Source organism: Martes martes (genome assembly GCF_963455335.1).
Source record: "Martes martes genome assembly, chromosome: 14".
Lineage (NCBI taxonomy): Eukaryota > Metazoa > Chordata > Mammalia > Carnivora > Mustelidae > Martes > Martes martes.
The window spans coordinates 30,929,226-31,505,941 of record NC_137902.1 but is presented as its reverse complement, the minus strand read 5'-3'; the positions used below and the strand labels follow the sequence as shown (position 1 = coordinate 31,505,941).

Below are 576,716 nucleotides of genomic sequence, written 5' to 3'. Positions count from 1 at the left end.
TCAGTACAAAAGTACAGGGCTAGGTGGCACGCGCCCACAGATTCCAGCCATGTCCTCATGTCAGTCTGCTGATCCTTCCTGTACCTGCCTCCATTCTTAGAAATTAACTTACTGGGCCAGTGACGTGTCTGAGAGGGGTGATAACCATGGCTAAGATCTGATCTCTTATGTGGTTAAGTGGCCTATGTGATGTGAGCTGGTGTCGATATGTCCTCAAGCGCTCCTTGACCTTGATTATTCTTAACACAACTACAAATACTTTTACTAATTACTACTGTACCATGAGGCTTCCGGCTTTGTGCTTGACATTAGAGGGAAAACAAAGATGACTGCCCCAGAAGTCTTCCTAGCCAGTCACCACCACTACCTCATCCCAATACACAGAAAGCAAGAAAGTGGCTCAGCAAATATTTTCTTTGCTCTTCACAGAGGTGCCTCATGGTTCTCAGATACCAGGGAAATGGCTTATAATCTGAGATGATGGGATTATATCCTCTAACTCCACCTTTTTCTTCCTCCTTTCACACAGCCAAAGGAAACATCGTTCATGCCCTTAAGGAAATACAACTTCTACTGATCCTATTATCAAGGCATCACAAAATAATGTGCCATCCTAGAAGCCGCGTTCTCCAAAAGGTCTTAAGAAATACATAAAGGACTGTTTGGGTCTACGCTGCAGTATTAGCCATGAGTCCACTGTTTTATAGGTATTCCTCCCACGTGCTAAGCGAAAGCAGTCTTTGGATTACAGAGAGGCTCAAAACCCTCCCTTATTCACAAATCACTTTAGGGTAGGCCACTGGGTATGTCTAACCGGTTCGAAGACAACTAACTTGATCATCTCAAAGGATGTTTGTCAAAGGGTTTAACTAGTTAGTGTTGGGTTTGCCTTTATATACTGGGGATGATTTTTTTTTCTTTGGTAACTTTGTATTCTTTTTCTACAGTAAATATGGACTACTTTCACAATTGGGAAAAATACAATTTTGTTGGGGCGCCTGGGTGGCTCAGTGGGTTGAGCCTCTGCCTTCGGCTCAGGTCATGATCTCAGGGTCCTGGGATCGAGCCCCACATCAGGCTCTCTGCTCAACAGGGAGCCTGCTTCCTCCTCTCTGTCTCTGTCTGCCTCTCTGCCTACTTGTGATCTCTATCTGTCAAATAAATAAATAAAATAAAATTTAAAAAAAAACAATTTTGTTTATTTTTTTTGCTGATAATAAAAATCTTCTCAGATCAAGTAGACTGACTTCTTCACCATGCTTCAAAGGAGTTCTAGATGAAAGCCACAGTAAGTATTCATGCTTTAAGAGGAGGGAATTCCAACAGACAAACATGTGCTCTCACTGTTTCCACAAAAGCAAAGCAGTTTTGCCAACTGTTGGAAACATGATAAAATAATAGTAAATAAATTGTAAACAAAACATGTTCTATTTGTTCCGTAACAGTATACAAGGATGTTATTTTAATCCAAATAGAAAAGCTTCACCATCTAAACCCAAATAATCTAAGGCTCCCATTTCTACCCTAATATTTTTAATATGGTATGTCTAAACGTTTGGGACGCCCTCTTCTATGGGCATTTGAAGAGGAGTGTGCTCTGTGGAAGCCATTCCGGCATGACTGTTTCTGACTTTGGAAGAGTTTCCCATGTATCTAACTAAATATTATTTAAATAATAGACAGGCAGTCAAAGATCTTGAATAAGATGAGGTCTGTCGTGAAATCCTCTGGAGATGGTCAACTAAGGCTCCCTCCACTCAAATGTTACCACTATCAATTTTTTTAAAAGGTCAGGTGCTATAGAAAGAAGCATTTAGGGGAGGAAAAAAACCCCAAAGCAAAAATATTTAAAATAATCATACCTACTTATTTTTAATGTTTACTGAACAGCAGGGTAGAAAAAGGCCATGCTGACATTTTGTTCACCAAAGCATTGTCATCACCAGAAATAGAAGAAACCTCAGAATCTGATCCAGAACTTGGAAAAGTATGGAAAGTAGAACATCACAAAAGAGATCTGAAATGATAACATTCTAAAGATTTGGGGGTTGGTATTTCTATCCACACTAACTGTTTTCTCTGATAGTACTGAGCATCGCTGACTTTAAAATCTGTTGGTTTTTTTCTCTTTTTCATCGTAACTTAACAGACATCATTGCTCCACAAGGCAACTCCCACGCAGGTAGCTGTGACAGAGGGGTGTTTGGTTTAATTCAGGAGCCTATTCTAGGGCTCAGAGAATATCTGGATAGGGCTGTGTACAAGGGGTGTATAGCATACACCACGTTACTCACCCCCAAACCCATTTAGCCACTGTAACAGAACCCAAAATTTTAGCTGGGCACATGGTCATGGAGCTAAGATGACTTTTCCAGCCTCCAGCACGGCCATGTGACTAAGTCTCAGCCAATGAAATATAAGTGGAAGCATTGTTTGGGACTTCTCCTTTAGAAGTGAGGGGGACAGAGATACCCAAGGACACAGACCAGGAAGTGGGGGAGCTGGACTCCAACTCCTCAAATTGTGTGATTCTACTGCATGCTAAGGACAGGGTGAGATCGTGTGGACCATCCAGAGCAGAGTCTGGCAAGCTTAGGTCTGCAAGCTAAGAATAATTTTTACCTTTTTAAATGGTTGAAAAACAATCTAAAGACTGTTTGGGGGCAATTTTAGGTTCTATAAGTAACGGTTCATTGGCACCCAGCCACATTCATTCACTTACATGTTACCTCTGGCTCCTTTTACAAGCAGACAGAACTGAAGAGCTGTGACAAAGTTGCCATGACCTACAAAGACTAAAATACCGATTATTGGGTCCTTACATAATAATCCCCGACCTAGAGAAAGGGAGGAGGTACAGCGCCAAGAGGGTGTATGGCTGGGTAGGGACAGTGCAACTCTGGCACCCATTCTAGAAGTTCAAGTGGGCCAGGAGATGTGGTGTCTCACCGCCGAGTAAAATCAGCTGCTCATCAATATTTGTGCCCTTGGCAAAAGAAGATGTAAGTATGGCCAATAAGCACATTAAAAAGATCCTCAGCACCAGCAATCATCAAGAAAATGCAAATTAAAACCAAGATGCAATATTACTACACATTCACTACCATGGCTATCATTAAAATGACTACATATGGGTGAGAATGTGGAGGAACTGGAACTCTCAGATATTGCCGCTGGAAAGAGAAAGTGACACACTCTGGGTAAACAGTTGGGCAGTTTACGCTAAATTTAAGGATCCACTTACCACGTGACCCAGGTGTTCCACTCCTAGGTATTTGCCCATGACAGATGAAAACACATGTCCAAACAAAAGCTAGCCCCAAATGGGAAACAGTCCAAATGCCCATTGACAGTGAACGGATAGACAAATTACGGCGCATCCACACAGTGGAATAATACCCAGAAACAAAAAGACACCAAGTACAGATGCATAAACAACACGGATGAACCTCTAAGACAATGCTGAATGAAAGAAGCCAGACCCCAAAAAGAATACATTCTAGACATGTCCCCCACTTTTTGAAAGTTTGTGTTACACTTCTTTGCTTTTAGGGAAGACCCACAGAAGTACCTGTTTCCACGAACCCAAAGAAATCCAGAGAGAATATTCACTTTGATGGAAGAGGTGAAAAGCAAAAATAGCATTCAGTGCTTGTTGTATAGCAAGCCGTTAACAGGGGCAGCCCGTACCCCCAGTAGCAAGAGTGGCCCCGCCAAGCTCCCTTCCCAGGAACTACACTCAGCATCTCAGCATCAAGCTACCATAGCTCTGAACTGTGTCTGTGAGCATGTTCTTTGTCCTGATTTATTTTGTGCCTCCGTTAGCAAGATGCATCCTTTTTTGGGTCTGGGAACTCAAACAATCTTCCTTATAAATCAAAGGTAAATGCTACTTTGCTTTACACCATTTTGACTTATGAAAGAGTTCAGAAGAATGCTTTCAGATAGTGGGGGAAATCCATAACTATAATTGTTTGAAATTCTAAGACAGACAGATTTATTCCACACTGATAGGTCGTCTCAGGGGTGTTACTCCCAACAGCTGCTTGGGCCAGAGACTTGGGTGGGGGAGGACTTAGTGGGAAAGAGCACACGGAGACCTTTTAGGGTAATGCTAACGTTCTATTTCTTGATTGTGGTGGAAGTTATACAGGTGTGTATTTGTGCGCATTTCAATGTGTGAATATTAGTAAGTTTGTTTTTAGAAAAGGGTGCCCATGTCCTCAGGACCCATTAACAGGGAGGAGCACTGATGCTGAGTAGCACTGTGAATCCATGATGCTGTAAGAAATCCACATGGCAGAGAAGAACAGAGATGAAAAGCTAACTTGCCAGACAGAGATTTTTCTGCTTCTACAAGGAAGAGGTCTCAAACAAAGTCGTCTTTGCAGGCTCCTTGCCATGGGGCATCTTTGAGCCATGAAAGGTCCAACTTTTGTCCTACATCAAGGGTTGCTAAGCTCCTGGACGTGAGGCCTTTAATACTTGGACCTCTGGATTTCTTAACTGAATAAAAATCATGCATACCCTCTTATTCAGTTCCCCCAAAGGTACCAATCAGCAAGCTGCCCACTTGGGTTCTTCAACTGGCAAAAGAAACACATTGGCCAGCACCAGAAATGAAGTCAGCTGGTTTGATCTAAGTCCCTGCAGGAAACCTGACCCACCAAGGTAACTGGACCTAATCAGCTGGAAGTTCAGGATGGAGTTGCTGGCAATTAAGTTGGCTTTAGTCTCCCCTAAATCAATGTGGTCATCCTTCCTCATAAGAAACATAGTTGCTCAGAGTTGAAAGAGTAACATTCTAACCAATCTGAGGCATAGGGACAAAGTTCAATAAAATCAGCATCTGCATTCTCCTTTGAGGTAAAATATGGATGATGGAGAGGTTGTGCTCTGGCCACCAAATTTGTGGAGACAGGCAGAATGGTTTTATCTGGGGATGGCAGATGGAGTGGACAACTCTTAAGGAATAACAGAAAAGCTTCCCTGAGGCTCCTTCCACAAGAAGCCTGAAGCAATAGAGACAGGATTGTTGAGGGAGCCAAGGAGGGAGGCAGGTAACAAAGCCATCTGTTTTTGCAAGCTCTACCAGAGCAGAGAGAGGGAAGGCCACTTCATTTTGCCTCTCAGTGGAGTTAGAATTAAAATTTTTGTTTAATATCCATTTCAAGTAACAACCAAGATAAATCCCTGAGGGAAATCACAACAGAATATAAGGACTCTAGGGGGGTATCTGGGTGGCTCTGTCGGGTTAAGCATCTGCTTTCTGCTCAGGTCATGATTCCAGGGTCCTGGGATCGAGCCCCACATCAGGCTCCCTGCTCAGTGGGGAGTCTGCTTTTCCCTCTCCCTCTGCCCCTGCTCTCCCTCATGCATGCTCTCTCCCTCTCACACAAACACTCTCTAATAAACAAAAACATCTTTAAAAAAATAGAACATAAAGATTCTAGTCCTAAGACAATGAGACAGGTAAGGAATACACCTTTGAAGAAAGGTACTTAGGAAAATGGGAACAAGAGGGAAATTTATTTTTGATCTAGATTCTTTGAGCCAATTATGCAAGTCCAGGATAAAGAGTGGGAGCCTTATCAGTGAACTGTGGTGGGTGGTAGGAAAGAAGAAAGGGGCCTTAATGTCAAGCCTCTCAGGAGGCATACAACTGCAGAAGAGAATGGAATTTATAAACCTACAGATTCAATCTATTCAGTGTAGAATTCTACTGGCAAGGGTGTCAGGTCCTGGGACAAGTCCTCAGAAGTAGCCAGCAATGAATGAGGAATTTGTTCATTATCAAAAGAGGCTATAGACACCCCTGGCAGTATGCAATGCGCAGTGTCAGAGCAGGAACCTCAGAAGCGGTGTCAGAGTCCATTTCAAAGAAGGAAGTGGAAGCTTGTAAGTAGCCAGGCGATCCGCAGAATGTTGCGAATTATGGAAAAAGTGGAGGCCTGGGTCTGGGTGTGATGCCTGTAACTGCCATAGCCATCTTGCTACAGCTTGAGGCTGACATCAGACTTATACACTTCCCCACACAATACGAAAGATGGCAGAAAGAGCTGGAAAGAGCCTGTGTCCTTGATGACATCATGGGGCCCGTGAGCAGAGACAACCAACCCTGAAGACTGCCCTGTGGTTGGACCCAAAATAAAAATTCCGCTAATTATACCAACCCACCCGGTGCTGTAATCTAGGACTGTCCTGTACCAATTAGTATGAAGCAACTGTACATCCTACAAACTCAGTCAGACAGGCAGATGCAGTAAGGGTCCCTGTTATGCAAAGCTTGCTGGTTGCCCGCAAGTGAAAAATGCAACAAACCTTCACTATCATAGAAAATGTGCTCAGGAAGATAAACACCCTCTCCTTGCAATTTTACCACAGGTATATAATCTTTTAGGAATCATATCTAAATTTGCCTTTAAATTCAATGCATTAAATTACAGGTAAGTACAGTTAGAGAAGGAGTGGGGGGGAAAGAACCATTTAAAATATTAACGAAAGAATGTTCCATTAAGTCATCCAAACAAGCTAAATAATATCAAATTTGGTTATAAAAATTAGTTTTACTCATGGGGTGCCTGGGTGACTCAGCTGGTTGAGTGTCCAACTCTTGATTTGGGCTCAGGTCTGGATCTCAGGGTCTTGAGATGGAGCCCAAGGCAGTACCGTGCTCAGTGGGGAATCTGTTTCCTCCTTCTCCCTCTCCCTCATCCCTTCCCCCCTCACACTATCTCTCATTCTCTCAAATAAATAAATATTAGTCTTATTATTAAAATTATAGAGATTCTTTTCAACCTGGAGGCTGAATCTTGAAGGTCCATGACTCAGTTTTCTCCAATTCTAGGCTTTAGTTGCTCATATTCAGTGTATATAATAAGCTTCAAGGAGGGCCTAACCTGTGTCCCAGTGTGGTCTTCCATAACTTTTTGAAAGCATATATATACACACATATATATTGAAAGCATATATATACATATATATGTATATATATATGTGTGTGTGTGTGTGTGTATACACACATATATATTGAAAGCATATATATACATATATATGTGTATATATATATATGTATATATATATACATATATATATGTATATATACATATATATGTATATGTATGTATATGTATGTATATATATGTATATGTATATATATGTATATACATATATACATACATATATATATACACATATATATATGTGTGTATATATATACACATATATATGTATATATATGCTTTCAATATATATGTGTGTATACACACACACACACATATATATATTTTAACCAATAATTCTTATTTCACTGCTAAAAGGAATAATCAAAATCTAGTTTCTTAAACTATTAGCAAAATATATATCCAATCTAATCCAGTATTCATACTCAGAATGAATTACCAAATACAGTCAGCTTCTTCCCTTATGTTTCCATCCCCACCAGCCATCATCTCACACCTGGGTGACTGGTCTTCTCAACTGCCCTCTGCCTGGGTCTCATCCTTTCTTCAGCCTCAGCCAAGGAGATCCTCTCAAAACTCAAGTCCAACCTCAAGCCTCATCTCCCCTTCCTCTCTCCCCTGTAGCCATCCAACCTTTCTTCTACCTCTTTCCTGAATATTCTCTCCTATCAGAGATCCTCGCACATTCTTTTATCTAGGGAATACTTTTCTTCCCTCTTCACCTAGATAACATTTAGTCGGTCTTCAGCCTGAGTATCATTTTAAGACTTTCCTAACATGGTCAAATTCTCTTGTTATGCAGACGCTCATATAACCTTGTTTCATCCTACTACCTGTTAAATTTGCATTTTTATATTTCCGTGTGGTTATCTGGTTACTGGTGATCTGTTATCCCAAACTATAAGCTTTGTGAATAGGGGTTTTATCTATTTTTACTCAGGATTACATGCCCAGACTTGAGCACAGCAGTGGATGCTCAATACATGTGTTAGATGGGAAAAAAAAAAAGGCAAATATTTTATCTCATACACAATAGTCCCTAAAGAAACACGAATCTTACCATTTGTTTGTTTTTCCTGGTTGTTTCCAGTGATCAAAGGAACTCCAACAGGGAATCTGTGACTAAAAGATTCTTCCTTTAAAAACATGTAATGAGAAGACACAGGTGGATTTCTGAGCACACACACATTTCCAAGGCTGGTGGGAGACTATGGATGGCATAAAAAGATAGTGCCCAGAATGTAAATGTTCTATTACTTGTGACCACAGGATATCAACACCAGCACCATTTCCTTCTCTTGTCACCAGAAATAGCGTCATCAAGTGAGGAATTACTCAGCCTCCTGCTTGCCCCATTCTCTGAAGCTGACATCCTATACATCATTTGAACCCTAGTAGAGACTAGAATCCTATTCAATCTAATTTCAAAGTAATAATACCAACTCTATCACTTCATTTTCTCCTTTTCATTTTTTTAAGATTTTATTTATTTATTTGACAGACAGAGATCACAAGTAGACAGAGAGGCAGGCAGAGAGAGGGGTGGGAAGCAGGCTCCCTACCAAGTTGAGAGCCCAACTCGGGGCTTGATCCAAGGACCTTGGGATCATGACCTGAGCTGAAGGCAGAGGCTTTAACCCACTAAGCCACCCAGGCACCCCCATTTTCTCCTTTTTAAGGATGAGTTAAGACTTTCCTGAATTCTATTCTTGTGACACCAAGCAAGGCTTGGTGTAGGAGTAGGGGGCTGGAGGGTAGGGAAACAGTTGCTTGTCCACAAATGTTATATTAGAGGAACTGGTTTAATCTTAACATCTTAGAGGAAGTATCCAATGGTTACAAAATCTCTCCTCTGGAAAAAACTGCCTTCATTTTCATTTTCTGAGCCTTTTAAATTTAATCAGGTTGTTTTGTTTTTTAATGTTTTTGTAAAAGCTTCTACTTAAGGCAATTGGAAGTTCTAAGGCAAGGTCTCTTAATCTACAGTGATGAACAGGTATTAAGGGATCATGAAATGCTTGAAAACATACGCTAAGTTTTGAGTGTATGTTTGGGAGTGCATTTTTCTGTGGAAAGACTCCAGATTTTATGTCAGATTCTATCACCAGCACCTAGTAGAGTACCTGGAATGTAAGAGATGCTTAGTAAAGACCTGAGTAAGAGAATGAGAAAGAGAATGAACAGATGCCCTTAAAGATACTGAGAAGGAATGGCTGGAGAAGTAAGTTATCTGATACCAGAAAAACAATGGTGTTACAGAAGCCAAGAAAGAGAAGATCGGTGAGAAGAGAGTGGTTCAACTGTCATTTGTTGAAGAAAGGTCAAGTCAGATAAGGTCTGGAAGTGCACAGTGGATTTAGAAACAGAGTGGTAGTTGAAGACCTTTACAACTGATAGTTTCAGTTGGGGTAAAATATTGCAGTTGGCTGGAGAATAAATAGGAATACAAAGTAGGGAACAATGGATAGAGACGAGTCTTTCACAAACCATGTCTGTCACGTGAAAAAGTGCTCAGCATCACTTGGCATCATGGAAATACAAATGAAAACCACAGTGAGATACCACCTCACACCAGTCAGAATGGCTAAAATTAACCAGTCAGAAAACGACAACTATTGGTGAGGATGTGGAGAAAGAAGAACCCTCCTATATTGTTGGTGGGAATGCAAGCTGGTACAGCCACTATGGAAAACAGCATGGAGGTTCCTCAAAAAGTTGAAAACAGAGCTACCCTACGGCCCAGCAATCACACTACTGGGTATTTACCCTAAAGATACAAATATAGTGATCTGAAGGGACACATGTACCCGAATGTTTATAGCAGCAATGTCCAGAATAGCCAAACTATGGAAAGAGCCCAGATGTCCATCAACAGATGAATGGATAAAGAAGTGGTATATACATACAATGGAATACTATGCAGCCACCAAAAAATGAAATCTTGCCATTTGCAATGACGTGGGCAGAACTAGAGGGTATTATGCTAAGCAAAATAAGTCAATCAGAGAAAGACAATTATCATATGATCTCTCTGATATGAGGAATTTGAGAAGCAGGGTTGGGGGAGGTCATGGGGGAAGGGAGGGAAAAATTGAACAAGATGGGACTTGGGAGGGAGACAAACCATAAGACTCTTAATCTCAGGAAACAAACTAAGGTTCCTGGAGGAGGGGGTTGGCAGGGAGGGGGAGGGGGTTGGGAAGGAGGGGGTTGGCTGGGTTATAGACATTGGGGAGGGTATGTACTATGGTGAGTGCTGTGAATTGTGTAAGACTGATGAATCACAGACCTGTACCCCTGAAACAAATAATACATTATATGTTAATTAAAAAAATAAATAAACCATGTCTGTGAAGAAGATACAGAATAGAGAATGAGGAGTTCCTATAGGAAGGTTTTATTTTTTTAAGATAGAAGAGACTTGAAAATACCTAAATGCCAATGGGAAGGAGCCACAGATCGGTAAAGAAACACCCGGACTAGGAAGCAGTGCTGGGAAGGGAGCCAGAGCCTTGCATCAGAAGAGGGTTACTTTTCCCATTGTGAAAAGAGGGAAGAACAAAGAATGGGTACCAATTAAGTATGTTTGATGGTTTGGTGGTGCTAATTTGAGAAAGATTCCATCTTATTGTTTCTATTTTCTCCGAGAAAATGAGAAGTAAAATAATCTGCTGAGTGAAGGAGTACAGGGGTTGGTGGATAGAATGGGGAAGGTCTTAGGTGGGCAGAAGTTTAAAACAGCTCCTGTGGAAAATGGGAAACAGGAAAGAATTGCCAGGCAAAGTCATGAATATAAATTTGTTGGACTACTAATGTTCTCCAATGCGTGGTTTTTCTCTAGAAAGTTTTTTAAGCAGAAAAGGGTTTCTAAGAAAAATCCCTACTTCACTAGAGGCTATCTTCTCTCTTGAAATTGAGTAACTTAAATTCAGGTTCAGAATCGTGGCGAAGATAAAATTTCTGTACGTTGTACATATGGAAATTATGGTGTATTTAATATTAAAGGTAAGAAGTCATTGGTATTATCTTAAATACATAGAAAATAAAAGTTTGCCTTTTAAGTACCTAAGAATGGCAACAGGCAAAGTTTTTTTTGTACAGGGAACCAAAAATCACTGTCAAAACCAAAGCCCTAAAATAACTACTTAGAGGGCTACACAGGTAGGCCCAATAACTGGAGCAATCTGCTTTCAAAAGCTTGATCCTGTCACTTAGATAACACCAGGGTCAACAAATCCATGACAAAAAGAGGACACCTAGAGTAAGAAATCCAGAAGAAAAACGGGTGAGAGTGACTGTTCTCAAAACAGACGGAGGACTCTCCCTCCTGTCTACTCTGTTGCAGAAAAAGCCAAGTTCAGTCTCTCAAGTTCAGTAGTTACCTGGTCATCAAAGAGAGGTTATATGTCATGTCCAGCTCCCACACTGATAAATATTCTCTTTAGTTCTCCAGTCCCTCTGGCTATAGATACCCAGAAGTAGCTGAGGGCATTAAATACCTAATCACTTTACTTCCCTCCATGCTTCCCAGCTTGGCTTGAAACTTAACCATGAGGGTAGTTACTGAACCAAGGGCTAAGGTGAGAACTTTCAACACTGTCCAACTAGCCAAGCCCACTCTGTCCCTAAAACAGCTCAGCTGTCCAAGCACGGAAGCACAAAAGACAGTTGGTTTGGAAGGTAGTCTAAAGTGGTCATAGAGTGCATGGTTTCTGGGGGCAAACTGCTTGGGTTCATATTGTAGAGACACCACTTAGTAAATAGAAATTGTATTTTAGTTTTCTCATCTGCAAAATGAAAATAATGGTAATGCCTATCTCATAGGGCTGTTACAAAGATTTAGAGAAGTGTTGGGAATACGATAAGTATACAGTATATGTTAGCTACTATTATTATTTTTAAAGATTTTATTTATTTGGCAGACAGAGATTACAAGTAGGCAGAGAGACAGGCAGAGAGAGAGAGGGCGGGAAGCAAGATCTCTGCTGAGCAGAGAGCCCGATGTGGGGCTCGATCCCAGGACCCTGAGATCATGACCTGAGCTGAACGCAGAGGCTTAGCTCACTGAGCCACCTTGCACCCCATGTTAGCTACTATTATTATTTCTGACCTACAGTTGGGTTTTCTTGAAAAGGTTTAACAGAAGGACAAGAGTGCAAGAGCGCAGTGGTTCAAGTGATGGGAAGTGAAAAGGAGAAGAAACTGGTAGGGAGAGTAGCAAAGTCAAGGGCCTGGAGTTCTTGAAGTTGAAATACTGATGCATTGGAAGTCATTCAATTAGGAAGCTGGGGAAATGGGCAGAAAGTAGAAGAGTTTATTTTAAGGTTTTAAGGGTGAAATTGACATAAGTGATGACAAGGTCCAGGGAATGGGTGGCTTTATAGAAAAGGCAAAGGTCATTGAATTTGAGAAGGTCAAGCAATCAAGAGACCAGGGTATCACCTGGTTACCCACATGGCTTAACGTTGGGACTTGGGGAAGGGAAACTGTAAGTCAGATACCAAAGTCTTTGGAGAATGCAAGGAATGAATGAGAATGACACACATGGACAGAAAGCATCTGAAAGCAATGCAGTCTGACTGTCTGAGCATGCATAAATATCAGAACTGAGAAGCAAGAAAGCCAAGTGCTCCACATGATCCCAACTGAGGCTAGTTGGTATGAAAAGACCACAGAGCCAAGGATGCTAAATATTTACATCGCTTAGGAGTCCAGTACAGTGATAAACTGTCCTGCCCTATGTTAATACTGTCCCTATTAAAAAACACAGCCACCAAATTATTTAGAATGCTTCCTCAAAGGAGCCTGCCTATCCAAGTCATCACAGCTCTATGAAGCCCCTCTCCCCCTTTTAACATGCTCTCCAGACCTCTGAAAGGATCACCTGTGTCTCTCTCTACCCTGTACCTACTTTCACCACTGTACAGGTCATCCTTCCTCGCACTTATGTGTTTAAATGTCATTCTCATATAGGTACTTCCAGGGTTGTGGCCAGGTGTAGTGAGTGATCTTCTCATGTCTGTCTCTCAACCCTGTATACGCATGCAGTCCTAAATGTCATTAAACAAGAGACTTCTCACAATCACCAAATTAGAAGACAAAGCATAAAAAGAATTTTCTGCTTATGAAAATGAGTCATCAAGCCTTTAAGTTCTGACTATAAAGAAAGATTTCCTGGGGTGCCTGGCTGGCTCAGTCGGTGGAGCATCTGACTCTTGATCTTGTGGCCGTCAAGCCACATGATGAGTATAGAGATTACTTTAAAAATGATTTTCTTAAAACATGTAATGTATTATTTATTTCAGGGGTACAGGTCTGTGATTCATCAGCCTCATATAATACCCAGTGCTAATTACAACACATACCCTCCTTAATGTCCATCACCCAGTTACCCCATCCCTCCACCCCCCCAAAATTGATTTTGTAGTAAGTATTAGAAAGGAGATGCAGTATTTCTTCACCAACTTGCAGCATAATATTTCTAAACAACCTCTATTAAAATAAGTCATGGTTGAGGGGCGCCTGGGTGGCTCAGTGGGTTAAAGCCTCTGCCTTCAGCTCAGGTCATGATCTCAGGGTTCTGGGATCGAGGCCTGCATCTGTCTCTCTGCTCAGCAGGGAGCCTGCTTTCCCCTCTCTCTCTCCGTGCCTGCCTCTCTGCCTACTTGGGATCTCTGTCTGTCAAATAAATAAATAAAATCTTAAAAAAAAAAAAAAGTCATGGTTGAAACCTCAAAGGGAAAAATCAGGATTTGAAGAATAAGGTTGCTAAATGAACTTGTAAAATCCTTAAACTTCAATATACCAAACTAAAAATAATGAATTAGCAACATTCCATTCGTATTCCTTTTCTAAAAACTGCTGAGAGATTTACTTGCCCTAGTGTTTAAATGTGATACTTACACATATACATTCACTTTTGCTATAGGTAAACAACAAGAGAACGTTTTAAAATTTTGTTTCTAGTTTCAAGTGTCCCAAGCCTGATTTTATTATTTTGATTTATATTTGTTTTATCCATGTCAGATTTTCCGAATCATACATACTTGATATAAATTCTTAAACATGTGGAGAAAATATACAAAACAAGATGAATGTATCCTAAGATTTTATCCTAGATGAAGTCATATGAAATCACAGCTGGCAGGGGGTGGGGGAGGTTGGCAGCTCAGAAAGGGGGGAGGGAATCTACTGTGATTTATTTATAGGAAAACAAAGAAATGGAGGGGAAAAGAGGTGAAAATAGTAGAAGTTTTAAATAAAAAGTTTTTTGAGGTGGTACAAAGCACTACCATTAGGTACTTTAAAAAAATTCTTTAGTTATTGAACTCAGTGAACATATTTGTCCCAAATTTAATGATAAATATCACTCCTCCTTCAATTCTCTAAAACTGTAGAGGAATAAGCCTTTAATCAATACACAGAAACTTTTATAAAAACCTCATAAAATGTATTATTCCATTTGAACTCATAATGTCTTATGGGCCCTTGGCCTTACTCTCCTTTGAGTTTGGGGCTTTGAGAAAGGATACACTGACACATCCTGTGCAAGGGAATAAGTACTAAGAGAAGTGAAAACTACTCCCTCCTCATTATTGCACAGGTAGTGACTTACAAAGAATTAAAACTGTTTTCTATGAAAAGGTGCCCTGAGAAAAGCAAACGATAGTGGAAATTGAGAGAAGTTAGTGGTTAATGTTCATCCAGTAACAATATGCTGTAATATGATGGAGAGCTTTATTTTAGTGGCAGAAATGTTAGTAGCTATGTAAATTTTACTAGCTACTTATTTTAGTCTTTAAAAGTATGTAGGCATATAGCTTTTCCAGAATTATGTGAGGAAAATGGTATCTATAGTAATATTTAAGGATTAAAGTTATTTTGAACATTCTAGATCTATCCTTCATGAATATAAAATAACTTCCTGTACCTTCATGTTTAGATAGACCATTGTGTTGTTTCAAGGTAAGATATTTTTTGTTGATTTTCCAAAATCCTTTTTTGATGATACTTCACATGTTCTTGCCTTTTCTGGCCATAGCAGAACATTTAACTGATTATTACCAGAGAATAGTCTAGAACTCTGCAATAATTACTGTGTACCCTTTCTGGTTCTAACTGAAAATACACACCTCATCAGACATACTATAAATATACTTGGGATAATCTCTTTAGTTACGTTATCTTACACTTAGCCACCCTAAAACTTTTCTGCCCATTCACAGAGTTTCAAAATATCTTTCAATTACTTTCATCATTCATAATGCAGACATATTTAATATTACTTGTATATTTGGAAGGATGGTATGTTTAATCACTTCCAGAATACTCATAAAAATTGAGTAAGGATATCAAATAACATTTTTCCAACTTTTGTTAAAATGAAAATCTCTATATAATTAATTAGTGTTCCTATACTTTTGCTAGTTTAAAATAAGTTTAAAGCCTTGTTAAAAAATTGATGCCAGCATGTCCATTTTTACTATACCTCTTCAAGGAACAAAATGTACCACACACTTGATGACAATCAATAATGCACAGAAAAGATGTTTGGAAACAAAGACCACTGTTGCATTGTTGATACCGTTCTGTTTTATGTCAAATTCAAGTCAAGCATAACTTTTTAGGAAGTTGTATTTGTAATGTAAAATTAAGATTTGCTTAATTCATTCATCAAATATTTACTGAGCATTTACTACATGCCAGGCATTGTTCTGGGTACTGAAGATTTAGAAATGAAAAAGACAAGAATGGTTCCTGCTTTTCCACTGCCAAGAACCTTGTTTTATCTTGAATCATTCATATTAAAAAATATATAAATCAGCAATAAGTTAGACAGTCACAAATGTCATAGAATTGGGATTGAAAGGAGCTCAGAGATCATCTACTGTATGTTATCAATTCCAAGATGCACTTTATTTTACATTTTGACACGGTGAAATCAGCCACATCTTACAATGTGGTCAGACCAGGCTACACTCAGGGAGAGTTGTCACTGCCTGTGTATGTGCATCAAAATTCACAGAACAGTGTTGGAGGCTTGGAAGAAAATATGGGAGACAATGGTGAAGGCACTCTTAAGGATTCTTGATGATTCAGTAAAATATAATAGTTAAAAGTGTTCATTTCTTATAGGAGAGGAAAATGAAATTCAGAGAGGTTAAATAACCTGCCCTAAATTAGAAAGCAGGGTAGGTAGTATGAGTCCAGGTTCTAACTTCTATTCTTATTCTTCTACCAAAGTCTTCTCATATATGGAAAGAAAGGCTCTAGAATATGGCTCTAGTTTTGGGACCATGGACAAGGAACTTAATCCCTCTATGCCTCAGCTTCTCCATCTGTAAAAAAAAGGAGCTTAACAGACCAACTCATGATACTGTATTGAGTAAGAGAATGTATATATAGGACTTAACACAGAGTCTGGCATATATTTGGCGCTCTGTAAAACTTAACTATCTGAGATCAAAATTTACATTTGGTAAGAAATTTAAAGTGACCAATTATCCTACAAATATTGCTCACTATATGAAGCCCACATCTAGTTATTTGACTAAAATACTGAAAATTAAATAGGATGGTCAAATGTTTGAACTGATTAATACAATAAAAATTTCCACCTTAACAATGCTTTGTCCAGGTCCATATGGTACTGTGCCAAGAACCCAGTAGATCTACCTGCAAAAAACCATACAAAAAATAAGAATTGACACCAACTATGATTGTCAAGTTACTTAGGACTCCACTGCGTTCAAATGCATTTATAAATACTCTGAAACAACATATAAACAAGAACAAATATTCAAATGTTAAACAGTTCATTTATTTTTGCTTTCTATAAAACACAATTACAACCAGGTATATAATACTTGTACAACAACCACAAGTTTTGGAGGTTAAACTTGATTTAGTCCAAAGAGTGAGAGCACTAACTGTTCATAATTCATTATTAATTTATATTTTGTAAAGCATTTTCTCATTCATTATCAATTCAGTGCCTCGCATATAGTATAACTATAAAAGTAAATCCCAGGTACTTTCCAATGTCATTTTGTTTTCTGTTCAAACAATGGCATGTTTAGAGAAGGAGTAAATGTCTACATTTCTTTTTTAAGCCTTTCTGGTCAGCTCTTCTAATTTGGGGAATTTAAATGAAAATCCAAATTATGGCACACTATGTTTTATAGAATCAACTGTTTTACATATTCGTTTCTATATTTTTGTTATAAAATAACATTCTATATGTATAGTTTACATTGAGTTCATTACATATTTTAGACAAATAAAATTGGTTTCAACTGAGATTCTGAATGCAACAGATACACAGTTAAACACATTAAAAGTAGTTTTAACTACTGGGAAATGTTCACCAATCAATTCACATTTGTTCCTGTTTCACCTGAAGACAAAATCTACAGGCCACTCCGCAAAGAGAACTAACTGAAATGAATGTATCTGTATTTAGAATTACTGTATTTGCAGAAGCCTCTTGCAATTAAAAGTCTTATCATGAGGTCCAATTCTGGCGTCTTGCTCTTTCATTCATGACAACTGCGCAGTACCAAAGTGCGACAATTTTCTGACTATTTTAAATATCAGCATATTTTCTCATACCAGTTATTTTAAGAATGCTTTTGTTAAAAAATCTCACAAGCACTAACATGTTATCCAAATTTAAACTTTAAAAGAAAACCAACCCAATGTTCAACATGAGAAGTATCCCTATGAATTCTGAAACTTAAAACCAACATTTTGGTTTTCTTACGTTTGGGATTTTTTTTTTTTTCTTAAACCATTCGCATACTTCACTACACACATCCTGGATAGTATTCGAAGATCAAAGTCTAATGCTGAGTATGGCTGGGTCAGCAGGGAAGACCCCTATGGCCAAATATGAGAGACCCATGGTAAGGTGCATCCGGCCAAAAAGACAGGAACCAGATTCCAATGGGGGCAGAGGCCTGAGGCTATCTGCACTTAGTGGGACGCCCCACACCTCTGCTGCTCCAAATTTCCCACCGCGCCCCACCTGTCTCTGTCCTAGCCTCTGCCCCGCCCCTTCCTCCCCGGCCAGCTACCGTATTGCCCGCGCAACTCCGAGACTAAGCGGAGTGACGGAAACTAAAACCCGACACAGAAGAAAGGCCCAAGGAACCAGTCAGTCCCCACCCTGCCAAAAGGAGCGACTCCTCTAGAAAAACTTGGCGGCAAGTTAACAGGAAGCGCGGAGGCGCAGTTCCTAGGCCGTTTGGGGCACCTTGCCGCCCCAGTAATCTCATCTTTTATTCTTTGACAGGCCTCTTTGAAGCCCCAACTCTGAGCGCTTTCCGGGCAGCTTTTGACTCGAACTCCATTGCGATCCCTCACTGATGGCAGCCATGATAGTTACATCCGGGTATTTCGTGGAGTCGCGACCAGGGTCTCCCGGAAGTGACGCGAACGCGGAGGGATTTGCATTCGGCTGAGGTGAAGGGGCTCCGGAAGCGGGTCCGGTAGAGACGCTGGCGGTGGAGTGGTAGGGTTGGGGATTTTGTTTACCACCACCTACTTTTAATGGGTGTTACGTGTCATGTGTTGTGCCCAACACCCGCTTTCCCGTGCCTTTTAAATACTTTCTTTACAACAGGTCCAGGAGGAAGAAATGGTATCGTTTCCATTATGGGAAAATTAAGGCCGGGAGAGGGCGAGTGATTTGTCTTAATGCAGCTCGTCTTGGAGCTGGTCTGATCCCCCCAGTTTGTCTGTGGAGCCAGTGCTTTAAATTTCCTCCGTAATCCTTCCATTTAGAAAAACCCCAAACCCCTGGTGCTTGCAGCTGGCAGGCCACTTCTGCAAGGGCATTCACCTTCAGCTCAGCTTTGTTGCCCATGGAGTAGGACCAAGCCACAGCCACCGTGGTCTCTGCGGTGGACAGAGGGCCGAACCGTGTGCCATGGTCACCTTCGTTAACCCAGTGTCTTGCAATTTCTCTTGGTCTCCTGCCCCTTGACTCTGCACATGGAGGGTTGTTGCTGCCCTCGACCCCCGGTTAACTGAGGGAACTGGCCGTGACTGTGGGCGCTGGGAAACATTTTAACTCCTGTCAGGCACTTGTAAAGTCAAAACTGCTCAGACGGCTCGAGGCCTGTCATCATTGGCAAATAGCCTCTGGCCATAATGAAGGCCTGACAACGATTATCTTGGACTTTACACCAAATCAGTTGTTTCTCCTGGCTTCTATTCCTTTAGAATATAAGAACAAATACTTCATCCTTAATGTTACCGTTAACTATAACCAGCCCTCAAATAGTGAAGTGTGAATATCCACTCAGGTCATTTTTTCTTTTTCTTTTTCTTTTTTTCACAGAGGCCATCGGGTGGGGAAATAGCCACACCAGCACCTCCCCAGAACAGAACCTCTCAGATCCCTGGGTGTCAGAGGTCCCAGGGGCACAGCGTCCTCAGGGGAGGTCAGAGCCCATGGCTAGATATCATGGGGGCGAGGTAGTATTTTTGTAAAAACAAATTATGAGTGGAAAAAAATACATCAGAATTAATGATAATATTTGAAGAGTGGCCATTTAATTATTTTATTTCTTCTCTCTACTATTTATTTTCCATATCTGCTACAGTTCTTTTTAATATAGGGAAATAAATTGACAACAGTAAACCTTTATTAATTGCCTGCTATTATAATGAAGACAAAGGCATGTTGTTACATTTTGATAAATGACCATCTTTGATACAAACTACAGAAAGGAGTTCTTTTCCTTGGCAAAGCATTGTTTCTTGTTGTTGTTGTTTTTTGTCAGGATATTATCAAAATACAAATTTGGTATAGGTGTTTTTCACACACCTTTGTATAAAAATATTCCAATCAGAAGTTTTACTTCTCAAAAAAAAAAAAAAAGAGGAGAGAAAGATTTGAGACACTTGACATTCTGGAGAACAAGTATAAAAAGCTCCTTTTATTCTGCCTTCTTTGGGGTAGCTTTAAACAACTTACCAGGTTCAGATAAAAGCAAAATAACCGTTTCTCTTTTCTAGTTCTGTAGTCTGCTTCCACTATTGCCTTTTAGCAACTATCAAGCAGTGGCACTACAAGAAATACAGTGAAAAGACAGAAGAGAAAAATGAGAAGGGATTGGGGAGGAAGAACATGTAAAGTAATAATGGAAAATGCTGATATTGGGGTTGAGGTTGCTTTGAAATTCCAAGATAGCATGTAACAACCCTTTCACCCAAGTCCTGGTACAAGACCAGTTGCCCACTCAAACAGATTTGCGTATATAATGTTCCCACTCACACACTGAGCACCCACTATGATAATCCTTACCAAAATTGCAGCTTTATACTTATACAAATTAGACATATATTTTGACAAAACCTAGAGTGGCTTGAACAACAAGAACTGTAAAGTAAAATCTCATAGTTTTCCCTAGTATTCCCTCTTACCATATCGTTCATTCATCCTATGATTAGTAGCATAAGTGGATATCAAACGGGAAGTGTTGCCTGCTACATTATAATACAACAACTATGAAACTCCAAGTGAGTTTCTGACAAGATACATGTTTTCAGAGGAACAATCTTCATGTTAGTCTGGGCCTTCTAAGAAGCAGTTGTTAGGGTGACATTAAATGTGCAAGAATTTTATTAGAGGAAACACTTGTGAGAGAGGATGAGGAGGGAGCCAGGGAGAGCCATCAGATAGATGGAAGTTAAAAACAGTGAAAGAGGTGGGGAGAGGTTGGTGGAAGTGTCCTAGACTGCTGTACAGTCTAAGGAGGATTTGGCAAGGCGACTGGGAATGCTCAAGCCAAAATTGCCATGACCAGGAGTCCTCCTAGGAAGGAGCTTGCTTTATGATCTGTGCTGCACTCAGTCACTGGCCAGATCAGCCCATGGAAAGCTTGGTCTTTGGTGCAGATGTGGTGGAAGATTCCAGAGTATGGCAGCACCTGGGGCCCTTGGGCAATTTTGCTCCCTATAGTTGGTAACCGCAGTCCCCAAACGGGCTTTTTCAATTATTGGCGCTTTTCACCAGTTTCAAGGCTTAGAAGAAGATTATAAAAGAGGCGATTTCATGAGGAGGATTTTACATTGTTGTTAGGCTTCCTCATGCCCCTTCAAGTCTACTGAGTGGGGCTTCAATGGCACTACTCAGGGGTCTTGATATGTGTCCCTTGAGTTTTCAGAAGTACCGTAGTGCCTGACTCCATCTGAGAAATCCCAGGGTAGGAAGAATGGGCCAGTAAGAAGTTTGGGCAGAGGAGTAAAGGAGAGTTGCTATGTTGGAATCAGCTGTGATTCCCATAGTTTGTCCAGGCAGATGATGTTTGGAGTGTTTCTTGTGCACCAAATATGTACCACTTGAGAGAAAGAGCTGGCCTGGAGCTCTTTTGACTCTCGCCCAAGAGGACTTCCTGGAAAGGAAAAGGGGCTCTCAACAGAGAGAGTGCATGTGGTGTGGATTATCAGAAAATCTGGAGCTACAGGAGGAGCGGTAACTGGGGAAACAGAATGTGTTGCCCATCTAGGATGACCAGCTTATTCAAGTTTGCTTGGAACTCTCCCTGTTTTAGTACCAAAAGTCCCGATTCTCAGGAATCCCTCAGTCCCAGACCACTCAGGATGGTTGGTCATTCTGCCTGTCACAGGAGTTACAGTCAGAAGGCACTCTGGCAGGGAACCTCCAAAATCCACCAAGTCACCCATGAGAATAAGAGTCAAGTCGAAATATCAAGTAGGCTCAGAATATGTGAAGCCAGTTTATGATAATGTCAGTATTAAAGTGGATTTTGTCAGGGCATAATTGGAAAATGTGCTGGAGCAGGACCTTCTTTTCCACACCATCCTTTAGGAGTGTGTATCATGTGCTCAGACTGCCATAACATTGTATCACAGACTGGGTAGCTTTAACTACAAAACTTTATTTTCTTAAAAAGGTGGACCATGAGAGACTATGGACTCTGAAAAACAACCTGAGGGTTTTGAAGGGGCGGGGGGTGGGAGGTTGGGGGAACCAGGTGGTGGGTATTAGGGAGGGCACAGAGTGCATGGAGCACTGGGTGTGGTGAAAAAACAATGAATACTGTTACGCTGAAAATAAATAAAAAATTTAATTAAAAAAAAAGTCCAAGATCAAGGGTTTGGCCAATTTAATTTCTGGTGAGAACTCTTTTCCTAGCTTGCAGATGGCCATCTTCTTGCTGTGTCCTCACCTGCCTGGGTGAGGAGAGAGGCGGGGATCGGAGGTATCTCTGATGTTTTTTCTTATAAAGACACTAATTTTATAGGATCAGGGACCCACCCTTGTGACCTTATTTAACCGTAACTCTCCCAATATAGCAACATTCAGGGATTCAACATATGAATTTTAAGGGGACACAATCATTCAATACGTACCAGGGTAACTCTGAAACACAGAGATACTTTATTAAGGGGGTTGGGGGGAATCATGAAAATACTAGCTGTTTCATGCCTCGCATCCTTAAGGAGAAGATACACATTCGTGACACTGAAGCCCTGTATCTTTTTATGAACAAAAGTAAAAGTAAAAGTAAACATGAATAAAAGTAAACATAAGCTCTTCAGATATTATCTTAATCATGTCAAGGTAAAGGTGAACCCCGTGAGAGGCCTGTGCTGGTGGTTTGGTTTTGTTTTGGTTTAGTTTGGTTTCTGTCCTGTAGAGCAGAGGAATTGACAAGCTAATGTTCACATTACTGGACCCATAGAGAACCCCACAATAGACTGTGTACACAGTGATCATGACTTGGATGAAACAGGGATTTAATAAACAGTGGAACTGTTGGATATGGTGCTGCCTGTATTTACGGTGTTTGACATTTTTTTTAAAAGTTACAAGGGATTGGCTAATCAGAGAATGTATCTTCCTGATCTTTCTTACAGATATAGTTGCAAGACACTAGATCAAAAGGTCAGTAAAATCAGAATGAAGTGCTACAATCAATTCTTTGCCTCTAGGCTAAGAGCAAGTGTAGGAATGAAATGCTGTTAAGAAAGTCCCTAATATCTACTTGAGTCCCTTTAGGAAGCAGAGTTAGTTTTTAATTCCTTGAGACTTTAGTAGTAGGAGCTAATTTTAGGGGTGAGCACAGAGTAACAGAAAGCACCAAAATAAAAGTTATTTATTATGCTTTTTATATGATATAATTTTTTTCAGTTGAAATTAGCTTGGGGTTAGAACAGTGATTTATGGGGTGAGGATGCCAGGCTCCTGCTACCTTATTGCCCCACTGTGTGTGATTTCCATTTTCCAAAGTCATTTCCTGGTCCAGGATGGCAGCTAGAGCTCTAGTCTTCTAGTGAACAGAAAGATGGAGAGTAGAGAGTAGCATACATTTTCCATTTAAAGGCAATTCCTGGAAGCTGTACACAAACTTCTGCAAGAGAGGCTGGAAAAGGCAATAATTTTTTTCCTAGTAAGTCAGAACCCAGCTAAAAGATTTTACTACTCTAGAACAGAAGTCAGCAAACTATGGCCCACGGGCCAGCCACCTATTTTTCTAAATAAAATTTTACTGAGGGGCGCCTGGGTGGCTCAGTGGGTTAAAGCCTCTGCCTTCAGCTCAGGTCATGATCCCAGGGTCCTGGGATCAAGCCCCGCATCAGGCTCTCTCCTCAGCGGGAAGCCTGCTTCCTCCTCTCTCTCTCTCTGCCTGCCTCTCTGCCTACCTGTGATCTCTGTCTGTCAATAAATAAATAAAATCTTTAAAAAAATTTTTTACTGAAATACAGTGCTGCCAATTTTACCTATTGTCTATGGATACATGTGTTTTTTTGTTTTTTTGTTTGTTTGTTTGTTTAAACACACTAAGTACTTTTTAATTTTAATTCCAGGATAGTTAAAATACAGTGTTATATTAGTTTCAGATTTACAATATAGTGATCCCAAAATTCAGTATATTACCCAGTGCTCATCAAAATAAGTGTACTCTTTAGTCCCTTTCACCTTTTACTCATCCCCTCACCAACTTCCCTTCTGGTAACCATCAGTTCATTCTCTATAGTTAAGCATCTGTTCCTTGGTTTTCCCCTCTCTTTTTGTTTGTTTCTTAAATTCCACATATGAGTGAAATCATATGGTATTTGTCTTTCTCCGATTGACTTATTTCACTTAGCATAATACTCTCTAGCTCCGTCCATGTCATCGCAAATGGCAAGATTTCATTCTTTTTTACGGTTGAATAATATTCCATTGCTTATATAGATAGCACATCCTCTTTATCCAACAATTAATCAATGGACACTTGGGCTGCTTCCATATCTTGACTATTGTAAATAATGCTGCTATAAAAATGGAGGTGCGTATATCCTTTTAAATTAGTTTTCTTGTATTTCTTGGGTAAATACTCAGTAGTGCCATGGCTGGATCATAGGGTAGTTCTATTTTTAACTTTTTGAGGAACCTCCATACTGTTTTCCACAGTAGCTGTACCAGTTTACATTCCCACTAACAGTGCATGAGGGTTCCTTTTTCTCCACACCCTCACCAACACCTTGTTTCTTGTATTGTTGATTTTAGCCCTTCTGATAGTTGTGAGGTGATACCTCATTGTAGTTTTGATTTGCTTTTCTCCCTGATGATGAGTGATGTTGAGCATTTTTCATGTGTCTTTTGGCCATCTGTATGTCTTCTTTGGAAAAATTTCTGTTCATGTCCTCTGCCCATTCTTTAATTGGATTATTTGTTTTGGGGGCATTGAGTTGTATAAGTTCTTTCTCTATTTTATAGGAATACATTTTTTAAAAGCAGCTTTATTGCTAGATGATGTGCATGCTATAAAATTCAGTCATTTAAAGTGTACAATTCATTGTCTTTCAGTGTCTTCACAGAATCATGCATCTAGCACCCACATCAATTTAGAACATTTTCATTGCCATGAAGAAAACCCCACACTGCTTAGATGTTGTCCTTGAATTCCCCATTTCTTCTCCCCATCCAAGACTGAAGCAACTAGTAATTACTTTCTGTTTCTATAGATTTCCCTATTCTAGGCTTTTCATATCAATGAAATCATACAATATGTGATCCTTTGTGCCTGGCTTTTTTCACTTTACATAATGTTTTTAAGGTAGCCTGTATTAGTACTTTATTCCTTTTTATGGCCAAATAATATTCCATTGTATGGATATGCCCATATTGTTGATCCATTCATCAGTTGATTGACATTTGAGTTGTTTTGAGAAAGCAATAATCCTTTATTCTTTTAAGACACTGAAATAAAACAGACTAGCAGGTAATCTGTTCTAATACATCAACATTTTAAAACATTACCTTGTGGATTTTGATGGGACTAACTGATTTGGGCAAAAATATTTTGTAAAAATATCAATTATATAAATAAATGTGATTGAGATTTAACCAAGGCTTATAAAAAATGATACAGTACTTCAGCTATTGGCAGTCCCTCTTCAGAGTTACATACGACTCCCAAATTTTTTGTGGAAGGCTTCTCAACAATGCTCAAAAATGAGCTGTTGCCTACAGATTATGGGAAGATAAGGACATGGGTGATCTAGAAGACAGAGTCAATTACCCTAATGACAAGGAAAAAGTTCTCACCATGTGTATCCAACACTGGAATCTTGCATCATTTACATTATTCTAAATGTATTCTGTGGAGGCAAGAGAATTCAGAGCAGCAGTTTGAATGTCAGGTAAGTGGTTTTTCACAAACCATTCCCCTTTCACCTAGGACAGACTTGGAGGTAAGTGCACAGGCTGTATGATGGTTCTAAGAAGCCTTTGATAAAGCTGAAGAGGGTGGCATTCGCCAGTGTTTAGCCACCATCCCCAGCATGAGACTTGGGTAACAGAAGTATAGCACTGAGATAGAGTGACGCTGAGATGCATAGAGAAACTGAGGCAAGAGACCGGTGGAAAAAGATCTGAAAAATTTTACATCTCTGTTCCTGGGAGTTTTTGAGACCCCCGAATCATTTCTGCCCTTTCATTAGTTGTGTGTTCAACTTTTCATTTCTTTCTTTTTTTTTTTTAAAGATTTTATTTATTTATTTGACAGACAGATCACAAGTAGGCAGAGAGGCAGGCAGAGAGAGAGAAAGGAAAGCAGGCTCCCTGCTTAGCAAAGAGCCCGATGCGGGGCTCAGGGCTTGATCCCAGGACCCTCAGATCATAACCTGAGTCAAAGGCAGAGGCTAAACCCACTGAGCCACCCAGGCGCCCCTCAACTTTTCCTTTCATTACAAAGGATATCAAACCTTAATATTTTTCTAATAAATCTATTTTTGGACAGTTTGAAACCAAAAGAAAGACTCAATGCATGCATGATTGTTTCAATAATTAGGCAAGAGGTGGGGGGGTCTCTTTCTACCCTAGAATTCCCATTATACTGAGTTAACTATTCTTTTTTTTTTTTTTAAAGATTTATTTATTTATTTGACAGACAGAGATCACAAGTAGGCAGAGAGGGGAAGCAGGCTCCCCGCCGAGCAGAGAGCCCGACGTGGGGCTCGATCCCAGGACCCTGATCACGACCTGAGCTGAAGGCGGAGACTTTAACCCACTGAGCCACCCAGGCGCCCCCTGAGTTAACTATTCTTAACAATTTGTTTGGTATCTTCCCATATTATTTCTAGGCATTTTATACATATGAAATATCACCTTATGTTTACTTTCATTTACATTTGACAGTTTTACTTAGCAGTGTTGTGGAATTCTTTCCACATTAAGACATAGAAAATGTACCCCATCTTTTTTTTTTCCCACATTTTAAGTGTCATCCTATTTTTTTGGCCAGGGTTGTAGATACCAACTTTATTTGGGACCAAAGAAATTTTCACAATTTTTGGAAAGAACTAGAAAAACTGTAGCAAATTATAATTTACCCTGAGATCTGAAGGTCCTATCTGCACACAGGCACTGGCCATTGTTATGTTTTTGTAGGAGATACAAACCTTAGAAAGCCCAAGTACAGCCTCTGGCTTTTCCAAATTCTATGCTAATTTCAGACTAGAATCTTTAGCATTTCATGATGTAGTTCTTTGAACATTAATACACAGGGATACATACATCCTGACAAATACCTTTTAGATTCCAAACCACTTTCATGTGTAAAAGCCCTGGTGTGTTTAAGATTCAGACTCCTGGGCCCCATCTCAAGATTCTGGAATGGTATGATAAAAAAAAGACAGAGTCAAGGAGGAAAAACCTTGGGCTCAGGAATTATATCCTTCACAATTGCTTCAATCCTATCACTTTGTCCACTCTTTAGAATGCCCCATCAAAACTGAGTTTTCCCTTTTGGAGTGCCTGACTGGCTCAGTTGGTAGAGCAAGTAACTCTTAATCTGAGGGCCTTGAGTTCAAGCCCCATGCTGGGTAAGAGCTTACTTAAACAAAACATAACCAACCGAGTCTTCCCTTTTGAGCCATGTATTACAGTTAAAGGGTGTATTCTCCCACTCATTGTAAATTCAGAATATACAATGCAAATTGGCCTTTCAACTCTAAGATACATACATGTGCTATCATTCTCACTTTATAAATGAAAATGTTCTAGTTAGGTATTGGGCCAAGTCCTCTAAGTGCTGGTGCTCTCTCTTCCACACTTTCTGAGGGGAGTTGACAGAGAGTCTCAGGCCCTCATACCCTCACTCCTGGAAATCTGTTAGGTGGGTTTCTGATATACAGGTCGGGAGGTAGGGGTGCTAAAGAATTTACACCCAGACCAGAAAAGAAAAGCACTTGTTAGCATTTAATGAACCTCTCCCCGGGGGGGAGAGGTTCAAGCTACTAGAACACAGGCGCCCCCGACACCCTTAATCTTCTCCTCTGCTCTTCTACTGAAGAATTTGGCCTTCACGATGACAGGCTGTTTTGGGAGTTTTCCCTTTCCCAAAACTTTGTAGTAGCCAGATTGCACCACATCAATGATAGGAGCAGCTCCAGTCTTGTTTTTGGTGGCATTTACCCGTGTCTGCTCACTGACTAAGGTCCATAGTTTATCAAGGTTGACAGTTAGGCAGAAGCTCTGGTTCCTCTTTAAGTGGTAATGTCTCATACCAACTTTTCCAAAGTAACCTGGGTGATATTTGTCGAAGTTGATCCTGTGGTGATGCATGCCACCAGCATTACCTCGGCCTCCTGGGTGCTTCCAGTGCTTGCCGATGTGGCCGTAGCCGTGGCTCATGTGGCCCCGAAGTTTCCGGGTCTTCCTCAGTCTTGGAAGGCATGTCGGCAGCCCAGACGGAAAAGCTGTACCCCATCTTTTTAATAGGTACATAATATTCTATTGCATGGTGTGCCCCAGTTTATTTAACCAATTTCCTATTGATGAATATTCAAAGGATGTTCCCAATTTCAAGACAAAAGTATAAACTTCTTTCATTCATTTTGCCAATATTGTGCCCATGCCATGTGCCAGGCACTTCCCCAGGCAAGGTAATTTTTTTTTTTTTACAGATTTATTTATTTATTTATTTATTTATTTGACAGGCAGAGATCACAAGTAGGCAGAGAGGCAGGCAGAGAGAGAGGGGAAAGCAGGCTCCCTGCTGAGCAGAGAACCCAATGTGGGGCTCAATCCCAGGATCCTGGGACCATGACCTGAGCCGAAGGCGGAGGCTTTAACCCGCTCAGCCTCCCAGGCGCCCCTAGCCAAGGTAATTTCTTCAGTTTCTTTTTGTGGGACAGAGAAGAAATAAACAAGAAAACAAATATATGTGAACTAAATAATTTCACGTAGTAGTAAGTTCTGTGAAGAAAATAAAAATGTGGGAGCCTGGGTGGTTCTGTTGGTTTGGCAACTACCTTTGGCTCAGATTGTGATCCTGGAGTCCCAGGATCTAGTCCCATATCAGGCTCCCTGCTCAGTGGGGAATCTGCTTCTCCCTCTGACCCTTTTCTCCCCTCTCATGCTCTTTCTCCCTCTGAAATAAATAAATCTTTTTTAAAAAAGAAAAGAAAAATGGATATTTGATAAAGAATTAAAAGTGTGGGTGTAGAACTTCTTTAGGTGGGGGATCTCAGCTGTTTTTACAAGGTGATATTTGCCTAAATGCTGATACAAAGGAACCAGTCCTGTGAGGTCAGGGCAGAAGGAAAACCAGGAGCAAAGGTCCTAAGGCAATAACAAGTAGGCAATTTACAGGAAAAGAAATGAGGCCAGTGTATCAGTTACAGTTCTTAGTTACACTCAGTGGAAACAAGTGTAACAATTTAAGGAGAAAAGAAATTCACTGAAAAATACTGGGCAACTCACAGAATCTCTGGGATGGCCAGAGGAGCTAGCTTGGAGAGTATCTGATAAGATGAATTCCGAAAATCCCACCATAGCACTGGTCTAGTGGGGACTTAGCTGCTGCGACTGCTGGTTGGAGATTCACTGGCTTGCATGAAAGACAATATTAACCTCTGCTGGCTCTGAAATTTAAACCTACCTGCCACCATCACCCTGTCCTTATTTGCAGTACCAGCGTCTAATTTAAATCCTGTAGAAGTGCCCCACTAATGCAGACCTTAGATGCATATCTTTGCACTTTTGTACTGATATTTCTATAACCAAATTCCTGGAAGTGCTGGGTTTGAAGAGAAGTGCATGTAATGTTTTTTACTAAATCACATTCCCTGAAATGTGATACTGATTTACACTCCCACAACACAGTAGATGAGTATGCCAGTGTCCTCAAAGCCCTGTCAATTCCGTATTTGTGTTTTAGAGTAGTCTTCTAAAACTGGATACACCTAGGCTTGACTCTGGCTCCGTGACTTAATAATTGTGTGTCATTGGGCAAATTAGTCCATTCCCTGGGTTTCATTTACCTTGTATATATATTACATGCTATATATGATGCCCATGCTGCTGACACTGCTAGTTGTCCCCTAATATCCATTCTCCCCTTTTTCTATATCTGTAAGATCCCAATTTTTAGTTAGATCCATGACTATCCAGAATGAGTACTAAGTTACTAGCTTCTCTTAGTCATAGTCACCATCAAACTCTACAGAATGAGTGTTGCCGGTTTTTAAGACAATACTAGAGATAATAGTGAGGCATTTTTATTTATTTATTTTTTCAAATAGGGTCCACACCCAGCATAGACCCCAGTGCAGGGCTTGAATTCACAACCTTGAGATAGAGACATGATCTGAAATCAAGAGTCAGACACCCAACTGAGACACCCAAGGCACCCCAAATAGTGAGGCACTTTTTAAAGGAATGCTACATCACAAGCATTCTTTATGGTACAGAGGATAACGCTGTGTAGAAAAATTCAGATATATATGCTTCTAAATTAAGGTGATTGAAAATAGACTCTGAATGTGAAGAAAAAATTTAAGTATCTTAAATGATTTATTTTGCTTGCATATCCTTTTTCATATATGGACAGAAGTGGTATATAATTCAGCTCATGTCTAAATTAATCAAAAAGTTATGTTTCAATAAATACACAACAGAAATTCTAAGTGATAAGAAAGTATTGTCACAATTTAATTTGAAGTGGGTTTTTGTATTCTCAGATTCATTTAAAAATATAAACAGTACTGGTCCCGAATCTTCATTCTTACCATCTTCTATAGTACCAGGACTCTCAAATGTAGTAGGACATAGGACTGCTAAAAATAAAGATTCAGACCCTTTGCAGTTAGATCATATGACTTAGTTCTGGCCAATGACACATGAGCGTAAGAGATGGGTGTGGATCTCAAGGCATGCCTTTAAAAGGAAAAGTGGTGCCCTTTCCTTCTACTACACCCATCCCTACTGATCAGAATCAAGATATAGTGATGAGTCATGTTAGGCCATAAACCAAGGGTAGCAAACTCAAAATGACCGAGCAATGAGACAGAAGGAGTTTGGTTTCCTGACACTGTAAGTCACCATACCAATCATGGATTACTTAAATCTACGTTGTTACATAAGGGAGAAATAAATTCCTATCAAGAATATATATGCTGTATCCTGGGTCTCAGGATATAACAGGAGCTGAACCTATACCCTAATGAATACAATTCCCTTCATAGAACTGTGAATATTATTAAACTAGATAATGTATATAAAATATTTAGCAGAGACATGTAATAAATGTGTGCTAAAGTAACTTGCCTTAAAGTCTCAAAACAAGCCATGGCAGGTTATTGTTTTTATTTTTAATTTATTTGACAGAGATCACAAGTAGGCAGAGAAGCAGGCAGAGAGAGAGGAGGAAGCAGGCTCCCCGCTGAGCTGAGAGCCCGATTCGGGGCTCGATCCCAGGATACTGGGATCATGACCTGAGCTGAAGGCAGAGGCTTTAACCCACTGAGCCACCCAGGCACCCCGGCAGGTTTTAAAATTTAGTTAAATTTCCATTTTTCCTTTCTCTGTGCATTTAATAAACACTAACTGAGCTTTTACTATGTGCCCTGGATCCAGAATAGGGAACAAATACAATAATATGGAGTAATTAAATACAGTGAAAAGCAAGGTGCTACAGTAGGGGTGTTTACCCTCCAGGAGCAGGTCTTGAGATGAAGGAAATGTCTGATGTTACTGGGTAAGAGTGAGGAGCAACCAGACATAGGGAGCTCAGATACCAAAACCAGCAGCACGTCTTCACCCCACAGCTCTTTGTATAACACAGAAAACAACCCTGAGCAACTTGCTTTCATCTCTCCTACCAAGAAGGCTGCATTGAGAACTAGCAGGAAATCATAACTGCAAGGATGAGTTCATAGTAAATTACCACAAGCCACTTAAGGAATATAAACTCTGAGAGAAAAACCAAAAAGGAAAACTCACACTCAGTCAAACAACTAATAACTAATACGTAAAATTAATATTCTCAGATAGGAAGGTATTTGATACACAAAGCAAGAACAAATGACTTTTCAAAAAATACTTAAAGATTTTTATAAATGAGAAATATAATTGCTGGGAATAAAAGCTCAATACATGGGCTGAACAGAGAGTAGACATAGCTGAAGATTGGTGTAGTGAGTTGGTCCATGGGACAGCAGGAGGGAATGATAATAAGATAAGAAGAATAGATTGCTGTATATAGGGCTTACTATCTTCAAAGCATTGTTCCAAACTATTTACAGATCTAAAACTCACATAATTCTCATAACAAGACTGTCAGGACCGCACTAGGATTATTCCATCATACTGATGAGAAATATATGGGACAGAAAGTATTATAACTCACCCAAGTTCACACATCTAATAATTAGGATAGCCAGGCTTTGAAACCAGGGGCTGGTTCCAGAGTCTTTTAAACACTAGGCTATTCTGGGATAATGGAATGTTTAAATGAAATATTGAGACATATAAAGGATGAATCCAAAAGCATTAACATTCATGAATTCCAGGAGGAGAGAATACAGGGAATAGAGGGGAAGAAATAACAGATAAAAGATACAAATCCTTGGGGCGCCTGGGTGGCTCAGTAGGTTAAAGCCTCTGCCTTCGGCTCAGGTCATGATCCCAGGGTCCTGGCATCGAGCCCCGCATCGGGCTCTCTGCTCAGCAGGGAGCCTGCTTCCTCCTCTCTCTCTCTCTCTGCCTGCCTCTCTGCCTACTTGTAATCTCTGCCTGTCAAATAAATAAATAAAATCTTTTTTTAAAAAAAGATACAAATCCTTAAATTGAAAGCATCCTTCCTAGTAGAATAAATGAGAAACATGGAAAATAGTATGATGAAGGTTGAACAAATTGTAGTGAAATTTTAGAGAATCAAGAAGGAAAGAGTAGATCTTAATTGTGCTTGCAGGGGGAAAAAAAGGCAACTATTATTTGAGGTGATGAAGTTGTTAACAGCTTCCTTGTAGTAAACAATTCACAATGTATACATATGTCAAAACGTCATGTTGTACACTATATACAATTGGATTTGTCAATTATAACTCAATAAAGCTTGGAAAAGAAGTCCAAAAAGTTGTCCAAAAAGGTATCAGAGATAACCTACAAAAGGGATGAGAGTCATTGAAGTCAGATTTTCGTCAACAATACTGAAATCAAGAAAAAAAAATGAGTATGTTCAACATGTTAAGAAAAAGAATTTTGAACCCAGCATTCTAGAGTTACTCAAAGCATCTTCCAAATTCAGTGGTGAAACAAGAACATTTTAAGACATTTCGATGACTCAAAAATTGATCACCCACAGATCCCCTGAGCAAACTGCCAAAGGAGCTCTTCTACAAAGAGAAGGCAGTGAAATCCAAGAAAAAAAGGTGGACATATATTTAGTAAAATTTATTATTAAGTAAATATTTGTAAAATGCTTTTCAGTAGCACTCTGGCATTGATGTCAGATTGTGTTTTCCAAAAATGGACATAGGAATGCGTTCAGTTCCACACGCTTTTCCAGAAACTTCTCATTCTTCATCAAGAGGGAAAACTCAACACACACAAAACAGACAATCATATTAAAAAATGGGCAGAAGATATGAACAGACACTTCTCCAATGAAGACATACAAATGGCTATCAGACAAATGAAAAAATGTTCATCATCACTAGCCATCAGGGAGATTCAAATCAAAACCACATTGAGATACCACCTTACACCAGTTAGAATGGCCAAAATTAGCAAGACAGGAAACAACGTGTGTTGGAGAGGATGTGGAGAAAGGGGAACCCTCTTACACTGTTGGTGGGAATGCAAGCTGGTGCAGCCACTTTGGAGAATAGTGTGGAGATTCCTCAAGAAGTTAAAAATAGAGCTTCCCTATGACCCTGCAATTGCACTACTGGGTATTTACCCCAAAGATACAGATGTAGTGAAAAGAAGGGCCATCTGTATCCCAATGTTTATAGCAGCAATGGCCACGGTCGCCAAACTGTGGAAAGAACCAAGATGCCTTTCAATGGATGAATGGATAAGGAAGATGTGGTCCATATACACTATGGAGTATTATGCCTCCATCAGAAAGGACGAATACCCAACTTTTGTAGCAACATGGACAGGACTGGAAGAGATTATGCTGAGTGAAATAAGTCAAGCAGAGAGAGTCAAGTATCATATGGTTTCACTTATTGGTGGAGCATAACAAATAATATAGAGGACAAGGGTAGATGGAGAGGAGAAGGGAGTTGAGGGACATTGGAAGGGGAGGTGAACCATGAGAGACTATGGACTCTGAAAAACAACCTGAGGGTTTTGAAGGGGCGGGGGGTGGGAGGTTGGGGGAACCAGGTGGTGGTTATTAGGGAGGGCACAGATTGCATGGAGCACTGGGTGTGGTGAAAAAACAGTGAATACTGTTACGCTGAAAATAAATAAAAAATTAAAAAAAAAGAGGTGTAATTTATTTTCCCTCCCTTTGAAGGTGAGCAGGCTTGTGACTGCTCTGACCAAGAGAGTGCATGGAAATAACGCTATGTGACTTCTGAGAGTCGGTCATAAGGACAGAGCTTTATCCTAGCTCTCTATCTGGGAACTTCGCTTTGGCAAAACCAGGCACCTTGCAGTGAGGGAGCCCAAACTAGTTTACAAAGAGAGGCTGTATGAAGAAGCCAATGTAGAAAGGCAATGCAACTCCCAGCCAGCATCCACCCCCAGACTTCTGAATAAATTAACCATCAGATGATGCTAGTGCCCAGGCTTTGAGTCTTGCAACTGAGATATGAGACATTATAGGGCAGAAGCAAGCCAACCCCTCTGTACCACAATATTCATAAACATAAAAATTGGTTATTTTATAACATTATGTTTTGAGGTATGTTTTTCAGTCATAGCAACCGAAACAGATACCAATGTGGTAGATACTATATATAGGAAAGGAGGCAAGGGAAGTAAAATCATATGTTTTTTGTCATTTGGGGGAATGAAATAAATAGAAAAGTGTTTGTTGAAGATTCTGTGTGTCTCAATATGTAATTTTTGTAAATATTTTGAGCATGCTTGGAAAATACATATTTTCTATGTTGGATTCAAAGGATTACATATATTTACTTAAATTTACATATAAATTTAGATCAGCATTTTTATAACCTTTTTTTTTCCTGGCTGAGCAATCAGTTTCTGAAACAGAGTATGTTAAATCTTTATCCGTGGTTTGCCTATTCTTCCCCTCAATAACAACAGTTTTTCTATATGCATGTGGAGTTATAAAGCTGGACAAAGCAAATGTCATGATTTTGATGATGGATTATTGCCTTTTTCATTAAGAAATTATTTATTTTGTTGTTAATAATTTCACATTAAACTCTATTTTGTCTGATATTATCTTTTGCTAGACTAGGTCTCTGGCATATTTATTACTATTCACATTTAACTTTTCATTGTGGTATTGTTTACAGATTACTCTTATAAACAGAATAAAGCTGATTTTAAAAAATGAAATTCACATCGTTTTATCTAATAACTTAATTATCTTAATTATCAGACATTTTATTAAGCATACTCTGTTCTCTGATAAAGATAATTATCTTTAAAAACTGATAATATAGAAACAATGTTCTCTGACCAACATGAAGTGAAATTAGAAATGAATGCAAAAAGATAGTTTAAAAATTAATTTGGGAAACAAAATCCTCACTTCTAAACCACCCAAGGTCCAAATAAGAAATCAAAATGAAAATTGTGAAATTTTTGAAAATGGAAGGCAATGAAATCATTACCTATAAATAAATAGTGAGATGCAGCTAGTTAAGAGGAGCTTAGAGGGAAATTTATGGTCTTTACATATTAGAACACAAGGAGTATGAAAACAAATACAGTGAACATTTAATTCACAAAGCCAATAATAATATAGCCTAATCCCAGAGAATATAAAAGAAAATAATAAATATGAAAGTGGGATTTAATTATTTAACAAACAAAATAATAAGAAAGAAAATAATACCACCAGAAGGTTTTTAAAAATAATAAATAGATCAATATAAATAGGTAAAGAAACAGAGGGGAGGCCAACATAAAGGATCAAATGAAGAAAATAGCTCTGATGGAGTTAAAGTCCTAGAAGAGTAAATTGAATGGCTATATTCAACAAATTTGTAAAAGCTGCATGAACTATATTATTTTCTAGAAAAATATAAATCCAACAAGCTTAAAAAATCTAGTCAAATAATCATTCAAAAGTCATAATCAGTATTCAAATTTCTTCTCTCTACTGTAAAGATGACATTTCTAGGTAGGTTTAAAGTAGTTCTAGCAAAGTTCCAGGAAAAACTCGTCACTGTCTTATACAAACTGTTGAAAACATTACTTTAAAAAAAGAGGAAGCTATTTAATATTCACGAGGCCATACAAAGTCAATGGAAGAAATTGTAGCCAAATTTCACTTGTGAGCATGGATGTAAATACACTATATCAACAAATTGAATCAAACAGCATAGTAAAAAATATATCCAGGCCAAATTTACATCAGACATTCAACAATGGTTTAACAACTAAAAAGTCTATCAATGTAACTCATCATACTAACACATCAAATTAAAAATACAACCATTTAAATAGTCAATGAATGAGAGAAACTGATGATATTCAGAATCTATTCATGATTTTAAAAAACAACCCTTTAGCAAAGTGTAAACCCTTTATTACTCCTTAATGTTGTAAATGACGTCAATGCAACCCCCCCAAAACATATTAATGATTAAATTTAGAAGTATTTGCATCAAAGTTAGGACATGTATGGATGCCTTTTGTTGTTGTTACTGTTGTTGCTGCTGTTGTTTTACCACCCCCCTCATAAAGAACTCTAAAAGCAACCTGAGAAAAATAAGATGTTATTTTCAAAGGAGTAGCAAATGATTTTTCAGTGCAATCAATGGAAGTCAGAAGGCAATAGATTGAAACCTTTAAGCTGCTGAAAGAAACTATCTATAAAGCTAGAATTCTGTAACCAGCAGAAGTATCCTTCAAGGGGCACCTGGGTGGCTCAGTCATCTGCCTTTGTCTCAGGTCAGGATCCCAGGGTCCTGGGATCGATTCCCACATTGGGCTCTCCCTGCTCTATAGGTATCCTGCTTCTCCCTCTCCCTCTGCTGCTCCCCCTGCTTGTGTCGCCTCTCTCACTGCTTGCCAAATAAATAAATAAAATCTTTTTTAAAAAGTATCTGGGTTCCTGGGTGCCTCAGTGGCTTAAAGCCTCTGCCTTCTGCTCAGGTCATGATCCCAGGGTCCTGGGATCGAACCCCACATCAGGTTCCCTGCTCAGTGGGGAGCCTGCTTCCCCCTCTCTCTCTGCCTGGCTCTCTGCCTACTTGTGATCTCTGCCTGTCAAATAAATAAATAAAATCTTTTTAAAAAAGTATCCTTCAAAAGTAAAGTAACAAAATTAAACCAAAATAAAGACTTTTTCAGCCTTTCTTCCCCAAAACTGAGAGAATGTATTGCAGGCATACTTTCACCAAAAGAAATACTGAAGGGAGTTGTTTAGAGAAAAAGAAAAATGGCTCAAATAGAACAATAAAAATGTGGAAATAGTTCTGAGGAGGATAAATATGTGGCTCTGTAAAAATGAATGTTGACTTTATAAAATGATGATAATAATTCTTGGGGTTTAAAATATATACAGAGGCACCTGGGTGGCTCAGTGGATTGAGCATTGGACTCTTGATCTCAGTTCAGGTCTTGATCTCATGGTTGTGATTTTGAGCCCTGCATCAGGCTCCTTGCTGTGCATGGAGCCTACTTAAAAATAAATAAATAAATAAAATTTTAAGTATATAGAGAATGAAAACCAGCACAACAAAAGGACATACTGGGAGAGTAAATGGATTTAAAATGTGAAAAGTGCTTTCGTTGTTTGTGAAGAGGTGAAATTACTAATTTCAGAGAGACTCTAATCAGTCTAGAGGGCATAATGTAATTTCTCTGGTGAACACTAAATGATTGATTGAAAGCTATATAATCATGAAAGTAATAAGAAAAAATAAATAATAAAAACATTTGAGTCATTTAAAAGGAGAAAAGAATTCATAAATGAATTAGTAAACTGTGAGGAAAGAATGAGGTACGGAGGGGTGCCTGGCCAGCTTAGTTGGTACAGCATGTGACTCTTGAACTTGGGGTTGTAAGTTCAAGACCCACATTGGGTGTAGAGATTACTGAAAAATAAAATCTTTTTAAAAATAGGTACAGAGAGGAAAAAGGGTATAAATGTATATAGGAGTATAAGAGACATAGTAAATAAAGTGGAAAGGTATTATATATTGTCTAATATATGTATAATTGTAGTTGTAATTCCAGAAAGAGGGGCAAGAGAATGGGACAGAAACAGTTCTTGGAGAGATCATGGCTGAGATTTTTCACAAGGTGAAAAGTGTTTCCTAGCCTCACAGTAATCTCCACTGATTTCTACCTTCTGGTATTCTCCTCCCACGTGTGATTTCCTCCCACATTGTAGAGGGCTGATCTGAATAACCAATAAGATTGTGGAAATGATGGAGTGAGACTTCCAAAGCAAGGCCATAAAAGACATGTGCTTTCTCTCTTGCTCTCTCAGATCCCTTTCTCAGAGAAACTACCATGTCATGAAGACATTCCAGCAGTCCTTTGGTGGCAAATGTGTCAAGGGACTGAGATCCACTGCCAGAGACCAGTATACACTTGGTAGACATAAGTAAGCTACATTGGAAGCAGATCTTCCAGGCCTCATTAAACTTTCAGATAAATACATTCCTAGCTGACATCTTATATTTAACCTCAGGAGAGACCTTGAGTTAAAACCATCAAGCTAGGCCACTTCCAGATTTACCACCCACATGGACTATATGAGATCATAAATGTTAATTGAATAATGCCACTAAGTTTGGGGTAATTTGCTATGCAGAAACAAACAACACATACAGATTTCTGAGGCCTGGAAGTGGAGTTTGGCTATAATGACAACATAAAATATGGAATGGGTTTGAACGAGGCAGTCAGTGGTACCTGGGTTAGGGAAAGTGGGAAGAGCCTTTATATGTCTGTTAGTAGAAGCCTGATGGCCTTCATGGAATGAGCAGGTGAGGACTTAACTGAAAGTGAGCTGAAGTCCACTGAATGTTGAAAAAAGTGGATCCAAGTTGTGTGGAAACAAAGTTTAGCAAACAAGTGCATGTAGTAACATGGAATTTAGGAAACTTATCAGATAAGCTGGGTGATCTAGCTAAGGAGAAATTCCAGGCCAAATACTAAGAGTGCCTTATTTCTTCTTTTGTCTTATACTAAAATATAAAAGTGGAGACATAAGCCAAAGGTAAACTGTTTTGAAAAGTGGGTTGAGAAGAGTCAGAAATCAGTGAATTAAAAATTCCCAACCTCTCCAAATGACACATAATGCTAAAATTAAGAAATGCTTCCAAGCAAAATTCAAACCCAGGGCACTTTCAGAAAACATGATCTAATAATGAAGTTAAAAGTATTACTGTAAGAGGTGTCTGGATGGCTCAGTCAGTTAGGTGTCTGAATTTGGCTCAGGTCATGGTCTCGGGGTCCTGGGATCAAGTCTTGATTGGTGGGGAGCCTGTTTGTCCCTTTTCCTCTGCTCCTCCCCCATTCATGCTCTCTCTCTCTCAAATAAATAAATAAAATCTTTTTTAAAAAAAGTATTACTGCAAAGTCCTTTTGAAGGTCTCAAAATGATCCAAGGTGATGTCTTAGTGACATTCAGAGAATAGGGATTATATGAAGCTTAAGTGTGTTTCTCCTCAGCAGTATCAGCAGAAGCCCAAGGTAAGGAAGGGCTTACCTCAAAGAGATTTGTGGTGCGTCTTTTGTCTAGTGGAGTAAACTCCAATAGCATCCACAAAGTTATAAAGATATTTGTATTAGCAGAAACACCACTGATTTGGACGTAAAGAATCAGAGACAGTAACAAGGAAAAGAGGCTTTAGATTCTGAAACTTCTATAAGCAGGAAGCAAGCTGAGAAAATCATGCAACCAAAAACAGTGGTATGTTTTATAAAAAAGAAAGGATAACTCAAGTAGAAGAGGCAAGAGCCCAGAGGGAGGAGCCATGACATATGGAGAATCATTTCTTTGTAGGAGTAGAAATGAGTTCTAATCAGAGAACTTTTAAACTTTGCTCCGTCAGTTTTCTGAATTGCTGTGGACCATGTGTTGTGACCTTTTCTCCTTTCTGGACAAGAACATTCATAGCACTTAGCCTCTGCTGTACCAACCATTCTATGTTTGGCATGGAAGGGGCAAATAACTTGTCTCTTTAGTTCACATAGCTTCAGATGAAAAGGAACAGCACTCAATGGGATTTTAATAAGGACATATGTTCAAGGAGACTCATGCTCACCTGGACCTGATCTAGGTATAGAATTTTGGACTTTGAACTCACGCTGTAATTGGATGAATCTTTTGAGGATGAGTGTGTGTTGCATATGAGAGTGAGAGAGGGTAGAACGTGGTATCCAGCCACCAAGATGGCCTCCAGTGATTCTTGTCTCTCGTATTAACACACTTGTGTAGTCCCCTCCCACATCGAATATAGTTGAATATACAGCCAATAGGATATCGTAGAAATGAGGAAGTGTGACTTCTAGACTGTCTTGAAACACAATGTGTCTTCCATCTTGTATTCTCTTGGATCACTTGCTTTAGTGGAAGTCAGCTGCCATGCCAGGAAGGACACTTAACTAACACTATGGACGGGTCCATGTGACATTGCATTCAGATCACCTGCTAATAATTAGCATTATTTACTCACCAAACATCGGAGTAAGACACCCTGGGAATAGACCCTTATCCCTAGTCAAACTTTCAAATGTCTGCAGTACTGGCAGGCATCCTGACTACTATCACATGTGAGACTCTATGCCAGAAACGTTTGGTAGAACTGCTTCCAGATTCCTCACCTACACACACTGTATGAGATTATAAATGTGTCTTGTTTTTTTCTGCTAAGCTTTAGGTAATTTCTTGCATTTATAAGTAGCTAAAACATGAAAAATTTCCAAAACTGAGGGTTTTTTTTCACATTTAAAAAACTCCACAAGCAGGATAAATAATGTAAGAAAATCATACTAAACACATAAGAACAAAACTGCTGAAGTCCAAGACAAAAGGAAATTTTTTTCAAGCAAAATTTTCTTCTTACAAAGATTTTAAGACATGTTATCTTCAATGGAACAAAAATTGGAGAGATACTATGACTTTGCAATAGGAACAATGGTGACTAGAGACCAAATAAAGATAATTTCAACACAGTGCAAGAGAATAATGGCCAACCTAGAATTCCATATCAAGCAAAAAGAAGGTGAAATAAATATATCTTCAGAAAAAAGACCCCTGAAAATATATTGTCACCAGCAAATCCACTTAGCAGACATAATAAAGGGTATTTCTTTTAGACAGAAGGAAAAGGATCCCAGATAGAATCTTGGAGTCGCAGGATATGAGAAAGCAAGAAATTTGAATCAATTATAAAACAGTAATGACAATGTATTTCAGGGTTTAAAACATAAGGAGAATTAAAATACATGAACAAAAATAGCGCATAAGTCAGGAGAGACAGGATTAAACTGAGATAAAATGTTCTCTATTCATTGTCCAGGAAAAGGACAAAGTACTAATATACAATAGACAGTAATAAGTCAAGGGTGAATAAAATAAACTATAGGTAAAACACTTAAATAAGGACAAAAATAAATAAATGCCAAGTTGATCAAAGACAGAAAAAAAATTAATCTATTCAAAAGAAGAGAAGAAAAGGAAAACAGAGAACACAGAAAAGGAAGGACAAAAAAACCCCAATACATGGTAGATCTAAATTCACAAAGGACCATGAAAATCCCCAAGAATTTGTAAGAATAAGAAGGGAAAGGTGGAAAGAATTTCTCCTCATATATCAAGACTTATATAAAGTTACAGTAATTAAAACAGGGTTTGGGACACCTGGGTGGCTCAGTCAGTTAAGCGTCTAATTCTTGATCTCAGCTCAGGTCTTGATCTCAGGGTTGTGAGTTCAAGCTCTGCACTGGGCTCCACACTGGGCATAGAGCCAACTTAAGAAAAAAAAAAAAGGACAGTGTTCTCTTGATGTAAGTATAGAGAAATAGACCAATTGGCCAGAAGATAGTCTGAAATAGACTACATTCATGTAGACACTTGATTTATTGAAAAAAAAAAAAAGTTCTATAGAACAGTAGTGGAAGGTATGTCTTTTCAATAAGTAACATTGGGCAAATTGGATATCTCCATGTCAAACAAATGAAGCAACTTCTACTTCTAAATGTGAAAAGTAAGCAATAACACTTCTAGAAGGTAATATATGAAAAACATTTTCTTGCTTTGGTGGGGACACAATTCTTTCATTAAAAAAATTGAGATATAACTGACATAACATTATGTTAATTTCATGTGTACAATATAATGATTTGATATATGTATATATTGTGAAATGATCATCACAATACACATAATTAACATTTATTACTACACATAGTTATAAATTTTTTTCTTTTGATGAAAATTTTTAGGATCTACTCTCTTAGAAACTTTTGAATATACAATACAGTATTATTAGCTATAGTCACTGTGCTGTATATTACATCCCCAGAGCTTATTTATCTTTTAACTGGAAGTTTGTACCCTTTCATCACTTTGACCTATTTTACCCAACCCCCATCTCTGAAAACCACAATACATTGTTCATATCTATGATTTTGATGGATTCTTTTTAATTCTACATGTAAATGAGATCATACAGTATTTGTTTTTCTGTCTGACTTACTTCATTTAGCATAATGCCCTCAAAGTTCATCCACGTTGTCACAAATGGCAAGATTTCCTTCTTTTTAATGGCTGAATAATATTCCATTACATATATGTATGTGTATGTATATATATGTGTGTGTGTGTGTGTGTGTATATATATATATATATCACATTTTCTTTATCCATTCATCCATTAATGGACACTTAGATTGTTTCCATGTCTTGGCTATTGTAAATAATGGTGCAATGACCGTGAAGGTGAAGATATCTTTTTGAGTTAATGTTTTCATTTCTTTCAGATAAATGCTCAGAAGAGGAATTGTTGGATCATATGGTAGTTCTGTATTTCATTTTTGGGGGAGCCTCCATACCACTTTCCACAGTGGCTACACAAATTTACACTTCCAACAACAGTGCACTACTGTTCCCCTTTCTCTACATCCTCACATAGTTCTTAAACAATATGAAAAAACACTAAGTCTAAAAGAAAATATCAGTAAGTTGGACTACATTAAAATTTAAAAGTTCTATTCATCAGAAAATATCACTAAAGGAAATCCTACCATTTTAAATAACATGAATGAAACTGTAAGACATTATGCTAAGTCAAATAAATCAGTCACAGAAGGACAAACACTGCCTCATTCCTCTTATAAGAGACATCTAAAACAGTCAAACATATAGAATTAAACAGAATGGTGGTTACCATGGGATGAGGGAAGGGAGTTTTTGAATGAGTACAAAGCTATACAGTTACACAAGATGGGTAAGTTCCAGGGATCTGCCATACAACATGGTGGCTATAGTTAACAACATGGTATTAAAAATGTGTTGGGAGTAGATCTCATGTTAACTGTTCTTAAAATAAAATAAAAGAAACCACAAAAAGACATAGGGAAACATTTGAAGGTGATGGATATGTTTATTACTTTGATTTTGGTGATAGTAACATGAGTGTACACATAATGTCCAAATGCACTGAATTGTATACATACATTGTGTGCAGTTTTTTGTATATCAGTTGTACTTCAATAAAGCTGTGGGGAAAGAGAGATTGAAAACAATCCATGAAGAAAGAGAATATATTTACAACACATTTAACCTACAAAGAACTCATATCCAAAATACTGTATATAAAGAACACCTATAAATCAGTAAGTCATTCAAAAAAATTAAAAAGTGGGCAAAGACTTAGACATCTCATGGAAGAGAACCCAGCTAGCCAATGAATATATGTAAAGATGCTCAATCTCATTATTTTAAAGAGCAGAATACAAATCCAACCACAATGACAAATAGTAGTGTACATTTGAAACCTAGTACTCTCATACATTCCTAGTCGGAAAACAAATTAGTAGAATCATTGAGTGATGATTTGACAAAGTATGCTAAAAATAAATATACACAATCATGTGATGTAGCCAGTCCATTCCTGGGTATTTAGCCAACATTAATGTGTGCACAATTATACATGTATAAGAATGTTTATACAACCTTATTTGTGATTATTCCATATTGGAAGCTGTCCAACTGTCCATCAGCAAGAAGAAGGATAAATATAACATGATATATTCATACACTGTAATGTTTCACAGTTATTTAAAGATTATTATCGCTACACAAGAAGATGGGTGACATGTTGAATGAATAAATACAAGCATATCATACTGTATAATATCATTTATATAAGGTTACAAAACAAGCTAAACTAATTTACGGTGACTATAAGTCAGGAAAGTGATTACCTCTTGGGAGGGGAGAGAGTGTGGAGTTTGAGGGAGGTCCTGAAGGAGTCTCTTGGATGCTGACAATTTTTTTTTCTAATTTCTGTGTTGATTGCCTGGGTGTTTTTGCTGGGAGAAAAATCATTGCACTATACATCTGTGATTTTTCCATTTCTCTATATTAGAAAAAACATTTCATTAAAATGTTTAAAATGAACTCACTCTTCCTAGGACACCAACTACATAAAAACACCAATTCTTGGCAGGCATGTAATGGCAGATGTCCTGACAATAGTTGCTGGCCCTGCTACTTGCTTGTCCCCAGGGAATAATGTTTTCCCTGGTCTCCAGTTGAGTTTCTTACTTTTCCACCAGATTAGCAATATTTTAAAGACATTTTTGAAATCCAAGTAGCATTTTTCAGGACTTAGTACTGGGAGATGTTTCTCTACACATATAACCTACAAAAAAAGTTTCAGAAGATGTTAAATTATATGAATTCAACAATCTATTTTCTCTGAAGTCAGACAGTATTACTTTATGAAAACATTGGTATTTATTACAGAAAAGCTGGCCATTGAAACATGATTCTATCAAAACACAACTCTTCTGAGGTGGAAGGAAAAAGATGGTAGAGGAGTCTGAGACCTAAATTTCATCTGGTCCCAGGAATTCAGCTAGATAGTTACCAAACTATTCTAAACACCTACAAATTCAACAGGAGATTGAAGAAAAGAATAGCAGCAATTCTATGAATGGAAAAGCGACCACTTTCTGGAAGATAGGACATGTGGAGAAGTGAATCTGAGGCAATATATTGAAGATAGACGGTGGGGGGAGGAAGCCTCCATCAGCCAGCTCCTAGCAAAGGATAGAGCAGCAGAGCACACAATCGTAACTTTTAGAAGTCTGCTCCGCTGAGGGGTAGGGGTGGGAAGTGGTGGTGGGGGGGTGTTAGAAGCCCCAGTGGGACAGTGTGGTCTCAGGACCCTCAGGGTCACAAAAATACCAGGAGTTCCTGAGTGTGGCAGATCTCCCAGGTATTAGAGTGGGGAAGCTGGCTGCAAAGACAGAGCCGAGCAATGGGCTCTCAGCTCAGGGCTGCCATAAGCCATGATCTGCAGCACAGTCAGGCCACTACTCTTTCATCAGGGACCCACAAGTGGCAGATCTGGGGAGACTCCCCTGCCTCCCCCAAGGGGAGCAGCACAGGAGTGTGCTGCTAGAATCTGCTGGATTTGAAAACTCCAAATGGGGTTGTGTACCAGAGACATTGAGCGTCACAGGCCAGGCGAGCACAGAGTGCAGCCAGAGACGAGGGAGATGGGAGGGATTGACGCTTTTCTCTGAGGGTGCACTTAGGAGGGAGGCCCCGAGTTCTCAGCTCCTCTGGGCCAGAGATTGGTAAGCTGTCATCTTCATTCCCATCCTCCAAAGCTCTACAGAAAGTGTTCAGGGAATAAACGTTCCTGAGATCAAAACCAAGCAGATTGCTTAGCCTGGCCCCTGGCAAGGGTGGTGCAGTTCTGTCTTGGGCAAAGACACTCTAGACTCAACGCAATAGGACCCTCCCCCAGAAGATCAAGAACATCCAGCCAAGACCAAGTCCACCGATCAATGAGAACTGCAAAACTCCACTGCTAGGGCAATACAAAATATAGAATTCATGGTTTTTCCCCCATGATTCTTTAGTCTTCAAAGTTAATTTTTAAAATTTTCTTTATTTTTTCTTTTTTCTATTTTTTAAGTTCTCTTCTTTCCTATTTTAACCAACATCTTATCTTATCAATTCTTTTTTTTAATCTTTTTAAATTTTCATTTTTACACTCATATTCTATCTCTTCATTGTATTTAACCTTATTTTTGGTATATATATAAGTTTTTCTTTCTGTAAAATTTTGGGATACAGTTTCTTCTAACAGACCAAAAAATACCCTAAATCTAGTGTATGTCTTTGTTCTAGTCTCCTGCCTGATCACATTCTCTCCTTTTTTTTTAAATTTTTTTTTCTTTTTTCAACCAACTTCTTATCTTATCAATTCCTTTTTAAAAATCTTTTAGGGGCACTTGGGTGGCTCAGTCATTAGGCGTCTGCCTTCAGCCCGGGTTGTGGTCCCAGGGTCCTTGGATGGAGCCCCACGATGGGCTTTCTTCTCCACGGGAAGCCTGCTTCTCTACAGTCACAGTCCATCCCTTCATCATATTTACCCTTATTTGTGTAAATATATACATATATATATATTTTTCTTTCTTTAAAGTTTGGAAGCCAGTTTCCTCTAGCATACCAAAGTACATCCAAAATCAAGTGTGTGGCTCTGTTCTAGTCACCAACCTGATCATATTCTTTTTTTTTTTTTCTTCCACTTTCTTTTCCCCCAGTTTCAGGTCTCTTCTGATTTTTTTAGTGTATATTTTTCTGGGGTCATTGTTACCCTTTTAGCATTTTGTTCTCCCACTCATCTGCTCTTCCCTGGATAAAATGACAAAATGGAAACGCTTACTTAAAAAAAAAAAAAAAAAAAAGAACAAGAAGCAGTACCGACTGCCAGAGACCTAATCAATATGGACATTAGTAAGATGTTGGAACTAGAGTTCAGAATGATGATTATAAAGATACTAGCTGGGCTTGAAAAAAGCGTAGAAGATACTAAAGAATCCCTTTCTGGTGAAATACAAGAACTAAAATCTAACCAAGTTGAAATTTAAAAAGCTACTAATGAGATGCAAACAAGAATGGAGGCTCTGACTGCTACGATAAATGAAGCAGAAGAGAGAATTAGTGATATAGAAGATCAAATGATGGAGAATAAAGAAGCTGAGAAAAAGAGAGATAAACAACTATTGGATCATGAGGGGAGAATTCAAGAGATAAGTGATACCATAAGATGAATCAATATTAGAATAATTGGGATCCCAGAAGAAGAAGAAAGAGAGAGGAGGCAGAATGAATACTGGAGCAAATTATAGTGGAGAACTTCCCTAATTTGGGGAAGGAAACAGGCATCAAAATCCAGGAGGCACAGAAAACCCCCCTCAAAATCAATAAAAATAGGTCAACACCCCATCATCTAATAGTAAAATGTACAAGTCTCAGAGACAAAGAAAAAATCCTGAAAGCAGCTCGGGCAAGAGGTCTGTAACCTACAATGGTAGAAATATTACATTAGCAAAAGACCTATTCACAAAGACCTGACAGGCCAGAAAGGACTGGCATGATATATTCAGAACACTAAAAGAGAAAAATATGCAGCCAAGAATACTATATCCAGCTAGGCTGTCTTTGAAAATAAAAGGAAAGATAGAAAGATTCTAGGACAGGAGCACCTGGGTGGCTCAGATGGTTAAGCGTCTGCCTTCGGCCCAGGTCATGATCTCAGGATCCTGGGATTGAGCCCACATCGGGCTCCCTGCTCAGTGGGAAGCCTGCTTCTGCCTCTCTCTCTCTGCCTGCCTCTACCTACTTGTTATCTCTCTCTCTCTCTCTGTCAAATAAATAAATAAAATCTTTAAGGAAAAAAAAAGCTTCCAGGACAAACAAAAACTGAAAGAATTTACAAACACCAAACCAGCCCTACAGGAAATGTTGAAAGGGCTTCACTAAGCAAAGAAAGAGAGCCTAGAAATAACATAGACCAGAAAGGAACAAAGACAATATACAGTAACTGTCACCTTACAGGCAATACAATGTCACTAAATTCATACCTTTCAATAGTTACCCTGAATGTCAATGGGCTAAATGCCCCGATCAAAAGACACAGGGTATCAGAATGGATAAAAAAACAAGACTCATTGATATGCTGTCTGCAAGAGACTCAACTTAGACCCAAAGACACCTCCAGATTTAAAGTGAGGAGGTGGAAAACTATTGACCATGCTAATGGACATCAAAAGAAACCTAGGCAGGCAATCCTTATATCAGACAAATTAGATTTTAAACCAAAGACTATAATAAGAGATGAGGAAGGACACTATTTTTCATACTTAAAGGGTCTGTCCAACAAGAAGATATACCAATTTTGAATATTCCCCTAATATGGGAACAGCCAATTATATAAGCCAATTAATAACAAAATCAAAGAAACACATAGACAATAATACAATAATACTAGGGGACTTTAACACCCCGCTCACTGAAATGGACAGATCATCCAAGCAAAAGATCAACAAGGAAATAAATGCTTTAAGTGACACACTGGACAAGGTGGACAGAATGCAAAGCAACAGAATACACATTCTTCTCTAGTGCATAAGGAACATTCTCCAGAAGAGATTACATCCTGGGTCACAAATCAGGTCTCAAATGATACCAAAAGATTGGGATCATTCCCTGCATATTTTCAGACTACAATGCTTTGAAACTAGAAACTTTGAAATTAGAACTCAACCACAAGAGGAAAGTTGGAAAGAACTCAAATACATGGAGGCTAAAGAGCATCCTACTAAAGAATGAATGGGTCAACCAGAAAATTAAAGAAGAATTATAAAAATTCATGTAAAAAAATGAAAATGAAAACACCACTGTCCAAAATCTTTGGGATACAGCAAGGCAGTCCTGAGAGGAAAGTATACAGCAATTAAAGACTTTCTCAAGAAACAAGAAAGATCTTAAATACACAACCTAACCCTATACCTATAGGAGCTGGAGAAAGAACAACAAAGAAAGCCTAAACCCAGCAGGAGAAGAGAAATCATAAAGATCAGAGCAGAAATCAATGAAATAGAAACTAAAGGAACAGTAGGACAGATCAAAGAAACCAGGATCTGGTTCTTTGAAAGAATTAATAAGATTGATAACCCCCTGGCCAGACTTATCAAAAAGAAAAGAGAAAGGACCCAAGTTAATAAAATCATGAATGAAAGAGGAGTTATCATAACCAACACCAAAGAAATACAAATAATTATAAGAATATATTATGAGCAACTATATGCCAGCAAATTAGACAATCTGGAAGAAATGAATGCATTCCCAGAGCGTATAAACTACCAAAACTGAACCAGGAAGAAATAGAAAACCTGAACAGATCCATAACCAGTAAGGAAATTGAAGCAGTAATCAAAAATCTCCCAACAAAGAAGAGCCCAGGACCAGATGGCTTCCCAGGGGAATTCTACCAAACATTCAAAGAAGAATTAATACCTATTCTCCTGAAACTGTTCCAAAAAATAGAAATGGAAGGAAAACTTCCAAATTCATTTTATGAGGCCAACATTGCCTTGATCCCAACACCAGACAAAGGCCTTATCAAAAAGGAGAATTACAGACCAATATCCCTGATGAATAAGGATGCAAAAATTTTCACCAAAATACTAGCTAAGAGGATCCAACAGTATAGTAAAATGATTATTCACCACAACCAAGTGGGATTTATTCCAGGGCTGCAAGATTGGTTCAACATCCACAAGTCAATCAATGTGATACAATACATTAATAAAAGAAAGAACAAGAACCATATGCTACTCTCAAAAGATGCAGAAATAGCCCTTGACAAAGTATAGCATTCTTTCTTGATCAAAACTCTTTGCAGTGTAGGGATACAGGGAACATACCTCAATATCATGAAAGCCATCTACAAAAACATTGTTTTTAAGATTTCACTTTCTAAAGATCATTCAACATTCCTTCACTTTCTGTTTTTCATTTTAAATCAAATTTTATCCATTTGGGGATAGTGTTCAGGTATTTTTTCCGTAGCTTATTATCAGTTATTACTCAAAGATTTATATCCTAATGATAGGCAGGTTTAATATGTTTTTTAAAAATATATATTTACATATTTTAAAAATTGTGTTTTACATGGTGTTTTGTAACATATTATATATGTTTAATGTTCCTGTTTTCAAAATTCCACTGAGCTTGAAACTTTTAAAGAAAGTACTCATCTTGATATCCATATTTCAATACTATGTGAAGTGAAATGCAATCCTGTTTATAGGGTCATTTTGTCCTGGTTTTGGAATCATTAGATTGTATGGTGTTGATTCTAAGAAATGTGTTAAGAGTTTCTTTGTGTCTTAAATTGGTTTAAGTTTTGTAAACACTCTATTTGTCTATTCTTAGCTTTTAAGGAAGGAATATATAAATTAGATCAAGCCTGCTGATATCTTTATTAAATTTTTTTCTGTGGGTCCTATCAGTTTCTTATAGATTTTTATTTATTTGTCAGACAGAGAGAGAGAGAGAGAGAGAGAGAAAGGGAGAGAGAGAGAGAGAGAGAGAGAGCGCGTGAGCAGGGGGAGAAGCAGGCAGAGGGAGAAGCAGACTCCTCGCTGAGCAAGGAACCCAGTGCGGGACTTAATCCCAGGACCCTAGGGTCCTGACCTGAGCTGAAAGCAGATGCTTAACCCACTGAGCCACCCAGGCCCTGCTTGACATACCAGTTTCTGATAGAGATGTATTAAAACCTCCCTCTATGATTGTGGATTTCTCAATGTTTTTCTTTTCTTTTTTTATTTGTTTTGTACCTTGGTGTTTTTTTTTCCCTGTTTTTTTATTAGTTTCATAGGTAGAATTTAGTGATTCATTAGTTACACATAACACTCAGTGCTCATTACATCAAGTGCCCTCCTTAATGCCCATCACCTGATCATCCCTTTCCCCCATCCACCACCTCTTCAGCAACCCTCAGTTTGTTTCCTAGAGCTCAGCATCTCTTATGGTTTGCCTCCTTCTCAGTTTTCATCTTATTTCATTTTTCCTTCCCTTCCCCCATGTTCATCTGTTTTGTTTCTTAAATTCTGCATGTGAGTGAAATTGTATCATATTTGTCCTTCTCTGACTCAATGTTCTTTTAATAGTTAGTTTTTGCTTCATAAATTCTAATCTTGTGTTGTTAGTTATAAATGAGTTCAGGATTGTGATACCTTCTTGGTTGGTTGTTCCTTTTACTGTTAATATGTAGTGACTCTTAAATTTCTATTATAGCTTCTATCTTTAAATTCTATTTTGGTTGCAATATTTTTAACCTATCTTTCTTTAGTGTTTTCTTGGTGTATCTTCCTATTCTTTACTTTCAGATTTTATGGTTTTAAGTTTTCTCTTGTAAGCAGCATAGAGATGGAATTTATATTTATGATTTTTTCTGATAATCTGTCTTCCAATATTTAAGCTTACTCTACTGAAATGATTATTGATATATTTGGACTTATTTTTGTTTACCCTGGTACTTTCATTTTCTATTCATTAACTTTTACCATTGTATCTCTTTCTCTTTTTTTTAAATTTTGGATTGAAAAAAATTTACTGTCTTTTTATTCCTTTCTTGGTTGGGAAACTATAGCATATTTGTCTATTCTTTTAACAGTCATCTTCATTTTTATTTTATTTTATTTTTAAAGATTTTACTTATTTATTTGACAGAGAGAGATCACAAGTAGGCAGAGAGGCAGGCAGAGAGAGAGGGAAGCAGGCTCCCCGCAGAGCAGAGAGCCCGATGCGGGACTCTACCCCAGGACCCCGAGATCATGACCTGAGCCGAAGGCAGACGCTTAACCCACTGAGCCACCCAGGCGCCCCTCATCTTCATTTTTAAAGTACATACATGTTTTCTTACGATGTCTATAATTACTCAATATTTCCATCTTCTGAGTGCAACATGACCTATTCATTGAACACCAATCCAACCCCAAATCCAGTAATTGTTATATAAATTTAATAACAAATAAATAATAATAAATAAATAATAAATAATAAAATTTTTCAAAAATAAGAAAATGTGCTTTTTTGAAGCGTTCGTTAATTTACAGACATATTTTATAAGCTTCAGAACTCACCATTTTTGTTAAATGTTAACATTTAACATTTAACATTAACATTTAACATTAATGTTAAACCTTCTCTCCAGGCTTACTTACCTTCTGGCTAAAGTTCATTCTTTGAATACTACTTTAAGGAAGTAAATTAGCTTAATCTTCATATGATAGCAATTATCTTTATTTTGCCCTCATTATAATAGTTTCCCTAGTTATGAAGCTGTAGGTTGATAGTCAATGTCTCTTAACATTTCAAAGGATTAAGTTATTGTCTTATGACATCTACTATAGAATCGGAAAAGTTTGTTTTTAGTCTGTCATTTATATTTAATCAGTATTTTCTAGCTGAAATTTTTAAACAAATTTCTCTGTATTTTTGACATTCTTAAATTTCACTGTGGTGTGCCTAGGTAAGTTTTTATTTATCTTACTGACTGCTTGTAGTATATTTTAAAATGAAGGACTCTTGGGACACCTGGGTGGCTCAGTTGGTTAAGCGGCTGTCTTCGGCTCAGGTCATGATCCCAGCGTCCTGGGATCCCACATCGGGCTCCTTGCTCAGTGGGGAGTCTGCTTCTCCCTCTGCCTCCGCCTGCCACTCTGTCTGCCTGTGCTCGCTCTCTGGCTCTCTCTCTCTGACAAATAAATAAATAAAATCTTTAAAAAAAAATAATAAAATGAAGGACTCTTAGATATCTTTAATTTTTTAAAAAAGGTTACCTTTTGTCTGTTCAAATGCTATTTTTCCACAATTAATACATTTGCATACTTCTGGTACTTTTCCAATAGATGTGTGTTGGAGATTTTATTTATTTATTTGACACAGAGAGAATTAGCTGGGGGAGCTACAGGCAGAGGGAAGCTCTCTGCTGAGCAGGGAGCCCCATGTGGGACTTGATCCCAGGACTCTGGGATCATGACCTAAGCTGAAGGGAGGTGCTTACCCCACTGAGCCACCCAGGCATCCCTGTTGGAGACAATCTATCTCCATGTGTGTTAACTTCTTTTTCATGTGTTTTAATGTATTTATCTCCCTTTGCTGCATTTTGGGAAAATTCTTCAGGCCTATCTTCACATTTATTCTCTTTTTTGTTGTAGCCACTGTAGACTTTATCCAGGCTGTAACAGATTATTTCAGTGGCTGTTCCAGGATTTTCTCATCGAATTTTTTTTTTTTTTAAGATTTGTTTATTTATTTGAGAGAGAGAGAAAGAGAGCATGAGCAGGAGGGGCAGAAGGAGAGGGTGAGAGAACCTCAAGCAGACTCCCCATTGAGTGCAGAGCCCCACTCTGATGCCTGATGTGAGGCTGGATCCCAGCACCCTGAGATCACAGCCTGACCTGAAGTTGGACGTTTAACTGACTGAGCCATCCATATGCCCCTGCCTGTTCTTTTTAATAACATCATTTCTACATTTACCTTTGTAAGGCATTTCATTTTCTTCCAGAGTGAATTTACATTCTAAAATTTGATTTTGTAGGTTAATGTCATAGTATTACATTACTTTATGGAATTTAGAGTTTAATTTAAATCAGTGGGAAGTTTATCTTTTGTTATTCCCCTCCCTTCTTCTCTCTCTTCTCTGTTTAGTTATTTTGAAGCTCTCTTTCTGAGCCTATCCCAGCAGATGGGGTGAACAAGATTTTATATTACAGATCATAGGTCCTCTGTTCCAGAGTAAGTTGAGACTATCACAGCTCACCATAGAACCAATGGATGATATATTTTTTTTATTATGTTATGTTAGTTACCATAAAGTACATCATTAGTTTTTGATGTAGTATTCCATGATTCATTGTTTGCATGTGATACCCAGTGCTCCAAGCAATCCATGTCCTCCTTAATACCCATCACCAGGGTCACCCATCTCCTCACCCCCTCTCCCTTCTAAAACCCTCAGTTTGTTTCTTGGAGTACATAGTTGCTCATGGTTTGTTCCCCCTCCCCCCATCTTCATTTTCCCCTTCCTTCTAATGCCTGCCAAGCTATTCCTTATGTTCCACAAATAAGTGAAACCATATGATAATTGACTTTCTCTGCTTCACTTATTTCACTTAGCATAATCTCCTCCAGTCCCAACCATGTTGATACAAAAGTTGGGTATTCATCATTTTTGATGGCTGAGTAATATTCCATTGTGTATATGGACCACATCTCCTTTATCCATTTGGCTGTTGAAGGGCATCTTGGCTCTTTCCACAGTTTGGCTATTGTGAACATTGCTGTATCTTTGGGGTAAATACCCAGTAGTGTAATTGCTGGGCCATAGGGTGGTTCTATTTATAATTTTTTGAAGAACATCCACATTGTCTTCCAAAGTAGCTGTACCAGCTTGCATTCCCACCAACAGTGTTAGAGGGTTCCTCCTTCTTCACAACCTCTACAACACTTGTTTCTTGCCTTGTCAATTTTTGCCATTCTAACTGGGGTAAGGTGGTGTCTCACTATGGTTTTGATTTGAATCTCCCTGATGGCTAAAGATGATGACCATTTTTTCATGTGGCTGTTAGCCATTTGTATGTCTTCTTTTGAGAAGTGTCTGCTCATGTCTTCTGCCCATTTTTTGACTTGAGTATTTGTTTTTTGGGTGTTGAGTTTAAGAAGTTCTTTATAGATCTTGGATATCAGCCCTTTGTCTGTAGCATCATTTGCAAATATCTTCTCCCATTCCGTGGATTGCCTCTTTGTTTTGTTCTTGGGACTTCCTGGATTTTCTTGTTCTTTCTCCTGACTTACATTTCCTGTTTCCTAGTTTCTATGTCTTACTCTTTACTGTGAAGAAGAATTATTTTAGTGAAGCATTACTTTCTTGGTAAAGAGTAAGAGAGAGGTAAATTTTGGAGAATTTGCCTTTGTGAAAATGTCTTGATCCCATTCTTATGTTTAATTGATAGTTTGACTGATTATAGAACCCTGTGTTGGAAAAAAATGTTAAAGGTATTTAGAATTAGAATTTGAATTAGAATTCAAAGTCCACTCCACTGTGGACTAGCTATTTGTGTTATTGTTGAGAACGCTGATTCTATTTTTATTCACAATCCTTTGCATGTGACCTGCTTTTTCTCTCAGAAAGATTTTAGGTGTTTTATATCCTGAATTTTACAGTGATAAATCTTGGTGTGTCATTGTTGTGGGCATTCAGTGAGTAAATTCAGGATGGAAATTCATGTCCTTCAGTTCTAGGACATTTTCTTATATTATTTATTTAATAATTCTTTCTTATTTCTCTCTCTTTTTTTATTTTCTAGAGCTCCTATTAATTGGATGTTAGATTTTAATTTTTTTATGTTTTCTATTTTTTAATTCTGATTTTTTTTTCCATTTTGGGGAGACATTTTTTACAACATTATTTTCAAAACTGCTTATTGCCTATTTTACAGCATACTTTAAATTTTCAAGAGCTCCTTCTTAGTCTTAGGATATCTCCTTCTCACAGTATTTCTGTTCTTCTTTCATAGATGCAATATCTTTTCTTATCTATCTGGGGATATTATAATTGCTTTTGTTTTGTTTTGCTTTCTTCTGGTTGCTGCACCAACTTTCTTTCTTCAGAGTTACTTTCTTGTTGTTGTTGTTTTACCAAAAAAAAGTCTATATTTTTTAGAGTCTTTTCTTGAATTCCTGGTTATTCTTGCCTCTCCACAGTTTATGTTTAAAAGTGAGGCAATTAATTAAACATTGATTGGATTCATTATTAACTAACAGGCTTTACTGTGGAGTCCTAGAGTTTTATTGGCAGATCCCTAAATATTGATCCCTGTGAGTATTTTCTTGAATTCTTTAATTTCACCTGAGAGGAAAAAAGGCAGTGGTATAACTTCATATAGGCATCTTTTTCATTTAAACCTATGGATCTTTGCCTCTTGTCCTGAAAGTCAATTTGCATATCTTTGGTTTCTTGGGTTTGAGGAACATTGGCCCTGTTGGTGATAAGAGTAGTTAAGTGAAGACCTGTGCTCCATGGATGCATCTCTTACTCTCAGCTGACTTCTTTGGTAAATGCAAAACTATCTGTGAGGACAGTGTCTTCCTTTTCTGTTGTGGTCCAGTTGTCCCTCCAGGTTTCCTCACCTGTTAGGAACTCTGTTAAAATGGATGATTATGGGCTTTCCTTCAATTTCCCTCTCTTTACTTCATGCCAACTTTAAAAAATATTTTACTCTGGAAAATGTAGAAATATAATGCTAAGGGATTTTTATTGTATGTATTTAACTACAGAATTCTACTGTTTTTCTCAGGTAGCAATTTATCCAATCCTAGAGTATATATCATGATTGGTTTAAATCAATCAGAACAATTCCATTTTCCTTTGTCATTCCCTTTGTTCTGAAGGGGAATATGTCAGTCAGTCTTGGCCAATGAAATATAAGAAGTTTATTGGAAGAGAGTCTTCTCCCTGATAAGAGAGACATCTTTTGCTTCTTTCTACATTTTTCAATGATTTCTTGTTCTTGCTTTGTATACTAGCTTCCCTTATATCTTTAAATATAGTTAGCATGTTTATTCTAAATTCTAGTCTTTTTTAATTATTCTTTTTCAGATGGTACATGTTATTTGGTTTATACCTTTCTTCCTGTTCATTTTTCTTCTCAGGAGTCTTGGGAACTTAATGTTCCTCTTTCAGGTGGTATGTATTCCGGTCAGGTTGAAAACCAGGCCCTAGTTAATAGTTCCCACTAGTGAGTTTCCCTTGTTGTGTGAATTAAGGTAAGAGGAATGGAAGAACCCCAGAGCTGAGAGACCAGGTGCCCAAAGCCACTGCTGAGCACTGTTGCCTACTCACTCAGTGCATTACATCATGAATAACTATTTCCTTTTTGCTGCTTAGCCTTAAGTTCACCACAATAATTCCTGCTACTGCCTTTCTTTCTTTCTATTAAAGAATTCTTTGGTTTTTCTGAGCAAGAACAAGGCAGGTCAAACGTTGATGAGATTATTTACTCTTAACAGATAAGATTTCCACCAGTTTTCCTTTATCATTACAGCGATCATGCAATTATCCAAATTAAGATACTTTTGACTGAAAAAATAAGAGCTAGGGAAAACAGGTATAAACCAGGGCTTTTTTTTTTTTTTTTTTTGGGCAAACTGAGTTGCGTGGTCCCTTTATTCAACATTAGTAAACCTCATGTCTGCCAACAGAGGCAAGTATTTGTATGCTATAGCACTTAGAAGACATTAAAAAGTGTTTATTGAACTCTGAGCCACTCTTATTAATTTATATTGTGAAGTATCCCCTGTTTCCTCCGCCTCTCTGAGACATTCTGAATCTAATCTCACACCAATCCTAGCTGTGTTTTTGTGTACCTTTATATTCATTCACATGTTGTCCTCTATGTTTTCAGCTTGAAACCTTTCTATATATATATCTATAAAGTTTTAGAATAGAGCTTTCCCTTCTTCCTTGCATTTAATACTTTCCTTTTGAACAAGCCATCCTCTTCCCATTGCTATAGTATACTCTTAAATTCTGGTCTATCTTGGTGCTCTAGGATTGCCTCACTGCCTTGAAATATCCTAATGTCAACAGCAACAAGGCATGTGAAACTAAATGAAATGAGTTGTTGGTTCTTTCCTATTTCATAATTGTTTCTCATTTACTCCAGCAGGCATTCTAGGATATACTGCAGGGACTTGTATATCCCCTTACGTCCCACTCCCCAACAAACAACATTAACAAACTATGAACATCAGCATTAACGTAACTTTAGGACCTCTGAGATATTATATATAGCAGCATTAAGGAATATGATTATTTAAAACAAGAAAATCTAGGTTTTTGTTTCTGTTTGAAGGGTGAAGTTAGAAAAATTTGCAGGTGGTTGCAACTTGGAAACTTTACAGTAATGAGCCAAAATGATCTACTCTTACAAGTTCTTAAGTGTTATTTATTGATAATAACACCACTGGTCTCATAGAAATTAGTTACCTTTCTGGGGCGCCTGGGTGGCTCAGTGGGTTAAAGCCTCTGCCTTCGGCTCAGGTCATGGTCTCAGGGTCCTGGGATCAAGCCCCGCATCGGGCTCTCTGCTCAGCAGGGAGCCTGCTTCCCCCTCTCTCTTTGCCTGCCTCTCTGCCTACTTGTGATTTCTGTCTGTCAAATAAATAAATAAAATCTTAAAAAAAAAAAAAAAGAAATTAGTTACCTTTCAAAAAAAATTTCCAAAAGAATCAAATTAATTTAGGTAGTATTTAATCTGTATCAAATAGCACACACACACACACACACACAGAGCGTGCACACACACAAGCCTTATACTTTTTATTCTTTTAAAACGTGAATAATGAAATGTACTCTACTTACGAAAGAATGTACAAAAACGATTATATAACATATATGTGTACCAGATATGTTCTTAAAAGAAATATACTTAATAAAGATTACATTTCCTCTTTTTCTTCCTTTTTAAAAAAGATTTTATGGATTTATTTGAGAAAGAGAGCAAACATGAGAGGGGGAGGGGCTTTGGGGGAGGGGCAGAAGGAGAAGGAGCCTAAGACTCCCTGCTGAGCAGGGGGCCTTACACAGAGCTCTATCCCAGGACCCCAGGATCATGACCTGAACTGAAGGCAGATGCTTAACTAATTGAGCCACCCTGGCGTCCCCCTCTTTTTTTTCTTCTAAGGACTTCAATTATCTGTGCCATCTGTTCTCTTGCCCTCAGGATATAGGAATTCTTATAAAGAATTTGTGACTGGCGAAAGGGAGAGATACCCTAAATTATTTAGGGAAGGCCAATATAGTTTATATAGTTTAATGTTCTTCATAGTTGAATATAGTATCCACTGAAAGAACTAAGAGAAAGTGACTACATCTTTAATAACAACTTAATAAAAAGAGCAACATATCTAAAGTCTTAATCATCTAGGAAGTCTGAGTTGCGAGGAAACTGGCAGGGGTGCCCATCCTAAAAAGATTTTTCTCATCACCGGTTACAGTGTCTGAAAACCCATTTTTGGAATTGCTCTGTTGAATCATGAAATCTTTTAGATATTAAGAATCTCCTATCAAACTGGTTACTCCTTGAGGGATCACATCTTATTTATTACTAGCACAGTTTCTGGCAGATAATAGGTGTTCAAGAACATGTCTGCTGAATGAATATGAAGTAACATCCATACAGAGGACGTTGGTAAGAACTGTTCTTTTTTTATTACTAATTATTTTTATTAACATATAATGTATTATTTGCCCCATGGGTACAGATCTGTGAATTGTCAGGCTTACACGCTTCACAGCACTCACTATTTCACATACACTCCCCAATGGTAAGGCCAGTTCTTGAAGCTCATGTTCAACTAACACTTGTTCGATAGCTTGAAGAGAGTAATCAACCTATAATATTCTTGACCAAGAAGGGGGACCATTTTAAGCTAGATTACCAGGCTCTTGGTATCTTTATTTTTCCAGTTCCAATATACTTGGTTATATTATTGGAAGTAGAAAGTCAGGACTTGAGTTGAGAGATCAGCAAAAAGGAGAGAGACATTTTTCAGGGAAACTTACTCTTCAAATTAAATCATTTAATTCTTTAATTACAATTGTAACTGTTATCATCTATAGAATATCATATAATGCTTACGATATACCAAGCTATGACTAAAAGTATGCTGTTTTTGTAAATATATATTTATGTAAATATATAATAAATATTACAAATATTATATATGTATATATAGGCTTGCAACTTTATTATGATATGGTGTTACCTATGATTCAGAGGTGTAAATCCTTAGAGTGAAATGTAATTCCCACTTACATATTCTTTTTAGGAGAAAATTTTCCTGTCTTGAAGTGATCTGCTTCATGATACAAAGACCATGAATTATATTTTGAAAAGGAGAAAGAGGTTTGTAATCAAGATGGAAATTTTGACTATCACCACCATTATCACTTCTACCATTTATTTACACTATGGGTACAAAGGGGTTGATTACTTTCTATAATCTATCAACTGTTAGTTATGCATTGCATAATTCTGTGAAGCTCAGAGATTAAATGTCCTCGGCTAGTAAATAGTAGATTCACATGTTCACAGAAATCAACTATTTAAAGCATTAAATTAGGTGCCCTATCTCCACTATCCTTCTCAAGTATAAAATATCTTCTTAATCTATGATTCCACTTTCTCACCTTTGTATTTTTCTTTTTCTTTCTTTTAACATCTTTCTTTCCTTTCCATTTCATTCCCTTTTTCTGTGCTAATCTAATGTTCAAAATCCAAAAAGAGGGCAAGAAAGTGGATACAGGTTGTGTGATATAGGTGAAGGAAGAAAAAGAGGGAAGAGAGAAGTTTGTGGTTGAATAATACCTTATTCACTTAAGAAAAAAAATCCATGCACTCCAATTCTTCCACATCATATATGCAGATTTGTAATGTTTTTAGATAAACATACATGTATAAATAAAAGTGAAGTTATAATGCAAATACTGTGGAGAAGAGGGGTGCAGTTTCTTAATCCAAAAAACAAAAAATAAACATTACATCAAAACACAAACCAAATAATTCTGCTCACGTTCCCAACTATCATCTTCTTTTTTGCTATTAAAAAAAATACAAAAAAAAAAGCTCTCATCCTCTCTTTACTCTGAAATGCACGTGTGTGTGTGTGTGTGTGTGTGTGACCTGCATGCAAAGGAAGACCAGAGAGAGGGGGATGATGTTTAATGCAAAATAAAATCCATTTTGTAAACATGTTATTTTATTTTATTTTCTAATAGCCCCCCTTTTGGTATTTACAGAAGATTTCTCCTTGTGTATTTTATACAGGCATATGAGTACAAGATATAGGAGTGCATCTAATGTGGATTACTGCTCATTTGCCTTTTCTAGGAAGCATCATGTAGACCAGTAGACATAGTGTTAAGAAAGCTCCCCAAGGACAGTGAGGATTTCTCAGTGTGCTTTTTATTAAAGGATGCAGAAAATGTTGTGTTTGGCTACAGGTTGACATTTTCAAAAGCATATTCTTAGGACAATAAAAAACGTTTAGGATAAACATTAAATTTTTATTTCATTTCAAAACACCATTACGTACTTCCTAAGAAAACAAGAAACGCACAAAAAAACTGAAGACAATTCCATTGTAGTTCCATTTTTAATAATTTGATGTATCCCTCCACCCCAGTTGATTTTTTTAACACAGTTTTGCCGTATTTATACATATGAAAGTATGTAATATGTTAAATATATAAAAAGTGAGATTAATAGGTTGGCTTCCAGAAACACTCTACAAGAGAGAAGGGGAGCCATACTGGTCTTTGGGAGAAACCCCATCTTAGTACTAATTGACCTCTTGGTCCAGCCCAGTTCTGTGATGTTGCGGATTCCTTTGATAGGGATAAAAGCTTCCCTTGTTTTAACGACAGTTTGCAGATCACTTATTAAATATGTACACGTTTGGAGTTCAGTAGGTCTTCCTGAGGAACTTGGGACACCTTCCTTCATTGATGTGGGTTGCAATTGCTGCTAAAACCTGGGAGTCAAAAGCAACGGGGGTGGGGGGGTGGGGAGCCGCCATTTGCAAAACCGGAAATGATTAAAATCTCAGGGTTGAGACCATTCCCATTAAGTTAAGGCTTGCCAAGACCACAGTTCCTGCTTCTGTTGTCTACCCTGAAGAGCACAAAGTAGAGGTTTGTCTACCATAACGTTGGCAGTAGAATCTCTCCAGCTATTGGAGAGCACAGGGGGAGAGTGAGTCACTGGCGTGGCCGGCACTGGGAAAGCGCGCTAATCTGGGAGGTCAGCTGCGAGTCCAGCTCAATGGCCTAGTCTCGCAGGCTGAGGCTCGGACCCTGCCGGCCTCCGTCCTCTTCCGCTCGCCTCAGGTACAGCCCGGCGGATCCCTCCGCCGCAGCGTGCGCTCCCGGTAGCGCCGCGATCGGCTTTTCGGCAATACCCGGATGGAAGCGTAATGGCCGCCATCAGGGACTCGCAGGCAATGGGGACCACGACAGGTATTCCCGATGAGCGGGGCCGCCCCGACTTGTTAGGATGCCGGGACTTCTAGATGGCCAGCCAGGGGGCAAAATGCGAGTTTGTGGGGGTATGAGGGTCCCCTGAACCGGCTCAGGGTTCCGCCTCTTGTGATAGGAAGCGCCTGCTAAATAGTCCCGGCTATTCAGCGCTTCCGCCTAACTTGCCGCAAAGTTTTTCTAGAGAAGTCGCCTCTTTTACTCAGCGCTCCTGCAGGCTGCTAGAGCTAACCTTCTTCTTCTTAGCTGGGTTTGCACTACGTTCGGGCTTTTTGAACTTTGCTTCTCCCACAGCCTAGGAGCTGGCGCGGGAGCGCGGCGACCGTGTGCCTCCGCGCGTCCGAGGGGAGCCGAACCCCGGAGGAAGGGGCGGATCGGGCGCGGTGTTTGGGACGGAGCGGGGCGCGCGGCGCTCGAAGCACCCACTCGGCGCATTCCGGGGCTGGTGGAGACAGCATGGGTACTGCTGCGACCGCACCCCTCGAGCTGTAGATTCGCAGGCCCACGGCAGTCCGACTCGACGGCGTCCCCATTGTGGGTCCAGTCTCTGGTCATTGGAGGTCTTTTCTTGCAGCTACGCTCAGCTCTCTGGCGCGCGCTCCCTCCTCCACAGAGTTGGCCAAAGGCGCCCTTCTTGCAGACCCCAACCACACCCAATGGCCGATGGATTTCTTTGTAACTGGCTTTCTCACTTGTAGGGTCCATTTTGAGTCTGTTCTTAACATGGTGTCCTCATTGTCAAGTAGACAGTCTCTTCCTAGATGGATATGGTAATGGAAAATATATAGGGTGAATGTATATAAGGTGAAATGTTGTAACTCTTTTAAGTAGACCAACAAAACAGGGTAGCTTTAAGGTTCAGGATACAAAAGTTTAGGTTCAGTTTTGCTTAATTCGGGGGACGTTTAGTATTTGTGAGCTATTTTAGCCGAAACATTCGTTGGGTATGTTTTGGATATCAAAAGTCTAAAAAACACCAGAAAAATAAAATAAGCCAATATTTAAGGAATTCGTAAGAATGCTGAACTTTGGTTATAGCAGTGGTGAAAAAGACACTAAACTGTACATCAGGATAGGAATTTCATTAACTTGAGTGACTGTGTGTTAGGCTTAGTTTACTGTTTTTTTGTTTTTTTATGCAGCCAGGGATCTGATTTGAGTGTACCTTTAAGTTAGTATTCTCAGGTTGAACAGATAGAAACCATTTAAGTTGAGGGAGTGAAATAACCTGACATTTTTCAAAGTTTTAGCTGCAAATCCATAGAAATGAATTTATTATCTTTTAGCAAAACAGTATGTTTCTGATATTTATAAAGGAAGACATTGCATTGGGTTAACATTTTTCAGGCCATTAGCATTTCATGAGGATGGTAAGCATAGTAGACCACGTTCATTTTTGTTAAAATTCTTACAAATAAGATGAGCCCCGAGTGTAGAAAATTGTTAACAAAAGGGGAGGGAGGGAAAAAATGCAGGTATCTGACCTGTTTTGCACATCCAGATTATTCCTTATTGTTGCAGTGAAAGTAAGAATGAATGTCAGTTCAAAATGTTATATCTGTTTTTATGGAAGGGTAAAAGAATATACAACCACAATGAATACCTATCTGTGTATCGATAATGTATGAGTTTTTAAATGGTTGAGGTTTTTTTTTAGAAATTATTATCACACTTTAAATCCTATTCTATTCTTTCTTAATAGTACATGTGGTCCCAAGTTTTTGTATCTTGAAGCATTCCAGAAGATATATTTTAGCATAAATACACATTTTGACTTCAGAATATACTTTAAACATGTCCTTTAATGTACTTTTATTGTTTACTTTTCTGTTTGGAATTGTTCTTATGGAAGCATTGTCTGCTTTAGATCACTTAATACAACTTTTTTGGGAGGGGGATGATAAAAGTTTTGAGTCTTGCTCAGTTTCCTTCAGGGGACTCTACCAAAAGTTTTGTGATAAAGCACTATAAGGAGAAGGAAAGAATTGTGGTGAAGTTGAAATTTTTATTATCTGATTCCAGGTGTGTAGGCTATGAATGTTTTAGTTCTGTATGGGGGTGTTGGCTTTGCGTGGTAAGCAATTTTCATGGGATGTTAGAAAGCACAAGTGAGTATAAAGAGGTAGTATGGTGGAGTTGGTAGTAGGATATCTGGCTTGGAATCAAATCTAGATTGTTCTGGTTTGTGATTTTGGCAAGATTCATTTTCCTGATCTTGAAATAAGCAAAGAAAGTGAACTAGATTGAGCCTAACATCCCTTCTAAACTTTGAGTTTTGTGATTTTTATAAATTTATAACATGTTATCATGGAGTAGCAATGGTGGGTTATGGGCCAGAAGTGGAGAAGGTTTTCTTTTTCCTCTTAAATTTAAACACATAATATGAAGCATAATTGAATCAAGAGTATAAAAACATTTTACTAACAGGTTTTGCAGTCAGTTTTAAAATCTTGGTCTTCATTTCCAGATACCGTCTCTTTTGATCACTGTTCCTGATTGTGGCTTTGTCCAAGCATTAAATTGCGTGCCTTTTGTTCCTTGAAGAAGGAGGTATGGTAAAGATTAAAGTATTACAGCATGTAGTCTATTAAGCAGTAAGTTAATATGTTTTGATATTGGACAAAATAAGGTAAAATACTTATGTATACATAAGTTTCTTACAGTTTTATTTTTGGCCTACATAAAATACTTACAGGTTTTCTTTTAATGTAAGCAAAAAAGGTCTTTTTTGGTTTTGTAGTATATTATTTAATACTCCATTATTGATGTAATGATAATTTTAACTATATTCTTCTAAATATTAAGACAGCGTTAAAGTCTTTTGGGTGATGAATGATGGAGTTACATATAGTAGGAAGATGTTTTGAAGTTGTATAAATGACCAGAAGAGTGTTTGTGTTTTGCTCTAATAAGTGCAAAGTAATGCACCTAAAGAAAAGCTGAAATATATTTATATTATGATTAATGGCATCTACATTATGAGTCAGAAAAGGTACTTGAGAATCACTGTGGAGTTATGACTGGTTTCCTGAAGACAATCTTTTGAATATTCTGGTGTGAACAAAAAGAAGGAAAAAAAATCTGCCATCAAATCCATGGTATTATAAGGAAAGCTTTGCATACTCAGTGGAAAATATTGTACCCTTGTACAAAAACATGGTTTATCTACCCTTGAAACACGAGTGTCTCTTACTGTTTGTTTTGGATAGGTACTGGGATACCACAGTATCATATAATACCTCTCACCAAATACAGTAAGTGTACCCATAAATATAACCCTAAATTAGAAATAAGATTATTTACATAACTACTGAAATAGCTGAAGTAGACTAAACCAACTTAAATTATTACTTCAGTAATCATCACCATGTTTTGCCATGAGTTTTTCTAGTAGATGGCTTTGTTTTCAAGGTCATTTTTCACAAAGGCAGGAGTGTTTTATTTTATTAGAAGTTAATGTCTAACAACTAAGTACAGTGAGTAGAGAGTGGCAAAGTTTAGATACTGGGTACTTACCTGTGTTCATTTTTATATGTAATTGCTTCCTACATAACATTTGTTTGCCCTCTTACTAAGTTAGGTTCACATGGGTACTGTGTTGTTCTTGAATAAAGTAAATGCTGAGTGCTAAGAATTTTCTTTACTGTGTTTGATCCAAAATTCTCAGAAAAAGTAATATGATGAAGAATGAAAACTTCAAGTAATGAAGTAAACAAGAGGCTCCTCTATGATGACTGACCAAAATGATTTGAATTATTCCATCTTAAAAATTGTGAGCAAAGTCTGACTAAATTTTAAAATCACTATTGGTTTGACTGCATGAAACATATCAGAATATCAGAATGAAGTTGCATGACTTGACGCTTAGGATAATTAAGTAGGTTTCACATGGGTCTCATTTCAAGAAATGGTAATAGCTAAAAAATATTGGTTTCATGGAAAGTCAAATAATTTCACAGTGTGGTAAAACCATCACTGATTCCTAATTAAAATTGGGTTGTTAAAAGGTTATAGCTGGTAGAAAAAGAAATATGTATTTGTTGACCTTGAACAACACAGGGATTAGGGAAACTGACCCCCTACACAGTTGAAAATCTGCATGTATTCTTTTGACTCCTTTAAAACTTAATTACTGTAAGCCCTCTGTTGACTGGAAGATTTACTGATAGCATGAATATTTGATTAACATATGTTGTTTGTTATATATATTAGATACTGTGTTCTTAATAACAAATGATAGTAAAGTAGTCTAGAGAAGAGCAAATGTTATTAAAATCATAAGGAAGAGAAAAATATATTTATAGTACTATACTGTATCAAAAAATCTGTGTACAAGTGGACCTGCGTGGTTCAAAGCTGTCTTGTTCAAGGGTCAGCTGTATATTAATTTTATCAACTCAGTATCTCTTCGTTTGGGGAGCTATCTCTCCCCTATTATGAGTGGTTAGTAGGCCAGTCATATAGTCTTATAACCCAAGCCTAGTCATCCCTATTGAAACAGTGATGGCCTGTTAATCAAGCAGAATCTTGATAATCAAGAATCCTTCTTTGAAATTGATGTATGAATCCTAGGAGAAAGATCCTCCCTTTTCTCTAAAGTTACTAATGGGGTAGGGGGTTAGTGACATTCTTTCCCACATGTATGAGGACCCCATCTGTAGTAGGAAAACGTGAAGCCATATGGAAATGGGAGACGGGTGGCGATAGCATGCCAGTTTCAGTTCTAGGGACCATGGTTAAGAGTATCTATGGTTTTCTTTTGATCCTGTCAGTTACCATGGTGTCCTTCCCAGTCCTATGTGCCAAAATTTTGTATATAAAATAGTTTGAATTGGATTGCAGCAGAAAATGTTCTGAGGGATATTTGGCCCTTATCAGTTTAGGATTATAGCTTCACATTGATCACATCCATCCACAATTTGCCCTTTTCTTCCACCTTATGAAAGATGCCCATCGCTCATCATTCATGTATATATTCAGTCCTTCATTCAACCTACAAACATTTGTTGAGTGTCTACGATGTACAAGTATGTGCAACTGTCTGGATAGTCAAGCATTCTACCTGCTAGCTGAGTAGATGGTGGACTTCTTTAATGAGGCACGTTTTTATAGATTTAGGTTACACTGATCAATAAGTATGTGTTGAGAATAATCAGTGCTGTGCCAGCATTTTAGTAATATGAAAGAATAAAAGGAATTCTTTGCCTTCAGAGTGCTTATAGTTTAGTTAAGGAACCCGGATTAACATATGTGAAATAATACAAACAGCAGATAAGTGAATGCATGATTGTATGGTATGGATTTTAAGTCTGAGTTCTGATAGAAAAGAAATTAGTGAAGGACTGGCAGGTTTCTTGAAGGAGGTATCACAGCAAATGGGTTTTAACTTATGAGTCAAGTTTTGTTAGGCACAGAATAATTGAGGAAAGGATGGAGTTGAAAATGACTGAGGGCTGATCAAGATGGGGCGGAGGTTGATTTTGACTGTAACAATTTGTATTTTGGGGGAGTGAGAGGTAGTGAGATACAAGGTTGAGTATTATAGGTAAATTCATGTGTGAGGCATTTGGAAAACCAAACACATTTTATTTTCTGATAAGGTGGGGATTTCTTTGAATAAAATGTTTATATTTCTTTTAAGTGTGATGCCACTTTTGTGATGCTAAGATACAAAATAAGTGTAATCGAGTGATGGAAATTTACTTGTGGAAAAGATCTTGTTATATTCCTCTGCCTTGAAATTTTTAAAAAAACAGTCATTAACCTGCAATGCTGTTCTGTTTTATATATGTTATATACATATAACATATATAAAATTAGTTTTTTTCTTCTTCTTTGCCCCCTTTTTTTGAGAGATCTCATAGTAACTGTCAAAACCATATCCTTCCTGTAGAGATACAGCCAGTTCAAAACTAATATTGCAGTAGATATAAAAACATTCTGAGAGAGATAAAGAATGAAATTAATGTTTGATTACTCGTAATAATACTTGTTTTGAGCTCCAGATACTAGGAATGATATGTAGGTTAATTCTTCCATTAAATGCTGTTGTCTACTTAACCTTCTTTATTCAATAACCAGTTAACTGATCCTCAACTCAAAAGAATTAACATTTGGTACATTCCTATTTACCAGGTTTGGCAAACTTTTGCTATAAATGGCCAGATAGTATATATTTTAGGTTTTGTGAGCAGGGTGGTTTCTTTGGGCCTATCAGCTGCTGTTGTAACATGATAGCAGCCATAGGCAATATGTAAATGAATGAATGTAGCAATGTTTTAATGAAACTTAATTTACAAAAAAAAAGGCAGCAGGGTACATTTGGCCCGCAGGCTTTTGGCTGTGGACCACCTATCATAGACTTAATGAGGCATTTCATTTGACAGCTTCTCATGCTCACATTTTCCCATTATCCTCCTCTATAGTAACTATAGATCAATTATCTTTATTATTTTCTAAGTTCACCTCTTCCACTTGTTCATTAGATCCCACGCCTTCTCATCCTGTGAAAGACATTGCTACTGCTTCTGTTTTTTCTCCTTCATCATCAGTTTTTCAGTGTAATTTCTCCCAGTTTTAAAAAATGAACAAAACAAGAAAATAACACTACTTCAGTTCTTCTCTTGGTTTTTTATACTAAAACTCCTTAAAAGAGTTGTCTGTATTCATCTCCACTTCCCTTCTTCCCATTTCCTCTTAAATCTGTGCTAGTCAGCCCTTCTACGGGGCTGATCAATGTCACCAGTGGTCTTGACATTAAATCCAGTGGTCAGTTCTCACTCCTGATCTTGCTTGACAGAGTTGATCAATCCCTGATCCGGGAAACTCTTTACTTTGCTTTTAGGATACCACTCTCCTAACTTACCTCACTGATTATTCCTTTTATTCTTCCTAGTTAGTTTTTTCTTCTCTTTTTACTCTAAATGTTGTAGTATCTTGAGGCTTAGCCCTTGGACTTCTCTCTGTGTATACTTATTCCTTGGTGATTTTATTCAGTTCTGAATACATAAATACATACACACACCAGTGACTCCAAAAATTTTATTTTACCCCAAGGTCTGTGTATTCTCTGTTCAGCTACACATCCACATTTCCACTTGAATATCTACTAGATCTCTCAAATTCTATATGGCTAAAACTGAACTCTTGATATATTTTTTATACTTAGTGTTTCCACATAGTCTTTCTATATTAATAAATAGCAATCCATTTCTTCTGGTTGCTGATGTTAGGACTTTAAGAGTTAATCCTTAACATACTCTCTCTCTTCACAGACAGATTTAGTCTGTCAGCATATCTTTTGGCTAGGTCGTCACAGCATATCCACCATCTAACCATGCCTCATTGTCTCTACCAAATTCTCCACCATTGTCTCATGTCGCCATCATCTCTCTCCTGACAGTTGTAGTATAATTATCTCCAAACTGGTCTTCTGGCTTTCACTCTTACCTCCTTCCCAGATACTCTGTTCTTAACATTGCAGCCAAAGTGATCTCTAAAAAATCATTCAGCTTACGTTATTTCTCTACCCAAAGTGCTCCAGTAGCTTCCCATCTCATTTATAGTAAAACCAGAGTCCTTTTGGTGTCCCTCAGGCCTTGTTCCAGTTCCATTACTTCTTTGACTTCATCTCCTACTGCTTTCCCTCTAGTGTTTTCTGTTTCAGTCATACTGACATTCTTTCTAGTCTCTGAACATGTTAGGCACACTCTACACTCAGTGTTAGCACTTACTATTTCTTTTCTCAGAACGTTTTCTGCCTCCACTTCTTAGCATCTTGGCTCAAATAAGACTTTTTCAAATGAGGGCTACCTGATTTCACATTTATTGCAACTCTCGAGTTCTGCCTGTTTTTCTCTGCTTTATTTTTCTCTGTAGCTCTTGGGATGTTTGAATATATTAAATAATTTACTTACTTTGTTTATCACCTAAATAACTAGCAGAGTGTTATGTCCACGAGGTGATGGATTTTTGTCTGTTTTATTCACTGCTGTATTTTCAATGTTTCGAACAAAAACTGGCACAGATTTGGTGCTAGCTACATGGCCAACACTATGCCAGATGCTGGTGATACAGCAAAAAACATGACAGATATGTTCCTTGTGCTTATACAGCTTTTATTCCAGTGGTGGAGACAGCTGGAAAATAAATTGGCAAATACATAAAATATTCCCAAAGTGTTACAAAAAAGAAATACAAGGGGTTTAGATAGGGAATAATTTTTTTCTGTTTGAGAAGTGATGCTTTATAGGTTGGGGAAGGCCTTTCTTGAGGTGATGATATTTGAGCTGAGACCTAAAAGATGAGAAAGATCTAGCCATTGGAAGAATAGAAGGAACAGTTCAAGCAGGGAATAGCAGGTGCAAAGGCCCGAGATAGGAAAAGAGTATTTGAGGAACTGAGAGACTATCTATGGTAGTTTGCTGGAGTATAGTTACAGATGATGAGAGTGGTGTGAGGTGAAGTTTAAGAAGGAGGTACAGTACCAGATGTCACTGCTCCTTGTAAGCCTTGGCAGAGATTAAATTTTATTTTAAGTGCTTTGGGAAGCCACTGCAGATTTTAAAGCAGGGAGCATAGTGATCTATTTTATATTAAGATCACGTTTGCTCCTGTGTGGAGAATGGATTCAGAGGAAGGTGGTGGGCAAGAGGGAAGCATGAATGCCAGTTAGAAGGTTATTTTAATTCAAGTTACAGATGACAGTGGACTGAGATGATGACAGTAGAGATGGAGAGAAGAATTCAAGATGTTTTTTGGGGATGGAATTGACAAGTCTTGCTTATGGATTAGCGTGGGAGTAGGGGGAAAGAGGATGCAGGATGATTCCTTGATTTCTGAGATGAGTAACTGGATGGATTGTGGTGCTATATTACTAAGGTGGGGAAGCCTGGGAAGTAGAATTTGCTTCTGTCATAGAGACAGGTGATTTTGGGGGCCAGAGAAAATTTGAATAGTTTGTATTATTGTGGGAATCTGAGGGTAAATGGGATGCATGTTGATGCGTGTCGTCCCAGTCAGATAGCCATAAATTTTTTGATTCCCCCCACCGTGCATTCCAAAATCTTAAGTAAAATCTGCCTGATCTACATCATTGCCACAGCAAAATGACAAAAGAAGAAAAGCACAAGAGATGAAATAATCTTTCTCCTTCCCATACTAAATTGAGTGGTTTCTATTTTACTTTGGGTGGATTACTTCTGATTTTTCTCCCAGTTCCCACATACTGAAAATGTGATTTCTGAAGGTGTGATAGAGTGTGTGCATGTGTGTGTGTGAAGTCAAATTCCATTACAGCAAAAAATTTTACATGATCTGTAGCATTTGCTATAAAGTAATTTAATTAAAATCACAGGAAGTCAGATATTTTGGTCACAAGTAAAAGAACAAATGCGTCAAGAGTGTGTTAGGACCCTGTGTATCAATCGTCTTGGTTTTTGTGAGGGATAAATGAAAAATATAAAATAGAACTTGTCTTTAAGAAGATTATGAATTACCTTGGGAGGTAAAACTTAAAAATGAAATGATGTGACTATAAAGCAGCGTAATGAAATGGTGAGCAGTGGTTGTACTTTAAATGGATATTCAGAGAAGGAAGAGATTTGTGTGTATTACAGGTTTCATGTCCCTATAGGAGATAGATTTAGAAAGGAAGTTCAACCAGTATTGAGAAGATAGAAGGGGATGACAAGCCCGGTGAAAGGAAATAGGATAAAAAAGTGAATAAAGGTGTATGTGTAGGGGAGTAGAAAGCATCTTTAGATATTGGGCACTGTACTTTATATATGTAGTCATTGTGTCAGTAATAAGAAAGAAGATTAACCTGAACCAGGAACTGCTTCTATATTTTAACTTTTGATTTGGGACTTTTGATTTGGGACTCCTTCATTAATTGTGTACCAACCAGTGTTACCAACCTACCTGAGTGGTACATGGCTCACATGTATCCTAGCATTTTGAATCTCTCTGTATCTGTCCTTAATTACATTAGCATATTTAGCTCTTCATTTCTCTTTTCTGTGTTTAAGTTGCTTATTAGGCCGTGATTTGGAGAGAGCTGCCTTTTATTATATCTATTAATTCTACAAAATGTATTCTTTCACTTATTTAAAATATGGTAAGTATTACCCCTACAGGTAAACTTTTTAAAAACTTAAAGCATCTACCAAAAAAAGTAAGCCCAGAATGTGTTTCACGTCATGAAAAGATTATTATTTTGAAGGCACTATAAGGTTCTGCTTTTAAACAAAGTTTTAGGTTTTTTTGTAATTTTCTTCTAGATCCCTTTTAGGCAGAACCTTAGGTTTTTTTTCAGTAAGCTCTTCTTGCTGCATGCTTCTTTTGTTTTATTTCTAGTTATATATTCATATGAGTGTTTTGAATTCAGTTATCTCTGTAGAAAAGAATTTGATGACTCAAGGAATGAAATTGTTATACAAAATAATGGCTAATTATATTAGTCCTTCTGTGTGATGTGACGTTAGGTTACAGAGCTACATGCTGAGTTACAAATGAGGGGAAGCTAAAATCAGAGTTTTTTTTAGTTCTTTAATGCTTAAGCAACAAGAATTTAATAAAGAGCATATAGATTCTTTTTATATCATTTCAGTAAAGCTAAAGACTGTAGAATGTCTTTGCTTTGTAATTTGTTGTAGAAAGCAAATGAAACTCTAGGAATGGTGCTTTTTGATTTACTGTACTCTATTCAGTTGTTTCTTATCCTTGGCATTTCACTTCGGGAATCATCTTTTTAAAATTTCTCTGCAATTCCTAACCTATGTTAACATTGCCAGTTGTCTGGTTCCTCACTTTTTATTTGGATTTGTCAGTTAGTCCTCTAAATTTTCTGACTTCTATTTTTATTGTTTCCAATATATCTTGCTTTCTAGTACCATTCTAATAATATTTCTAAAATACTGCTTTTATAACTTCTCTCTGCTCATGAACTCACCATGGCTCCTGGTTACCTTTCATTTCAAGTTCAAATCTGTCCTCTGTAGTCTGTTCTCACTTAACCTCACCATTATACATTTTCTCTGTGATCTAGATCCCACAGTGCCATGGGAGAAAAATGCTTTTCTTCCAATATTACTCTTTTTTTCTGCTCTAGGTAGCCTTTGCTCCTTTTGTGCAAGTTTAAGTTTACTGCTCTTTAAACAATCATCACGAAACCTACCTTTTTGTGAATTAAAGGCAGTCAACATTGATCTATCAACTTAATGTCTTAAGAGTCTGGTTACAAGTGATAGAACTAGTTTAAAGTAGTTTAAGTCACTGTTAGCTGTAAAAGGAGGAATTGTTTTAAGGATATTAAATTTCTTAGAATTCAAGGGCAAGAGTAGACACAAGCTTCAGTGAAGACTTGGCGGTAGTAACATTGTCCTCTTGGTTTCACTCAGAGTACTTAGGAGAGTTGATGATTCTCCCCTTGCTGTTTGGGTAGGTTTGTCTTTTGCTTTGCCTTGCTGTCCATTCCCTAAGAAATTTAACTTGTTGCCAGTAGATTGAGAGGTAACTTTCTATAGATTTGTCTATGCCTATACAAACATAGCCCTATAGTATCTTTGCTCCTGACATGAAAATGAGGATCTTTCCTCCTAATAGAAAAATGTATTACATGTTTTCATCTGTAACTTCCTTATTTCAAAACAAAACAAAACAAAAATTCACAACGAAATCTAAGTCAATTTAATACATAAACCTTTTTGTTTATAATGTTTTCAGGTGGGTAAATGTTCCATAATTTACTTAATCATTCTCCTATGCGTGGATGTTTAAGTGATACTGTTACATATGTTGTGCTTTTATTTCTGTACAATAGGTTGTTAAAAGTGAGGTTTAAGGGGGTATACTTAGACAATGTGAAGGAAATCGGTTATTTTCAGGGAAAATATGAATTGAGAAAAATAATTCAAGCAGTAGAAACCCCCAAGAGCCCAGAAATCATGGAAGACCTTTCAAAGTTTTGTAAGGGCTAAAATCCAAAGAGGTATCAGGCCGTTATGGTATTTTGGTACAGTTGTATAATTTTAAGGAGTAGGCAGTTCTCATGTTTAGTGAACTATTCCAGAGATGAAATGGTGGAGAGTAATTACTCCAATTCATTTTACATATTCTATATAATGTCAGTATTAAAACTATTAAAGATAGCATCAAAAAAGAAAATTCTGAATAAAGTTTTGTCAGATGAAAACCAGTGCTTTATTGAAGAATAATATACTTAGCTGATGTAAAAATAGTTCAGTATTATCCATGCTGTTCATTTCTTTGTATACTGTAAAGATTTCCTCCACTATCTGAAAATAGAGCATTCTTAGGAAACCTTTTATAAGTTGAAATGGTATAAAGCAAAGAAGCAGTTAGCACTAATTCATGTGGAAATTTTTTGAGTATTCTCAGACCCCCAAAATAACCTTAGTCTTAGGCTTTTCTGATACGTTAGGAGGCACATCTTGCTGGGAGGCCAGAATAATTGAGATAAAGCACAGATGCCCACAGACAGAGTTCGAAGCTCTGGCCTCCTGATGCTGACATACTGACCTGTAGTTCCTGGGGAAGGAGCTTGGCGGTGCCGTTCTCACTGCTTGGGCTGCATGCTGCCTCTGTAACAGATTGCTGCAAAATAGAGGCTGAACGCTGATTTTGGTTTTTTTGTTTGTTTTAGATTGTTTTTTTGGTTTTTTTTTTCTTTTTTTGTAAAAACAAACCCTCTTTGGATTTTTTTTTTTTTTAAAGATTTTATTTATTTATTTGACAGAGAGAGGTCACAAGTAGGCAGAGAGGCAGGCAGAGAGAGAGGAGGAAGCAGGCTCCCCGCCGAGCAGAGAGCCCGATGCGGGGCTCGATCCCAGGACCCTGAGATCAAGACCTGAGTCGAAGGCAGAGGCCCAACCCACTGAGCCACCCAGGCACCCCAACCCTCTTTGGATTTCTTTTGGTTAGCAAAAAACATACTACTGTAGGTTTGTAAGTGAAGTGGTATAATGCAAACTTTTGAAAAGCAAACTTTCATAGAAAAATAGAAAATAATCGTCAAATTTAGATCAGTGTTACAGTTTTTCCTATTTATCTTTTTAAAGAAGTTTTAATTTCTTTTTATTTAAATTTTTTTCTTTTAATGATGTACTAAGATCAGGAAACATATTAGTTGAATACCATTTGTTTTCTATATAAAATACAGCTTTATATTTGTATAAGAACACTGCATTCGTAACTTACTCTGGTGGTGCCAGCTTCCTTTACTTACTTTTTAAGGTATCCTCAGGGCTCACAGATTAACTGTTAAATTAAAAAAAAAGTGACCTCTCAATAGCATGAATTTATATACCATGAGTAACATAGCATAATTTTTTATTCTCTGAGTATAATGTTTGCCAGTAACTTTATGGCTGTTGTACAGTCCTCTCTGCATGGGTGTGATTGGGTATCTGTGTACTGATGCAGTACTGATGTACTGTGTACCGTGTACAATGTTGAATGATACCGATTTTGTTTTGATTTCCACCTTTAGTGTCAACATTCCTCAACTTTTTGCTAGCATCAGTTTTACTATTTTAAGTTTGTTCAGAAAAAACTCAGTTGGTTTACCACAGGATTCACTTGCTCTGCTTGAGAACTTCAGAATTTTCATGGCTTCATGCCATTTTTTGATAAAGTTTCATAACAGTATAGTCTAGAGGCAGGAGGTCATTTCATCACATCCAAATGTAAGCTGTTTGCTTGTGCTGTGATAAGTTTGCCAGTGTGGAGGCTGTAGTGATCCAAGGACAGCATTTTAAGAAACACCTAAGGATGACCAGTAATCATGATAAACACTTTTAAATGTGTACTCTTGACTCCTTTTTTAAAAGATTTTATTTACTTGAAAGAGAAATTGAGAGAGAGAGCATGAGAAGGGGGAGCGTCAGAGGGAGAAGCAGACTCCCCACTGAGCAGGGAGCCCGATGTGGGACTCAATCCCAGGGCTCCAGGATCATGACTTGAGCTGAAGGCAGTTGCTTAATCAACTGAGCCACCCAGGCATCCCTACTCTTGACTTTTTACTATGAGTTTGTATGGGCCTGTGTGTTTGTTCCTTATTCATCTATTCTCTATACACTTACCAATATTTGAACAAATTAACTCCTAATATGTGCTGTTTATTTTTTTTATTAAATGCATCTTGAATATCTTCCAATTAATAAATGTAGGTTTACAATATTGTTTTTTAAATTGAATAATATTCCACTGAATGAAAATACCATTATTTATTGGTGGACATTTTGTTATTTTTGGTTTTGTGATTTCTGTAAGCAGTGCTTCATTGAACCTGCTTATTACCTTTAGGATACATTTCTAGAAGTAAATTGGAAGTTATATACTTTCTTCCTGCTCGTGTACAGATTTTTATTTTGTGTATTACCAGAAAATGAAATTTTAAAAATGAAGGCATATAAAATACAAGTCCACATTTTTATTGTTTGATTCAACAGATAGAAACTTAACTCTGTAAAGTTGCTATAGTAGTTTCTAAATGCTTACCTGTCAGTTTCTGTACATATGTTGTTGTGAACTGGTGAGGAATGTTTCATGGACCATCCGCAGACCGTATTTTTAGTAGCACTATGTTAGTCTAGGAGCCAGTGTAGAAGGGGGAATAGTGGGCTTGGGGTGGGGTTTGTGTCTCATCCATATATGGTCATTTAATCCTCTGGCTTTTGGTATAGTACCCACTCTCAGCTGTGTCTGGTATCCCCTGCTTAAGAGAGTCCGTGTATTCTCTGTAGAGAATAAACCTGCAGGCATCTGCTTTGGTGGGGAAATAGCAGTAACCTTTCTTACGGAGTGGGGAAGGAATCTTAGCATCAAACCAGAACTCAAGCAGCTTTCTCCAAATTCCTCTTTATTTTAGCTTTCTCCTCTCTTTTTTGTAGTTACTTGGTACTTGCCAGTTCCTAAGCCTTTCGAAGATTCAGAACTAAAATAGGTTAGTTCTTAGCATTACCCAGTCTGTCTGGGATTAAGTTTTGTTGTGTTGGCAGGGTCATTTACTAATTTATCTGCTTTCCAGCACTAGAAATTTGTTGCTATTTTCATGTCTCCTGTTTCCTATCGTTAAATTTTTTTTTAAGGACCTCTTACATATTTGTTTTGTCATAAGTGTTCTCTTATTCATGTCTTTTCTGCATTTCTTAACTGTATTAACAAAATATCTACTTTTATTTCTATTTCATAGATTTTATTGTTGACAGATATTTCTTCTATAACACATTTTTCCTTTTTTAAGTTTTTCTTTTCTGATTAAAATTTGATTTTGCTAAAGTATTTACTTGAAACTTTATTCCAGAAGAGTACATATGTAGTATAGTTTTTAAATCTTTATATATCTAAAATTGTGTTTTTCCTTTACATTTGAATTTTCCTGTGTAGAGAATTGAACCTTGGGTTATTCTGTTTTCCTCAGAACTCTATGTCACTCTGAGTAAAATGTCTGATTTTTTTTTTTTTAAGATTTTATTTATTTAATTGTCAGAGAGAGAGCACAAGCAGGGGGGAATGGCAGGCAGAGGGAGAGGGAGAAGCAGACTCTCCGCTGAGCAAGGAGCCTGATGTGGGACTCCATCCCAGGATCCTGGGATCACGGCCTGAGCCGAAGGCAGGTGCTTAACCGAGTGAGCCACACAGGCGTCCCGAAAATGTCTGATTAATATTGATTTCTGATTAAAGTTGGCATTGCTGTTGAAAAATACCCTTTTAGGTAACTCTACTTCTCTACATTTTTTTTTTTTTGGTAGTATTTCATTTTTATTTAAACTCAAAAATTTGTTGAGGATAAATTATAAACATTGAGTCTTATGTTCTCTTCTAACTAATAATCTTGCCTGGCATTTGAGGAGCCTTTGATTTTGAAAATTCAGGTCTTTAAAAAAAAACCCAAAACTCAAATGTTACTTTTTTCTTATTTTCAAAATCATTATTTCTCTCCCATCTACTTTGTTCTCTCTTTCATGGCAATATGTTCTTAGTTTTCTTTTTTTTTAGTATATTATCTCAGGTCTTACTGAAATTGCCAATTACTATTTTATTTTTACCCCCTAAGATTCCTCCTTTTTCCGGTAGTAGAAACTTTTGTGTAGTTACTGTTTTTCATTGCTGGATGGGGGAATGGGAAGGGTTTCTCTGTTCAGGTTATTTTCTCTTTGTTGAGCTGCTGCAGCTAGTGATGTTTCTGCCAGCTTAACTTTTGATGGCTTTGGTAGTTGAGATGAATTCTTAAAGAATGAACCAAGATTTTTTCAGTTTTTTAGTTAAAGGGATGGGGGAGTTAATGTACTTTTTCCCTGACAACTTAGAGATAATTTACTTAATGTGGACAAAGGACAGAACTGTTAAACAGAAGATAGGCATGAATATAGGAAGATTTATCTTTGTTCAGAAATAATTTCCTTTTTATATTTTTCCCAACAGCTGGTGCTAACGAGTCCCAACTCAGCCCCTGGACCCAGCTCAGAACTCTGGATTCATTCTCTTCCTTCCCATACCTCAGCCCAAGCTTTCTATCTCTTCAAAGGGTACCACATGATCTTCCACTCAAGTCCTCACTTTCTAAAATCTCAAGGTATGTTCAGGGAGGGAGTGGGCAGATTTATGTCCTTCACTTTCTTACTAAGGAAGGGCATAAGAGATGCTTATTTTAAATGCTTATTAAATAAATGTCCCTTAGTCAAATTCCTCTTTAAAAGTGGTGTTTGGCAGTAGGTTTGCATTTGTTTTCACTCCTCTCTCTGGACTGTTTCTTACCAAACACCTTGCAGTGTGTGTATGGAATATTTTTCTAATTTGTAGTCATTTTGTAGGACTTCATTTTTTGGTTTGTGTTTCATTGGGCAGTTGGAAGAAGTTGGAAACCAGATGGCTTAAGTTGCCATCTTGATGCAGGCAGTTCTCCAGGTTTGCTTGAAAGGGCTAGGCATACTTGTAGTGTTACTATTAATACTGCATACTTGTAGTATTACTATTACTACAAGTAGTATTTTTTCAAGGCTTGAGGAGATGTTGGTTAAGACTTAGGAGGTAATAATATATAGAGAGGGCAGTAGTTTAAATGGAGATTTAAAATCAGTAATCCTTGGTGAGGGTAAAGATTGAACTATAGTGAAAAGAGCATTAGCTAGTAGCTTGAAAGATTAAAATTAAAGTAAAATTCCTCTTTCCTTTTTTTTTTTTTTTTAAAGATTTTGTTTATTTGACAAGCAGAGATCACAAGTAGGCAGAGAGGCAGGTGGAGAGAGAGGAAGGGAAGCAGGCTCCCCGCTGAACAGAGAGCCCGATGCGGGGCTCGATCCCAGGACCCTGGGATCATGACCTGAGCTGAAAGCAGAGGCCTTAACCCACTGAGCCACCCAGGCGCCCCACCTCTTTCCTTTTTTTATGTTATCTGAGAAATTCATGACACACAAATATTTTTTGCCCATAGGTGGCAACCCTAGTATAATTTGCTCCCAGATGTCATCATTGATTGCTTCCACATAGTGCAGGTTGAACATAGTTGAAGACAAAAATAGATTCTCCAAATTTAAAATTTGAGGGTGAATAACAAACTCCAAACTACCTATAATACACAAGCTCCCCTAATACTGTATTATTGTACATGCCATTCATTAAGTGTAAAAAATACTGATGTTCAATATTAATTATTTAGCATTACCAAGCTTAAGTAAAAGCTAAGTGGATTACTTGATAAGGTCCCTTTTATTAACATTGTTTTGCCTGTGTGTAAAGGACATGCACTTTATTTTTTTATTTTATTTTTTTGAAGGTTTTTTTTTTTTTTTAAAGATTTTATTTGTTTATTTGACAGACAGAGATCACAAGTAGGCAGAGAGGCAGGCAGAGAGAGAGAGAGGAGGAAGCAGGCTCCCTGCTAAGCAGAGAGCCCAATGCAGGGCTCGATCCCAGAACCCTGGGATCATGACCTGAGCCGAAGGCAGAGGCTTTAACCCACTGAGCCACCCAGGCGTCCCAAGGACATGCACTTTAATGGGTGAACTTTGTGACCTCTGTTTTGGCTGCCATGCGTTCTACTTAATTGTTTTCTGTTCTTCATGTCCTGGAAGGGTGAGGTTGCTGAATGGTCATCTCTGAATAAGCAGTATATTAATGTGTCCTGCCTCTCTTCCTTCACATTGTAAGCTGCAGTAGGGTGGGGACCATGTTTTTTAATCTTTCCACAGCACCCATCACAATGCCTCACATTCGTAGTAGGCATTCATTTATTAGTAAGTGTTAGTTGATTGAGTTATTTAAAATCCTATTTTTGGGGCGCCTGGGTGGCTCAGTGGGTTAAAGCCGCTGCCTTCAGCTCAGGTCATGATCCCAGCGTCCTGGGATCGAGCCCCGCATTGGGCTCTCTGCTCAGCAGGGAGCCTGCTTCCTCCTTTCTCTCTGCCTACTTGTGATCTGTCTGTCAAATAAATAAATAAAATCTTAAAAAAAAAAAAATAAAATCCTATTTTTACACTGGTTTTTAGACTCTGGGGTATGTGTTTTCTTACAAGAAAAATTTTAAATTGTGTAGATATTTTGAAATGGAGTTGATATTTAGAAATATTATCAGTCTGTTTCTAGCATTAGAAATTTATTTTTGAACACATGTGATACTACTACAAGAAGCAATTTCCCTTTTGTAAGAAAACCCATGATATAGTTTCTTGATCATGTGTATAGTAGAAAAGCTTGAGTATGGATAATCCAGAACGACCACAATATGGTATTCAGGTGAGTGGAGAACCGTTATAGGTGTGCTTAAAAGTTTCACCTCTTTGAACCTCACCCTCAGATTCTGGTATGGTGAAGTCTCCTTTGGTGATTATGATGCTTGTTGCTGTTGAGAATGTGACACTCTGTAGGGGTCTTAGTTGGTATGGAGTATCCAGCAGCAGCTGTCATTGAACTTTATTCTAGCCATTTATTTAGTTTTTCTTACTTCTGAAGAAGAAGTATTTACATTTTACTTTAAGTAATTAGAGTAAAACATTTTAAGTAAAAATTTTAATATTTTACTGAATTAGATGTAGTGTGTAAAACCAGTGCATGCTTTGGCAGCACATATACTAAAATTGGAATAATGCAGAGAAGATTAGCATGGCCCTGTGCAAAGAGTGACATGCAAATTTGTGAAGCGTTCCATATTTTGTGCAGTTCCTGAGCATTGTACCACCCTTTGCAGTGGAACTCTGAGAAAATGGTATGAGTCAGAGCACAGTGTGTGGCACTGAATAATGAAATTGTGATTTTTCACTACTAAAAATATATTCAGTAAACTGGTACCCTGTTAATGAATTCATTATCAGTTTAGCGTATGTGTGTATATGTGTGTGTGTGTGTATTTAAAGACTATCAAAGAATGTGTTTTTTAGACCCAACCAGAATTACTGAGTGTTAGAGATATTAAAAGAATCTCTTAATATGTAATTTAACTTTTAATTGTATTCCCTTAATAAAGGATTTCTGAAACAGTATCTAGTTACTTAGATTCATTGGAATTTATTTTTTTTTCATGTTTTTATTTATTTACGTAGTCTTTGCCCAACGTGGGGCTAGGACTCAAAACCCAAGATCAAGAGTCGCATGCTTTACCAGCTGAGCCAGCCAGGTGCCCCTAGATTAATTGAAATTTAAAGCTGAGACCTTTGACTAGACATTACAGATGAAGCTCAGCATGATTTATACTTTATTTTCTTTAGTTTATCTGATTTTGTCTATTATTCATACATACATATTTAAGATCACAAAAGTAAGAAAAGGTAATTCTTCTAATACACATTTTGATATTTCTGAACCTTTAGTACTCAGATTCCAGTCTCAGCAATATATTATCACATCTTATTACTTATCCTGTTTTTTATTCTTTTGTAGTTTAACCGATAATGTGTCATTTCATGGTAATCACATATAGTAATGATAACTACAATTTATATAGCGCTTTACAGAATATTGTTCATATGTTTTCTCATTTAATCTTTACAATAACCCTGTGAAATATGGAGAAGGTACTAATTTTTTTTTCACCTTATAGATGAAGAAACGAAGACAGAGATTGAGACTTGTCTAGAGTAACACAAACCAGTAAGTGTTGGAATTAATGGAGGCAGGTAGTAATGGGTGCATTCTCATATGCCAGGAGCTTTCCTTGCTGCCTTTTGCCTGAGTTCTAGGGACAAAAAGCCAAAGAGCCAAAATGGTTGGGAACCAAAAAGATAGTAGGTAGACTTTAATAGTACCCCAGCAAAATGTGCTATTCCTTTTTTTTTCTTTTTCTTTCTTTCTTTCTTTTTTTTTTTTTTTTACCAGTTAGTAATGATAACTTGAAAGAGCAGATGTCTTCTGTCACTGTTGTTAGATAAATGAAACATCTTAGATCTAGATTATCTCTGAAGCACTAAGGAAATAGAGAATCTGGAGAAGAAGCCTGTTGACTTTCTCACAAGGTAGTAGCCAGAGGGTCAGCTAAGGAGGTGAGAGAGTTAATAGTTCATGTGTGTAACTGGAGACACATGTGTAATTGGAACTTAAATTTTTATGGTTCTCATTAAGATATTTTAAAATCTTGCTTAAATATTGTCATGCCAACTTAATATAAAAATCTTAGAGCTTGAGGGTGCTTATCTAGTTGTGGTTTTCTTTAGATGACAAAACTGAGATGCAGAGAACTTGAAGCTTGCCCAGTGTCACAGAGCAGAGACAGAAGTAAAACTTGTATTTCCCGACTTGCAGATTAGTGTTATTTCTACTTCAAGCTATTACTTCTTGGTAAGCTGTTCTTAAAATACTTAACAGGTCTTTTATATCTTTTATGTATGTGTTTGATCAGCATTCCTATTTTGTATCAAAATGAACTTTAAAATATGAAAGTTACTGATACTTACGAAAATTCAATTCTTTGTTTGATTTTAGGTGAGTTAATGTGGGAAAAATTCTGGTATTTTGAAGATGTCTTGGCACAGTATTGTTTCCTGTTTAAATTACAAGTAACTTCAGTTTTTAGAGAAAAAAGAAGTTGGGATTTTTTTGTAAAATCATGCCATCTGAACAGAAACCATTATTTTTTGATGAAAAACAAACTACTTTAAAAAATTATGATGTGAAAAATGAGATAGTGGATACTATCAGATCAGTACCTAGGCCAAAAATTGCAGAAAGTAGTTTTCATTATGAACTAAAAAATGTGAAAATTGATTTGCCGAAGATACATATTCCAAATGAAGTCTTTTTGAAACATGAAGTTGAGAAATACAGAAAATTATTTCAGCGTCAACCACAGACTGCAAGAAAATCTATCAGTGTAAAGACTGTAAGCTGTGTAGAGGAGTGTATGTTGCTCCATAAGTCTGAGAGAGTTGAAGAAGAGAGTTTAAAAATGTCTGCAAAAATACTCAATTTCAACTGTTTAAAATGCCGAGATAGCACTCGATATAGTCCAAATGATTTGCAGAAACACTTTCAAATGTGGCACCATGGTGAATTACCTTCCTATCCTTGTGAAATGTGCAGTTTTTCAGCAAATGACTTCCAGATATTTAAACAACACAGACGGACACATAGAAGCACTTTAGTAAAATGTGACATTTGTAACAATGAGAGTGTATATACTTTATTAGAGTTGACAAAGCATTTTGCATCCACACATTGTGTAAATGGTAGTTTTCAATGTGAAAAGTGCAGATTCTCCACCCAGGATGTTGGCACATTTGTTCAGCACATTCATAGACATAATGAAATCCATTATAAATGTGGTAAGTGCCATCATGTATGTTTTACCAAAGGAGAGCTTCAGAAGCACCTTCATGTTCATTCTGGTACATTTCCCTTCACTTGTCAATATTGTAGCTATGGTGCTACTAGGAGAGAGCACCTGGTAAGACATGTTATAACTTTGCACAAAGAACACTTATATGCGAAAGAAAAACTGGAAAAAGACAAATATGAAAAGAGGATGGCAAAGACTTCAGCAGGACTTAAGCTGATACTGAAAAGATACAGAATAGATGCATCAAGGAAGACGTTCTGGAAACGCAAAAAGATCAACAACGGAAGTGACAGAAGTATAGAAAAAAACACTCAAGTGCTCAAAAAAGTGAACAAAACACAGGCTAAATCTGAAGACCAGAGCCATCTTGTTCAAGAGCATTTAAATGAAGAAAAGGATGAAAGACCACATTGTGAGAATAATGATAAACCTGCTGAGTCAGAGTCAGAAAAGCCAACTCTTCTGTCTACCGGGCAATGTAATAGAGTTGAAGAGGGATCAAATTCTACTCTAGGTTTCTTGAAGACTGCTGTACAAGGACCTACAGTGTTAATGGTGAAAAATAATAGAATAACAATTCCTGCTAACTACAGTGCTGATTTTATGGGCTTTAAGATGGTGGATGGAAAACAACATATTGTAATAAAGTTGTTACCTACCAATAAACAGAATTTATATTCACCAGGCTCACAGTCAGATGCTGCAAAGGACAGTACTGCCAATTTGCAGCCCCGGACTTTGGACACTACTGGATTTTTAGCAGGAGTAACAACTGAATTAAGTGACACAGTTTACATGAAAGCAACTACCCCATTTTCATGTTCATCTCCTATACTTTCAGGGAAAGTAACGTCAGAAAAAGAAATGGCTTTGCTATCTCAAACAAGTAATATGTTTCAAACAATGGATGATGAAAAAAATGTGTCTTCTTTGTCAGCATCAGAATTGATGTCAGCATCCGTGAATTTGACCACAAAAGCTGAAACAAAAGATAATATTGACCTGTGGAGAAGTTATATTACTCAGAGTCACCCTGAGATATCAGGTGCTGCCATTAGAAGTCCAGATAAAGTCAACTCTACTACCAAACAAAATGCATACAACAGTGGGGATATGCATAACTATTGCATTAATTATGTCAACTCTGAGTTACCTGTTGAATCTTCCAACCAAGGATCGTTGCCCTTTCATAATTACTCAAAAGTAAATAATTCTAATAAACGACGTAGGTTTTCAGGAACAGGAATGTGTGAAAACCCTCAAAAAGAACCTTCACCAAGCAAGACAGTTGTTCAACAACCAATAAGTGAATCAGTTTTGTCACTAGTGAGGAAAGAGAGCTCAAATCCAGATAGCATGTTAGCATCTATTAGCCTTTTGAATACTAAAGATGGAACTTTAAAAATGCAAGCTGAAATTGAAGAACAGTGTGTTTTAGAAAAAGGACAAAACAGTGACGGACAGAACTTATACACTAATGAAAATCAAAATTTAGAGAGCTTGACTGAAAAATCTAAGTGGGATAACATTTCTAATGTTGAGTCACCTATGATGCCTAGAATCACCTCTGTTTTCTCTCTCCAGAGTCAACAGGCATCAGAATTTTTGCCGCCTGAAGTAAACCAGTTACTTCAGGATGGATTAAAAACAAAATCTGAGGTAAAACAAGACTCTAGTAATAGTAACACCCCAGGTAAAGGCCTGCCACTTCATTGTGACCAGTCATTTCAGAAACTTGAGGGAGAAGGCAAAACAGTTGAATCTTCAAAAGACTTCAAAGTACAAGGCATTTTCTCTATTCCATCTGGCAGTATAGGGATTAATGTGCCTACGAATGATCTGAATTTAAGATGTAGTGGAAAAGAAAAACAAAATCTGTCAATATCACAAGATGTGAGAGATTCAGAAAAGACACCTAGAATTTCAGGTATTGGCACATTACTTAAGACTCAGTCAGATGCAATAATAACACAGCAGCTCGTAAAAGATAAACTGCGAGCCACTACACAAAATTTAGGTTCTTTATATAGGCAGAGTCCACTTCTGAATTCAGAACCAAAAAAAGCTATATTTGTTCAGACTCCAAAAGGCTTTTTTGTACCATTGCACATTGCTAACAAGCCTGGATTACATGTTGTTTCAGGAAGGCCACTTCCATTGGTTAATACACAAGGTGTACCTGCTTCTCTTCTTTTAAACAAGAAACCTGGGATGATTTTAACATTTAATAATGGGAAACTTGAAGGTGTTTCCACTGTCAAAACTGAGAGTGCTCAGGCTTGTGGAACTACAGCTAAGGAGCCTTGCAGAGTACCTTTTTTAAAGGTAGAACGAAACAGTAATTGTCTGACACCTGCACTTTGTTCCAGCATTGGCAGTTGTTTGAGCATGAAAAGTAGCTCAGAAAATACTTTGCCAGTAAAAGGCCCTTACATCATCAAAACATCAGCAAATTCTTCAGCAAGAGCTGTTCCTATGCCTAATACAGTATCTGAGCATCAGGGCACCAAGTTGAATATCTTGGACTCAGTAAAACAGCAGAATGAGATTTTTCCAAAACCACCTCTTTATACCCTCTTGCCTGATGGCAAACAAGCTGTTTTTTTAAAGTGTGTGATGCCAAATAAGACTGAGCTGCTTAAGCCTAAATTAGTCCAAAATAGTACATATTATCAAAACATACAGCCAAAGAGACCTGAAGGAACACCACAGAAAATATTGCTGAAGATTTTTAACCCTGTTTTGAATGTGACTGCTGCTAACAATCTGTCTGTAAGCACCTCTGCATCCTCATTGCAAAAAGACAAGGTACCATCTAATCAGACTACAGGAGGAGAGCAGAGAGAGCCAGAATCTTCTAGAGATGCCTTACCCTTCTTACTAGATGATATGATGCCAGCAAATGAAATTGTGATAACTTCTACTGCAACATGCCCAGAATCTTCTGAGGAACCATTATGTTTCACTGACCGTTCAGACACCAGGGTATTAAGGTGTAAAACAAATTGTACAATCGAGAGAAGCTTCAATAGAAAAAAGACTTCAAAAAAAATTTTTTCAAGAGTAAAAACTTATGCAAGAAGTAAAGATTCTGAAACTGCCTTTGTATCTAGAAACAGAAACTGTAAACGAAAGTGTAGGAATAGTTACGAAGAACCTCCAAGAAAAAAAGCAACATTACATAGAAAGTGTAAAGAAAAGTCTAAACCTGAAGATGCCCGTGAATCATTTGATTTTAGCAGACCAAGGCTTTCAAGAGATTCAGTCAGAACTTTGCGGCTTTTCCCCTTTAGTTCCAAACAGCTTGTGAAATGTCCTAGGAGAAACCAACCAGTTGTAGTTTTGAATCATCCTGATGCAGATGCACCAGAAGTAGTAAGTGTGATGAAAACTATTGCTAAATTTAATGGACGTGTACTTAAGGTTTCATTGTCGAAAAGAACTATCAGTGCTTTACTGAAGCCAGTTTGTGATAATGCCTCGAAAACGATTTATGGTGATTTTTCCAAAAGACATAAAACATTGAAACCTGTTAGTTCTGTGAAAGAAAGATTTGTGCTAAAATTAACACTCAAAAAGACAAGCAAAAACAATTATCAGATTGTGAAAACTACCTCTGAAAATGTTCTGAAAGCTAAATTTAACTGTTGGTTTTGTGGTAGAGTATTTGACAATCAGGATGCTTGGGCTGGTCATGGGCAGAGACATCTAATGGAAGCCACTCGTGACTGGAATATGTTAGAATAATTTACTGTAGTTACCAAGGAAAAGAAAAGTAAAATTATCTTAGAAGAAAACATGGGTTGAATTACCTTAAGGCAGACGTTTTCTACTTCAGTATAGTACCTAAAATTGAGCATCTGAAAGTTGGCTGAATTTCCATGGGAGACTAAAAAAGTTTCATGTGTGATATTTGAAAATGCTATCACTGCACACATAAGTTTAGCAAGAAACTAATTGCAGCACAGATGTACCTTGATTTAATTTTTTTAAATGTGTTCTTGGGAAGTTAGGGCTAAAGAAAATTTTGATAAAACAGTTTTCCCAATTTAGTTATATAGTGACTCTTAGTAGAGGGTCATGGCTGGCAGCTGCATCCCCTCTCTCCTTCCACCAGCCTTATGAATCTGGTAAGTGTAGCTTCTCTGAAGATGGAGGAGGCTCTTTCACCACGGAGCTGAAGGACTTTCTCCTCATTTGTGAAGACACACCAAGAATTTGAGTAAAGAGCTTAACTTTACATCTGCTAAATATAGTTATTTTTGAAGGGTATTAGGCTCCTCTGAGAGCACATTTAACTAACTACAGATACATCACATGATGCTTGAACAGAGTTTTTCACAAGTAAATCTTTTTTCTCTATGCTGTGTCCCAAATCAGGAATTGGAATACCTTCCCAAGGTGATTTTCTTTTTCTAAATGGCTATGTCAGGCTTTATAGTAGATGGGCAGCCTCCAAAGAATTAAACTCTCTTGGTCCAGTTTAAAGTCTGATTAAAGAACTTGAACATTTTTCTGAATTTGATGATAATCTCCAGTGATTCTCTTGCACAGAACTATGCTTATTTGATTTAAATTTTTTGTCCCCCATAAACCAAATGGCCAATTTTTATCTTGGTTTTCATCCATTTAAAAAGTGGAACACAGAAGCACTTCCAAGGGAATGGCTTTTCTTGAAAATTAAGAATCACTCTACAGAAACAATATTTTGAAGCAAGATTAGCAAAGCAAATCAGATTTTTGCTCTTTAATTACTTTAGGTATCTGAACATGTACGTACACATTGGGACAAACCATTTTTGTTAGCACCTTTACAGTCTCCCTGACAACCCAAAGCAGATTATTTTACTGATTGTTGGCAGTTGAAATGAAGAAGCATTAATAGTGGACTCAGTGGCAGGACACAAAACTTCAGGACAGATTCTTAGGGGATATACCCAGCAGGTAGAGTTTTAAAATGGATATTTTCAGGACAAGAGAATCATCGACTGAAACTTCACCATGTAAGTTTGGATCAAATTTTGTTGGATTATTGGATAATGGAGTTCTTATATTACAAGTTACTGTATAATTTTTGTTATATTGTTACTATAAGTGTTAAAACATTTTCATTGATTGAAAACTTCAGGGCTTCTTTTCTGTATATAAGAAAGAATTTAAACCTGTACATATTTTTGTACCTTTCAGTTTGTTATGTAAATTTTGCACAGAAGATTTTTGACATAAAAAGTTTATTTTCTTTCAATTTAGTTCTGTGCATGCACTAATAAAACTGGTTGTTTAATTTAAAAGGAATATGTAAGACTTTACCCATGTTATTTTCTTGGTTTTTATTTTAGATGTAGAATTTTTTTTTTTTTGGGTAAATTCATTTTTCAGGGATTGAACACTATTGTTAGCAAGTGCCTAAAAGATGTGAAACAGTTTACATATGTCAACTGTAACAGTAGGTCCCAAATGGGCCCATTTCCCCAAAAGTTTTATTTTAAAGAAAGCCATACATAGATGCTTCAAGCTATCTTGCTATGCACATTATACACATGTACTTTTTTTGTGCAGTTTGTCTACTTTCCTAGTGAAGTATTTTTTGTATAAAACCTGTTACAATTGTGTTTCTTAAATTGAGCCTAAGAATGGAGTTGATTGGAAATATACAGTATATATTAATAATGTATATGGTGTTTAAAGAATGGTAAGCAATGTTAATTTCTGTAATGAATATTTTCATCAATTAAATTTATCTTAAGTTTGTGTTTACACAATTTTTTTACTGTACTAAAATCAAAAGGGGATTTTATTCTAATGGGAAATATTTATATGTCAAAGACTTTTTCTTTAAATGCTAGGGAACTGTGTAAAATAAAGTGTGGGTTTTTCTCCCCAAAATCATAGGTGAAATTTTGAAATTTTGTTTGAGAAGGGTAACATTTATCATGAGGTTATTGTAGTTATGCTGCTAAGGAAAGTTACAGAGAGGCTAATGCTCTTTAGTACCCTCACAGCAATAAAATTGAAATGCTCTGCTGTTAGGGGTAGATTTATTATAATTCCTTGCCTTCCATGAAAAGAGAGAGAAGCAACAGTCTTGCCAAAGTTTGCAGCTTTATAAAAATGCATTTCAGAAGAGCCATACCAGTAAAAATAGATTTAATGTTTTAATACATACTTTTTGCCTTAAGGTTTTAAAAGCGATTTTAAAAAGCTTCATGTCCCAGGTACTCTGGTTAGTACCTTTTCTGATTCATTAGGTTATTCTAAAGAAGGCAAACCTGCTTGGGGCCTCTTTATTGCCAGAGTGAAAAATCCAGAACCCAAACCCTCCATCCTTTTTTTTTTCCCTCCTGGCTGAAACTGAACTAAAGATGGTTCTCTATGCATATCCAATAGTTTGAGGTTGTTACTACAACTGGAAGAGGTTTTTTTTGCAATCCAGCTTCTTGGTCAGGAATGTGTTTTCATTTTTTCCTATTTGTCCATCTCTGTTGGAAATGGGCCTCTCTATTTGGCTTTCAGTTAAAAAAATAGTTTAATTTTTAAAAAGTTTACCTTTCTATCTTACTAAGCACTCAGTAGATTGAAATGTTTATACATACATAGATATGTATATACATATATATATATATTTGTGTGTGTGTATATATATATATTATTTTTTAATGAAAAACTGATTTTGTTGTGGGGTCAGCAAAGTTTATCAGTAAAGGATAAGTTAAGTTAGTAAATAACTTGGGCTCTCTAGGCCATTTAGTCTCTGTCATAATGTCTTAATTCTATCATAATGCAGAAGTAGCCCTAAACAGTACATAAATCAATGAGTATGCCTATGGTTTAATAAAACTTCATTTTAAGAAATGAGCCATGGGCTGAATTTGGCCCACCACCTTGTTTACTAACACTTGGTTTAGTTCTCTCAAAGTCTGCTCTTAGAACGGGATTTTTTTAAGTTAAAAAACAAGTTTGATGTAGTTTTTTTTTCTTTTGAGATACATACCAGCTATATAAAACTTATGAAGTAGAAAAACTAAAATATGCTGATAAGTTACCAGTGTAGATGTGTTTAAAAGCGAAGAGCGTGTAAATGTAACAAAAAAGATTAGTGGGTAAATTAGATGGGTCATTTGTGTGCAAATGCATCTTATGGAGGGATTAAAAGTGAAACAGGTGCTGTGGGAATTTCCATTCAGGTTAGATGAGAAATAGATACTAGTTATTAAGTGATTTGAAAGAAATCACTTTCTTGTTAAGAAAAGTAGTAAAAGTTCTTGGGATTGGGGAAAATGGAGGTGAGGTGAAAACAATATTAATTCCGTGCAGCTAATTTACTGATGTTTTTCATTAATTTTTTGATTTAACTTGGGATATGTCCCTTATCATTACATAGCAATTTGTTAGGATTCTTATTTTCAGCACAGTGCCTTGACTCCATTTAGAATCTTATCTTAGTGAAACTTGCTGGAGGAATGATCAGGACATTTTACTTGTTGCTCTTTAAGAATGTAGCAGAAAAATCTTCCTGTAATGCAGAGTTGAAATAGGATCAGTTCGGTTGATTTTTGTTGTTCATTGATTTAAGTATGCTTTTAATTGGATAATTGAAAAGTAGTCAGTATCTTGGAAGAGGTGTTTAACAAAGTCTTCTTTGAATTATTTTTTTTCTATCTTTTGAGCTTCTGTTAAGTGCCCCAAATTTAAAAATCTTTCTTTAAAAAGTACATACCATTATTGTGATAATGGAAATGTTTGAGTAAATAGTGAGGAAAAATACTAATATTAGGTACATCAATTTCAAAAATTGTAATTTTAGTCAGTGTTAAGAAAGTACTTACCAAAAAAATACTGATTCCTAGTAAAGTCATTTTTAATATGTTAGAAGAGTTCTTCTCTAATACTTCAGAGTCCTTTAATGAAAAGTGAAGGTAATGTTTGGGGTTGTGACTGAAATTGCTTCTTTCAGTTAAGTTGCCTGCTATCATCAGTTACTTCATAAGTTATTGCTAACGTAAAAAGATAGGAAAACAAAATGAAAAACTTGGATAGAAATCAAAACACTATTTGCAAATGACTTGATTTCAGTATTTTGAAAATCCAAAGAAGTACACTGAAAATTAGCTTTCCTGAACACTTAATAGTAATCAATTGGCAAACAATAAAAGAAGACCCATTTATATTAAGAGCCACAAAATATATTTAAAAGTTATGTAAAGCTGCCAAAGGAAATACCACAAAACCTAACTGGGTGATACACAGTTTGTCTGGGTTTAAGATTAAATATATCCCTATTTGGTAGATCCCATGTACCACACAGATGTCCCACAGAAGGCTTATATCAAGTGGGAGGTGGCTGCTGGTTAGCCATTGTATGACTCCCAAATCCTGCAGTATAAGGAGAATCTGGGCAGGACAGCTACTCTTACCGTGCAAGTCCGCTTTCCCACACAACAATGTTGCAAGAGACCTGCTCTGGTGGGTTTGGCATCCAAATGGCAGCTTAAATCTGTCCCAGCTTTCTGGGGACAGAAGAGCTATTCTGCATACATTCTGCAGCTGGTTGAATGTTAGCAGATTCCATCCTCCCTGTTTCTGGGCTATAGAAGATCCATACTGGGAGGTGATAAAGGATTCTCCCCTATGCCCTTCTCTAACCCCTGACACAGCTGCTCTGCAGGGAGGATCTGGGAGACATTCAATAAGAGGTGGGTTCCCAAACTATACCCTACCCCCAACCCCCCACTCCAATGCTCCATAGCACAAAGGCAAAGAGATTCTGTTTAAAGGAAGGTTTGAGTGAGCTTCAAAGACTTGACAGCACACTTCCCATTACTAGGGACCTAACTTCACCTGGAACAGACTGGAGCAGTTTGTACCCCTGAATATTGTTGAAAACTATAGGACAATCAGCTACCAATAGATAGAAGCTAACAGTTGCTGGTGATACCAATAAATATAGCCAGAAAGCTTAAAGACAAGATCAGGGAGACCAAGAGAGTGGGTAAAACTAAAGACATCCGTTGTGATCAGAAATAATGTGTGTGGGTTCAAGGCTGTAGCCACATAGGAGCAACCAGAGGGGGAATGTCTTAGTTACAAATACCTGACAGAATATAGGACAAAACTTGGAAACTCCCTAAATAGTGAAAAAATGCCAAGCCCCACACAGTGATGAAGGATGTAAATCTTTCTAATTCAGGGGGCTTAAACACAACCTCTTATTAATTAGAGGCTAATCACTAAATGATGTTGACTCAGAAGCAACCCCTAGGAAGTCAGACTTGAAGATAAAAATGAGGGAGAAACAAGTTGAGCAGTGACATCAGAGGCACAGACTTCATGAATTAGTCCAGCCAAGTCACTAAATAAAAATAAGCCCAGAGTGGACAGGAGAACCACCATGGAGAGATCTTACAATATATTACCTAAAATGTCCTGTTTTCAACACAAAATTATGAGATGTTCAAAGAAACAGGAAAGTGTGACACGGGCAAAAACGGGCAATAGAAACTTCCTTCAGGGGGTATCAGATACAGGATAAGTGTTATGCAGCAAATGTAAATATGTTCAAAGACCTAAAGGAAACCAAGTTTAAAGAATTAAAAGAAAGTATGCTGACAGTGACTCATCAAATGAAAAAGATGGGAAATAAGAATGGAATGAAAATTCTGGAGTTGGAAATTTCAGTAACCAAAGTGGAACTTTTGCTAGGGAGGCTCAACAGTACATTTGAGCCGGCAGAAGAATCAGCAAACCTGAAGACAGATGGAGAGAGATTACAAAATCTGAAGCACGGATGGGAAGAAAAGTGAAAAAAAAAAAAAAAAAAAAGTCTTCCTCACACTACATGTGCAAAAGTTAACTAAAAATGAATCATGACCCAAAATGTAGGCAAAACTATAAAACTCGTGGAAGTAAATATTGTGACCTTTGTCTTCTTAGATATGACATCAAAATTACAAATGAAAAAACATAAGAAATAGACAATTTAAAACGTAGAGAATTTTTATTAGAAGAGATTGAGCTGATATATTTCATCTAGTTCAATAATTCAATACTAAAAACTTTGCTCTACACTTCATTCCTCCCCTCCTGCTGTTATCAAAAATTATATCATTATAAGTGGGGCACCTGGGTGGCTCAGTGGGTTAAAGCCTCTGCCTTCGGCTCAGGTCATGATCCCAGGGTCCTGGGATCAAGCCCCGCATCGGGCTCTCTGCTCAGCAGGGAGCCTGCTTCCTCCTCTCTCCTGCCTGCCTCTCTGCCTACTTGTGATCTCTTGTCTGTCAAGTGGATAAATAAAATCTTAAAAAAAAAAAATTATATCATTATAAGTTAGGTGCCCATCAATTATTGCTTCATGCACTTTTAAATTGAGGGGAAAAGTTATAAATAAATACATTTACATCTTTTATAATTACCATTATCAGTTCTGTCTGGCTTTGTGTGGGTTTGAATTACTATCTAGTGTCCTTTCAGCCTAAAGGACTCCCTTTGGCATTTCTTTGTAGGACAGTTCTGCTAGTAATGTTTATCTGGGAATGTCTGAATTTTTTTCCTACCTTTTTGAAGGGTAGTTTTGCTGACTATAAAATTGGTTGGCAGTTTTTTCCCATTCAGCACCTTGACTATGTCCTCACTGCTTCTGGCCTCTATAGTTTCTGTAGAGAAGTCAGCTCTTAATGTTATTGAGGACCCCTCGTATGTGATGAGTCACTTCTCTCTTGCTGCTTTCAAGATTCTCCCCCTTTTTTTTTTAATAGTTTGATTATAATATGTCTGAGTATACATATCTTTGAGAACTTGGAGTTTCTGAAGTTTCATGGATTTGTAGGTTAATATTTTTCATCAGATTTGGGAAGTTTTCTTCAAATAATTCTTTTTAATGCTTGCTTTTTCTTCTCTCCCCCTGAGACTCCCATTATATATATGCTGTTATGCTTGTTGGCTCTATTATCTTAGGCTCTATTCATTTTTCTTAAATTTTTTTTTTCTGTTCCTCAAACTGGACAATGTTAATTGATCTATCTTTAAGTTTATAGATTCTCTCTTCTGCTTGCTCAGATCTGTTGCTGAGCCCCTCAAGTGAAATTTTCATTTCTGTTATTATACTTTTCAACTCTATAATTAAAAGTTCTAGAATTAAAAGTTCTTTTCACAACTTCTATTTATATTCTTTATTTGGTTGAGACATACTTTCATTATTTAAACACGGTTTCATTAAAGTCTTTGGTTAGAAAATCCAGTGCCTAGGCTTTCCTAGGATTTCCATTGATTGCTTTTCGCCCTGTGTATGAGCCATACATTTTCTTTGCATGCCTTCTAATTTTTTGTTGAAAACAGAACATTTAAAGTGTTATAATGTGGCAACTCTGAAAATCAGATTCTTCCCCCACCCCATTCTATCCCAGGGTTTGTTGTTGTTGCTTCTTGTAGTTGTTTGTCTAGTAACTTTTCTGAACTAATTTTGTGAAGTCTGTATTCTTTGTCATGTGTGGCCACTACAGTATCTGTTATGTTAGCTTAATGGCCAGCAAATGATCGGGTAGGGAGTTCCTTATACACCCAGAATGGGAAAATCTCCCAGTGTTTGCCAGGGACTCTGTGTATTTTTGTGCTGCACCTCCAACACTCAGCCAGGCAGTTTACAACTATGCCTTAGCCTCCACTTTCTACTTTGGCAGAACCTCCAGGTCCGTCAGAGATGACAGCGTGAGGCCTTCTCAGGGCTCTCCTTAGGACACACACAGCCCTGACTGTGCATGTGGTCTTCTAGATTCCCAGAAATATGTTGTAACTTTACAAAGCCCTATGGACATCATTCATTCCACAGCCTGTCCTCCCTAGCTTTTGGTCAGTCTGTTTCTTGCCTCAAATGTCATCTCTTACTCAGGCAGCAGTAACCAAAACATTTGTCTTTTAATGTTTCAACATTGCCCCTAGGTAGCAGCTTTAGTTCCAGGCAAGCTTCAAGTCAGACAAGAGCCAGTCTTCCAGAAAGCCACCAGACTAGTCAAAACAAATGATTACAATTCTTTGTGGTTGAGGTCAGTTCTGTTCTATTACCAGGAATGGGGATTTTATCTTCAGGGCTACTGCTAATGTCAGATTTTAAGGTTAAAGACTAAAAACCTTCCCCTTAAGATCAGGAACAAGAAAAGATGTCCACTCTCACCACTTTGACTAAACATTATACTAGCCATTCTAGTCAGGGCAATTAGGGAAATAAAAGAAAAAAAAAAACCTATCCAGGTAGGAAAGGAAGAATTAAAAATATAATATGAAATGACGTGATTTGTATGTGGAAAATCCTAAGGAATCCACTAAATTATTTTTCATAATCAATACATGAGATCAGTAAGGGTGCAGAATACAAGATCAGTAGAAAAACCAGTTCTACTTGATTTTAGATTTTAGCAATGAACAATCGTAAACTGAGGGGGAAAGATTCCATTTAGAGTGTCAGCTAAAGGACAAAAATAAGTCTGACCCCCCCAAAAGTGCAAGACTTTTATACTGAAACTACCAATCATTGTTGAAAAAAGTTAAAGAAGACCTAAATAAATGTAGAGACAACCCATGTTTGTGGATCCAAAGACTTAATATTGTTAAGATTGAAAGACTTCCCAAATTGACCACAGGTTCAACACAATCCCTTTCAGAATTCCAGCTGCCTTTGTTTGCAAAAAATTGACAAACTGATTCTAAAAATTCATATGGAAATGCAGAGGATTCACAATAACCAATAGCAAAAACAATTTTGAAGAGAAGAAGAAAGTTGTACAAAGCTACTCTAATCAAGACCATTGAGTCCTGACATAATTGACATGTAGATCAATGGAATAGAATTGAGAGTCCGGAAATAAATCCATACATTAATAGTCAATTGACTTTTGACAAGAATGCCAAGACATTTAAATATGGAAAGAACAGTCTTTTAACAACTGTTGCTGTGACAACTGGACATCCACATGCAGAAGAATGCATTTGTACACTACCTCACATCATATATAAAAGTTAATTCAAAATGGATCAAAGACCTATAGGGGCGCCTGAGTGGCTCAGTGGGTTAAAGCCTCTGCCTTCAGCTCAGGTCATGATCCCAGGGTCCTGGGATCGAGACCCACATTGGGCTCTTTGCGGGGAGCCTGCTTCCCCCTCTCCCTCTGCCTGCCTCTCTGCCTGCCTCTCTGCCTACTTGTGATCTCTGTCAAATAAATAAATAAAATCTTAAAAAAAAAAGACCTATATATTAGAGATAAAACTATAAAAGAAACATAGGTGTAAATCTCTATGATCTTGGGTTAGAAAACAGTTTCTTAAATAAGACACCAAGAGCACAGAAATCAAAGAAAAATAAGGCTTTCTAAAGAAAATTAGAATTCATTAAAATGAAAAAATTGGGTTTCGAAGAACTCAAGAAAGTGAAAAGACAACCCACAGAATGGAAGAAATATTTTCAAGTCACTTATCTAATATGGGAATTGTACCCAAAATCTATTAAAATGATAACTCAATAGTAAAAAGACAATTACATCAGAAAATGGTCAAAGGATTTGTATAGATAATTCTCAAAGAAAATATAAAAATAACAGAATCATATGAGAATATGCTTAACATCTTTAGTAACTAGGGAAATGCAAATCAAAACCACAATGAGATAGTAATTCACACCTTTTAAAATGGATATAATCAAAAAGACAATAAGTGCTGGTGAGTATGTGCAAAACTGAAACTCTCAGACGTCTGTCAGAATGTGAAGTCATGCTTTGGCAAATGGTTGGGCATTTCTGAAACTGTTAAACCTGGTTACCATATGACACAGCAATTCCATTTCTAGATATAGATAAAAGAATGAAGACATATGTTCACCTAAAAACTTGTACACAAATGTTTAGAGCAGTATTATCCATAACAGCCAAAAAGTGGAAACAACTCAAATGTCCATCAACCAATGAATGAAAAAGTGGTATGTCTGTAGTATATATTATTAGAGATAAAGAGAAGTGGAGAATTGGTATATGCTGTAATGTGGATGAACCTCAAAAATGTACTACATGAAAAAAGCCAGTCACAAAGGACCACATATTTATTGTATGATTCCATTCATATGAAATGTCAAGAGTATGCAAGTGTGTAGAGACACAATAGATTAGAAGTTAACTGTGATGGGGACTGATGGAGAATAGACTACTTAAGGGAATGGAATGTCTTTTTGAGGTGAGAATGTTCTAGCAGATTGTGGTAATGATTGCACAACTTTCAGTATAATAAAACCCACTGAATCATATAGTTTTAAGTGGGTGAATTTTATAGTATGTAAATTACATATTGATAATGCCATTAAAATTAGCACCTAGTAAAAGTTGTTTAACCATTAGAAGGGGAAAGTCGGTTGCTAAGGAACACAGAAATGGCAAATGTAGGAATCACTATTATTTTTAGGAGTGAAAAAGAATAAACAAGGAAGAAACTCAGCACTTAGAATAGGGCTCCCTAATCCCTAGTCTGAGATTCAGACCTTACTGAAGAGGTCGTAGCCACCACTGGCACATTCAGCTGGATGGTGCAGACTTTAGCTGGTCTGTAGCGGTAGTCAATTCAGAAGCTCTGAAACTCATTGGAGGATGCTGGTCAGCTAGAGCTCCTCTGTTGTAAACAACCTGCTGAGTGTTACAGAAACTCACTGGAAGGCAAGGGCAGCCTTAGGCTGGTCCACAGGTAGTTGCCCCACTGAGTGGCAGAGAAACTCACTAAAGGGTGTGGTCAAGCTGGAGCCTACTAGGTGGCTGAGAGAAATTTGCTATGAGCACTGGTTGACTAGAGCCAGTTAGCAGAAATTGGCCTGTAGGGCAGAGGAAAACTTCAGTGGGATGATGCCACAGTCTAAAACTGGACCTGCTGGGTGGCTGAGAAACTCACTGAAGAGTGATTGTCACTGGGCATCCCTAATCCACTTTTGGGAAAAATCACCATTCATCACCAGATATGCTCATCCCGCCTGTCAGGGTCTCAGGTTTTCTGAACTAGGACTCTCACACTGGCATAACATACCTGTCTTGGTTCAGAATTAATTTTCTTTGCAACTCAGCAACTCTATTAAATCCTGAGTTTGGTCTTCAGTGTTTTCTTCTCTCTCAGCAGAAGATTAACAACTGGGTTGCCACTTTATACCAGGGATGGTCCATGCCTCAAATACCCCCAGGATGAGGTTCTCACTACTAGCTGGGTGGTTAGTAATCTGGTCCAAAGACCTATCTTACTGCCTACTTTTTTGGACTACTCCTGGTACTAACCTTGTCAGTTGGGTTTTCTGAGGAGCAGATGCTGAGTTTGGAATGCAAGAGGTTTATTGAACAGTAATGCCTGAGAAAAATTAAAAGGGGAGGGAACAAAATTGAGTAAGAAAAACCTTGAAACCATAGTACAGACACTGGTGGGAAAACAGGATTTGTGAATGGAAGTAGGATTGGGTATAGAAAGCTTCAGTCTGCCATGCATTGCTGATAAAATCAGCCAACTCAATGAATGTATTAGGTCAAAGACTTCCCATTAGAGTTCCCTGTTGGGCAGAAATGACCAGAGTGAAGACTGTCTAGGAAGAGCATGGACTTGGCTCAAAACCCAAGGTAGAGTCTAAAAGCACTAAGAGCTGAAGGCTGTCACCTAATTGCATTCCTCACAGTTGAATGCCCAGTTTTTTCTTGATGGGGAAATTCAAGCAGCACACCTCCATGGCTGCTGCTGTTGGGTAATGTCAAGTAATACAACATTTGTGTTCCTGGAGTCCCAGAAGGGGAGGAGAAGAAGGACAGGCAAAATATCTGAAAGAATAATGATTGATTTTTTTTTCTAAATTTGATGAAAACTATAAATCCAAGAAGCAACATGAAGCTCAAGCAGGAAAAGAATAAAGAAAAACCACACTAAGACATACCATAATCACATTTTCATAATCACAAATGATAAAGAGAAAATGTTTAGAGGGCCAGAGAAGAAAAAGCACACATTATGTGCTAAGAATCAAAGAGAAGAATTATCGCATACTTGTCATCAGAAGCTACACAAGCCAGAAGACAGTGGAATGATAGCTACAAGGTACTGAGGGAAAAAGTCATTCTTGAATTCTTTAGCAAAATTATTCTTCAAAAATGAAGATAAAACAAAGACAATTTCACATAAGAGAAATCTAAGATAAGTCCTCACCAGCAAAACTGGACTATCTTAAATATTAAGAAAAATGCTTCAGGTGACAGGAAAATAATGCCTGATGGATATTTGATCTATACAAATTAAGAGCACTGGAAATATTAGTAAATGAATAAGTATTAAAAGACTTTCCCTGCTTTGTTTAGGTTCTTTTAAGGAGAATTCATCATTTAAGGCAAAAAATAACATCATGGTATTTATAACATGTATAAGTAAAATGTATAACAATAGTACAAAGGCACGGAAGGAGAAATGGAGATACACTATTGTACTTGAAGATAAATTGTAAGTAAAAGATGTATTTTGTAAACCCCAGAACAACCATTAAAAAGAATAAAGAGATATATAGCTAGTAATTCAACAGTGAATATAGACTTGATTTTAAAAACTTCAACCCACCAGAAGCCAGAGAAAAAGGGGAGGAAAAACAGATGGGATTATGATAATAAAGAAGGATAGTAGATTTAAACCCAATCATCAATAACTGCATTAAATGTAAATGGCAAAAACACTTCCATTTAAAGTCAAATTATGAGAGAGGATAAAAATATGTAGATTTGAGAGCAAAAAATAATGCTAGGATAAAAAGAAACACTTAGGATAAAGAGATCTGTTCATTAAGAAGATATAACAATTCTTAAGTTCTATGTGCACAATACCAAAGCTTCAAAATATATGAAGCAAAACTGACAGAATTACAAAGAGAAATCCACAAATCCACAAGTATTATTAGATATTTCAACACTCTCAGTAATTGATAGAACAGGTGGCAAAAAAAAAAAAAAAAAATCAGACCAGTAAGGACATAAAAGACATAAGCAACATTACCAATAAACTTGAGCTAAATGAAAAAATACGTATTTTTTAATTTATTTATTTGACGGACAGAGATCACAAGTAGGCAGAGAGGCAGACACAGAGAGAGGGGGAAGCAGGCTCCCCCCTGAGCAGAGAGCCCGGTGCAGGGCTCGATCCCAGGACCCTGGGATCATGACCCCAGCCGAAGGCAGAGGCTTTAACCCACTGAGCCACTCAGGTGCCCCGAAAAAATATTTTTAAAGATTTTATTTATTGGATGCCTGGGTGGCTCAGTGGGTTGAAGCCTCTGCCTTCGGCTCGGGTCATGATCCCAGGGTCCTGGGATCAAGCCCCACATCGGGCTCTCTGCTCGGTGGGGAGCCTACTTCCTCCTCTCTCTCTGCCTGCTTCTCTGCCTACTTGTGATCTCCATCTGTCAAATAAATAAATAAATAAGTAAGATTTTATTTATTTATTTGACAGAGATCACAAGTAGGCAGAGAGGCAGGCAGAAGCAGGCTCCCTGCTGAGCAGAGAGCTTGATGTGGGGCTCGATCCCATGACCCTGAGATCATGATCTGAGCCGAAGGCAGAGGCTTAACCCACTGAGCCACCCAGGTGCCCTGAGCTAAATGAAATGTTATAACACTCCACCCTCTACCTTTACAAGTATATATGGGACATCTACTGGATCATTCCAATTTTTAATAAATTTAAAATAATTGAGTTCATATAGACTGTATTTTCTGTCTGCAGCAGAATTCAATCAGAATCAATCTCAGAAAAAGATTCGGAAAATTGCCAGATATTCAGAAATTAAATAGCACTTTTCTGGTCAACCAATGGTTTAAAGAAAAGAAATCACAAAATCTGAAAATGTTCGAAGTGAATAAAACTGAGAAAACTATATTAAAATTTGTGAAATATTCTAAATCTGTGCTTGGAGGGAAACTTTCAGCTTTAAATAGTTTTATCAGAAAACAATAATGTTTTAAACTCATTTATGTAAGTTCCTATCTTTAGAAAACATATAAAGAAGAGCAAATTAAACCCAAAATAAGTAGAAAGAAGGAAATAATAAAGGCATCTGTGGAAATGAATGAATAGAAAACAGACAAACAATAGAATTAATGAAACTAAAATTTGGATTTTTGGAAAGATCATAAAAATGATCTTTAGCTGGACTAAAGCAAATAAGAAGATTACCAACATCAGAACTGAAAAAGGGGATATTATTCTAGACCCCACAGACTTTAAAAGGATTATATGAGAATATTAGTATCAACCTTATGTAAATTAAACATTCTATTTGAATTAGATAAATTATTTGGAAGACATTAATTAACAAAACACATAGAAAAAATAGAAAGTCTCAATAGCCTGTATCCATTTAAAAAATTGAATTCATAATTAAAAACCTTCACACAAAGAGAACACCAGCCTAGATCTAGGCTTTGTTGGTGAATTCCATCAAACATATTAGGAAGCAGTAATATCAGTGCTATACAAATTCTTTCAGAAAGCAGAAAAGGGAACATTTTTTCATGTCATTTTATGAGTCCATCATTCCCCTGATACTAAAACCTGACAGACATTATAAGAAAAGAACACTACAGACCAACATCCCTAATGAATGCATGTAAAAATCCTTAACACTGTATTAGCAAATCAAATCAGCAATATATAAAAAGGGTCATATATCACAATCAAGTAGGGTTCACTCCAGGGAAGCAAAATAATATAGTACATATATTTATCAAGGAACTTATATACAGAATATATAATACATTCTTATAATTTAATAAAAAGAAGACAACCCAATTTTTTTTATGGGCCAAAGATTTGAACAGACGTTTCAAAGAAGGAAGATATATACACATGACAGGATGTTCAATATCATTAGTCCTCAAGAAAACACAAAGCCACAGTGAAATACTACTACATACCTACTAGGATGATTAAAATACTGATAATATTGTGCTGATTAGAGTGTGGACCAACAGAACTCTCATATACTACTGATGTCAGTGTAAAATGGGACATTTACTTTGGAAACATTTTGGCAGTTTTTACAAAGTTAAATATGCATATTCCGTGTGACCCAGGATTACCGCTCGTAGGTATTTACGTAAGAGGAATGAAAACAGATGTTCACATAAAGACTTCCACACAACCGTTCATAGCAACTGCCATCATTCAAAAGCCAGAAACAAACTCCATCAATGAGTGTACAGAAAAACAAACTGATATATATATCCGTATTCCAGCATACTACTCAACTATAAAAAGAAACAACTATGATACACATAACGATATGGATGAATCTCAAACACATTGTGCTGACCTCCAAGTCTTGGAGTGTCCTTTTCTGGGTTCTCCCTTTCCCTTCTTGCTCCCACCATACTAGTCTGGAGCCTCACTACTTCAGGCCTCGGTTAATCCAATGGCCACCTGTCTGTCTCCAGCCTTTCAGTTTTGTGCACCTTTTCAGAACAATCTTCATAAAACACTATATCCTTATGTCATCCTGAAAACCAAACAAAAATGTAAAACCACCAGTATCGTGTTAATATTTAATGCAGTTCCTCTAATGCCCCAGCTTCCTGAATATTTTCTAAGATTTCTTACCAGGCCAATACAATAAATTTTCCTATTAATGAGTCTATATGTGAATTAAGTCTTCCGACTTGTTCTGATATCCTATTAATGAACTGCCTTTGAGACTCTTAGAACCATGTGGTCAAGGATGTAATACAGGTCAGCTCTCCCTTCAGACTTTTTTCTCTCAGTCAGAGGCAGTTTCAGGCTTCCAATTATCCAGCCTTGAATCAATGGAATCAGTGTGGACTCATATTTCACCCTATATCCCATATGTGGCCAGTCATCCTTCCCTCTTAGTCGTTTAGTCTTAGTGCCTCTTAGACATTTCCCTTATATCTGTTTCTTTATGGGGCCCTGGTCACCTACCAGAGTTTAGCCCCGTATCTTCTCACAACAGCTTTCCTGCAATAATCTTCAAATTGTGTCTTTTGCCTCTAGACTTACAAGTGAGGTATTTGTAGGGACCTACTATGTCTAGGTATCTGTATGTATTAGTCTTATAAAAACTCTACAAGGTAAATAAGAAAAACAAGTTCACCAAGTACTTTGTTCAAGATGATACAGCTAGTGAAGGACAGAGCCAGCAGGATTAAAACCTAGGCCTAAGTAGCCCATTTATAGGTAAGAAAAAGATAACAGACAAAATTTAGAAGTTCTACATTTGTCTAGGGAAAAAAGGGGGGGGCACACTGCACTTAAGATAACAGGCAAGTTCTTTTAAGTAGGGACTTTTATTCCACTTACATTATTTATTTGAAGGATTGTTTCAATTGTGTACCATTATTTAAGTACAATCACCATCCTGGATAAAGGTTCTGTTTGATATTTTTATAAAGTGATGACTCTGATTTTAGGAGATATTTGGATGGCTGTTTAGTTACCTTCAAGGACTTGAGATTACTTGTGTGTTTCATGTGCCTGATATACATATGGACAGACATAGAGAAGGCTCAGTAAATGCTGGTGGGTTGAATGAAAGAATAATAATTAACATTTTCAAGTTTTACTATATTTAATACACTCATTTAACAACGCCATAAGGTTGGTTGCATTACCATCTCCATTTTACAAATGAGGAAACCAAGACACATAACTTGGTGAAGTTCACACAATCTATTATTGGTGGAGCATGGATTACAAACAGAGATTGAGGCAACACACTCTTAAGCCCTCGCACTAAACCAAAGTAGCCTCGTGCTTCTTGGCTCATGGAAGAGTTACCTTGAGGGTCATTCAGGTCCTTAGTAGAATAATATATGCATTTTGATGCTTCACATTTTAAGACATAGGGCAACTGTCCTTAGCCTTGTATCCTCGGACCCGTGGTCCATGGACAGGCCCTAGGGGACCATGTATCTCATGAAATTTGAGTAGAGTTTGTGTATATGTGTTACCACATTTTGATAAACACTATGGGCAAACACCCATAGTGCTTATCAAATTCTCAAAGAATTTTATAATAATCAAAAGGTTAATAACCATGGGCATAGAGAAATGTATGGGATTTTCCTGAGACAAAATTAAAATTATTAAACATTCAAAAATACTTATATATTGGTTTATTTGAAGGATTGCCCACGGACTACATTTTATCTGTAAAGGAGATTTTGGTTAGTGGACTAGAAATATAATATTTATTAGGCACAACTAAATGCTAGGTATTTAACATTTACTATCTTAATTCTTGTATCACCAGACAGATATCATTTTACAAACGTATAAACTGAGGCTTAGAACGGTAAGAACATGCCCTATAACAGCCTGATAAATGGTAGGACTAGGGTACCCCGACCTAACTCTGAAGCCACTGGGTTAGACATAGCTGCCGAGTGCCAAGGGCACTCAGTGCAACCAGCCTTGCTGGGAGGCAGGTGTTTCAGTGGTTTCCTTGCAACACTGCCTGGAAACAGCGGCTGAGTTATATGGCATCTTAGGGCCATTTTGAAGGACAGGAACTCAGCCTGGCTGAAGATCATTTCTTGTTCGCATCTCTACATTCTCTTCTCTGGGCCTCCCTTTTAGGCAAACCCGTCACAGCTGCAGTGGGATGGGTTTAGCTCCCAGACTGGAGGGCGTGTGAACTATTGCTCTGGCTGACTCGTCATAGCACACTTCAGGCTTCTGGTGGCCACTGGCCTCCTCTTCCCATTTCTGTTGTCCATTTGAACAAAGGAACAGTCCTCCGCCTACTGCAGCTGCAATGGAGTTTGCAACACCCTTTAAAAACATAAAACAGGAACTGTAGTGGTTAGATTCCTTGAGCTGCTACGTGATGTACTTCTCCTTGACTAGTGACTTTTATTCTACCACCTAGCTCGCCGGAAAATCTTCCTATGCAAAACCACCTGTTGGTCAAACACTGTGGATCACAGACAGGGCCTTTGAGAGCTTTTGAAAGCTTTTCTAGTTTCACAGAATAGCTTAGGAAGGTTTTAGAGAAGTACGTAGGGACATCCTCTTGTAACAGGTAAGGGGGAAAAGTGCTGTCTTGGATAGGGTTTTTCTCCAGCTTAGAGGAGAAGTGGATCCCTCAACAGAGACTGGCTTGTCTCCCAGAAATTCTCCCAGCCTCTGCTCCAAGAAACTGACCCTAGCAGTGCTGAATGTCAGTCATCTGGATTAGTATTATCTCATGGCTATTCTCCTCCACTTAGTTGGAATAGGCTACCTGGGGGCGGTGAGCGGGGATGGATGCTAAGAAATTGTTACGGAGCCAGGATCACTGTGGTAGCAGAAGGAATTAGTGGGAATTTCTTCAAGTAGAAAATAATTCCTTATAACACTGAGAAAAATTGAAACAGAAACCTCATACTTTAACTACAAATGGATGCTTTGCTTTACAAAAGATAAACCCAGTTTTCGTTCAGTTGTGAATTATCTAACATTTTAAATGATTCCATTGTTTTCCTAAAAGGAAAAAAAAAACCTTTCCATACACAATTTCCAAATTTGTATTTGATTTCACTGTCAAAAATGTATATGGATTGTACTATGTTCCTAGGGCTACCATAACAAAGTATTATACGTTGAATGACTTAAAAAAAAAAAACAGGAATTCATTGTCTCTCAGTTCTAAATGCTAGAAATACAATTATCTTTATAAGTGGGTCTGTGTGTTCATTACTCTGAAATACTGCCTTCTAGCCTTTCAAAATCTTTTCAGATTTTGCTATCTTATTCTGTAATCAAGTATATCCTTAATTATCTGATTTATCTTAATTAGTTGCTTTATCATTTAAGTGCCTGTTTAAAGTACACAGTAGAATGAAAAGCTTTGATATGACAAACTATATTACATTTCTAGGATGATCTAAGACCTTGGATATGACTGCTCATAATGGTATGTCTTTCATTCCTTAGTGTTCATCAATGCCTGCTTTTCTGCTCTAGTTCTGTGGGATTTTTCCCTAGTTTTGCTCTCATCCCCCTTTGAACCTCATATCAAGGACCCGCTTAATAGACATGCAGATCATAGAGAGTAGAACTATTTTTAATAAGCAAAACTAACAACATAATTGTGGACAAGATCTTCTAGAAAGTTCATATCTATATACATCTCCCATGTCTGGGTATGTACATCTCCCACAGATTAGTTGCAGTTTCCCACTCACAAAACAGACATCCCCTTTAATCAGTACTTATAAATATTGTACATTACCTATATTTTATTTTCTACATATTACAATTTCAACCAAGACATAACTGTCAAGCATGGGCAGTAGACATTACATTAGTGTACCAGTGACAATTGTGCTGGCCCAAATTTCCAGCAGCTTTGTTTTAATCTAAGAATATTATTTTCTTATATTTTAAAATAGTGTTATTTTCTTACATGACTAAAAAGACTTTACACCTATTTATTTTAAATAAAGATGTTTATTTGGAGAATATTAGTAGCATGATAACTCAATCTCACCAAATATTCACAGTTCATCAGGTCAGGCAATAGAACAAGTCCGTGTGAGCTTCTTATAAAGAAATGGATGACCACCTCAGTAGCTGCCTCCATCTTCTATACTATTACTGGATGATTCAGAATCCAAAATAAGAAGTTTAGGGACTTTTTCTCAAAAATAGAAATAAGGAAAATGTCTGAAGCAATGATGTTTGACCCTTTTCAAAAAGATCTATGAAACTTTAACTGCATATTTCAGTCTTGTCGAATCTTTTGTATTATTCTGATTGTCGATAAGAACCAGGGGGCTATGTTGATGATTCTTGATAATTTCAGCAACACTTCCAAAGTACTAGAGCAAGAAAACATAGATGAATTAAACATTGGAACTTATGTTAACTTCGAGCTCTGCTCCTCCGATCTTCTTCCACTTTCTCAAGTTAGTCAATGTTACTAGGTCTCAGCTGACATTCTACCCAAAAAAGTCTAATTTAACAAAGACTGTAATCCTTGAGGTGACCAACTCGGGCCCTGCTTATGTTCAGTTACATTAACAACATTGGCAGCCTCAATTACTGTAACCACTTAGAGGAATTACTCCATTGAGTTATGATGTAATATTTTAATGACTTTTTATTCAGTAACAAGTGTAAAACTGTCACACACTAAATTTCTCTACGTTTTTTACAAAACATGGATTATCTGTTATGTTGTACAAGTCTTAGACGCATGAACTGATGTAATAAATTAATCCTAGAATTTATTGTCAGAAAAAAGTTATTTCCCAGATTAATTGATGCTGGGCCGCCTGGGTGGCTCAGTGGGTTAAAACCAGATTAATTGATGCTTGTATTGTTTTTGTTTTCCTTTTTGAATAAATAAAGCCTTAAAAATTCTCATATTTTCATTTTTGCTCTAGTTCCCAGAGCTAATTATTAATTAGTTTAGAGTTAATTAATAATGGAATCCATGCTGGATTTATTTTCCTGTGTGCTAATTCCTATTGTTTATGGATTTTAATTTAAGGTTATCACAAATATTCTCCTGAAGAATTATCAAAATTTTAAATGAAAGAGAAAATAAGTATAACACAATATAACACAGGAAAGGAAATGAAATGCATTGATTATACGAAAGTGCTATAAGCTCATAATCATAAATACACTTAGAGTCATTTTTTAAAAAAGCAGTAATTATTTTGCAACATGCCATAAATTTAGCAATTATCAACAATTGATTTATTCTTTTAATTTTTCTTATAAAGACAAATATTTAGAATAAAAGTTTTTTAAGCCTTTTAATTAATTATTTGGATAGCTTCCAAATATCTATATACTAAATAAAGTATTCAGAATACTGGTTAACTTTTTCAAATGAAATACCAGTTGTCTTTTAGATAATTGACTATCTGAATATTATTAGGTTAGGGAGGAGAGATGAGAGACAAGGACCTTCAAGTATCTTTACTCTTTATTTCTGAACTTGCTCTTCAATCATTCAGCCCTTTAGCAATTGCCAATGAAATTCTTTCATGATACTCATAAAGACATTCATCCTGTTTGCTTGGAATAGCATGTTGTTAAACTGAATGCAGTTGGAAGTTAAACTGATGGATTGAAGAACCAGGAAATGAAATACCATGGCCTCTTTGAAGTGGATTCCAAGCAAAAAAGTGTCTTCTGAAACACAGTAGAGAGTTGCTATACTTACACAAACAAACATCTTATTCTGTCATTCCAGTCCCGGGATATTTTTGAGTATTTCTTTGTTGGAGTGTTTGCGGATTGAAATGTTTGAATAGGGAGTTGAGTTGAGTTGAAATATGTGAAGCAGGAAGCAGAGTTGAGGCATATTGAATGTGGAATTGAGCACAGTTGTAGTTTCCTTAGTGCTTTTTTAAAAAAAATGTTTACAGTAATTCACTGTATTTGAGATATTCATATGGACAGAAAAACAACCTGTTCGTGATAACTCAAAATCTTATGGTCCATAAAATAAACAGATATCAAAGCTATAAAATTCCTTAATATCATATCTGCATAATGCCAAAACAACTGCATAAAATAGTTCAACAGTTTATCAATTGGTTTCTTTTTCTACCCATATACACCCAAACACAAATACAGGCAAACAGACTTTTCATAATATCAACATTGTTGATATCATGTAACCCGAGCTTTCATTTTCCATTCAGATATTCACTGTATGGGAAAAATAACCTTTTCATTATAGATAAGTAAAAGTTTTAAGGGACTCTGTCTGCACTTCCAGATACCATTATAATATTTGTTTTGGTATCTATAGGCTGGATACGTAGGAAGTAGGGTGAAGTTCTGTTCTATTCATCCGATGGTAGGGATGAAGACTCTTTAGGCCAAGAGGAATCCCTTTTTACCAGAGTTTCCTTAGCAGGACAAAAGAGTCCAGAATCCCTATGGCAGCTCAAAATTCATGAGAATTTCAGAACTTCTAAATAGGACAGCTCCTTCTCCCACCCTTAAGCTTCTTCTAGAAGTACTGGACCCCTTCCTGGGGAAGCTTAGAATGAAACCATCCATCCAAAGTCACTCTGTCCTACAAGGATCACCACTATCTATTACACTGACTACTTACTACTAAAGAGCATTTATTTTAAATTTGTCAGATGAAGGTTTCAGTGAGAATGAAGGTTTTTGTGAGCATGGAAAAGCAGACAGTCCTGTTTAAGTTTAACTGGTGTTAAATGATAATGCAATCTATATTTTAAAACCCAAGTTTGGTCTTGATCCATGTTTTGTGTTTTCAGATTCAAGAGTTTTGCATTTTCTAATTATCTTAGACTATTAAAAGCAAAATAAAACCCCAAACTATAAAACTCCTAGAAGAAAACAGGGGAAAATCTTTATGAGATTGTATTTGGCAATGATTTCTTGGGTATGACACCAAAAGCACAGGCAACAAAAACAAAGATAGACAAATTGGACTACATTAAATTTAAAAACCTCTGTTCATCAAAGGTCACAATTAATAGAATGAAAAGGCAGTCCATGGAATGGGGGAAAACATTTGCAAATCATCTATCTGATAATGGATTAGTATCTAGGATATATAAAGAACTCCTACAACACAAAACCAAAAGATCAAATAACCCAATATAAAAATGGGCCAAGGAGTCAAATAGACATTTCTCCAGAGATGATATACAAATGCCAACAAACATTTGAAAAGATGGTCAAAATCACTAATCATCAGAGAAATGCAAATAAAAACTACAATGAAATATCTCCTTTTACCGATTAGGTTGGCTACTATTTAAAAATCCCAGAAAATAACAAGTGTTGGTGGGCACGTGGAAAAGTTGGAACCCTTGTGCACTGTTGGTAGGATTGTAAAATGAGGCAATCATTACAGAAAACAATATGGCAGTTCCTCAAAATTTTAAGATAAAACTATCATATGATCTAGCAATCCCACTTCTGGATATATACCCAGAAGAACTGAAAGCAAGGGTCTCAAAGGAACATTTGCACACCAGTGAGCTGAGCAGCACTATTTACAACAGTCATCAACAATAGCCAAATGTCTATGGACAGATGAATGTACAAACAGAATGTGGTGTACAGTACAATGCAATGCTATGAAGCCTCAAAAAGGAACGAAATCCTGTCACATACTACACAATATGGATGAGCCTTGAGGATATAATGCTGCAGGGAATAAGCCAGTCACAAAAGGACAAGCATGGTATGATGCCATTTATATGAGATATCTAAAGTAGTCAAATTCATAGAAATAGAAAGTAAAATGGTGATTGCCAGGGACTGGGAGAGAGTGGAAAAAGGGAGCTGTTTTCAATGAGCATAGAATTTCAGATATGCAAGATGAAAAGTTCTGGAGATCTGTTTTACAGTGTTGTAAAAAAAAATAAGTGTATAGTTTAAATACTAAACTATACACTTAAAATGATTAATATGGTAAGTTTTAAGATATGAGTTTTTTTTTAACCACAATTTAAAAAAGCAAAATGGAAAATACACTCATTGACAGAGACCTTACCAGTTTGTTTTACAAATGCAATTCTCCTGCCTGTAATCACTCAAACAAATAAATTCCTTCACTTAATAAGAACTAACCAAGAATCCACTGAAGGCAGCTCTTCTGCTATGCTTCTGGAAATACAGAGATGAGCAAAACCTAGTCTAGTCCCTGGTCTCATCTAGCAGACAGGACAAACACTTCAGCAATTACAATACTTTGTAATAATTCAAATGCTTTCTAACAAGTGCTGGGTTTGGAATGAGTATAGTTCTTTCTGAAAGAGTATTGAAAATAAATATTAACTTGAATTTTTTAAATGCTATTTTCTCTGCTTAGATTTTTCTTTCCACTTTTCTCATTCTCATCTTTAATTTTCATTCTATCTATTCAAACTCAATCTACCTTTCAAGGCCAGAACAAGTTTCACTCCCTTTCTGGCCACTTATGGATTTTTCCAGCCCATATTTCAGGGCTTTCTTATATATACATATATTTAAAAAAAAGCTGGCTAAACAGAGATATGGTAAATACTGAGTTTGGTCCAGATTAAAGAGGAGTTGGACTTCATATCTGGTTAGTATTCAAGACCTTCTATGATGCTTTTCTCTTGCTATTGGCCCAAAAGCTCATTCTGGTCCGAGGGCTATAGTCTAATATTTCAACAAAAGTTTCTGCACCTCCTCTGATCCTTCTCTGGTCATCTATTGGTACTTGAGTTGAGATCCTAGTTCTTGACTTAGGAGCTCTAGACACTGACCGTGATTCTACTTGACACTTCAACTTTGATTTCTATGTGTTGCTGAACCAAAATGCCAAATTAGAGTGCACTGAGTCAGGATAAAGGCACTAAGACACAGCCTTTATGTCATACAAGTCTTTCTTCCTTTCTGTTTTTTCATAGAATATGCTGCCTGAACACAGTATTTTATCTTGTACTCTTTTCTTTTCATGACATGTATGCATGCCTTGCACCAAATACTCTTGTATCATTTCTCTTCATCTCTAGCACCTAAATATGCTATGATACTATTGCACTCAATACATAGTTACAGAGTTGGATTGAAAGAGAAGTTACTGACCTCTTCACCATTTTTCTTTCTGCCCAAAGCATACTGCTTTGTTGCTTCAATAAACCGCACAGGGATATTATATACTCGCTTATTAAAGAATACAACTAGTGTATATGGCTGTTTGGAATCATGGCCAGAGCTCTTCCGAATAAGAAATGATCCATCCTGTTTATTAAAAGAAAAACACAATTATGGTGAGTATTACTTAGGTTTTCACAGGTTATAAATTAGTTTATACCTATATTATATTCAAAAGGTAATTACTGAGCTATGTGATTTTTATATAGATTACAGCTTATTATTTTCAAAGAAAATACTTCAGTAAAATATATACTTTTAGAAAATCCTGAGTGAAGTCAATTCTCACTTTTTGATGCATGAAATAAGATGCTATGTTTATGTATTTAGAAATGTGTGAAGGGGCACAGTAAGATTAAATATAGAGAGCATTCTTGAACTAGGAACCATGTCTACAAGTAATCTATGAATAAAAAAATACATGTATAGAAATGAAACAAATTCGATTCAAAAGTACTATGAGAAGAAAGCTGAAACTGGAAATCAAAACATTTCAGCTGGTGAAAATTCTCTTCCCTAAAACTTACATTGAAGCAGAAAAAAACCTGTAATACAATATACCAATCTAAATAAATAGTTTATAAAATATTCTAGAGGTGCCTAGCTGGCTCAGAAGAGCATGTGACTCTTGATCTTGGGGTCATGAGTTTGAGCCTCATGTTGGGTGTAGAGATTACTTAAAATGAATAAATGAATTTAAAAACTTAAAAAATAAATTAAATGTTCTAGAACCATTAATCCAAAAATGAACAAAAAATGGACAAAAAGCAGAAAGAAGAAATGCAACAAGAGTTGATCAAACTCAGGAAGGAAATTGAAGAGAAAGGCAAACCTATCAGAAATGAAGAAATTACAAGATGCCCAAGGGACAATATCTTTAAATGAAGATATGATAAATGACTGAAGCAAGGCATGGAAGCAACCCAGACAGGAGGAAAAGAGGAAATTAAAAAAAAAAAAAATACAATAAAGTCAGAGTGGTTGGAATGAAAGAAAGAAAAAAAAGGTCCAAAATGCATATAATTTAAGTCCTTAAGGAAGAAAAATAAAATAATAGAACAGAATTACTTTTTTTTTTTTTTAAGATTTTATTCATTTGACACACAGAGAGAGATCACAAGTAGGCAGAGAGCCAGGCAGAGAGAGAGGGAGAAACAGGTTCCCTGCTGAGCCCAGAGCCTGACACAGGTCTCGATCCCAGGACCCTGAGACCATGACCTGAGCTGAAGGCAGAGGCTTAACCCTCTGAGCCACCAAGATGCCCCAGAATTACTTTTTAAGACTGGAATTTAATAAAATGTTCTGGAAATAAGAGAAAACTTAAGTCTACATATTGAAAGGGGTTTCAACTATCTGAAAAAATTGACTTGAAAGTCAAGTCAGAGACACATTCTGGAAAACGATCAGACTTTAAAAGCAAAAGACCTGCAGAGCCTTCTGATTAAAATATGAAATTATACATACGGTCAAGAAAATAACATTTGCATCAGACTTTTCAAAAGTATCCTGTAAAACAAGGCAATCTAGTGGAGCAACACTTTTAAAAACTCAAGACAAGGATTTTATAGCCAGCCAAGATATCCTCTAGGTTATCAGATTATGAACAGCTTTGAATGTGCAAGAACTCAGGGAATGATGTAAATATAGTCCTTCCTGAGAATCTATTATAAGGCGAGCTTTGTCAAACAAAATAAGGTAACTGGGGAAGCCAGCAAATGGATTGATGGGAAAGCATTTAACATATTTAATTGCAGAGCTAGGACTAAAGCAAAGGTAGCAAAACCCAGTATGTAAATGTTATATATTCTGACAAAGGAGGGTGCAAGTAAAGCAAAATGGAAGGAGGAAAGAGAAAGAAAGGGAGATGGCATTTAAACTTTGTCTTTTCCAAACTGCTCCTAGTGTTCCTACATGATTGGGCTTGGCCTCTCCAAAAATTTACTTCCAGGTACTTTTTGCCATCTTGACCTTGATCTTTTAACCCATGCATTGATCCAAAATAGCCTGTTACTTCTCACTCCTGAATGGATCTCATGTAGCATCAAGCTTTACAGAGAGCTCCCCGGGGAGCCTTCTTCTCCCACTGATTGGAGAACAGTGGAGCCTATGGATCCTGGCAAAGAAAGGACAAGTAGAAATGAGACTGAAGAACAAAGAGGGAGATGCTTGAGAGAGAGGAGAGGATAGCAATTGCTATTGAATAAGTAAATTTTAAAAATCCCTGCATCCACAATGGTTGCAATTCTTTAGTCAGCAAATTATTGGGTCATCCCAATCCTGTGCCTATTACAGGCTGAGAGCAGAATATGGGACTTAAAAATGGTCAAACCTTGTTTGATCTGTATAAAGCCTCTTCTGCAGATTTCCGATCGCAGGCTCCAGCGTACCATGGCTTGCAGTGAATGTCCGCTTCCTGCGAAATGGAGGGCATTACTAAGCATGAGATGTGCCTTCAATAACATGGTACCTTCTGTGCACTGGAAACAAAGTCCCATTATGCATTACCAAGACAGACCTAACTATATTTGGACCAGCAATTTGAAAATGAGTTTTCTGCTTCCTTTGATCAACTACAGGATTATATAATTGACTTTTTTCTCATCTGGCCTTAGCTGCTAACCTTAGTACTTGAGCATTGTTATCGATCAATCAATCCATCCATTCTGCTAGATTCCTGAGCCATTTACACCTTTCTCCTAAATAGGCAATAAGCTCCCTGTCTATCACGATCTTACTGCTGTTGCTTTGTGGAGGGCTTTCTAATTTCTGAAGTGTTTTCATCAAATATACCTTATTGGATTCTTTCAACTACTCTGAAGGCAAGAAGGATACATATACTTACCCTTTCTACAGTCGAGAAAGCTTAGAGAGACTTGCCCAAGGGCACCCAGAGTTCTTTCTCTGTCTTTTTAAAAACTGTGCTGCTTTATGTGTTTTAATATCATATGCCTCCACAGATCTATTCTGAGAAAATTACACAGTTTAAATAGAATCTATGTGAGCGGAAGAACAATAAAAACAACACACTTCTTTGCTAGTTTTGAAGAAGCACAAACTGTTCTTAGGGCATCCAGAATACAAATTGGAATATATGGCGCAGGGGCTTAATCCCTGAAAGCAAAATGTGTTCCATACCCATCAGCGAATGACAACTCGCAAGCTGACTTAAAACATAGTCTGTCCTCAAGCTTCACCCCAAACTGCTCGTCAGAAGGTATCAGAGGACACTCCCTTTCCTGCAGTTTAATGATAACCATAAGAGTTCATTCATACCTGTTCTGACAAATGGGGGTTAGAGGAAAGTAGGCCATCCACAGCTGAGCTTCCCCCTTCTGGAAATCCTGTAAGGGATTTGAAAAATCAGTGGGTCTTCACTGTATCTTGAGCAGTTGGTATGCCTATACTTTAACACTGTGCTTGGTGCTGCAAGGGACACGTGCACTGAAAAATCACACACACGCCAAAAAAATCCCTAATAGCAGTGGTTCTCAAAGCATGGTCTGGGGCCCTCAGATCCCTGGGATTCTCCCAGGGAGGTTGTGAGGTCTTTTCCAAATCCGTATCTCTGTGAAGCCCCATTTTCTTCCTATACTTCAGCCATGAAGACATTGCAACAGCTTGAATATAGAAACAGATATGAGAATCCATCCATCTCTGTTACTCTAGATATTAAAGAGATTTAAAAAAATGTAAGACAAGGCCACTCTTCCCAATAAAGTGTTTTTGTTTGGAAAATACAGTCATTTTCATAAAAAATACGTTAGTTATGTTAACATGTAATGAGTTCAATATTTTTAAATGAAAAAATAAAGGTTTTAATTAAAAATTGATTAATAAATATGTTTTAATTGCCTGCTTTTAATTAATACATTAAATATTAATAGAAACAAGTGAACCAAAGTTCTTTGGGTCTGCAATGATTTTAAGAGTGTTAACATGGTCCTGAGAACAAAACATTTGAGAACTGCTGCCTTATGGCATAAACTTCCTCAAGGAGTTTAGAGTCTATAAGTGGAGACACATGAAATAGAGAGAAAACTTAACGGCATTCATTCATTCATTCATCATTGCATGCCTGCCATGGATCAAAACACTAGGGACAGATATACAGCAGTCACAGTCAAACAAAACAGCAAAATGCCCTGCACTCCTGGAGTTTAAATTTTAATGGAGTGAAATAGACAATAAAGACATAAGTAAATATATATACAATATTACAGAGTCGTAAGTACTGGAGAAAAATAAGCAGGGAAGGGACTGGGGACTAGCCTTGGACAAGCAGTATGTTTAAATAGGCTGGTCACTGAGGTGACACTTGGGTAAAATCTGCAGGAAGGGAGGGAGGAGGCATGTGGCTATCTCAGGAAAGAATGTTCCAGGTCAGAGGAATAGCAACACGCAAGGGCCTAGAATATCTGAGGGACAGACAGGAGGTCACTGTGTTTGGACTGTGGAGGGAAAAGTAGAGAACAAGGGATAGAGTCAGCCTGCAGGTAAGGAAGGCCCCCGATGTGCAGGACCGGTGGACCCCTTAGCATGACTTGAGCACTGACTTAAATAGCTATCATTTACTGAAGACCTTCTATATTCAAAGCACTGTACCAGGTACTTAATCTTCTTATTTTGAAAACAGTTGTACTGCTTTTATTAAAAAATTAAATGTTAAAGGTGACCAGAATGAACAGTGAAATATTCAATCAATACTAAAAAAGAAGAAAGTAAAAATTACCTCAAATTTATTTACTTTTGAAAATAACCATGAAATCAATATTCCTGGCTCCATTTGACAGAAGAGGAAACAAACCAGAGAGAAACGAGCATCCTCCAGCTGGACATGTTGCTCAGACACACGGATCCAGCCTTACCCACCACCCAATAGTGCTTTCCGTGGCTTCACTGTACTTACTTGGCAGGGGTACGGGTTTGTGATGGATATGTCTGAAAGGAAGATTTTTAGATTAGTTAAAGGGCAAAGCACAAGATGAGTAAGTGTGACGCTTTGCTTGCACTGAAGATGCTTGGAGCAGAGGCATCACAAAGGAGTCAACACAAATGACCAGTAAAACATCTAAAGATATGAAAAGGCATCAAAACCTTCAAAGTAAGTAAAACTGTCCCCTTTGGTTTTATAAAAGGAAGAGACTTGATTAAACTGTTCGATTTTAGTTAAGGCCAATAGTTAACTCAAATATTAGGTCTAAGCAGTTCTTTCAAAGCGTCTAAGTAGTTCCTTTAAAGTTTTTTTCCTATTTGACGCTTTTTAAAATTTAATGAGCACTGGGTGTATACACAACTGATGAGTCACTGACCTCTGATACTAACAATACTGATACTAATAAGATACTCTATGTTAATTAATTGAATGTAAATTAAGTTAAATTGCAATGCAGTGAAATGTCAGGTCTTTACCAAGCCCCACAAGCAAACGTCACTATGCAGTGTGACAATACAGGTGTTTAGGGAAGCTTATTTTTAAAGGAAAGGATTCTTACTTCTGGGGAGGAGGAAACACTGATGACTGCATATTTTCTTGTCTGTGACTAGATGTTCGATGGCGTTCAGCAGGTATAGGCCTTTCTGCATTAAGAAAATGCTCATATTAGGCTAGATTGAAATGTTCGTCTCCATGTCCAAACCCAGCAACATCAACTGAGAAGAACCGGATTTGGTCTGCTGTCTTCCCATGAACATGTCTTTCACCAGGACGCCTTCTGTTTATGCACCTGTCTGTCCGGTGATGGGTTTGCATGATTAGGATGAGGACCCTTACCCAACAGTGTTACAAACACACCTTCCCCTTCTCTGGCAATATCCATGGGGACTGAGCCTACGGGGCGGACCTTTAAGCGTGTGAGTATAGGCAGCAGCCAAAGACGAACCAGTTCAAACCATGCCAATGTTCCCCCCAACAGGTGTTACAACATCCCAGCAATTTTTACTGATAAGAGGCAAAATATCAGAGTTTGCAAATAATCTACTCATTTTGAAAAATTACAGTCTTCCATTACAGGAACCCAAAAGGAATACATGTAGTATGAACTCAAAGATTCAAAAAAATGGTAAGATAGACTTCGGGGTTTCTTGTAATGCAGCGATATTCAGAAGCCTTGCATCCCTGAAGGATATTTTAAGTCTACGGCAAGTTACTCTGAGCAGCCATGTGAGATTTTTTGTTCATGACTTTACAGCTTGGTAATTTCAGAAGGACAAACAGTAAACACACTTGGTTTCCACAGCCTGCTGAGATTTGATCACCCCGCTTTGCTTCTCCAGTCCTGGAGGCTTCTTCCTCCCCTCCTTCCTTGTCCCTTCCTTCCTTCTGTCCATCCGTCCTTTCATCCTTCTCTCCTTCCCTCCTTCCTAGGTGAGAAGAGCCTGCTTACCCACACTGGGTTTGGATAATGGTTGTCTCTGTTCTTGAAACAAGTCACAAAACAGATGGCATGCCAAGCGCTTGCCCTACGAGCCCTTTGGCAACAAGGACACCGGAGCTGCATGGGGCATGCCAGGAGCTCATTTCTCTGCTGGTTTTCAAAGGCCCCCGAAGCCAATAGAATCTGCACAGGGTCGAGCTTACTTCCTACAGACGCTCACTCTAAGACTCCACTATTACTCGAGCTCCACGCTCAGCAGGCATGGGAGACTCTAAGGACAGCAAGGCAGAAGCCTCAAAGGACAGGCAGAAGAAAGGAAGGAAGACAGCAGCAAGGGGGGGATACCTTAGAAATATCCTGGAGGAAAAAAGATGGGGGAAACAGATGTAAAAAACCCCCCAAGTGGAGCAGTTAAAGCAGACAGGCGAGTTGTAGGACACATTCAGGACATGTCCGCCATCCATCATCAGAGAAACCAGGACATTTTATGGAGATGTGCCCACGAGAACTCAGGAAATGGGGAGAACACTCACTCGGCTTTAACACTGGGTAGTTTCAGTTGTGAATTAGATGGGTTCAGGACTCACACTTCTATATAGTGTTTTAAGTGTTGAAAATATGGGTAATTCTTACTTCTTCCTGTTTTTTCTTCCCCTCGAGTATTTATCAAATACAAGTATTTTTTTTTAATATGGGAAAATTCTAATTAAAAGTACATGTAAGATTTTTAGGCTATGATAGGACAAAGGAAAACATTTGAAGGTGTACTAAAACATATATTTGAATTCAGAAATCATTATTTTTAAAAACTTAGCAAAAGAACTTCTTCAAATAAATTTTTAAAAATTGTATTACCTTAACTAAGCTATTAGTTCTAAGATCCGTGTATAGCTCTGAATAAGGCTTCATATCTATGACCATGGCACTGTTTCTGGAAAGTTGTACGGCTACAAACAGGCAGGTTTGGGGCATGTAGACTATAGCTTTGCCCCACAGACACTGGGCTGAAAGCTCATGTCCTTACTACTCATTGCAAAGTAAAGGCCATTTTGTTTCGAGTTTCTGAGTTTCATATATACAATTGCCTTATAGTGAAAACAATTTACAAATACACTTATGCACAAATCCTTAATTCAAATAACTTTAAGAGAACATACTCATCCTTCAGGATAATACAGATTTACCTTCACAAACACTTGAGGCATTCTGTGGAGAGGCAACTGGAACCTATTTAAAAAAAAAAAAAAGGCAAGGATATTCCATACAGTCGAAAGTAGAAATGAATGTCAAAGCAATATTAATAAGATAAATATTTAGGAGGACATTTCTTTGATGCATAGCTATTCTTTCAATCACAAGAACAACAACAACAAAACCCACACAGCTCTCCGCCCAACATTTGCATTATGTGAGAGTGGACTAGAAGTAGGTCATGGAAGGATCAGTGTTGTCCTGGTGTAGGGACTTCCCTGCTCTGTCAACAGGGTTGATGGAAACTGTGACCCGTGGTAGCTGCTGGCCCGTCGGTCTTTGGTCTTTGGTCTTCAGGCTGCCCCTCGGTGCTTGCTAAGTGACTGTAAATGTCAGGCTAGGGGGTAGGTACTAGGTCAAGGTGGGCTTCCTCAAACAGTGGGCTGGCCCAGGTTCCCCGCACTCCAGCCGGAATCTGAGTTTAGCAGGCCTATGTGCGCCTGATACACCATTAGCTCCCAGGCCGGCAGATGGAAAGCAGGCAGGCACCGTTAGCTCCCAGGCCAGCAGATGGAAAGCAGGGAAGGCAGATGTCAGGGGAGGTAGGGAGCCTGGCTTCCACCTTGGATCTGCGGCTCACACTCCGAGAAGCCACACTGGGTCAAGTGAGGATGAGCGCCCCCCCATGCAGCACCTTCCCCGGCTAACCAAGAATGCATAATTTCTCTCTGGACTGTCTGGGCGGCAAATTCACTTGCTAGAATCGCTGCGTTCACCTTAGCTGGAAGCATTGTCAACTTTAAATAAGGGAATAAGCATCAGCATTGCAGGAAATATAAAACACATTTAAATGCAAAATGAACTTACTGTCTTCAGCGGTGTAGCTGGTTTTTTCCTGGGGGGATAAAAAGATGGGCTTTGTTAAAACATAATAGAGATAAAGCAGAGCTGACTCCATATCATTTTACTCTTGAATTTAAACTAGTGTCATGAACGTGGTACAAGTGTGTTGGAAGACGGTCCTTGAAGGGCAGAGGGGGAGGGAAACAGGATCTAGCCATGACCCTCCTAGCTGCAGATAAGAGTCCACTGGCAGAAGGCAAGGAGTTAACTGGGGTAAACAAGAGTGAGAGTTGTCAGGGAGCCAGAAAACTGAATTCTTCTTCCAGTTCTGCTGCCGATTACTCTGTGACCTCAGGCCTCTTTGACAAGGGAAGCTTGTTGGAGCTTTAAGTTTCCTTGTCTATAAAATGAAGACTAGCATCAGTATTTTCCAAGGCGTAGGCAGAGCCCTCCGAGCCTCCAGCAGGCCCCTCAGGCTAATGCCTGGGGCCGCCGGTGGAGACAGGACGGCCCAGCAGGGGAGGCAGTCCCCAGCACCCTTCCTGCCGACTGTTGCCCTGCCTCAAGTGACTGTTCTCTACTAGACATCTGCCCAGGGTTTCATCCCGAACAGAGAAATCCAAGGCCAGCACAAGTGTGAAAACCACTGGGATCTGCAGTCCTGAAGGGGTTTTCTGAGCTAACTTCGGTTTGTCTTGGTTCTGGTTGAGACTGTAATCTTTTAATGGTATATGCTTCTTTTCTGTATTTTTTTAAAGACTCTCTCACCTTCTCTCTCTCTCTCACTTGCTTTGTTTTTGGCTGAGAGCTGAAAGACTGGGGGAAGAACACTAATAATTCCTAAGCGCCCGGCACAGGGTTAGGCTTTTCATCTGTTATTTAAACCTCACAGTGACCTCTAAAAATGGATATTATCGTTATGTTTCAGAGATTAGGGAACTGAGGCTCAGAGAGATTAAGTAACTTGCCTAAAGTAATAAAACTGAGCCAACGAGAACTTTTGGTTAATAAACCCTTTAACTTAAGAACGTCTTTGCTTTGGGCTATCTGGATGGCTTAGCCGGCTCAGCGTCCAACTTTTGCTTTTGGCTCAGGTCGTGATCTCAGAGTTGTGATCTTGGTCATGGTCTCAGGGTTGTGAGATCAAGCCCTGCCTCGGGCTCCAAGCCCACTGTGGAGTCTGCTTAAGTTTCTCTTTCTCTGTCCCGCCCCATGACACACACTCTCTCTCTAAAATAAATCAATAAATCTTTAAAAAATGTCTTTGCTTTATGCAGAAGCAGAATCAAGATAATAATCATGCAGGCTGGCTTTGCACATATTTAAGTGTGCTTTTAAAATATCCTATTGAATCCATATAAAATTATGGGTCACTGTTTGTGATATTAACTTATTGTATCGCCTAACAGTTTACAAAGCTCTTTTAAATTCAATGAGAAAGAACAGTTCTCTTATTTCACCTTGGAAAGGAAGCTCAGCTGTGTGGCTTGGATCAAACCATCAGGTGCATGTTGTGGGTGTATGTGTGTTTGTTTACAGATCATTAACTACTTGAAAGAGAAGTGGAGGAGGAGAAAGTAAAGATGAAACCTGCTCGTGGGTCTCAAAATTATTCAGGTGCTGGAGCTTCTGCGCGACGGAACTTAAGATTTAACTAACAATTTAGGGGAGGAAAGACTGCTAGTCTTAATTTCAGCAGGGGACTCCCTCGTCCACCTTAAGCCAGGGTGGTGGTGGAGGAGAACAGGATAGCAGGCTTCATTTCCACACTTTAGGAACACACCTGCTGTGGCATGAGGTGCAAGCGTATCTGAGCTTGGGCAGGTGTGCTCTTCTGGGTGGAAATAGCGGAAAAGCACCTGCTGCCCCCCCCCCCCAGGTTCTCAGGCAGGACCCCTTGGTGGATTCCACGCAGGCCTGCCCACGACAGGAGTGGGGACCACCCACTCACACCTCACAGGGCTGACCCTGCACAGCCAGTACTCACCCAGCCCTGGGCAGCGGGGATGGTGCAGCAGGAGAAGGTGACTTCACGTCCCAGGCCCCACTGTTACGACCTGCACAAACATACACACAGGTCAGTCCTCAGCTCCTGTACGCGGGGCCGATGGTCACAGTGAGGGTGGCCTTCCCGAGAAGCTCAGAAATACAGGCACATTTTTGGTTGCTTTCAGTTAAGCATGTCTAGGTGGTTATATTGATGCTATTGGGGAAAATCCGTAGGCCAAGGTGATGACATATTTAAATAATGTTAATTTATAAGCTTGGAACCAGGGTGTGAATTAGGGACCCCAGCTTAACACTTCTAAATGACTTTCTCTTTTCCCCCATGGGACAAGTGTGGAGCCCCCCTGATTCTGCAAGTTCAGTAAAAGGTCCACAGGGTTCCTACTGGAGAAGCCAAGAGCACACACTTGCATCTGTGTATGCTGCACCAATGTGCACACCAGTGGTGCCTGAGAGGGAGAGACACAGACCCACCACTCCCACCTTGCCTTCAGGCACTGCTTTTGCATAATCACACTGACTTACAGTCTATGCACCTAACCTCACGGCCAGAGGCTGTTCATTCACCTCTGAATTCTCAGCCTCGGCCCATTGCACAGATAGGCAGACTGAGACAAATGACAAGCTACTGCCCAAATCTCATCTTCCAAGTCAAAGAAGGGACCCAGAGGGCCTTGTTCACTAGCTCACTTCCCCCCTGGCTACCTAAGATAGAAAGCAGACAATCACGAGGGAGAAACCGAGAGGCTGGCAGAGCTTCACAGCTGGGACAGAGCAGGCCTTGAGGGGGAGAGCCAGACATGATGCCAGCTCCCCTCAGCGTCTCCTGCCTGCCTCCTCAGGCTGATGCTCACCTGCCTGGACATTATAGCTCCGTGAGCCAAAAGCTCATTATTGAATTATATCAAACTGAATATACATTGTATTAAGAACCTACTACATTTCTAAGTCCACGATTCCTGTTGGACCTACAGGGGATACTCTGTAAACAGAGGCTGGACCTGAGCTCAGTATGTCTTATTTTAGTTTGCAAGATAAAGCACATATAGGTGAGCATGGAGGAAATAATCAGTTACTAAGAATTTCTGAGAACCTGGTTTGTGAAGAGCACTGTGTTAGGGGTTGTGGGAGAGGTGGGGGAGCAGAAGCCTCTGCCCTTCAGGATTTATAACCCGAGGACATGCACACGACATGCCACCGCATCTGACGGGACCACCTGTCCCAAACAAAAGAGAAGGGCCTCAAGAACAGTAAAAATTGAGTCATAAAGCTCATTTTCCTGTACTCTACCAGAGAGAGGCCTTGAGGCCTTCACTCAGGGCCCATCCACTCGCCTTCTACATTCAGTTCTTATACGGGGCTGATTTCTGGCGATGCTTATAAGTCCGAAGAACAGCCAAGAGCGTGCCGTGTCGCCTCCACAGCGCCCCGTGAAGGAACGCCCCTCCACAGGACTCACACCTAGATGTTACCTGACCTTGATGTGACTTTGGAAAACATTTTAGAAACATTTTGAAAAAGAGACGATATTAGGAATTTTTAATATTTCACGTGCGGATAAATGGAAACGTCATCAGGAGTGTGCGTCCAGCTGTGTTTCATCAGCCAGTGGACCAAACGGGTGCTGTCCTTCACATTCTTAACACCTGATTGACCCTATTAAAATACCCTTGGCTACTCACAGATTTTGATGTAAGATTTCAGGGAAGGGGGAAAAAACCCACCCTTGTCTGAAAAATAAGGAAGTAGAAAGAAGGCCTAAGTCAGAATTTCCTCCCAGGGGTTTTCCCTCTTTTTCAATGCTATGGGCTCATCTGGCCTGGGTACGTTGTTGTTCTCATATTTACTGCCTGGCTTCTCTCCTAAGCTTCCCTTCCCTTCATATCTTCAGTCTGCCACCATGTTCCTTCCCCCTTCCTTGCCCATAAATCACTTCTGCGATCGGGGGCAGGGTGGGGGGGGCAGCATGCCGCTCTACTCTGAGAAAGTAATCCAAGCACAGGTGGAAAACCCATGGTTTCTCAACAGGAAGACGAGGTTCTAGGTATTTCTTTGCCACCACACTGGCTGGGTGGCCTCTTACAAGCCACTGAACCCTCTCTGTGAAATGGGGACACAACCATCTACTTCGCCTAACTCAGAGTTACTGTTGTAAGACAACAGGAGAACTTTGAAAATGTAAAGAATTAGACAAAATAAGCTAATATCACTGGAAAGGGACTGAAAGTATTTGAGGTTAAAAACATTATGCTAAGTGAGGGCGCCTGGGTGGCTCAGTTGGTTAAGCAATTGCCTTCAGCTCAGGTCATGATCCTAGAGTGCCAGGATAGAGTCCTGCGTTGGGCTTCCTGCTCAGCAGGGAGTCTGCTTCTCCCTCTGACCCTCTCCCCTCTCATGCGCTCTCTCTCTCTCTCTCAAGTAAATAAATAAAATCTTAAAAAAACAAAACAAAAACACATTATGCTAAGTGAAAGGAGCCAGATGGAGAAGGCTTGATACTGTATGCCTCCATCTATATGAGGTGTCCAGAAAAGGCAAATCTATAGCAACAAGAAGCAGATCAGTGGTTGCCTGGGGCTGCGGGTGGAAGAACATTCACCAAAAACAGGCACAAAGGATCTTTTGGAGTTGGGGTGGGGATGGAAATTTTCTAAAACTGGATTGTAGTGATGGTGAAAAAACTCTGTAAATGTAATGATTTATAAAAAATACTGCATTATATGGGATGCCTGGATGGCTCAGTTGGTTAAGCAGCTGCCTTCGGCTCAGGTCATGATCCCAGCATCCTGGGATCGAGTCCCACATCAGGCTCCTTGCTCGGCAGGGAGCCTGCTTCTCCCTCTGCCTCCGTCTGCCAGTGCTCTCTCTCTCTCTCTGACAAATAAATAAATAAAATCTTTAAAAAAAATACTGCATTATACATGTAAAATGAGTTTGCTTTACGATATGTAAATTATAACCCATAAAGCATCTCGGTAAATGGGATTATCACTATTTCTGTTTTAGCATCTTGTTATCAACAACCACTGTGTCTCCAGGTGCCGGGCTCTGTGCTGGGTACTTTGAATGTGCCATCTCAAAGCATCACCTAACATCCCGTGGAAGGAATGGAGGCTCAGAGAGGTTAAGTGGCAGGGCTGGGGTTGAGGAGCAAGGCTGGCTGAGCTGAAAGCCAGGTGGACACTTCCTCTCCAGCCAGTGCCTCCTAATGTTACTGTGGGGTGTGATCTGGCAGGTCAGGTTCAATTGTTGTTTCCACTTTATGTGGGTAAAGATTAGTGAAACAGAGAGGTGCTTTTGTGGCTGCCCATGGAAAGATGGAGAATGACTCTCTTATCTCATAGGCTGGTGACCGTCTCTGCTGCTCTGGGCCAGAAGTTAGACCCAGTGGCATGACTGGGGTAGGACAACCTGGTCCCCTCTTTGTGACCAGGATCCTTGCTTTCTGGCAAAGCCAAATTCTTGGCCAGAATACTCTGAGGGAGAAATTGAGCATGTGATAAAGGGAGATGTGTCCAAAAGCATAATAAAAGAGAAAAATCAGCTTTGTTTTAATTGTACTGAGCAAAAAATGATGCTAATGTTTGCACAGCTGGTGCTTACCCAAGTTTCTCAACTAGAAAGATGGCCTACTCTTTGTATTTCCTTCTACCACATATATTTTATGGATCACCCTCTCCTCAGTTTTACATACAATGTTGGTGAGTTTCCTTATCCTTAACAATCTCAATGCTGGCACAGGAAGCCCTTGGGATTTCACTCTCCTCTAGCTGTTCTAGAAACTCTATTATTATTAGTGGGGCTTGCACACCAGCTGGAGCGTCCCTTCCTCTCAGGGACCGTGTGAGCTCTTACCGAATAGAGATTTAATTTAACCGCTTCAGAACAATTCGGCTTATAGGTAAAATTCAACATGCATATTAGCAGGGAATTGTAAATTCCCAAACTCCTCCCCTGTTTTAGGAAATAAGGAGAGAAAACACTTTTTAAATGCTACCTCCTTAAAGGAAGTTCAGAAATGCCTGCCCTGTCTATACTCTTCTGACAAAAGCTACAAATAAATCAGCCAGGGGCTGCACAACTTTCTTCCAAATCACACTTAGAGATAAATGACCAAAACTCTTTAATCTTTTCAGTTTGTTTAGACCAGCGGTTCTTAACTGGGAGTATTTTGTACTGGCCCCTCCCCTCCCCCACCACCCCAGGGGACATCTGGCAAAGTCTGGAGACATCTCTGCTTATCACTGCTGCTGGGGAGGGGTCGGTATTGGCATCTGGGGGGCAGGGGAAGCCAAGGGTGCTGCTAAACATTGTAAGGGCACAGGAGCCGGGACGACAAAGAACCATCTAGCCCCAAAGGCCAGCTGTGCAGAGGTCGAGACACCCTGAGTTAGGGTAAAGCTCTAGGTGGAAAGGAAGACACAACTGTCCCCTGGGATGTGTCCCGGGCCCTCCGCCAGACTGGTCATGAATCAAGTCATGCCAAACAAAGGATTCAAAAAATGGTTCGAAGAGCTATCACCTTAGGAGTGAGATTCTTATGTTTACTCAGCTTAATTCCCTCCCCTCCAAGGCCCAGGTGCCACTTTCTTCTCCATGTGAGCGCACCTCAGGAGCCGTCAAGGAGCCAAAGCCACATCCATGAACCAGAGGCCAGTACCATGGTGTGCTGCTCCGACAGACACACCGATCAGAAGCCTTAGCACTTTTGTGTCTATCTAGGCACTGTCTGAGTCTTTAAAGGCTAATGGATGGTTATGCAAAGACACAGGCAAGTTGTCCAATTATTCCTTTTATCAAAATCATCTCTGAAAATGGCACACTCAGAAACTCATTCTAACTGTTCAGGTTTGTCCCTTCCAAATTATCTCACTTCTTCCCTCCTCCTGTACATCCTCCCATCTGTATCCAACAATCACATAACCAAGAAGTTATTTCCTAGTTCAGGTTTGGTTTCTTCTGATGACTCTAGCATTAAAATACAGCTATGCTAGGTTAACAGAAAATCAATGAATAGTAAATCCAATGAGCTAATGCCCTCATGATGGTGCCATGTGATTCCTTAAACACAGACTGTACTGGGGGACTCATTCACTTGCAACTGACTGACTAACCCACCATTTCAGCACCCACTCTGATCCAGGTCCTGTCTAGGCCCTGGAAACACAGCTCTGAGCAAGATGTGGAGCTGAGGGTCTTATAGGAACCACAGGCAGAGATCTCAGGGGAGATTAGAGTTAAAGGGGGGCAGTGCAAGGTATACAGGGTACTACACCATGGGGATCTCCCCCTATGTGAGGTCAGGAAAGGGCTCCTGAGCACGAGAGATTTAAGGCAATATCTTCAAGGAGCTTCTAATATATTTAAGGAGATTAGACTGGGACCTAGCATAATCAGAGAATAGGTATGGGCTGAGTGTAGATGAGAGGAGACTCAGAGCCAAGGAGAGCTCTCTGAGGGCTGTAGAAACCACAAGAGGTTTCTAAGAGGGAGCACCTCAAGCTGGGCCTTGAGGATGGGTAGGGTTTGGTGTCATAAAAGTGAGAACATAAACAAAGACCAAAAAACACAACCCATGATGTACGGCTGTTTGGAGTAGCGGGTGTGTTTAGGAAGAAGTCCTTGTAAAGTAAGAAGAGGCAGACACCAGAGATTACTGAGCTATCATTCTGAAGGAGGGCTTAGGCCTTCATGTATGTTTCAGGGAAAGGTTTTCTGTTCTGGTCACAACAACCCTTCTCCTGAGTTATCAGGAGTTAGGCGTCACCACTCCAGCTGGGACCAAAGCAACTTTGCCATGACCTTTTAAGTTGTTGTGCTGACATGTGTTTCCAGAAGTTAAGATGAGCTGAATAAGGTGGCTCTGACCTCTTCTCCCTATACATAAAGAGCTTGTGGGTTTCGGGGGAAGAGAATAAATAAGACAGGAACTTGTGAGGAAGGCGAACAATTGCTCCAGAAATGAGTCTGTGGCCTATAAAGAAAATAATTTTCTTTCATTTTCTCTCAAGGAGAATGTCCTTTGAAGCAGAACTCAGTCTCCCAATATCTGTATTCAGCCTTCAGCGCGGGGAGGGAAAGGACTGTGTGTGTGTGTGTGTGTGTGTGTGTGTGGGATAGATATGGGCCCAGTGGGGGAAGAACAAAGGAAGTCTGGAAAGGAGGCCCTGCTCCCCCCATGCTGGAACAGGGTGGGGTGTTGGTACTACTCAGTATCAAAGGCCTTGGCCTTGGGGCTGCCAATCTGTACAGCAGACAGCTAGGAACCACAAGTTGTGCATGGTTTGGGTGACATGGTAAAAACTAACTTTGAAATGGAATAAAACTGGCAACGTTTGGAGGTGTTCATCTTAGTGGTGGAGGAGAAAGCCTAGAGGCAAGGGTATGGTTAGTGGACTCTCGATAGGGGGTGTGAAGTGACAACGTAGGGGAAGCCTAGACTAGGGTGGTGGCAACTAAAATGGAAGAGCAGATTCAGGGAAAAGACATAGAAGAGGCTTTGGGAAGAACACAGGCCCTCAGATACATGGCCTACTGGCTGACAGGCACAGAGGACTAGGCCTGCTCCATGGGGAGGGGTGCCATGAATGCACTGAGCCTGAGGCCATGGGAATGTCAAGTTATTCAGAAGAGAAATCAGGTCAAAGTTGGACACCAGAGAGTTATTGGCTTAGACAAGTGAAACCGGAAGAACGGATGAAGCCCAAGGACATGGAAGATAATATTCTTTTCCCGGCACCTGCTGTGCCAGGCACTGCATGAAAGCTCTCCCATGCACAATTCCAGAATTCTCCTGTCACAGGGCAGGGACTCTTATCTCCATGTACAGAGGAGAAAATCTGAAGAGTGGAGAGGCAAAGGACAGGCCCAACGTGGCACACCTGGCAACTGGGAGCACTGGGATTCCAACCCAGGTCTGTCTGCTCCAGAACTCAAGCTCTTCACCACCACACTATTCTGAAAGAAGAGCGGAGGGCTGAGGACCAAGCGGTATAGACACCCTCAGTCAGCACAGGGGAAAAGGAAGGGAATCCAGCAAAATGCCCAGTGAGGTAGCAGGAAAACCAGGACTTAGCTCACAGAGAGCTAAGTGGGGGTGGGCAGGGGCCCTTCAACATAGGGACCACCAGACAATGGAGGAGGACAAGACTTTCTGTCACAATGTATTAAGAAGTTCAGAAAGACAAGTGATTATTTCTTAATATTTGATTTGAGTTGTTTATCTTATTTGGAAAAGATTGAAAAACCAAGTCCCCAAACGTAATCATTTCACCAAATCATGCGTGTACTTTACCTGAAGCTGTCCCTGGAGGAGAGGCTGGCTTTGAGGAGTTATTTGGCTTGATAGATCTATTCACCATGGGAGCTTAAACACACAAACATATACATACATATAACAATCGTAGATACAGTTCATTGTGGAAGATTCACACTTAGGGAAAAATGCATCGTGGCAATGACGGGACCAGGAAATTTATAAAGAGTGGGAAATACACTTAATAAATAGATAAGCCATGAAAAAAGACTTCTCAGAAGAAACATCTTTAGAACAAACATATTAATGATTGAAGGGATAATAAAATTATTTTGTGATAGGGATTTTGTTAAAGTGAACACTGGCTTGCAATTTTGGCAGCCAAACCGGTGGTCTAGGAGATGAAAGAGGTTTTGTTTTCTTCATCAAGAGAAGCGTATGGAACCAATAGCAGTGGGACCAAATTCCCACCTCCCCTGCCACATGCAACACACAGCACTTCTCTTGCATTTTCTGGGGTTTTGGAGCGAGGAACAATGTAATGTCTACTTATGGTTTCATGGTGATGGGTGACAAAGGAGTTCAGGTGGGTCTCGAAGCTGCTGGTGCTTTCTGGGGAGGCGGGAGAGGGCTGCCACTAATTGGCAGAGTGAAAACAGAGTATGACTGCTTCAGAGTCCGGTCTGTGAGATGAGTAATGCCACTCAAAGAGGTGTCCTTTCTCCACAGTAACTCCATCCGGAGTGAAATTGCCCTGCTCCACTCCCAGTCTGAGGGTACGTGGCACCAGCTTTCAGAAATCATTTGTCATTCCATTTGTTATTCCACGAAGGGCTTACCAACAAAATGTCTCCCTTCGCCTGAGATAGCATTACAATTCCATTGTCAGGACACAGAGCGTCTTTCGCTCTCTCACATCTTCTGCCCTCTGTGGACATTGTTCCTGTGCCATAGTTTTGAGGCCAACATGGTGGCCTCTGGCTCTGTGACGATTAAGTTTTAAAGGAAATCTCTCCTAAGTGAGAACAGTTAAATAAGAACCTAGATGCTTTCGGAACTTGAGATGGTAGTATTAGAGCACGGGAGGGGGTGGAGGAAGAACGGTGTGAATGAGATGGGTCTGTCAGGGATGGGTCAGATGCCTCCACCGTGAAGGTGGTGGGTTGGGGGGGCGGGGGGGGAATTTGTGCGTCCCCTCCCCTACCCAATAGTCTTCTGTGCCCCTCCCTCAACTGCTACAGTGTTCAGATGCTTAAAACTACAAACTCTTGCCTTTTTCAGCTGGGAGTGAACTGTCTTCTGTGGGGTGAATGTAGTTCTCATCTTCATCGTCCACAGGGACCACATAATCAACCTGGAAAAGTACAGATGTGAATGAGGAGGAAGCTGTCCAATCCCGGCTTACAGCTGGAAAGGAGTATTTTGTTTTGTTTTTTAAAGATTTTATTTATTTATTAGATACACACACACACATACACACAGCACACAAGCAGGGAGGGCAGAAGGCAGAGGGAGAAGCAGACTCTGCTGAGCAGGGAGCCTGATGTAGGGCTGATCCCAGGAGCCCGAGATCATGACCTGAGCTGAAAGCAGGTGCTAAACTGACTGAGCCACCCAGGTGGCCCAAGGAGTGGTTTTTTAAAATACCTTTTTTTTTTTTTTAAAGATTTTATTTATTTATTTGACAGACAGAGATCACAAGTAGGCAGAGAGGCAAGCAGAGAGAGAGAGGAGGAAGCAGGCTCCCCGCTGAGCAGAGAGCCCGATGCGGGGCTCGATCCCAGGACCCGGGGATCACGACCCGAGCCGAAGGCAGAGGCTTTAACCCACTGAGCCACCCAGGCGCCCCTAAAATACCTTTTTTGAGATTGAATTAAGACACAATTAAATTCCCATGTGAAGTGTATAATTTAGTGGGTCTGGTGTACTCTCAGAGTGTGCAAGCATCACCACAGTCTAAGTTTAGAACATTTTTATTGCCCCCAAAAGGAGCCCAGTACCTTGAGTCACTCCTCATCTACCCCTTCCCCAGCCTAGTCAACCACTAATCTTCTCTGTCTCTAAGATTTGCCCAATCTGGGTGTTGCATAGAAATGGAATCACATAATACACAGTGACTTCTTTCATCTAGCATAGTAATTTCAAGTTCAACCACAGAGCATGTCGGTATGTCATTCACTAGTGTGGACAAACAACATTCCCCGTCTATGAATGTACCGCGTTTTCTTGGTCTGTTCATCAGGTGGTAGACATTCGGGTTGTTCTCACTTTGGGGCTATTATGAATAATGGTGCCAGGGACATTCAGGTACATGTTTTTGTGTAGATGTAAATCTCTCTTGGGAATATACGTCGTGGTGGAATTGCTGGGTCACATGGTAGCTTCCCTTTAAGTCTGAGGAACAGCCAAACTGTCGTTCCAAAGTGTCTGCTCCCTCTTCCATTCCTACCAGGAGCGTATGAGGGCTCCAATTTCTCCACATCCTCACTGACACCTGTTATTGTCTGTCTTTTGAATATCACTATCCTCAGACAGGAAGTGGTGTCTAAGTATGGTTTTGATTTGCATTTCCCTGCTGGTTGATGATGTTAAGCATGTTTTTGTGCGCTTCTTGGGCCTCCTTATATTTTCTTTAGAAAAAAGTCTATTTGACTTCTCCGCCCACTTTTAATTGGGTTGTCTTTTTTATTATTAGGTTGGAAGAATTCTTTCATGCTCTAGATAGAAACCTCTTATCAGATATATAATTTGCGAAACTTTTCTCCCATTCTGCAGGTTGTCTTCTTACATCTTTGGGGGTGTCACTTGCAGCAAAAAATGTTTGATATTGTGAAGCCCATTTTAACTACATTTTTTTAAAAAAGATTTTATTTATTTATTTGATAGACAAAGATCACAAGTAGGCAGAGAGGCAGGCAGAGAGAGAGAGGGGGAAGCAGGCTCCCCGCTGAGCAGAGAGTCCGATATGGGGCTTGATCCCACAACCCTGAGATCACGACCAGAGCCGAAGGCAGAGAATTAACCTACTGAACCACCCAGATGCCCCCCATTTTAATTACTTTTTAACAACAACTACTGTTGTTCCTTGGTTCCGTATCTAAAACACCCCTGTCTAATACAAGGTCACAGAGATTTATACGTTTGTTCTCTTCTAAGAATGTTATAGTTTTAGCTCTTACATTTAGATCTAGGATCTATTTTTGGCTAGTTTTTGTCTTTGGTGGGAGAGGGGCACACCTTCACGTTTTTGCATGTGGATATACAGTTACCCTGGCACAATCTGTTTAAAAATGATTCTCTCCCCACTGAATAGTCATGGCAACTTTGTCAATAATCAGTTGACCATAAATTGGGGGAGGAAGTGATTTTATATTGCTAGGAAGCAAAGGAAATAATCAGATCCCAAATGCGGTTCTTGCAACTCATCTTGGTGGGTAGGCCAGGTGGATTCTAGAGAAACAGAACCCAAACATTTATTGAGCACTTATTGGCAAATGCTCACCTGAGTACTTCCCATGTATTATTTCACTCAGTCCTTACAACAACCCAATAAAGTACGTGCTACTGTCAGCTCCATATTAAGATGAAGAATCTTGAAGAACCCAAGGCACAGAGAAGTGGAGTAGCTTGCTCACATCTTCAGTAGAGCTGGGGTTCAAGAATCAGTTCAAGGATCCACACTCTCAGCCACTACATTCTAGGACCTTCCTGCCTTCCTCTTCTCTTTCTATCTTATTTCTAGCCTCTCCTCATTTAATTCTTATTTCTCATCTCTTTCTTTACCTCCAAACCTGGCCTCTGTGACAGTGGATAAGTTTTCAACCCCTTTGCACCTCATCTGTACCATTTCCTTATCTGTAAAATGGGAATGACAGTACCTATTTCATAGGGTTCTTGGGAGGGCTTAATGGGATAAACACAAATCCTCAGAATACCAGTTGATTCCTAGTACTCATCAAGTGCCCACCATACTTGTCCCTACAGCACAGATGCTCCTTCCTCTTAAGTGTTGCTCCCTCCCCAAGTCTCTGGTTAGTCTATACCCCCATACTTTTCCTGGAACCTGTACAGCAGAGCTAAATATTTTTAGTTATTTATGCTTGTCTTGACTTCTTCTTTTCCTATCTAATGGTTCTGCAAGATCTTGATGTTGGCCTATTTTTTTTTTTTCTTTTTTAACCTCTTTCTTATCTTGACTGTCCATCTGCCCATTCCAGAATGCAGCCTCCTCCATACTTCTCCTTTCCCCACTGGTACAGACTTGCCTGAGCCACCTCCACAAGGCTGCTATTAGCAAAACTCTGCCTCTCCCCATGGGGGTCCACTCTTAACTCTTCACAGAAATGGAGAGCCTTATATAACGCACTGTATTCATTTGTATTCTGTCTGAATTTATAACTTCATACAGATTTGCCAAATGCTGAAAGAATTCACAGAAAGCCCCTAACAGCCGGTCCCCATGTGCTTTTTCCTGCTCAGCTTCTTCCTGCCAGCCCCTTCTCACCCCAAAAGGTCAGCATCACCTCTCAGACAGACAGAGAGGACTGGCCAACGATCCTTTTTCTGTCAGCTGACTTTCTGACTTAAACTACCACTAGAGTAGAAGTCATACCGGAAACTGCTTACGGAGGCAGGCAGGGAACAGCCTTGGGGACAAATGCAGAGGAAGGCTTTGTGCATGTCTCATATGAGTGGTGGGGACTATGACCAGAGCAAATAAAGGTCAGGGATTCACAACTAAGCTGGAGGGTTGCCATGAGGCTCAGCTGCTTTGAGGCCATGATGGCCCTGTGTTGCCAGGCTTTCTGTTTTCAGGAGCAACTAGAAAATGGGATTTTGTAAAGAATCTAGAATATGCTAGGAAGGAACATATGACACACCAAATCTTCCGTGTATGAGGCACTGTATTTAGTGTTATATATATATGTTCTCTTACTAAATCCTTAAAATAACCTGAAGAGATTAAAAACTGAGGCTCAGAGAGGTTATCTGGCTTGCCCAAAGTCACACAGCTAGTAAGAGTCAAAGTGGGATTTTGGGCCTAAACGCTCCCTCTATCTCATTTAAAATTTCTTTTTTCCATCTCCTGCTGGCCTACAAATTATATGAAGGTGGAAATGTGGGTCATTTTACAACATGTTTATATACTATAGGTTTTATCACCTTTGGCATTTAGAAACAAGTTATTTCTGGGGCACCTGGGTGGTTCAGCAGGTTAAGAGGCAGAAGATGTGAACAGGCACTTCTCCAAAGATGACACACAAAAGGCTAACAGACACATGAAAAAATATTCATCATCATTAGCCATCAGGGAGATTCAAATGAAAACCACATTGATACCTCCTTACACCAGTTAGAATGGCCAAAATTAACAAGACAGGAAACAACATGTGTTGGAGAGGGTGTGGAGAAAGGGGAACCCTCTTACACTGTTGGTGGGAATGCAAGCTGGCGCAGCCACTTTGGAAAACAGTATGGAGATTCCTTAAGAAATTAAAAATAGAGCTTCCCTATGACCCTGCAATTGCACTACTGGGTATTTACCCCAAAGATACTGATGTAGTGAAAAGAAGGGCCATCTGTACCCCAATGTGCATAGCAGCAATGGCCACAGTCGCCAAAACTGTGGAAAGAACCAAGATGCCCTTCAACGGGCAAACAGATAAAGAAGATATGGCCCATATACACTATGGAGTATTATGTCTCCATCAGAAAGGATGAATACCTAACTTTTGTATCAACATGGACGGGACTGGAAGAGATTATGCTGAGTGAAATAAGTCAAGCGGAGAGGGTCAATTATCATATGGTTTCACTTACTTGTGGAGCATAAGGAATAAGATGGAGGACATGGGGAGATGGAGAGGAGAAGGAAGTTGGGGGAAATTGGAGGGGGAGACAAACCTGAGAGACTGCAGGCACTGAGAAACAAACAGGGTTTTGAGGGGGGGTTGGGGGTTGGGTGAGTCTGGTGGTGGGTATTATGGAGGGCACGTATTGCATGGGGCACTGGATGTGGTGCATAAACAATGAATTCTGGAACACTGAAAAGAAATAAAATCAAATAAAAAAAAAAAAAAAAAGAAGAGTCTGCCCTCAGCTCAGGTCATGATCCTGGGGTCCTGGGATAGAGCCCCATGTCTGGCTCCATGCTCAGCAGAGAGCCTGCTTTTCCCTCTCCCTCTGCCCTTCCGTCCCCCTCTTGTGCTCTCTCTCTCTCACACAAACAAATAAAATCTTAGAAAAAAACCAAAACAAAAAATCAACCCCACAAGTTATTTCTTCAAAAGCTGCTGTAAGATTATGTCCAGGGATGGTTTAAGAGTTGCCTTTATTGGGCACTTGGGTGGCTCAGTTGATTGGGTGGCTGCCTCAGGCTTGGGTCATGATCCTGGAGTCCCAGGATCAGGTCTTGTATTTGGGCTCCCTGCTCAGCGGGGAGTCTGCTTCTCACTCTGAGCCTCCCCCTTCTCATATGATCCTCTCATTCTCCTTTCCTCAAGTAAATAAAATCTTAAAAAGAAAAAAAAAAAGGGAGTTGCCTTTATTGTTATTTTAATTCTGAGACCATTATACTTGTAGGCTTGTTCTAATGGCTAAGTTTGAGGGCTTGCCTTTGTCCTTATTTAAAATGCAAGTAAGGTACTAGGTATTAGGCCTTCTCCGGCTTTCCTACAACAGTCTGAGTTTATCGGTGCCTTTTCAAACAGGAGCTATTCCACAGGGAATGAGACCCATAAAACACGGGTGCTGACAGAGGGGAGATGACGAGATAAACCCAGAGTGGAGTCCAGGACAGTCGGCTCGGGTGGGTCCCTGGAGAGCAGGGGCTGAGGGAAAAGGGAGTGAGAAGTAAGAGATGCCAAAGGGAAGTGATGGGCCAGGCTCCTCCACAGGCTGCGCAGGGCCTCCCTACCACTAGGGGTCTCCATATTTGTCCCACCACCCATCTCTGCATCTCGCAGGAGAAATGTGAAGTGGAGAGAAAAGAAGGTGGAGGAAAGAAAGCAAGGCAGAAAAGGAGTATAAGGATGGGGAAATCCCTTACGGAGGAACGAGAAGGTTCACAGGAAACCAAGGAGAGAGAGGGAGGCTAATAAGAGGCGCACAGATCCAGCACTGGTATTACCCATGCCCTCTGGAAATGAAAATGCTTAAAATAAGGCCATATATGCCTTCTTAGAGAGAAAAACCTCCTTTCTGTTTACCAGTGCAGAGTTAGAGGGGTAGGTGGTTAGTCTTGGGCAGAGAGAGGGACATGGAGGAGGCGGCCAGACCACCTGGGCCCCTGCCATCTCTCCTCCCCCTTTCTCCGGCCCCTTCCCTCTCCCCCCTGCATCCTGCTTTCCCCTTGGACTGGGAAGCCTTTGGGATAGATTGACCTTACCTCATCCTCAAGTTCTTTGGGTTTGGGTGGGACTTGAGGTTTCTGAAGAGAAGTCAGCGCCGGCAGAGTGGAGGTCACTCTGGCTCTTGCTTTTGCTGAAGGCCAGTCGGGTTTACTGGGAAGTGTCTTGCTGAAGGGTGGAGACTGCCGCTGGCTTGACCGATTGTCTTAAAAGGAACAACCACAAAATGTAAGATGAAAGAGACTCTGGATCATTCCCTGGGCCAAAGTATAAAACCACCCGTGGCATCTCTGTAGTCACCAATGATTAATTTGGGCATTCCTTAAAAGTATAAAATGACATTCGGGCAAAAAAATCAGCTGCCCGTTGACTTACATTATAAAAACCGAAAGAATGTCCTCATCAAAAACATCCTCCCAGGGGAGTGATGGAGACCCACTGGCTCAGGAGCGCCGACCGCCCAGCATGCTGCCCAGCAGAGTGGATGGATGCCCATGGCAGCAGAGTGGCCTCAGAGGGTGTGCTCCTCGAAGCTTCACTCTGCTCTATGAACACTTACGGGCAGGGATGGACTCTCAATCCTCCTTACATGTTAGAACCACCCAGGGAACTTTATAAGAAAATGCCAAGGCCCAGGCCCCACCCCGGACATACTAGCTTGAACTTGTGGGGTGGGTCCTGGCACTATAGGTCTCAAAGTTTCCCAGGTTATTCTAAGGTGTCTTCAGAGTTGCAACTACTCATCTGAGTGAACCTCCATGTTCTTCCCCTCAATGATTTCCCTCAGATCATGGAGAGCCCATGAGTTACCCCTTGTTGGGAACTGTGTCCTGAGCAGGTTTCAGGGAACGAGTGCAGGCTTCCAAGCCAAATGGCCCTGAGTTGGGTCCCCTGCTCTGCCTCTCACTGGTTGCACTTGTTTGGGCTGGTTATTTGTGGCTCAGCCTCTCCAGGACTCATATTCCTCGTTTTTAAAGTGGGGAGGATAATATCCACCTTAGAGGAGTTTGGTAGGGAGTAGGAAGAAAGCAGTGAGGGCGGGGTGGGGTGAGCGGTGCATCTGGGAAAGTGGATGCCTAAGAAACAGGACCAATATACGGATGTGACATGGGGTGGGGGGTGGGGCGAGACGACAGGGAGTCCGTGCAGTGGAATCTGAGCACAGACTCAGACTGACACATTGCAGGAGGCATAGGAGTAACCTGGCATGTCCCCATCCTGGGAACAGCCTAGGTGCTCACACTGGCTTCCACACGACTCCCCCCGCCATCCTTAGCTTCTTGCACCTGCTGCCGCCTGCCACATCCCCACCTGTTCTCCCCGTGGGGCCGCTCCTGCCTCCTGAAAGTGTGTGGTTCACTTCCCGTTGGATGCCTCCTCGGAAGCCTCTTTCTGGGTGCTGGAGCTATGCTTAGGTCTATGGCATCTGCTTTGCTGTGCCCATAACTCTGTCAGGTTTTCTAGTTTTACTGGCAGCTCCTGGAGTTTAATGGGATTTTTTAATGTAAGATAGAAGCCCATCAGAAGCCGCAAAACACAGAAGACAGGCTTTGAAGAGCATGGCCTTGAATGAGCTGCCACGCCACCCTGATGGTGGTTTCCTAGCCTATAACATGGGCCCACTGCAGCCGCTTCCTTCCCAGGGCTGTAATTCTTGAACAAGGTCACAAATATGGTGGGCGGCGTGCGAGGTGGAGAGGTGAAAGCATGGATGTTGGGGGCTGAGAAGCCCAGCATGCGTCCTCACCCTGCCACTTGCAAGTGCTGGGCCCCATTATTTCACTCTTCCTAACCTCACTTTCTTCCTTTGTAAAGCGAGGATGAATACCTCTTCCATAAGATTCCTGAGAGTGTGCAGTAGGCCACTACTGTAACTATAAAACTCTGGGAGTATGTCTGTCTTGCTTGCTGCTGAATGCTCAGGGATCAGCATAGCTCTGGCACACAGTAGGTGCTCAGTAGGTTAATTGTGGCATGAAGCAAGGGGCCATGCTTGGTGCCCTGTAAGGAGGCAGTTAATGACAATGATAACGGACATGGAGCCCTTTGCACATAGGGACATGGTACACATGCTAGCATCACCCTCATCATCACGGACACGCTCCCCACTCCCACTGCCCACCCTTGTTGAGCTTCATTACCCAGAACACAGGCTTCTCCTTGGGGGACATTAAAAACCACACTCAGGGGGCGCCTGGGTGACTCAGTGGGTTAAAGCCTCTGCCTTCGGCTCAGGTCATGATCTCAGGGTCCTGGGATCGAGCCCCGCATCGGGCTCTCTGCTCAGCAGGCAGCCTGCTTCCCTTCCTCTCTCTCTGCCTGCCTCTCTGCCTACTTGTGATCTCTGTCTGTCAAATAAATTTAAAAAAATAAAAATCTTAAAAAACAAAAAACAAAAAACAAACCACACTCAGGCCTGGAGGCTCCATCGGAGCTGTGCCCATTAACCTACAGCTAATTCCAGACTTAGAGCTCCTTACCCTCACCCTAAGCCCCCCGTTAAAAAGCCACAGTCTACGCTCAGTGTGTGACCTGCCTGTGAGGGGATGGGCAGGAGGAAGGAGGGGCAACAGCAGATACTGGGATCCTTGAAGATCACCCTTGTTCTGTACAGAAACCTCAAGAGAAATTCCAGAGCCTTATGTGTAACAAGACCAAAAAGAAGCAGGACTGATCTCAGGGTTGATTTCTCATGGGACTATCTGGAGTTGGCGGGGGTGGTGGAAATAGTCATCAGGGTGTGCTCCTTTTATCTTTTACCTGTTTTCAACATTGGCGATTTAGGAAGAGGACTTTTCCCCCCTGAATGGGCAAGTTTTCCATTTGGGGCACCGTGGTTTCTGAGTGACCAGATGACCGGTGTGGGGTGGTGAGAGTGGGAGGCGCCCACTGTCCTGCCAGCCCGCTTGCCTCCATTCCCCTGCCTGGCAGGCTGAGCGCCCAGGGTCTGGGGGTCTGCCTCACCTATGTACTCGCCCCTGGCGAAGGGCAGGGCTGGGTGGACGGTTCTTGTCTCCTGCTCGCCGGGCGGTGGCTCGTAACTGTCGTCCCCGGTCTCCTCAGCGGGCAGCACGTACATCTCTGAGTCTGAGTGCTCGTCTGGGTGTTCATAGTCGCTGTCCTGCAAGGGCAGACCCCAGGCTCAGTGCCCCATCCAGGCTCCGTCATCAGCCCAGCTCCGGCTTTAGGAGGTGGGAACTGCTCCCCCAGCATAGGAACCAGAGAGCGAGGCTTGGAAGGGTTGGCTAAGCAAGGCTGGGCAGCCATCAGAGGCAAAGCTGGGGTTGAGGCCAAGCCTTTTTGGCCCCAGAATTTATCACCTGAACCACTATCCTGGGGGAGCATGTGGGCCATTTAACAGGAAGGGTGGCTGAAACTCTGCGTGTCTGCAAAGAAGAGCAGTCGGAGATAAAATACATTTTTTAGAGGATAGAAAAAGGACCCAATACAATATACTAGAATACAATACACTAGAATAGAATGACCAATAAGTTTCATTGATCATGGATGCTGAGGGTTGAGGGAAAAGATCAATAAGGAGAGACACAGAACATACAGATACCTTTGAGATGAGGTCTGTTTGTTTTTTAACAGGGTTGGTAAGCTGCAGGGGAGAGGCTTTTCATCTGACCCAGACCCCATTCTCTTCCTTTTTGTTTTTTGTTTCTAATATAAATTGTATTTAAGTCTACATTGAAATGATCAAATACTGAATATTCAATGTATATTGAAAATACATTGGCACAGTAACAGTTCAAAAGGATGTAAATAAAGTCTCCTTCCTGGCCTCTCAGTTCCTCCCCAGGGGCACCGCTCCTAGCTTCTCATGCATTTTGTTCAGAGATCCCTTAGCTAGATGCCACACTTGCATGTATTCACGTGCAGGAAATAGTTGATCCAGGATGGAAGAAGTCCTCTGCACACGCTGCCTGACACCCTGCATCATCCGTGCAGGATTTGCCAGTGAATGCGCGGTGCACCTGCCTTCCGCTGGCCTCCTTCCCCTGCAGTCCTACACCGCCGCAGGTGTGGGGCCTCAGGAGCCCCGTGTTGGCTCCACTGCTGTCTCCTCCGGGCAGGAGTAGGGCCAGCAAGGGTGGGCCAGGAAGGCAGTGTGTTTGCAATGAAGGATGCGAGAGGGAGTGAGGGCTGCTCCCCTGCTCAGTCTGTGGGGCAAGGGGGAGAGGGGAGGAGTGGGATGAATAGCAGGAGGGGGACAGAGAAAGCTGAAAAGCTGAAAAGAGGTTTCCCCAAGGTAGTGGAGGAGCACTGGGAGGGAAGAGGAGGTCCTCGTCCTTGTCCTAAACCCAAAGAGTCAGGAAGGGACAGGGAGGGGCAAGGTGAGAAAAGCCTTGTAGGGGGGGACTTTCCCAAACCCCTATTTCGATAACAACAGATAGGGAGGCTCAGTAATCCTTCCTGACTGTGAATATGAAATTTGGTTGAATAGAATAATGGCAATGATCATCATTATTATAACCGACATTTCCATGCACTGCCTACCTCATGTATCCCTTACCACAATCCTATAAGAGTCTGTTTAAGCCCTCAGAGAAACTGAGGCATAAGGAGTGGAGTAAGAGACGAGACTCTGTGGTTTGTGCTCTGGAGAAGCCATAGCTGTTCTCAAACAGCCGGCCTGGGAGGTGCAGTGAGAGGGAAAGGGTGACCCATGGTGAGAGCCTGGCTTGACAAGGTTCCTCCCATAGAGCCTGAGGCCCCTGGGACTCTCCTTACCCTTGTCAATGAGAGGACCTGATCCCTCTTGTTGTGACATCCCAGGGAGACTCGGTGAATGGGCTGAGAAAAGATTGCTTTAATAACCATCTGGAAAGTGAAAGAAACAGTAGGAACCCAGACGCACGTGCCTGGGTGGGAGCTAGTTTGGGCCTCCCATTTTGGGTCTGTATCCGTGGAGCAGGCACAGGCCTTCCTAGACCTGATTACCTGGAGGCTGGGGAGCAGGGCGCATCCTAGGGAGGACATGGAGGTCCTCACAGTCCCTTGGGCAGAGCACCCTGACTGAAAGGACCAGCTGGCCAAGGAGGTAGAGAAGGTAGAGGAAGAGCGACTTCTTGTCAGATGCTCCTGACAGCCTGATGCTGACACGGGGCTGCCTACGGGACTGTAACCCCTGTGAGACCTGGGCTGAGAGAGTGTGTCCAGGTCCCAGCATGGAATTAATGAATGAGCTGAGCTGTTGCCCTGAGCGCTGAAGGAATCTAGGAGGAAACGGGTACTCAGAAGTGCTGAGCTGCTCCTTCATTCAGAAAATATTTTCTGTGGGACGCGTACTATGAGCCCCTCCTATTTCCAGAGTAGTGAAACGATTGAATGCCTTTTTATGAAGAGAATTAGAAAGGAGTCTATTCAAACTTCTGAAGGAACAGTTTTAAAAAACCTCCCCTCAAATTATTCTATATTCTGACAACCAAAATTCTTTCATTTGTTCATTTAATCCTTGAGCAAGCACAATAGGTTGGGACACTGGGATGGAAACTTTGAAGAAGGGAATGTGTAATCAGGCAAAAACTTTCTCATATTGTCCATTCATTCATTCAATCAACCAGTTAATATTTATTGAGCACCTACTGTGTGCCAGCCATCGCGCTTGACTCTGAGCACAGTCCCTGCCTTCATGGAATGTACATTTTAGCAGGGGAAACCAGCAGTAAATAAATAGTGAATAACAGATAATAAGTACATAATCAACCATAAAATAGCTGTCACTCGTGACAGATGCACTTGAGGAAATGTTCAGGGTCCTGAGACAGAGAGCAATGGGAGAAGGGACTCTACCTCAGGTGTGGGAAAGGCCTTCCTGAGAAGGAGACAGTGAAGCCAAGCCTGAAGGACAAGAAGGAGCAGAACAAGTGAGGAAAGATGGGGATGCTCTTTAGTTTCTCTTCTCTTCCCTTCTTCCTTCGCCGGCCCAAGGTCCATGAGTCTGAAATCACTGAGCAGGCATGACCCTGACCTCTTGTTGTAGGACTGAGGGCAGACCTGCGCACCTGGGCCATGGTAGACAAGGCCCTGCCGAGGGCATGCAAGGAAGGCTGGACAGGTCTGCAGGGGCCAGATCTTATCTGGCCTGGAGGCCACAGGCCTGGATTTTGTTCTGTGTACAATGGGAATCCAGTAAGGTCAAAATAATTGTGAACGAAGGTTTACCCAATCCTATGACAGCCGGGACCTTAACTTTGGTTGTTTGACTTTGGGACACAAGTCATCCCGTCCTCTCCAGGCTGGTTTTATTTGTGTTTTCTAAGTCCCCACATGTGCTCTTTTTATCTAGCCAGGAAGCTCAATTTTCGCTGCCTGTCTGTGGATGCCAACTGACTGGCTCTCAAGTTTGCTTCAGCTGGGGCTGGGTGCGGGCTGCCAGCAGGGGGCGCCGCTGCAGTGCTCCTGAGGGCTCCACGGCTGCCAGGCCCTGGGAGGAACTCCACACCCAAGGGACCTGCAGAAAGGCCTTCTCAGTTCCTCTTTCTACAGTTTTCTCTGCAGTTGAGAAGGGAGGCACTCCTGCCTCATAATACTCTGAATAAATTCCAGGTGGTGAACCCATGTGGAGTTGGGCTCCATCTCGGGGGACAGGAGTCCTGGGCGCTCATTCCACTGGGCCACTGAGTAACTGATGGCCACGGGCAAGTCCTTTTCATTTTCTTAGCCTTGATTTCCTTATCTGTAAACTGGGGTGTCTGGCTGTGTGGAGGCCCTCTCGGATCCTGTCCAGATAAAACACAGGTGGTGTGGAGCAGACTAACATTCTGGATGAATTTGATATAAATGAGGAATAATTGTTTTGTAAAAAGTTTTTAGGATGTCTTGTCCCTATAAGGCTTGACCCAAGAGAGAAGAGAGCCAGGGGCCCTGCGGGCTGCAGAGCCACTGTGAAGAGGGTGATGGCTGACTCTGACTCATCACCCTGTTGGGATCATTCTGTTGTCCCCAGCATCCGCCATGGTCCTCTTGGTCACAACAAGCTCCTTAGAGTTGAAAAGCCTGGCTTTGAGATTTGAGGGCCTGGGTTTGAACTTGGAAACTACAAGTCACTTAAACTCTCCATGCCTTAGTTTCATTACCAGTAAAATTAACAGGGCTGATATTAAAAATGTTTGACAATGAGCATGGCTCAGATCCTGACCTAAGAGTGGCCAGGGGTCCTCTAATGTGCCAGGCTTTCCCTCTTTAGGGCTCCTAGATAAGTCCCAGGCAATGATGGGGCACTGGGGAATTCAGGGCAGAGATCTTTGTCAACTGATACAGAAGTATTTAAAAACATTGCACATTTGTTTTGGCTGTGCTGGTGAGAACTCCAAACGGCAGCACTGAAGATGGGGCTAACAATGCCTACACGTAGGGCTCTGGGGAGGATTAGGGGAGGTAACGTGGATGAAGCACTTAGCCCGGTACACGTTGGTGCCAGGTCAAGTCAGCCACTATGGGGTTCTTGCCGCCTTGTCTATCTGTTGGTGGCCCTTCCAGGCCAGCCATCTCCCCGCTGTGATGCACAGGTGACCAGCAGCGTGTCGTTCAGAAACAAGCCCTTGCAAAGGTCTCCCACAGATCCCAGTGGAAACAACACCCTCCCTCCTGCTCCCAGGAGCAAATACTCACGAAGTCATCAGACCACTGCTCCTCTTCATCAGCAGGGTTCTCTGCAATGGCATGTGGGAAGCAGAAGGCACAAGTGTAAATCTCAGCTGGCCAGCCCCACCATGTCCGCCACTAGCCTGCAGCTGCCTTCCTTGCCTTTGGGCTCCCCAGTCTTGTTTACTTGGCTTTGAACAGTTATTACACTTATTTCATGTTTATCCACTTTCAACTCCTCTTTAAAAAAAAAAAATCAATTCTCCAATCATAAAGGTAAGTCCCACTGAGGCAGAGACATAGTACAACTGAACCACATCTGTCTTTGTTAAGGAACATTTTGGGGACTTTAGAATAACCCTGGAGACACCTGCAATTCATACCATGTTGCTTCTCAGGATTTCTATGAATCAGTATGCGGATGTTGTAGTAGACGAGCACTGGAGAGGGAGTCACAATAGACCAAAATTCCCATGCAGGCTCTGCTCCTAACTAGTCAGAGAGTGGGCAAGACAGCTAACTTCTCTGGGCCTCAGTCTCAAGATCTGTAAGGTGACAGATCACTTCTGGGATTCTCTGTGGCCCTAACTTTCACTTTCTTACTGAAAAGATTTACCTGGTGCTTTAAAACTACATGCCAGGCAATATTTTCAGAGTAGTCTCTTAGAGATCTTATGAGGAAGCTGAGGCCCAGCGAAAATAAGTCATTTGCCCAAGGTCAGATAGCAAATAATAAAGCCAGGAGTTGAACCCTGCAGGCTGACTTCCAAAGGCATGCTGTGGGCTCCAGCACCATGCTACCTCACTGCCTTTGAACTCCAGAGTGTAGGCACTGTCCTTGGCTCTCCAGGAAGGATGAAAATGGAAATAACAGGTGTCAAGGAGTTTAGGTTCTTGAAGAATAAAATAGATCTGAATTATGGACAGTCAAGGAGACTATCTGATTCCCCTTTCTCCAAAACACATTTAGAGTATGAGAAGCTTAGCATCCACCCCATCACATAAACTGACATTAGAGAGTAACTACAATTCGCTCAGATCAACCAGGCACTGGCCCAGATGGCAAAGTGGCTCCTGCGACCCATCCAGGGAAGCTCCCAGCTCTTCTCCTAGCCCATTGAGCAGCCACGGGAGGGGGCCCAGTGGATGGTCCCTGAACCCTCCAGAGCCTTGGTAGAACCTTTTCTTGCCATTTCTAGCCCCTGCAATGGCAGACCACGGACTCCAGCTCTAGGCGGACTCCGAAGAGGCACAGGGAAAGGAATTGTAGAGAAAAAAATGGGGGCCTGAAGGAAGGGTTTAGAGCAGAGTGGCCAGATTTTAGGTTAGAGCAGCAACAGCGCCCTCTCTTGGGAAAAACACGATAGGCACTAGGAAGGAGCTTTACTTTATGAGCCAAATAATGGGTCAAACTTTGACATTCACAGGAGATAATTCTAATTAAGTGATGATCTGGGCTAACTTATATCAAATTAGAGTATGCTGCAATTACCGGGGCTTTGCAAGAAACCTGAGAAGACTAGGTCAATAAGTCCTCTTCTCAAATACTAACACCTGGTACCGAGGTGGATATGTTTCTAATAATACCTTAAGTTTGGGGATAACTGAAGATCAGCACTTATGGTGGCAAGATGTTTTGTTTCAACCTTTAAAATAGAAACCTTTATAAAATACCTTTATAAAATACACCTCCCTGCCTCATTGAGCTGTGTTTGCTGAGTCTTTTCTCAGGGAACTGGGGCCCATTTTCTGGCCAGTCACTGCTGAAAGTACTTGCAGAAGCTAACTACTTTTCCTGTCCCAATTATCTTTCCTCTCCAACACACACTTCATACTATTTCTAGTGATTTTCTTAAAATAAAGTTTGGAGCATGCTGCTCCTTTCCTCAAGAATCATCAGCAGCTCCCTATGGAGTAAAGTCAAGATTCTGAGTCCACACATTTTGATGCCTCCCCTTCCTGTCCCTCCCACGACTTCTCTTGCCATCTTCACTCACAGTGATACTGGGCAGTGTGTTCCTCCCAGCCTGTACTTTTGATCGTTCTCTGCTCTGCCTGGGCTATTTCCCCAGCCTGTCTTGCTTCTTTGCATGGAAATCCCTGTTATACCCCTGCCATAGGGTCTTCCCCAGTCCCTCGGGTTCTAATTATGACTCCTTTCTCGGGGACCTCATAGGGGCTGCTGGCACCTTGATGACACGTGTGGTCCATTCTGCCCTGTCCTATGATCATTTTTTTGTGCCTCTCTGTACTGAAAAACAAGGCCTATTTATCTTTGTATCTGAATGGTATTCGGCATTTGTAATCCATGCAGTAATAGAAGTATGAAGCAAGAAATGAGTTGAAGGAACGAATATTAGGATACTAATAATAGATTCCATTTATTAAATACCTCCTATGTGCTCAGGGCTAGGATAAGTGTATTTTCCCAATTAACCTCAAAACAGTGCTTTGTGGTAGGTGCCATCATGATCTCAATTTTATAGTCAAGGAAACCGAAGCTAAGACATGTGGCAAAACGTGTCTGAGGTCACATGGCTGGTGAGTGAGGGGGCGGGCTGGAGTCCAGGCTGTCTGTGTTGGTCCCTACAGCTGAAATCCCATGTAAACTGCCTGGCCCTCTACTGAGCTTTCACATAAAATCTAGGAGAAACAAGAGTGGCCCAATCCAGGCATCATAGAGCACTGAGGCACTGAGGCAGAGAAGAGAAAAGGCATCACCATGTGGGAGAGGTTGCCTGATGGTGCCCCTCTATCCCCCAGCTACACCCATCTCCTGGTCCTACCAGCAACTCACAACATCCTGCTCTTGAAGTCCTGTCCTGCAGGCCATTTCCCAAACTAAAATGCTAGTTTGGATGCTCCAAAGTACTAGAGCCAAAGTATGTGGTGGTGGTCCAGCGGCTCAGGGAGCCTCCTAAAGTGCGTGGGTTGTGGTTTTAGAACCAGGCTCCCCCGGTTCAAATCCTGGCTCTGCTCTTTACTACCTGCTTGGCAGAGGACCAGGACTTTAGTTGTTTAAAGCTCAATTTCCCACCTGTGAAACAAGGGTAAGAATAGCGCCTGCCTCATGTGTTTATGAGAATCCAGTAATACAATACCTGCGAGTGCTTCCCAAAACCTGGCACGCAGTAAATGCTGTGTTAATGTTAGTGTTGTCTTGGGTATTGACAATGTCTTAATAAACCCTCACAGCAACACCATTCTATTTTGCTCTAATGGCAACCACACAGTATGGCTACCATAAGGAAACGGACCCAAGAGAGCCTCTAATATAGAGGGTGACGCTTTCAGGAGGGTAAGTCCAAGTTTAGTATGGGAAAGGCGGTTTCACTTGGGATGGAAGGTTGCACACCCCTGGCAGGAAGCTGAGATGCTGGTTGGGCCTCCTTATGAGGGAGAGCCTCTCCACTGGTCGTGTACCTGGTTTGGGGCTTATGTTCCATTTACAGTGTCACAATCCCACGCCACACAATAGAGGGGCTCCTCCCCTTGCCAGGTCCAGGCTTTGTGATTCATGTTCCTCCCCCAGCCTGTGGGCCCAGCAGCTGGCACTGTGAGGCACGTGGGAATGCCACAGTGGCCCCGCTTCAGTGTCCACTCGAGGGTTTGGAGCTTGGGCTCTGGGGTCAGGCTGCCAATCAAAATCCTGATTCTGCCACTTGCTAGCAGCATGAACAGGCAAATTGCTTAACCTCTGGGCATCCGTTTTCTCACCACTGAAACGGATAGGATAAGTAGAGCCCGTGCCATGGGGCTTCATCAGAATGAAATGAGTAAGAGCTCCATGGATGCTGCTGGTCAGTATTAATCTACTTTAATAACAGCCTGAAGGATAGATCAGCACTCTCATCTCCAATCTTCCAAGGGAAGTTATAAAACGTTTCTAGGTTCACAGGGTTTAGGGGCTAAAGCTGGGATTCTAACCAAGGCTAGAGGACCCCAAAGTCCAAGATCTCACCCAGCCATGGATGTAAGAGACCTGGAGTCTAGAAGAACAGCCGTATATCACACCGAGGACAATCCAGGGCAGTGTAGGCTTTCCTGACAAATGTCTCAACACCTGGAATCATGGACAGGTGCTGGGAAAGTTCTGTGAAGGGTGCACTCAGCAAAGGCTGAGGGGTTGCGTGAGGCTGTGTGGTGAAGGTGGGATTGAGCTGGGCCTTGAAGGATGGCCAGGACCTGAATGAGAGAATGAAGATGAAGGAGGGCGTCCTCCTTCCACCCCCTAAGGCTAGGGCCTGTGTGTCAGCCCCAGAAGCAGGGCTTAACTGATGACTGCAAGGGGTATCCATAAGGCATAGCCATTAGGCATAGCCATAGGCATAGATGAACTGGAATGAACATGCTGTTCTGGAGAGTCTGAGGAGAAAACAAAGCCAGGTTGTTGCCAGCCAAGGGGGTGCCCCAGCCACAGAGGCCACTGTGGGTCCCAGTGACAAGCTGGAGGCAGGAAGGTCGATGAGGATGGTGTTTGAGCAGTTCAGGCATGAAGAGACAAAGGACGAATCAGACCGGGGGGCTTGAGAATGGGAAGGGATGGCTGGGAAGGCAGTCAAAGCATCAATGGTGAGAGCCTGAGTGAGGCGGTGAAGGCAAGGGTGGGCACGGAGCCTTTCTGTTCTGGGTCACAAGCAGCACCAGAGACTCTGGACATTGTGGGGCACCCTCCACGCTGTGTGTCTGACACACACACAGTTGTGGCCCCAATTCAGCTCTGGAGGCCATGCTCTGAGCCACTAGGCCTGCCAGCTTCTCCTCTTACCGAGCTGATGGAAGGATGTGGGGAAGCAGTGGGATGGGTGCAGTGCAATGCAGGAAGGAAAGAAGGAAGGAGGCTGGGTTAGACGTGGTGGCGGAGGCAGATGTAGGGGAGGAAGAGAAAGCAGAACTACAGAGGCCACAGGGGAGGCAGCCCATGGACAGTCTTCCTGGATACCCCAAGAGGAGAAAGGGATGTGACTCCTTGGGGTGTGGATCTGAGCTGGCTAAGAGAGGAGATTTGCATCTAAATACTTCACATTTTAAAAAGTCCTTTTGTCTACATGTCCCCTCATCCCTTCTCAGAGCCCTGTTAACAGGGGGTGGGAGGGTGGAGTCCTGGCTTGGCTGTATGACCTTGGGCAGCCCCACGGCCTATCTGGATGACCGGCCATACAGACATACATGACCGGTCATACATACTGCCCATATAGACATACATGTCTATGTCACCTGGCCGTATGACCTTGGGCAGCCCCTTAGCCTGTCTGGTCTCCACTTAGCCCTCACACGGGAAGCCAGGGGTGAGTGGTCTTTAAGGACTTTCCAGGCTTTCCAATACCTTCAAGTCCAAGATTCATTCCTCTAGTCTTAGTTCCATGAGGCGGGGCTGGTGGTGAATGCCGCTCTCCCCGTGTCAGCCTTGCTGGTACCACCAATCAGAGTGGAGACAGGGAGACAAAAAAAAAACCCAAGTGAATGCTGGCTTCCGTAAGGACATGAGGGCAAGGGCAAAGCAGTGTTACAGCTCACTTCGTTAGTGGACGGAGGTCTGCTATGCATTCCCTGTGCTTTTTCCAACCACCCCTGGGTAGTAGGGCCTGAGGGTCCAAGGAGAGAGGCCTTGTTCAGTTCTGGCCACTGAAGGGTGTGGAACGGCTGGTGGGGCTTTCCCTCCACAACAGTGGGACCTCAAGCAAATAGTGACCTGTTGGCATCCTCATTTATTATTGGGTCCCCCACTAGTCATGAAGCACCTGAAGGTCAGGGGCTATATTTTGTTCCCCACTCCGTATCTAGTAGAGTGAGTGTCACACAGGATGTACTGTGTCATATTTGTCAAATGAGTCAAAGAACGTGTGAAACAGCAGAAGCACCTGGAGATATTGATTCCAGAGAAGAAACTATTCAAATGACCCAATTTCTTAATTTTATCCTTGGAGTTGCACAGAACAACTTGATCCTCTGCTTTCTTGAATGTTTAAAAACTTGTGCTGCGTGGCCACGAGGACAGACTTAGGAAGCCACCAGGAAATGGACTGCATCTCTGTCCTGCCAGGGCTGTCTGTCCTTGACAGGACCAGAGGGGCTTGGGAAGTCATCGCAGGAAATGTCCAAACAGAATGTGGATTTCATTTGTGGTGTGTGGTGGTGGGGGGGGGGGCAGGGGTGAGCGCTGGGTTGGAGGTCAGGCTGCCGAACCTCTGGGGCTCCTTTTAGGCCTGGGATTCCATGATCCCATAATTTTCCTATAAAAACTCAGGGTACTTAGCAGATGTTGTCTGCTTTCTTTTCTTTTTTAGAACTTGGGAGAGAAGGAGGAATTTCTTCTCTTTTGTTAACTAAGCAGCTCGCTTTTTTCCCCCCTTGGCTTTTGATCAGGTAGATTTTTAAAGATCAGGACAGGGTCTTTATTTTTTTATTATTTTAATTTTTAATTTTTTTTCATTGCAAAGGAGTCACCTGGTCAACTGTTGAGACTTGGTGATTGGCAAGGTGAGGTCAGTAAGTACTCTGTAACCTAGCAACTTCTGGAAAGCAGTCCAACAGGTCATTCACTAGACTTGATATGTTGGTCCGCATTTCTCAGTGTGATAAGATTTAATTAGTGCCTAGGAGGAACTCAACTGTCTGATTTATTGCTATCTTGATCAGTGACAGAAAAAAAAAAAAACCAGTAAGCATCCTTTAAGGTTGTGATTTGGTTTTAGCTGTCAGGGATAGAGGAAGAGACTTCAATGATGTCTGTAGACTTGTGGTTTTCATTAAGGGCTCTATAGGTCTGTCCATGTCCAGGAAATCTTTATATTTAAGCCAGTAGAAAGAGATTTTAGGCCTATCTTCCCCAGGCATCTCTTCTAGAGAAGGGCAGTATATTGGATAATTTATTTTGCTCACCACTGCCATAAACAACACCAATCTCAAGACTACCCTCCACTGACAAAATTGATCCTAGTTGGACTGGGTAGCAGGGACGTCAGAGAGGACTGAGTAACCATGTACCATCAATAGATTATCCTCCCCCCACCCCAATCCCCAGTGACCTTCAAGTATCCATTTTCATAATTCTCTATCCAGGAAGCCTTCCCTTCCCTACTTCCTACACACCCTTCACCTCAGATTAGATAAGACATTGCTGTATGGACTTTCATAGAACTTTGTGCTTCCCCATCACCCTGAACTCTAATTGCTTTTGTACCATTGTATCTTTTTTTCTTCACTATAAACACTGTGAGTGTGGAGACTATATCTGTCCTGTTTAGCGCTGTGTCTCTACCTAAAACAGTGTATTTGCCCGGCACATGGAAGATACTTAAGAAATGTTTGATAAATACATGAGTGGATGGGTGGATGGATGGATGGATGGAAGGAAGGAAGGAATACTACAGCTCCACTATAGTCAAATGCCTAATAGATTTGGGCATTCTTAAAATTAGGATGGGCACTCTTATTTTCAAATGAGTAGAACATAGTTCCCTTTTCAGGAAGTAAATATGAACATGAAATTAGTCAAGAGTCCAAGTATTTTAGAAATACTCTTACCTGAGGCATAATCTCTTTGAGGAACACTTGGAGGCGCTTTGACTTTCAGCCTATAGATAACAACCATTAGACAAATGGTCAGGACACTGTTGTCAGGACGACTGTTGTCAAGGCCCCAAACAGAAGCAGATATAGAGGTAACAGACAGATAACTAATAGAATATTGGCTTCTTTTGGACCCATCTCATCGAAAGACTAAATGTATTGTCAATGGAGTGAAGCCATTAACCAGAGGTCTCCCATCTCCCTCATCTCTTTAGTGTGTAATGGGGCTGTCACTCAGCAAAGGTGAAGTCCAGTGGTGGAAGGGTTCTGAGAGGTCAGAATACAAGCAAGCACAGAGTTCAGAAGTTCAGGGAAGAGAAATATTGATTGGTTGATAGGGCTATAAGAGAAGATGGACTCTATTTGAATAAATAACTTAATAAATGCTTTAAATATCAAAAAAATATTAGCTGTAACAGAGCACTTGGGTTGTAGGTTGGACTGAGATTATTTTGGCACTACTGAAAAGTGCCAAATAAATGAGTAGTGAGGGTCTCCAGGTTGGAGATTATGATATTCAGCTTATTTAGACATTGAACTGTTTCAAGCACTCTCAAAACTACTTTGGTATCTTTATGCATACATAAAATGTTTGAATATTCACAATCCTTCCCCCATCACCAAAAGAAGAAAATTAAAATTACATTTTAAAAATGTATCCCAATTTTTAGGCTTACTAAAGTTCTGACAACACCTCCGATTCTATTATTTGAAATGGCTAAGTTTTCTAGTAAATTATTATTCTTAATAATAGTTGCCCATTTTATTTAAGAATGATTTGCTTAATGAAATTTAAAGTATATATAAATAAAACCTATATCCAGTAGCCTTTATTTACTAAAACATCACATCCTTTTTTAGAAGCAGGGAATAGGTTAACCATTACATGCAAAATATATTTCATTTCTTGTTAAAAAAAAGCGGTATAGAAATTCATGTCTGATTATGAAAAATTAGCCTGACACATGAGAACTGTAATGTTGCAAAAATAACAATATTTATATTTGCATAGAAATTTTGCTTTTTGTTTCCCCAAAGGTTCTTAGGTCGATTATTTCATTCAATTCTCACAGCAAGCCAATGTGAGCTGGGGAGATATTATCATTAGACTTCTGATGAGGTCCAGATAGAAAGATTAGCCATGGTGTTATGGGGGGGGGAAGCACAAAAACAAACAAGGAATCACGGTGCCGGGTCTGTACTTGGACCAGTAAAATTTCAAAAAGCACGAACCATCCATTACCCATTATTGCCACTATTTCATAAGAGAAAAGAAAAGGTATTTTAATACCCAAAATGTTACCATCTCGGGATAAAGAACAGACTCAGGAAGGGGCTGGTGGTCACTGAACACCAACCAGGAATAAAAGCTGTGGTTTGGGTCTTACTTAGCAGCCGGCAGCTGCATGTCAACCCCCAACGCTTCAAGGTCCTTATTTTCTCATTTGGCCATGGACCAGTGACAACTCTGTCACGGTCTTCTGTTAGGAAACCAGTGTGTTCAACCGTGCTTCCTCCTTTCAAGGTAGCACCTGTTGCCTGGCAACGAGCAAGAGCGTTAACAGTAGGTCACTCAGAACCAAAGGCCCACTGACTTCACCCAGGGTAACGACTATGGCAGCCATATTTTCCAAGCTGAGAGGAAACATGGTTTTTCAAGTCAAAATGTATTTTGGGAACAATGAGCGTAATGAAATAGGAACTGTCTGAAAAACTTTGAGCTCCATGGCTACTGTGAGTGTGCCTGACAAGGGAAGAGAGAGACATGTTACACAGTGGCTTCATATTATTGGGAAAACTGGTGTATTGTAAGACTGACAACTGTGGGATAATTAATCTAGAATCCCTAGCGATTAAAACAATGACTAGCAGGGTTCCCTCACTTCAATGAGATTTTGCATGTGTCAGAAATATTAAATGAGAATAATCACACACCTCTCTCCACCATAGGACAGAACATGAGGACAAATTCTCCTCTAGTAGATGCCCCACAAGCAGAAGACCATTTTAACTATTTTATGATAATGACTTATACATATTGAGACTCATTTATATTTTATAGTCTAAAAACACCATAAAACATGATTTCTTACTTTCAAGTTTAACAAAGACCAAAAAGAATGAAGACACTTTGTTCCGAAGGCATAGGAAAATGAAATTTTATACACTATTAATGGTACAAAATTTTTGGCAAGCAATTTGATAATATCAATAAAAATTTCAAGGGCACAAATTCTTCCATTTCTAAATTTCATTTTAGGAATTTAGCTTTCTGGTACACTCAAAATCTGTAAAAATTATTTATTGAAATGTTACTTATGACAGTTAAGCTGAAAGAAATGGCCACAAAATTTTTAGTGATCTTATCAAACTGCTTCCCCAAGAATATGCCAGTTTAAACTCCCACATCTCCTTCCCTTTAAAAAGTGTTCACCGATGCATAGCTGGTTAAATGAATGATAATATATTTATAGCAGACTATTAATCAGCTGCTCAAAATGGAATATGCCTTATTTTCACATACTATCAAACAAAGATGTCCATGATCTGGCATTAAGTAAAACCACTAAGCAAAATCAAGTTGGTAGAATGGTTTATGAAGTATGACGCCATTCATGATGAAAATGTATGTGTGTACAGGCATGTACTATATCACATACATACAGATATATATATCAGACTCACTCATGACAATGTCTGTTTCCCTGGAGTTGGTTGAGGTGCAGATGTGGAGAAGTGGGAGATTTTTACTTCATGCAATTCTGAACTGTTTGATTTTTTTTCCTGGTGAATCTACTACTACTTTCATTTTCTAAATAAAAGAACTTAAAAGCAAAAAAAAAAAAAGAACTTAAAAGCTTAATGGGATACTATTTCCTCTTTCCTCTTAACTTGGATTTTGAGTGGCAAATACAGGTATGCACAATTTTTATCTTTTTTTTTTTTTTTAAAGCTTAAGAGTTTTTGATGTGCAGGAAGATTTGAAATTCTAGCTTTCCCTCTCTAAGTGCCAACTGAAAACACAATTTTAAGGCTATAATTGAAAAAGCAAAAAATTGAAATTTGGAAAACAGGTATGGCATCCTAAAAATGCTAGGATTGTGTTCTTAGAACTTCTCTTTTGGATTTCTCCAAGCGTGTCCTAGTGGACTTCAACTAAATAGTTACAGAAGCTGATTGTCCTGTTTCTAGAAACGTCTTTGTTGACATTTGCTGGCACTTTGAGGGGGACAGCTCACTTTTACTGCAGTGAGAGGGAAAAGCAAAGTTCCCTGAGGATCACCCCATTCATTTGCCATGTTTCCTTAAGATGGATCTTACTACCATGGACTCTTGCCATGAGTAAGGAAGGGTTACAAGCTAAAGAGGTTGCAACTCCTCACATGGGTAACAGAACTTTGTTCTCTTCCACCTAGCACGGGCTGGAATAATGTGTGATTTATATAAATGACTGCTTATATAGTGCTATGGAGTTTAACTTACTTTTTGATTTTGTTCATTATTCCACCTTCATTGTTCTTGATATCATGGACCATCTTTTGAAGCTGCCTGCAAGAAGCAAAATTAAACATAAAATACTAATAAATAGGTCAATTAAAAAAAAGTCTTCTATCCTTGAATATAAAAAGAGAGCTAAAGACCTATAATAACCCCCCCAAACAGTGGGAATTGTATTATATTTAATCAAATTGGCTGTTTGCTACTTGAGTAAAGGGAAAGTATTCTTTTTTTATTAATTATTTTTATTAACATGTAATGTATTATTTGCCCCAGGGGTACAGGTCTCTGAATCATCAGTCTTACACATTTCACGGCACTCACCATAGCACATACCCTCCCCAATGTCCATAACCCAGCCACCCTCTCCATACCTCTCCTCCCCCCAGCAATCCTCAGTTTGTTTTGTGAGATTAAGAGTGACTTATGGTTTGTCTGAGGGTAAGTATTCTATAAGGAACATGGTCATTGGGCATAAGCCTATCCCTATCCCTGTCCCTGTCTATTGGATCTCTGGGCCAGGCTCAGGCTCTGAAGAGACATTTTGATTTTCAGATCTGTCCATTCTGAGGACACACATGAGGCAAAACCCTCTGATAAACCTCACTCTTCACCACTGAGTGTCCTTAGACCATTCACATTGCAAGATGGAGTGACCTTGGACACGTGGGCTGAAATCAGGTCCAAGATTTTTTTTTTGTTAATTTTACTAGGTAGAATCTAGAAAAACTGTCACAAAAAAGTTGTACATACACAGAAGCCATAAAGAAAATGATTAATGAATCTGACTGCATGTACACTTGGAAACCCTGTAGAACAAAAAATAATATGCACAAGATCGAAAGATAAATGATGTGCTGGAAGAAATATTTGCGACACAATAATGACTCATGTTCTGATCGACAAATCTTATGACTCTGCAAAATATTATTAATAATTCAATAGGAAATGGGCAAAAGATGCAAACACATGGCTAACAGAAAAGTGTGAGTGGCTAACAGACTAATAAAAAGATATTTAACATTACTTATATCTAAAGAAATCTAAATTGAAACAACAATGCGATACGTTTGGCTCATCAGACTGGCAGAACGTAACTTGATAATACCCTGGGTGGGGGGGGGGTACAAAAATACAGATATTCTTGGGAATGCACATTGTTACAATCAATATCTATTAAATTTTAAAACCTCCATGCCTTTTGACCCAGAAATTCTGCTGCTAGGAACTTGCCATTATAAACATGGTCATAAAACCATACCATTATGTACACATAAGCACTTTGCGTAATAGCCCTAACCCTTCCTGCCTCCCCACTAAAAAACCTGGAAACAACCTAAATGCCCATCTATCATTAAAAGGGAACTAGTTACACAGACTTTGATAAAGCCATACAATGGAATGCCATAGACCCTTAAAAAAAAAAAAAAGAAAAAAAAGGAAACACACACCTGCATTGCTGACACATAAAAATCTCCAACACATATTAAGTTTAAAAAAAAACAAAACGGTGAAGGAGAAAAAAGAAAAAAAGGAAGAAAGGAAGTGAAGTTCAGAACAATGTGTGTACCACATATTTTTTCTGTGGGATGAGAAAGGACACGTATATTCCTATAAGCCAGTACATGTGTAGCTTTTTAGAGGGATATGCAAGCAGTTATTCAAAGACTGTTTTCAAAGGCAACAGAGCATTCTCATATGAATTAGGAAAATGTACCCCTTTCTTCTGGGTGGACACCTGCACAGTGGCAGGGCACACAGCCTGGCAAAGAGTCAAGGAATAGATTTCAGCCTCTACATGTCCTCAGAGCTGGGTGTGTATCAACTGTGGAGTGAAAGCAGGAGGCTCGACTGGGGATGGGGGCTTCCGTTTTGTAAACAAGAGACTTTCTTTTTATAATGAAGATTTTTCTATATTATTTGAATGTTCATAGCTTGTACAGATATCATTTCTATTATCTGTTTTATATACATATGTAGAGAAAAATGTTAACAGGGTCAGAGTATAGGGCCATGGTTTTTTTCCTTCATAATAACTTTCTGACTTTAAAAAATATATAAATATATTACTTATATTTAAATATATTTACATGTAAAAATATGTTCCACATTATGTGCAAAATATACATGTTTATATTTTATATTGTATATAAATAATGATGTATATAAATATATAATATATTTCTTATTTATATATATACATAAATTATGTATATATAATTTTGCACAGTTCTGTCCTCAAAGAGTAAGACAGTTGAAGTCACTTTTCAGGCAAGCCTTTCCTTTGTTTTGAAGAAACCATTTGACTGGGCCTTATAGTTAACGAAATGTAAATTTTGCACATAGCCATTGTTCTTGGAGAAAATTGTGATTTCCCATAAACCTGATGACAGATTTCTCTAACTCTGGGAGCTAGGCATTGTGTTACAGGTAATATGAAGATTGGGCACAATTAAGCTTGGTGGAGGTCTATGAAACCCTGTTGACTGGGGGGAATCTGGAGGAATAGTCTCTGGCTCTGCATGGATTTAGGACGCCTTTGTTGCGAAGCTCCGCAGTGTGGGTAGAGCAGTTTAGAGCATGAGTGGAAGCTTGCTGGAGAAGCTCTGCCTGGCGTCCGCTGCTAAGTGTTAATTTAAGACCCATCAAGGCTGATGATCCACTGCAGTTGTTTACTGAGAGGTGTTGGGCACCAAGGGGTGGGGTGAGATTTACTGTGTAGGGATCGTCCCTCCTACCCTCAACCATTTTGGGAAAAGGAAGATTCTCAAATAAAGAATGGGAACTTGCCCTGGGGATTCTGGGGAGCTCCCGCCCCTTCCAGGTCAAATGACAGGAGCTAATCTTGAAGAGCACAGACAAACCTGAGGGATATTCATTGATGGGCAGGTGGGGAGGGTTACAAGAGTGGCATGTTGGCTGGAACCTGAGGCTGGGTCTGGGTTCCAGCTCTAAGTAGAGCCCTAACTGCCACCATCGCTAGCCATTTGCCATGAAAGAATTCCTCTCCATTGCCCCCCGAATGTTCAGTGGTATCCGGTTGGTCATTGCACCATGCTTCAGCCGGGCTGTGGGGAAAGGTGTGTTCCATTGACTTGGAGGAGCAAAACGCAAAGGGAAGACAGGCTGGAGGGTTGGGTAGACGGATAAGAGAAACTTCTTTCAGGACAACTTTAGGCTGCATCTTGGGGAATTGCCTACAAAACTGGGGGACCCACTGAGGGGCCCAGGTTGGGATGTGGGAAGAGGCCGGTGCCAAATGGTCATTTGGATAACAAAGGAAATGAGACCACATTTTGTATCCCCAGTTAGATAGGCTGTGCTCACTAATTCCATTCCTGTGAGAACTCAGCAAAGCCCCAGGCACAGCAGCAGAGAGGAAAGAATGGATGAGGGAGAAGGGGGACCGCCTGCCCCTCTGAGACACACGGAGGCTCCCTAGAGCTGGACTTCTGAGTTGCCTCAGAATGCCACAGGATTCTAGAGTTTGTTCACATATATCCTACCCCCAACTCCTATCTCCTTTTCCTGTAGAACTCTAGGGAATCTCTGAGACAGAGGAATGAGAGAAAATGGAAGATAAGAGAGTTGGTCATGGAGAGAAGGAGAGATTGAGAGAGGAGTTGGAATGGTTTGACTAGGAGGCAATTTAATAACTTCCACGGCAGAGCAGGCGGCGACTCTGGCTGTAAGCTGACTGTAACTGAAAAGAACACTTTCAGGCTGAATTAATCCTTAACCAGGTTCAAGGACAAAACGAGCCAGCGTAAAGGATGCCCTCTGAAGTTTGTCAAGAACCAGACACAGAGTAAGGGGGAGCCCGGGGCTGACCTCTATAAGCAGTTTTGCTGCAAGTGGAAATAAACAGATGTGAACTGTTGCAAGACCCTGATGTAATTTTGCTCAACTTGGTATTTGATGCTTCTTGGCCTTTCCTAATTTCTTTCCATTATAGGTTATTAAAATAATTATAATTATAATATGTAATTATGGCACATTGTTGAATTGGTTCATAAACTATACACTTTGTATGCAAAATTTTTCTTTTCCCTCTGCCTCTCGTTCACACAAATTCTTATGCCCATGGACTACTCAGTTATAGCCACCCAGCTTCTGTCACCTGGAAAAACACAGTATCCCCCAAACCAAGATGTGATGATACTCTCATTTCATTTTATCAACTATTCAGACACTGTGTAATGCACAGCTTTCCTCCTCTCTGGCATCAACTGTCCCACTTTGGAGCACTTTTTTGCGCTACTACAACATTAAAGCATATGCGAAAGGAATATACAGCTGGACTGTTCCCAGATTTAAATACCAGCTGTCTCACTGTGGTACGTCAGGTGTAGGTGAAAATAAGCATAAAGCAGCTTCTTTTTGAATAGTCCTTTAAGAGATATCCTTCCATGAATGGCAGAAGGATAAAGGATCACAATTTAATTTTTAAAATTATGAAGACACAGCCATGTTCACGTAACAAAATAAAATGAAGAACAAGACTTATCTAATATATGTTTTAAGAAAATACTAATATGGCAATCCCTACTGAAATACCAACAGCATTTTTCACAGAGCTAGAACAAATAATTCTAAAGTTTGTATGGAACCAGAAAAGACCCTGAATAGCCAAAGGAAAATTGAAAAGAGAAGCAAAGCAGGAGGCATCACAATTCTAGACTCCAAGCTGTATGACAAAGCTGTAATCATCAAGATGGTATGGTACTAGCAAAAAAACAGACACATAGAACCCAGAAATGGACCCATAATTATAGGAATAACTAATCTTCAACAAAACAGGAAAGAATATCCAATGGAAAAAAGACAGTCTTTTCAACAAACAGTGTTGGGAATACTGGACAGCCAAATGTAGAAGAATGAAACTGGACCACTTTCTCACATCATACACAAAAATAAAGTCAAAATGGATGAAAGACCTAAATGTGAGACAGTAATCCAACAAAATCTTCAAGGAGAACAGAGGCAGCAACCGCTTTGACCTTGGCCACAGCAACTTCTTACTAGACACATCTCCAAAGGCAAGAGAAACAAAAGCAAAAATGAGCTATTGGGACTTCATCAAGATAAAAAGCTTCTGCATAGCAAAGGAAACAATCAACAAAACTAATAGGCAACCCATGGAATGGGAGAAGGTATTTGCAAATGACATATCAGATAAAGGACTAATATCCAAAATCTATAAAGAATTTATCAAACTCAAGACCCCCAAAATAAATATTCCAGTCAAGAAATGAGCAGAAGACATGAACACACATTTTTCCAAAGAAAACATACAAATGGCCAACAGACACATGAAAAAATTCTCAACATCACTTATTATCAGAGAAATACAAATCGAAATCACAATCACAATGAGGTATCACCTCACACCAGTCAGAATGGTTAAAATTAACATTTCAGGAAACATCAAATGTTGTTGAGGATGTGGAAAAAGGGAACCCTCTTACACTGTTGGTGGGAATGGAAGCTGGTACAGCCACTGTGGAAGACAATATGGAGGTTTCTCAAAAAATTAAAAATAGAGCTACTCTATGACCCAGCAACCACATTATTAGGTATTTATTTAGAGGATATAAACATAGTAATTCAAAGGGATACATATGCACCCCAATGATTACAGCAGCAATGTCCACAATAGCCAGCTATGGAAAGAGCCCAGATGTTCATAAACAGATGAATGAATAAAGAAGATGTGTATATATATACAATGAAATATTACTCAGCCATCTAAAAGAATGAAATCTTGCCATTTGCAATGATGTGAATGGAACTAGAGGGTATTATGCTAAGTGAAATAAGCTGGTCAGAGAAAGACACCATATAATTTCACTCAAACATGGAATTAAGAAACAAAGCAGACAAACATAAGGGAAGGGAAGGAAGAATAAAATAAGGGAGGCAAATCATAAGAGACTTTAAACTATAGGAAACAAACAGGGTTGCTGGAGGGGAGGTGGATGGGAGATGGGGTAACTGGGTGTTGGGGATTAAGGAGGACACTTGATGGGAGGAGCACTGGGTATTATATGCAACTGATGAATCAGTAAATTCTACCACTTAAACTAGAACTAACTTGAATTTAAATAAAACCTTGGGGGGGAAAAAGACCTTAATACATATTTTTAAGCAGCATGGCACTTTAGCATTTTAAAATGGTGAGCAGATCACACAATTAATTGTAATTATTATTACTCATAGAAACCAAATAAAATTATACATTCACTCCTTTGTGACGGATTTAAATTTTTTTTTTGAAGCTTTTGAATTAATGTCAACAAACTTAGCTTTTAACAACACCCTAAAGTACCATGCCCCAGGCTAAGCCTAGATCTTAAAAGATTTAGATCTCTCATGTTCTGAGCTGGACAAAAAATTGTTTGAAAGTAACCAGCAACTTTTTGCCTTCAAAGAAGGCCCTTCTCACCTTCAACTGCACCTGCCCAAGGGCTATTGAAAGGCAGAAGGTGGGCCCCGCCCCCAGACGTTCTGATTGGGTAGGTCCAGAGTGGGTCGGATAATTTGCATTTCCAACCATTTGCGTGGGGCAGACTTCACCGGTCAGGAGACCACCCCCCAACGCCTTTTTGTGCTGTGGGCCTTTCAGCTGCACCTGAGTTAAGCAAATTGATGCTTTGGGAAAACTCAAGTCCTCCAGAATCCCAGTGCAAAGTTCCAGACAGTGAAGCTGAGCGGTCAGTTCAACAACCTCACTGGGGCATTGGTTTTCCTGGGCTGTCCCTCCTTTGTGGGTCTCTTGAGTTTCCTCCATGTGGATTTAGACTACCCTCTGCCTGTAGATTTTTTTTTTTTTATTTTAATAAACATATAATGTATTTTTATCCCCAGGGGTACAGGTCTGTGAATCGTCAGGTTTACACATTTCACAGCACTCATCATAGCCCATACCCTCCCCAATGTCCATTTCCCCACCACCCTCTCCCGTCCCCCCTCCCCCCGCAACCCTCAGTCTGTTTCTTGAGATTGAATCTTTTATGGTTTGTCTCCCTCCCAATCCCATCTTTTCATTCTTTCTTTTCCTACCTCCCCCCAACCCCCCCCCCGCCTTGCATCTCCACTTCCTCATATCAAAGAGATCATATGATAGTTGTCTTTCTCCGATTGACTTATTTCGCTAAGCATGGTACCCTCTAGTTCCATCCACGTCGTCGCAAATGGCAAGATTTCATGTCTTTTGATGGCTGCATAGTATTCCATTGTGTATATATACCACCTCTTCTTTATCCATTCATCTGTTGATGGACATCTAGGCTCTTTCCACAGTTTGGCTATTGTGGACATTGCTGCTATAAACATTTGGGTGCACGTGCCCCTTCGGAGCACCACGTTTGTATCTTTAGGATATATACCCAGGAGTGCAATTGCTGGGTCGTAGGGTAGCTCTATTTTCAGTTTTTTGAGGAACCTCCACACTGTTTTCCAGAGTGGTTGCACCAGCTTGCATTCCCACCAGCAGTGTAGGAGGGTTCACCTCTCTCCACATCCTCGCCAGCATCTGTCATTTCTTGACTTGTTAATTTTAGCCATTCTGACTGGTGTGAGGTGGTATCTCATTGTGGTTTTGATTTGTATTTCCCTGATGCCGAGTGATGTGGAGCATTTTTTCATGTGTCTGTTGGCCATCTGGATGTCTTCTTTGCAGAAATGTCTGTTCATGTCCTCTGCCCATTTCTTGACTGGATTATTTGTTCTCTGGGTATTGAGTTTGATAAGCTCTTTATAGATTTTGGACACGAGCCCTTTATCTGATATGTCGTTTGCAAATATCTTCTCCCATTCTGTCAGTTGTCTTTTGGTTTTGTTAACTGTTTCCTTTGCTGTGCAAAAGCTTTTGATCTTGATGAAATCCCAATAGTTCATTTTTGCCCTTGCTTCTGTTGCCTTTGGCGATGTTCCTAGGAAGAAGTTGCTGTGGTTGAGGTCAAACAGGTTGCTGCCTGCATTGTCCTCAAGGATTTTGATAGATTCCTTTTGCACATTGAGGTCCTTCATCCATTTTGAGTCTATTTTCGTGTGTGGTGTAAGGAAATAGTCCAATTTCATTTTTCTGCATGTGGCTGTCCAATTTTCCCAGCACCATTTGTTGAAGAGGCTGTCTTTTTTCCATTGGATATTCTTTCCTGCTTTGTCCAAGATTAGTTGACCATAGAGTTGAGGGTCTATTTCTGGGCTCTCTATTCTGTTCCATTGGTCTATATGTCTGTTTTTGTGCCAGTACCATACTGTCTTGATGATGACAGCTCTGTAATAGAGCTTGAAGTCTGGAATTGTGATGCCACCAACTTTGGCTTTCTTTTTCAATATTCCTTTGGCTATTCGAGGTCTTTTCTGGTTCCATATAAATTTTAGGATTATTTGTTCTATTTCTTTAAAAAAAATGGATGGGATTTTGATAGGGATTGCATTAAGTGTGTAGATTGCTTTAGGTAGAATAGACATTTTCACAATATTTGTTCTTCCAATCCATGAGCATGGAATATTTTTCCATTTCTTTGTGTCTTCCTCAATTTCTTTCATGAGTACTTTATAGTTTTCTGAGTAGAGATTCTTTGCCTCTTTGGTTAGATTTATTCCTAGGTATCTTATGGTTTTGGGTACAATTGTAAATGGGACTGACTCCTCAATTTCTCTTTCTTCTGTCTTGTTGTTAGTGTAAAGAAATGCGACTGATTTCTGTGCATTGACTTTATATCCTGACACTTTACTGAATTCCTGTATAAGTTCTAGCAGTTTTGGAGTGGAGTCTTTTGGGTTTTCCACATATAGTATCATATCATCTGCAAAGAGTGATAGTTTGACTTCTTCTTTGCCGATTTGGATGCCTTTAATTTCTTTTTGTTGTCTGATTGCTGAGGCTAGGACTTCTAGTACTATATTGAACAGCAGTGGTGATAACGGACATCCCTGCCGTGTTCCTGACCTTAGCGGAAAAGCTTTCAGTTTTTCTCCATTGAGAATGATATTTGCGGTGGGTTTTTCATAGATGGCTTTGATAATATTGAGGTATGTGCCTTCTATCCCTACACTTTGAAGAGTTTTAATCAGGAAGGGATGCTGTACTTTGTCAAATGCTTTTTCAGCATCTATTGAGAGTATCATATGGTTCTTACTCTTTCTTTTATTAATGTATTGTATCACATTGATGGATTTGCGGATGTTGAACCAACCTTGCAGCCCTGGAATAAATCCCACTTGGTCGTGGTGAATAATCCTTTTAATGTACTGTTGGATCCTATTGGCCAGTATTTTGGTGAGAATTTTCACATCTGTGTTCATCAAGGATATTGGTCTGTAATTCTCTTTTTTGGTGGGATCCTTGTCTGGTTTTGGGATCAAGGTGATGTTGGCCTCATAGAATGAGTTTGGAAGTTTTCCTTCCATTTCGATTTTTTGGAACAGTTTCAGGAGAATAGGAATTAATTCTTCTTTAAATGTTTGGTAGAATTCCCCTGGGAAGCCGTCTGGTCCTGGACTTTTGTTTGTTTGGAGATTTTTGATGACTGTTTCAATCTCCTTACTGGTTATGGATCTGTTCAGGTTATCTATTTCTTCCTGGTTCAGTTGTGATAGTTTATACATCTCTAGAAATGTATCCATTTCTTCCAGATTGTCAAATTTGTTGCCATAGAGTTGCTCGTAGTATGTTCTTATAATTGTTTGTATTTCTTTGGTGTTGGTTGTGATCTCTCCTCTTTCATTCATGATTTTATTTATTTGCATCCTTTCTCTTTTCTTTTTGATAAGTCTGGCCAGGGGCTTATCAATCTTATTAATTCTTTCAAAGAACCAGCTCCTAGTTTTGTTGATTTGTTCTATTGTTTTTTTAGTTTCTATTTCATTGATTTCTGCTCTGATCTTTATGATTTCTCTTCTCCTGCTGGGTTTAGGCTTTCTTTGTTGTTCTCTCTCCAGCTCCTTGAGGTGTAGGGTTAGGCTGTGTATTTGAGACCTTTCTTGTTTCTTGAGAAAGGCTTGCACCGCTATATATTTTCCTCTCAGGACTGCCTTTGTTATGTCCCACAGATTTTGAACTGTTGTGTTTTCATTATCATTTGTTTCCATGAATTTTGTCAATTCTTCTTTAATTTCCTGGTTGACCCATTCATTCTTTAGAAGGATGCTGTTTAGTCTCCATGTATTTGCGTTCTTTCCAAATTTCCTCTTGTGATTGAGTTCGAGCTTCAGAGCATTGTGGTCTGAAAATATGCAGGGAATGATCTCGATCTTTTGGTACCGATTGAGACCTGATTTATGACCCAGGATGTGGTCTATTCTGGAGAATGTTCCATGTGCACTAGAGAAGAATGTATATTCTGTTGCTTTGGGATGGAATGTTCTGAATATATCTGTGATGTCCATCTGGTCCAGTGTGTCATTTAAGGCCTTTATTTCCTTGTTGATCTTTTGCTTAGATGATCTGTCCATTTCAGTGAGGGGAGTGTTAAAGTCCCCTGCTATTATTGTATTACTGTCGATGTATTTCTTTGATTTTGTTATTAATTGGTTTATATAGTTGGCTGCTCCCATGTTAGGGGCATAGGTATTTAAGATTGTTAGATCTTCTTGTTGGACAGACCCTTTGAGTATGATATAGTGTCCTTCCTCATCTCTTATTATAGTCTTTGGCTTAAAATCTAATTGATCTGATATAAGGATTGCCACCCCAGCTTTCTTCTGATGTCCATTAGCATGGTACATTGTTTTCCACCCCCTCACTTTAAATCTGGAGGTGTCTTCGGGTCTAAAATGAGTTTCTTGTAGGCAGCATATTGATGGGTTTTGTTTTTTTATCCATTCTGATACCCTGTGTCTTTTGATTGGGGCATTGAGCCCATTAACATTCAGGGTAACTATTGAGAGATATGAATTTAGTGCCATTGTATTGCCTGTAAGGTGACTGTTACAGTATATTGTCTCTGTTTCTTTCTGATCTACTACTTTTAGGGTCTCTCTTTGCTTAGAGGACCCCTTTCAATATTTCCTGTAGAGCTGGTTTGGTGTTTGCAACTTCTTTCAGCTTTTGTTTGTCCTGGAAGCTCTTTATCTCTCCTTCTATTTTCAATGATAGCCTAGCCGGGTATAGTATTCTTGGCTGCATGTTTTTCTCGTTTAGTGCTCTGAATATATCATGCCAGTTCTTTCTGGCCTGCCAGGTCTCTGTGGATAGGTCCGCTGCCAATCTAATGTTTTTACCCTTGTATGTTACAGACTTCTTTTCCCGGGCTGCTTTCAGGATTTTCTCTTTGTCGCTAAGACTTGTAAATTTTACTATCAGGTGACGAGGTGTGGACCTATTTTTATTGATTTTGAGGGGTGTTCTTAGCATCTCCTGGATTTTGATGTTTGTTCCCTTTGCCATATTAGGGAAATTCTCTCCAATAATTGTCTCCAATATACCTTCTGCTCCCCTCTCTCTTTCTTCTTCTTCTGGAATCCCAATTATTCTAATGTTGTGTCGTCTTATGGTGTCACTTATCTCTCGAATTCTCTCCTCGTGGTCCAGTATTTGTTTGTCTCTCTTTTGCTCAGCTTCTTTATTCTCTATCATTTGGTCTTCTATGTCACTAATTCTTTCTTCTGCCTCATTTATCCTGGCAGTGAGAGCTTCCATTTTTGATTGCACCTCATGAATAGCTTTTTTGATTTCAACTTGGTTAGATTTTAGTTCTTTTATTTCTCCAGAAAGGGCTTTTATCTCTCCGGAGAGGGTTTCTCTAATATCTTCTATGCCTTTTTCGAGCCCGGCTAGAACCTTGAGAATTGTCATTCTGAACTCTAGATCTGTCATGTTACCTATGTCCGTATTGATTAGGTCTCCAGCCTTCGGTACGGCCTCTTGTTCTTTTTTTTGAGGTGAGTTTTTCCGCCTTGTCATTTTGTCCAGATAAGATTTGCTTTCTCCTGCTGTGGAATTCCGCTGTTCTTGGTGAGCGAAGTTGGTTTTGGATGGGTTTCTTGTTGATCTTCTGGGGGAGGGGCCTGTTGTAGTGATTCTCAAGTGTCTTTGCCGCAGGCGGAATTGCACTGCCCTTGCCAGGGGCCGGGCTAAGTAATCCGCTCGGGTTTGCTTTCGGGAGCTTTTGTTCCCTGAGCGCTTTCCGTAGAGTTCCGGAGGACGGGAATGAAGATGGCGGCCTCCCAGTCTCCGGCCCGGAGGAGCCGAGAGCTTGGGGTTCCGCTCCTCAGTGCACTCTCAGAGCAAAGCGCCCACCGCCCCGCCTCCCTGGCCTGCGGTCGCGCCTTGAGGAAAGCAGTCAATTGCTGGAGCTGGAGAAAAGCGCCGGGTCGCTTTCGTCTCCGTGGCCTCCGGCCGCGCTCCGAGCCCACCCAGCCTGCGATTGGCACAAGGTAACCCCGGGCTTAGAGCTCGCTCCTCGGCTTTGTCGCTGTAGCCGGCTTCCCCGCTCTAATACCTGCGAGCTCTGCGGCACTCAGACACCCCCAGTCCTTCTGTGACCCCGCGGGATCTGGGGTTATGCTGACCCCGCCTGGGTTTCCCCCCAGTTTAGCCTCTGGAGCGATGTCTCCCAGTGGAGCCGACTTTTAAAAGTCCCGATTTTGTGCTCGGTCGCTCCGCCGCTTGCCGGGAGCCGGCCCCTCCCCCCGGGGTCTATCTTCCTGTCGCTTTGGATTCACTTCTCCGCAGGTCCTACCTTTCAGAAAGTGATCAATTTTCTGTTTCTGGAATTGTTGCTCTTCTTCTCTTCGATTTCCCGTTGGATTTGTAGGTGTTCACAATGGTTAGATAAGCTATCTAGCTGATCTCCTGCTACCCGATGTCGTCTCAGCCTGCTACTTCTCCGCCATCTTGACTCCTCCCCCCTGCCTGTAGATTTTTATTCATTTTAGACTCATGTGCTTTCTTGATCCACAGTCTGCTGAAGCAGCAGAGCGGCGATGAAGGGTGGGGGTGGTGGTGAAGGGTGAACATGACCCCCCCTCCCTCCTTTTGCAACAATGGAAAAAGAGACTGGACCTGCTTGGTGCAGAGCCACATGGTCAGGACCATTTGGTGACGTTGGGACTAAGACATGACCATATCCCTGTCTGTGTGAAATGGGCTGCCACTCAGCCTGAAAAGACTCTTCTCTAGGACAGGAAGCGAGGAAGATGAACAGGTGGTGGGCAAGACTTGGGCTTTGCTGCCTGAATGTTTCCCATCTTCCTGGGGCTTTCTGGTTGTTGGTCCCTCCACAGGTCGACCTCTAGAAGGATTTCTACAGTCTAGAGGTGGGCTGGCTCTTGGAATGGTCTATGGCTGGGAACAAAGCTTGGAAGACTTAAAGATAGATCCAGGATGGTGAGTGAATCCTTGTCTAATAACAAATATAAATCATTCTCTGTGTTGTGCTTCCCTTCTGTTATTCCCCAAATTTCAGCAGAGACTTACTACATGTTAGTAAGTCTGTTGGGTTGTGCAGAAATGAGGAAAGGGTCTGTGGCCAAAGGTGGAAAGAGCCTTAGAAATCTACATGGAGGCTGGAGGATGCCAGCTGCACCACAGTTGGGGGGGATGGGGAAGTGGTGGGAGGAGTTAAGGGAAATGGTTCCAGGAAGATGGGTTCATGGATCTAGCCAGGATGGGGCAGTGTGAGATGTGTAAGCAGCCCGGGGACTCCCTGAATGCCAGTGGCAGGAAATCCAGTAAAAGTGGGATAGGGGTACTGTATTTTGAATGGCGAAAAGGAATGTGACCTTTTTTTGTTTGGAGTCCCAGGTAAGTAAGTAGTAGCTGGTGACACAGGTTGTAGAATTTTTAATTTTGTAACTTTATGTCTGATAAAAAATGTAACATATGCTAAGTGAATCCATCCTGAAAGGCTGAAAGGGCTACATACTGTATGATTCCAAATGGAATCCAGAAAAGGCAAAACTATGGAAACAGTAAAAAGATCAGTTGCTGTCCTGAGTTTGGGAGGAGGGAGGGAAAGATGAATAGGTGGAACAGGGGATTTTCAGGGCAGTGAAACTATTTTTGTAAGATACTATCATGGGGGCCGCACGTCACAGGTGTTCACTGTATCAAAATTTGGAAATAATACTTAAAATGTCACTCTTAATTCCAACCTCTGCTATTAACATTTAATTAAACAGCCTTCCAATGTTTTGCTACACATGTATAGTAGGTATAGATTTTACATAATTAAGATCATACATGACATTTTGTAATCTGCATTTTCCACTTGTATCTCAAACATTTTCGTAAGTAAGCATGATCTTGAGGCTTTGTCTGCTTAGCCACCCAGTCTTTACCCGTACCTTTCCTCCCCCTGCAAACAGAGGGGCTTTTAATGAGCTGAAACTCCGATCTGGGTGGGTATGACAGGGAGCAGTGAAATGTCGGGACCCCTATACTTGAGGGAGGGGAGAGAGAAGACCAGACCTGACCTGAGCAGACAAGGATCAAGAGTGTGGATCAGGAAGATCTGCTGGAGGCCTTGTTTCTGGGGGCCTTGGATTAGGGGGTTGGGCCCAAGGGGCAGGAAAGAGTCCCTCTCCGCTTCCTGCCTGTTCCTCAAACCCAGGTTTGAAGGAACCTTCAGGATGGCCTGAAGACCACCCAACACTAGCACCTGTAAATGAAGATACTTACCTCTCAGGGTTGCTGTGGAGAGAATAGATAATGAATGTACAGTGCTTGCCCACGCAGGCCGTTACAGTTCATTGTAGCGGCTCTTCTTGCAGAAGACCCGGGGGACTGGTTTAGACCAGGAACAAAACTCCTTTCAGTGATGTGCACCAAAGGGGAAGGGGGAGCCTTCCCACTGGGGTTGATCTCAAGGCCCGAAGGTGCTCCAGGATTGGGTTTGGTTATGGGGTGTCTCTGTTATTGTTATTGTTTTGTGTTTTGGGGGGGTAGGGTGATATGTAGTGGCAGGGAGGGTTGGCTGAGAACACCCCCCAGCCTGGCATGGCTGATTGGTACCAACAGGTGGGACTCACCCACTAATCACAGTTCTGCATAAAACGGGGTATTTATGTGCCCTGACATGGGTGGCATTTTGATCTCTAACCTACAAAAATACCTTTGCAAAAAGATGAATTATTTTGGGTTCTTAGGCTACCTTTAGTACTAACAAATACTTCCATATACTCAGCTGTATTCAAGGGTAAGAAGAGAGCATTTTAATCAACACTAAGCTTAGTACAAGTAAAAGTACTGTGCTTGCCAAAAAATTAAATTAAAAACAAAAATTCAGATTACTGGGCCCTCAACCATCTCAATGAAATAAAAATCCCAGGTGGGGCCCAGCAATCTGCATTTTACAAACTTCTAGGGACTGGTGATTCTCATGTACACAGGAAGCTGAGAACCTTTATTAAAAGAAGTAAAGCAGGTTTATCTGCTTCTAGGCCAGGCTTAATTGCAAAGAGCACAAGAGAAGTACCCCCCACCCCGCCCCCAACCTCCAAGGTATTTTCCCATCTGACTCTTTGCCTGAAATATCTTTACTCCATAATGGGATGCTGAAGGCTTACACAGACACTTTCTCTCCCCAGGAAACTACCATACTGGCAAATAGGAGTTTTAGTCAGTGGTGTGATGTCTGCTCTTAATAGGGAGAAAGAGCAGAAAGAATGAGCCGTGGGTGCTGATGACCAGGTTTTTACCTTCATGGATGCTCAGATCAATACAAATCTGACACAGAGATACTTTCTATCTGTCTGCCTTCTGTTCCCTGGCAACCTGGCATCAGAGTGGGGACTCCAGCTCGAGGAGCTGAACACAAACAGCCCAGTCTTTTTCACTGAGTATTTTTTGAATTGAACATCAGAGATTACATCAATGGGCAGTGCCTATACATCTTCTTCTTGGAGGATGATGAGGAGGAGGAGGGCGTCTTGATTTTGGCTACACATTAGAGTCACTTAGGGTGCTATTAATAGTCCTCCTACCCAAGGCCCCCCACACACCGTTGGCTCTCAGGTGGTTCTGCTGTGTGGCCAAGGTCGAGAACCACGGGCAGTGTTACCATTTGTAGATTGTGCAGGGAAGACCCACCAGCTAAGACAGCGTGAGGAGAGGAATCCATAGATGCTGACCACCCTTCAGAAAGGTGTCCGCAGGCTGAGAGCAGCCCCAGGATGTGGAGGGACAGAACAGACGCAGGAAGGGTAGACTGGTGGACTGGACGCAAAGCTCCATCAGCACCAAGGGACCACTGGGAAGGCAGCTGCACATGGATAGTTTAGCCAAATCACCAAAAACTATACCTTGCCAGTAATTTTTATTAAACACAGGAGATGACTTAAAAGATGGTATTATCCCCAAGAAGTATGTTTTTTGAAATTTAGTAGAAAAAAAAATAAAAGGATCAGAAAACATCTTGCTTTCCTTTTGGCTCCTTAATGCACTCACAGAGGATCGTGAAAGGCAGGTTTTAGCGGGTTTTTGCACTTTGATTCTCCAGGAAAGGTGGAATGCAAAGCCGTGTTCATAAGAGGAAAATCCTTGCTTAATCTGGATTTAGGAATGGATTAAAGGAGGGTCTCAGAGGAAAGAGACTCTTTGCAAACAAAAACAGCAGATAAATCCTTCCTTCTTCTTCCTCTCCAAATCTTAACCAAGGATGGGGCTGGAGTTTTATGTTTTCAGTATCAGTGGGGCTGGTCCTCTGTGTGTGAGGGCTTGTCAGGGCCCTTCTCAGCTCCTGTTCCTAAACCCCAGCTTGCACCAGGCCACGCCCTCCTCAAGAGCCTGCAGAAGCTCTTGAATAATCCTGCCCTTTTCTCTTGGCTCAGAGTTACTCACTCATTGGGAGCTCCTGGGACTCCACTGACGGCTGGCTCTTTCCTGTGAATTAGCTACGTCTGCTTGGTCTGGTACCTTAGAAATCTGTGCTCTCCTCACAACTGGCCAGTACCTCCAAATATATGTTCCTAAGATCATTCTGGAGTAGCAATCTCTCTAACATTTTTCTTGATATACATATAGAAAAGAAAACATCTGCTCTCTTAATTACTGTACACAATGAATGAATTTTTAAAAACATAACCATCATCATCGGGTCTGCTGATCCTTTGTCTGACTTTCTCCTTTCTAAGCTGTTTAAATGATCTATCATTGATTCAGAATTTCTTTTTAGGATGCTACTCATCGTTTCTATAGTATATTTTATTTTTGCTGTTAAAATTTCAACACAAGCATATTATAAAAAGTTGAAGACTTCTGATAAGGAAGAGAATAAGAAGACAACAGAATTTATAACCCGGTACCCTTGGATCCTCAGGCTTGAAACCTCTGGGCTTTTTTGGGACCATTTGTTTCTGTCTGACTGTTCATCTCCCATCATCAGTTGTGTCAGTTCACCTCTAGATGACCTTATCTGTCTCTGTCTCTTCATGCCTGCCCCTGCGGTCACAGCCACTGTGATCCCGTGGCAATGATGATGCCCGTGGCTGCCCCACTGGTCTCCCTCCATCTCTCCCTTCCTCTAAATGCATTTTCTTACATTGCCCTTACTCATCATGGTGCCCCACGATGCCCCACTTCAAGATCTCCCCATTTCCTGCATGATGAAGTATGAACTCATTTGCTTGGCATTCAAAGGCCTTCACAATTTGGACCCAACCAGTCATTTTTAGACCTAATTAACCCAATGCTATGAACCCACAATTGTTCTCATTCCATCCCCTCAGCCCAAGGCCCAGCTTAAGTGGCTCCTTCCCCCTTCCAGATAATTTCTTGGGCACAGGAAGGAGGCCGCATAGGACTGGAGTCCAAAGAGGTGGATTCTACTCCAATTGCTGCTGCTTCCTGGCTGTGCCCATCAGAGCAAGTCTTGCTGTCTGTCACTCAGTGCCTCATTTTCTCTTGTAAACTGAGAAGACTGGATTACATGGACGCCCACGTCTTCCACAGCTCTGTATTCTACTTCTATCTATGCTGGATTTATAACACTTCTGGCATTATGGGTGCTATATTTAGATTTGCAAGTTCAGCAGCCCAGCGGGCTTCTTCCTTCTAGAAGGTGAGTCCGAGCTGGAGATGGCACAAAAGTTTTGGCAGCCCCTTCCATGGTAGAGGAAGCCTCCCAAGGCTGAGTTAGCACCCCTGCCCCCTTTCACAGATATAGATCCCTAGGCCCAGAGAGATCATGATGCTTGTTTCAGACTACATAGCTTGGGAACCCTGACTCCTAGGTTTGCCTGTCATTAAGGTAGTCACAGATATTGGGCAGTGGAAGAGACTTTAGGAATATCCTGGGTCAATCCCCTCTTGTTATAAGGGAGGAAACTAAGTTCTAGAGAAATGTTGCCATTGCCCCAAGATTGATTAGCTAAAGATTCCCCCAGTTCTTTTCATCACACCTTGTTCTTTCCCTTTCCACACACAGCTTGAGGCTACTGCCGGAGGCTCAGTTTTTCCATGGCAGGACTGTTCTACCTTCTTGGGCCATAGCGCACAACCCACGGTCCCAGCCCAGGAAGCCGTGCAGGTGGTCAGACTCCACAACGGCAGGAGAAGCCAGTGTTTAGTGAGCATGTGTTATGTGCCAGGTGCTTTGCATGCACTACCTCAGTTAACCCTCACAATGCTGTGACATAGGTCCTTTTATTATCCTCATTGTTTACTGTGATGAAAAAATAACCACATGACATAAAATGTATCATCTTAATTACCTCTAAATGTCTAGATCCCCAGTGTATTCACATACACATTGCATATTCACATTGCTGTGATGATCTCAGTTTTTGTAGGTGAGAAAATATTTGCTCAGAGAAGTTAAGTAATTTGCCCCAGGTCCTACACTTAATAAATGAGAGCTGGGATTCAAAACCAGGGCTTTTGACCCCAGGCCCCAGCCCTGGATAACCTGTGCTGGCTGGTTTCAGCCTGACCCCTCCCCTGGGCAGGTGATGGGTTTCAGCACGTGCCTCTTTGGGCACTTCTGTGTCTCTGTCCCTAGAGAAGACCTCCAATTCTGCTACCAATGAAGCAGTTTTTACTGGGGACACAAGTGCCCCACTACTGCCCTGTTGCTGGTCCCCAAGAGCTGACTTGTTGCCAGAGGGCAGCACAGGCACCTAGGGGCCTTTTCCATCTTTAGGGAGGGGCAGAGAAAAAAGAGGAAGGGAGAGAGTAGTGCAGACAGGTTAGGGGAGGGTGGGAATGTGGTCGGGGACCCTCGGGGGTCTGGGACATGTTGAGAAGCAGAGTGGCTGGACTCATGGAGAGAGACCTGAACACCATGTCCCCATGCATCCCTTCTTAGCACCCTAGTCAGAAAGACCACCTAGGAGCCCTGGAGTGGAGTACTGCGTGCCCCTACCTGTGAGCACCTCACTGTCAGACTTCTTAACTGCCCATTAACCACAGAAAGTAACTTCAAGTTTCCCCAAACACTCTACCATTTCTTTCCTTCTTTTTCCTACTGAGATCTGCAAGTATTTTGTGGTCGTCTTTGGCATGTCTGAACTGCTGGTCTGGGTTATAAGCAGACACAAACTGGGCTGACTTGGCATAAGAAGTAGGGATGATCCTACTGATAACCCTGAATCCTGATACCCTGAAAAAAAAAAAAAAAAATCCTGGCACTCTCTCTTCTATCAGAGACAGCTAGGCGTGGGATGCGGCATCCTGAGACTGCTGAGATGGCAAAGAAAATATGCTAGTTTTAAAAAGTTCTTAGAAGATTTTCCACTTAGTGTGACAGTAGAATCTGTCACAGCTCTTCCCTCTCCCTGGTTTTCGGGGCCTCCAGGGATGCAGCCCTTTCCTTCCTCTGGGTCCCGAGGCAACCTTGCTGGTCCCTGCGCTCAGCCAGTCGTGGAGCAGGGAGGGGTTAGGTAAAGGGAAATCTCTTCCCCAAAATGATACACAAGAAAATTACAAAATCCCCAAAAGTTCCAGGAGGCTCCTGTATCCACAGATGACAGACTGTCAGTTTGGAAGAGTCCCCAGAGGTCATGTTATTTAATCCTGTCATCGTGCTCAGCTTTGGTACGCTCTTGGTTCTAACACAGTGCACACGGCGGAAATTTTGCTATTTTCATAGTCTCTCCTTCACCAGCATGAAAATTACCATGTGGGACTAATGACTCCCAAACAATAAATTTGTAAGACGATATGACGCGTAATTTTAATCACGATTCAGAAAATGCTGAAAAGGTAAGCCTATGTGATACTAGAGAAGGAATGTGTTTTTCAGAATTTGAGCTTGTGGGGCACCTGGGAGGCTCAGTGGGTTAAAGCCTCTGCTTTCGCCTCAGGTCATGGTCTCAGGGTCCTGGGATCTAGCCTCATGTCGGACTCTGCTCAGAGGGAGCCTGCTTCCTACCCACAGCCCCCCACCCCACCTGCCTCTCTGCCTACTTGTGATCTCTGTCAAGTAAATAAATAAAATTTTTTAAAAAATAGAATTTGAGCTTGTTCCTTTAAAGATCAACCTTGAGGAAAAAAATGAGTCTCACCTATGTATACGTGGTAGAATGTAATAGTGCCACCCACTTTTCTGGGCATCCATTTCAATAGCTAAAAGCAAAGATATTTTCAGGGAGTAAAGAGTGATTTTGAGGAACAGTATTTCCAATACCTTGAAAATATTACTCAGTTAAGCTCATTTCACTGAGATCTGAGTAAAAAGAGATATTGGGGACTATCAGGTGTAGGGATTGAAGTGGAAAGAACCATTGCAATTCTTAAAAACCATCCAGAAGCGCTTATTAATAATACATTAAAAAACACTTTGAAACCATATCTAATTTGTCAAACAAAAATACAATCGTGGGTCCCCGAAATATAGTATTTTATGGTAGGTATGGAAAATAACTTCATTATCAATTTTTTTTATTGCAATAAGATACACCTAATGTAAAATTCACCATTTCAGCCACTTCAAAGTGTATAAGGCAGCAACCTTCAGGAAGTTCACAATGCTCATAACCACCATCACTGTCTAGTTGCCAAAGGTTTGCATCACCCCAAAAGGAAACCTCATGCATGTAAAATGGTCAGTAGCAGCTTCTTCCTTTTCTTTTCTTTTTTTTTTTTTAAGATTTTATTTATTTATCAGAAAGAGAGAGTGAGCATACAAGCAGGGGGAGTGGTGGGCAGAGAGGCAGAAGGAGAAGCAAGCTCCTTGCTCAGCAGGACTCAATCCCAGGACCCTGGGATCACGACCTGAGCGGAAGGCAGATGCTAAACAGACTGAGCCACCCAGGTGTCCCTCATTAGCAGTTTCAAAGCAGATTTTCCCCCATTTTATTTGGAGGTATTTGCCCAAATTGCTCTTGTTTTAATCATGTCGAGAGGTTGTTTTCAGCACTCATCAGGTATATTAGGCCCAGTTGTCTGTAAATAGTTTGCAAATGTGATAATTTTTGAATATGGAGATGATAGGAAATGAAAAGACCTTCTATTGTAAAGAAAAAAAAAAGAACTTTGACCTTGAAAAGGCTGTAAAGACAGTATAAAAGGCAAAATAATCACACAGACATCAAGGTGCCAGTTTTCCAAGGATTTTGTATTACATTTGGCATTTTCTTTTTGAAAGTATATTTCTCATCTATCACAGTGATTTGCACTGGAATAAAATAACTGTCTCCTTCCTGCCAGGGATTGACTGTGCACATTCCAAACGTCTCACGTGCTTAAGAAATGATTCGTCTACCTTCAGCTTTTTATACTTTGAACCTAGTGAAGTTAAAAAGTCAACAACAAAAACAACAAATTGGATGGGGAGGACACTTCTTTCCACCTTTGAGCTCAGGTCTGCACCCTCCAGGGAGCACGCTTAGCCACAGACCTCCAGCCCCAGCTCCCTCGGCTTGGCTTAGCGATGGTCTCCCTCCTCTGACCTTTCCCTCCTTATCGCCAGTTTCTTCCTGAACAGTGCTCCTTTCTCTCGGCCCAGCAACTGTTGGCCGAGCCACCTCTGTGTGGGAGAGAAGAGCCCAGCAATCTGCCCTCCAGCCGCAGGGGCGCTGGGGACAGACACTGCCTTGATGCCTTGGACTATTATCCTTAGCGAGGTTTAATTTTGAACCACGACTCTGAGACACACCGCCTTACCCCACGTGGATGCCTCTCTAATGACACAATTTGGGGGAAGGAAGCATCTGCTGAGCTCTTCCCCTCTGTCTAATACATTCCCTGCTTCAACACCCCTATTATGTTACATATTGTTTTAATAATATAGGATATTATTTTCCAGATGGAAACGCTGAGGCAAAAAGGGATTAAGTGACCTTCTCAAAGACCATGAGGTAGGAAGTACAGAGAAGTATTCTAACCCAGGCTTGCCTGATTTCAAAGATCATCTTTCCAGTACAGCAAAAACACCTTTCTGAGCCCTTCTTCAATTATACCACACTAGTCCTCTATGCTCAGTCTATGTGTAAGACCAACTCCTCTCTTTATAATTACAACTCGCTCTCAGATGACAAACTATTGTGGGAGCGTTCTTTGAAAAATACGTATCCATAGACACCAGACATGCCTGGGTCAGCATGGAATTCAAGTCTGGACTGGGAAACACATTAAAGCCTGAAATCCTGATGGGTATGGCTCTGCGGGGCTTCACTGGGGTTTCTCACCAGCGAATTAGTTGCCTTTTAGTTTAAAAAAAAAAAATGCCTAGGGAGGGAAAATATAGAATACACACTAAGCTAGACTGAGCTGATTGGCCAGTAAGTGACACAGGGTTAATAAATCGGGGCGGGGGGTGGGGTGGTGGATGCTCTCCCCTCTCCTCCCAGGCAAACAGGGAGATGTGGTTCTGGAGTGGGCTCTGTTGGTGTGGGCTTGGATAGGAACTTCCCCTCTCTGGACCTCAGCCTTCTTGCCTCCAAAATAAAGGAGCTAAAGAGAAGTCCTCTCAGGTCCTTGCCAGGAAACCTCTGTGATCTGGGCAGGAGCCTCCCCACTGATGTCTGCGTCCTTACTTAGAGCAGGGGGAGCAGACTCAGGGAACCTATGGCCAGCACTGGCTACATAATTTCTAGGGCCCAGTGTAAAATGAAAAGGCAGGGCCCCTTGTCCAAAATTATTAAGACTTATAGGACAGCAAGAGCAGAGCGTTCAACCAAGTAGGGGGCTCTGGGAGCATGGGGCCTGTGTGGCTGTATGACCACCCTTCTTGGGAGCTCAGGGATCTCGGCTGCACATCCCCTCTATGGCTCCATGGGGGTAAAACCGAAAGCTAGCTTGCTGGGAGACAAGGACACCCCTGGGGTGATGCGATCCTTTCTCAGGAAAGTGGCCACACCAGAGAGGTGTGGCTCATCAAGGAGAAGCAACCTACTCCTTAAGCTGCTCCCTTGTCTGGCTTTTGAATTCAGCGAGCACTGAAACCAAGGCCTGCTGGACTGGGGAAATGGCCTCCTTGGGGGTCTAGACCAGAATGCTGTTGAAGGGTTGGAAAAACATCCAGTCGAAAATAAGCCTGCAGGTGGAGATGCCCACACACACCCTTTCAAAAGGGAAGGTGAAGCAGGGCTGGCAGGAGGATGTGGGTCCAGCCCAGAGGGGCAGGGACTTGCAGGAGCTCCGTGGGAGCAGCCATCCCTCAGCTGGAGACAAGGTACAGGCTGGAAAGGTAGACTAGCCTGCTTGTGGATGTGCGTAGAACTGCGGAGAAGAACACTCGGGCCAATAGGGAGGCTCACGCACACCAGAAGCTATGGATCTGAGGTAGGGGTCCCTGAGAGAGGGTTTGCACTGCCAGCCGTGTGTGCTCTAGCATCAGAGTGCAGCACAAAAACCCTTCCCTGCAGCGTGCTGGGAGCCTTGAAGGCCTGGGACCCAGAAGCCTGCAAGTCAGGCTCCCACTTCAGGGTTCACCACTCCCTTGATCTGGAGGCGAGACTCACACGAGGGCTGGAATTCTATCCAATCAGCAGGTGGGGGCCACTTCTGGAGCAACAGGTGTGCCATCCTCTAAACCTCTGATCCTGTGCTGGGCCCTGGGGGCCCTGGGACTCCAGCAAGTATGTGAAGTGAGAATACTAAAGCTGTCCCTGAGGCTTAGACATCAACAACCCTGAGTGAATAGAGAGACACAGGATCACGTGAAAGAAGCAGAATGATCCCAGGTCAGTGAGATTTAAGAGGGGGGCTGGCAGATGGGAAGGACAAAGCAAGAGAAACAATGCATACACTAGCCTACAGAGACAGAGTTTAGTTAAGCTGACTCACATGGTTTCCTTGGCTACAGGGGACAAGGGCATTGCTGCCCCTTTGGTGCAGAAGCAGGATCGAGGGTCACCCAGGAACCTTGAACATCTGACATTATCACATATAGCAGCCCCATGCCAGTCTGGACCCCTCGCATACATAGCCTCTCACTGTTCTCAACAGCATAAGGGAATCAGGCAAACTGTTCACCTCTGGAAAAGATCAACATGAACTTAAAGAGTTATGGGAGGCAGGATATAGGATGAATTTACAATAGAGCTGGCATAAACTCTTTTTTGAAAAGTTGCCTCTTCAACACCCAAACAACACAAAATATACACCAGTGGCTCCAGGGAGAGACCAGGCAGGAAAGGATGAACACTGCAGCAGCAGCAGAACCTATCCTAGGTGATGGCAGAGTTATTCCGATCCATGCCACACAGACTCCATGGCAGGATCTTCACATGGGACTGAGAAGACGTTAAGGGGTGGACAGATACAGATCATCTCCCCCCACCCCCACCCCTCAATCTTTTATCCCATAATGCTCTGCCCATGGACCTCAGAACAATACATTCTGCTCTAGCACAAGCATAGCATATCCACCTCTGTCCGGAGTTTGGCCATAGGATCAGATCCATAAGCCCCTGGACAGCCTAACAGCTATGCTATCACTTAATTTGCTTTTTACCCCAACTCTAAGGATTTCCACTCATGGTGTACCCAGTCTGGTTACAGAGGTAGAAACAGAGATTATTCCAAATGACCTTATGTCTGGAGATCTTTTCTGCTCTCATTTCTGTACCAAGGAGAGAACAACATATATCCAGTCGTTCACATAGTTTATGGAATCTAGTTTCGCTTGACACTAATTTAAAACAAAACAAAACAAAAACCCAACTCATTGAAATATAGGCCCAACACCTCAAGCCCTTCTCCTTGGCAACACCTCACCCAAACCATCCCAGATAGAGGAAAATCAGCCCAGTGAGCAGAGGCCCATCAATTGCAAAGATACATATTACATATTTTAAATATTTTTTAAAACATTTTTTTAAAGATTTTATTTATTTATTTGACAGAGAGAGATCACAAGTAGGCAGAGAGGCAGGCAGAGAGAGAGGAGGAAGCAGGCTCCCCGCTGAGCAGAGAGCCCAATGTGGGGCTCGATCCCAGGACCCTGAAATCATGACCTGAGCCGAAGGCAGAGGCTTTAACCCACTGAGCCACCCAGGCGCCCCACATACTACATGTTTTAAACGTGGACTACATACTGTCTTTGTAAGAACGTATAAATGAAGAAGTGCTTCCAGTTCCAGACAGAATTCATTTAATTGGACTGAATCAGTTTCTCAACAGCAGCACTAGAGATTTGGGGACAGGTAGTTCTTTGCTGTGAGCACTGCTCTGTAAATGCAGGATGTTTACCAGCACCCTTGGTGTCTACCTCCTCAGTGCCAGTAGCACCCCCCTCCTCAATGGTGATATTCGACTGTCCTCCGGAGGGCAAAATGCCCCCAGTGGGAAGCATTGATCTAAATGATGCAGCCATGCCTTTGGGGAGGGCAGCAGAAGCATGATTCTAGGGGGTTATTAATAACCACAGAGAGCTCTGTTTCCCTGCAGCAAGCTATCATTCCATTTTTCTTTTTCTTTTAAAGATTATTTACTGATTATTGATTTGACACAGAGAGAGAGCACACAACTAGGGGGAGCAGCAGGCAGAGAGGGAGAAGCAGGCTCCCTGCTGAGCAAAGATTTTTGACGTAGGACTTGATCCCAGGACCCTGGGATCATGACCTGAGCCGAATGAAGACAGATGCTTAACCACCTGAGCCACCCAGACGTCCTCATTCAATTTTACTTATTCATATTCTTTGACAAGTCTAGATTCCTTGCTACCACTGCATGAGGGCAATGCTAATATCCTCTCTGAAAATGAACCCAACAGTAGATTCTCCACCAAACAGACAAGATTGGTCCTCTGTGGGGGAAAATCAAGAGACTATATGTAAATGTGTGCCCTGAAGCGTCTGGTACCAGCCCAGACTCCTCTAATCCACTGATGTAGGAGGCCTGGCTACAACATAATCATAGTTCGGTTCTTAAAAACCTAGTTAAGTGTATTGCAGCCCACTGGGAGACCAGTTGCATGAAAAGAAGGGAGTCATTGAGCTATAGCACGCAGGCAACCACTGGATCCAGGAGAGAGGGTGCCTTGGATGTGTGGACCCTGACTTAGGGTTTTCCTGGCACAACCATGCCCAGCGTGGGTAAGGTAAAGTGCCTTGAGTTTTCTTAGCCAATGATCCTGAAAGCTACAAACACTAAACAAATTCTAGTAATGTGACTCCAGTCAGCTTGCCCACAAGGAGAAAGAGGTCTTATTTGAGGATTCCATTCACTGGAGTGACACAGGGTGTCCCAGTTGAGCAGATTCTCAGCTGACATAAGGTAGGTGAGCAGTGTGATGAGAACGACTTCCTGGAAAGTCTGTCTTACTTCTACCATTAGATCCTGTGCCTTCTTTTCGCCCTCCCACATCAGCACTGGCCCCTGCCCTAAACTTACAAAGAATGAGAAGAGATATGCTCCCAGACACATAGAGATTCAAGAGTTGCTCCATGAGCCCCTGGGCAGCTTCCTGCTTTGCTCGCCATTCCAGTTAAAGGAGGTTGGATCCATTACCATGAGTAGGAAGAGAGACACCAAATGGTCACTCATGATGTGTGGGTTGATACTGGTTATTGTGTTTCCTATTTATATTTACGTGTTATGCTGACAATGAGGCAAATTTCATTCTGGGCTCTTCAACCCATGTTGTCTTACTTGGTCTTCATAATGAGCCTGTGAGGAAGGCATCTCTAGTTTCATTTGACAGTTGAGGAAACTGAAGCTTATAGAAGCTGAGTGACTTTCTCCGGACCCAAAGCTACTAACTGGCCATAGAAATTTGACCCTTTGGGACTCCAACTGCATTGTCCTTCTAAATACATCACAGCAACCTTCTAGGTTGGCTGCTGTCTAGTTGTGTTCTCTGGCCCCACTGTTTAGGAATGGACAGCGTCCAGAGACTGATGATTCAATCAGGAAATATTTCCTGGGGTCCTTGGGATAAAATCTTTGAAAGTGGCCCATCTCTAAACAGTGGGGTCAGAGAATGATCTTCATGTCTGAAGGATCACACAGGATTAGAATACATAGGGCTTTGGAAATTGGTCCAAACTCCTCATTTTGAAGATGGAGGACACAGCGGAGATAAGGACCTTCCAGGATGATGTGATAGAAAAGCTATATGTGGACTATATGGAAGCATCATAAAAGAAAAGACTACAGGGTGTGGTAGGTGAATGGAGGTGCAGACAGGGATGAACCAGAGTTAGGGCTGATGACGATACCACTAACAGAAACAGGGAATATCAGAGATGGAGTTAGGGCTGGAAGGTGAAAAGAAGGTGAATTTCTTTTTTTTTTTTTAAGTAATTTCTACACCCAAACATGGGGCTCAAACTCACACCCCTGAGATCAAGAGTCATATGCTCTACCACTGGAACCAGCCAGACACCTCAGTGAATTTGTTTCTGAAGAACTGAATTTTTAAAATCAAGTAACTGGAAATTCCAACTCAGGATTCCAAGACCTGAGAAGAGAAGTCGTGTCCCAGAGCCTGTGAAATTAGATTTCAAGCATCCTAGCAGTGGGACCCACACCCCCAAGACAGGGCCCTGCTGTACTCCACAGTTGTGTTAGCCACTTAGAATAAGGCAGAGGAGGGGTGTTCATCATGTCTACAGTCCTTGCAAAGCTAAATGCCACAGCTGTCACAATCAATAAGTAACATAACCAAAAGAACTAAAAAGAAGAACGAAAATGAACATAAACTTTATCAAGGATCAATGTTTAGGATATCAGTTGCACACCTCCAGAATTAATAAGAAAGAATAACAATGATATTAATGACTACAATTTTTAAGCTAATAATTGTTACTATACCAGGATCACGATGTATCCTTGATGGACACTCACTATCTTTCTATTTTTGTGGCTAAAAATTTAAGCAAATCCTCATATAAATTTTGATAGGTTCTAAGGATATAAACACAGCTCTTCACTTCTACTAGCACCTGGTGCCAAATAATGGCAGTTGGGCAACCTCCTTCTGAACTGGTGTTAACTGGTCAGGACAGAGGACGCAAACCAGAGGGATCAAGGACTTCATTTCCCTGTTCCACACCATCCCATCCAATTACAAAAAAGATTTAAGATGGTCCTTCAAGTCCATTGTGTTTACAATTTCATTTCTTTGAAAAGTTCCACGTCAACAGTGCACATTTTACCAAAACAGGCCAATTCTGTAAGGACAACTGAGTAACCAAGTGGAAAAAAAAAAAAAGTTCCTTCTGCCTAAGCAGATGAATGTGGTGTATGATTATCCACAATATAATTTTGGTTTCCTACCCTATCATCTATAGTTGCATCTTGCCTACTGACCACTCTGTGATTAAGCTGGACTTTGTCCAGAGGGGGTTGGTCAGGGGTGGGGGAGGGGATCATAAAGTGATTCAGGTTCTATTGCCTTTTTTTTTTTTTTAAAGATTTTATCTATTTATTTGACAGACAGAGATCACAAGTAGGCAGAGAGGCAGGCAGAGACAGAGAGAGGAGGAAGCAGGCTCCCCGCCGAGCAGAGAGCCTGAACCAGGGCTCAATCCCAGGACCCTGGGATCATGACCTGAGCTGAAGGCAGAGGCTTTAACCCACTGAGCCACCCAGGCGCCCCTCTATTGCCTTTCTTTATTTAAATTCCTATTTGGATTTCCTAAAAGGGGTTCTAAGGCTTCCTAATGCTCTAGGTTATGGAATGCTTGGAAAGGATTTTTTAAAACCCCCTTACTCATTTGAGAGAAGCCATAATATCCATGCCTTGTTATTTGCTTTGGCATGTCTTTCCTACTGCTCCTTTCCTTTCCCTTCTCACTGGTGTGTCCCAAATCCAGGCCTGTAACGCCAAATGCCCGCGTTACATTGTTTCCCTGCCCCTAGCTCCCTGCCCCTCTAGTCAGGCCATCCTCTCACCCTTTAGAAAGCTTGCTGGCATGACATCTCTAACCCTGTAAACCATTCTCTAACCCCCCCATGGGTAGAGCCCTCACCATCCTTTGTGAGCCAGCCCCACCCTACACATCCTACCTTATCAGGACCTTTTGGAGTTCTACTCCATAGTCTCTGTTGAACAGAACACTTTCATCATCCCACCAATGAACTGTACTCAAGGCCAGCCCCAAGTGTCAGTTTCTCTATTTCCTTCCTCCCAGCTCATTGCTTTTCCTCCAATTCTCACAGACTTTTGTCTTACCCACCACTCAGACCTAGCTCTTGAAGCATCTTCTCCATGAAACCTTTCCCAGCTACTCCAATTCCTTTCTCATACTCATTCAGTCACTTACTACTTTCATTGATTTACCTGCCCCCCTCCCATGAGGGTGTAACGACTCCAGACCAAGGGAAAGACTGGGGTGCCTGCTTGTCCCCTGTCGGTGGTCACACCACAACACTCACCAAGACGCCCTTGAAATGGCTGACCTCGCCGACGGAATCTTCCCATCCCAGATCAGCAGTTCATTTCAAACAACCATTTACCAAGCACCTACCAGGTGCAAGGGCGGTCCTGGTGCCAATTCCAGACTAATTTCTCTTACATTTTGCCGCAAAACATCTAATTCTCCAGCTCCTTATTATTTGTGAAAACGTACTTGCTACACGTGTCACATCACCCATGAAAGACTGAAGTTCAAATGGTAGTTGGAATATAAAACACTCACTGAACGTTTAAAAGTTCTAATCTCCATAAACTATGATGCTGTCACAGTGAGACAGAAAGATTTTCAAAATCAAAATTTGGGACATGGTCTTTTCCATAGCTCAGAGGAGTTTTTTGATTCTTGTTCCTTGGGCCACTTCCGGTTTTTTCTTTCTAAGTGGCTTTTTATAGCTAATTGTTATACTGACATAAGAACACTAGAAAAACAGACCTCATGTCCCCAAGCACTTGTGATATATACCCACAAAATAAATAAGAGATAGTACAACTATAATGAACACAAACGGTTACAAGTTCCTTAAATTAAACATTCAATAGTAACCCACAATAAAATAGTTAAGGATTCAGATCAGACAAACTCTTCCTTAGGCTAGTTTATTGTATTCGGACTCTGAAAGCTCAGCCCTTGGTTTTTTGTTTTGTTTTTTTTTACTGTCTTTCCAGAATTTTCTACCTTAATCTTTCAATGGTAAAAGCCAGCTAGAATAAGCACACTTGTTCTTACATATTTCTTTAAAAATTTAATCTACTTCCCTATAACAATTGCCACCCACTGCCTCAAAACTAGCAAAGTATTCCAGGATTTCAGTATTTCTCAGATGCAGTAAGAGCATTTAAAAAAAAAAAAAAGAAGAAGAAGAAGAAGAAGGAGAAGTATTGGATGGGGAAAATCTTACCTCAACTTCTGACTGGCAGGGACAGTTATTTTATTAAGCTTGTCCATTCTTCTTGTTAATTATAAGAGCCACGAATAACTGTCAGTGGTCACGTCAGCAGTCTCTGGCCCTCCTAGGGAGAAGCATGGTACGCCTTTGATCTTAAGGGTCCCAGTCACTTAAGTCTGATTTCCGAGAGTGCAGGCTGCTGGCAAACACCCTACACTAGGGAGAAGTAAAACTTGCTCGAGCACATAGTCAAGTTTCATGTTTCTACATAATCATGTGATCTGGGTAGCCAGCCAGCTTGGCTGATTACTCCACGTTGTGTAAACTTTAATAGTGAAACCTATTGGACATGCAAATTTCTTTGCAGCTGCTTTCTTTTATAACCAGATTTGTAACCAGACCAGGGCTGGCTTCTGGCTGGTCACTACTTCCTGTTGTCTCAAACACATATAGTCCCTGTTTTCAGCAGGTGTCATTCTGTCCCCAGTAGCTTCCTGGGCTTAAAGGAAAGCAGAATAATCAATTCCATCAAAAGGTCTCTTTGGGACTTTCTGCTCATTTGCATAAATCCATGGATAAACTTTTCCACTTAAAGAACTGTGATACGGAAACGGCATTTCTGTACTGTCATTTAGAGAGCAGAAGGCAGTTTAAGGTCAGGGAGGAGGAAAATGAGAGGGATGGTTCCTTTTATGTCTGGGCACATGTCCCTGTGGCCAGAAAGAAAGCCCCGCTCACCTTTGTGAGGAAGGACACAGTAGAGACTCCAAGTCACCTCCCCTGTTACCCCAGGCCTGGCTGAAGATAGAGGAGGAAATGGGAGGCAGAGACAAAAGGAGAGACCTGAAGGAGGTGGGGTAGGGGAAGGGATGAGGAGAAGGGGAAGGTGGGGGTGGGGAGGCAGCAGAGGCTCTGGCAGAGGTAGAAGTGGTAAATGAATTTCTTCCCCTCTTCTTGGTACAAACAGAGGTTCTGTATTTCTCTAGATCAGTCTGGATTATTCACATTCATGTACTGCCTCTGAATTTCTAGTTTGACCAGATGTTCAGGCACAGAATATTCAGAGCTATTTAAGGGTGGGGCCCTTCTCCTTGGCCAAGCCACTGAATTGGCCAGGCCAGCGAGGGAGCAGACAATCTTTCATGAGAAAAATACAAGCACTTGCCCCTTCCAGTTGTTTATTTTCCCCAAACAATGATCTCAGTTTTCAACCCTGGATATCTTGCAGTGTGTCTGGAAGGAGTTCTAGAGCCTCACCCACCTGTCGCCATAGTTCTTAACTGAAAGAAACTAGTAGATGGGAAGGGTGAAGAGTGAAGGGAAGGGTTGCAATGTCATCAAGGATCAAGAAAATCAAGCCTCACTGAATGGGATGATGATAACCAACCTGTTTCTTCCAAATTACTGTAAAATGCACGCTATCAGCCACTTGACTTTTCTCTCAACCAACAAATCTGCTTCACACCTGGACTGGCAACTTATTTCCCCAGAGAAAAAAAGCAAGGGCAAGAGTTACACTTCTGCTTTTTCTTTTTACAGCCACTTCTTTCTTCTTTTTTACTGTATTTAGTCTGACATAATAAAAATGAGAGTCTGCTTTTCCAGACTGGACATTTTGCCAGTAGCAAAATGTGTGGTGTGTAGTGTGACCCCCATAGTGTTCCAGGTTGTCGCGACTGCTTGGCAGCTACAACCAGCTTCCCAAGAAGATTGGTGCAAGCCTGGAGATCGAGGATGCCAAGTCTTAGCTAAGGACTCATAAAAAGAGTGAAGCCACGCGACACGGTTTCCACAGCACGTGGAGAACAACCTACCATAATAAACACTCTGTCTCAATTTACACAGCACAGTGGACATGAAAATTAATGTCTAGATGAACAGATGAAAAATGGATTATCCCAACCTTAGAGAAAATTTGGAATCCTATATACTGTTGATAAAATTCACATAGGTACAATCACTCTGGAAACAGGCTGGTAGCACTAAAGTAATTTGGGTCATAGACATAACAAAGCAGTACAAATATACCATGTACACCAAGGTCATGCGCAAATTGTTTTGGAAGCACCATTTCTAACAGAAAATTTTAAAACACTGGAAATAACCCAATTGCCCATCAACAGGAGAAAGAATACATTAATTGTGGCATATCGATGCTATGGAGTCCTATTCAACAATGACAATGAGTGAAGTGTAATTGCATCAGTACGGATAAATAACAAAAATAATTTTTGCAATAAAGGCAAGTTAAAGAAGATCACACATCATGATTCCAGTTATAGTAAGTAAAGTATAGTAAAGACATGTGAAAGTAACTAATATATTATTTAAGACACACACCCATATGGTCAGAGGGAGGGAACGATAAATGTAAAAATCAGGTGAGTGGTTACCAGGGAGGGGTGCTGGAGTAAAGGGGCACACAGGGCTTCAAAGGCAATGGTGGTGTCCTACTTCTTACGTTGAGTGGCAGGTATATAGGTACCTACTGTAGGTATTAAACATTTAACAAAAATAAATAAAAGAAGATATGGTCTAGAATTATGGGGCAAAGCCAGGACCACCTAAGTCTCAGTCTATGAGATGCTGAGACTTGAGAGTAAGAAGACACACTATACTGGAGCTTGGGGATGAGACCCCACCAACCTCAGTTTCTCTTGGGTCTTTCCTTGCATCTATGAATGACAACAAACAACAACATGCTACGGAATGCTTTCCATGTTTCCATATGATGACACCCACTTCACATGGGAAGAAACCGATTTGTAGGAAGGTAAGGGAACTGGCTCAGAGTTCCACAACTGGGACTCAAACCCAAGCCTGTTTCTGTAGTCAAAGCTGAGAATCACAGGGCTTTCCCATCACAAGAGAGGTCTGTGATTCAGCAGAGGGTCCAGCTCTGCAACAGAGGCACCAACTTATCCATGACCTTGGTTGAATCACTTAGTCTCCCTGACCTCAACTTCTCGTCTTTAGAGAACAGAAAAGGGATTCAAGGAGAACTCAGGCTCCTTCTGACTTGGCATCTTGGACACTGGCCCATATGCACAGAAACTGGATTCCACCAGGGGAAACACCTGAACAGTTTCCAGAAGAGAAGCCTGTGATGGTCTTTACTAGATTGCTTCCCAGTGAGGGACTAGGTGGTTATGGCAGGTTACAGAGCCTTGGAAGTAGTATCAGTCTTCACCAGAACTGAAAATTCAGCCATTCTGCTCTGCGATCCAACTGCTGATGGCTTTTCTCCTGCTAGGACTGGTTTAGACACACTGCCAAAGTAGGCAAGTGGTGATGTTGGCACTATGTAGTATGGTTGTTTTTTTTTTTTAAGATTTATTTATTTTAGAGAGAGCTTGCACATGCAAGCAAGGAGAAGGGCAGAAGGAGAGGGAGAGAGGCTCTCAAGCTGACTCCCCACTAAGTGTGGAGCCTGACATAGGGCTGGATCTCACCACCCCGAGATCATGACCTGAGCCGAAACCAAGAGTCAGATGCTTAACCAACTGAGCCTCCCAAGCACCTGGGTTCTGTGTTCCTAACCATAACCTACTCCCACGGTGGTCAGCCTCACAGCAATTCTGAGGGGGGCTACTATTATCATTCATAATGTGAAGTCTGAGCCTCAGAAAGGTGACATAACTTACCTAAGCCCACCTCGTCTTCCTGCTCCCTAAGCCCGGCCCCCTAATGCTCAAACCATTCACTCTTTTTCCTTCTCTTGTGCTGGCTCTCTTCCGTGGGGTGGGATGAGGTGGGTGTCCTGTAGGCGCCGTGGCCCTGGCAGTTTTCTGACACTGCTAGTCAGGCCTATGCCTGGTTAACTGGGCAGTGCTCATGGACAGCCCAGACAGAGGCAGGTCGGGAGGAAGCTGAGGGAGGAAGCCTGGCTCAGAGAGCAAAAAATAGCAGAAGAGGCCAGAAAAGGCAGAGAGAGAAAAGGAAGTGTGGCCGATGCAGACTGTCTGTTTTCCTCCTTTGTGGGGAGTAGAGTCAGGAAGGGAGAAAGAAGGGAGAAAGGAAGAAGGAAGGAAGATGAGAGCACATCGGTGACCTGAGCAAATGCGCACGGGCTCTTTGCAGCTCAAGGCTTCACATTTTGTGAGACAAATCCCCTCCCTATTTTACCCATTCAGTAAACTCAAAATTCCGTATGTTAAATTGGCCTGGAGGGCAAGATCTGTTTCACTAGGAGACCAGCTTGGACCTTAACAGCCTTTACTCTTATATCATCTAGGTCCCTAGTTGGCAGGGACATTAGAGTAGCCTGTTGTCAGGATGGACAACTCCTGGGCCAGTGTCATCACCCCCTCCCTTGCCTCCAGCCTCAAAGCCAATCTGCTGACCAGATTCTCCTTTGTAGTATGCACATGGTCACCCCAGCCTCATGCCAGCCTGAGCCCTCACCAGGATCACCGCTCAACCTCCTACGACTCCTTGGTAGCCAGATCCACCCTCATTCTTGTTCCCAGCCCACATTCCCAGCTGATGACTCTTCTTAAGGATTCAGAGGCTTTTCTCTTAGAACCGAGTACGAATGTCATTCATGCTCCTCTGTGACCCAGCCTCACCTTCAGATACATCTTATTTCTCATTATGTCCCAGCAGGGGAGCATCCCTTTGGGGGTCTTCAAACACTCTTTTCTCCTCATCAGTCACACAGCCCAGCCACCAGCCAGCAACAGGGCGGGAAGCAGATACCAAGAATCTGTGGCAGTTAGGAGGCCCGGTTATTCCCATCAGTCAGGGCTGTGATGAAGCCAGAGAACAGACAAGGGTGGGGATGCAGAGTGCTCTGTGCAAGGAACCGGAGCATCAGAGGTATAGAGAGCCAAGGTAAGGCTCACAGCCTCCAGGGCTTTGAGCTTCCAGAGGCCAGAAGTCCTTGGTAGCAGATGCTCTGATTATTATTTTCTGTTATCTTTTATAAAGTGAGCCTTAACTAATTCATAGTCTTCCAATCCAGGCAGTCCACCTGGGTTTAAAGGGTTGCAAAACAAAAGCAGACTTGAGCAGATGGGGAGACATTTCATATCCTTGGGTAAAATGACTCAATATCATGAAGGTGTCCATTATCTCCAATTAATATATAAATTCAATATGATGCCAAAAGATAAAACTAGATTCAAACCTCAAACCACCTACCAAAAACAATTCCCAATGGATCAGAGCCAAGTGTAAGAATGAAGAAAACACAGTTAAATTTGACAACCTTCTGACTTTAAATCCAGAGGCAATAAAAGATTGATAAATTTAACAGAGAAACATAAAGAAATTTTTCATGGTGTAAAAAACATCATAAGCGACTCTTAATCTCACAAAACAAACTGAGGGTTGCTGAGGGCATGGGGGTATGGAGAGGGTGGTTGGGTTATGGACGTTGGGGAAGGTATGTGCTATGGTGAGTGCTGTGAAGTGTGTAAACCTGGCGATTCACAGACCTGTACCCCTGGGCCCAATAGTACATTATATGTTAATAAAAAAATTAAAAATTTAAAAAAAATCATAAGCAGCATCAAAAGACAAAGAACAAATTTGGAGTAAAGAACTGCATTATGCATCACACATAACAAATACAGAGATGTCTAGAGATAATACTAATATTAGTACTATGTACAGAGATCAGAGAGATATACATTTCTAATAGATAAAGAGCTCCTGCAAACTGAGATGGAAAAAAAGAAAAACCAAGATACAAGGTGGTCAAAAACCATGACCATGAATGGCAAGAGGTCTCTGAACGAATGAGAAGATGCTCACTCACACTCCTCTGAAAAGAAAGACGATCACCAGGATGAAGAGACAGCTCACATATCAGACTGACAAAAATCTAAAAGTCTGATGGCAGGGTGCTCTGAGGACACGGGCACCCTTTGCAGACAGCACGTGACAGTCTTTACAGAGGGGCGCTGGCCACGCCTAACAAAACTGCATGAATTGACCTTCCGACTCAGCCACCTCACCTTTAGGGCCTTCCCCTGCAGATGCACGTGCATGCCCGCCAGCCCCCCAGGCCACATCTGCACAGTTATTACTGTTTTACTTGCAACAGCTAAAGGTCGGGAAACCTAAATGGCTATTAGTGGGTTCTGGCTGAATAAATTTTGACCCATCTTTATGGGAGAGTTCAGTGTAACCATACGAAAAGGTGTGAGCTCCAGGATTCTCAAGGTCTGGATAGTGTCAGTTGCTTCTGTTTTTGTTTCTATTAAGAAGATAGAGAAAGTTTATAGACACACACTTACTGCAAAAATAAACATAAACACGGGAAGGATAAACGAGCTGCTAATGAAAATGGTCACCAAGAGGAGGCAAAAGGGAGCTGGAAACAGCAGAAGTGATAAGGATTAGACTCTCTGAATCTTTTTATGGAATTTCAACTTTTAAACTAGGTTTGACATGTCCTAAAAACAAAAGTATGGCAAGCATTTTGAAAAAGGCAAACCTTACCTATGAAAATAAACAGAAACAAATGAATGTAAGTGATAACATATCCCAGAGAAGAGGATTATCTTGACTCTTGGACAGAGTCCTCTGTACCTCCTCAATAAAATATTTTCTAAGAATGAAAATAACTGCAAAGAAATCTCAAATTCCACTCACTCCTTTGACTCTGAGTAGTAACATATCGATGAGGATTTCTGAAATGATGTCAAGCTATGAAAATCCACAGAGGGACCTGAAATGCACCTGAAATCCCCAAGGAAAAGATGCCAGTCTGAGAAGGTTACAACTTGTATGGTTCCAACTAGATGATATTCTTGAAAAGGCAAAATGATGGAGCGAAGGAAAAAGATCAGTGGTGGTCAGTCCTATAGTCTCTTGCACATTATTGCTCTGCTTCCCACTGCATGTCTTACCTGTCTGCACCCAGAGCCCTGGCCTCCCCATGCCTCACCAACATCTCCTTTCCTGCTGGCCCTGGGATGGTTCTCTGGACAGTGGTATCCCACTGTAGTGCAGGACCCAGATTACCCAGACTGCAAAGTGCCTTTAAATTCGGTTACATTTCATGGCCTTACAGTCAATCATATTTTGTCAGATCTGGAATAGGCCTTAGAGAAGGAGTTACCAGGTTCAGCCAATAAAAACACAGAATGCCCAGATCATTGAAGATGGCCAACAGATACTTTTTTAGTAAAAGCATGTCCCGAATACTGCATCATGTCCTGTATTTTATCTAGCATTCCAAAGATGAAGAAATCAAGGCCCAGAAGGTGAACTGATTTGCAAAAGTCCACTTTAGAGAAAGACCACAAACCAGAAAAAAAGCAATAGCAGAAAGAATGAAGACCTCCTTATTCCCAACTGATGTACAGTGTTCTGTTTTGCAAAGACAACGTCTGTGGTCAAGACATTTTGAATTAGAGCAGGGAATCAGATTGCTTATGAAAAAATGTACATGCTTTTCTCTTTATTTATTCTATTTACAATTTTTTAACTTAATAATTTTGTTCCCAAAGTGAAATGGCTTAAATGTATCTTCATAGCTCCAACCTCAGGTTACCTGAATGGAAGAATTCAAATTCCCTTTTAAGAAATGGTGTATCAGGGATTGACAGACTGGGAACAACCAAGCACGCCTGTGCTAGCCTTAGAGTTGTAATGAGAAAACTCAATACATCACTATCATCCTCCCAGAGCATGACTTCCTGTCTCCTGTGATTTCAACATTTTTTTTTTAAAGATTTTATTTATTTGACAGAGATCACAAGTAGGCAGAGAGGCAGGCAGAGAGAGAGGAAGGGAAACAGGCTCCCCGCTGAGCAGAGAGCCCGCTGTGGGGCTCGATCCCAGGACCCTGGGATCATGACCCGAGCCAAAGGCAGAGGCTTTAATCCACTGAGCCACCCAGGAGCCCCTCAACATTTTTTTTTAAAGATTTAATTTATTTGTTTGACAGAGAGAGAGAGAGAGAGCACAAGCAGGGGGAGCGGCAGGCAGAGGGAGGGAGAGAAGCAAGCTCCCCACTGAGCAGGGAAGCCCAATGTGAGACTCGATCCCAAGACCAAGATCTCAAGTCATGGGATCATGACTTGAGCTGAAGGCAGATGCTTCACCCCCTAAGCCATCCAGGAACTCCTCAATATTTTTCTCTTCTGTAAGTCAGAGGACCCCTCATGTAAAATGTAACAAATATTTACAGAAAGCCATGTTATATAAAGAAATCGTCATAAATGTTCTATAACATTACTATTTAAAGAAATCTGTCAAATCAATCAATAAATGGTTAATCGCCCAGTAGAAGAGTGAGCAGAGAGCACAAAAGGTTAGCTCACAAAAGAAGAGGGGCAAATGGCTGATAAGGAAGCTCACAGTCTCACTAAAGCAAAGAAACAAATTAAAGTGAGTATAAGTACCATCTTTTGAATCTATCAAATTGGTTCAGCTTTTAAGAAGTGATCAGCTTCAAGTTTGTCAAAGGCACTATGAAATGGGTACCCTTGTGGCAGGCAGGACTACAGATCAAAAGAAACATCCCAGAAGGCAATTTGGATCTTAAAATGTTAATATGCTCAAAAGAATAAAGTAAAATTTTGGAAATTTTTCCTGAGTGTAGAGTTATTTACAATAGTGCAGAATTAGAAATGATGTAATCATCTAACAATAATGTAGTAACTAACATGCAAGGTGCCCAGGTGGCTCTGGCTTAGTGGGTTGCTGGATCTAGCTCATACTAGCTCTTGGAAGACCATTAAATTTTCAGAAATGTTGTCAGCCTATTGTTAATATAGCCATTATTTGAAAAATAAATTAAATAAGCTTTAAATAAGTTATATTTAAGACAAAGGCAGTAGATATTCAAAACTCATCTCTTTCTGATTATTTTAATATATTTTACTAATCTCTGTGCTCTTGAGATTATGCACCCCTATGGCATCTGTCTCTAAGGTGGGAAGATGATGTAGCAGTCGGCCACGGTACATCTCTTCCCAACTCCATGTTCAGTGACACTGTTGGAGCTTGAAAGCAGCCATGGTCAAAGTATTTACACCACAGGAGTTGGCAGAAACTACAAAACAGGACTGTTCAGGTTTTTGTTTGAAAGCTAATTATTAAACTTTTCCAACACACCATCATTCCAGCTGCTCCAACCTCAGTTTCAAGTACGATGGGATGGTGACAGCACCCTGAAAAATGTGAGGTCCACCCCCGCATTGTGGAATATTTTGGCCACATCTCCATCCCTAGAGCCAACACCAAGGCAAGGGGGAAGTGATACCCATCTTCCATCTTGGAGCTGGGTTAGAGGCCCACCCATGATCCCCACACAAAAGTCAGGGGCTGTCATTGGAAGAAGGGAGAATGGCCACCAGAGAACCCTCAAAATATAGCCCCCATGGCTTGTAAAGCAGGAGCTTACACTTAGTATCTATGTCCCCAACCCACCTCAAGGTCTCTTTCTTCTATACATCGTGGACAAGAGGCAAGTGGTTCTGGACTAGTGAAGATCTTGGTATGTGGGGAGAGAACCAAGAACCTATGGGTAGGTTCTGATCTGAGACTTCTTCCTCACAGTCTCCAATCTTCCCCTGTGGTGGGATGATGTTCCCACTGTCTTCCCCTAGTTCCCAGTTTTTACTGTTCATAGTTTGCTTCCAACATAGACAAAGGAGACACACATTCTTGAGTAGGTTCCTGAAATTTTAAAAAATGAACTTAAATTATTTTTTCTTTAAAGGGTTCCTAATCAAGTGGGGGAGACATACAGAGAAATGATTATGAACGACGTGAAGTATGCTTTCACAGAAAGAGACAGATATATGCTGCACTGAGAGCTAGTGGGGAGTTCAAAAAACAGGGACAGCTCCCCAGAGAAGAGGACCTGTGGGCTGGAGCTTTCCATACGAATAGGAAGCTTGTGGAGAGGAGCAAAGACAGACTTTCTCTTCTAAGGGAACAATATGAGCTCTGGCACCACAAGGTCACCCAGCTTCATTTGCTCTCTTTTTCCAAAACTCCAGATACCTCAAGAAAATTTCCCCTTCTCTCTTGCTCTCCTTTCCATTCTGGGCCACAAATAGACCCACACATGGGAATGCCACCAAAGCACTGTGTGGTACACCCCTGCACAGGGGAGGAAGAGCACCCGGGCTTTGAAGTGGATCAACCAAGGGTCTGGGTCACTGACGGGACCCCCAGGCTCCTTGGAAGCCTCCAGCTGCTTCCACCGCCTCCTTACATGAAACCCGTCCCTCTTCCAGGGAAGCACTCAAAGGAAACAGGCTTTACTTCTTTAGCGCTTTAGCTCTTCCCTTTGGCTCAATTACTGTATCTCCATAGCAGACATTTCTGCAACAGTCTTTTAAGCCTGGGGACCAAAGCCCCATTTATAGCTTTGCTTCTATGGGAAAAAGTGCTTTCAAGTTCCAAACAACCAACTTACAAATAAATGATTGAACTCGATGAGCTTCCTGTGATACTTTGCACACTTCAGTGCGAAAGGCTGGTAAGTATGTGTGTGTCTGAACATTTCTAAATATGGGCGCCAGGTGCTACATTTTCAGACCAACCAAGTGTGACATTTTTTTCTTTCTTAAAGCAACAGAATCATCTCTTGGGTGAACACATATCTGTTTAAGAGAAAATTGGTGAAAGAAATAGCCGGACCAAAAATATAATATAGTAACGTTGAGAATTCAGGGAGAGAGGTAGGTACTTGCAGAGTATAAGAAAAGAGGCTCATTTATTTTTTAGCTTTCTTATTACAGGCTCAGGCAAAACAGTAAGGCACCTGCAAGCATGGAGAGAGAGGCGTTAAAGCCACTGAGCAGCTGTTTTACTTTGAGTCTAGCAGTCACCAAGATGAGGACGCTCATCCGCTGCAAAGCAAATCTGGACACACCAAAGTTTTTAAACCACACAGTGGAGGGAGCACAGAGTCTGTCTCCCTGAGAAGTCAATAGCATCAGATAATGCACTCATCAGAGAGGGTGACCATGCAAATTGCTTTTTTGCATCAAAAGAAGACTCTTGGGCTCAATACTTGATTCATTTCACTCTCCCACCCTTGCTTCCGCTCTTTGCTACACCTTGACCTTCTCTGTTCTGTCTCTTTATTTTTCTCTCATTTCCTCTGGGTAGAGGGGATGACGTGGTTGAAATTAATGTTCCTGAACCAAAGACATTATTTCAACTATGTTTTTATTCCTTTCACAACTATTTATTTGCTGTTGTTTATTCAAGATTCATACTTTTGTCTATACATTGGCATGATGAAGCATTTTTCCCCCATAAACATTGACACGTAAACTTCTACATCCCTGAATGGTAGGTGTTTTTTTAAATTAACATATGCTGTACTATTAGTTTCAGAAGTAGAATTTAGTGATTTATCAGTTGCAAATAACACCCAGTACTCATTCCATCAAGGGCCCTCGTTAATGCTCATCACCCAGTGGCCCCATCCCTCAACCCACCTCCCTTCCAGCAACCTTCAGTTTGTTTCCTATAGTTAAGAGTCTCTTAATGGTTTGCCTCCCTCTCTGTTTTCGTCTTATTTTATTCTTCCTTCCCTTCCCCCATGTTTATCTGCTTTGTTTCTTAAATTCCACATATGAATGAAATCATATGGTAGTCATCTTTCCCTGACTGATCTATTTCACTTAGCATAAGTGAAAGTTCCATCCACATCATTGCAAATGGGAAGATTTTGTTCTTTTTGGTGGTTGAGTAATATTCCATTGTATGTATATGTGTGTGTGTGTATATATACATATACATACATATATACCACACCTCCTTTATCCATTCATCTGTCGATGGACATCTGGGCTTTTTCCATGTTTGGCTCTTATAGACATTGCTGCCATAAACACTGGGGTATAGGTGCCCCTTGGAATCACTACATTTGTATCCTTTGGATAAATACCTAGTAGTGTAATTGCTGGGTCTTACAGTAGTCCTATTTTTAACTTTTTGAGGAACCTCTGTTTTGTTTTCCAGAGTGGCTGCACCATTTTGCATTCCCACCAACAGTGTAAGAGAGTTCCTCTTTCTCTGAATGGCAGGCATTAAAAAAAAAAACAAACCTGATAAAGACCAAATTAAAAATTTAAAAAATAACTTACTTGCCCTTCTGAACAAAGTCCAATATTTCATAGTGAGCAGGACCGACTATATATTTTGTGGGATCTGGTGCAAAATGAAAATGTGAGGCTCCTTGCTCAAAAATTATTAAGAATTTCAAGACAGTGACAGCAGAACATTGAACCAAGTAGAGGGCTCTTTTGAGGGTGGGGCCCTAGGTGACCACACACCTGTGGAGCTGGCCCTGCTGAAGGGTTTTTATGAACGAGAATACATATGCATAGACCCAGGCACAATTCCCTAAGCTGGTATAGAATTAACCAAAAATTCATGGTGAAAATGTAATAATGTGATCTCACAAAAAAGTGCAAACATCGTGTGGTGGTTTCCAATACACTTCCTGAGAATTCACTTATTTATAATGACTGACACAGAGAAAATACTGTAATTCGTTACAGCACCTGGGCCAACTGATGAATGGGGTGTTCTGGGTGATCTGTTTTCAAATTTTTAGAACACAACAAAATACACTTAAAATGTGCTAAACATGGAAGGAATTTTGTCCTTGGAGCCTTGCAGCATTTTTGTTCTCAAAAATACGGAAGGCGTCACGAATTTGCGAGTCATCCTTGTGTGGGGGCAATGTTACTCTTCTCTGTATCATTCCCGTTTTAGTATATGTGCTGCTGAAGCGAAGGCCTGGAAGGAATTTTGAAGTCACCCTTCCCCCGGGGCTGGAAGCATCTGTAATAAGGTATGTGGAAGAGCTCTGCGTGCTGGGAACTGAGATCTGCCTTAGCCACTGTGTCATTGTAACTGATCAATGCAGGCGCGGGTACAGTCAGGTTCACAGCCGAGTGCATTCTGAAGAACAGGTTTCTCTGGTTCCAACAACTCAAATCACAGTGATATTTTTCTTCCTTAAGTGCCCCACACCTGCCACCCAAACGGTAGTTTCATTCTCTCCTGGCTCTTCTGCTGCTGGTCTCATGGACCAGCCCCTTCCCCTCCCACCGCCAACTCCTGCTGTTGGTCTCATGGACCTCCCCTGCACATCCTCATCAACTCCTACCAAGTCCCCATCCAATATCCCCATCCCCTGTCCTCCTAGGCAATCTCTCTTCCCCTTGTGATAATGGAGTCATTGTCCCACGTCCTTTCTTGCAAACTTGGCAGAATAGCAGTGGCATCTTCCTCTGCCCACACTTCTGCTGGCTTCAAAGTGGGGAGGGGCATTTGTCCCCAGGAATGGGGAAGGGTCACTGCCAAGACTCAAGGCACAGCTGTCTCCAGCAGGACTGGTTGCAGATGATGCAGACTGATGCAGACTGCATTCCCCGGGGGGCAAACACAAGCCACCATCATATATTTACACTTCTTCCTCAATTGCCCACTCCAGTCTTCAACCTAGTCTCACGTGAGCATGAGGCCTGCATTTATGAGTATCGCTGCTTCAGAGATGAGGAAGCTGGGCACCCTAAGACGACAAGGGACTCTGACCAAGCACTATACTACCCGACGCTCCGCCTTTATTCTGTACTGCCCACAAAACATTGTTGCAAAGTAAATTATAAAGCAGCAAGTTTTTAACATTTTCTAGGAAATAATTATATTTACAAGGTTGCAAATAAATGCATTCACTCTCCTTCTGGTTCTCCCTTCCTCCACCAAGATCCCCCTCACCTACTCCTGCTGATTCACCTCCTTCTCCCTCAAAACCCAGTGGATGATCTAACTTCCTAGTCTTCTCTTCCTTCCTCTACTCAAATGCTGTCAGAAAACAGACTAATAAGCAGAAAAGCAGCAAACCCACAACACTCACCAGTAAGGAGAAAGAAGCTAACCATCTCCAAAGAAGTTGGAAGGATTTCCAGAAGGTTAATAAATTGAAAAATCTAGAACTGTGTTGCCTAAATTAACTGGCAATGCTGTACCAACTTGTAAAACTTCAAATAACAAATGTGCCCACAGATCGGTATAGCTTATAAAGCTCTTTCATATATATATATATATATATATATTTAAAGATTTTGTTTATTTATTTATTTGACAGATCACAAGTAGGCAGAGAGGCAGGCAGAGAGAGAGAGAGAGAGAGAGAGAAGGAAGCAGGCTCCCTGCTAAGCAGAGAGCCCGATGCGGGACGCGATCCCAGGGCCCTGGGATCATGACCTGAGCCGAAGGCAGAGGCTTTAACCCACTGAGCCACCCAGGCGCCCTCTTTCACATATATTAAAGCATGTGAACTTCACAATATAGTATGACATAGATGCTATTATTAGACCCATTTTACAGAGGAAAAAACCGAGGCACAGAGCACTTAAATTACTGGCCCACCATTACTCAGCAGAAGTGAAGTCAGGTTTTCTGACCTGGGAGTCTGTGTTCTTTCCATTCTTCCACACAGTTGATTGTTGAACTACATTTTCAGGACAATGCACCTGTATTTCTTCTTTTTCCAAACGACAAGAGACACAATTCAGAAAGAGCTACAAGCCTCATCTAAAGTCTTGCAGCTTGGATATCCTCCTGCTGCCAAATTTAGAAGTCTCTGACCTTCTTTCAAAACTTAAGTAGGTTTCAAATCAGTGGAGAAAATATGGATTATTTAATAAAAGAATCTAGGACAACTAGGAAGCTACTTGGGGGAAAGAAACTTGGATCCAATACCCCACTTTTACACAAAAATAAATTCCAGGCAGATTAAAGATGTAACCATGAAAATAAAACTATAAAAAAAACTAAAGGAGAACATGAATTTTGTTTTCCTTTCAGAGTCTCAGTGTGGGAAAGGGCTTTCCAAATCTGACACAAAATGTAAAAGTCATAAAAGAGAAGATCAGTATATTGGTAATATAAAAAAATCTGTATGTTTAAAGAGCACCACCATTAGCCAAATCAAAAGTCAGAGAACAAATATGGGCAAGTATTTGCAACCTATATGCAGGAAAAGGCTAATTTTGTAATAGGTAACCGAATCCCAGAAATCAATAAAAAAAACCACACCCAGTGGAAAAATGGGCACAAGATATAAATGGATGGTTTGCAGAATTAGAGCCCTTAAAGAGATGGAAAAGATGCATGAACTAACTCATATTAAGGAAAATACAAATAAAAACTCCACTGAGATACCTTTCTCTGCATGTCCAATTGGCAAAGATCCCCAAAGTCTGTTAAGACACTGGGAGTTAACAGGATGAGAAAATGGGTCCATTCCCACTTCTCTGTTGTAAACCTAAGTGTAAATTAGTATATCCTAAATGGAGAGAAATTAGCAGATGTGCAAGATCTATAAAAATTTAAATGCACATTGGAGGATTTCCGCCAATTACCTGTCACCAAGGGTGGATGGTGAACCTCTACTTGGCTCCAAACCTTGCTGTCGCTCAGCACCAGAGCTGGAGGAGACCAAGGCCAGAGCAGCCCCTGCCTATATGCTCAACAGACATTCAGTGAGTACCTGTGAATACAAGTAACACTTAACTTTCCTGGTAAACTGGAAGAAACTGTATAATATGCATGCTTTATGTATGAGGGGACTGTGGCTCAGAGAAGTTAAGTTGCCTGTCCAAGGCCACACAGCTGCTAAGCGGCAATCCAGGCTCAAAGCCAGAACACACCTCTTTCCCTACAGAACTCCTGCCTCCAGCAGCTTCCTCTGCCCTTTTAGGTTGCCATCTGAAATCCCAAAAGCTCCGTAAAAGGAGGAACCCATGTGACACAATGGAGATCCCTAAAATTTGCTGAGCCAATGAATGGATGGGGCAATCCCATGCTGGCCTTTGTGGATAAAGAAGATGCTGCCCTTTCCCTGCATAGAGAAAAAAAGAAATTACAAAGCAGGAAGTGAAGGGGTGAGTTTCAGGAAAATACAAATATTGGGTCCAGAACAATGGACAAAAAACAAAAGAAAACCCAAAATCCTATTTGCTTGCTTCAACTGTACATTGTCACATAACTATCTGTTCTCTACTGAGAACTTTGGCCATATCCCTGGCTACAAAGAACAACTATCTGAGTTTTTAGAACATCAGGGACCAGGCTCCATCCCAAGCCAAGGGAGGCTGAGTCTCAGAGGCTGTTGGTAGGCTGAGCATCTATGGTTTTCCCAAGCACCACAGTTACCCTCTTGCGCTGCAAGAGTTGTGAAACCAGGGGAAGCATATGAAACATTTTTTTAAGTGAAGTAATTTATTCACAACCAAATGCTCTAGACTTTCTTCAATAGAACTTTGCTTAATTTTTACCCAGAAACCTACTAAGACAGAAAATACTGACACCAAGTGGAAAAAACTAGAACTTCCATGCATGGGGCAAGTCCTCGGAAATGAAGCTCAGTTGTATCTGACCAGCTCACTAAAGAGCTGGGGGAGCTCCTGGCAAATTGGCATGTTAACAGCACCACTAATGAGGTTCATTCTGCAGCATTTCACATACGTCTGTGTCAGGATTTGCCTTCAAGAAGCTGGCCTACCTTCCCTGATGCCAGGTGCTGCCCACTGCTGGCCTGTTCTAGGAACCTGTTCACAGGGCTTTGCTTTACCTTGCCTTACAGTGTGTGGATGTGTATATACCCAGGGGCATATGCAAATGGATTTATAAGTGCAATGTGTCAGGGTGCAACATCACTCACCTTGTGCGTACAGAGAGAATGTGAGCTTTGTTATTTTGTCAGGAGAAGAGCTGGTTTTCTTTCTTCTTGCTGGAATGTGGGAAAAGAACTAAAGTTTAGTCCCATCTGGACATCTCAGCCCAATCTAAATTGTCCCATTAAGTAACTCTCTTTCTGCTTGGATAACTCCAGAACAAGATGGTGGCTGGGTCTAGGGGAGAAGCATGTGGCCACTGGCTCACGTGGTACTGACAAAGTGGAACTATGACTCAAATGACGAGAATGCCTTCTCCCAAAGCCCTGCTTGATGCTGCCTGGTAAGTGCTGGGTGGAGCGAGTTTAAGTCGTAAGGAATGTTGAGAAAAACATTAAAAGTAATGATTTCACAACAGATGTTGGTGAGCATGTGGAGAAAGGGGACCTCTCCTACACTGTTGGTGGGAATGCAAGCTGGTGCAGCCACTCTGGGAAATAGTATGGAGGTTCCTCAAAAAGTTGACAATAGAGCTACCCTATGACCCAGCAATTGCACTACTGGGTATTTACCCTAAAGATGCAAATGTAGTGATCCGAAGTGGCACCTGCACCCCAATGTTTATAGCAGCAACGTCCACAAAAGCCAAACTATGGAAAGAGCCCAGATGTCCATCAACAGATGAATGGATAAAGAAGATGTGGTATATATATACACAATGAAATAGTATGCAGCCATCAAAAAATGAAATTTTGCCATTTGCAATGATGCGGTTGGAAATATAGGATATTATGCTAAGGGAATAAATTAATCAGGGAAAGACAATTATCATAGGATCTCACTGCTTTATGGAATTTAAGTAACGAGGCAGAGGATCATAGGGGAAAAGAGGAAAAAAATAAACAAAATGAAACCAGAGAGGGAGACAAACCAAAACAGACTCTTAATCTCAGGAAACAAACTGAGGGTTGCTGCAGTGGAGGTGGTGGAGGAATGGAGAGGCTGGGTAATGGACATCAGGGAGGGTATGTGCTATGGTGAGCGCTGTGTATTGTGTAAGACTGATGAATCACAGACCTGTACCCCTGAAACAAATAATACATGATATGTCAACTTAAAAAAAAAAAAGTAGTGATTTCATTTAACAAGTCCAAATATCAAAAGGGAGTAAGAAAGGAGCTATGTCTCCATATCTTTCAGCTTTCTACGAAGGCAGACAAAGTAGAGTTAGCAATGGCAGCCGTCCACAGTGAAATCCTAAACCAGCAGTTGCCTCAGCCTTGGCAGCACAGCAGAGTAACTGTGGTGCTTGGTGAAAACCATGGATGCTCGGCCTACCAACACCTTCTAAGATTCAGCCTCCATTTTCCTGGGATGGAACCTGGTTCCTGATGTTTTAAAAACTCAGATAGTTTGGGGCACCTTGGTAGCACAATCGGTTAAGAGTTGGACATTTGGGGGATCCTGGGATCGAGCCCTGCATCGGGCTCTCTGCTCAGTGGGGAGCCTGCTTCCTCCTCTCTCTCTCTGCCTGCCTCTCTGCCTACTTGTGATCTCTGTCTCTCAAATAAATAAATAAAATCTTTAAAAAAAAAAAAAAAGAGTTGGACATTTGGTTTTGGCTCAGGTCATGATCTCAGGGTCATGAGATCAAGCACCACGTTGGGCTCCACGTTCAGTGCCGACTCTGCTTTCTCTCCCATGCCCCTCCCCGCTCTCCAAAATAAATAAGTAAATCTTTAAAAAAACAAAAACAAAAAAACCTCAGGTAGTTTTACTGTAGTCAGGGATATGAACCAAAGTTCTCAGGAGAGAACAAATATTTATGTAGCAATGTTTGCATGTAACAAGTAAACAGTGTGTTTTTTTTGGTTTTACTTTTATTTTTTACCCATTGTTGTGGACTGAATGTGTCTCCCCAAAATTCACATGCTAAAGCCCTAATCCCTGATGTGGTGGTATTTGGAAGTGGGGCCTTTGGGTGGCCATTAGGTCATGTGGGTGGAGCCCTCCTGAAGGGGATTAGTATCCTTATAAGAAAAAAAATTAAAGATTTCTCTGCCATGTGAAGATACAGTGAGAAGGCAGCCATCCGCAAACCAGGAACTGGGTTTTCACCAGGAACTATATTGGTCAGCACCTTGATATCAGACTTTCTAGACTCCAGAACTGTGAGAAATTAATTTCTGTTTTTTTTTAAGCTGCCCAGTCTATGGTATTTTTATTATAAGCAGCCCAAACTGACTAAGACACCCACCATACCATGCCCTGGTATCCCAGGAGACTCTAACATCTATAATTTAGTGAATTTTCCTCTCAGAGCTGCCGGGCTTTTCTTGGATTTTTTCTGGAACTCTCCCTGTTCTCCCCACCCCACCCCCCGCCCGTGTCCTCCTCCCAGCGGAGGTGAACTCCAGCTGAAGTTCTCTAGGTCTGACTCTCCTGCCTTTTTTAGTAGAGCTCAGACAAAGGTTTATTTCCTCTGAGATTAAGTAACCTGCCACCCCAGAAAATTTTTGAAAGGAACCAGGCTCTTTTGCACCACAATAGCATAAAGTTTATACAAGTTAAAACACTTTGGTCAAATATAATCACATCACTTAGCATATAACTCAAAGCTGAACTATAGTCTCCATAATTTAAAAATATTGAATAAAAAATTTTCTGTTATTTTTAGAAAGTAAACAATTGCTCACAAACTTTCATGAAAAAAGGTTAACATGGCAAAAGTGAGTGCCTGCCCCCCTCTCCCTAAATTATTCTCTCTGAGAAATACACATTCAGTATAAATTTCTCAAAGTTGTTGCACACAGAACTGAGTTTTATCCCCTATTCACCAATGTGAGATTGTTTCTACTAAGCCTGAGCGGTTGAACCCCTTTTTCCTCCCAGGTGGTGATAAAAGACTTTCACTTCCTGGCAGGGAATAAAAGGGTTTTGGCTGCATCCCCAGCAAAACCAGCTTTAGAGAAATGGTTTGGCACAAACATTTGTGGGCCTGAGCTATTCTCTTCTGTGCACCAGTTCTCACTGGCTTCTCTGGATGGAAGAAGAAAGCTTCTTAAGCCTGTCATTAGGAACTGTCACCTTTCCACAAGGACAAGTTCTACACCCCCTGGGATATACAAAGAGGTCAAGGGTGGTCTCCTGATCATGGAGAAGGTTATAACCTCGGTAGGAAGATAAGCACTGCTTATCTTAAAGAAAGGTAGTTAGAGGACAATCAAAATAGGTTAAGTGTCAAATGCTGTTCTTAAGGACAAGTTTGTAAGATCCTGAAATGAGGGTTTGTGTGCAGGAAGCCTGTCAGGGATGCCCGTGGGATCAACAGCTGTTGGGGGTGAAAGAAGTGACCCAAGTAGAGGGGACAGTTGTTCCACAGTGTAGACAGAACCCAGGCCTCAGCTGATCCCATAGTATGCTCTGGAGCTGGGGGCAGTGGGGATGACTTCAGAGTTGTCATCCCTTGAAACAAGATGGTCTGGCCTTCATAACTGGCCCTGTATCCCACGACCAGTAACTGGATGTGGCTGTCCCCCGGGGAGGGTTCTGCCCTTAGGCCAGGTGGCTCCCTTTGGCAGTGAGCCACCAGCTCGAAGCACTCCCTGAAGGGGAGGAAACATGTGCCTCAGACCTGAAAGGGGGCTGTAGGCAGCATAGCAAGCAGCCATGGCAGGGACATCTGTGACCGCAGTAATGTTTACAGCAGGAGGGAGGAACAGTCCATTCCTAAGGGATGAGGAGCATCCGAGAATTTGAAGCATTCTGCTAACATCAGCCTCTGCTTCTCCACTCCTCTGACTTAACACCATCTCAAATCCCTAGATTTATAAATACTGCTACAGCATAGAATTGGCCCCATAAAATCTGATAAAGGATAACTGAACTCTTCAACTGACTCTTTTCAAACCATAAAGTCCAAACACACTTCAAATTTGGTTTAATTCTACCCATTTACAGTTTTGGCTGTGATCCTATTGTCCTCCAGTTCACTGTCTAAATGACTCCAGATTCTTTCTTTTCAAAGTTGTTCCTTCCTGATTTGCCTCCTTCTGTCCCATTTACCCTCAGTCCCCAGCCCCACTGCCATTAGCTTCTTTCAAGCCTTCGCTCAAATGTCACCTCCTCAGTGAGGCCTTCTGATATTCCTAGATAAAACTGCCATCCCTATTGCCCCCTCTAACCACTCGAGTCTTTCCATAGCACTTACCACCATCTGGCCTACTCTAGTTCATTATTAATTGTATGTATTGTCTGTTTCTCTTTAATAGAATGTAAATCCCATGAGATCAGGGATACTCCAGCTTATTGACTCTGTTCTTCATTATTGAGTAGAAGAGTTCCTGGAACAGAGTAGCCAAGCAATAAATATTGGTGAATGAATGAATGAATGAATGGCCCCAGTTTCGGCTTTCATCAGCTCTCTACTGACTGACTGCAGTGGTCTCACAGCCGGAGTCGGAGCTCTGGATCTCCACATGTCTGAGGAGTCCCCTCTGAGGCTCTACACCTCACTGCTGGGCTCACTTGCTCCTGCCACTGTCCTGCTCAGAAGCTCTCCCAGCTTCCTGGTGCCGACTTCAGTGTCAGCGTTCAGCGCTCTCAGAGATCTGAACCTCCCTCCTCCTCACTCTGGAATGGCAGGCTCCATCCTCTGTGAGCATCATTTTGGCCCCTCCCCTCTCTTCCTTGAATTCTGCCAGCAGGAGACTGTAAGAGGAGCAGCTTCAATGTCCTCCAGGTTCTCTGAAGAATGAGCGTGAGGATGGCCATTGAAGGCCTTCATAAAGCCTGACACCTTTCCAGAGGACCATGATGGCTACTCCATCATCATAATGTGATGATATCGTAAAAGTTCTCAATGACCTTTTAAGTGTCCCGAAGCTAAAGAACCAAGCTCCATTCTCCTGTTTACAGAAATGAAGCTCATCTAGTGACTCAGATGGTGGCATGGTGGCATGGTGGAGCCAGCCAGTGCCTGCTGACGAAAGCCAAAGGCTAAATGTTCTGGAACTTTGCCAGTCAGCTGTCTAACATTCATCCTGGGTGCCTATCTACCCCCTGTCCTTATTGCTGGTGTGTCATGCAGAGGGGACAGAGATGTTACTGGTTATCTCAGAAACACCATCAAGTGACAAGGAGATGATTAAAAGGATCTGGGGAAGAGATGAAGGAGCAGTTTGGGGAGTGTGGGCTCGTAGTTCTGTTTTAGGCACTTTGAGTAAGACCTGTAAGAGGAACCTAAATGGGCCTGGCACTCAAGAGAGAGGAATGGGCTGGAGATAAAGACTTGGAAATCATCTGGGGACTGGCAGTACCAGAGGACTTCTCACCAGGTGTCCAGGAGGCATTAGTGACCCCGGTCACCCCATCCAGTGGCCAACGGTGCAGTCATCAGCTCCTGTGGCTCTCCCTTCAGGCTCTGTTCAGACTTCCTTAGGCTTCCCCAGTTCAGTCTTTGATTACCTCATGCCTAGATTATCATGATGTCTCCTAATTTCTTCCCTTCCATCCATCCACTCATTATTGCCTGATTAATTTTCCTAAGGCACCATTTTGTTGCATTCTGCCTTTGCTGAAATGGCTCCCAATTCTTTGCAAATAAAATTCCAAATCTCTTTTAAACTCTCCATTGAGGCAAGTACCTGTGCTTTCTCTCTCCACTCTGGTTACCCATGCTTTCACCCACCATCTTGTGCACAGCTGGAGTTTAATAAACATTTTTGAATAAATACGAGGACAAATAAGCTGCTGTTTCCACCAATTTCCTTGTTCTTTCCATCCTTTCTCACCTTGTAGACAAAGGTGAAATCCCAAATCATAACTGAAATATGGAGTTTCCTTGTATTAACTAAGCTACAGATTGCTTCTCAGGGGCAAGAAGCACATTTTCTAAGACTTTTGTCATTCAAGGAGCTCTACAAATTTTTCCAAGGAGGCTCTTCGAAGCTCCAGAAGACATCTGCTGCCAAGAACCAAGCACAGCTGTTGAGGTGGCAGAGGAAACTGGTGCTCGGTAAAAAACCAAACCAAAACAAAACCCTGCCGCACATTTGGGGATGGCAGAGTTCCCAGTCCTACAGCTGAAATGAGTAGGTGATACAAGATATTTGATATGTAAAAGAAAATAAAACTACCGGAAGCAGAAGTTTTCTCTCATAAACTGAAGAGCAACGGGACCGCTAGGGATAAAAATAATGTTGAGGAGAAGAGGCCCACTTTTCCACCAAACCACCCTCTCCCTTCTTTCCTGCCCCATACGCTCACACTCATTTAGGTCTCTAAGAAGGATCATAAGGAGACCAAGTATTATCCAAAATGGAGGAACAAGTCAACATTAAGCTAAGAAGGGCAGCATTGCCTAGGAGTGTGACAATGGCAGTCAATGACCAGGTGTGTTCCTTCCTGCAGTCTGGCCCTGCCTCCCCAAGCCGAGCACCAGCCATGTCCGCCAGCCCCTGGGAGAGGCAGGGTGAAAGCAAGAGTAGAATAGGGACTAGCCCCAGTGGGCCAGGCGAGCATGTTTATGTTCTCTTATTCCTCACTTACAGTGCAATGAAGTTGGTACCATAATTGTCATTTTACAAATCAGAGGCTGAGAATCCCATGGGTTAAGCGACTTGCCCAAGATCACATACCTGGTGAGTGGCAGGCGGTTACCACGCCTAACTCCAGGCCCCCAGGCTTAGTGCATATGTAGTCAGCAACACTTGTTGTGTTCAACAAGATGCTGCAAGTGTTCTAGAGGACAAACAAACAAAAACACAAGTGAGTTGGGAATACATGGAGCTAAACAAAATTTAAAAGGTTTCTTGATCGCGAAGTTTTCTCAAAAACGTTCACATTCTAACACAAATTGTATAAAGTTTGTCTGGCTTTCTTAAACTTAATTCACTATAGAACTTTTTGTTTGGCCTAGAACACTTCATGAGACTAGTGTTCCTCGGAACCCATGTTGGGAATTATGGCAGGCACTCCTTTAGTCTCTTTGAGGTCTGATACCACTTTTGGTGGAGTCTAGAGGCATCAAAAGGCCAGTGGGAAGTACTCTGAGAAAATACCTCTCAAGTGGACAGGGATTCAGGGGAAGGACAGCAAGGGACAGAGGAGGGAAGGGGAACAAGAAGGTTGGGCTGTTACAGGAACAGTGACAACTTCTGAAGACTTTTTGCATGCCAATACTCTTTGAAGTGGTTACTTAGTCCTCCTAACCACCTATAAGATAGAAATCATTATAATCCCCATTGCACAGATGAGGGAATTGAGCCATAGAGAGGTTTAGTAACTTGCCCAAGGTCACACAGTTCATAAATCTCTGGGTGTTGTATTCAGGTAGTCTGGCTCTTAACAAATGTATTATACTTGCTCATACTGAAGAGACATTTAATCGGGAATGGGTAGGGTGGAAAAGGGTGGTCATGGCAGAAGATTCACATCACAGTTACCCGAACAGCATAGAAGCTTAATAATAGTAATAATAGTATCAACTTACATTTGGTCTCTAGCTTCTTCTCCTTTAATTCGTGTCTACTATACAAGGTGTTGTGTTAGGAGCTGGGAATTCTGATGTGAATACAACCTACATGAGTCCTGCCCCAACAGCAGGTATAGACAGGGGATTAGCGCACTGCAATACAGAGTGACCCATGCTCTCATGGGAAGAGGCATAGAAGACTTTGAGCAGGGAGGGCACCTGATCCAAATTTAGGATAGACTTTGACATGTGATAAAGGACTTTCTCCTCTATATACTGCTTGAAAGGTGGAACAGTTGGTATGGAGGTAATTTCAGAGAGATCAGATCTTCTTGTCCCCAGGACCACACCAATAGCTTAGAATTCTTAGGAGGTCCAAGAATGGTCTGACTACTGGACAGAGTGGTCCTTCTCTTGAGCTTCTCCTCTAGGACGTGCAAGACTCTGGTCCTCCTTAATCTCTGCCATGGCTTTAGTGTAGATGCAGTAACATCCCATTGACTGGGCATCTCCAAAACCATCAATGAGCACTTAGCTTGATCCTGGGCATAGCAGGAACAGGAATGCTCCCCCCGAATCCAAATTCCCAGTGCTCCCCTGCATTTCCAAGCCCTGATGCATTTAGGTGGGACCATGTTATTAGCTCTGACCAATGGGCTATGACCAGCAGTCATATGTACCATTTTTGAGACAAAGAACTTACTTGCTGATGCAAGACCCCCCAGCGCCCTCTTCTCTGCCACGGTGACTAAGAAAATTTCATCGTCCAGACAGTACAGGTACAAAACGATGAAAAGCTTCCATCAGCCTGAGTCTTGAGTGAACAAAAATCTTCTACCAAAAAGTAGCATGAGAGAAAATAAACTTTTGTTGTGCTAAGCCACAGAGATTTGGGGCTGATTGACCCATACACCGGACCAAGGGTGTGCTCAACATCTGGTGCAAACAGCTCCAGAAAATGATGGCTCAGTAAGAGGAAATTAATCAATTCCTGCCGTTAGCTGCAGTGCCAATGAGAATAACAAGAACAACTGACCTTTGTACAGTGGTTCATGATTTTCCAGGCACTTTTACGAGCACAATTCAGTTTAATTCCTGAAATAACAATGAGACGTCAGTATACTCAGACCCGTTTCAAGGTGAGGCCAAGGAGTTTCACACCTCCCTTCCCCAAGCCACGACAATGGCTTCAGCTCTCATAACTGTCATCCTAGCACAGGTCACGTGATACCACTGAAAAGGACCCCCAGAGGCAGGAAAAAGGACCTAGAAGCCACAGATCTCCTCCCCAGAGTCAGCTTCGGTAAGCTACATAAACCAGGCAGAATTACACAGCCCCTCCCATTCCTCAGTGGAGTCTGGCCTGGCAGTGAGACAGGACTTTCACATAAAATATAAAGGGGTTTGTCACTCAGCCCTGTGCTGTAATTATGAGAAAACATGTTTACCTGTGATTTAGCTTACTCAGAGCCACCTCACTACCTTTGAATCACAGCTTCCACTAAAGCCACATGGTATTAACACGAGGTAATTTTTGTAAGTCCTTTGTTCCTGTGGTGGAAAATATGATTTATGTTTATTACAGAAAATTTGTAAAATACAGAAAAGCACAAAGACGAAAATAGAAATCACATAAACTGACAACCAGTGATATCTACCATTATATCAGGCTGGCCATATATTTTCCTAGTCTTCTCTGTCAAAGTTGATGCCACATAGTAACTACAATTTTGTACACTGATTTTACAATTATCAGATTGCAAACATTTACCTATGTTTTATTTTCTTTTTAAGATTTTATTTATTTAGTTGACAGAGAGAGATCACAAGTAGGCAGAGAGGCAGGCAGAGAAAGAGAGTGGAGGAAGCAGGCTCCCTGCCGAGCAGAGAGCCGGACGCGGGACTCCATCCCAGGACCCCGAGATCATGACCTGAGCCAAAGGCAGAGGCTAAACCCACTGAGCCATCCAGGCACCCTACCCATGTTTTAAAGTATTTTCTCATAACACGATTTTAGTGGCTACACAGTATCCTCTTATACTTTATCACCCCCGACCCGCTGTGACTGGACATTTATGTTGTTTTAAGTTTTCTCTGCAAAAGGTTGCAATGAACATCTTAGTGCGTTCATATTTATTTGTCTTTCCTAACAAAATGAAACTGCTGGTTCAGGGGATCTGGATGTCTTAAAGATTTTTTTTTGTCAGAGTTCCTTCTAGAAAGAGTATGCTCCAGAAGTGTAGGTGGGTCCTCATCTCCTATGCCTCACTTTAATTGAACAGTGTATCAGTCGGGGTCCAGTTAGGAAAAAGGAAAACACACTAGGTATTTCAACAAAAAGAATTTAATATAATGGATTGGTTTGACAGGCAGGTTTGAAAACTGAAAAGCAAAAGGACATTGAGATAAGTCAGAGAGTGAATGCAGGGAGCATGGCCTGCCTCTAGGAATGTGGGGACAAAAAATCTCCAGTTGAGATTACTGGAATCTCACACGTGGAGCAGGGAGTCTCTGTGGAGCTGTGACAACATATCTCTGAGGAGGGGATGCTGCCCTATACTTCACAGGAAGACTCAGACCCCTGAAAAGGACATGTGTCCGGCTGGTGTTAGTATCTCTGAAGGACATGATGAAGATATGCCTGGTTGTACCAAAAAACAAAACTAAACTAACAAAAGATCTGAGTGGCTTAGTTATGCAATGCACTTGATTTTGGCTCAGGTAATGATCTCATGGGTCCTGGGATCAAGCCCCATATCAGGCTTCCTGTTCAGCAGGGAGTCTGTTTCTCCCTCTGCCCCTCCCCCTGCTCACGCTCTCATTCTCTCTTTCTCTCTCTCAAAATAAATAACTTAAATCGTTTTTTAAAGTGTTGCAGAGTGGAACCAGCAGCTGTAGCCAGAGTGAAAAACCATTACTGAGAAGATCAGGAGTTATCAGCAAGCCAACCAAAAGGATCAAGACCTGCCCCTTGCAGTGTCCCTCTAGTGCCCCCTACTGGTGGAGCCTAGCACAGAGCGAGCTGACCAGGAGAAACGACATTAGCGCAGTCCCAGCCCCAACCTCATAGACCCCATCATAAAAAGAGTAGATTCAGGGCTGAGAGACAATAGCCTGATAACCAGACAGCCATCATCACATTTTAAATTTTTGTGGTAATTTTCTCAATACCAGTGATTCAAAGCAGACTAAGTAAAATATTGGTTAACACCATCTTTTGATGATTTTGTAGTTTTATAAAACAAAGATCTGATTTCAGATCCAACTGGCTCTTTTCTAAAAACAAAACACCAAATTACTACCAACTGACAGTTACTTGAAGTGCTTCCTCTGTGCCAAGCACTCTGCTCAGAAGGCTGTGTGGGTTATCTCAGTTAGCCCTTGTGTTATGAGGAGCAAACCTGAGGCTTGGGGAAGGAAGCAAGGTGGTCAAGGTCACAGCTCAAAAAAATGGACACGGGATTTGGGCCAGCAACCTGCCATCAGACTTGAGCTCTCGGCCATGTCTCTGTGCCTGTTTCCCATCTCCTCTGCCATTTAGGTGACACCCATTCTTTCTCTGGCCATGCCATGGGGATGAACATAAAAATCCCAGGCTCTTACAAGAGTCTTGCTTCTCCATGCTATGGCGCCACTTGGTAGTTAAGGCTGTGTTCCCACACGGAGCGCTCAGCACATCAGTAACCAGACACCTAATGGTGAGGTCCAAAGTGGTCTCCAGGGCCCATATTTTTGTCTTTAGTAAACAATCACAGAATACTAGAATGGCGTTAAAGGTCCTTACCAGATGTCTAAGTCCCTCTGTAACATCTCAATGCACAACCGTTTGGATCCCATTTGAACGTTTCTCACAACCTGTTATATCCCACTGTATAATGCAATCTCCCTATATTTTAAGACAGCTCTAGTTAATAAAAAGCTCATGTTTTCAGAGATTTAAAATCTACTACTCTGTAAGTTCCACCTGAGATTTTTGATCTGGCTCTCTTGGACAACACAACTTTGCAAATGCTTGAAGGCAACTGTCACATCACTCTTCCCTAGTGGTTGTGGTGAGGAGCTTATGCACTTTTGGAGGTAGCAAAAGTCTCAAATAATATAGCAAATGGGTGACCAGAACTTTGGTTTTTATTGGAGAAGACACGCACAGAGAAATGTTTCTTCGTAGTTAAGAACACAGGCTTTAAAAGCAGACAAATCTGAGTTTAAGCTCTAGTTTGATCATTTCCTACCTATAACCATATACTCGCCCTGCAACCTTGACAAAGGTGTTTACCTCAGTGGGGATGCTAGTACCTACCAGACGGTGGTATTATGAGGATTCAATCAGCTAAGGCTTGTAGGTGTTTACCTTTACCACATAGTAGATGTGAGAAATGAGATCTATAAAGTATATTGATGAGAGACACTAGTTTTACTTTGCATATAAGTTGTGAAAATGTCTTTTTGTGGCAGTAATTTTTATCGAAGATCATCCCATTCCATCCCAAAAGATCAATATTAGAGTTACATAATAGACTATTCTCCAGGCAACCTTAGTTCACTGAGAAAACTGAGATATGTAACATTTGGAGCCTGAAGACCTGAGTTTAAGACCTGGTTCTGCCTCTTACTCTGTGATCTTGAGTAAGTTGACTGAGCCTTGGTTTCCTCACTTACAAAATGCACCAACATAGCTAAAATGTCCATAATGAACTACTGTGGAGCAATTAGAGGTAACAGATTAGAACACAGAATAATGTGGAGGGATCTGATCCACTTTTTTGAGTGAAAAGGTGATCTGCAGAATGAGAAATTTAACAGTGCCACTTACGTAAAATCAAAACAACTATACAAAACATATAACACCCACGGAAACTATAGAAATCCAATGCATTATAATGACTGCGTAAGAGAATGCAAGCAAGTTGGAAGAGAATGTAAGCAAAAATACAAAAAGGAACAAAAAGTAAAGACAAGAGGGGCCTAAATGAATGGCTGAATGAATGACTAAGAAATGGATAGATAGATGCTAACATGGGAGTAAAGATGCTTCCCTACCTTCCTCATGAGGTTATTCTGAGGATCTGGTAAGATAAAGAAAGCAAAGTTAATTTATTGTTTCCATTATGATTTCCACATTGAACAGATGAGCTAGACAGAGATGAACATTCTTCATTGCTCTTCAGCAGGAAGCTGTCAGCAGGGCAGAGCCCAGGAAACCTTACCCTGAATGAGAATCTTCTAGTACAATGACATCAGAACTCTTCATGAAGGAGGGCAGGCTCTCCCTCACTTCTAGAGACACTGCTTGATGGCAAAGACAGAAGCCTCAGATGCCTCTTCCCACGAATCCTTTGCAAATGGTCCACTTGGGCCCTCGGAAGAAGAGGCCCAGGCAAATGGGTGCCTCGATGGTCTGTCCTCCTCACGACATCAAGTTTCAGGATTTGGCCCTCTATATTTTGGAGAAGAAAATGGGAACCACCCGTAGAGCCTTCCTCATGGAGCTGGCACGAAGGAAAGGATTCAGGGTTGAAGATGAGCTCAGGTAGGACATCACTGATTTCACTTTGTGAATAAGCAGGGCTTTTGTGAACAGCTTCTTTGGAACCCAAGGAAATTATGTTTTCTTCCACATACAGAAAAGGTGATACTCCCACTGGGAAAATGGGTTTGAAATCAAAGAACACATTTGAGCCAACTAATTAAGGGAAATAAGATGAGTGGGGACTGATACAATTATACTAAAACTAGTTGGCACCAAAAGATAGGGTTTGGGGGGTTTTTGTTTGGTTGGTTGTTTTGTTTTGCCTTTCACCATTATGAGATGAATTTTCCAGGGATGATGACAGAAACTTAACTGGAAAATTTAATGCTGAAACCACTCAATTTTGTTCCTGACTAAACTGGACAAAACCCTACTGAGTTTAATAAAAAAATTTTAGCTACTCTGAGGCAGAAAGAATGGTTTGGGTTCTTGGCAATTAAACTAAATCCCTGGCTGTGCTGAGGTGACCAGTGTCTGTGATGGGCTAAGATGAGAGACTGTTGCTGGCTCTCCACAGGCACCCATATGTGGCCTTGATCATGCTTTTCCAATGAGCTGTCCCAGTGGGGTTCACAGAGTGAGGAGCGCTGGTTAAAGATTCAAGGACAGCTCTGTCCAGGGCTGGTAGTCATGGTGCTGAAGAGTGACAAGGTCAGAGCGCAGACAAAAGGGCAACTGAAGCCACCTCTTGGGCCCCCTAGACTCATTCACGCACAACCCCACTCATCCCAGCAATTAGTCTTGTTGTTTTTCTAACTGTTAAATCAGCTCTTCACAGAACAGCCAGGGGCTAGCAATGGATAAAGGATCATCAAAGCAACTGGCTGGCTTTGGTTGTCCAAGGAGTAGACTGACCACAACTTTCTCAGGAAAAACTGTGAGAATTCTATGTGAAAATAATTTTTTAAATTTTAAAAATAGTCTTTGATATTTAAAAATAAAATTGACAAGCGTTTCCTGCTGAAGAAATGCCAACTTCAAATTGCTAGAGAAACGTGTCAAAAGTCAGTAATAAGATATGAATGATTTGCAAAATATTCATAATTCATACGAAGATTCACGATCACAGTAACATTTTATTTATTTATTTATTTTATTAAAATGCCCTAATCAGAAATTCCCGGGTCTCCCATGGTCTCTCCCTCCATCTGATTTTTCTTGGTGTGTTCTCCTTTCCCCATCTCTGCCTCTTGTTTTCGTTTTAACCCCTTATCTCATTTGGGATGTTAAGCCCCAAATCATAACATCCCTCCCATGGAATTGTAGATTTCACCTAACTGTTAAGTCTACCTAATCTTACAGACTTACATAAAATGTTGGAATTAGGGGAAGAAAAGATGATGTAGGTAAAGAGGCTCAAACCAAGAATTTTAAAAAAGGAAATTTAAAAAGAAGAAATGAAAAGCCTCAGCAAATATGGAACTGCTTTTTGTGGTAAAGAAATCTGACAAGGGCCAGACAGGAAAGCGACAGCCAGATGGTCAAGGTACCACTTACTTAGAAAGCTCTCGGTTGAAACGTCCACACCTCCAGCAAGAGCTGACTAGTTACAGGCGCAGTTACGAGTACAGACACGGTGGCTGAGGCAGGTACTTGGAGAGACACAGGAGGCAAGTTTCTTCTTTTGGCCACAGAGCCAGAGAGGCAGCTTTGTGCATCCGATGCCCACTGCCAAGGACCAAGCCCAGGGCTCAGGCTACAGAGGAAAGTGGTTCATGGTGAGCAAACGGCTCCCATGTGTATGATGGTGGCAAAGCTCCCAGGCTGACAGCCCAAAAGACACATTAAATACAAATGTGTGTGATGGCTCAAAACAAAACCACAGGAAGTAGAAGTCCCAGCTCTCAAACAGAATTTCTGTGCACAAATAGTCTTTCATTGGAAAGGGCAACAGAAATTGTGGTAGGGAAAAGTCTTGAGATAAGAAGTCTAGAGATCTCCAATTCTGGCTCTGACCCTTCCCGGCCATGAAGTGTGGAGCCAGACCCTCTCCCCACTCTATGAACTTAGCTTCCTGAAAAATAGTTTGTTCTATGTGAGATAATCACCAAATGTGATGATGGACATCAGTGTGCTCTGGTAAGTTAAAAAACAGTTACACAGATGTAAAGTGTGATTGTCCTATTGTTAATAAGCTGGATCCATTGACCCTTACAGCAAAACCCTAATGAGAGGATTCTGTCTCCACAATATGGACTGGGTCAAATGATAAAAACAAACATAACAAAGACAGGAAGGAAACCTATCAAAATAATTTAAGTGGTTATTTTTGTGAGGAAGGGGTTACTAGGGAGGGATTATGGTTGCTTTTATTCTCTGTGTTTTCCAATTTTTTTACAATAAGTATATATTTTAAATAAAAATGAAGAAAGTTGATATCTAAAAGAAAGGATACTTCTCAGTAATGAAGACTATCCCTTCCTTTTCTAGTATATAAGATTCAAAAAAAGAGGAGCTAAAAACATATATATGCTCTGAAAAGAGGTAGGAATCTCCATAGTTTCTAGTACATTCTTAGCTGCCAGGAGGATTACATTTGGAGAAAAATCTGACGCCTACTTCAGCTGGATCTGAACCCATATCTTAGAAATGGTATATCTGAACCCACTGACCTATCTGGAGCTATTTCATTCTCCAGCATATGTGCCCTGTATCCTTATATTTGGAATTGGTTTCACTTATATTATATGTTATATTAATTTTATATTTCAGAAGACATGCTGGTCAATGGCCCATAGGAAGTTGGGTCTTAAAACAGAAATCAGGGGATAGGGTGCCTGGGTGGCTCAGTGGGTTAAAGCCTCTGCCTTCGGCTCGGGTCATGATCTCAGGGTCCTGGGATCGAGCCCCACGTTGGGCTCTCTGCTCAGCGGGGAGCCTGCTTCCCTTCCTCTCTCTCTCTGCCTGCCTCTCTGCCTACTTGTGATCTCCGTCAAATAAATAAAATCTTAAAAAAAAAAAAAAGAAATCAGGGGAGATGTCAATTGATTTGGGGCATTTTGCACATTCATGAAAATGGTAACAAATTTTATTCCATGACTAACATTCTAAATTTTAGAGCAACTTCATAATCCTCAAATTATCTAGGTCAAGCCAGAGGAGGATGAGAATCTAGTGCCTGTCATGTTCTTATTTCATTCCTGGTTTCAGTACTTTGAGCTATTTTAAAACTCTGTCATCGACCCTCCTCTATGAACACAATAGTGAAATCCACTATGTCTTGACCTAAACCTCTGATGTCGAAGAAGAAGAGCTGTGGCTAGAAAGGGTCGCACCCAGGGTGCCTCCCCTCAGCAGCCTAACACTCGCTCGGTTCCACTGTTGGAGCAGTAGAAACCCAGTGGATGATACTTTTGTCCTGCTCAGATCTCCTTAATTCACCCACAAGGATACTTTTGGAACATATTGTCTGATGAAAGCAAGATGTAACCCAACCTTGAATCCCTTCTCCCTACACTTCCCTGTGTCCAAGACCTAAGACCTCTGGAAACCCTCCCAGAGGACAGAACTTCCTTCCCAGTACCTGGATGTAATCCATGGTATAGGGCTGGCCACAGCTCTGCCACTTGGCTTTAATACTAACCTCATCCAATTTCTCCTCACTGGTTCCACAAGGGCAAGGGCATCATGGGGGCCATCCTGTAGAGCTCACCCTCAGACCTTTGACATTTTTCTTATACAGAGTAGTTTCAGGAAATATTTGCTCAAAGAATGATTTATCTGGTGAATACAAAACCAGCCAAGGGAACTTGTGATTACCAAGATTAATTTTTGTAATTAAAATTTTTTTCTATGATGCACCAGTATTATTTTTGTAATCAGCAAAATAATAAAGACTTTATAAATTCGAGAACATGCATTGTAAGTTCTAGTCCCTCTGGTCCAAATTACTTCACATTTCAAAATCTGTGGACTCTCAGTTAATGTTCATAATCTCATTCAAGGTGGAACCAAAAAAAATCAAGGCAAGACCCTTCGTTTTTAGGTATGTCAGACCTGGAAACAGAAACCTACCTACTGGTGGTAGTTTAAGTGTCAGATAAAACCAAATAAAACTCTATATTTCTATGTTAGGGACTCTGAAACAGATCAGTTGCTAAGGGAGGCAGGAGGGTTTTTAAATAGTAAACAGCTCAGTTTAACTGTAAATTATTATTTAAAATTATCATTTACAGGATAAGCCCTACATCAGATGGGAAGAATTGGGGATGACCTCTCTAGGAGGAAAGAAACCATTTTAAAGACAAAGATAAAAGCAGGTGACCATCCGGGAAGGCTGGGGAAGTCAGATAGAGGGTCAATCTGTCTCCAGACAAAGAAAGGTGGCTGTCTCTTTCTTCATGAAGAATTTTTCTAATTGTACTGTGAGGAAGGACCAACTAGGAAAAGAAAGACAGGAACAGTGAAGATACAGTCATCAGAAAAAAAAAAAAGCAGAACCAAAATGGGTGAATTAATTCTATTAACTCAGGGCTTTCTGGACATCTGAATGCCACAGTCACGATTCTTATACTATCTTTTACCGCATGTGTTATTATATACTTACTGTGTCTCCTTCAATTGTCTCTAAGATGAATTGTTAAAAATAATTTAACCTTGTCTAAGGAATCATATAAAAACCGAGAAACCCATAAAAACCATGGGTCTGAAATGCATAATTTTAACGTGTAGGTATAAATACATATGCCCTTTTAGTGTTCTGCTATGTACCTGCTAAAGCTATCTCACATACCTACAGAGGAATGAGTACCATGTTGGAAACATGGCTGCCATTGAGCCCTAGGTGCAGTGTGGGGGCAGTTCAAGACTTTTCTCTACAGCAGCACTTCTCAAAGTATACTTCTTGGGCTGCGGGGTAGTTTGGAAATATGGTTGCTCCCAAGAAGAGGCAAGGACTATGTTCCCTTGCATTTGGGAGGGCTTGTGACTACTTCAACCAATAGAGTGACACTATGTGACTTTTCACGCTGAGTCATAAGGGGCCCTGGGGCTTCTGCTGTTCCCTGGATCTCACAGGCTCGCATAAGATGTTTGAGTCCCTCTGAGAGAGGCCACATGAAGGTGTTTAGGTTGACAGATGCGGGAACCCAGTCTCCCCGCCACCAATGTGCAGGCACACTGAGCCACTTGGCGGGTCACACCCCCATGGGCACCATATCCAACAGCTGCCTGAATTCTTGACCCACAAAATTGTGAGGTATAATAAAATTGTTGCTCTTTTTAAGCCATTTTGGGAGAGCTGTTTATGCACCCATGAATAACTAGAACTGACTACATGAGAATTACCAACGGAGCATATTCCTAAGCTCTAGGTAAGACTTACTGAATTTGAATCTGTTAATAGGGCCCAGGCATCTGAATTTTAACCCAGCTTCTTGGATGTCTCTGGTAGACACTAGAGTTTATTTCCCTTAGAGCTACTGATTAATTAATTCATTCATTCATTCATTCCACCAATGGTCTATCTATTCACTGTTTCTCTGAATCTGGCCATGTGCTGGGCACCAGGTATAATTATCATCTAGACAGTAACTAAGCAGTGATAACATTGTCCCTGCCCTCAGGGACACCAAGGGCCAAGTCAAGCACATTTCAGTTGAGCACTAGTTGAAAGAGAAGACTCAGAATCTTTTTCACTATGAGAAACTGAGGGACAAATCCTAGTTCAGAATTGTTATAATTGATCCAAGCCCTCTTAAACCTAATCCAAGACATCAGTAATTGGCACTGGCTAAGAAACTAGGTGCACTTGGGGCACCTGGGTGGCTCAGTCGGATAAATGTCTACCTTTAGCTCTGGCCATGATCCCAGGGTCCTAGGATCAGAGTCCAGGGATCAAGTCCCAAGTTGGGCTCTCTGCTCAGTGGGGAGTCTGCTTCTCCCTCTGATCTTCTCCCCTCTCCTGCTCTCTCTTTCTCACTCTCTCTCTCAAAAAAATAAATAAAATTTAAAAAGAAAGAAAGAAAGAAAGAAACTAGGTGCACTTAAAGAAATCCACTGACATTTCAGGAACAGTCATCTCCACAGCACCCTGGGGTCTTTGGGAGAAGTTTGGGGCTGCTGCCTGGGGCTTCTGTCCTCTCTTAGTATAAGGAAAGAACTGAGGACTCCAGGGCCAAGGCAGGTACCACCTCAGCCCCAGACCCAGATTTCGCCCTTAAAAATGACATTCATGTGTATTTTTCCCCCTAAGTAGAAAGTGATGATAGATGGTTCATGACAGAAAGTGGGAAAATATAGGAAAAAAAAACTTAAAACAAACAACACCTCACTCAGGGGTCTAACCACAGTCTAGCAGAACGTTAAGAGTTTGCTTGAGTCATGCACAGCTGGGTTTGAATCCTGGCTTCACAGAGCCTCCACAAGCCTTGGTTTTCTCATCTGAAATGATATTGCCCACCTTGTGAAGACTGAGTAAGAATAAACGTGTGTGTGTGTGTGTGTCTGTGTGTGTATGTGTGTTTATTTTTTCCTAACAGTCTGGAGTATTGTGGAATAGTCTTCTCTGGTCTTTTCTTCTGGGTACACCTGTATGTTATATTGTTGGTGGATCCTGATATAGCATCCCCACACATCCCCAGGTATTCTGGCTACTCTGCTAGAGGCAGGGATGGGTCCAGAGACATCCCCAGCGAAGAGAAAGCAGTGGTGGGGCAGGGGAGGTAAGAGTGGATGGCAAGGGGCCTGAATTTGGAAGATGACCCCCAGGGCCCCCCTTCAACACTTTTGCCTCTCTGTGAGGTTTAGAGCTCAGAGAACCTGATAGCCTCTGTGTGGCTTCTCCATCTTGGGTAGGGTTAGAATCATCTCACATGTGGTCATGATTTCATTATCATCCCCCTCCCCCCTCCCCCTCTTCTTCTTCTTCTTTTTCTTCTTCTTCTTCAATTTTATTTGACAGAGAGAGCACAAGCAGGCAGAGTAGCAGACAGAGGGAGAAGGAGAAGCAGGATCCACGCTGAGCAAGAAGCCCAACACAGGGCTCGACCCCAGGACCCTGGGATCGTGACCTGAGCCAAAGGCAGTTGCTTAACCAAGCCACCCAGGTGCCCCTCATGATTTCATTCTAAGCAGCTCCCAACCCTTCCCACCCATCACTCTCCCCTCCAAATTACTGTGTGGACCAGATTAGCCTTTTTCTTTTTCTTTTTTTTTTTTTAAGATTTTTTAAAAAAATTATTTATTTGACAGGGAGAGAGACACAAGCAGGGGGAGTTGGAGAGGGAGAAGCAGGCTTCCTGCTGAGTGGAGAGCCCAACGTGGGGCTCGATCCCAGGACCCTGGGATCATGACTCGAGAGGAAGGCAGATGCTTAACGACTAAGCCACCCAGATGCCCCCAGATTAGCCTTTTAAAATGACATACTGAGGCTATGCATGTTCTGCTCACGAAATCCTTCACTGGTTCCACAACCCCAGAAAATGATATGCAACCTCCTCAACCAGGGTTCTAAGACCTTCTATAACATGGTTGTCCTAACTGACTCAGCCATGTCTACAACTACTTCCCAACATAAACTCTTCACTCTAGTCCAGCCCATTCTCTTACTTTCCTTCTGGTCTCTGAATCTTTTCTTCCAGGAGGGCCTGAAGTTCTGCCTTCCAGGTCCCTATTCCTCCCCATCCATCTAGACTGGACACAAACCCCTCCTTCCACAAAGCCATCCTGCCTCTCCCAGCTCACATCAGCTCTTCTCCTTCTCTGCATACCACTTGCAGATCCTGTCCAAGCCTCACGTCTTGTCATATCATTAACTGTCTGCTTCACATAAAATACTAATATACAGAAACTTCCCTTTTCTTCTTTGGTATCCAACTTCCTACCACACCATCACAAGGAACCTAGGGCTGTGAATATAACAATGAACCAAAAAACACCCAGTGGATCCAAGAGTCAATCCAAAAAAGGAGAAAGAGAAAGAGGAAGTCAAAGAAGAGAAGTGGCAAGAGAAAAGAATTCTGCTTTTCTCTTGGATGCCTAGATATGCATCTTACTATCTCCCAGATTCATAGATTATTTGAATGGAAAAAGCCTTAAAAAACATTGGATCCAATGATATGATGCTGACTCACGACTTATTGAAAACCAGAAATAATATACTTGCCCCAGAAAGAGACAATCAAAAAGGATCAATACCATTTACTAGCTGTGTGACCTTCAGAGTGTCACGTAAACGCTGTTGTTCAGTTTCCCCATTTTTGAAGTGTGAATAATGTTAATACTTCCTTGAGGAGCTTTGGGAGTATTAAGTGAGAAAGTGAAAGATACCGGGATCATGCTGAAACATACTATGGGCTCAGTGGTTACTGGGGGAAAGCTTCCCACCTATCCTCCACCACTAGACCGTGCTTTGAAAAACACGGAAAGCAGTATTTCCTCAAATCTGGTCACCATCTATTAATGGGTTGTGAGATCAATTTAACAGGATATTACAAGCATATCTACATGTATCTCTTTCTATTTTAGGTCATGATATAAAATGTATTTCTCACTGCGGGTCAGAGTCAGTCAGTTGGAAAGGCACCAGGCTGAAGCCCTCTACAAATAAAAATGAAATGACCCATCAAGGCCACACGAAGAGTGCTTTTTTAACCAACAATTTCTTATCTTCCATCTTCTCTGGACTTTGGTTTTCCAAAGACCACAGTCTTGTTAATGTTTTCTTAATGTAACATAGACCACCAAGGCTACACTAATTAATACAGAATTCCCTTCTGTGGAGGCCTAAATTCTCTGTGCCTACGGTCAGGTCTAGTATGCATTTTTCTTCATTAGACAGAATGTCCCAAACACCCTGAGGTAAGAGGAGCACTCCTTGCTTGAAATCCCCTTCAGCCCTGGGGCGCCTGGGTGGCTCAGTGGGTTAGGGCCTCTGCCTTCGGCTCGGGTCGTGATCCTGGGGTCGTGGGATCGAGCCCCGCATCGGGCTCTCTGCTCAGCGGGGAGCCTGCTTCCTCCTATCTCTCTGCCTGCCTCTCCGCCTACTTGTGATCTCTCTCTCTCTCTCTGTCAAATAAATAAATAAAATCTAAAAAAAAAAAAAAAAAAGAAAGAAATCCCCTTCAGCCCTTAATGCTGCTTTGCCTTCTGCAGTGATTCCATCACCCACATTGTGGCAGAAAACAACTCGGGCTCAGAGGTCCTGGAGTGGCTGCAGGGACAGAATCTAAAAGCCAGCTCACAGCTAGAACTACTTGATGTCTCCTGGCTGATAGAATCCATGGCAGCAGGAAGACCAGTGGAGACGACAGGGAAACACCAGCTTGTAAGTGTTATGGTTGTGACTTTCTTTGCCTTTCACTTGAGGATTAGGAACATGGGCTGTAGGAATCAACAGACCTGGGTTAGATCCAGGTTTTCTGCTTACTCCCAGTGTGACCTCGGGAAAGTGACTCAGCTATTCTGAGCTTCCTTTTCCTCCTCTACAATATAAGATAGCAATAGGCCCTGCCTGACAAGATGGTTATGAGAACTAGAGTGACATAAGGCAAAGCGCTTACCACAGAGCCTGATCTACAGCACCCAATAAATGGTAGCTAGTTTTATGAACAAGACTATACACAAATATTTCAAAATGTGGAAGCCTTGATGTTCTGGTAGCCAGAAGAGCAGAGGACACCTGTTTTTGTTTGTTTGTTTGTTTGTTTGTTTTTCTTATATGGTCATTCATAAGGAAAAAAATAAGGAAAGTTGGACCCTTAATTCCAAGTCCTTCACTATTCATGTTAGAACCATCTGGAAGGTTCAGACCATGACTATTTAAGTTCATGGAAAAGGAAAATGGTACTTAATTGATAGTTCTTTTTCATGTTTATTTTTCTTGATGTAAAATATTACATGGTAACAATAGCAAATCTGAATATTAGAGATGCGCATACCATAAACTTTGACTCTCCAATAATTTTATCATCTCTCCAGAGACAATTGCCATCAAACTGCTGCCAATTTTTTTCTTCATAATATCTATTATTATTACTATCAATTGTTATTAAAAATGGACGCTTATGCATTTGTTTAGGTGAAAAGAGACTATTCAGCTAGTCCCAACCCAGAGCTCCAGAAGACTCCACCACTTGTTATAAAAAAGATCTCTCAATACGCATGTCAGAGAAGAACCACTTTAAACAACTGTAACCAAATCTTCACGGTAAGGGGCTTTACAACATCCAGGGCAAATGAAGGGCATGCAGCTTCTTTCCACAGATTTACAAATCCAATAATGAAATCTTCTGAAAAATTTAGGAATGTTTTCCCCACACTCACTTAGCCCCTTTGCCTGATCTCTGACTCCTCTTTTTGTCAAAAATGGATCTACTTCTGTCCTAGAAATGGACAAATACATTTGGAAATATATGTATATTTTTTAGAGAGGGTTTTAAGTTACTATTTATTGAGAATTGACACTTTGGGGCACAACAGTTGTCAAAGACAAGTATTTGGAAAAACCGAATACTGTAATTAGTCCAAAACATAGTCAGAGCAAGTTCCAAAGAAACAACAATAAAGCATAAACAGCCCTTCCTGGGCAGCCAAACACTGAGAGACAGCAGATCTGGATTCTCACCTTTCTGATCTTGGGCAAGTCACTTCTCTCTGAGCCATATCCATTCAACTATAAATCAGCTAGATTCTCTCTAAAGCCCCACCCAGCCCTGAAGTTTGGCAATTGTGTTTCAAATGACCCTAACAAGCCCACAGCTGTTTGTCTCCCAGCCTAGAGAAAGTAGTCAGGTGGTTAAAACATGCAGTTAGTCTATCAAATACAAAATTCTCATGTCTAGACTTCTGGCCCCACCTGTACAAGGAAGACCAGGGAACAGCAGTACTGGGCGTGGGAGCAGGATGCCACACAGCTACAGCTACTGAAATGCAAATGCGCCTTACTATAGACAACCTGCCCTGGGTCTGTGGCACTCTGATCACACCCCTTCGTTCATTCAATATGCCCATGGTAGGTGAGGACTGTGTTTTACATACAAGCTAAGAGATGAAAGTGCCCAGTGATAAAGGCAGAATCCTGGCCACAGGCTGGTGGGGAAGTCTCCAGGGAAAGAGGGCAGCATCTTGCTGAGTAATGACTAGTAGGATGCAGTGAGCATGAGATCGGGCTTTGGTTAAATCATTCCTGAATACCTAATTACCTAATGGCAGTGAACTCAAAGCTTCCTTAGGAAGTGCTCTGTGAGCTTTTTTTTTTTTTTTTCAGCTGTCTTTTCAATTCAACTCCCTTCATTAAAAGGTAGGGGTGCAAAGATATGGGAGAGCCAATCTCACCCTTCAGGAGGTATTTCAACACTCAAGAAGAGCAAGAGGCCTTTGCAGGTGACTGCTAGCTAGTTCAGGGGCCGGGAACAGATGGTGGTTTGCTTACCTGGTTTCATTCTTCAGGATGCCTTTGAGGTACTGGCTGAAAACTACGAGTTCAGAGAAAATGAAGTCTTCTGCCTGGCATTTATGAGAGCAGCTTCCGTACTTAAATCCCTGCCATTCACAATCATCAGTATGAAGGACACGGAAGGAATTCCCTGCCTGGAGGACAAAGTGAAGTGTGTCATAGAGGTAAGGGTGAAATGTGATTTGTCCTATTTCCTAATATGTAGGGAAGAGGGGGAAGTAAATGCAGTTAATAGATTTTCCTGTCAACTATGTAGATGTGGGATGGACGGACGGATAGATGGATGGATAGATAGAAAGACAGAGAGAGAGATGGACAGATAGACTCCATACTCCAGTATTCTCACAGCTGGGGGTACATGGGACAAAGCTAGTGGAAACAGAACTCTCCCATACTATCATTGATCACGGTAGAACACTCAAGTGTCCTAAAAGCTTGACAGCAGGGGATGGTCCGTCTTCAAACACAGGCTGTGGGAAGGACCTCAGTTTCTCTTACGGGATGCTGCCCTCCAGAATGGTGGTGGGAGTGACCAGGCAGTTTACCTGATTCTGCATCTCTCCCTGTGTGTTCCAACAAGAGAGCCCGGAATGGGGGATTATTTATGTAATAATAATGTTTAAGGATTCCCTAGCAAAGTTGGCCATCCATGAGTTAAGTTTCAATAAAGTTAAGTGCAAGGTAAAGTATTCAAGGAAAATCATCTCAATTCTGTTTAGAGCTAGATGTCCTAAGAGCCTGAACTTGGATTGGTTTTTCAATGGTTCCAAAATTAACCTGCTCAGGTGAGAAGTCCTTTTGTCTCAGCTAGTTCATAGTCATTGAAGAGAAAATTATCACAGACATTTAGGCACACTATTGGTGAAAATTTTGGTTTGGTTTCTGTGGAGTTGGACTTAGACCCTTCTGTGCCTTCATCCCTGACAACTATAAAGGAGTACTCGGAATGAGCTGAGATTTCTAAACTTACAGGAAGTCTCTTATTTTGTCTAGATTGGCTAGGGAAACATTCTGAGGGAACAGGCATACATTTCATGAACAATCAAGCTACTAGATCTGGGAATTTGAGAGCCCTAGACTCTGATTTTTCACCATCACTACTGTAAAATATTTTTCAACTGTCCATGCAGGAAATTATTGAAGATGGAGAAAGTTCTGAAGTTAAAGCTGTGTTAAATGATGAACGATATCAGTCCTTCAAAGTAAGTAATTTTAGATGTATTTATTGAAAATGTTTTTTCAGGGCACCTGGGTGGCTCAGTGGGTTAAAGCCTCTGCCTTCGGCTCGGGTCATGATCTCAGGGTCCTGGGAATCCAGCCCTGCGCCAGGCTCTCTGCTCAGCTGGGAGCCTGCTTCCTCCTCTCTCTCTGCCTACTTGTGATCTCTGTCTGTCAAATAAATAAATAAAATCTTTAAAAAAAAAAAAAAGAAAATGTTTTTTCAGTTAATCCTATTACTTATTCTAAGTGGTCGTATCAGCTTGGGTTACCATGACAAAATGCCACAGACTGGGTGGATTAAACAACAAATATTACTTTTCTTAGAGTCTGGAGCCTGGAAGCCTGAGAGCGAGGGCCAGCATGGTCAGGTTCGGGTTAGGGCTCTCTTCCTGGCTTGCAGATGGCCACCTTCTCAACATGCCCTCACAAGACACACATGGAGGGGAAGTCCCATGGGGCCTCTTTTTTGGGGAAAAAAAAATTACTTATTCATTTATTTGAGAGAGAGACACACAGCAATAGAGGGAACACAAGCAGGAGGAATGGGAGAGAGAGAAGCAGGCTCTGGCTGAGCAGGCAGCCTGATGTGGACCTTGATCCCAGGACCATGGGATCATGACCTGAGCTGAAGGCAGATGCTTAGCCACTAAGCCACCCAAGCACCCTTGTGGTCTCTCTTCTTATTAAGGCACTAGTCCCCTCATGAGGGCCCTACTGTCATGACCTCATCTAAACCTAATCACCTCCCTAAGGCCTGATCTCCAAATACCACCACCAGAGCATTAGGGCTTCAACTAATGGATGGAGGGGGACACAATCAGTCCAAATTGTGGTCTAGGAAGCAGATGCCCAGATAAATACGGGTGTATGAGCTTACTGCTATGCTGAGGTACAAATTATCTTCCAGCATCTGTCACTCATGGGTACAAATATCATGGGGACACTGGGACCATGGGACAAAACAAACCTGCTGGTAAAGAGCAAACCTGTGTCAGAAGCTCCTCACTGCATCCTGCTCTCCCCTGAAGCAGGACCTATTACCCCCCAGTGTGCCCCATCCTGGAGGTGCAGGTGACAGAGATTTCTGCCCAGCCCTTCGGTTCTGGGGTGAGGCATAGGCCTAAAGGTGTTTATAGGCAGGAGCCAAGGCTTAGAGTATAGGCAGCTTGGATTCAAGTTTGGGCTATCAGCTGGGCGATGGTCAGGAATGCATACAACCTACATGAGAATCCCTCTTAAAATAAGCAGAGCATGAGTGTGTGTAAGGGACCCTGGGCCAAGAGAAGTGCCCGACAGAGGAAGCTGCTGTCACTCATGGACGGCACAGGCAAGCGACCATCAGAGTACACAGAAGCCTGGGCAGGTGCCAGGCCCCGCCTCCTCACTTCTGTTCCCTTTCATAACACGTGTCAGGAGAAGACCCTCCTGAAACCTAAAGCTCTGTCCAAAGTTACCATCACCCACCTGCTTGTCATATTCAGGAGAAACTGGGTCAGAAATTTCCTCATGTGCTTTCCTAATCCCTTGACCTTGAAAAGTGTTGCTTCATTGTCATAGTGATCATTTCAGAAACTAAAGGCATGCCTTTCCCTCTGTTTCAGCTCTTTACTTCTGTGTTTGGAGTGGGACTGAAGACTTCTGAGAAATGGTTCAGAATGGGTTACAGAACTCTGAATAAAATAAAGCTGGACAAAACCCTGAAATTCACGCCAATGCAGAAAGCAGGTAAACTTTCCTGCCTACAGATCTCCTGCTGTGGTCAGGGGCTCATCAGGTGGTGGTAGAGCTAAGTCAGCTGAACTTCAACTCCAACCTTGGTAACGTGGGTCACTTGTTTGCTCTCTTTTTTTGTACTTGGTTAAAAGCACAAGCTTTTGGAATCAGACAGACTGGATCCAAATCCTGGCTCCAACACTGGGCATGATCTTGAGCAAGCTTATTTAAGTTTCTAAGCCTAAGCTACCGTGTCTATAAAAGGGGGGTAACATTGCTAGTTAATGGGGAATAAATCAGATCATGCTGGCAAAGTCCTTAGCACCAGTCCTGGCACAGGGCATAGACTCTCTACAAGAGAGCTCCTGTCATTTCTGCATCCAGGCATCACACCGGATTGCCCTGTTGATCTGGTTCATACTGAACTGGCTCTAGATGTTTGGTCCTGGCTGTCTCCCTTGGGGGAAAGGTGTGGGAGCGGAGTCAAGGGCAGAAAATGGACGTAAAGATTGAGGAGTAAAAAATATTTGAGCAAACCAAGAGTCATTGCTGGCACAAATGTGGATCTGTTTTAGAAACCACAAGACACCAGTAAATAGAAGGGAAAGGGTGCAAATCTAGACAGATGGTTGATCTAACCGCTCAGGACCCACCAGCTTGAGAAGACAAGACTATGGTGAGATAGCTGAAGGCTGGCAGGACTTCCTACAGGTTGAAGGTGGTGGCTTGGGTGTTTCCATTTATGGAAGGCTGTGGTATACATTTTAATGAAGAAATGCAAATAAAGGGCCAAAAAGATGTATGTGTTTTAAACATTTACTTTCAACATGTAATAGAAATACAATAAAACTGCAATTGGAGAGAGCAAGCCACATCCAGCAGTGTTGAGAACAGCCATCCTGTGGTATATTACATCCCTGGTACTTATTTCTCTTGTAACTAGAAGTTCGTACTTTTTTGACCACCTTCTTGCAATTCCTCCACCACTCACCCTTGCCTCCGATAACCACAATTCTGATTTCTCTCCTACGAGTTTTTGGTTTTAGATTTCACACTTTAGTGAGATTATAGAATATCTGTCTTTCTCTTGACTTATTTCACTTAACATTATGTCCTCAAGGTACATCCATGTAGTTGCAAATGGCAGGATTTCCTCACTTCAGTGGTTGAATAATATCCATACAAACACACACACCCCACAACTCCTTTATCCATCCACTGTTGGATATTTAGTTTGTTTCCTAAGACAGCAGTCTTAGTTATTGTGAATAACACTGCTGTGAACACGGCGCTGCATGAATCCCTTTGACATAGCATTTTCATTTCCTTCAGTTGTAGTCCCAGAGGCAGGATTGCTGGATCACATACTCATTCTATTTTTAATTTTTGGAGGAAGCTCCCTCCACGGGTCTGTGGGAATAACCAAATCATTATCACAACTGTGTCTGAACTTCCATCCACCACTTTCCAAGTCCGAATCTTCCCCTCCTAAATCTATATGCATTATCTTTCAAGATTCATAGGAGACAGTTTATTGGTCAAGAAGGCTGGTTCTTCAATAAGAAGTCCTCTTTGAACAGCTTGCTTTCCAGATGGATATGAAATATAGGCTCTTTCTTCGTCAGGCAATTTTAAGTCTCTTTCTTACAAGTCAGAAAGCAGAGTCATTATTACCATGAAAAATTCACAACCACTAGCATAGAGAACACACTCATCTCTGGGGAAAGAGTTTGGTGATGCCTCTGGTCATGTTTGCTCTATCTGGGGGCAGAATCCCCTCCCACAGAGGGCTGGTCATGTCATGTGTCACTCTCTCCATTGACCTGTTCAATGGTCCCTCAGGATTCCTCTATTATGAAGACCTCGTCAGCTGCGTGACCAGGGCAGAAGCAGAGGCAGTTTGCATGCTGGTTAAAGAGGCCGTCTGGGCATTTCTGCCTGAAGCCTTCGTCACCATGACAGGAGGATTCCGGAGGTAGAGAATGAGAGCTCCTTTTGCCTCTCCTGCTCTAACACCTTCAGTGGCTCCCTATATTCAGAAGTTCAGGCTTCTGAGCATGACACAAAGGCCTTTGGTGATCTGGTACCGTCTCATCTGTGGTCTCATCTTTTGTACCTCACGTTTCCACCCCAGAAACCCCAAATGCCTTGTCTTTGCACACACAGAGCTGTTTCATGCCTCTATGACTTGCTCGTCAGTCCCTTCTGCTTGGACTAGTTTTCCTCAAATTGTCACCTGGCCGACTTCTCCTCATCTTTTAAGACTCAATTCAGATACTACCTCCTCCTCCAGGCTCGGCCAGACAGACTACCTCAAGGCTACCTGCCAAGTCATCCGTTTGTATACATCCTTTCCCTCACTTAGTTTGTAGATGTTAGTGCTCTGTGAGAATCAGGAGCCTGGCATAAAACAGGTACTCAAGAAATATTGGCCAAATCAATGAGTAGAATGAACAAACTCTTCACAGAAATGTGTTCCTCGTTGGATGTTGGAGATTCCTTGCCTCCCACCCCTCCACTCCTCCAGCTCTCCCTGTGGCCCTCTTACCTGCTTGCTTTTGGCCAAATCTGAAGTGAGGGAGCAAGTGGGAGAGGAAGATCAAATCTAAGAAAATGCCTTCAGTCAATGCCCTAATTCCGAGAGCCCTCTCTTGTATCATAGTTCTTGGTTTGCTTGTCGCCATTCTTGTCTCTGTATGGACATGTGGGGGTGAGTGCAGAAGAAATAATTTCCTTTGTTATTTTTTTACCCATGCATATGTAATCACATACGTACTATGTGTGATTTTTTTTCTGTCATAAAGTTATTCTACGAAGAGTAGAAGTTGTACAACAAGGATATTTTTAAAAAATTTATCATGAGCATTTTGTGATGCTCAAACCTTGAGCAGAGGACATAGAAACAAAGGTGACTTTTAAAAATTGGGAGCTAAAAAACTAATCCATTTCGATTTTATACTTTTTTTTGTTCAGAGGTAAGAAGATTGGGCATGATGTAGATTTTTTAATTACCAGCCCCGGGTCAACAGATGAAGACGAGGAACAACTTTTACCGAAAGTGATAAACTTATGGGAAAGGAAGGTAAGAAGAAGGATCAAAAGTAGATGTTTGGACACTCAAGCAGTCCATTAATACCACTGAATTTTGCATACTGTTTACCTCATAATTTTGTAATAACTATCTGATTGTCAATGATTTGCAACAGCTTACACAATGTCACATGACACCCAATGAAACTTACCCGCCTGGGGTCCTTAGAGTCCATGTTGTGAATATCAATCTTGCATATACACACTTGTCCTGTTTCCAACGGGGCCAAGGGCGTGTATGTCTGTGTTGGATGTTCAGGAGCATTACATCTCCGAAACAAATGGAGAGTATGTACAGACCTGGGAGATATGAGATGGGCAGCCCAGTTTAGGCGTCAGGCAGGACTGCTAGGACTGGGATAGAATCAGCCAGGAGGTGTCGCTGGTGCCTGGAACTCTCTTCTGTTCAACAACCACCTTGACTTTGTCCTGAGATGGGAAAAAGGAAACTCATGAAGACAAGATGAGCTCAGAAGCACCGACCCACTAAGGAGATGAGAGACTCACTAAGGAGACTTCTCCTAGGCTACCTACCAGCAGAGGAGGTGAAGGATGGGCAGCAGGGAGAGCCCCCTGCAGGGCCCTGACTGGTGCCCCACTCCAGTGAGAACTCTACTTCCCAAAGAGACCAGAGGGCTCCACCCCAGGGACCTACAGGACTGGTGGGCTGACAAGCCTGGGGCTGGTGTTTTTCTGGCCCAGCTGCATCCTTCCTGAGCAAGCTGGCCCCTGCTGGGTGTGGGCCATGCTCCCTGATAGGGCAGAAAGAGAGAAACCTCAGATCAAGTGAAAATAAGAGCCAGAAACACAACACCCTGGAACCAGGAGCACAAAAAGGGAGGACCCAACATGGGAACCAGATCCAAATTCATCTGTAAGGCCATCCCCAGCCCACTCTGTCCTTCTCAGAAGAGTGGATCCAGGGACCCTGAGAGTGATCCTTACCGGCCAAACCAGGAGAAGGCAGCATGAGGAAGAGTCAGCCCCACCTACATGGGCCCCTCTGCTCTACTTGAGCAGGAAAGGTGGGACTCTCTCATGGATAGTACACTAAGTACCCTGCATAGACAGTGCACTAAGGCCCTGGGTGGGGACTGCAAGGCCAGGGTTCCCTGTGAGGACCTATTCAGCCTTGGTTTTTATTTATTTATTTTTTTAAGATTTTATTTATTTATTTGACAGACAGAGATCACAAGCAGGCAGAGAGGCAGGCAGAGAGAGAGGAGGAAGCAGGCTCCCTGCCAAGCAGAGAACCCGATGCCAGGCTAGATCCCAGGACCCTGGGATCATGACCTGAGCTGAAGGCAGAGGCTTTAACCCACTGAGCCACCCAGGCGCCCCTCAGCCTCAGTTTTTAGACACCACGCTCCCCATGCCCTAAGGCTGTCCCGGACTAAGACAGGGATGGAGGAATGGGGACATGGGGACAAGGAGCCTTCCTTCCTCTCGTCTTTCCTCCGTTTGAGGCAGTCATATGTCTGCCCTCCAAGCAAAGAGATGGGCCAGCGGGTGGAGGCCAACATTAAGCCTGTGGGTTTTATTTAGTACGTTCAAAGGACAACCCTGCCGTTTACTGGCTCCATGACCTGGGGCGCTTTGCTTAACCATTCCTCATCTACGAAACAGGGATATCAAGGCTCTGTCATTTCATTAACCGGGAGGATTAACGGAGAATCAGATAAAGCGCTTGACACAGTGACTAGTAAGGGCGAACGCCTACTAAACACAGGCTGTCGGCGTAATCACGCCTGCGCAATTGTCCCTTGCGTTCTGCTGAGAGCCAGGCCCGGCGCCAGGTGAGGGGACCCGGAAGTGAGCGGGCGCGGCCGCTTTTCCCTCGCGGACAAACAGGCCTCTGGAAGCAGACCCTGAGGGCCAGCTGGGTGTCCCAGGTCTGCCCGCATCCCCGCAGCCTGGGACCTGTCCCTCCCACCCCGGCTGGGAACTCTGCGTGCATATCTTCCACCTCAACCTCGCTCCTCACTCCACGGACGTTCTTACCCCAACTCGCATTTTTCAGATTATCCGGGTAATCGCCCACGCAGGCAAACGCATGCGCATACTCACACAGCACGCACGCGTTATGTTAAGTTACGTCACGTTACATTACGTTACGTTACCTGACTGTGAAGAACAGCCTGGCAGGGCTGGTCGGAGCCGCCTGTCAGCTGACTCTGAATGCGAACCTTCTAGAAGACCCCTGGGTCAGTGCACGGAGAGGGAGGAAAAGGAGCTTGGAGCACTGTTCTGTGGTGGGGGTCCCCACGGCCAAGGCTCCTTCAGCTTGAATTCTCCCTGGCCAGCACAGCTCAGCCCAAGGAGGGGAGGACTGCTGGAGGGAGGGGCGGGGGTGGGCCCTGGTGGGTGGGACCTTGGTCAGGGCTGCTCACTCCTCTGTTGGTCTCTGTCCCTGGAAGGCTGAGAGATTCAAAGTATTTACACTCTTTAGGGAAAAGAATATATTCACTCCTGCTGAGAAACAGATTTCGAATAGGGGATGTAGAGTCTTCTGAGAAGGGGTTGCAGGGAATTAGAACACACGGGCGGATGGATCCTGGCCGTCAAATAAGGCGGTGGCCTCACCCTCTAGCCTCGCAATCCTCCCTGGCCTGCTGTCGAACCTGATACTAAACTTGGGGCCACGGGGACTCCCTCTTTGTGAGAAGCGGAGGGAGCCTCCGGAGCTGAGCGCTCCTCTCCTACAGTACCCCAGGGAGGGAGGGAGGAAGGAACAGGGGAAGGCCTCGCTCTCCTTCTTTGTCAGGAGTCACTTAGTTTCCAGTAGGAAGAAAAGAACATGCTGGTAGGAAATGTTCCCATCTACAGCCAGAGCCTGGAACTTCAAAGGAATTTTCAAAGAAGGAAAGAAGTTACCGAAGGGGAAATGGGGGGGCAACAAGGAAAGAAACAGTAGAACATAGAGCCCCCAAACAGCTCAGACTAGAGAGTAGGAAGCAACATCAGGGGATGTGTGGGGTGTGTGTGTGTGTGTGTGTGTGTGTGTGTTTGACAACGGTGCCCTGCAGCAGACGCAGAAGGAAGTGCCTAAATAAGCAGACAGCAACATTTTATTCCAGGCATGCCTTCCCAAATGCCTTGCAAGATTCAAAGCAAGCCCCTCCCAAGGATGGCCCATTGTCTAGGACCAGCCAGTGTGGCAGAAGGGCAAACACATTTTACAATTATTAGAAAGCCAGTTTTGTGGATTTTGGCGGGAGGTGGGTATTTTTGCAAATTTGACTTTAAAGAAAGACTTGTGAATATTTTAATAGCTCACTCTTCAAATGTACATAATTCAAATTTACAAGCAAGGCTGCTATAATGTACTAATTTATGTAAGTTTCATTAAAAAGCAGAATTGTGTTTTCCTGAGCTGGTGATTAGATCACCCTAGGGCCACATTTGCCACCTTCCCCAGAGGGTCTCCAGGACATGAGTGCTTCCCTCTCAGTCCCCTCCAAACGCTGTGTTCTTACTAATAGCGTTCCTGGGGGAGCCAATGAAGGGCTAGAGATCCCTCTTTTGAGGTCAGAAAAATGATCCCCTTCAACGTTTGGCTGAACCAAAACAATGTCTCTTGGAGGGCTGCAGAAGAAATGCAAAGCATTCCTTATAACAAAATGAACGGAACCAGTAGTGCTCAAACTGTGGTCCCTGGACTAGCAGCATCCTGGGAACCTGTTAGAGATGCAGAGTCTCGCCCTCCCTCCTTCCCTCCACTGAATGACTCTGGGCATAGGGCCCTACAAACCCTGCTGTGACAAACTTTCCAAATGCTTCTGATGATAAAATTCGAGAACATCTGACCTAAGGACAACAAATCACATACCCTAATAGCTATGATTGAATTCTTTCAAGGTTATTTGGTTTTTTAGTTGACACTCAGATTTAGCATTTATTACTGCCATCTCCCTGCCTATCCACCGAGCAGACAAATTGGGGCATCGCTGGGCACATCTTAGAATCACTTTTTATCTTTCTGACTCAGGAGCACTAGGTGAAATAACCATCACTAACATTATGCCACTCTCAAGGCGGACAGAGTGACAGTCTTTGTCCTCAAAGGGATAAGGCAAGTTTCTGAGCACTGACTTGTAATTCAGAAGTAAAGAGAGGGGTTCTCTGGAGCTTTGGCCTAATTGCTAAATTCCTCTGCAGCAGAGAGAGGATAATACATCCACTTCCTGGCTTCCTCTCCCAGTGTGGTCGAGTGGACTCACACAGCAAGGACAAAACATGGCCACGTTCTGCTCAAATCTGTGAAGCTTCTGTTGAGAGCATTCATTAAGAGCTCAGTATAAAACGGCAGACCCTGTCCACTGGGGAGTCTTCCTGATGTCTTTCTGTTTGTTTTCAGGGATTACTTTTATACTGTGACCTTGTGGAGTCGACATTTGAAAAATTAAAGTTGCCTAGCAGGAAGGTGGATGCTTTAGATCATTTTCAAAAATGCTTTCTGATTTTAAAATTGCACCATCAGAGAGTGGACAGTGGCAAGTGCAGCCAGCAGGAGGGGAAGACCTGGAAGGCCATCCGAGTGGACCTGGTCATGTGCCCCTACGAGCGCCGTGCCTTTGCCCTGCTGGGCTGGACTGGCTCACGGGTAAGTGCTATATGGGTCCAAAAGACACAGGCTGGGTCTGCTGGGGCTCAGGAGAGAGACAGCGGCAGTGGAAGCAGGGTAACCGGGAGGAGTGCCCAGAAACCTCCAGAACTGGGCATTCTACCTGCATGCAGTCAAGTGAGACTAATTAATTTAGAACAGTGTGGCCCTGGGCTGGCAGCTGCTCACCTGGGAGCAGGTGAGATGTGTAAATCCCCCCCATCTCCCACCCCTCACCCCCCACCCCACCATCCCACCATCCCTCCCCGATCTCCTGAATCAGAAACTTTGGGGATGGTGCCCAGGAATCTGTTTGAAAAAAGCCCTGCACATATTTCATATTTCTGATGTAGCTAGAGTGTGAGGACCAATGCAGAGAAAGCAGCAAGGTGGCTGAGCACACAGGTTTGGCTTCTCCCAGAGCTGGTCATGAGGCACTGCTCTCCCTCCTACCAGCTGGGGGATCTCTAATAAGTTCCCTGTGTCCTTGAAGACTTGGTTTTTCCATCAGGTCCTAGGGACCTCAGCTACCTCCTACTGAGGGGCTGCAGGGATGGGTGAGATGAAGCTGGCAAAGCCCTCAGTACCACGCAGGCCACGTGGTTGGTGCTGGCCAAGGGGCAGCTCTCACTCCCACCATGTTATATTCACAACAACGGTAACCCTGATTTGATTCTCATCAGCTTGAGCTCCCCCCTCTGATGTAAGCACCCCTCCCTTCTATCAGTGTCCCAGGGTAGCCACCTATGACTTTGAGTGACATGAGCCTTTAGAGGGTTTTATGTAGATGAATGACATAACACAGATTAATTGTCCTCAACCTTGAGTTAAGTGCCCAGTGCCTTTGCATGAGCTGCAATCTTGGCCCTAGAATTTCTTACTCTCACCAAAAATATTGGCTGACATTTTTCATTCATGAAAGCTGGAAAAACTGATGGAACAATATATCATAAATGCAGCTTGTTGACCTGAATCTTTGGGAACGCAGAGTCTGTTGAAAAAAGGAAGAGTTCCAAAAGGAAGTCCAAGGTTATACAAGGTCAGGCCACTCAGGAATCACTGGCAGAAGTGGTTTCCTCTTGTCCATTTTGCTTTAAGATGGGTGTATTTCCAGCACATTCTAGTCTCTTCTCTCAGAGTCCTTGAAATTACTGCTATTGGTTCTGCAGGTGTTGATAGAACACTAAGCTTTTCGCCAGGCCACTTTAAATGATTTAACCTCTTTAAGCCCCAATTGTGCCATCTCTGTGGTGAGTAACTGTGGTACCCACCTCCAATGTCACCATTTGGGTTAAATGAGAGGCTGCATGGGTTTAAATGTGGCATGTGCCCAGCATATGGTAGCTACTCATGTTATTATCTTTATGCCCTATTTATGCAGTCACTGAACATAGTGTGTTTTGTCTCCAGGTTGATACCTGTTGGTGGGCAACCAGAATTAGTTCTAGTCTAAAATTCTATAGGTGGGAAATTCAATTTCACCTTTTTACCCAAAGGTTTCAGGGCCTAGGAATTATTCTCCACACATTTCATCTATTCATCTCACCTCAATTTGGGGCCTACAAATGTGAATGGTGCCCTTGAGAGTTTTGCAGTGCACAACTTGCACAGCTGTATGCAGCAGCTCTAGATCCATCTCTGAAGTCTGTTGTGACCAATGACACAGCCAGCCTGAAACCATTACCCCTGCTCAATGTTCAGCCTTTCTTCATCTGAAACACAAGACATTGTCCTTGCCATGCCTGTTTCACAGGGTCATTGTGAGAAACTAAAGAGGCTTTAAAGCAAAAGGCAGAACTGTCTCAGGTAAAGTACCTGAGCTTTGGGATTCAGGAGTCTAGGTCCTAGCTCTGTCATTGGTTGTGTGGTCACAGGTAATGACTTAAGCTCTCTAGGAGTCCTTTCTTCATCTGAAAAACAGGCTAATAACAGCTCTAGCCTTACAGGATTGTAATGAACATTTAACGAGCAATGCCCTCATCTCAGCACAATTCTGAGTCCAACTGTGTACTTAAAACTGTTCCCTTTGAGGTACCTAAAGAGTCTTTCAGACTCTTGTAGAAGTTGTTAAATATTAACAGCAAAAGAGCACATCAGAAAATTAATATAAAGCAAGAAATCAGCCCAGTGCCTGGCATAAGGTAAACTCTCCATAAATATTGAGGAGGATATCATTGCCTGGTTTATAGCCATGGCCATCCTGACTGGTCCTCACCCAGTACAGCTGAGTGATCCTGTTATAAATCAGATCATGTTACTCCCCTGTCCAAAACCTTGCAGATGGGGCGCTTGGGTGGCTCAGTGGGTTAAAGCCTCTGCCTTCGGCTCAGGTCATGATCTCAGGGTCCTGGGATCGAGCCCCGCATCGGGCTCTCTGCTCAGCGGGGAGCCTGCCTCCTCCTCTCTCTCTGCCTGCCTCTCTGCCTACTTGTGATCTCTGTCTGTCAAATAAATAAATAAAATCTTTAAAAAAAAAAAAAAAAAACCTTGCAGAGACTCCCCATTTAATTCAGAGTAAACGTGGAAGGTCCTATAGTGGCTCGTAAGACCCTGCAGGATCCTCTCACGCCCTTAATGCCTCTGAACTCCTCTCCTACTGCTCTCAGGGGCCAGGCTCACTTTTCGCTAAGGCTGTGTTCTAGCTGTTTGTCTGCCTGGAGAGCTCTCCCCCCAGAGTCTACTTGGCTAACTCCTTCACGTTTTTCAATTCCTTGCTCAAAACCCCACCTTCTCAGTGAAGCCTGCCCTGTACACAGCACTTAGTTTTCAGCATATCCTATAATTTATTTATTCTGTTCTTGTGTCTTTTCTGTGTCCTCTGATCAAATCCAAGCTCCACCAGGGTAGACATGTTATGGTCTAAGCACAGAGAGCATACCTGGCACATAGCAGATGCTCACTAAATATGTGTTCAGTAAATATTATTCTCCAGATAAAAAACATTATTATCATTTCTTACAGCCTATGGGGAAATGTTCTGAGGTTTTAGCAGAGGAGTCCAGGAATACATCTGTCAGCACACATAACTGGGGAGCTGAGGACAGTCTCTCACTGTCTTCATTATCCGCATCCTCCCCAACACATTGTGAGCAGCCATTGCTCTAAATCCTGGGGGCGGCAGCAGGGGTGGGGCCATGAAGATAGTGTCCCAGGGCTGGGAGGAAGCTCAATGCCAAACAACACCGTCATATTTTCACAGACCAGCAGCTGCTGCATCCAGAATCTGCTTCATCCTGTTTGTCCACAGCCCTGGCTCCCCCTGTGGCACATTATCAAAGACTTCTGTTTGGAAAGTCTGTTTTCTTACACATGGGGTGGTGGTGGGGAAGGTCCCCACAGCAACGAGCTTTCCTAAAGTAGGAGATGGCTCCTCCCACTAGAGGGCGCCATTATCCCACGCTTTCCTTCTCTCACTGGGGAGGATCAGCATCTCTAGATCTGTGCTGCTCTCAGGTAAAACGACCTGAATGGCAACTGTCCTCTATCTTGGGCTTCAGCTTTCATTCCCTGCAGCCTTAGAGCCCACCCTTGACCATAGGACATGCTATTCTGGGACAAGTGGCTCAAACCATCAGTTTTACAGAATCTCATCTGAGAGACTGTTAGAGTGAGAGGGAACCTTACTCACTTCCTTCATCCTCCTGTTCAACAAATCAAGATCAGAGAAGCTGGGTGACTTGCCAAAAGATGCACAGCCAAATAGGGACAAAATCCAGGATGTAATTTGGGTCTTCTGACTCCTCATCCTCTCTTACAATAGTAATATTCCAAAACAAAACAAAAACAAAACTACTATTCATCCAGCATTTACTTGGGGCCAGCTGTTATCCTGGAGACAACCCTCCCAACGTTTATTTATTCATTCAACAAACATTTGCTGTACATCTTCTATGTGCCAGGCACTATTAGAGAAGAGAATATGGTCATGAACAAACCAGGCTCCTATTTTCAGGGAGCTTACATTCTGGTGTGGAGGTGCAAGCACAGAGCTCTGTCATCACAGAACCTTGCCCTCAGGGAGAAAATTGCTTTGAGAATGTTTAGTGGAGATAAATAGATATCTCAGTGTAGAGAGTTAGATATCTCTAAACACATAATATCGAAGGCATTCTAGACTCGATAGTCATTTATTTTAATTATATCTCATCCAGCAGTTTGAGAGAGACCTCCGACGCTATGCCACGCATGAGCGGAAGATGATCCTGGATAACCATGCGTTATATGACAAGACCAAGGTAGAGTTGTCTACCCAAGATGGGCTTCTTTGATCATCATCCCAATGGTTAGCTCTCTGAGCACTTTTTGTGAACTGATTTTAGTGCCCAGGTTCAATTTCCTTTGCCCTGAGTGTCCTGTTCTCCCAGATCACAGTTGAGGACAGCTAGAAGAATCCTGATGGGAGCATGCTCCCTACCTGGCCTGGAATGTACCTCAGGGGCTTTGGGCTCAAAAATGATGAGCTTGTTGGGCCCTCAGAACCAGTTCAGCAGTGAACATTAGTTGAGTTTGGTATATCTTTGTATCTTTAGTGAATAATTCCAAAGGAAACCAAGGATTCCCCCAAATCATAAATACCACTCAAGTACCCCTTAAGTGCAATGAGCAGTAGCATTTTAAGTGATCACGTAGGTCATTAATGAGAGTACTGCAAGAGAGAGAGAGCAACAGAGCTGCCCTGAGATGTAGACGAGCAGTCAGCTGGGCTCACTCACCAGCTATGGATCTCACTCGGTATGCTAGACGTACACTGGTCATGATCCAAATTCATGTCTCAGCAAAATGATAAATTACTCTATGAATTATGAAGAGTTAAATATTCATCTGTTAAATCTACATGCCAAAGTCTACTGTTTTTACAGTGGTCAAGGACACTAAACTAAGCTCTGAGGGGAATAAGACACAAAATAACTAGAAGTAATGATCTTGACACTCTAGGAGCTTACAGTCTAGCTGAGCTGTATTTAGTTAGAGCTATCTCAGTTAAAAGTCAGAAACCCACTCCAAGATGGCATAGCAAAAAAAGGGTGCTTGGCTTATATAATTGCAGCATCTGGGGGTAATACTGACTTCAGGTGTGGCTGCATCCAGCTGCTAATGCAGGTTTCCCTCAGTGTTGGTTTCATTCTCAGGCATGGTTTTCCCACGATTCCCATCCTTCCAGCTTGACAGAGAAGAACCTCTTTCCTAATAGTTCTGGCAAGAGTCCTAGTTGATATTCACTGGCCAGGCCTAGGCTGTGTGCCCAACCTTGAACCCTTTACTGTGGCTCTGATTGGTCAGGCTTGGATCATGTGGCCCTCCTTAGAGATGGAATTAGCTCCACACCTGATCCTCATGGACTGAGAGGAGGGAGTGGTGGTTTTCCAGAGAAAAGTCAGAGTGATGCTGTCAGATGAGAGGACTGTAGATTGGCAGGAAAGCCTCACATGTCAAGCATGTGAGTGGAGGCACATTCACATAACACAATTTAGGAATACTTACAAATGAACACATTCTAAAAGTCTAACATAACGGAATATATCTTACATGCCCTATGCTGTGCTATAGGCAAGAAGGAATGACGGAGAAGTGGTGCTTGGTCTAAAAGAGATCATGGGCTGGAAGCCTGGTGGGGTTTGGGGTGGGGCAGGTGAGGAAGGCCGGAGGGAGAACCCAACATATACAGGTATCCTATAATTGCTTCTCCTCATTACCTGGAGCAGCAGTGCCTCATTTTGGCTGCACATGAGAATTACCCAGAGCCTTTAAATAGACTGGTCATAGGACCTCTTCTGAGATTCTCATTTCACTGAACCGGGGTGTAGCTCAGGCTTCAGTGTTTTTTTAGAAGTCTCATCAGGTGGTTCTAGTGAACAACTGTGGTTAAGAACTACAGATCCATAGAAAAAGTACCAACTGCTTGTAACTAAATATGTAAAGTTGTCAAAATTTTACCTTAATCTATGAAATATCATATTTTGGGGTTAGAAAATATAAAAATTACAGAAGTAAGTTAAGATCTAAAGAAAAGAAGCCTGTTAAGATGACTTTTTATACTCAGAAGCGGGGAATCATGTTTTGGTAACAATTCATTCTGCCAAGACAATTTACAAGTAAAACTCACTATGTCAGCATCAAGATGTTTAAAAATATCTGAATGCACGTATTTCTTTTTATACTTTCAGAAAATATTTCTCAAAGCAGAAAGTGAAGAAGAAATTTTTGCACATCTGGGATTGGATTACATTGAACCATGGGAAAGAAATGCCTAGAAAAATTGTCAACTTTTTTTCAGCCTTTTTTTTAGGTTAAATAGATTATGCTTCATATTGTAGTAAAGATGCCTTAGAAAAATATGAGATTCTTTAAGCCTTATTGAAATACAGATTGCCTTTAGAAATAGTTTTGAAAACATGATAAGGCAGCACCTGGTAATGGGTTATGCTCTAGTAGGCCATTTGTATGACTGTGGCTTAGAATTCACAATGCATTTTTCCATAGAAATGATATTGAAATGGGTGGCTTATTTCCAGGGAAGCTCATCAAAGCCCACTTTGCCCACAGGGTAGCTGAGATACTGTATATTTGGAATAAAAACAGAAGGAAACAAGAGATGGTGGAGTCTTCTTTTCACTCAAATACCATAAAATATTCTAAACAAAAATGTAACAAAATGAAAGAATGAAGAGTTGAAGATTTACCTTGAGGAGAGAAACAGGTTTAATGAGAAGATCAGAGATTCTGGAAGGGGTTCTAGGTCCCTTCTGGAGCTTTTGGAGGATGGGGTCCTAAATCTAGACTCACTGCACTCAGGTCAAAGTCTGCTCCTCTGGTCACAGTGGAGCTGTGCTCTAGGTGTCCTAGCACAAGGCCACACACAGGATGTATTCCCACTGCCTTCACTCAGAAGTGCAATTTCCTAAATGCCAAAGGAATATTTTCCCTGTTTTCTGTTTCTGAGTCTCTCTCTGGATCTTAGTGGCCCTTTCTGTCTCAGGGAGATGCTCTTTCTTGATCTTTTCATCTTAGGACACCCAGGGTAAGGGAGGCAGCTTTGAAAGCACATGTTGATAGGTGGCAGTAATTCGGCGGGTTTGTAGAATGTGTACTTAGTTATTTGAAGAAGAGGGGACATGTTCATGAGCAATCAGAGGTCCTGAGTGAGAAGGAAATGCCTCCACAGCATATCAAAGCGGAGTTGGTGGATGGATCCTGAGACACTATGGACCCAAGTTCTTCCACTAGGAGACCCTGCTTGTGCACCAGCAATGGTCCTCCCTGCATGAGGGAACCAGGACTCCGGGAAGCCATGGTGAAGGCCTGACCTGAGCCAGCTACGGCTGTCCACAGACTTTCCTCAGATGGCAAGCAAATTGCTACTTAGCCCACCCCTCTGATCCTGTGTGCATCCACTCAGGAGTCTTCTTGCTCTTTTCCTGGAGAGTGCAGTGGAGGCTTTTCTCTCCACTCCCACAAGTGGATATAGCCTTCATTTCTAATAATCTCTTGGAACAACACTTGCCTTCACTCCACTGTGTTTACCCTCAAAAGACACACACACACACACACACACACACACACACACAGTCTATTGTAGAATCACCTTCCTTAAGTACCGTCTGATCACAGACACAAATGGGAGCAATGAATCGTCCAGCTATGTGCTACCCCTGTGGTCAGGGAACAGATGTCTCCACATGATTTCTACCTTGAGACATTCAGAAATAAGAAATTGCTTCCTCTCATACATCCCCTTTATGTTTTATTTATAACCCAACTTGCACCATACTAGCCCTGGCCATCCTTCCCATGGAAGCCAGGTGTGATGGGTTTCAGGGTTTTTTTTGTTTTTGTTTTTTGTTGTTGTTGTTGTTGTTCTTTTTTTTTGAGAAAAGAGATGTGGAAAAAAGATGATAAGGCAAGACACACAGAAATCAAACCCTTTTCCCAAAATCATAAAGGAAAGCATAGGTCAAGACTAAAATCCACAGGGTCCTTCTGGACCTCACTTGGTGATTCACTGCTTATTAAACAACAAGATCTGAGTGTTGGAATGAACCCTTAGCTCTGTCACCTACAGAGACAAACCAACCCAAAAGTTTTCCAGATCTTCAAAGGAAATTTGGGTTGGTTAAGAAGCAGTTTGGCATCTCTTATCACTCTGAGCACAAACCCCTGAGTTTTCAGCTCTGTTCCAGCTCTAGATTCTGCTCCTTGGTCAAACTGTATCATTCCAGGCTCAACCTGGGCATGAGCCACCACAATCCCCTCCTTCTCTCCATTTCGACAGTGGGACGGTAAGTGTCAGGCATGGGCTCCTCGCTTCCTGCTACAGTCTTCACATATACATGGGCTCCTTCTGCTCCCATCAGATTCTTCTCATGTGTGGGTGACCTCCTGGGATTCTTGAGAAAACAAACAGGTTTTTCAAAAATAGAGCAAAGACTTCTGCTTCTGACCCAAATGGGGCAACGGCAACCAGATTTACCCTCCCACCTGAAACAACCAAAATCAGGAAAAAAAAAAATAGTTTTCAAGATGCTGGACATCAGGCAAGGAAGGATATAATTCTTGAGAGACAGAGAACGAATGAGAGGAGGCCTACAATTGCCAAGTTTAATGCCTTGGCAGATTTTTTCTGGCCACTCAACTCTCTTCTGTTTAACCTTAGCTTGGTGTTCCTTTTTCATTCCTTTTACCTTTAATCTATTCGTATCTTTATATATTAAAGTGAGTTTTTGCAGGCAGTATACATTTGGATCTTGTTTTTATATCCAAACTGATAAAAAAAAATTTTTTTATTTTTATATCTCTACCTCTTAGTTGGGGTAGTTAGACCATTTATATTTAAAGAAGTCATGGTTGGGTTTAAATGTACCATCTTCCTATTTGTTTTCTGTTTGTTCTGTCTATTCATTACTACTTTTTAAATTTTTTTCTGCTTTCTTCCTAAAGATTTTAGGAGCATCTTATTGAGGTCCATGAAAAAAATCCGTTGGGATTTAAATTGGAATTACATTTATCATATAGATTGATTTGAGGTTGTTTGACATCTTTATGCTCTTGAGTCTTCATATCCAGGAGCTTGGTATGTAACTCCCATTATTTAGGTCTTATTTAATATCTTTTACTGAAGTTTTATTATTCTCTACAAAGGGGTTACAGCTTTTCTTAGACTTATTCTTTAGCATTCTACATATTTTTATTACCACTACAAAGTGGTATTTTTTAAAATTACTTTTTCTAGGTTATTGTTATGGATTTTTAGAATGCAAAGTACTTTATCATATCCAGGAAACTTGTTAAAATCTCTCCTTAATTCTAATAATTTGTCTTTAGATAATTTGGCTTTTCTATGTAAATAATCATATCATCTGCAAATAATAACAGTTTTGTTTCTTCTTTCCCAGTTTTATACTTTCTTCTTCTTTTTCTTTGTATTTTAATCTGTACTGAGGTATAATTGACAAACTAGATTATAAGATGCTTAAAGAATATGATGTGATTTTTTTAATATACATATATATTGTGAAAGGATTTCCCTTATTGAGTTAATTTCTACTTCTTTTTCTTAACCTACTACATTGACTAGGACCTGAAGTACAGTATTGAATGGAATTTTATTCTGTATTGAATTGAGCATCCTTGTTTCCGATCTTAAAGAGAATTCATTTTACCTTTAAGTATGATGTTTGCTGTAACTTTTTTAAAAAGATGTCTTCTTTCCAGTTAAGGAGGTTCCTATTCTATTTTCAACTTGCTAAGAGTTCACATCACAAATAGCTGTTTAATTTTTTTAGACTCTCTTCTCCTATTGAGATGGTCACACAATTTTTCTGTTTTAATTTGTCAATGAAATAAATAATATTAAATTGATTTTCTAATATTAAATCAACCTTGAATTCCTATCCAGCCAATAAAAATACAGTGAGAACCTCCTTTGTGCCCAAGCTTCATTGGGTTGCCTCTTTTCCACATGAGTCCACATTATACTTCTTCCATACACGGAAGGTTTAAAAACCTTAGCTTTCATGTATTAATGACATACAGTGATTAAAGAAAAGGTTTATTTGAGAGAGAGAGCACAGTGGGGAGGGGGAGACGGAGACAGAGAGAGAGAATCTCAAGCAGACTCCCTGATGAGCATGGAGCCCAGAGTGGGGCTTGATCTTATGACCAACCCTGAGATCATGACTTGAGCCCAAATCAAGAGTTGGACACTTAACCAACTGAGCCACCCAGGCGCCGCGTCGATATGCAGAGATTTTAACCAAGAGTTCTTACCTCAGCAATCTTGGGATTGTCATAGATTTCTGAAATTTCACATGGCCTCTCACTTTCCTAAGTTGATAAAAACAATTTAAAAAATGAAGAAGAAATGAAGGGTCACAGCATTTCCCTATGACAATGATTAAAATCAATGGTTCTTAAACCTGCATGCACATAAGAATCACTAGAACACTTTAAAAATAAAGTAACCAAACAGATAATAATCATCCCCTCCAAAAAAATCCATAAATGAGAGATACCACTGTAAAGTTAACTTCAAAAATAATCCAGGATTGACAGTGGAGAGAAGTGGGTAGGAGTAGAGATCAAACAAGATTGGCCACATTTTGATAATTGGGTTCATTATACATTTTCTCTACTATAGTAGACATTTAAAAATCCCTCATGCCACAGCCCTTTTGTCCAGAGATACTAATTTAATTGGTTTTGGTGATTGGTATTTGTAGTTATAGTATTGGTATTGGTAGCCTCCTAGATGCGTGTTAAAGTGCACCAAAGGTTAAGAAACTATGATTTAAATAAATGACACCACCACCAACCACAATACACCTTACTGTGTTTAAAGTTCACAGCTTGTCAACACATCTTTACAACCATGATCTCAGTCCATCCTCACAAACTCCTAAAATAGGGAGGGTAGTTTTTATGACTTCTGTTTTGGAGTAGAACTAACCAAGGCCCAGAAAATGTGAAGTCACTTGCTCAGAGTCACTTAAGTCAGAAAGTGGCAGAGCCAGGTGTAGAGGCCAGGTGGTCCATCTCCCATTAATGCTTATCAGTGTTGAGAACAATCAGGATGGTTCACAGAGGATGGAATTAGAACCCAGAGTCCACACAACACGGTTGTATTACAACCACAGAAACTTCTTGGGTATTGTCTGGGTGGCCTTTGAATTCTGAGCCTGGTCTCCAGAGCAAACCAGCATTTGGAGGGGTGGGGTGGGATGTGTATTCTGATGTAGAAAAAGGGCAAAGATAAACAGAGCCTATTCCTACCACAGACCCCTCAGCACCTGTTTGTCTCCTACCTTTCCTGAGATTGTCCCCACTCTCTTTATGAAGCTTAGGCCCTTCTGTCCTTGACTTCAGAAAACATACCCACAGTACAGGTGTGCATTTGCCATGGCAACACCTGTCCCTCTCCACAGTTACTTTCTGCCACCCCAAATACCATCCTTATTGCCACAGATTTCCTAAAGTGAAGGTTGGGTGACAGATCAGCTCTGCCCAGAGTATAGTATCATGAGTCTGAGATAGAAATCGAGGGGCAGGAACATCCACCATCATGTCCCCCAGGAAACAGATGTGGATCCTGACACCCTCAGCCCAAAGCAAGTTCACTGAAATACTGACTCCTGCCAACACAACCAGACCCAAAGGAGCTTGCTAATCACCTCGGCAGAATCATTGCTGCTTCTTCTTCGGCGGATCAGCATGAATAGTAAGGACACCAGCAGGGCTGTGGCCACCAGGGATGGGATGCCTGCTGCTAATCCAAGAGAGGGCCCACAGTCCTGCCATACAGAGAAGGGCAGAGTCAGGTTCTCCAAGAATAAAGGGAAAGTTAGGTTGATTAAAAATAAAACAAAACAAAAACCTGCATAGCCTCTTAGTGTCATATACAAAATCAAAAGATTAATAAAATAATGCAGACAGAGGTGTTTGCAATATACATGACAAATGACTCATGTCATAGGACTTAATTTACATAGTTTAAATCAATAGGAAAAGGATGATAATCCAGGAGGGAAAATGGGCAAAGGGTATGAACAGGCCATTCCTACAAACAGAAATACAGATGTCTCATCAACATAGTGAAAGCTGAGAAACAACTCAAAACGATTAGATACTATTTTAACCTATCAATTTGGCAAAAAGTAAAAAGTTATATCCCACATCATTTTGATGTAAATGTTTACATTTATTTGCACTATATGCATTAAGCAATTAATTTCAGATTACCTGGAGATATCAAAGACAATCTGCAGTATCCCTATAAATGCTCAACTCTCGTATGTAACATACATACAAAGAAGTACACAAATCATAAATATACAGCTGGACAACTTCACATGTGGAACCCACGCAGCTAACCAGCACCCAGACGAAGACTGGTAGGGACCCCAGAAGCTGTCCCTATACTCCCAATAAAGGCATGTGTGGCCACTATCCTGAATTCTGTCACTGTAGATTAGTTTTGTTTCTGTTTTCCAGGATCACCTAGATGGCCATGAAAAATATGTATGGTTTTATGTCTAGCTTTTTCTGCTTAACACTTTGGGAAAATTGCTTGTGATTTCTGCATGCTCGCCCTCATTTTTGAGCTGAGTTGGTTGTAAGAATAATTGTTGAGCCAGATTCTGTTTGGTGACAGTTCACATATTTGAACTTTACTCCTCAAAACGAAGATAGGAAACGCCTAGAGCATTCTTATTCCCATTTTACAAGTGACCAACCCGAGGTTCCATGTGACATACTTACTGCTTCTTTCCCACTGGTAGCAGGTGGGGAGGAAGTCTGTGTGGAAAAAAAAAAATACATCTTAAAAAAATAAAACCACACAATGCACATTATACAAACAGCCCACCCAAGGTTAAGCTGTAATGCCTAAATGCCCTAACTGGAAGATCCAGGGTCCGTGCTCTTCACCGCTGGGCTACACTGCCATCCGTGACCCAGTTTTTGTACTTGACAGTTCAGTATGGCTCAGCAGAGACCAACCTGCATATGTATCCTTGTCCAAAACCCCCTTCCAGATAGCCTCTGATGAGCCACGTATTCCCCTCTCACCTACTTCACTGGGCACTGGCCTTCTAGTCATTCAGCTGCACCAAAAGAGAAGGGTTATTTATTATTTTTTTCTAAGTTTCATTTATTTATTTGAGAGAGAGAGCAAGAGAGAGCACACAAGCAAGCAGAGAGAGGGGCAGAGGGAGAGAGAGAATCCTGAAGCAGGGTCCCTCCTGAGTGTGGAGCCTGACCCAGGGCTCGATCTCAGAACCCTGAGATCATGACGGAAGCTGAAATCAAGAGCAGGCCCCTCCCACCTACTGAGCCACCCAGGTGTCCCCAAGGGAAGGGATATGTAGTAGAACATAACTGCCAGATAGGGTGACCAACCATCCAGAGAACTTGCCCAGGATATAGGATGTGCCCTGCTAACACCAGACAGTCCCAAACTGGGACGGCTGGTTGCCCTACATAGGTCCAAAGGGGGAGGGGACAGTTCTCAGAGAAATGGGCTATGAACAGAGAAGGCATTACACACGGTGATGACTAGCATCATACTTCCCTCTCACCCTCACTCACTCCACGGCCCCGAGCTTCTCTGAGTTACCCTCACAGAGTAGGCCAAACCAGAATAAGACAGAACCTGGGGTCTCTACAGACTTAAATTCAAGCAGCCAGGAGGAATGTTCCAGCAGGGACCATATCAAAGTTTTTGACAGGTACAGAGAGGGCTGGGGATTGGGGGGAGTTGGGTGAGGGCAATAGAGGGTGAAACAGCGAGCCAAGCGAGTCAGGGAGATTCTGAAGGCAGGGCCCCGCTGGGAGGGCGCAGTGGGTGGGACAGAGATCCAGGGCGGCCAGTAGTGGGCGCCAGAGGCCGGCAGTGAGTCAGGAGGTGGCCCCTTTCCGCGGCTTTCCAGGACTATGCCCGCCCGGTTACCGTAGAAACGATCACTGGCTCACGCATCCTCTTTCCAGGTAGATCCAGTTTATCCTCTTTGAAGAACAATGTAACTTATCAGAAAAATTTGGCACGGCCAAACGTACTGAAAAACCGGGCCAGGAAAATGCCCGTCTCAATCATAACACTACGGGTCGGAGAACAGCCCCCTGCTGTATTATCTGCATGCAACGTGGGCACAGAAGACAGAAGATCAGCTGTGGACGGAAACTATATGCCCTCCTCAACTCACAGTCTCTGTCCGACTTGGAACTAAATGCCATACTCAAGAGCCATAAACCACTCATCCTTGTTGACCCAACGACACTCCTTCTAGAACACAGACTAAGGAAATCACCTTAAATGCAGACAAGGATTTAACTGCAACTCTTTTTATCACCAAATGATTCTCGATTGTGGCTAATCGATTAAAGAAATAGTTCACTCGAACGAATGTCATGTGACCATTCTCAGTTATGGTTAAAAGGGCTGATGGAAAATATTCATCATAAAGTCTATATAAAATCACATGTAGAGTAAGAACACGTGGTACAAGAGACAACAAATGTCAAAATATACATAAAGTTAGAATATACGTAAACTCAAGCAGGACTAGAAGGAGCGACACCAATGTTTTCTGCTGATCAGAATTTAGATGTTGTGATTTTTTTTCCTATTTTACTTTCAAAATGTTTGTGATTTTTATAATTGAAGAACTTTGTCTCAACACCTCTCCCCACAACTGCTTATAAGTGTCTGAAAACCTGCAGTTCATCCCTCAGCTTGAAGTCCAAGTGAAGGAGCTCTGCCTGCCTCTCCTCACCCCCGCAGGCACCTCTGCCCACTTGCCCAGTGCCGGGGAGTCTGCAGCACTTACCGTGTTGGCCAGCACCGTGAAGTTCAGTGAGAAACTCTGGAGGAGAGAAGGAAACATTAATACTCCAGGAATGGTCAGTCGGTCAGTCTCCTGACCCCACTACTGAGTGTCACCCACCCTGGTGGGTCTCAGGAAAATTCACCGATTCCATAGGATCAATCAAACCCCAACCTCTGCTCCCAATCTTGGCCCCTCTCCCCTTCTAAGATCCCCAGCCAGGGCCCCATAAAGGGGCCAGCCAGTGATTGCCTGATGGGTCCCAACCCAGAGGGCAGCAAAGACCACATTAGAAATTCAGCAAAGGGCTGAAAGTTTTGTTTTTCCCCAGAACTCTTTTGAGGGAGGGAACGGTGTGAGCTTAGAAGTACTTGGTACTGTACCCCAATGTTTATAGCAACAATGGCCACGGTCGCCAAACTGTGGAAAGAACCAAGATGCCCTCCAACGGATGAATGGATAAGGAAGATGTGGTCCATATACACTATGGAGTATTATGCCTCCATCAGAAAGGACGAATACCCAACTTTTGTAGCAACATGGACGGGACTGGAAGAGATTATGCTGAGTGAAATAAGTCAAGCAGAGAGAGTCAAGTATCATATGATTTCACTTATTTGTGGAGCATAACAAATAATATGGAGGACAAGGGTAGATGGAGAGGAGAAGGGAGTTGAGGGACATTGGAAGGGGAGGTGAACCATGAGAGACTATGGACTCTGAAAAACAACCTGAGGGTTTTGAAGGGGCGGGGGGTGGGAGGTTGGGGGAGCCAGGTGGTGGGTATTAGGGAGGGCACAGATTGCAGGGAGCAATGGGTGTGGTGAAAAAAACAATGAATAGTGTTACGCTGAAAAGAAATAAAAAATTAAAAAAAAAAAAGTACTTGGTACTTTCTGCTTGGGTAGGAAGTAAAGGCCACGAGGGGCAAGTTCTGACAAGAACACCTGCTCCAAACCCCCTCCCCAGGAGAGAGGGCGTGAGCAGGACAAGACTTCTGTGCCTGCTGGGTCTGAGACAAAGCTTCCAGGCTGGGGCAGAGCTGCTTGGGACAACAGAGGAGAGAGTCACTCTCTATTCCCTCCCCTCACTCAGTACCCAGCCTCAGCTCTCCCCCAGATATGGAGTCAATATCAAAAGATCGTGAGCTCCGTGGGACACCAAATTGTTAGCCTGTGCAGAGCCTCCGCTGGCTCCTTCTTCTTCCCCGTCCCCATCTTCTGTCACTGGAGTTTGGGCTAGTCCATGCCAGTCTTTCCAGGCTGCTCTTCCCTGACAACGAGATAGACACTCTTCTAGGACAATGTTAGAGCAAGAGGACTCTCTGGGCCACCTTGGGTCCAGGGCCTCTTGCTCAAGGGACCCAACCGCTGCCCTTTGCACTAACACCAACCAAGCCCACAGATGCTGCAAGGACACTTGGTGGCTACTGTATGGGACACAGCTGCCCCGAGCCTTATCTCATCAGTGAATACTGGGTACTGATGTCAGCAAACCCAAGACAAAGCTCCCTTTGGGGGGACAGCAGAAGGAGAAGAGCAGCAACAAATGAGCCATTGCATGTGCTGTTTATCAATATTGGGATGACGAAGATTTTGGCCAATTTCAGAAAGACATTCATATTTTGTAGAAATAACGCTCCAGTGCTCTCGTGGAGAGAAAAACATCACATCAGTTTGGGTGGGGAGAATCCGAGGCAGTGTCCTTTAGAGAGGCTGCCGGGAGGGGTGAGGCAGCCCCGGGCTTGGAGTCACCTGAGGTGGATCCCAGTCCAGACTCAGTCACTTAGGAACTGTGTGGCCTTGGAAAAGTGAGTCAGAGTCTCTGGTCTCCATTTCCCTCACAGCAAATCTATCTTCCCAGGCTTCAAATAGGGATAATGTCAACCCGCCCTGCCCAGAAGCCCAAAGGGAAAAACATCATTGATAGCTCCTTCCGAACTGTAAAATCCATAGTGGGGGAGGGGGGTGTCACATGATGTCATGTTCTTCATGGCCTGGCCAGCACGGATCAAGGCACAAAGAAGCCACTTGGGAAGCTCTCATGGATGGAATTGCGTGCCTAGACGAGCAACATTCCAAGTACTGGAAGTTGCTACATTTCTTGCTAGTCTACGTGCTATATAATATCTACATAATGGTTCTAAAGGCACCTGAGGACCCCAGTGGCCAAGTGTCCCTCATTATGAGCTTGCCATGCATGAGGGGAAGGAGGGAGAGGCAGGATAATTACTCACTGTTATTGAGGGGATGCTATGGGTCAGACACCGCATGCATAACCACCCTGTGATAGGAACGCTATCATCCCTACCTCATGGGTGTGGGGACTGAGAGCAAGATAGGTTGCCGGTAAGTGGTCTGGGTCTGGTTAGATCACAGATCTTCCTAACTCCAAAGCCGGAATTCAACTCCTTTTCGTAATCTCTTTAATAAGGGAACTCCCAGAAGCCTCTTCTAACTCAGCAAACTTCATTTGATTGAGTCACACCCAAATACGTGTCACAAGCCAGGAAGGAAATCAGAAAGTTTCCAGGGCAACTTCTGAGTATCTAACCATTGCTGATCGTGTAACGGAAGGCGGACTGAGCAAATGAGGACAAAGGCGGGGATGACACCCACTGCTTCGCCTGGAAAATGAAGTTAGCCGAAACATCTACTTTGCGCCCTTGCTGTTTGTAGGGTTTTAAACACAAAACCTTAAAACTAAAATAAATGATGAGAGCAGCAAATATTAGATGAGAATTGTTTTAATGATTAGTATTTTGCACATAGGAAAATAATTTTTAAAAAATCCCAAGCCCCTTGAAGTCCTAACACTGACGGTAACAGTCATATTTGCATGAGGAGATATGAGCTTTCAATGCCTGGGAGTCGTTTCTTACAGCGAGAAGGGAAGGTTAGGGTGAGAAAAGATGCTAGCCTACTCACCATTTCTGACGGCCTCCCAAGAACCTTCTCCAGCAGCACCCTCGGCGAGCTCCTTTCTTAGTGTTCTTCGTGTTGCTGGCTTGTGCTTCCCATTTGTAGGAGCAACAGCCTGGGAGAGCCAGGGTGGCGGGGCAAAGGGGTGGCCCCATGGGAGCTCTGGCCATTTATGGGCAGGGGAGTAGCCGAGTCCTCTGCCCATCCCTCAGGGAGATGGTGTCCTACTTCAAGGCCACTGTGGATGGCCCCATCACCCATCCCCTTTGTTTTCTTTTTCTCCTCTTACTTTCCAGGCTCCTTCCTCAGCTACACCCCCAACTCAGCAGAGAACCCACAGCTGGCTCGAGAGCTCAGTGGCTTCTGCGGCCAGCAGCCCTTTAGAAACAATGGGATCCCATCGCTGAGGCTGGCTGCTCCCTCCCCCGCGTGGACCGCTGTCCCCGCAGCCGTGGGTAGAGTGCACCAACAGTGTCAACACAGAGGTTGGCCGCGTGATGGGAGTTGGAGCCTGCTCTGTGTCTGGGGCAGGGGCTGTGGCTGCCCCAGCGAACACACTCCCTGGTCCGGGAGCTGCCTGGCGGCATGTCTGGCCTTACCCCCTTTCTGTTCTCACATTTTGAGTGGGGACCTTCGTAGAGCTGGAGGAAGCCACGGACAAGGACTGCTTCCTAGTTTTTATGAGGCCATTGTTAGGAGTTTGCTTCTTTAAAACAGTGAGGGAACTGGAGTCCCACGCCAACAAAACAACAGAATTCCAACTGATAAATCTGATCACTTAAATGAATGCATTCATCATGGTTCAACAAATCTATCTTTCTTTCTTTCTTTTTTTTTTTTTTTACAGATTTTATTTATTTATTTATTTGACAGACAGAGAGACAGCGAGAGAGGGAACACAAGCCAGGGGAATGGGAGAGGGAGAAGCAGCCTTCCTGCCCGCCAAGCAGGGAGCCCGATGCTGGGCTCGATCCTAGGACCCTGGGATCATGACCACGGGCACAGCCTGGAAGGAGGCCCATGTTCCTGAAGCAGCATAAACCAGGGGAGCGCCCTCGGAAGGAGCAAGGCAGTGTGAGTTACGTGTGTGGAGTTTAAGAAACAAAACAAACGAAGGAAAAAAGAGACAAATGAAAAAAACAGCCTTAACTGTCTAGAAGAAACTGGTGGTTACCGGAGTGGGGATTGGGGGAGGAGTGGCACTGGTGACGGGGGTTCAGAGCACACTTATCCCGAGTCATGTACAGAATCACTGAATTGCTGCTACATTGTACTCCTCAAACCACTATAACAGGGTGTGTTAACTGCACTGGAAACAGACAGAACATCTTAACAACAACAACAACAAGGGACAGGCTGAGCTGGGGCCTGACTGGTGAGCATGGCAGGGCACAGTGAAACTTCCATCGTGGAGCGGTGGCACGGCTTTCAGGAGTCGAAGTGGGAGCGGAGCAGGAGCTAGGTTACGTTGGCGCAGATGACCTGGCTTCCCTGGGAAGCCCAGATGACAAGGGCCGCCCGGCTGGCCGCGGGCTGGTGAGCGCTGGTGGCAGCCGCCCCGGGACAGGGGGCCAGTGGAAATGGAGAGCAGTGAATGGGTTTGTGACTTCCTGTAGAGCCAGAGGCAGTCAGATTTGACAGCGGAGCAAAATGTGCAGAAGAAGCTGACTCCCCGGTTTGGGGCCCTGTGTGTTCAGGCAGGTGATACTGGGAAAATGGATGTGGAGCGCAGGGATCCAGGCCCGAGGGCACCGGGCCGAGGAAGACCCACATGGGCGGTGCTTCACGGGGCTTTTAGGTCCCAAGACTCCACAGGGACACCTCCGCTGATGTCCTGGTGTCTGGATATCATGGAGACAACAGTCCAGACAGGCCTGTGTTTAACCCCTTAGCTGCCATTGTGGAAACTTCGTGGTCTTAGGTAAGTAAAGTAACTTCTTCCTGCCTCAGTCTCAATCTGTAAAGTGGGGCTAATAAGGTTTGCAATGACCAGGCTAGTGAAATCAGTACAACTGGAACAGAGTGTGCCTCTAACTTCACTTGATGGGCGTCGACTCCCGCCTGGACCAGAGAGCAGCACCGAGGGACTTTAGTTCATGGTCCCCGTCCCCTCTGGCTAGGCTGTCTATGGTGGGTAAGGCCAGTGAGGTCCTTTTTGACTCTTTGTCAAAATTGTCAACATCCACTGACCATCCCTCCTTCCAATTGCTCCTTTAGGAGAATTGCTAAGACCTCTAGTCGGTGGTGCACTGGCCAAGTGTCCAGGCCAGTTGTGGTTCTTGGGTCACAGGCGTCCAATGGACTGTGATTAACTAAGAAGAAGGGGGCTTTATTGGCTGGGTAGAGCAGAGCTCACAGAAAGAAGAGAGGCCAGGGAAGCAGACTCTGGGAAGGCAGAGAGAGGCTGCTCCTCAGGCTTCTGCAGCAGAGACCCTCTACCGTCTTCTCAGGATTTCCTCCCAGGGAAAATGAGCTCCAACACATCTCAGCCCTTTGGCCCCTGGATCAAAACTTTTGCCCCTTGATCAAAACTTCAATTCCAGGGAGACGATCTGATTGGTCTGGCTTGGGTCATGTGCCCCAGGAGGCCACTCCCTCCCACTGAGACTAGATGGTTGGTTCGGCCAAAGGAACATGGCACCATCACTCAAACACGAAGGAACAGGTGAGATGAGTGGTGTCTCCTCCTCTGGCAGTGTTAGGCCTGGGAATTATCTTCTCAGAAACTGTAGAAGGCATGTCCTTTTGTGGGTGAGAGATCGTGGCCACCGAGGCTGAGATGCTCTCATCATTTGTATCCTGCCACCATTGACATTTGTACGATCACATAGAATGATTTGCCAGGCAATAACTGGTTGGTTTAAAAACCTGGAACATTCTGAATGATAAATGGCCTTACCCTTGATTTTTAAAAATCTGTATCTAAAACGTCAGTAAGGAAATAGCGATGAAGTAAAATATTAAAACACACAAAAAGATTCTGGTCATGTATCTATGAATGTCACATGTGAGAGTCATTAGTGTGGCCCACCAGATACTTCTATTTCATCTCATTCTTGACTCCCAGTTGAGAGTAGCCGTACGGGCCGCTCTGGCCAAGGACACGGGAGTGGAAACGACGCAGCCCTTGCTGGCAGTGGTCAGAGACAGCGCGTGATCTGTCAGTTTCCCTCGGCCAGAGAAATCAGCAAAGCTCTGGGTAGCAGCGGCTCCATCACCCCATCCTGACCAAGGGTAACGTGGAAGAGCTTCCAGATGTCAGAAATGCACATGTAGTAAGAACAAGAAGTCAGCCTTTCCCATGTAATTCCTGATATCTGGGGGCTGCTTTTGATGCAGCCTGAACTACCTTATCCTGACTGATCCATCAAGCATTCATACCCCTGTCCCACCGGGGCTCATCCTTTAGGTACTGGTGACCACAAGAAGGAAAGTCCTAAAACCTTGACTCTCCACACACAGCACAAAACAGTTGCGAAATAGTTCTGCATTTAGATCGTTTTGCATTAAGACCAAGCTGAGTGTTTAAACACACACACACACACACACACACACACACACACACACACACACACAGAGTTCCTTATTACCATTCCCTGATGGACCCACAAAATCCTAAACACACCCCCAAGGTCTCCTCAACTGGTCAACCTGAGAAGACTGTCTTTGATTCGATGGAACTTCTGTCCTTGGGTTAAAAATGAGCCTGTATCACAGGAAATAAGTGAGATACAGATTTGCTGTATTTGACGAGGGCTTCTTCCAAGGACTACTTAAAAGGGTCCTCCTTGGGGGATAATGCAGTGCCCCAGGATTCCACGAGCTGGGTGTCATGACCAGCCCTAGGCCTGAGTGGGGCATAGGAGTGGCTGCCAGAGCCCAGAGAGAGAGAGGAAGGGGGGGGCAAATTATAGGACGTCTGACCTTTAGTTTTAGATGCCAGCTGTGGTCCTCAGGCACAGAGGCAGGTGGAGATGAGTAGAAAGAGGTGCTGAGGGACAAATGGGTGGAGTCTACCCCCTCAAGCTCGGTCACCATAGCAACCAGTCCACAACAAGCGTGCGGTCAGATTCCCAACTCGTTTGGATTCAAGAAAGGGCATGGCTTTGAAACCATCTTTAGCTTTGCTCATGACTTTCTGGGTCCAATAGGAAGCTCTGTTCTGGACCAGGCACTGGGTACTCACCAGAGAGTAGAAAGCCAATGAGAAGATGACCCCTTTTTCTATCCTCAAGTCTGGTGGCATTAGAGGAAGTTATCGCCAAGAGGACCACTCTTGTCTGAACTGGTGATACAAACCCAGGACACATCCATAAATCCACATTCTTTAATGAAACAATTCTTTCTAGACAGATATGTTAGCTCCTCTCCACTTTCTCTTTGAAACTAACATTTCATGAAATGCAAAATTAAACAAAATAAAAAGTACAACATATTTATAGATAGCACTCTAAACAGTTTTTCTTTTTTAAAAAGAAACCTTTTAGGCATTTGAGATTATTTTTCAGAAGTCCGGTCTACCAAGGAAACTTGAAAAACAAGGAAGCCGAAGCCGAGGGAACATTTGTTCGAAAACTGAACAATACTGCAAGTTATTCGAGACTTATCAATTGGACCAGATCAGTGGCAAATCCCAGTGAGAATTCACTAGTTACTAGGGTTTTACAAACAATTTATACAGGCTGAGGGTTTCATGAGTAAGACGAAACTTAAGGAAAATGGTTTTAGAGTGAATCAATGCACAGCCTCCTCATGTCCATTTGGAGAAACTCCACAAGCTAACGTAAGTTCCAGACCCTCACCCTGCCCTGGGATTCAGGCTCTAGCTTCTGCCAGACCAGATCACACCAGAACTGGACCAGGCCGATTACCCGGACTCCAAGTATTTCATCAGGTCACCAAGGTAATTCTGTGAACGTGACATCCCCAAGGCCTAGCACCCACTTACAGGACAAAGCAGGCTGGCACAAGGTCCCCTGAGAGGACCTTCAGCAGGGAGCCTGGGTTTTCCTGCTGAGGGAACCTTCTGTCCCCAAGCTAAGGCATCAGTCCCCAAGTGAGCTTCCTGGGGGAGGGCGGGCTGGCCAGCCCCAGCTGAATCAGGGCTTGTCTTGTCTGATGTCACTCGCAGAAGGCCTCACTAAAGGTTTTCATAAGCGTCCCATTGTTTCAAGCTGGCCAAGTTGGGTGTTTTTGAAAATATTCCTACTACAGAGATAAAAATAAGTACCATTGTTTCACGAGGGTGGCCAACCTTGAGGCAGAGCCAACTCTGTTTCTGACTCTCTCCCACTTTTCCATAGAATTTGTTGATTTTATTCGGGTGTCTAAAATGTTGGAAAGACAGGATTTTTCTGTCGCCGGAGCAAGGCCCCGCGTAGCCACCTATGGATTCTGGTTTCAGCGCCAATGTGGGCAGGTATGATGAAACAAAGTAAAACCCCAGAAAACACAAAACTCTAAGAGCTGGGATCCACCTTAGCGGGCAGGTTGGACCACAAGACAAGGGGCTCCCGTGGCCGAGCCCGAGCGCCACCGGGGCAGGGCCTGGGAGGTGTCTGGATGTGAGAACACGGACCGAATCTCCATCCAGGGCCCAGGGAGGGACTGGGGAACGACACGCATAAAACGCAGGGCTGCTCCAGCAGGGCCCGCGTGGTGAAGCTACAGTCAGCTGGTCGGCACCGGTCACACTGCGTCGATTAAGGCTCTGACAGCTGGTCCTTTACATACATACATATATACACACATATATTATTATTAATAATAATACTTTGAATTTTTCTCTGTTTTAAGGAAAAAATATTTCCATGCATTTCTTCTACCTTTCTTTGTATTATCCTTTGTTTGTTTTACTCCCAGCCATCATTTTAATTAGACAGAGTCCTCTGAGGGCACATTCTGATCTTCAAAAAATATAACTTTTAAGCTTTCACAAATACTTTGTTTACAATGACGTCATATCATCCCAGAGGAATTCTGGTGCTCAGGAGCTATCTCGGGTCTCTTGTGTGCCGTCCTGTGCTCAATACCAACCCCACAGGACTTAGAGTTATGTAAACATTATTTAAAAATTATTCCAACATAAATACTCTTTTAAAGCTAACATACCACAGCTTTTAGCTCATAATGCCCATAGATGCCTTAATGAAATGCCATTCAAAACTACCTCACTGTTTAAAAGTACACCTGGAGGTTCTAAAATTATGTAAACAACATCCTCTACACTTCCTCTAGAACAAGTGCCAAGTGTGGTGAATTCTGATTGCAAGCTGGGGGTCGAGTACCAGTTGGCCTGAGTGAAGTTACCAATGCACTCTGCAGCCTGACTGGTGACAGGAAGTTAGTCGCAGGTTGACTCTTCCCACAGATGATGCATGAGTCCTACATGACTTACAATTCCATTTTCAACAGTGTTCACCCCACGGGGACCTGAACTGGTCCCTCATGGGCTGTCTTTGCACGTCTTGCAAATGCAGTTTGAATCAGTTGTCTAGAACTCAAGGTCAACCACAGCAAGTATCTCCAACGCTGGAGGAGGAAATGGTCTTCCAAGTCCATGGAATCCCAAGCATAGGTGGGGGTCTTCTGAAGTCAGCCAGGAGGGGTGTCAGGAGAAGCCAGGATATTTTCTTCTCGGCACACTGGGGAGTCTCACCAGCAGATATGTTGTTAGCGTTCACAGTGGCTGCCTTAGTCTCCCAAGGGGGAAGCCTGAAGTGGCAAGGAAAGCCAACGACCCAGAGGGAAGGCTTGAGGTCTACCAGTGTGGTGAAAGTGATGATCACACCCCAGCTCCCTCTGCGCCTTCTGCAAGTTCTTTTCCAGGCCTGAGATCCATATTCTCAGGTTTCCTGGTTGACATGTCCCTGGCAGACAGAAAGCGAAAGTCTCCAGCCAAAGCTGGAGCCATGACCCAGCATTTATCCTCACTGCTCAGTGTGGACAGAAGACAGCCCGAGTCTCCAGGACACAGTCACATTGCCTGGCACCTGGCAAAGCATGTCCAGAAATAGAGGCATGACCAACCCAAGGGCGGGCATCTTGCCCCACAGGAGAAAGGGACAGGAGAATGAGTGTGACCAGGCATAGCTTGAGTGGCAGGTGATTTCAAAACCTTAATCTTCTCTCAAAGTCCATGATTGATAACATTATGACCAGAATCAAAGAAACACCTTCCCTCCTCCTTCTTGGCCGAACCTTACCAGATACATACCTCCAAGGCTAGATTTTGAGTTCTTGTTTGAGAAGAAAAAAAAAAAAATACAACAACTCTACATTGGTTTAGGGCAGATTCACAAGGTGCTATTGTCATAAAACACATTCTCAGTTCCCGTCTTTCATGAACATTGACGTCATTTCTTCATGTGCAGGGCATCCTGGAACTTGGTGCTGGTGTATCGGGCGTGAAAGCCTTTCTTGTTGATGGTGTCATCCGTGTGGAACTGAATCATCAGAGAATCTCCTGCAGAGTAGATCTCTTCCAGTGGCTGAGGAGAGGGCAGAAGAAAACCAGGGGGACATCAGGTCAGTTGGCTGTGGCTGGAGTTTCAAATATGGAGGATGAGACAGAGGTTACATGAGAACACAGGCAGTTCTGTGCTGCCACAGGGCGTCCCAGGTACGAGAGACTCTGAAAGGCACTGACACAAGCTCCTTTTCCAAGGAAAACATTGCCTTTTCTGCTCTAGAGAAGAGCTCCCCAGGCCCTATGATTTCAAAGACAGTCCTAGACCCATAGCTTATATGGATTCTATGGGTTATGAAGGGCACAGATGGGCTGGGGACTATTCCGACCGCTTTCCCATCTTACCTCATGTAAACCTGACCAGGGGGGTGTTATCTCCATTTTACACTTACGAAAACTGAAACTCGAGATCACGCAGCTAATCAGGACCCCAGCACATGTCTTTCTGACCGTGAGGTCACTCCTGGGATAGATCTCCCAGTGGACCAAACACCAAAGCCCATGCTTGCGGCCCAGACCCTGTCCAAGAGTGAAACACGGCACGGAGCCTCTGTATTTGTCACAGAGGTGTCGCCAAGGGCTCAACGAAGGGGAGCCAGGCTCCGAGGCTGCTGTCTGCCAGAGTGCAGTGGGACCTAACTGGGCTTCCCACGCAACTCACTGGTTGGGACTCTCCAAAGTTTTCCTTTGCACGTGGGCCCCACGGTCTGAAAGACTTTATCAAAGGCATGGCGTTGGTCAGGTCACACTTTGTCATCCTTTCTTTTCAGGAGGGCGAGGGAAGATGATGGGAAATTATTCAGAGACCGATATAAACACCATTTTGAGGTTCGGATCAGCACGAGAGGCACTCTTGACTCCAAAATGAGCTGATGTAAATTCAGCTGACAGTAAAGAAGCTTGTGCGAACAGCCCCAGAGGCCGAGACAAGGAGAGGACAGGGGCCCAGTGGGAGCGGCACCCAGTGTGGCTCAGGCAGAGCCTGACCAGGACCCCATACTGGCCCGTTCACACACTTGTCCCAGGTGCCAGCTTCTAGGTGAGGTGCAGGGAAACAGTGACCAACCCAGGCCTGCCCTGTCCCGGGTAGGGGGCTGAGGAGAGAGGTGACAATGAGAAAAATGATGAGGACCCCGAGCCGAAGTGTGTGTTTCCAGTAAGACTCATTATTCCTGCAGGCATTTGGATTGCCTGAGGAGAGACTTGTGAAGATATGAGATATAAAAAAGCATGACTTAAAACAAGTTTAAAAGCCTCAAAGCCCAATCAAAATGGAGGTGGGGGAGGATAGGGAGCCCTTTGCAAACATGGGAGGAAAAGCCTCAAGGAAGGCGCTCTGACAAGGCCTGCATCAGTGGGGGACCCTCCTGATGGGCTCCCAGGTTACTCCCCGCCTCCTCTCTAGACCCGTTTCCCCTCCCCCAATTCGCTCCAGCAGCGGGGGGCCGCTCCGTGCCCCACCCCGCCTGGCACCTGGGGTGTCTCAGGCACCCGGTACACTCACCCCAGAGCCGCAGAAGCGGCCGAGCCTAGGCGCGGTGCTGTCGTAGCCGTCATAGGCCTCCATGTAGTCGTACCCACAGTCGGCCTCCTCCTCCACCTCAAAGGTCCGGAAGATCAGCTCGACACCGTAGCCGTCCTCTGCCACGATGACCCAGTCGCAGCGGGCATGGCTCGGGTAGTTGTTGTCCCCAAACTGGGCGTGGGAATACAGCTCTTTGGTCTGCACTTCAGCCTTCAGCCTGCCCCCGCACTCTGGAGCAGAGAGACAGCCGTCCCGTCCCCGTGGCACAGGGACCCGTGGGCCACCCCCACCCACTTCCCGGCCCGGAGCCTTCTCTCTTCAACCCTGATGCCAGTCCGCTTTCTCTATGGGACCTTGCGTGTGCCCTGTAGGAAAGTCTGGCAGGTTTCCTCATCCCATTTTACAGAGGCATAAACAGAGGCCGATAGGTCTGAGTTTTAGGGTTTTTTGGGGAGGGGGGCTCCAAATTGGCCCTTCGCAGCCAAGGTCCTATGTTGCTGGATTGGGTCACATAAGGCCTCTGGGGAATTCCTGAGCAAGCTACTGAAAAAAACTGGCTGGCTGGATCTCTACCACCTAGTTACCTGGAAGTTCTAGAAGCACGGGAGGGACCTCAAGCCCCAGCTACTTACTGTAATTTGTAACTGCTGCCAACAGAGGGCACCCAAAGCACATCAGAACTGCCGGTCACTCTCAAACCCAGAAACCTCAGATTAGAGACTGCTTTGCTCCAGCGTCTGACAATGGTGAGAATAGTCTGACTTTGAGGCTCCTGGGGGTGTCACAAGTGAGATGAGCCTCATACTTTGGGCTTGTATTCTGCAATGCTGGCTTCTGAGTTTGTGACTAGGACTATAACTCTGGTTGGCCTGGGTCCCACACTCTCTTGTCTAGGCCACTAGAGACCACATAAAAGAAACGGATAAAGGAGAGTGAGCACCAATTAGAAAGTGGCAGAAATTCTGAAAGCAAGTTCCTCCACTGCCTGTCCTCAATGTGCTCCATGCCTCCAAGGGGCCGAGCTCTCCGTGGTGTGGCTTCTGTGTGGTCCAGTCCTGCCTGACTGCCGACTCTCAACCCCACGTGCTCTTGCTGAGAATTTCCTCCAGGTCTGAGCTGTCTTTGGGAAATTTCGAGTCCCCGAGATGTGACATGTTAAGTGGAAGGAAAATAATGGGTAGTAGAAACATTTTCCATTTTCCAGAACTGGCCCTTAGCAGGTGACAGGGGCTGCTCTTTGCTCCTCAGCTCCCAGACTTTGGGATTTCATGGACCAGCAAGATTACAAATATGTTTTGGAAAGAGGATGGGAGGGAGGAAGGGCGAGAGGAAAGAAGTGTGGCCCCAACAAAGGGTTGCCCACTTTAAATGTCGATTAAGGACATTCAAAGAAAACAATTCTTCCTCTATGGTTTCACTGTGACGGTGCACCTCCCACCCCCCAGCGTCAGCAGGAAAGGCGTTTGTCTCCCTGCCTCGGTGGCCATCTAGGCCTAGCCCCGTGGGCCTAAGCCGGCTGTACCTGTGCTGTGCGTCGCCTGGAAGCCTTTCCTCTGCACAGACGCATCTGAATAGAACCTGAGAAACAGGCTGCTGCCTGAAGCCACCACGGGGTCGGGTTTCTTGCTGCCGCAGAAGCGGCCGAGGAGGGGGGCCCGGCTGTCAGGCCCGTCGTACAGCTCCAGGTGGTCGTAAGCACATTCTTGGTGCTGCTCGATCTCAAACTCGTTAAATGTCTGGGGATGGAAGAGCAGAAGGGAAGCAGGGAAGCAGGGGCCTGGCGCTCAGCCGGGGCGAGGGCCGCCTCTCCGGGGGCTGGGAGAGGACAGGGTGCCTGGGACACTCTCTTCTGGTTCCCAAACAACCCTACGAGGTAATCACAGGAGCGACTGCTGCTTGAGCACTTTGCAGCTGAGATGGCCAGGCTCCTCTGTCCCATCACAAGGATCCTTCTCACTTAATGGGGACAGCAGCAAAGATCAAGTATTGCCTCTGGGTCAGGAGCTGTTAAAAGTGCTTTACAAATAGAACCATATAATCCTCACATCCCTGTGCTGTGCCTACCTCTACCATCCCCACTTTACAGATGAGGAAACTGAGGTCAGAGCAGTCAGGTGACTTGCCCAAGGTCACCCACTGGTAGGGCTGGAGGTCCAGCTGCAGAGCCCCCGCTCTCTACCTTTGTGTTGTGCTGTGCAATCCTTCAGTACAAATGATGGGACAAGGTTGTATGAAATGCACACTGTTCCTCGTCTATATCCTCATAGTGGCTGGCATTTGAGGAGAGTTTTTTCCTGTGCCAAATATTCATGAGCATTTTCTCGCTTAATTCTGGGACTAAGAGGGAGAGTTAGTATTAGACCCAAAGTGCAGAAGGGGAAAACTGAGTCTTAGAGAAATATCTTGCCCAAGCGTATTCCTCCAAGCTAGGGGAGGTTGGAACTGGACTTAGTCCCCAGCCAGCCTGATTCCAGCCCACACTTCTAACCTTCACCAGGCTATACTGCCCACCTCCTCCCTATCCCCCAAAGCTGGCCAGGGGAGCCCCTCCATTCCAGGCCATACACCAAGCTTCACAACTCCAAATGCAGAGCTTCTTAGGGATCGGGCAGCTGAGTGACTGATGGCCTGCCCACAGCTGCCAGGAAGATGGGACAAGTGAGAGGGGACAGGGCTAGACGAAGGCTTGAACCAAAGGACAGAGCAGGAAGAGAAGACATTAGTGGGGGGTAAGGGGAGTCTGAATTCATGAGAGTTGCTGGAGAGACAGGACAGAGATGTTGGTAGAGAGGGATCATTAGCAGTGTGGGCTTTCACAGGAATGACAAACAGTAGAAACAGGCAAAGCTCTTCACACCTTATAGAAAGGGAGCTGTGTTTGGGGGTGGTATAGACACAGTGGGCAGAAGCAGGAGGGGAGACCAGCAGCATCAGGGTGGGTGATGCAATAGGAGGGACACCCATGGGACACCCTGTTGCTGCCCCCCTTACAGTGAAACACCAGCTTTTTGGGAAGTATTCATTTCACATATTCTGGTAGCAAAAAGAAAATGATCAAGATATCCACCATGCACTTCCCAAGGAAGTTTTTTTAAAAACTAGTACATACACGTATGAACGTCATATAAATTTGAGGTCTGGCCTAACTCTGGCCCCAGTGATCAACTGCCTTAGTTCCTTAGCACTGTAAAGAAGGGGAAGACGTTGGGCAACTACAAAAACTTTGTGGCGCTGGGACAGAAGCGCTGTTCCCCATTGTACACGCTGCGCGTTCCCACCTCCAGGGGGCGCCATTCCCCCGCCGAAGCCGGAGCTGTATGTTGCCATTGCGAACCTTCTCCAGCAGAGGGCGGCGTTGGGGGGCGCACTACAGCAGCGCACTCTGGGGGGTTCCCCAACCCCCCAGATTCAAGGCGGTTCTCACACCCAGGAAAGCCACTGACAGCACTTCCCACATGGGCAGCCGTGCATGCGAGGTGCTGCTGTGAGCACCCTGTGGTCACGGGCTCTGCCTTTGCCACCCCTCGCTGCCCAGGGCCTGGCACAGACAGACCCCAGCACCTGCGCTCTATTGTGGGCGCCCATTCACCCACCTGTCCTCCGCACCGCCCTCACCCGCCAGTAAACACCCTGGCAAGTCCCGGGCCGTCGTCTGCTTATTATCACGTTCTCCTTTGTTCCCTTCCATTCTCCCTGCATTTTTGGCCCATACTTCAGAGGAACATCCATATGCTTTCTGGAGAGCTTACAAATCGCCAGAGTCAGAAGAACTAGTTAGAAACCGTCTGTCTAGGGTTTACCTCCTCCGGCTGGCGAGAGGGTTTCCTTTATACTCCAGGATCCGGGAGCCTCTGGGGTCTGAGAAACTAGACTTGGAACAGAGACTCAGTTCTCCTCTGAAATAACCCGAGCACAGTGTGCACACCGACAATCATATGCACGAGAGACTTTAATTTTTTAATTCAAGAGAGAATACGCATGAATAACCTAACCTCCTATTGTTAATTTTTTAAAATGTAAGTTATAGAGGAAGATGAATGATAAGAGTCCATTCAAGAAGTCTGGGCAAGAAAAAGGATATATATTTTTCCCATGCTTGTACATACATTATCGTATTTGCATAGGAAATTTCTGGTAGAATTTACCCAAAAAAGTTCAGAGAGTTCATTCCTGAAGTGGGCATGGGGGGGTCTAGAAGCTTTTGAGTTCCACTTTCCAATGCTCTGTACTGTTTACCTTTTTTTAACCTTGAGAATGTATTGTTCCATCAAAAATTACAACTGGAAACAACTGAATGTCAGCTCTTTCAATCTGTGCAGGGAACACCCCCTCCAACCGGTACCACTTCAAACAGGTGCTATTTAGAGAGATTTCCTTGCCCCCCTCCCCCCCGAACACTGTGCAGCAGCCCCATGAGGAAGGCTTCATCAGCAACACCATTTTCCAGATAATGAAACCAAGTCCTGGAAGGGTTGAATTTCAGCTTTCTCAGGTTTCAGAGCCCGCAAGGGGCAGAGCAGAGATGCAACCCCCCTGTGGGTCTGAAACCAAAGTCCGTGTTGCCCATCAACTGTGAAAATGACTCACAAGTTTCACCCGGTGGCCCGAGGTGGAAGAGATGTTCCAGGTACACTCCCTCCGGCTGGGGTACTTGTCGGGCCAGTTGGGGCTTGCCAGGGTCCCCTCCGCACTGCTGATCCTGTGGGCACAGCCGGCTGGAGGGGGGTGTGGAGACACATGCGGAGAGAAGCAGGTCACTGGTGGGCAGCTCCAGAGGCCCTCCGGGGGAGCCTCCATCTCTCATTTGTGATGGGGTCATTATCAAATGTGGGGGCAGGGGTCAGCCTGAGTCAAGTGTCCTCTGGCTAGAGAGTTTATTTGGTTTTGCTGCCTTCCTGGTGGCGCTCCAGTGGCTCGTTTTCCCCACTATTCCTATTCACGTCATGGTTATCCTTGGAAAGAGGGTGGCTAGTGGTTGAGACCACAGGCACTGGGGCCAAATGGACTTGGGTGCATCACCTGCAAGCCGTAGGACTTGGGCACTTACCTAAGTCTCGGTGTCCTTATTTGTAAAAGGGGTACCCACGTCGTAGGGGTATATGTGGACTAAATGAGACAATGCATGTAAAAGGCTTAGCAAGGGCCAACAGAGGCCTTCATCACCATGCCTCCCATGTATATTTGTTGTAGATTTTTGAAGCAGCTTCGTTTGAAGGCCACAGATGTTGCCTTGGCTATGGTGCTGTTAGCAAAGAGGGCTCCCACGACTTGCTCAGTGTGCAGTGTCTCCGTCAACAGCTAGAAGGTGTGCTGGGCATGACGCTAAGCATTTTGAATGCATTCCCTTATCCGCTCCTTAACACTTTGCAAATGAGAAAATAACTTTAGAGATGGAGAGTGACTCGCTGGTAAGGGGTGGGATCGGGACTTGAACTCGGGCCCGCCTTTGGTGTAAAGGACAGGAAACAGAGGGAGCTGAGGGCGTCATCAACCCCATCACCCTCACCGCCTCCCAACGCTGCCCTGGGGCTGCAGGATGAGGTGCCAGCGCCAGCGGGGGCAGTGGAGGGCTGGTCAGGGGGAGGGGAAGGGGGAGGGGGCAGGCAGCAGCTGAAGGGAGGGTCCTGCTCATCGCTGCCTCGGCCCTGCAGCTACACAGAGGACAAATGCCAACAGGGGCAGGGGCTCAGCGTCTGGGACATTTGCGGCTACTCCCCTGTCCCACTCCTGGAGGAGCCCATAGGAAGGCAGCCAGTGTTTGGATGGTGGGACCTTAGTCCCTCCTGGCCTCTCCCACACCACAGGTGGCAAGCCTTATTCCAACCCACGACCACCCATGTCTTTGTCACAGGGCTGGGGTTGGAGGGTAGATGCACCCTGCTTCTGAAGCTGTCTCAGCTCATTCTGTAACACCCCAGGCCGGCCTGACCATATGTTGTGCACCCCCATCAGAACTCCTACCTTGGAAAGGCTTATCCCAGAGAGGGGGCATGAGGTCTTTACTACTCCCCTCCCACAACCTCTCTGCAGGGCCCTGTACTGGCGCCAAGAACTTAGAGACCTGTGTGCTTCTCAGAGATGCTCAACTCCCTTCACAGGGTAAGGTGAGAACAGAGGGGGGCTCTTTCCAGAATGACTGGACATTCAAAGGCATCTGGCCTTGAACTCCCAGTGGTAAATGAAGCAGGAAGCAATCTTTTTTAGAATTCTATTTTACTATTAGAGCTGTGTATGAGAATAAATATTATGAAATAGATGGTTGATATTTATTGACATGTCAGGGGCTCTCTAGGTGCCCAAATTATCTGAAATTCTTTGTAGGCATGATTTCATTTACTCCTCACACACCTTTAAGAAGAGGGTCTGTTTAGTCCCTTTTAAACAGAAGAAATGGAAGCTCAGAGAGGTTAAGGAACCTGCCCAAGGTCACACAGCCGGTAAGTAGCAGAGTCAGGATTTAATTCTAATTCTGGAGCCTGGAGGTGTACCTGCTTTGTAACAGTATCCCCATGAGGGTACCTCAAAGCACCGAAGACTTCGGAAGGAGCGAGCTGCCCTGGGGAAAACCACACTTTGGGAGGAGAGAAAGCAGAGAAGGGCCCCTTGCTCGCACTCTCACACACACGTACACTCTGGAGGCCAAGGTCAGCCTGGCTTCCCAGGTGCGGTGCGGCCTCACCTTCCTTGCAGTCGTGCCCATTCTCATGGAGCCGGTATCCATTCCTGCAGCGGCACAGGTAGCTCCCGGACGTGTTGACACACTCGTGCTGGCACCCGCCGTTGTCGTTGGCACACTCGTCCTTGTCTGCGGAGAGCGACAGGCTCTCAGGGCAATCCCCTCACACCTAGGAGCTCCACTCAAAGGTAGCCTCCACCAGGGAGGCTCCCCGATTGCCCAGGGGCGGGCGGGGGCAGCATCTGCTGGGTGGTCCCTGGTCCTGCTGTGTGCTGAATTCCCCGTACTCCTAAAACACGTGAACAAACCTCTATTCCTTTAATCCTGCTGCCTGCCCCGACAAGGAGCTCCTTAAAGGGGAGGCTAATATTAAGAATAGTCCTAGGAACAATAATACAAGTAACTGCCGTGAATTGAATATTTATGTGATGGGCACTCCCCGAAGGACTTTCATATAGCATCTAAGTCTGTTCTCATACAACCTGAGGAGCCAGGTGACTCTGTCCCCATTTTACAGATAAGGAGACTGAGGCTGAAGACACTAAAGTGCTCAGGGTCACTCAGTGATTGAGCAGCCTGCGTGACCAGGAAGCCTGGGCTCCTCCTCCCTGACCCCATGCCCCCTCTGGCCTGTGGAGGAGGGAAACATGTAGGCCCTGGGCAAGACGGCCCAACACCGGTCCCGCTCCACCACTCCCAGGTCTTGTGCCCTTGGACCATCCTTGACTTCTGTGCCTCAGTCGCCTCACCTGTAAAATGGAGTCAGTATGTGTCTTCATCTCATAGGGCTGTTGGGAGGAGGACCTGAATTGGTATGGGGGCTTAAAATGGAGTCCATCTCAGAGTAAGCGTTAGCTTGTATTTGCTCTTGTGTCCCAACTCAAGTCCTAGCTGTTGTTGTCACTGTGGTTCTTATAGCTCAAGCCAGCTCCTTCTGGCGACAACCGAGCACAGGCCACCCTCCCCAGCCCTCGACACCGGGATCACTCAGGGGCTCGCTGGCGTCTCCCCGCCCTTGCCATACCTGGTGATAATGTGTCATCGAACACTGTGTGCTTTAGTTTCATGAGGACAACGAAGACTCCTTAAAGAATAAGGAGGTGAAGCCCACCCAGCACTTAAGCACAGGGACCACAAGCTAGTTAGAGGCCAGGAAGGACTGTGCCGAGAGGAGTAGGCGGGTGCCCCAGAAGCTGAGAGCCTGCCCAGACCTGTCCCCTGCAGCCTGTGACCTCGCCTCCAGACCCGCACACCTGAGAAGAAGTGGGCTCTGAAGCCGCGCTTGGAGACCGTGTTGTCTGACTTGAACTCCACACGCATGTTGTTACTCTGGGAGGTGATGACCTCGGGCATCTCGGAGCCACAGAACTTGCCGTGCAGCCTGGCGTCAGGGGACAGGCCGCTGCGGACCTCCACAAAGTCATACTTGCAGACCTACAAGACAGTGTGGTGGGGAGCCCCCCGGTACTCCCACGGCTCCAGCCCAGACTCCCTGCAGGACTCCTTCCTGACAGCCACACCCTCCGCCAGGTCCAGGGGAGGGTCTTGTCAACTCCTATTGGGATCCCTCTGGCCCAAGGTGTAGACATGGGGCACTCACGCCGAGCACTCTGGGGGGTGGGGGGGCTCTACCTGTCTGACTTGCTCATCCCACAACCACTGCCCAAGGGAGGGGACAGGCCATTCATACCATCCCGGTCCCCAGCCGCATCTCACCCCAGCTGTTCCCCTCAGCTGGACACTAACCCCCAGACTCCTACCTCGAGGGGACATACTTGTCTTGACCACCTCCCACCCCCAAGGCCTGCCTCCTTCACTCTGGTCGTGCGTCCCCTTGGATTCAGTCCCCGACTGTGGGAAGCAACCTCCCTGCCCGCCGAGCCCCTCACGGCTTTGCAGCCCCGAGCCACCGCCCGACACAGTCAGCTAGAGCGCAGGAGCATACGTCATTGCCTTCCAGCTCAAACACTTCAAACTGAAGGGAGATCCTGTACTGGGCAGGGGCCACCACCTGCCAGACGCAGTTCTTGTTGGTGGGGTACTCCTTTGGCCACCCCGGGCTGGTGATGGTCCCGTTCAGCTTGGTAATAAAACCACCACAGGCCACTGCACGGAAGAAACAGGAGGAAAATTCATTTGGTTTTAGTTCCCAGTGACTGCAATTTCCCCCAAGCAGCGATGAGCCATGCTGTTCTTTAATAAAAAAAAATAAAAAAATAAAAAAGTTTGACAACCTGAACTGATTAATCCAGCATCTTTCCCTCTAGTCTGTTTCCATGGAGGATCTGGAGGGATGACGCTGAGGACAAGTGTTCGCTGCTTTGAGAAATGATGACCGTGCTTCTGTGCTTACCGGTCACTCAGTGGCAGAGTTGGGCACCAAGTGACTTGGACCAAAGGTGACTGCGGAATGTTTGCAGCAAGCTACGCACCTCACCCGCTTCCGTAAACAAGCAGCGTCACGCGGGTGGGCAAGGGAGACGGAACACCATCCCCGTAGAAACAGAATGAGTGAAATGGTCTATTAGTTGCATCCCGTGAAAGTGCCTGCAGTTTTCCTTTGCTTTTATTTTTTATCTGAATAATCGTGTGAATGTTTCACGGCCGCAGAAGAAACTAGACCGTGGCTCCGGCTACCGTGTCTGGGGTGGAGTTCTTATAATCTGGGCAGCCCTCTCACATTGGTGACTCGATGGGGTTGTTTTTCCTTCCAAGAGCCAGGGACGTCCCCCACCATGGGTCCATCACCTCGCCCCCAGCCCACAGCCCCCCTCACCTCCCCACGTCTCCTGAGACTTGTCCCTGACCCCTTCCCATTCTAGCCTCGCAGGTCCAACACCAACCTTCACACGTCTTCTTGTCGGCGGCCAACTCGTAGCCAGGATCACAGGAGCACTTGTAGCTGCCCAGAGTGTTCACACAGCCCTGCTCACACCCGCCGTGATCTGGCCAGGAACACTCGTCCACCTCTGTTGGAGAGGAAGGGGACCCGACTAGATCATCACCAAGCCGCCTGGTCTACTCCCCATCCCATTCCCCATTGCAGGGTCCCCGGAAAATGTCCCCTGAGGACAAGAACAGCTTTTGGTGACTCCCTCCCCCAGGAGCCTCACGTCAATGTCTCAGAAACCAGAAGCAGCTCTAGCCAACACGGAGGTCTTGAGAACAGAAGAGTAACTTGTTAGCCAGAAGCAGGGCCCCTCTGGAGGAGATCAGGCCTGGATGATTTTGTTCTTTGACGGGTTCGGCCAAGGAATACTGTGTGATTTTTTAAAAATCCCACACCAAAAACATCAACAGTTTTAATGCCATGGAATTGGGATTCTCCCCAAATATGGAACTTCATAGGGACATTAAGCGAAGGGTAAGAACAAAGGGGCACATTTCTAGATGAAGATGTAGAAGTATTTTCTAGAGATAGAACCAGAACTTGTGATTTAGTATTTTAGAAATAATCTGAAACAGTGTGCTCAGGGAGACCTTCAAGGTTACGGAAAATGCTGAGCTCTTAGGTTAGCCAGAACTCCCAGGAGAAAGTACAGGAAGGAGCCACAGTGAGACTGAGTTAGCGGGGGACTTGGACGGGATTCAGCGCTGACAAGTGAGTAGTGATATGTTTGGGGCAATTGAAAACAGCAGGTGGGATGCCAGGAGAGTCCTCCAGAGAAGGAACCCAGGGTCACTGGAGAATCTGCCCAGAAATGTCAGTCCGTGCATCCCTGGAGGAAAGAAAAACCGGGGCCATGGGCATCTCCAAGAAGAGGATCAGAAATAAAAGGAGAAACTAATCATTTTCTGTTGCCAAGCTTGGGTGCATCTACCCCTGAGAGGAGACGCTGTGGCCTCACCAAGCCAGAGAGCCGAGCGAAGGGACAACAAAACTCTGAGGTATCTTCCAAAATAAGACAAAACCAAAAAACCTTCCGATGTGGAAGGAAGAAAGGGAAGGGTTGGCATTGGTTCCTAACAGCACAGAAGGCAGGAGTACAGCGAGCACAGGGTTGGCCACAAAATCTTCAAAAGCCCACATTACACATAAAATGAGAGAAATCAGGACATCTTAGAGTTGGTGAACTCCAGGAAAGACCCCCCAGTCCTGCCCTTACGCCACGACCCTTTTATTAACATTTCTTATGGATGGCTTTGCAGACCCCGCTTGAAATCACCGAGAGCTAGGACTCTCGCTGCTTTCCAAAAATATTTCTCATCCTTTGAAATGTGAATTGTCAAAATTCTGGCCCCTTGCAACGTCCACCCCACTGGTCCTGCAGCACAAGGGAACCCTGCAACCAGGCTGGCTCGCTCTGCACTGCCCTTTCACCACTCAAACAGGCCCGTTTCCTTCCAGCCTTCCTCATCTACGGGGCACAACACACTCGTCTACCTGCTCACTCTTCACGGGGTAAAGAACGGCGTGTGAATGTCCCATCGTCGCACACAGTGGGCAGTAAACTTGGGTGATTCTAAGAGTGATGTGTTGTTGGGCTCAGCCAAAGCTTAAAAGAACTGGCCAGTAGGGGAACTGAGTGTAGGAGACATGCTCTAGGCAGGGGGCTGAACTTGTCCATGGCCTCAAATAAATGTAAATATGAAGTATGCTAAAATAGTAACAATCCTCCAATTACTTATTGCTTTACAAGAGGCAAAGTGCTTTCTTTGGCATTTTCTAGAAAGAATAGGGGGAGAGAGAATCAATAATAAGGAGAAATTGAGAGTCCAGGCTTCTAGGGTGAGCCAGACAGACCTCGGTTGGATCCATCCTGGATCATGCCCCCAACAGATTGGATGATTTAACCTCTCTGAGCCTTCTTCCTGCTTTAAAATTAGAATAGTACCTGCTTTTAGCGTGGTCGGAGCTGAAAATGGCATTCAATACACAACAGATCTCACTACAGACAACAGTGGGGTTGCTTTCAAAATCCTGGTGGGTGGAGAGACACAATGATGAGGGCAGTGAAAGGGATAGGGTTACTTGGGCATACCTGAATCAGGTGGGAGTGGAGTAGTACAGGCTTGAGGAGGGGAGAGGGACACGGCAGAAAGAGAAAGAAGGACAGGGTGTCAAAGATGGGCCAGTGGAGGACAAAAGAGAGGGGCAGAAAGACAGCACAGTAGAGTGAGGAAACTGGCAGGTGGGTGCAGGGGGAGGGTAGAAAAGAATGATGGAAAAAGCCCATCAAAATACACCAAGATAAACACGGATAAGTCAAGGGCCAGAGGGAGACTCTGATGCCAGAAGGTGGTACGGCTATAGGAAGGACACACGTTTGACATAGGTAAGAAAGGGAAGACCACAGATGAACAAGCGTCTAGGGGCCATCTTAACCATGTGCGGGAAGAGAGGATGGTAGATTGGTTTTGGGATTAAGGCAAAGGGAATATAGTTCCTCCAGGGAACTAGAAGGGTAGGACGTTTGTTTGCCCCCAGAAGGTGGGTGAAAGCTGTAGAGTCACATCTGAGCTTCCCCCAGCAAGAGCAGTGGGATGTTTGGCTATTTTCAACCTACTTCAACTTGGATGGATGGTGTGGATGTGTACCAGGGGCCCTGCTCTCAGTGGGAGCCTGGGTGTCCTTGGAATCACCTCCACACTGTGATGAAGCAGCAGCTGTTCCAAGCCCACAGATTCATGCTTGCTCTGGGCCACAATGGTCAAGGCCAAGCCTCCTAGAAAAACCTGGGAGATGGTGAAGGGTAGGAGAAAAAGCTGAAAAGGCAGGGCTCAGCCTTCCAAGTCATAGCTCTGTCTTCTCTGCCTTCTTCAAGTGGTATTAGTAAAGGGAGGAACCATTCCATGTTTAGATAATGAGATGGCTCGGGTAAGATGGCAACAATTGTTTGCAGAGAGAGAGAGTTAAGGAATGAGAAAGCAGGACACATCCCTAAGCTTTTGAAGAAACACCTGAAGGAAGCAGGTCCCCCTCCTCAACACTCTATGGGGGTCCGCTGGCACTGGGACAAAGGAGTGTGGGGGTCAGTGTGGAAATCATGCGACCAAAATGGCCAACCCTCAAATGCCGCCATCTCCTGAAGTAAGAGATGAGCTCTGCCTGCTGCCAGGCCGGTGGGCTCTGAAGAGACTGCCATCTGGCACCGGGAGGGGGGTGCGGAGGCCAACTGGCACGGCGGCCAGTGCCATGCGCCAGCTGGGCTCCGGGCAGAGCTTCCTGCCAACTGGCACCAAGGCAAGACTTTCTTTCGCTTGGTCCAACTCTTCTGCGTGGACTTTGTAGTTCCTCTTCCAGTTTCTTTCACGGGAGAAGTCCTGACACACGCCCTGGGCACTGTGTGGTCCCAGGACAGCCTACCGATGGCTTTTCTGGAAAAAGACTGGGCAGAGGAAGCTGGCTGTGCCCAGTCCTGAGGCCTGGTCGCTTTCAGCCCGTGTGGCTGTCCAGCCCTCGCAATGCAGCTTGTCCGATTTCAGGTGCGTTGGCAGTGTAAAAAGGCACCGGATTTCCAAGACTGAGAATGAAGAAGCCCATAAAATATGCCACGAAGGTTGTGTATATGAATCACCTATTAAAATGACAGTCTTGTGTGTGACGGTAAATGATCATAAAATTGATATATTGGGTTAAATAAGATATATTCAAATAATTCCAACTGTTTCTTTGGGGGGGAGGGGAAAAGGTGGCTGCTAGACAGTTGGAAATGACATCGGGGGCTCACCTTCGTGACTTGCCTCCTATTTCTGCGGGACAGCACTGCCCTAAAATGCGGTCTCGCCTCATTCCTCCTCCTGGGAATCCCGAAAAGGAGGCAGAGAAATCAGCAGGAAGCCCAACCCACAAGTAAGGAAACTGAGCCTCATTTACTCTTTCATCTATTCATTCCCGGTGTAGGGAGTATCTACTGAGCCCGGCGCGGGCCAGGCACTGGGAGCACGGGGGAGCGCGGAGCGGGTACGGCCCAGTCTCCGAAAGGAAAATGACCAGCCTGAGAGCAGACACCTGTGAGGGATGAAGGCAGGACAAAAATCCAAACCTGGGGTGCTACGTCCAAGGCCCTTTTCCCCATGTTTCCACGGTGTCCGGAGGGCAGAAAGGTGACCAGGGTCAGAATCAAATCACAAACACTAAGGAGAAATTCAACACCCCCCCTCCTCACCTGACTTGCCTGTGACGGCAGGTCTCTACTGGGAAGAAGGCACTGGGGCCCCTTCAGACCCTGGCTCTGTTCCTGCTCTGCCCCCTCAGAACTTCCATTTCCTCAACTGTCAAAGGTGGGGTAATACTAATGCCGACCACAGGGCTGTTCTGAAGAGAACGTGAGATCACTCACGTGGTTTCTGGAACACTCAATACAGTCCTTTCTCGCCCCTCTAAGAGGTCCCCCAAAGCTTCCACCAGTCCTGGTTCCTCTTTTAGAATTCAGGATCAAGCTCACTGATATAAAAGGGACGTCAAGCCAGGTCTGTGCATTAAGTTAGTGTAGGTGAGCCTCAGGTAATGCCTTCATAGGCATCTAAGGAAAAGTTTGCAAGCTGAGAATTGAAATGCCCTTGGAGTCCGAGGCTGGGCAATGCGGCCCCCGCCCCCAGGCTGAGGGCCTCTGAGGTCGCATGTCTGCAGCCAGGCCACCGCTGTTTGCCTGTAGTCCTCTTTCACTGGCCTGAGCTCTCGAGGACAAGGCCTATGCTTTCCTCTGTGTCCCCAGCGCCTAGCACAGCACCTGACACATGGCTTGATGACTGCTGAATGAATGCTGACTGTGGTGGAGGGAGGAGGAGGTATCTTCCAACCTGCAAAGGCAGCTGGGTCTCGTGGGTACCCAGAGCAAGCTGACTCAGCACCTTGCACGCCAGCGAAGCTGCCCTGAGGGACATGCGCCTGACCGTGGCCTCGCCAGTAGGGTTGCCACAAAGATACCCAACAGGCTTGACTACATTTGAATTGAGGATGAACGTGTCTTATCATTTCTTAGCCACGTGTGCAATATTTGGGACATGCTTATACTAAAAGATCATTCTTCATTTTAAGTTCAAATTTAATGGGGCATCCTTTTTTTTTTTTTTTTTTAATCTGGTTGCCCTTATCTCCAGCTTTAGCCGGTCCTCTCAAAACCATGCACCGGCCGATTAGCAGCAGCACCAGGAATGAGGTGTGGGTGGGTCGGTGCCACCGGATTACTAACTCTGCAACACCTAATTTGACAGAGCGGAGGGTGGACGTCACAGGAGAGGGACAGAATTAGAATAAATCCTAATCATTCGTGACACGTGCTAAGCAAAATCAGGCCTCCGGCAGCCGTCCACATGTTAGTCCCCGGAACCTGTGAATCCATGAGCTTACTTGGCAAAAAGGACTTCACAAATTCAATTAAGTCAAGGATCTTGAAATAGATTATCCTGGGATCTGGGGTGGGTCCAGTGTCAGCTCACGGGTCCTTACGACTGAGAGAGGGAGGAGGACAGTCAGGGGCAGAGAGAGAGAGGGGCAGCCGTGGAAACAGAGGTATGTGACGCTGCAGGAGACAGACTCAACTGGCCAGCCCTGGCTTCAAGATGGAGGGACACCCGAGCCAAGAAATGTGGAAGCCTCCTCTAGACGCGGGAAGAGGCAAGGAAATCTGACCTCCAGAACTGGAAGATGAGAAAGTTCTGTTGTTCTAAGCCTCCATGATGGTGGTAACTTGTTACAGCAGCCACAAGAAACTGATACATGGCGAATGCAAGAAGAAATCGTCACTTCCTTTTTGCCAAAGGTAACAATAACCACCTCAAAGACTCCTTCTTTAGCAAAGACAGTTCCTGGGACTAACCATTAGACAATGTGCATTTGCCTACACGGTTTCGTTTTCTCCCAACAGCTCTACAATAGCCTCGTATGTCATTTCTAGAAGCAAACGATTTGGGGTTCAGAGACTTCGGGTCACTTGCTTCAGGCCACCCAGCAAGCATTGCTGTTGCTAGGTCACGTGTGGTCTGGGCCGGGGCGAGGGGTGGGGTGGGTCGCACAGACTAACTTTCTCGGCATCTCAACCACAAGCTGACCTGCTGCAGCCTGGCTTCTTTGCTTGAGAAGGAAGGGACCACATTTTTTCCTCCAGTTATCCACAGCCTTATGATTCTTGTTCTGTTTCTGCTTGGGTTTCGCTCTCCCAGATGCCTCGAGACGAAAGAAGATGCCCCACACATCTGTGGGGCCCTTTTCAGCTTGGAAAGTGTCCCCACAGCCATCATTTTTGGGGGCTTCACAATGGATTAGGTAAAATGGGAAAATTGCTTCCCCTTGTTTCACAGAGAGCAAACCTGGAGTTTCAGTAAGGACCAAGAGATGCTCAGGCCCACACGGCTCCAGATGGGTTCCTCTGACACCCACGCACTTACGTAGAACCTGGGACAAAGGGCTAAAGAGGGGGCAGATGCGGAGAGTGGGAGTAAGAGAGGGACCAGGATTTCTGGACTGGCACAGCCACGAGCTTCTGGAGAGGAGGGAAGGAGGGGAAAGTGGCTTCCTCCCAGAGGTGAGTGGTGCTACTGAGCCACAGAGCTCAGAGGTGGCTTGCTAGTGTGCCGCCAGGCACCTATGACAGTGTGCTGGGGAATACCTGGGCCCCCCTTTTACAATGTGGTGTGAGGGGCTTCCAGGGCCCAGAGAGCAGGGAAGGAAGACCTGCCCCAACAGAAGAGTCCTGAGACGTCCCTTCTGCAAGGACCAGGCACGCTGTGCTTCCCATGCCATTCTGGGTCGCTTTCATCAAGACTCTGCAACACAGCAGGTCCCCAAGACCACATGGAGATTTGCTCCCTGAACCCCTCACTCTCCTCCCCACTTGAGGGGAGGTTTATACACCGGGGGCTGGTACGTCAGCAGCTGAAGAGGGAGGCTGCCTCTCGGGCCTACATCAGGGACTGCAAGGCAACACTGCTGAAGGGGTTTAGGCTCAGGAGTCAGACTGCACTGGGCTTCTTGACCTGCCACTTAATGATCTGAGTGACCCCCCAAGCAACCCTTCTCAATCCTAATCAAATGTGATCCAAACCCAACTCAAAGGGTTATTTTGGGAATTAAGTGACATCATGTCCACCAAGCACCTTGTAGTTTCTGACACATAGTAGGTGCTCAGTTAACAAGAGCGACTACATGAATATTTATTATCAACACTCAGTTTCCCTGAGGTTTACTAAGGGTAAACTTATTAAATCTAGTTTCTAACCACAGTGGCAGAACTTTCTGCCCTGTAGCCGCCCAGGCCGTGCCTGCTCATGAATCAGTGGTAAACTCGGTTAGAGGCAGCTTGAAAATGGGTCACCGCCTTCTCCCCACAGGAAGCCTTATTTGTGCTAAGGTTCCATATGGGTTTTGTGATTCTTAAGCCAGGGGGCAATACCTCTTCCTGTGACTAAAAACGGAAACAAGCTGCTAATTCATACCCTTGAAAAAATTGGCTGCAAAGCCCGCTTTATTGATAGAGCTGTCGGACACAAACTTCATCCACATTCTGTGGGAGCTCGATCTCACATCTTCCGGCTTCTCATAACCACAAAAATGGCCAATCAGGGCGCTCTCCTCCGTGGGGCCATCACGGATCTCCAGGTAGTCGTAGGCGCAGCTGTCATGCCTTTCAATCTAAACAGAGAAACAGAGGCAACATGGAAGGTGCCGGATGGTCTGGCTTTAAGGCTTTTTCATGTGAGAAGGGAACCTAAGCAATACTCTCAAAGATCTAACTAAGAGGCAGAGGGACCCAAGTGTGTCCTGAGCTCTCCAAGCTGTCCCTTACTTGTGGAAGCCCAGGGAGAACCAAACTGTGCAGACTAAGAGACAATACACACGGAAGACTGGTTCTATGCAACTTCCTGGGATCCCCTCCTAGACCTTCAGTACCCGCCCCCCCCACACCTCCCCCTGCCCCAGGGTGGCTGTCAGAAAGGAGGTGGATGCAATTTCAAAATTTGCAAAGATGTTGAAGCCAAATGTCCAGGTACGATGCATCGTGAGCTTGAAATGGTCTCTCAGGTTCTTGTTTGCAACCCACTCAATGGAAACCCATCTTTATGGAGCAGAGAGTGTCTAGAAGAAGTTGACAGTTATTTCATCCTTGGGAAAACCCGAGCGGTACTCACCTCAAAAGCTTGGAAGGTAAGTCCCACGTGAAACCCTTCCGAAACCGTAATCCTCCAAACACATTCCTTGGAAGGTCTGTAGTCATCGGGGTAGTTAGGAGATTGAATCTGACCAGCGTCTTTGTTAATGTCTCCCCCACACGTAGCTTTAGGAAGAGAGCCAGGAGAGGAGGAATGGGGTCCCTGGTCAGACGTTGGGAAGGAAATGAGTGACCACACGGATCACCACTAGGTGGCTCCACGTGGCAACATTTTCATCACCTAACTGGCACTGTGCCTCCGGAAAGGCAACTTGGGATTTTTTCCATAGAGAAAAGGCAGTGGTTCCCCATCTTTGCTATGCATCATGATCACCTGGGAAATGGTCTGAGCTGCGGAAGCAGGGGCTGCATCCCTAGACATTCTGATGCTAGGGGGTCTGGCGGAGCTCCAAGTAACAGTGATGTCTGAGTTCCCCGAGGGATTCTAATGTAGAGGCTAGGGGACCACTGACACAGAGGGACACACACACACACACACACACGTTATTTCATTTATAGAAACAAAACCTTGGCCTCTCCATAATTACAATTTACCCAATATGTGGAATAAACTTTAGCAGAAATGCCCTGGTGGCAGCTGCCTAGAGCCCAGACCTATTTGTTTCCTCAACTCAACCCCATGGTGGCCTCAGAGGCCCTTTCAAGAAATGCGGTTGTAAATATCCTGATCTTTTCATCAGTGAAACGAACAGAGGCCCAGAGTGGTTGGGTCCTTTGCTTGGGCTTGCACAGATATTCAGAGGTTGCTTTCATGTCCTCGGGGTTCTCTACCCTGGACGGGTCCCCCAGCTGCACTGAAATGGGGTTCGGCGGGGTGGTGACAGGTAGATGACACCTGTTCTGAAGGAGGCACAGCTGGTCTCTCTGCTTCCAGTGTGTAGAGGAAGGGGTCCCGGGGGGACGCCTCGGCCCAGCCCCTGTGGTGGGTGCCCCAATCCCCGGGGCTCTGGTAGCTGTCATGAAGGCCTGGGTGCAAGAGGGATGGGGGCTGCATGGGAAGGTCAGGTTTCTCTCGTCATGAACCAACCTTCGTACACTGCGAAGAAACCCTTGCCCAGGATGCTGCTGCTGCTCCGGAACTCCACCCAGAGCCGGCTGTCCGTGGAGGTGAGGGGCTCCGGGACTTTATTGCCACAAAACCTACCTGGGAACAGAAAAGACAGGTCAGGCTGCCGGCAGTTAGGGAGAAACTCATTACAGAGAGAGGGAGCGCCGTTTCTTCAGTGTGGCGCCCTGTGAGAAGGAGCCTTGGCTGTGGAGATTCACCCTGTTGTGCAAAGAGGAATAAAGGACTGACTTCTAGAGGATTCCAGACACCAGTCAATCGAAGAACCCAGAGTGTAGCCCAGACACCCCCTCCTCTGCCATGTGGGTCTGTACAGGTGTGGTGGGTAATGGTCTGAGACAGCGATGGACGTTCCCCCCCTCAGTATTTCCTACTACATACATGCCCTTCTTCGGCGGGCGGCATGCCTTTGGGAAGATACTCTGCTTCTCTTGCCTCAGAAAAGGGATGCCAGAGAACATATGATTTAAAAAAATCAAATCTTGTAGGCTCTTGAATTTCATAAGCATAGTCACAATCACAAAGTTTTGGAAGAACACTCAGTGAGGAAGAGCACATTTCCCTTTTTCACCCTTATAGTCTTAGAAAGATTGCTAGGACGAATGGGTGTAGGAACCAGAGAGAGAGAGGATTAGAGAGGGGATGACAGACCTTCTAGAAGGACCCCGTACACCGTCCCACCCTGAGCTAAGACCCTTGATGGAAAAGGATGATAGAGACCCCAAGTGGGTTTAAAGATCTGCGAGAAGGACACAAAAGCAAAAATGAACTATTGGGACTTCATCAAGATAAAAAGCTTCTGCACAGCAAAGGAAAAAAATCAATAAAACTAAAAGGCAACATACAGAATGGGAGAAGATATTTGCAAATGACACATCAGATAAAGGGCTAGTATCCAAAAATCTATAAAGAACTTATCAAACTCGACAGCCCCCCAAAAAACAAATAATCCGGTCAAGAAATGGGCAGAAGACATGAACAGACATTTCTCCAAAGAAGACATACAAATGGCCAACAGACACATGAAAAAATGCTCAATATCACACAGCATCAGGGAAATACAAATCAAAACCACCGTGAGACACCACCTCACAGCAGTCAGAATGGCTAAAATTAACCACTCAGGAAATAACAGATGTTAGCAGTGATGTGGAGAATGGGGAACCCTCTTACACCATTGGTAGGAATGCTAACTGATGCAGTCACTCTGGAAAACAGTACGAAGATTCCTCAAAAAGTTGAAAATAGAACTACCTATGGCCCAGCAATCACACTACTGAGTATTTATACAAAGGATACAAAAATAATGATTTGAAGGGGCACCTGCACCCCAGTGTTTATATCAGCAATGTCCACAATAGCCAAACTATGGAAAGAGCCCAGATGTCCATTGACAGATGAATGAATAAAGAAGCTGTGATATGTATATATGTATATATATACATATACATATACATTATATATATATATATATATATTGCACAGCCATAAAAGAGAAAGAAATCTTGCCATTTGCAATAATGTGGATGGAACCGAAGGGTATTATGCTGAGCAAAATAAATCAGAGAAAGACAAATACCGTATGATTTCACTCACATGTGGAACTTAAGAAACAAAACAGATGAACATGGGGGAGGGGAAGATAAAAACAGAGAGGGAGGGAAACATTAAGAGACTCATAACCATAGGGAATAAACTGAGGGTTGCTGGAGGGGAGGTGGGAAGGGGGATGGGGTAATTCGATGATGGGCATTAAGGAGGGTAATTGATGGCATGAGCACTGGGTGTTGTATGCCACCGATGAATCATTAAATTCTCCTCCTGAAACTAATACTGTATTATATGTTAACTAACTTGAATTTAAATAAAATCTTTAAAAAATAATAAAAATTAAAAAAGGATCTGGGAGAAGGACAGAACTGTGCCCCCACTTCCTGGGCAGAGCCCGGAGGGGCAACAAGACCTTAGATCCCCATGTCCCACCTGGGGTCAGAATAGAAGCATCAACACATTCATCCAGACATTAGGCCGGAGACAGGCATGCAGAGTTCTTCAGGCAGAGGGGTATGGAGGTGACTTTCCTGTAGTCCAGAGGGTGTGCGGAGCCACAGGACATCACCCACTGTATGTGTTCTAGGGAGATGTGGACTTGTAACAGATCTGAACTGGCCTAGAGTTGAGATAAGAAGGAGGCCCAGCAGCCACTTATGATTCTTTGCTCAGACAGAGGGCTGGAGATCAGGCAGGAGGACACACCGTAAAGCCAGCTGGGATGGCAAAATGGATGCCTCCCCTGCCACCATGCCTTGGGACAAAGTATATCCCTTATCAGACCCCCACATGGAGGGAAGAAAACACAATCTGATTGAAGTTAATTTCCCACTACCTGACAGAAAGGTATATAATTGCTGTTTTATTAACAGCATAATTGCTGTTGAAATTCTGTTATTGAAAAAAAAAAACAGAAATAAACATATATTCCTCAGACACTTGGGTCTAAATCTGAAATTTGGATCTTCTACAGAGGAAGAGGCCAAAGGTCATGCCTTTCCTGCTGTATAGGAATCCTTGACCCTATAATTCCTAATGCCGTCTAAAGATGGCAGCCATGCAGCAACCCCTTCGACCTCAGCCACAGCAACTTCTTCCTAGAAACCTTGTCAAAGGCAAGGGAAGCAAGGGCAAAAATGAACTATTGGGACTTCATCAAGATCAAAAGCTTTTGCACAGCAAAGGAAATAGTCAACAAAACCAAAAGACAACTGACAGAATGGGAGAAGATATTTGCAAATGACATATCAGATAAAGGGCTAGTATCCAAAATCTACAAAGAACTTATCAAACTCAACACCAAAAGAACAAATAATCCAATCAAGAAATGGGCAGAGGACACGAACAAACATTTCTGCAAAGAAGACATCCAGATGGCCAACAAACACATGAAAAAGTGCTCCACATCACTCAGCATCAGGGAAATACAAATCAAAAACACAATGAGGGGCACCTGGGTGGCTCAGTGGGTTAAGCCTCTGCCTTCTGCTCAGGTTGTGATCTCAGGGTCCTGGGATCGAGCCCCGCATCAGGCTCTCTGCTCAGCGGGGAGCCTGCTTCCCCCTCTCTCTCTGCCTGCCTCTCTGTCTACTTGTGATCTCTGTCTGTCAAATAAATAAATAAAATCTTAAAACAAAACAAAAATACAAGGAGATACCACCTCACACCAGTCAGAATGGCTAAAATTAACAAGTCAGGAATCAACAAGTGTTGGTAAGGATGTGGAGAAAGGGGAACCCTCCTACACTGTTGGTGGGAATGCAAGCTGGTGCAGCCACTCTGGAAAACAGCATGGAGATTCCTCAAAAAGTTGAAAATAGAGCTACCCTATGACCCTCCAATCATGCTACTGGGTATTTACCCTAAAGATACAAATGTAGTGATCCAAAGGGGCACATGCACCGAATGTTTACAGCAGCAATGTCCACAATAGCCAAACTCTGGAAAGAACCTAGATGTCCATCAACAGATGAACAGATAAAGAAGATGTGGTATACATATAAAATGGAATACTATGCAGCCACCAAAAGAAATGAAATCTTGCCATTTGCAACGATCTGGATGGAACTAGAGGGTACTATGCTGAGAAAAATAAGTTAATCAGAGAAAGACAATTATCATATGATCTCCCTGATATGAAGAATTTGAGAGGCAACATGGGGGGTTTGGGGGGTAGGGAAGGAAAAAATGAAACAAGATGGGATCAGGAGGGAGACAAACCAAAAGGGACTCTTAATCTCACAAAACAAACTGAGGGTTGCTGGGGGGAGGTGGGTAGGGAGAAGGTGGTTGGGTTATGGACATTGGGGAGGGTATGTGATATGATGAGTGCTGTGAAGTGTGTAAACCTGGCAATTCACAGACCTGTACCGCTGGGGCTAAAAGTACATTATATGTTAGTAAAAAATAAAAAATTAATTAAAAAAAAGATGGCAGCCACAGCGGGATAGGAATAGGGGTAGGGTGGGACATGAGCTGAGCTGTACTGATCAGTTCACAACACAGACCAGTCAAGGTCTACTTGGACTGGCGGTCATGGTTCTCTCAAGCACTGACTATGGAGTCACTCAAAAACCCATTTAATGTTGGGGAAATGGGGAGGGACTCTTTATGAGTAGGGATGTGTTTTCTTTTGGGGTGATGAAGATGTTCTGAAACTGACTATGATGATGGCTGGTTGCACAGCTCTGAACATACGAAAAACCATTGACATGAATACTTTAGATGGTGAGTTGTATTATATGTGAATCATATCTCAATGTTTCTTATGTCTATTCAACAGTTATTTGGTGGGCACTCCTTTATCGCCAACACCACTTAATTCTCCTTTCCCTTCTGAGAAATGGGAGGAGTGAGGTTCAGGGAGGAATAAAGGCCACTGTGGCCATTTCCTGATGGCCAACTGTGGATACATTCTCTTCGGAGACATGAGGTAGGAGCTGCTAATCTCCTTCTGCTTCCTTCCGATTCTGGCCACCTGCAGCTCTCTGGCTCTGGTGAGCTTAACATTAAGTGAGATGAGCTGAAACTTCTGCCGAGAATTTGGCAAGGAACAATCCATCAGAAGCCCATAAATTTTCCGTAATGGTTACTCCGGCATGGCCAATTAGTGTCAATTAATTCTTGGAAAACACCACGAAAACGTGGGGAAGTACTGCTTACCAGTGAGGAGAGAGGCTTGCTTGAACAGCCGTTCAACAACGTGGGATCACAAAAGGAATTCCTTCTTAGCCAAACCGAGTTTCAAGTCCAAATTTCTCCTTTTAAAACCCCAGCTGTCATGGCCACTGGAGACTGTTTGCAAAAAACAGAGGGACTTCCCATGCCTGCCTTGCTGCCTAAGAACCCAACCAGATGAGACAAACCACCCACCACCACCAGGCCACAGGACAACCCTGGTCTGCTCACTACTCTGGAGGAGGGAGGAGTTACTGCCTTGGCAAACCCAGACTGGCTGGGATAAATTACAGATTATTTCTAAGTAACTTCTCTCCCCCAATCGCTGTGTAATTCTTAACTAAAACCTTCTAATTTGTCCCCTGTTTTCTCAACACTCCCATCTCCACCATAATGGTTCTAAGGAAAGCCTTTTGCTTTTGAGCTTGACATTGTCCTAGGTACCCTACATAGATTATGTCACTGCATTCTCCTACCCCCGAATTAGGTACTATCCATAATCTAGGTTATGAGAAAACCAAGGATTGTAGAATTTGAGTTGAGCTGCATTCACTTTGAGTTACAGTCTAAGTTGTAAGTGAAGCGGGATTTGAACCTCAGCAGTCTGGGATCTTGACCTTCACCATCAATTTCACCTCCTAATTCATCACCACTGCCACCATCATCAAAAGGAAACTTCACTATTCGAGGTGCAATTCTGGACATGGTCCGCTTTTGGATGAATAGACAGGAAATCTGGTCTCTGGGAATGTACACATCATTCCCTGTTTGGACACAGACAGGAACGAAGGTCAAAGCCTCCAGCCATACAGCGAGCTTGTGGCGATGCCAGCCTTGGCATCACTTGGGAGATGGCCCCCGGCCCAGGGAGCCCCAGTAGTGGGGCCACACGACACTGATTGGCCAGCCTGGCCTTTCTGAACTTCCCTCCCCACTTCAGGGGAAAGGGGGGAGAGGGGCTTTTTGTGTACTGTGGTGGTACAGAGTACTCAAAGACAGTTCTGCATACAAGAGTACATTGTTTGAGCAATTCCTCCACCAGAAATAAGGGAGGGGAATCCAATTAACATGACAGTATTTAAGATTACTGGTAAATTCTCTCTGTAGGCCATCCCCATTCCTCTCCACTTCAGGTGCAATCTCATGAGTGACCCTTGAAACTGAAAAAACAATGTGATACCTTTAACCAGCGGTGAACTATTCTCATTCTACTTACACTTCTCTTTAATCATTTTGTGAAAAAGTGGGTCCCAAACAGCCCCCTTCCAAGAGAATGAACAGGCTGGGCAGAAGCTGGACTAGAGAAAAGGTGGCAAATCCCTGAACTGATTCTGGTTCCTGGCTTTGGAGGAGGAGTTTAATAAGGATATCAAGAAGAGGAAATGCAGATGAGGACACTACAAGTGGACTCCATGGGGAGTCATAAAGGGTTCATTCATAAAAAGTTATGCGTCCATTATGCCTGGATTTTCACACACTGCCCTGGGAAAATATGCAATGCACAGTTTTTCAGAGCAAGATGCATACTTTCACAATCCGCCCTAATCCGCTCTCCCTCCTGCCAAAGGGGCATTGACCTGCCTCCTCCCAGCAGATTTCATGGCACTGACCCCTCCCAGGGACCAGCTCGGCCCACACAATGCACTTGTTCCAAACACAAAAGTGCACTAACAACTGCATTTGGAAACATCAGAGCAGGGCCAAGTCGTTGGCAAAGGAGAATTCCCGCAAACGAAGAATGACGGTTACAGGCACTGGGCCATGCCTTGACTGTGGCGCGCGCACACACACACACACACACACACACTGCAAAAGTGTGTAAAATATAAGCCCCCAAAAACCCACACATAAAACCCAAACAAAACAAACCATCACCAACAACAACGAAAGGCAAAAGCCCCATCTCATCAATGGAAGTGCAGCCAGAAACGCCAGGATCTGCAGTAAGAAAGTTCTTGTTTCAAGTTCAAGAAAAGGGAATCCCTGGAAATGCCTCTGGCTGTGCCCATTCTCAGAAGCGTGTCTTGGCCCTCTCTGGGGAACCTCAGTAACAGAGAGCTTCCTTCCCCTGAGCCCTTTGAGTCTACCACATTCCTCTGGGGGGCGTTAGGGTTGCCAGATTTTGCACACAAAAATACGGGAAGGCCAGTCGCATTGGAATTTCAGATAAACAGTGAATCATGCATTTTATCTGACCGTTCTACTACTGGGATGCCCTTCTCAGAGGCAGCAGTCCCCACTCCCCATGACGAGGCCATCGGAGTTCTGGTCTGATCTCAGCCCCTAACTGGCTGTGCGGACTTAGCGAGTTGGTCCACGTTCGAAGAGTGTGGACTCCTCACTTTCCTGGTGAAGGTGTGGGGTTAGGGACTCTGAGATCCCTGCCTTGTCGAGGGGTTCGTGATTCCGTGCTGTCATGGAAACTCCCCCCCACCACACACAACCCCTTGTATTAATTTAATTAGAAAATACTACCTGAATGCATTCTTGTAAAAGATGTAGAATGATCCAGAAGTATACGAACCAAACCACCAAGCCACTGACTACCTGTGCCTCCTTTTTCAAAGGTAACCAGCTGCGGTTGTTTGATGAGCACCCCTGCGGTCCCCTTTCTATGTGGTGCTAAACAGGTCCCCATGCACCTACATTTACGGGGAAGCAGGATCATTCCATTACCCAGTTCATGGGGATTCTGATGCCGTAGTCTCCCAGGGATCTGTATTCACAGAAATCCTCCCAGCCGACTCAGGTTCAGGAACCCGGTTCAGGAACCTCTGCTAATCCAGAACGCAGCCCTCGGTCTTTTTGCCACACCCAGTCAGTACTACCTCGGAAGCCGCGCCTCCTTCTGGCTGCGAGCATGCGCTGTGTCTGCTTGCCTGAGACAGGAAGCGGAAATCCAGGGCAGGCAGCCGTCGCCCTGCGGTCGCGTAACCAATCCCCTTTGTCCTATAGCGCACACGCTCCGGTTTGTGCTTGGCTTGCCTACCTAGACGGCAGACTAGCCCACCGATGCCCGCGATAGTGGTGGTAACCTGGTACCCCCTCTCAGAGCCTGCCATGGCGGCTTTCTTGAGCACCAGTGCACACAGATTCCTTTCTGTTTGTACCTCTAGGAATTGAGACTCATGGTCTTCTGGACAGAAGGGGCTTATGTGATATTCCCAATGAAAGCTGACCTGGCTGAGACCCTGTGGCCAGACAGAGCTCAGTATTTGCCGGCCCCCTCGGGGCCACCCAGACCCTCTGTCCCAATCTCTTCTGACCTACCCAGAATCTGACTCGAAGGCATGCGTGGTCTGGCTACGGAACTCCCCCAGTTAACTCTCCCCCTCTCCTCCTGTTTCCATCTTTCATCTGCTGTCCCAACAGCAGTTCACTCCCAGGCCAGACTGTCAAAAAATAACCAGAGCGGCTTTTCTGCCCATGTGAGGATATGCCAGGGACAAAGACCTCAGTGCGGGCTCAGATTTATCAACCTGGAAGCCCCCCCGCCCTGCTATTTCTCTAAAAATGAGGACACTCCACTATCAGCCAAAACACTTCCATCTGGCTCCTTATAAATCTACATCCCTCTCTGGCCAAATGAGTCCCTATATCCATTTCCAGGACACTGTGCCATTAATTCTCTATACGTTCATCTTTTCAGGTCACCCATGGGAGATTGCAAATTGGTGACCAATCCTGAATGAACGGACTTTTCTCCTTGTGCCACCTGCCCACTGCCTCTTGCAGAAAGGTCCCAGCTGCCTTGTCACATATGAGTTCATGTGCTGTGCATCTACCAGAAAGGGTACACGCTTATTGTAGAAAAATTAGAAAATATAGCTAAACCAGGAAAAAAAAATTAAAAAATTCTTAAGAGAGAGAGAAAGTATGCGGGGTACAGGAGAAAGATGCAGAGGGAGAGGGAGAATCCTTGAGCAGACTCCACGAGGAGGGCAGAGCCTGACGTAGGGCTCAATCTCATGACCCCGAGATCATGACATGAACCAAAGTCAAGAATCAGACACCTAACTGACTTAGCCACCCAGGTGCCCCCAGAATAAACTAAAAAAAAAAAAAAAAAATACTCCATCATTCTGAAATAATCACTATATGTTATTTATTTATATTCATGATTCTACTTGATATTTGTACTGTAGATCACAGAATGGTTTCTTCCAGTGGAATCCAACCTGTACATGTTTAAAGTAGTTTTGTTTTGAGTAATTCTGGTCAGGATATTCACTTGGCCACACTCCCCACCACTCCTTCGTTTATTATCCAACCCCCTTGTCCTCACGTATGCCTTATTTCTGAGGGCACCTGAGTTTGCAAAGCCTCAAAATATACATATAATAGTATTTTTATTAAAATGGAATTCAACCTCATGTTGTCTTTCATAAAACCTTTTTGTGTAATGACATACAGGAACCCCTTTCTGTATCAATAAGCAGGCACCTCTGACTTTATTTTTAGTGGTTGGATAGTTTTCCCCTGGAAAGTTGTATCCCAGTTTTTTCAGCAAACCCCTACTGTTGAACATGTAAACTGTTTTCCATTTTTCCTGCTCCAGTGAACATCCCCAAAGCTAGAACTTTGCACGCTTCCTTAATTGGTTCCTTAGGATACATTCCAAGAAGCGGAATTGCTGGGTTGAAGGGCAGTCTCGGTCTTAAAAGCTTTTAACACGTGCTGCCAAATGGAGTGCTCGGAGTTTTACAACGACACCGACCCTTGCGAGCTTCCTGTGTCCGCTGTCGGGATGGGCCCTTCCACATGTTAATGGCATCCCATGGAACAGCCCATCACCCTTCTCCCAAGGCTTTCTAAAGTCAACTCACCCAACAGGGGGGCTTTTCTCCAGTAACCATCCCGGACCTCCACATAGTCATACCAGCACAGGCGGCTTTTAAACAAATCCATGGATGTGAAGTTCAGGATGATCTGTAAAGAGTGACCGTAAAGTGAGTTTTGGCAGCAGAGCCCGAGGACTCTTGAAGACCCATCTCGCATGCCCATGTTCTCACGTTACCTCTTAGCATACAGAGCTCTCAGACCACAGTGGGAGCGTCCTCGAAAAGACACGCTCACAGGAAACCTCGTGACATGAAATAATAAACCTTGAGCAGGATGGGGAGTAAACAGAGGAGATGAGTCCCCCGGTTCTGTCCTGGAGCTTTTGAAGTCACTCGGTGGTTTATAGGAAACAGAATGCATTAAAACGATGGGCTGGGACGCACTGAGACCGGGGATTTAGAAGGAGGTAGGGGTCAGTGAAGTTCAGAGATACAGAAAGATCTTATAACATCATCCATCATTCCAAAGGGCCTGGGGTTAGCCTGGGTGCATCTGAGCACCACCGTGATCACTGTTCCCTCAGCCATGACCTCATTCTTCTGAGATGGGGTGTAGCCGATAGCTCTCCTAGAGTTAGTCTGTTTGTTCGTTCATTCAGGCATTTGTTCATTCATTCGTTCATCACACCACTGTTAGCTGACCACCTACTGTGTGCCCGTCTGTGTTGGCCAACTGACATTGAAAGATCAGCAAGAGAGGGTTCTTGCTTTTAGGGAGTTCAGAGAACACAGAGGGTTCAGGCCAGTTAGAACACTCTGGAATAAATGTGGAAAAGAGAGGGACGCACAGGAAGGGAATCCTGCAGCCCCAGGGAGGGAGAATTAGAGGCTGCCCGGGATACATCTCAGAAGAGGTGGCATTTAACCTAAGGGGACTAGGGGCCCAGTGGGCAGAGACACAGGGCAAGAGCGCATTTTGGTGAGAGGGACTGAAATGAGCTCAGGCAAGGAGAGTTTGGGGAACTGTGTAGGTCATGCTGGTTGGTTCTGGAATGGGGAGTGAAGGCTGGAGAGCTGGGGGTTCAGATGGACTAAAAAGGAGGGTTTCAGTTCTTCTGGACATGCTGAAGCCATTCAGTGGATGTCCTTGTCCACAAAGAGTGGAGGGAGCTGGGTGGCCCTGTGGACTTGGCACACAGGTACTCTTCCCACAAACCTGCTACCCTTCCAGCTTGGGGCATCCCTGGCAGATGGCCCAAAGCAGAGTTTGAGCATCCCTTCTTCCTCCCCCCATCCAGCCCTGCAATGTAGGGTACCCATGCCATGTCTGCTGTGCTCGGCCTGTCTCTGCTCCATCATTTCTCTGCTCTCTTCACTCACCAGGGGCCCCATAAAGGCAGCCCTGCCCCACTACTGCAGTCAGGTCCCTCTGTATCTAAGCAAAGCTCCAGGCTGAAAGGCTGCAGATCAAAGTTCCAGGGCCTTCCCAGCCAGACTGAAAGGGCTGTTATTCGTTTGTCCCATTCTCCATGCCTCCCCTGCTTTGAAGCTCCTCTCTCTGGGCTTCAGCACATCTGTCCTCTCTCCACTGCTCTCTGGCCTCAGCTGGCTCCCAACTTCCCCGCTCCCCGGTGACTGTGATGGTCCCTTAGCGCAGCAGCATTTCCCTTCCAGCTTCCCCTTAGCGCAGCAGCATTTCCCTTCCAGCTTCCCCTCGCAGGTGACACCAGTCACTGGGGTGTAGCCCTTTGCTGTCATCTCTGCTTCGCCCCTCTTATTTATCCCCGAAGCTGACAGACCTCCTTCCCTTAAGATGTCTGTGTCCCTGCTGCAGGCCAGTCTGGTGTCCCTTCACCAGTGCTGTCTGCATCGCTCCTGCCATGCCCTGGCCCCTTCTGAGCACTTGGGCTTCTAGATCTATCTTGCTCTGACATCTTATTTCGTCAAACTCCTCCTACGCTCAGAGAACTTCCATGGCTTCCCCTGCCCCCATCTCATAAATTAAACTCTCTGCTTACCTCCCAGAGCCTCCAGCATCCGTCCTATGTGACCTTATTTCCCTGTGTGCCCTGAGGGATCCCGCTAATGGAAGCTTCCCCAGGCCTAGCTTCAGCACCCCCTGCCTCCGCCCCGAATCCCTTTCTGACTGCCCAAAAAGACGCAGCCTTTCCCTCCTTGGGACCCCCTCCTCGGCCTCTTATGGTGACTGCAGAGCAGGCGTCTTTAAGAGTCAGGCAGATCTGGATTTCTCAGCTCTACCATTTACTAGCTCTACCTCTCACTTGCCCACTTGGGTGAGTGATGTTTAGTTTCCTTATCTGCGAAACAACACGCACACCACTGGGTTATTGATGGGCCGCCCGAGAAACCGTATATTGAGCGTATCATGCTCTGTCTGACACACGATAGGCACTCGATAAATGCGGTCTTAAAAATCAAGCCACACTGAGTGCACACTGAGTGCTCCACAAACCTCCACACTAAGCACTTTTCACAAGCTGCCTGTCCTAATTAGCGTTGAGCATGTGCACCCCTTCCTTTGGGCTAATCCCACCCGGTATTCAGGTCTCAGGACAATTAGTACCTTCTTCCACAAAGCCCTCTGATCATCTATGAAATGAAGAGGGAGAAAATAATAGGCCAGCTCCCCTCCTGTGCTCCTGTGTTGTACAGTGTGTGTGTGTGTGTGTGTGTGTGTGTGTGTGTGTGTGTGAGAGAGAGAGAGAGAGAGAGGTCGATATTCTTTCAAACTAGACCAGTGGTTCTCAACCCTGCTTGCGGATTAGTACCAACTCAAAAATGTAAAAACTAATACTGGGCCAAGCAAATGCTCCTCCTTCAATGAAATCAGACTCCCTAAAGGTAAGGGGGGACCCTACCTAAACTCTAAGTCTCTTGAAGACAGGAATAATAAATTATCTTTCTTTTGTAGCTCCCACAGTGTTCATGTTCAGGCAGAAGAGCTCAGTCATACTGACTAGCTGGTTGCAATATAATTCTTTGGCTTTTCAAATTTTCAGAAAGGAAATATTATTACAACTTCCTTAGTAACACATTCATGATCGAAATGAATGGGATAATCATTCAGGCTGATTATTTTAAATATGTTAAGGAACCATAAAGACCACAGGAGAAAAGGTGACAAGCAAGAGGTGATACTTGAATCAATCAAGTTTGCTAATTACTAGCAGCTCAGGGAAGGCTGGGTGAAGCCAAAATGGAAATCATTGGTACAGGAATCTCAATGATATATATTTTCCCTGCCCACCCCCCCACCCCCCCAGTTAGCAATAATAATTAAGGCTGGAGGAATTTTCTGCATATCCCATAGCCTCTGTTAGGTAGGACAATTCAACAGTTTGGAGACTGCTGGATCACTTCCTCTTCCTCCTCCTTCTTCCTGCCTCCCTCTCATTACTGCCTCCAGCAGGCACAGAGACAGCACACGAACCCGAAGGAGACAAGCCTGGAGTCTCTCAGGCTCAAGATGACAACCACAGTGTCATAAATACTTAGAGCCAGAATAAGAGTCACACATGGGTGTTGTGTGTGAGCACACATCATGTGAGCACGTGCATGTGAATGCATGTTCAAATGCCTTTTTGCCTGACCCTTTTGTGAAATAATACAGGATGATGGGTAAGCATCCAGGTTCTCACCTGCACTCAGATCCCAACTTCGCAACAAACTGAGTAGCTTCAGGCAAGTCCATTTCCTTATCAGAAAAATTAATATGCTAATAGTACCTATCACATGAAATTCTGAGGATTAGAAGAGATAAACCGCATAATATGCTGAGAATAGTACCGAGGCCACAGAAAACATTTAAGTGGACATTGTTAACAGTTATGAATTAGGACTACCCAAAGGTTGGCTTCAGGCCTCCGGAAATCCATCATCCCCACTGCACCCCCAGCTGCAGGTTTTTCACTTGGCCTCTCATCCACTCACATGCCCATTCAACAAAGACTTTTTGTGTGACTATGTGTCATGGGCTGTGTTGGGTGCTGGAGACCTCAGGCTGAACAGTCTCTGTCCTCAATGAGGTTAGGGTCTAGAAGGTAGACAACCGGATAAACCAGCAATCATGATATTGTGAGACAAGCTACGGCAGGTATGACTGTAGGGAGCCTGACCCAAGGGACAGAGAGGGCATCTCAAAGATGGCAGTGTCTAGTCTGAAGAACTCTTGGATTTGAAGGGAGGTGTGAAAACTCTCTCTCTCTCTCTCTCTCTCTCTCACACACACACACACACACACACACATGTTTTAGGAATGAAGAAGCCCCAGGTTCCAGTTCTATATTTTACTGTGAATTTGGGCAATTTTTTTTAAAGATTTTATTTATTTATTTGACAGAGATCACAAGTAGGCAGAGAAGCAGGCAGAGAGAGAGGAGGAAGCAGGCTCCCTGCTGAGCAGAGAGCCCGATGTGGGGCTTGATCCCAGGACCTGGGATCATGACCTGAGCTGAAGGCAGAGGCTTTAACCCACTGAGCCACCCAGGCGCCCCAAATTTGGGCAATTTTTTAAGTGTCTGAGCCTCAAATTCCTTATCCATATGATGGATGTGAAGAGATACCTCCTGCCATAGGATTGAGAACTTACCACCCTTGGACCACAACAAAAGACACTGCTGCCCTAGCTCAGCTCTAGGGGGAATCTGGAGGGAATCACAGAACCTTCAGACCCAAAGGATCGTGCTCACCCGGAGCTTGCATAGCTCCTAGACCTCACTGCAGGTGACCAGGACCTTGGAGTTCCTATCCAAATGGTCCTGAGCCTACTTCTAGAGCATGCAGAAATCTCGGCCCTGGAATCCACCCTCCCAAAGGTAGACAGCATATCTAACCAATCTGCTCCTACTGGAGGAATAACTGTTTGCAAGGAGGGAGTGCAGAGTGTTTGGGAGAGTGGGCTGGGGTGTCACCATGGGTGCTTCTGAGATGAAATGGGGGTGCTGAGAAGAGAAGGAGGAGCCAGATGTGGGTTGGGGGCCAGCTCTCCCTACATTACTACCTCCCAGAGCAACACTCTGACGTGTCGAGGAAATCTCAGTTGGATCCTCACCTTCCAAGGCATTCTGATGGTGTCCTTATTAAGGGGGAAGGCTAGAGTCTACTTTGTTTTCCAAACTGTGAGCTTGATTTATAATTCACATGGACATTTTGCTTCTAGCCTCTATTTGTATGATACCAGTCGGAAGTCCAGAAATAATATTAAGCAAGCTGGCACACACTGGTGCTCATGGCATCGCAGCTGTTTTCACTACTGTCAATAATAGTACAACCCCCCACACCTCACCCGACTCAAAGAAAGCTATGTCACTTCCTGAGGTGGCTTCACACGTACCTTTTCCCCTGGCGTGACCGATATCCTCCAGACGCAGTGGGAGTAAGAAGGGTAGCCATTCGGGAAACCAGGTGCAGAAAAGTTTCCTGTTGTGTCCTGCAGGGTCTCCCCACATGCTGCACAAGTAAAACAACAACTTTGACTCAGGCAGGCAGACACGCTCCCCATCCCAGAAGCTCCCCGCGCCAGGCCCCGTGAACACCCCGTGACCAGCCAAAGCCCCCGGGATGCCCCTGTGAGAAGCGTGTGAGATCGATGATTTTCTTCTGGCTGATAGAAGTGAAAATAGGGTCTGGGCTCCAAAGAGCAATACCTAGGGGTTGCTGAGGTTCCTGAGGCTCTCAGGATTGAGCATGGACTCGAGTGGGGTGTAAGTTTCCCAGCCTTGCTGGGCCTTAGTTTTCTTGTCTGTAAAATGGGCAGGAGCTTCCTGAAGGGTTAATGACATGGATCCACTCAGTGCTTGGCACACAGTGAGCACTCCACACACAGCGGCTGTTATCATTATGACTAACATCTGAGGCAGCGAGCACAGAAAAGTACAAGTAGGTGAAGCAACAAGACAAAGAAAACACTCGGAAACCCATTTCATGAGAAACCCATTGGGTTGAATCTTGCCTCTTCTTTTTCTGCTGCTTATCTCTGAATGAGCTACCAAATAAACAGTCAAGAAAACTCAAAGATGACCAGAGGTACGGAAAGCTATTCTGCCCTTGAATATTGGAGGGTTGCCTGGTCACAAGTCTAGAAACTAGTCCTCACGTATGTGAAAAATATTTCCCACGGGTCACCCCCAGAGTGTGGGAAACAAGCATCCTTACCCGTATCTGCCTATATGCAACTCAACCTCCACTGGGCAACAACCCTGCTCTTAGCTACTAATTGAAATTACTGGAAGCTTCAGTTTTGAAGCTGCAGGAAGGAGTAGTTGGAGAGCGGCCCGTCATCAGCCTCAGGAAATCCTGGATGTTGGGGCTTCAATATCATGTTACTGAACAACTGCCAGGCATCATGAGGATTATGCCCAGCAGTCAACACCCCCAAGGGTTCCATGGAAATTATTTTAGAATAATCATCAACATTCTGCAAGAACAGATACATTACTCTATGGCTCCATGGTATTTACCAGCTGCCTCCAATCCTTTGGGGAAGTAAGAGGCATATACATTATAACTAAATAAATACTATGGCATTTCCCAGAGAATGCTATAATGTTTCTCTTTCAATTCAGCAAGGTTATATGATATGTGCGTCCTGCACTGCAGCCCGAACAAGCCCCCACATGACTAATAGCTGGATGGACATGTTTCCTACAGTTTTGTGATGGACCAAACCCCACAGAGTCCTTTGCATGCTCTGTGATCCCACTTAGTTGGGTGATGTGATAGCCTACATTTTCTAGGATGGCCCCTATTTCAAATATGCTGTCCCATGATCCAGCTGTGTGTCTGGTCTGGGGTCTGGAAAATGTTACTGGACCTGTGGGTCATGAATTTCCTTCTTCCTCCCCAAACTACTGAATTGTGTTCTCTCCCATCAGTGGTAAACCCGGGCTGCTGTAACAGGTGCTTTGCACTGAAGTTCAACAGCTTAAGGGGTCAAAGTGAGCTCACTCCCAGGACAGCAGGTTGGGGAGGTGGGGGGGAGGTGATGCTGAAGCCAAGGGGATGGACGGCAAAGATGGCACTTTCAAGGGGAGGGGCTTGTGGCTGGGTAGGGAAGCAGACTCCTCAGACCCCAGGGTACTGTCCAGGCTCCGATGGCCAATTTCTAGCCAATGACCAGCACCTTGGATGGCTAGGGAAGCCCCAAGGCCATAGAAACAACCTCATTTACAGCACTGAGGATCCGGGAGGCTGACTCCCCCCTCCCTAAGAACACTCTCCTTCATTCACGGTCTTCCTGCAAAACCCTTGGTTTTTATTCCAACGAACCCACATCTCTCACTCCCATAGGAAGGGAGGGGCATTCAAAGTTACGGGGTACGCGCTGCACCAAGCCCCTGGTCACTGCTGTTATTCCTCTAGGCCTTCTTCCTCTTCGGACTATCAGGGCTGGGCCAGAGAATTCCAAAGGTTCCCCCAGACAAAGCCGTGAGCTCCCAGACCTATTCTTCGTGTCACTCCTGGCAATCACCTCCCCAATTTGGGCCTCCTATGCTGTCTGAAACCTTCCTGAGAGCAGCACGCCAGAAATTACAGCAGCCTCGTCAGGTCCCCCAAGCTGCCTTCCCAGCAAAGAGGCGAGCTTGCAAAGGGTGGTCGAGTCACGCTCTGAGGGTGCCCGCATGACCCCGGGACTCCTGAGGACTCAGTTACCTGGGCATTTGTACAGCTTCCTGGCTTGAGCTATGTCTCCCTGACTGAGCCGCACGCGCTGGCCAATGGTCGGCCTGATGCCATTGTCGTCTCGGCGGGGGAGGATGGTGTCTAAGAAAACTCCTCTGTGGGAAGAAAAGAGAGAGAAAGGAGAAGGACAGGTCAAGGCTGGCTGGCTGGCCACGCTGGGATGTACAGTCTTTATTTCCCTGCCCACAACTGCCTCGACATCCCTGGCCCCTGCTGCCTCTCCACAGACCCGTAGGACTGAAGAGATTTGCTTTACTCATCCTGGCATGTGGGTTTTCTATTTCAAGCGCTGCCTACTCACTTCCAATGGGAGAATGACTCTGCCACGTTTGCCGATCTGCCCTAGCCCACTGGCCTGGGGGCTTCCTTATGGATGGGCACTGAGCATTGCCACGAAGCCCCTCATGGGTCCAGGCCCCCGGGCCACCACATCGTACAACTTTGGGGAGCACCATTCAGAGAGCCCCCCGGAGTTGTGCAGCGGGAACCACTGAACATGGGTAAGTCTTGGAGAGGCTTCACAGAGAGCCTGGGAACCAGCACAGTGCGAGGCTCTCAGGGGCTGGTAAGTTAGTGCTGGTTGATGGGTTTGTGAATCACGGGAATCAGGGTTTGGGGGGCCTTTCTGGCAATGGGGATGATTGCAGAGAGCAAAGGGTAGCTGTGAGGGCCCTGGTCTAGATATTTCCACGTACGGCTTGGCACTTCCATCTGGGTGAGCTCGGACAAGCCCCATCCCCTCCCTGAGCCTCAGTTTACTTCTCTGACAGTAAGAGACTGGCCCAGACAGTCCTAGCAGTCCCTTCCAGTTCTAACATCTTATTCTATTCCCACATGAAGGAAATCGAAATTGACCATAAGAGAGGAGCAGACGGCAGGCTGCCGGGCTGAGCACAGTCTTGGACCTCCATGACACGGGCCTGGTGGACCCCTGCCTGAGCCTCCTTTTCTGCCTCCAGACCCCCGACGCAGGGCCTCTCTGGAAGGGAGGGCCTCCTTCCGAACCAGTTCCTTCTCCAGGTACCTGTGTCTTCCCTCCCTTGTTAATCAGGTTTCCGGAAAGAACTATCTCCGTTCTGTCGACTGCCCACCTCCCATTCACTCCTCAATGCAACTGCAACCAGACTGCCCTACAAAGGTCCACAGCCACCAACTGACTGATGACCCCGCTGGACACCTGTCACCCCCCACATACCCTCCCCCACAGCACTGACATCAGCTGCTCCTCCCTCCCTGGCTCCCAGGGCACCGATGTCTCTGTGCAGCAAGGGGACATCCATCTACTTCCGTTTCCCTCTCTGAGCTCTCCCTGGAGGTTCTGCCTTCTTTCTCCTCTCCTGCTCCGCTGGCTTCTCTGGGTTTTCCCCCGCCATGGAAAGGTATACAGAGAATTCTCTGATTCTGAGCCCCAGAATCACCTGCTAAGCCCCAGATGCCCCGTTACCCTTCCCAGTGGCCACACTATCCTCTGGGTCTGACATCCACACTCAACCCATGAACCCTGTCTCCCGAGACTTAATCCAAAGGCGCCATGGCACTTTCCATCATGCCCCGAATCCATGCCCTCCTCCTCGTTCCAGACCACTGCCTCAGCTCAGACAGCATCCCCTTCCTGAATTCTTCCCAGCAGCTTCTCAACTGGCCTCCCTCCTGAAGACTCAGCCACCTCTGTGGGGCCCCTGTAACACGACAATGGGGATGTACAGAAATTCGAGTGCAGGCTTGTGTCTTCTCTGCTTAGAAGGCTCCACTGATCTCCAGTCACCACCTGGATCCCCAGGCCCTTGGCCCACTGGCCTCTGCCTTCCTCTCTAGCCACTTCTGACCCCTCCACCCCACTTGGTGTCTGAAGCAACACCAAACTGCTGCTAGCCCCAAACGTGCCCTTACACATGCTGTCCTCTGTCGAGGCTGCCACTGCCCATCTTCTTGTCCACCAGCAAACTCCTGTTCATTCGCCAAAACCCCAGCAGATGGCTTTCCCTCTTTAAAGTCTTCTTGAGCCTTTTTTATCCAAACCATCTTGAGTTACTAGTTCCTTTCTCTGGGCTACCTCTGGGCCTTATTTGTCTAGTCTCTTCTTCTCATACTCTATTGTCTTTTTTGAAGGATGAAGATATTTGTCTTCTCTGCTCAATAGTTAAGTTCCTCAAGTAGAGACACCAAGACCTTCATCTCTATGTTCTCAGGGACTGGAGCATAACAGGTCAAGAAATGCTTTTTGAATTAAATTATGTAACCAAGGTAAGGCAGTGTCTTCAAAAAATCTTGCAAAGCAATACACCCAAAGGAAATGTGAAAATCCACGTTACCTATGTATTAGCTGAAATTCTGTACTACCTTGGACTTATTTCTTGCTGGTTACATGTTTGATCATTTTTCTGCTTTTGCATATACTTTTTCTAAGTCAGATTTCAAGCTCACTTTCGTTCCAACGGAAGCAGGCAGGAGCCTGGGTCATCTGCCGGTTTCCTTTGAAGCATCCCTATCTCCAAACTTTAGCCACGTGGTCTTTCTCTAATTCCTACTGTCTCATCTCTGGGTCTAGAGCCTTCTGGAGAAACTTTAGTGGAATCCTTGGTTTCCCTCACTGACCTTGCCAAGTTTTTTTTTTTTTTTAAGATTTTATTTATTTATTTGACAGAGAGAGATCACAAGTAGGCAGAGAGAGGGGGGGAAGCAGGCTCCCTGCCGAGCAGAGAGTCCAATGCGGGGCTCGATCCCAGGACCCTGAGATCATGACCTGAGCTGAAAGCAGAGGCTTAAGCCACTGAGCCACCCAGGTGCCCCAACTTTGCTAAGTTTTAAACCTCAAGTAATGACTCCCCATAAAATTCAAAATTCAATCACCTACTAAATCTAAAAAGAGTCACTTCTGCCCTAACATAAAATGTGCCCTATTTGTAATTATTTTCTTGATTCCCCCGAGGGAAGAAATTTCGCTGCACAAAATGTAAAGCTCACCACAACCTCTCAGCAGCCCAGGCCAGCCAACCCCGTTAAAGCCCACACACGCAGGTGACTCTGCCAGGAACGTGATGTGTGGGTGCCATTCTTATTAGGGTTTCCTCCCCACAGGTGAGAAAAAGCCTGCAGAGCTTAAGCATCTCTCCCAGAGTCCAGAGCTAGTAATGGACAGCCAGCCCTGGAACGCAGGCAGGCCTGGAGCCCATCTCCCGCATCCTCCTCCTTCCAGCCAGTGTTTCCCACAAGGGCGACTTCAGACACCGAAACAGCAGGAAAAACATCAGCCCACGCTCGGACAGCACGAGGGGGCTGGGACTCCCTCCCCAACTTTTCCCTGAGTTGCCAGCAAGGCAGTGGGCTCTGGAAGATATTTACCACAAGAGGTGTCCCTTGCGTGAACCGCTGCAGTGACATCCCTCTTAGGTAGGACAATCTTAGCATTGACATTCTACTAAACTAAGAAAGATTTGGCAGATGCTATAGGGAACAAAGCTGTTGGCTCTGAGCTCTCCAAACAAAGAGGTCCCTGGACCACAGAAGTGTCTCCTCAGCTCCTGGACACCTGCCCAATGAAACCTGCAGAAATAACACTCCCCAGAGCCCCAGTCTGACCACGGGGGAGGAGGGAAGGCCGGCAAGAAACTAGAAACTGGGGGCGCCTGGGTGGCTCAGTGGGTTAAAGCCTCTGCCTTTGGCTCGGGTTGTGATCCTGGGGTCCTGGGATCGAGCCCCACATCGGGCTCTCTGCTCAGCGGGGAGCCTGCTTCCCCCTCTCTCTCTGCCGGCCTCTCTGCCTACTTGTGATCTCTGTCTGTCAGAAAATAAATAAAATCTTAAAAAAAAAAAAAAAGAAACTAGAAACTGAAGCTGGAAGGAGACAGATCAATCATAAAGACACACGAAGATGGGTTTTCCTACCAGTAAATTCTCGACAGGCCATTCTCTGCTCTTTAACAAACTCAGACGATGTGCAGGCTGGCTCCAGGGAATAATGACATGGAATTAGGGAGTTAGGGACTGTGAGACTTGACAAAAAGTGGGCCAGGAAAGACCATCAGTAAGGAGGCCATTGATACATGTCCCACTGAACAAAGGAGTTTCCTGAAAATCCATGCAGAAAACTGGCAGAAAGGACAGTGAAGGGATCCACTTGCCACAAAATAGGTTTGCCAAAAATCATTCCAAACTCTGGGGCAGGGGTAAGCATGTAGCTGTGGTGGAATGTGAAAATAGTGAATGGCGCCTCCTATTGTCCATATTCTGGGCCTCGCACCTTGCTTGGCCAATGGAACGAGACAGAAGTGATGTCCTGCAGGTCCCAGAGCCTGGGTCTTAAGAGTCCTGCAGCCTCCCAGCTTGTCCTACAGGAACTCTGAGTCCCAACACAGTGAGGAGTCCAGTCTAGCCTGTCGAGGATGAGAGGCCCCAGGGAGGAGAACCCAGGGCCCCCCTGCCGGATAGGCAGCACAACAACCACACATGGCACCAGCCATCCTGGACTTCCCAGCCCAGTGGCATGGCCACACGACTGTTGCTGTGGAAATGATTCCAGGCAAAACCAGAGAATGAGCCAGAATGACCCACAATGTCACAAAAATAAGGGGTTGCTGTAAGCCATTGGTTTGAGGGTAGATTGTTCCATTGCACTGATGACATCATGGTGGCAGAAGGAGATGGCCGCCTCCCTTTAAGGCCTTCAGGGGAGCTGCTGGGCGCCTATGTGGCTGCCCATCATGCCCATGGCTGCTCCCTCGCCCATGTCTCCCTCTAAGGGGTTCTGGGTATGCTTGGTGGGGAGCTATTATTTCAGGGGTTCGGTCCCTGGGCTTCCACTAGTCTGTGCCTATAAGCTTCGCCATGTTGACAACAGTGTTAATAAGGGTTATCTCCCAGAAGGGCAAAAAGGATGGCGTTATGAACTACAGATCACAGGGAAAAAACTAAAGATTTTTTTTATTTTCTTAAAAGAAAAACAAGAAAAGGGGATGCCTGGCTGGTTCAGTCAGTGGAGCATGCAACTCTTTATCTCAGGGTTGTGAGTTTGAGCCCCACTCTGGGGGGAGGGATTGCTTAAATAAAACCATGGGGCACCTGGGTGGCTCAGTCAGTTAAATGGCTGCCTTCGGCTCAGGACATGATCCCAGCGTCCTGAGATCGAGTCCCACATTGGGCTTCTTGCTCAGCGGGGAGCCTGCTTCTCCCTCTGCTGCTGCCTGCCACTCTGCCTGCTTGTGCTCTTTATCTCTCAAATAAGTAAGTAAGTAAGTAGCTAAGTAAATAAATCTTTTAAAAAAAGAAATATTTATTGAACATCTATCCTGTGCTAGGCTCCACATGGTGCTGGGAATTAGAAGAGGATCCCCTCAAAGATCTTAGTCTAGGGAGAGAGAGGAGTTTAGATGAATGCATAATAATTATTAACAGACAAATGATAAAGCAATATGGAGAGTTGGGACAGTTCTGGAGCCAAGATCCAAGGTACAACCTGCTCACTTGGGCCAACTTGACAGTGGTTCTCTACAGAATCAACACTTTGTCTGTAAACCCTGTAAACCTGTAAGCCTGTAAACCCAGGGCTGATGTGGTGTGACCCCATATTTCCTACACCATTTCCCAAACACGCGAGTCAGCCCAGCCTCCACATTCGAGCATCCTGCTCTGACCCCTGCAGGGGGGACTATCATCCTCCCCATCCCCTTGTTTCCTGAGAATCCCCCCAGAGATCCCCAGGATCGGTCCTTCAAAGTCTCTGCTTCCCAATATGCAAGAGGAAGCCTCGAATGTCCACATGGCAATGAAGGCAACCCCATCTGTCGGTGCTTCACCTGTCTGCACCAGATTCAGAAAGCACAACAGGAAATGTCTGAGCTAGGAGGGGCTCAGAGAACACCTAGTCCCACTCTCTCATGAGGAAACTGATGCCCAGGGAGGTGGCAATCTGACCCAGCGCAAAGCTATCCCCAATTACTGTCTACACATCCCTCAATAGCACCGTGTGTGAGAGCACTAGGATTGGAACCCAGTCTTTGATTCTCATTTCAGGGGTCTCTTCATTACATGGTGCCCCCTGTATCCTCTGATAAAGAGCCAGGAGAAGAGTAATGAGAACAGGGTCAGTCAGTCGCATGCCAGGTGTTCAAAGATGCTGACTTGGTCACAACTCCACCCACCAGAGCTCCAGAGAGATCCTCCTGGCTGCATGCAGGGCGGAGATCACAGCTAAATCAGCTATGTGCTCAGAGGGACAGCACCCCGCTCCCCCCGCAATGGAGAGCTTGGGATGGGGAGGTTTGGAGGATCTCTCCCCCAGTCCTATGACCTCATCAACAGCAGGCTTCCAGCAGCCCTACCCAAGAGCCAAGGAGCCCTGGGTGCCCAGTTCCCTGTTCACTCCCAAGAGCGCTGTGTCACCTGAAAGAATGGCTTCCTTTGATCTTTATGGACACAGGGACTCGTGAAATGGATTATTTCTGTCTTTGCTATAACTGCTAAGAAGCTCAAGGCGAGATTTGCTGCCGATCCCACCAAAGTGTACGTGACTTCATGGCATATATTCCCAATAGCCAGCTGATTCCAAGCTTCAGCATAGCTCTCTACCCTTACTCTCCCCTTCCCCACCCTCAAGTTCCCTCATTTATTTGTTTCTTGTCTTATGTATATACTTGGAACCATTTCAAATCTTTTTTTTTCCTCCATGATCAAATAGATAAATAAAAAGCAAACAAGCTAGCTTTAAGAGGAAACTGACCAAAAATAAATAAATAAATAAATGCCAAGAGAGAAAATATTTACCCTGTGTCTCCTCTAACTCGAAGGTTTCGGAAAGACCCACAACACTGGGACTAGAGAGAGAAAACTTCTCTATACAAAACACTCATATGGTCTAGAAGCAAAGGCAATACTGGAAATACTTAACATCCAGTCCAGCACGGCAATAACTCATTAAAACAGATCCCACCGATACCGGCCGTAAATCACCAGTCTGGCCATCCTTGGGTACACGGGCTACCATCGAGCGTGACCAGCAGGCAGGAAACCTAGATCTTTGTTCTCACTCCGACCCCAGCTACCTGTGTGCCCTCGAGCCGGCTGGAGCCTCATTTTCTTCCCCTCAAAAATGAATCCAAGATTTACGACCCTCCCAGCCCTCCTCTGGTCTAGCTTCCAATAAAGCACACCTCTTGGAGAGAAGCGGTAAGTGTCACCAGGCTTACACCAAGGACATGCTTTGGAAGACTCCCCCGCCCCCTGGATATTTTACCCAGAGCCCCTAAGTTATTATCCTGGCCAACCTCTTGATTATTTCCCCTTTCCAGTTTGCTGCTTGTGCCATTAGGGCGTGATGGAACGCCAGCTTCGCGACAGGATTCAATCTTATTAGCGGGAACCTGATTAGATTGTATTTCATGGCAGCCCGGAGGCCACTGTATTTCAAGGACAGACAGGCCAACTGTGCGAGGAGCATGCAGAGACCCACTCTCCGCACACCTCCAGGCATCCGACCCAAGCCCGCGGCAGGCACAGTAAAACACAGATGAGGCAGAAGCACAGATTCCGACCTTGAGAAGGTGTTCCGGGCGTAGTGCATGATGCTGTCAAAGTCGTAGGTCTCTCCCAGAGAGCTCACTTCCCCAGCTTCCATTTTTAAGAAATTATACTCCTGACCTGTGACACAACACTCTGTTAAGGCCTTTGAAAACCAAGGCAGGTCCCTGAAAGGAGGCAGAGGGGGAGGAGGAGGGCCCAGAGCCACGTCTGAGAGCTGCGGTTGGCCCAATCAAACAGCAAGGTTGTGGTCGTCCTCCTCGTCTTTAACAGACTGGAAATTTGAAACGTCCAACAGCCCTGTGTTCTCCCAACCCCACTCCCCAAAGGTCCCTCCCCAGGTGCCACTGGAAACCCTTACTCAAAGTTTGTAGACAGGTTCATTATTGATCTGATTGCTCAGAAACTTAAAAAACAGATCTCTGATCTTGCTACTGAAAGAAAAGAAGAAAAATCAGAGAGCTAAGTTCAATCCCAAAGAATTCACTATTCCAATTCTCAAAAGCATTTTAAGGTAACCAGATTATTCAGTGCTACTTTCAAGTTCATTATGGACTTCTATATAAAATTATTTCATATGAGAATTTCTGTTTTTTGTTTTCTGGTTTGTTTGGTGTTTTTTTTTTTTTAAATCTAGATACTCTATCTGCCTTGGGGCAGGCAGAAATTCTGCAGGCAGAAATACTGCATTTACATGTACTCATGTCCTAATTGTATTTGTTTCAAAAAGATGGGCTGCTGAAGTCAGCAAAAGGGGCTCTTAGAAAAGCAACCAGGAGAACTCCTCTTTTGGCTTCTCGGCTTTGATGCTGCCAACAGTGTTCTGGTCTATTCTGTTCCTGTTAGGAAATGGAGCTGGATTTCATGGTCCTTTACAATGTGAAAAGTCATTTTGTTTCTGCTGTAACCTACAAGCTGGGGCAAGAAGACTTCCCAGGAAGGACCACAGAGGACACCGGCAGTGCTGGTGACAAACACCTACACAATAGGGTGGCTGCCTCCTTACAGAACAAATGAGCATTGGTCAGCTCCCCAAAATCCCTCCCCTTCACACCTGCCTGCCCTGGTGGATGCCAGCTTCCTGGCCAGTGGCTTCCAGACTCCATACTGGCTTCTTACCTGGTTGGATGTTTTCTCTGATGATGGTGACGTGCTGGTCTCTATCTGGCCGGGTGTGTTCATGCCAGAACCCAACCACATGGCCCAACTCATGCGCCACAATGCCAAACTTGTCACAGTTTTTCCCAATGGATATGGCCTGTGGGCCTCCTCCTCGGCGCCCAACATAGGAACAACAGCTGGACAGTTGCAGAAATACCCAGGTTAGCAGGTCAGAGAATAGGAAGAGTCTAATGCCCTCCCCAACGTGTGTGTGCGTGTGTGTCTGTGTGTGTGCGTGTGTGTGTGTGCATGTGTGCGCGTATGTGCACACACATATGTATCTAAAAGAAACAGACTTTCAGAGCTGAAAGCACTCTCATTGTCTGAGTTCCCTCCCAATACAGAAATTCCCTCCAAAAATGGTTCACCTTTTTTGGTGGTCATGGATCCACTTGAGAACCCAAAGAAAGATAAGGCCTAGATTCCTGAAATAAGGACGACACCCTTTCCAACCCCTGCACCCCAAGTCTCTGCTGGATCATCTCTGATGACAAGGAAAAGAGATAATGAATGGAGTAAGCTGAGTTTCTGTGAAGGATGAGTCTTGATATCCTTATCAGAGGAGCCTTAGAAATGATTCCTCTTCTGGGCACAATTATTTTTTTCAAATAACATTTATTCCTAATATATTATTATATATTATTCCTAATATAGAAAGATATAAGAAATTAAAATGGCCCACAGTCCTACCACCTTTACCACCCAGAAAACCTCTATCAAACATTAAAAAAAAATACACGGTTGGGGCACTTGGGTGGTTCAGCTGGTTAAATAAAGTGACTCTTGGTTTCAGCTCAGGTTGTGATCTCAGCGTCATAAGATCAAGCCCCGCGTCAGGTCCCACACTCATCAGGGAGTCTGCTTGAGATTCTCTCTCTCCCTCTGCCCTTACCCCATCCCCACTCTCTCTCTTTCCCTCTCTCTCTCTCTCAAATAAATAAATTAATCTTTAAAAAATATATATATGTTCAGAAGATTGAAGTATTAAGTCTCTAATCCCCTCTAATCTCTTCATCTTTATCCAAAGATAACCATTGTTAACAGTGTCTCAGACATCCTTCATAAAAATTAGATATACATTTTTTTAAATTACAAAATGCACTATGTACATTGTCCTTCATTTTTTATATTTTTTCCTCCTTAATTTAGAGATCTTTTTATAATAGTGCATAAAGACCTCCTTCATTCTTTTCAAAGTACAATTAAATTTTATTTAATCAGGCTCCTAATAGTGTACATTTAGGCTGATTCCAATTTTTACTATTTAAACAAAGCCTCATGGGAGAGGAAGAGAAAACAAACAAACAAATAATAATAAGGAAACCAAGAAATGGTTGGACTCTTGTTCATGTCAGGGTAAATTCCTAGCATTGGGACTGATAGATAAAAGGGTATATGCATTTGAGATTTCAGTAGATATTATCAAATTGCAATCCCCAAATGTGTCTACTTACATGCCCACTAATAATATATTAAAAAGCGCTATTTCCCCACAACCTGGCCAACATTGGTTTTATCAAATTTTTTTTTTTTGTCAACTGGATAGGTGAAACATGGTATTTCACCGCATCAAGATTGGACAGTTTTCCATGTTTTATAAGACATTTGTATTTCTCTTTCTTGTGAACTTTGTGATCACATCTTTTCCCTATGTTCTTTTGGGTTGCCCATCTTCTTATTATTGATATGTAAGAACCCTTTATGAATTAAGGAAATGAGTCTTTTGATTGCCAAATATATTGACAATATTTTTTTTCACTTTATTTCTTATTTGGCTTTTTGTTTGTTTGCTTATGTGTTGTTTTGGTTTTGTTTTCACCATAGAGAATTTTAAAATTTCAGTGTATGTAATGACTTCATTTTCTTTTGCCCTGCTTAGAAAGGCCATCTCTAGGCCAAGATTATAAGTAAACTTCACTCTTGTTTCTCTCTAATACTTTTTAAATTTCTTTTTTTTTTTCTTTTCTTTATCCTTTTAAAAATGTTTACATCTTTGATCCAGCTAGAATCATTTTGATGTAAGAAGTGAGGTAGGAATCCAGATTTTTTATTTTTATTCTTCAAAGATTTTATTTATGTATTTGACAGAGATCACAAGTAGGCAGAAAGGGAGGCAGAGAGAGAGAGAGAGGGGGAAGCAGACTCCCCACTGAGCAGAGAGCCGATGAGATGCGGGGCTCAATCCCAGGACCCTGAGACCAGGACCTGAGCCGAAGGCAGAGGCCCAACCCACTGAGCCACCCAGGTGCCCCATCCAGCTTTGTTTTTTTCACACTGAGCTCTCTACCCCACTGTTAAAATATCCAAATGACTAATATAGCTCGTTTAAGTAATACTCATTTAAAATGCTACCTAAATTTGTGTATAGGCATATTCACTTTAAACTCTTTTGTTATGTTCTAAGTGGTCCTAATTATTATCATCTTCACTTGCATTTTAAACCCTAGATGTTTGACTAGACCATCAGAACTCTTCCCATAATCCCACACTACTTCTGTCCCTCTGTCCCTCTGTCCCTGTTGTTCTCTGTTTCTCTCTCTGTGCCTCTCTTTCCACCTCCTCTCTCTCCCTCTCTGTCTCTCTCTGCCTCCGTCTCTGTCTCTCTCCTCTGTTGGCCATTTCTACATGGTCATTCCTCCAGATAAACTTTAGTATCATTTGTTAAATTTCTAAAAACATAAATACACATATACCTACATATACATAAATGTAGATATTTGAATCACAATGGCATGCGTTTATAGGTTATTTTAGGGAGTCGTGACATCTTTACTCTGTTAAGTATCTCTATACAGGAAGTGGTATGCATTTCCATTTTTACTTTTTTTTTAAAGTTTCCTTAGAGTTTTAGCATTTTCTTCCTATAAGTCTGGCATATTTTGGCATTTTTTGTTACGTTTATTCTTAGATATATTATTTATTATGTTTCTATTAAAGTGATACTTTTCTCATTACAAAAGTGTATCAAATTACTACATTATAAGGAAAAGTAATTAATTTTCTTGTTACATTTGTAATCAGTCACCTCATCAGGGTCTCCTTTTGTTTCTAAGTTTCTCGGTTGTTTTTCTGGGTTTTGGGGTACATGTCACATTAACTTCAAACCATGCAAACATTACCTTCTTCCTGCCAATACTTACTGTGTGAATTTCCTTCTCTTAACTAATTATATTAGCTAGCATTTTCCAAAACGTGTAAAATAACTGTGGTGATCGTGAAGATCTTCGACTTGTTCCTGAGTCTAACAGAAATGCTTCTAGAATTATCATTGTTAAATCTGATGTGGGCTGTTGGGACACACACACACACACACACACACAGCTTTAGCCATATCTCTCTAACTTAGAATTGTAGGCCTTTTATTACCTGGATAACTTATAATATTCATCCTGATTCCTTTGTGACCTAAGAGTTGTACAAACAAAAAATGGAGCTTTTAACTTACTAGGTAATGCAGGGGTGTTTTACTCTACTCTTTGTCATGATGTCCAGTCTCATTGCTTTGCAATCAGAGAACATGTTAATGCTCTTTCTGCCTTTGAGAATCCATTGAGGTGTGTTTCATGCTTAACAGATGGACAATGTCTACAAATGTTCAACACACACTTAAGAAGAAAAGATCTGTTATCAGATTGCAGAATCTGATAGATCCATAGGATCAACTCTATTCTATTTCTCCAGTCCCCTACAAATCTCTACTCATTTTTTGGTCACCTCGACATTGATCTCCTTGGGTGGACAGAAATGAAATAAAGTCGCCTGCTGCTGGTGTTTCTGTCAATTTCCCCTTGAATTCCCTAGGGCTGGTTTTATGACTCTTAATGCTGCACTGTTTGGTGCATAAAGATTTATGACGGTTATATTCTCACTGTAGCTTGGACTCCTTCTCTTTATAAAGTGACTCACTTTTTTTTTTTAACACTCTCCTACTTTAAAAATGAAACAAAACAAGAACGAAACAAAAAAGGCCTTGTCTATAACTAAAATTATGATTTTAACATTGTTTTTGTTAGCATTTGCCTGTGTGCTGTCTTTCCTTTTGCATGTAACCTTTCTGGATCATTCTTTTCAGTAGTCATTTTATGCATACCCCATGTGGTTGGGTTGAAGTATCTGAACCAGTATGGGAAACTTTTTCTCTCAGTAGGAGAGGACATCACACTTACATTTCCTGGCGTAATGACTAAGTTTAGTCATAATCCAGGCGCCTTATTATTTGTTATGTTTTCTGGAGGAAGTCTATTAGCCCAGGGAGCCCATAAAATTACATGTAGAATTTCGCGTAAACCTATATCCATCATGAGGAAGCCCATAGCTTTGTCAGAGTCTCAGTACGATCGCTGGCCTCCAACTGGTTCGGAATCTCACTTCTCCATATGAAACACCCCAATTCCTTCAACTGCTCCCATGACAGGAGATCCAGACCCCTTGTCTTTCTAGAATCTTCTTCTTGACCGGCCTACTTTGTCCTGGGATTATGAGTTCCTTGGGGGCAAGGGGAGTTTCTGACAAACCCTAGGTTGCTGTTTATCACAGCTCCTTGGAAATACTTGGTTTTACAGAGAACATTCAACTCTCAGGAGCCATCAGATTTGTCTGGCTCCAGTTCCACTGAAGTGGGCTCGCAGGCGCCTACTTACCCACAGGTTCTGTAACTGAACACAATGAAGCTCTCCTCGTCAGTCCTTTCTACGAAGGTCACACAGGTGTGCTTCTCCCAGTGTCTCATAGCCTGCTTGAAAATGGCCCTCTGGCTTCCTGAAATGACAGGGCAAGTCTCGTCACTGTCCTGATGGGTCCTTGCCTCCCTCAGAGGCCATACGCCATGCTGACTCACAACGACGCTTCTTCCAATGAGAATTGCATACCCCAGACTAGAAATGAGCTAGGAATAAGGATTTCCCTTGCTAAGAATATAAATTTCCTGAATTGCCAAAACTCAGGGAGGAAGAGTTCGTGAAGGAAAAAGAGGATAAAAGTAGATTTTCAGAATATCCCAGGCTCTCTAGCTTTTCCTTTGAATGGAGAGTACTTTCATCTAAACTTAAAACAAAAAAGCTTACCCGGATTATTCAACTGGAAAATTTTAGGCTTTTGAAGTAGCTCACCAGCATTGCATTCTGAGGCCTCATTTTATTTTCTATCTACCAGAGTATGGGTCCATATGCTCTCAAAAGTTTGTTTTCAGGTACATTCATGCTACTTTTGCCTGGGGCTACAGTGTTTTCTGGTGGATCCTTGAGCCTCCTTTTCTACAAGCCCTTTGAAAACAGGTGAATTTCATGATTTCTCTGAGCACGTCTTCATATTTCCTTGAGTGGAAATGTGTTGAGAATTAGAACAATAAGTAAATTGTCTGGGAGAAGAACAGAGTAGTTGTAAACTGGCTGATAGTTAGTTACAGTCAATATGTGTTCTCTAAAAGAAAACAATATACCAATCTGAGATAAAGAACAGTATTTTGATTTTCCTAGAAACAATGAGAAGGATCTAGAAAAATAGTTGTTTGGAGACTACAAAAAACAGTTGGAGATGGTGTCTGAGTTCTAGAATCACCTTGTTGCCAAAAATAAGCAGAGCACTGGGGAGGCTTCCATCATAGTCTGGAAGACCTGGGTGTGATGTCATATTGTCCCCCAAAACAAACATACAGAATAAAGAATAACCTAGCTGTCCACTTTTTTTTTTTTTTACATCTTGATATTTTTAGTTCAAATCATTTATAGCTCAGTCACTCACCAAAACAGCCATCCCACTAATTACAGAACAAGAAAAACCACCATGTTAAGAGAGTTCTCTATATAAAATCAGATAACTTTGATGAAGGTTGTATAAATCTTTGGTCAGAAAAGCACACCACATCTCAAAGAGTGCGGTTAAGCACCAGCGAACAAAAGCAAGTAGCTGGTTATAATTTCAGTATTTTAATTCTTTAGGCACACGGCTTTCTCTCCTAGCAGGACTGGGAGCTCCTTGAGGGCAGGTGAAGTCTAGGTCATCTTTTTATCACCAGCACCTAAGTAAGAACCCAGCACAAGGAAGCCCTGGATTAGTGGAACGGGAATGATGAGGCAGGAGAGAGAAGGGGAAGCCCAGAGGCCCTCCATGCTCTTGGCCATCTCCCAGGTCCTGTCATCCACATCTTCACTGTGCCTTTACTCATCAGTGGTTTTCAGTGGCTTTGGCTTTGGGACATTTGCTTTATCAACCACCTCTCATAAAAGTCACAGAACCGCAGAGACGAGGCAGACTTGCGTGTGCGGTCTGAGAACCCAGAAGAGGCAGCTCTATGTGGCTTTTCACTGAGGCATTCAGCCAGCACTGGCCGCGGGCCTGCTGTGGGCATAACTGCTGACCATCTACTATGTGTCCCTGCACTGTTCTAGGTGTTGGAGGGGTAGGAATGAGAACAAGACAGGAAAAAAGATCTCTGCACCCACAGTGCTTGGGCAGAGACAAAAACTGGCAAAACAAGAACAAAAGTCGAAGCATTTCAGAAAATGGGAAGTACTGTACAGATTAGAAAGTGGGGTGCTGAGAACAAGTGGTCAGTGGGTATATCGGTGTTTTCGAGGACACAAAGAAGGCCTTTCTGGGGACATGTCATGTGATCTGAAATGCAGTGATAAGAAGAAACCACGAGAAGGTCTGGGGAAAGAATGTTCTAAGCAGACAGAGGGCAGGTACAGGTGTGTTAAAGCAGAAATGAGCTGGGCATGTTCCAGAAGGGAAAGGTGCCTGTGAGGTCAGCACACAGGGGCTGGGGAGAAGAGAGCAGGAGCGGGGTAGGAGACTGGGTGGAACAGGGGGCAAGGGCTGACCTCGGAGGCCATGGTCAGCAGTTTCAGTTTCACTAGTAGTGATGGGAAGCCACTGGCTGACCTACGTATTTTAAAGATAATAATACCAATAGCAAATAATTACTAATTACTATGTGCCAGGTACTATTCAAGTCCTTCATCTAAATTAACTCATTTAGTTCTCAAAACAACCCTATGAGCTAGAAAATATTATCATCCCCACTTACAGAAGAGGGACTTAACCCGGCGAGGTTAAGTACCTTCCCACAGGGTATACTGCCGGCAAGCAGTACTAGCCGGGACTAGCCACATCTAAGGGCTCACTCTGCTTACCCTGCATATTGCTGCGGGGATGTGACCGGTGTGGGTGCCCACCCAGGCAGAAGACAGGTTAGTCACCCTGTGTGGCTGCTCACAGCTGCCTTTGGCCTGGAGGGCTTTGCTCAACTACCCATTGTGCAAACCCTGTCCCTCTTTCAAGACCAGGATCATGTGTCACCCCCTGCATGAAGGCCTGGGGACTAGGTGACCACCATTGAGGACACAGCCCCAGCAGAGACCACAGTTTTGCCAGGCTTAGAGCACTAGCCCTGAAGGCATAATGGAGCACCAGCAGGTAGGACTGCCGTGTCCCAGGCTCTGCTCCACCCCCCGGGGAGGACACAGCCCCAGAGGAGGTCTCCTCTGGGACTACTGACCAGTGAAGTTCCCACCGATGACATAGGGGATGACCCCTCCGGGCCATATTCTCTCTGTCCTCGAGGTTGTGGCTCTCCGGACGCGTGGAGAAAAGGTCTCAGCTTGGGCATCCGAGGTCCGGGGGCTGTGCAGGAGCACAGCATTGTCCTCGCCATCTGCAAGAGAGGCATGCTGCCATTTACTCTGCCTTTAGTTCCTTCTGGCCATCATGGTTAAGACTATATTACCCGTGAATCCACAAAGAACATGTGTTCTAAATGGGGTATTCGGTCTGCTCCGGGTTTTGAACCCCTGGGCGTCAGGAAGGGTGCCGGGGCTACGACGACGGAAGCAGGCTGGCTTGCTGGAAGCCTTGAACCACACCCTGTGGGGCTCCATGGCAGCCCGAGAGAAGGCATCCTTTGGGATGGAGCGGAGTCAGGGATGCGCTCTCTTCTCAGAGCTGGGAATATTGGAGGGAACTTACTGAGCCAATCTCCAGCCCTGACCAAATGCCCATCAATGCTGCAAATGTGGAAAATAATTTGGCCAGTCTGACAAAGTGAACCAGCCTGCGATGGTTCAGATACTCTTTGCAAGATGAGCCCCTGGAAAAAGCAGCGCCTCATAAAATCCCCCAGCTCTTCCCAGTCTCTTGGCACAGCTGGACCTTTAAGAGAGGGAGGTGGAAAAGAAGTGGAGGCCCTGTTAAGGTTCTGAGTCCATGGTGGGGCCCCGGCAATAGCAGAGACAGACAGATGGGGTAGAATCGCTTGAACCTGTGGTGCCCTAATCATCAAATCCACGTTCATTTTGTCCATTACCCAGACAACATAACCTTTTTTTTTCAGCCTACTTGTGTAGATTCCCTCATTATTCTCACTTGGAGCATTTTCTCTTCAGTTTCTATATCTTTTCCCCAAAAATCAGCTTTTGATTTTTTTTGATCACTTTCATTTTTTATTATTCATTACTTTTATTTCTTTTATTACCTCCTTCCATTTGCACTTATTTTATTCCAATCTTTCCTTTCTATCTTCTTTTCTTTTTTAAAAAACTGGAGATGTAACTCACACACTGTAATAGACATTCTTTTAAAGTATAGCATTTAGTGGTTTTTAGTATATTCACAAAGTTGTGCAACCATCAGCACTATAGAACTCCACAACATTTTCATCACCCCAAAAAGAAACATATTAACAGTCACTCCCCATTTCTAGCTCCTGCCCCAGTCCTTGGCCACTAGTCATCTACTTTCTGTTTCTATGGATGTGCCTATTCTGGACATCTCATACAAATGGAATCAGCCGATATGTGGTATTTTGTGTCTGGTTTCTTTTCCTTAGCATGTTTTCAAGGTTCATCTGTATCATATCATGTATTAGTACATTGTTATATTTTAGGGCTGGATAATATTCCATTGCATGTATCTACCACATTTTGTTTATCCACTTCTCAGATGATGGACATTTGGGTTGTTTCTACTTTTTGGCTATCATGAATAATACTAGTACGGGCACTAATGTACACATTTGTTTGTGAACATATGTTTCCCATTCTCCTGGGTATGCACCACAGACTGGAATTGTTAGGTCATACAAGAACTTTACATTTAACAACCTTTTGAAGAACGAGCAGGCTGCTCTCCAAAGCATCATTTACATTCCCATCAGCAATGTATCAGGGTTCCAATGTCTCCATATACTTGTCAACACTTGTTATTGTCAAGCTTGTTGATTATAGCCATCCTAATGGGTGAACTGGCATCTCAATGTGGTTTTGATTTGCATTTCCCTAATGACTACTGATGCCAAACATCTCTTCATGTTCTTATGAGTCATTTGCATATCTTCTTTGGAGAAATGTGTATTCAAATTCTTTGTCTATTTCTTAATTGGGTTGTCTTTTTACTGTTATAATTATTCTTTGTATATTCTGGATACCAGACCCTTATCAGACATATGACTTACAAATATTTTCTCTTATTCTGTAGGTTGTCTTTTCATTTTTACAATAGTATCCTTGGAACCATATAAGTTTTAAATTTTGATGAAGTCCAATTTATCCATTTTTTTGGTTTCTTATGGTTTTTGTGCCACATCTTAGAAATTACAGCCTAATCCAACCTCACAGAAATTTATATCTATGTTTATACCTATGTTATATCTATTTATATCTACAGTTCTATAGTTTTGGTGCTTATATTTAAGTCTTCAATCATTTTGAGTTAATTTTTATATATGGTGTGAGGTAGGGGTCTAGTTTTATTCTTTTGCCTGTGAATATCTAGTGTTTCCAGCATCACTTGTTGAAAAGATTAGTTTTTCCCCTATAGAACTGTCTTGGCACTCTTGCAACAAATCAGTTAGCCATCCTCTTCTGGCTTCTGGAGTTGAACGTTTGGCACATAATTTTCAATTTTTCTTATATTCTACTGTTGATATTTTTAGGCTAAAATTTCTCTGAGTTCCTCTTTAGCAGCATTCCATCATTTGACATGTATATGTCAATATTAGACATTGATATATTCTGTTAGCTCCATTTAGACTTTCTTCTTTGATCTTTTAGTTATTTAGAAGTGTGATTTTTAAAATTCCTAAATATTTGTTTCTCTGTGGGTGTTACTGATTTCTAACATTGCTTTGTGTTCCAAGGACCCATTTTCCAAGGTGGGGGTCAGCAAACTTTTTCTGAAAAAGGACAATAGTAAATATTTGAAGTTTTGTAGTTAATACATTCTCTGTTGCAACCAACCAGCTCTGCCACTGTAGTGTGACAGCAGCCATAAACAATATGTAAATGAATGGCTATGGCTCTGTTCCAATAACAGCTTATTTGCAAAAACAGATGGCAGGCTGGATTTGGCCTCCTGGCTGTAGATGACTAGCCTGTGCTCCAAGGTATTGATTCTTTTGTATTCTGAATCTTCCTTTGCAGCCCAGTACATGATTGGTTTTTATAAATGTCCCAAATGTCCTTGGATAATGTGTATTCATTTCTAGAATTGATGGTTAAAGGACGCTACATATGTTATTCACATATTCTACCTACAACTATTTTGGCTCCTTGGTGTATCAGTTACTGAGAAAAGTGCTTTAAACAACCCTGACAACTAACATTGCGGACTGCCATTTTATCCTTTCTTCTTAATTTCTGCTTTGCGTTGTTCAAGGCTATGTTGTTTAAGTAATACAAGTAAAGGACTGTTAAATGTTCCCAGTGAATTATTTCTTTCATCATTAATGACCCTCTTTATCTGTAATAGTGTTTATCCATAATAAAGATAATTTTGGCTGATATGAGTATTACTATGTCAGTTAAATTTTGATTACTGTTTGCCTCATAGAGCTTTTTCCCACTCATTTATTTTTGATCTTTTTATGTAATTATGTTTTTTTAAATGAGTCATTCAACAGGTATTATTCTGTGAGTAAATTACATTTCCCACAACAATAACACAAATTTTGCAATGGTCTTATGGTTGAGGTTCAATTTTTTTATTATATATGAAATAGTTTTTGTAAATTGAAATTTTTATTGATATACTTATAGATTCACATGCAGTTGTAAGAAATAATAGAGAGATTTTGTGTACCCTGTACTCTATTTCTCCCAATAGTAACATTTTATAAAACTAGAGTACAATATCACAACTGGGATATGGACATTACTGTACTCCACTGATTGCATTCAGATTTCCCCAGCATCATGTATACTTGTGTGTGTGTGTGTGTGTGTGTGTGTGTGTCTGTAGTTGTATGGAATTTTATCACATGTATAGGTTTGTTTATCTACCACACTTGCAAGATACTGACCAGTTGCATTACCATAAGAATCCTTCGTGTTGGCATTTTATAATCCTATCCACGTCCCTGCCCCTCTCCTCTCTACATCCCTGCCCCTCTCCTCTCCTCCATCCCTAAACTCTCAACCACTAATCTGCTCTCCATTTAGAAAATTTTTCATTTGAAGAATATTATATAAATGGAATTTAACAGTATATCACCTTTGGGAATTGGCTTTTCTTATTTGGCACAATTCCTTGGAGATTCATCTGGGTTGTTTTATGTATCAATAGTTTCCTTCTTTTGCTGAGTCATAATCCATGGTATTCAGGTACCACCGCTTGTTTTAACCATTCACCTGAGAAAAGATATCTGGGCTGTTTCCTGGTATTACAAATAGAACTGCTATGAACATTCATATACAAGTGTTTGTGTGGAAACAAACTTTTATTTCTCTGAGATAAATACCCAAGAGTGGAATTGCTGGGTTGGTAGTTGATGGTAAATGAGTTGATTTCTGGGTTCTGTATTGTGTTCCATTGAACTATGTGTTTATCCCTCTGCTAAGAGGACATGGTCTTGATTACTGCAGTGATATAGTAAGCCTTAGTAACTGGGAGAGGGATTACTCCCATTTTAGACTTCTTTTCTATGATTGTTTTAGTTGTGTTTCCATATAGAGTCTATGGCTGTCCATATAGATTTTAGAATAAAGTTGTCTCTGCCTACAAAAAAAACATGCTGGGATTTTGATAGGAATTACATTAAAACAATAGATCAGTTTGGAGATAACTGTTATCTTTACCATATTCAGTCTTCCAATCCCTGGACATAGTATGTCTCTCCATTTATGTAGGTCTTTCTTGATTTCTTTCATCAGCCTTGTGTGATTTTTAGTATATAAATATTGTACATGTTTTTTAAAAATGTATAGGAATTTCATTTTCTTTGGGTACTTATAAATTGTATTGTGTTTTAAATTTTTATTTCTGCATAATTATTCTTAGTATATAGAAATGTAAGCAATTTGGAGGTTTGGGCCTTATATCTGCCATGCTAACTTCACTTACTAGTTCTAAGATTTTTTTTTTTTTTTAAGATTCCTTAGGATCATCTACATAGCAAACAAGTCCTTTGGAAATAGAAACAGTTTTATTTTTTCCTTTCTGATTTTCATGCCTTTAATTTATTTTTCTTGTGTCAATGCAGTGTCTGTAACTTCCAAAACTATGTTGAATAAGAGTATGACAGCAGACGTCTTTGCCTTGTTCCTGGTTTTAGGGAAAGTAGTCAGTCTTTCACTATTTAGTAAGATGTAAGCTGTAGGTTTTTGTTTTGTTTTGTTTGTTTTTATTTTTTTTAAGATCTTATTTATTTGAAAGAGAGAGCAAGTGAAAGAGAACACAAGCAGACTACCCACTGAACAGGGAGTGTGGTTTGGGACTTGATTCTGGGACTCTGGGATCATGATGTGAGCTGAAGGCAGATGGTTAACCAAATGAGCCACCTAGGTGCCCAGCTGTAGGTTTTAGGCAGATGCTCATTATCAAGTTAAGATAATTTCTCTCTATTCCTAACTCGCTGTGTTTTTATTATAAATGTTAGATTTTGTTAAATGCTTTTTTTTTTTTTTTCATTTAAATGCTCAGTTGATGTGATCATGGGATTTTTCTTTTTTAGTTTATTGATATGGTAAGGTTACATTGATTGATTTTCAAATGTCAAACCAGCCTTGCAAATCTGGAATAAATTCCACTTGATCATGGTGTATAATTATTTTTTATATGTGGATGGTTTTGATTTGATATTTTGTTGAGGATTTTTGCATATAGTTATAATTAGATTTTAAGTATATCTGTTATGAACACCAATAGCTACATTTTTTTCTTGTTGTTCAATCCAAGAATCTCTCTTTTAACAGGTGAATTATACTTATTTTATAACTGACATACCTGGCATTATTTCCTTCCTCATGTGTGTGTGTGCATTATTTGCTATTTTTTTCTTTGCTTCTTTTTTTTTCTCCTTGACTGCTTTTGTAGGATTAAGATATTTTCCGTATTTAGTTTTTATTTCCATTATCTCCTTTCTATTCTTTAGCATTGATTCTAATTTTAACATTCAAACTGGACTTAACAAAGTACAAAGAATTCACAAACTACAAGATAGATCTGAAGAAATCAGAATCTCCATTCTCATTCTGAGAATACAAGGATCTTAAGGCATTTTAATTTACAAAGAGAACTTTTGCTGTTTCGTGTTACTGTTTACTTGCTTTTAAGACCCGAAATAAATTGCTATTTACCAATTATTTGTTTTTAAGACAGATTTATATCTACCTTCATATTTACCATTTCCTTGCTTACTGCTACTTCTTGCTTCCAAATCTCCTTCCTGGAAATGCATCCTTTACTATGTTTTGATGATGACAATAAACTCTCAGTTTATTTTATCCTCAATCTATTTCATCTTCACTCAGTTTATTTTATCCACACTCTAGAAATTAAGTCTAGCTGGGAATGTACAAAACCCTAAGTTGACAGATGTTTTTCTTCAACGATAGTATTCCAGTATCTTTCAGTCTTCATTGTTAACAACAGGAGATATCCTTATAGTTTGATGGTCATTCCTTCACTTGTTATCAGTCTTATCTTTTGTTCTGTTCTCCTTCTTTTGTTTTTTGTCTTTCTCAGCATTATTATAATTGTCTAGCTATGGATTTACATGAATTCTCTGCTTGAGACCCAGTACAATTCTTCCTTCAACTGTGGACAATCCCAATTCCTCATCTGTTTGACCACTGTCTCTTCTTTCCCAGTATGCCTATGAAAGTTCTCTCATTTTCAAGAATTTCTATTGATTATGTGCTTAACAGTCTCACTTTACCCATTGTGTCTCTTTACCTTCTTCCATATTTTCTTTGTCTCTCAATGGTGAAATATGTGTGGTTTCCTCAGATCTATTTTCTACTTCACTAATTCTCTCTTCAATTGTGTTCAATATACTATCCAATTCTAGTTTCAACAATATATTTATCATTTCTAAAAGCCCTAATGGCTTCTAAATCTGTTGATTCTTTTTTCCTCTCTACTATAGTTTCAAATTCTTCCATTGGTTCCTTTGTTATATATACTTATTTAATCTCCTTCAGATTGTTCTATTATTCTTACATCTCTGGGTACCAATTCTCCAATTTATTGTCTCTGCTGATTCTCCTCCATGGATTAACTTTTTGTGTTCCTAATGTTTTTATTTAAAGCTCATTTTTTTAGGGGAGATTATTCCTTTCTAAAGGAGCCCCATATGCCATCAATTATGAGTGTGAGCCTATTTTTTGTTGTTCTTTTTTTTTTTTTTCAGTGCTGTGGGGATTTGAGGGTCCTAGATCAGTTTTTATGTTAATTTCTAAGTTTAGGGTTTCCATATTTAGGAAATGTAATTTGAGAACTTATACCAACATGGGGAACAAGATTTCAGATTCAGTTTCTCATAGATGATATATTTTTACCCACACTTAGAGCCTAGGAAAGAGAGCAAGATTTCTTGCCACTCCTCTTAACCATTGGGCAGAGTTTTTTTTTACTCTCTCTCTCTTTTTTAATTAGAATGAAGCCCTTTGAGGGTGTTCATTTTATGCAAGATCTCATGCTTCACATGGACCAAGGCCATCTCTCCTGTATTTATAGGCATGAAGACACCAGCCCCCATCCCCCAAATCTTAGCCCAATTTTAATGCCCTCTACACATTCTTGCCACCATCTGAAGCTTAATTCTGTGGATTTGTGTTCCCTCTTCTCTTCTAATCATGGAAATTTCTCTTTCTATCCTTTGTTCTTAACTTTGTATCTTTTATTTGGGATGGTGGGAAGGTTATATATTATTTTCAGCAGTTCCGTTTTTGTATGGGGGTTCCTACTAATTCAGTTGGTCATATGAACAAGAAGCCTGTCATGTAATACCTTTTAAACATGAAAATAATTGTTTTACTGGTAGAATTTCTAGATCAGAAGTCGTACACTTGCAACTCTTGGGATAAACCCAACCCACAGATGTGCTTTGGTTGGCCTGGACACTTTTGGCTCACAATGTGGGTTTTTTTTGGTTGTTGTTGTTGTTTTAATATCACTTTAGAAGCCAACTTTTACAAATCAAGGGATTTCACATCAGGATCCAGATTTTCTAGTTTTTCTTTAAAGACAGAAAGATGTGGCAACACTGGGCCCACGTTCCCTCCATCATTTACAACCCCCTTGAGTTCAGTAGTACCTGCTCACCATAGGTACAGCATATGTTGTCCTGGTTGGGGGAGCCTCTCCCCCACTTCCCATTGTCCTATATAGCCCACAACCCCCCCCACCCCCACATTACCTGCTGGGCCTTTGCAGCTATGCCAACACCAGACAACAAATTGCATCCAAATGCATTCAAATGTGAGTTGCCCCCATTGGCAGGGAAGCTCCCCAGGGAGGGACCCATCCTGGCAGGCCTGCTCACCACTCCAGGCACACCCAGAACAGCGCCTGCTTGCTGGTAAGTATGCACCACTTTTGCAGTTTGAATGAATTAATTAAAGAATGGAAGAGTTATTCTAAAAATAAACAGCCCAACAGTCCAAACAATTCCGTGGCGGAAACGCCTCCAAAATGTTGGCAGCCCTAAGGTCCTTAATGTTTAAACCCTGAGAATCATCATGTCTGAAGTAATCACAGGCAGCGATGTAGCAAGTGGAAGTTTATTATTCATTTCCCAGAGGGTTTTCAACAAGTCTCTTAATTTTCTTCTGCCGCCAACTCTCCTTTGGAGAATGGGCAGAAATAGTCCCCTAGTCAAGGGACCAGCGCTGAGACAGCCTATGTTTCTCAGACAAGCTGGGCTGCGTCCGCACGTGGGCTGCTCTGGTGAGGGCTGGGCTGCGACCGAGTCAGCGTGGGAAAATCTGAAGTGCACCTGGAAGGAGACGGGGCTGTAATTTCCAGAGATGGGTTATTGAATGACAGCTTCCCCCTCGGTCCAGTGAGAAATTTAATTTGCCGAGGACTCAACACAGGAAGCATTTGCCGATTAAAAATATGTCTAAACAGATGTTCTGCTGAGCCTGGAAGAAGGATCTAATGCAACTGTCATTATTGGATTTTCTTGGATTACTACTATCTGGAATCAGAGTCCACAGAGAAGGATGTAATTATTGATTATGGCCAAGAGTCCTATATTTGAAGAGGAGCTCAGGGGCATCTGAAAGGATTTAACACGCTGCAGGGGGGGCGGGGGGTGCTGGGGGATAAAGTCCATTTAAATTCTCTGGCTCGGGGAACAGACCCTGTCCTCTGCGGCCACAGCTCTTCAAGGTTCCATCTCCAGCGGAAGGCACAGGCGTGTCATAAACAGAACCAGGCCCACCCCAGCCTTCTCAAGTGAGGCACTGGGAATTTTCCATGATTCAACTGGTCAGCCCCACACTGGGAGCAACCATCCTGAGAGTCCAGCCGTCCACAACACCTCCCACCCCAGGGTGGTGGGCAACATAGCAGCTTGCCTGCGAACCTGGAGAGGCTCAGGAGGAGCCCCTCGGTGAAAGCGGAGACTGGATTATTCTCCATGACGGTTTTCGAACCTGGCTGCACATGTGAATCGGCTGGGGAGCTTTTAAAAAATTCTGGTGTCCACCCCCTGCCCTAAGATTGCCACTCAATCAAACTAGAGTGAAGTCCAGGCATGATAGTTTTTAAAGCTCCCAGGTAGTTCCAAAGCACAGGGATGTTTGAGAACCATTGATAAGGTTAAGAACAGGGGGTTGAGAGACTTAGGTTCAAGATAAATGCTGCCATTTGCTACTTGTGTGGCCTTGGATAAGGCACTCTTCCTGCCTTCGGAATCTTCCTTCCTGCCGCATGCTGGTGTTGTGGGCACTGAACCAGGTAATGAATGTCAAACGCCCGCCATGGTGAGGGTTCCACGCGAACTTCAGTAATCGCTAGCCAGGTCTGCATTTGGGGACAGGCTAGAAAGAATGCCTAAAATTAGGTTCAGTGGTAACACCCATTACTGACATTAGTGACATTCAGGGGTTTGAGTGCTGGGCAGTGCTTTGTACCAAGCTTGCCGTCTCTGGTGCAAACAAGATTCCACTGTGATTTCCTGCAGCACAAAGCCCTTAGGAACTGTTACTGGGAGTGAAAGGTCCATTCTCATCTATGAAGATGATTCTGGAAATCGGGCTCTATCATACCAGTCAACAGCTTCATTGGAGGAGCAGTTACTCCATTTCATTAATCCCATTAGCAGCCCTGAAATGTAGGCTGAGCGCTCATCTCCAGGGGAGGGAGACTCCTCGGACCAAACAGTCTGCCAGGGGGATGCTGAGTGAGCAATTCTCTGAGCCGCCCCCCACCTCCCCGCCCTTCCCAGAGCTGGGAGCACAAATCCCTGCCGTCAGGGCTGAGGGGAGCCACATAATGCCAGGAAATAAGCCTGCTGCTGAAGCCAGGGGGCCGTGGTGGGGAGGGGGGCTTCCCTCAGATCCTTTCTCCTGCTTGGGCGGTCTCTTTCTCTGGGGGTGTTGGGAGGGGGTCGGGTTGTGATGAAAGGGGAATCTGAGATTGACATAACTTGTCTTATCTTTAATTCAAACAAAACAAGCAGCACCCACGCTGGCGCCTGACAGGGCCCTGGAGAGATGAATCGGATGGAGGGAAGGCTGGAGGGACAGGCTAGAACAGCCTGCCTGCGGCTCACCTCTGAGGGTGCCAAGGGTCTCCTTCCCCATCAGGCTTGCCCGAGTTGCTTAAAGATGTGTCCGTCTGTGGCTGCAATACGGTGTGGAGAAACTTGGCCTAGCCTTGACTCTCTTTCAAAAAAAACCGGGGTCACTGGACGGTCTACAGACTAGGATTTAGCCCACTGTAGGGGTGTGAGGCATGGTGGCTAGGGCTGTGCTTTCACTGTCCTCCTTAAAAAGCCCAAGGAGATCTCGTGCCAGGCACAAGGCAGCCTACCAGAGGCGGCATGGTAATGAGCTGCGGCAGCCATATTCCTTCCGGTCTCCCTTAACTGTGTTTCTGTGCAGCTGCTGCACAGCTGTGGAATCCCAGTCCAGAGGTGGAGGGTGTCCTTCCAGGGCTGCATAATATTATTCTTGGAGGTGGAGGTAGAGAGGAAAAAGTGGAGGGGCTACAGTCACTGAGTACCTCTTAAATTCCAGACACCTGGCTATGCACTTCGCATAAATATTTCTAATTCTCTCCAAACCTCATGTGAACACTTACCTGAGGTCCTAGCTACTAAGCTAAGGTGCAAACCCAAGTGCGTCTGATGGTCCAAGTTTATTTGGCTGGGTCATTTCACACCCCAAAGTAGGCAATACTACGAACCCTGACACTGTTGATTGCTGGTGGGCAGGTAAGAGGCAGTGAGAGAAGGCTGGAGTTGGTCTCTAAGCATGGCCACAGCTCTCCTCTCCGTGAGCTCATGACGCTATTCACGTTAAAGGGTGGAATCTATTCTCTTCCTCTTGAAGCTGAGCAGCCCTTTTGGCTTGTCTGACCAATAGACTATGGCAGAAGGAGCATTCTGGGGACTCTTGAGTTCAGGCCTTAAAGAGACTGGCGGCTTCTGGCTCTTCTCTCTGAGAAGCCAGCCGCCATATTGTAAAAAATGGCAAGTTAGACAGCTAGAGGAAAACCCACGTGGCGAGAAGAGCCACATGGAGGCACATGGGACTACAGCTTTTTTTTTGGACCACCCAGGCCAGCCCAGGCCAGCTGCTAGATGAATGCAGTCAAGTGAGTGACCCAGCTGATGTCAGCCAAAGAAACACCCCACGGAATCGAGTCAACCCACAGAATCGTGAAAGATAACAAACCACTGTTTGAAGTCACTAAGATTGGGAGTGGTTTTCGGCAACGATAAATCACTCAGGAAGGAAAAATCAGGTGTGGCATCTACATTACTGTGGTGCTAGCAAACCCCTCTAGTTTCGGTCCCACCTCCTAGGCTCCATTGTCAGCACAAAGTGCTGGTCATCTGTGGCCAAATCAGAGTGCCATGGAGATTACGAGATGTCTGGGGAGTCTGAGAAAGCACAAGTCAAAATACTTTGAAAAAGCAAAGCAGGAAACCACAGATTTTCAAGGAAGCCCTGCACATGGTCCCAGCAACGCGCTATGAAAGAGAGAAACAAATGTACATTTGACAAAGGAGGGGGCGCGGCATGGGAACTGATGGATCTGCTTTTGTCTGAAAGGGGCCAAACTGGTAAGAGGGGGATCAGCAACCCAACAGAAAAATGGGCAAAAGACAGGAAGAGGCAGATCACAGAAGTGCACCCCTATGTCACTGGCAAAGGCAGGAAAAGAGGCTGGGAGTCAGCAGCAGGCAGGGAAATCCAAATTCCATAATAATAAACTCCAATTTACATTATCAAAAACACAGAGCACCTAGTGCTGGAGAGGATGTGGTGAGAGGGGCACACTCACAAGTCGCTCTGGAAATGTGAGCGGCTTTAAGCCCACTCAGGGACACCTGTTAAAAACATCCCAAATGTGTAGGATTGAGGTTTGGGAACGTCTACTGTGGCATTGCTCGTGATGGCAAAAACTTGACACAGAGTGAATGTTAATGGATAAGGGAACCATTGGCTCAATTACTGCCCATCCACACCAGGAATATTTTGCAAAATATTCAGAAGAATAAACCGAAGTTATCACCAATGCGTTATTAGGGGGTTTTCCCATGACATACTGCTGAGTGAGAAAAGCAGGATTCATAAAAAGCACGTATCGAATATGATCCCGTTTTGTAAAATGATGAAGCTTATATTTGCACATGTGTTTACATCCCTACAGAAGTGTCTGTGTGAACACACGTGCATGGAGGAAAATACGAAGGGTGCCCACAGAGCCATCGGCCGGGGCTATTTGGGGAAGGGCAGAGGAGCGAGATGAGGGAAAAAGAAGGAAGGAAGGTAGCCAAATAAAAGGGAAAAGAATAAAAAAAAAATTAAGAAAGGATATGATGGTACTGTTACATGTATGCATTTGTGTGAAATGATATATGTGCATATGTATGTGTAAAATACAAAATAGCATTCATTAAAGCGAAAACATAAAGCAAATAATGATTTCTATTTTATCCCTAAATAGGCATCCTGTACAGGATTCTGGCCTGTAAAAATTATTCCTTTTGACAGGGCCAGTGGCGGGATGGATAACGCACCTGACTGTAGATGAGAAGATTCTAGAAATTATTCCTTTTGACGCTGTGTGTCAACTCTACTTCAATAAACAAAAATTATTCCCTCTGCCCTGCATTTATTTTGTGTAAAAGAAGCGTCATTGACAGCAGCGAGCCCTGATTCCTGCAGGGTGCTGGCCGGACTGAAGCCCACCCAGCAGCTTCTCTCAGCCAGCACGGCTTCGGAGTGGGAAAAACTCCTCCAGATGAAGATGCTTCCAGTGAGATGCCCTCCCCCACCCCCCGGGAAGGCGCACACGTGTGAGCGTCAGTGTGCAGACAGACAGAGGCAGACTTCCAGGCAGGCACTTGCTGATGAGTGTCCCTGCCCAGAGGCCGGCACAACCTCACCTGCTCCCTCCCCCAGCAGCTCACAAGGTCTCTGGGCTACACCTTTTCCATAGCTCCCATCCTAGCTTCATTTTCCCTCCTTGCCTTCTTGTTCTTGTTCAGACGTCTAGTCCCCAAAGCCTCATGATCCCTCCTCATGATCAGCTCCTGTCAGCCCTTGGGGGTTGCAACTCACAAGCTAAGCAGCGGTGAGAAAGGTCAAAGCCCGATGTCGGAGTTTAACTGAAGACCATTCGGTCCCTGAGTAGCCGAACACCACCCTCAGCCAGTCCATCCTTGACAAAAGGACACACTCCTCCATGCCCAGAGACTTTGGTGCTCCTAGTCCACTAAGATAGCAAGTAAAAAGTGGAATAAGAGGTTCCCAAAGCTGGGGCGCCTGGGTGGCTCAGTTGGTGAAGCATCTGCTGTCTGCTCGGGTCCTGATCTCAGGGTCCTGGGGTCGAGCCCCGCATCGGACTCCCTGCTCAGCAGAGTCTGCTTTTCCCTCTCCTTCTGCCCCTCTGCCTGCTCATGTGCTTGCTCTCTCTCGCTCACTCTCAAATAAATAATATATATTTTTAAGAGGTTTGCAAAGCCAGGGGCAGAGGGAAAAGGGGAGTGACTTCTTAGTGGCTGTGGGGTCTCCTTTGGGGTGATGAAGCTTTTCTGGAACAAAAATATTTCTGGAATGAAATAGTGGGATGGTCATACAACACTGTGAATGCACTTAATGTCACTAAGTTATCCACATTAAAATGGTTAAAATGGAAATTTTATGTTATGTGAAATTTACCACAGCTGAAATGAAAAAAAAAAGAAAAAAAAAAAAAAGGACCCAAAGGCCTAGGAGGGCCTTACATTACCCTTGTTAGCTTCCTCACTGCTGGTGTTGGCGGCTGTTGCATTTTCCCAGCCCTCAGATGGCTGCTCCTCCAGCCCACCTAAAGGAACGAGAAGGAAAAGAAATGTGAGGACGCATCAGCCTTCTTTGTAGGAGCACCAGGAGCTGAGGGAGCAAACCCGATCCCCTGGGGGATGCCCAGGATCCCTAGCAGAGCAGGAAAGATTTGACAACACGGGTTGGTTGAGCACCCATCACAGGCGGGGCACCGTTCTAGATGCCAGGGTGGAAAAGAACCTGCTTTTTCATAACCACACACATAATTCACAAATTAGAAACGTATTACTCTCCTCCGTCAGTTCAAGGGTACTTCGAGTCAAATATACAAAGTTAGGAGGCAAATCCCAAAGTCAACCTGGAAGTCAGCTTCCTCGCGTTCACCCCCATTAGGAAGCCCGCATCGCATGTAAACAGGACACCTGCTTCTGAAGCAGGGAGGAGCCTCAACACTGCTTTTATTTTATTTTATTTTTAATTTTTTTTAAGATTTATTTATTTATTTATTTGTCAGAGAGAGAGAGAGAGAGAGAGGAGCGAGAGTGAGCACAAGCAGACAGAGTGGCAGGCAGAGGGTGAAGCAGACTCCCCGCCGAGCAAGGAGCCCGATGTGGAACTCGATCCCAGGACGCTGGGATCATGACCTGAGCCGAAGGCAGCCGCTCAACCAACTGAGCCACCCAGGCGTCCCTCAACACTGCTTTTAAATACGTGATGTGGTCAGCTACCACCTTGGCTTGAGTAGGCATTTGGGTTTTCTCTTTGGGGTGAGTCTCATTTTAGAAATTGCTCTGTTGACTTTATATATCAGACTCTGCAGACACGGCCTCGGTCAAGGACAGGCATGCTTGTCTTTATTTGCGAGTAGCCCTTGTGTATAAACCTGGTTCACATCTGTCCCCACCAGGAAGACGGTCAGTCAGCTGAGAGTATTAGACCCACGCTGAGCTGTGTGCAGTTCCAGGTGCTGGGGGATTCAGCAGTGAGCAAGACAGACGGGTCAAATGGGCAGTGGGACGATAAACACAAGGTAAGAGAACAAAAGGACAAAGTCATTGTGGGTTCAGAAAATCTGAAGATTGGATGCAGGATAAGGTAGAACGCTCAAAAGGGGCCTTCCCTGACCATGGACACAGAGGTCTGGCCCAGGATCAGGAAAGAATCTGGACTGGGAATGAGCTTGCCCCATGGAGGGGCTCATGGTGGTAGGCAAGGGGGAGCCAGGCAGCGAGGGAGACCGGATCCACAGGGATGTTAGGAATATAGTTGCATGCAGGGAAGCAGGGAGAATGATGGATTAGAAACGAGGGACTGAGAGAGGTCCCCAGTGACTCCCACATTTGGGGGTTGAACAACTGGGTGGGCTGTGACACCAGGGAGCAGATCTGAGGACAGAGCCCATGTCCAGGAGAGACTATTGTACATATGAAACCACATCCAAGCTCCTACAGGATAATCGACTTATACAAAATCATTTCTTGCATCTGTTTAGAAATCTGCAGCTTACAGAACTGTTTCTCCCTCATTAAACATTCTGTGGCAGACGGAGTGTAACCCCATTTTACAGAGGAGAAAACCAAGTCACAAAATGAGTGGCGCAGGGCCATGCTCAGGACACTGTCTCCTGGTCAGAAGCCTGAGGATCTTCCCCGTGCCCTACAGCTCACGGGCTCCCAGCAATGCTCAAGGTAAGGTCCCAAACAGGTGACCCAATGACCTGGCCCTGCACAACGCTGGAAGCCGGCCCGGAGGCCCCGCAGCCGGGCCTCCACCACATAGCCCGCCTCTTTCCCTCTCCTGCCGGCCACCCTGGCGGCGGACCAGGCGCGCGCTGACATTTTTGCGGGCCTTCATCCTGCTCGTTCTGCGGCCTCTCTGGCCAACTCGGAATCCGCTCACACACTCCCTGCAGCTGCCGGGGTGTTGGCCGCCAGCTCCCAGCCCTCTGGGTATTCTTCCAGCTGCGATATCATTTCCTCTCGGGCTGAAGGTCAGGGGAAATCCCGATGGTATGAAAATCACAAGCCGGCAGAGGAATGTGGCATGTGAGGAGCGAGGGGGAGTCTAAAGCCAGAGCTCCGGGACCAGCTTCGTCTCTGCTGCGTAACTGTGGCTAAGACCTTGGGCGTTTGTATTTTTCATCTGTCAAATGGGCTGTTTGTTTTGAAGACCAAATGAGGTAATGGGTTTGTTTAGGCACTAACTCATTCAACAAATATTTATCCAACACCTGCTACAGGCCAGATGCTGTTTCTGCTGCTCAGGATACAACACAGAACAAACTCTACCCTGACCTCATGGAAATTATATTCTGATGGAAGGGAGGGGAGGAAACAGTAAGCAAATAGGCAACTAAATATTTAAGTCAGTTGCTGATGGGCGCTACAAAGAAAATAAATGAGGGTGAGGGGAAAAGGGAAGTCTAGGGTTAAGGGGTTGCTGTTTCATGGGAGACAGAAAAGCAGAAGCCTGAAGAGAGTGAAGGAGAGAGTTCACCGAAGACTGGGGAAGAACATTTCAAACTGGGAAAAACAATGGGTGCAAAGGACCTGGGGTGGGAGTACGCTTGGTGGTAGGGAGGAGGTGTGACTGGAGTGGAGCAGGTGAGAGAGACTGTAGTAGGCAGTGTGGCCAGAGGGCAGTGGAGGGTCTGGAGGGTTGGCTTGTGTGGTGCCATTTCCAGGATTTGGCTTGTATTCCGAGGGATCCAGACGACAGCCAGAGAACACGAGAGGGCTCTGGAACTGCACCCATTTGAATGTGACCAGGGTTACTAGCAGTGGACAGGAGGGGACTCAGAGGCTGGCTTTCGGAAGGAAACTCCACATAGCAGTAGCCCTGCAGAGAAGGTCGGTCAGTTTAGGAATGCTTGGCTCCTGAGAAAGGGGTGGAGGGAGGCAAATAAACGAAACCTGCAAGGATACCCGGGCACAGCCTGGGTACAGGGTTAGCTGTAGGCTGTGGCTGAGGGAGCAAAGGCCAGGAGAGACAGAGATTCAGCTCTGCAGTGGGCAGAGGAGCGTCGGGGTGGAGGACTTCTGACCCACCCAGCCTCCTGATGCTCGGAGCTACAACAGGAGCTCGAGCTCTGGAGTTGAGGTGAGAACGGGCCCCCAGTAGCTAGAGGGGGAAAGGATCAGTGTTTACCAAGTCCAGTGATGGAGCCGAACATGCAGTAAGAACAGCACTAAACGCCCTCCTTGTATTGTTTTTAATAATCGTCGCCTCACAAAGACACAATGACAAAACGGCCATAACCATCCGCATCTTCCAGGGAGGAAACAAGGCTCCAAGAGGTGAAGCGACTTGCCTGTCTTGAGGGAACAGAGATGGTTAGCAAGGGAGATGGATGAAGGGGGGTCCTATCTGATCCTCCAAATCTGTGCTCCTTCCCCTCAGTTTCGGGACCAGAAAGAACAAGTGGGGTGCCTGGGCCACTCTCCCTGATGAAACCCTTCCTAAGACTCCCCACTGCCCTTGGGTTGAGCTCTAATTCCCTGAGGCCTCTTCTGCCTGGTGCCCTGGGGCTTCCTGCTACTTCCCCCCTGTCCTGCTCAGCCACCCAGTCTCACCTATAGCACCTTCATTTCTATTTTCCTCAGCCACACCCACCTCCCCACTGGTCGGATCCAACTGGTGCTTTAAGTTTCAGCTGGGACACCACTTCCTCTGAGACACTGTCCCACGGCTCCTCCCAGGTTAGCAGCACTCCGCTCGCTCTGTGTGCTCGCACAGGGCTCGGGCTGATTCACGTCCCAAACGCAAGGTGTGGGCCTCTCCTGTCCATTCAGAGGATCCTTCAGTTTGGTTTCTAGTTTTTAGCATCTTGATGGAAGGGCCCTTGTCTTGTCCAGGAATGAACACTGCGCCCAGCAGATAGCAGACACTCAGTAAAATACGGGATGGATGGATGAATGGACTGATGGATGGATGGACGAGTCAGGTAGACAGTTGTTAAAAAGATAACTCAATCTTTTCTAACTCAGCCTAACAGATGGGAAAATTGGTTTTCATCAGCTTTTATGGAGAAAGGGAAGCAGATATTCTTGGGACATGGTTCTCAACCTTCACTGCAATTTGGGATCACCTGGGAAGCTTTTTAGACAAACGAGCACGGAGTCCGGGGCTCACCCACCCAGAGGTTCTTACTGAATCAGTCTGGGCCTGGGCTGGGCCTCAGGATTTTCAAAAGCTCCTGAGGTGAGTCTACGGTGCCCCCATGAGTTGAGATTCTCCACTCAGAGAACCTGTAAGAGGAAGCCTTATCTTAAATTTTCTTACAACTGAACTCTTCCTTCCCAAGCTCCCCGGGAATGAAGATGTGGAGCTGGAAACACATCAAACAATAAAAAAAAAAAAAAAAAAAAAAACACAAAAAACCCCTCCTTTCTCACATCTGTATCAATGGAAAATGTTGCTCTCTTCCAGTAAAAGCTAGCAAGTAAGACAGGTGTGACAGTGGCTGGAACAGCGGCCCCAGGCACCATGGAACAAGGAAGGGAGGTATAGCCTGCCCGAGACAAAGATTGGGGACAATGGGGGAGGGAGGATTCTGGGTGTGGGGCTATATTTTTCCTTGGGTGTAACTGCAAGACAAAAAATATTTGAAAAAAAAATACATATATACACCCGTATTTGATCTTTGGTTAATTACTCTTCAGTGAGAGGATATGCAAAGACCTTGTAGATTTCATTAGTCACAGGGGCTTATTCAAACGTCTCCTTTGCATAAGAAACCCAGGCTTACAGCTGGTCTCTGGGAAAGAATGCCCTCCAGGCCTTGAAAAGAGAGCTACAGGGCTGTTCACGCTCTCACTGAAACACAGCAGAGGTCAGCGGCCCGTGATGCATGGGGCCAGGCTGAAATGTTTCTATCCAGCATTTGCAATTCAATCCCACAGTTTCCTTTATAGAACAATTCACTAAATTCAGAGTTGTTCTTTTTTCTAATTCACCATATAATTCACCTCCCAAGTTCAATTAAGAAGCAATCTGTTAGCAACTTTGGGAGCAAGCTGCTTTTCTTTGGGAAAGCCCAATTTTCTTCCGCTCCCAACAAAAAGTAGCTTAATTATATGCATCATACGAGACATTGATGTATACACAACACTCCTCCACCATAATTAATGAAATATTAACTATATATATCCAAAGATATCTAGGCAGAAGGAGATGGGCTCTTCCAAAGCCCAGGAGGACAGAGCCTTGTTCCAAAGATCAATACTGATCATTTGAATATATGTTCATGCATAATGACTATGAATTAATATTCATTAATATGGTTTTATAGACAAAACTTGATATCAGTTATTCCTTCTATCCCTCATTCATAAAGTCTAACATTACATAGTCCTTGGTTTTCTTAAACACAAGAATAACTACCATTTTAAAAAAATTTTTATTTTTATTAACATATAATGTATTATTAGCCCCAGGGGTACAGATCTGTGAATTGCCAGGTTTACACACTTCACAGCACTCACCATAGCACATACCTTCCCCAATATCCATAACCCAACCACCTTCTCCCTACCCACCTCCCCCCAGCAACCCTCAGTTTGTTTTGTGAGATTAAGAGTCTCTTATGGTTTGTCTCCCTCCCTATCCCATCTTGTTTCATTTTTTCCTTTCCTACTCCCCAAACCTCCCACATTGCCTCTCAAATTCTTCATATGATAATTGTCTTTCTCTGACTGACTTATTTCGCTCAGCATAATACCCTCTAATTCCATCCACGTCATTGCAAATGGCAAGATTTCATTTCTTTTGGTGGCTGCATAGTATTCCATTGTATATATATATATATATATATATATATATACCACATCTTCTTTATCCATTCATCTGTTGATGGACATCTAGGTTCTTTCCATAGTTTGGCTATTGTGGACATTGCTGCTAATAAACACTCGGGTGCATGTGCCCCTTCGGATCACTACATTTGTATCTTTAGGGTAAATACCCAGTAGTGTGATTGGCTGGCTCATAGGGTAGCTCTATTTTCAACTTTCTGAGGAAACTCTATGCTGAATAACTACCATTTTTAAAGTGTTGATTATTTGCAGGTACTATGCAGACGTTAATCAATTTAATCCTCAAGCCAACCCTCTGAGGCAAGTATCATTCCCATTTTACATGCAGGGTAACTGAGGCTTAGGGCAGTTAAGATATCGTTGGACACACACAGCTATTGGGTAGAAAGGTTGAGATTCTCTCCAGACAGTCTGGTGTCAAATGCTTTAATATACATCACACACTGAAGTAACCCTGCTAGGCAACCTACACTCTCCATTTACTGACTTTTATTTCGTTTAAAAATATATATATTTATTTGAGAGAGAGAATGCGAGCAAAAGAACACAAGTAGGGGTAGCAGCAGAGGGAAAGGGAAAAGCAGATTCCCCACTTAGAAGGGAGCCTGACATGGGGTTTGATCTCAGGACCCCAGGATCATGACGGGAGCCAAGGCAGACGTTTAACTGACTGAGCCTCCCAGGCGTCCCCTCCATTTACTCACTTTTAATACACCTGTATTTACAGCTCTGACGCACCAGAGGTGGGTAAATCTATCATGAAACTGCTTTGCTTTACTCTAATAATAATAATAAAAAAATCTCCAACATAAGATCCTAAAAACCACTTTATTACTAGTCTCTTCAATAAATCCTGGTTGAGGGTCTGCTTTGGGCAGCACAGGGCTGGGCTCTTAAAGACAGGACAACCAGGGCGTGCCTTTATGGGGCCTTCAAGGTTCTCACACTGGAGCATAAAAATCAACAATAAACAATGACATCATTCCACGGAGGGATGAAGCACTTTGAAGAAATCAGAACAGTTTTATGAAAGAGCAATGGGGGATGAGAGCCCAGGGATGGCATTTGAGCTGAGACCTAAAGAAGGAAGGAGGGACCTCCATCTGGGGAGAGCACTCCAGCGAAAAAACAAAACCAAAACACAACCAAAGCAGAAACAAGCAAACAAAAATCCAGCAAGTAAAAGTGAGTCTTGCTGGCTGGAGCCAGGGCTGAGGGCAGGCAGCATGGCAGGAGGGCCTGAGGAATGCATGGCCAGCTCGTGTAAGCCTTTCGGATCCTCACAACCATGCCTTAAGCGGTCTTAATTTGCCATGCCCTTTGGTCATATGTAATACGCACAGCAATCCCATGAGTGAGTAATATTATTCCTCTTTTACAGAAGAGAAAACAGAGAGTCAGCAGTAAGTTGTTGGAGGTCACCCAGCGGCTAAGTGGTGGGATCTGCATTCCCAGTTTGGCCCATCTGACTCCAGAACCCGTGCTCCTCTGCCCTCGAGCCCACACCTGTGTGAGTGTGGTCTGAGTGAGCGTCTCAGGCCAGGCTGACAGATGACATAGCTGTCCACCTCCATCAGTACAAGAAACACCTGCTCAGTGGAGGTTTTAATTATTCATTAGATTAAAAAAAGGTGGGGGGACAAGACCCCTTAACTGATTGATTTGGGAATGAACTAGTCAACCACTATGGTAACCAATGTGCAATCCTCAGCAATTTGGTGCCAAGTAAATTTTATATCTATGCCAGATTTCAAATGTTACAGAAAGGAAAGGGAAAATGAGTTAAAAGATCATTGCCAGCTTTTGTTAATGAAATGATTTAATATCAGCAAGTGTATAATAAAAAGGGAATTCTTATACACTGCTGGTGGGGCAGGAATATAAAGTGGTAACATTTATGAGGTAATTTAGCAAGATGTATCAAAACAGGCGGGAAAATGACTTTGACCCAAGAATATGACTTCTGGATATGGGCACAAGGGAACTGATTGACAATAAAGACAAAGACTGTTTCATCTCCACATTTTTACAATAAAGACTGTGCTAACTACACCCCCAATGGGGGGGGGTAGTAAAATGAATTACTATGTAATGGAACACTATGTAACCTCAAAAACTGTTTTAGAAGAGAGCTTACTAAGTGGGAAAAATGTTCATATTGTAAATCAAAAAACAGGTACAGAAATAATGCTCAGGGTGATTCCAATAGAACCGGGTATGATCCCATCTTTCCTGGAAAAGCATCTACAAAAAAGATGGGGGAGAAAAGACTGGGATGGAAATACCCACAATGCTCATTGTGATGATCTCTGGTTGGTGATGTTTGGGTGAATTTTATTTTTCTAAATACCTTTTGTAATTTCCAAATTGTAATTACTTTTATAATCAGGAAATAAAGGGATACCCCCCCCACCCGCCAAAAAAAGAGCTAGATTATAGCACACACTTGGCTATGACCATGGGCTCTGACTTTGTCATGTACATTTGCACACACACATACGTGCGTATACACACGTATGTACTCACGCGCACACACACACACACACACATACACAGAGGCAGCTGCCAGGAAAACCATTCTCTGCGGGAACAGGGAACATAGTTGCAAGAAACAGAGTTGTGTTTCTGCAGATGGAAACGTTGCGGGCCAGTGGTATTTTCTGCTTTTCTGTCCTGCCCATGGAAGGAAAAAGTCACGAGTCCACATCTTGGCAAGATGGAAGGCAGGAAAGCTCATGGCTGAGGAGTGAGAGGGCCAGTCAGAACCTTCCCTCAGGTAGTGCTGGGTACTCGATTCCCAGATCCGGCCCTCCCTTCTCCGGCCAGTCACCTGGCTCCCACCCGTGTCCGAGCACTGGCTGATGAGGCCTCGGGACTTGCTTGGCGCCAGGGGCCAGCTCATGGAAAGCTTCTTCATCACGCAAATTAGAGCGGCTCTCTTCCCAGAGCCTCTAGCCAGACAGCCCCTCGGCTTGGCATTGGACCCTCCTCCTACCCTGAATGCCGGCTCCTGCGTTTTACCTGGTCCCTGATTGTTGTTAGAACGAGGCCAGACCTTTAGCCTAGGTGTGATCTCGAAGTACTCCCTGTTGCTCACCTGGCTTCAAGCCTCCAGTGCTCTCCTGAGCCTGGGCTCCGGGGACTCTCACACACGTGGCCCACACCTTTCAACACCCAGCCTGGCCTTGGCTTCTCTGAAGGCTGTTTCCATCATTCATTGCTGCGTAGCAAACTATTCCTCTCAACAGAGTGGCTTACAATCATCATTTTACGCTTGCTTCTGAGTCTGTGGGCCAGGAATTGCGGCAGAGAACCAATGGTGTTGGCTTGTCTGCTCCACAGCGTCTGGGGCCTTAGCGGGGAGAGCTCAGAGCGCTGGGGGAGGACCACAATGGCTCGTGTGCAGCTGCATGTCTGGGGCCTCGGCTCTCTTCCATGTGGTCTCTACATCCAGTCGTCTTGGGCTTCCTAACAGCATGGCTCTCCTGGGCTTCCTACGGGCAGGATGCTTCCAAGAGGCAGATTCCAAAACGATGCGTCCCAGTGTGCCACTGCTTTGTACAAGCCCCTGCTTCCATCACGCTCTCTAGGGTTCTACGGGCCAAGCAGGACCCACACCGGAGCCCAGGGTCCCAGAGGGAGAGGACAGTACCAGGGAACGGCGGTGCCAGGGGAGGTCTGTCAGGGAGCACGAATGTAACAGCCTACCTCCCGCCTACCTGATCTCTGTTTGCCTGAGGTTCAGGGAAATTGGGCGGTTTGCAAGATGAGCCTGCAGCGTAAGTGCCAGGGTCAGAGGGCTTCGGGTTCAGCTTTTACTTCACCATTTCCTAGCTGTGTGAACTTGAACAAGTCACTGAACGTCTTGCTCTTTCAGATTCCTCATCCATAAAGTGAGGGTAAGAGGATTCACCTCACAGGGTTTTATGAAGAGTAAGAGAGAGAATACATGCAAGGTATAGAACAAGGCTGGCCCCAAACCAGCACTCAGAGTTAGCTACACCTACGATTACTATGATCACCATTGACTCTAAGTCATCCTCAGTCACACAGCCAGAAAGAGACAAAACTCAGATGCAATCCCAGGCCCCAGTGAGGCTTTTATAATACAGGGCGATTTGGGGCTTCTCCCATGCATAGATTTCTAGAAGCTTCTGAAGGGGTGTGCTTCTAAAGCAGGGAGTGGTCGGGTGTGGCAGCGGTGGGGCACTAGAGAGACACGGGGGTAAAAATTCAGATGATCAGCAAGAATCTTGGTTTGTGCTTGTGTGTTAACTGCCTGCCTCCATGACACCCCCTAAAACACCAGCTCCATCTTCCATGATGCATCCCAGGCCTGGGATGGGCCTGGCAGACAGGGAGGGAGGGAGGCAAGGGAGGCCAGAGGACATGGAGTTTGGACTCCAAGCAAGAAGTGAGGACATCCTCAAGCGGGCAGACCATAGCAATGGAGAGGAGGGTGCTTAGGTGGGCTCGTTAGGTGACGGCACTCCGAACACTGGTATGTTCGGGGCACAGCTGGCTAAGAGAAGCGGGTAGAGGAAAGTCCAAGTCTGCTCTTAGATGTGATCAAGGCTCTCCCTTCCACAGTCATCATACCAAAATAGGCCAGTGGAGAGGAACGTTTCAGATGACCCAACAGAATGGTCAACGCAAGAGACCTGGGGTAACTTTAACAGGAAATGTGTCTAACTGCACTGGGAGAATTATATATTTTATTGCAATCTGTAAAGATAACAGTAAGTGAGGAAGAATGATTCTATGTTCCTGGATGGAGTGAGTAAATGATATAAATGGGTCAGTTTCTCCAAAGGAAGTTAAGGATTTAACGCAAACATGATGCAAATTCTAAGAAGATTTTCTTGGGATCCTCTTAGATTTTTGTAGAAGTGTGATTCCTAGACTCACCTAGAAGAATAAACAAGTGAGATTATCTAAGACTTTAAAAAAAAAAAAAAAAACCCAGAGCAAGGGCGATAAGGAATAATGCAGCGCATCCAATATTAAACACACAAAGAAACTAACATGACAAGACACACGGGTGAATGGAACACAAAACACACACTACGTGATAAAGGGAAATATCGCCAAACCACCAGGAAAGAATATGCAGTAGACGGTGTTGAGCTTATTATTTAGAAATTAGGGAGATGGGTATTGAACCTACCCTCAGAGAAAACCCAACGGATAGAAAGAGTGAAGTGTAAACAAACAAACCATAGGAAAACATTAGAAAAAATGTTATTTCCCAAAGTTATAGGAGGAAAAATTTTATATGTTCATTAGCATAAGAAAAAGAAAATTTGGTTTGACACATTCAACTTAAAAAACTTTAAAACATTTGTGTATCAGAAAGACAAATGCCTTAAATTGGAAACAAATCACCCAGACAGTGGAAAATGTCTAGATTGAAGGTGACAATGGGTATTATCCATATTATACAAATAGTTCAAGCAAATCAATGAGAAAAACTCTGTATCTAGTAGACATTGGATAAAGGAAGTTGGTGAACACGCCCCAGAAGAAAAATCTAACCGGTAGGTAATTATACAGACGTTTACCCCCGAGAAATGAAAATAAAAGCAAAATGAGGTATCATTTTCCCAACAGTTTAAGTGGCAAAATAATGAGATTAATGGGAACAATGATGCTGAGTCTGGGGGAAATGGAATTTTCCCTTTGTGAAGGGTTGTTCACTCAGCCACTTTGGTGAACATCACAGGACTAGGTACTAGGAACACACGGACACATGCTAGTTCACAGAGCTCACTGCCCAGCCTGGGAGGAAAGGAAGAGATCTGGGCATGTGGGGGCTTCCCAGAGAAGGGGTGGAAGAGTTTGAGGGAAAGGCAGGTGGTAAGGCGCAAAGACATTGCAGGCCATGGGGCGGGGAAGAGGACAGCCTATGGGGGGACAGTCCTCAGTCCAAGTCCCACCAGAGTGTGATCCCAGTGCATCTTTCCAACTTCTCTCCCTCACCTGCCGTGTCCCACCAACCTGCCAGCCACCCCGAACCACTCCATTCTCCCTGCCAAGCTCCCCCTCCATGACAGCATTCAACCTCTGCCTTCCCCCTGTAGCGCACAATCCTTCCAGCTACAACCCTCGTCAAAATACCCAGGCCCAGCTCTGCCTCCTCCAGGAAGTATCCCCTCCTCCATGCTTTATTACATCTCCTTCTCGTGACACATGCTTAACAAATACGTCCATCCGAGTTGGACGGGACTGGACTGGCGAATGTTGGCATGTATTACCCCAGTCAATATTCACTGCACCTGTAGGGGGTGAGGACTTGCTATTGTTCCCATTTACAGGTGAGGAAACCAAGTTCCAGTGACGTAAAGTACTTGATCTGGGTCAGCAGCTGGCAAGCAGCAGAGCTGGGAGGTCTAACCCCCAGCTCTTGGTCTTCACCTCCGGGCTCTGTCCCTTACTGTGTGACAGGAGCAGCGAATGAAGGGGAAACCCCAGATATTGAAGAAAGGGTTACCTAGACACGAGGGGGTAGGAGTCTCACTGCGCAGTAAGAAGTTCAGAAGAGGCACATGTGTGTCCTCATAGAACAATCTTTTTTTTTTTTTTTTTTTTTATTTATTTGTCCGAGAGAGAGAGGAGCGAGAGTGAGCACAAGTAGACAGAGTGGCAGGCAGAGGCAGAGGGAGAAGCAGGCTCCCTGCCGAGCAAGGAGCCCGATGTGGGACTCGATCCCAGGACGCTGGGATCATGACCTGAGCCGAAGGCAGCTGCTTAACCAACTGAGCCACCCAGGCGTCCCCTCATAGAACAATCTTAGAAGGGTTTTATCACATGGCCTTTGCACAGATGACCAACTGACCGGTGAAGATTTATAGATGTCTCAAAGAGCAAGCCCCACAGACTGGATTACAGGAGTAGCAGGGGACTCCAGAAAACAAAGACAGGAGGACCAACCCAAGCCCCCTCCAGGGAACTGGAGAAGAAAAGCAGAGAGGATCACAGAGCTCCGTGGCCCATCTTTGACCTTTCTGGGGAGAAGTCAGCTCTGTTCAAGGAGAGTGGCAGGGCAGTGGCTTCACCGTTAGGACATGATATAGCTAAACAGAGGTTAAGGCGACTACGGTTTTTCTAGGTGAAGGCATTTGTCGGTGAAGTGTAATGGCCCCTTGGCTTCAGAGAAGTTAATATCTATTAATGGTTCCATTTCACTGATTCACTAGGGCACAAAGTTCTGTTCTGATGCCAATGCATTTGCTGGGCCATAAAACATGCCCTCCAAGGCCGTGAGTGTGCCCGGTCTGCCCTTTCCTGTGTTTCTTCCTCAGTGCCATGCAGAGCCCCAGACAGGGCACGCTGTATTGCAAGGAGGTGCCAGAGACTGAACGTTCAAGAAAAGAGCCTCCAGAAGAAGGATCTTCTTCCACATTGCCAGGCAACAGCTGATGCTCTGGGACCCTCCTTCTTTGGTGGAGAAGAGAGAAGCGGCACGGTCAATGCCATGAGAGCTGATCTGGGGCCCAAGGATGGTGTCCTTTACCCACTGGCCAGTATGCAAACTCAGATGTTAGAGCTGGGGGGCCAGGCAAGCAGCACATCAGAGTGCAAGAGGCTAGCCTGGAGAGACGAAGAGGGCTAGTGGGGTCTGTGGCAGGCCACAGAGCGCGTGCTCCTCCGCAGGTCAACCCATCCTTACGCAACTCCATTGATTGTTGCCATGTGGAAACGCTGGACCAGCGTGGCCAGATCTCCCAACTTTTCAAGAGAAGCCAGAGTTAGTTCCGGATTTTTATGAGAAATCTGATTTTTTTCAAATGTTGGCAGCAAGTTTAAAAATGTGAGCACTACAAAACAAACAAAACACATCTGCAGACCAGATTTGGCTGGTGGGCTGACGGCTTAGGACCTCTGGGCGGCCGATTGAATGGGAAAGCCGTGCCTCTAGGGGGTGCCAACGTCAGAGGAGACAGGAGCTCCTTCCTCGGGCAATGGCAGCCCAGGTCTAGGGGTGCAGGAGGGCAGCAGAGAACCTGGGAAGCAGAAAGCAAGGAGTAGCGGAAGCAAATTAGAGGCTCAGTGCCAAGGCCAGCTGGGGCTTTTCACTCACTGTTTGTGGGCAAACAAGCTCATTAAAGGACACCGAAGAGAAATAAGATGACCAGAACACAGGAGGAGAATTCCCTGGCAACTCCGCCACCATCATCACCTCCTCTCCCTGGACCTCCTTAGAAACCACAGAAATAATGACCTGCAGACCTCGCTGTAAACAGCCCCCAGAGAAATGGGAGTTTGCTTCGGCATCCTGCACATCAGCCACAGGTTAGCACAATGGAGGGGAAACGGGAGTCTCATCACAAACATACTGGCAGGACCGCCAGCTGCCCCTGAGGCCACATCTCCAGCTCTCTGGGCCCACCCACTTGTCGCTGGTGCTTGGTGGCTTTGGCGTGGAAGGCCGTCTCGGGTCTCTTAACCTTCCCTCTCCTGCCCATTGTTGTGTGTTGCTGTTTTCTAAGAAAGGATGAAGGGAGGCCACAGCCAGGTTTCTGCCCACGCCTAGGGGAGCCCACTGGAGTGTCTCAGGTTCGAAACAATTTGAGCAGAACATTCTGAAGTTCCGGGAGTCATCAGCTGAAGGAGGAGCCAAAGGTCCTGTGGTTCTCTAAGCAGCGGTGCATGCAGCAGAGAGCACACATTAAGTCTCCATACATTTCCAGATTATCATTGGCAAAAGAACCAAGAGACGCCTTTGTGACCCTCAGAAAGCTTAGAATGCACCCCCTTCATTTTATAGATAAGCAAAGTGAAGTCCCATGAAGCTAAGTGACATGGCCAAGGTCTGTCACACAGTAGCTAATTTTGAAGGGCTGTGGCCTTTTGTCCAAAACAACTGAGTTCATTATCACGCCCAAGAAGAAGACACTTGAGTAAAAAGTGCATTTGCGACAGAGATCATGTTCCCACTGTGACAAAATGCACACATCTAGAAGGGCCAAGAAATACCAAAGCAAAAGTGTGTAGCTTTAAGAAAACTGAAAATACTAAGTTAAAAATATTTAGGGGGTGATTCTTTATTGGATAGAAGCATCCTTTATTTTTTTTTCAAAGATTTTATTCATTTATTTGACAGAGAGAAAGATCACAAGTAGGCAGAGAGAGGCAGAGAGAGGAAGGGAAGCAGGCTCCCTGCCTAGCAGAGAGCCCGATGTGGGGCTCGATCCCAGGACCCTGGGATCATGACCCGAGCCGAAGGCAGAGGCTTTAACCCACTGAGCCACCCAGGTGCCCAAGCATCCTTTATTTTGTCAAAAAGGATTCACCACCAGGTTCTCTTAAGTCAGTATGGGGAATATTTTTTATGTCTAGGTCACCTATACTAGAACAATTGATTGGAAGGTAGCATAAATAAGCAAGGATGACTTATTTCATTTTGTTCTGCTCTAGAGATCTACTATTTAAGACCTACTTTTTTTTTTAAGATTTTATTTTATTTATTTATTTGACAGAGAGAGATCACAAGTAGGCACAAAGGCAGGCAGAGAGAGAGAGAGAGAGAGAGGAGGAAGCAGGCTCCCTGCTGAACAGAGAGCCTAACGTGGGGCTCAATCCCAGGACCCTGAGATCATGACTCGAGTTGAAGGCAGAGGCTTAACCCACTGAGCCACCCAGGTGCCCCAAGATCTACTATTTAAGTTAAAAACAGGCAACATAGAATTCCATCCGATAAATACAAACAAAGACATACCCAGTTAAAGACATACCCAGTGAGAAACAGAATCAGATTATGAAGAACCAAAGAATGATGTCTGGGGAGGTAAGGCACAGCCTTTTTGATAGCCAAACTGAGGGACATCGACTGGGTCCTCCTCTGCTACTGGCAATCCCCCGCTCCCGTGAGGGTGTGCTCCCAGATCCCATGTATTAAGATGGCTGATGGGAACTCATCAAGTATTTCCTCACGGAAATAATATCAATGGCAAAGTGGGTGTGAGGTCACCAGGCATGGCCCCAAGACCAAGTTAACCCAAGAGGGACTGCCTCCACAGGTCTACCCCTCGGGGTCTCACCCATCACCTCCTCAAAGCGCAGGCTTCTCCATCATTCATTGTTCTCTGGAGCGACAGACACAGACTCACCTGCTTCCATCATAGCTTTGGTGCCTCCACCTACCTCCTTGGGGCTCTGTCAGCTCTCTGGTCAAATCACGTTATACTTTCTCCTTGGGAGACTCCTTCTACTCTTAGGACTTCCGCAGCCCCTTACCTAGGGAGGCACTGCAGGCATCCAGCAGAGGACACTTGAGTTGAGGATCATGATGGAAACTCAGGCACGGCGGCCACGATGGGTCAGGTGCAAGAAGAGGCAAACGCAAAAATAAAGCACTCTGTGGCCCCTGAGATGAGACGTCAGCTTTGCTCCTTTCTCTCCAATTCCTACTCCAGTCCCCAAGAAGCGGGCTCTTCTCTATTTCAGTTTGTAGGTGGCCCTGAGAATATATTCTTTTTTTTTTTTTTAAGATTATTTATTTATTTATTTGACACAGAGAGAGAGAGATCACAAGTAGGCAGAGCGAGAGGGGGAAGCAGGTTCCCCGCTGAGCAGAGAACCCGACTCGGGGCTCGATCCCAGGACCCTGAGATCATGACCTGAGCGGAAGTCAGAGGCCTAACCCACTGAGCCACCCAGACGCCCCCCTGAGAATATATTCTTAAGCAAATTCTTCACTTGAGCTATCTTGAGGGGGATTCTGTGAGTTGAAACAGAGAGAACTTTGCCTACAATGCCAGGTGTTAAATCTTGTTTGTCCTAGCCTCTCAAGCAGATCTCCCAATTTTGACTCGGGCTCCTGGATTCAAGGCTCATGAGGGGCCCAGGATTGTGGCCCCCTGGATGAGGGCCCGAGGGTGGTCACTGCTCCTCCCTCACCCAGCCCCATACCCCACTGTAGCTCCAAGTGGACTTCCTGCCCAGTGTCCCCAAATTCTGAGAAATGCAGTCATAACAAAAATCAGCCGAAAGGTGATTTTACTTTTCCCAACACTTCAAGTTCACGGCGAACTCTGGCTTCAATTCAAGTTATAAGTCAGCCTCTGAATGAGGCCCCAGGGAGTGAGATGATAGAATCCTTATGTTGCATTCTTTTTTCCTTCCCAAAGAACAGATGTGCATTTTATCAGATGCCTTTTCATCATCTCAAATCATCTTACTAAATTGAAGATTTTATGGGCAGAATAACTGCCAGGCCTTGCCCAATTCCTGTCCCACTCTCCTCTCCTTCCCGGCTGCTGACTCTAGTCTGTGGGCTCAGCCCACCCTACACTGTTGCCAGCCCTGTCCTAGGTCAGGGGTTTAGGCTCAACATGGGAGGGTCTCGGCAGCACTTTACCTTTGACCCGGTTTGGATCTGTGTGCTCCTGCCTAATTTCTGACCCTAGTCTTCATTTTATTCTCTCAGACCAAGTCTCCAACTTATCATCCTCCCTAATATTTATGCCCCAGAAGGACTGGGGGTCCTTGCCTTGTCCTCCCAAGCTCTCAGCACAAAACTAGAACTTCCCATGAGTTCGACTAAACGTCCTTCTGATGCTATTTGCCTGGGTCTCCACTCTTGCCCTCCTGGTCGCCCCGCTTTGTCCCCTGGCAGGCCCTGTGCCCCAGGCTGGATCCCCAACACCAACTCCTGCCTGGATGACAGCTGTCACCTGAGGCCTTCCATCTGCCTACTGGACCACGCCTCCTCTGGGAGGTCGGTGGCTGCCCCACACCAGCAGGGGCTTTGGATCCCAGGTCCCCCCACTCTAGGCTGCCCCATTCCTCCCATACCCTAAAACATGGCCATAATCACGTTCATCATTAATGCTCCATCTCTCGAATGCCAGAAGAGAAAGTGAGCATCCTTGGTGCTGAGCACAGAAGGGGTCCCCAGTTAGCATCTGCTACTTGAAGGAAGGAGGGAGGGAGGGACGGAACGTTGGTGTCAGAGGGTCAGCAGAGCTGTGAGGCAGACGCATGCCAGAGTAGGAATTCAGCAAGTAAAGATCAGGAGCCAAGGGGAATTCTCAGAGGAGGGCTGGGATGACGGGAGCAGTCAGCAGGGGGCGGGGAGGGGGCTGCAGGTCTCGGGGGAGAAGGGATAAAAGGAGCCCTGGAGGAGTGAGCAGGAATGCTGGCACTTCCCTCTCCGGCATGGAAAAGACCTAAGGACCACATTCTCCCTCTGCCAGTTTATGTGAGGGGCCCCGCAAAGATAAGCTTTTGGCCACATGGCTAAATGGTGCCTTTTTTGGACACTTCCTGCAAGGCGGTCAGGGCTTGGCCAGCCTGAGGGCATCACTCCCTAAGCATCTCTTTCATGGCTGGTACCCCACATTCAGGTGCATCCTGCATTCAAGCAAACAGTCCTAACCCCAGCTGACCTCTGGGGGGAGCAGAGGAGCAGGGAGGCGCAGAGGCCACCAAGCACTCCTGAGACTGGTGGCCCCATCCACAGACCACAGGTGTTTGTCTGGCACCTTTCTCGAGCAGAGCCTGAGGGCAGAACGAAAGAAGACGAGCCAAGACCTAAGACAAGTCACGGCTGGGATAGGCTGGGGGATGCGGCAAGGCACACAGTGACCATGACCGGAGACCACTGAGGGTGACCACCGGAGACCACGCTGAGGTGCAGCCCCGATGGCACGCGGAACTTTTCCACATCTTTCCCCATCAGCTCTCGAGGGTGCTGATGGGGAGACTGAGTTTCCCCAGTTCAAGGGGACAGAGTCAGTGGTGAGGCCAGCAGCTGTTTCCAGAAGCAGTGGAGTGTAGAGGCTAAAAGGAGGGCCTTTGACCTGAGAGTTAAGTCCTAATCTGGGCTCGGCCAATAATCCCTTGTATTAGAGTTAGTTACATACCTCTCTGAACACTAGCCTTCGTGTCTACGCCAAGAGTACCCACCGCCTAGAACCGTTGTGTGAGGGGTAAATGAGATCACGTGTTTAGAGTCCATAAGACATTCGCAGCATATAGCAAATGCTCGCTAGTATTATTCTTTTTGTCCTTGCTACTAGCATCCAATCCATTTTCAGGTCTCTCTGGCCAACAGTGCAATCCTAGGGTTTGACTCAGGAGGACCGGAGAAGGCGAGGGAACTGACAGAGATGTGCCATGGGTGGGTCCCCTCCCAGGGGTGCCGGCCCAGCTCCAGAGACTCCAGGGACGGTGTGCAGAGCACACAGAGCAATGACAGAATTGTGGGGCTCAGGGGGGATGTAGAGTCAGAGGCGGGCCAGAGAAAAGAGAAGACAGAAGGGGCAGCCCAGGGCCCAGCCCAGCGCCATAACCCTGGTGGCTATGATTATGGGGCACCTACCAGGGTCAGGCCCCGGCCTAAGTGCTCTTCCTATCACGCTTTCAATCCCGCTGCTAGACAGGCACTAATAACCCATTTTACAGATAAGGGACGAGTCACCCTGCACCCCCCAGCTAATCAATACAGAGCCAGAGAGGAAAACTGAGGCCCACCTGTCTCCAACATCCAAGCCTTTCTACACTGCAGTTCTGCAAGGCCTGGAGGCCCCCATAAGAAGAACATCTCATGTGGCTCTTCAGTGGGCACGGTGAGGCCAGGTGATGGCAACGTGTGCCGCTCCAAGTCATGGGCAGAGTGAGAAAAGGAACTCTAGGAGCTTGAAGGATCTGCCAGGTGGAAGGGTCCTCAGGATTCGGAGAGGAGGCCCAGAGAAGGGAGGCAAGGCGTCCCAACCTACGTCTTTCATGCCTGCTACTTCATTCTTTTGAACTCAGGAGCCCAAACCGCTGGGCTCAGGCAGACACCCACACGCTCACACAGATAGCAGGAATTTAGAAACTGAGGATTTAGAGGCAAGTTGGCTTCTTAAATAGAGCTGGACATGGCCCAGTGACTCAGAACAGACAAGACAGGGCCATCAGCTGCCATCGGAGCCAGTAAGTCATTTCAACCATCTCCCCTTTCCAAGTCCTCATGACAAAGCCCAAGAAATCAGAGCCATCATCCGGTTGGAGGTAATGGCAAGGCGAGACTTCCTCTCTAGGTTTCCAGACATTTGCAAAGAGGGGAATGTGCAACCCTGGCTTCCTGGACTCTTTGGGGAAGATACGAACAAACAAAAGTCCAAAACATCAATCACGTTGCCCTCCACCTTGTGTGTTTAGCAGAAGAGGTGTCTTGGAACTCAGAAACGGGGCTCTCGGGCTCTGCCCCATGCCATTGAAGACGATGCAAGACGGTCGGAGAGTGTGTGCGTGCCTGCGTGTGTGTCTGTGTGTGTGTCCCGCTAAGTACTTCCTTCACTACACAGCTAATCCGATTAGCTGCTTTAGGAAACTCGGCAATGTTAATTCAAGGGTCCCATTCATAGAACAGCTTGGCCCATGGCTGCTCAGAGCTCCCATTCTTCTATCTGCAAATAAAATGCACACAGAAGGACTTTCTCTCCGCAAAGAATGCGCTCTTGCCTCCTTACCCCACACACATCCCAGATGCTGCTGCCACTTCCTCTGGGAGCTCCCATGGCAGGGCCAGGGGCCTGTCAGAAAATGGGGAGAAAATAGACCTCTTTCCACCTCAAGCGCAACATGAGGCCCATTTTCATAGTGCTGTCAACCCAGGTGGCCTTCCAAGCTGACAGCCGTGCTGAGTAAGCTGCATCATGAGAGCACACCAGCTATAGGACCCTGGTGGGGTCATTGGCTTTCCCTTCTTTCCTCGCAGAACGGGGACCTGGAGCAGAGGGCACAGTTGGAACAAAAGGCTGAACAGAGGCAAAGTTGAGGCTTGTGCAGACACAATGTCATTCCATTTGGCTGGAGGACAAGGAGAGGGAAGGGGGCTGGAGATCCAGGTTGTAGACAAAGCACGGACAGCCCAGACCAAGGTCAGACTCAGGAATGTCTCTGCTAAGTGATAGGAAGCCATGGAGGGTTTTATGGGGCGTAGCTGTTGTGTGGGTCTCCGAGGACTGCTTTAACAAAGAACCACAAAGTAGGTGGCTTGAAACAACAGAAAGCCATTCTCTCCCAGTTCTGGGGGCTAGCCGTCTGAAATCAGGGTGTTGTCACAGCCCTGCTCCCTCTGAGGACTCTAGGAAAGGAGTCCTCCTCGCCTCCTGCTAACCAGGAGTGGCTCGGGCAATCCTGGCCGTCCCCAGGCTCCCAGATGCTTCACTCCAGTCTCCGCTGCCCTCGTCACACGTCCTCTTCCTCCTCACTGTGTCTGTGGGCTCTCCTCTTCTTCTAAAGACTCCCATCACTAGATGGAGGGCTCGTCTCAAGACCCTTAACTAATTCCATTTGCAAATCCTCTAGTTCCAAACAAGGTCACTTTCTGAGGTTCCAGGTAGACATGAGTCTGAGGGGACATTACTCTACCCACTCCAGGGGTTTCAAGGTCAGGGCCAGGAAGATCACCTGAAGGCAGGATGGGGAAGGAGGGACCAGAGGCAAGGAGACTGATTCCTCTAAGTGAATGATGAGAGGCTCCCTGCTTGGGGTCCCAGCAGCTTTCTTCTGGGGCCAGTGCAGCCCCCCATGTGGGTTCATAAACCAACCCAGGCACAAGGTCTTTGCTCACCCTTTGGCCCAGAGAGGCTCCAGCCTACCCTCCAAGTGATGGCAAAAGAACAGGTACACACACATCTACTGTTCTCTGTTCCTTCTAACTGGCAACATGGTGGACATGTTGGTCCAGTGGAGGACACATGGGAGCTGGGAAAACTGGTTCTAGTCCTGGTTCTGCCACTCACTGGATTTAGGACATTGGGCACCCCTAGGGAATGAGGTCACCTTGGTCACATCCAGGCCAATGAGATTGTTCCATTCGGAAGTCAAGAAAGCAGCTCCAAACTCACAGGAGGAACCAGGAAAAGAAGGCCGCTGGGGTTACACTGCAGGGTTCTGTGCCCTCCCCACTCGGATCCCCCTCCAGGGATTCAGCTCCACCCCCCCACACCCCCCTCCACACCCCACCCCCCGCGTGAACCTCCTTCCCTCCCCTAAAACACAAGGGCACTAACCAAAGCTTGAAAAATGAAATAACCTAAATCTAAGAGCACATCCTTCCACACATTTGGAAGCAGAAAGACAGAGTAAAGATGTGGTTCCTTTTTATTTATTTATTTTTAATCAAAGCAAATGTTTAAGGATCAATGCTCAAAGTTGTTCATAGCACCGTTGTTTCTAACAGAAAGAAATTACAGGAAGGAAAGGGAAACCCTCTCCCTGTCTGTCTGTATGGGATGAATTTGATGAATTATGGCAGAATTGTGTATTAAGTGTGATACACCACAATGTATCCCATGAAAAGATGTCTACAAGGCGGTGGTAACTGAAAGATGCAGGTTGCACCAGACAGTGTTGAGAAAAATCCCTTCTATGTTTCCAAAATATCTGTATGCACACAGCCTGAGCCCAGTGAGGCTGGAAGGAATCCAGTGAACAGATAATGACGCGGATCCCTGGGGCTGGGAGAACGGGAGATTTTTACATTCTACTTTGTACAATTTTAAGCTATTGGACTTTTTTTTTTTTTTAAAACAACTGGCAGTATTAGTTTCATCAACAAAAACAATAAAAAATATTCCCATTCTGAAAATAAAATAATGATTCTAGATGGAAGCAAAGTACTATTGGCCCACGGAGAAAAGTGATCAGGATAAAAATCACTTTGCCATAAAAGGGCACCAGAAAAGAAAGAAAGAAAGAAAGAAAGAAAGAAACAACATTCTAAGCTTGGGAAGGAGGAAACACCAGGTAGGTATATGTTTCAAAGGCCTCAAACCCAAGCTGCCGATGTTCCCTCCCGCACACAGTAAATTTCCCCCACTCTCCACGTTAGTCTAAACCCTCCCAGGTCAGTGTGCTTTCTGCAAATACTACTACTACTACTAATGAGGAAGTGGCAGAATTGATATTTATTGAGCGCTTATTATTAGCCAGGCACTGTGCTAAACACTTTATACGTGTTCTTTTTGTCCTTGTAACATCACTATTCTCATTTGATAGATGAAGAAGCTAAGGCCCAGCTCAAGGATCCAAACCCAAACACTCTGATCCTAAAGCCCGTGACTATAAGCAGTGCTTTACCCACACTTCTGGAAGCAAAGCCCTGTCAGAGCTCTTGATCATTTAGGCCACAGGAGATGGTTCCAGGCTCTGCCATTCTCCGCCAACCCTTTCCTTCTTCCTCTCCACCCACGTTGGCCAGTGCCTTGTAGATACAGGGGCCTGGGACACTTCCAAGGGATCCAAAGACAAATGTGAGATGGACCCTGCCTTCTCTGAGTTCACAGGGAAGAAGGAAAGAGAAGACTCAAGTTCTTAGACCAGAGGCTGAGCGTGTTGGCCTTGGAGGAGTGCTGTGAGGGAGGCGGAGGCAAGGCTGTTAGGCCTCCCTTCACTGCAGCATCCTGAGAGAAACTTCTGGGCAGGCAGCTCTCCAGGAGCTGGCCTCCAGCTGGCAGCTCGCAGCCTCTCCTTGGGGTCTCCATGGCTCTCTACCACAGCCTACCCCAAAGAGCCACCATCTAGTGACTCGCACCTTTCCGCGGCTCCCTGAGGAAAGAGGGGCCCTGTTATTCTCCCCGTGTGGCTTCTCCACCGCCGGAAATGTTCTTGTCTCCATTCTTGACTTCAAGAACTCATTCTCATCCTTCAAGACACAATGCAAGAGCATCCATTCCCACAGTGCCTTTCCTGGCTCACCCACCTAGCCTTCGTCCCCTCACTCTTCTCTCTTCCTACTTCTCTCGGTTCATTACAGCCCTTGCCGTGAGGAATTGCAGTTTATCTCTTCACCTGTCAGTCTCATTCCACTAGAGAGGAGCACCTCAGTGATAATATCCGCCATTGCCTGACAACTGGCTGCGCGCCAGGCGCCAGGCTCGCCCATTACCCTGGGACTTGGTCCTCCCAAGCCCCTGTGGCATGAGTGATGGTTTCATCCCCATTTTGCAGACAGGAAAACTGAACCTTGGAGATGTTAAAGAGCTTGTCCAGGTCTAAACCCTGTCTGCCTGGCATGAATAGTCTCCCTGCAGGCGGGGATCCCGTCTTACTCTTCTTTTTCCAGCACTGCACTTGGCCATGACAGGGCCCCCCAAAAGGGTACAAAGCTTCAGTTATGCAAGATGAATAAGTTGTGGAGATCCGCCATGCCACACTGAGCCTATGGTTTTTAATATTATTTGTGCACTTAAAAATGTGTAGAGAGTAAATCTCTTGTGTTCTTACCATAATAAGTTTTTAAAAAGTCTCAAAAGAGAGGAAAGAGGGGCGCGTGGGTGGCTCAGTTGGTCAAAGCCTCTGCCTTCGGCTTAGGTCATGATCTCAGGGTCCTGGGTCCCTGCTTCCCCCTCTCTCTCTCTGCCTGCCTCTCTGTTTGTGATCTCTGTCTGTCAAATAAATGAATAAAAATCTTAAAAAAAAAAAAAAAAAGAAAGAAAGAAAGAAAGGAAAGGCAGGGGTGGGGGGAGAGGCGGCAGGGGGAAGAGGCAGTGTAGCCTTGGGCACATGTGAGCCCTGGTCACCAAAGAGCCAGCCAGGGTGAGAACCACCAGACTACAGCCTCATAGTGCAGCCCCTTTTGCTCCTGCTAAGAATGGGGGTTCCCCAGAGCTGAGGTGTCTGAGCCCAGCTGGGAGAGAGGGGGCAAGAACTAAAGAGACCAGTCCCACTAGTTTCCCCCCAGGGTGGAGATAAGGAGGAAGAAGAGTACTCAAAGTCTGAAGCCCACCGGGCTCCTGGTTTGTTTGCAAAACAATGCACAGTGCCCCAAGCAAACATGTTTCCCAGAGCCCTGCCTTATTAACATCACCAACATGGAGCCCGGGTAGTAATTCTCTCCAACCCTGGGAAGTACTGGACCCACCCAGAGGCCAAAGTCCTGAGAGCCCAGAGTGAGCCCATTCCTGACAGCTTGGGCTCAAGCCTGAACCCTCTGAGCTGGAGCCTGAGCCTCCAGATAAAGAAGCAAGTGGAGATTCTCGTACAAGGACCAGCAAGTCCGGAGGCTCTAGTTCCACAGCCCGCAGTGCAGAAAGAGCAACCCCTCTGGTTTTCCCCAGACAGGCGGGCTTGGGACTGACAGGTCAAATACCGAAGTTTCGGGGTCCACATCCACCCTTGCCAGAGTCCCTGACCCTGCTCCCCAGAGAAAAAAAATGGGGGATACATACTAACCTGTGCTATGTCCCCCTTCCTCTCCCGGCTGCTTGATCCAGCCTCTGGCTTTGTCGATGTGAAATAACTTCAGGTCGTCTTCATCTAAGGCAATGTCTCCCCAAAAGACAGCTGGAGAGAAAAATTTTAAAAATTAAAAAAAAAATAAATGGATCCATTTAAGCTGGATATCGGGGAAAAATGGATTTATTACTGCCCCAGAGGACATGGGACATTGGGGAGCAAACTCTAGAAATGACAATCCATCTAATCAAATCTCTTCCTGAACCTAACACAAAGGGCTGGTAGAGACAGAAGAATGGCATAGAATAATTCTGTGTATCAGAGCCACAGGGCTGGACTCAAACACCATGAAGATCAAGTCCTACGTCTGTCGGGTATTTTGAAAGGGCACCCTGTCTTACTTGAGCTCTAAGCAGCTCTGGGCAAAACCACCACATAGAGACAGCTGTTTCTTTCTTCTCCAGAGTCCCCAGGATATAAAAGAAAAGCATAATGTGATAAATGATACTATTGTTCACAATATTTGCTGCCCTTCCCTGGGGGAAGATTATATTTCTTTGCCCCATTAATGTCAGAATTAGCCACTTCACCTGCTCTGATAAATAAATGGGAGAGAAAGCTTCAAGAGTTAGTGCACAATTCACATGCCCTCTCTTCCCTTTCTTGAAAGACAAGCACCATTCCAGACAGGGGTGACTCTATCAGCCTGGGTTCTAGAATAAATATGGTGTGGAGCAGCGATATAGCCGATCAGGTTGCATATGTAGCATGAATGAGGAGAATGAAAACTGCTAGTTTTACAAGTCTCTGAGATTTGGGGCTATTTGTTACTAGAACACAACCTCTTTATCCTGACAAATACAGCAATTGCTATCAGTAGTGTGCTTCTGTAACAAAAATCCATTGTGTTTGGGCAAGGCAGTGGGTGTCAAGGAAACTGTTACTGAAGCCTGAAAGGAGGTGACCTACGTTATGCAGTGATGGGGTGGCCTGGTAAAAATATGGGCAGATTCACTTGGAAGGCAGGTGATAAGCTGAATGAGCTATGGCTTTAAGTGAAGGGATTGAGAGTCAGAATGCTAGTAGCACGCCTTGGTGGTTATTAGCTGTGTTTGATAAGGTACCAAGAGAAAGAAAGGGGTTTTACAGAGAATTGGGCAGTTTATAGTGGAAATGAAAAGGCACAGAGAGAGTCCAGAAATTCAACACTAAGCAATAAAAGTAGAACTGAGAGGGCCTTCGAGTAACAAAGGCTAATTAAAACTTAGCTTTGTGGTGTGGAGAAATGGGAACCCTCATCCATTGTTAGTTGGAAGATAAGATGGTATACTCCCTATGGAAAATCATTTGGCAGTTTCCTAAAAAGTTAAGTGTAATCTTATCATAGGATACCAAAGACTATATATTACATGATCCCATTTATATTAAATGTCTACAAAAGGCTAATTTATAGAGCTAGAAAGATTAGTGATTGCTAGGGTTGGGTGCAGGACTGAGATATGACTATAAATGAGCACAAGGGAGCTTTTCCACATGGCAAAAATGTTCTGTAATTGAATATGGTGATGGTTACACAGCTATGAATTTACTAAAATCATTGAATTGTACACTTACAATGCTGAATTATACAGTATGTAAATTGTACAAGAAATCTGTGTAAGAAAAAATAAACTACTCAACTTTATGGCAAAGACCAGTCAAGATGGTTCCCAGTACATTCTTTCAGTGGGATAAGAATGGGGAGGGATAGGAGACCAAAAGTATGGTTCCCTCACAGAGGCCTAGCAAATGTCAGGTGCCAGCAACTAAGTCCAGAGAGACAGGCATGTCTAGAAAACAACCGTGTTGTGACCACCCCACGTGCAGCTGAATCAAACAGGAAGATGACTAACATTTCAGAAAAGTATTGTGCCAGAAGAACCACTAGCACAGCCTGCAGGAGACTGCAACTGTTTGAGACTTAAAATGACCCTAAATGATCCTTGGGCCCCCAAGCTGAGAAAGATGGCCTCAGATACAGCCAATGAGAATAAGGGAAAAGACAAGACAGACCCTCCCCTGAATGGTGCCATGGAGGGTCACGGAGGAAAGATGATTGGAGAACTACTCACAGGAGGTGGAATCAGAGCCCTCCCCAAGAGAGTACACATGGGGAAGACACCTCATGGCCTGCCGCTGTGTCCTGATCCAGCTCAAGAGCCAGAGAGGAGCAGGGCTCTAAGGTGTAAGTTCTGAAAACAACAATAGTTCAGGGAACAGCAAAGAGTGCTGTGATCGATTAGTGATGTCTGCCATGGGCAAGTGTGGGAGTGGCAACCCTCAGGGGGTATGTTTGCCATCAGATGCTCTTATCTTTAGGAGGAGAATCTGGGTAATACTGCAGCAGAAAAGAAACAAGAAGTCTGGTATATAAGTGGCCGCTCTTCCTAGAAATCTAAAGGAATAAACGGAAAAGTGTTCCCAAATAAAATAAGACACTGTCACAACACATAAGAAAAAGTGATGGATCAACAATTAGCACTACACCACTGTGCACTAGTACTTTCTGCATTGGTGGTAGAGCTCTTCACTATGGTAGCCAATAACTACATGTGGTTACTGAGCACTTGAAATGTGGCTGGTGCACCCGAGGAACTGAATTTTATGTTTTATTTTCTTGTAATTAAAATGTAAATTACTACATGTGGCTAATGGCTATATTATGAATACAATATAAATAATATAAAATAAAAATGTATATCATATGAAATAAATAATATGATATAAAATAAAATAAATAATATTTAAAATAGCTGCAAAAAGCAACACATATCTAGGAATAACCTTGATACAAAAAGTACGATACTATGTCAAGAATGTAAAATCCTACGGGACGCCTGGGTGGCTCAGTTGGTTAAGTGGCTGCCTTTGGCTCGGGTCATGATCCCAGAGTCCTGGGATCGAGTCCCACATCGGGCTCCTTGCTCGGCGGGGAGCCTGCTTCTCCCTCTGCCTCTGCCTGCCTCTCTGTCTGCCTATGCTCACTCTCTCTGACAAATAAATAAATAAAATCTTAAAAAAAAAAAAAAGAATGTAAAATCCTACTAAAAGCTATAAAAAGTCACTTGACATGAAAAGAAAAACATACTATGTTGCTGAAATGCTCATTCTTTTCAAAGTAATGTGTAGGTTTACTATACCTCAATCAAAATCCCAAAAATGCTTTTATTATTGACAAAATGATATTAAAGTTCATCTGCATAATTAAGTGATAACAGTCAAGAAAGAGTACTAAAGAAAGACTGGCTTCATTGGACAAATTAATGTTATATGTTATAATATATATGATATAAAAACACATGTTATAAATCTGTTATAAAGCTACAACAGCCCTGCAACATGGAATAGTCTGGAACCAATCCCTGGGTTATATAAGAAAATTCATATATGAGAAGCAGGCTCATAAATTTGTGGAAAGATGGGGACTAACTGATGAATTGTGTTGAGACAAAGAGATTAGCTGTTCGAGGAAAAACCAGGTTGGCTTTGAACTTACACTACACCAAAATAAATTCCAAATAAGTAAAAAAAAATAAAACACAAAAAACTAAAATTTAAAAATTAAATCAACAAATTGGCCAAACAACATTTAGAATCAAATGAGCTAAGCCTATGCATTCGAAACACACAGCTACTGAATTCTGACCAAAAGGCAAAACATGGCCCCTGGCAATCTCCTAAGAGAAGCTCGGGGAAGATTCCTATCACTGGGGTAAACTTTCTCTTTCCCTCACCAACCCTGGCTACTAAAATGTAATCCACAGACAAGCAGCAGTATCACTTTCTCTGAGCTCCATAGAAATACAAGATCACGGGACCCACACCAGACCGGTTGAATCGGAAGTCGCATGTGAACAAGAGTCCCAGGGAGAGCGCAGGCACACTCAAGTCTGAGAGGCAAGGACCCAAGGCACTAGAAACTTTGCCTCAATCCATCATGTCCTGGGGGGCACAGGCCCCACTGAACCTCTTTTACTGCTTGTCAAGGCTGTAACGACGAGGTCAAGCAGGGTAATTCTTCACAGAAATATAGAACCTGAGAGGACAGGCCAGAGGAAACATCTAAAATGCACATCAGTGAAAAAGCCATGGGCTTCCTTCTTCGTCGACCCCACTGAACTCCAACCTGCAATTTAGGGAGTTGTCACAAGGTGGTGGTGTTTTGTTAGGAAGCTCTAGCTAGGAACCATGTGGAGAATAGATTATGAAATACAATAGGAAAAATGCTTTTTGGAATCCAAAAATAGAAATCTTTAAAGTAGTCGGATAGAGCTTTAAAGCTATTATGTGAGAAATTTGCAAAGATAAAAGGGAGACTAATTTTAAAGAAATACCTTCTAATGATAGCTAATCAGTGATGTGCTAATAATTAAGGGTTGGCTAGGGGAGGGGAGAGCCCTGGTTTGTAGCGTTTGCTGATTTCCCTGTGTAACTCCCACCATGGCTGATTTCAAGGTGGCAGAATGTGGTGTTGGGAAAAGGAGCATACTATGGGCTCTCACAAGCTTGTGGGTAAGAACCAGCTCCAGCACAGTAGTGTAATAATTATGATGAGTATCTATAATGTTATGTTCCCCATATGACCCCAGATATATGCCTGACATACAAGGCTTCAAACGATGACCACGAGTCAGCCTTGCAGGAAAAGGCTCCCATCCCAGGATTCTCACAGCATCTTGCCCTGACTGTCTTTTCCCATCTACAACAGAAACATACAGCACTCTTGTCTTGGGTACCAGGACAAATGAATTCTATACATCAACTTCAAATGAAGTACCAGAGAGGAGAGAAGACTTTGCCAAGGTCATGCAATCGGGAAGCCTTCCCAGATGTTTTAAGTTAACCAAGGCTCCTGGATTCCCAAGCCAGATTTTTCCCTGACAAAGCTACTCTTCCTGAAGTTTCACATTCTAAATAAGAAATGTGGCATTAAATAGCTTTCCTTACTGCAGGACTTCTCAGAGCCTTTACAACCCTAACAAATATCATGAGTCTCCAAGAGAAAGAAAATTCAGCCTTTCCCAATGTGGTTTGCCCTGGAATATCTTTTCACTGAATCGTGACCTAAGGAAAACGTTTTGGAGACTGTTCTGGAGACTGCTCAGCAATCCTCCAGGAATTATAGACTGTGAGGCCTAGAAGGGGCCATACTGGTCCTCAGGTCCAACCCACCCACTCATGTCTGAATGGCCTCACACACTTCCAGTGACACAGAGTTCATGTCCTTCCAACGCATCCCCCTTTATCTTGGGACAGCTCTCTCCTTTTCTCCCAAATCTGATGCTTCAGTTCTTCTCCAGGAGCAAGGCACTGAAGATACAGGGATTGATCATTCTTGAGCACCAGCCAGATACCAAGCTCTTACACCTTTAACCCTGCCGACAACCAACTCCATGCAATACACACCATCATACTCATTCTTCAGATAAGAAAAGCCGGCTCAGGTGATTAGGCAATTTGGTCTGGGCCACCTCTCAAGTCCACTCTCAACTGCCGTCCATCTTTGCCTTGAAATGATCCATGCTGCTCTGTGAGGGACGAAAGACTACAAAGGGACTAATTTAGCCTCAGGGTAGAATCAGGAAAGGCCTCAGAGAGGGGGTGACACTTGAATAGGAGGATGACTTATGAGCAGAAGTTTGTCAAGTGGACAACAGGAACAAAGGGCATGCTGGCCAAAGAAGCAGCATGAGCAAAGGCCCTGTGGTGAGAAGCAGCAAAGCAGTGTCAGGACAGGAGCAGAAGGGGCCCGATGATGGCAGCCTGGTTGATGTGGGGGACCTCTTCATGTGGACTGCCAATGACAGCAAGAGCAAGACAGGATGTGAGGTCATGGGAAGTGAGGGGCTGGGCAGGAGGAAGAAAGGCCCAGACACCAGGAACAGAATCTGGGGCTGTTAGAGCACCCACAGTAGAGCTGGTCAAAAGCAGCCCTTCACTTTGGTGCAGCCCTTCACAGTTCCCTGTGACTCTCCTCTCCTCTCCACCACTCATCCCAGATCCTCCCCACTACTCACCCCTCCCCACCACTTACCCCAGACCCTAACTCAGAACCTGCTATGTTCTGGGCCTTCAGAACGTGTTCATAAGTGAAAACTGAGGGCATGTACACTCCCTGTTAAAGTCACAGGGGAAGGCAGAACCAGAATCGTGAGCCTCATTTTATGGGGGAAAGTAAGGCTTAGGGGAGTTAACAACTAGGCCACGTTTACAACCTGTGAGAAGTGGGTGGGCCTTGAAATCAGACCTTTTGGCTCTAAACTTGGCGTTCAGTTCACCACCTCACACAGAACCCCGTCTCTCAAACTGGGGGCTGATCCCGTGGTGGGGATGATCTAGGTGGGGGCTGATACCATGGTCAGCAGCAAGAGACCTGTTTCCAGAGGAGCTGCTGGCCTGACAAAGGCTTCACAGCCCAGCAAGGCGTTTTGAGGGGACACAGGGGTTGGAGGGGTTGGCCAGGGTACTCCTACACAGCCCTTCCCACCCGAGATTCTGAAAGTCTGGTGTGGGGGGGCGGGAATCCTCCAGGTGTTATGTGGTTCTTGGTTTGGGTCCTACAGAGCTGGAAGCCCGTGAGTCAGGCAGAAGCCCAGCCAGTCAGGGGAGGACCCCTTTGACTCTGCCATCACCCTTTCTCACCAGCCACACCTCCCTGGGACTCTGTTTCTGTTTCCTGAGAGTGGGAAGCCCAGGGGGGCTGACCCAGCTTGGGGATGCCCCTGACCTTCCCAGTCCACGCTGGCTGCAGGCCCCACTCCATCCTGGGGCTCACTCCAAAACCGACAGAGACGGGGATCTATTGTCCCATGGGAGTGACTTCCCACAGGTGCTTACCTCCCCTCCCCTCCCGTTTACCAATCAGGCCATTTCCCCACCTTCATATCTCCACTTACAACTTGGGCCTGAGCTAAGAGGTGATCTATTTTTCATTCAGCTTCCCTCATAGGAACCTCATCACCCCCATTCCACCGTAGAGCTGCATCTCAGGACACGCCAGCCCAGATTAAAGCAGTGCGGAGCCCCAGGCATCCCCTATACTCAGAAAGAGGGGGGTCTGGATGCTGCGTGTGACATTGGACAAATAAATTTTTCCTTTGGTGGCATTTTCTTCACCCAAACAAGGAGAGGGCTGAACCAGCTCAGCGCTTCCCAAGTCACGATTCACAAACCACTTGGGTTCGAAGTGCCTACGGAGAGTGTTGATAGGACGACCCCCAGGCCTATGAAATCAGAATCTCTGGGGACAGGACCCAGGAATATGCATTGTAGGCTCATGACCCCCCCCCCCCCACACACACACAGGTGACTCATGCTCCCTGAAGCTTGGAGAACAGCGTCCACCGCCTCTGAGGTCCCTCCAGCGCTCATGTTTGATTTCCCTACAGTTTCTGTATCCACCCCCCAGGGCCTGCCCTTTGTCATCCCGATGACAAGCCATGCAGGGAAGGATCGCGCTAATGCTCCGTTTAAGAGTCGCCTAGAGAGAAGCCGAGATTACCAGAGGAACTAAATAGGGCGTATTCTGACATGGGAATTCCTCTCGGCAAACAGGCTGAGGTAGGTAGGGTGCGAGGGCCCAAGGCGGGGATGGTGACAGGGAAATCCTACCCAGAGACACATTTAGTTCACTTCAAGTTTCCAGCAGAGGGATTTAACAGGTTTAAAGCAGTTTTCTGTGAATCTTTGTCAAGGGAGTGTATGTACAAACAAACAGGGAGGGGTTTTTTTTGGTTTTGGGTTTTTTTTTTTTTTTTTTTTTTTTTTAGTAAAAAGTTAATCGGCTTAAAGTGTGCAACTAAATAAGCAAAGCTTACATTAAAGTGACCCACAGAGAAAGGACCCCATGGAAAGAAAGTTCTAGGAAATACAATATGGCCTCTATGTTCTTTTGTAGTTTCACGCTATAAATATTCATGGGGCGGTGTTAATGGGGTCCACAGCTCTATGCAACCACAATAGTTTTTTTGTTTATTCTCAGGACCATGAACTTTGAAACCATGAACCTAAATTTCAGGACTCTGCATTCAGGCGCATTTGCAGAGCACGAGGGGAGAGGTTCGGGCTCTCGGAGGACAGAAGAGAGGAAACCGGGCGAGATGTGAATCACGCCTCCTGGATCTTTTGGTAGAGATTAAAGAGTAGGGTCTGTTTAGTATGGGAGGCCTTCTGTCTCAGGGTGTCCAGCTGCTCCAGCTTGGGGAAATGGCCCTCACGAGGCACAGATAGCTTAGTTACTCAAGCATATGGCAGAGAGGAGTGGGGAGTTGGAAATGTTTTAATTGGATCAGATTCATTGCAACTTTCACATGCTTTAAAAAAACTAGTCTGAATCATGGAACTTCTAAGCTAGAGACAGTTTAAAAGTCATCTAAGTAATGTCCTTCTTTTCCATGTGAGGAAACAGATCCGGGAAGGTCAGACGACATGCTCAAAATATCGCATCCAGAAGCCGTGTCTTCTGACTCTCTACCAGTGCTCTTTCCACTTACACCGGGGATGGAAAATACGAGACAAACATGTGTTCCTCTCCCCGCAGGGCAGATATCCCTCATCACGGCCCTCCCGTCCATCCCAACACAGTGCTGCAGAGGGCCCAGCACGAAATTGATAGAGCTGGGACCTATTTGCCATCTACACCCTACGCTAGGCTGGCAACGTTCATAACCTATTATCTATTGGTTCCAGCTAAGGATTTTCTATTCAGAGTCACTTACAGCCTGAACTCAGCCATCTGAGCGTACACAGCAGAAACACAGCCGGCCTTAGACTCCATAGGGCTCTCCGTGTTAAAGGTCGGTCAGGACCGAGGAGAGCACCACATAGAGAGGGCTGAGCTCCGAAGGCTAGTTCCACCACAAGAGAACACCCAGCCCTGCCTTCTGCCTTGGTTGGCACCATCCTGTTTTACAGATGAGCCAACAGAGTCCGGCTGGTGCCTGGGCTGGTGGCCACCTAGCTCGAGGCAGATATGGCCTCCTGCCTCTCCATCACACTGTGGCTGCCCCAGCGCATTGCGAGCCAGGCCACATCTGTGCTTTCCACGCAGGACTCGCTTGGCTTAAGAAACACCTGCTCGGCTATTTCCCAGAAAGAAAGGATTATCCACTAGACTGGCAAGAAGGAAGGTTGGCCGTATTTGCAAGGTTATTTAAGTTTTATAACTCAGAATAGGTTTCATCTCATGCACCAAGCCCCCTCAATTAGGCATGTTTCTTGGAGCACCGTGAGGTGAATTGGGCCCACAGAAAAGAGCACCATGGTCAATTGGCTATGTCTGCCTTTGGCATGGGGGAGAAGCGGCATCCCAGGGGCCACACATCGGCCATTTGGAACGGTATGTTTTAAAGATACTGCAAGCGCTTCCATCCATGTATAGGAATATGCGCAGCAAGTCCTGAGCTATGATTACAATTATTTATTTTATACCTCCTCTCCACTCTCTCCGCCCTGCCCAGGAAGGCTGATCCTGTGGACTCTATCCTCCACGGCCCCCTGCTCTCTGGCTTCTGCTGGCATTCAAACAGCAGGAGACCCCAGCAGATGAGACGGAAGAGGAGGGAGAGACACAAGCATGTCTTGCCTTCTCTCTCCCCCGGTTTGGTGCCGTGTCTCCTACAGCAGGTGCGTCCCTCAGCCACCTCCCCTCCCACTCCGTTCCAGCTCCTATAACACGGCCCCCTCCTCCCCATCCCTTCAGCCACAGGGGTGTCTTGCTGGCCTCTGGGTGCTTCCTGCTCTTCTTTGTTCCTTAACGCTGCCTCTGTAAGTAGTCTCTTCGTGAATCTCTTCCACTGAAACCTCTGGGGTAAACTCTGTTTCCCGTTGAGACCCTGGCTCGCCTTGTTCTAAGAAAAATCCTTCTGTTATTTCCATAGCTAAGCAGGAGGATGGCATTCAGACTGGTAAGGAGATTGACTACTTTGGCCTAAGAGTACACTTTCACGGCTTCATTCCAGTGGAATATGACTGACTGAGATCTCACACTCGCTGTGTTCCCAGCCGGAGCTCACGGGCCTCCACTCAGTGTTGGAGAGAGGGTGTAGTTTAGGTCCTAAGAGCCAGAAGCTTCTTGGGCTATAATTTTGCATCTTATGTGCCTGATTCCAGGACCAGGCATATCTTATAAGCCCTAAAATCTCCACTGTGGAATGATCTTTCATAGGGCCACAAGTTACCAGGGCAATTAGGCCAGACTCATTCTGAAGACAAGGGCACACTGGAGATCCTAAGTAATGCAGAGAGTGGGAAGATACGCAGGCCCAGAGTAAAGGAGACCTGGCGTCCACCTCTAGGCCATAGCTGCCCACAGTGGTCCATGTGACCTTGGACAAGTTACTGTCCCCCGTTTCCAGGCCCTCAGGGTTCTCACGGGAAATGTGAAAAACTTAGAATAAGTAATCTCAGCTGTTCCTTCTAGCTCTAACAGTCTACAGGATTTTACTCTAAAATCTTACCTTGTATATCTGTTTAATGTTCAGTAACAGTAACGAGCTTATCATCACTGTGACAAAATTTTCTTCATAAAGGTCCAGAAAGTTTAGTCTACTATGGCAGGGATCGCTTGCAGCCCACCAAAACTTCTTCTCCTTTCTTCCATAATAACAGAATATCTCCTTTTCAGTTCCAGGCCTTCTAGAAGGAACATCTGCCCGACTCCCACATACCTATCTGTGGCTACGTGACCATGAGATAGTAGAAGGTGACGTGGCAAACGCCATCTCCTGTGAACCTTCTTTTCATACATTCTTGGTCCCTCTTTCTTTTCCATTTCTCCCATGTCTAGGCTGTGTTTGTGATGGCTTGAGCTCCGGCTTCCATCTTGGGCCATGAGGACATGGGCCTCAAGCTTGGGAGAACGGAGGGGTGAGCTGTAAGGAGACTGTATCCTGGAGGATTTCCTGGAGCGGAAGCTTACTGGCTGGCCTTGCATTGCAAAACCTCCAGACTCCGATGCGAGAAAGAAACGTCTAGCTTGTGTAAGCCATGTTCCAGCTACCAATATATTGTTTCTCAACTCTGAATCAACCCTTTTTGGTCATGCTTCATGATGCTGGAGCTGCACCCTCGAATTATTACTCCTTTGCCAACTGGCACGATATGAGTCTTTATCCGTAGAGGGCACTAGAGGAATAGTGCCCAAGGAAGGGGTTTTTCTTCCTGGTCCCAGTGGTCTCATCTTTCTTGGTCCTCCGGAGTGGCTGCCAGCAACGTTCAGGAGAACCACGGGTGTCCGTCCTTCAGAGTTTGGCCCACACTCCCATGGGCAACTCCCCACTCATCAGTCGTTGCCTGTAGCACCTCAGTGAGCTTCTCCAACTTCTGGTGAGCCGTCGTCACACCCTCTCCTATGAAGTTAGAAGTTTCTTCTGGGTGGGGAGGGCGGCCTCTCCCAGGTTTACTCCTTCCCTAGGGATTGCTCCCCATGTCTGCTGGTTCTGTTTTCCTTCGAGTTCTCCAGTAGCCACTTCCCTTTCACTAGTTTATAATCCTTTATATTAAATTTTTGAATAAATTCCTCAGATTACGGGTGTGATTTCAGTCTCCCAACTGGACCCCGACAGACATAGCCAATTAATGTGAGTCCACTACGAGCAAACCCAAAATCTTAACTGATACAGCCACACAAATCACCATGAAAGAAATGAATTATATGGTACAGAACAAACTTTCTGCGTTTTAAAAATCTTTCCTCCAAAAATTGTTCATGACAAATATGACAGACAAAAGGTTGAAGTTCCTAAAATGTAACAGTTTCTACAAAATGTTAAAAAATGACCATCCAATTAGAAAAATGAGGAGGAACAGGGACGCCTGGGTGGCTCAGTTGGTTAAGCAGCTGCCTTCGGCTCAGGTCATGATCCCAGCGTCCTGGGATCGAGTCCCACATCGGGCTCCTTACTTGGCGGGGAGCCTGCTTCTCCCTCTGCCTCTGCCTGTGCTCGCTCGCTCTCTCTCCCTCTATCTCTCTGACAAATAAATAAATAAAATCTTTAAAAAAAAGAAAAGAAAAATGAGGAGGAACAGAAGGGTGGAGAAAGCTCATAAATAAGAAGAAAACTAGAGGAAAGAAACTGCATAAGCAGGAGATGCACATAGCAAAAGAAATACAAATGGTCAAAACAAGTTGTTAAAGGTTCAAAATCCTTTGTAAAGAACATACGATTACAATATAGATGCAAACTGAAGAAATCACAAATTATTCTTCTCTTATCCAACCAGCAAAGATTTTTAAAACTAGACTACAGAATGCTAATCTTCACGGACGTTGAAAGGAATGAAAAAATGTGCAGGGCAGTTTGAAAAGAAGAATCAGAAGCCCTAAAAGATTCCATACTTCTGCCTCAGCAATTCTACATGTAGGGATCTTTTCTAAAGAAATCCTGTTAAATGACAGAAAAATCTAGCAACAATGACTCCAGCATCATTGTGTATAAGAGCAAAAGAGAAGATTGGGGGACATCTCTATGCCCAACAATAGGGGATTGATTAAACAAATCATGGAGCATTTATACAATAATGTACAGAGCAACTTAAATCAACGTCATAGAGGGGCGCCTGGGTGGCTCAATGGGTTAAGCCTCTGCCTTCGGCTCAGGTCATGTTCCCGGAGGCCTGGGATCGAGTCATGGGATCGAGCCCTGCATCAGGCTCTCTGCTCAGCAGGGAGCCTGCTTCCCCCTCTCTCTCTGCCTGCCTCTTTGCCTACTTGTGAATTCTCTCTCTCTGTCAAATACATAAATAAAATCTTAAAAAAAAAATCAACGTCACAGAAGTACATTTATTACACAAGCCGCTTTATGATCACGGAAAGAGGGTCATGCTACTAAGTGAAAATGAAATACCAGCTGGCTCAGAGTGGTATGTACAGCATTTAAAGAAAAAACATAAACACGCATAAGACCTTTTTGGAAGAATATACAACCAACTGTTAAAAATTACTTCTAGACCATGGAATTACCGGAAATTTTTAGTCTTGCTTGCCCTTTCTATTTTCTAAATGTTCTCCGGTGGATGTGTATTAGCTGTGTAATTAAGAAAACTATTTTATGTTGGGGCACCTGGGTGGCTCAGTGGGTTAAAGCCTCTGCCTTCAGCTCAGGTCATGATCTCAGGGTCCTAGGAACGAGCCCCGCATGGGGAAAAAATCTCTGCTCAGCAGGGGGCCTGCTTCCTCCTCTCTCTCTCTGCCTGCCTCTCTGCCTATTGTGATCTCTGTCTGTCAAATAAATAAATAAAACCTTAAAAAAAAAAAACTATTTTATGTTAAAAAGCAATCTCCCTTTCCTGCCCACCTCAAAGACAACCCAGTGCTTACTGAACTCATTCGTGTTTCAGCTCCGATCTTGAGATGCAGCTCAGCTTGGGACCTCCCTCACACACACACCCACACTCTCCCTCCCAGCTTCTCTTCCTTCCCATTCCTGAGGACACAGCCCAAGTGTGGTGCTCGTGCTACCAGGCCTAGACCTCCTGGTGGTCCTCCTATTTCCTAGGTCTACAGATCCTAAACCTTATATGTCTTCATTATAATAGTCCTCTGCTCAAGAAATATCAATAGCTCCCCATTTCTTAAGGGACATGTTTCAAATGTCTTAGCTTGACATCCACGGTTCCAAGCTTCTTTCAGTCTTGTTTCTGCTACTCTGCAAAGGAAACCAGAAACAATCCCCCAGTTCTAGACACATCAGATGCACTCCTGCTACCTCACCTTGACTCAGTTCCATTAACGTGCACCCCGGCTTCTTCAAATCCCATCCATCCTTCTAGGCTAAGATCGGGGCTTACCACCCCCGCTTACTAGGAAGGCTTCCTTGATTTTCTTACGGTGATGGCTACGTTTTCCAAACCCCTCTGGTATTTCATTTGTTCAGTTTTTCATTTGGCAAATACCACTTGAGCCCCCACCTTGTGCTAGGCACTGTGCTGATGACTGGGAAACCAAAGGTTCTAATTTCCATGCCTTCTATGCCTTGGAGCTCATTGTCGCACACGGAGACAGACATTGAGTAAATAAAGAATCACGCCACTGGCTATATCCAGCAATGGACAGTGAAAGTGCCATGCAGGCAAACAAAGGTGATGAGAGATTAAATGGAGGAGTCCTGATCGAGATCAGGGCCCAGGAAGGCCTTGGAGTGTCGGGGCAGGGGGAAGCGATAGGTAAGCTGAGGATCCTAAGCAGATCTGATTTTACAAACACACTATCAAACCTGCATTTCAAGAGGCGCACTCTGCCTACAAAGGGGAAAAGTGATTGCAGGAAGCAAGTGGGGCAGCAGGGAGATGGGATCAGGCACTGCCGCAATTAGCCCAGCGGGGAGCCCACCTTAGACCAAACGGTGGAAGTGGAGACGGAGGGAAGCGGACTGGCAGGACTTGGGTCAGACTGCACGAGAGGGGAAGGAAGAGACGGATACACGGGATGGTCCCAGGGTTTTTCTGGTTGCAGCACCTGGATGGACTCTGGTACCACGTGTTACCTCCCACCACAGAGCCCAGCCCTCAGGAGCGGAGCTGACTCTGAGCCCGGGGTGAGAGGACGGCAAACCAGGGCCAGTTCAGGAAGGAGGAGAACTGACCCGGGAACATGAAGAAGAGTTAGGGTGGAAGGTAGCCTGCTCCTGTGGGAAAGGCAGGAGCTCCTGGCTCAGGCAGGACTCACATGGACTCAAAGCCAGTAACCCAGGTGGGAGGAAGGGGAGGAGGCTTGGTGCAAATTGCAGCATGAGCCTGGAGATAAGTGGCCCAGCTGGCAGAACGGGCAAAGACTGGGGCTCAACGTCAACACTCAAGTGCTCGTGCGGGCGAGCTTGAGAATATTTATTGGTAATTGACAGAAGTGGTTAGAGGGTGGCGTGATCGTAGATAGGTCTGTAACCAATCAGCAGGAAAGCTCGGTTCCTGTTGCTATGTTTGCATCCAGGCAGAACTGTATTACGAGCAGGCTAAGAGGATACCATGAGAAACCTGCTTATATGCATTGGGTTTATCTGTCATCCCCCCTCGGCTTCATGGATGAGAGCGAGAGAGCTGTGGAGCAAGAAATTGTCACTTGCCACATGCTATGGGTCCCAAGGGAACTCTCCATAGACCTGAAAGGGAGAGATAAGCATACACAGGCCGCAGAGAGATTGTCACGTGGAGAGAAAATCTTAAATGGGGAACAATAGCAGGAGTAATAGTAACCATAGCAAAGAGAAGAGCTAACAGTTAATAACTGCTTGCGAAACACTTGTGTTCACTGCCTCGTTTCATCCTCCAACACACCTATTTGATGGGTTTTCATATCATTCCCATTTTCCACATGAGGAAATGGGTCCAGAGAGGTAAGGAGACTTCGTCAAAAACACCCACATAGTGAGGACAGAGGCAGGTTTCATGTCACGGGCTGCCTAGGCCAAAAGCAGTCTCTTAAACGTGACTTTTCGCTGATCTGCTCTGTCTCCCAGATGGCCACTCACCCACAGCCTCCCTGGGAAAGATCAGCCATCTAAGTCCTCTCCCTCCGGGGTGGAGAGAGAGACTGGACCCACCATCCTCGACCAACTGGATACCAGGCACTGCTCTGGGCCTTAGGGAAAGGGATGGAGGAACAGAGAAGGGACAGATGCCATTCAACACTTTGTATCATTCTCCCCGATGCTTTGGGACTAAGAGTACTTTGAAGGCCAGAACTGTCTCATCCTTGTTGGAGTCCTAGCCAAGGACAGAGAAAAAGGTAGGGAGGAGGCGATGGGCTATGGTGCTCTGGGAGCAAGTTCACCAACGTGACCTTCAGACTGGGCAGCACAGAGGTGCTTGTTGACCATGTGCAGGGATCCAGGAGAAGGGACGTGGCTCCAGGTCTGGAGAGGCCATGTGCTTAGGGAAGACAACAGAGCTTGGAGGTCCTTGCCTCACCACGTAAGAGTTCAGCGTCCCATGCATGCCTCGGCCTTGCCTCTCCCCTGTGTGACATCTGGACCACATCTCCCCAGGCCCACAGATCGTAAGAGGCCAGACCAACTCCCGTGAGTGCTCAGATCATCTCCTGGCTATTTGAGAGACCAGTGGACAGAGGAGAAGCAAAACAGCTTTAAAAACCATCAGGTACGGCCCAAAGCTTTAAGGCCGTACTATAACTACTGTGAAGGTTACTATCGTAGCTCTCCTTCTGAAAATCATGGTGAGGGGCAAGAAGGTAAACGTTTGGGGATTAGTGAAGTTACATCCTCTGTTCAGATTGCGTGACTAGGTGTCCACAGCAGAAGGACTGTGCCACCATCAAAGGTGATGCAGGCTCAAATCCTGCTCGCACCTCAGCTGTTTGCAACTTGCAGGAATTAAAGCTTTTATTTATTTATTTAGTTCGTTAGTTAGTTATTAAAGATTCTATCTCATTATTTGAGAGAGAGAGAGAGAGCATGAGCAGGGTGGGGGGATGGGGAGGAGCAGAGGGAGGGGGGAAGCAGACTCCCTGCTGAGCAAGGAGGCCATGGGGCTCGATCCCAGGACCCTGGGATCATGACCCGAGCCAAAGGCGGATGGTTACCGACTGAGCCACCTGGGTTCCCTGAGGAATGAGTGCTCTTAGAAAGAGGAGTGGCTGGGGTGAGGGGGGAGCCCTTGGCTGAATGGAGGCTCTGGTCCAACACCAGTCACACATCTCCAAATAGTCAGGGGCTGGTTTCCCAGGGGGGCTTACAGGGCATGGAACCACCCCACCACCCCTGCCTCAGCTGAACACCAAGGAAGCCAGCAACATTCATGGCAGATCTGTTTTCACACCAAGGTGTTTAGATACAGAGGAGTGATTAGCATCCGCGTCATCAGGAAACACCAAGCTCTGGAAACACCATCGGGCTTCTGTTGTTCAGTTACTTGGTTTCCTGCCACTTGGAAACCTTGTTGAATTTCTGTGAGTTGATAGTAATAAAAACAATAATATTTACTGAATATTTACCATGTTCCAGGCACTATTCTAAGGTTTTATCTGTATTAATTCGTGTAATCTTCATAATAACCCTACACGGTAGATATTAGTATCCACATTTTATAGTCGAGGAAACAGATTCAGAGGGCTGAAGCAAGTTGTTTGGGGTCCCACAGCCACAAAGTGGTAGAGCTGGGATCTGAAGGCAGGCGCTCTGTCTCTCGAGCCTGTACACTTAGCCCCCAGGTCTCTCACAGCATGGAAGGCGGTGCTGTTCTGGGACTCAACTTAATCCATGTACTTTTTGCGCACGATGGGTTCTTCCAGGGCCACAGGATTACTGCAAGATCTCACATTTATTGAGGGATTCCATTTGCTCCCAACTTGGGTGCAGGCCCAGCAGGCTGGGGAGGAGCCTGCCCAGGCCGGTTTGTGGCCAGAGAGTGGCTGGAGAAGCAGTGAGAAGCGGAAGGTCCCGAACTGACCACGGGAGGTGCTGCTGAATGGGACAACCTGCTGGCCTGTCCACACCCTGCTTCTATCAGCAGCATCTTCTTGCTGAGGAGGCTGTGCCCAGCCCTGAGCTTGGTGGATGCCCTGCAGATCCAGGGCTGCTGTGGATGGCTCTGTGGTTCAGCTCCTGCCCTCCTCTCTGTCTCACTGGACAGAGGATTAAAGGATATGCTCCCAACATACGTGCCACTCCCAAAGGAGGGTATGGGACACTGGTCACTGCAGGGCTGGCAAAGAGAAGGAAGAGAACAATGGGCTCCACTGATGTCTGGGTCAGGGTTCCATGTTAGACGATACCATGGAGGACTTTGTGTTCGAAACCTGAGCTCCATCTACAAAGACAACGCCGGAAGTCACAGGACCATCAATGTCAGGCAGAAGGTCTGGACATGAAGCTCAGTTTCCCCATGAGCAAAATGGGAACTGACACAGCTGCCTGTTTACTCCTGGGCTGGGTAAAGATCTATGGGGCGGCGTTCCTGCTATCACTCAGCTCTTGGATCATGTTCAACCCAAAGTGGCCAATGTGTTGTTCCCCTTCCAGGCCTCTCCTCTCCCAGACACTGCCCGCCCCAATGTGAGTCTTGACCGCTGCTGGGACCGCTGGGTTCTGCTGGGCATCTGCAGACCACACTGGCTCTGCTAGCTTGAGTTGCTGTGTCTCTGTATGACACTTACTCAGGGGCCAAAACCCTGCATCTTCTCCCCCAACCCAGCCCGGGCCCGTCCACCTTCACCTACATTTTTTGGTCTTTATTGAGCTCTAACTCATACAGCATAACATTCACCCTTCAAGTACCTGGGAGACACGGTTTGCCAATAATTTTCAGGTCTGAATTTAAGAATCCCTAACATGAACTCAATTGTTCCTCTATTACAAGAATTCGAGTTCCTCTACAGTACGTCAACAAGGAGCTCAGGAAGGAGCTGTTAAGCACCTGCTCGGTGCTCTAATGATGGACACGTCGGTCACTGAGCACATGCCCGAGCCCAAAGCTGTGCAAAGCACTTGACAAACATAGAATCATTTAACCCTTTCAGCAAACCCTGAACGGGGGGGAACGTTAGCCGTTCTTTCCAAGTGAGGAAATGGAGGCTCAGAGAGGCTAAGTAACTTACTCCAGGTCACAAAGCCCTGCATGGGCAGCAGATTTTGAATCTAGGTCCATCAGGTGTCAAAGCTTGTGCTCTTAACTGCCTCAGGCCCTGCCCAAGTGCACTTCAGGGGTGACAGATTTGAAAGAGAGATGAGCCGGATGCCACTCCTGCCTGGAGAAGTGGGAAAATAAACATCCATTTCCATACAGCCCTGAAATATTTCGACTCCGTCAGATCAGCACCTGCCTATCAGTAAGGACACCAGAGCAAGCAGGAATGAAAATAAAGTTGTAAATACCGGCTGCCCTCCCCTGAGCCAGATGTGACTGAACGAGGCTCCAGATGATTCCAGCCCCAAGCTCTCAGGCCTACCCTGGCCGCTGCCCCAATCACCACCACCTGCAAACCTTCCCAGCAGAGGCTCAGACACTGCAGAGCAGAGACCAAAAAATGGTTGTTGTTTTATACCACTGAGTGTGGATGGTTTTTCACACAGGCACCCAAAGACCAGGGAGCAAACAGTGAAGGACAGCAGCCTTTGGAGAAATGTACCAGCCCCCTTTTGTATGGGCAAGAAATTCTACAAGACTTTCTGGAAGCTTTGCAGAGGTTCTGGTGGGTGCAAAACTCCACCAACAAAAGCAGCTACTTCAATTCACTTCCTTCGTTGGACTTCCTCCTTCCCTGTTCTACTCTTCCCGCTTCTTGCGGTCGCCTCCCAAACCATTGACACACAAGTCCTTTTCTGAGGAATCCGGCTACGACTCGCCACAGGCAAGTGGTTTATTCCCATCCCCATTCTGCAGATGAGAAGACTGAGGCATGGAGAGGTGAAGTGACTTGCTCAAGGCCACACAGGGAGTAAAAGGGATAAGGACCCAGGCTTTCTGGTCCTGAACCCAGCTAAAGAATTGTGGGTGAGAGCAAACAGGCAGGAGAAGCCCTTAAAAGCTTTGCAAAGACTGCTTTCAGAGACATGGCGCTCTGGAGGATGTCTTATAATTTACTGTCATTTGAAGCCTTGGCCGCACTTACAGTATCAGATGAAAAACAAAACAGCAGAGCTACAGACTGCCAGGCAGAGACTGTGCCCAGAAAGACCAGTGCACCTCACCAGCTCCAGGTCAGGAGGGCTGCACACATTCACTCCCACTCCACCAGCATCTGATTTGAAAAGCATCTCTTCTTACAGCATGCAGTAGAGTGCTTATATTAGTAAATTTGAATGTTCTAGTTTAAAACTTGCTTCAAAGGTCCACTTGAAGGTGTTCTTTCAAGTTTCTAGAAAACCTGTTTGTAAAGAACCTACATATATAGCAGGCACTGTTTTAAGCACTCTAATCTATCAGGAATCATCCTCATTTATAAACAAGGACACTAAGGCACAGAGAACTGAAGTGTCTCGCACACAGAATGTAAACAGCGGAGGAAATCATAAAAATCGCAAACAGTAAAATGGTAAAACAAAAAAAATGGTTTTAAAAATGGTAAAAGTGGTGAAATAGTAAATAGTAAAACTGTAAATGGTGAAACACTTACCAGTTTGGTCAGCCTCTGAGAGGCTGAGCTGGAAACAGAGGTCATAGAACCACAGAACACTAAGTAGGAAGGAGCCAGGTGCATACATTCAAATGCCCGCAGGGTGTGAAGCAGGCATAGGACAAGACAGCTGATGGACGTGGACCAAGAGGACCAGCTCCCTCGGCCTGTCGATTTGCAACCCTAACAAGTCTAACCACTTATCCTGCAGATGAGCAACGGAGACCCAGAGAAGGGATCTGTCCGAGGTAACACAGCTCCACGAGGCCAGGACCAGATCTAAGCCTCTCCTCCCTGAACTGTGTCTGCAGCATAACACACTGGCCCCCACTCAAGAAAGGGCAGGTGGGAGGTGTTTTAGATTCAGAGCCCTGAAGCCCTCCTTCTTGGCAGAGGAGCCAGAAGTTAGGACTTGACTTCCATAGGATGGATGACAGGCTGCCCTGAACATTTGGTTTAAATGTGGAACCAGGAAATGCAGTGTTCCCCCTGGGCCGTGAGGCATATCCTTCCACTGAGATCTCAGTGCCCTGGTGAACTGCTTTTTGTCCTTCTAGAAGGTTTTTCCTAGCTCAGGGAATTCCCAGAAGCAGGGACAGACTGAGAGGGTGACCTTTTCCCCAGGTCTCCCTTGCCATCGCCCTCTGCTGGCCATTCTTAGAATGAGCACAGCTGGAGGAGAGGACCCGGGCAGCAGGAAGATCAAGGATGGCCAAGGAACATGCCTAGAGAGGGCCGAAACCAAGCTCCCAAGATCCTCTACTCCCTAGCCCAGCCGCCCACTGCATCCTGCGGGTGAAGAGTCACAGCACACACATGCCCTGGTTATCTAGCATTTTCTACAAAATTATTGGACAAAAAAGAGGCTTCAAGAGGCAAACCTGCCATCCGGTTATTCCACAAGGTTGAGCCTGGGAGCCGTGAGGGCTCTCCAGACAGCCCTATGTCTCTTTCACCTGGATTTTCAGCACCCCACATACCAGAGGCCTCAGTACACCCCTGAACAGACTGATGGCTTCCCGAGTTCAGGCCCCAGCTGCCCACATGGCTGCCCAGAGGCCCCAGCACACAACGGGTAGAGTCCAGGATCTGACAGGTTCATCGGATGGTTGATTCAACCCCTTTAGCCCCCGCCGGGTTTTCACAGCCTCGGTGTCTGTCTTTTCCCGGCAAGGCGACCCACCAGAGATCTCTCCCTGGTCATGGGCTGGGTCCCATGACGAACAGAGGTACCTCAGTTGGGACATGCTACCCGCTGACGTTCTCTCAAATGACCCAGGAACCAATATTCCTGCCCCCCCCCAACTCAGAAGCCCCACCAGGTAGAGCAATAGGTGGGTATCCTGGAGGACTTTCCTGCAGGGTAAGACCAGGTCCCTCAAGCCTGGCTTGAACTTCAACCTTCACAAGATTCTCGGGTCTCACAGCCTCTGGGCCCTCCCGCCTCCTAGTGACCTGGTGTTCCCCAGACTTCGGCCAGTTTTGATCTGTCCGACCCCCAACTCTGCCCATAGCCGCTGCAGGAAAGACCCAAATCATTATAGGACCATCTATCTCATCACTCCATTCGCAGAGAATTTTCCCATACATCATGAGACTTACTATAGTTACTGTCCCCAATTTAGAGATGAGGGAACTGAGGCTAGCAGCGGTCCCCAGAGAGTGAAGAAGTGGGGGCACCGGCCACGGCCCTCCCCCAGACCCGGCCGGCCACAGCACGGGGAGAGGAGGGAGGCCGCGCTCTCCGCTCCGACTGTTCATCTCTGCGGGGCGCCGGCCGCCGGCTAGGAGGGGTGAGGCGGGCCTCCCAGCCCATCCTCGCCTGGGTCCGGGCCGGACTCGCCGGACTCGTGAGCTCTCTGGAACCTGCGCCCGGGCCCCGGCGGCGCTGCCGCCCGGAGCGCGCGGGCACGGAGGCCACGCCCCTCGGGACACCCGAGCCGGCTGGTGGCTCCGGGAAGGGAGCCGCGGCGCCCGGGCCGAATGTGCGCCAGAAAGACCCGCGCGTCCCGGCGCCGCTTCCTGAGGGATTAGAGCACCTGCCGGCTTCCATCTCCGCGACCCCCAGGCCCGGACCACGCTGAGGGGGCTATCGGGAACTTTGCGGCAACTCGCGTCACTCGCATTCTCCCTCAGCTACCACCTTCCCTGTGCCCGCCGCGCAGCCTTTCGGGTTTTGTTCTTCTCTTCCCAAGAGCAGGCGCGAGATCTCGGGAAACTTTGCGCACAACTTGCAAACGCGCGGAGCCCGGGAGCGGCGCGCCCTGCCCCGCGCCTCCGGCGGCAGCTCGTGCGGAGCACCTGGCTGTCAGGCGGCCCGGGCGCCCGCCCTCCTCCGCTGGGGGAACGCTCCCGAGGCTGCCACCCGGGGCGCGCCGCAGGCCCGCGCCCGGGACGTCCCAGCCGGAGTGGCATTGTCTTCCCGGGGAGCCGGGGAACCTCGGGGGAGGGAAGGAGACCCGCCCCACAGACGGCAGCGCTGGCTTGCCCACCACTCATTTGCATTTCAAAGGCAAACTTCTGCCGGACTTCCCCGGCGGCGGCGGCACCTACCGGCTTTGCACGGGTCGTGGTAATGCTCCAGCTGCTGCTCCGCGCCCTCCTCGCCTTCCAGCGCCGAATAGTCCGGGGCGGCGTCCGAGAGCTCCGCGAGCCCCCCGGCGCCGCGGGGCAGCGGCGCTAGCAGCAGCAGGAGAGGCGGCAACAGTGGCACCGGGACCCCGAAAGCAGTCGCCCGGGGCATGGTTGCGAGGGGCCGACGGAGCCCGAGGGAGCTGCGTGTCCGGGAAGCTCTTCTCGGGTGAGGGACCGCGCGCGAGGGGCAGGTCGGTGGCGGCGCGGCGATTACGCACGGCTGTCGCGCATGGCTCGGGCGCGGGGCGAGCAGAGCGCGGCGCCGCGATCCGCGTCGGGGCGCCCAGGAAGCCGCGGCTCGGAGCGACTTGCCCGGCGGCCGAGGCTGCAGCGGCTGCGACTGTGGCGGTGGTTGGAGCAGTGGCCGCTCCGCCCCTCTCCACCCGGGCTGGACCACACAGCCTTCGCCAGGGGCCCGGGCAGCCAATCACTCGGGCGCCCGAGGCGAGGCCCCTCCTCTTCCCGGCACCTCCGCAACTTCGGAGGAAGGGGAGCGAGGTGAAGATGCTCCCGGCAAGGACCGGGGGCCCGCAGGGCTCCCACCGAGTCCAGGGCGCCCTTCTCCGGGAGCCTCCTCTGCCTCCGGCCCCCGAGAACGCTGCTCCTGAAGATCAAGGCTGGACTTCCCGCCTTGTTTCGTCGGCATAACTCACTTTACAACTCCCTGATGCACACGTGGGCGAAGGCAGGCAGCAGCGGTTGTGGCTCCGAGCTCAGGACCAGGAGCCCGGTGTGAGCGGCCCGCGGCGTTACCAACTGGCTCTGTGCTTTCGGACAATCGTTTCTCCGTAGGAATGAAGTTAATCTTTTCGCTGGTAGCTTTCAGCTCAGAAAAAATAAAAGATTACGATTCTCTCAGCTTTCTCAATATCCCTCGTCCAGCCATGAAGGACGCTTGTGCCAGCACCCACCTCACCTAACCTAGTGGCTGGTGATACGAGTGCCTTAGGGGAAGAATTATTTAAAATGACAGATTTCCCCTCTTGGTGACCCTATCCTTCAGCAAAACTGTTTTAAGATGCTTCATTCAGGCAAAAAGATTGACAAACGAACAGCTGTATGTGCTATTTGTGTTAAATTACAGACATGTTTTTATTAAATAAGCCACTCACCAGTAACTTGATGGAATAAAAATGACCAATTTCTGAAGTCTGGCTATTTTTTGCCAATTAAAAACATATGCCCAAATAATTTAGAAGAATAATCAAGAGATATTTGAAACCCACTCCCACGTTGTACCTTAAATGTAAAAATTGTCAGAACTGAGCCATTTTGACTTATAGACATAAAAAGTTCTATTACCATGAGGCATTTCAAAGACCTTTTCATGTAAGCAAAATTACCCTAATCAAGAAGTAAAACACATCAATGTGTAGAGATTTTTCAGCATCCCACCCAGTAGAATCTTTTTTCATTTAAACTGCAAGCAAAAAATGAACTAAACTTGCTTTTAGGTTTCCACATGACTTCACGGCCACTAATGACAAACCAGAGTTGGGCTTTATATACAAGATTCTAATTTCTTGGATTATGGTAATGTCCTATCTATTAACTAGGATAACAAGTCCTTCAAATGAGTAAAGGTTTAAAACAACGACTGGAAGGTAGCTTCGGGGTATTTTGTCTTCACCCTTAGAAAGAAATCCAAGTTGACCCTGTTTCATCATCAAGTGGGCATATACAGAATGGAACCAGATTGGGCAAGAAGATCTGATTTGGAACTCCTAAGTGAGAGAAAGAAGTCTGGGGGGAGTGGATGCCACCAAATGGCAGGGAAGAGGCCAAGTGGCCATTAAACAGGCAATAGGTGTGGGAAGGGGTTGAATGGCATTTCTGCCTGAATGCTGGAAGGAGTCAAACCCAACGCCATAGTTCCCTGCACTGAACCCAGTGAAGGTCACCACCTGTCAGTAGACAAGTCCACAAAGTCAACATCTAAAAAGCCTAACAAACTTCTGTGACACTTCCAGGTCTCCAGATGGCACTAGGTAAACAGCCAACTGGCTTCCTCATTAGCAGGGAATTCCTCTAGAAAGTAGGACATTATAGGAGACCTCCTGTATAAGCCCTGAGGTTGTGAGCCTTTATTGCCTCTAATCCCCACCTGGTGAGTAGCTGCCAGGTCTTCTCACCAACAGTCTTTGTCCAAATATTTTGAAGACAGTGGTGCTCCTGAATGAGCAAGCTGCACAGTTTTATGTCAGAAGCCCTGTTTTCATGCTACTTTGGCTCTCCATCAACAAATAGCAACAAACATTTGGGTTATAATATTGAGAGGTTAGATAGGAACAACTGAAAAGGGATGGTTAATAATTTTAATCAGTTCTACAATTACTGATTTCACACACTACTTTTATATTGAACCCGACTCTGGATCCATATAATTTTTAAAATATGTATTTTTAAATTTAAATCCCATAGGAATACTAGAGGTAGATTTAGAGTAAAAGGCTTTACGCTATAAAGCTGCTCAGCATAGTCCCATTACATCCATAATTATTCATAATTTTTGTGGTTTCCTCCCCCATAGCTCATGGGCCTGTGGAAAAACTGCCAAGTGGATACAAGCTTCCCCCCACCCCTCCCATTTGGTCAGATGTCTATCCTCCACCCAACTCACTCCATCTATTTCCATATACCCAGAGCAGCCCGGTTCTCTTGCAGCAGCTCTCAAACCCCTGCACAACCTCTAAGTTTTATTCCCAGCTACTCCACCCAGGCCGCTTTCTCATTTTGCCATTCCAAACCACTACACATCATCATCATTTCCTCCAGGGTAGGGAGGAGAACCTCTAGAATAAAGCAGGCACTCTTATCTGCTGGCTCATTCCTTTGTTTATGTTACCACTGAGAAGGCACTTAGAGTTCCTTAGGGAAGGTTATTAAAAATATTTGTTATAATCTTTGAACAGCTGTTCAAAACTCCTTGTAGCTCTTGTCCAAAACCTTTGTCTGAGCTCCTCCAACACACTGCACCTCACTATCTACTGTCAGGCCTTCCTTCCATACTTCCAGCCTTGGCTCCTTCCACCTCTGCCCACTCTCCACTCTTCTTGCATTAAACACCTTGCCATCACCCTAACAGAGCCTTGCTGCGTCACACCTCCATGTTTCTGCTGGGTACAACTTGATAACCATACAGCCTGCATCCTCATGCCAACACCTACTATAACCCTCAAGCTGACCACACTTATGACACTTACCTATGTATGTATGTCCTACTCCACTCATCTATAACCAACTCCCAACTTGGAACCAAGTTCCAATATGGAACCTTCCATATTTCACTCTCTAGACCCTCCCTTCCCATCAATGACCTTCAAGGCTAAGTCCCATAATTTTAGTAGCTTAGACTGAGCCACTAAGAATAATCATGACATTGGCCAGTTAAAATGACTTACATCCAGCTTCTCCATACAACCATTTCCTCCACTTCATAAATTTGAAACTTTTATCACCTTAAACATGCAAAGTTTTGAAAATGATTTAAATACATTTGTAGACTATATTAGCACTGACTCCACATTCCTACTGGAGGCACATTCCCCCGTTCTAACGTTAAACTGTAGATTAACAGTTTAAGAAAATAGTTCTCACTTTGAAATCCAAAAGCTGGCTATATAAAAGAGTCCCTCAGGCTCTTAATTTTCCATCCACACAGAAACTGTCCATTAGAGATCAAAAGTAATCCACATTTGTACTAAGTGAAACTATTTGGCCAACAGGAATCGTCAAGTATTTGTATTGACCGAGGCAGCTAATAAAATCAGGGGAAGAACTAAGAGGGTTGACAAGGACTGAAATAACTAGTTAAAGCTGGAGATAAAAAACAGAAGTACCACTAGACCTGGGGAAATTACTGATTTTGATGTAGCACAATAAAAATAACCCCTTCTGTTGGTATAGAACATTCATTTTCAATGTGATCTTTCTCTATATTATCTGCTCCACAGGCTAGAGTGGTGGTATCCGCATTTCACAGTGACAGTGGTCAAGAGGACCCTAATCTCATCTTGATTCTCTCTGGCCTAAAATAATATACTCTTTGGCTGCTCTAGCTTCTTTCCTAGAATATGTAGTAGTCTACCCTATCAGCTTCACAGAAGGGTTGTGAGGGAACATGGGTGGCACTACTTTGACTAGACAATGTAGGATCAATCAGAACGACAGGCCTGGGGAAAGAGGGGTTTGAGTGTAGGAGTCAGAGCTTGTACACAGAAGTCGAAAGAATGATAATGAAAGAGAAAAATAACCTTGTAAAGACAAATCTTATACACTGTACCATTCTTTCAACTTTCTGTGTGTGTGTGTGTGTATATATATATATATATATATATATATATTTTTTTTTTTTTTTTTCAAAATAAGCAGTCGGGTGAAAAATCGAATCTTAATTTTTAAATCCTTCATTTCAGGGGTCAGCAAACTGTAGCCCATTGGCTGTTACTGTTATTGTTCGACAGTCAATCTGTACATCCAATAGCAAACAGCCATGTTCACTGGTTTATGTCCTATCTACTTCCGCTGCTGTGCTAGTGTTAGAGCCGTTTCATCTGGCCCTCTGTGCCTCAAATATTTCCTACCTGCCCTTTACAGCAAAAGTTTGCAGGTTCCTGTTTAACTGTGAAATGCTATCAGTAATCACTTCATATGCATACCAGTAATAATGGGTGATCCCTTAGGCCTGGTTCCCTTGTTTCAAAAAGGAAAGAAATAAAGCATTCAAGGAAAGTACATTTAACTTTTTATTATTTTAAAAATCCAACTTCAGTTAGATTAACAGTCTAGATTAGAACCTCAAATGTATTTGATACAGTATATACTGGATATCTATTACTAAAAAGCCAGTTGGAATACGACCTACACAAACCAAAGGTGGGTACAAAATGGAAGTAATCATCAATCAGTAACAGTTTCCTTCCCACTGGTAACGACTTCCCGTGCTCTGTGGGGATTTATAGGTTCAAATATGACACAGACGAAAAGCCCATATGGGACTGCTTTTCTGCGTATACTCTCCTGTCCTTCAAAACAGAATTCCATGTTATTTTTTCTTTGTCTGAAGATCTTACTTCGAACATTTATAAATTTCAAATGCCCTAAACTGAGGAACTGGGGTAAACACATAAAATACTGCCTTGTCTGTCAATTATCTGCACGCCTAGTTCACCCTCACAACAGTTTCTGTTTCCATCTCCTGATACAGTAAAATAAAAACTTAATTTTTACTTTTGTCTTTGCACAATTCCGCCTACAGCTCCAGTAAGAATGTGAACTCAGACGGCTTTCAGAAAAGTCTCCTAAGAGAGAACTAGAATTACTCCTCATACTGAATTTAAACCTTATAAAATTTCTGCAGCTTTATGTTCACTTTCTGATCTAACCCACCTCTAAATGTAGTCTATTTCTGTAGACACTTCCAAACAATCTTTATAAATTTTCACTGCTCTGATCTCTTTAACATCTTGATTGCCAAAATTCAGCTTCATAGCCATGGAATTTTTATGAAGACATAAAACATTAATGAGTACTTGCATTTTCATACGTCACTGCTCCTATTTATTACATGTTCCAATAAATCAATAGACTGAAGCACTAAGACATGCTGAAACCTAAACTTAAAACCCAGATGGAACTGCAGTGTATAGATTACAAATAGGCTTTTCTTTCCCAGAATTTATATACAGAAGCCCTTCGGTATGCAGCTTTTCCTGAACAAATTACATTAATACATTTCTTTTCTTTTTTACATTTGTAAAAATTCAAGGAAATTACTTAAAGGAATATTATTTGCAAGACATTTGGCAGAAAGTGGTTTGTAAACATTTAGGAAACATAAGCTGTAACAAACCGAATACAATTTTGTGGGTAAATCCTAAATAAACTGGATTTTGGAAGAACTAGAATTTGCAGCAACCACCCTTATAAAGAGATTTGTCCACTGTCAACGAAAAACAACCAATAATACCATTCACTAGGTTTAGATATCAGCACAGTATAATGAATTCTAAGAGGATGGGGCTTGATTCGTGGTCAAACGTCGTACAAATTAGGAGCCCAACATGATATAACAAAGAATGCTTTACCATAGTTCCAGCCATTCCATTTCCACTTTATCCTACCCTTGTACTAGGATAGATGAATGATGATGCCAGTTAGTACTGTAGCTAAATTTTAGGAGAAGCATGCTTACAGATACAAGGAGAAAGTTTATCCTTAGTTTTTGGTAGTGTTCAAAGCATCAGTTGATAAGTTGAACAAGTAATGTTAACAAATGGAAGACAGACACACAGCATTAAAGGAGTGGAAGAACCTCACCCTTTAACTAACTTAAGTATTTTATTTTACTACTCTAAAACCCAGAGCTAGGGAGCTAAACTGTTTGTGGATTATGTCTTCTTCAAGACACACACATGGCCAGCCCCTCCATGAAAGCATAAATCAATATATATTTTCTAAAGCACTTTCAAGATAATTTATATTCATTTTAATGACACAACATATTTGGAAATTAGAAAACTTTTGTTCACTGAGGATTCCAAAGGACTTGAAATAGAACTCAATTTAGTAAAAGGAATTGGTATACCCGAAAGCACCTGAAGCACTCATTTTTTAAAACCCTTACCTTACCTGCAAGATTCATGAGAAACAGACTTCATTTTACTAAGACAAAAGCTTGCTGCCCAACTGATACTCCATCAGATAGACTACATGTTGTAATTACTTTACATGTAGTTAAAAAGTTACATTATATAAGCCACTAAATACTGACATTCAGTTTCTTGCAAGATCTTAAAGGCAGGTGAGAAGGAAGAGAAAATGGAAGAGCCAGCAGACTGCATTTAATACAACATTTTGGCTTGAAGAAGGATTTACCTACAGCTTCTGATCAAACTCCTGTTTGTTCATGTCAGCCATACTTAAGTGGTAAGAAATCAAACTTTCACTCTTTATAGTCCTTATATACCACATTATAGGACGCAGAGTCAATTTATAGAAACATATTTTTGTAATGAAACAGCTTATTTAACTATAAATGGCATGGGTTTCACATTAAAGTTTAAATACAGCGGTTTTGAGTCTTTCTAAAAATACGAATATACAGTATTGTTTTAGGTGGTCATTTGCATAGCAAACTATTAAACTAGAAACTCAATGGTTCTAGGAAAACTTCACATTATGGATAGCTCCAGAAAGACATATTCAAAACTAAATCACTTCTCTTAGAAAACTGTAACCTTTATTTGCTCATCCAATAGCAAGCTAACCACTTTTACCCCATCCCCACTTGACACAGTCCACCAACCTGAACAGATTTTGTGCCACAATGTAATTCGAAAGGCTTATCATTTACTTTGTGACTCTACTGGATAATCTAGATGTAAGCAAGTCTGGAGATTCTAAGGTGTGGGTCTCCTGTATTAGAAAAGCATAGTTTACAGTATATTTAAAAAATTGCATTCAGTAATATTGCCTTTTGAAAAGATACCTTCAAATTGCAAACACATCTATTTTCACAAAACAATTTGGTCAGGAAAGTTTATTTTAACATTCTAAAGCAGTAATGCTTTAGATGTTACTTAAGTGCCCCAGACAGGATTAACAAAATTAAATGTTTCTAAATTACAAATTTAGCTCCTGTAGGAGACTCAGAAAAGAAACAGAAGAAAACAATCCCCCTCCCAAAGGAAATAATGACACACACATTTTGAAGAAACCCCAATGTTTCATGCAGTGGTAGGCAAGATGTAAAAAGCCACCCAAATTCACACATTTCTACACCAATCATCATCAGAAAAAAGTACTCCGTAGTCAATCTGTACATCCAAATGCATTTGAGAATCTACACCTACGTTACATTATTTAATGTTATATACATTTATTACCCACCCCCTTGTTTTTAATAATTTCTTATGTAAAACCTTCATTCAAACCCAAAAAAGATGTAAGACTAACTTGGGGGAAGGAAAAAGATAATCACTTTAGACATTCAGTTAAAATGTAGTTTATCTAAATCTCAAAATGTTTAATAAAAACAAGTATCTTCTCCATTTAACACTTTGCTTTCTAACTGTACAGTAAATTGCATTGTAGAGAGTACACCTCTATCTTCAGACTGTATCTTCTTTGGATGGAATTAAGATGGAACTGAATAGTTTTAAGATAAATAAATGGGAAGTTGGTCCAACTAAGATGACAGCAGATATATTACATGCAGGATTTTAATATTTTTTAATTCTCTCTTTTTTAAAAAAGGATGCAGTTGGATTGGGGGGAAAAAAAACAGGTCAAAAAGAACCCAGATTCAATATATAAAAATGTCCCACAATAGGTTGACGATGGCAGTAAAAATAAGAGAAAAGAGTAATCTTTCTGGAACATCATTTTTCAATAACGTAGAAACACTAAGTGCCAGGAAGATTCTATTCATGTAATTTTAGCATCCAAGTTTCCCTCTATTTATTTTATTGGAACAAATGCTTTAAATAAACTATTTGTCCTCTTCACTGAAGAGAGCTGGTCTATTTCATCTTTAATAAGCTAGTTTTTGGGAAGATTAGCCATGTACTGTAGTAATGCCTACTGCATAAAATCCAAGCATTTGCTGTGAACAGTTGGAGAAAGCAGTCAGTAAGAACCTAGGATCAATGGAAATAGATGTTACTTTAAGCCATCCACGAAAGAGAGACCCACAGAGTACCCAGTGTGAAAGCCCAAATCTCTTCTTGCGCTTTTTTGTTTTTTGCTGTGCAAGTTCCACCCCTATGAAAGAGAAATTGATCCGAAGTTCCAGGTTTTCTTGGGTCTCTAGTCAATTTTCACATTAGTATAGATTTTTCGGACAAAGGCACTTGTTCCCATGTAACCAATTGCTCCTGCAAAAATAAAATAACATGTTTTGAAACAAATACATATAAGGCAATATCCATCATTTACAAATACTAAATGCTCTCTGCTCTGGAAAGTTACTCTTTTTTCAAGATAACATCTTTTATATTAGTGTTTGCTCTGAACTTGCTAAACTGTATCATTTGTTTTGCAAATCACCTATTACTGTCGTATACCAAGTTAGACCTGACGTGATATTTTAGAATTAGGTATCAGTTATTACATGTATAATAACTATACAAATTAAAATACATCACTTACAAAGCAAGAGTAATTTGATAATTCTTCATTTGTTAAATGAAGAAACATGTATCTTAAAAATTTGAGCATAAATTGTTCTAGGTCATTTAAACCATTTTAACATGTTCCCCAAATCATACGATTCCTAATGGAAGTAAATGTGATGGGATTCTCTCAGAAAAGGACTGAGAACCATGGCGCAATGGCATTTGAAGCTCTAAAGAGGCATTTTCTGGAAGAATTTTTATCTTTAAATTGCAGAAGCTCTGTGGTTGGTAAAAAGGAAGACATATTTGAGGAAGTGGATGAGAGAGACAGCTCAGTACATCAGGAGTTGTGAAATGTTTTGAATAATTAGCCTCAAATGAGGCTCAGAACATCAGAAAGCAAGGAATTTGTCTGTTTTGTTAAATTAGGTATTTACTTTCTATACCCTAGAGAGTACTTGGCACATGATAAGGTACTCAATAAATACTTGCTGAGTGTATTAATGAACTGGATAGCTCTTCACTGCAAATTATACTAAGGAATCCTCAGAACAAGACAGGTAGTCAATCAAGTCAAAGAGAAGATTCTCCATTGGATTTAGAAATTTACCATCCGAGCCTAAAAGTAAATCTTCCATAAGTTAATAATGATACACACACACACACACATACACCCCTAATTAGTCACCTTTTGAACTAACTTCTATTCACCCAACTAGTGTATACAAGGAAAGAAATAAGTCTACTCTGCCTTTCCTATATATGAACTGTACCTCAAGGTACCAAACAGTTGATGAAAAGAAGTTTATCCTTATAGAAGCACTCCAGAAATATAAAAGGAACAACAGAATTTAAATATTACAACCACCAAAGCATTATTTGAATGAGGCAATAATTAACAATGGCTGCTAACTTCACAGAGAAAATCAGTACCTCCTGATAAGTTTACAAACCCCTATTAAGTACTGTCGGACAAGTATTCCTGAGTATGATTAGGCCTATAGCTCTAACTACCCCTCTACAAGAAATATGGGGAGAAACACATGGAGAAACATTAAATGACACCTCAGGAAAATTCAGAGTGTGGGAAACTCTATAGAAATTAAAACAAAAAAACAAAAACTCAAATTTCTTACAGAAATTATAAGGGAAAAGAGAGAGAACATCAGTAGATTAAAAGAGTCCTAAGAAACATTTTAACCAGGGGGCTGTGTGGCTCAGCTGGTTAAGCGTCCGACTCTTGATCTCAAGATCAAGCCCCATGTTGGGCTCCACAATGGGCATGGAGCCTACTTAAAAAACAAACAAACAAACAAAAAAAAACATTTTAACCAAGCAATGCATGGACCTTAATTAGATCCTGATGCAAACAAACTATATTTAAAAAGACATGGAAATGGGTGGGGTAAATGTGAATACTAACTGAATATTTGAGCATATGAAGGAATTAGATATATGTATATACTGAAATATAACTATTATTTATCATTACAAATATTATTATGTAAGTATATAATTATTATGTAACTATACTCCAGTTATACATGTGCGCACACATATATATGAACTGAAATATTTACAGTTATAAAAGACTCATGATTCATATGAGAATAAAAAGAGGGATGAGATGGGATTATGAATAAGACAAGATTGGCCATGTGTTGATAATTACTGGTATTAGGTGGTACATGGGGACTCATATATATACATATTTTTCATTTTATATATACATCCATATATATAGTTGTCCCTCTTTCTGCATATATTTGAAAATTTCCCATAATTAAATACTAAATGTATTCTTTTTTTAAAAGATTTTATTTATTTATATGACAGAGAGAGAAGAAAGAGAGAGCACAAGCAGGGGGAGCTGCAGGCAAAGGCAGTGGGAGAAGCAGGCTCCCTGCTGAGCAAGAGCCTGACTTGGGTCTTGATCCCAGACCCCAGGATCATGAACTGAGCCGAAGGCAGACGTCCAACAGATTGAGCCACCCAGATGCCCCTCAAAGTATTCTTAAAACCCACCAAGCAACAAAGCAAACCTATTTCTAATTATTTTTGCAATTAATAGATGTTTATTATAACACAAAGTAGTTACATTACAATTACATTTGGAAATAGTGATAATTCATTCTGAAATAGTTGTAAAAGAAGTCCTTATAAAGTAAGGAAAAAGACCATTCAACTTGTAAATAGGAACCTAAATTCTTAGAACATAGAGAAATCTATAAAATTTTAACAAGAATCAAAAACTTAACTGGCCTAGTATCACACCAATGCAATAACCAAATCTAATATTCCAGAGTTATAAAACATTGTTCCCCTCTGAGCAGAGAGATGCTTAAAAGCCAAACAGTATCAATCTGGAGAATCATTTTTCCTAATCATATGAGTATCTCAAGAATAAGCATATAAAGATATGACTTTATAAAAGGAAAATACTAAATACGCTCTCTAGAAATGTAAACGTCTTGAGAATAATAGAGATACACTTTTAAACTTAATTTCCTTAAAGCTAAAATGGTACGATCAAAATATGAAAACTGTAACAATCTAATTATTTCCACCTTAACATATTTCTTTTTCCTACATTAAAAAACCAATAAATAAATATTTTTCTTTCAATCACTGATTTAAAAAAAAAGCATTTTAGCAATATAACCTGAGAAGCATGTACAATTCTGTATTATGATGACATTTTAATCAGTTCATCTGAACTGCTTCCTCCCCCCTCACCCCCGCCAAAACAGATTAGCACTGAAGGCACACACACCCATAAAAGAATATGTGCTGGGACACTGCCAGGATAGCAGGGAACTGTAAATGTGCCAGGATTTTCAGGCAGCAAGATGAAATTTCAACAGAAAAAGCACTAAAAAAATTAACTAAATTCATTTCATTTTCTTTGTAAATGTCAAGATATTATCTCTCTAGGTCTTCCTAAGATCACATATAGTCAAGAAAAAAAATTTAACCCTCTGCATAATCTCATGATTCTACACATCACTGAATGCTGGAGATAATCAAGCTAATCAAAGATAATCAAAGATCTCACATTAAATAAAGAGGAGTTGGAGGAGCAACATTCTGAAGGAAGGAAGGCTAATAATAATACTAACGCAAACTTCTGACTGTCTAGAGATAGGCAAGGATGTTCCCTTGTGATACAAATCTAGTTTTAACCTGCAGATCCTAGCCCTCTTTCCCTCAAAGTTGGTTAACTAATTATCACAGGGTAAGGATGGTTATCACAGCAGCTACAAATAAAATATGTGATCATAATATATAGAACTGTCTCTGCTTATAGCTTGTGGAATCAGTTTTACTACTTTACAGTCAATGTCGTGTGTGTGTGTGCGCACGCGTGCATGATCATGCACGGTATATATAAATGGGACAGATTTTAATTGACATAAAACATTTGTTTTAGGTTAAGGTGTACAACATAATAACTTGATATATGTATATATTGTGAAATAACCACCACAATAAATTTAATTAACATCCATCACCTCATATAGCACAGAGTTATGATTTTTATTTCGTGATGAGAACTTTTAAGATCTAATCTCTCAGCAACTTTCAAATATACAATATTGTTAACTGAAGTCACCATACATGCCTAGAACTCATTCATCTTAAAACTGGAAGTTTGAACCTTCTGACCACCTTCACCCATTTTTGCCCATACTCCTACTCCCCCTGCCTCTGGTAACCACCTATCTATGGAACGTAATCTTTTGATGGAGGAAAAAAGCAATCTTGTACCCCAAAGGGCCACAAATGCCATACCAGAACCTAGCTTTCAACAAGATTATTGTTATCTCCCTTATTCTATTGCCTACCTTAGAGCTAAAGATGGAACTACCAAAAAAAAAAAAAAAAAAGTCAGGGAGCCTGGGTGGCTCAGTGGGTTAAAGCCTCTGCCTTCAGCTCAGGTCATGATCCCAGGGTCCTGGGATCAAGCCCCACATCGGAATCTCTGCTTAGCGAGAAGCCTGCTTCCTCCTCTCTCTCTCTCTCTCTCTCTCTCTGCCTGCCTCTCTGCCTACTTGTGATCTCTGTCTGTCAAATAAATAAATAAAATCTTAAAAAAAAAAAAGTCAATGGCAAATAACAGAGAAAGGAGAAGGGTCTGAATCATGAACTATCTAGAAATGTGTCTACGGTCATTAGTCCTTAAGCCTGGCATCACTCCTATGGGGGAACTAGAGAATTAGCCTCATTCATCACGTGGAAACCTGAATCAGAAGAAAAGTTAAGTTACTTGTATGCATGTTCCTTAAGGTACCTCTGCTTAAACTCAGGGTCATGAAGTTGTTCTGAGGTGAAAACACATGGTATAGGAACCTAAACAAACTAAAGACACAGAGACACAATCCCAGAAGAGAAGAAGCGCAGGCACTGTTAGCCCTCCTCAGCAGAGGAACCGCAGCAGCCATGGCTCACTGAGCATCCTGTTTACCCACATCCAGTCACTGAAGCCTCAACACAACCCTGTGAAGTAGGTGTTTCTACGGTTTGCAAATGTGAATGTTGAGGAAGAAAGGTTAAATAATTTGGCTGGAGTAACCTGGTGAGTCGGGTCACCAGGATTCCCACCTAGAACTAACGACCCCAAAAGCCCCCGCTCTTCCCACTCCCTGCCATGTCTCCCACAAAACTGAGTCTCTCTTAACACCTGATAACAGACCTGTATAACACTTGTGCTTTACACACGATACTATGACAAATAACTCCTCTGAAAGATATGCCCATTTTACAGATGAGAAAATGAGATTTAGAGAGGTCAATATGACTTCTCATAGCCACACACACCAAAAAAACAGTAGGGGAATTTAATCCAGGTCTCTCAGGCTCTCAGGTCCATGCCCTTTCCCTTTATCAGGTTGCTTCTAAAACTTCTTTTCTAGGTGTTTCACACTATCTCTATCGTATGGTGAGACTCTATCGTATGGTGATAAAAATTACTTCTTCTACTTAACGGGAGACTGTGATAAACCCCCAAAATTGTGGCATTATCTTATTTTACATAGTTTGAAGAGCTTGGAGAACTGGATCAAGGTACAGAGCATACACATGGCACAGCCAGAACTTAAACCCAGTCTACAGATACCCAAGTGTGTACTTATAATCTGGACAATGCCTCTTAGACACGGTTATCTCTGTGAACAGTCTTAGAAACTTCCAAACAAGAATCAAACCTTAACTTGTTTACATTATTATCTTTTCCAAAGAGACTAAGTTTAAAAATGGCCAAATTTCAACATGAAAAAGAAACTAATTGTGGTATAGAAAACAGTGTAATACAGATTAGGAACAGAACATTAAAAAAGAATCAAGGATGAATTTTTGAGGAATAGTCAAAAGGACTGAAATCAGAATCTTGAGATTATTTTGTCGCTTCTGACCAAGCAACGGAATGCAATTTGCAATTACTATATTTTTCTGATTCTAAAAATCGCAAAGATTTACTCATGATATTCCCAAAATTTCAGAACTTACCACACATTATCCCCAAGGCTGTGCTAAATACCGCCATATATCCAAAGTAAAATGATGTTTGAAATAAGCCATACATCCTGAAATAAGACAAAAAAATATATATAGTATATCAATTTTTACTATCAAAGAGGGCCTTAGATTCTACTATTTATTTGTATAAACTGAAGTATAGTTAGTTGACACACGATGTTACATTAGTTGCAGGTGTACAAACAGTGACTGGACAGCTCTGACTGGACAAGTCTATACATTATGCTGTGCCCACGCAAGGGGAGCCACCATCTGTCACCGTACAGTGCTTAGGATGATACCAATAACTACATTCCCTATGCTCTATGTTTTATTCTTAAATTCTGGTATTTAAATGACAACAGTTTCCTAAATACAAAATGAGAAAATGTCTCCACTTACTTTGTTTTGAAAAAATAGTAGTAAAAGGAATACATGTAAACATAGATCGCGGTTGATGCAGCAGAGAGAAAACTTGTCCATTGCCTGAAAAAGAGGTAACTCTTTTGAATGAATAGCACTGAAACAGATTTTAAGCCCAAGAATTTTATAAAAACATCCTTGAAGATTCTGTGTATTTAAGAACAAATGCATGTGGGGCATCTGAGTGGCATAGCTGGTTAAGCAGCCAACTCTTGATTTCAGCTCAGGTCACGATCTCGGGTCATGAGATCAAACCCTGTGTGGGGCTCTGCGCTAGGTGTGGAGCCTGCTTAAGATCACCTCCCTGAATCCCCCCGACCCACCGCACTCAAGCTTGCTCTCTTTCCCTCTCTCTGTGAAACAAATAAATCTTTTTAAAAATGCAGGTAGACGGCATTTAAATATATCTACAAGGAGAAAGCCTAAGAACTGGAAGGAGAGATCCTGAATTTTTTCAGATGCCCTATTATAAGTGACCTTAAATAAACCACTTCCTTTTTCAGAACTGCCTTTTGTTCAAAATGTAGCAATGTCCTCATAAAGTTCTTACCACATCAAGCACCTTGTAAAAATATGTAACACAGTGACCACTATGAGTACAAAAACTTTTTCTAGCTGTTATTGCTTTTCCTCTAAAATCTTCAATTTGTAACTAAAAATAATTCCCATCCTAAGGACCAGAATTACTATACAGATCTTTTACTCTACTTAATACACTTCGAATGGCATCTTACTTGAAAATAGGATCGTCCCCTGAGGTTCCTCCCCAATATAAGTACTTACCACCTATAATCCTCTGCATTTAGTAGAAAGTACGTGCACACAATGGTCACACAGACGGTCACGATGCAGAGGATGACCAGCACCAGCATCATGAAGCCATAGACATAATAGATCTTATATGCCCAGAAAGACGTGAAGATGAAATACCTAAACAAAATGCAATAAACACAGTTTCTAGCCTTTATTCTTGAAGATCACCCGCTTTTGCTATAGCTCACATCTTAGTTCTCACTTTTGTCATACTCAAATCTCAATTATTATTTTCTTTCAAGTAACTTCCAACTCTTACCCTTTTTTATCTATTAAATCCTCCAAAAATCTCTCAAAAATATTTTCTTGGATAATCTTTCAAGAACAGATTTTTTAGTAGGGCATTCATCTCTAAGCAAACTGAATAAATTAGACGCTTAAAGGAGTAAAATGTGGCAAAGAAAAATAGCTAAAAATTCCTATCTTTATAATAAAGGCAATTCCCTCATTCTTTTTTTTTTTGTAGCTACAACACTACTCAAGCAATGTATTTTATATTTTATAAAACACCCTAGTAAATTTTTAAAAGTAGGCTTGATAGAGTAATAATGTACAAAATTAGGAAAATAAAGTTAGAAAAAGAAAGCCTGAAGAAGTTTCCTGCTGTTTCCAGACAACAGTAAGAGATGGCATTAACATTTTATATGAAGAACAAGACCCTCACACTAATTCCATTCCCCAAGTCATCAGCAGAAAAGGGTCTTTTCTTTTAGCCTCTTTGCTTTTTCTTGTTCTCTTCTGTTTAGCTCATTCATTTGTCATTCATTCTTTCCACAATTTAGAGGCCCTACCACATGTCCAAGAAGCAGTGAGAACAGAATCATGAAGATGACAGTCTTCTTCTACCCTCGGGGACATTACTGTAAAGGGGGATCACCAATAAGGAGGTAGTCATAATGCCCTGTGAGAAGAGCTTTATCAATGCACCTAAGGGGGCATCTTACCGGTTTGTTTAGGTAGGGCTCTGGCGAGAAGGGGTAGCGAGAAGAATCAAATAAGCCATGTGGGAGTAAGGGGAGCCAGAAGAATGTTCCAGGAATAGGAACAGCAAAGGCAAAGCTTACAAATAAGGGAATTCACTGTATTTAGAAAAACTCAAAGTTACTGAATATGGCTAGAACTTCAAGTGAAGGGGTGAGAGCTACGAGATGTGGATGGAGAAGAGATGTGTTATGAAGGTCCTCACTGGCTATGTCATGGGGTTGGAATCTTACCTCAATGAAAATGAAAAAAGGTCTTTAGTAAAGAAGGGATGTGATCAGATGAACACCTTAAAAAGATCAGTGTGGGGGCACCTGGGTGGCTCAGTGGGTTAAAGCCTCTGCTTGATCCCAGAGTCCTGGGATCAAGCCCCACATCGGGCTCTCTGCTCAGCCGGGAGCCTGCTTCCCTTCCTCTCTCTGCCTGCCTCTCTGTCTACTTGTGATCTCTGTCTGTCAAATAAATAAATAAAATCTTTAAAAAAAAAAAAAAAAGATCAGTGTGGCTACCAAGAGGAAAATGGGCTTGAGGGTGGTCAAAACAGAAGAGAACTTAAGGATACAGCAGAGAGGCTATCTAATGGAATGGAGTACTTGAGAAAGGAGGAAGAGATGTGATCCCAAAGGTACTGGGAAAAGGGGTAAGACAGGAAAATAGAGCTCAAGTCAGGGTGAGGATACAAAGCAGTATATGAGCCTAGAAGTACCGAAGAGGTTCCTGAACGGGCTTTATTAAACCACAAGCTAGAGTGACACACACTCCGGTCCCTCTATGGTACTGATTAATACCCACAGCACACTCACAGTTGGCAGGTGACTACCAGGGATGGTCCAAATCTATGTCAATTGTGCTTGTTAGTATAATTAGATAATGTAATTGAATATGACATACACCAATAAATGTAAAAGCAAAAAGGATGCATGATTCCTATGAACATTATGTTGAATGTTTTGGAGAAATTTAATAAGGTGAGTCACTTAAAAAAAACAACATGAAATTAGGTGTGGGTAAAACATGAAATATGAAAGTATATATATATAAAATATAAATATAAAATATAAAATATAAAATTTTATATTATATTTTATATATATAAAATATATAAATATATAAAATATATATAAAAATATATATATAATTTATATATATATAAATATATATATAATATATAAAATTTATATATATAAAAAATTTATATATATAAAAATATATATATTTATATATATAAATTTATATTATATTTTATATATATAAAATATATAAAAAATATATATAAATATATAAATATATATTTATATATATAAATATATAAAATATTTATATATATAAAATATAAAATATAAAATAAAATATGAAAGTCTGGGAGAGAAATGTATAAATCTAGAAGGATTCTGCACTTAATGCTTAAGAAAGGTCTTAATGTTCTTGTTCCACTTTAGAAACACTGGAAACACAGAAGAATGTTATGAATGTCAAAGGGAAAATGATGGAAACATTGACTAGATATAAATCAAAGACTTTGGCTCTACATTTTTAAAAACATGAGTGAAAGATGTACCATTAGCTGTTTTAAGTTAAAATAAAATGTTATGTATGAATCTTTTTTTTTTCTCAGTAATTCCCTTATATGAGCCAACTTTCAATTAACCAATTATCAGATCCAATCATGTCTGTTAAGAAGGTGTCCACTGTACGGGAGACAATCAGCAGTGGGGCATCTGGAAATGTGTAAGGGAGTTCTGAGCAGTCACATGACTGGCATTTTGTGGGTAAGAACCAGAGGAGTATGATTGCAGTTCTTGAGAAAGTCCCATACAAAGAAGTGTCCTGCCTAAAATGCCAGGGCATTCTCATCAAGGAACACTGGAATATGAGCTGAGAAAAGAAAAGACTTGTATTTTGCGGTAGTGACCAGGGATGCAGGTGTGAAGCACAGTACCTGGGCCCCAGGTGCATACCTCCCACCCCCAAACACATACACATTCTCCAGCACTCCTGAAGACTTCTATGGAAGGACACTTGGAATACATGTATCCGAAGATGTCAAGATCTAGACTGACTGGTAGGTAATGGTTTACCTAGTTCCCCAGACCCTCAGAAACACTTTCAAAATATAATAAAAACCAGAAATTCCTTCTATCATTCATGTGATCAAAGACTGGTTTAGTACTCTTTAGCATTCATTCTTTGATTTCTAAGCTCTCCTGTTAGGTAAGAAGGCTCTAGAACATAACATAAAACATAAATTTCACCTGCATACTTGAGACCACAGCAGAAAACTGCTTTTAGGTAGATTATGTTAGATCCCTTTCCGGGAGCCATGAAATTATCATACTATCTCTGTTAGATGCCTTCCCATCTGATGATTCTACACCTACTCCAACTCCTAAATTCTCTTATTACAATTACATCCCTCAAAACATAAATGCATTGCCACAACTTACATTTCAATAAAGATTGAGCCAAAAGGTAAAATTCCTCCCAGGCAAACAATAACTGCAGGCTCCATGAACCTGGAAAATAGTAAAATTGGCAATAAACTTCTAGTATGATTTTCACATTATAATATATCAATCCAGGTAACAGAAAGCAGATGCTTGGTACTTAAAAATAACCCAAGGGATAGAAACAAACCAGTAAAAAGAAAAAAAAAATTCAAACAGGTTATAATGCAGAGGTAGGACTTCAAATTAGCCATAGGTTTTAGTCAAAGTTCTTTCTGGCATAAGAGGCCGAGATAAGAATTTGGGGAATAGAAATTCTTGCTAACGACAGAACTCAGGAAAAACTCTAGGTATCTGCTCCTGTTCTACATCTCTCAAAAACTTCTAAAAACTTTACAGGCATTTATTTATAGAAAGCCACGGGAAAAGGAAAGTCTTTAGAGCCCTATCTGAAATAATGTTTCCCAAACTGTGGTCATGCTTTCCTTGGTTCAATAATTTCTCTGCCTATGAATTATACAATTAAGGTGTTAAGAGTTCTGGGTTACACTAGAGCCAAAGAGTGAATAAAAAATAAAATTCAAACCTCATTTATTCACTCAGCAAACAAGGCAACTGGTAATTCTCCACCTGGAATGGCTTTTCTCGTCATACTTCTCCTGCAAGCACTTGGCTCCAGTGTTCTCCCCGTAAAATCCTTCTCAAGTCCCCCAGAAAGAGGTGGGTCCTTCCCCGACGCTTGCCCTGCCTCCTGATCATAACTCTGTGGCAGCACTTACCACACTATGAACAACTGTGTGATCACATCCATATCACACCTCTCTAGTTTAGAAACTCTGGCAGGCAGAAGCTATTCCTCTAGGTATTCCCAGTGTCCAGCACAATATCTGGCACATAAAAGATACTAAACTACTATCTCTGGGATAAACAAACTAAAAAACCAAGAAGAGGGGAGTGCCTGAGTGGCTCAGTCAATTAAACGTCTGACTCTTGGTTTTGGCTAAGATCAGACCTCAGGGTCATGAGATCGAGTCCCACATTAGGCCCCTTGCTGGGCCTGCTTAAGATTCTCTCTCTCCCTCTGCTCACCGCCCCGCACATGTGTGCACATCCACACACACATACACACACACTCTCTTGCTTTCTTCCTCTCTAAAAAAACAAAACTGAGAAGAAAGTGGGATTATGAATGTTGAAAAAACAAAACAAAACCTTGAAAACCATTTAATCCAGTTTTCTTTCCTCCCTTTATAGGAATCCAAGACCCACAGAGGTTAAAAATAATCTGCCCAAGATAACACAATCAATGAAAGCCAGATCTAGTATCCAGATTTTAGATCCCATGGAATTATATATGGAAAATAAAGATACACATGAGCTTTCCTCCAACTAACTGTGACCCAGGGTTTGCAAGGTCAGGTGTTGTTCCTTCCTCTCCCTCACCAACCCTAGTGACCTCGAGTCTAATCTTGATTTGAAAGAGAAAATGGACTTTAAAAAAAAAACTACAGAATTTCTCACAATCACCAATCTAAGGAAAAAACGGAACCTGGACAATCCTAAGACTAAAACAAATCACCCTCCTTTAAAAGCGCTGTTTTTATTCAGCCTCCACTCCTATTAATGACCTCCAAGTCTACAAAAGACTGTGTATGTAAGTATCTGAATACAAATTATGTCTATTAATAAGGTAAAATATCTAGGAACAGAGGCTTTTCAATATATATCCCTTATTATGGATATGTAGAGTTTAATGTGCAGCAATTCTTATGAAAGGGAGAATGTAATAAATGTATATATGATAAGATTGTTCTACTTTTGTCCACTAGTAAGAATTAGGAAAATGAAGAAAGCAGAATAGCATAAATCAGCTCTAAAACATTTAATTTACTAACTTTAAAAGGCAATATATTTATACGAGTTCACATTTTGTTTAAATTTGAATTACAAAACATAGAAATACATTAATGACATTCCATTTTATGTCTGGAATTTGAAAAAATACAAATTCCCTCAATTTAAAAACCCATCAAGAATCATACTTTCAAAGTTGATGGGTCAAAGAAATTGTAAACTATGTTCATTCTGCTGCAATTAAAGAATGTCTTCAGCCGTTTCATAGAAATACTCATCACCTTTTGTCAGGATTAATCTGGAATTCTGGGAGGACCTCAAGAACACATTTTGTGCATACGATGTGACAGAATGTATTTGAGAGATTCTGTACTCTCCCAGAAGTGAAGACAAAGAATATTAAGCCAGGACATTATAACTGGTCTTAGTCCTAATTCATCTCTCAACCAGTATGATATATGTGGCTATAAATGTGTGTCAGTTTATTTAGAATAATAAGATATCTGGAAAGGAAAATTAAATTATAAGCCAAGGTTGCCAAACTTTTTCTGTGATGGTTCAGATAGTAACTATTTCAGGTTGTGAACGCGACACGGTCTTTGTCTGATGCCACAGTGTGAAAGCAGTCATCAATAATATGTGAACGAACAGGCATAGATATGTTCCAACAGAACTTCTTTCAGAAATAGGCAGCAAGGGGCCGCCTGGGTGGCTCAGGGGGTGAAAGTCTCTGCCTTAAGCTCAGGTCATGATCCCAGGGTCCTGGGATCGAGCCCCACATCGGGCTCTCTGCTCGGCAGGGAGCTTGCTTCCTCCCCTCTCTCTGCCTGCCTCTCTGCCTACTTGTGATCTCAGTCTGTCAAATAAATAAATAAAATCTTAAAAAAAAAAATAGGCAGCAGGTCAATTTTGTCCTGTATACAATAATAAAACTGTTGCAGCTTTAGTTCCACCCACCTAGATGCACTAGTGTACTTATCAAAGCATTTAACTTATCTGCAAATCACACCAATGTTCAGAAAGTCAAATAAGGATATAATTGATTACTACTACTAACAATATAGGTCGAAGGAAAAAGTAAAAAGACAAATTCTTAAGTTCAAACTTAAGACAGTCATTCTTATAAATACATGCCAATTCTAAAAGTTACATATACATAATTGCCTTAAGAATTTCTATATCATGAGGAACAATGACATAAGATTTAGCATTCTCTTTACCATTTTTTCTCCGGTATGGGACGAGGCACAGCATTGACACGACAAGGAAAGTTGGGCTGACCTGACAGATTTCGGCCAAGTATTGTACCAACAAGATTTAGAGGAAGAATAACAAAAAAACAGATGCAACAAACGGCCACCTGTAAATTAAATTAAAATGTGTATGATTACTCAGAATAACATTAATAAAAATAAAGGGGACACTTAAAAATTTAAACACAATTTGACCACAAAAGAAAATGTTTAAGTTCAATATAGGTTAAAATTGTATAAGATATACATTAATGAAAAAAGGCAAAGAATGTGCCTTAAGTATTAGAATTGAACTAAATACAAGCCAAACTGCTTCTCGCCTACAACAGCTGCTCGAGTTCCCCGTTCTCCCCGTGCTCTCTGCTGCGGCCCTTTTTAATCTCCTGATGTCACTTTCAGCTGTCAAGCTTCTAACATATCCTTTATCTTTTCTTGTTATAACCAACTTATCTATTTGGCTGCATTTTATTGAGCTCAGGAAGCTTTGCATGTTATTTCCCTACTCTACAGATGAAGAAAATGAAGAGAGGCTAAGTAACCTTCCATGCCCACACAGCTAGGAGGCAGCCAGACCAAAACCTCAGTTCTGATCTCCCCGTCTCAGAGACCGTGCGTGTTTCTATTCCACACTGCCTTATTTCACACAAGCATAGCTCTGTTTACACACAGGTGGGTCAATACTAAAACGGTAGGAGTATTTTTCTGTCCATCAGCAGTTCAATGTCTAACGTTATAGGGAAAACCACATAGAAATTCAAGAACCAAAGCAGTCAGTTAGGAAAATAATTATTTCTGTGACTTTTTCCTTATATAAATCTGGGTACTCAAGGACACACACTCAAGCTCTTTGCCAGCCAGGATCTGGTTAAGACCACTTCACTGTGAACTCTTATAAAATGGGAGGACTGAACTGCCTCTGAGATCACTTTCTATTATACATTTTAGGGTTCTAATAAAAAGTAAAAGTGAGAAAAGCTGAAAGAAAATTGTGAAGAAACTAAGAAAAATGAAGAAGCGTGGGGTAGAAAATCCAGTTATTACACAAGAATAGAGTCTATTTTGAAGCAACATTAGTGAAACCACATCTTCATTATATACTTGTGTGTGTGTGTGTGTGTGCACACGTGCTTCTGTGTTTTAAACAAGCCAAAGATTATCATCTTTCTTCCATATAAAACTTGTATAAATGTATGAGAGTTAAGAGAGTCCTGAAATTCCATTTTAAAGATCAAGCTTAGGAACTCAAATTATTGGTATCTCAGTTTAGACCTATTAATAATATGAATTTATGCTCCTATAATAAGAATGTGAAACATGGAAAATAAGCTGTTTTGAGATATATTAATCATTTAAAATACTGCAAATTTTACATTGCCTCATACATATCTGGTGGATGAATTCTGTCTCAATTCTTGCTGTTGACTGCTTTCTTATTGAGATTTGCTATATCATTAAGTATACAAGACCGGTAAGTGTTAACAAATCGTAACAGAGATCTATATATTTCCCTCTTAATTTACCAGAACTCTAATTTCAAACAAGAAATGAAGAGAAGCTGAAGAAAATATTCCTATGAGGAATGACATGGTCTAGGAGGTGGTTTTCAAATTGTTCTACAAACCGCTCAGGTCCTGCTGAAGAGCTTTGGAAATTCCATAAGAAATTAATTTGAATATTCTTTTGAAAACAGTGTTTTTAAAAAATATTTTAAAGTGTGCTTAAAAAAATATACAGATCCAAATGAGTTCTGTACCAAGTATTAACACACTGAAGCTATCATAACCTGGCTAGCTCATTTTCATACAAATCTGAGAATAGTTTCTCCTGCCAACAACTCTGTGTACAGATTTGGACTTCTTATAATTGAGTCATTGATTAGGAAGGTTCATGATGCTACACTGGTCTTTTCTTCTCCCTCCCCTCCCACCAATCCAATTCAGGCCTGCACTCATTTGTTCACCCAAAGTTGTACAAGCAAATGCACTACAGCACATGTGTGTGACAGGCAAGTAAGTGGCAAGTGATCTGAGAGCATATATTGCCTGTGTGCTCATTCAAAGCATAACAATAATCAATAAAAAGTCTCATCAAGACATTATCAACTGTTTGGTATTTATCTAATTTTTCCCTCTTTTCTTGTCTGTTTTTCTATACATGATAAAAAAAAATGTGAGCAGTTTGTTAGAAACTGTTAGAGACTGAACTGTGAAACCAATTTCCTATTCCTTTATGTTCAAGTTCTGGATGAGTTTACTTGAAGAATTACTCTGAGATTGTTAAGGCAAGCTATTAAGAAAAAAGTCATATGAATTAAATCATCCATGATGTCAGGATTTTTCTCAAGACTGATATTCAACCAAATAAATTGGTTACTGAAGAAGACATGACTGACCTCTTATTCATACCCCTATATATCAGATCTGTATTCATCACAACTTTATTGCTCCTCATTAAGTTGAGAATGTTAAAATACTGAATTTGCAAAATTTATTAATACTAAAAGAGTCAACTTTTATCTGTTTTCTATATTTGGCTTCCACAAAGTTTCATTTTAAAATGAAATTTAGAAAAAATAAATAAATAAATAAATAATAAAAAAAAAAATGAAATTTAGTAGGGGCGCCTGGGTGACTCAGTTGGTTAAGCGTCTGCCTTCAGCTCAGGTCATGGTCCCAGAGTCCTGGGATAAGCCCCACACCAGGCTCCCTGCTCAGCGGAAAGCCTGCTTCTCCCTCTCCTGTTCACCCTGCTTGTGCCTTCTCTCTCTCTGTCAAGTAAATAAATAAAAATCCTTTAAAAAAATAAGTAAGTAAAATGAAATTTAGTAGCTAAAAGTTAAAAAAAAAAAACAAACCATTAGTCTAATACACTGTGAAAACTCTGGAACTCAAACCAATATAGAGCCCTCCCCTAGCCTCCTTTCCTGGACCAATAGCAAAAGCAGGCAATGGAGGGAGGAAAGACTTACTCCAGGTTGAGCACCTCCACTATCTACAATAAAAGCAAGTTAGAAACAAGTACTGCCTATCAGTACTTAATACCTCAAAAATGAACCAACTTGTCAGCTCTTCCCCATTTCAGTCACAAACCAAGAATTTGGCTCATTCTTATTCTAACTCTGCTTCCAGACTGGCCTTTTACGAAATCCATGGTGTGAAAGGAATGGAAAGGGAAAATGCATTCTGAGATGGGCTATTTTGGAATGTTAAAAATATACATTTTATTTATTGTGACAGACAGTAATTGCTTTCAGGTAAGTTGATTCTGAGGAAATATACTGTCTTATCGGTCATTATGTGTTTCTTAAACATCTGCTCAGACTAGACAATTTTTATTACTCCTTTTCTACCTCATATATTTTATGCCTTTAAATCTAAATAAAAATTAATGAGCTTCAGTTTAAGCATTTCAACAATAAGATCTACTAATCAGGGCAAAGATCTACAAATCAAACAAAAATGCCCATAAGAAGTCTATTTTATGAGATTATTTTCAATATGCAAGTAAGTAACTTCCCACTTCACTTTTTGGACTTCAGTACTCTAACAGAAGAAACACTGGATTTGAGGTTAAAAACGTATGTGATGAACCTAACATCATCCTGCTACCAAAACCAGGAAAAAAGAAAACTACAGACCAGTAGCTTTCATAAATATAGACACAAAACCCAACAAATTTTAGCAAATTGAATCCAGCGACATATAAAATAGGTAAGTACATCATAACAAATTGAGGTTTATCAAAGGAATGAAAAATCAGTTTAAGATTCAAAAACAATCAATATTAACTGACCATATGACCAGACTAAAAAATGAGTTAATGATTATCTCAAAAGATGTAGAGAAAGCCACTGCAAAATCCAACCTCCATTCAAAACAAACAAACAACAACAACAAAAAAACCATTCTCAGCAAATTAGGAGCAGAAGGACTTCATCAACATGAAGGGCATCTACAAAGAAAAAATACAGGTAACACTTCACTTGATGGCACAAAACTGGATGCTTTCCCTCCAAGAGAAGGAATAAGACAAGAAAGTCTGCTCTCACTGCCTCCGTTCAACACTGCACTTGGAGGTTCTGGCCAGTGCAACGTGGCAAGAAAAAGAAATAAAAAAGTATACAGAATAGAAAGGTAGAAATGCAAGTGTCTTTACTCACACATAACATAATAATCTATGTAAAAAAATCTTAGGACCCTACAAAAAAAGAAAATAGAATAAGTGAGTTTAGCAAAGTTGCAGGATGCAAAGCCAATATACAAAAATCAATTGTTTTTAAATACACCATCAACAAACAATCTGAGTTTGAAATTTTTAAAGTGTCATTTACGAATAGAATAAAAGATGTCAATTCAAAAAAGAAATACAAAATTTAAGCACTAGAATCTATAAAAGAGAAAAATTAAAAATACCTGAGTTAAGAGCCATGCTGTATTCTATAACTAAAAGACTCAATATTGTTAATATGTCAATTCTTCCCAAATTGATCTATAGATCAATAGAACAATTCCAATTGTATCTATTGGATACAATACAATCCAAATCAAAATCTTAGTTTTGTTTTTTTTTTTAGAAACTGACAAGGTCATTCTAAACTTTACATGGAAATAAGAAGAACTTAAAAATACCAAAACAAAGTTGGAAAAGAACTGATTTCAAAACTTATTATAAAGCTACAGTAATCAAGACAGTGTGACACTGGCAGAAAAACATGACAAATTAATCCATGAAAGAGAGCAGAAAGTTCAAAAATAGATCCACATTAAATGACAAAAATACTAAGGCAATTCAGTGAAGAAAGCATAACTTTTTCAACAAATGGTGTTGGAACAACTAAATAGCCATAAGCAAAACAAAATAAAACCCGACTATTAACTCATACAATAAACAAAACTAACTAAAAATAAAATCACTGATCTTAAATGGATCATACTTAAGAGTCCAAACTATAAAATTTCTAGAAGAAAACACAGGAGAAAAGCTTATTGATCTCTGCTTTAGCAAAAGGACAGAAAAGCACAAACTATAAAGAAAAATAATTAATTAGACTTAATTACTTTTGCTCTTCAAAAGATACTCTTAAGAAAATGAAAAGTCAAGACACAAAACGGGAGAATATATTTCCAAAATAACTATAAGGCAAAGGACTATTACATACAATACACGAAGAACTTTTCTACTCAATAAGATAACAACCTATTAAAAACAAGCCGAAGATTAGAACATTCATTAAAAATATAGGGATGACAAATAAGCACATAAAAATATCTTCAACATGATTAGTTTTTAGGAAAATGCAAATCAAAACCACAATGAGACAACAGTATGTATCCACTTGAATGACTAAAACTAAAAAGACTGACTATATTGAGTGCTGGAGATCATGTGGAGCAACTGGAGCTCTTATACAAACTAGTGGGAATGTAAAATGACAAAACCACTGTGGAAAGTTTAGTGGTTTATTTTTTACTTTTTTTTTTTTTTTACTGTAGTCAACACACAATGTTATACTTTAGCAGTTTCTTGAAATATTAAACTATCATGACTGTCATTCCACCATAGTTATCTGTCCAAGACAAGCAAAAATATAGACTACACAAAGACTTGTATATGAATACTCATGACAGCTTGTTTGTAACAGCCAAAAATTGGAAATACCCCAAATGTGCATTACTGGGTAACTGGGTAAATAACTGTGGTATATCCATGGGATGTATGGAATACTACTGAGCAATACAAAGAAACAAGCTATTAATACATGCAACATCAATAAATCTTAAAATAATGTTCTGAGTGGAAAAGGACAAAAAAAGAACATATTGTGTGATTCTATTTAGGTGAAATTGTAGGTAACGCAAACTAATCTATGATGACAGAGAGCAGATTGGTGATTACCTGAGGAGGGAGGGAAGGAAAAAGGAGGATAAGAGGGGTAAATTACAAAGGTACACATCAAATACCTTCTTTTTTTGATTGTAATGATGGATTCCCAAGTATGTACATATATCAAAACTCATCAGACTGTATACTTTAAATATATACAATTCATCATATATTACTTATACCTCACTATGACTGTAAAAATATGCAGACCAAAAAAAGCCATAAAGCATTCTACATTCACCACTCTCAGAATAAAGCCAGAATTTCTTCTGGCAGAAAAGAAGGAAGTAAATGAAGAGGCAAAAACAAATCATCACCGCCAGCAGCACCACACCAAACAAAATGTGATTTGAGTCCATTATTCTGCAAGAGCATTGGGTTTCTGCTCTGTAAAACAGGGATAATCTGTGTAACACTAGCTCCGCCTCTCTCTTTGGGTTCTTTTGAAACCAGGTAAGACAAGGGGTATGAAAGAGCTTTGTGAACTACAAAATGCTGCACAAATGTCTCTGTTTTGTGATTCATCTTATTATGATTCATTTTATCAAATTTGGCACATCATTTCAGTCAGGTGAGATCCTTTTAGATGCTGTCTTCATCATTCCATATTACTAGTTTCCTCCCCGATCTCACATTCTTTTTCAATTTAATCATCAAATTACAATGCCTTTATACAAATCATTAACAATTATTTGAACTGGCCAAAGTCAAGAGTCTACCGAAAAAGAGTATGTAACACATTATCAGGAGTATCATCCCAATTCTTTAATTATATAATTATTTCATTACACATCGACCTGACTGTACTATTCACCTACATTTCTCTATCTTGTCCAACAAGATCAATACTTTTTATTCCTTTATTCTTGTCTACTAAAACCTACCAAAAAGAGGAAATGAAGTTGTTCCAGCATTTTCATTTTAATAAACCCATAATAGCTCTTAATGTTCATTATTTCTGTGATTTAAAACATAAATTTTAATAATATTCTAAAATCTTGTGCTTTATCAAGTTCACATTTTGTAAGGTAGAATTCACTTTTTTCCTTTTCCTTCTGGAAAAGTAAATTTGCTTATGTCCAGTTATACAGTGCCTCTGTTCCCTTACACAGTTATTTCAAACACTACTTATCAGCATGATCTTCATTATGTCTAGTCACTTACCTAAGCAGCAGACTAAACAGCTAAGGTGGCTGGCTACTCCTGTACCATCAATCAATCTCCTTATCTATCTTGGGCTTCACGACCCCCTTATCAGGGACTATTTTCCTCTTGTTTTTTTCTTGTTTAAAGGTTATTTTATTTAATGAATAGAAAGAGAAAGACTGGCTTAGAGCCATTCTTCTTTCACTCTGTTATGTCACTGATCCCATGTAATGAGCCTATGGTCTTGCTATGAAAGTATCTTTACAAATTCTTACTTGTCTTAGCATTTGTCAGAAGTTCAAGGTTAGTTAACAGAGTTTTTCTAACACGATTTTTACAGATCTTTATTGTTCTTTTACACTTAGGTATACTATATTCTCACAACCTTTGAGAGATCATAAAATATAAAATAGCACCTGTCCATTAATCTTGGCCTCCACTGTTTCCTCACTGTGGTAATTTCTAATCACATATCATGAATTTTATTTTTGAGAGCCTCCAATTGTTAAAGCCATTTTCCCAGTTATGGTCCAAGACTTGGATCATGAAAGAGCATTTCCCTAAATATTTGTGAAATATGATTTCCTAAAACCGATGGCATATTTCTGATAATGTTCAAGATGTCCCCCACCTAAAATAAAACAGACCCGAAGATGACAGATACAACACGGTCACCCATGACTGCTGTTTCTTCTCTACCAACTATTCTAGCCACGGAGAGAAAAAACAATAAAGTACAATAAGTCAAGGATTTATCAGTACATGCTGAGCTTAATATTAGAGAGGTTATTAGTTCCTATGCTATTTTGCAACTTTGAGTTTTAAAACTCTGCAACTGCTTCTTCGTCCCTTGAAACCTTATAATAACATCAAATCTAGGATCTGAGATTTACAGCCCACAGAAGACTTCATGCCTTAAAACTTGTTTTCAGAACATCCTCATTCCCAAGAAACTCTCACAGGACCAAAAACTCTGGGTATAATACCTAAATCATTCTTGAATAAAGAATGAAAAAGAAAAAGGTTTTATCTTCTCAGAATCAGTCTGATTTCAAGTGCATGCTCTCCCCTTCCCTGTAGCCAGGACAGACCTCTGGCCAGAACACTCCAACTTCAGGAACAGGTTTATTTGTCTCTGGAGAGTCCATGACCCCAAATTTCATTTAAATGCTCTCTTTAGTCTTCTTGTAATACTCTCTTGACTTTAGGTACCATCCCTTAAACCTAGGGCAGTAGATATCAGCTCAGATTATTACCACCACCCTTTACTTTTATCTTTTATTAAGCTAAGAAGATAGATAATTGTTCAAGTTTAATCCGACATGGATTTAACAGCTTTTATGTGTAATTTGGTACACCTGAGCAGAGAAGCTGGAGTCCGAAGATAAACCTTGCCCACTTTCAGTCTTATCTTGGGCTAGTCCTGGTGACAAGAGCAGTATTCCAATAAAATTCCAGATCCCAGTGGGCAAAATCCCTATTATCCAGGTGCCTCGACACGGCAAGTCAGAAGCCTGAAGTCACTTTTACCAAGGTTGGCTTAAACTCTCACTGTGGAATATCTGAGAAAACAGAGTACTAGAGACAAGATCACCCAGAGAAAGGGCTCGATGTCCAAGAGATCGAAGGAATGGAGGACTGAAACAGCTAAGCCTTGGGGAAGAGCATAAAGGAGTATCTGAAGACTGATTTGCAAACCAGAAGTTCAGTTAAGTAGGAGCATCCAGCTTCTCAGAAATGTTTGCTCTCGGAGCCTCTCAGCTCTCAGATCCATCCACAGATGCTGGGAACTAGAATCAGGTAAACACCAGTGATTGGATTTAAAGAAAACCTTTAAAAAATTAAAAAATATAATTCTTAATTGGCTTAGGATGAAGCCGTGAGCACTGAAATTATTCAAATTCCCAAGGATTCTAATGTGTACCCAGGGTTGAGAACTATGGAGTTTATGAGACTATACAACCACTTCCTTCATAATGTCAGTAAGTCAAATAACTAAAAATACGAATTTCAGTAGTTAAAACACTTAATGAACAACTAGGTCAAACATTAACTCAAGTTCTTAAATTTCATGTTCCAAACAAATTTTGATACTTTTAAAAGGAGAAAAAAAAATGTTAGTGCACACATCTGATTAAAACTTGAGGGCAATGGAGTATCTTTCACTTAGCATTCCTTCACTCCAAATTAGAACGCAAATTAAGAACATGGTATGGTATTCTAGGTGCCTGCTAAACACCAAGAACCATTCTTTTATACACCACAGACCAATTTTAAAAACCTTCTCTGGCTTAGTATAGAGCCTGAAACTATATTCTAGTAGTTATTAAGTTATCGAAAGGCAAAATTACATTGAGTATTAACATTTAAAACCGCATTTACGAGTGGTAAAATTTATCATTTTAGTGAAATGAAGCAACTTTAAAATATCATTTTCACCACATCAATTCAATGAGGAAAATTACAGCAGAATCTGAATTTTCATTTTTAAAGCACTATTAAAGTAATTAATTCAGCAGATCATCTTTAAGAAGTCCCTAACTCCCTACAGATACTCTCTGATGGCCTGGAACTACTATCAAGTAAATTATTTTCCAGTTCTGAATGTAATTAATTACTTTACCCTATCACTCACTTTGGCTTGTAAAAAACAAACAAACAAACAAAAAACCCCAAGCAAACAAACAAAAAAAACCTTCTTCAATTTTGAGGCAATTTTCAAAAATATTCCTAACTAAGAAGTATCAAAGATTTAGTAAAAGTATATATCCAATGTCTTTGAAAAACCCGGATTATAAAGCAAAATCATTTGGAATTTTTGTGAAAGCATGTGATAACTCCCACATAGCTAAAAGAAAACCAAAATAAGATTAAAATTCAGAAAGAGTCCAGTTACAGTTCTGCCATGATCTGTATGATCTTGACCCAATTACACAGCCTCTCTGAAAAGCAGTAACCATCCTGCACCTTGCACACATGTGTATATGAACGCGCACACGTTTCCACACTGTACATTAAAACTAAAGTCTACTCCAGGCCTAAAATTCTGCTTCTAGTAAAAAGGTAACAACAGGAGAAATTTGGAAACTGTGGGTTACCTCTGGTAAAGCACTGGTATATATCTGTGTTATAGTTTAAATGTAGTTAAAAGATCTAAAATATTTCTAAGTCTGTAATTACAGGTAAGATAATGAGATAGGATTTTAATGTCCAAAGTAACACATATTATCAATATAAATGTTTAATGAGATTCTAAAAATAAGTACACTGCTACCGAAAAAAGAAAATGTGTTCTGGAGAAGATTCACTACCTAATTCAACCAATGCACCCACCTATCACCTTAAAATACCCTCATTTCTTTATTCTTCTACAATATAGTCACCAGTTTCTCCCATCTCTGATAAAAAGTATAGTATTCTCCTGTCATACATGTAAGTTGGACTTTCACTTTACTGGCTCACAGAATGAAGAAAAATATCTTCTTCACCTAACTTTCTAGGACTGAGCAGGGACTGGCTGCAAATACTAAACCTCTTCTTACTAAGAGGTACTTCAGAGAGACAGCAGGCCTCATGTCTGAACGCTTGCATTTTTCCAGTTTCAAAGTAAGATTCAAGCAACTTACCATTGTCCCAAAAGGAATGGCTCTTGAAGCATGGTAATAAATGGCTATAAAATTGATGAAGAAGGCAGTGCCACACACCATTGCTGGGATAAGAAATGCCCCAATAAACATCTGCTTTATCCATCTCCTTCCTGAAAGAGAAAGGAAACAATGAAAATCAGAGGTGGGGAGAGTCATATATTGATGTTCACAAGGTACCCAACTGTTTTTAGCATCAAATTATTTATTTAAAATTCTAATGTACAGGTGCCTGGGTGGCTCAGTCAGTTAAATGTCTGCCTTCGGCTCAGGTCATGGTCCCAGAGTCCTGGAATCGAGCCCCCACATCAGGCTCCCTGCTCAGCAGGAAGCCTGCTTCTTCCTCTCCCACTCCCCCTGCTTGTGTTCCCTTTCTTACTGCGTCTCTGTCAAATAAATAAATAAAATCTTAAATAAATAAGTAAATAAATAAATAAAATTCTAACATAAAGATCTTAAAATCTGTCACTCAAATAATTGTTTCAGAACAACGGCTAATAAAGACCAGTCCAGCTATGCAAGTATGTCTGGTGAAAACACAGCTTTTGAAGTGGGTGTACTGGAAAAGAACAACAGACTATGGTAAAATATTTCAGTGTTCTGTCATGACCCTGACACTGGACTGCTGTGAACTTTGGTAAGTCACTCAATCTTGCCAGGCTACAAGTTGTCCTAGACAGGTGTTTTCAAACTAGTACTTGGAGTCCAGGAGCTTCCTAGAGGTGCCCATGACGTCACTGGTGAAGGAAGAGCCCCAAGCCCTGCTTCAACAAGAACAAGTCCATTTTCAACAGTTTTACATATTGGAGTTTCATGTAAGCTTTAAAAAGAAAAAAAAAAAAAAAACAACTGGTGTAAGGGGTCTCTAAATTTACTTCAAGCTGTAGTTATGATTATAAACATATATTTAGATTTATTTGTTTCAAAAGGGAAAAATAGGGCGCCTGGGTGGCTCAGTTGGTTAAGTGTCTGCCTCTGGCTCAGGTCATGATCCAGGGTCCTGGGATGGAGCCCCACATCCTGGGAGAAGCCCCTGCTTCTCCCTCTCCCTCTGCTCCTCTACCTCTGCTTGTGCTCTCTCCCCCTCACTTTCTCAAATAAATAAATAAAATCTTTTTAAAAAGGGGGGGGGAACAGAGTGCATCTCATGAGCTCTCTCTCAGCCATTAGAACTACAGACTTACAAGTTTCACTATTTCTTTTCTTTCTTTCTTTCCTTCTTTTTTAAAATTCAGGTCTTGAGGGATGCTGAGTGGTTCAGTCAGTTAAACGTCTGCCTTCGGCTCAGGTCATGATTCCGAAGTCCTGGGATGGAGCCCCACATCCAGCTCCCTACTCGGGAGGGAGTCTGCTTCTCCCTCTGCCTGCTGCTCCCTGTGCTTGTGCTCTCTCTATCGCTCTCTTGTTCTATCTCAAATAAATAAATAAAATCTTAAAAAAATAAAATAAAATTCGGGGGTCTTGAATTCACGACCCTGAGATCAAGACCTGAGCTGAGACCAAGAGTCGGACACTTTACCAACTCAGCCACTCAGGCACCCCTGTTTCACTCTTTCTTTGTATCTCTCTGTATTGCCAAAATTCTGTTTAGTGAGCATCTGTTACTTAAATAATCAAAGAAAGGAAACTATGTTAATTTTAAATTCTGTAATAAAAAATTCTAAATGATGTTCACATTGATCAGGAGAGTAACACAGAGCTATCTTTCCAATATAGCAGAGTGTACAAGCAAGAGCACTACCAAGGAAACACCTGCATACCACTCAGGAACAAAACACAAAGATTTCCTACTGGATCACTATTAGAATTCAACCCCACAACCAAAACCAATAGGGACCTAAATAGGAAGTATGATAAGCAAAACAAGCAATACCCTACCCTTCTGTTTTGTCCTATGTAAAGCTCTTTTAAAGATCTATCTCATAGAATTACTACCCCAAACTTTGACATTCCTCCAGAAAAACTGATTCTGAACTTTCAACTCTATTTTATTTCTTTCTCAGGTAAGTTTCAAGAGCCCCTCCTTTCCACATAAAGATTCAGTATTCAGCATTTGAACAACACAAAAAGGGTGGCAATTACAGTATTATTTTCCTCTTTAATTCTACCTCTTTCCTAGCACTCTCTTTTCCTGTACTTTTCATTATCTTCTCGGATTCACATATGTATTTATAAATTTCATATTCAATCCTATTACTTCTTTCACTCCAAAATCAAAAAGAATCACACATTCCACTGGGTACAGTTAGTAGCCCAGACATCTGCATTGTGTTCCCCACTGCTCACCACACCCTTGGATATTTTGGTCAAGTTCCAGGCTACCTCTAGCTTTAAATTGGGTCTGGAGGATTATACAGTACCTTGAGGACAACATGCAGACCTTGAGTTTCAAGATAACCTTGAGATAACTCTGAAAAATTCTTGACTTTCTGGGTTGATCTCTTACATTAACCTGGTATTTAGGGATCACTCAGACAAAAATATTAGTATATGATCAGACCTTCCAAGGGGCTGTCAATCAGATAATAACCTTTAGGGGCACCTGGGTGGCTAGTGAGTTAAGCATCCCACTCTTGATTTCAGCTCAAGTCATGATCTGAGGGTCATGAGATAGAGCCCCATGGCAGGCTCCATGCTGGGTATGGAGCCTGCTTAAGATTCTCTCTTTCTGGGGTGCCTGGGTGGCTCAGTGGGTTAAAGCCTCTGCCTTCGGCTCAGGTCATGGTCCCAGGGTCCTGGGATTGAGTCCCGCATCGGGCTCTCTGCTCAGCGGGGAGCCTGCTTCCTCCTCTCTCTCTGCCTGCCTCTCTGCCTACTTGTGATCTCTCTCTCTCTCTGTCAAATAAATAAATAAAATCTTTAAAAAAAAAAAAAAAAGATTCTCTCTTTCTCCCTCTCTCTGCCCCTCCCCCAACCACCACCCTACCTGTGCACTCTCTTTATCTCCAAAAAAAAAAAAAAAAGAGTTAAGTAAGTTTGGCTGTGTTCTTAACTTGTAATCAAACTAAAAGCAAATTTATGTCCAAGTACAAATAAATTTCCTGTTTTAAATAATTTATTTCTGCTGTGGAGATTTTTCTGGAGGTCACAGCCTAAGTAGTTCCCAGGTCATATTCAAAGCAGAAGTTAACTTAGGCATCCTTAGTTCCTAAGGACGGTAGCCCTATATAAGACCTGTTTCCCATATCTGAAGGTAAAATACAGACACTGAACAGATAACTAAAATAATTAAGAATCCATAATGACACTCCCTCAGGCAATCTGAAGAATTATTTATACTGAAGGTACATACCACATTAAGTCTAGGAGGACCAATAAAAAAAGCACTGGTAAACCAGGATACCCTGGAGGAATTTTAAATGATCCTATGTATGCTCTGAGTGCCAATAACCTATAAGTCTAGTTGCCAAAAGGCAGGATTCCTTAATGCCGATTGCTTAGGATGAGCTGGGAAAATCACACAAGAAAGTCTCTATCCTTAGGAATATAATTTTAAGGTCTTTCAACAGCTCTTCATTCATAAACTGAAATATGCAAATCTACTACTTCCAGGACTTTTCTGACCCTAGTCACAGGGAAAACAAAAATAACCTGAAGACCCTTGAGTGCCATCAAAGAAAGAAACACCAAGGAGCAGTACCTTTGTATCATCTATGTATCCCCCATCAATTTGCAGATCACAATAGGAAAGAAGGAAGGGTATATTTAAGATGAAGTGCTCTTGGCAAGATTACGACAGAATAACAGAAATCTTTGTGCAGGATCCTTTGATAAATATTTAAGAGTCAACAGAAATAAATAGCTCTCCTTCCTATTCTCCTTCCAGTCCAGACACTTGAACCATGAGCCATTAAATGTGCCTTTATATCCAGCTGTAATGCTATGCAATCTGCGTGGAAGCCTCCCATGGAGCACATCTAGGGAGTAAGGCTCCTCAAAGCGAAATAGTTATCAATAACTTGAACATACTATTTCCTACACGTTCCTCAGGGCTAACTTCACAGCGGACAATGGAGATAATTAATTATTCATAATTTTCAGAAACAAAATGCAGGGATTCCATAAAAGATAGACCACATAGCAGGTTTGGTGGAGATTATGTGAAACAGGATAACAAAGTTTTTTACAATGGCTGATCTGTCCCTTTTAAATTCCAAATACCTCATAGTAAAATATTAGCATCTAGAATTAAAAATACAAAGTGATAACTTGTAAGTTACCTCCTTGTCTGGCATACAGACTTCCTCCAAAATAACCATTCACTGGAGATGTAGCAGCATAGACAAATATGGCTGTACTAAGCATTGATCCCCTCCTAAAAAGGCGAAACAACATATGTGATAAGTTAAAGCCAGCAATTTAAAGAAAATATCACAGAGCCTATCACATTAACATTAGTTTAATTTCAAAGATAAATTTAATAGGAACACAAAAAAATATCATCCTGGACTATAAAGGATCTCCAAAGGTTGCCTGGTGAATGAATTTCTAGTTAATATTGCACAAACTGATACTCATTTTTTTAATCTGCAGTTAAATTTCATAATATAGTCTAAACAAATACTTCGCATTTCTTTGGCAAAAATATTAGAAGCTGGCACTAAAATTGTTTTGCAACCCTGTAAACCAATCACATCATATGGATGGGAATATTCAGCTGTTAAGAAAAATAATTAGAATATTCCCCTTTATAATTTAATTGCTTAAGATTCTTGCCCACTGATAGAAATGAAAAATAAAGTAGAAGTTATATAGTCTATATTAGTGATATTACTTTAAATAGTATAACTGAGACTTCCTATTCCATTTTCCTTATACTACTAAAAATTATTTTTTAAAAAATCCAAAGGTCCACAAATCAGCATTAACCCAAATCAACAATCTTTCTTTCTTTCTTTCTTTGGAGAGGGAGAGAGAAGGGAGGGAAGGGGCAGAAGGAGAGAAAGAATCTTAAGCAGTCTCCACACCCAGGGCAGAGCCCAATGCGGGGCTCGATCTCACAACCCTGAGATCATAAACCAAACTGAAATTAAGAGTCAGACACTTAACTGCATGAGCCACTCAGGTACCCCTCAGATCAACAATTTCTAACTTCATCTTCCACTAATGACATCTAGAGAATTCAGACCAACTCTCCTGTTAAATAAAACTGAACAAAATATTTTATTTTTTTAAAAAAGATTTTATTTATTTACTTGACAGAGAGAGAGAGATCACAAGTAGGCAGAGAGGCAGGCAGAGAGAGAGGGGGAAGCAGGCTCCCTGCTGAGCAGAGCCTGATTTGGGGCTCGATCCCAGGACCCTGAGACCATGACCTAAGCCGAAGGCAGAGGCTTAATGCACTGAGCCACCCAGGCACCCATGAACAAACTATTTTAAATGCCTAATTGCAAAGACAAATATTAAGATGACAAGTGACTATCATTTGCCATAATATAGAAGTGTACTTAAACCACTAACAGTGAAGACTATTTTTGAAACTCAGCGTTACTAGGAAGGTAAAATAAAGTCTGTAGGAAGAACATATAATCTTTCCAGTCTGAGCTAAAGAATATTCTTTTAAAGAGAATTTACAAGAACATCACACTCGTGTGTGTACTGGGAAGATATATAATTTTCATAAATTAACCACCTTCCAAATTAAAAAGAATTATTATATTTCACTGTACACCTATGCAGAATACAAAGATTTCATACAGTTTTGAAATATGTAGTACTCCTCCGCCCAAACACCTACGCTCAACTTCTTAAAGTGGGTATGATACCTAATAGTTAAAACATTATAGTGTTTAATTTCCACCAATATATAGCTAAATATAAATGTGGTAGTAATTTAAGAATGTATCATTCTCATGTTTCAAAGATTGTAAGTCTCAGGGCACTTAACTGACTCAGTCAACAGAACAGGTGACTCTGGATCTGAGGGTCCTAAGTTTGAATCCCATGTTGGGTACAGATCTTACTTTAAAAAAAAAAGAAAAGAAAAAAGTTAAAAGATTGTGGGTCTCAAAGTTTTTAAAACCAAAATTTGTCTTTTCAGCAATTCAAACACTTCAAATACTGTTTCCTTTCAGATTATCATTAAAAAATCTGACCCATTCTCTGTTTGGAACTGGGTGTGTGAAGACTGACACGGGCCTAGCCGTGGTGAAAACTGAAAGGCTGCTTTAGTCTAAGACCTGTCCATTACCAGTCAGAAGCTTTTAATATCAGCAGAGAGGGTTCAAAAGGAATGCTCGTGTGACTGAGAGTCCAAAATGCCTACCAGGGATTTAAGCTTGCAATCCCCAGAGACACTGCATTAAATGAAGTGTATCAGTCACAGTTTTAAAAATCACACATACCCTTCATCTCTTCGTTTATGAATATTCTATGGGCATTTTCCACCCAAAATACACCATCTTCATCTACACTGAATCTGCTGACATAGGGAACCGCCTACTCGTTCACGTCTCTAAGACTCGAGGCGGGAAACATCTCAGGAGCTGCTTACACTTGCCAGCTCACCACTGTCCGCCCAAAGTCAGAAAGCAGCAGTATTTTTCCAGACTTACCCACAGCTTCTCCCACACTATGCCTTCTCAGGAGTTAATATCACACTCACGGGTGTCTACACTGATACTGATCCTCTATTTAGCTAATTATTTTTTCTTCTCTGATTGCTACGGTCATCACCAACACAAAATAATGTTCACATGTTACATTATCTGCCTTTTATGTTTTAGAATCATTCTGACTCTGGAGTGAGTCTTACAAATGTCATGTGCAAGGTTTTTTATTTTCTTACTACTTTGCATTTTTATTATCTCTATTTTCACTTCCACAGCAGACCAAATTAGGAAACGAGTTGTGGAGTGAGGGTGCCTAGGTTCAAATCCCAGCTTACTAATACCCCTACAAACAGTTGTACGATCTCAAATTACTTAACCTCTCTGAACTTCACTTTTCTCATGTGGAGAATGGAGAGAACAGCAGCCCCTCCACATGGTCAGCATGAAAATTAAAACAGCTAATGTGTATGAAGCATGTAATGGAACCTCAATAATGTTAGTCACTTTGATATCAAAATAATACTCACAGCTTAATACTAATGATATGATTAAGTATGCTCACTTCAAATAAGCAACAACACAGAAAGACCATTAATAATGGCAGACTAAAATAACAGTGCATGACTTGCCTGCTAATACCATTTATTAGAAAGTTTTTTATTTCTAAAGTTGAAGGTCTATAAGCAAAAGAGCTTCTGCATTAAAAAATGAATTGTCGGGGCACCTGGGTGGCTCAGTGGGTTAAAGCCTCTGCCTTCGGCTTGGGTCATGATCCCAGGGTCCTGGGATCGAGCCCCGCATCGGGCTCTCTGCTCAGCAGGGAGCCTGCTTCCCCCTCTCTCTGCCTGCCTCTCTCCCTACTTGTGATCTCTGCCTGTCAAATAAATTAAAAAAAAAAAAAATGAATTGTCAAAACTGTAACCCTGACATCTGAGAAGGAACAAGGCAAGAACCTGAATTCTAGGAGAGGTTGCCCACTAGTAACTCTGAAGACTGTGACTGTACAGTCAATGTCAATGCCCGAGTGACAAATTTAATCCAGTATTTAAGGTAAAGCACGCCTTTACAGCAGATTTGAAATGTTTTTCTTGTACTTGGGATTTAGTTCCTCTGAAATATACTGTATCCTAAAAAATGAACTACACACCAAAACACTGAAATTTAGGTTTTGGACAATTGTTTTAAAGCTTATTCAGTAAATAAATTGCAAAGGCTATATTAAAGAAATATAACAGAAACTACGGAGAAGGGGCGCCTGGGTGGCTCAGTGGGTTAAAGCCTCTGCCTTCGGCTCAGGTCATGATCCTAGGGTCCTGGGATCGAGTCCCGCATTGGGGGGGTCTCTGCTCAGCAGGGAGCCTGCTTGCCTGCCTCTCTGCCTACTTGTGATCTCTGTCTGTCAAATAAATTAAAAAAAAAAAAAAAGAAAAGAAAAGAAACTACAGAGAAATAGCCTTACTGATTAATACATTCACCGGCTCACAAGCACTGAGTAACTTTCACATGTTTAAGTAGGTATTTAGAGAATTCAAAGATAAATTAAGACCGAGTCCTTGCTCTCAAGGAACTTCTGGTCTAGAGGAAGAAAGAGTAATTTATTACTGTTAAATAATTAACATAAAAATCAAGAGCTATTCTTTCAGCAACAATTTACTGTTTGTCCACCAAATCCAGGCATATATAAGAAAGAATGCATTATGAGATGTAACTGGAAACAACCGTCATGCTGAGAGAGAACTTCATGGGGCAGTGTCTAAAGTGCCTGAGTTAGAACCCCAGCCACCCAGGCGCAGAGTCTGTCTGCTTCGCTGAGGTTGTGGCTCTCTGAGCACAGGTTATAGGACCATTCAAAACAATAAGATCTTTGTGAATGTACAACTTTTTCTAATAATCCAAAAACTTTTCTTTCAACCAATTCTGTTCTCAAAGAAGAAAATGTACTAGAAACCATGTAAAGGTAAGATAAGTCACCCATCATGTGCCTTTTCCACTACACTTTTTACTATTAATTATTATTTAATAGTTAAATATTAAAATTAACAAATATTAAATATTTCCCAAATATTATTTATTATTTCTCTTCTGCTCTGTAGAGAGTCTCCCAGTTTAGAAGATAAACATGAAGTACTAATTCAATAACTGTGAACTCCTTGTGTGTCTCATAAAGACCTAACTGCATCTTCAGCTTTCAAGAAAATGCCTATTCATTTTGTCAAACAGCAATGGCTGATAAGTAACTCTGCTCATACCTCTAATGAAACATAACCTTTGTAACCAACCAAAATGTTCAGTTAGGCTAGTAAGTTTTAGCATGTGACAGAAAAATATACTCCTAGATGAGGATAACTGTCCATTATTTAATTTATCTGCAATAATAACATTCATGCTATTTAAATTCTAAGATAACTGAAATAAGCAAATATTTAATTTTGATTGACTTAAAATGTTTAAGAACAAGAAAAAACAAAGTTAAATACATGTACTTACTCTGTATATAAATCTTCTATCATTGCAACAATAATAACAATAAGAGACACAGCAAATATCTGACATCCAGAACCAATGAGAGAAGAAAATATCAGTGGGTGACTTGATGGTCTAAATACATCTCCATGTACCTGCTTCCATCCATACTCATCTCCTAGGTCTCTATCCTATATACATATATATACAGAGAGAAAAGAAAGTCATTCAGAATGAAATTCAAATACATAAAGTAGGTGAAAAGTTGTAACTCCAGTTGAAAGTTCCCACCCTTGGGGAGCCTGGGTGGCTCAGAGGGTTAAGCCTCTGAATTTCGGCTCAGGTCCTAATCTCAGGGTCCTGGGATCGAGCCCCACATTGGGCTTTCTGCTCAACGGGAAGCCTGCTTCCCCATCTCTCTCTGCCTGCCTCTCTGCCTACTTGTGATCTGTCAAATTAAATAAAATCTTAAAAAAAGAAAAAAAAAGTTAAAAAAAAAGAGAAAGTTCCCTCCCTCCAAACTTATACCTATTTAAAGGGTTTCAAAATATCTAGAAAAGACATTTCAAATTTAAAATAATCACTACCTTAATAATTTATAAAGTATTATGGCATTCACTGGGCCTCAGGAAGGTGGCTCCCAGTTGTGCTCAGAAAATATCAAAGAATGGAAAAAAGAAAAGGTCTAGGAGGAAAAAGAAATGCTCAAAATGAGAGAGGAGCACACTGGTTCACTGAACATTTACATCACACCTGTGGCACAAATATAATGAGGGGCCAGGTGGAGAACAAAAGAAAAAAAAGAAGATTGAAACTAGTACTAGATGCCCTAAAGATGCAGAAAAGTCCTTTATATTCTGGATTCTAAGAAAATGTATGATGAAAATATCAAAGTTATATATTATCTATTAAATATTATTTAACTATCTATAGCACTTTTTAAAAAAAGATTTTACTTATTTATTTGACAGGCAGAGATCACAAGTAGGCAGAGAGGTAGGCAGAGAGAGAGAAGAGGAAGCAGGCTCCCTGCAGAGCAGAGAGCCCCATGTGGGGCTTGATCCCAGGACCTTGGGATCATGACCTCAGCCGAAGGCAGAGGCATTAACCCACTGAGCCGCCCAGGTGCCCTCTATAGCACTTTGTAAAAAGTATTCAATTTTTCCTTTTCAACTTGAAGAAGCAAGTATCTAAAATAGTAGTTCTTGAGAAGTATCAGTCCCTTAAGATAATCTGTCCTTTTAGGGGCTGGGGGTAATCCTGGTCAGATGCGTTTGAGAAGCACCAAATGTGCTTTCTACATTTTACACTGTGATACTTCACAATGCACATTTGCATATTAAAATTTTAATCTGTCTAACTCCTTTCCAAACTTACTTAATGACAGGGCATATCTACACACAACAGCCATTAATATTCTACAGAACGGGGGCTCCTGGGTGGCTCAGGTCATGATCGCAGGGTCCTCTCCCCTTTCCCACTCCCCCTGTTTGTGTTCCCTCTCTCGCTGTGTCCCTCTTTGGCAAATATATAAAGTCTTAAAAAATATATATTCTACAGAACACACTTTCACTTATTTACAACACTACATGAAATACCGTAGAAGAATTTAGAAAACAAAACCCCCTTCTGACCCTACAAAACTAAATGCAAACTAATCCTTTCACCCACTCCCTAAATTTTATGCAGTATTTAACAGTATTAGAAAGATGTCAGTATAGCTCTACAACTTCCTTGCTGCAATTCTGAAATCAAAAGCTCTGAAAACTGAAAGTTTGTTTCGGAAGCCTGCCACATTCCTACTTGGTGGCAAAACTAGAGAGTGAAGAAGAGGTTATTTGTATTGTTTATTTATCTCACTTAAGGTGAACATTCATACGTTTTGCTGAAAAAATCAAATATATTTGATTATGGGGCTGGTAATCAGACCATGTAGAAACATTAATATATTTGATTAGAGACCCCTTAGGGAGTTTTACACCTTTTTAAAACCCGAAAATGCTGAATTCTGAAACTCATATAAACTACATTCCAACATTCAAAATAACACTGAATTAAATCATTTTTATAAATAGAACGTAAAATGTTTGCTTACCATATCATCCATTTCTTCTTCTTTACTGTACCGGGCATAATCTTTTCTTAAAGTTCTCATTAAAATCATCGAAACTAAGCCCACCAAGAAGATAACCATCATGAAAGAGTTGAAAATTGAAAACCAATGAATCTAAAATAACAGAAAATGAAATATCATGAATATTAAGTATCAGTCACAAAATTCATAGGTTTCATGATAACAGTAGCATGTTAGTGCAAAAAAAAGCTTTTTTAAAAACGTTTATATAAATATCCAAACTTAAGACACACTGGGGTGAGTAGTCACTATGCAAAAAGACTGGCTTTCTTTACAGTAAATTTCAGATGCATTAAAAACATGATTATCGTACACATATATTTTCCCAATCAACCTTACTGTACAAATAAAATACAATTGGACCACACGGCATATGCTATTTAGCATCACACAGAAAGAACACGGACTCTGGAGTCAAACAGGCCTGAGTTTTAACCCAGACTCTGCCAATTTCTAGCTATGTGACCCCAGCTTTCCCATATCAAAAAGGAAGACAATCATACTATCCTGATTTGTATGACTTCATAACACATATAAAAAGTATGAAACCATGCCTGGCACAGAGCAGTAAATATTCAATAAATGTTACTTTCTTTCCCTCTAACTGAGCAACAACCTGGAAACCTCTTTAAAATTCCAAAGACTGAACCAGCATAGTTGACTGCCATGAATCTGAGCCACGCTCTGGAATGATATGCTTCACTTCCTCCATCCAGTTCATCTTCTCTATCCTATTACCACCCTTATTTGCTCCCTTCTACATGAGCTCTCCATGGTACAGAGAACAATGAGGTACCCCATCATGTCCCAGTGTTCCCAAGACTCCTGATTTTTATTCACTCACCCGTATGTCACAGAATTATGTCCAGATTCTGGTTTATACTCACAAGGTACACTATCTCTGAGTGCATCTCAGAACTCAGTGCATCTGACTTCAAATTCTTCTATATTTTAATTCTCAAAAGTTCCTGAACGATAGTTCCAAAATTTCTCTTCTCTCAGCAAGGCCCCAATTTCATTTATTTTTCTGCATTTTCCTCCTAGCCTCTCATTCCTTCTGTCAATCTCCTAGAAGTTGTTCCACTCTTAAATCAGTCTTTCTGCTAGACTCTACATCTCATTCCCTGAGGTGTTATACCCCCGTCTCATTTAGCACCCCTAAATTTGCACCTTTACCCAGCCATCAGCAATTGCCAAAGGTCCCCATCTACAATGGCATCTACTCTTTGGAGTGGTTATATGGTTCAAATAAGATAATAAATGTAAAGCGCATGGAAAATTTACAAGTTGTAAACTGTTGTATTATTATCTTTCAAGTGTTTGCATGATCTTTTGTTCCTTCATTCTTCCTATCTTCTTATCGCCATAAAACCTCTCGTCTACATATTCCATTATTCATAGATGTACTCCTGCTCTAAACTACAGGTACATATGCAGAAGATTTAACTTGAGCTAATATGCTAAGTATATGCACTAGTGTGAGGGGCAGCCCTAGTTCTGTTCCCCCCCCTGAGGCTTCAGACAAGGGACAAACTCTATGACTCTCCCTGAAAAACAAGAGATAGCCAACTGCCTCTGCCTCTTTATAAAATCATTTTTTCCTATATTTAATAATTTATTTATTGAATACCTACTGAAGTTATAAAGGAAATGATGAATGCATTATATTCTGAAATATTTACAAAAAAGGGTTATATAAGATTTAAGTTTATCATTAAAGTATCATTCCGGATTTATAAAAGCACTCTATAATTATAGACTTTTCCGAAGATTTGATTTTGTTCTCACCCTGAGAAATTAATGATCCAAAAAAAGATGAGAAAAAATCACGTTTCATATCTTCCCTCAGTTTATCAAATTTCTGAAAAGTAGTTTTATATAGTTACTATTTAATAGTAAGAAAGATACACCTAAAATGCAAAACTTTCTAACAAAGCTCCCTGCTATTCTCTAAGACATAAACTTTAAACCAATGCCCATTATAAGGTACTACCATTAACCTGACATTTTATAATATCCTTTTATTCCAAAAATTACAAAATGCTGTTATGATTTCAAAATTATTATATCAAGGGAAGTATTTCTTAAAAATAATGAAGAAACCAGATGTCACAAAAGGCTTACTAATCTTATGAACTGCTGACTCCAGCACCCCCTAGTGTTGCTAACCCAAAAGCAGCACCCTGGGTTCATCACAAATTTTAGGACATTGGAGAAATACATACCCGAGTGGTGCCACTCACTAAGCACCAGCTATGTGTCAAATAGGAACTAAGGGCTTTATGCACGCTATCGAATGGAATATCCCAACAGTGCACAGTACTACAATCTGTGCTTCATTATGGAGGAGGCAGAAAGCTAAGGAACCAAGTGTTGTGCCCACGGTTAGGTGGGTGGCAGCAACATTGTGTGTCCAGCTCAAGCTCCTGAGCCTGTGTTGGTAGTATCAGAAACCATCCCTACTGCCAGCCAGTAGACCCTGCCCCACCCGCCTACTTAAGGAACAGGCTGCAGTAATTCTCCCCTCTCTTTTCTGCACTGTCAGTTTTGCACTCGCTGCTGAACCCTTCCACGTATAAAAGTGTTTCTTACATCTCAAAATAATATCTTCCGACTCCATCCTTCCTACTTCCTACCACACCACTTCTCTGCTCCCCTTAGCTGCCAAACTTGCAGTCTCCAACTCCTCTCCTCCATGTTCTTATACCAGCTCTGTTCAGATCCTGCCCCACCACTACCCCCGAACCGCTCTTTGTCAAGTTTATGGATGACTCCAAATGAATCTGAAAGTCACTTTCACCTTACCTGACCCAGCAGCAACAATGCAGAACTAATCTCCCTCTCCTCCATGACACACTTTCTTCTCTTGGCTTCTAGAACACCACACAAGCTTTCCCTTCCTACCTTACTGGGATCTCCCCAGAGCCTGAACTGGTTTCACCTACTCTCCCAAATCTTTTCTTACCACCCCCAAACGCTCAGTCCTTAGTCCCCTTCTATTTCTACTCTATACTCTATTTATACTCTTCCTTGGTAACTGCATCCAATCTCATGGCTTTATTAAATACCATTTATATGCCAATGGTTGCATAATCCATATCTCCAGTCCAGATCCCTCTCCTGAACCCCGGACTCATATGCTGGGCTTGGTGCTAAGTATCTCCATCTGGATGTCTTAAGACACTTCAAAACCAACATGTCCCAAACTGTACTCTGAGCTTCCCCTCCGTACCTTCTCCAAATATGGACTCTCTGTCTCAGTGATGGTGGCTCTAACTAATAGTTGTTCAGGCCAAAAACTTTGGAGAGTTCTTGTCAACCTTTCTTTATCTTGCTCTCCATCAAGAAATCCCACCCGGCTCTCCCCTTCACAATATGCTCACAGTCTGACACCTTCTCACCAACTCCCCCACTACACCTTGGTCTGAGCCACTTCCCCTCTCACTGCACTGCGGCAACAGCCTCTCAGTCTCCCTGCTTCTCCCCTCCCCCCACATGGCCTCTTTTCAACATAATAACCTGAGTGATCCTTTTAAAAAAGAAGTGCGATTTGTCATTCCCTGCGGAAAACACTACCAACACTAGCGGGCCCCTCTTTGCATTCAAAGGCTCCCCAGCAGCCATGGATGGTCTAGCTCCCACTGCTCTCTGACCTCATCCACCCCTCCTCCCCTCCCCCTGTTCCAGCCACACTGGCCTCCTTGCTATTCCTCAAGCTCCCCAAGCACATTCCCACCTAACAGGCTTTTCAAAGGTGTTGTCCCTGCCTGGAATACTCTTCTGCCGCCCCCCATATCCATATTCCTGATTTCCATCAACTCCTTCAAGTTTTGACTCCAAAGTCCATCCCAGGCGCTTACTCCGAGCACCACAGTTAAATTACAACTAGCCTCGCCTGTGGCACTCCTGGTCCACTGCTCTTTCTTGAAGGACGTATCTTTGAACACACTATACCCTTAACTTAGTATGTCTATTACATGTCTCCCCCTACTAGAAGGGTAAGCTCCAAGAGAATGCAGATCTTGGACTTTCATTCTCTGATGTACTCCACTTACTTAGTACCTTGCTTGACACATAGCAGGTGCTCAGTTAATAACTGCTGAAAGGAGAAATATGGGACCTTGTTCTTCTAGTGAAAATGCCAAATGGCAGCCTTTCCCTCAAGTTATCAACACCCAATGGCATGAGAAACAAGGCAGGCTCACGTGCTCCAGTAGAAAATGTCAGTTGAGAGCCCTCATATTTTCGAGTACTATCTAAACATTTAAGTTATTTGTGCCTATACCTCAACCATGTTCAAGACTGCATGAACACAACATCTGAAGAGAACACTCTGGGGGAAGGGGAAGTGGAGGAGGTTGGGGAGGAAATTTTAGCTCCAGGAGTAACATGCTAGGACCCAGCAGAAGATTAGAAGTAGTGAGAGGTTCTGGTGAAGTCTGACAGCAACGATATGAATATAAACTTCAGAATTCCAGTCTAAAAGATCAGATCAGAAGACAGAAGAGGCAGGTCAGGAAGAAAGTCAGAAGAATGGATATATATCCCCTTATACTCCATTATCCTCCGATGTCCTCTCATCTCCATCCTTGAAGGAAAAACCACTAAAATAAAATCCATTTTTTCCTATAAAGAACCAAAGCTACCACCTATACAAAACCAGCAACAATGCTAGTGGATGTATCAGCTGAGCTCCATCTTGAATCTGCTGGTGGGAAGTGGGGGCATTTCTTCCCAGTCCTGATGTTCCTTTTTATGTGGAAAGACTTCTACCAGCAAAAGTTTCTGGTCTCACTCCACTCTCATCCCTTCCTTTCTAGACGAAGCACACATTCTGCTCTGTTTCTGCACATTGTAAGTTTCTCAAGGGCAGGTGCTCACATACAGAAGCTTGAAATAGCCCAGCACCGAGCGCAAGAAGTCAGTCTAATTTTGAGTTTCAATATTAACATGGCCACCTGCCCACAAAGTAAGTCACATTTTTCAGTATCAGCATCATTAATAATAAAAGTAAAATTCTGGCTTTTGGTTTATCTTTCCTGTGTTACTCAAAATTGGTTTAAAGCATAGGCATGATGAAGGGGGCTTTTGACTGCTTCCCTAAAACTCTCTACCACCCTAGGACTCTAAGCCTACATGTGAAATCACAAGTCCAATGTGTCTGAACTCCACGGCCTTAGCACAGTGCCCCGCATATGGCAGATGCTTGTTAGTGTTTGTTAAACTGACCGAGCACATAATCAATGTCTCAAAATACACAATTTACCTACCCTGTGTTGAAAAAACGATGGATCAAGATATTTGTCAAATCGATCTTCAAATTTTACATCTGACTTTTTCCATTTCACCTGAAAAAAAATTTTTTCACTTAAAAGTAAAGGCCAGTAAACAAATTAATAAGCTCATAACAAAACCCTGAGCAAAATTAGGAAAGATCTGGACACTTAGAACAAGAAGCTAGAGAAATGGTAGAAAGTTACTGCCAATTTGAGAAGCTGAAACACATAAGATAAAAAACTAACCAACTTTCTTTTCTCTGTATTAACAGAACTTCCAACTTTACCTAGAGGGATCACTTCAGTTTTCAAGGACTATTAACTATTGCTGACTTGTATACTTTGACCTGATAAATACGTTAAGAACTGAATTAACTAGCCCAATTAAAGTAAGAATCTATCCATCTTTGACTTTAGATTGCGTTAGTTGTACTACAATTATCAAACTTCTTTATAAGTTCAGTTACATAAATATCATTTGCACTAGTTACATATGCATGAGTGAAAAAAAAAACTTTCAAAAACTGGCTACTAGCAATGGATTCATTCCAGTTATCAGGGAAAAAACTGGCAAAGAGAGAGGCTACCTACATCAGATTTTTCTTCTTTCCACTATTTTTAATCCTAATGGAACAGAATTAACTTGACAGTTGCAAAGAGCTCTGACAAGCTCTTACTCTGCAGGAGTATCTTATTCCAACTGATAAAGCAAAACATGGTAAACTATACCCATCCAGCAATTTTCAATACAGCATCATCTCTATCTGCAACAGTAAAAAGGAAAGAGAAACAACAAGGTATGCTGCAATCTAAAAACGTAACCATGAAAAGACATGGCTGGTTTAGCTCTAACTGCTCAGCTGTAATGGTAAACTTTGCTGTAGCCAATGGTAAGTCCTGCAAATGTCGAAATTCTCTAATACAGACCTGAGGCAAATCTCCCTGCTTTTAGAAGGTTTACTTATATACATTAAGGAAATACAGTTTTAATAATATTTTGTTTTACCTTATTTTCATTTATTAAAGTAGTAAAACACACTTAACTGTTGCCATTAGGTCACAAACACTTCTTCCTCTATACATTTTAATACTTACTGAATAAGACATCTGGATTTTAGTATTGGGAACCAGTTTCACCTTTCCTTCACTAGTTAGATTAACATCAACAATTCGATTGCCATTAAAACCTATTTCGAGTTTTTTATAGGTCCAAAGATAGTAATCTTCTCCATTTTCATCTGCTTCACCAACAATACCTACAAAAGAAATAACACTTCATACAAGGTAATATCGCTTAATGTTTAAAATATGTTAGAAGCTAAAAGCCCATTAAAAAGTTTTTATAAACAAGCATATTCTTCACCATTAGAAAAGGACAAAAGTACAGGCTGGACTTCTACTCTTTTTTTTTTTTTTTAAGATTTTTATTTATTTATTTGACAGACAGAGATCACAAGTAGGCAGAGAGACAGGCAGAGAGAGGAGGAAGCAGGCTCCCCGCTGAGCAGAGAGCCCGATGCGGGGCTCGATCCCAAGACCCTGGGATCATGACCCAAGCCAAAGGCAGAGGCTTTAACCCACTGAGGCACCCAGGCACCCCTGGACTTCTACTCTTTATTAACTACTTGGCAGACCTTCAACAGACGAATGGATAAAGAAGATATGGTCCATATATACAGTGGAGTATTATGCCTCCATCAGAAAGGATGAATACCCAACTTTTGTAAATCAACATAGACAAGACTAGAGGAGATTACACTGAGTGAAATAAGTCAAGCAGAGAAAGTCAATTATCATATGGTTTCACTTTCACTTGTGGAACATAAAGAGTAACATGGAGGACATTAGAAGGAAAGGGAAGGTGAATTGGGGGCAATCAGAGGGGAAGATGAAGCATGAGAGACTGTAGACTCTGAGAAACAAACTGAGGGTTTTGAAAAAGGGGGGGAGTCAGGGGATGGGTGAGCCTGGTGGCAGGTATTAAGGAGGGCACGTATTGCATGGAGCACTGGGTGTGGTGCATAAACAATGAATCTTGGAACACTGAAAAAATAAAATTAAATTTAAAAAAATAACTACTTGGCAAACATAAACCATGGTCATGCCATGAACAGTCAGCAAAATCCATCACTAATTTAGTCCTCAAAGTTCATGCTTTGTCATGAGTATCACCTTCATTGTACTAATTATCACCTTATTACTTCCTAATTCCTGAAAATTTCAGGGAAGTGTAGTTAACATCCGCCGCGGTCACCCAGTTAGTAGTAGTCAAACTAAAATTAAAACCAAGTTCTCCAGAGGCCCAATCCAGTACTTTCTCTAATAGCCTGAGATCTACACTTTCCTAAGTAAGCTGCACATATGTGTGTATCAGTACCAAAACTTAAAATGCCTCCTCTTTATGCTTCAAGTACTGGACCTATCCTTGGGAAATCACCAAAACAAAAGGAGCGTTGAGGACAAATGTTAATGAGGCACTAGTTTAAAATGATCATTTTGGTTTTGGTTTTTTTTTTAAGATTTTTTATTTATTTATGAGAGAGAAAGAGCACAAGCAGGAGGGGAGGGGTAGAAGGAGAGGGGGAGCAAACTGCCCGTTGAGCAGAAACCCCAACACAGGGCTTGATCCCAGGACCCTAGAATCATGACCTGAGCCGAAGGAAGACACTTAACCAACTGAGCCACCCAGCCACCCCTAAAATGATCATTTTGATCATAGTTTGGGATACTGAAAGAACACCCAAACAGTGTCAGGACAACAGGTGGTAGCTGAGATCTACCCCTTGTACCCTCATACTGTCAGCTAGTTATCTATGTCTATCTATCAAACCTACAGACTTCCCAAGAGCCTCATCCACTAAAAGTGACTCCTTAGGGCCTTCCCTCTTTGGTCAATGCATCTCATTAAAGTATTAGGGGAAGAAAAGATCATTTCTTCCTCTTAAGCTTATTTGCTTATTAACCAAAGTTAATAAAAACTATTTCTCTCAAATTGGTACAAAATCAAGGAATACAGTTAATCATTGTGTTTGGGTTGCAGAGGGATAATGAAATCTTTCTAATAATTAATTTCACCAAGGTTTATTTACCTATCTACAGTGAAAACTCTGGGAGTGGAGACACAATTACACCTAATAAGAAGCTATTCTCTACGGGGCTTTTAAAAGACACGGAAACACTTACCCCCAAAAAAGCCAAATAAGAATTTTCCTTCTGCCAAGAATTCCCATAGTTCAGACATTCTCGGACACCCAAATGTACTCTCCTAAACAGGGCAGACCCTAGAATCCCAGGGCTAAAAAAGATTTATTTTAGGACAGGAAAGCAGAGTTGCCATGTTGCTAAGGGGACCCACAGAAATAACTGAAAAAACCCTAAGGTTCCGGGAGAAGAAACCCAAAAGCAATGGAAAAGAGCACAGGAGGAACCTGCTCTCTCACCAAAAAAAGAGGAGACCCTAACTAACAGGTTCTCTTGAACTACAGGCTCAGAAATCTTGAGTGAATACCCAGCACGTCTTCTTGCTACCCTTGCTGATCACAGAAATGTCGGTGTTAATGTAATACTAATTACAGTCATTTATATGAAATGCTTACTATTTATACCTAATTAACATGCAACAGAGTAGCAATGATGCATACAATTATATCTTGAGATTGACTTCCTTACAAATTTCATCTTCGCACTACATTAAACTCTGGTCTGATATTTTCAGTATTTCAGTCTGCTGCTCACAAATATAGTAGTCTGCTAACAATTTTAAGAACTAAAATATTCATTATATATAAGAACAGGTGTCCAAAGGAAAAAACAAAACAAAACTAAGAGAATAATATGATCAAACACACCGTCTGATAGCTCACTGTGCTTTGCATTTAAAAACAATTTAATCAGATTCTTAACAAGTTCACCATCTTCATGCAGCCAAACCAGCTATGGGACCTACCCAGTCACTAGTACACATCTGGCAGAGCCCTGTGTCTTGCAAGCTGTCACCCATATGAGAAACAAAGGGACAAAGAGCAACTGTGATCCCCAAATGCCCTGCCAACTGCAGTAAGTACACAACTACCCAGCTTGGGTTTTTGTTTTTGTTTTTTTGCCCCTTTTAGAATATTCACTTACTTTATACTAACTTGCTAACTCATGTCAACAGTACATAAATGTAACTCCTTTCCCTAATATTGTTCTCCTGCAAAGCTACATGTAAATTTATCCCTAAAAAATCTAAAATAATTTATCAAGTCCAATACGAAGTTTGGATTTTACACAGGTTTGTATTAACTACGCCATAATTCCTCTCCATTAATACAGATAAATAAGAGCTAAAACAATAAAAATTTTTAGGGGCACCTGGCTGACTCAGTGGGGCAGTAGGACATGCGACTCTTGATCTTGGGGTTGTAAGTCTGACCCCATGTTGGGTGTAGAAATGACTTGAAAATAAAAATCTTAAAAACCCATGAAAAAAATTTTAAACATATAGTGTTTTGGAAAATAACATAGGAAATACTGAAACAAGTAATTCAGGAGACTGTCTTATCTAAAAACCATACTACCAGTTCCCCATGAGAGAAAGCCAAAATAAAACTTCAAAATCCTATTTAGTTCCTTTGATTGTATTTGATAGAATAAGTCAAAATAAGATACAAAAAAAATGGGGGAAGGGAGGATATTTCAGACTGTTCAAAATACCTTTTAATTCCTTGAATCTGAAAAGTTATACTATATAAAAGTCGTATTTTGAGGGAGTTTCATACAAGGTTTGGCAATGTTAAAACCACTTCAAGTAATAGGGCACCATAAAATCATTCTGTGGAAAATACCAAAAACACATTTACTGATTCAGAGTGCAATCAAACACCTTAAGGCTCATTACCTAATTCATGTTTATTATGCAAATATTCCCAAACTTTAAATATAACACACAATGTAATACCTACCCCATATTGGTAAGTCATCTATGTACATCTGGTACCAGTAGTGATTTTTAATAGCATACACAAATGCATCTCTCTTTTCTTTATCTAAGTCAATTTCACAGTAAGTGGCTGGCATCACATCATCTGTATAAGGTAAAAATTGCAAATTAGCATACTGGTTTGTAGGATAGTTATAGGAAGAAAAAGCCAACATCTCCTGAAGTTAAGATCTATATTCATAATTGCTGAATCTGGGTGATAAGTATATGAGGGTTCAGTATATAATTTTTTCCCTTTTATAGAAGAACACTGATGAAATAATTTTAAATGAGTAACCTGGCTTAAAAAAACAAAAATAAAAAGCTTAACACACATAAGAAAGTTTCCACTTAACATATATAAAAACTCAAAACTATAATCCTAAATAGAATGATTTCTAGCTATAATATCTCTGCGATACAAATTCATTTTAACATTCTTAGAGATACAAGTCACTAGAGGCCATAGATTCTATGAGGAATCCCAGTGACTCTTCATAATTAGAAAGATTAAAATATAAATCTCTATCTAGCAGGTGTCACTGTTTATAAATTACCCAAAGGTCCCCTAGAGATGATTCATTTAAACTCTTGACTGCTTTCAAAAATACTGCTACCACAATACTGTTCAGATGGTCTCTAACCTATAAACCTCTCAAAAATGTGCTTATAAATAAGCACTAGGGATGCAAAGTACAACACGATGACTCCAGTTAACACTGCGGCATGATATATAGGAAGGTCGTCAAGAGTAAATCCTAAGAGTTCTCATCACAAGGAGAAAATCTTTTTCTTCATTCTTTTCTTCTCTTCTTTCTACCTATTTGTGATCATTTCACAATATGTAAATCAAACCATCACACTATATGCCTTAAGTTTATATACTGATATATGTCATTATTTCTCAATGGAAAAAAATGTGCTTATGATCATTAGTTTCTGAACAAAACAAAATCCAAAAAACCTGCAAACACTCCAGATGTCCACTGAAATTATTTTTTGTATATGACTTACCCAATTAGAATAAAAGATAAATCTTAACAAGAAAAAAAGAAAGCATAGTTTAAGTTCTCCTGTACTGTATTATTAGATATTTAGAACTTGAAATACAATTCCCCCCAAGAAACAATGTTAAATTTCTTAAATGTTGATTAAAACTTCTTAAATGTGCACTATAGCTGAACCATGATAAGTGGCCAGCTATGGTATTATTTCCATTACAAATAGCAATCTGAGTTGTAACTCCAGACACTATCAACTTGTCTCCCTAACCTTCAACAAGAGAGAAAGTTTCTCCATAATATAGCTCAGCTCAGAGTGGGTACCCCAAAACCACACCACCAAGATGGAAACACCAAAGTCCCATAAAGGAGGAATAGGGAAATACTCCTACTCCCAAAGTAGGAGGAGATCACTGCTTTCTTGTTTCCAACAACATGGCTCCCATACAGATTTCCTTTTTATCAATGGCTCTTTTAGGCAGGGAGAAATTTAGGATTTTCATGGCAAAAACTGAGGCTGAGAAGAGAAGGGAGGGAGGATTAGGCCATGAGGTGGCTATAAAGGGCTCTTCCAGCAGGAGCTAGGAGAACTGGTACCAAGAGGTCCCCAGATAGGATTTCCATGGAGTGTGATAATGCACAAAGGACAGCAGGCAACTACAGCAACGAGAGGAGAAAAAGAACCACAGGAAGGTCCAGGCTTTGGTAGCAACAAACAGCTGTGGGAGACCTCATAGCAAAACTCTGCAAAGCCACCAAATCCCTTGCTGCTAAAATCAGACAGTCACTGACAACTGCCATTAACAATGTGGCAGTGTTATGTATGAAGTTCTGAGATCTATAATACAGCACTGACCTGCACAAAACTTTTAAGATTCCTCACAGTGTGAACTGTGTTCAGCTCTCTCTTACCCAACCATCTCTCACTCTCTCTCCTTATATTCCAGCCACACTCCACTACCTGCAGATGCCACACATCCTGTGCTCTCCTGGCCTCTGGATTTTTTTTGCCTATGCTGGAAAGTCCACCACAAATGTCCACCCTAAAATACGTCCCACCCCCTACCCTCTCCTCCAGGGAGTAATCCTTGATTCCCCACCTCTCACACCTCTCAAACCCCACAGCCTGTTCCTTTCTCCTAAGTCCCATGGCTTTCTCTCCATATCTTCCTTTGGTACCTAAGTCTACACCACTTACAACCTCATACCAGTATCTTACTTCCTCAAAAGACCATTAGGTTTTAAGAGCTATGTCTATACTGACTGCATCATTTTTATCCCTAGCTATGCCTGTTCTGCAGGTGCTAAACAAATAAACAAAAAATTTAGCAAATTTTAAGATGATTTTCCACTTATTTGGCAAAGGAAAACACAAAGTATATTATAGTATGTACATAAACATGTATCTGTGTATGACTAGGGTGTCTGCGTGTATGTGTGTGTGTGTAGGAGAAAATGCCAATATACACAAATGAAATTTCTGAGCAGAGTTATCTCAGAATGATTCACAAAGAAGTCTTGAAAAGTATCTTTCACTGATGTAAAATCTAGTAAAGAAACGTGGTCAATGGGAAAAACCTATCTTTATGGCAGGCTAGAAAAAGGATCTTGGTTGATCATAATGTTAATGAAATTCCCCTTGCAGGCATGTGGGCAAATGCAAACATCACAAATAATTGAAGAGTCTGGTTGCTCAACTAAAACAGCTTTTCTCTCAGGAGGGATCCACTCTGAAGATAACTAATGTAACGTGCCTGAATATGCCCAATCATTATTCAGCATTCTACAGAGCTGGAAAACAATCTGAAAACTCTATCGCCATAAATCACTGCTATTAAATTATAAAAGGGCATATCTTTCTCGGATGAAATACACACCTATGAATTCTGAAGAGGATACCATTAAGATTTCACCAATGTAAATACATTACACAGGGGAAAAATACAAAACCGGAGGTATAAAGTGACAACTGTTAATACAGATTTTTCAAGCAGAAAGCAAGTGTAGCTCCTGGAAACTACCTACCAACTACCTACCAATAAGTCTGTCATCTATTCACAATAACACTCCAGACTAGAAAATGAACAGACAGTGAAAACACTGAAAAAAGAATGTGGTAATTATTTGAGTTCTCTAAGAACATACCACGCCTAGCTTTATTAGCTTCCTCTTTTGATAGCATTACCAAAATGGAAATAAAAAATGCTCTACTTAAAAGTCAACAGCACTGGACAGTTTTTCATGAAGTCACTATAGACAAATTTATTTAAAAAAAAAAAAGGCAGAAACTTGAGTTTTAGTCTGGGTTCTACTATGGATTAGCTATGTGAATAAAATTCATTTAGCTTCTGTGAGCCTCAGATCCCTCAGCCACAAAACAGAGAAAACATCTATGCTATCTTCTTCCTAGAGTTGTTTTAAGGATTAAAAGTGTCAATACCTTCACACTGCTAAGTTTCCTTCGGCCACACATCCCTTTGGGAATCCAAAGAAAATAATATCTTCCCTGTCCCTCCCAAAATGTCCCCCATTCACAAAAAAATAAGTGTACAATTTCAGAGAACCCGTGGACCCCTGAAGCCAGAGCTTCTGGTTCAACTTTGTACATCCAGACCCTACCACGCTGCTAGAAGGCAGTGAGCATTTAAAAACTGCTGAATGAAAAAAAAAATGGACTGGAAAATCTGGTATAGTCATGTTAAGCATATATATGAGTATTGATTAACTGACCAACCTATCTGCAATAGAAACGGTACAATTCTTCTAGATGACTAACTGGCATTACGCATCAAGAACTGCCTTAAAAATGTTTATATCCTTTGATTCAGTAATTCCACTTCCAAGAATTTATCCTAATAAAAGACTCAGAGATGCATTAAAATACCTATGTGCTAGGGTAGCCAAATGCATTATTTCCAACAGGAAAAAAGGCAGGAAAAAAAAGGGCAAGGAAGGGAGGGAGGAAAGAGAAAGGAAAGGAAAAGACAGGAAAGGAGAGGGGAAGGGAGGTGAGGGAAGAAGAAAGGAAGGAAAAAATCAGAATATCTTATAACTGGGAAATGGGGGAAATTACAATATCCAAGTTGCAGAATACTACATAAACACTTTTTTTTTTAAAAAAGTAATTAACAATATGAAGATAAGCTCATAGATGTTAAAATAAGAAGAGTAAAAACTAATTTACATATAACTTATTAAGAGTTAGTAAGTAGTTAGTATCTGACAAATACTAAACACTATGTGTTACAAATTTTTTTAAATCATATATACAGCATGAACCCAATTTTAAAATACTCTAAATAATGTGGATGAATGTAAAGAAAGAAGGAAAGATGGAAGAAATGGTAATGGTAATTACATGCAGATCATTTTTATTTTCTTCTTCACATTTCTCTGTAGTTTCTAAATTTTGTACACCAATCCTATATCACATCAAAATCAGAAAAAAATACACACATACATATCCTTTGGGGGAAGAAAAGATATCTGGAGTAGAACAATGGCTTGTATCAATAGTATCAATGGCTTGAATAAGAATTTATAAAAAGCCCACACTATTCAAATTTGCAGTTAGCACAAGGTTTAAGGAACTGCTAACACCAAGAATACAAAACATCTAGATTCAAGATTCAGTACAAGATTCAAATTATTTGGCCTGGCTAAAACACTTTGGTTGAAACCAGGAGAACAAAATATGGCACTGAGTTTCCAGACTTCCAATTAAACAAGGCAAATTAACCACAAGTATGTGTCTCTTCCCTCCTGAAATTCCATTAAAATGTCAATAAAGGAATAAAAGGGATGTAGTACATAAGGACAAAAAGAAGACAGTAAGAAAAGATCTCAACATATTTTTGGAAAATTGAAAATGAACAGAAGATGGCAAAGCAGAGGAAACCATAACATAAGAAAGGGGGTTGGTGTCACAGAACCCAAGAGACACTTGAGATACACATCAAAAAGTAGGGAAGAGATGGAGGGCTGAAGACATAGGGGAACTGTATAAAAATATGTTTATGGAAGGCCTGGATGCCCAAGTCCCCTTCTCCACTCATTACAAAGCCAGATGAAGAACCTCAACTCCCCCTTACAGTAGACCAGAGGCACCTTCCCCTAGAGAACTCTGCCACAGAGGCTGCAGAATTTGGGATGGCAGGGAGAGTAGAATCCGGGGGCTGAAAACAGGGTGGGGGGATCAACTTAAATAAAAATCTTTAGGCTGAATGAAAGAACCTACCACTTCCCCAGCCCTTTCCCCCACTCTTTGGCAATCAGGTCTTTACCACCAGACAGATATCTGGAAGGACATACTGCATAGTGGTTAAAAGCTCAAACTCTAGTACTGTGTTCCCTAGGTTCAAATCCTTACTCTGCCACTACTCTGTGAATCTTTGGACAAGTTACTTAACCTCTGGGCCCCAACTCCCCATCTGAAAATACATCTCATAACATTGAGGATGAAAATCATCAAGAAAGAAAGTCATTGAATTCGAAGTATGTAGGACTCTAACCAGCTCCTGGCATTTCTCTCTACCTGTAGTACTCTCACTTATCATCTCACTCCAGAGAAGTAGAAGAAATACTTATAAAACAATTTCATCCCTCTGTTAAGTTGGGATATTCAAACAAAAGAAAATTTAGAAGATCAATAAAACAAATGGGAGGAAAGAATCCTTTAGAAGCCATCAATTTTTCAACAATATCCTTCATTATACTGCAAGAGTTCTCACATGAAGGAGAAGGGGAGTGGACAGTGACCTCCCCTGGTTAGGAACTACTATTCCAGATCATCTAAAGATCACAGTGAGCCAGTTATCTAAAGAACAGATAGGCACAAACTGCCCAGGTGCTACACAATTTATTGAAAGCTTACAATGTCTTAATAACTAAGGATACGAGAGTGAGCAAGAATGTCACTGTCCCTGCCTAGCATAATGAACTACAGTACCCAGCAGGCTAGTGCAACAGCTTGAGGATAAAACAAATCCTACAATCAGTAAACTAATTTAACGTTTCATAATTGCTAGTACCAAATTAAGTCAGAACTATAGACCTACGTTATGTGCTATTAGTATCCATATCAATGACCATTTTTAAAATGTAAACTATGTATGAGGAACTTTGATAAATGCTCTACATAAATTACCTCACTTAAATCAAACAATTCTATCAAATAGATACTTTCCCTCATTTCAGAGGTGAGGACAATGAGATCAAAGAGGTAGAATAATTTGTCCACAACTACACAGGTAGGCGGAGGCAGCACTGGGATGCAGCAAGTCTCTCAGACTTGTTTTTTCTGCTCCATGATGGTCAAGTTCCAAGAAGTGCCCTCTAAAATCAGAAGATAATGAGTTCAGGCCTGGCTGAAAGATACCCCATTTAATTCTGCCTTCTCTTTTTAATTTTCTCTAAATGTGCTGAATTTAGTATTTTGTCTAGTGGAAGTATATAACATTATTATGAGGGAAAAAGTTGTGCATAAAATCTCAAGTAAGAGGCATCCTACGTTAGACTTAAAACTATTACTAGTTCCCTAAAAGTCTATTTAGTGACCTTCATTTTATGAAATACCAATCCATTTAGCCTGACAGAATCTACTAAATTTAAAAAAGGTGTGTGTATATCTATGTGCACGTGTGTGTGTGTGTGTAGTATTTCCTAGTTTCAAAATATTTCCAAAATTTTATTTTCTTATGTCTTCAGAAGAACCTTTAAAAATCAAATACTTGAGAGATGAAAAATTAACAATATAAATATTTCTATAATTCACATAGGGACAAAAGGTTCTAGTTTCTGTGGCATTACTAATATGCTGTGATATGACTTGGGCAAATCATTTCATCTCTGGGCCTCACCAAGGGGAAATCAGATGACACAATCTCTAAGATGCATCCAACCTTTAAAATTCTATGATAGTATAAATAACCAGGAAACCTCGTAAAACATTCTTCAAAGCATGATCAACTATGTCTTTGAACAGGGGAAGCAAGGAACTACAGCAGAAAGAGAACTCTAATCAGCATTTACTTTTTCATCTGGACCACTTAATTGAGCAGCTCCCTTAGCACATCTGCGTTGGAGGGACAGAGCTGACAAGATTCCAAGGAACCGCCAACTCTTGGGGAATAACACCTGGCCAGTTCCTGTTCTTTTCATCTTCAGGTGCTCAGTTAGAAAGTAAAGTAAACCCCACTTTTATAGCCCATGAAAACTGCTTCTCTCTATCCAGACAATCTTACCATCTCAGCCTCAAGGAACTAATAAAATAAGAAAGGTGAAGATAGCTGAATGACTATTCTTCTTTAGTAAATAGGGCGAGGATTTCAAAAAGCTACAAAATCTGTCCATGGTAGCAAAGTAGGGCTCAGAGTTTTTACCTATTTGCTCTCTCTGGTTCCTCTCTAGTAAATTAGAAATGTGCACCAAACATGAAAAAAGAGAAACTTAAGTGAATAAATGCAGGATTGAGGTTTTCAAAGATTCCACAATCTAGTCTTAAGTTTTCTCCTTACTTGCAATTAAATATTTAGGTTACCTGATTAAATTAAAACACAAGCCTCAGGGCATGTTTACAATAATTTATAAAGTTTCAGGCCAGGCCCCTGTGGTTTAAATTTACAACTTAATTTTATAATTAAGCCTCAAAGAATACAGTGGAGGAGTGGAAAGGGGGAGAAGAATGCATATACATATATCGATTTTGAACAGTAACAAAAAAAATACTCTAAACACAAGAATAAAATTTAACCAACCAAAATTAAACATCTTTAAAATATTATTTTAAAACATCTCAAATCAGGGAGGCTGGGTGGCTCAGTCAGTTAAGCCCCTGCCTTAGGCTCAGGTTGGTGATCTAGGGATCTTGGGATCAAGCCCCACATTGGTCTCCCTGCTCAGCAGGGAGTCTGCTTCTCCCTCTCCCTCAGCTCCACTCCACCCCATACTCTCTCCCTCACTGGTGCTCTCTCTCAAATAAATAAAATCTCTAAGTAAATGATAAATAAGTAAAATCTCTCAATTACATCCTCCTCTCAAAAGTGCAAAAATTAAAAAAAAAATAAAGTGCAAAAATAGCAGAAGTCAGTATTTTACGTTTGCAGACAATGAAGTCAAAATTAGAGTAAAGAACTTCAGTAAAATCAATACAGTAAAAGAAATAGGATTAAAATTCAAAGCTCCTGATTACAAGATCCAAGCTCTATTCAAAAATCAAGATGCCTCATCAAAGATCCTGTAAAAATTCAATTACTCAGGCTTCTGCTCACTGAGTTAAAAATGTCTATGCAGGAAATATACTCTCTGGCAAATTTCACAGAGGAAAATTAAAAGTTTAAACATACCTAACGGTCTGATAAAATAGATGCCAGCATAATAAACAGATGAGTATTTCTTCCAATTTTAACAAGTCTTTGACCTAAAAATTTTTTTAAGGTTTTATTTGTCAGAAAGAGAGAGGGGGGGAGCACAAGCAGGGGGAGCAGTGGGCAGAGGGAGAAGCAGGCAGGGGGAGAAGCAGGTTCCCCGCTGAGCAAGGAGCCTGATGGGGGACTTGATCCCATGATCCTGGGATCATGACCTGAGCTGAAGGCAGATGCTTAATCGACTGAGCCACCCCAACGTCCCTGACTTAAAATTTAAAACCACACTACCCTATAGGAACTGAGAGAGTAAATTAACACATACTGATTAATACATTCTGAGCCAATGGTACAGTTTGGATTTGAGGCTTTACACAAGATTTTTAAGTATCCCATATACCCCACTATATCCCTGCACCTCAAAAACTGTGAATCTATGAAGGCCTTCCCTGACCACATACATCCAGTCACTAGAGAGTTTACCAGAAATCACTTTTCAGAAAGAAATAGTTTAGGGAAGTAGAATTTTATTAACAATTATTTATTATTTTACAAATATTCCAAATAAATCTTTGCTACTAACATACTTTTCTAAATGCAATACATTTAACTTGTAGATTAAACATTTTTTTAGAGTCTAGAGCCGTGGTTCTCTAAGATCAATCAGCAATGCCTGAAGACAGTTTTGGTTGTCACAACTGGAGGGTGCTACTGGCATCTACTGGATGGAAGCCAAGAACTCTGCTAAACATCCTAGAATGTACAGGACAGCCACCCACAAAAAAGAATTATCTGGCTCCAATGTCAATAAGGCATAAACTGAGAAATGCTGATCTACAATCTAACTTGTATTATAAGAACTACTAAGGTTTACTTACCTTTGAATTTTATATCCAGACCACTAAATTCCAATTCAACTCCTTGAAGTGCTTCTCCCAGAGTTTCATGGTAATGACTGATACTTTTTTTTGACCCCACACAGAATGGAAGTGAAAAGTACTTATATGTCTCTTGGCGATTATGGTAGGGCCCAACGGTATTCATCCATAAAACGACTTCCTCTTTATCTTGATACTGAAACAAAAAAGCATATCATAATATGTTTTTTTTAAATCTAATTCAAATTAAGGGAATATCTGTTATTTGTTCTAAACAAAAGTATACTGTCTCTGGGAACCTATAAAATAAAATACCGTAAGTTTACTTTTATCTGATGATCAATGTCCACACCTTAAAAAAGACACTTGATGAATTTTACACTTGTAGACAATAAAATCAAAATTAGAGATCAAGACTCTGAGATCAAGACCTGAGCTGAGTTCAAGAGTCAGACGCTTAAACAACTAAGCTACACAGGTGCCCTGACACTTAGTGAATTTAAAAATTTTATCTTCTGATTGTGGTCTCAGGCAGATCCACCTCTTCTTAAACTTTGTTTTAGAGAAGGTATTATATGAACACAGTCCAATAGCACACAAAAGTCCAATAGCACATCAAATAATGATGAACCCAGAAACAACATTACTCACCGTGCTAATATGGTCATGGAAGGAAGAAAGAAAATCAATAGCTTACCCGAAACCCATGTTAATCATTAGAAACTAAAAAAAAAATCTAATGTTGCCAGCAAACACAAATAAAATTTCATCTACTTTCTAATCTTTTCCATGGCCACTGGTCAAAGTACTAGAAAGAAGAGAAATGACTGAACAAAAGGAAGAGAAAGCCACACTATGGAATCCCCACAGTCCATTCAAGCCATCATGCTATTCCCCAGCCCTGCTTTATTAGCCTGAAAGACATACACTATCTGCATATTTCTTTGAATAAAAAACTATGGTTCTCCCCATCAGTAAATACTGTACGTAGCTAAATTTGGAGTGTGGTCCAATGACTTTGGGTAGGTGACTTCACCTTTCCAGCAACCAACTTGGGGATATACCAAAGATTTCTAAGATCTCAAGTTCAAAATTCCAATGATTCTATGAAAAGCAATTACCCAAATAATTTTAAAACTAGTAATCCTAATCGGCAATATAAATTGAAGACAACACTGGATACAATTTAAGTCAACTAGTAGTGTAGAAGTTAAGGCACTAAACAATTACTTAGTGAGTGCGTGCCACATACCAATAAATTATGTTTGTAACTGAGGATACAGCTTTGAACCACACATGTTCCCTGTGCTACTGGAGCTCAGATAACTGGAAAGATGGACACTGAACAATTATAATAAAGTAAGGTGCTATGGAGCATGTAACAGAGGAAGCTATCCAACTAACCAAACTACCAAATTCTTACCTCCAGTGCTCCATTTAAGTTATACAAACGTTTTTGATCAAAATCCAATCACTCCAAAACCATACTTGTCCCACCCAAATGTAGCCTCTCTTTCCTCTCTGTTTTTCTAATGGTACCACCATTCTCTCAAACAGCAGACTCAAACTCCAAGTTCCTCTGTATTCCAAAAAATACTGACTTGTCTACTCTTACCCAGAGCCTCTGCCTCTTCCTTTTGATTCACACCACCAGTACCCTATGACTTAGATCTAATCACCTCTTCTTCAAACATAATAAATGTCTCATTATTCATATAAAATATCATCCAGGTCATTAAGAAAATAATAAACTGGGGCGCCTGGGTGGCTCAGTGGGTTAAGCCGCTGCCTTCGGCTCAGGTCATGGTCTCAGGGTCCTGGGATCGAGCCCCGTATCGGGCTCCTTGCTCAGCGGGGAGCCTGCTTCTCTCTCTGCCTCTGCCTGCCTCTCTGCCTGCTTGTGCTCTCTGTCTCTCTGTCAAATAAATAAATAAAATCTTAAAAAAAAAAAAGAAAATAATAAACTATCCTACTTTTTGAATATATGAGACACATACCAAGCATTAAGTGGTATTAAGGATACACAGCTGACCCTCGAACAATGCAGGGTTAGTGTTACCAACACACCCCACAGTCAAAAATCCATTATGTAACTTCTGACTCCCCCAAAATAACAGCCTACTGTTTACCAGAAGCCTTACTGGCAACATAAACATAAACATGAACAGTCAATTAACACATCTTAGTATGTTATATGTATTATATACCATATTCTTACAATAAAGTAAGTTAGAGAAGAGAAAATGTTAAGAAAATTATAAGGAAAATACATTTTATCATACTGTACTGTATTTATGGAAAAAAAACACTGCATGTAAGTGGACCTATGCAGTTCAAACCCATGTGGTTTAAGGATTAATGTACAAATAAACAAAATACTGTCCTTTCCTTTAAGAAGTTCACAATCCATAGTGGAGCCAGACAAGTAAATGCTTAACAATGAATATGTGTTAAAATTAAGGTAGTAAAGGGCTACTCTAGCAACAATAAAGGAATGATTAATTCTGCCTTGGTAGAGAAGAGTCAGAATGAATAAAAATACAGAAAATCATAAGTGGTTTCAAGTGAATTCAGAAAAACAATTGTATATAATCTTCACATATGAAGGAATGAATCAAAGGTCTAATATATCCATACATCCCCACTCAGTTATGTATGCCACCACTCTTCCATCCAACACTCATGGTCACACAGCACCAATCAATCAAGGTACTCCCTTCTGCTAAACATATATGGTTATAGCATAAGAATTCTCAAAGCAGGGGCGCCTGGGTGGCTCAGTGGGTTAAGCCTCTGCCTTCAGCTCAGGTCATGATCCCAAGGTCCTGGGATCGAGCCCCACATTGGGCTCTCTGCTCAGCGGGGAGCCTGCTTCCCCCTCTCTCTCTCTGCCTGTCTCTCTGCCTACTTGCGATCTCTGTCTGTCAAATACATAAATAAAATCTTTAAAAAAAAAAAAGAATTCTCAAAGCAGTGAGCTAAACCAATCAATTATCAACTAAACAGAACTGGTATTAGAAACGAGACCTGCTTGCTAGGCAGAAAGCTCTCCGCATAGTGTAATGTACACAAAAAATATTTAATAAATACGATGGGAAAACACTGACAAATGGTAAAATGTAAAGTTCATTAGCAACTGACTTTAAAAAAGCTTGAAGTATGTGTACTGACTGATATGTGGCACTGCCTACAACAGTACCCTTTTAGAGAAAAAAGTAAGGGGAGGTAACAAAATACACTTTGTTTTAGAGAAGGTATTGTATAAACATAGTCCAACAGCACACGAAAGTCCAATAGCACATCAAATAATGATGAGCCCAGAAACATTATTGACCGTGCTAATATGGACATGGAAGGAGGAAAGAAAATCAACAGATTTTCTTAAGATTTTTTCCATTTGAGATTAGAATGAACAAGAGGACCCATCAATGAGGACCTTGTCATTAATCCTGCTGAGAACGCAGCAATGTTTAAATGTTACTTGTAAAAATAAGCACAAGAACACTTTCTATAAATTCCAATACTCATTAATTCCTTTAAAAACAGACAAAAACCTGAACATAAATACTTGTTAAAATAGGGCTTTCGTTTATTTTATACAAACTGAAACGTAAGATTAATATAACTAAAGGGTCACAGTGTATGTTCATCTACACATTCTGAAGTCACTTATTTTAGCCTTTCGTGAAACCTGAACAGGGCAGGAGGCTTGTGATGACATGACGGAAACTGCACGGTCACAAAACCTACACCATTCTGTAGCCACAGAGTCCTTTGGGGAAGAGGACTGAAATAATAATTAGAAATATATATACATATTTAATACACACACACCTTCATACATATACAGACACAGACACATACAGGGGGTGTGGTTAGGGTGAACATTAAGTCAAAAATGCCCCTTTTCTTTTACACTACCATGGTCAATATAATGAATTTAAAATGTTACTTTTCACTGCAGTTCTTGATTATCCCTGACAGTAAGTGCTCCCAAGACAAGAGTTCTTTTTCAAGACAGAAAATGTGTCTTAAAAATATCTTGAAATGAGAAAATATCGAAAGACTTAAAACAACTTTTTAAAAAGGAAAAAAAAATCTTTCCTTTCCCTAAAGCTGCTGAGACAGTCCCTGACCTCCACCACTCTGCAGGAAGAGAGCAACAGGTAAGCTCTTCTCTCTACTCATGGCTAAAAGGCTAACCTCATTCACTTTCAAAACATTCCATGAAGTCCTAGCATGCTCTTTTAAATCCTTTCCTTGGAAGAACTCTGAGTTGGCCAATGACACTGAGAAAGATTGAGTTTTATAACTTCCCTGCAGAGTATAACCAGAAGAGGGGGAGAAAAAAAGCCAAGGAAGCACAGCAGTGAATGAGGGGATCCCTGAGCACGGCGGTGGCTCCTTCCATGAGGCCTTTCTGGGAAGCAGATGAATGAGAGGAGGCCAATTCAGACTACCTGCATTCTCCATCTCACCGTTCCATTCATTTTCCAGTTCTCAGAAGAGTTTCACTGTTAAAGTGAATTTCTGAGCTGTCCACTCTAGCCAAAATGGCTTATAATATGGTCTTCCCTTCCTTTCCTTTCCTACCTTGTTTCTCATGCCATTCTCCCAAATCTATAGTGCCCTCCTTCTCTCCACTTAGCCAAGTTCTACTTATCCTTCAAAACTACTCAAATTTCTCCTTTCTCAAACCCTTCAATTCTGATGAGGTAAAGCCTTTACAGACCAATCCCTAACATGATCTCACCATCTTTTCTGACAGTATCATTAGCTAACACTTAATAAACACATACTATGTGTTAGGCATAGTTCCTATGGTCTTTACATGAATATTTAATCCTCACAAAATTTTCAAGATAGATCCTAGTATTTCCCCATTTTACACATTACACAAACTAAAGAACAGAGATGTTAAATAATTTGTCCAAGATCATATAACTAATTAGTATCATGCTTACAAATTTGGGACTACATTTTTTCTAATCCCTAGTCAGTTTCATTAGTTAAAAAGCAAAAACTAAATGAAAATATGAAAAAAGTAAAGTTGTACAAAGCAACTAAAGACAGTACTGAATAGTGAACTTTTCCATTTGAACCTTTAATCTGCCCCCAAGAAAAAACTTTCCTAGAAAGCTACTTGTGTTCTAATTTCCAAAGGCATGACCTTTATTCTCAAGATGTCACCAATGTTAGGCCTCTCTTACTTAAATACTGTTTATGTGCTGGAAAAGGGGAGACACAGAGGTTTCCCTTCTTGATAGAGACCATGAATTACTTTTTCTCAGGAGGAACACTTTAGGAGATAGTGTTACTGTTGTACTCATGTAAAATCTGAATAAAGAAATAAAAATTTATATATACAGGCAAAGCACTAATGGCTCAGAATAAGCACCCAAATGCCACTACTTTCATGGGATGAAGTAAAAGATGCATGTTTTAAAATTATGTATCTGAGAAAGCAAAAATCTAGTTCTGAAAGTGTTTCAGAAATCATAATTTCAATGTCTTTTATTTATTTAAAACACATCACAATTTTAATATAAATAAATGATAAAATATAGAAGTATATTTTGGGATAGTCCCTTGAGATAACTGTGCTCTCTCCCTCTCTCTCAAAATAGCTTTGTACCTAAATAAACTTTGAGTCTACCATAGACTACAGCTGAAAATAGGACAACGAATTATGGCATTTCCTAAAAACTGATCTATATTAAAGTACTCACAGCTTCACCTGTAGTAAAGAATTTGTTCTCTATAAATCTTCAAATAAGTTTTAAGAGTTCCTATACTTTTTTTTTAAAAGATTGTTATTTATTTATTTATTGGCCGGACAGAGAGACATACACACAGCACGAGAGGGAACACAAGCAGGGAGAGTGGGAAAGGGAGAAGCAGACTTCCTGCCCAGCAGGGAGCCTGATGGTGGGGAGGGCAGTGGTGCATCCCAGGACCCTGGGATCTTGACCTGGGCCGAAGGCTAACGCTTAACTACTGAGCCACCCAGGCGCCCCTCTTGGGGCTATACTCTCAAAAACAAAGACAAAAGGCTGCTATTTGCCAAAGGAAAGCAAACAAACTATTCCTAAAATTACTCAATGGTATAACTGTTTATAGCAGAGGCTGACTGTAAACTACGCACAGATCAGGTCCTTCTAACATTACCTACCAGAGCTACAATGGGCCATGAAGAAATGGGGAATTTAGCCTAATTAGAGCCCTAAGTCACAAAAGGAATCCCAAACACTATGCATCTTAAATGAACAATGGTCTCGACTGGTTCACTGTGCTTTAAGCAATAGGGTCTCTCGCTTCCAACACTGCATGTTCTTGTTCCTAGCAGCTCCCTAATTACTCCAGTCACTGAACAAGCACTGATTAAATACCACTGTGCCAAGCACAGAACTGGGGTATATTAACAGACCAAAAGAAAGAAAAAAAAATGACTTTGTGACCCTAAGGAAACAGAACCCATAAACTTCAAGACTGCAGTACAAACCATGAAATGCATTAAGATTCTGGTGCCCTTCATCATTGGTTTTTGGTGCTGACATCTTTACATACTATTGCTACAAGGCAAGTAGAAAAAGCAAGGACTAGAGAGTCAGTAGGCCTCTTCAGGTCTTGGGGAAAATGTGTGTTGGATTAAATGATCTCAAGACTTCGGAGTTCTAAAATTCTGATTCTCAATTTGAAATCTTTTTAACAGAGTCCTTTGGAATCTTGGGAGACACAGTACTCTAACTATAGATGTTTCCAAGTTCTCTGAGTTTCAGAAAACCAAATAAGCATAAACCCCACCTTCTACACCCCTGACTCACTCTAAAGTCTTTTTTATGACCCTTAATCATATATTAAGGGCTGTGTTTCATGAAAGTGCTCATTATTTTTTTACTCCAAATAGTATGTCCTGCAATCCATTTATGATTCTAGTGTAGAAAGGTGAAAGGACACATCTTTATATATTCTAGATGTTACTCTATAGCCTCTAGAAGTCAACAGCATATTTCCTTCTCATTATCCTTATGAGAACATTATAAGAGCTCTGCATTAAAAAGTGCATAAAAAGAATGCCTGGGTGGCTCAGTTGGTTAAGCACCTGCCTTCAGCTCAGGTCACGATCCTGATATCCTGGGATCATGTATGGCATCGGGCTCCCTCTGCCTGCCACTGCCCCTGCTTGTGCCCTCTCTCTGACAAATAAATAAAATCTTAAAAAAATAAAAATGCAGGTCTCCTTGTTCAACATTTATTAAGGGGTTCCTGGCTGGCTCCGTCACTGGACTATGTGACTCTTGATCTCAGGGTCATGAGTTCAAGCCCCACGATGGATGTACAGGTTACTTTAAAAAAAAAAAATTAAAAATTTCTAGATGGTGACAGAAGAACATCAAATCAAGCAAAGTATCCAATGCTTGCACATAGTATGTGACTGCACAGGTCAAATGCCCATTAAGTGGGCCCTATCCTTCCTTAATGCTATCCAAACATTTCTTCAGTAACAACCCATTAACGGAGCTAGACTTACCCAAAAATTTCTTTAAGAACTTAAAAATATTATCAATACAGAGAACTACTCAATTTAATACCAAGTGTTTTACTGTCCTATTTTTACAATAAAGGGCTGCAGAGCATGTTCTATGAAAGTGTAAAAGACTATTAATTCAGACTGAGTTCAAATCCTACCTCCTTCCCCACTGGTTGTGTGGCCTCAGACAAATAACTTAACCTCCTAGTGTTGGCTTCCCTATCTATAAAAAGGGTATGGGGCACCTGGGTGGTTCAGTGGGTTAAGCCTCTGCCTTCAACTCAGGTCACGATCTCAGGGTCCTGGGATCCAGCATCCGGCTCTCTGCTCAGCGGGGAGCCTGCTTCCCCACCCCAACTCTCTGCCTGCCTCTCTGCCTACTTGTGATCTCTGTCAAATAAATAAAATCTTTTTTTTTAAAGGGTATGATACTATCTCTCTCACAGGTTATTTATATTTAAAATAAGAGTTAATATAGGGGCGCCTGGGTGGCTCAGTGGGTTAAAGCCTCTGCCTTCAGCTCAGGTCATGACCCGAGGGTCCTGGGATCGAGGGAGCGAGCCCTGCATCAGGCTCTCTGCTCAGCAGGGAGCCTGCTTCCTCCTCTCTCTCTGCCTGCCTCTCTGCCTACTTGTGATCTCTGTCTGTCAAATAAATAAATAAAATCTTTAAAAAAATAAAAAAAAGAGTTAATATAAGTAAAGTACTTAGAACAGTGCCCAGCACATGTTGCCAACAAAAGTCCTATTAGTTATTATTTCTATCTGGAAACTGTCTTCACAGAAAGTTAATCTAAAGGGCAAACTAACTTCTGAGAATTGCTCTCTAATTCATAATTCAATTCCCCAAGTTTTTATTACACACCTACTCAATACCCTTCCCTTGGCAATTTTTCTCCTCCTTCAATATCATTCTTTCTTCATTAGCTACTTCCATGCTCTTGGGAAAAAAATCCACTTGACCATAACCTTTTCAGTACTTTTATCTGGCTAAGATGAATGCCCAGTTTTCAAAAAATATTTTTAAGAAACTTGGGAAAAGTAAAAATTTTGGCTAATAACAACAACAAAAAAAGACACTTATTTAAATTTTATACTTACAGCTTAATGTTATTCTTCCTACAACATTTTTGCTTTTCAAAAGCAAAATGGGGCACCTGGGCGGCTCAGTCATTAAGTGTCTGCCTTCGGCTCAGGTCATGATCCCAAAGTCCTGGGATTGAGACCCACATCAGGCTCCCTTCTTGGCAGGAAGCCTCCATCTCCCTTTCCCACTCCCCCTGCTTGTGTTCCCTCTCTCGCTGTGTCTCTCTCTCTGTCAAATAAATAAAATCTTTAATAAATAAATAATATATATTATATATGCATATATATATGTGTGTGTTAATAACAGGTAACCAAGTGAGACCAGTTCAATGTAGACACAAATAAAATGAAATGGATTCTAAATCTTTCTGCCAGCAATTATCCCACACACACTATATCCTCTCAAAAAGTATTTCTCATATATTTTATATTCTATTACTAGTATAAAAAATTGAAATGTTCCCGGCAATAAAATTTCAGTGCAATCTGTATTTACATTTTACATCTATAAATTAAACTCAGTCCTTTCTATATACCTCAAATTTGTGAAAAATAGTTTTCCCTATTTATAACAGTCTATATAAAACAGAAGATCAAAAAGAAGAATACTAATCTTAAACTTGTATGCCTGTATGCTAAGAAAGGGCTGTGAGTTTTATTTGGTAACTTTCCTTGACTGTTCAAAAAACTGGAAAAATATTAGTGAAAATACAATTGACTAAAAGGATGCCCACTGCAAATGAACAGGTTCTTACACTTTTAGATTTTACCTGACAGAGAAAACAACAGCAAACAGTTTTTTAATTTAACTGTTTAAACTATGAGCAGAATTATCTTAAGGTGAAGTCACAAATATAGCACAAAAACATGTCACTGATTTCAGATTCGTGCCTCCAAAAAAAAAAAAAAATACACACACACACGAAGTTTCTGGCTGTGACTGAAGGTAAAACAGCCAAAAGCTTAGAGCTTCCATTAGCTAAAATAAAAGCTCAGCCAACCCAGGAACTAGAAAAAAGAAGTCTGGTTGATTACAAATAAAATCTAAAGTAGGGTCACTGAATAAATAAGGACGATCTCTTCACTTCCTCACTTATCAGGAATGACAGCAAGACTCACCCAAATCTTTCAGATCTAGTACGTACACAACCTCTCACGAAAAATCACGTCATTAATGAGTTACGATATTTCAAAAAAAATTACTCGCTAAGCAACATCTCAGTTTACAAGACTTCCCTGCCTGGTTCGCATCTACCACTCCGAAAACCATCGAGTTACAGCCCTCAGTGAAAGTCATTTGAAGAGTCGTTAACATCCACGCTTTGATGTGAAAATACTAATTAAATAAACAGCCAATCACTTTTTAAGCCAAACGCGAAAGGGACTGTTCTCGGCCTACAGGAACCCTGGGAACTTCAAGACCCCCTACAGCCAGAAGCCGCCCGGAGACCTCTGGGGATGGGAGCCTCATCTAGGGGCTGGAAAGGGTGCGCAGAAAGTTACAAGCAAGGCCCAGAAGCGAGTGCGTGCACACTGAGTGCATGCACGTACACGTGTAACCTGCTCTTCACCCCAAGTTTATCGGTGCCGTCCCCACGCCAGGGGCTTGATCCGGTTTGGGCAGGAGAGAAAATAAAGGCCGGTGAGGACCAAGGAGCGGCGGATATTTCCTGGTTAGTGTATGACGGGTAATCGTGATGCATCCATCTTCCGCTGTGTCGTAGCCCCCGGTAGCCAGAGCGCAGCTCTTTTCCCCGGGGGCACCAGCCCCGAGCCCGGCTGCCCGCGGCCGGCCCCTCCCCGGGGAAGTGAGCGCCGACCCCCACCATGGTCCCGCCCCGGCCCCCGGCCCCCCAGGCCCTCCAGCGTGGCGCCATTTAGGTGCGGGTTGGACAAGGAGGCCCAGGCGCTGGGGAGCGGAGTCCTGCCCCGGGAGCGCCCACAAACGCCTCCTCCCAGCTCCCGGGGTTCCTGCTCCGCCAGGCCCAACCGGAAGGCGTCCTCCGCGGCCGCGGGGCTCCGCCGGGGCCGCCCAGCCCTCCAGGCCGCGCCAAGCCGGACTGGGCGGCGGGGGGGTGGGGGGAGAGGGCGGCCACTCCGGCCGGGGGCGCCTCTCACCGTGTGCTCGTGCTCGTCCGCCCGGGCCCGGGGCAGTAGCAGCAGCAACAGCGCGGCGGCCGCCGCCACGCCGGGAGCGCCCGGCAGCGGCCTCATCCTCCGCGCTCCCACCGGCACGGCGCCGGCGCACCGACTCCTCCTCCTCCTCCGCCTCCTCCTCCGCCGCCGCCGCCTCCGCCGCGGCCGATTCGCATCCACGGGGCGCGGACAGACGCACGGGGCCCGGGCCCAGCCGCTGGCTCCTCCGCGCCGCCGCCGTCACCGCCCGCTCCCGAGCCTCCCCCGCCCCCCGGCGCCTCTCAGCCTCTTCCTCTGACTCAGCCACGTCATCCGGCCACCCCGGCACACGCCGGAAGTGCCTCGCGACGCGGGCCCGCAACCGCCGCCGGCCGCCCCCGCCCCCGGGAGGCGCGAGCAGTGGCCGCCCGGGGCCCCCTGCTCCGGCTGCCCCGCGCGCTGCCGGGTCGCCCGCCGGGCCCGCTGGGGCCTCCGGGCCCTCAGCCCCGGGGGCTCGGGAGCGGCGGCGCGCACCCACGGCCTCGGCCTGGAGCTTCGCGCGGGTACCTGACCCGCGCGCTTTTCGGGCCGCGTCCGGGCTCTGGGAGCTCTGTGACCTTGGCCAAAACGTTTTACGTTTTCCTGGCCTCGATTTCCTCGCCTGTGAAGTGGGGTGGGACCCGCAGCTTCTGGAGCTTGGGAGATCAGATCAGATAACGCTTTGCAGGCTCCCGTCCACCGCCATGAATGAATCACGCGCGCCTCTCATCGTCCTGGAGATTGTTAGACCCGTACAGGAGTGGATACGTGTTTCAGAGTCACTTGACTATTTATCGGGCCCCTACTAATCGATCTTGTTGAAATTCTTACTCATTTATCTGTTCGATTATACCGTTGGTCTCCTGTCCATGACTTAAACTCCTCTTGGAACCCGAGCTCCTCTCCTAAGCAGAGATCCTGTGTCCAGAACAGTGCCAGGCCCGTAGTAGGCACTTTAAAAATGCTTGTCGTGTAAATATGGCACCCAAACGCTGGAACCTGTAGTCGGACGGTCTCTTTTCAACCATCATAAGTCAACAAGTGGTAGGATTTGATGTTAGAAATGCCTCAAAATCTATTTTTCCTTTCTTCTGCCAGTAACAGCCAATCTCCATCTCAACGTATTGCAGCAATCTAACAAAATCCCTGCCACCAATCTTCCCTCCCCGTTTATCCTCTCCAACAGGTGCCAGAGTGATCTTTCTAAAAAGAAATCTGATTATGTCACTGTCTTGTTTAAAACACTCCCTGAGGGGTAGCTGGGTGGCTCAGTCCGTTAAGCATCCTACTCTTGATTTCAGCGGGTGTCACGACCTCAGGGTGGTAGGATCCAGCCTGTATCCAGCTCCTTGATCCACGGGAGTCTACTGGAGATTCTCTCCATCGTCCCCCACCCTTCCCCCTGCTCGTGCACCCTCTGTCTAGAATTAATAAATCTTTTTAAAAATTTATTTTAAAAACACTCCTTGAATTTTGTTTAAATAAATCATGGAAACACAGCTAAAATTTTCATCTGCCAGGCACTATTCTGAGCCCTTTATACCTGTTGACTCATCTAATACTCAGAAAAACTCTATGCAGCAGGTCCTATTAATATGTTCATTTTACAGGTATGATAACTGAAGCGCAGAGAGGTTAAGCAGTTTGCTGAAAGAGTAGTCAGTCCCAAGCAATCTGGTTTCAGAATCAATCTTTCTTACTACTAGTGGACCTCCACCTCTACAGTCATTTTTGAAAATGAAATAGACCTGTATGTACTGGCATGCAGTGATATTAAGAACTACCTTTTTTTTTTTTTAAGATTGTTTATTTTAGAGAGAGAGCTTGTGCATGCAAGAGGGGCAGAGGGAGAGGGAGAGAGAATCTGAAGCAGATTCTGTGCTGAGCACACAGCCCAACGCAGGGTCAATCTCATGACCCTGAGATCATGACCTGATCCGAAACCAACTGTCCACCCATGTGCCTCAAAAGATACTTTTAAATGAAAATGCTGACAAAATAATCACATTTAAAATTTTTATTTACTTATTTTGAGAGAAAGAGAGGGTGAGCAGGGGCAGAGGCAGAGGGAGGGAGAGATCAGTACTTATGCTGAGTTTGGAGCCTGATGCAGGACTTGATCTTAAGACCCTGATATCACGACCTGAGCTGAAATGAGGAGTTGGACACTTAACTGACTTAGCCACCCAGTGCCTGGAATATAATACCATTTTAAATGGTCCTAATTTCTACCCAGAGAAAACAATCTGAAAGTTTATGATGCAAACCACTCACACCAGGTATGTTTCTTCTTTGTACATACCTGTTAATATTTGGATGTTTTTTTACAATGACCATGTGCTATGTATGTAATGAGGGGGGATTTCTTGCTAAAGGACAGCCTGTTAACAGACAGCTGCACAATCAGACCCCAATTTATCAGACTCCGACTTTACCTCCCACTAATCTCTGTCCTGGCTTCATCCCAATATTTCCCCAAAACACCATTTTTTTTTTTAATACTTGTGTGCCTTTGCCTAGAATACAAATAAGTGGACAATTATTAGATACTCTCCTTCTAGGCCTAAGTGAATTATCATCTCTTCTGGGAAACATTTTATAACCCCCCCTCAAGAAGTTGAGCATCCCTTCTCTGGCACTCCAAAAGCATTCAATATGTTATGCCATAGTTACCACCTTTCATCTCCTCTTCTGTACTACATTCTCACCTTCAAAAAAAAAACAAAAAACTTTAACAATTATTAGTCCAGTAGAGTTTCCAGGAATGAGTATTTATTGTTTATTTTAAAGATTTTATCTATTTGAGAGGGAGAGAAAAAGAAAGAAAGAGCACAAGCAGGGGGAGCAAAAGAGGGAGAGGGAGAAGCAGGATCCCCGCTGAGCAGGGAGCTGGGTCCAGGTCTTGATCCCAGGACCCTGGGATCATGACCTGAGCCGAAGGCAGACACTCAACCGACTGAGCCAGCCATGCGCCCCTACAGTCTGACCTTTAGTGATGACAAGGACGATCATTTGTTCATCTTTGTACCTGTCCCAGCTGCTGGAATAGCATTCACCACCTATAGACCCTCAAACTATCTGCTGAGTGAACGAAGACATTAATAAGTGAAAAGTCAAACTGCATAGAGGATTTACACAATACTTTCTAGCCAGTCTAGGAGACATCACAAGGCAGTACATGATTAATCGCTGAATGAATTGTACACCAGTAATTGCTACAGAAATCAGAGGAGGCGTCTTATACATCTTTGTAAATCCCCTAGAGCACCTAGCAAAGTGACTTGCTCATAGTGAAAGCTCAGTAAATGCTCCGTGAATGAATAATCACTGCTTTTGAATCGAGTGATGATGCGCAATTGAAGAACAAGCAATGTAAGTGCTGAATTAAGATGGATGAGTCGTTTCTTGCTTGAACATCCATCACCAGCCTCCACAGATCTGAAGCAGCAAGCATCCACTGGGTGTTGTGGGGAGCACTGGGTTGGCAACTGCTTGGGGGTGGGGAGGACACAAGAAGAATTTAAAGCATCCATGTGGGGAGTGTAGACTTAAAACCAGGAAATTACACACGCAACAGAGAACAGGCAGGTCAGTGTACAAAAAAAGAACTGCACAAAATGTGACCAGCTGTGCAAATGTTCCAGAGGCAGTAAGAGCAATGGGCGAGTAGAAAAGAGGAAACCCTATTTTGGTGGAGTATTTGGAAAAGTTTAATGGTGGGAAGAGCATATAAGGTCATTAACTCAACAACTATTCACCAAGCTCTGCTATGTGCCAGGAATTCTGGTAGGTACTAGGAAATAATGATGATAAATGGCTTCAGGTGATAAAAGTCTGATAATGGTAGGTATGGAAAGAAAGAATAGGAATCAAATAACCAGCTAGAGGAAAAGGAATGTGGCTTCAAATATCTTTGGAAACTGACAACTTCACACTAAAAAATAAGACTCAGAAGCACCATCAAAATCAGGGCTGTTCCGGGCATCTGGGTGGCTCAGTCGGTTAAGTGTCTGCCTTCAGCCCTGATCACGATCTTGGGGTCCTGGGATTGAGTCCTGTATTGGGCTCCCTGGGAGTCTGTTCCCTCTCTGCCCCTTCCCCCATCTCATGCACTTTCTGTCTCTGTCTCTGTCTCTGTCTCTCTCTCTCTGTCTCTTTCAAAAATAAATAAAATCTTAAAAAACAAAACAAAACAAAACAGGGCTGTTCTGTAAGACTAGGGAGTAAAAAACATTGATATATCTAATTTCACCAGTTTCTTCATCTAGATTAATGATGCCATCCCCTGACACCAAAAGGAATGGGAGAGAACATGCTAGTGAAAGGGAACCCCCTGCCAATGGCTGTACAGCCTTTTCATGGTAAGCCTCATAAGACTCAGTTGGTTAAAGGGCTTATGACCAGTAAATGATCCAGAAATCCACCATTTCAATCTTTTATTTTCATTCCTGATAAACATGATCTTCAAAAGTCTTGGTCTATAAATAACAATGTATCTTTTGATTTCCAGTATCAGGTACTGTTGGAGAAGGTCATTGAGAGAGTGTGACCGCCAGTTGACCCTCACACTGTACCCTGGCAGTTAGAGGATCCTCACCCCCTTCCCTGTTTTGGAATATATACTCTGTCTACCACTTCCAAAGTGGGAGCTGCTCCAAGAACATAGCCTTGAGTGAGTAAGGTGTTGTTGAGACCATCTGGACGGTATATGTGACTGAACCCAGTTAAGGCCTCTCTATATGAACTTTTAAGACTCTGGTGGGCAAGTGGGGAGATCTGCTTGCCTTATGGCCGCTCAAAACAAGCCGTGTATAAGGGCTAGTTTCAGATCACCTTTTCTTTGAAAGTCTATTTCTTCTAGTCCTTCTGTTGCTATTCATCGCTGGGTACCTCTCTTTTCTGTTCTGGCTGAAGTGCCCTAGGCATGGAAAAAACTCTGTAATTGTTCTAAGTTCTTTCTTTGGGAAGCAGTGACCTAAAACAGTTGGTTCTCAGACTGAGACAAATCTGTTATTAATGCTTCCTCAGTCAATCAGCTGCAAAACCACACACTAGTCTCTGAAAGAGGACCACAGAAAACCATCTCATTCCCCGGTGCATATGGGAGCGGGATCTAAAAATCCCAACTAGTGAAGTGATACAGGACAGGCTAGAACCTCCCCATTTTAGTAACAAAGCAAGAGTGGAGGGGAGAATTAGTACTTAGCTTGACTTGTAAAACTATTCACTGAAGTAATTTACATACTATCACTTTGCCTAATTATGGCAAAGCATTAGGGATTATTCACACCATTAAATATGTCAAGTTAAATTATTTGATTGCAACACCAACCTCTTATTCATAGTCTCTGAGTCCTTGTGCTTTGTTGCTTATATTGTTGGGTTGTCTTCTCACAGGTTTTAATATGAGATGAAGGAAGAATACTGGCCTAGGAACTGGAGGACAGTATGCCTTGTACGGTTAGAAGCAAAGGCAATGACCTTTATGACTATAATGAATAGCTTGTTTCTATTGAACCAGCTCATAAAATCTTGGGGAAGGATGGCGGCCACTGAGTTGTCTCCCAGAGCATCATACAGAGAACTTTTTTAACAGTTACTTTGGATATCTACCTACAATTTCGTTTCTGATCCTCACTGTACTGTACTGTACTGAAATCCATGGTTTTGTTACATAATGTATTCCTAAAAATGTGTATAAAAGTTGTGTGGAAGTTGAATAAGTTTATGTTATAATGGGTACTTCTGTTTTCAGGAAATGAAGAATTTTACCTCATCGTTGGAGCCATTCTTTGATAACATGGAGCAGTTTGGATATGCAGTGAACACCTGACCATTTCCACCCATGTCTCAAGTGTATCACATTTGTCAGACCCAAGTTTCTAATCAGCACTTTCAATTTTATGTTTTTAGTACTTTCGCAGAAGAAGAAAATGTAATCAAATATTCCAATATTGCACAAACAGTGATGTGCATACGAAGATGCTAACACCATTAGCTGGCAGGAAGTTTTGCCATGTTATTGACCTAAATGCTTATTAATCAGAGAATGTACAAAAATCTAAATTTGGCCTCTAAGAAGGGGCCTAGAGATACTAAATATTAAAAAAACGTGTAGCTTTTCTCAAATTAAATGTGCTTAAGAGATCATCTATAAATAATAGGAAGGACAACCATACCAACGTTATAATTTCTTGTTCTCCCCCTACCCCACATTATCCTCCTTCTCCCAAATAAGTGACAAGGAGGTTAAAGGAACCGCTGCAGAATGGCTACAGTGTGCCAGGCATTTTGGTAGATGATTTGTAAAACACTCTCTTAATGGCCACAGCCAATAGTGTATTTTATGTCAGAAAAAAGACCCACGACCCACAAGCAATTAATTTCAATATGAGTCCTTGTTTGCTGGACCGATGAATGAAACTGGAAAACAACCTACAACGACAACCCTGAATCATTAGAAAAGGACACAATAAAACTGTACTTAAATAGATCATTAATACTGGGCTTGTATATATCTGTGTGGGATAGAGAATACATTTCATGAAGAATCACCAGATTTCTGATATTTTTTAAAGAAATATGTCTGATACTAACTTTACTATGTTTAAGTATCAAATTAAGGATTTGTGCTTTAAAGGTAGATTTCTGTGTCAGTGACTCAAAATTAATGACATATTAGTGACATATGACAATTATGACATATTAATGGCTCTCTATTCTCTGCACAGATATCCCAAGTCTAGTGGTAATAATAAGGAAATAGAGAACTGTTTCTATTTTATATTCCTCCTTTCTCTTTTGATCTCTTGTCAGAGAAAGAGTCAAGGATCCTTCTCCCTCCTTATGGCCAGAACTAATAAGACCTATGAAGGCTGCTGAACAATAAATGTGATCATTGGTATCCCAAGCTTCTGGTTCCCAACCATTTACAGATGTTCCTTGGCAACAATACTATTTTGAAAGCATATTGAAGTATAAATGCCCAAGTTGAAAAAAATATTTGATAGTCCCATGCCTGGGAGATATGGAAGAAGGATATTTCTGGAAGGTCAATAGTCAGTTGGTGACCAAATTTCTACATGTGGGCATTTCTTGAGGGAGAGCGATTGGCTATCTAGAGATTGAAGTGTGGTGACCTGAAATTAAGAGACCCAGACTCTACTAAACACATCTCTTCCTCTAACCAATTGTAAACTCTTAGTTTCTGTGGAACCTCGATTTGCCTTCCACAGAAAAGGAGTTAGGACTAATCCATCTCTAAAGTCTTTTTCAGTTTGTTCTATGTGACCAGGCCTGGCATTTAGACACCCTCCTGATTCTGTAGAAAAGTTGAAGAATCATTTAAAAAGCAGGACATATCTCCTTACCCAAATACCACTTCTAGAAGTTAGTCTGGACTAGCAAGTAAGTAAGTCCTAATATAAGTGCATTTCGGTAAAATCACTTGTAAAGTATACTTCTGACCCATCTTTTCAGGCTTCTGACATGCCAGATTTGAGGTAAATATTCCAATTAAGTCTTTATCCTTTTGGCAAACAAGGATATGGATCAATATACTTGGTGATGGTGAATAAAGACCCTTACTTCTTCATGCCTTAATAATATCTTCTCCAAGGAAAGCCCAAACCAGCTGGGCCACAACAACATCAGCCACGAGAGGAGGTCTTAAGGTCAGCAGTCCCGCCGTGAAACTCAATGCGAAGACATCATTAATGGGCTGAAATTGCAAGTCTCCAAGTCCGGACATCGGCAGGTTTTAGGAGGTGGAATCAGCGACCTCTGGGTGGAACAGGAGGAGGAGGATGGAAGGTCTCCCTGGTTGGAGGCCTAAAATAAAAGATGAAGTAACTATTTTTAAATGGATTAACTCGTTCTTAAGCAACCATGGTTGGTTGCAAACTTGGTAAACTGTGCAAAGAACATGTTCTGTAATTAGTGAAACCACATGGACCGCTGAGCGGCCTACCTGCTGGTTGTGCGTCGCAATCTTGGTGGTACCTTAGAAACACCAGGGGACCTTTAAGAAATACCAATTCCCAAGTTCTCTCCTAGACCTATTCCTTCCTAACTTCTAGAGGATAAGGCTCAAGCATCACAAATCTTTAATAGTGTCCCTCCCCCAAGAAGTTATAGTAACCATGTCTTTTATTTTCTGATGCTTTGATACCTGGAGCCTGGCTAACCCTGGAGGGACTGCCCCTCCCATGGCAAACTCATTTCTAAGGATAGCAACTCGCTGACAAGTACACCATTCATATGCAAACTAGCCAGTCCCAGTCTATATCCCAGCCACTCCCTTTACGGGTTCTCACATTTGGGCCACTACCCATCTGCCCTAATCACATGAGTGCCAGATGCCAGACAACTAGGAACCTTTGCCCCAGAGTCCATTGAAATTACTCAAACTAGCTAATCCTAAATCCGCTTACCCTACCTTCCTTGCACCCTCCTGCAGAAACCGCAATAAAAGCTCAGGCCCATGTTCCCCACTCCACTGCCTTTCTCCAGACTAAACCTGGTACTTCTCCAGCAGGTCCCCGTGGCATAATGCGGCCCTTTCCTCTTGGGATCTAGGAGGACAACAAACTATCTTCTCAAGAACGGTTGTTTCCTGACCTGTTGATCTAACCATACCTAAATAATAATAAAGCCTTAGGTGCCTGCGTGGCTCAGTCAGTTAAGCATCTACCTGTGGTTCAAATCATGATCCCAGGGTCCTGGGATCAAGCCAGGCTCCCTGCCCAGCGGGGAGTCTGCTTCTCCCTTCCCACTGCTCATGATCTCGATCAATCTCTCTCTCTCTCTCTTACTCTCTCTCTCAGATAAATAAAATCTTTAAAATAATAATGATAAAGCCTATATTTTAAAACATCAGTGATACAAATATGCAGCCAGGTGGGAGACATACTGTAGGAGAAGGTCCCTTGAGAGAAGAATTAAGAATTCTGTGCTTCTCAAAACTACTTCCTCATGGAATCACTAAGTGTGTTATCCCAACTCCACATTTGCTTTTTCTAGAAGCCCCCATCCATGTTATTCTGGATGGTTTTAAATAGTCCTAAATGCCATTCTAGATAGACCTGGGTGAGTCTATTTACAGAGAGGTTCAACAATTGCGGCTGGTGTTTCCACATGTGTGCCATAAAGCCAATATTTGATTCTCTCGGAAGCAAGTCAATAAGTCAAGAAAGGGAGCTTTGTCAGGTGCTGTAATTGAACTGTGCTATCCTGGAGTTGCGTAGTTGAGGACCGAATGAATCAATGATCAAATATTTACTAAACCTTTCTTCAAACGTTTAGGTCAAGGAAACGACAAAAGAGTTGAAGAAAAAGGGAGGGGCTATCTGAGGAACAAGGCAGGGGCCTGCCACAAAGATCCTCAGAGAGCCCTGCTGTAACCTCCGGAAGTAGATGGTTTTGTGTAGTTGCCTCTTCCTCCAGAAAAGACAAACGGACCATCTCCTTCTGCCTCCCCAACCTGCCCTATGAACCAGAGCTTACAGGAGAAAGCTGGAGGAAAGTCAGGAAATTCTACTCATTACCTGAGTAAGCTTAGGTTTCTTGGCTTCCTGGATTCTTTATTTGCTTGCTTCTTTCCTTCCTTCTTACCTTCCTCCTTCCCCTCCTTTACTCCCTCTCAAAACCATTTATCTACTATGTGTCTTCTCCTGGGCATGGGATATAGCAGTGAGTACAGCTGACATGGATCCTACCCTCAGAGTGCTAAGAAAGTAATGGATAAAACAGTCAATGGGAACAATCAGTAAACTGCACTGTTTTGATACAGGAAATTCAGAACCTGTGGGAACATAGAGCAAAGGCAACTACACACACAGCTGAAGGACAAGTTCAACTTCTCTGCACATGTTTCCCATCTGCCCAACAGAAGTACCTACAGATACATACATCGGAGTGTTGCGTGAGGTTGGGAGATGACGACTGGAAAGTACATAGCACAGTTTGTGGCTTAGAGTAGGCACTCAAGAAGTAAAGCTAATAATTTTATTATTATGAATAAAGATCTGTTCTTAGTCTTTTTTCCCATGTATGCTCCGTGAGCCTTACAATTTATCACCCACCAATGAAGATAGTCATGATTTCCCAATGGCCCCTTATCCTCTCTCTGCTGTCCCATTCTGCAGCTGGGTGGGCCTACAAGCAAATTATTTCTGTATTTTATTCTGATGAACGGTCCCAACCTAGGATTGGAAGTCCTCTCTAGGGAAATGGATTTCTGATGGTAGACATAACAGAACCAAGGAAGTAATCAGAATCAAGGGGTGGTGTGTGGGGAGACAGCCTCTCCAGGACACTGGGAAGCTGGAGTTGGAAACACAAGTACCCAGAGATACTTAAGAACTGGCTGCTTTCTCCTCTCTGTTGAGAGTAAGGTCTTGTGGCTGATGAGTTTGGTTCAAGAACCCAGAAATCTTGATGTTGGTTAATGTTCTTTTAAAGCAGGACTGTTATTTAGCTGGTCTACTTTTGTATCCTCATAACATTGTTGAAAATATTTTTAAACTTCCCTATTAGTAAATAGCTTCTGTCCCAAGTACCCTCACTCCCTGACCACTCCAGCCCCTCTTAGGGACTCCACAGACCTCTTTACAAGTCTGCATCTAACGTATTAGCTTCTGGCACTGCAGGAGGCCTCCGGAAGTGTGTTCTGATTTTACAGGACCTTGGCTTTGCCTTAAAGGGGAGTGCACAAACTGTTAGTGATTGACAGATCACTAATGAATGGCAAAATATGTTTAAAAACAAAGCAGCAATGGCTCAGTACGATTTGGGTTTCTTGTTTTTGTTTTTTGTTTCTTGGGTTTTTTTTTGGGGGGGGGGGGGTTGGGTTAACTGGCAGGACCTCACCTGTGAAGAGTGTGATATTGTCAGCTGTCTATTCTCTCAGGACTAATGGCCCACAAAGGAAATGCTGTGCAAAGATATCATGCATCTGCTCCTGTTCTTGTCACCATCCACCTTCCCTGACTTTGAAATACATTGAGAACTTGAAGGTGGGAGTGTGAAGCCTCTTTCCACTAATCTATGACTCACCTGCCCTTGTGGCAGATGACCTGACGGCTAACTTTTTAAGAGATGGGTAGTCTAACACAAACAGTACCAATCTTTCTATCTATCCATTAATTCACTTACATGATAAATATTTATTAAGTTCCTACTATGTTCCAGTTACTGTGCTAAACACTGGGACTGGGGACAGTAGAAAAAAAATGTTTTAATCAAAAACAGTTTCTATGCTTTCAAGGCTCACCATCCACTTGAAACAGATATGTACACAGGGCCATAACATGGAAGGAAATCTAACAGAAGTATTTAGAGAACCAAAAGAAGGCATAGGAACATTAGGGAAGGCTTCATAAAGGAGGTGATGACTAGACTGAGTCCTAAAGGGTGTGCAGGAATTGTCTAAGCGGAGGTTGGAAGGGAGTAGGGAGACAGCATTCCAGGCAAAAGGCACAGATTGGGCAAAGACACAGTTCTAAATGGCACAGCTCTCTGGGAATGCAGGGGTGGAACATCAGTGAATATAGGAGAAGGTGGGACTTGAGGCTAGACAGGGCCAGAGCACACTAAAAACTACAGCATTAAATGTGAAGGCTTTCACGCCAGGAAGTGACATCATCAGCAATTTCTGATCTAGAAAGCGCACTCTGGTGACAATGTAGAGGAGGGAGGTAAGTGTGAGTCTCCGAGGATGAACACAGGCACTGGCAGATGGAGAGGGGGTGGATCTGAGAGCTGAAAGGGCAGCACAACGGACAGTCTGGAGACACACACTGTGGGAGCTGCCCGGGAGGCAGGGATGGCGGGTGACGACGCCTGGGTTTGGTGCAGAACCGTGCCATTATCACAGGCTAGGAACTTACCAGAAGAAGACAGTTCGGGGCAGAGAATGGCAGGTGGGATGAATTCGGTTTTACCCCGGCTCTGTTTTGAGATATCTGTGGGGCATCTGGGTCGAGGTCACCAGCAAAGAGTAGGAAACAGAGGACTGAGGTAGACGTGGAAGCTTGGAGTCCTCACTGACAGCTCAAGTTCTGGGGACAGCATGTGGAGTGAGCAGAGGAAGGGACCGGGACTGGGAGCAGCCGACAAGCACTGCATCCCCAGAGCTGTGTGAGAGCAAAGGCATTCGGGAGACACAGGCAAAGAACAGTTACTGATTCCCAGATCTGGAAGTGGAGAGGAGACCCCCAAGGTCAGCCTCACCTCCTGTCTGCCAGCGGGTCAAGCATGGAAGCCATTGATTGCTTTTATTATTTGTTCAAACATCTCCTCATTTTATTATGTGAATTGCATACATACTTAAAAAACAACTGCATATTTGCAAATCTTTCTTCACACCAAAAAGGAACCCAAATGCCAAGCTCTATCAATTACAGATTTCTTTGCAAACACCATTTCTTTAGTAAAAGTGTTTTCCTCCTTTTTGCTCCCATTTTTATCACAACATGCTTCTAGACTCCCCCAAAATTTCATCAGCCATCTCTTTTTACACACTTATATGCATCCCAATTTCTAGCCTTTAATTTCTGGAACCCGTTTCCCTGGTTGTTCTCTTTTTCTCTCCCATTAACAAAAGCCCTACAGCTATAGTTTTCAAACTTGACAACTATTTCCATCTTGGTGCAATTAGCAACTGCCTCCAAACTCTTCAGTCTTCAGTAATACAAGGTCTTAGGTCTTGGATATCCTCCTAATGACACCTTGACCTTCTGGAACAGATGTCACAAAATGACTAAGACACTGCAGCCTCCAGTCAGGCACACGCAGATTTGCAACACAGAACAAGTCTCAATCCAGGCCAAGCCCTAGTGTGTACATCTGCAAAATGAGATAATCCTAAATATCACTGAGAGTTGGGGAGGAACTGAGATAATGCACTCAGTGTGTCGAACATAATACCTAGTACATAGTACACACTTAATACAGATTAGCATTTATTACTATAGTTCGCCGTAAACACCCCTCCCCAATCACCAACTGTATAATAATTTTCAAGCAACAGCACATTATGCCAATTCAGGGGACTGGACCAGATTATCGTTACGGGTCTTCCAGGACTAACATTCTACTACGTGACCTCTAGTCTACCACAAAACATGCTGGTGAACCTGACACTACTTGTGATTACGGCTGTGTGTGTGTGTGTGTGTGTGTGTGTGTAACAGGTGTCAGTACATGAATATGAATGTTACTGGGAGCACACACAAGAGGGGTGAACAGCAAAGGGAGAAGTGGACAGATGCCTAGCTCAAAGTCAGCTTCTCTTTCCAGAAAAACAGAAGAAAAGCCTCCTTGTTGCACTTTCTCAACAATTTACACTGACAAGATTCATTTAAGTTTTAACATTAAAAAAAAAAAACCACGACCCTGGTTGGAAAAAAAAAAAAAAAGCTTCCACCTTTTAATCATTTTCCCCCACATTATACTTTAGACATCAAAGAAATAAAACACCTAAGACAAGCCTAGGCTTTCATTCCCAAGGACCCTTTCTGCATGGGTGGACGCACAAGCTAGTTTTGACCACTTTTCCTGTTATTCCATGAGACCTTGAAAAGGTTCCTACCAAAGGCCAGACAACCATTATAAACAAAGACAGATATTGGAGCCCGGCAAACACTCCCAGCTTGTCTGTCTAATGCCCATCTCCAAACCTCCATATGATCATTCTTCTCCTGGATAAGAAAAGTCACTCATTCTACTGAGCTTTTACTATGGGTCCAGACACCACCCTTATGACTCTGTGAGGACGTTCTACTGTTATCCCCATTTTATGGATGAAGAATTGAGTTACATGAAAGTGAAATAATTCACCCAGATTCACAAGTGACTTCTGGACACTGTCCCCAGGTAGTGTGGCACTAGAACCATGCTCCCCGAGCTATGCACCCCACCTCTATTTTCATCCCCAACTCCTTCTTATCTCCTGGTCCCCAAAAGGTACTGTCCCCACAATACAGCCAAGGGAATTAGTTATGAAGAAGCTGAATTCTAAGCAAACATACACATTATTCAAAAAGTTGGTGTTTGCCAACGTACTTCATTGATGAAATATTGTACTTGCTATTTAAAGTATTTACATTTCAATAAAGCATCATATTAACAAAGAGTCCCTGTCGAAATGCATCGAAAGTAGCCATTTCAGTTCACTCTGGACTCATTCTGAGGTCATCTTAGATGTCCCCAAATCCTACTCTCCGCCTGCTGGAATTCAGAGAGTGAGGAAAACATTTCTTCTCGGCATCAATGTTACCTCTGTGAGGCAGCTCGGGGAGGTACTCTGGGGGGCCTCTCAAGGGGCACGGCTGGTGTTCCTTCCACTTGCGGGGGGCCTGGGCTACGACTTCTGGGAACCTCAGGGACTTCATTATCCTACAGCAAAAAAGGACAAGAAAGAAAAGGGAAAGTTACATTAGGCAACAGGCATAATTGGACACCATTTCCCAAAAGCCTCTCAGTCCTCCTCAGGCTTTGGCTAAAGGTTATCCACAAACTGAAAATGAACCTAGCAAACCAGGTCAGCTTTCCATTGAGGCCTACACTCCCTGAGGAGACAACGGAGCCCAAATTATCATTAATGGCCCTTGTTCCTCAGAGTGCCCCCTGTGGGCCATCAAATTAGCATCCCCTGAGAGCTTGTGAGAAATGCTGGCTCTCCAGCTCCTCGTCAGACCTGCTTGATGAGAACCTGCATTTTCACAAGAGCCTAGGTGATTCTCACGCATATTAAAGTTTGAGAAGTCTGCTCTGTACAGCCAGAGAGAGCTGGAGAAATTTTGTTTTTAAACCCAAGTCCCTTTTCGAGACAGCGGAACCATGAGTGGTTTTCTCAGTCATGGGGTCATTAACAGAAGCTGCTCACTGGAGGGGTAGCCCACCCCAAGAACCCAATCTCAGGGAGTCTCCTGGGTTGGCAGTGACCCCTCCTGTCCATCCCAGCCACTCGCCCCTGGATCAGAATAGACGCTTCAGTCTAAGGGAGTAGCTCACCCTCTCCTAAGAGGCCTAGTAGCTCTCAGGGGACTATTTGCCACCATGCATGCAGAGGAGCAGAAAAGGCCAGTGTACAGTGAGAGAAGAAAGCAGGTATGTCCAGGGAAGAAGAGATGAAAGAGAATGTGGCCCTGGGGATACAGGGAGCAGCGGCCTTGGCTCCATCATTTCTCACGGCTTCTGATCCAGGCCCCCAAATGTGATCTCAACCCCAGATTCCCTGATAGTCCTCCTGCTGCTTCTCAGAGATGCCCTCTTGGCTTAACCAGTCAGATGGAGTATCAATTTCTGTCCTTCCCTCCCTCCCTCCCTCCCTTCCTTCTTTCCTTCCTTCCTTCCCTCTCTCCATTTTTATTGAGGTAAAATTCACCTAACATAAAATTAACCATTTAATTTTTTTTAAGTTGTTTTTTTTTAAACAGTCTCCTTTTTTTTTTTTTTTTTAGATTTTATTTATTTGACAGAGATCACAAGTAGGCAGAGAGGCAGGCGGAGAGAGAGGGAGAAACAGGTTCCCCGCTGAGCAGGGAGCCTGATGTGGGGCTCGATCCCAGGACCCTGGGATCATGACCTGAGCTGAAGGCAGAGGCTTAACCCACTGAGCCACCCAGGAGCCCCCAAATTAACCATTTTAAAGTGAACAATTCGGTAGCACTTAGTACATTCACAATATTATACAACCACCACCTCTATCTAGTCTCAAAACATTTTCATCATCCCAAAAGGAAACACTGTACTCCCCATGTCCCCCTCCCCCAGCCTCTGGTAACCACCAAATCGGTGTTCTGTCTCTCTGATTCTACCTATTCTGGATATTTCACATAAATAGAATCCTACAGTATGTGACCTTCCGTGTCTGGCTTCTTTCATCTGGATTTCTATTTCCTGCAGTGGAGTGACCCCTCAGACAAGAAAAATGGGGGTGGAGTCCCCGCTCTTACCTCATTGTCCCCCTCCATCCCACTGCTCACACTGAGGAGGCTCCGGGTGCTGGATCGGTTACTTGCACTGCCTGAAGTGTACAGACAAAATTAGCTGGACTGTGGATTCTCTCAGGCTAAAATAAAATGCAGGACTCGAGCACTTACTTATTTTTACCGATAGAAACAATACAGAAGCTGTGAATATGGGATCTTCAAAATGCTGCCATCTTATATCATTTTATTAGCGTTTAGATTTTCTTTCAGCATAAAATGATATGGTTCACCTTATTACCTTTTTTTTTTTCCTTTATCAGCGCCATTTACTGAGGGTTTACCACACATTACACGATTTAAAAACATGACTGCACTTAATCCCTGTGAAAATCCTATCTGATATTAGTGGTCTGGTTTGTCAGACAAGGAAGCAGAGATGCTCTCTTTCTTACTTGTTCAGTGGTATTTCTAAAATCTGCAAACATCTTGTTGTTGAAGTGTTTTACTTATTTAAGAATTACAGCAAGCATGTGATCACACACTCAAACGCACACACAGACACACAGACACACACACATATATATACCTTCTAATAAGGGCCGAGTTTGATACAGACAAAATCAAACTCCAAAGCGTAATTTATGCTCACAGTAGGAACTATGATTGTGTGAGTTTAGGTGCTCAAGGCTTTTGAATTGGGAATGTATCACCTACCTATCTTATTAGGACAGCTCTATCCAATAGAACTTTCTGGAAATATTCTATTGTATACTATCCAATATGGTAGCTTGTGCATACCAGGAACGGTTTTAATTAACTTCAATTTAAATAGCCATATTTGGCAAGTGGCAAGCATACTGGACAAAGAGAATTAGAACAAGCTCAAATATGTGATGATCCAGGAGCAAAAAAAAAGAACAACAGTCAGTCAACCAAGACAAAAAAAACCTGACTTTAATTTACCACTGTCGCCACTAGCAGTATTGCCAGATCTTGGGTTTACTGAATTTCCCTTAAAACAGCTCCTCATCATATTAGTTTATAAGGAAATAGTCTTAGTTTCAACTTCATTATGGTATCAATTTTGACCTAATTAATTCAGATGTGTGTTGAAATAGAGCAAGTTAAGATTATAATTTTGGATTATTTCTTAGAAGTAGATGTTTACATTTAAAATAATATATCAAAATACTTAATAAGCCAGGGGATTCAGAGTTTGCTTTTTTTTTTTTTTAATTTTTTTTTAAGATTTTGTTTATTTATTTGACAGGCAGAGATCACAAGTAGGCGGAGAAGCAGGCAGAGAGAGAGGAAGGGAAGCAGGCTCCCTGCTGAGCAGAGAGCCCGATGCGGGGCTCGATCCCAGGACCCTGGGATCATGACCTGAGCCGAAGGCAGAGGCTTTAACCCACTGAGCCACCCAGGCGCCCCAGAGTTTGCTTTTTAAGGAGCATGTGACCCTTTTCCTTTCTAGTCAGTTACCTGTACATAGAAGTGTCCACTTGGCCAGAATGTCCCCATCCTGCCCTTAGCCACAAAGCTAAAACCTCAGGCTCCAATGCTTAGGGCAAATGCTATGGAAACCTTTCCAGATTCCCCCAGTGGAAGCCACCCCTCCCAGTCCTGTGGAGCCAAGCCTCCCGTCCTTCACCATTCTTCATGCCACTCCCTCACAACAAACCAGCCTCCTTCTGAAAGTTGTCCTCAGAGAGAGCAGAAAGCTGGCCAGGCACTGGCTCCGGGACCCTACAAATTCACACTCATCAGTTCTCATTGTGCCTTCCCTGGGTATTCCTAATCTTGAACCCCCAAGTTTGGCTTTGAACCTTGGCTCCCCAGTTCATCTGTCCTGGTCCTCTCCCCTCCCCAGGCTGACTTTCTTACCCACATCCCCTCTGGACTGCATGGTTGGTAGGAGGCTCTGGCCCCTGTCATCACCCCTCTTGCCTGGGGTGGGGGCAAGAGGGATGCCTTCCTCTTCCAGGCCTGTGTCACCAGGAAGAAAGAACAGACAACCATCTAGCTCATGCTAGTTTTATGTTTTCTCTACTCCACTACAAGGCCCCTGAAGATGGTCTCCGTTTCTTTATCATCTCTATGTCTCCAGTGTACTGTCTCACTCAGAATGCATAGAGCAATCCTCAAATATTTGGTGGATAAATGAATGAGGGGGGGAAAAAATGACCAAATATGACCCTTAAAAACCATGGACCCAACAATCTACGAAAAGGTTAAAAGTCTTTCTGCAATAAAATTTGTGTTCTGTTAAACATAATATTAATATTCTTAACTAAAATCTTGGTTATGACCAGATTTAACCTGCAACTGTTTTTCTGTGGTTCCCAAGAGATGACAGCTGCTCTGATCAATATGACATTAGTGAGTGCGATGCAAGGCAAAGCATGATAAGCACCTGCCCATCAGGGTCTAACCTCCTGGAATGTTCTCTTTCTGGACTGTGTTACCATATAAGTATAAGAAGTTCAGGCTACTGACTTAGAGGCCATAAGGGGAGAGGTCCCAAAGGATGACAGAGCATCTAGGATGGTCCCACCCATGCCGGGCTTACAGCTGAGGACACACGCAGGAGTGAGTGACCCCAACTCACCCACGTGGAGTGGAGATAAACCAGCTGCACCAAGTCTTGCCCAAGTGCAGTATTAAGTATAAATAAATGTACATTTCAAGCCACTGTGTTTTGCGGTGGTTCGTTACACAGCAATAGATAACTGAAACTGTATAGCAGGGACTGGAGTTAAATCCACTGGTCTGGCATTTCATAACATTTTCTAAACAGACGAGGTAGCCATCCCTGGGCCATAAACCGTTGCACAAAGTAAAAAGCACACTTTATGCTTTCCATTCCATCTTTACCTCAAAGTAAAACATACACATAAAATCATTTAAGTTAATTCGATTCTGAAATGAGTACTTCCCATTTGTCTTGTTAAATTTCCCTTCCTCTCCACCCCGGGATGCACAGAGGATCTGTACCACTGTGCTCCTCCACCTCACATCTGAGAGACGGGCCACCTGCCTCGTGCTTCCTCAGCCAGCTGCCATCACTGGGAAAAGCTCTCCCATTTCTGAACTTGTCAGAATTCTCTAAATTGCCTCAGGAGGGCTTTGGATACACATTATCACGCCCCATTATGGAAGGAGGAGTTTTCTCTTCTACCTGGTCGAGGCGTCCCCCGCAGTCACGTGATAGGCTTTGGGTCTGTTTCAACAGGTAGCAGTGGCAGGAACGTGAAGCCCAGAGAAGATCGGGGCCTGCTCCCACCCTGGCTTCACTGACTGTGTGACCTTGCACAAAACTCTTTCCTGCTCTGGATTATACGTGCGCAATCCATAAAGTAAGAAGGGAGACAGGGGCAGGGTTCTTGACCTAAGGCCATGGATGGGCAACCCTGTGTGTGTGTGTACGTACGCACTCCCATGCATTTCTCTGGGAAGAACATCCAGAGCACAGATCAGATTCCCAAATAGTCTGTGATGCAGAAAAGATCAAGAACCCCTGGGTTTAGATGACCTTCCTATCCTCATATCCATTTGGGGGTTCCCTGTCTGACATTTAAGGAACCACGAGTCCTGAAAGTCAGTCCCGAGTCTCCTATTCTTTCCTTGTTCTCCTAGCTCATTTGAAAATGCTCAACTGTACAAAAGAAGGGAAACTCCACCTATTTTGCTGGTGAAGCCGGTGTGTCTGAGGTCCGTTACCACCACCCTGGACATGAAATCAAAGCCCCACCTCCTGCATGTCTATAAGCAGGTGTTGTCTGTTGCAATCAGACTCCATCAAGCTTTTCAGCCAAGACGTCTCCCACATTTCCTAATTGGATCCTCAATTCCTCCATAAGGTTGGAATTCTCAAATGTGAGTCCATCATTTTCTCATGTTTCTGACTTCATGCCCTTTCCTTCCCCTTACCACAGTTGAAGAAGCAGAAGGGACAGTGATTGAGAGTCTGGGCCCCGGATCCAGGCTGCCCGAGTTCAATTCCTGACACCACCACTTATTAGCTGTTTAACCTGGGCCAAGGCATGAGGACTCCAGTTTCCTCCTCAGTAAATACAGGGGATGGTGCCTATGCCATAGAGTTATTGTGAGAATTAAATTACAGAATATATAGAAGAAGCTTAGCATATAGTAAATGCTCAGTAAATATTAACTAGTATCATTACTAGCTTTTTCTAGTTATAAAAAGAACAGTGTGATAAATTATTACACAACTTTGCTTTAGGGCATAGTGATGTAAAAGATCTTTGGTTCTCTGAAAAAAGGTAAACTGCACAGGCTAAATGTCCCCCATTTCTTACACCCCCAAACCCAAATCAGGCTCCAGCTGGGGTCTGCTGGGCTCACAACAGACTGTTCTCAAAGCCCAAAGGCACCACCGGGAATGCAGATGTGAAGGCACACCCTCTCCCCTGCTCACTTGCTGTGCTGGAGGTACTATCTGTTTTCCAGTCTCCTCGCCTTAGCTCCGTCCTTGGGGGAAAGACGCTTTTCCTGGGACCGCTCTCATAGACTCCAAACTCTACTTTCCCAGGCAGGTGCTGTGAGTGCCGAATTGGGACGGTGATCTCCAAGTCTGGAATCAGAAGAAAGAGAGATAAGCTTCAAGGCACCTGCGACCCGCCAAACTGTTCATCTGCTCCCTCTCCACCCGCCTCCCTGGCCTGAACCTGGTGGGTGCCTGGCAGGAAGGGGAGGGGAGGGAAAGGTAGGGAGAGAGTGTGGGAAGGGGGAGGGGGCCCTGCCCAATTCAACACTGAAACTCCACAGACTCCCGTGTGGCCATCACTAAGTGACAGAGGAGAGGGGCGGAGGCACGGCAGAAAGCGAGACCAATGCTACCACGTCAGGCAGAGAGCCTGAGACTGGGGAGAGGTCTGGGGCTGCAGCTCTCCCACTTTCCAGCTGTGGGATGTGGAGTACTTCCCTTTCAGAAGGAGGACCCATGAGCACTGTTGATCCTAATAGCTGGTTATCCTGTGCACCAGCAGAGTTCTAGGAGCTTCCCAACACCCACAAAGTAAACATATTATCACCATTCCCAACGGAAACTAGTTCAGAAGTGGAGTAGCACATGGCTGGTAAGTGGGACAGCTGGGACTTGAACCCAGGCTCCTAACCACTACTCATACGGCCTCTGAATCCCTCAACAAATGATGGGTGCTAGGTGCGGAGTCTGCAACTGACAGCAACGGCCCACAGGGCTAACGAAAGTAAGTCCATCAGCCCCATAAAAGGTTCTGAGACTTGTGAGGCTGATCAGTGGCTTTGGACCCGACAGACTTAGGGAGAGATTATTCCTTTGCTCTGCACAGCATTAAATTGGTCTCTTGACTGGCTTAGCCCTGCCCAGTAGTTGATCTTCAATCCTCCCTAGATTTCCACCCTGGGTTCTAGACTGAGCAGAACAAAATATCTGTGGGGGCCCATTGCCCACTTCTTCCCCAGGAGAGTGTGAACACCTGGTGAGCTCGCATCACAGGGCTCCCGTCATGCCCTGATCGTTCCCAAGTCCGGGTGCAGGGCCTCAGGGAGAGGTGTGAGCTCCGTGTACTTTCCAGCCAGGTGCTCTTATCTCCAGGGCCCCACATCCTCCTCCGCCTCTCCTCTGCTGTAGGATGGGTGCGGCCAGGGGTTCAGGGAGTCCAGGAGCAGAGGTGGCTCCTCGAACCAAAGCCAGCGTCTACCCAAGAACCACGAATAGGGAAACGACAGCCATAGGAAAGAGGAAGTTCGAGGACAGGGTAGACCGAGCCTATGGGAAACACTCCACACAGAGGATGCCACAAAGCTGGACTGTGGTTTGCGTGGACCTCACACGTGCCTCATCCTGGAGACGGGTTCCAAGGGCAGTGTTTGGTCCTAGTATTAAACCAGCTTTCTAGGTCTCAGTGTGACACAGATCTTTCCCACAGCCTCAGGCTTTCCTCATTACCACAGCGCAGTGCAAGCAGCCTCCTGAGCCTGGAACCACGTGGGCAGAGACCCGCCGGCTGTTCTGCACCTGGGTGTGGGCCCAGAGCGTCTTGGGGCCCAAACGGGTGTCAGCCTTTTATTATTTTTTTTTCCTCAGCTTTGACCTAGTATTTTTTTTTTAACAACACTCTCTTAAAGGGAGGTTCTTTCTTATCTGCTTAATTCACTTCGAGGCAGCGATTTCCCACCCTCAACCGGTACTAGGAGGAACCGTTTACTTTCTAGGAGGAAAGTAAAATACACAGGAAAAAAAAAAATAGGAGGGGCACCTGGGTGGCTCACTGGGTTAGAGCCTCTGCCTTCGGCTCAGGTCATGATCCCAGGGTCCTGGGATGGAGCCCCACATCGGGCTCTCTGCTCAGCAGGGAGCCTGCTTCCTCTTCTCTCTGCCTGCCTCTCTGCCTACTTGCGATCTCTGTCTGTCAAATTAATAAATAAAATCTTTAAAAAAAAAATAGGAGTCAGAAGTTCAAAAAATCAAGTAGAGCCAGTCTATCAAAACCTGATATTCTTGGAAGAAAGAAACAATGCCAGGAATAGCAACCAGCACTATATTGCACAGTACTTTTCCCGGAGCATGTCCACATGGGTCATTATGCCTGCTCTGAACTTCACTTCTTCCCCGTGAACTTGGTAAGTCAGATACAACCATGGGTGAGGAAACTGAGGCACAGAGTGGTTTAAGGGATTGTCCTGGATCATAAAGGGATGCAGTGATTGGAGTGGAGGGACGGGAGGCCAGGCTGCTTGGCACCTGGCCTGCTCCTCCCCGTCCTGCCGCAGATGAGCCCCACACACACCCAGAACACAAATACGGACTGTCTTCATTGGGGTGTCCAACAAGCCACGGGCCGTGCCAGCCCCTCTGAACTACATCATCCATGTTCTACACCACCCCAGCAAGAACAAAACAACTCCCCAAGGCTGAAGAAAGACTAGCACGTTATTACGAATAGAATCTTACTTTTTAATTATCCTTGGTATTCTAACCCAAATCAAAGGAAAATAGTTACCGCTTTTCTTTCCTAAGGCAAATGAGATTTCTAAATAAACAGAGATAGCCCTTATGTTTAGAATGGGCTCCGTTCCTAGAAAAGGTCTTTTAAGCAGAAATGCCATTTGTCAACCCTAATTTTCCTACAGATCGATGTTACCCAGTGTCACTGGTTTTTAAATGCTTTTCTTTTTTCTTTTTCTTTTGGCAGGGGTGGGGAGGAAGTAGAGTTTTGTTTTGTTTTGTTTTGTTTTTTAGATTCTATTTATTTATTTGAGAGACAGAAAGAGAGAGAGAGATTGAGAGAACAAGTGCAAGGAGGGGCAGAGGGAGAAGCAGGCTTCCTGATGAGCAGGGAGCCTGATGAGGGGCTTGACCCCAGGACCCTGAGCCGAAAGCAGATGCTTAACCAACTGAGCCATGCAGGTGCCCGGGAAAGCGGAACTCTTTCCTCTGGTGAAAACAGAAGCTCCATATGGAAAACAGATTTTTTCTTTTTTTTTTTTTTTTTTAAGATTTTATTTATGTATTTGACAGACAGAGATCACAAGTAGGCAGAGAGGCAGGCAGAGAGAGAGGAGGAAGCAGGCTCCCTGCTGAGCAGAGAGCCTGATGCGGGGCTCGATCCCAGGACCCCGAGATCATGACCTGAGCCGAAGCCAGAGGCTTTAACCCACTGAGCCACCCAGGCGCCCCAGATTTTTTCTTTTTTTTAAGGAGATGCAATGGTCAAAGCAGAGTAGGTTGCCCTAAACCTGTCACAATCCTAATCTCTTCCCCTGCATTCCCCTACCCCACCCCAGATACCCTGTACTTCCACAAGCACACACAAGCAGCACTGGGGCTACGCAGTGAATATAACATGGAGCACAGGGTCCAACTTCCAAACTGCCTGAGGCTTTCTCTGGAAACTAGATGACAAGCACCCCTCCCCCAAGGGGCTTCCCCCAGACATGGGAGCTTGTGCATAAATGCCCCCACTTTTTGGCCCCTTCCACGGTGCTCTCCATTGACTCCCAGTGTCTCCAGGGACAAGAAGCTCCAGTCTCCACAGTGGTAACTGCATTTTGCTGGTCCCCTCTCTTTTCCTCTCTCACTTCCCCACTGCCCCTGTGTTCCCCGGGATCATCTCCCACCACAGCTCTTTGCTCTCAAATCCTTGTCAGGGAAGAAAACGTTCTAGAAATGGATCATGGTAATGGTTGCATGGTATGGATGTATTTAACACCACTGAATTGACATTTAGGATCAAGGATAAATTTTATGTTATGGGTATTTTACCACAATAAAAAACAAAAACAAGGGGCGCCTGAGTGGTGCAGTCAGTTAAGTGTCTGACTCCTGGTTTCAGCTCAGGTCCTGATCTCAGGATTGTGAGATTGAGCCCCGAGTTCGACTTTGCATGGATCACAGTCTGCTTGGGGCTCTCTTTTTGTCTCTCCCCACTGTGCTCTCTCTCTCAAATAAATAAATAAATCTTTAAAAAAAGTGAACATGAAAGGAAACTTTTGGGGCTGATGGGTAGAACATTCTCCCTATGGGGGAATGTGGTCCCCAGTTGTTCCGGTCTAGCGTCAAATTAGATATGGTTTGATTTTCTACTAGTTATGACATTAATCAAAGCCCCTAATGTAAAAGTAAAAATACTTAACACCTCCCCCTCAATCCTAGCCAGAGGGTCTTCCTCTTGAAGAGTAGAGGGGAAGGGAAATGAGGGCATTTAACCATGTTCCTTTGAAAAAATGTAGACTTTGACCATTCTAGCGTAACGACACTGACGGGTATCACTTATTCAGAGCTGATTAGCTTTGGGTGAACTTTGTATAATGTTCCAAAACCCAGGATTCCAGGACTGGACCCTGGATGGTGAGTCTCAAACCAGCGCATGCTCCCTGGGAGGCCCTGACTGAGAGGATGCCAGCTGCTGTGCGGGTGTGTGGTCCGTAGGGTGTGTCCATGTGCCAGGCATCTGCGTGAGGCCCCAGCTGTCCCCTAACTTGTTCGATCCTCACAAAACTCTAATGGGGGAATCATTTTTATTTGTGCCACTTTGTAGATGAGGACTGAGGCTCAGTTGGGGTACTTATCTTGTCTGGTTCCCAGGTAGATGGGAGGAGCAGCAGCTAGGAACTTGACCCCAACCCTGAATGCCACAAGGTCCGCTCTGGTCCCCTTTGACTCTTCACCATGTGTGTGGGTCTTGCTTCCGCGTCTCCATTGTCTGGGTGGTAAAGGTGTGAGAACACCCAGTGGGCTCAGTTCTGGACCCCTGCTGCCCAACACTCGTAATTCCAACACTACAACTCTCGGGCCTTCAAACACTCACGCACCACCAAATCACAGCTTTTTTGAGGCTGTCTCTGTGTCAAAGTGTGAAATGTTTCATTTAATCAAGGCTTCTGTCTTTGGGTTTATGCATTCTAGTTTTAAAAATCACCTCATCCCTTTTCCCACCTAGAACATATGGTCTGACCTGAAGATTACTATGCAGATCTTGAACCAGATTTTCTGCCTTCTCTCCTTTCTCCTCCCTTCAGCCGGGAGGGCAAACACACGTGAGCTTCGGTAGTGGAAGCACGCATGTAAAATCTAGTCACCCAAGCAGACATCTTAGGATGACCTCTCTGACCTTCTGCCATGGTTATAACCTCTGTATGCCTCTTTTCCCAAATGGTCAAAATCATTAATATTCAGTAGGCTAGTGCCATTTGCAAAACACTGCGCTAGGCATTGTGGGGCAGGCTCTAGCTGCGAAAATCAGACCTACACAAGGAAAAGACTAACTCATAAATTACCCAATGGTAAAGATCTTGCCTTACGGGTCTCTATGTCTGGCAGAGAACCTGGGGCTCAGTTAGGTGTTTGTGGAATGAATGAATGGTGTTACCAAATATTTTATTCTAGCAGAGATTCCTTGAGTCCAATCAAAGTACTTTCCTACACTCTGGGTATTCAGCAGAGCACAGCAGAGACAAGCTCATGCTCTCAGGGAGCTTACGGTAGGTGGTGGTAGGGGAATAGGCCAGAAAATAACCAGGAGAATAGGCACATAATTTCAGTCTGTGATATGTGAAAAGACTGTGAGTGGCACAGTGAGTGGCAGAGGGTCACTCTGGAGAGAATGTGGAGAAGGCCTCTCTGAAGAGAAGTTACAGCCAAACGCTAAAGGAGGAAAGAGCCAGTCAGTGAAGACATGGGAAAAGTGGAGGAGGGACAAGTGCAAAGGCCCTGGGGAGGGCTGCTCTTGGCTTGTTAGAGGAACAATAAAGGAGTCCCTTGGGATGAGAGCACAAGGTTGAAAGGGAAAGTGGAGGTCAGCGAGGTGAGCTCAGGGGTGAGACCACGTAGGCCCTCTCAGGCCACAGTGAGGAGGGTGATTTTACTCTGGGTGGGACCAGAGCCCTGGAGGGTTTTGAGCAAGGGACTGGTATGATCTGATCTTTTATTTTTAAAAGGTCACTGGCTGCAGTTAGGAGGGTTAACTCCAGAGAAATGAGAGTGGACATGGGGAGACAACTGAAGAGGCACCTCATTCATCCAGGAAGAGATGATGGCGGCCTGCATGCAGCTGTGACAGGGGAGACAGTCAGAAATCATCAGACTGAAGATGCATTTTGGAGGCAGAACCTCTGGGAATTGATGGTTTGAATGCAGGAATGAAGTAACAGCAATCAGAGGCAGCAAAAGAGCAGTGCTGGATGAATGTAAGGGATAGTAGGTCCTATAAATACTCATGTAGGGAAGGGGGTGCAGTGGCCCAGGAAGGCCTCACGGAGCAGGGGCTGCCGGCTGGGTCTTGCAGCCCAGGAGTCTTCACACAGGAGAGAAAGAAAAGGCATGAGCAAGGGGCCTGTAGGAGGAAGATGTCATTTTTAAAGACTGGGGTGTCACCTGTCTGGCCAGGGTCATGAGAAAGCAGGCTACTGATGGCAGTTGGAGACAGACTGTGGAAGTTATAGACAAACTTAGTCCTTTATTTACTGGGGCTCTACTCAAGATCTGAGAGTTTCTGGAAGGCTTTTATTGCCAGCTGTACTTGGTATAGGCTGGCCAAAATAAATCATAGAGACCCACCATGCCAGAGGTTCTTGGTAGAAATATTCAACGTAGGCAAATGCCCATCACTGCTCAGGGCTAGCGGTGCCGAGAGGCCTGGTCCTCCGTGTACACAACTGGAATGTGTGGCCCTGCTACTGGACCCCTACTCCACCTGGAAGGAGCCCTGCCTCTGCTGGGTCCTGGCTTCTGAAGCACTGTGTGTGTGGACACCCGGGATGCCATTCCCTGCTTCATTCAGAAACAGATACTATGTGCATGAGATTATCTCCTTTCTCTGCTCAAAAAACATGTCTTCCTAAATGCCAAGGGGGAGAGACAGGTGCCTGGGGAGAAAGTTTTATCCTCCTCTTTGAATGAGAGGATGGGAGATGCAGAGGTCAATCCTTTCATTTCCTTGGTGACATGTCTTATGGGTCGAGTACTAGAGACACAGAATAAACAAGACAGGGGCCCCTGGGTGGCTCGGTTGGTTAAGCGTCTGACTCTTGGTTTTGGCTCAGGTCATGATCTCAGGGTCGTGGGGTGGAGCTCTGCCCCGCACTCTGCGCTGAGTGCGGAGCCTGCTTAGGACTCTCTCTCCCTCTCCCTCCGTCCTCTCACACCCCACATGCTCTCTCGTGGAAAAAAAAACAAGACAAAGCCATTGCCCAAAAGAACCTCAGAGTACAGTGGGGTACCCAGAACTGTAAACAGGGTGACAGGCACGGGGCAAGCACTCTGCCCATTCCAGCCACACCAGAAAGGAGAGTTAGAAACAACAGATGCCAGCAGCCCCCACAATGCAGCAACCCCAAAAGCTACATACCTGCCTGCTTCCCTGATTTTTGCTTCTCCCTTTGTCTTCGGGTGATGCTGTCTCTCAGCCGTTTAAGATTTTCCTGGAAAAAAATTCAGTTCATTTTCAAAGTATATACGAGAAATAATACCCCCTGGGCATTAAGAGTTTCTTTCAGATTTTATGCTGTTTGCAAGATACATTCCATTGCAATAACATCTCCAACATGCAAATGAGGCTGAGCGCATTTGCCATTGGCCCCTAGAGAAATTCAAGTACTCGTAGAAGTTGTGCCTGAAGAGCAGACCCCTTTCCTACAACGAAGAGTCTCCCCTCCACTCTAGTTCCCACCTCCTTCCCAGCCTTATAACCCCCCGCCTTCCTCCTTATAGGCTCCTTTAACAAGCCAGTCCTGTAGTGTTTGCAAATACTCCATGCACCTATCTGTCTCTGAGACCCTTTGACCGTGAAGGACGATGATTCCTCCCCATCAGTCTGTTCCAGGTCTGGGTCAAGGTCCACCTTCTGCCTTAAGCCTCTCCAGACCACACCAGGCCTTAGTGACCATAGAAGCCACATGGCCCTGAGCTATGCGGCCTGGCCCAGCTCATTTGTGCATGTGTGTGGCCTTGGGGTGTGTGTGTGTTGTCTCTTCAGAGAGACTGTACACTCTTAAAGGCCAAGACACCAGGCCTTATAGCTTTCCGCGAGCATGCAGTCGGTCTATCAGTCAATGAGCAAATGTTGAATAGACATGTGAGGGCTGAAATTTGTTGCTATTTTAGTAACAACTACCTCAAAGTATCTGAACATCCGAGAGAAAATGCCCCAGGGACTAACATCTAGACATCCAGAAAGGTCCCCTGAGGGAGCCACAGGCCAGAATGGGAGGGGTGTTTGGACTGTGACTATAGCTGAGACTAAGCTGGGTCCAGAAAGCAGCAGGGAAACACGAGAAAGTGTGGGCTGGGCACAGCTTTAAGGTCTGACAGAGTGGAGGTGGGAGGAGTCAGCAGCAAGGAGATCCACCACCTAGAGACTATGTGGCAGGCCCCACGAAGGTGCCAGAAGCTGGCACTGGAGGGGATAGGAAGGAAGGAGCCGATGCAAAAGGAAGGACATCACAGAGCAAGACCAGCAAGACACGCACCTGGCTGGAGACAGGGGAGGGAGCGAGAAGAGCCCAAGGGATGGAAAGTAACAGTGCGGTGAACAGAAATAGGGAGCCAGGAAAAGGAAGCAGCCCCAAGGTATGGTTTGTTGCTGGACATGCTGCAAGTTGTGAGCGCCTCAGCAGGACACACCCAACTGGTGGCTGCACCGGTCCACAGGTGGGACCGGAAAGGGGACACGGACTCAAGACCACCTGCACAGAGAAGGACCTGAAGGGAACCTGGGTGGTGCCCACTCACGGGAGGGGAAGTGAAGGAGACAGACAAGTGGATAGAGGCATAGAGGAAAGGGAAGATGGGGGCAGCCCCCAGAACAGTCTTTACAACCACCGGTCCCGGGATGGGGGATGCTCTAGAAATACCCGGAGGCTCTCAGGGCACAGAGTAGGGTCAGCTACCACGGGCTGGGATTGCCTGCCATGTCAAATATGAACCCCCGTTGTCCGCCACACCCAAGAGTTCTAGGCAAGTTCATGGGACCAGGAGAAGCCTCTTGGCTACAGACAGAGACGGCTAACATCTGCTTTGCGTTTACTGAGTGCCCGGCATGCTGAGTCCTTTACATGGTTTACTTTGTCCAATGTTCTCCCTTCACATGTGAGATGGGAAACAGAGGTACAGAAAGGCCGAGGTCATCCAGCACCAAGTGACAAAACAAGGATGTGACTCGGGCTGCTGGGCCCCAGAACCCTGGCTGCTCTTAACTACCGTGCTCCGTGGGCCAGTGACCGGCCAGGAGGAAGAAAAACGTTGTTTGCCCAAAGCGAGGCTATCCCCGTAGGACCGCAGCTTCCCTGCGTCTCCTGAAAGAGGAGGACCCCGGGTTCCTGTCGGCACTGGAGCACCATCTCACCGTCAGACCTCCAGGAGGAGGGAGGCCGGCCGGCAGAGCAGGGGACCCTCTTTCAGGGAGCACTAAGAAGGCAGAAAGTGTGGTGAAGGGAACATAGACCCTGGCGTGAGAAAGGACTCCTCGGCCTCACCACTCTCCGAGCCTCAGTTATCTGTAAAATGGGAACAACAGTACTCCCCTTGCAATGCACACTATGAGCAACAGAAGAGATTAGGTCATTCAACGCTGAGCATTGTCAGTAGACTGCTGGCCCAGCTGGACAAATGCTGCTCGATGACTCACTACTCCCACGCTAGGGAGACAGGACTCCATCTCTGCAGTAGGTTGGTGCTGGTCCCGCTGCCCCTCTCCCCAACAGCAGGTGTGTCAGGTCTTCTGAGGACAGAGGAGAGAATACACACCTTCTGGGAAGCACCATGGGGAGATGGGGAGAAAAAGCAACCATTCTGATCCTGCCTTTCCCTCCACTTCCCAGGTGAGTGGTCTTGGACCTGTCTCCTAACGCCCTAGGCACAGCTTCTTCTTTCTAATACGAAGGGGCTGGACCATGGATATGCTTCCTAAGGTCAAGTCTGAGTTCTTCCGATTGCTTTAAACTGTGCATGAAGTACACGTATGGAGTTATATAGATTCTTACAAAAATAACAGGAGTCTTGGGTGCCTGGGTGGCTGAGTCAGTTAAGCATCTACCTTCGGCTCAGGTCATGATCTCAGGAACCCTGGATTGAGCCCCGTGTCAGGCTCCCTGCTCAGCGGGGAGTCTGCTTCTCCCTCTGCCTGTCGCTCCCCCTGCTCATGTGCTCTCAAATAAATAAATAAATAAATAATCTTTAAAGAACAAAACAGGAATCTCCTCTAGGAGCCCCATCCTCCAATCCCAGTCTCCTGAGTGGTCACCCTAGGGATGGCCCTGAGGTGCCGTCTCCTGACCTCTGGCTCTGCTTTTGTATACATGCCTACAGAAATACCATTTGTGTGTGAGCACGCTCTAATGTGGGTGGTTTTCAGTCTGTGACTTGTTTTGTTGTCTATTTCTTGGGAACCGTCCAACTTCTCTGAGTTCAAAGGTGTGACGGTTCTGTGGGAGTGCTGGCACTAGGAGTGGAGAGAAAGGCTCTGAAAAGAATAAAGGCCAGAAAGCCAAAGTATAGGGCCACAGGCAGAGGGAAGAGGCAGCTGAAAAATTAGGGTTGACAGGTAAGTCTTTGTTCCTGATCTCTAGACTCACGACAACCGGCAAAGCCATCCAGCTCTCAGCCCGGGGGCCGTGTGGGGACAGGCGACAGGGGACAGACATATACATGCATGGATTCACAATGACACTCAAAACACCCATCGAGGGCCTGGCCACAGCAGCACACAAGACAGTGCTGACCCCATCCTCCCCTCTGCCTGGTGATGAAACGGACCCGAAACCCACCAGACACAGCCGGTTACCTGCTGGAAGCGGAAGGACTCCGACCGCTTCTTCTGGTTGAGCTGCCACTCTTTGAAGTGGAGCACAGCCTCGTCCACGTTGACGATGCCCAGCTTCACCTGCTCCTGGAGGGTGATCAGCTGCCGCTGGCCTGGTGTTTTCATCCCAGCAAAAGGGTCATATATACTCGACTGAGGCCTGTCCCTCCATGGTCGGACGAGAGGCTCTGCAAAGGATGGCAAAACTCAGGGTGATGGCTCCCTGACCGGGGAGGGCAGGCAGGCAAGTGGGGTTAACGAGACTGGTCACGGGCTCAGGAGGACGCATCTCAAGAGAACAATTCCATATGGAATGAAGAAGCGGGGCATAGGACAACGAATCAGGCAGGGGGAAGCAGCTAATGATTTCAAAGCCTGTTACACTAAAGTAGACAAGGCCACAGCATTTAAGGAGGCAGGAACAGCACCCACTGGGCAAGTCAACAGAACCCCCCAAACCTGAATGACCAAGAAGCCATTAGACTAGCATTTCTCAATTTAGACACTATTGACACCTTGGACTGGAGAGTTCTTTGTTGTTGGGGGGCCATCTTATATGCTGTAGGATGTGTAGCCTCATCCCAGGCCATCCCTCTACCCACTAGAGGCCAGCAGCCTCCCCTGCCTCAGCTGTGACAACCAAAAATATCCCAGACATTGCAAGCATCCTCTGGGAGGCAGCACAGAGGTTGAGAACCACTGCTTTAGACTAAAATCCACTCCCAGAAGAGAAAATACAGGAAATTCTAGGCAGGATGCTTTCCCCAACACGCTCCGGTCCTTTACTTTCCTCTCTGCCTCCAAGCTGCATGGGCACCATGACTGTGGACCCATGGACATGAAATGCCCAAGAAGACTGGAATGTCAATGGAACCAGGATCTAGCTCCAGTGTTACCAGGTATAGATTAGGTGCTAAGTGGCTCTCCTTGGGTTGTTCCTCTGCCAACCTCTCCTCCACATTACAAAGTCATGGTTCTCTGCTTTGGAGATTCTCAGGAAGCATGAAGGCAACCCCTCTCCTTCTCCAGGCTGTGAGCCCATTAAGTTCTGTGGAGAATGAGTTCCCTGCAGACGTGATCAGGCCACTGGGGCTTGTGAGGATGACCTGACATTTTATTGCTCATTTCACGCAGGGCTATTTCTGATTCTGAATTTCTCTAGCAGAACCCTCTCTGGACGTTGTGATTCAGGGAGAGAGCAAGAAGGAAAACGAGAGAGAACTTCAAAGAAGTTCATCTGTCGTTCTTCCCAGCCATTCACTCATCTGTCTATACACACCTACAAACCTTTCTCCCAGACTTGCCTTCTTCAAGGCTGTCTTTAATTGTGCTGGAAGATGGGGTGTGGGGAGAAAAAAGCATATGCCAATCAATTCCACTCTCCTGCTACCTAAGTCCTTGGGATGCCTTCTAAAGCTTAGACAGCGTCCTGTCTCCTTTTCATAAGAATCCTCGATGGGATAACATTGAATGTCTCTCTTTAGTACACGGAAGTTAATTAAGGAAAAAAAGGAGTGCGTATCTCCTCATACTTCCCAAAAAAAGTCTTTTGAGGAGGTAAAAAAAAAAAAAAAGGAAGAAAAATGTTACCCAACCACAAGCAAAATGTCTCTTAAATAAAAGTTGAATGAAAGTGTTGCGTAGCCAGTACAGCTGGCGTAAGTAAATAGCAGGTAAGGCTGTATCCTTAGATAAAGCCTGGGGGCCAGGCCACCCACTTTCATCCTGTTGGCACAAATCTCACTATTTACACTGTTTTGTGTGCTGTCACAGATACGTTCTAGTGTGTTTGTGTTCTCAGTATGATCAATCTGCACACTATTCTAAGGTGCCCCAATCTCTTCTCCTCTCCCCTCACCATCAGTACAGACCATGCAAGGTGTCCCCTGGACCTCTCTGTGTTTCAGGGCTGAGGAGTCGTTATACCTGCAAATCACTGAAACACGAACGCTCCCGCCACCTGGAAGTTCAGGTCAAAAGAAAGGAAGCTGAGCACGTGGGACTTACCTCTCCGGATGCTCTCTGAGGAAACGTAAAAATTCCCAGGCCGCTCTTGACTTTTTTCTGCAAAAACTATGAGATAAAGAATATTCTAGGTAAAAGCCAAATCAGATTTATTTCTAAGGGGCTTCATAATATTTTAGATATTTACTGGACAAAAGACCAAAATCTTATGCAAAAATGGAAATGGTGGCTCACATTTTGGGCCACCATATGCAGTTCTGTAAAACACACCTCCCATAGGAGGCAGCTATGGTGCCAAAACTAGAGGGATTACGGAACGAAGGCATCCCAAACAGACGGGGTCTCAACACCAGAAAGACAAAGCCAGCCAGAGGGTATGATGGATCGTTAAAGAAAAGGGTAACACGGACAACAACATGAGCTGGGCCTGGAGCACCGTGAAACTGGAGAATAAAAGGAAGTGCAACTCAACATGTCACCAGGGGCCCGTAAGACAGAACTGGGAGCAATGGAGCAGACACCATGTGTGCACACCAGAAGGACTTAGATGGAGTCAGTCGTGAGCAACAGTCCTACCACTGCTAATGGGGAAAACGGAGAAGGGACAAACGCTCCCTTGGTGGTAGAAACGCACAGGTATGAAGGCTCCCTGGATTCAAACCCTGCCTTGGCCACGTAGGAGCCACGTGATCGTGGACAAGAGGCTTAGCCTGTCTTTGCCTCGTTTTTTTATCTATCAAATGATGATGATAACAGTACCTTCCTCTCTAGGTTGTTGCGATGATTACATGAGTTAATACATGGAAAGGGCTTAGAACAGTGCCGGTCACGAGGAAGCACTCAATGTTAGCGAAACCTTGAGATGGATGCCAAGGGCACAGGGGTCCTTTGGCCTTCTAGTGAAATCTGCAGAGTGCTCTACAGTTTATAAATGTGTTCTCCCATCTGACCCTCACAATCAGGCTCTGCAGAGTATTTTAGAGATTATTATGATACCTGCATTGATGTTTACATGTATCATTATGAGACCCGTTTTACAGATGAGGAAAGGAAAGATAAAGAGAGTGAAATGACTGACCTCATGACCCAGGCCGGGACACAAACCCAGGGGTTCTGGCCTCCAGGCCACTGTCCTTTTTGTCATCTCCTGCCTCTCTTTCCTCTGCTTCCCCAGTTGCCTAGAAAGTCCTTTAGGGATCTTTGGGAATCACCCATGGCCCTGTCCCAGCTCGCCACAATGAGCCATAACACTAACGCTCTCTTCTCTCCCCGCTTCCGCTTAGGAATTATCAATATATATTCACTTAGAAGCAGCCCTGAGGACAAGGATCCAGAGGCAAAGAGTCAACATGCGGAGTGACGGAAGTGAGACGGGGAAGTGGATGAAGCCATACAGGGTGTGTAGCCAGTAAGTTACCAGGGTGGGCAAGCTGGGGAGCTCTGGAAAGCAATGTAGAACACGCATCTCAGAGTTCTTCCAGCAGAAGGGAAGGGATGCTGGGGTACTCAGCCACAGCTCATCCGTCACTGGCTGCCGGGGCTCAGAGGTGTTAATCCCCCAGCCTTCTAGCCTGCCTTGCAAAAGGGCAGAGGCGGCTCTGGCTTCCCGAGAACGCGGTCAGACTAAGAGACATGGGTTCTGACCAGCAGGGAGCAGCCAGTGGGCACAGAAATATACAAAGCTGTGGGATGTGTGGAGAGCACCAAGAGTGTCTGCTACACATGCCAAAGAAGCTGTTACCCAGGGGAACAGCAAACCACAAGCACAGGTAGCACCTGGCTGTCCATCATGTCCCTGAGCTCTAGTCCTACCCAGCTTAGGATGTGCCAGGTTTAATGACTCAAAATCAAAACTGAAAAAAAAAAAAAGAATGCAATATTTGAGATAGAAATTTTTTGCTGTTTCTCTGAATTTCACATGTAGCTGGTCACCCTGTACCTGGGGCTCTGATTGAGGGTTACTTTCCCCAATTTGTGATCTCCTTTTGTCACACCTCCCACAACTTCTTAATGCCATTAACAAGGGAATGGAGGTCAGGTGCACAGATCTGGCAATTCCGAGCTCTTACAGTATCTGTAATCCTCTCAACACATCGAGTCTTAAAAGAGAGCGAAACTGACAACGTGTCAGCATCTAACTGACATCCCAGGGACCACTGTGAAGAAGTCAAACCTGGCTCTCACCAGTTTGTATTAGTGTATGTAGGTAGACAGCCTAGCATAGTGCTGAAAGCCAGGACTGTGGAATCTTGTGTCCTGTGTTCAAATCCTGACTCTGCTACATGGTAATAGCCACCCCGTAGGTCTCTGTCTTCCTCATTTGTACAATGGAGACGATAACAGCCTTTACCTAATACATTATTGTAAAGACGAAATGACACATTCCAGATGGAGTACTCTTAGTAGATTTCAATAAATGTCAACTATTAAAAATTAATGATAGTAATAGTTTCAGGAGATAATAATATATCAGCATTCTTGCCATCTGGAGTAAAGGTCTGACTTCATACGGCAGGTGAATACGTCTGGGAAAGCCAGAACTGACACTGACCATGGCCCGTGGGCCAGCTCCAGAATCTGCCCTGAGTTCTAACCCCATCTCCTGGGGCTGGTTAGAGACCATTCAGAAGGGCACAGTCTCAGCACAGTGGTTCAGAAGGTAAGAGGACACGGGGAATTCTTGCCAAGAAGTCCCAAAGAGCTCGCTGAGCATCACTCCCTGCCACACTTGCCTTTAGAAATGTACGGCTCATTGTCAGGCAGGTGGTGAGTGGCAGGGGCACTGGCCTCGGGCCTAGGCACCGGCACAGGGGGTCTGTTGGCCAGGTCCACAGTAAAGGCCTCATCGTCATCCACCGTGTGATACACATCTTCTTCCGGACCTCCGTGGTGCAGCTCCCGCTCCAAACCAGCCATTCCCATGCTGTTACCTGGAAACACAGAGAAAAGTGCCTGAAAGCAATGACCAAACAAATTGGGTGATTGACAGTCATAAGAACGGAGTGAGTGACCATAACTTATTTGCCCAGTACTGCCCTTCAGCAAAGATCTTCCACTGTACCGTCTCCTGTATGAGCTACTAAGAACCCTATGGGAAGCAACTGAGAAAGCACTGAGGCCACCATCAGTGCAACGAAAGGGAGTGAGCACTAGCCTCTAGCATCTTAATTTTACTGCTGGCATTCAGTTATTCATCCCACTGGGACTAGAGAAAAGGGAGCATAGCCCCCAAAGCCAAAGGACCCTTGCAACCACCCCCTGGTGCCCGGGCAGCAGCATGAGGACAGCCAGGAGTCCTCGCCACCAATGGCTCCAGCAACAAAATGACCACAGCAAATCCTTGCCGTAGACTTCCTCTGTGCCAAGTGCTGTTCCAAGTATATTACCCGCATTGTCTCCTTAGACGGTGTTAACGATTCTGTGGAAGAACTACAATCATTCTCATTTTGCAAATGAAGAAGCTGGGCCCTTGGGGATTTAAATAATATGCCCATAGTTACGTAAAGCTGATCGGCATCCAGGAAAGCTGGCTCCAGAACCTGTCTCAACCTCCATGCTCTATGGGTTTTTTTGCAACCTTTGCCCCCCACTCTGCCATCCATCAATCAGAAAGATGCTTGCCTCTCCCCCTCTGTCCCTGGGGTCCCACAGCCATAAGGTTTTTGCTGCCCCCTTCCTGGTGACAGGCTGTGATACTCTGTGCTGGGACCCGCTTACAGTGGGTTTGAGAATCTCGGCAGACCCGACCATATGCCATCGCCCCTCATCCACGTGAGCTGTGTGACCTCGGACACCTCATATACCCTTTCTGAGCCTGATTTCCCTCTGAGACCTATTCACAATGTACTGTGAGGACAAAATGAGACAGCAGAGGAAAAGCACCCAGCTCAGTGCCTACACATACTAGGGGTTCTCCTCTCATTTCCTTCTTCTCCCCAGCACCATGCTGCTGTCAACAGATCTTTATTAAACGCCTGTTTGAGATACAGAAATGCATAAAGCTTAGGCCTTCTTCCTACGAGATTTCCAATTCAGTGATTTATCAGAAGCTTTTTAGTTGCCTCTTTTCTGAGCTGTGGGGAGACCACTCTTGGCCTCCCTGTGTCCTGGATCCAGAAAACTCATTGACCAGGGGGTCCCAACTCATCCAGGGGCTCTGAGTTCTAATGCTCTCCCTTCGAGAAAGTTTCCAACTAGTGGAGAAGTTCCCACCTGTTCATCTTTGAACATCTTATACAAGGGCATGAAGAAATTCTGGAGAGGTTTGTCTGATGTTAACAAAATGAGGCATCCTGGGGGAGCAGGCGGCTACCCTACTAGTGACAATGATTCCCAAGGTGCCTGCCCCCTTCTGCTTTTATAGCATGAGAACAGCCATAGACAATAGTAAGTGAATGGATATAAAGTGTTCCAATAAAACTTTTTTTACAAAAACAGGCAGCTAGGGATGCCTGGGTGGCTCAGTTGGTTAAGCTGCTGCCTTCAACTCAGGTCATGATCCCAGCATCCTGGGATCGAGTCCCGCATCGGGCTCCTTGCTCAGCGGGGAGCCTGCTTCTCCCTCTGCCTCTGCCTGCCACTCTGTCTGCCTGTGCTCACTCTCTCTGACAAATAAATAAATAAAATCTTAAAAAAAAAAAAACAAAACAGGCAGCTAGCCAGGCTATGGTTTACCTACCATTACTCAGCACTATTCTTTCCTCTTCACTGTCAAAACTGCTTCTCCCATCCTGAATCCCATCCTCTTAGCATCCTGCTTTCTATGCCTACTTCATCAACAGACCCCACTCCCATTAATTGTAAATGACTGGACAGAGTTAAGAAATCAGCCACACAACTGAACACCCTCCCTCTCTGACCTTCAATGATAATAATAATGACAACAACAACAGCAATCATAAACCTTCGTTGCTTGCTCTGTGCCCAGCCCTGCTCTGAGGCCCACTAGACAATACATCATTTAATTCTCACAACATTCACCTGAGGACAGAGGCCCAGAGGAGTTGAAAGCTTGTCCAAGGTTTTCCAGCCAGCTGAAGGGGGAACTAAATACAGATCAGAGTTCATGTTCTTAACCATGACGCAAGACAGGCTCAACTTAACAATGTTTGCGTACACTCCCTTATGTCCTCCACCTCCTCCAGAAAGTTGTCTCCTGAGGGCACTTGATCACATTTCATTCTTCTCTGTGTCCTCTGGCCCAACATCCAGGGCACTGAGTAGCTCATAGTTAGTACTCAATAAACTTTAATCAAATAAAAATAAGCACATGCATTTTAAAATAGGTCTTGTTGGATGCAGCTTGTTTCCCAAATGAGTAGCTCCAGTGGTATGAACTCCTGGCCTACTGTGTCAGGCTGATGGGCAGCTCACGGGGATAGAGTGCCTTCAATCATGCCATATACCAGGTACGTGGCAGCCCATTCCATGAATGGAGCAACCGTCACGTGGAACCAGCCAATGTTCTTACGTGTGCTTCTCTTTCCCTCTTTTTGCTTCCCTGCTCACAGTTGCGAATTACCTTCCAAAAACTTGCGGATCATAGAGTCCTTAGTGGTCCGAGAGAAACCATCTCCGGGGATTGGATTAGATGTACCGGCTTGAAGCATTTCAACATCTATAAGAAAAGGAAACTAAGAGTTCAGATGTTGTTCTTTCACATAGGCAAGGAGATTTTACAGATGGATGTACAAGATTGGACGAATCAAGAGATCGTGAATCAAGAGATTCAAGAATTCACAAATCCATCCATCTTCCCACCCATGCATGCATGCATCCACCCATCTATCCAATGATCTATCTACTTAATAAGAACCCCCTGTGAGTGTGAGCTATAAAGGAGAGCAACATTCACAACTGTCAGGCCCTTTCCTAGACCACAGGACTCAAAAGGTATAGATATTATGCTCATCTTCATTTGAAACAATGGGCTTAATTTTTAAACGGATAACTATAGCATTGTTTGTAACAACCAAACACCAATGGGAAGCAGAAATAACAAAGAACAGATAAACTGGTTTACTCAAACAATGGAACTGTATGCAACAATTAAAAAGAAGATGTTGGAGCCACTCCTAGCAACGTAGTACCATCTCAACAGCATAGCAACAAGAACTCTATTTCTACGTCACCCACGGACATGATTATTTATAAGGAGGAAGAACACTGATCTTTGGTTTTCATTATTAAACAAGAACCCACAAAGACCAAAACCGTGTATGAAAACCATTCAGGTCTCACAGTAGCTTCTATTCTAACCCAAGTAACCAACAGTGCCCTATTACTTTATGACTCTGAAGTATCTGAAGTATGCTTTTTGGGAGTAAAATTTCAGCCTTATATTAAAAGTAGAGCTTTGATATTGTCAAAGATTGCACTCACTGAGTCATATCACACAATGAGGACTTATTTGCTTAGGCAAAATATGTAGTCTGAAGTGAATAGTATACTTTGAGAAAAAATGGTTTGAATTTAATCAATATACATACATATGCCATTTCCTTACCACTTTGATCTTTGGGGACCAGCTAAATAAAATCTGGTGGATTTGTATGAGGACTTCAAAGCAACTATTTATGTCACATTTCCCAAGAACAGTCACCGAGAAGAGGTCCTGGTCATGAAGTAATGTTAAGGATAATAAATGTCATATGACATAACCCTTGTTTTGAAACAAAATATATATTTTTTTTTTAGTTTTTTTTTTTCATGAGAGACAGAGAGAGAGAGAGAGGCAGAGGCAGAGGGAAAATCAGGCTCCCCACAGAGCAGGGAGCCTGATGTGGGACTCGTTCCCAGGACCCCAGGACCATGACCTGAGCCGAAGGCAGATGCTCAACTGACTGAGCCACCTAGGTATCCCGAAACAAAATATTTGTATATTCCTAGAAAAAAAGACTAGAGAGGAATATGCCAAAATGCATATAGTGGCTATTTCTGAAGTAGTATAGATTATGGACATTTTATTTTCTATTTTATATATACCTTTGTCTTCCAAATTATCTATGGTGGCTTTTGGGGCTTTCATAAATGAGAAAACTTTATTAACACTTTTTTTTTAAAGATCCAGATAATTATGATCAAATATATACAATTAGATTTTCAAAGCAAAAATAATTTCAGGTTATTAAAAAGATAAATTGTGGCTCACCTGTCAACTATCAGATTAACTGATTTTTTTAATTATAAAAAATGACAGATTTTAAACTTTCTAGGGACCAGACATTACATTATTACATAGCACAGCTCTTAGTTCCATACTCCTGTGATAACCAAAATATAAATTATATGACCATAAAAAAACCCATAAAATTGAATGAAAAATCTGCAGACTGGTATTTTTGGTATGATATGGTTTATATAAAGTTTTAAGGCCTATAAAACATTACATGCTGGGAAGGCTAAACATTGAATTCATGGTAATGGTTACCTCTGGAGAGGGAAGAAAGACAATTAGATTCCAGAGGGGGTTCATGGGGGGGCTATGATATGTAATTTTTTAAAAATCTGAGACAATAAAAAAAGAAAGAAAAAAAGAAATGCATACTCTTGATCAATCAGAATCTTTAACAAATACAACGTTTTAGAAAATCAATATAGTAACTATTGCCTCCAAGAAGGGGAGAATAAGATTGTTTTTGTATTTGCTTATATATGCAAAAAGCAGCTCTAGCAGTAGATGGAAAAAATTAAGATCAGCGGTTTCCCAGCACTCAAAAGATGAAGAACAAGGACCGGAGAAGGATTTTTCACCATTCACCGTTTTAGAGTTGAGTTTTTTAATCTAGTGAAAAAAATAATATAAAGAAATACAGTGCTTGGGTCATGTTTATGTTACCTCAAATGTAAGAAAAACGAATTCCTTTTTTCTACCTTTTCGGTTTATTGTTTCCTGACACGGCGGAGACATCACATGGGCTATAACGGACCTTGATACTCTCTAGTCCAAAGCTCTGCAGTTCCGAGTGAGGAACCTCTCCTGTCACCGCTGAGTTCTATAACGTAAGCCACAGAGACATCAGGGTGACAGAACTGATTCTGAAACATACCTGGAGGTGTTTTAATTTTAAAAATTAAGTTTGTGATAAGAACCGACACATAATTCATTCTTTAAAAATTCAAGGCCAAAGGCGCCCAGGTGGTTCAGTCAGTTAAGTGTCTGCCTTCCGTTCAGGTCATGATCCCAGGGTCCTGAGATCAAGCCCCGCATCGGGCTCCCTGCTCAGCGGAGAGCCTGCTTCTCCCTCTCCTTTGTCTGCCACTCTGCCTACTTGTGTGCTCTCCATCTCTCTGTCAGATAAATAAATAAACAATCTTAAAAAAAAATTTGAGACCAGAAAATTCTACTTATTTGAGATTTGCTGTTCAACTCACTGAGCTGTGGTTTTATTTCCCCCATGGAGTTAGAAAGGTGGGACGAAAGGTGTATGCCATAGACACTGTGTTACTCTGCCTCTAAACACCCCTACCCCAAACCCCACCCTCCCAGCCACCTGACCCTGACCCAGCCTACTTTTAAAACTCCTCATTCACACAGCAATAAAACACAGAGGAATCCATCTCAAAGTAAAGACTTGCTTGGATCAGACACCCTAGAGATGAGGGGAGGAAGAAATTCCACAGGCCTGGTGCTGCACCGTCTAGGAAATCACAGCCCCCTCAGACTCCAGCATCTCCAAGAACCTGGGCAGAGCAGCACCAGGGCAATTTCTTTTCTTTCTTTTTTTTCTTTTTTCTCTAAATTCAATTAATTAACATGTAGTGTATTATTAGTCTCAGAGGTAGAGGTCGGTGATTCATCAGTTGCATACAACACCCAGTGCTCATTACACCACGTGCCCTCCTTAATGCCCATCACCCAGTTACCCTCCCCTCCAGCAACCTTCAGGTTTTTTCCCCATAGTTAAGAGTGTGTTATGGTTTGTCTCCTTCTTTGTTTTTATCTTATTTTATTTTTCCCTTCCTTCCCCTATGATCCTCTGTTTCGTTTCTTAAATCCCACAATAGAGCACCAGGACAATTTCAATCACCAATAACCAAACCCCCCGGGGCTGGCAACACCAGAGTGTAAGTTTCACAACCAGCCACTCCCCTTGACAATAGTAACATAGTCACCCAACAGCCTAGCTATTTTTACTAACAAAGTTCAATTTGAGAACTGATTTCCACATCCAAGAGGACGATGCACAATTAAAGAAGCTACAAAGAGTCTTAGAAAAATAAAAATAAAATGTGGAAGAAACTGGCTGCAGCATGACTAGCCCTAGCTGGACCTGCCATGCTAATGTCACAAGGGGTATGATGACCCCCATCCTAATATGCTGGGGGTTTTATGGGTGAAAGCATTAAAAAGAAAAAAAGAATGAGCACTATTAATAAAACATATCAATATCAGGATCCCTTGATACAATGCACTGAGGAGGACACAACACCGTTTCTATGGTATTCTTCCAAAAATTCACAACCTCAGTCTACTCACAGAAAACAGGTAACCAACCCAAACCGAGGGGCATTCTACAAAATAAATGATTAGCACTTAAGACAAAGAATGACTGAGGGACACTTACAAATTGGAGGAGACTAAGGAGAAATAACCACATGCGTTGTGAGATGTTCTGTAGTCTCAGTATCTAAGATCCCATCAGCGTCTAGCATCCCCCTACGACGTGAACAAGGCCTAGAGGTCTGTTGGTGGTACTGCACCAATGCTGATTTGGCTTTAGTAATTAACGCTGCTGTTATACAAGAGCTAGTATCCGGGAAACCTGGATGAAAGGGATACAGGAACACTGGCATTTCTGCAATTTCTAAGTCTAAAAATAGTTAAAAATAAAAAGGGTTTCCTTAAAAAAAAAAAAAAGGAGAAAGAAGAGGAGGGGAGAGATTTGAAAAGCAGAGGAGGAAATGCAATGGGAAAACTAAAGAGGCACAGCCCCCAGGGATGACCTACATTGACCCTTTCCTGTCCACCTATGGACTATGTCACCTTCCAGTGACACCTGTGAGCCATGCACATTGGGTACTGTGACCCAGGTGGAGCTAAACGGGCCACCTGTGACAGATCTTTTTCCTTTGGTATCACGCCTTAACTGGACCTGCTAAATATCAGTCCTGTGATCTTAGCAGGTTCATTTCTTCTCCCTGAGCCACGCTGGAAGGGTGAGGAGAGGCTTGGACACTAGGGTCAAAATGCAAGGTTCCAATTTTGATTCTTCCACTCCTGGACAGAGGACTAAGACATCCACCAGTCTGACACCAAGCAGACTTCTTAGATCCATCTGTTGGTTCAGGCTCCCAAGACGACCAGGGGCCATGCTGGCACCAGTCTGCTCAGGAAGACGCAGGACGCAGGCCAGCAGGACGGCGCCAGGCAGCATTCCTCCTCAAGGGCAGTCGCCAGTCCAGGAGTTCATGGGCAAGAAGAGGAGATCCAGGTCAGGCAGGCAGAGGGGCCACCCTGGTGAAAAGCCTCCCAGCCCAGAGGAGCGACATTATTCATGGCCACTCCCCAGGCAGCCCTCCAGGGTCTCCACCAGCAGGCGAGAGTCACTGCTCTCAGGGAAGCCCAAAGTATGCTGTCCCTTCCGGGTCCTCATAGTGCACATATAGCTCCTCCCAGTTCCAGATGCAATTTACCAACCAATTAGGGGTCATTTTTATCATAAGCAATGTTGCCTAGAAACATAGTTGACATTTGACTCTTATCACGTTTCCAGGGTAACAGAGCTGGAAAGTCAACCGAAGGTCAAATTCTCAAGCAGAAGGGGAAATGATAACTGTTACATTAACTCTTTGCCTATGATTATCTTGGGTCAAGTTCTTTAAATCCTCTCAGCTTCTCTTTTCCTGTCTGTAAAACGGTGATAAGAGTAGTATGTATCTCAAAGGTTTGCCCTGAATATTACGTGAGAAGCCGGCCAAATGCTTAGCACAGTGCCTAGCCTAGAGAAAAGTGCTAAATAAGGCAAGTGGCTATTACTACTACTATTATTACTGTTGTCTTTATTATTAAATTCTATTCCCAGGCTAATGTCCTAAGCAGAGAACAGTTTATGCTCAATTTATGCGTCTTCTTTTTTCTTTTTTTTAAAAGATTTATTGCTTTATGTTGCAGGGGAGGGACAGAGGGAACGGGCAAGAGAGTCTTAAGCAGACTCCCCGCTGAATGCAGAGCCTGATGCAGGGCTCAGTCTCACAACCCTGAGATCACAACCTGAGCCAAAAACAAGAGGTGGATGCTTAACCAACTGTGCCTCCCAGGCGCCCCTAAATTTATTCTTCACAGTAACTTTGTTTGAAGTCAAATCTCCATCAGAGTAATAAATGCTTATGGGTTAACTCCAATATCTGAATTTCCACACAAATTCTCAAATATCACATGTTTTACATTTCCTAGAGAAGAATTACACCTATTACACCCATAAAACCTTTTTCTCTTTGAATATACTTAGAGCATAGGGGAAATCTTAAGATAACAAATGCCGGTGTTTTACGATAGATTTATGTGTGGAAATCTGACTCACACACAAGGCTTGCCAGGCATTTTCTGGACCCTGGCTGTGGAACACCAAGTCCCAGACGGACAGAGCTGCAGGCCTCTTTTGCGTCCTTTGCCAAGGCTTTGCCCATGCAGTCCAGACCTGAGCTGGAGGCCCCGTGCCCATTTATCCTGTGCTTTCCCGAGGCCCATCATGTTCTTTATTTGTGGGCTCAGCAATGAACATGGAAATTCTAGTAGCTCTTCAGTGCTTTCTGGTTCCATCCTACGCTGCCAGGATGGTAGTAGAGGCTGATCTTAAAGCCAGAGGCTAAACCAGAGGATATGAAGCATGGCTGGAAGAACAGGACGGGTGCAGGGAGGAGACGGAGGGTGGTCTTCAGACACAGGAGAAAGCCTGGGTATCCCCAGTCAAGACCCTGACAAGGGATGGAGCCAAGGGAATCATCCACACTCAGGAGACAATCATAAGTCAGAGGAAAGCAGCAGCTGAAGCCAGACAAGCAACAGAGGTGAGGACACTATTGACTGAGTGACCAAGGCAGGTCGACATAACAGTCAGAGGTGGCGGCGACCTGCATGGACACTGGTATCCGAGAGAACCGGGCTCAAGGCCCAGCTCTGACTCTTACTAGCTCTTTGTTATTGGACAAGATACTTGAGATCACATAGCTGTGTATGTCCATCTGTAAAGTGGGGATAAAGAATGGTGCTGCTCACCACACAGGAAAAATGTAGGGGCCGAGGGAGACAAGGCTTATGAAATATTTAGCAACAGTGCGAGGCACTAAATATTAATGGATGCCATTATTATATCAAGGCAGCTAGTGTACTAGTTTTCTGTTGTTGCTGTAAAAAAATTTGCCGCAAACACAGTGGCTGAGAACAGCATAAATGTATTACCTTACAGTTCTGTAGTTTGAAAATCTGAAATGGGTCTCACTGGGCTGAAACCAAAGTTTTGAGAAGACTGCCATCTTTTCCAGGAGCTCTAGAGGAGGACCTGCCTCCTTGCCCCTTCCAGCATCCAGAGGCTGCCTCTCTACTCCTCGGCTCGAGGCTCTCTTTTTTTTTTTTAGATTTTTATTTATTTATTTGACAGACAGAGATCACAAGCAGGCAGAGAGGCAGGCAGAGAGAGAGAGAGGTGGAAGCAGGCTCCCGGCCGAGCAGACCTGAGCCAAAGGCAGAGGCTTTAACCCACTGAGCCACCCAGGCGTCCCGGCTTGAGGCTCTCTTCCTCTACACTTGAGGCCAGCAGTGCCGGGCCGCACACTTAGCTGGACTGTTCTCATGGCACCATCTGTGGTCTGTTTGCTGCTTCCTTCTTCCACTTCTAAGGACCCCAGTGACTACTGTGAGCCCACCCCCCCATCATTCGGGACATTCCCTTTATGTCAAGGCCAGCTGAGTAGCAACCTTAATCCCAGCTGCAACTTTCCTTCTCCTCTGCCACGTCTTCTAGCCCATTCACAGATTCGGGGGCTCTCACTCTGCCTACCACAGATGGAACCAAGGATCAGCACAAATTTCCTGCCCCAAATTTCCTCCCTATATGAGGCTGCCAAGGGCAATACAACCCAGGGATTAGGGCCACCTCAAGCAAGTCCTTCATGGCCACATGTGGACTCAGCAGCCCTGGCCAGATGTAGGCATTGCACACTGCCTCAAAGGAAGTTACCTAAAAATGACTTTTGTTCCGCTTATATTTTAAATAAAATGATTCTTTTGATACTGGATTGAACATAAGTGTCCTTGAGTTAGACCAAGAACAGCAAATACATACATTGGCCTCCATGTCCCTATTCCATGCACTCAAGGCAAACATTCAGCAGTCACGGCATTCTTTCTGGTCTCGGGATCCTCACCCCAGCCCCTCAGTCACTCGATACCAACAAACAGACACTGCCACATGAAATTATTTTTCAGGCACTATTTGTCATATCTGTATTAGGGAGTAAGTCCTAGTAATAACAGACACTACCTTGGTAATAATAAAGAAAGTGTCCAGTTGTTGGGAGTTCGTGAGTACGAAGACTCTCTCCGGCTCTAAATGTGACAACCCCGTGTGCACATACAAATCAGGCGTACAGTGAGGGCCACAGGAGTGGCTGAGACACACCCAAAATTCCACAGCTGAAGACCTGCAAGTGTGCTTCCAGACAAAGGACATTTTGTAAAGGAATCCTCCATTTCTGGATGCTCGAGGTTTGTACTTCCGATTCCAAGCATTTAACCATCACCACCTGTCCATTAAAAATAAACTAAGAAGCCCAGAAACATGCTGGTCTAAGGAGAAAGGACAAAGTTCTTTCACTTCAACAGAAACAGAAAGAAAAAGATACACATATAACAAGGAGACGCAGGGGCCAAAGTCCCCGGGGAAGAGCCAGCCGCATTGTTACGCTGTACTTCATTTGGCACAATCAGAAAGGAGTGATGGCAGTCAGAAAGAACCCGTGCCTGGGAAGAAAGGAGCTTGAACAGATGAGAGAAAGCTTAGGCAGGCACTTAATTAAGGAATGAGTCGGGAGCAATAATGAATTTTCAAGAAAGCCCATACGATACTCCTCAGGGGACATAAATTGAGATCATTTAAATGCAGTGGAAACTCATCCAGATTTTGTGTTGTTAATTTAATATAAAACCCAATCAGTATCTACTATAGTAAAATGTCAGATGCCGAGAGGCCATTCTGAAAAGGCTCTCAAACCCTGAAGGCAGGCCAAGAGAATTATCTTTTCACCCAGTATTTTTATAGCCAAAAAAAGAGCCTTAGGGCAAGAAGCAGGCTGGGAAAGCATTTGACAATGAGCTGAAACCTGGCTGGTTCCACCTGCACACAGGGGGGGATAACGTGCTTTCGTGGGCCACGTCTGCAAGGCCGTCCAACTTCCCCACACCCTGACGGAGAAGTGATGGGAGGGAGAGAGACAGGGAGAGGGAGCGGCGGTCACATACACGGGGGAGAGAGAGAGACAGAGACGGAGACAGACACAGAGAGAAGGGAAAGAGCAATCTGAAATGACGGGCTAAGGAGGCATGGGCCACGACGCAGGAGGAGCTGGGGACGAACAGGTCAGGAGAAACAAGTTGGGAGGATGTCTCACGCAGACGAGTGCCTCCGCACAGCACTCCGGGCCAGCCCACAGACCCTCCACGGGGCAGGAATCCACCCAAGAGCGGAGTTCTTGGGGGGGGGGGCACCACCACTTGCTCAGTCACACACGCTCCTCCCCTCACTCTCCACGTCGAAGCTGCCCCCTCAGGCCGCCATCGGGGTTTGCAGTTCTAGATTTAGTGTCGCGGTGCTTTTGTTTCATGCCCAGCTCTCCGCTAGGACGGCTCTGGGAGGCAGGGATCATGCCGGCTTGTTTACTGACTCCCTGTCACCCCGCACGGTGGCTGAAACACACGAGAGGTTTGAGAAATACTGCTGAATGAATGACTGTGCGAAGGGACAAATTAGGGAGGAACAAACACATGAATATGGACAGGGAGGTGTCCGGGCTGCAATCCAGGCAGCGGGAACAGCACGAGCAGATGAGAGGAGACAGGGAAGGAGAGGGCAGCCTGGAGGAGCGGCTCCCACCCGAGACGTCCCGCGCTCAGGCCGTCTGCTAGGTGTCTCGCCACCACCTTTCAGGAAAGTCTTTGCGCTGGAATGTCAGCAAAACCACTCCACCCCACGAAACCCAAGAGGACTTTCTATTTTCCAGCACTCTCACACATCACTGTGGACGATGCGGGCTTCCTAACTGAGGTGGGAGCCGGTAACCAGAGAAGCACGTCCAGAACCAGAGTGCGAAGCCATCTGCTTGCCGTGCCCCCGGGAGAGTGCGACCCATGGCTTTCCAGGTCCAGAGGGGAGCAAGGTTGCTGCTGGTGGTGGGGATTTTATCTTATTAGCTTTTAACACAGTCAGTCCCGCGTGCCTTCACCAAGCGCCTACATCCCTGACACAGTTCTTGCACACCGGGAGGAAGAGAAGCATCAGAACTCAGCCAGTGCCTTCAGCCTCCCTGTGCCCCACGGGGTTGAGGTCAGCCTTCATTTCTATTTAGCATGTGCATATGCTTACCCCTAATAAAGAGATTTATTTCTTATATAGTAAAGTTAGGAAGCTGATGGTTTAAATCTGTCTTGAACAAAAAATTCTCCAGAGAACCAGGAGTGAAGTTGAAGGTCTGGTAACAAAGACCGGGAGCTACCACCTGGTGGCAGCATAGCTAAACTAAAGACGGTCGAGTGTCAAGGGTGTGAGTGTGTGGGTGTGCGAGCATGTGCACGCGCGTGTGTACGCCCCCGCGAGTTCAAAGGAAGGAGAGCCTGGAGCGGAACCATAAAATCTCAGGGTCAGAAGCCAACAGCACGCCCCCGCCCCACTTCATTCAACAAGGGCCGTTTCCCTCCCAACCTTCCTACTTAGTGCTTGTGGGGACCTCATTTCTACCCCTTTTCCAAAACTCAAGGCAGAAAAGAAGCAGATTTGTCCTGACACCACTGGGTGACCTCCAAAGAAGCAGTAAAGAGCTCGCCTGAAACCTGCCCTCCATAATGCTCATCCTGGGAACAAATGCGGGAATGAACATAGCCTACACTCCTTACTACATTTGCTTTCAGCCTCTAGGGTTCAATGGTAATGAAGGTGGGACACAGATCAACATGGCTCTTGGGATATTTAGAAAGAGCTCCTGTCTAAGTGTCCCTCCCAGGGCTGGAAAATGCAGATCTTAGGAGGGCAGGCCAGGAGAGTCCTCTGTCCCTCCAGGGCGGCAGACAGACTTGTCCCCGGGAATGTGCAGACCCAGATCCTTGACCCAGTTCTCCCTCAGTGGGACTGGCACAAGCTACTGCATTTTGGAGCCTTAGTTTTCTTCCCTGTGAAATAGAGCTAATTCTATCCACCAAGCCTGAGGATGCTTGGACAAAATAACAGATGAGATGAAAGCAGTCTGCTTACTGGAAAGGCCTGGCAGATGTTGCAAGCTGTTACTGTGCCCGGTGGTGTTGCAAATACGTGTCTGAGATTAATCAGTTTGTCCCGCATTTTAATGAACTAGACTGCCTTCTCTCCTGGAGGGTCACTGGTAATAAAAGAAACAGTTCTTCCCCAGGTCCAAGTTGCTGCTCCTCCTGGGCCAATAGGTAAGTGGTCCTTACCAAGATTAAACCCCAGAGAGAGAAGCACAAACCGAATCAGGTCTAGCATCAGAAAATTCAGAGTTTATATGATCTGGCAAATGAAAAATTCACTGAGCTTCTTTTTCCCAGCCACAAAGCAGCCAAATTCTATAGCCTGCCTATTGGTGGCCTCCTTCTAGCTCCAGGGCAAGCAGAACCCCGCCGACCCCCTGTAACTTTACATGTCACCAACAGCCACAAACCAGGCTCGCTCCCTAGTCTCCCGCTGCCCTGGGGAGAGCCGGAGAGGTTCACTGCCCCTGCTGTGGCTGCCTTTAGCATAACCCGAAGCTTCCACGGAGCTGGAGCATCCAGGGGGATAACAGGTGTTAAGCCTCTGTGTCAACATGAAACATGTAGTGAAGTGGGGCATTCTTTAACCTTTCAACTGCCCTGCAGTAAGGACACAAGGCAGAAATGTTGATACACAGTCTTGGGCCTCCCAAATAGGTACCGACTGTCCTTCAAATGTTCTTTTATGAATGGATCTCTGGTCCAGATTGGAAAGTGTATTGGCCCCTCTCGTCACCCCAACACCTGGAAGTGGCAAGCAGCTAAAACACAGGAGATGCTCCAGAAATGCTTGTTGGAGAGACAGACAGAAGTCAAGTGCTGAGACCACCACAGGCTGCTTGGTGAGCTGAACTCAGGGCTAGGGCTGTGGCCGCTGGATGGCTTCTTCAGAAGAAACCAGGACTAACACTTACGGCATTCGATGGAGACTTCTGACTGGGAATAAAGAATACGGCCCTAGAGACAGAGTCTGAGCTCAAATGTGAGCTCTGTCACTTATCCACTGTGAGTCCCTGGGACTGTTGTTCAACCTCTCTGTGCCGCAGTTTTCTCATTTATAAAGTGCAGATTCATCAAAGCATTCTTATGTGGCTTAAAGGGTTCAGTGAGATAGAGGATGTAGATGGGGGGATGATGCCCTCTCTCCTCACCACCTCTCCCCCCACCCCGCCAGGTTGTGGCTCATCCGGGAAGAGCTTCTACCAGCACGTCCAGTCCTCCCCATCAGGTGCAGGAAGGGAGCCTCTACCCAGCTTTCCCGCATTCTCCCCACTCTCCAAGAGGCAGCCAATTGAACTAGCAAGCACCTCACAACGACTGGACCACAGCTTCCAGGGGCTGGGGCTGCCACGTCAAGGGCCCTGCTGGTGCCAGGGTCTGCCTCTGGCCCCTGACCTGCCCACACCCCTCCACTCCAAGGCCGTTTCTTGGCACCTGCTCTTCCGTTCATGGGTGGGAAACCCAAGCCCACCCCCCTGCCCCATGCACCCAGAGCCCCTCCATCTTCTTCTCAGCTGAAAGCTGGCAGTACTCGATCCAGACTGTTCCAGAAAGCCCTTGTCAATAAAGCTGATACACGGATGGGTATTTGTCTCGCCTTTCTTGAATCTGTTGAATAGCCCAGAGGGAAGGAGGCTTAAGTTTTAGGCCGTGTTTCAGAGAGCTTAGCATTTCATAGCAAACGGGAGTGACATATAAAGAAGGTTCTTTGAGGGTCCATGGCAGGTTCTCCTGCTCCAACACTGTGCATTGGAGTCCAACATTATTTAGACCCGTGGTTCTCAAGGGCAGCGGCACTGCCCTCTAGGGGAGGCTTGGAAAATCTAAGAAGGGGCTTCAGGTTGTCACCACGACGGAGGGAGGGATAGCTCAGAAGTTCCACTTATCCTTCGGGGGACTACATGTCAAGCCCCCCCAGCAGATGCCTGAAACCACAGATACTACCAAGTCCTACATACGCTGTATTTTTTCCTATACACACACACTTATGATAAAGTTCCTAATTTATAATTAGGCACAGTAGGAGATGAATAATAACTAAGAATAAAATAGAACAACTCTAACAATATGCTGCAACAAAAGTTACATTAAAAAAAAGGTTATATGAACCTAGTTTCTCTCTGTCTCAAAATATTTTACTGTACTTACCCTTCTTGTGATGGGTAAACACTTACATATGAGATAAATGACGTAGGCATTGTGACACCATTCAGCTAGTACTGACCTTCCGAAGATAGGTCAGAGGGAGGATCCTCGGCTTGTGGGCCAGCTGTCCACGGGAAGGTGAGACCTTAGCTAAGGGGACACTACGTACCAGCATCTAGCAGAAGCGGGAGAGACGCAGACACTCTGCCCATGGACGGCACTGTGCTGGACTATGAAGTGTTTCGTGCCCCTCGTGACTTCTAAGGATTTCCCTAGCCATACATACAGGTTAAAAAAAACTGCTTATGATATACATTTACATGTATACATGCACTTGTACAGATCTGTACAAATGTACACACACATATGTATTTCTTAATTTAATATCAGTAGATACAAAGTAAAATATGGACAAATATCCCCAACAAACCGTTAGGAGTGTTACAGTGGTTGGTTTCGGGTGGAGTCATATAGACTTTTAATAACTGTTATAACATTCCTCTTTTGTTTCAAGTTTTTATAAGAATGTATTACTTTTACAATTGGAAAAACAAGTTAACCCCCCAAATGGGCAAAATTTGTTAAAACAATTTACAAGAAAAATCCTGTCCTAAAGATGTGACATTTTAGCAAATCAAAACCACAATGAGATACCACCTCACACCAGTCAGAATGGCTAAAATTAACAAGTCAGGAAATGACAGATGCTGGTGAGGATGCGGAGAAAGGGGAACCCTCCTACACTGTTAGTGGGAATGCAAGCTGGTGCAGCCACTCTGGAAAACAGTATGGAAGTTCCTCAAAAAGTTGAAAATAGAGCTACCCTATGACCCAACAAGTGCACTACTGGGTATTTACCCTAAAGATACAAACATAGTGATCCGAAGGGGAACATGCACCCGAATGTTTATAGCAGCAATGTCCACAATAGCCAAACTATGGAAAGAACCTAGATGTCCATCAACAGATGAATGGATAAAGAAGATGTGGTGTATATATATATACAATGGAATACTAAGCAGCCATCAAAAGAAATGAAATCTTGCCATTTGCGATGACGTGGATGGAACTAGAGGGTATTATGCTTAGCAAAATAAGTCAATCGGAGAAAGACAACTATCATATGATCTCCCTGATATGAGGAAGTGGAGATGCAACGTGGGGGGTTTGGTGGGTAGGAAAAGAATAAATGAAACAAGATGGGGTCGGGAGGGAGACAAACCACAAGAGACTCTTAATCTCACAAAACAAACTGAGGGTTGCCGGGGGAGAGGAGGGTAGGGAGAGGGTGGTGGGGTTATGGACATTGGGGAGGGTATGTGCTATGGTGAGTGCTGTGAAGTGTGTAAACCTGGCGATTCACAGACCTGTATCCCTGGGGCTAATAATACATTATACGTTTATAAAAAAATTTTTCAAAGTATTAAAAAAAAAGATGTGACGTTTTAGAAATAAGTTTACTATATATGAATCTATTAGAGCTAGGTAATCAAAAAAATCTGCTTATAAATTTCTGTGCCTAGAAACTAAACTGCTTCACATATAACTACAAATTGTATTTCTGCATGGAATTTTCCAGGAATTCAATTAGTATGAAAATGGAGAGTGTGAAGAATCATTTACTATTTAAGAAAACCCAGGAATGGGTGCCAATGTCGCTGGAGGTACACGAGTTGTGGATACAACAGACTCACTTCGGTCGCTCAGCATTTGAGGCCGTAACTTTGGCAATGATTCTAGGTGTGGGTGCCTGCAGCTGACCATTTCATGATGTCCTCAAGCACAGTCATACTGAGCCCTCCCTCTCCTTTAACTTAAAATTCAATCAGGGCGCACATTTGATTTCTAAATTTTCACGCATAGGTAGGTTAGATTATTTATGAATGGCACATCAGGGTACCAAAGAGAACATCATGCAATGTTCGCCACAGAAAAGGGCCCGTTGGGACTGACAGGGCTAAGAGCCATGGACTTCGCCCCTCAGATCCCAAGTTAATGCCTCCATCGACTCTGACCTCCAGGCCCTTGTCTGCACTCTCCCGTCACTCAGCAGGCACAGCAAAGGAAGTTTGGAGAAGGAGTGTGTTTGTCACAGCCCATGATGACAGCCCTAACTTTGTGCAAAACAGGATCTTCGTCTGTCTGGGGCGGAGCGGGGGTAAGCAGGGACTTCCCCCCTACCGTACACGAGAATGAAGAAAGCTTTGGCTCAGCAGAAGGATGGAGGCTGGGCTGTGCTACTTACAGAGGTCTTCGGTGGCAGCGGGCACAAAGGCAGCCATGGACTCGTAGAGCTCCTCGTCGCAGCCGGGGTTGAGGGAGCATTTCATGAGCAGGTCTGTGGAGAGGTGGGCCATGGACTCGTACACGGCATCAGCCTCCTCCCCTTGCATCAGTTCCTCTTTGATGTGACTCTTCAGCATGTCCACAGTTTCCTGAAAGAGAAGACGGGACTCAGAGGACCCGGAGACACTCTAGCCTTCTGGGAAGAGGGAGGCCTTCAGTGCACTTAGTACCGGCAAAGAGGAAAGGTTCACACGGGTCAGCGTACAGCTGTCCCACCAGCCCGCAAGCTCCTGGAGGCCAGGCTCCAAGTCTGTTTGTCGTGTGTGCTTTGTTTTAATCTTTGTGTCTTCTCCCAATGCTAAGCACAGAGTCATGCCCACAAGAGATGGGCATTAAATGTCTGAGGAGCCCAGGGTACAAATTAAAGGCTTCCTCAAGACCACCTACTAAGGGTCAGGTGCGATGGCAGGTGTTTGCCTGTACGTTACCTCATGTCATTCTTTCCACAGCTGCCTGAGAAAGTTGCAATATTCCCTAGTTCACACATGAGAAAACCACAGCTCAGAAAAAACTAGCACCTTACTTAAGGGTGTGCAGTCCTGCCTTCTGACCTTTCTACTACATCCTGGTTCCTCCAAAGGAAACCAATGATCTCCAAGGTGGTAACCCTTACTGACCAACAACACAGATATCCAAATGAAATGGTAGCCGCTAAGATGTTCTTGCCCTGATATGTAGTCAGATGGCCCTCAGAAGCTCACTCCCTAGTCCCTGTTCCTTCCAGCAGGCTGCTGCCAAGTGCTTGCCTTGGTTTCATACGCAGTGTGTCCAGAGGAGGACAGCCTTAGCTGAAAGGCCCTGCAGTCAGACAGACTGCCCTGTCCTTCTGCCTCCCTGTGGTGGCAAAGGCAGAAAGCTGGCTTCTCTGAAACTCTGCACGACTTTTCCTGGTGAGAAATTTTGGTGTTTCACAACCTTATTTCAGCATCAACCCACAAAAATCCTCATTTTCATCACACCACCTCAAGGGAGCTCATCTTCTGTTGACACAACCTGCTGGTTTCCTGATGCGACTGAAGGACTGGCCCAGGTGACAGCTGTGAGGTGTTGGGAGACTCAAGGTCTGGCATTTGGTTTCAATGTGGTGGAAAGAGAAAACGGGACAGTCCGTAGAGGTCATAAAAACATGCAGGGACCTTTTGGTAGCAATGCTGAAGATGCATTGGCTGAAGGTGATTACGGCTAGAGAGCAAAGAAGGTATGAGAAACGTGAACCCGATTAATTTCAGTGCAAACTGAAAAGGCATTGTTCCACTTCCCTGTTACGTAAAAATAAAAGAACAAGCCCTAGAACTGGCATCAAACTAGGTTCCTGTCCCATCTCCACCCTTGCTAGAGTGCAACCCGGGCGCAATTATTCTGCCTTCCTAAGCCCTTCTCCTTGTTTGTTAAAGACAGACAACAATACTGTCAACATCCAAGGGCTGCGGTGAGCATTAAGTGAAACATGGCATTTGCCAATCAAATAGATTCGATAACTAGGAGTCATGACTGTGAACACAGTATGTCCCCAATAAAAACTACCGGCATGGAAATGATGCGCTGCATTTTATACGTTTGTGACTTCAAAGTAAAGCAGAGTAAATACTCCTGGATGGTGAGTACTTTTTAGCCTCATTTATGTCAAAGGTGCCCAAAACGACACTCAGGTTATTCTACTTGTTCAACACACTTATTCACCCCAAAACTGTGGGGAGCCCCCCTCCATGCCTTAGCGAGTCTCTGCCTTGTGGACTGTGAAATAACAGCACGGAATTAAGTTTCTGGGAAGGTGTAGGCTCACTCCTTTATGGAGACAGAGAGCAAGACTAGATTGTCTTTATGGTTCCTTTGAGGTCTCAGCCCCACGCAAGAGACCGAGAGTCCCCACTGTGACTCGTGAAGATGAAGGAAAACCAGAAAAGGGGAGAGTTAGGAAGGACGGGGGTCTCCAAGACAAGAGAAGTGATACTGGAGCATGGAGCAAAGACTAGACAGTGGCTGAGAACTTGAAGATGTTCCTAGATGTCAATGATCAAGGAGGATCTGGAGGTCCAAAACCAGGTGAGCTAAGAAACAGGGCATATCTCTCTTGGGATCAGCAGAGGCTCAGAGAGACAGGCCATTAGCACAACAGGGGACCTCCCAGTTGGCCTCTGGGAAGCCTCAAGTGCAGAGCTTCATTGTGGTCTCTGCTGAGAACCAATCCTAACAGTTCACCTGGACCTGATGGCGGCAAGGCAGCTGGGAGAATCCCACCAAAGTGCCTTGGGGATGGGGTGGGGCTGGGGAAGAGGGATCGGCATCAACCTGCAGCAGATTCAGTCTTTAAATGTCTCTGTAAGGGACACCTGGGTGGCTTAGTTGGTTAAGCAGCTGCCTTCAGCTCAGGTCATGATCCCAGCGTCCTGGGATCGAGTCCCGCATCGGGCTCCTTGCTTGGCGGGGAGCCTGCTTCTCCCTCTGCCTCTGCCTGCCACTCTGTCTGCCTGTGCTCGCTTGCTCTCTCTCTCTAACAAATAAATAAATTTAAAAAAAAAAAAAAATTTAAAAAATAAATAAATAAATGTCTCTGTAAATCTCTCTGGACCTCAGTCCAGACAGTGAACCTCAGTGCTTTACATACATTATTTCCTTTTATCCTGAAAACCACCCTATGAGCAGAACTAGCATTACCTTCCTTCTGCACTTCAGGAAACTAAAAGAGAGAGGGTACATGATACGTGCAAAGTCACTTGGCCGACAAATGTTGGCGCAGGAATGTGGACCCAGGTCCATGGGACTCCAGGGAGCATCTCTTAAGCCCACACAAACTGGCCGTGCCAGAGAAGATGCACGTATCTCTACTGAACAGGTAAGCCCTAGGACCAGAGAGTGCATTTCCATTCCTGGGGCCTCTCCCACCTTGACCTTACCACATACTCATCGATGAACTGCCGCAGGTCCCTGAAGCCATGTTTCTCAGCAATGGTGTTGGGATAGTGGCCGTGCTTGTTGGCCACACTGTATGCCTGTAGGGCTCCCGGGCAGGTAAGCAACAAGGCAGTGAGGTTCTTGAGCCCATACTTCGCAGCAAAATGCAACAAGGTGGGCAACTCTTCATCCCTCTGATCTGAAAATTGTTCAGGAAGACAATGGACAAATAAGAATGAAGGCATGGGCACCCTTGTTCATGGAGACAAAGCTGGCAAGCCTACTATGGCATTCAGAAGGCACTCAATCATTACTTCTGGGTTGACTGACCTAACATCTGATAGTTTCCTTTGAGGCACAGCTGAAGATTCTGTCCTTGGATGATGGAAGAAATGATATGTTAATTAATTAGCAAATCTAATAATTAATAATCATACTTTTTTCTCTAAAAGGATCAAAGAATCCTGAAAAATAATACTAATTCAAAATATGCTGATTTTCTAAAAGCTTAAGTAGCAGCCACAAAGTACAACAGGAATGATGTCTTGACTTTCTCTGCAAATGTCACAGCATTTTAACACAATTGCTTTGTGCTGATTTAAAAAAATTAAGTCCATCTTCTTAGCTCTTATTCCAAATTTCATAAAGTATGCCAAGTCATCCTAGGTATGTTAATTAGCCTTTCCGTGGCCCTTAGTTCTGAACTAGAAGATATTTCCAAACTATTTCAAAAGGGCTAGGAGGATTAATAAGACGGTGGTATTCAGTGAGTTCTTTGTTTAGGACAGGTTTTGAGTGTTGGTATTAACACACCTGAACCGCAGGATGTCCGTGAACCTTTTGATTCAGGGGAAACAAAGTACTCCTTCGGGTCACTGGACCCTCGTGACCTCCTCGGCCTACTAATATCTGGATTTAGCAAGCTAAACTCTACCAAGAAAATAGACGTGTTTGCATTGTGGAGTTTGGGATAAATCATTCTGTTTTCATAAAAGTTGATTTCTTTTTTTTTTTTTTTAAGATTTTATTTATTTATTTGACACACAGAGAAAGATCACAAGTAGGCAGAGAGGCAGGCAGAGAGAGGAGGAAGCAGGCTTCCCGCCAAGCAGAGAGCCCAACGCCGGACTCAATCCCAGGACCCCGAGATCATGACCCGAGCTGAAGGCAGAGGTTTTAACTCACTGAGCCACCCAGGCGCCCTAAAAGTTGATTTCTAAACCCAACAGTGATAGATAAACAGACAGATACATACTACTATGTACACACACACGCGCGCATGCAGATTTCCCTTAGTAAAACAAACCCAGCTTCCTATTCATCAGGATATGATCCTAGGGGATGAAGGTCTGAACATGTCCCCGGGACCCCACACTGGCAGGCTATAAATACTCTTCCTGAGCCCCAAGCTTAAGAACAGAAAATATCAACACTGCAGGAGGTAATGCAAGAACATTCCACAGTAGAAAAATAGGGAGAGGCAACAAGAGAATGACCCCAGGAGAAGGACCTGAGGTTAATATAACCCTATTCTTACGGCTCTCTTGGCTAGGGAAGGATGGGACACGGGGCAGAGGGCAACCAGGCTCCATCACACAACGTGAAGGAAGAGCAATATCCACAGAAGTGCCCTACCAGGCATCCTGTCAGCCCACCAGTCACCATCCCCCACAGGAGCCGTTATCCAGCATGTCACATGCGCACAGGAGACTGCTCCTCCCTCACTGAACAAATGTTTGTTTCGAGACTACAATTAGCCACCCAGGCACTGCCTCAGCCCTCATGGAGCTGACAGCCTGCAGAGAAGACAGGCACAGCTGAGGAGAACTAACACAGAGGACACCCGGCATGCTAAGGGAGCCCACAGCACATAGACAGAACCCACTGAAGGTTCAGAGAGGTCTTCCTGAGGAGGTGCTACCTAGGCTGCTGTTCGGAAATGAAGAGATGTTAGCCAGGTGCACAGCAACCAAGGAGGACAGGAAGAAACTGAATTCCCATGAGTTCAGGCAGCAAGAGGCAGGGCAGAATTCTCATGAGGTGAAAGAAGTTCAGACTTTCTGTAGAGCAGAGCCCAGGGACAGCGTAGAGATGAGGGCAGGAATGCAGCGGGAACCTCTTGGGAAGGGCTTGCAAACATGCTAAGGAGTTTGGACATTATCTAGAAGGCAAATGGGAACCACAAAGGGTTTTTAGCAAGGGGCTGAAGTATTCAGATCTACAGTTTAGAAGACACTCTAGCTTGCCAGTGAAGGAACCACTCTCAAAGGATGAGCTGCGGAGTGGGAACCAAAAGGATCCAAGCACGGGGGGACTGGATGCTGAAACCCACGAACTAGAATCACCCCGCAGCTGGTTTCCTGAGGCCTGAATTTCTGACTTACTTGTCATCATATCTTCTTCTTCTAGTTGGTTAATTCCAAAGAGGTGCAGTCCACTCGCAGGGATGTTGTTCTTCAGAGACTCGGTGAGCAGTTTATCAAGGGTCTCCGTGTTGTAGGGCACAATTTTAAAGGCCTGAACACAAAAGTGAGGAAGGTCAGATTTTAAATCCAGCCATCTTCCATCCAGCAGATTCGAGCCAAAGAACCATGAGCAGAAACTACATGTCCAGAAAATGCAGGTTTCCTTTCCACATCCTTACCTGACACATGAACTCCACAGGATTTGCTGCATTGGACAATAAATTCCCGATCTCTTCCATGTCAGTATAATAGCTGATCACAGTTTCACACACCACTAAATCCCCAGAATAGATCTTCAAGGAAACATTCCCAGAGGAGAGGCCTGAAGAGAAGAAAAAAGACAAAAACAAAAAAACCACGAATGTGCCTAGGAAGAACAAGGATCAGGGGAAACTATCCGTGGACTCACCTTAATGGTAAAGAAATTCACTGGGGGCTGGAAGAAAGATTTGAGAGGTAGGCGCGGGATAGAGAAGTGAGGGGAAGGGTAGAAGTGGGAAGTGAGGAGACTGGCACCTGAGAGGCCCAGAGTCAGAGGAACTGTCCCCGGTGGTTTGGCGATTTCACTTTTGGAAGATTTTCATCTGTTTTGGTTGCTACAGTAGGTCCAGGACCATGATAAACAAGAAGAGTTGAGTTTAAAACACTTTCTACAAAGGTCAGCGGTGGCCATAAGGTGGGAAAAGATCCTGGCCGGCAGAACTCAGTGCTTCCATAGCCCTGGACTGGGAGAATTGATTCACTGGCTCTGTGGCTGTCATGACTCTGTGCTCTTTAGCTCTTCTCCACCACAGGAAGGGGTTTTGAGGGGGAAAGAAAAATTAAAAATACACCAACCACAAAGATTCGATTCACAAAAGAGGAAATGCAACAAGTAGAGAACATGGAAAAATAGTCTCGTTAGTAATCAAAGAAATGCAAATTAAAACATGGGCTACTCTTTCAAAAGACATCCAATTAGCAAAGATATTTAAAAATGATAATGCCTAGGGCTGGCCATGACACAGCAAACTTGATAGATAGGAGTAGAATTTCCGAAAGCAAGGGAGCCCTGTTTTCCAGGATCCTTCAAAATGCACCACGTTTCAGGGGTTCCATCTTGAGGAAATACTCCTCAATCCATGCAAGCATAAAGATGTTTGATATATCAGAATTTAAAACAGGAAGAAGACAGTAAGAAATCAGAAATGACATAAATACATAACAATGAGGAAGCAAAAAATTAAAAGATGATACTTCTTTTCAAGGGAATATAATGCAGCTTTAAACAAGATGACTTATAAGATACAAGTTCAACACAAGGTACTAATTTTATAAATTATGATACATCTATACAATGGATTAGTTTGGAACCATGAAGCATTATGTCGTAAAAGAATACTTATTAATGTGAGCAAATGCTCATAGGTATCTTCCAGGTAACAAAAGTGGCCTATGAGACTATATGAAGCTATATACATAGATGCAGAAAAATTACAGAAATCACTGATTTCCTTTGGGGCATAAAGGCAATTTTCTACTTATTTTCCTTTACCTTGGCTGCATTTATTTACTTTCCTTTACTTTGGCTGCATTCTTTTTTTTTTTTTTTTTTAATTTACTTAACAGACAGAGATCACAAGTAGGCAGAGAGGCAGTCAGAGAGAGAGGAGAAAGCAGGATCCCCGCTGAGCAGAGATTCCCGATGCGGGGCTCAATCCCAGGACCCTGAGATCATGACCCGAGCCGAAGGAAGAGGCTTTAACCCACTGAGCCATCCAGGTGCCCCTGCATTCTTTTAACTTTTCAGTATTGAGCTCACATAAGGTTTATGATAGAAAAAATATATTATAAAATGGAAAGTTACAAAGTCCATGTAACAGCAAGGAGCAAGGGGTGCCTGGGTGGCTCAGTGGGTTGGGTCTCTGCCTTCAGCTCAGGTCATGGTCGCAGGTCATGGTCTCAGGGTCCTGGGATCAAGCCCCGCATCGGGAATCTCTGCTCAGCGGGGATCCTGCTTCCCCCTCACCCTCTGCCTGCCTTTCTGCCTACTTGTGATTTCTCTCTCTGTGTTAAATAAATAAATAAAATCTTTAGAAAAAAAAACAGCAAGGGGCAAAAGGATGCTGAGAGAATAAATATTGAAAACAACTCTGTTTTTTAAATTGTGAACAAAGGCCAAAAGACAGTGTAGTAGTCTGATGACTTTTTTTCTATTTTTCTCTAATTTCAAAAAAAATTTTTTTTAAGATTTTATTTATTTGAAAGAGAGAGTGAGTGAGAGACAGTGCACAAGTCAGGCTAAGGGACAGAGGTAAAGGGAGAAGCAGAGCAGACTCTCCTGCTGAACAAGGAGCTGACGTGGGGCTCGATCCCAGAACCCTGGGATCATGACCTGAGCTGAAGGCAGACGCTTAACCAACTGAGCCACCGGGTAGCCCTCAAAAAATTTTAATATGTTAACTTCTTAAAGATAAAAATTTTACAATATCCATTTTTCCCCCATCTCACATGCATGTTTCTGTGACTTCCTTTTCCTTTAAACAGAATATGACAACAAAATCCAAATCTTGGCTGTCACTTTTCTCAGCTGCTGAATAAAGACAGGACAAGAAAAAGAAAGCAAGAGTGGGCCTCCTCCTGAACAGGATGCCTAATTTCCGGAGGTTAGACGGGGCTACTTACTGGGAGCCTTCACAGAAACGGTATATTCATTCTCCAGCTTGGCTTCCACCCGGATAGAGGGAGAATCCTCAGGAGAAAATTCTGCTTCTGTTGTCACCCTCTCATCCAACTTACATCTCACGATGACGTAGACAGTGGTTTCCACCTGGAACAGGAGGCCAGTCAGTGTCCCCGCCTCCTCCTGGGTGCCTTGTTAGGGTGCTGGGCAGAGGGTCTCCTGGCTCCCCAAGCCCCAGTGCTAGCAGGGAGGGGTCTGCAGTCCAGCTCTGGGCCCGACTGCCACAGGTCCCAAAAGGACAAGTTACAAAGACCAAGCGTGAACATTTATCAAGCTTTACAGCAGTTTGATGGGAGTAATTTCATGTCTGTTGGACCTAATGTAAAAATTTAAAATCTGACAGCTTGTACCTCTTTTTATTTCATTTTTATAGCATTTCTTTTTTATGGCATTTTTAAAAGCATTGGCACAGGGCAGAACTGGGAATTTTGTAGAACAAAATAAAAGGGGTCTTCACCGATAGTCTGAAAAGCACTATTCGGACATGAGCCTGACTACTCCATGGGAAGCCGGCAGGCTGACAGCCTTGGAAGCGGATTTGAAATGCAGAATCCCAGGCCCCTCCTAGACCCACTGAACCATCAAAGTCTGAATTTTACCAAGACCCCTGGGTGACACATGGACCTTACAATGTGACAGGTGTCAGCCTGGAGGACCCCTCCTGGGGTCTGCTTCTTCTACTGTTCTTGAATGGGCACAAATACCTTACTGGAGGGCTGATTTTCCCCAGGCATGGAACAACCTGAATTCTATTTCACCTCGCTCGCTCGATGATCTCTTGCCAGGCCGGACACATTCGATGATCTTGTCTTACTGTGCAATCTAAACCCAGCATGTTTATGAGCTCAATCTAGCCATAGTCTGCAAAGCAGCTGTCTGCAATCCCTATGGAGATTGCTTGCCCAACACCCCTTGGCCTCAGGCTCCATGGAAGACACTCACAGGTGCAAGGAAGCTAGTTCTTCCCATTGTCAAGGCTCCCACGCCCTCTTGTCTCAAGGACACCACAGTGGCAAAGTTAGCAAAGGGCTTGTAGCCACAGGAAAGCATTCTGCTGCTCTAAACTAATAATATCACACGTTTTCATCAAGAAATGAAAGATAATGAAAAACTACCAGTTCTATGGTAGAATTCACATGACAGTGGCCCATCAATTGGGCCATCACATTCAAGTCATCTGTTAACATAGGTCCCATCCTGAAAATGTTAGTCACGTTACACTCTGGCTTTTATCTTAGCCCTTCTAGCAAGCAATACTGGCATGTTGCAGCCAGCAAACTTCAAGGCATTCACTTGGGGAATGGGAGTGCTCAGTTGATGGAGAAGCAAGCTTTCAAAATGCACCCCCCCCCTTCTCTTTCCTTCCAGCCCTAGGCTGGCAGGAACAGACTCAGGCCTCTCCCTCCAGGGTTGGCATAAGTGTCTGGTAAGCTGCCACACATCTATATTTCTGATCTATGAACTTAAAGTCTTAGAGGGGTGACACACACTTTCCTGAGCTCGCCTCTCTCTTATTTAAAGGAGTGAGGTGTGCTCAAGGGCCCAGGTACCGGCAATCCCAGGGCAGCTAATCTACAAGAGAATCCCTGAGGGAAGGCTAAGATTACACTCCCTTTACTGCAACAGAAGCAACCACTGAAAAGGCCGTGCACTGCCACGGATCCACCAGCCCCAGGAGCGCCTACCCCACAGCGAATACGGTCCGGTTGCACCACCATCAGGTTCCCAGGTGAAGTCTGCTGTGGCAGGTTCTGCTGCTTCGAGTAGGAAGGGACCTTCTCGTCCTCAGTCTCGGTGTCAGTGACTGAATCACAGCCAGAATCTACGGAACAAAGGACATCACTGAATGGGAACACAAGGAAGGAGAACTGATGGGCATGTTCCACCCCATGAAAGCCCCAAATATTACCAAATAGGAAATGGCTCTGAATGTCAAATAAATACAAGCTGGAGGGAGTGACTCAGGAAACTGTGAAAGACAACCTACTGGGAAAAAGTCAATTACCCGTTAGGGCACAAGGGTAGGGCGACAGCAAGAGGAAGACTGTGGAGAAGGCCAAAAAGTCTGAAACAGGATGTTGCCCAAGGCTGGCAAGTCTAGTCTCAACGGGTAGGTTTCTGGAAGCTTTAGCTCCAGGCTTCCTGCACTGCTGGCTTTGGTGGCTGCGAGGGAAGGAGGCCCCTTCTCCTCAGGTGGGGTCAAGCATGGGCTGTCCACTTAAAGGTCATCTTTTGAACATCAAGTAAAACCTGTGCTGTCCAGGAAGTCATTATTCCTTGGGGTCATGGCTTGGCCATGGATCCACTCTGGAGCAACCGTGAAAAGCAATCATTCTCAACAAATCTTGGATCAAAGTAACTGGGTTCCAGATCGGTACCCCAACAACACCTATACTGTGCACGGGTTCAGAGCAAGTGAAGGGGATGGGCAGATGTGTGGGGCATGGCACAGAATGAGATGATGCTGAGGTGATGTAAGTGGAACCTACCAGAACTTAGAGGCAGAGGCTCTTAACCAGGGTTCATCAATTGATAGGCTGTGTGCAAGATTCTGTGTGTGTGTGTGCACATGCACGTGCTTGTCTATACTTCTCTGGAGATAGTCCAAAGCTTTCATCAGATCTCCCAAGAAGGAAAAAATGGTTAAGAATCATTAAGGGAAGGAAGGTTCATCTAGTTCCCTTCTTGGGCTGCCTCTTCTTCACTCCTAAACCACTTACAGATCCAGCCAAACATGTCAGGCACTGAGGGGACATGAAGATGAATGAGACATCAAGCCTGTCTTCGGAGAGCCCATGATCTAAAAGGGCAGGTCCAGTGAGAGGCAGGGGTTCCCTTGGCTGATTCCTGCAGGCTGGACTCCCAGGGAAGGAGGTGGCCTCTGGCAGGGCCCACAGCACTCAGTCCTAGTAAAATGCTGGGGTGGTGCCTCAGGCCCCCAGAAAGCTGCACCCAGAGGCTTGCAGACTAGACCTCAGGTCATACCAGGGGACGGGCCATGTTCCCATGACCATGAAGGCTGTGGTGGGGGAGCTGGGCTGAGGGGGCAAGGCATCATCATGCCTTACTGCTGTAACTGTGAGTCAAGGACCTCCAGGACCCGCTAAGGCTGGGGAGAGGACCCAGGCGTCCCAGATATACAGCTTAAAAACCCCGCAGCCTGAGACAGTGGTCTCATCCTAGAGCCTGACATCTGTACTGACAATTGCCTCTGCATGGCCCCAGACTCTGATGGGCGGGAGGCACACTCCCGCTGCTCTTCCCGTCTCTGGGATTTCCCCCATGACTCACTATTCCACAAGGCCTGGCAGAAGCATCCGGGTCTCTGACCTTGCTTGTGCAACAGGAATCCCAGCAGAATTTAGGGCTAAGAGACAAGGTCAAGAACCCTGGGAGTTCCAAGGAGGGTTGATGCTGGTTTTCACTAGGCATCAGAGCCATCAATCTGCTATAGCTCTCCTTTCCTTTCCAGTCCTACTGACTCCTTTATCAGTGCTAATTATCCCCCTCAAAGGCTAAGTGCAGCAACTGCCTGCCTCCCTGCTGTCCAGCCATGTTAACAGAGGCGAGGCGGCCATTTTCTCCTTCTCTGCTGCCTTCTCTCCTTGATGCGTGACTCCTACAACAGCCAGAACCCATCCCCACGGACAGAGCTGTACATGCCACCCAAGCAACAACCACCCAGTGAGGGAGACTGTTTAGGAGAGAGCCAAAAAGATCAGTGATAATTAGCATTCTTCTTCTGAATATAATATCACATCAAGCTCTAATATTTTCTTATTAGATGCTTGAACCATCCCATTTTTTTTTCCATTTCTGAGGTTCTTCCTGGATAAGAAAATTACCTCATTGACTTAAAACACCCCATCAATTACTTAAAACTGCATGAAGTTCCCTGGAATTCCCCCAGAATTGTTTAGACACTACCTTGAATGGTCCAGCGCTAGGCATCAACTTTTGCCAATTCCCTATTCTAAGTTATTTTACAGGTATAAGCTTCTTGGAACAGACCCATTGTACAGTTTTCCACTGCTTCAAAAAAGGAAAAACTCTTCATGTCTCCCAAATTACCAATCTATTATTATTAGTCAGCTTGCCAAAGAGTCAAAGCTCTAATAAATATATTGAGGAAAGAATAGAGAAAATATAAGTAAACCAATGAGAAAGACATGACAGTGACATATAAGGAGAAGAATTTTAGAAACATACTGATGTGAAAACTTTATGCTACGAATTTTTAAAATTTCAATACAATTTTTATAGAAAAATATGAATTACCAAAATTATCTCAAAACAAGCAGAAAATCTGACAAAATCAACAATCCTGGAAGAAAAAACTTTCTCAGTTTTCAAATAAAATTCAGAGCATAAGCCACATACCTCTCTTCTTGCATTGAATTTTAAATTATATTTGCAACAATGTTCTTCTTTATAATAACCAATTTTCCTATCTAGGAAAATTCCATTTATATAGGTTTTATGCCTCTTACTAATATTCAAGAAACAACAAAGTTTAATCCCATTTTATATTATGTTTATAAAAAATGAAACAGCAATTCAATACAATGGATAACCCCCAAATCAAGTTTAGTCTCATAAAAACTTAATATGTGATAAAGAAAGCACTAGAAATCAGTGTAGAATAAAGAACATTGTTGGTGAGAAGAATGACTCAGCAGATGGTGCTAGAAAAATTTAGCTATTTGGGGTGGGGGTGAAGGGACAGAGGGACTATTTAGACGCTTCCTAACTCTCATATACTCCAAAATAAAGCCTTGATTTAAAGTGAAAAATAAACTAAAGTGAAAAATAAAACAGATCTTAAAATTAAAAAGATGAAAAAAATTTAAAAATAAAAATTAAAAATTAAAAAGATGAGAGGCGTCTGAGTGGCTCAGTCGGTTAGGCAGCTGCCTTTGGCTCAGGTCATGATCCTGGGGTCCTGGGATGGAGACCCATAGGGCTCCCTGCTCAGAGGGGAGTCTGCTTCTCCCTCTCCCTCTGTTCTTCCCCCTGCTCATATTCTCTCACTCTTTCTCTCTCTCTCCAATAAATAAATAAAATCCTTTAAAAAAAATTAAAAACTGAAAATTTTATCATCGGTTTGGGAAAAGATTTGTACATCTTAAACAACTAAAGAAATACATCTAGGCAAGCAATAGGGTTGGTATGAATTTAAAACTTTAGTAAACAAAATTTTATAAAACTAAAATCTAAATTGTATTGCCTTGGCAGCATAGTCATAATAGTCATAATAGCCAAGGGTGAAAACAACCCGAACATCCCTCAGCTAATGACAAAACATGGTATATTATTCAGCCATAAAAAGGAATAAAATATTGAACATTGAAAACACGATGCTGAGTGAAAGAAGCCAGCCACAAAAGACCACATATTGTATGATTCCAAATATATAATAATGTCCATAGGAGGCAAATCTATAGAGACAAAAAATAGATTAGTGGTCACCTATGGCTGGGGGCCTTGGTGGGAAAGTGGGGCTTGGGGGATGATAGCTAAAGGGTATGCTGTTTCTTTTTGGAAGGTATGAAAATATTCTAGAATTAACGGTGGTGATAGCTGCACAAGTCTGTGAATATCCCAAAAAATCCACTGAATTGTACACTTTAAACGGGTAACTTGTTTGACGGAATGAGCACTGGGTGTGATATCCAACTGATGAATCACTGAACTCTATCTCTGAAACTATTAATGCACATATGTCAATAGAAATTTTTTTTGTTATTTTTTGGGTTTTGGGGGGGTTGTGTTAATAGAATTTAAATAAAATTTTGAAAAAACTGGGTAACTTGTACAACATTATGTGAATTATACCTCAATAAAGTTGTTACCAAAAAATCCAATGGCAAATCATAAACTGGTTTAAAATTTGAAATAAAGATATATGCCAAGGGGCTAATCTCCTTACTATAAGAAGAGATCATAGAAATCTCTTTAAAAACACCTAATAAGTAGATAATTCACAGAAGAAGAAATACAAATTACCTCCTCATCTAAAAAAAAATCTTCATTATCACTAATTATCATGGAAATGCACATAAAAATTACATATCGCTAGTCTACCTTTTTGAATTAGGAAATGTTTGAAGGTGAAGGAAGACAGATACTTACTCTCATTTGATGCTGAGGGAAGTATACACTGGTAAGACCTTTCTGGAAAGGCATGTGTCCATATACAGAGAAAGAGAAAGTCTTTAAAATGTTTGTATCCTTTGGTACATAATTCTACTACAAATTTCTCTTAAGTAGGAAAATAAATGTTCAAAAATGTAGACAAAGATAATGAACCAAGGTGTCTACTAATTCATTCTTTGCATCAGTGAAAAGTGGGAAACAACTTCACTGTCTGATGAAAGAATACTTAAAAATATTATTTTCGGATGCCTGGGTGGCTCAGAGGGTTAAGCGTCAGCCTTCAGCTCAGGTCATGATCTCAGAGTCCTGGGATCAAGTTCTGCATCCGACTCCTTGCTCAGCATGGAATCTGTTTCTCGCTCTGCCTGCTGCTTCCCCTGCTTGTGCCCTCCCTCTCTCTCTCTCTCTCTCTGACAAATAAATAAAATCTTTTTACAAAATATTATTTTCAAAGAGTTTTAAGTACAAGCTTATGACATTATGTTAAGCAACACAGTAAGATATAAAACCATATATATTCTAGTGTAGGGTATCAACTGTATTAAGAGAAATGCATATAAAAGGTCAGAACAAAATCTGTGCTTGGCTTGTGCATGACCCTTCTTCCCTCCCTCCCCCTATTTTTCCTTCCTTCCTACCCACCCATCTTTCATACGTTCTATGAGTTTACACAGGGAGAAAGCACCCGGATACTGGGGGTTGGGTAAAGAGAAAGCAGCCACTGAATCTTGTGCCGAATCGTGTCACTAGCTTGGCACGAATGAGATTGACCCTAAGAGTGTGGCACTTGGCAGATACTTGTCAGTGTTCAGATGGGCCATATAAACAGTTCCTTCCAGTAGATCTATCCATTCAGTCACCTGAAATGAATTCGCTCCCAGCAGCTAATTCATTTCAGCAAGTCAGGCAGGATGCCATTCACCCTGAGGCTGACTCTGGAGGTGCTGACACCACCACCACTTACCCACTACTACCTTCCAGGGAAGAGCAAACCCAAGGTTTCCTTGGAGGAAATTCTAAGCCAGACGAAAGCACCCCTGAAACCCACCTGACAGAGAGAGATGGCACCACGCGTGGCCACTTCAGGATGCAGACCCCTTATGACCCTCCCCACCTTGGGGGTAGGGCACTGTCCTGGGACTCAAATAAGAAATGTTTGAGAGAAGGTGCTCTGAAAACCCTGAGGACCCCCCCCAGTGTGAAGTATTATTAAGACACCAATAGTATCCTCACTGCTTTGAAATTGAACAGTATTTCCTCAGCTTTTATGAGGTCCACAGGAACTCTAGAGAAATTATAGACAAAGACTTTCTTGGTGCCTCCGGCTCCCTGGAGTCTCGTCTATAAAGGATTCATGTGGCAAATACTCCTTGGATTCAGAGGCAGGAAAAGTTCGTCTCTTTTTTTTTTTTTTTTTTAATTTATTTATTTGACAGACAGAGGTCACAAGTAGGCAGAGAGGCAGGCAGAGAGAGAGGAGGGGAAGCAGGCTCCCTGCTGAGCAGACAACCTGATGCGGGGTTCGATCCCATGACCCTGAGATCATGACCTGAGCCGAAGGCAGAGGCTTTAACCCACTGAGCCACCCAGTGCCCTGAAAAGTTCATCTCTTGAGAGAACTTGCCTGTTGTCTCCTGTTAGACAAGAACAGGCTAACGTGTGCATTTCACGCTTTGCCCTCTCTGTCAGATAATTCAGTGACCATTTTTCTTAATTCCTATTACACTCTCATCCAGGGTCTGGGCTTGCCTATTAGCCTTTTTAAATATTGTGTTTCATTTTGGAGTCTGCTCCAAATACTCTAGAGATTTAGACCAGACGTGAATCCGCGTTTCTCAAACTGGCATCTGCCAAAAGGCCTCAGATGTCATCCTTATGAGAATTTGTGCTCAGGCTTTTTTCATTGAGTCCTTATGAGAATTAGTGCCTCTGAAGTAAGATGCAAAGACATTCCAGATTCTCAGGATGACCATGTTATAATTGGGTCCTGCCACAAGACTGTGGTGCCTGCGTGTGCATGTTGCACTGGAGGTCAGGGGCCAATGAGGGAAGAGAGGAGGTAGAGCCACATGCACAGGAGGCATGTGAGCCCCACGAACACCAGAAGGCTTCGCTGTACACTACTTCATACAGAGAAATGCGGTGGGAGATCCAAGCCCTAGCATAACCCAGGGGAGCCGCAGCAAGCCCCCTCAGTGGACAGAGCGAGCACCGCAGCCCCAAGGCACAGTCGAGGTGCTGCGGCAATAAGCCAGCCTCATCCGGCTAAACAAGCCTAATCCGCCTGCCTTTTATTCATTTCATACCGACATCGGTATCGTGCTCATGTTTTGCTTCCCAAGTTGGGAAGGAACAGCAAACATAAGGAGATGAATATGTTTATACATATTTAAAAACAGCAGAATAATCTGTCAACACTAAGGGTTCGTAATTTTTATCTTTTATGAGGGCGTCTCTATATTGTCTGGGTCAACAAACTGCACGTTGTGAATGCAACGCATGAGTCTGCGCTGGGATGGCCACCACGCCCTGTGGAGCCGCGCATGCTCGGTGACAATGTTGGTGACAGACTCCTACCTACTAATAGTAACAGTAGAAGTTACCTGTTACTGAATACTGCGGGGACTGCTTGATAGTCTTAATCTCATTTAATACTCACGACAACGCTGGGAGATTGGAACTAATATCTTATCCTCATTTTATAGCTGGAAACCCTGTGCCTGAAAGATGGAAGGAAGCAAGCCAGTGGGAATTGGCCCCCAGCGGTCCGGGCCCTGCTGGTTTGTGGCCGGGTCCAGGGCAGGAAGCAGCTGTCACTCGCTGTTCCTGGTGTGGGGCTGTGGTGGCCACGTAAGGAGACGCGACTGAGGCTCTAGCTCGCCGATGCCTGGTGGGGCTGCCTCATTCTGAGCCAAGACGCCCTGGGTTAGATGTGCTGCGACCCACCACCGGGGTCAACGGGCACATGCCAAGGATGGGGTTTAAATCAAGCGACACTGAACACCCATGGAACCAGCGGGGTCCTGTGAGTTCAAGGGGCCTGACCCTAGGCTGCATTCTCTTCCTGTCCAGTTGAGTTTTCAGACCAGTAAGTTTGCTGTCTTTTTCCTGCACACTGTCTGGCAGTCAGTCAGGACAACGGCTTTTTGACAGCCAGGGGGGGCTGGAGGATGGTGTTTGCTGGTCTTGGAGAGTATTTTCAGAATACACAAGCTAACTTCTCTTGTAAGTTAATGCTTAGCTCCGAGAAAACTGTAAACAAGGATCATTCATTAAAACAACCACATTTGTTGAGCATTTACTATATGCCAGGACCCAGGCAAAACCCTTAACATATGTGATTCCATTCTATCACAACTAAGGGACTGATATGATTCTGCCCATTTCCCAGATGAGAAAACTGGGGCATAGAAATTTAAGGAAGTTGGGACATCTGGGTGGCTCAGTGGGTTAAGGCCTCTGCCTTCAGCTCAGATCATGATCTCAGGGTCCTAGGATCGAGTCCCGCGTCGGGCTCTCTGCTTGGCAGGGAGCCTGCTTCCTCCTCTCTCTCTGCCTGCCTCTCTGCCTACTTGCGATCTCTCTCTGTCAAATGAATAAATAAAATCTTTAAAAAAAAATAAAAATAAAAATAAAGCCAAAGTTAAAAAAAAAAAAGAAATTTAAGGAAGTTGTCCAAATCATGCAGGTGTTTCATGTATGAAAATTTAACCCCCAAATCCATGCTCTCATGCACTCTGGTAGTGTTTTCCACATTGTGAACCATGTAACCTGCTGTGTGGGAGATGATTCCAAAGCATACAGCAAATATTCGGTGACACTGAACCGCATGGTAGAAAGCATGGTACAAAGCATTCCCTTTCAATCCTTCAACCCCATTTATTTTGAGATGAAGGCTTAGTATGGTAAGAGCATCCCCTGAATATCTCTTTCACATGCTTTTCCTATTTTCCCTTTGTACTATGGTGAGGACAAGGCCTTAAGCTCATAGACTTCTTTCTGTAGGTATGAGTATCCAGTAGAACTTACTGGCATTTACTACAGACCACTGTTTTATAGCACTTAATACCACTTATAAAACTTAATACCACTGTTTGATTTTTATTGTCTTTATTTTTAAAGTTACCTTCTTTTTATACTGAGATAACCGGTTTTTCCACTATAGTGGCAAAGTTTCCTTTTAGAACAGATTTACTTAAATAAAAAACCATGAAATGATTCAAAGAAAATGCTTTTGCTAGTACGAAGGACAAAGACTATGGTGATGGCTGTGTGACACTGCGAATGGAATTAATGTCACTGAATTGTATACTTACAATTGGTTAAAATGACAAATATGTCACATATATTTTGCCACATTTTACAAATTGGTAATGTAATATACTAAAAAAATTGAATTGTACACTTTAAATGGGTGAACTGCATGGCATATGAATTATGTCTCAATAAAATTGTTTTACATAAATAAATAAATAAATAAATCTGTTGAAAAAGATAAACCAAAAACCATGTTGATGGTTCTCAAATGACCAAAGTTTGAGGAAAGCTGAATTACGCTATACAGTTTCCATTATGTTAAGCTAAATTTATTAGTGATTTTTAAAGTAAGGGAAAGTGAAGGGAGGAAGGGAAGAAGAAGGCCTATAGCATAAATATATTGAATTATTTTCTTGAAGTTTTTTTTTTAAAGATTTTTTTTTTTTTTTGACAGAGAGAGAGAGGTCACAAGTAGGCAGAGAGGCAGGCAGGGAGAGAGGGGGAAGCAGGCTCCCCGCCGAGCAGAGAGCCCGAAGTGGGGCTCGATCCCAGGACCCCGGGATCATGACTCGAGCCGAAGGCAGAGGCTTTAACCCACTGAGCCATCCAGGTCCCCCTATTTTCTTGAAGTTTTAGGTGAAAAGGAAAAAGAAAGTGAAAAAGAAAGAAATTAAAGAAGCACATTTTAGCAGAGATGAAACAACTTTCCACCAACCTAGGCCCAAAAAGAATGAGACAGAAATGTTCCCTGGGGCCAGTCCAGTTGTGGTCATTGGAGAACGTATATCCATGGGCTGGAATGAAATAGAAGATCATCAGTTGCATCCAAGATATCCAGTGCAGGTGATAAAAGAAAGAGTGAAGAAGAGTCAAAGATTTCTTAGAATAATATAGAAATAAATAGCCAAGCAACCTAGTGGCAGTGTCCATGAAAGAAAGGGGTCATGTTCCCTCTGTATTTGCATCCCAGGTCAGGGACCCAAATTCAACCATCACACAGATGAGGCAGGAATACAGAGGGTTGACTAAAGTCTGGAGAAACCTCCAGTGGCTTTCCCACTCAGGATGAAACTTCTCACATATTATGATTCTCACCTATCCTAACCAAGCCACCATGATGAAACTACAAAACAAGGATACCTGAAAGCCGGACATAAAATGTTCTGAAGCCCGAGTTTTCAAATCACCTAGCAAATATCTACTGAATATGTCTGACATGGGACCCACTGGGGAGTCCTAAGGGTGCGTCCTCTATAGTCTTGGCCTCAAGAATCTTACAGCTGATGGGGCGCCTGGGTAGCTCAATTGGTTAAGCGTCTGCCAGAGGGAGCCCCACATCAGCGGGGAGTCTGCTTCTCCCTCTCCTTCTCCCTCTACTGCTCCCTGCCCCCACCCAATTCCTGCTCCTGCTCTCTCTCATCTGTCTCAAATAAATAAAATCTTAAAAGAAGAAGAAGAAGAAAAGAAGAAGCAGGGTGCCTGGGTGGCTCAGTGGGTTAGGCCGCTGCCTTCGGCTCGGGTCATGATCTCAGGGTCCTGGGATCGAGTCCCGCATCGGGCTCCCTGCTCAGCGGGGAGCCTGCTTCCCTCTCTCTCTCTCTGCCTGCCTCTCTGTCTACTGTGATCTCTCTCTGTCAATAAATAAATAAAATCTTTAAAAAAAAAAAAAAAGAAGCAGAAGAAGCAGCAGCTGACAGCTGAATTAGAAAGAGGAGGCTCCACGTGGAAAACCTGAGATGACTATCGAATCCCTTACCAGCAAGCACCAGCCTGTGTGGTAAGACTCTGACTTCGCCTCAATGATGTAAGTTAAGTTTCCAAGTGTTTAGAAGTGCTGCCACACGAAAAATAGAACAGAAGTTTAGGAAGTTGAGAACAACTTCCCGGAGGATGAAGAAGGCAAGTTAACTTACTTTAAATCGAATAGCATTTGGAGGCAGAGAATCCCCTTCAGTGGAAAAGGTACATTTCCATTTAATTTAATAAAATAAATCATAGCTCATTCCTTCAACATATATTCATTGCCTATCCACGAATAACCAAGATTCAAAGCCTATCCTAGGACCTCTAAGAAATGTAGGGGTGAGGACATTTCTGGCCTCCCTGACAGTGGGGGGGACCACATAGGCCAGAAACCCGGGAGAGCTTCTCTCAACTTCCAGAGACAAAAGAGAACAGGAATAATTTGGAAAAAAAAAATTATGAGGGATAAGCAGGAATTTATAAATAAAATACCGTTTATGGCCACCATAGGCTCAAAGTAGGAAGGCCATCCCCAAAGAAATGGCAAATAAGGCCTTGAAAGACACAGAGAATGCTGACGAGGGGGTCAGAGTGACTTTCCTGGCAGAGGTAAAGGCATAATTAAAGGCACAAAGGCTTGACAGCAAATGATGTGTTTGAGCCACAGGAAGCAATGTGGGGGCACCTTGTATATAGGGTGAGAGGGGAAAGGGGACCTGAGGGTCAGAGAGGACCACTGAATGCCATTCAAGGCTTTTAGTTGTGTATCAAAGACCTGTCAGCAAACACTTCATGAGAAAAGGAAAGCCTATAAAATATAGACTGAAAATACAGCTTCATTTTTCTAAAAGTGGAGGAACTTTGCTTGTTCTCTGGAATAATTCCAGAGACACAAGCAGACAGAATATGTCAGCTCTTCTGTAAATCTTAGTCAGAATCGAGAAGGGGAGTGGCTGACCAGCCATCACACCCTGAGCAAACAGTGCCTCCAAATATATAACAACATAAACCAGTGGCTAACAAACTGTTACCAAGCCAACATCCTGCTCTGCTTTCACGAGCAAACGAGATACTATAATTAACCCGATGTCTGAAAGTGGACCACAAGCATGGTTCGCTCTCTGCTTAAAGAAATGATTCTTAAGTAGACTGAACATTTCTCCTACCATGTATCTCGTTTCTAAGATATTAGCTCAGAAAATCAGTGTCATGGTTATGATTGTATCCTTAGAAAGTACAAAAGGAGACCTCAGGCCTGGCCTCATCCCCTAATCCCAAATGTGTGGATCCAGATGAGGGAGTTTTTGCTCTCCCTGCGAGAGTATGTGGGTTCTGGGGTGAAGTGAGAGGACTGCAATGGTGGGACTCAGGTTTTGAGTTTCAATACCCACCCCCCACCCCCCGCTTCCTGGCAAACATCAAGACTGCTTATTCATTTTAGTCATCACCCATGGGTCTTTCTCCCCCCTTGTTTACCCACCTCAGTTAATGGGTACTGAATTTCCTGTCCAATGAACCCCTTTCACTTAAAAAAACTCCTAACACAGTAACAAGTACACCAAAGCCACAAGTCACCAACTCCCGGCAAAGGCACATACAGTCATCAGTCCGAATGACAGTAGAAGAGTCAGAGGAATGCCTTACCCGCCACATATCTTACTGGCATTAAAGTCACGCGGGGGGGGGGGGGGTGGTCATTTAGCGGTGTTAGTGTGCGTTCACTAAAGTGACATCAGTCATTGTCCTTGTCACCTTCCTCACCATCATCATCCCCATGATGCCAAAAAGGTAAGGCAGAGTCCTACAGGCATATCCCCAACTCAGATAGCCCCATGGTGGCCACTCTGCCTCCCTGGAAACAAGGAGAAAGGAACAGAAAGGAGGAGCAAGAAGGAGTCCCCTCCTCTTGCAAGCCCAGGCTCGCTGCCTGACGTAGCGGGTGCCGCTGAGTTTCCCAACACTCGCCAGCTCACCTGTCACATCCAACCTGCTTTGCCATCCCGAGGTTCTGTGCCAGCTGCAGGTTCCTGAGGCCGCCCCGTTTCATCACACATCAGTGGATCTGTAGTGCTAGCTAGAGGGCTCTGGATCGGGACTCCACGTACCTCAACGCCAGTCGTTACCACCAACTCACATGGACAAGGAATCCTTCCTCCTTCCTTCACCGGGTAATTCCTCTGGCCCTCCTCCAGGGACCTGAAGTTCAGGACAAGGAAGCTGCTGCGCAGGAGGAGAGGAGACCTCGGGTCTCTCAGATCTCTATCTAATCCCCACCCAGTGGCTCTAAGTGAAGTATTCAAAGTGTTAGTTTTGTTTCGCTTTAAAGCAAAAGATGAGGGCTCTTCCCTTCCCCTCCCCAACAGTACCCTACGGTGCTCTTCAGCTTGAATAAAAATAGCCCCACAGCTGAGGTTGCCGTGACAACCATAGAGACCTTGACAACAGGACTCATGCCCCCCAGATTTGCTTGGCCTCTCCAGCCCTCTTCCAGGTTCAACCTTCCGGAAACTTCCCTGAGTAAGTAAGCCAACTGCTCCATTCTCACCCAAGAAGCCAGGGGTTATTTGGAGTTTTCACACCACTCGGTGCCTCAGAAGGGCTTAATCTGTTCTCACTTCTTCCTCTCAGTGGCCTCAGGTACCCGTGACCGATGTGACTATCACCCACTTTGCAGACGGCAAACGGAGCACACCAGGACGTGAACTGACTTGCCCTTGGTCACCAACAGCGGGTTTAATGGTAGAGCCACATTTAGAACTCAAGGTTCCCATCCCCTAACCAGTTCCCTAACCAGCTGAAGGAATGGCTGATCTCAAGAAAGAGGACCCCACTGGAGAAATAATTCCTCCAGATGAGCTGCTTCCTGGCCACAGACAGAAGTGTCCTCAACCAGTCTCTGACATAAATCTGGGAAGGGTTGCAGAAAGCCACATTTACCCTGGACCCAGCATATCTCTGGGGATGCTCCCAGCACAGCTTTCATGGGCCAAGTTTATCAAGATCCTTAAGAAGCACTGTCCATACCTGCGTTCCAAAAGCCACCACTGGGGACAAGGGTCTCCACCAGGACTCTCGGGGCTGGAGGCCTGCAGGCCCCTGTTTCACCGTTCGGGAAACCCCAGTGTTGCTAACCAAGCAGGAGGTACCACAGCCCCTGTGAAGATTTCCTCTTTCTTCATCTCTTTCCGATACTTATAAATGTGCTTCCTCTCTCTATGTAAATTTTGTTCAAATGGCAGGACACAGGCTTGTAATGAGGCCATTAATAACTACTCTTTAAACAGCCTCTTCTGAGTTTCCTGGTTCAGGAATCAATTCTAATCTAAACAGACATTGACGTCTGGATTTACTGGTGTGAGGATAGAAAAACTGGCTTTGTGTAGGGCTGGCCACAAAAATGCAGTTTATTTTCACCTGGCCAAGAACTGAGACACCAAAGGCAACTCTTTCTTTCTTTTCCTTTTTCTTTCCTTTCTTTCTTTCTTTTTTTTTTTTTTTTTTTTTGAGAAAGGGGTGCAGGGAGAGAGCAGGAGGGGGTGAGGAGGCAGAGGGAGAAGGATACTCCCCGCTGAGCAGGGCCAGATCCCAGGACCCCAAGATCATGACCTGAGCTGAAGGCAGACGCTTAACCAACTGAGCTACCCAGACACCCCTTGATAATAGAAACGAGCTTAGGAAATTGTGAAGAAAACTCCTTTTGTTTTTCCTCTCTACCACTCCGCTGTCACACCACAGCCTTTACAAGAAAGGCTAAGGTGACGTTTACTTTTCCCGCTGTTGCTGACCGTTAGCATTCTACCCAGCTAGAACAGGAAACTGGACTGGTCAGTTTCACTTTCCCTTCTTAGGAAGCGTAACTTGCCCTCCTCAACCTGAAAGGCAGCATCTGGACTCAGAAGAGTCAAATCGGGCTGGGGACAGGCTTCTCCTCAGCGACTGCCTTAAAAAAAAACCAAAACAACATGACGGCACTCAAAATTGCTTAAATAATTATGGGCCAAAATAGAAACTCCTTTAACCCAGGGTCTGCTGATTGCCTCCCACCCTAGCAATTAAAACCTGCTCCACTAAAGGCAAGGCTCTACAGCTATTATACCCTATTTTCTAGCAATATAAATGCAGCTGTTGGTGGGGTTCTGGAAGAGTGCAGTCAGCAAAACCACGGGGGCCTAGATTCAAGTCCCACCGTTCTAGTCCCACCGCTACCACTGACTGGGTAATCATGACTTTCCTAAGCTTCAATTTCCTCTCCTTTAAAATGAGATTATTTATACCTGCCCAGCCTGCTGCACAGGCTCATTGGGATTAAGTGACAAATGCAGAAGCCTTTGGAAAACTGAAATGTGCCCGACAAAGTTTAAGTATTTGTTATTCTTGTTGTTACTCATTTACCAAATGAGAGTTCTGCAAGACAAGTGCCCCTGTAGAAACGGGCAGGAGTATACCGCTGCATCTGTCCAGAGCCAGACCCAGGAATTGAGGGTCAGACGGCCCAGGGATGCTCCTGGTAGCCAAGGAGACAGGAAACAACAGAGATCAGGCCACTCCCAGGCACCGGCAGCAAGCCTTGAATCTCCACAACAAAAGAGGTGTTCTGGGCGCACCAGATCATCTAGTGAGATGGTTCTCACCGCGGTGGCATTCGAGGGGATTTTCTGTTGCAGTGGAAGCCTGCGTCCCCAGGCATGGTCACACTGAGTTAGAACAAGCAGCACGGTCAGGAGCCATGGAGCAGAGCAGTAAGTCCAAGAGCTTTCTGCCTGCGTCTAGACCCGAGCTCTGCCACTTCCCTCTGTCTGCCTCAGCTGTCCCTTGTGCGAACAGAAATCATCATACCACAGATCTCCCACAACAGTCGTAAGTACATCATGAGTTGATTCAGATACAACGCCCGAAGAACACCTGACAGAGAGCAAGCACTGGAGAGTCCTTAGCAATTAGTATTGTTGATGCGTTGACCAAATCACTCTTCCACTGTGATTCCTTCGAGGGCAGATTCCCTGACATTCGTCTTTTGATCCCCAGAGCCTAGAACATAGTGAAAATCGATGAATGCTTCTTCCATGAATGGACGAATCGATGAATAAGAAATGACTGATCACCTAAGTAACAACCAGGGAGAAAGTACAACAGGGAGGACCAACACTGGGCTTTGTGCCATGGCGCTTTTAGGGCAGGATCTGGAGAGAAGCAGGAAATTGCCTGACCCTCCAGTTCACGCCAGCAGACTGAGCCAAGCTGCCCTGGGAATTCGACATGGTACACACACTGTGTTGGTCCAAGTCTTCTGAAAAGCAAACACTGAGGTGGAATTAAACAGGCAAAGATTACATCAGAGAAAGTACCTGGGGCAGAAAATGGGGAGGAAAGCCGGAGAAATCATCACATGGTCTGAGGCCAGATAAAGAAGAGGGGGAAGGAAGGATGACCACAAGCGTCCTAGACCACCTAGCAGTCGAAGGAAGTTCCACAAGCCTCTCTCAAGGAGTTCTCAAGCTGCAGGTAGCCCCTGGAGGAGTCCCACGTCTCCCGGGAGCCAGCCTGCTGTAGTAGCCCTACCAAGCTCAGCCACTGGCTGGGAGCAGGAGTGATGCCAGAACCTTAGGCAAATGCTGGTTTGGGTTCAGAGCGTAGCCCTGGGGCGCGTGGTCAATTCCACTCAGCTGGAGGTCTGCCAGGCCCATGTTCGGGGTAGCCACCCATAGGGTAGTTCTTAAGAGCGCTGGGCTCCAGATCCAGAAAATCTAGGTTGAATCTCAGCTCTTACCAGCTGGTTACCTTAGGCAAATTTTGCAACCTCTCAAAGCCTCATTTTCCTTATTTGCCCCATGGAAATTACAATTCCAGCCTCTCAGGATTGTTACTGTTGTACACTGTGCCTGACGCATAGTGAGTGCTTCCTAAGAGGTGGCTGTCATTTCTCTACACTTACTAGTAATCACGAAGTCCTTCTATTAGCAATCAGGACATGAAAATAGCCCCATGGTTACATACTTGCATTTGAGTCTTGTGAGTCTACTACAGGGCTAAGGGACAGAAGCCTAGAGCCATGGTTAGGCAGCATCACGATTTAAACAACCAAACCAGTCTGTCTACAAATGAAAGGTCCCAGGGACTTCCCTATCTGGCTGTTTCCTGGAGGGGAAGCCAAGGGGAGGTGGTGGTGGGCCAGAATCCACCCTGAGCCACATCCACCTCCTCTTTTGTTCCATTTGCCATGGTTTGTCTACAGTGTTGTCAGCCTGTCCCCTGCTAGCTGTCTGCCTCTTAAAGACAACGTGCTCAGCACACCTCCCCACCGCCAAGAACAGGATCATCCCTGAGCTCGGAGAGACAGGACTCTGCAGCACTACGTCCATTCTGAGCACCTGCTGGGGGACTCTTTGCTTGCCTTTGTGTCTGGGACAAATTAACTGTTCACTTAAAACCTTGGCCAGCTTTCTGCTAGTGGTCATTGCCTGGCTACTGCTGGCTTCTGGCCCCTACACCTGCCCACTTCTTGGGCTGGCTATGACCTGGAGCACTTAACGCTGCAACAGCCCAGTTCAGCTACCCTGGGCCTCTCCCAGCCTTGCTGCTCTCAGGCCTTGGTGCCCCCAGACAAGCAGGAAAACACTCTTACGACTTCCACCGCCGCCTCAGAGGACTTTTCACCAACCTGCCATTTCCCAGAAGGAGACTGAAAACACACACTGGGATTTTTTTTTCTTCGGGGGTAAGGGCTGTCTATGAAGGAATGACCTTCAGTTTTTCTAACTGAAAAGAGTCAAAATTAAACTAAAAAATATTGATTTTGTTTAATAATTAACAGCTTGACAGAGCTGATCAAACTGTATCTAAGTTTCCATTTTACCGGGACTTTTTCAGGAAATGTTAACTTTCTGTGTTGGAGCTAGAATCCCACACAAGCCGCCTTGTTGCAGTCAGAGGTTGGAACGCCAAGGGCACAAAATAATGGAACTGGTTGAACCTTCCCAACCAAACCGAAGTGGGCCTTTCCAACTGAGGCAAGGGAGGGTCACTCCGGGAAGTGAAAGGAAAGAAAGCTTCCCGGCAGTAAACAGGCCAGCCTCGTGCTTGCACGGCCTCCAACGGGAGCACCGAGCCCAGCTCTGAATGCGGCTTCTTTCTCTCCTCCGGTTCCCTAGCCGGAGCTGGGGAAGCATGAGGGCCAACCTGACACCAGACATAGCCGATGTCCAGGACAGAGAATTCCCACCACCAGGGAGAAATGTTGGCTGGGCCATCTTCCGCCCCCATTACACGTAAACATATTTACAGGCTTAGTAATTATCTTCTCCACAACATCTCTGCCTCTTGCATTGCATTGATTGCCTTTGCATTGATCCCTCTCGCCAACTGAAAAATCAATCAGATTTGGTTTCCTCGCAAATCGAAATGCTTAAAAACTGATACGCTGAAGCAAAACCTGGGCATTCTCACACTTTGACCCTCAAGTCAACGATCCATTAACCACCTGTCCCTGGTGAGGCACATTCCTACTCCCAGTTGTCTGCCTTTGTGTTAAGACAGCGTGGACGACACAATGTGATTTCAGGGGCCCTGTCCAGCCCTGACACTCTGGGTGACATCCCACCTGCCATGTGATCCTCTGACCTTCTGGAAACATCCTTCCCCAACAAGCCCAGTCTGGGTAAGTACGTATGAGATACATAGCAGGAGGGCACACTTCCTGCTTCAGAATCACAGGCATGAGAGCAAAATACAGTCACCGTGATTTTATATTTAACTACAGGAACCACTAGAAACCTAATCAACATTGGGATCAGAATAAAAAAAATCTACCCAAGTGATTCACACTTCTCGGAGGAGAAGGCAGGAGTGTTTGCAAATGTCCTCATTTGCAAATGAGGACATTTGTGAACCAGGGTCATAAATTCAAATGGAGAAATTGTGGAGCTTTTAAAGCACAGTCAACATTCTATTACAACATTATATTTTAAAATAATGAAACTGTTATTTTTATAATACAAATGATGAAAGGTGGACGTCAAAAGGGGTTCCGAGGAATAGAAAAATATTTCCCCATAATCCTTGCGGCCCTGTGTCCACCACTCCCGCCGTGCCCCTCAGCCCCTGTGCCCCTCCCTCCAGAAGCTCTCAGGGCACAGACCCTGCTCTTTTTCACTTTTCCTCTCCACACACTGTAGGCCCTCTGTATGTTGTATTTTGCAAATCCAATAGTCACAATATGGCTTATTTCCCCTTTGGTCAGGGTTCAACAATCTTCCAAACGTGGGGGTGGCAGACACAGGCCCCATTAGGGGCAGAGAAGAATGTTCGCTCATCTGAACTAGGCAAGGAGCACCTGGAAGGTTCTCATGCACAAAAACCTCCCCCACCTCCACATGCTACTAATAAAAACTTCATCTGAGTTATCACACTGGGGATAATGCAAATGTCCTGAGGAAAGGTTCAGCTTCAAGGTCACTGACACCTTAGTGAGAATTATTTTTGAATCTTAGATCATGACATTTGAAACACACTAAAGAATCATTTAGAGCAAAATTCTACTTAGTAAAAGATTTTTTAAAAATCATAGTGAACCTGTACTTGAATACTTACAGTGGCAAAGGCGGCATTCTTGTCTACTCTACTAATGAGAATTTCAATTATCTGGGAAAGCTCATCCTTGTCTTCAGCCTGACCCCTGCAGTCTTACTATTAAGATGGTTGGCTGCAAGTAAAGGAAATCCCAACTCAAAAGTCTTCAGCAGATAAGGACCTTGATCTCTCAGAGTAGGAAGTCTGGCAGTCAGGGCAGATTTGAGGGCTGGCTGTCACAAGAGTTCATTAACATCATCAAGGTCCCAGGTTCTTCCCATTTCTCTATCCTATCATCCTGCCACGTAAGCCTCATTCTCAAGTTGGAAGCACAACAGGTGAGTTGTCTGCAAGTTCACTCCAGCCACCACAAGGCCCAGAGGAAAAAGAAAGATTCCCCCAAGCGTGGAATATAAACTCTTCCCTTCCCTCTGACCGTTCCAACCGCTATCATCTGTCACCGGGGGAATGCCATCCACTCACCAGCTCCGCTAATCATCCAGGGCAGAAGAATGTTGGAAATTCCACGATAACATCCATCCCTCCTGCCTGCCAGCAACTTCCACCTTGAACAAAGTTCTCCGTCACCTGGCAACTCAGAACACAGCTACCTCACTTGGTCTTTACTCTGTGAATGCACACATCTGGGTCCTAATCTCCTCTTCCTGTGAGGACAGCAGTCATCTTGGATTAGAGCTCATCCTACTGCCCTTACTTTAACATTAAATACTTCCTAAAAAGACCCTATCTCCAATACAATCATATTCTGAGCTACTAGGAGGCAGGATTTCAACAAATGAATTTGTAGGGGGGAGAAATAACTGAACCCCTAATAAATTTGATGTCTGTATACGCCTCAAGGTTAGAGAAAAACTGGACAGGAAATCTAAAACCAGAGGCTCTGAAAATCTACTAGCCACTCCTCCGATGACGATCATCAAAGAAGAACCATTACCTTCTCATTTTGGAGAGAGGATTCTGACAAGGTTTGAGAGAATGCTGAAGAGAAAGATTGTTCTGGAAACCGGAGCATTTCTAGTTGAACAAAAAGAGGATCTCTACAAGGGTGTTTCCCCAGTCAGAATGGGTGACTTTGGATATGAAGGGGGCTGCTGAGCAGAGTCATAGTGGAGCAGGAAAAAGAGCCAGAAGGTTCTCAAAAGGCAAATTCAGTTATTTCCCAATTTTACTTAGAATCTGCACAGCAGCAACTGCAATCAGTACACTGAAAATTATCCTGAATGCCTGTAGCCCAGATCAACTATATCTGTCTTCATTATTGGGGTCTGCAATTAGCCAGGTGGGCAGTGATAACTCGGCATTTTGCCCAGAGACCTGAAGATCCTGTTGCTACAGATGGGATGAATGGAAAGCAACTGGTATGCTTTCTCAAGCTTATCCTGTTTAAAAAATATATACACGCAATTATAGATCATAAATAAATAAATGGAGGGGGATACTCTTAGAGCAACTACACATAAATACTAAAGAGTTAAGTAGGTAGGCTCAAGAATAAGACTCAAAGAAACAAATGCTAGTTTGTAATCAGGTTGGTTACTCACAGATCCATGACTGTTCCTTCTTCGATTAAATTGCTTAACTGAAGAGGCAAAAAAGTCTGCTTTCCAGGTAGATTTAATGCCTGAAAGCTTTAGGGTAACATGATGTGATTAACCTTTCCGCTATTTTTTCCCCCTTCTTGCTGCTATGTACACGTACTCAAACACTGGAAATTGAGGCTAGAGGGTCTACAAAGGTCACTCAGCCCAGCTCTTGTATCTGGTGTTGGAATCACCTTTCCCACAACCAAACACCTACTTAAAACCAATGAAACAGGCACATCGGAGCTTAACATTGCAAGAGCTGCCTTCTCTCCCAGGATGACCTCCTCTAGGAAGAAACTTTCAAGGGAGAAGGGAAGCATGGGTTTTTGTTCCATGTTCCAGTGTTGTCTTGCTTTAGTCACTATTATGAGATTAGTCTGTGACAAAATAATACCTGGGTGGGGAAAGAGCTGTGTAATCCCATCTTTCCCTCTCCCTCCCCTCATTAATGGATGCTTTTTAGCCACTTCACCAACTGACACCAAGCCTCACCTCAGGTCTCCAATCAAAACCTTAGCAGGATTTTACATAAACTGAAATTTACATTCAATCATCACCATAGCAACCATCACACAGCATTAGATACAACTTTTTCGTCTCTAATATAATCTTTTTTTTTCCAAGAGCTGCTTTTCTCTTCAGTTGCAAATCCGAGCTATTCAGAAAATAAACATTAAAAATCTGTCTTGAAAAAGTACGTTTAAACAGACTGCAACAAGGTTCTAAGAACAGGCATTTGAAGTGGTTTCTAGACACTAAGCACCATATGCTTTCTACCTCAACTGATGGTTGTACATTGAAGTCTCAGGGATGCAGCCCTAAGCTGAGAATTGTTAAAATCAAAACAAGGCTTCACTCATGTGACAATCATTCCTTGAAAGATGTCCCAAGATAAGAACCATGAGCTTCGGCAGAAAATTCTGCTACTTTCAAAGAGACATGTGTATCGTGTTTAAATAAAATGTTGTTTGGCTTGACTATTCAATGTGCAATTGGCAAATCTGAGGTTTTTAGGATTCACATGTTGACTAGAGGAGACACTCAACTGGGAACATGGTTCAAGGCCATGTGGGAGAATGCAAAGGTACTAGAGAGTAAGCTAGAGATAATAAGATATGTCCCCACCCAAGAGGCCTATTTTTTTTTTTTTCTTATTCTAGAGTACAGTGCCACAAGAAGCCCTGGATATTTGTAGATGTCAGAAATATATTTCAGATTTAGAAAAAGGTAAGAAAAGAGACCTTTCTAAAATTTTACTAAGACCAAAAAAAAAAAAAAAAAGTCTACTTATGACACTAGCTCCACTAACAAATTAGTGAGTATCCATCCCACCAGTGCTATCCATCTTACTCTCTTACTACTTAGAGTCCCAGATAGTGGGCAACTCAGATGTACTGGCGGTTGAGACAGTAAAATTAAGTCCTTTTCCATAAGCCAAATAATTTGATCTTATTTATTTGAAGCCAAACCATGAGCATGATACTCCAATCATTCATTGACTCATTCATCAAATATTTATCGAGCATTAGATGCCAACATATGCTGAGAACTCCATCTCATAAAGATGAGTGAGACTTTGTCCAGGACCTCAAGATCATCAGTTTTCTAACTCCATTGTATGGCAGTCACTTTAAGCCAACATGTCATGGAAATCTTAACACATTTTCTCAAAATGAACATTCAAGTTTGTATCTACATATAGGAGGTGATGCCCATCCCATGACTGTGCCACTTGTTTTAATGACCCCAGCCTGGATACCAGAAACTAGGCTGATGGTTAATCGTTGATTTTTTTTTTTTAATTACTAAGACCTAGTAGAACTCACCAGATGACATTCATTTTAAAATTTCTGAAAATTCTGTGTCTTTTCTTGAATCTAAAAACGATGTAACTTTGATACTTAGGAAATCTGGCTGATTCTACCCCAAATGATAAAGAAGCCTCTCCCAAATGAACAGTCAGATGTGAGAGGCAAGGAAAGGCAGGTCTTTCTTTCTCATGTAATACCAATGGCATAGCTAGTTAGGCAACCTGAGCAAGAGAGAGATAGGGATTCAACTTTCTTTCTTTCTCTTTTTTAAGATTTTATTTATTTATTTGACACAGAGAGAGAGATCACAAGAGAAGCAGGCAGAGGGAGAGGGGGAAGCAGGCTCCCCGCTGAACAGAGAGCCCGATGCGGGGCTCGATCCCAGGACCCTGAGATCATGACCTGAGCCGAAGGCAGAGGCTTAACCCACTGAGCCACCCAGGTACCCAGGAGTTAACTTTCAAATAGATGCTAAAATATTTTATATGCTTAGAAGTGAAAAATATTACATATTAAGATAAGGTGTGTAGGAAAAGTGCTAGAACAGAAATGGGATGCTGGTTTCATCTCAAATTTCAGGGGAATGGGGATGGATGCCTAGAACCCTGAGTAAGGCCAATGCTGAGTCTATCCCAGCTCAGTGAGAAAAATTACCTTGATCCATTAACAAAGTCTGATCTGGGATCAGGCACTCTGCACCGTATATACAAAGACTACGGGAGGGGGAGCTTAGGCTGTGCTGAAGGAGGAGTGAGGAGATACATGCTACTGAGTTACCTGGAAAACTATTAAGAAATAATAATAACTTAAAAATCCCAATGCATTCAAAGACCAATGAGCCTGTGTCCGCAATCTTTTGAAAAACTTCAAGGCACAACTGGCATAATTTAAGACAGAATGGGTACCTTACAGATGCCTGGCCAAGAGCCAACCAAATACACACCGTATTAGAAAAGAATGTGCCGAGGAACACAAAAAAAGGAAAACCTAAAAATGATTACAGAAATCAGAGATCAGAGCATTTGAGGTGACACCCTCTGATAGACCCACCATGTTGCCAAGTAACAAGATAAGCTGCGAATAAGGTAAAATCCTTTGGTGAGAGCTGAGGAACCCAGCCGATACATGCATTGCAACCGACACCGGAGTTCTTGGCTTTTCATTTGTTTTTGCTTTTTTGAAAGATCAGTAGGAAGATCACAACCTCCTCAACACAACCTCCTGGTAATGACGTAGATGTGTGGCTTCTGTGGTCAGAGGAAGCAAAGAATGTCATTTTGAGTATCTTAAGCTGCAGACTTACTGCCTTTGAAAAGTATAAATAAATATATCCACAAAAGCCGCAAATTCAGCTTCTGAGCTATTTACGTCTTGATTTTTTTCAGAGTTTCTTAGATGACCAACATTGAATCTAAAATGATCCCCGTGTGGTTATTGAGTGGTCATTCAATGGTCATCAAACTTGAGATGCACAAACCTAACACTGGTGTGAATTAAGCAACGAAAGGATACTCCCAGTCTCCCCCATTCTGTTCAGGCCCCTGCACCAAGGAGAAGCAGAAGCTGCCAGGTTGTGGTTCAGCAAGAAAGGAGATGACCATCGTCATCTGCACACATTCCCTGGGGCCTCTTCCCAAGTTAGACTGACGGCAAATGATAGGCCACGCTGATGGGCCCCTTGCCATGGAAATAACTTTATCTCCCCCTGCCCCAATCACAGACGAAATTTTCACACCTGACATGCATTCTAGGGATGAAAAGTTTTTCAAGCATTCACTGTGCACCAGGCTCTGAGTGAGATACAAGAGACAGCCCACCTGGACACATTTTGTTTTACAGCTTGCTTTCTAGCTTAGCTCGTGAATACAACCATCATCTACTTGGTCTGCTTGTTCCCATCCTCAATGCCTCACAGTCTTTGGATCAAGTTCATCTAAACATAATAATAACTCCAGGGCAAAGGAAAAAGGTCAGCAATAAGAGAATACCTAATATGTTCACCAGGCAAAAGGACAGAAAAGAGACAAAACTAAGCTCTTAAAAACTGGCTCTCCAAATTTCGATGTCTGAAGTAGGCCTTCGTAGAATCACTCAAGACTTGTCAACAAAGAGTTAATAAACGTGTGAAATTCATTTCCTCTAGGAAAGAAGGTTAACAAAAAGCTGTTTAATACATTGGGGTGTACAAAGGTTTTTTCCAAAGGACAAAAAGCTTCTGCCATGAACAGCAACAAAAATTGAAGGAATACGCCAACGGAACTGCCAATCAGCTGGGGCAAGATGGTAGAGAGTTTTTTGTTTTTTGTTTTTTTTTTTTTTAAAGATTTTATTTATTTATTTGCCAGAGAGAGAGAGAGAGAGAGAGAGAGCGAGCGCACAGGCAGACAGAGTGGCAGAGGGAGAAGCAGGCTCCCTGCGGAGCAAGGAGCCCGATGTGGGACTCGATCCCAGGACGCCGGGATCATGACCTGAGCCGAAGGCAGCCGCTTAACCAACTGAGCCACCCAGGCGTCCCGGTAGAGAGTTTTTAACTGTCATATTAAGGAGTCAGGACTTTATCTTATCGTCAAAGTCTCCCCCATTTGGGAACTATTGGGACTTCATCAAGATCAAAAGCTTTTGCACAGCAAAGGAAACAGTTAACAAAACCAAAAGACAACTGAAAGAATGGGAGAAGATATTTGCAAATGACATATCAGATAAAGGGTTAGTATCCAAAATCTATAAAGAACTTATCAAACTCAACAGCCAGAGAACAAATAATCCAATCAAGAAATGGCAGAGGACACGAACACACATTTCTGCAAAGAAGACATCCAGATGGCCAACAGACACATGAAAAAGTGCTCCACATCACTCGGCATCAGGGAAATACAAATCAAAACCACAATGAGATACAACCTCACACCAGTCAGAATGGCTAAAATTAACAAGTCAGGAAATGACAGATGCTGGTGAGGATGCAGAGAAAGGGGAATCCTCCTACACTGTTGGTAGGAATGCAAGCTGGTGCAACCACTCTGGAAAACAGCATGGAGGTTCCTCAAAAAGTTGAAAATAGAGCTACCCTATGACCCAGCAATTGCACTACTGGGTATTTACCCTAAAGGTACAAACATAGTGATCCAAAGGGGCACGTGCACCCGAATGTTTATAGCAGCAATGTCCACAATAGCCAAACTATGGAAAGAACCTAGATGTCCATCAACAGATGAATGGATAAAGAAGATGTGGTATATATATATATATATATATATATATATATATACACACACACACACAATGGAATACTATGCAGCCATCAAAAGAAATGAAAGTTTACCATTTGCGATGACATGGATGGAACTAGAGGGTATTATGCTTAGCGAAGTAAGTCAGTTGGAGAAAGACAACTATCATATGACCTCCCTGATATGAGGAAGTGGAGAGGCAACATAGGGGGTTTGGGGGGTAGGAAAAGAATAAATGAAACAAGATGGGATCAGGAGGGAGACACACCATAAGAGACTCTTAATCTCACAAAACAAACTGAGGGTTGCTGGGGGGTGGGGTAGGGAGAGGGTGGTTGGGTTATGGACATTGGGGAGGGTATGTGCTATGGTGAGTGCTGTGATTCACAGACCTGTACCCCTGGGGCTAATAATACATTATATGTTAATTAAAAAAAAAAAAAAAAGGTTCCCCCATTTGGGTTTTTAGGAAAACCATTCTGGCATTTTGGTGGAGAGGTATGAGATGGAAACAAGAAGCCCAATTAATCTATGAACTAAGATAAAAGACTATCTGCAAAATAAAATGTACACAATAATCTAATTTATAAAAAATATTACCGTGTGTATATGTTGTAAATTCACGGGAAAGGATCAATTGATTGAAAAATCAAGCTGGAGAAAAGTATGTATACAATGGTTCCATCTATAATGAAAAAAGGCCCGTGTGGGTTTGATAAGTTTATAAAAATGTTCTAAAAAAGATACACACCAAGCTGCTTATGGTAGTTACCTCTACAGAAGCAAAAGAAGATTTGGGGAAGTAGACAGAAATTTTTGCTTTTTCCTCTGTAGGCTTCTGATTGTTAGAAACATGCTTTATAACAAACATGTATGATCTTTATCGTTTTTAAGAGATTTCTAAAACTTAAAAAATAAATTGGGTAATGGGCATTAAGGGGGACACACGATGGGCTGAGCACCAGGTATTATATGCAACTAATAAATTACTGAACACTACATCTGAAACGAAATATGTACTACAGGTTGGCTAGTAGAATTTAAATAGCTAAAAAAAAAAAAGAAATATTAAAAAAAATTAAAAATAGGGGTGCCTGGGTGGCTCAGTGGGTTAAAGCCCCTGCCTTCGGCTCAGTCATGATCCCAGGGTCCTGGGATCGAGTCCCGTATCGGGCTCTGTGCTTGGCAGGAAGCCTGCTTCCCTTCCTCTCTCTCTCTGCCTGCCTCTCTGCCTACTTGTGATCTCTGTCTGTCAAGTAAATAAACGACATCTTTAACAAAAGTAATAAAAAAAAATTGGGGCGCCTGGGTTGCAGCCTACTTCCCCTCTCGCTCTCTGCCTACTTGTGATCTCTCTCTCTCTATCAAATAAATAAATAAAATCTTTTTTTAAAAAAATAGTAAAATAAAATATGACCATAAAATAAAAGATACAGTTTCTGTGACAACAAATGATCAGGACTTAAAAGCAAAGCAGTGGCCATGAGAATAGAAAGTGAGGGAACAAACAGACGCTGACCCAGAGGCGAGGTGAGCCCGGCTGAGGCAGGCTGGGGGGCAGGGGCAGATGGAGTCATGTGTTGCCAGTCATCCTCTCGGACACATTTCCTGAGAGTCCCCTGAGGTGCACATTTCTACCCATTTTACAGGTAACGAAGCGGAGCCTCCGAGAGCTCAGAGAGACTAGAACTCCCATCCACCTGGAGCTGACACTGATTGCCCTCTTAACCACCTTTCCTGCACACAGGTCCTCCTCCAATGCAGCAGGAAGGCACTAGGAAGGTAGCTCAGACAACAGAGGCTGGGTTGTGAGAAGACTGGCAAGGCTGAATTGTGCGCCCAGTCCTGTTAAACAGTAAGTCCCAGGGGTGCCTGCGTGGCTCAGTCGGGAGAGCATCTGACTCTTTTTTTTTTTTTAATTTTTTTATTTTAATAAACATATAATGTATTTTTATCCCCAGGGGTACAGGTCTGTGAATCGTCTGGTTTACACATTTCACAGCACTCATCATAGCCCATACCCTCCCCAATGTCCATTTCCCCACCACCCTCTCCCGTCCCCCCTCCCCCCCCCGCAACCCTCAGTCTGTTTCTTGAGATTGAGTCTTTTATGGTTTGTCTCCCTCCCAATCCCATCTTTTCATTTTTTCTTTTCCTACCTCCCCCCAACCCCCCCTGCCTTGCATCTCCACTTCCTCATATCAAAGAGATCATATGATAGTTGTCTTTCTCCGATTGACTTATTTCGCTAAGCATGATACCCTCTAGTTCCATCCACGTCGTCGCAAATGGCAAGATTTCATGTCTTTTGATGGCTGCATAGTATTCCATTGTGTATATATACCACCTCTTCTTTATCCATTCATCTGTTGATGGACATCTAGGCTCTTTCCACAGTTTGGCTATTGTGGACATTGCTGCTATAAACATTCGGGTGCACGTGCCCCTTCGGAGCACCACGTTTGTATCTTTAGGATATATACCCAAGAGTGCAATTGCTGGGTCGTAGGGTAGCTCTATTTTCAGTTTTTTGAGGAACCTCCACACTGTTTTCCAGAGCGGTTGCACCAGCTTGCATTCCCACCAACAGTGTAGGAGGGTTCCCCTCTCGGGAGAGCATCTGACTCTTGATCTCAGAGTCAGGAGTTCAAGCTCCATACTAGGTGTGGAGCCTACTTTAAAAAAAGGGGCAGGGGGAATAAATAGTAAATCCCAGATGCCCAAAGTGACCTTTAACAGATGAATGCCCACTGGCCGGCTTGGCTCAGGAGAATTCTTGACAATAGGATTTATGTTTTCCTCAGATTCTGTAATGCCTTTCCAGCATCTGCTGGAGCACAAGCCCTCCCCAAATTCACCGTGTACTCAGTAACTCTGTATTGATGGGAGGGCAGCAGGATAACCTGAAGCAAATGGTGAAACTCCATTTGAGTCCTTATTTAGATCATGAGTGCTCTGAAAGCATTTTCCCCCTCAACAATTCAGCATGTAGGCAGTCAATGCATATTTGTGACAACTAATAATTGTGACCCCACTGAGAGAGTAATTTAATCGTTGTAACGCTCCTTCAGCTAAAAAGACACTGTAAGATCTGTGCTCCAACACTTCAACCAAACGGCCAACCAAGCAAAGAGTACTTACTGAGATCCCTGTGTGCCTACATGGTACTAGGCACAATGGAGAATCATATGGAATGACAGTCATGGGCTCTACTCCTAAAGAATTTACTGGTGGCAGAAGCAAGCTGAAATTCAAGAAGCAATTAGATAAATGAGCATTACTACTGGATGTCCTGGCAAATGAGTTCCACAGGAATCCAGAGAAAGGGGAAAACGAGGATACTAGAATCTAAGGAAAGGCGACTTGGGCCATGGGGTAAAGAAGAGAGAAAAAAAAGACAGGGCTTCCCCCACCCTGCACCCCCTTCTAGGAACAAAATGGCACTCTACAGTATCCATAAGAGCACTCACAGCTTTCAAGTTATTCACTCCCCAGCACAATGTGGCTGCTGGCCAGGACTATTTCAGACCCTGACCACGTTTCTGTACGTCTGTGTGCCAGGGAGCTATTGCAAATTTAGGAACAACCCCACCCCACCCCAACACCCCTTAGTGTTTCCACTGTTTGTTCAATAGGCAACAAGGCACATCTGGGTCTTTGCTCATTCCAGCCAACCACCATCCCCACCCACAGCAGAGATGAGGCCTTTTATAAACATACCACCTGAGATCTCTAGGGGGCGTAACTACTCATAGTAAAGGCGGGTTGGTGATAAGAGTCAGAGAACGAAGACAAGATGTCGGAGGAAACTAGCGCTTGACTCCATCTCAGTACAACACTCGTATGAGCCTATGGAAGGAAATGTATGGATATTTCATCCACACATCAGGTTGTAATAGGGGTCCCATTTCTCCTTTAAGTAGAATCTATTTACATTTGGCCCTACATAAAACCGACTCTGGGGAAAAGCCTTCCTCAGCAACTAGGGTAGGCTCTCAATGAAGGAATAAGCGAACAAAAAGGAGAAACAAATCTGTAATAAAGCAAACTGATGGTGGCCAGAGGGAAGGGGTTGGAGGGATGGAGAAAGTGGGTGAAGGGGAGTGCCTTCCAGTTTTGGGAGGAAGAAGTCACGGGGAGGAAGGGCGCAGCATCGGGAAGAGCGTCAATGGTACCGTAATAACGTTGTATGGTGACAGACGACAGCTACACCTGTGGTGAGCACGGATGACAGACAGACTTGTCCAATTACTAGGCCCTACATCTGAAACTAATGCTACATGGTGTGTCAACTGGGCTTTAATTAAAAACAAACAAACACCTAGGGTCAGTCCTTTAGTGGCGCTGAACCATCTCTCCAAATGTCATTTTGGTCATACTGCTGCCCCAAGAGCAAAAAGCCGAGACAAAAGGCGCAAGGCTCTTTATATTGACATTGAAATCCCTTAGCCCGCTGATTCAAGTTGATCTTTATAATCCTTTTCCTCCACTGTCCCTCCCCAACCACTTCTTAGCCCCAATTCAAACACATCCTATGCTTTCATACCCCTCTACCTTGTGCATAGAGTTCCCTTGTCCTAGGACTAAGTCCCTGCTGTTCTCACGAATTCCTCCTCAGACCCAACCACCTATTTCAGTGCCATCTCTTCCATAAACTTTTTAACTAATCACCTGCTGAAAGTGCTTCCTTACTTTCCAATGTCCACACGCAGACATCTTTCATTCCTGTGTCCTGAACTCACACACTAAGCTACTTGCCTCTGGATCTGCCTGCTTTCCACCCTCCAGAATGTCCCTTCCTCTCTATTCCCACTGCCTCTGTTCAGCTCAGGCCCACATCCCCTCTCCCCTGGAAGCTGCCCTCCTTTCCTGCCCAGTCTCTAGCCTCCAGCCCTGCCCACAGAGATGCCAGACTGAACTTACTAGAAGATGAATTCCAATCATGTCAGAACCCAACATTCAGCCCGTCAACATCTCCCCATGGTCTTCAAAGCAAAGTTTCAGCTGTTTAGATAAATAGGAGCATTTTCAGCATCTGATCTCCCCTCCAGCCTTTCCCCGGAAAGCTCTAGACCAGTGGTTGTCAAACTTTAGTACCCACCAGAATCATTAGCGTTCATACATATTCCCAGTCCATTCCACCCAGATATTCTGGTTCACTGGGTCACAGGGAGGGCCGAGGTACATGAATATAAACAAATAATGTGGGGTTCAAATATATGGGGAACACGAGTATTTATAAAAACATGAGCTTCAAAGTATTTGGTTCTGCATCAAAACCAAAAACCTATGGTTCTGACACAGGTATTCGGAGAACCACACTTTGAGAACACCTGAAGGAGACATGGTGCACGTGGGGCTGGAAACAAATCGTTTCTGAGAAGCCACCGACCTGGAGAAGGCTAGAAGTTGGGGAGCAAACCTGAAGTCCCATGTGCCACTGGGAAAACAGCAGTGTCTCTGTGTCTCATGTGCAGAAAGAGATAACAAAAGTCTCTCTTATGAGTGAAGGTTAGAGGAGATGATTCCTGGAAAATGGTTAGCACAGCACTTAGCACAACTGGCGGATGCTGGAGGAAAACAGTAAAAAGCAGCATAGTCCAGGGCCCCGTGTGTCACTGACTGCCTCTGGCCCAGAAGGGACTTCAGGGATTCCTTCTTCAGCATCTTTGGCAGATTTTATCCAACTGTAGCCTGAAGGCTTCCAGGGACAGGGCCTCTGGGCACTACCTCCTGGGGCAGCCCACTCCATCCTTACACCCGCCCGCCCACGCGTTAACCTTCTTCCTTCAATCTAGCAGAATTCTGCTTGTCAGTCACTGCCATCCATGAATCCTTATCTGCCTTTGGAACATCACCAAACACGTTCCTCATTTCCACATAACTGTCTTTCAGACATTTGAAGGTCGCCATCTTGGCTTGGCGTTTTCTTCTTTGGGGGAGACGATAAACTACAGTGGCTAGAACTCAAGAGTTCAGTGCTAGAGGCCTGGGCTTTCATCCATAACTGGCTGGGTATCCCTGGGCAAGTCATTTGACAGTGCTGAGCTTCAGTCTCACTGTCGACCCCAATTCTGTCATTCTGGGATGACACATCCCTGCTTACTCCTACCCCTCAGGCACAGGCATGATCCCAGCTGCCTCAGGGCAGCTTTTTTATGCTGCTCCTCAAGAACACGACAATGGTCTGAATGGAAGCTGCCAAGCTTTTAGAAACCCCACAATCCAGACTATCAATATGGACCATTCACAGTCCTCCAATCCCCTGGCCACAGTTAACTGGCCTAGAATTAGGCACCCGGCCCAAATTCAACAAATTAGACCCTACTGTGGGATTTTTAGATTTTGGACCAAAGAGAATAAGTAGCAGCAGTTCCTCTTCGGAGTTGGGACTGGAAAGGGTAAGGGAGGACAGCTCGTAGAGGGTAGAATTCTCCTTGGAGAGGACTCACAGAAAATAATGTCCTAGGGGCCCCTGGGTGGCTCAGTCGGTTAAGTGTCCAACTCTTGATTTCTGCTCAGGTCCTAATCTCAGGGCCATCAGATCAAGACCTGTATCGGGCTCCACACTGGGGGTGAACCTGCTTAAGATTCTCTTTCTCCCTCTGCCCCTCCCCTCACCTGTGCATGCACCCGTGCTCTCGCTCACGTGCTCTCCCTCTAAGAGAAAAAAAAGAAAGAGAAAATGACACCAATGTGCAGAGAGACACAGGAAGGAGAGGTGAAGAGGTAATGCAGAGTTCAAGCCCTTAGTTCTAGGTTATTTCTGAGGACCAACTGTACTCCTGACCTTCCTCTTTGTTAATTTCCCTTTTGTCCAACTTCAGGTTCTCTCCTTACAAACATGTCTAGAGTAATACCCACACCTTTCTAAGTCGGCCTTAAATGAAGAGAGCTCTGGCTTCTCTGTTCCCTCTATATACCACCCCCCCCAACCTAACTCTCCACTCCCCCACCTTCTGCCAACAGCTACTCCAGATGGGTAACACAGAGTCTGTGTATAATACAAGAAGGGCTGCCACTTCGTCCAGTCTGACCACTAGCCAGAAGGGCAGTTCAAGACTGCATCTTAAAGCAATCGTGACACCTTGCAGATTCACAAAGAGCATATGGCCACCTCAAAGCCCCACCTCTTTTTCCTGGAAACCAAGTAAGCCAGGACTTTTTCTCTCTGCCATGCTACAATGGAATAATCCAGTTTGTTTTCTAGTAGGGGTGGGAATAGTGGGGAGAGATGAGGATTGGGACCTAATTGCAAATAAACACTTAGCCCTGTTAGACATCATGCATTGGCTTGGGGCCAGTGTTCACACCAACAGAGATTGTTGTGACTCAAGATTCTGTCATCAATAGCAAAGGTTCCCAACTAGTCTAGCAATGGAATGGGTTACAAATGTGCCAGAATATTCATTCCCTCAGTTATCTGCTTGGTGGAACAAAGCTTGTTAGGGGCTTCTAACTGACAGCCTTATCATCTTCGCAGTATTCCTATCTCAAGTCTCCATAGCTATGGTAACATAGGAAATTCAATTTTTCATAACATAGAAGTATTTACTAACAAAATGATCATTTACAAAATTGGTCTCCACTTAAACATCTCTGCTTGCTTAATCATGGTGGAAATTCTCATCCATTAAGTCACGTTTTTGTTGCTTGTTCTCATTCAGGTTTAGGATTTCTCTACTACAAACCATAAATGCAATGTGATTTGCTTGTATCAGGTTATTTGAGATTTTGCAAAAGATGCAGAAATGTATGAGGTTGATGAAAGTAATGTTGGAAAGCTGAATCACATGTAAAGCCACTGCCCATGGGTAAGGGTACCAACTGACAGGAAAAGTCCACAGGAATGCTGCCTAATTATCAAAAGTGAATTATAAGAATACATAATGACTGAGAGGAAACTTTGAAAATGGTACAAGTCAATCATATTTCAATACAACTGTTTTTAAAAAGTCAAATATGAACTAAGGAATGTTATCTTGTGCTAGCATCAAACTGTCAGAAAATTGTATTTGACCCCTCTTACATAAAACCCAGCAACAGCTGGTTCAGTCTTTGTGTGGCTTAATAATTAGCATATAGCTGAACTTACAATCAAAACTGTGTCATATGATCAAATTAACTTACTTTCTTAATGTTTAGTTTTGCTTTTCAAAATAAAGCCCAATTTTTAAATTTTTATTTGTTTACTTTTTTTTTTTAAATAACAAAACCAAAAGACAACTGAAAGAATGGGAGAAGATATTTGCAAACAACATATCAGATAAAGGGCTAGTATCCAAAATCTATAAAGAGCTTAGCAAACTCAACAGCCAGAGAACAAATAATCCAATCAAGAAATGGGCAGAGGACACGAACACACATTTCTGCAAAGAAGACATCCAGATGGCCAAAAGACACATGAAAAAGTGCTCCACGTCACTCGGCATCAGGGAAATACAAATCAAAACCACAATGAGATACAACCTCACACCAGTCAGAATGGCTAAAATTAACAAGTCAGGAAATGACAGATGCTGGTGAGGATGCAGAGAAAGGGGAATCCTCCTACACTGTTGGTGGGAAAGCAAGCTGGTGCAACCACTCTGGAAAACAGCATGGAGGTTCCTCAAAAAGTTGAAAATAGAGCTACCCTATGACCCAGCAATTGCACTACTGGGTATTTACCCTAAAGGTACAAACATAGTGATCCGAAGGGGCACGTGCACCCGAATGTTTATAGCAGCAATGTCCACAATAGCCAAACTATGGAAAGAACCTAGATGTCCATCAACAGATGAAAAGATAAAGAAGAGGTGGTATATATATACAATGGAATACTATGCAGCCATCAAAAGAAATGAAATCTTGCCATTTGCGACGACGTGGATGGAACTAGAGGGTATTATGCTTAGTGAAATAAGTCAATCAGAGAAAGACAACTATCATATGATCTCCCTGATATGAGGAAGTAGAGAGGCAACATAGGGGGTTTGGGGAGTAGGAAAAGAATAAATGAAACAAGATGGGATCGGGAGGGAGACACACCATAAGAGACTCTTAATCTCACAAAACAAACTGAGGGTTGCTGTGGGGAGGGGGGTCGGGAGAGGGTGGTAGGATTATGAACATTGGGGAGGGTACGTGCTATGGTGAGTGCTATGAAGTGTGTAAACCTGGTGATTCACAGACCTGTACCCCTGGGGCTAATAATATATTATATGTTTATTAAAGAATTTATTAAAAAAGAAAAAGAATATCCACTTTGGGGGTGCCTGGGTGGCTCAGTGGGTTAAAGCCTCTGCTTTCGGCTCAGGTCATGATCTCAGGGTCCTGGGATAGAGCCCTGCATCGGGCTCTCTGCTCAGCAGGGAGCCTGCTTCCCTTCCTCTCCCTCTGCCTGCCTCTCTGCCTACTTGTGATCTCTGTCCACCAAATAAATAAATAAAATCTTAAAAAAAAAAAAAAGAATATCCACTTTGACCTTTTCCCAACATCACCTGTCTTCGGATTATGAACTAAACTCGTGTCATTGCCATCACTGCTGCTTTGCGGCAGCTCCTTGCCCCTTCCCACCACAGAAACAGAAAAGTCTCACCCCTCTGCCTCCCACGGGACAGGCCTTCAAAACTCGGAAGGCAGTTTCCATGGCTCCAGTGAAACTTCTTTCTCCACAAACTTATTTCCTTTAAAGGTTTATCATCTGACAGAATTTGAAATTCTCTCCTTCACTCCGTTCAGTCATTTCACAGTTTCCTGAGGGCCTGAGACATGAGCAGCACTGCCGGGCACTAGGTACCCCCACTCTCCTGAGGGGGGACGGTAATGGATGGAAGGACGGATGAGTATCTGTACATGCCTCCCATTAAAACAGTAAACACGTCTCCAGGGAAGCTGACTAACACAGGATAGATGAGCAGCCTCTTCTCTGACCCTAGTACTTTTGTTCATAAACCTTCTTGTGGCATTTACTGTTTTTGGAAGGTGACGTTGCTCTGTCGATCATGTTTAGCTCGCCTCCAACTAAAACCACTACATCTTCTTACAAATGCTACTCTTTTTTTTTTTTTTAAAGATTTTATTTATTTATTTATTTATTTTGACAAAGAGAGAGAGCGAGAGAGGGAATACAAGCAGGGGGAGTGGGAGAGGAAGAAGCAGGCTTCCCGCTGAGCAGGGACCCAACGTGGGGCTCGATCCCAGGACCCCGGGATCACGACCTGAGCCGAAGGCAGATGCTTAACCACTGAGCCACCCAGGCACCCCCAAATGCTACTCTTTTTTTTTTTTTTAAGATTTTATTTATTTATTTGACAGACAGGAGATCACAAGTAGAGAGAGAGGAGGAAGCAGACTCCCTTCAGAGCAGAGAGCCCAACACGGGCCTTGATTCCAAGACCCCAGGATCATGACCTGAGCCGAAGGCAGAGGCTTTAATCCACTGAGCCACCCAGGCGCCCCATCCCAAATGCTACTCTTAAAATATTTATTCCTTCACTCTGTTTTGCACAACTGTTCAATTATTTTCTTGGACCCTGTGCTGAATTTTATATTGATCCTTACTAATTTCCAACTTATCTTTAGCCCACCCTTCCAACCAACACACATTTAGATGAAGTAGAACACCTAACATCACTGCTGTCTTCAAATTTAAGGAAAGAAGCAAAATGCTCATTTTAAAATGGAGTGCTTGAATAAAGCTACTGTAGAATTTTAGACAGTCTAACCATTACTCTGAGAAAAATGACTAACCTGCCTGGAAGCCATGGTTAACTGGGCTCTGTGTTATCATTAGGTAACCATACGCATAGCTTTTTTTTTTATTTTTTAGAGACAAGAAAAGAGAGAGGGGTGAGTAGGAGCCAACGGAGAGAAAGAGAGAATCTTAAGCACATCCCACACCCAGTGCAGAGGCCGATGCAAGGCTCAGTCTCAGGACCCTGAGATCATGATCTGAAATGAAATAAAAAAGGTTAACTGACTGAGCCACCCAAGTGTCCTACCAACTGCATAACTTCTGCCATCATTGGAAGACACATCCTTTCTTCTCTTTTCCAAGGTGGATGCTCAGGAAACTCATTCTTTCCGTAATGGATGCATTGAGGAACTATCAAAGAAGCACTTAGGATATCTCAGGTCCCCTTATTATTCAAAAGGAGCTCTCAGACTTCTGCCTCATAACACTGGACATACCTGGCATTAGGTAATTAATGGGACAAACGGTGGTTTAATGGCCCTCTCCTAGACACATAATCTTTGCAAGGGCAGGAATCAAGTTGACTTTTTCATCACATCTTCTCAGGACCTTGCAGAGTGCAACCCCCATGACAACCACTCCATAAACTCAATAAATATTTGTTAAATATAAACATAAATTAAGTCTCATTTCTGCCACTAACTGTGTAACATTAGTAAGTCCTCGAATTCCTCTGGGTCCCTCTTCATTCATTTTAAAGTAAAGGGAATGGGCCAGATCATCCCAAAGTTTCCTTTTCTAATGTTAATATTCTATATTTTGATCCTGTGAACTCAGAGGCTCTCTGTCCCTATTCTCCCATCAGAGACTCTTGTTTCCAGAGTATGGACAAGTTATAACCACATGAACACCCGAGACCATAAAAGGGCCTGGGGTGAAACGATGCTGAATGAAGGGTTTCTACAATCCCTGGGACTCTGATTTCCAAGTGAATACAAAATAAAAATAAACATTCAGGCAGCCAAATGAGTGTACAATTCTTTCAGTATTAACATTTTTCCTGAAAAACTTCTAACACAGAAACACTTCACAATTACAGCCGGAGACCTCTGGCGACACAGAGAAATGCTTTGAGAAATGATATTCACAAAGTTCTAGAAAATGAAAGGGGGAATCTGTTCCATAACAAGTAACAGGTTGACTTCGTCAGGAATGCTAAATCCGTATCCTGCAAGAGAAATGTTTCCCCACATTTTACATGCTCAAAAAAAAAAAAAAAAAAGGGTCAGCAGCTAGCATGAATATTCTTCTGTCTGCTAGCTTTGGTGGGTGTCTGTCTTTCTGCAAGCTTTAACTACAATTATGGCCTCAGACATTAGCTATACATGTAAAAGGAAACTTATTTAGTCCACTTTTAAAATTAGAGCAGTTTCATTTCATCATCAGCCTCCCCTCTACTTCCTGTGTTATCAGATGTTCGAGAGAGAGCCAGCAGGCTGTTTGTGAAACTGGCAACTTGGCAGACAAAATATGTATGTTCAACCAGCATTCTTTTAAATAAGAAGCTGGTATGAGTCTAGCCTTGTAAGAGTGATAAGGAAGATACACATATGCAGAAGGCATAAACCCAGAAGAAAAAGTACCAAGGAATTTCCAAAATGACTAAGCCAAATCTAGAGGTCTCTTTTGAACTCTCCAGATACCTTCACTTTAATGATCTCCTTTAAAGAGGACACATCCAATTTAATCTCTGCTATGGAGGGACAGACCCATACCATCTCACGGAGCAAACAATTCTGATTGTTAGTTTCTGTAACAGCATACTGATTCTTTTAGGGAACAGGATGTCATACGTGGTCTGTTTTTACGTATGGACCCAGTAAAAAAGATGTACTCTGTCAACCCTGTCTTGCTTTGAATCAGCTTCAAGTTTCTCTTTAGCTACATCCCTACTACATGACACAAGACAAACCCACTCTAGGGAAATGGTTGATGATCCAAATGACACCAGCAGCACAGGTGCCTAAGAAGGATACTCATGAGAGGGATAGCTTCCTCTCTAACAGAAGCATCCAAAAGTAAGTAAGATGGGGCGCCTGGGTGGCTCAGTGGGTTAAAGCCTCTGCCTTTGGCTCAGGTCATGATCCCAGGGTCTCTGCTCAGCAGGGAGCCTGCTTCCCCCTCTCTCTCTGCCTGCCTCTCTGCCTACCTGTGATCTCTGTCTGTCAAATAAATAAACAAAATCTTTAAAAAAAAAAAAAAAGTAAGTAAGTTTCCCTACCAAGAGTAAGAAAAATGGACAACCATCCATGAAAGCACCCATGCATGCGGACATCCATCCAACCCCCATGAACTGAGTGATAGGGAATTGATATTCTATTTGTCATGCATAAGACATCAGCAGTGGAGACCAGTGTTTTCTTTAAAAACATAAACACAGTGAAACTAAAATAGCTTCCAAGTGTTTTTTCCTCACAGAAAAGGCAATTTTATTGATTAGATTTTGATCATTTCTTGGGTGTCTTGGAAAACCAAACAACCACTGTTTGCCTAAACTATAGCAAAATGGCTAAAACAGGAAGTCTTCCTCTCAAAAGTCCATATGACAAGCCTACCGTCGTTCCAGTAATTTCTCCAACAGGCAGATAGAGTCATGCATAGCATAAATCATCCTATTTCCTTGGCCATCTAAGACACATTCTCAGTCATGTGAATGGCAGTGGAAACTAAATTGAAAAGCTGTCAAAACATCCTGTAATAATAGGGAAATTAACAGACCTATTTTGTCACGCATATTTGCCTCCATTTCCCCCCTGCCCCATTATTTTCCTATAGAGCCAATTCATAAATCCACACGTGGACTATAATAAACAGTATGTGTAAAATATTAAATACATGCATTTTTTCATTCCCACAGCATCATGTTACATTCTCCTAAGACTCAACTTGGGATAACGTCCATAAACTGAAAGCTATTATGATGTCATTTAAGGTTCTGTTTAAAATTCTATTGTGAAGGAGAATTTGTTCACTGAAATAAAACACTATACCTTGATGGAATTTTGAAAACTATCAGATTAAGACCCAGCAATGCAAAGTAAGCCATGTTCAACCACACACAATAGAACCACATGGATTTCATTGGCTGTAAAAGTCTCAGACGTTAACCTGCATTCCCCCCAGCTTTTTATTTATTTATTTTTATTTTATTTTTAATTTTTTTCCAAGTCAGGTTTATTAAGGTATAATTTACACACAGTAAAATTCATACTTTTGGTATACACAGTTCTGTGAGTTTTAACAAAGGTACATAGTCATGGAACTACCACTGCAATCAAGGTATAGAGCACTTCTATCACCCTGAGAGTTCTCTCTCTTTTTTTTTTTTTTATTAACATACAATGTATTATTTGTTTCAGGGGTACAGGTCTGTGATTCATCAGTCTTACACAATTCACAGTGCTCACCATAGCACATACCTCCCAACTTTTTGAAAAGGATGAGAATGGATACAGGGTGACTCGACCAAGTGACGTGCCCAAGGAGGCAAAAGCAGTTAGTGTCAGAGTCCGTGAAATATACACCCATGTTTTCTTACTTCTCGTCATAAAGACAGTATGTCACACCCTAAGAGGACATCAATCCAGATTTGATTTGACAAGTGTAAAAATATGACTCAATGATAAGCAGCAGGCTTTAGCCCATATGGAGTGAGTGAAGGTGCAGATATCACAACAGTAAACAAACCAATGCCCTATCTCTCCCCCTTACCCAGAAGATCAGTCCCATGAGGCTGAGAAAAAGGCCAAGGAGTTCATATAAACGAACTTAACCTGAATTCAACCTACTTGGATTAGCTGGGTACAAACCCAACTCCTTCCTCTGGATCCTGGAATTCCCCACGACTCCATCATTTCTCTCTTTTAAAATTTCTAACTGAAAGTAAAACATGAACATAGTAGAAAAAGGGAAACAGCAGAGAACTGTCTAAGACAAAAAGCCTTCCATCCACCCAAAAGCAACTACTATCAAAAATTTCTTGGGGCGCCTGGGTGGCTCCGCGGAGATCAGGTCGTGATCTCAGGGTCCTGGGTTCGAGCCCCGCATCGGGCTCTCTGCTCAGCGGGGAGCCTGTTTCCCCCACTCTCTGTCTGCTTGTGATCTCTCTCTATATATATCAAATAAATAAATAAATAAAATCTTCTTTAAAAAAATTTCTTGTATATCCTTCCAAGAAAAAAAGCTCTCTATGAATATGTTGGTATAAATGTAACTTTTTAAAATTATGTATCTACAAACACCCTGGTTTGATTGTCTTCACTTAGGTAGCCAGGAGCTCAGTCTCACTGGTCCGAATGATAACCTGGTCATTTCAAGGACAGAAATCTGTTGTTAATCAAAGCTAATGCTGTCTCAACTGACACTGAACTTCTAGAGCCTGGGAATACAGCTAAACAGCTAACAAAATATAGAAAGGGAAGAAAGGAAATCAAAAGATAAAGAGGTATTATATATAGGCCAGCACCTGGCAGACAGATGTTCATTCAAAACTTTCTAAATGACTTATTGACCAAATACATGAATGAATGGAAAAACCAGGATAGGCATATTGTTAACACATACGACATTTAACGTATTAAATTTTAACTGATAGGGTTCCAATTCTCCAAAAAGTGAGCACCCTTCTTGATCTATACTGTCCAGTATGGAAGCCACTGGCCACAGCTGGCTGTTGAACATTTGCAGTGTGTTCTCGAAGCATAAACTACGTACCAGATTTCAAAGACTTGGTATTAAAAAAAAAAAAAAAAGATGTAAAATATCTCATTGATACTATTTATATTGATTATATGTTGAAATGACAATATTTTAGATATATTGGCTTAAGTAAGCCATATTAGGGGCGCATGGGTGGCTCAGTGGGTTAAGCCTCTGCCTTCAGCTCAGGTCATGGTCTCAGGGTCCTGGGATCGAGCCCCACATCAGGCTCTCTGCTCGGTGGGGAGCCTGTTTCTCTCTCTCTGCCTGCCTCTCTGCCTACTTGTGATCTCTCTGTCAAATAAATAAATAAAATCTTTAAAAAAAAAAAAGAAAGAAAAAAAAGTAAGCCATATTATTAAAATTTCTTTTTACTTTTGTCTTTTTCTGCAGCTACAAGAAAACCTTAAATTCCACATGTGGCTCACATTGTACCTTTTTTGGACAGCACTGCTCTAGAACGTAGCCCCCATTACAGCAGTGACTACATCTGTCTTTTCCCTGCTCTATCCTAGCACAGGACATTGGAAATAATAGATGTCCAGTGAACATATGCCAGATGAAAAGCTGGTTGTGGTATATAGATAAGGTCATGAGTAGGCCTTGGACTGGATAGCAGGAGGTCCTTGTCCTGACCTTTTATGGACAAGCAGCTGCGTGGCTTTGGACAAGTCACTGAACCTGCCTAGCCCTTGTTTTCCTCATCTTTAAAAATGGGCATAAAAATAAGGTCTTCCTTACAGGGAAACTGCATGGACCAAATGAAAGAATGTCTATAGAAAAGGGTAAAACCTGTGTCGTGTTCCTCCTGATTTCTAGTATTCTCTACCACCAACAGTCGCAGAAGAAGCAAGATGCAAAAACATACCGAAATAACAGGGTAAGAAAGTAACCAGAGAAATTCCTATATCTAGTATTTCTATCCCAGCGTGTGATAGAAAAATCGAGACAAAGACAGGTGTGAAGGATATTCCCCCAGAAGAGGAAACTTGAACATTCATCACTCCCTCTTCACTGCATCTCACCAACCAACCAACCACAGCTGACAAAGGGACTTGCAGATACCTTCCTCCAGGGGCCACAGGAAAGCTAATGAACTGGGAGGAGGCAGCCTCCTCTGGGCCGCTGACAAAGCCGCAGGGGCGGCCAATTGTACTGCGCCACCTGGGGCTCACGGCTCTGTGGGAAAATTCATAATCGTGGGGACCTCAGAGGCCTCGGGGGGAGGGGGGGGAGTTCCACGGGCCCCCAAGTCGACTTGCCCTTGTTAATTGTTTCATGCGCAGCTCCCAGGGTGAACTTACCTTATTCTACAGGGCAGGCAGGGCACCTGGCAAGGGAAACCCAAAGGACCCTGGGACACGCTGTGGCTTTTTAGCGAACAGCAGGGTGGATGTCAGCTACCCCAGCCAGGCACCTTCTTCTCCGAGTCAAAGATTATTGCAGAAAGGGAATGAGGGAACTGAAGAAAGTCTCCTTGCAGGGGGACATTTAGGGAGGCTTCAGGAGCCCACTGCAGAGTGGTTAAGCCACAGCAGAGAAAGAGCAGATCCAAACACCCACAGCCTTGAGGCAGGAGAGCAGCAGCACAAAATTAGTCGGGTTCAAGAGGCCAAAGGTCAGATTCTCCCCTCAGCCTCTGCAGGGAACCACAGAAGCCCCAGAAGTGAATGACTTACCATCAGTATGGCCACGGCACGAAGGAGAGCAGGGAGGGTGCAGTGACTTCCTCTTTGCTACAAGGGTCTGACCCTCCCCCCTTCTCTGAGGGCTGCTCCCTGTGACGTGGAAGCGAGTCATGCGTGTGGCCAAGCTCCAAGCCCCTGGGACCTCTGCCCCGTGACCCGCCTCATCACAGCCCACGGGGCCTGAGCTGCCGCCTGCTCCTCTAAGCAGAAGGCCAAGGGACAGGGCACCAGGCAAAGAGCAGAGCCCCCAGAACACGGCTGTGCCTCAGAAGCAATGGGCAAGGCTTGTGGAAATTCACCTTCCTGGGACTAACCCCCGTGAGAGTCTGGTTCAGTACGACTGGGGCAGGAGCCCACTCACCGGCCCTTGAAACAAAGTGGTCTAGTGAACTCAGGGAAGCTTCCTCATCCCTAATACTGCTTCTTCCAGGAGCTTTCTTCATCCCTCTTGTCTCCCCATGGAAAACCAAGGGCAGTGAAAGGAGACTTAGGAGAAAACAAGGCAACATGGAAAGCATTCTAGAGTCCGAAGACCCTCAGTTCCAAAGAGAGCTGTTCCCGTCTTTGTGCAAGTCATTTACACTCTCTGAACCTTAGTTTTCTCATCTGAGAAATGGCAATAAAACTATCCACCCACGCAGGGTCGTGGCGGGGGAGAGGAGGGGAATAAATGCACATAAAGTGCCCTCTGCGTTACTCCTAATAACTGTCAAAAAAGCATTTATCCACATGTGTATCTCTACGAGAAAAACTGTACGGGTAAATAATGGACTTAATCAGACATAAAGGGAAAGAAAAAAAATTAAAGCACGACAACAAAAACCTGTAGTAAGAGGGGCCACGGATTCAGGTCATAGGGAGACGGTAGGAAGACACCCAGAGCAGTGATGCCACACTGTCTCCAGGAGTCTACAGAGAGAAGAGCAGGGAAATCCATAGAACCACAAAGATTTAGGCACAAAGCTGCAGGAAGTTAGGTTGCAACATTATTTGTAAAAGGGGAAAATTGAAGAATAATCTATAGGTATTTTTTAAAAATTTTTTAAACTTTATGATGAACATATGTTTACTTCCTTTCAGGAAAAAAAATGTTCCTTTTTATATTTAGGAAAAGATTTTGGAGTCCATATGATGAGCTGAAAGCATTTTTAAGTATCTTTCTTCTAAACTCCAGTAGGATATTCAGATTAGAACATTCATATCAACAAAGGAAGGCCAGATATGCGCATATGCCTCTAAATGTTCCCCATGGGAACAAAAGGCAAAATACACTATAATTCTGGGTACCACTGGAACTGCTGAAGTACAAGCATGAGGGGGGACTGGGGAGGCAGAAGGAAAACAATGCATATAAAGAAACACGTGAGATCTCCAGTATAATACTGAATAATATTAGAAAAATAAGGTTTACTGCTTCCCTTCCCCCAACACACACACACACACACACACACACACACACACACAATGATGAGAACTTTGGAAACCAAACTCAGCACCACCTAACAAGTCCTTTCCCACACAGACTAACAATCTATTTTTGTATTCCAGGGAGATTTGCAGCAAAGAATACAGCTCCACTAAAAAGAGGAAATAATTTCTATGCTGTACCTGGGTTTTTCTCACTTCCTTATTTTAAAATAATCACCCAACAATTTTTTTAAAAAATCCAGAACAATAGTATAGTGTTCTGTGCACTGGGTATATATCACTGCAGACATTTTGCAACTAAACAGAATCAATTCCAGTGTTCTGAGTAATTTGCCATCTTCTCGGAAAACTTATAATGATATATTACAGTGCTAGGGGCTGGAAGAAACCTTCCAAATCATGTGGTCCAACCCCATCATTTTACAGATGAAGATCCTAGGAAGCAAACTGCCTGCTCCAACACACTAAAGACTCTAATTAAAACATCTGCTCAATTTTAAGGTAGCTGACAAATTTGGAGAGGGGGTGGGAAATAAAATAAAACCTCGAAAACACTTTTTAGTGGAATGGTAATAATGATCAGCAGGCCTATCAAACAAAAAAGCAGTAAGGATCGTGATGGAAGTATAACATTCCTCTAATGTCAGGACCACTTACATCTGGAAAACTGAGACTAAAAGTTGCCAGAGCTCACACATCGAATCTGTGAGTAGGGGCAGAGGAAGAGAACTCAGGAACTTGGCTCTGAAGTCTGTTGGCCTAAGCACCAAACAGTGGCCTAATTTTATACCTAAACTGACAGGTATCAAGCAGTCACCTGGATGTGATGGTGCCTCTACTTCCAGAAAAGTGGAGATTGGAGAAAATGGTCCATGCACTACAGAGGGACATGACCACCGACCTGGCAAAGAAAGAGGGGCTTAGACCCTTGCTCACATATCAGTGGACCCTTGACCAGCAGCATCAGCATCATCTGGGAACTTGTTAGAAATGTGGAATCTTGGGCGCCTGGGTGGTTCAGTTGGTTAAGCATCTGCCTTCAGCTCAGGTCACGATCCCAGGGTCCTGGGATCAAGTCCTACGTCAGGCTCCGTGTTTAGCAGGGAGTCTGCTACTTTCTCTGCCCCTCTGCCCTGCTCGTGATCTCTCTCTCACATTCTCTCTCTAAAATAAATAAAAACTTAAAAAAAAAAAGAAGAAAGAAATGCTAACTCTTGGGCCCCACCCAGACCTACCAAGTCAGAATGTGCATACTGACAAAATCCCCAGGTCCTCCTGAACACAGGAAAGTTTGAGAATCACTTGTTTAGACAATGCAACAGTAAAATAAGTATAATTGACTACCTATAACCCCATTTACTCTAAGTTTCTGGAATAATTATCTTATTACCAGCTCTGCTCTCTAAAGTTTTGATCTTTAAGTTTTAAATGTTCTAAAATTTAGCCTAAATTTCAAATAGTCTCAGTGAATATCTTAATGAGCAGTCATGTTTTTCCAAAAGGTACTTCAGTGTTAAGAAAATATACATATATACATACACACACAAATATGCTGGGAGTTTTTCCATTTTTAAGAATTACATGGATTATAACTTGAGGCCTTTTTACATTTACATTCTGCTGAGGTCACAGGAGAAACATGACCAATGTTTCTTCAGGGGAAAATTAGAAACCCCAGGGAGACCTGGTACAGGAGGAAGACAAGATTTACAATATAAATGTGTTTCCAGGGCGCCTGGCTGGGTGGCTCAGTCTGTTAAGTGTTTGACTGTTGATTTTAGCTCAGGTCATGATCTCAGGTTCGTGGGATCGAGCCCCATGTCACGCTCTGTGCTCAGTGCGGAATCTGCTTGGGATTCACTCTCCTCCTCTCTCTGTGCCTCCCCCCCCCAATAAATAAATAAAATCTTTTTTTTTTTTTTTTTTTTTAAGAGGGATGCCTGGGTGGTTCAGCAATTAAGCCTCTGCCTTCGGCTTAGGTCATGATCTCAGGGTCCTGGGATCGAGCCCCGCATCGGGCTCTCAGCTCAGCGGGGAGCCTGCTTCTCCCTCTCTCTCTGCCTGTCTCTCTGCCTACTTGTGATCTCTCTGTCAAATAAATAAATAAAATCTTTTTAAAAAATTTTTAAAAAGAAGAAGAAGAAGAAGAAATGTGTTCTTGCTAAAAAAGAGGAATTTCATGTAAGGGAATTTTATGGTCAAGAGGCTGTGAAGGTCACATGGCCCACCCATGACTCCAAAGCTGAATCCCTTTAGGGCACATCGACAGTCTCCACTCACATACTCCCGGGGGTGTGGAACTCACCACCTCCAAAGACAATGTGTTCCACCTTTGCACGCTCCATTAGAAAGGTTTCCAGAGGGGCACCTGGGTGGCTCAGTGGGTTAAGGCCTCTGCCTTCGGCTCGGGTCGTGATCCCAGGGTCCTGGGATCGAGCCCCGCGTCGGGCTCTCTGCTCGGCGGGGAGCCTGCTTCCCCCACTTTCTCTCTCTGCCTGCCTCTCTGCCTGCTTGTCATCTCTGTCTGTCAAATAAGTAAATAAAATCTTTAAAAAAAAAAAAAAAAAGAAAGAAAGGTTTCCAGAAATTTGTCTCCCTATAACTTTCAACAACCCTACAATCAGTAACTCCATAATTACTGTCCCTACTATTAATTCAACCCCATTATCAATTTCCCATTACATTTCCTACTGGGATTTTCTTTCTTAACACAGAAAGTCGAAGATACAAGTCTTATGTATTTAATTCCATGAGAGAAGGGCATCTTGTTGTAGTGGGCTATATTATAAGAAAAATTTAATTTTTTGCTTTTATTTTGAGGCACCTTAGGAAAACCTCATGTGTACCAGAGAAGTATCAGAATAAGTTGTAACAAGTTATAGAGAATATAACTAAGGGCATGATTATATCAGAAACCTAGTTTGGGATAGTACTGTTTTTTGGGTTTTTTTGGGGGGGGGCAGATAGTACTGTTCTTAAACATTGTTTTAACCTTAAGCTTCCTGGGAGTCAAAGCATGTATGAAATGGTGATGAGAAGGTGATGCTTTGGAAATGTTCGAAGACTCTCTGGCCTTGGGGAATCATCGGTTATCAACCCTGGAAAGTATCTCAGATCGAGTCTCATTCTGGCCTCTTACAGGGAAGGAAATGGAAACCCAGAGAGGGTAAGTGACTTGCCCAATACTGGGCACCTAGTTAGCGCCATGGAGTGTCCCTACCCCTGCTCAATGCTCTCTCTGGCATACTGCCAGACTCTTGAGTCTGGAGTTTGTTAAGGAAGCTTGCCTGGCGTAAAAACCAGAGATACAGCACCACATTACTGGGCCAAGGGCCATGGCTATGTGTACCTGAAAAGCAAGCCATCCTGGCACACACAGACCCCTCAGATCCCAAAGTCCACAAGTCTAACACCACGTGAGAAAGCTCTATCGGAGCCATAAGCCACCGCTCTTCCTTCTCTTTCCTAGAACTCCATCTGTCCCTACCTATCCACTGATGCAGAACTGCAGAGTTTCCACCAAGAAGCTTATTTTAGGGGCGCCTGGGTGGCTCAGTGGGTTAAGCCGCTGCCTTCGGCTCAGGTCATGATCTCAGGGTCCTGGGATCGAGCCCCACATTGGGCTCTCTGCTCAGCAGGGAGCCTGCTTCCCTCTCTCTCTCTCTGCCTGCCTCTCTGCCTACTTGTGATCTGTCAAATAAATAAATAAAATCTTTAAAAAAAAAAAAAAGAAGAAGCTTATTTTAATCTCCCATTAAAATAATCTTTTTCTGATGACAGGTTATTTGTTCCCAGAACAGAAACACCACGGAACAGAAACACCGGGGAACACTTCATTCTTTCAGAAACACTTGAAGCTGAAGGCTCAGAGCATACAGAGCCAGAGTCCTTAGTAAAAAGTAAATGATTATAGGCGATCGATTTATCCACGCATCTAAACATTAGGCTCTTTGAAACGATATTAAAAGAATCCTTCCTATCATGTATTTTTTTTTTTTAATCACACCACTGGAATATTTTAAAGAGCAATCTGTTAGGTCATGCAGCATGAGAAGATAGCACAAGGACAATAAATCCACGGAGCCCTGAATGACGGGCTGGTGGGTCACAGTGACCCGTCCACGAGATCGTAAGGGACCACAGCAGGGACAGAAGCCCATCTGCAGAAATAGCTACTTGTGCTTCAGTTCTTCATAAGTTTAGGCAGATCAAAACTCCCTCAAGGCGACGAGGAACAATCCTGTAGGACTGGATTATGTGCGTTTTCTATCACTGTGGTCCTCTGAAGTAAAGAAAAGCAAACCCTAGAAGAATTTCTTATCCAGGTGAGACATCTTTTATATTAATGCTTGTCATTTATATCACAAATTAGCCAGGATCCCACTAGGCTAAGAGATCTGGCCCTATTTATTGGTTTAGAGCAGACTGTTGCTGGATAAAAGTATCGAGGAAGCTATATCAGCTTTTTCAGGTCACTGAGAATTAGTGAATTCTTGATTCAGCCCATCAGATGAGATGGGGCGGATGAGTCCCAGCAGGGATAACTGAGCCCCGTTAAATCAACCCATAACTGTCCAGGCTTCTTGGCTGGCATCGGGTATGTAAGACCTCAAATAACAAGGGAACAGAGATAAACACAGAGCCCACTCAGAGCCCACAGGGAGGCAAAAATAGAAAGCAAAAGAGGAAGAAGAGCTGTGACATGCTCCATCCCAGATCGCGCCTTCCGCTCCTGTTCATCAGAGTGTAGGTCACACTTCCTGGGGCCAATGAAGTCATGAGCCCTGGCCAAGGGGACCAGAACCTTCCCACTTTAAAAGGAGAAACAGGGCAAAAGACAGAAGCTCAGCTAGTGGGAAATAGAGAAGAATGGTATCTCTCTAAACATGTTGTCCAAAGCGACACGTTTTCCACAACAGTCCTAAGGTCCCTGATGATCAACTGGAAGTGGTTTACAGGCAGGAAAGCTGTCTCACCTGAAATGCCTAGGGCCTGGATGAGCCTTTTTTTTTTTTTTTTTTTTAAGGCTTGGTTAGCTTTCCTTGAGAAGACAGCCTTACCTTCGGAAATGGCCTTCTTCACCGCTGCCACGTAGGTCTCAGGCTCGTCGTCGCAGGTGAGCTCCTGCCAGTGCGCCCAGTCGGGAAAGTAGTCCAGGAACTCCTCACTGTCCTGCACCCCACACAGCAGCCGCACCACGCGGTGGGGGGGGTGGAAGGCTCTCTGCAGCAGGGGCAGCAGGGTCGGCTGGCAGAAGCACTGCACCAGCTCGGCGGACAGGAGCACCACGACGCAGCGGGCGCTGAGGAAGAAGTTCAGGTCCTTGGCCGAGAAGGAGGTGTCGGGGCTCAGCCTGTAAGTTAGCATCTTCTGGCTGCGCACCTGCCGGCTGGACAGAAAGAGGTCCTGGAGGTACTGGCACCACTCCTCGGCATCCGGGCTGTACACGATGAGGATGTCGCATCTTCCAACCACCCCTGAGTGAGAACAAGGGGAGAAGCACAGTGACACACCTGCTCTTTCTAGGGCTCCCACAACCTGCGCGATAAAGTATGCAGATGGGGTCCTGGCCCCACCATCTTTCATAATCTGTCCCTACCGGAGCTGTCATACCTCTCCCCCTACTTCCGGGCTGCGTTCCAGCCGGACCTAGACAGGTCCCTGTCTCTGCCCCTAGACAGGTCCCTGTCTCTGCCCTGAGACGCCACGCCATTTCAGAACTTTCCATAAGCTGTCGTTTCCGCTGGCATACTCTTCCACCCCCAGCTGACGCCAGATAAGATCATGATGATGGCAATGATGATGGCGACGATGACGACACCAAGAGCAAGCACTTTATGTAGAGCTTCCTGTGTTCCAGACGCTCTTCCAAGCACATTGCCTAGTAAACTCCTTAAATCATCGCAGCAACCTTACAAGGCAGAGAATACTAGTAGCCCCTCTTTTAAAGAGGAGAAAACAAAGGTGTGGCAGCTTACCTATTTTACCCGTGGTGACAGAGTCAGAATTATTTTTTTTAAAGATTTTATTTATTTATTTGACAGAGAGAGAACACAAGTAGGCAGAAAGACCGGCAGGGAGAGAGGGGGAGAAGCAGGCTCCCTGCTGAGCAGAGAGCCCGATGCAGGGCTTGATCCCAGGACCCGGAGACCATGACCTGAGCCCAAGGCAGAGAGGCCTAACCCACTGAGCCACCCAGGCGCCCTGACAGAGTCAGAATTTGAACTCAGACAGTTTGGCCCCAGAACCTGGCTCTTTCCCAAATACAGTGGTTAGAAGCACAGGTACAGAATCAGGTGGCCAGAGTTGGCATCCTGGCTCTGTGAATTGTTAGCTTTGTCACCTTAGGCATGTTACTTTAATAGTCTAAACCTCAGTTGACTCATCCTGGAAATAGAAATATAATGGCAATATTTATCAGTGATTTGTGAGAATTAAATTAGATATTTCATATAAAGTGCTAAGCACAGCACTTGGCATGCGGGAAGCCTTCAATAATTGGTAGCTGGTGTCCTCCTCCTCGCATTAATAGAAACAAGGCATGAACGTAAGCAGCAGCTGTGGGTGATTTAATGCTTTGATGTACATAATACCATTGGTGGGGGGGGGGAGGGCGCCTGGGTGGCTCAGGTCGGTTAAGCGACTGCCTTCAGCTCAGGTCATGATCCTAGAGTCCCGGGATCGAGTCCCGCATGGGGCTCCCTGCTCTGCAGGGAGTCTGCTTCTCCCTCCTGACCTTCCCCCCTCTCATGCGCTCTCTCTCTCAAATAAATAAATAAATAAATAAATAAAATCATTAAAAAAAAAAATTACCATCAGTAGGGTGTCCCTCACCATGGACATAGGCTTTCTTCCTCTCATAAGACATAAATGCCAGAAACAGAGTCCAAAGCCTCAGAGAAGCAGTGAGTTAAAAAGAGCTTTGGGGGATCACCTGGCCCAAACTCCTCATTTACAAATAAAAGAAACATTTCATCAGGGAAGATGAAGGGACTCACTTAAACTCACACCCAGCAAACTAGTCACGAAGCCAGGACTAAACCTCAGGGTGTCCCCTGGTCCCTTGTCCAGTCCTCCCACCAGTCTACCTGCTGCCTCCCATCAGGGATTCAGTCAAGAATCATACACATAGGGGTGCCTGGGTAACTCAGTGGGTTAAAGCCTCTGCCTTTGTTCGGCTCAGGTCATGATCCCAGAGTCCTGGGATCAAGCCCCGAGACGGGCTCTCTACCCAGTGGGGAGCCTGCCTCCCCCTACCCTCTGCCTGCCTCTCTGCCTACTTGTGATCTCTGTCAAATAAATAAATAAATAAATATATTTTTTAAATGCAAAAGTAAAAATCAGTAGCCACCAACACCCCCCACCTATACTGACAAATATACTAGCAAAATCATGTCAACAATTTTTTACAAACAGGCTGGAAGGAGAATAAGATCTTGGGGAAGGCGGGCTGTGGTCTCACACATTAGTGATGAAGACACTGGTGATGTTTTCAATGGGTGGTAGAGAAATAAGGAAGAGAGAAGAATATTTCTGAGAGCATAATAAGTACTCTTAAGAAAGCAACTCAGATCTTGGAACAATGACTGACTTAGCAGGAAAAGCAAGCAGCAACTTTAGAACGCCCTGACATGTGGCCATAATGGATGCCACTTTTATGAAGAGACAGTGACCCAAAGCAAAGCAAACCAACAATTTCAAATGACAAGTTCTGGGGTCACGGAGGGAATGAGTATTCATTTCACCCCGGATCCTGCCTCAACACAACCTGTTCCTGTCACCAGCACAATGCAGTATCTGCTGGGCGTCAAAGACCTCTAGTCATCAAAGGGAGTGCAAATATTAATAATGAGGGAAACTGGCTGTGGGATATATGAGAACTCTAACATCTTCAGCTTTTCAATAAATCTAAAACTTCTAAAATAAAAACTTTAAAATACAATTTAAATTTAAAAAACATTACGAAGTTAACCTCTTCTGTATGGAAAACATGGAAAATGTCTCATTCCTGGGGTTCTGGTGTTAAATTTGACACTCGGACCCCCCCCCCACTCCTTTGAGCAAAAGTACTTGAAAACAAAGTGGTTAGTACCTCAGACTCATTAATATGACAAGCTACTTGGTCATCCACTTGTGGCGTGACTTGAGACCAGTATACTAAGTCTAAGCAAATTTTGCCTCAGTGTAAATGAGGACAAGGAAATCTGTCACCTTCTTGAATTTTGCTTAACTGCTGAAACTGAAAGCTGGGGAAATTCTAAAAAAAGTTCCAAAGTGGAAGTTAAAGTTCCTCCATGATATGCTAAATAACATCACAGGACCAAACACTTTGTCAGCAACTCTCTCTTGTGCGGGGACACCCCTTTCGTCAAGGATAAATCCCTGCCTGTATCCATAGGTCATTTCCTCACATGTGCCAAATCAATTCTCCCAGTTTGTTTGTTTATTAAGAAAAATGAAATCTCTGATCTCACAGATACGTGGAATTTAAGAAACAAAACAGAGGATTGTAGGGGAAGAGAGAAAAAAATAAAACAAGACAAAACCGGAGAGGGAGACAAACCATAAGAGACTCTTAATCATAGGAAACGAACTGAGGGTTGCTGGAGGGGAGGGGGATGGGGGATGGGATAACTGGGTGATAGACATTGAGGAGGACATGTGATGTAATGAGCACTGGGTGTTATATAAGACTGAAGAATCACAGACCTGTACCTCTGAAACCAATAATACATTATACGTTAATTAATTGAATATAAATTTTTTAAATGTTAAAAAAAAAAGGAGAAAGAAAAAGAAAAATGAAATCCATGTGGGCGCCTGGGTGGCTCTGTCTATTAAGCCTCTGCCTTTTGCTCAGGTCATGATCCCAGGGTCCTGAGACTGAGCCCCGACTCTCGGTCCCAGCTCAGCAGGGAGTCTGCTTCTCCCTTTCCCTCTCCCCCCCTGCTCATGCTGTCACCCTGTTTTCTCAAACAAATAAATGAATAAAATCTTTTATAAAAAAGAGAGAAATGAAATCCATGAACCAAGAGGTGTCCATAAATCCTAAACAGAAATGAGGATGGGTCTTTGTCCTTGTAGAGCTTTAACAACAGCCTGGGCTATAGGAGAAAGCAATGTGGGTAGCAGCGGGTGTGGGTGGAGTGGGGTGGGAGGCAGGGAGGGAGGCTTGTGGCAACAGGGAGCGACAGCAGTGGTTAAGAAAGACAGTGACTGAAAAAGAGCTTCCTTAGAAAGATTCAGAATCCACCTGAGAAAAGAAGAGGGAGGAAGTGGCAGGCAGCTTTTCAAACTACCCAGCCCAGACCATTTCTTTAGTCTACAAGTGACTCTGGTTCCCCGGTCATCTTTCCAGAGCACCCTACTGAAAAGGGCTGTGAGCTAGGGAAGGTGATCAAGATGGGGAGGGGTCTGGTAATGACTCACAGAAGGAGCTTCCAGACTCTGAAGCTCTCAAGTTTAAAGACTTGATGGGAGTACTGAGGGAACTCAAGAATCAGATGGGAGTTATTATCATAAAAAATTAAATGTACCTTCAATTTTTAAAAAAAGGGCAAGAAAAGGTATGCAAGCTTTCTTCAAAGATCTGAAGGCTGACACACGGAGGAAAGGATTCTGGTCTTCACCCAGCCACAGACTCAGTCACTTGGGGAAGTCACTTATGGCTTCTTTGTCTCCTCTCTCCCATGTGTAAATGCAAAAGATGCCATCAGGAGCCAGGGTAGGCTCATTCCATTTCATTTTATCTTGCTTCCCACGCTCTTTCAAAAACAAGGAGCCAAGATTCTCCTTGATTTCAATAAGCAAAGATGTCTTTCAAAAAAGTAAAATCCAAATGCTTACCCTTCAGCAGAAGGAAATTTTAAGACCACACGATTCAGCCTTAAAAAGAAATGAAGTGCTGACACATGCTACAACTTGGATGAACCTTGGAAACGCTATGTTATATGAAAGAAAACACAGAAGACCACAGACTGTATGATGGCATTCATATGGAAGTCCTGAGTACGGAAATCTACAGACACAGATGCAGCAGGAGGAGGGAACAAGAGGGTGATAGCCAAAGCAAAGAAAGTTTCTCTCTCTTTTTTAAGTGTGTACCCCTCTTCACTCATTTCTCAAAATGAGTTTCTTTCTGAGGTGATAAAAATGTTCTAAAATGGACCATAGTGATGTTTGCACCTGTGAAGATACTAAAAACAAACAAACACTGAATTGTACACTTTTTGTTGTTTGGGGTTTTTTTTAATTGTATTCTTTAAATGGGAAAAGTGTATGGTATGTGAATTATATCTGAATAAAACTGTTTAAATAAGGGAAAGGAGGAGGAGGGGGAAGAGAGGTAGAGAGAGGAGGAAGACGAGGAGCCGAAGATCGCATGAATGAATGGCCCAGGTGACTCCGCACCCTATCATATCTTGTCAAGAGGTATTCTCACTGCCACCATGAGTCCTTGCACCTCCAGACCTCAGAGAGCCCCAGGGACTTCAGAGGCCCAACTCCCACTGGTAGGACCTGAAGTGGTGTCTCACCACAGTGCATGCTGAGAGCAGCAGGGTTTGACAGCCCTAACCATTACCGACATCAGCAGAAGCCACTACAGAGACTATAAATAGCCCCCGGTCTGGCCACTGAGCTAGAGTCCCCATCTGAATAGGAGCACACTCTTCTAGCCCCTTCCGCCATGCCCTACTGGAGTCATGCACACAGGACACTGGACGAAGGTGGTTTTCTCTGTTTCCTCTAGCCAAAGGCTCTTCCAGCTTGCTGTTTCTTGCACTTAACAGCCCAGGGCCTGTTCTCAGCCATGGAAAGAGGTGGGATCTTCACCAACCTCATCTCCTACTTCCCCCCAATCACATACTTACTCCACCACCTGCTCCCTGTTCCTTAAATACACCATATACACCCATTTACTGTTCCCCTGAATGGAGCACTGTTCCCCCACATGACCTTTCAGATCTTCACTCAAATGGCCCTTTCTCCATGAGGCCTAAACTGGTCACCTCCTTTAAAATTATAAACCCAGGCCACACGGGTGGCTCAGTCTGTTAAGCGTCTGCCTTCAGCTCAAGTCATGATCCCAAGGATCCTGGGACTGAGTCCCACACTGGGCTCCCTGCTCAGTAGGGAGCCTGCTTCCCCCTCTGCCCCTCCCCTCCACTTGTGCTTGCTTGCTCTCTCTCTCATAAAAATAAATAAAATCTTTTAAAAAAATAAAAAGACAAAATTTAAACCCAACCTCCTCTACCCCCTCTACCCCCTCTACTGTTTTCCCAACACACTTAACATATCATGAATTTCCTTAAGCATATTGCCTGCCTTCCCCCACATTCCATAAGCTCCCTGGGTAAGAGGCTTATGTCTGTTCTGACTGTTGAATATACACCTGACACCTAGAACAGTGCCTAGAAATGGTAGGCACACAATAAATAATTGTTGAATGAATGAATTTCCTCTACATAACTCTATTTCAGCTTTTGAATGGAACGTGTGGACTATGAGCCTACTGTTACCACAAAACAGCTTCTTCTACCCTCCAGAGCCCCACTGGAGAGCCACAAGGCTAAAGCTAGCCACTTTCCCACTCCCTTTAAAGAAGGAGTCTGTATTACCAAATCTAATAGAACTCTTACCATTGACCTTCTCTACCCACCACCCCATACCTCTCACCCCCAACAATCCCCCAAACCCCAAAACCCACCCACCCCCACCCTGCCCCAGCTTCCAAAGCACCATTAGGAGGCTAGACCTCAGGGGATATGGGAACAGCTGGCCCTTCATTCTAGCATCTGCCCACATCCTTCAAGCACAGTATCTTCTCCCGGCTGACTAGATTTTAGTTTTCAAGAGGTTTACATCCTGTTTATACATGTTATCTCCACTAAAACATCATAAAATGGGTGAAGAAAATACAAGCAACCCCACTTGCAAATACAGTAACTCTCATCTTCTCACCTAGCAATTCCCTGTTTCCTCATCGCCTTCTTGCACAGGACTGTAAACTAACTCCCTGAGAGCAGAGACCAGGCTGTCCCGGTCACCACTGAGAACACAGGTGGGTGCACGGTAACTATCCTAGTGCATAGTAAGTGGTCCTCAGTTGTCTCTGTTATCATCACATGGTTTGTCCTGGATCTCAGAGAGTGAGTAACTTTGGCAAGTGTACACACCCATGAACCAGAGAAGAACCCAAGACGAATCAAGAGAGAGTCCTGGCACCTTTCGATGGGTAGATTACCCAGCGGACTTCACTTTTCCCCACTCCCCAAAATTCTGCAAAAGACATAAGAGAACTAAAGCTAACGGAACGGTGTTCCTAGATTTCTATGGAAATTCTAGATGAAACGCAAAGCCCAGGACCGGTTAGAGGAAGGGGGCTTGGGAAGGTGGCCCAAGGGCCGCCCTCCTGACTACCTGAGCGCCCCCTATTGGTCCAATGGGGCCCTAAGAGAGGCATTTCCCAGAAGTGCGCAAGTGGGCTCTCCGCCTTGTTTCCACGCGACCCCGGTTCACGGAGTTGGAGGAACAGGGGAAACGACTCTCAGAAGCAACTAGAAGCCAGTCGGAGAGAGGAAAGGAGGCTTAGAAGACGGGGCACAGGGGAGGCGCAGGCGGGGGCAGGAGAGAATCGCGCCACAGGCTGGAAAGGGGCACATGGGAAAGCTGGGGCGGGAGGTTTGCGCCGGGGAAGCGGGAACGAGGGAAAGAGCAGAAGCGCACAGATCCCGCGCGGAAGACGCAGAGCAGGGAGCGGCCGGGTGCTCGGACCGCCGCGGTGGGCTAGACGGCGCGCCAGCCGGGAGGCTCGGGAGGGGTCCCGGGCCTTCCTACGCACCTGAGGCTGCCATGGCGCCGGGCGCAGCTCACCTGCCCCGCTCGCTGCTTGCGCGGGGCCGGGCCCGGCGGCGTCCCGGGGCGCGGGGCGGCAGCGGCGCCGGGCTCCGCGCAGCACCAGCCGCGGCTCTAGCGCTTCCTCCCGACCGGCTGCGAAGACCGGCCGCGGGGGCGTGTCCACAGGACCCGCCCCGCCTGCAGGACACTGCCCGCGGCACCTGCACCCGTGGCGGTTGGGGAGGGGAAGTGAGAACCCCCACCCCACCCGGGCCGAGCCGCCGGCTGGCTCCCCGCACTGCCAAGGGGGCTTCGCGCCACGTGCGTCCCACTCCAGGCGAAACCGGCCTCACTGGCAGCCAAAGGACAGCCCAAGGCGAAGGGGCGGGGGGGGGGGGAGAGGGAGGGAGAAGGTGGAGCTGCCGGACCTCCGTGACCTGGGGCGGGGGTGTATCTGAGCACAGCTGGCACAGCCCTCTCCCCATCCCCTGGGGCTTTCTCCCTGAGCCGCCACCCCGGCAGGAAAGGGGAGGGGGCAGGAAGAGGAAGAAGCACCTTCCCTGGCACCTGGTCCTGGGTGCTTAGCGTTGCCCTTGATTACCCTCCGGTGATTTTTCTGTAATTCCTTGGACCTGGCCTCCTGATGGCACGAAGGATAATCTCCTGTGACAAATGCATGGTACAGTTATTGCCTTTTAGGCCTTTGAGGTGGCACCTATCATGTCTTCATGTTTGAGATGAAGAAACATGCCAACCTCCTTTCTCCCTTGCTCAGATGCACACAGGGAATAAATGCTCCCTGAGGTTCCAGCAGGCCTGAGTCCAGAGCCAGAGCTCTCCAACGACCCTTGTACTCACCTGCCTGCTTTTTGTTCTCCTGCCTCTGCCTGCCTCTATTATCTGATCTAAACAGCCCTGGGCCCTTGGAGTCCTCAAAAATGCAGGATCCAGAAGATGAATCCAGAGAGCAGAAATGAGGGAAAGACAGGGTTCAGGCAGAGGTGGAAATAAGTGAAGTGGATTTAGGAATGGAAATATCAGGACTCGGGCCTATAATTATAATTTTTTACAGCTGCCATAAAAAATTACCGCAAACTTAACGTCTAACACAAATTTATTCTCTTACTGCTCTGGATTTCAGAAGTCCAACAGGAGTCACGCTGGGCTAAAATCAAGGTGTCAGCAGGGCTGTGTTCCTTTCTAGAGGTTCTAGAAGAGAATGCATTTCCTTACCTTTTTCAGCTTCTAGAGACTACCCACGTTCCTTGGTTTATGCCCCCCTTCCAAAAACCTCAAACCCAGCCACATAAGATCTCTTTGACCCAGCTTAGGAGATCTCATCTCTCTCTCTCTCTCTGACTTTTTAATTTCCTCCCTCTTCCACTTTAAGGACATTGATCCCACCCGAATAATCCAGGAAAATCTCCCATTTTTAAGGGAGACCAACAACCCTAATACCATCTACAACCTTAATCTCCTTTGCCATGTGACATGACATATTCATGGATGATAGGGGTAAGGAGGTGGACATCTTTGATGAACCATTACTCAGCCTACTACAGACCTGGAATTCTGAAAGAGGAGACGGGAGATCAATCCTGCTATACCTCACACCTATTTTCCGTGTCCAGGCCTTCTCTGGCCTCCAGATCAGGTTAGCTACACCTTCTCCCTCCCACTCTCTCCACTCCACCCCCGCTCCCCGCCATCAGGCACTGTCACAGCCCTGTACCGTTTTTTAGTAGAAATAATATAGCTATGTTTCTGCAATTACTTATGTTAATTTATGTTTCCTCCATGCAGTTTTAAGTCCCTCAGAGGCAGGATCCAGGCTTGTCTTTTTCACCATGGAACCTCTAGCACTTGGAGCCAACTCTGGCATAGAGAATATTAATATGCTCAGAAAGTATTTC

The 576,716-nt window shown here is 43.2% G+C and overlaps 7 protein-coding genes and 1 pseudogene across 18 annotated transcripts; 2 read left to right on the top strand and 6 right to left on the bottom strand.

Annotated features, from left to right (window-relative positions):
* Positions 1-27,714: 27,714 nt before the first annotated feature.
* On the bottom strand, positions 27,715-28,195 carry LOC308354996 (large ribosomal subunit protein uL15-like; annotated as a pseudogene). The gene has a single exon. The product of its transcript is annotated as a large ribosomal subunit protein uL15-like (transcript).
* A 33,681-nt stretch (positions 28,196-61,876) lies between these two features.
* ZNF518A (zinc finger protein 518A) lies at positions 61,877-89,562 on the top strand. Of its 3 annotated transcripts, XM_080823395.1 has the most exons (6): positions 61,877-62,003; positions 64,489-64,571; positions 78,468-78,618; positions 82,078-82,127; positions 82,688-82,811; positions 82,956-89,562. In XM_080823395.1, exon 6 carries the CDS (start codon positions 83,080-83,082, stop codon positions 87,553-87,555), a length of 4,476 nt encoding a protein of 1,491 aa, XP_080679521.1. In that variant the 5' UTR covers positions 61,877-62,003; positions 64,489-64,571; positions 78,468-78,618; positions 82,078-82,127; positions 82,688-82,811; positions 82,956-83,079; the 3' UTR covers positions 87,556-89,562. The 3 variants fall into 3 exon arrangements, with proteins under 3 accessions (XP_080679521.1, XP_080679523.1, XP_080679522.1); XM_080823397.1 differs by lacking the exon at positions 82,688-82,811 and having other exon boundaries at positions 61,941-62,003; XM_080823396.1 differs by lacking the exons at positions 61,877-62,003; positions 64,489-64,571 and adding an exon at positions 65,689-65,793.
* Positions 89,563-106,875: 17,313 nt separating this feature from the next.
* BLNK (B cell linker) lies at positions 106,876-218,198 on the bottom strand. Of its 4 annotated transcripts, none has more exons than XM_080823285.1 (20): positions 217,904-218,198; positions 210,041-210,143; positions 203,450-203,518; positions 202,149-202,276; positions 156,132-156,197; positions 152,604-152,653; positions 145,104-145,144; positions 140,448-140,604; positions 137,522-137,688; positions 131,407-131,488; positions 130,174-130,245; positions 122,860-122,929; positions 120,897-120,924; positions 120,023-120,065; positions 117,957-118,041; positions 117,371-117,402; positions 115,738-115,805; positions 114,794-114,877; positions 112,396-112,551; positions 106,876-107,651 (listed from the first exon to the last, which is right to left on the bottom strand). In XM_080823285.1, exons 5-20 carry the CDS (start codon positions 156,182-156,184, stop codon positions 107,532-107,534), a joined length of 1,308 nt encoding a protein of 435 aa, XP_080679411.1. In that variant the 5' UTR covers positions 156,185-156,197; positions 202,149-202,276; positions 203,450-203,518; positions 210,041-210,143; positions 217,904-218,198; the 3' UTR covers positions 106,876-107,531. The 4 variants fall into 4 exon arrangements, with proteins under 4 accessions (XP_080679411.1, XP_080679410.1, XP_080679408.1 ...); XM_080823284.1 differs by lacking the exon at positions 217,904-218,198 and adding an exon at positions 201,189-201,268 and having other exon boundaries at positions 210,041-210,948; XM_080823282.1 differs by lacking the exons at positions 202,149-202,276; positions 203,450-203,518; positions 210,041-210,143; positions 217,904-218,198 and adding exons at positions 150,403-150,486; positions 186,802-187,140.
* Positions 215,994-246,908, top strand: DNTT (DNA nucleotidylexotransferase). Of its 5 annotated transcripts, none has more exons than XM_080823278.1 (11): positions 215,994-216,406; positions 225,500-225,671; positions 226,425-226,553; positions 227,795-227,965; positions 228,932-229,003; positions 230,624-230,747; positions 232,578-232,710; positions 233,709-233,817; positions 238,183-238,428; positions 242,580-242,663; positions 244,593-246,908. In XM_080823278.1, exons 1-11 carry the CDS (start codon positions 216,192-216,194, stop codon positions 244,677-244,679), a joined length of 1,542 nt encoding a protein of 513 aa, XP_080679404.1. In that variant the 5' UTR covers positions 215,994-216,191; the 3' UTR covers positions 244,680-246,908. The 5 variants fall into 5 exon arrangements, with proteins under 5 accessions (XP_080679404.1, XP_080679407.1, XP_080679405.1 ...); XM_080823281.1 differs by having other exon boundaries at positions 216,051-216,406; positions 238,306-238,428; positions 242,583-242,663; XM_080823279.1 differs by having other exon boundaries at positions 216,051-216,406; positions 238,306-238,428.
* On the bottom strand, positions 246,636-257,935 carry OPALIN (oligodendrocytic myelin paranodal and inner loop protein; the record flags this gene model as incomplete). The annotated part of the gene is made up of 6 exons (XM_080822918.1): positions 246,636-246,812; positions 248,692-248,748; positions 250,092-250,211; positions 251,179-251,214; positions 253,245-253,280; positions 257,630-257,935. 6 exons carry the CDS (start codon positions 257,933-257,935, stop codon positions 246,636-246,638), a joined length of 732 nt encoding a protein of 243 aa, XP_080679044.1.
* A 5,582-nt stretch (positions 257,936-263,517) lies between these two features.
* On the bottom strand, positions 263,518-379,702 carry TLL2 (tolloid like 2; the record flags this gene model as incomplete). 2 transcript variants are annotated; one of them, XM_080822741.1, is made up of 21 exons in its annotated part: positions 263,518-263,652; positions 265,135-265,385; positions 266,678-266,891; positions 269,743-269,870; positions 271,835-271,960; positions 273,085-273,265; positions 273,777-273,937; positions 274,675-274,800; positions 282,209-282,404; positions 282,902-283,047; positions 283,970-284,086; positions 293,563-293,665; positions 298,871-298,986; positions 301,189-301,313; positions 308,745-308,850; positions 309,850-310,028; positions 314,532-314,649; positions 317,390-317,545; positions 331,579-331,656; positions 356,597-356,707; positions 379,257-379,702. In XM_080822741.1, the coding sequence occupies 21 exons, from the start codon at positions 379,444-379,446 to the stop codon at positions 263,518-263,520; spliced, it is 3,063 nt and encodes a 1,020-aa protein (XP_080678867.1). The 2 variants fall into 2 exon arrangements, with proteins under 2 accessions (XP_080678867.1, XP_080678866.1); XM_080822740.1 differs by having other exon boundaries at positions 314,532-314,645; positions 317,386-317,545; positions 379,257-379,446.
* A 6,853-nt stretch (positions 379,703-386,555) lies between these two features.
* Positions 386,556-454,039, bottom strand: TM9SF3 (transmembrane 9 superfamily member 3). Its single transcript, XM_080822739.1, has 15 exons — positions 453,767-454,039; positions 443,033-443,228; positions 433,776-433,898; positions 429,928-430,088; positions 428,827-428,904; positions 423,518-423,649; positions 421,447-421,613; positions 416,629-416,723; positions 412,391-412,521; positions 401,703-401,842; positions 398,629-398,697; positions 395,174-395,320; positions 394,370-394,453; positions 393,959-394,035; positions 386,556-388,213 (listed from the first exon to the last, which is right to left on the bottom strand). The coding sequence occupies exons 1-15, from the start codon at positions 453,860-453,862 to the stop codon at positions 388,146-388,148; spliced, it is 1,764 nt and encodes a 587-aa protein (XP_080678865.1). The 5' UTR covers positions 453,863-454,039; the 3' UTR covers positions 386,556-388,145.
* Positions 454,040-459,980: 5,941 nt separating this feature from the next.
* PIK3AP1 (phosphoinositide-3-kinase adaptor protein 1) lies at positions 459,981-574,946 on the bottom strand. The gene is made up of 17 exons (XM_080823672.1): positions 574,808-574,946; positions 567,027-567,443; positions 517,734-517,870; positions 515,991-516,135; positions 513,506-513,648; positions 513,246-513,378; positions 510,864-511,060; positions 507,869-508,058; positions 492,526-492,621; positions 489,737-489,934; positions 487,047-487,112; positions 485,022-485,227; positions 481,590-481,662; positions 474,176-474,331; positions 469,762-469,832; positions 468,081-468,199; positions 459,981-461,632 (listed from the first exon to the last, which is right to left on the bottom strand). The coding sequence occupies exons 1-17, from the start codon at positions 574,818-574,820 to the stop codon at positions 461,575-461,577; spliced, it is 2,418 nt and encodes an 805-aa protein (XP_080679798.1). The 5' UTR covers positions 574,821-574,946; the 3' UTR covers positions 459,981-461,574.
* Between the last annotated feature and the right edge of the window lie 1,770 nt (positions 574,947-576,716).

Excerpts from the sequence above, each read along its gene's own strand:
- TM9SF3 (XM_080822739.1), bottom strand. The coding sequence starts at position 453,862 with ATGAGGCCGCTGCCGGGCGCTCCCGGCGTGGCGGCGGCCGCCGCGCTG. Across the intron at positions 423,650-428,826 it reads CATCGTTTTTTCAACACAGG|ATTCATTGGTTTTCAATTTT; the intron begins GTAGGTAAATTG and ends CTGTTATTTTAG. Across the intron at positions 388,214-393,958 it reads AGCCTTGGGGATAATGTGTG|GAGCAATTGGTTACATGGGA; the intron begins GTAAGTTCTGAA and ends TTATTTTTGCAG.
- BLNK (XM_080823282.1), bottom strand. The coding sequence starts at position 186,848 with ATGGACAAGCTTAATAAAATAACTGTCCCTGCCAGTCAGAAGTTGAG. Across the intron at positions 156,198-186,801 it reads CCTGCCAGTCAGAAGTTGAG|GCAGCTTCAAAAGATGGTCC; the intron begins GTAAGATTTTCC and ends TGCTTCTTGCAG. Across the intron at positions 120,925-122,859 it reads TCCCCGCTGCCCAGGGCTGG|GAAAAAACCAGCTACACCGC; the intron begins GTGAGTACTGGC and ends TTATCCCCCCAG.
- PIK3AP1 (XM_080823672.1), bottom strand. Across the intron at positions 489,935-492,525 it reads GATCCGCAAGTTTTTGGAAG|GTAACAGCATGGGAATGGCT; the intron begins GTAATTCGCAAC and ends CTGTGTTTCCAG. Across the intron at positions 481,663-485,021 it reads AGTCCTTCCGCTTCCAGCAG|GAAAATCTTAAACGGCTGAG; the intron begins GTAACCGGCTGT and ends ATTTTTTTCCAG.
- DNTT (XM_080823278.1), top strand. The coding sequence starts at position 216,192 with ATGCCTCTTCCCACGAATCCTTTGCAAATGGTCCACTTGGGCCCTCGG. Across the intron at positions 233,818-238,182 it reads TAAACTTATGGGAAAGGAAG|GGATTACTTTTATACTGTGA; the intron begins GTAAGAAGAAGG and ends GTTTGTTTTCAG. Across the intron at positions 238,429-242,579 it reads TGGGCTGGACTGGCTCACGG|CAGTTTGAGAGAGACCTCCG; the intron begins GTAAGTGCTATA and ends TATCTCATCCAG.
- ZNF518A (XM_080823395.1), top strand. The coding sequence starts at position 83,080 with ATGCCATCTGAACAGAAACCATTATTTTTTGATGAAAAACAAACTACT.